This window comes from Aquila chrysaetos, chromosome Z (assembly GCF_900496995.4).
Source record: "Aquila chrysaetos chrysaetos chromosome Z, bAquChr1.4, whole genome shotgun sequence".
Lineage (NCBI taxonomy): Eukaryota > Metazoa > Chordata > Aves > Accipitriformes > Accipitridae > Aquila > Aquila chrysaetos.
This window is the reverse complement of record NC_044030.1, coordinates 61,779,733-62,356,448: the sequence shown is the minus strand read 5'-3', so window position 1 is coordinate 62,356,448 and position 576,716 is coordinate 61,779,733. Positions and strand designations below refer to the sequence as shown.

Below are 576,716 nucleotides of genomic sequence, written 5' to 3'. Positions count from 1 at the left end.
TTAGAGAAACATTACAAAAAACTAACAACAATGGACAAACCTATAGTCATGTTGCCTTGCCAGACTTTAGAAGGTATCCCAAAAGTTTTATTACTGCAAATGCCATAGAACCCTACACTAACCTTTGCCTGTTTTGCTCTTATATTTAATCAGATATCCCAGAGACGGTATCTTAAGCTAATAATAAAACGGGCCCTTCAAAATATTCCATGTAAGCACACCCAGGCTGTTGCAGTTCTACTGGTCTATTCAACGTAACTAAACAAGATCAAGATAGTGAATGCACATCCTTTAATGTACTGCATTTTGTGCAGATAATGCACCACTCGACTGGTGGTTATGTGCATACTTTTCTTTCTAAGTCTATACCCACAATTTTTCCACAGTCGGCTCAGAGGATGAACTAAAAAAAAATTTGCTCTGTGCTTTTGTCACTAATTTCCTTGTACCATAATAGATTTCTTCGTGGTGAGATTAAGTGGATCTAAACTTGGACAAAATGCAGATGGTTTACTGTACTAATAAAATTAAAGAAAACCAACAAAGAAATAATACCAGTAATGAACGCATCAGCCAGGAAACACATTTAAAGAGAAGCAGTGTGGCTGACTTGACAGGCCAGTAGTTTGGGCCTCAGAACTCAAGGGCCATATTAGCAGACCTGCTGGTTTCTGATGACTTTGGACAGGGTAATTAATTCTGTGATTTTTTTTTTCTCCTGACTGTCTGTTACGTGGGATAGTGATAGTGTAAATATCTGAAATTTCTTAACCTCTGAGGTAAGAGCCACATCTTAGAAATATTATTAGAAAATGTAACTGAATTATGTCATGATTTGTATTTGGAAGCAAATAGGCTATTTCTGCTTTCTTCTTAGTTTCTGTGGGACATTAATAAGGATTAGAGAAGGCATCAAGTTTTATCTTTGATTTCTTTTTTTATCTAATTCACTATATGCTGACTGACACCTTGAAGCTGAGAATTTTTTTTTTTACTTTTCTTCTGCCTAATCCATATTAGAAAAAACATGTATTTTTTTCTTCCCAAAAGAAACTGTTGCACCTTTGTGCCTCCATAATCACTTATTGAAACCCTAGCCCACTTAAGTCAGTAGCAAAATTTCAGTTTAAGAGGCTAGTATTCTCATTAAGACTTTATTGCTCTGGAGGGAGCATAAAGATAAGAAGCTGTCAAAGCCTTTGAGTTCTCAGAAAACTATGGAATATGTTTAAATATAAAATTAATTGAATCAGCTTTTTCTTATAAAACTATATGAATTTTAGTATGAAAAACATTCCAAGCTTGCTGATAAATGGATTAGTTATTTTAAAATTGAGTTTGAAGAATTTTGTCAACTTCAGCATGGTTTTTCTCTTGTAGGACACTGTCCTTCATACCGTCACTTCAGGCCACAAGAAATAGCCACAGTGGAAGAAAGTATAAATACAGTCCAGTTCACCATGACTGAAAACTGTGCTTATAATCTTCCTTATCTCCTGCTGAAAGGCTTGAGGGTGGTGAGGAAAATGGGATTGAAAGAAGAGAAAAATATTTTAAGTGATACTTCAGGGTGAAGAGCAATTACAACTAACTGCAAAATGGGTATGTTCCTCCCATGTTGTAGTGCTGGAGTTATTTTTTGGCCCTCCTGCTGACTACTGAAGGATATATCAGAGGTTCTTTTTGTGTCCTTCCCTGCTCCTTCAGATCAGCCAATGCTAGGATGCTTTACAACTTTGTAATTCATCCATGAGCTGCTTTTTGCATTCCCACACACTGAATAACCAGCTGAGAAGATAGGTATCTAGTTTCTTTCTTTTATTCTTTCCTTCTCTCTCTTTTGGCCGTGGACGGTGGAGGTTGCTGTTTTCTTTTTTATATGGAACTGGCAGCCTGTCTTTGTTTCCTGTCATAACCAGGAAGAAAGACACCTCTACCCCTTGGCCGAATTCAAACCCTTTTCTTTCTCCTAGGACAAATAATTTGAAAAGGACTACCTGAAGTTTTCACAATTACTGAGACACTTCTTACTCATCTATAGGATCTAATGCAGCAGTACTCCACCTTTAAAGGCCTCCTGTTCTGTAAGAATGTTGACCCACCCTTCTGACATTTATACGTATGCTCCATCTTCTGCTGTTGCCCAGGGCTTTTTCTCTTGCCATGTAGATAACTGTCTCTATTCTTTGGTCTGCTTTCTACTGTGGTGGCATGCGCTTCAATGCTCTCCTCTTAATGTAACTCTATCACCTTTTCTCTCCCCAACATCCTCAAAACAGCAACCCACTCATATACAAAACTTAAAGTAAAGTATATCCTGACTCTGTTGAGTTCAAAACCTGTGCTACCCATCTCAGTTTCCAGCAGATAATCAGCTTCTTGTACTCCTAGTAAAAAACACTTTCCTTGCCCCCACTAAAATTCTCTCTATTCCAGCTGACTCTCGGGCCTCCTTCTCTCTACTCTCAACCTCCTCCTCTGCTCACAACGCCAAGTTACTCCAAAGGAATTAGTGCTTCATCTCTTTCCTTTTGTATCAGAATGAATTTTTTAGATGTCTCTGTTGCCTCATACTTAAAAATTACCGCTTCACTAATTTATTATTTCCTTTCCATCCAGGCTGCCTTTGGTTACCTAGGCATGGCTGGAATGAACTTTCTGCTGTCAGCAAATGCTAGTCACACAAGATAAGAAAGGGAGAAAAAGCTAAGAAACTTCAAATGACGTGGCAGTAGAGTCAACACGAGGACTCAGAAGACCATCACCTCAGAGTTTCTGCCATGCTAAAGCAGAAGTTGGAGGCCAGTAACTAGCAGTGTACCCTGGGGTCAGTACTGGGTCCAATATTTTTCAACATTTCCATTAATTAATTCTATGATGGGGCAGAGTGTACGCTTAGCAAGTTTGCTGATGACACAAACTTGGGAGGAGTGGCTGATACACAAGAGATTGTGCTGCCATCCAGAAGGACCTCAGTGGGCTGGAGAAGTGGGCTGAAAGGAACATTACCAAGTTCAACTAGTGGAATTAAAAAGTCCTGCACCTGGGGAGGAACAAGCACATGCGCCAGTATATGCTGGGGGCTGACTAACTGGAAAGCACCTTTGCAGAAAAGGATCTGGGGGTCCTGATGGACACCAAATAGAAAACGAGCCAGAAATGTGCCTTGGTGGCCAAGAAGGCCAACAGTCTCCTGGGCTGCATTAAGAGGAGGGTTACTGATGGTTGAGGGGGGAGAGAGATGGGGCTGCTCAGCCTGGAGAAGAGAAGGTTCAGGAGGATCCCATCAAGGTGTACAAATGTCTGGAGGGAGGGTGTAAAGACATACCTGGGCTTTTGCCACTGGTGCCCAGTGACAAGAGGCAGTGGGCACAAATGGGAACACAGGAGGTTCCTCCTGAATATCAGGAAACACTTTTTTACTGTGAGGGTGATGGAGCAACAGCACAGGTGGCCCAGAGAACTGGTGGCAGGTGGGGAGGGCAGCCCTTGGCACTGGCTGTCCCACAGGGCTGCTTCTGCTGCCGCTTTTCAGCCTGCAAGCAGACCCTTCAGCGGGCCTTGCCTCCCCTCTCCCACTGCATTTTGGGACTTTCTTTGCTTTTCTGTTCCTAGTGCCAGGAATACTCGGGTGCTTTGAACATCTCTCTTGGCAGGACATGGCATCGAGTGCTGAGGAGGCTCTGAAGCAGAGCAGCTCTGCCACGAGGGCCACCACCAGTCAGCTGCAGCAGACAGGGTGGCAGGAGGCAGCGGCAGATCACCCATGCATCTTCTGCCTGGGTGAGATCAACAACACCGCCTACGTCGACGGATGCTTCCACGCCTTCTGCTTCGACTGCATCCAGCAGTGGGCTGCCAGAAGACCTGCATGCCCACTCTGCAGGAGGCGCTTTGGCCGCATCCTGCACATGGTGAGGGGGGATGACGACTACCAGGAGTACGTGGTTGGCTTATCCTGCTGCCAGCAGACGATCACGACCAGGGAGCGGGTGTGCAGCAGATCGCCGGAGCAGCACTACCACCTGCGCCCAAGGCCCAACAACAACGAGCGTGGCGCTGGGAGAAGGAGGCCTGCAGGGAGGGGCCAAGAGGAGCAGCGTAACGCAGCTCCAGGGCGCTCCAACGCCTCTGCCCGTCAGGCTGCAGCGGAGCGCCCGGCCAACCCGCCGGATAGACCCGTCCACCACTATGACCTGCGGGCGCTGAGAGCGCGGCTGTTAAGTTTCATGGATATTCAATAAAAATGCAGAAGCATTTCAGGTGTGTTTTTTTCAAAACCGAAAACACCAGCTACTGCGGGGAATGATTTCCAGCCTCCCCACCTCCCTCTTCCAACCCCCGGGGCAGAGCTGTCCAAGCCCCTTGACCATCAGCCGGGCCACCTGTCCTGAAGGCCTGCAAAGCTGGGTGCCATGGACAGAGGCCATGCTGACAGCCCTGTCCCTGGTGGGTCCTCCTGCCAGCACCTCCGCACCCAAACGGTCCCTGTCATCCTCCAGTCACAGCCCTCTCAGCCTTTCTCTGACACCTCTACAACAGCAGCCCAGCTCCTCCAGCCCCAAGCCCCATGGCTATGGCTGGGAGGCAGGACAGGGTTGCTTTTCCCTTCTGGGGACAGGCTGCCTGTTTCCCAAAAGCAACTGAAGGGGAATGAGGCCTGTCTGTTGATCTGCATGCCTTGGCTTTGTCCCGGTCAGGATAGCAAAGCTTCAAGCCCAGAGCTTCCCAGGATTTTGGCAGCAATCCAGAGGCAGACTGCCATTCGAGCTAAGCATGCTTGTGCCATGGGCTGAAATGTGCTTCTCCCACATCCAGTGGGATCCACCCCAGTCGCCTGCCTTTGAGCCTTCCCCCAGAAACCCTGACATGAGCTTTGTGCATTTCCACAAGGCCCTGAATGACGGCTCATTGTCCAAGTGGAAACTAGTAATGAGTGGTGTCCTTCAGGGGTCCACACTGGGACCAGTGCTGTTTAATAACTTTATCAATGACACACACAGTGGGATTGAGTGCACCCTCAACAGGTTTGCAGATGACACCAAGCTGAGTGGTGCGGCTGAGATGCTTGAAGGAAGGGATGCCATCCAGCGGGACCTGGACAGGCTTGGGGAGTGGGGGCCTGTGAACCTCATGAAGTTCAACAAGGGCAAGTGCAAGGTCTTGCACCTGGGTCAGGGCAATCCCTGGTATCAATATGTACTGGGTGGTGAATGGGTTGAGAGGAGCCCTCTGCAGAGAAGGACTTGGAGAATACTGGTGACTGAAGAATTGGATATGAGCTGGCAATGTGCACTCGCAGCCCAGAAAGCCAATCATATCTTGGTCTGCAGAAGAAGCGTGGCCAGCAGGTCGAGGGAGATGATTCTGCCCCTCTACTCTGCTCTGGTGAGACCCCACCTGGAGTACTGCATCCAGCTCTGGGGTCTTCAGTACAAGAAAGACATGGACCTACTGGAGCAGGTCAAGAGCAGGGTGCCGTGGTTTCAGCCCAGCCGGTAACAAAGGACCACGCAGCCGCTCGCTCACTCCTCCCGCCCCCCTCCGGTGGGATAGCGGGGAGACGGAGGAGAGAAAGGAGAAAAAAACTGGAACCTCGAGGGTTGAGATAAGGGCAGTTTACTGGGACAACGCAAAAAAAGTTACAACAACAACGGCGGTACTAATGAAAGAGTATACAAAAACGAGTGATTGCACAGTGCAACTGCTCACCACCCGGGACCCGACGCTCCGCCACTTCCCCCACCGAAAGTCGAGAGAGAGAGCTCCCTCCCCCCGGCCCACTCCCCATTTATATACTGGGCATGATGTCGCATGGTATCGAATAGCTCCTTGGCTAGTTCAGGTCAGCTGCCCTGGCTATGCCCCCCCACCTCCCAGGTTCCTGTAAAAATTAACTCTATCCCAGCTGAACCCAGGACACAGGGCTACAGAAATGATCAGAGGGATGGAACACGCATCTCAGTCTCCTGCTTTTGAGCCTTCCCCCAGAAACCCCAGCATGAGCCTTGCACATTTCCACAATTCCCAGAACTTCATCCCAACTTTTGGGCACCCTCAAGAACATCTCCCATAAGAAGAAGAAAGGCTGAGAGAGCTCAGACTTCTTCCTGAGCCTCTTTATCTGGATCACAGAATCACACAATCACAGTATGAATGAGGTTGGAAGGGACCTCTGGAGGTCATCTTGCCCAACCCTTGTGTTCAGGATCTTACCAGTGTGTACAAATACCTGATGGGAGTGAATAAAGAAGACAGAAACAGCCTTTTCTCAGTGGTATTCAGTGACTAGACTAGAGGCAATGGGCACAAACTGAAATACGGGAAATTCAATTTAAAGATAGGAAGAAACGTTTTCACGGTGAGGGTGGTCGCACTATTCTGCGATTTCTGAAATGTTAGCTGATGTCTGGCAGCTGCGTATGCCTATATGTATTCAAAGTTCGTACACAAGAGACGAAGTTGCAATTTGTGGAAAATATTTTAATCTTTGGCCATAATTATTCAATTTTTGATTATGTTGAAGATGCTAGCCTTCCTTTTAAGCTGAAATAGAAGAAAAAGGAGGGGGCATTAGTGCACATTTGGTATCTTTTTGCCCTCTCTGCCTCCTGACTGATCCTACATCCCACTTCCATTTCTACTGTGCTATGTAGATCATCAGGAGAAAGGAAGGATCATGCTTAAAAGGTAATCTACAGAGTAAAACATAGGAAGAAGTGAAAAAGAACACTTTTATTTTACCTTATATTTACTTTCTCAGTCAAACCTTAAGAGTGTCAGGAACAGATTAGCAAGGTCCTGGAAGGAAGAAATGGTCTAGCCATGTCTTCCAACCTTTTGCTGAAGTGGGAGGATAATTATCCTTTATCATTTTTTTGTCTCTGCCCTTGTACTGAGGAGAGGAACCACCAATACTTTTTCTGTGGAATAATCCTGCAGATACTTTTTCCTCAACTGCATTTTTTTATTGAACTTGGAACTTATGAATCCAATTGCTAATGTGCCCCTTAAAAAATATATTGAACAAAGATTTAGGCAACAGCTATTACACGACCATATAAACTGCTGCCGCACATCCTTCTCTTGCACAAGATTTCTTCAGTATCCCCCACAATACAGGTTCTGAGAAGCTGTATTTCGTGTACTGGCAGCACTGAGCCTTGGTGCCTGTCACGAGGAGGACACTCTAAGCACAGCTCATTTGGTGATCTGACTTCTACCATGGGAGAAAAGCTGCAGCACTGCATAGCAATGGGGCAATGTGTGCAGTTGTGACAGTCTCACAAATTATAGCCAATGTCTCAAACATTCGTTAAAGAACTTTGGTGGAAAAGATGGCCTCTGTAACAGTGCTGGAGTTGTGTGAACAGGAAAATGTGGCTGGAGGAGAGGGCCCCGGGAGGATGGGATGGTGCTTCTCCCAAGCCGCAATTCCTTATCTTAAGCGACCGTGAGAAGAAGCACAGCATATGTGCCTGGAGGAGGGAGCCCCACGGAGGATGGGACTATGCTTCTATCTTAAGCGGTCATGCCTGCACAGAGAGAGAGGCAACTCCCCAATGACCCCCCCAAGCCCACTTATTGATTCCAGAGAACCCCAGGAACGTGCACTGCGCATGTCGAGACCGCCAGCTATAAAAGAAGGGAGGATGAGATCCTGGTGCGCGCCCTCCAGAACTGGATCTCTAGGTTGGCTGGACCAACACTAGACCCTGGACTGGTGAAATCTCTTTCTCTTTCTCTTTCTCTTTCTCTTTCTTCCTTCCTTTCTTTCTTCCTTCCTTCCTTTCTTCCTTCCTTCCTTTCTTTCTTTTCTTTCTCTCTCTTTCTCTTTTCCACATTCCCTGTGCCTCATCCTTTTAAACAGAAACCATTGACCAAGTCTGGGGCTAGGAGTGGATCCAACCATCCCTGGGCTCTTCTTTGAGAAGGAGTCCAGAAGGCAAGGGGGTCCACTCTGAACCTCATGACTCAATGGGAGGGCTCTCCTTCTGACACATTTTCATGTTCCTTTTTCTACACTTCCCTTCTCTTTTCAAACAGTGGCTTAATGAGATGATGCAAGGTTCACATTGATAAACTCACTTGTACTTAGGCAAGGTTAGCTTGGTTGAATAAATGTTGATTGTTGTTTGAACTCCCCTGGTGTCGTTTCACCTTAATTCTGACAAAGGAAATCCACGAACCTGAGTCGCTCCAACCTTGGGATGCGACAGCACTATTGCAAGGTCTTACACTTCCCTGATGGCAGTTGTGTCATTCCCCCCGTGATGTACCTGGCAGTAGGATTGCATGCAGTGCATGAGGAAAAGGTTGATGTTTGCAACTAACTTAGTTACCTAAATGTTATAGATTAAGTAGAGTTTTCTCCACTTGCCCAGGTAAAGGTAAGAGGTAAGTTAGTGTAAGGGTTGTATGATACAAGTATCACTGATGGTATGAATCATAACACAAAATCCATAGTTCTAAACAAGCAAAATGCCTTTCAGAAAGTATAGGGAGATGCAGGGGTGGGGACCGGGGGGTGTCAGAAGGGGAGAACTTGTTTTCACAGAATTCTGTTTAGAAGCTTTCCAGTACAACTTAAGGTCACCATTTTTTTTCTCTCACTGAGCAAGGTTTACCTATATTTCCCTTGCTATCCCTTTGCTTACTGCCCATGAAGATCTCAGCTCTTCCACAATACAGGAAAGGAAGATGAAAGGGCTGCAGAGCTTGGTGCTCTATTACTCCTGATACCACAAGGTTCAAGGAATTCAGGAGTAGTGATTTGCTGTAAGTTATTGAACTAGCCAGAGAATTTTGGCCAAAATTTACTAAACAATAAATCCATTGCAGAGAAAAAATACTGCCCCCACCAGTACTCCTCTACTGCCATATAACAAACAAAACGTGAGGATTTTTTCTCTGCATATTTATATGCTGCCAAGTCTTTGGCTAAACCATAACTTTCAATGGCAAAAGCATCTCTCAGTTATATACCTGCTCTTACAACTGAAGTAATAGAATAGTTGACTGCTCACCCTCAAAATAACACAGACCTGAATACTACAGACAGGTAAGCACATACTTTCCTATCATATATACTAGACAATTCATGTACGTAACTATTTGCAGTCTGAGGGCATTAGAGCGTAAGTAAATGTGCTGACTTCTCTATTTCTCATCACGGGCTAGGAATATGTTTTTTGGACTTTTGAAGAACCATAGTGCTAAAAAAGGTATTAAACTAGTTCTTCTTGAAAGGACCTATCGTGCTTTTCCTTCCTCATTTGAACACTGTTTTATACTCATAACTAATTTCACACTCAAGATCTAACACTACCCTAAATACACGTAGCTCTAACATTAACTACTGCAGCCTTCAGAATATGCTGCTTTTGCTACTGAATATCCATAAATTCTTTAAGATCTTAACTACTGCCTTGACACCATTCTGGTACAGAGGCTAAGCAAATAAATAAAGAATAAATAATAAATTTAGTATTAGCCTACAAGAAATGGAGAAGCGAGATAGCTATAAAATGAGGACACATCAAAGAAACAAATGGCAAAATGATAGCAAAATATGAATTCCTATCTTTTTAAACAACTGAGATGACATGCATTAAGACTCCGAGCTCCACCACTTCTGGAGGACTCGATTTGGATTTTTTAAAAAAATACAGCATATTTCCTGCTCAAAAAAGAAGAGTTTTTGCTTATAGAAAAAGGCTGCTGAAAGTGTCCAGATTTTTAACGAGGCCTTTAGGAAACGCTCGTTTCCTTTTCTTAAAAAAAAAAAAAGTAAGCACATGGCTCTTTCACACAGCCTGCTGCAGGGGCGCCCTCTGTGAGGAGAGGCTGGCGCTGCCCGGTGCGGGACACGGCCGGTTCCGGCCGGTTCCAGCCGGTTCCAAGGGACGCAGCCCGGGGAGCGGCCGGGCCAACCCGAGAAGCCGGTGGCGCCCGCGTGAGGCGGCATTTCAGGAAGGGTACGAGGCTGCCCTGCCTCCGAGGGTGTGTGCGGCTGTGAGTGGGGCAGGCTTTAGGAAAACAGTTTGTTCGGCTGTAGAACTGCAAGAGCCGGAACCGTGTAACCGCGAGGTCGCCGCACAGTATCACTGCAGGGTATGTATCAAAAGTTGTCGATTTCCTGCTGTGACAAGCGCAAGGATATATATTGTGTGGTCAATTAATATGCTGGTTCTGAAAATCAGATGTGGCCTTCCAGCTCGGCTTTTTTGAAAATTTCTGAACGTCTGAGTTGTGCTCTTTGTGGTGCTCCCTGTAAGGCACAGACATAGACTTACACAAGAAGGCTTCCTAAGGGTCATACGGTTCCTATGAAGTAAGTGAATCTGCTGTCCAAATGTAAAGGGCTAACTACAGCAGAAAGGAGGGTGGGAAGGGGAGGGGTTCATCCCTATGGCATCTCTCAGGGTGCTGCTGGCTGTTTTACCTTTCAGACTACGTGTACTGGTCAGTTGATGTGTAACGGAGTGTCTGCGTTTGTACGGCTAAAATGAAGCACCCGATGAGATGTAAGGCTGAAAGGTAAATACTTAGTAAAGGTGCTCTGTCCTGGGGGTTAGCACCGATTTTGAGCCCTTCTGACTGACTGAGACGGTAGTGGACAAACAAGGGCCTAAATGTCTGGCTGTATGCAGGCCCAGGAAAAAGCATGCCACTGCCTTTGGGGCTACATCTGTCTGGCTACGTGTCACCAGCAGCGTTCCTTAGGGTTCAATTCTGGGGCCAGTCCTGTTCTATGTATTTGTCAATAATCTGGATGCAGGAGTTGAATGCAGCGTTAGCAAGTTTGCTTATGACACCAAACGGGGAGGTGCTGTCAACTTTCTTGAGGGACAAGATGCCTTGAAGAGGGACCTAGATAGATTGGAACATTGGGCAATGATTAATGGGATGAAATTTAACAAGAACAAATGCTAGATTCTGCACCTGGGACAGCGTAATGCCAGGCACAATTATAAATTGGGAAAGTAGTGGCTGGAGAGTAACCCTGCAGAAAGGGATCCAGGGGTGGTGGTTGACAGCAGGATCAACAGGAGTCAGCAGTGTGCCCTGGCAGCCAAAATGGCAAACCGCATCCTGGGGTGCATCAAACACAGCACAACCAGCCAGTCAAAAGAGGTGGTTATCCCACTGTATTCTGCGCTGGTGCAGCCTCACCTTGAGTACTGTGTGCAGTTCTGGGCCCCCCAATTTGAGAAGGGTGTGAAGGTCCTTGAATGCATCCAGAGGAGGGCAACAAAGCTGGTGAAAGGGCTGGAAGGCATGTCCTGTGAGGAGCGGCTAAGGACTCTGGGTTTGTCTAGTTCGGAAAGAAGGAAGCTGAGGGGTGACCTCATTGCTCTCTACAGCTTCCTGAGAAGATGTGGAGAGGGAGGTGCTGATCTCTTCTCCCTGGGATCCTGTGATAGGACACGTGGGAATGGTTCAAAGCTGTGCCAGGGCAGGTTTAGACCAGACATTGGGAAGCATTTCTTTACCAAGAGGGTGGTCAAACATTGGAACAGTCTTCCTAGAGAGGTGGTCGATGCCCCAAGCCTGTCAGTGTTTAAAAGGTGTTTGGACAATGTCCTTAATAGCATGCTTTAACTTTTGGTCAGCCCTGAATTGGTCAGGCAGTTGGACTAGATGACTGTTGTAGGTTCCTTCTGACTGAAATAGCCTAATCTATTCTGTTCTAACTGTGGGACCCTGTGCAGTCTCTTGAGCAGCAATGCCCAGTCCAGTCCTGCCAGGAGGCCATGGCCAAAGGAGGGGCAGGTTGCACGGGACAGCACTGAAGGCTGCGTGGGCTGCCCTACCCAGCCCATGAGCTATGAGTCTGACCAACAGAAGTTGAGGCAGAGTAGCTGAAAGGGCAGGATGAGGTATTTGGCCCCATCAGGAGTAGAGGGGAAATGGATTTTTCTTTGGGCTGTTTGAAAGCAATGTGAGGGTGGCAGTGTCCTGGCTGCTGGTGGGGCAAGACAGGGGGCACTGACAGGGGGCTATTACAGAGCTTGCTAAGGCCCTTAGATGAGCAGGATCAAGAGTGTTAAAGTACACTGAAAAGACAAAGGGAATAATAAAACACAGAAGAAAATGGGAGCAGAGATGGAGGGGAAAGGTAACACCCAAGTCTGATTTCTCTGTTTCCCTGATTTGTAAGAAGGAAAACCTCAACCCCTTTACATAAATCTTAGACGTAGAAAAAACTATGCCAAACTATGCCAACAGAATTCAAACGTAAAGCCAAGTATTCAGGGCTAGGAAATGACAGGAATGTGGTTGCTTGTGTAATTTTAATTCAGCTGCTTTGTGTGTATGCATTATGCTCACTTAATATATCCTTCAGTCTATTGAAACAGAAATGCTACTAACAATCCTAACGGCTGGTATGCCCAAAATCTTGAGTGTCCCGGAAGATGGAGAGCACTCATTCCAATTTTAAAGTTGTCCCTCAGCTAGAATTACACAGGTATTGTAGCAAGGAGGAGTTACGTTCCCCTGAACAGGATGCAGCTACTATAGCTATAAAACCATCCTCTCCTTCGTTTCATTTCTCTTCCTCTTCCACTTAAAACCTACTTCTGTGGCTCTTCTTAGAGCCTTTATAGTACAAGCCTTCTGTTCCAGGCAGGTGGAGACTTAAGTTTCCACTAGGAAATGCATACATTGCAAGTAATGCAATACACAAGGCTTCTTTGAGGAAGGTTTTCCTTCACTGAAGATTGTCTTCCAAGGAGATCCATCCTATGCATTCAATGAGGTGGGAGTTCTGTGCAAAAAATATCTACAGTCATGTAGTTACTTTATCATAATGTATATGTACATGAGGAAATTACAGAGTTTGCCCGTGCATCCTCAGTTGCGGAATTTCTAACCCTTGAGAGCCTAATGATACAACTGTTGCAATCTCTGAACGTCCTTAAAAAATCTGAACCATAAAAGATAAACCCCATCCTGTCGCATCATATAGTCCCACACGGGCCACCAGGAGGATGGAGTCACTCGACCATCCAGAATAACTAGTACAATTTACAGTTTACCACTATTACACAGACAGCACTGGACAGGGGTGAAATGCAGAGGGAGCCTGTGGGTTTCCCTGCTGTGTTCTGACAGCAGAGGAATGACATGCTGCGTCCTTTACCTGCATCTGGAGGAAACGCCTGCCCTGCTGCACACACTGCCCGTCCAGTTTCACCCATGCAGCCATATATCAGGCTTTAAATGTGTTGATAAACTAATATGTTCTGAGGGGGAGAAATATTGTTATTTAACATTGAATGAACAATTACAGCCCTCACTAAAACCAGTGATAAGGAAAAAGAATTAAAAATTAAGACTTTAACAAAACAGTACTTTGAAGGAGAAGAAATGCTTTGGAGGAAAACTCAGATCTTAAAACTCATACACATTAGTCAATCTAGTATAGGACTCCATTAAATACCACTGACTGCTCTGTGTCAATACAAACTTCTGCAAAATCATAGCCTACAAGTAATTACTAATGTATAAGTGCTTGATTTTATGAAAGGGTGGAACATGACTGCTGGAAAATAAATAGGAAAATAAAAAGGAAAATTCAAGTTATTTTCTTGGGTTTCATCTTCTCTATCTTACAGGAAGATTGATACTTCCTTAGTATAACTGTTGCAGATGCTGGGGAATTACAAGTGAAAGGATGACTGTAAGTGGTCAGGCTTGCATGCTGTTCCTTCATAGCTGCTGCTTCTTCTTCCATTTTTGAGACAGAATAAGGGGTAGGTGGACTGTTCTAGTGTGGTATCCATTACGCTCCTAATCTGTACTATTCAGTGGCGCTTTGAACAAACATGAATTGCACCAGGACAGATTTGAACAGTTCTGTCCCCTCTATCACATTCCATTTGACCCTCTCCTCTTTTGACTCCTTTGGTCTGTATTATCTTGGACTTGCCAGTTCCAGCTTCTAAACATCAGACTTCTCTGTTCACTGCTCTACCAGTCTGAAGCTTCCCTTCTACCCTCCAGCTTAGATTTTTCCCATCCTAGTGGGGAATCCCACTGATTTAAATCAATCAGTTTCCCTGCCTGTTATGTTTTTCAAGCTTCTCTTACTTGATTTTAGCCCAGGGTCTTTATCTGATCTCTATTTCATTCTCGGTTCACTGGTTCCCACTCCTTTGCCTGCCATTTCTCTCTCCAGTCCTTAGTCATGGTTTTCAGTTGGACTTCTGTTTTCCCATAATGTGAAAACCTGGTCTGAGTTTCTATCAAGCTGGTCCCAGTCTCAAAGTTGTCTTCTCTCTTAAGCCTGAGCTGCAGAATGGTACTGGAGCAATCTTTAGAGATTTGTAAATTCCCAAGTGTGTGTGAAAAGTAATTTTTTTTCAAAGTTTAGTGTGTTGTAAATTGGACTGACCTGCCAGAGGAATGGAAGACTAGAAGTGAAAAAATTATATTCAGAATGTTTATGGCCAAATTTCAGTTTTCTGCTTCACAACATGACAATGTTAGTGCTTCTCAAAGCTTGGTCAAAATTTTCTCACATGGAGAAAAAACTTTGTATATGCTAGGACTTCATTCTTGGTAGCAGCTGAAGTCCAGATACATGGAAACTCTGTGGAAATAGTTGGAAATTCCGGATGTTCTTCCTTGAAGGATTTACAGACATACACCATAATTTTCTCCAAATATGATTCTTTCAAACTATCAGAAAAACTCTAAGAAGGAAAACTCAGGCAGAAAATGAACCAGTTTCTTCAAATATTCACAGATTCTATTGTTAGAACATTTACGAGAACTTTTAAAAAATAAGTAGGAAAGAAGAAGTGCTAAAACCAGAAGCTAATTATTCTAAGGCAACCTCATATTCACTAGTGAATGCGTACTTCATACACTACAAGCTTTCAGACCCTGAGAAATAAAAATATTACCCTATTATTTCAAAGATAGGAAGAATGGATACAGAAATCATGGGTGATGTTTGGAATCCGTTAGTTCTACTAGAAATCAACTTGGTCTGGTTTGGCAGGAGTGATCAAAAAGAAAAATGCTGTATGATTGCTACGACTTAACTCTTTCTGAAAACACAGACCATATTGTCTATAATGTAAATATGACTTAAAAAACTTATCAGTATGTGATTTCTCAGATGTGATCCACAGAGGATGCAGTAGAAAAGAAGACTCATTGTGTGCAAGTACAATTTTGCCAAGAAAGGAATGCTGTTGGATAGGTTTCAGATCCACAATGCTTCTATTGCTACATTTCAAAACTGATAAGTAAAAAAGACACTGTTTTTTTACAATATTTTTATCATCTTCAGCTGAAAGTGCAAAAATATCTGCAAGGATTTTGGGAAGTAAAGCTGAATGATGTATCTAGATAAACTCGGAGTAATTAGACAGAAATTACAAGCTGACATAATCAGTCTACTGGCATAAACTGTTCTTTCCGTATGGTCAGAAAAAACACTGTAGGAAATAACAGCCACTGATAAACCTGACTAAGAAATGAAAGCATTACTCAGGGCTCAGTATCTTTAAGAAATTCCTGTAGGGGTGTAGTGCCACAGAGCTATGTAGGAGATGTGCAATCTATTTCTGGTGGTAAGACAATGAAATCTTGGAAGTGGGTGCCGGCAAACTAGCATTCACTGGCAACAGGACAGAGTTAGAAATACTGGACCATAAGGCATCTCAGGGAATTATGTCATACAGCTGCTTTCAAAAACAAATCTAGTCTTAGTTTGAGAGTACCACATTTACTTGAATATAAGGCAACGTTTAGGTTTCTTCTTCAATTCCAGGAGAAAAGATGGTGAATGTAAACTCCTCTAGAATTCCTCCAGGCCCACCTGATATGACAGTGATGATTCTTCTAGACTGATGAAAATGCAGACAGAAACCTTGGGTTCAGGAAGGAGGATGCCATTTACTCTCTTCCTCTCTTTTCTCTGCTTCATTTATAAATTAAATGCAGATCCTGCAAGGGAAAATGATGGAGGAGTGATCCCACTCACTGAAAGAAGCATGTGTGTGGAGGGGAAGATTGTGATGAGACAGGAGAAAGGAGGGCAAGGAAAAGGCATAAAGGAGTAGGAGGAAGGAAGAGACACTAAATAGCAGCAAGGGATGAGAAGTGAGGGAAGTGTGAGGTGCTGGCTCCCTTGTCTTCAAAGGGAATAAACATCCTCAGTTTCCTTAGGGATTTTGGAATTTACACTCGTCTGGTATTAAACCAAACGGCAGCAGATAGAAGGGAGCAGCAGTAGTACCCCAGCCCAGAGCCCTTGGAGGAAGTAGTGTCTGCAGGCTGCAAGCTACCAGAGGAAGGATGTCTCTATCCTTCCAGCTATCTTCACCTCCTCCCACGTGGAGGCAGTGATGGCTGACAGCGGTGATTACTTTTGAGTCACTGTTTCTTTTGCACCCAGTCCTTATTTTGGAAGGCTACTTTTGAAGATCAACAACCTTTGGAGTGCCAGGAAAAAGTATTTATAGCGAGTTTATGCTAATTTATTCTTCTGCCCTTTAATAGTTCTTTTTGCTCCCTTGCTTGTGTTAGCCTCACCCTGAATATTTGGAGAGCACAATAGTATGTCACATCAGATTTTAGTTTGATAAACTGAACAAGCCAATTTTTATTTTTCTACTCTCAAATAATGGCTCTGAGGTTCCCTAAACATTCTTAGAGTTTCTCTCTGATTTTGGTGCAGCTAGAATTCCTTTGCTGACTAGAGCTGAACAAGGGATTGCAGTTCAAATCTTTTCAGTGCTTTATCCAGTGAAATGGGATTTCCCTGTCTCTTACAAGCACGTTTGTCTTTTCTGTGGGAATGGTAGCTCCTAACCAATGTGCAATCAACTGGTACAGATCTGGTTTTGCATGGAGGCAACAGAGGTATCGTGGAAGGTTAGGCAAAACACAGACCCTTGCGGTGCTTCTTGCTTTTCCAGCTCTGTTCTGCTGCTCTTCCAGGACTTTGGGCAGTGGCCCATGTCGATACTCAGCAGGCTTGAGATTCAGACAGCGCAGCCATCTGGTTTTTTTCCATCTACAGGTATCCCACCGGGAGGTTCAACCCAACGCTCCTTTCAGAAGTATTGGTACTGCTGCCAAGTTTACAGGTGTTGCCCCAGCTGGTTGGCTGTTCAGGGCAAGGGTGTCAGAACAGGGTTTGGCAGCTCAGTTGTTGGCTGTGAATATATATGCCAGGAACATGCTACTTCAAAGCAGCAAACAACAGTCTTTCTCCTGCACCAACCTGTGCTTTGCCCTGCCTGCAGCCATCCGTCTTTTGTTTGATGGTGGCATTGCTTGGTATCTTTGTGAAGTAACAGCCACTGACCTGCTGATAGTTTCTATCAGGCAGCTCTACAGCTCAAGACTGCCTCCATCAGAGTGCCGTAGACAAAAAAATGTTCTAAAATAACGGGTAAAAAACCAAAACAACCAACTTAGAGCTGAGCCTCTTGTCATCACTATTAAATTTCTCCATGTTATATCACCCTAGTCTTCAAGATGAGGTGATTGTGTATTGTTTTTCCTGTTAATGTCTATGATTTAATTGCCTAGCTTGCTTTCTTTGTACCTGCATGTACAGTTCAGCCTTAGCTGATGTATGTCACCATGTTTTTGTATCATACATTAATATGGGGAATGGTAAGACAGAGAAGTGATTTCAGTAAGCTTAGCAAGCATATACAAAGGCTTTTTCCACAAGACAAATAATGCTAACTTAACCAAATCAACCTGGAAACTGATCAAAATTGTAAAAGGGTATAATTGAGACAAAGCTTAAGGCTTAGAGAAAGCTGTCAGACCTGTAGGAACATTAACAATAAGTACGGAAGGAAAGCAATCAATTATGTGGAGCTTCTACATTTAACTGTAATAATCAATTAACACTGTTTAAATGAAGAATTAAGATGAGAAAAAGATGAACCATGAGATTTACTTGGAGTGATGCTTTCTTTGTCCGTACAGCTCTGTTCCCCAATCCAGGATCTTACCTGTCCCAGTACTCATATTTTATTACTTATAGAGGGCCGTGAAATGTATAGGGCATTTCACAAGTCAGTAAAGACACTCTTGGTATCCCAGACAGGGTTGTTCTGGAGATAGTGTTTCTTTGCCCCTGAATCTGTTCACACCTCTGATTCTCAAGTGAACACACACAATTCTTTCCCCCCGGGCTCAGTGTGTGTTTGGTTTCCTTTATATTTTTTCTTTTCAGTCTCAGGGATTTCTGGTTTTGCACCAGTACAGTGAGAAAACATACTTGATGCAAACCAAATATGTGAACAAGCTGAAAGGCAGAGACAGATGGAGCCATCTCTGTGACATCTAAACAAAATACTGTGGACATAATGAAATACTAAAGCATTTGCATTACTGTGTGAGCTTGAGCTGAAAGAACAAAACTGATGCAACAGTTACTCATGTGTGGATTTAAAGCCTTAGTTTCTTTGCTCTTGACCTGTCGTCATGGCATGCGAAATGTCATGTGGGACTTCAGAAGCTAGTGAATCTCGACTCCTAGCTACTTGACATTAAGGAATACATTTATAAGCTGTGTGTTGTTTATGCTTGCCTAGTCTGCATTATTTTTGATCATAGTCTCTTTCACTCTTATCACTCTTATTGTATGGAAAAAAGAACTGTCGTGGATCTTCATCTTTCCCCCACCAACATGGGGACTGCCTCAAACTGTTTTACTGATACATCTAATTTGACTTTTAGTGGAAAGTACATAGAGCTTGGTATGTTTTAGAGTTCGCACGTGAAACCCAACCATGAAATGACACTGGCAGTCCAGAGAAGTAATGCAGCGTCATTGTAACTATGCATGTTCCAAGCATTACCCACAGCAAACCTTATACTGTTGGCACTCAGTCTAAAGTTTTTTGTAGCTCAGTGCCTTTGCTTTAGGTTATGAGGTAGTGTGTGAGAAATAGGAAACTGAGGAAGCTGTTGTTTTCTCCCTTGTGAGGCAGTCTACCTTGCTGCTACTGCTAGGAAGGATTCATGCTAGGTTTCTTACGCTTGTTTTTGTTTGGAGAAGTTTTCCCTTGATAGTTAATTTGTCATCTTTCTTCCCAGAGTTGATTGCTTGTATAGGTCAAAGTGTTGAAGCAAGGGTCTGTAAAACACATGCATGTGTGAATTAAAATAACTTTTGAAAATGTCTGTGCTTACTCAGGGAGATCAGATTGTTGGGTGAATCCTCTTGCTGTCTTTCATTCCAGCCTCTTCCTGGGATACACTCGGTCCCAGGTAGTAGGGATCTTACGAGAGGACAAACAACCTTTCGTTAAAGCAACAGATGTGAACATGCCATTGTTGGTGTTGTCATGTTTTACAGTGCCGTAACATCCATTGGTAAAACTTGGGTCTTCTCCCATTTTTATGTGGGAATTGACATCTGGTATCGCATTGGTATCTCCCTCTTGCGCTCATTGTAGTTTAATACGCCTCTGGTGGCTACAACATTGCTTAAGCAGGAAAATAGCATGAAAATACCAAAAGCGGTCCTAGAAGTAGCAAGAGGCTGGGCCGCACATTCCACCATTGGCATTGTGTAGGAGCAGTTATACCTAATGTTTATCAGTTCGGGAAAACTTGGGAGAGTTAATGGAAGTATTTGCTAAACCTTAGATGAGGTAGGTGCCCAACAAGGTAGTAGGTGGTGCTGGAGCTTGGGCTACTCTGCTGAGTTAGAAGCAGCAACACACGCCATCTGTTTGCATGGCACCATGGAAGGACTGAGCCAAAAATAGTAGCATCTGGCAAGCTCGCCGTGCTGGCTGTTACCTTGCAGTGCTGCCAGCATGGACGTGCTGGAATCTGCAGTTGTGGGGGCAATTTCAGAATGGCTGCTGTGTTTCCTTCCCGTTCAGCCGGTAACGCTGTCGGGTTTGAAGGGCTTGCAGAGCAGGGGGACGCAGGCATGCGCTTCGGACGGGGACCCGCAGCCTCTGGAGTGGGGCGCCCTGCCGCTCCCACCCCCGGGGCAGAGGGCTGGGAAGCTGCCGCAGCCGCGCTCCGGAGGGGGGCTCCGCGCTGCCTCCCCCCCGCGCGTCGCTCGGGAGAGCTCACACCGGCTCTCCTCGCCGGGCCGCGGGGCGGACCGCCGGGGCGGGCGCGGGGCGCGGCGGCCGGCGCGCGCGGCGTTACCGTGGAGACGGCGCCGCAGGGGGCGGGGGCGGGAGGAGGCGGCCCGGCCGCCGGCGGCGCACCGAGGAGGCGCACGGAGGCGGCCGAGCCGCCGCGGGCCCCGAGCCCCCCCCCCCCCCCGGCCCCCGCTCTCCCCCCCCCCGCCGCCATTCCCTATTATAGAAGAGCTTCCGGCGGCGTGGACCACTCTGACATCATCCCCCGCACCCCGGTGACGTCAGCGCCGGGAGCGGTGCGTGACGTTGGTGCGTAGGGGAGCGCGGTGACGTGTGCTATTTAAAGCTCCCCGGGCGGAGGATGGAGGCAGAACGAGCAGGTGCCGCCGCGAGCAGGAGAGGGCTAGCGGCGTGCGGCGGCGTGCGCGGGGGACTGTAGGGCCCGGCCCGGCCCTTGCTTTCCCCTCCCTTCCCTTCCCTTCCCCCCCGGAGGAGCGGGACGGAGGCGCGGGCTGCGCGCGGCGGCTGCGCCTGCCCACCGCGAGGGGACGGGCGGGCGGTGGCGGAGGTGTGAGGCGGAGGCGGGGGATGCGAGCGGGCAGAGGCAGCGGCTCCTGGGGGCCGGAGCAGCCGGGCACCGCCTGACGCGGCGACCGCTCCCTCCCTCCCTCCGTCCCAGCGGCGGGGCTGAGCCCGCGGCCCCGCCGCAGAGGAGCGCGGGCTCGGCGGCGGCAGCCCCTCCCGCCGCCCGCTGGCAGTGACCGACCCGCCGCGCCCCAGCACGATGCCCGCCCGTTCGCCGCAGGAGAAGGCGTGACGGCGAGGAGCGGACCCGCCGCCGCGGGAAGGAGGAGCGGCGCCCCGTATCTCCGCAGCCGGGGGTGGGCGGGCGAGCGGATCGCGGGAGCGCGGCTCCCCGGCGCCCGCGGGCGACGCGCGGCCGCAGCCCGCCGCCAGCCGCCTCACGCCGGGAGCCCGATGCCAGCGCCGGTGCCGCGGCTCGCTCTGCCTCCTCGGGAGAATGCGTCGGTGCCCGCCACGCTGCCGGCGGGAGTGCTAGGGGGAGCGGCGGCGTGGAGCCCTGCGCGCACCGCCTGCCCCATCCCGCTCCGCCTCTGAGGCGCACGGAGCCCTCGGCGGCCGCTCACGTCCCGGCGAGAAGCGCCGCAGCCGCCGCCAGCCCCTCGCGGAGAAGGCGAGGGCCTCCCCGTCCGCCCGCAGGAGGGGACCCGTCTGCCCCCGGAGCCGGAGCCGCAGCCGCCCGCCCGGGGGCCGGAGCCGCTGCCTGCGGGCGCCTGGCGGGGCCGGCGGCCATGGGAGCCCGGCCCGAGGGGGGCGCTCCCTAGGGCGCGGGCGGCCCCGCTCGGCCCGGCAGCTGCGAGCCGGCGGCGCGGCCCCCCGGGCCTGCGCGGCGCGGCGAGCCCAGCGCAGCGGCCCGCCGCCACGGGGCTGCGGAGCTGCCGGCGCGGCGAGGAGCGCCCCGGGGACGCGGCCCGCGCGGCACCGCCGGTGCCCGGCGCCGCCGGCCGCCATGGGGTAAGGATCTCGCGGGGGCCGGCGGGCTGGTGCCGGGGCGGGGGGTGGAAGCGGCTGCCCGCGGGAGCTGTGGCTGCGCCAGCGAGCGGGCGCTGGTGGGTGCGCACGGAGGCGAGTGATCTTGGTGGCGGGGTGCGCAAGGAGCAGGAATCCTGCTGCGATCGATGGTGTGCATCAGCCCGGTGGAAGAGGAGCGGTGCGCTCCGTGAGGGGCGCACCACGATCTGCAGAGGTTCGCCTCCGCCGTAGCCACGTCGGATCGCGGGAAGAGCCGTCTTGGCTTTCAGATCCTCGCCCTGGGGACCCTCCCCGGCTGGTTAAGGGACCGTCAGTCCTGAAAACGACTGCTTTAAGCTCGGTGTGGCAAGGTGAAACTTCAAAGCTGCGAAGGCTCATTTTAACTCTTCTGGAGTCTTCAGAGGATATAAACCAACGTGTGAATTTCCCAGTAAAGTGAAGGAGGCTCTAAGGAAACCTGCTTTACAGCAGGTCCCCTAGCAAACTGGGATGTCCACTTGAGGAAATGAGAAGGAGTAAAATCTTTTAAAGTGAATCTGATTGCATCTAAATTAGTGGATAAAAGAGTAACATAGATAAACCGTCAAAACTTTCCACAGTTGTATCCTTAGTAATTTGTATAGAGAGATGAAAAAATAATCCCTACTGCCGGGCTTGTGTGATAGCCTCTCAGTGGAATGGAGACTCATCCGTGTTCAGAGGCAACAGAAGCCTGGTATGGTTTGGCTGACTGCAAGGTGGAGGCAGACTTCTAATGCAGTAACAGGATGCTGGTTTTCTAAGGCTTTATGACATAGTTCAGAGTATAAAAGTTACAAATCATGTCCTCTGTATTTTGGTTATTCAGGAGTTCAAATGTGAAATTGGTGTATTAATATGGAAGCTAAAAGTGCATCTTTCCTCAAGCCTGTTAAGGACACTTGGAATTCTCCAATTTATTAACTTCCTAGCGTGTGGGGTGGTAGCAGCTGCATCCTTGGCTCTGTCCTAGTCACTGGGGTTCATGGTACAAGATGTAGGAAGGAATGACTTCTTAGGCTAGCTTTTATTTTCCTGTTGTCTTCCCTTCTGTTAAAAAAAAAAAAATTCCAAACAGAATAAACCGAAGCTTGCAGCTATCTACATAATCAAGAAAGTGATAATGTGTTTCAAAAACCTGCTATAAGGCTAAATGATATTACAATGTTTTTGGGATATATTCTTGCAACTGCTAAGCAGACACAGAATTATGTAGTTTTTAAAATTCAAATAATGGAAAGCCTCTCATTTGTTTAAAATCAGTATAGTGTTTGTAGGTACATCAGTTAAGCATATCATATTATAAATACAGAGAACTGTCAAAGAGGAGTAAACATTCTTTCTCTGGAATTAAATTGAGCATTTCTGAAAACAAAAACTTGACTTAAACAACAACAAAAAAGACTCCCCCATTTCATCAGCTCCAGTACTGCTGGTGTTTTAGTGTCATAGCTTCTCAACGAACAGTACAAATCCATTTCTGTAGAGGGAGTTGAAATAATCCTAAATACTGGAGTTGTTGGTGTGATGACTCGAGTAGTATCTTGGCGCATTGAGGTCAAGAAGATGAAACTTGCTGGCAAAGATTTTGAAGACTCTTTAGATAGTACACATTGGGGTGTTGCAATATAGAGTTCCTTTGCAGACCATCTTCTAACAAGGTGGACAAAACCAGAAATGTAGGTATGTGTTACTACTGGTAAGCTCCCTGCTCTTTAAATGTGAGTGAACACTTCCAAGCCAGGGCCTACACCAGCTCTGTGGATCTGTGGTTAAGCATCACACATTTGCTAGTGTTCAGAGCGGAGGCCTTGATTCAGTAGCTGTTTTATATTAACTTCTAAATGCAGTTGCCCATGGATTTCAGAGTGTTTCTAGACCAAGGTGTACTGTTAACATTGCAGTTGTAAAAATAGTCTTCTGATACTCTACTAAAATGTTAAAATTGAGTGCTCCAGAAGCAAGTTGCAAAATGGTCAATAATCCATGTATCTTGCCACATGAGGGTCTGTATATTATATTCAGCATTTAATGGGTACCACTATCCTGCATAAGCTTGTACAGTGAGCTTGTAGTGCCTGGCTGGTGGAGAGTTTACCTATTCCAATGGTCAGAACACAGAAAACTTCAGATGGGGGAGAGGAATTGGCTTGCAAACCAGCAGTGGTTTTCTTAGTCTCATTTGTTACAGTGAAGAATTCACTGTTCTGCCAGTGTAGTTCAGTCTGCTTGGCGCATTGAATACCATAAGGCAACCCAGGTAGTTAGGCGCTGTGTATGTGGGGGATACCAAGCTGTGAATGACAGGTCTCTGGGCCAGTGCTGCTGTTAAATATTTATTTTGAGAAATTTGAAATTGGAGAATTGTCTATAGGGTGCAGTAGTTCAGGAGACACTCTTCTTAGTGTTGTATCCCATATGTCTCTGGGTGTCTCTCATCTCATGGGAGAAGGTAAATGAATCAGGCCCTGGGGATTGTATACGCCAGGCACATAGGATGCCCACTCCTGCTTCTCTGCTTGCCAGTCTGTCTCTCGTCTCCTAGTTCCTCATCCCTCTTGCATAAAGACAAGTTCTTATCAATAGTCACTGTTGAGTGATACAACATTTATTTGTACAGGCCCTTCTGTTGGGCTGACCACACAGAATACAGTATTCTTTAATAGGAGAACATGGATTTTTTGTGTAAATAAGATGACCTCAGTATGTTCTGTCTAATTCATAACATGTCTCTCTTGTATTCCCAGTATTGAGAAATACAGCATTTGTCAGTATTGCGCAAACAGTCTTCCTTGAGCAGAGGTGTTCGATTACATTAAAAAGCTCCAAGAAATAGATCTTAAGTAAACATACTCAGGATGTATATTGGTAGCCTAGATTATTGTATACATTGACCAGGTAAATTCCATGTTAAAGCTGCAAACCATCACCATATTTTACTGGTCATTGGTACTGCTTTTACTTTTAGGTGGGGGCAGGGGGGTTAGAGGTTTGTATTTGTGAACTGTGAGGCAGTCATTACTTAGGCTGAAATGAATGCACTTTTTGCCAGACATGGTATGGAAGCTGCACAGCCATGAATTCTCGTAGGGGTGAGAAGTTGGTGTCCTGTTAAACTTAATCTCTTGTATTAAGTCCTGGTTTATTACTGGGTAGTCTCTCCATAACTACTTTCCTTTATGGCCTTCTGTGCTGTGGACAAGTATCCAAATTTGTCTTACTAGCTTTTCCTTTCACTCTTGCTGAATGATAAGGAATTACAAGGTAAAAACTTCTGTAAGATGTGCTTGTCTCTGTCATGTCACGTTAATCAAGGTGTCTTTATAAAGACTTCAGCTTTTCTTCAGTTTTGTTGGACTATATTTAGTATGTTATCTTCATAAAGGTGGTTATGATATGTGTCAATTTGAGATAGCAGAATATTAGGGTTCTTAAGTTGGCTGGATAACATTGTGGAAGATGAGTATTTTAGGATGTACTTATTAGCATTGTAGTTGCATAGAAATAAGTATTTAATATTTGGCAGTCAGGAATATGTCTGTTGCTGGTTGATCCGCTCCCAGCTCTTACCCTTTTTGAAGCATGGGGAGTTAGTCAAATGCATTTCTTCAAAGCACTAGGAATGCAAGGTCCCATTTTGAGGAGAGGATAGTACAGTTGTAGGGGAATTGAAAAATCATGCTAATTCTAAACTGCAGGATGTAATAGTTTTTACAAAGCCCATTTGAAGCTTTAAAATCTAAAAATATGTGAAAGCCTATACCGCTTGAACATACAGGATAGACAAATCTTGCTGTGGAAATTGGTTTTGGTTTGCTGCCTGTTGACTTGCTTTTTTAGGTGTTTCCAAACCACGGTCTTGTCCTTAAACTTTTCAGTTTCCTTTCTCTAGCTGGGTAACAAGACATGAATATTATAGAGCTGTTAGAAGCCAGAAGCATTGTTGACCGTTGAATTTGACCTGACTCAGGTTCTTTAACCTGTCTTTTTCCCTCCCACAAGGCTTAGTGATACCTTTCCCAAAACTTCGTCTTAGCAACAGTTCCATCTGCTGTGCTACTCTGACACAGAAATATTGCAGATAATAGGGTAGAAGGTACTGCTTCTTGGCAGTAGTTCCGTGTTACTGCAGTTCCTGGCCATCTTACTGTCTCAGGGGTAAAATGAGATGCTTATTGTGTGAAAGCAATGGCAGCAAAGTAGTTTATGCTGTCTCCACACTCTAGCAGTGTGGAGAGTGTAACAAAACTAGATCAACATCACTTACTATAGATAACACCCACAAAACTTGATTATCTGAAAAAAATTAGTAAGGTATAAATACCTAGACAGGTGGACTGTATGTAAATCAGCCTGAAATTGTTAATGAACTACTTTGTCAGGCAACAATGTGTGGAGACCTCTACCATGCTTAAATTATCTTCTGTCACAGTAGTTTTATGACCATGAAATAAGCATGAGAAATCTAAATCAGCTCTTCCAGCCTGGCAACACATAAACGAGTGTCCTGAACACCATGGGGAATGATTTCCATGCTGATCTAGTGAAGGTATTTGTGATGCCTTAAGGTTGCGATCGATCTGTTTATTTCCATGCATTATAAACATTATATAGACCAGCTCTTTGGGTGAAATCCTAGTTCTGCTGAAAACAAACATTTAAGTCCTTCACATTCATCATGTTGATATTCTTTTTATTCTCAGTGTCTCAAGCAAACATCAGATAAATGCTTTGTGTGTGTGTGTTCTTGTGATTTCTCTCTCCCAGTGCTTGCCCTACCACAATTCCTGTTAATCTTTGCAGGATTCGTAACCAGATGTCGAGCCAATACTTGAGGAAATATGCAGTCTCGAAGCATAGAGATTGCACTAGCTTGAAATACTGTAATAGGCCAGCACTTCTAATTGGGGGAGGCAATGACACCTAACTGGCATTAGAGTGTTTCTGCCTGCTAGTTAGTAAAAGTAATAAGTAGAATTCAGATGCTGCTTTCATGGGAATTTTGTTGGAAAACATTTATTTTTTATGATTGCCCCTTAAGACTGTAATTTGATTTAAAGCTCTTAGCTGATCACTCTTTAAATCACAGCTTTCCAAATCTATGTCTATGCGTTAGAGTACTACCAACAGAAGAGCATTATCTTTTGAGGTAACACTGATTTACTAATAGTTTCTCATTAGTATAGGTGCCTGAGACATCATTTTAGCTGAGCCTATGGTTTTGCAGTGTATTCCGGATCAGTGACCATCTAAACAATGCAAACACTTCATACAGATTAGAAACTTAGTTCTTCTACTCTTTTAAATATCTTTAATTTTGAAGCTGTTGAGGCCTAAATTAAGTACCGAGAGCTGATGTCTCTTCTAGTCCAGAAGTTACAGTCCAAGAGGTGCTTAGCAAGGGAGCAAGCATGGTGTAGAGATACCCAATGAGGCTGAGACCAGATCTGGAATGTAACTCACATGAGTATATGTATATATATGCAAACAGACATTAAGTGTGCTTGTGTTTTAACAATGTGGTCTTTGTATCTGAGACAGTCCTGCACCTGAGAAGAATCTCAGGCTTCCCAAGTGTATGGTTGTAGTCTTAGTAACAGGAAACTGTAGCAATGAACAAAGGCACAAAGTATCCTGTATTATTCAAAGTAAAAACAAAAATTGGAGTAGTCGATCCATCTCTCTGGGTTTTTTTTTGTTTGTTTTGTTTTGTTTTTTTTAAGATACCATGTTAGATTGAAGTGTGTATTTAAAAGCCCTACTTGGGTGAAAGCCTTCTGTAAAAAAAAAAAAATTTGCAAGAGCATGCTTTCTAGTTCAGGGTTTCATCCTCTTCTCCCTGCAAGGCTTTTTCAGATGTGTTCAGTCTTAAAGGTAAGGTGCAATGGGTGTGGAAGCATTGTGCTGTGAAAAAACTGCTTGTAGATCTGATTTTGATAACAGGTTTCTTTTCCCCATTCTGTTGTGAGTATTTTAGTTTTTATTTTTTCCAAGACTGGGCCATGTGAGATCCACCAAAGTCAGTATTGTATTCAGGACAGGAAGGTTAGAGGGGAGAGGAGCCTAGAGGGACCTGTGGTTTTATGCCACCTGAGCCTTGCACCATGCAGTGTTGGGCTCTGTTGTATCTACACAGAGCTCTGGTAGTGGTATTAATGTCTGCTTCATTCTGCAAAGTAACGGCACTGTGGTTGAATACTGTATTGATTTTCTGGAACTGCATCACAAATAGGCTTCTGGCAACACACTGCATTCTGACATGCTTCTCTGGTGGCAAGTAGTGGTGAATGTCAGTCATCATTAAAAAAATTAGTCCAGGGAGACGCTGTTTAAACATGCAATAGATGATGCTGGATTGCCAGATACAAGCATATATTGACATTTCCAGTATCTAGTAATGATTTTTCTTTTTTAGCTACAGGTATCAGGTTAGGTAACTTAAGCAGTCTGCATCACTCCTTTTGACTAACGGCTTTTACCCGAATAAAGAGGGAAGATCTTGAAATACATAGTTCTTCTCAGGTTTTTCTCCTTCCTCCGTATACATGCAAATGATTCACAGGCACCTTTCTGTCAATCTTTGTGGCTGTATTCTTTGTCAATGTCTTGATCGCTAAGATTTCACTGAGCTTGCCATCAAAAAGTGGGAGCAACAGAAGAAGGGGCTGCTTTTTCCTGTTGTCTGCTGCAGCACAAACGTTTGTGCAGTGAGCCACATCAGTACTGTAACCTAGCTGACTGCACGGCTGTACCAACGAAGGGGTTGGTACAAGGGAATTGTCATTATAGGTGGGATGGACCTACCTTTTGCTACAACAGTGTCTGTTTATTCTGGCGGGAAGTGTTCAGAAAGATGCAGACTCAGAGCTATTGCTGTCAAAGTTTGCTCTTCAGTTTTGAAGCTGAAGTCTGAAAAGTTGGGTTTTTTTGGCAGTGTCCACTAGGTTGAGTCTCAGCTTCCTGAGAAATGACATTTTTTCCCCTTCCCATAGTGTCTTTCATAGTAAAAAACATGATAAATAATATTGTTGCTGTTTAGAATTGGGGTTTTTTAAATGCTTTTAGATGACTTATTCTGTAAATAGTATGCTATAGTCTTGAATCCATAGTTAATCTTGAAGCTGTTCTTCTAACAGGACATATAATGGGATCTTCCTTGAGTTTTGAAAACTTAAGAATGAGCTTTAAATGGTCAACACTTTACAGTGAAGTATTGGTGAAATAAATCATCTTTGACACGTATTCTCACAATTCCTATTTCTTGTGCCTGTTCATTTCCAACAGTCTACTAGCCCTGGCTTGTCTGTACAAAAAATGTAAAAGAATCTACTGTGTGACATTGGAGAAACGAGTGTTTTCTCCCAACACATGACTTACTGAGGAGTGTGCAGCTGTGTCAGGGCTTCTTAGGGTATGAAGGTGTTTTCCATGCCAACAAAAATAAGCATATGGAATAATATATACTGTGTAGCTCTGTTGTCAAATGATTGCATGCATTAACTGAGGTCCGAAGCAGCTATTTGGCCAATTGACTTTGAAACTGGAACGCCTGTGCTTTTGCACTAGCCCTATTTTTCACTGACTTGTGTATGGCTAAAAGAGTTAACCTGCAATTAGACAGGAACAATTTTTCTTGTATTAACTTACTTTCAGCTTCTGGATACTGATTTCCAAGTGCTTTTTCAACAGCCAAGTATATGTCACTCCCATGTCAATATTTTTGTTCTTCTACAAAACATAGAAGAATTTCCTGTGTCTGCTTTAGCAAGCCCACTACCTGGCATCCAGAGCTCTCTCTATCTAGATATATGTAAGAACTGGGTTCCTCCCAGGAAATGATTGGCTATGCTTGGGAATAGGTGGTGTCCTGCTGATTTGAGTCCTAGGTAGGCTTGGTTCTTCAGAAGCACTGCACAGCTCAGATGACAGCATGTCTGACTATGCACAATAGTAAAACTCCCAGGATCTTTGGGAAGTTTTCTGGAAAAAGACACAGGCACTGAAGCACATGGTTAAGTAATGATCCATTTTGATGGGATTTCTGTGAAGCATGAGCACTGAACTGTGTAGATTTCCTAAGTTACCTCACATCTGAATGCAAGTGCTGCCCATGTCTCTTACAATGGATCTCAATGGGCCACTCAAGATCTGAGATAATTTTTACTGTATTTGGTGACCTTAAATGTGAGATACATCTTTTTAAAAAATCCTCCCTTTTTGTCTGCATTAATTATGAATTTTTAAAATCAGGTTGGAACAAAAGCTAGAATAGTTCTATTACTGGGATGGATTGAAGGGCATTATAGGGGCCTTTTCTGTAACATCTGTGACTTACTTTTATTGTTAGCAGGATTTGAGAATTAATACTATTCTCGAGTGACGTTCTTAGACAAAGGAAAACGATCTGCTATTTCCCCAACTGTTCTTCCAAAGAACAATTTTACTTAGCATGAAAATACATTTAAAGAATCATTCTCTTCTGCTCCTTAGTAACAACCTTAAAACCTAGATTTAAAGAATACTGCTGCTCTTAAGTGCTCAGCGATGGACATGGTAATCCTCCAATCACTTGTGCTAACTCAGCCTTTACAGATAGGACGCAAGTTAGATCTTGTATAGGTTACCTTCTGTTCCACCTTCTTGCTTGTCTTGTTATCTTGCTACTTCTGCCACTGGCTATTGTTTTTGTAGAACTCAAGACTTTGCTAATTCAGAGGACTTTGTTGTCACTTAGAGCAATATCTGTAGGATGTTGCGTGTGTTTCTGGAATAATTTGGAAAAGAATAGTTGAACGCCCTGGCAGGAGGATTCTGTTAAGGAAGAATATTAACTGCCAACAACACCATGTTCAACTTCAAGTGGTTTTACAAAATCCAACCATTCAAACAGTTCTGCAACCTTGGAAAAAGCTATGTATGTAGTGGGAACCTGGCACAGAAGTTTAATTTTATGTCCTATATGGCTCTGGACAAATCCTAATGAGTCTATTTAGACCCTAAAAGTTGCTGACTTGCTGATTCGCAACTTGCATATAATACTTTTCTGAAGTCCCTCAGGAAGAATATGGGTGGAGTTTACCCGGTTATTAAGATACAGACTTTTGTCTTCACCCTCTACAAGTCCTGCTAGCTTCCTCATTGTAGAGGAGAAACATTGCAAGGGATAGAATGATGACTTTAGACTACGGGTAAATTAACTGATTTTTGGAAAAACAGATCATTGAATGCTGCTTCATATGAATACCAGTTTTGCAGCAAAGTACCTGACTGTGTGCTGCTGTTAAGAACTTGATGATAACATACAGTTTATGATTAGCATCGCTGGTTGTGATCATGAAGTGAAATTTTGTCTTTCACGTTTGAAAAATGCAGCTAGTATTCTTCTGTGAGAAGCTTGTATTGAACAAGAAGTATCCCTGACCAGAGTGGCACAATAGCAGTTAACCTTCTTCATTGAAACTTGACAGTCATGGTGACCTGCTTATGTCACCTGACACCTTGATGGAGGCCATTAGAAAAAAAGAAAAAAGGCAAGGATTCTGGTTTCAGATACAGTTATGGTTATAAACTAATATGCTTGTATGCTAGAGGTTTGGGAAATTAGTTGTTGTGATCAAACTTCACACAGAGCCGATTAAGTAATGATTAAAACTGATGCTTTAAACTTTTAACAGGCAGATACAAAACTCTGCTCTAAATTATCTTGTCTTATATGTATGCTGTTCATCTTCCTGAAGAACCGTTCCTCTTCATTTGCTTGTAAACACTGAGATTTTTTTGCAGTTAAGCATGGTATTACTCATGGCATTCTATTGACTAGGTTAAGCAGTCGCATATCGTAGTATGTATTCTGTTTCTAAACACAAAACCTGTTAGAGAGTGGGAAATGCCAGTTTCTGCTAAACGGACTTGTATTTGATGCTTCAGTTAAGCCTCTTTTGGAAGTAAACATGTGAGCACCTCAGTGCTCCGGTTTGGGAAGACTGTACCACATCTAGCATACATGAGTAAAATGTTTTTAAATACAGCTTTCTTTAAAACTGACTTTGCAATGCAAGTGTTCTGTAAGTAGCTAATAAACTTGCTTGTTTCTGGCCACTGTTTATTTCATGGATACAGAAACACTAGGGCTTGGCTTCTTAAATTTAATATCTGTCCTGATATTTATGCAAAGGAGTGGGTGAGGGAGGCTTTTCTAGTTCTTGGTTTGCACATAGGTTTTGAATGCATTCCAGTTCATTTAGGTACCATGTAAGGAAAATTGTTCCTGTTCATAAAAAAAAAAAGGTCATACTGAAGTAACTAACTAGCTCTTACCAAGCACTGGTTCCTGGTCTTTGATTAGACGCTTCCTAACTGTAGTGGCATGTATTTATTGCTTGAATATTTTTATTGAACTGTTAAGTATAGGCCTCTAATGTAGGCTATTCCAATTCCATGTGAAATAGGTAAGAAAATTCCAGCTTTAACTGTCACACAGGCAACTGAGCCAACACTTCTGCACAAACTGTATGGTGTGCATTTTGTGGCTCAGTTTGTCAAAATGCTGAGCAGTTTCCTGAGTTCTGATTTTTTTTCCCTGTACTTACACTTCCACCAAGTAAAGTAACTTCCATCTGCGTAAAGCCCTGATACCTACCTGCTATCTTGGGGTTAGAACTGCTGTCATTGTAGGTGCCTTTCTGCAGTATAAGCTATATTTTGCAGTATGCTTTGAAAAGTGGTTGATAATCTAGTTCCAGGACAACTAATGCATAATACTTTGTCTTTACCAGCCTCCACCAGCACAATCAAAGCAAGTGCATGAGCCATCAGTGAAGAAATGTTTCTTTACTTTATTTGGTTAGCAATACCCAAGGCTAGTACTGATGCAGCCATTGTGTTTCCAGCACGGTCATCTTCCCTATGAGCTGCTTATCAGTGAGACAGCCTAGTGCAGGTATGGCTGTTCCTTTCCAGCTGTTGGGCCCCATCCCCATGGCACAGCACTTGGCATCCCTTGGCTGACATTTACTATGCAGACCTGTGTACCTATTCCCATGTCGGCCTCTGTAGTGGGCTGTGCAGTGCACTGTTTGCTCCAGACACAGTGTGGTCATACTGGTATATTTAAAAACTGATGGTGCCCTGTATGCTTGTGAATCTCACCATTATGGTGGGAAGTTGCCTGCCAGTGCAAGGCGCATCATTGGGGCAAACAGGATTTGTAGCCATCCAAGGAATGCCTTCAGTGATCTGATGAGCAAACTGCGCTGGTGGCCTGTCAGGAGCAGTATTTGGGTGTCCTGCCTTAGGAGGAGTCTCAGAATGTTTGGCATATGTGTGTTGTGAACAATCAAGGAGATTTGAGATCTGTTGCTTCCAGTTACAGCTCAATATAGACGCAACCACTGCTTCCAAAATTCAATAGTGTTTAGTAGGCTGTAAGTTATCAGAAGGGGGGGACTTGCTGGCATGGTAATGGCATGCTCAACGTGAATTAAAGAGGCTGTATAGTTTCTGCAGTGCTCAGTGGGATGATTCAAATTGATTTGTTGCTTATGAATATAAAATTAATTTGTTTACCTTTCTAGGAGTCTAATTCAGTTCCTTGATTCAAATGAAATAATCCAATTCTCATCTTGTGATGTGGACCAGTGATTCTTTTTGAAACTTAGCATGCAGCTGTAGCAGTCTGGATGGGATTGCAAATTGTTTGAAGATCAGTGGGTGGTGATAGTGATGAAATGCGTGTTTTATTCAGCCTGGTTCATTCTGCTTCCTCCATATGTAAGTTCTGATACTTCAACCAGTGCTGGTGGAAGCATGGCTTCAGCTTTGAGGTGTCTGTGGTCACCGTGCAGGTTGTGCTAATGATTTATTTCAGGGTGTTTATTTCTGAGGTTTAAGTGTAAAAGCTGTCAAAACTGACTGTTAACTGACAACTTTTTAATGTTAAATAAGCGGTTTGTGGGTTTTAAGCTGGAAATGAAAGGAATGACAAGTGCCAGGCCTGCTAAATAAGAAGCATTTTCACATGTAGAAGGCATGTCAAAATTATAACTTGGAGATGCAGAAAAAGGTGAGGTGGACTTTGTTGATGGGGTGAGAAGTGGTAAGGAGGTGTGATCATTTCTGTATGAAGACCTACAAGGAGGCAAAATGGAAATTTAAAGACAATAAGGAGGGTTGTGAAAGAAAACTGGTAAGAAGCACTACAAGGAGGGGTTGCTAAAGATTGTGATGCCAAGTGAGGAAGCCTTATTTTGTTACAGAAATATATTTGAGACAAATTCCAAGTGTCTTTTAATAAACAAGGAAGAGATATATTCCTTGGTTTTTCTGTTGTGAAAAAGCTGCTGAGAGATCTAGTCTTTAGCAAAATTATGACTAGTATTAGTTGAGTGTTGTCTCTCAAAGTCCAAGATGATTGGAAAAACAGCAGTTCAACTTAACATTATCTAAAAATACTAATTTTTAAATACTATCACTGTTTACCATATAATTGCTGATTATCTTGGTGGAAACACATGATGAATTGATTCCATGATTTTGTCTTTTCTATTCCTTTTTAGGTTCCAAAATTCTCATCTGTCTCTATTGTCAGATGCCCCAGCTTTGTCTCTGTTGCCTCATACCCGTGGAATACAGCCATCAGAACAGAAATTCTTGTCATAGGCAGTGTAGAGATTTGATGGAGCGCACAAAATCACAAATGAAGGTCAAATTAGAAAATACTGTGTTTACATTGTTTATTGAACTCTGCTGTGTTTTATGGAACTTAGGCTAATGTAGGATTGCCACTCTATTATTTCAGTGCTCTGCATGACTGTATGTCCTAGTGCCAACCCTCTGTTCTTGGTTCCTTCTTGCTGTGCTAGCTGTACACAGGGACACTTGCTATGGCTGCTGAAGGATTTTCATTACAGCAACTAAATTGATCTAACCAAACTTTAGAACAGAGGGTGTTGATTTTTGGACAGTCTCATGCTTTCATGTTGGGACAAAGCAAGGAGTTTCAGTCTGTCGGTTGTTTGAATGTGCTACTCTGGGTGGCAGTTCTGTCACTGCTGTCTTATGACCCTTATATTGCACCAAACAGTATGATTAACATCTAAGAGTCTTCACGCACTTGCAGGGTGCTGTTTTTCCCCATCTGTGCCTCAGCGACAGCACCTAAGTGGCCCCATCTGATTTGGCTTAATTCTCACCTTGTGTAGTCAGCTTCAGTCGGTCTAATTAGTTATTTGTGAGTGGCATTAACACCCCTTCTCACAAACTGAAAATTATTTTGCAAAGAAAACTACTGAACTTTAGATCTCAAAGAGTCCATGAACGAATTTGAAGGGTGTCTGTGAAATGTGACAAGGAAAACATGCAGCATGGGAATAGGCTTGCATTCTGGAGATTGCAATAGATTGAAAATCGTGTCCTGACTGGAGTCTTCCTCCTCCTCCTCCATGCCCCTGGAAAGGAGAGAGCTGCTGGGCCTGCTTGTAAAGCAGAGCACAGAGTCCTGGCTCACCAGGACCATCTCTGGATCCCAAAGCAACTTTGTGCTCTCACCCTCTCTGCTTCTATATTTGGAGAACTATGCTTGTTCTGCTGGTATAGGTGTTTTCTTTCTTTCTTTTATCTTCTTTTTTTTCCTTAAAACTTTAGGTCTTATAATGATTCTGAAGACTACAGATAACTGTCCATGAAGACCACGTCTAGCAAATGTCTATTTATTTAAACTCGAGAAAACTGATGGTGCAGAGGGCAGTAAACTGTAACTTACTTGTACGACTGTGTTGAAATGCTGTGCTAAGTAGCCGTAGAAGTTCAAGCTGAACAGTTAAGCTGCTTTATGTTTTCCCTTAAAATATTTGCATGAGTTCTGTAAGAGTAATCTGACTGACACACAGCTCCATTGCATGGGAGATTTAGATGTAGATTGCAAAGGAAGGATGGCCTATATATAGAGATTATCAAGTAACTAGGGGAATTAAAAAGAAAACCTGGTTATCAATTACTGTTGGACCTTTCTAAACTTTTTTTCCTAGCAGGTATGAATGACATTATTTCTTCCTTTGCTACGTTCTGCTGTGGAGGCTTCATTCCTCTCACTTCTGTTTGTGTTGCAAGTGTGGCAAACTTACTTTTCCATACTGTAGAATGGAGGGAAATGAGTATTTTTAGACCATTGCCTGCCTGTTTCTTATTCCAGATGCAGCTTAGCTTAGTTTACTGTATGTAAGGGCTGTTGCAGGAATGTTAACATCTAGATTACTTTCAGAAATGTCTCATTAGCCTGTTGTTCCAGGGTTCTTTGTTCATAGAATAGAACCTGACATCAGGTTGTTTTTCTGTTTGCTTCTGGTTAACACTTTTGGTGACTAGGTGTGGAAAATGGCTATACATCTTAAACTTAATTGTCTAGTTGTAAAGGCAGAAGAATTCTCTTGACTTCCTTGACAATAATGTTTGGACAGAGCAAAATCCAGGAATAAAATGCAACTTTGGATCAATTTTTGCTATCGTGATTACTTAGTATTTTCACTATAGGTAAATATCCTAAAATTCAACCTAACACAGTTTAGCTGCTCTTAAGTCATTAAAAGCTAATGACTAGCTCTCTCCAATCTTGTAATTTAAAAACAAACTTAAGGTAAAAGTTAATTCAGAGATACCTTTGTCCACTTTCTTGCATGATTTAGAGGAATAATCACTTAGGTACCTGGAAAAATTCTGAAGATGCTTATATCCCTGGAATGTCTTCATAAACTGAAGTTAAAGGTGTGAAGATAAAGCTGAGTACTTGTCCTTGGTAATACACTTTTTGTTACCTCATTTGACGCACAAAGCTCTCACTTGATTCATGGTATGAAAGTGAGCTTTTGAAGTTTGGGTGGATGGACAAAAAAGGGAAACCTTAGAGAGGCGGACCTTCATGCAGTTATTGGAGGAACTTTCATGGTCAGTGATAAACTCTTGGTGTGGGTGTTTCCTGTAACACTTCGGCTGGTTGCCTACCTGCAGAACTTGAGCAGTATATGATAGCTGGGGCACTGGAGAACAGGCATTTCTTAAAACCCCACAGAATTATAGGAGTGAATGGAAATCCAATGTTTATCTATTTTTCTTCCTTTTTTTTAAACTCAGGTTAACATTACACTGTACATATCCTGCAGGTATCTTTTTTTACTCTTTAGTGCAAGCAGCTCTATGCTTGCTGACATTATACCAAAAATATGAGTTTTGTTGGGTTTTTTTCCCCTTGCTCTAGAATATAAGTCTTAATTTTAAGTAGTATGTATTTTATTCTGAATATAGGAGTTTGTATCTTAACGGGCAAATGTAATTCAGTGTGTTCTGTTTTGATCAGGACTTCGAGAGCACGTTGACTCTGCTTGTTAGAGCTCGGCAGGAATGCCTTTACCATCTTGGGAGCCCCAGGAAACAGCAGTGCTAGGCTGCAAGCTGTTCTGTGCAGTTAGGAGGCAGACTCGAGCAGGGATTCAGCATGGTGAGGACAAGCAACTAGTGAGATACTACCTAGATAGTAGGATGAAATGCCTGAGCTACAGGTGTAATTGTGACTCACATCTAAGCAAGCCAAATTTGACTCACATCTAAGTAAGCCAAATTTTCTGCAGAATCCTGGGTGCTATGTCCTGTTACTTCCCTGAAGAATGTGCATACATTTTCATGTTTCAGTTTTTGCTTTCTGCAATTTGTGAGTTTTCACTGTTGATCTGGACATTGGGCATATCTAGTAAGACCCGTCTGATTTCACTTTATCACGGATGAATGTGATGCATTGCTTGTTTGAAGGAAAATGAGTGGACACTGTTATTCAAATTTTCACTGTATTCTGAGAAACAGTAATGCAACTAGAGAATTCACTTAAGTCTTCTCTACTGATATCTCAGATTTGCTCTGGAAATTAGGAAAAGAAAAAATTAAAACCATCTGTCATGCAGTGAAGTTAACACTGACCTACCAAAACAATTTATTCCATCAATCTCATGAATTTTCAGTTGATACATTAAAGCCTTCCCCACCTGATGTTAGGCATCTGAAGATGGGATGAGACAAAAGACAATTCTTGGCTTCTGAGTGCTTTTGCATTTTCTGTGCCTTGTCATGTGGTGAGGGCCAAGGAGGGCTGCGAGGGGGTTGTTCTTTATGCAAGATATTGAGGGCAGAATCTGTTTGTTTGGTGTGCTCAAAGTATGCTAACTGAATTAGTGACCAGCTTGATTATTAACACACTTTTTAATATCTTGTATGTATGTGTGTGTATGTAAAAACACTGATCAGAGCATGTCGAAATGAATGTGACTTTAAGGCTGTGAAGGCAAGCAGGGCAAAGAAGAGTATCGGAGACAAATATTGAGGGGAGAACTGTTTAAGGGACCCTTGTTCCTGATGTTTTGTAGAGTTTCACAGTCAGTGAGATGCCTGAACAGAAGTGCTGGTGAAATAGATTGGAAAAGTATATTTTGTAAGAGGGAGTGTGCCATGGAAGAGTTGGTCAGGTCAAATGAATGACTTGCAATGAGGCAAGAAGGTGGGTCTGAGAGACAGATCAAAGCCAGGTCACTTGGGTCCTGGTCTAAGACTCACTCCATTCTCCTGTGCCTGGGTCTGCCAACACAGTCAGTGTCCTGTCCTGCCACCACCACTGTCCTGACAGTAAACTCATTGTGCCTGTTTTTTCTCATCCTCTGAGGAGAGTGGGAACCTGGGCATTGATTTGTCATGTGCTTTGCAACTATGCCAGCTTCCATGCTGTTGATGTTACTAAATTTGTGAGACTGTAATCTCTGTGCTGTGCTACCATTAATTTTAAATCTGTGCTGTGGAAGAAGCTCTTTGCTGTTCTAAAGTTTACCGGTAACGACTATTAGTCACTGGTCTCTTATGAATGGGAAGCTCAGACAGAAGAGGAATGAGTTTAAATGAACTTGCTCATTGCTCTTCATGATTATGTTTTTTGTGGTTGGGTTTTTTTGTTGTTGTTTAATAGCAAAAGCCTTATTTCCCAAGGTATGGTAATCCTAGCTTTTGTGATTTTTATATGATGACTATAAATTTCAAGTGCTGTCTGCAGTTGTCTTACAGTGCCTGCTTGTAGGATACTCCTCTGCCTTTCTTCTCTCCATTCCTTCTCTGGAAGGTCTCATGTATGGGCTTCCTGAGCATTTAGTTGAGATTGGCACATATAGAGTGGTTAATTTTTTTTCCCCGAAGAGACTATTTTATAGGATTACATGCTCATAAAGATGCCTTCCACATCAGTGGATGTGCCAAAATGTTATCAGAAGGAATAGATTTCAGAAATGTTTTCTGCCCTACATTTTGAAGTTACCTGCTTTCCTGACTTGCTTCCTGTGTCATACAGAAACTTTTATTCACTGATACAAATATCCTTTGCACCTAACTGTATACATATGTGTTTTGCATATACTTCTTAGCCCATAGTAAAATGTTGTGAGGGGTTTTTTTTCTTTTTAAAGCCTAGGGTTTTAAGGTATGCAAATATAGTGCAACTGTTCCCCCTCCTGCCTGAATAGCTCTCAAATTTCAACTAGTCTTTACAGGGACATTGACATTTCAAAGATAATAGATTTCTGAGAATTCTATGAAAATAAAGAGCCAGGTCAAAAAGAGTGCTTGTTGAGAGAGCAAGAGCTCAACTCCTAATAGACACAGAGGAATCTCTTGGATTAGATGTTCTGCCCCCAAATGCAGGAAGGTTTCAAGTAGAAGATTCCTTTTGTTAGACACTGGAGGTCCAACTATGAGTTAGAATTTTGGTTTAGACCAATTTTTATTAATTCTGCTATTTGTACAAATACTTAAAAAAAAACAGCAAACAAAACTTGGTAAAGGAGAGGAAGAAGCGTTGCCATCATCACCAACAGGTCCTGATTGAATGAACAGAGTGTGGGACTGTGTGATATGCTGTCTCTTTAGGATAATACAAAATGATGCAGGTGTAAAATGGGATGAATATGAAGTTCTCTGTCACATTTCCACTGGAATGGTACCGTGGTATTTCTGTTACATCTAATTGACTGCCTTCGCTATAAGTAATACCAGTGCTCTGGAGTCTTTTCCTGTAGGGTGTTTTCCAGGGACTTTTATATGAACCCATCACAGAACCATTTCCAATAGTAAACAGCTTTTACAACTTGGACAATATCTTAGAGCATGTTGTGATTTCCCGTTCACTGGACTAAAGCTCCTAAGTCAATTTGAATTCTGAAACCACCTATGACTCAGTCCATTTAACGTTAGTGTCACCGTTGTGCAATGCAGTTTTAAGAGGGGAGTCTGGCAATGCTTTCGCTTATTTATATACCCTTTAATGTTAGAAGCTGTTTCATCAATTCAGTGGGGGGGTTGACATTATCTTCTAAAGTTATTTTGACATCTAAAGAACTTTAAAAAACTAATGTTTGAATAACTCTTCAGTATTTTCAAAGTCTGATCTGTAATTTCATAGGATTGGAATTAACTTCAAACCGTGTTCTATATTTCTACCATCTTTGAAACGTCTTTGTTCGTGTTTAAGACTAGAGCTAAGGAGGAAAGAACATGGATGAAGAAGTGTAGATGCTGTAGTGTGGGCAAAGGTGGAGGGGAAGGGGCAGAGTTTAGTAGGGGTTGGGGTTTGAACCTTTCCTTCCGAAAAATAGGCAAAACTGGGCATCAAAATGTCTATCATAGATTTATAAAAATAATAGGCTGCAACATACCCTTGGAAAAGCAAAGTGTTGGAGCTGGCCAAGCTGATGAAGCCAGCAGGCTTGGCAGCTGCCTTGTGGCATATCAGCAAGACCTTGTCTCCTGATCGCCCATGACAAAACACTAATTTCATAGAAATGTAAATATGAGCAGATGACTAAATGATTTTCTTCTGACTTCCTGTATCTTATGTCCATTAAATACTGTGCGATATCTGATTTAAAGCTGAAACACTCCAGTTGATCAAACCTTTGTATCCTTGAAAATCTAACATACGGTATGTAATGGTGTTTCTGGCAAAGGTAAATGTATTTTTTACTTCATCTTATAGGTTTAATGAAAAGTTCTAGATAATTTTTCTCCCTTCACATCCTGAAAAATTGCTGGTATTATTTGTGATGGTATGTTAACTCAGAAGTGGTTAAAGATCTAAAACTAAAAGCTGATTGTTAAATGGGAACAAAACAGTTTAGAAAAAATCTTGAAGACACTGCTCTGTGCAGTATTATGTAGCTATAGAACATATTCTATAAAGTAAGCCATTGAACTTCATAGGTAAATAGGCACATCTATGTATTAACTTCTAGGCGCATATATGTATTAACTTCTCACTGAATACAGAAAACTTACCGAGCTTTTTAGGATCAAATTCCTAAGCTTTTGCTGACCTTGAGTAAATCTGACTTAACCCCAAAACATAACAGCGAAAGCAGATCTAGGAAAGTAAGTGTAAAACTAGGTAAACCGCTGGTGGTATGGGCAAGATTTTGATCTGGTTGCTCAATTATGTTTTCCACTTTTTTTACTATCTCAAAGCTTGTTTGGGGACAATAAAGTTGTTAATTGTATGTATGTAATATAGAAAGCAAAATCTTAAGATGTACTTGTTTCACAAGTATGGTCACTATGTTTTGTTCAAGTACTTTATAAGTTTAATTTTTATTTCAAGATGTCAGTTGTCAGTCACTTTCTGTCCAGAAAAAAGATTTTATTTCAGAACAGTTTCCATACAACAAGAAGCCAATGTTATGCAATACTGTCCCACAAGCTTCCATATACAGTATTTATCAGACTTCAGGGCATTATTGGGAATAAGGAAAATTCTGGTTTTTTCTGTTGCTTTGAATTGTGTTTGCAGAGCTTGTTGACTTAGGCTCCTGAGAAACCATTGGCTGTGTTTGGATGCCGTAGCTGACAAATTAGTTTTGACCATAGCTGCACCTTTAATCACTCTCTTCATTTCTTTTCAGGGATCTCTCCTCAAGCTGTAACAAAAGCTTGCTACAGCTTTAAAAACAAGCTAGGGAGAGTATTTTTTAAGACCATCACAGGGCATTGGGAGAAAGCTGTAGTCTTGGTATGCTGTCATTTTGAAAAATCAAAAAGGTCTTTGTCCTATCCTAAAGCTGAGGATAATCAGCAAATGCCTGAGAGATCATGCAGGAGATTCATGTTGTGTGATATGGGGAGAAATTACCTTGGATGACAGATATTATAGAGGCTCCGAAGTCACTGTGTGCAAAATTACCACCTGCAAAAACACGTGTGTGATGCCTACTGAGAGAGTTTGCAGTCCTTAGGACTGCCAGAGCATGTGTGCTGAGCACGAAGGCTGCCATGTGGCAGGGTCTGCTGTGCTTGTGGCTGTAATGGACTGAGGGAAGCACAGTTTTTTGTCCAATCTCCACTGTGGATAGGGAACTTGGAGTGTGGTTGTACTCCAGTTCTGAGCACAAGGATGTTGGCTTGGTTTTGGATGCACAGGGCATCATCTTCCTCTGAAACTCTGAGACTGAAATCTGAATGGTGGGATCTTGCTGTGTTTGCAGCTTGCAAATATGATGAAAAGGACTACCAAGGCACGTTTTGTTGGACTAGTCTTGAAAACAGTCTTGTATGTGGACTCCATGTGCATCAAAAACAGTAAGTCTGGGTAATGCACTTTGGAGTTTTTAAGATCCATATTGGGGAAATAGAAATCGCTGAAATGATTGACGTAAATGTTCATTCTCATGGACTTTTCATTACTTGATAGATACTTTAGAGCTATCAAAGCTGAGCTGAGTAGGATGACTCCATCACACAGGACCTGTTACTCATCCCCTTTTGTCGTAAGGGTCAGAGAAAATAGCTCTGTTCAGAGATATAAAACTTCTAGTGTATTTGAATGCTTTGGGGATCCAACAGGCTGTTATATAAAGTTTTAGGTCTGTTTTTTATGTTTGTGATAGGGCAGGAATGTCATGCACAGCAAAACCATTTTGATTTAGGAAATTTAATGCAACTTAGTTTATTGCCAGTGAAGATGAAGACAAATAAATAAACACAGAAAAGACACCTCATCTTCCCTGCAGACATCTCTCCAACTTCTTCCTGGTCTCTCAGCCCCTCATCACAGGTAGCGCTCAGAAGATGTTGGTCAGTGCCTGTGGTGGCTCCTTTTTTTTTTTGTTTTTTTTCTCCTTTTAAACTCAATTGCTCCATGGGCCACAGTCACCTCAGTGTTATACCTGCTCCCATGTCTGCTGTTTGCTCCTGCTTGGGCAGCTCTTTGCTCCAGCCCCTGCTCAGGTGTCATCTCCTTGTCTGTTTTTTTCTCCAGCCTCAGTCCTGGTCTGTTCTTGTGTCTGCACAGGGCAGTCCCTGACCTCGTCCCTCACAGTGCAGCACCCTCCCTACCAAAAACCTGTCAATTTAGCCCAGTATGCAGGTGGAAGGGAGGGGTGTGTGTAATTTTTACTTTTTTTTTGTTAGCATCATTAACACACCGTAAGGGGGGGCAAGTAGGACATGAACTAATGTTGCAGAAGTTCATACCTTCTTTTCAGTGGCCTTGTTTTTACAGTAACTAAGAGAACAGAATCCCAGCCTTGAGAAGTTGTAGGTATTATGGTGATGGAAATAACTTTGGAGTCATGGTAAACAACAGTGTGGGGAAAGAAACAAGAGGAAGGAGGTCTTCAGCACTAGTGTTGGCATGGTCTGGAAGTACCAGACCTGTCAAAGAATAGATGCTTTTTTTTAAAAGGTAAATATTAATTACAGATTAGCAAGGAAAGTTCTTTCTAACCTTCTGTACTAATTTAAGCATCTTTTGTGAAAGCTTTAATTAGTCTGATGTGGAAAAATGAAACCTTAGGTTCTTAGATTCAGTAGTCTGCATTTTTTTGAAAAGGGTGTGTTAAGATGTCAAAATAGAAAGAATGGTTGAAGACACTGTTCATTCAACTATTAGGACACAGGCTTTTCTCCTAAGCCTAGCCTAGGACTGATCACATATCAATGAATGGATTTCTGTATCAATGATGGAAAAAAATGGTGTGACTCTACCTGCTTAAGTGGTATCTGATGCTTCTTTAGACCTCGCATTGCCACTCAAGTCCAGGAGGACTTCTCACTTACTTCTTTTTAGTCTGTGTTTGACCATTGTAACATTGCAGTCTAAGCCAATTAAGAGCAGCAGTTTACTAGCCTTAATGTTTCTGCTATGCCCAAGCGGACATTTCTAATAGTCAAATTGTGTTACTATGGCATTCGTGCTAGTTTCTTTTCTTTTTGTTCAGCATCAGGATATTTCTGGAAAAATGAATGACTTCTCTTTGTAATTAGTGATGAGTTCTTGTCTTAGTTCCAATTAATGTCTTTAATGAATACTAAATACTTTCTGGTAATGAAAGAATGACAAGAGAAAACTGAAAGAGGAAGAGGACAGAGTGATGAGTAAGGAACTGATAGGGGGTTTTTACAGGATTGTTTTTTCTTATTTAAAGCTGTTCTCTTCTTTGTATCTCAACTCTGTGTAGGCAAAAGTAGATTTTTAAATTTTTTTATATATAAATAAGTGTTATATATTATAAAATATAATTTGTATATATATTAATTTGCCTGAGCACTTAGCAAGGGAAAAAGGAAACTATTCTATTTAACTAATACTAATAGTTCTATAACTGATATTAGTTAAGATGAATTAACTGAAACTTCCAGACTGGGAGGGCATCATGTCCTCTGTGGATAATGGAAGAAGAAAAAGTTTGAGTAAAGATCGATTAGCTGAAGTTACAAATCTTGTATGTGTTTTTTATATTACCTTTTGTTTGTTTCTGAACATTTTAGCAAATCTAAAATTTAAGTAGCTCTATAGTATGTTGCTACAGAAAAGTACAGATGACCTAATTGTACAGCAGCTTCGAAGGACTTCAGTAGCACATCACTGACTGATTCGATAACACATTTAGTCCTGGAGATACAAGGTGCATAACTTCCATTTGCTTGAAAAATAATTATTAAAATGTTCATCATCAAGCGTAAAAATGTTGGTTCTAATTCTAGAGGCATCTGAAGTTTATCATCTTTGTCAGAAAAAAATCCTGATTACCCCTGTAATCTGTCAAAATCGTCCAACTAGTTTAACGAAGGGAGCTATCCTTTTTCCACAGAGCGTAGACAGCTTGTCATTCAGCAAAGCTGTAGTTTCATTTAAAACATGGAAAGAAAAGACTGTAATGCTAGTTTTATCAGAAGCGATTAAAAAACTGTAACTAAGCTTCATTTATGCTGTTCCATACCTAACTGTAATGCATACCCCAGACCCACGCATGTGCCCTGCAAAGTGGTCTGGTTTGTCTTTGAGCAACACTGCTGAGGAAGTAGCAGGAATATGCAGGCCACCTCGTCAAACAAACTGAGTATATGTAGATGGGGCTACGGGAGATATTTGTGCTGACAGTGCAGGCAAGCAGCAACTTAGGGCTGAACAGTCAGACTTTTACTGACACTCCTACTTGCTTTAGTCGTATAGTTTTCACTTACCTTTTACATATTAAAATTCTAACCTGTGGTATGTTGAAAGTCCCAGTTGTGTGATAAACTGTACCATGACAGAATTGAATATCAGTGCTGGTCAAATGTGTATTCATTAACCACACATCTACAATTTGGATTCAGCTCTTCTTTTGTCTTTTTAGTTAATGTGGTCAGAGCTTTTACTTTCTCCTTTCAATGTCAATCTTCATCCAAATAATTGTCAGGCTTCTAAGATTTTTGTTTTGATGCGCGGTTTAACTTTCCAGAGTTAAAGAACTGGTTGCATTATGGTAATATTCATCACATTACATTTGGATATGCTTAATTGGGAGGTAAATGCAAAATGTATCTAATATTGAAGACAAGAACTAAAGTTTAAGTATGATTGAAGAAGTAATTGTAGATATTTGAAAGAGCGGTAAGAATTAGTGTAAGGATTCTGTTAAAAGGGCTATAAAAGTCACCTTTGCATAACCTTTGTGTGCCAGGGATTGGCATCAGGAAAACAGCTACCCAACCTCCTATAGCTTGGTGATTTAGAAGATGAGTTGGTGCGGAGGGTACAGTGACATTTGTATGGAGGACTAGCATGTGCATTAATCCCCTGGGCCTGCCTTCCTTCTCCTTTAGCTTTCACTGAAACTTGCTGTTTTGCTGTCTTTTGGTCTGTTCTGTATCCTTTCTGTCACTTCTTCCAACACCCAACGTAGGAGAGCACCACATCTTCTGGCAGATGAGCTTCTAGGAGCCTTAACTCCCAGCTGAGTAATAGGATTCTGCTGCAGAAAGCTGCTGGTTTCAGCTGCTCTTGCTGCCAAGCAGTAGAGATATTTCTGAGAGTTCACATGTATCCCTTTGTAATGAGGCCAGATTAAAACCCTTTGACTATGAGTACCCAGAATCCTAGTTTTTTCTTTTGCTTTTATTTTGGGCATAAAAATGTATTAAAAACTTACCTCTTAAAGGGAAATGAGGGCAGGGACAAAGGATATGTTTCTTCATATCCTGGAACTGGGAGAAAACAAGAGTCCGAAAACCTAAAAAGTTAAGTCCAACTTAAAGTTCTGGTACTTAGTATCTTTGGGATTTGATGGCAACATTCCCTGAAGAATACAGCAATCTATTTGTTGCTAAAACGTAGCTAAATTTGAACTGACAACTATTGTAGTGATATTAAAATATTTTTAGATTTCTGTGCAATGCTCTATGTCCTGGTAATGATCATGGGGAAAATAAGTTGTAAATTCTAAAGTACAGTAGGTTGGGTTTTTTACCTCACACAATTTTAGTTGCTAAGCAGTTAACTTCAAACCATGTATGTTACACATATTTAGTGTTGCTATGAAAATGTTCAGGTGTGAAGCTCCAAAGAGTGAGCGTTTCACAACACATTTTCCTGGCCTTAATTAATGTAAGTTTCGTAGTAATTGCATTGACTCAGCCAGTTCAGTTTCAGATTATGGCCTAAAATTGGTTAGAATAATGAGGGTGTTAAAAGATATTTGAGAAGGGGGTTTGAAGTCATATACGTTCTGCAGTGTGCAGTGTAATGAGATGAAGTTATACATGTATTAATGCCAGTTAGTTTAAAGGGGTATATGGAGGGTGAGGGCTGGGAAGATGATGGGACAGGGCTGAATCTAATTAGAGATGTCTCTCTTTATCTGACTTTACAGCTGGGTGCTGATTTTTGCCTTAGAAGGCTTGCATTTTGCTTGCATGTGTATATCAATGCACTTGTCTGCTCAATGCAGCATCAGATACAGAAGTTCTTAGGAAAAAATTATCATGCAAAGTGAAGTGTGTACACCCTGGTGGGCACAACTGGCAGATAACTTGTGTGCAACAATGTTAGGTACAAATTAGATTCATGACTTTTACTGTCTATCCTTCAGGGAACAACCCATCTTCAGCACCCGAGCTCATGTCTTCCAGATTGACCCGAACACTAAGAAAAACTGGGTTCCCACCAGCAAGCATGCTGTTACTGTGTCCTACTTCTATGACAGCACAAGAAATGTCTACAGGATAATCAGTTTGGATGGCTCAAAGGTAAGTTTTATTTCAGAAAACTTGCTTGCTTCATCAGTTTTTGTATTTATTTTCTAGTGTGATGTCCTTCATGTATCTTCTCAGATGCTTTTGTTAATATCTGAGTAACAGATTACTGACATGTTAAAATGGTAACATTGCTTCATTACATATTTTAAATACTTCATTACATGCTTTAAGTGTTTATTCAAAAATGCTATTTTCTATGTGTTCATATTTACTTTGATAACTATTGCTGAATTTAAGTGATGACCTATTACTTAGGCTAAAAAGACATTTCCTGTGAGATGCACTAAAAAGTACAAATAGGGTTACAATAACCTGTTTTCATCTCCTCATTCAATGATCTGTCAATATCATTTGCTTCAGCATTATGAAGGACATCTGTTCAGTGCCCATAATCACTTAGTAAATCCTTTGTTATGTAATCTTCCAATTTTTTTGCTGTAGAGAATGTGAGGATTCGTTCCTAATAAAGCTCTCCATGGTAAGCTTTTATCAAAACTCAGTTGGTTTGGGTTTGGATTTTCTGGGGAGTGTTTTTTCTTTCTTCTTCTTCTTTTTTTTTTTTTTTTTTTTTTTTAATTAGGAAGGATAATGTATTGAGCTGCTGTTTTAAGAAACCTTGTCTAAGAAATTAATCTGACATGGAGAAAATACTTGACTGGTTCTATCCCGAGTGGGTATAAAAACAGTAACTTTACAAACAGCACATCAGAAAACTCTACAATAAGGATATTAAAGATACATACAGAGTGGAGTCAAAAGTTCTAACCCTTTCAAGAGACTTTCAGTTGCAACTTCTAGAGATGCATCAGTTCATGGTGGTTGGAACTGAAATACTCTGTTAACATAGTAGTATTCTCAGAGATTTTGTGGCTGTTTATTGAAAGCTGAAAAATATTACCGGTAACTTCATTTTTTTTAAATATACAGAGTATTGCTATTTTAAATGAGGAAAGAGAATTTCTATCATAAAGAAGTATACAGAAATAGACCTCATAGTCAAGGATCTCTGTATGATACTACTTTAAGTGATTGAGACTCTGGTATCAAAGCCTACCAGAATTTTTCAAAGTTTAAGTCTCACTTTGTTTTTTTTCTTCCCAGCCTTCCTTCAAATGATTCTTTTAGTTCTGTCAAGTAATTAAAATACCTTTTGTGTGACTATAAATAAAGACTTTGGGATTGGACGTAGATGCTGTATAAAATCAAGACTACCAGTTGTAATCTGTAGCACCTTAACTGATCTGCCCAGTTTACAAAATCCTTATTCTGGTGTCTACTGGGGTTCCTCTGCCTTTGTCCAAAGCTGCAACTCCTGCAAAGTGGCTGCTGAATTAAATTGTTAAGCAGTTGTTCATCTATTTATTTGTTCTTTTGTTAGCTGCAGTGTTTCATTTATATTTGCAATACTATTGGCAAGGTGTATTGATAATACAGTGTCACTTTTATTTACTCTGTCTGTGATTGCTGCAATCCTACTAATGTTTTAATCCAAGTGTTAGATGTCTGACTAAGATCTAGGATCCCAATCATGATTAAGAAAGAGCCATTGTGTTAGGCATTGCAAAGGGCTAAATATAAAAATATAAAGCATTCTTGAGTTTGGAGTGCATCCAGATAGTGTCTCTGCTATATGGCATACAGCTGGGCGTCAGTACCACTATTGGCATCTGAGCTTGCAATACCTTATATTGTTGATTGGTTAGACAGAAACGTTAAATTTGCAAAGGAGAAAAAGCCATGCAATTTAATGCTCCCATTTAAGTTTTAAAGTTAAACTGAATAAAGATGATTTTGTGGTTGTTTTTTTTAAAAATAAATTTTACATTGAAAATGTCCTGAATGCACATGTTGCCAGTGGCCAAAACCACTTATTGAACCATACTGGTTTTGAAGCTGTCATGCCCCTCCCTTGAAGGGAATAGATCCAACCAGGTTTTATTGTATACCTTGGTGCTGGTGGGGTTTACAGTACCCTGTGGGTTTCTTCGGTGGAGAGAACAATGTGCATGTGGCTGCTCAGTTACAGCGGCTCAGGAGCTGAGCAGTAAGTCAGTAAGTGATGGTAACTCACACTTACGTTCACCTAGACTGCAGTAAGGAAAGTTTGAGAGAGAGATACTTTAGATTTGAGTGATAATCCTATTTCTGTCCCACATCCTTCCCTCTCTTTAGGTCAGTGGGTTTCAGTAGTAGGATTCTTGGATAAAACTTAACTTCCTTACTGATTGTCTGAAAGTCATTAAATCTTTCTTCCTGAAAACAAAAGGACATTTTTAAGACCTGAACTTCACTCACCTCTGAGGGATGCTATTGTACATTGTGGATTCCCACTTGAATTTGCTTGTGGGGCCCTTTGGTTTATTTTGAGAGAGGTTTTTTTTTCCTTCTTCCCTGTCAATGGATCTATGAGCCAGATTCAGCTGAGATAGCTCCTATAGAAGCAAGTTCTGCTTATTTTTAATGCATTCTATGTAATGTTGTTTTCTGAAGTTACAGTCACCTCTTAAAATACTTTATACAAGAAGTGATGCATCTCCCTCTAACCTGACTCCAGAAAATGTTATAGGACCATAAGGTGTTCAGTGTACAGGCCGTATTTTATAGTCATGTACAGTATCTGGATCCCTGTTGCCCATGGCCCGGAGATCCTGATGCAAATTATCTGATAGAACTTGAGGCTGGTTTCTGTGACCTCTTGAATAAATATCTTTTATGCAACCTTTTTCTCCTACCACTATAGGAATAAGAGAAATCCTGAAAAATAAAATTTCTTACGCTGTATGACATGACAACATTGAGCAGTTGTTGCTAAGGCTTTCAGTTCACATTAATTATATAGTCATTTCATAGCTCCTTGGGAAAATGTGTTTTAGTACTTCTTTCTCTTAGGTGATGGAGGGAAGCCTCCATTATTTCTCCAGTAACACTGCAGACAGACACTAGGACTATTCCCAGAATCCTGCTCTCTTTTCTGTTCAATTTCTGGCACTCACTGAGAAAAAGGAGATCAGTTTTCACAGATGCAAAATAGGGAAGAAACCCTAATAATTTGTGCTCATCTAAAACAAGAGAAGACTCTGGAAAAGAGTGGTTTTCCAGTCTGTAGGTTCCATAAGCCTTGTATATATTATTTCTGAGTCAAGTCTCCTACCAGTGTTACTGCAGTAGATGATCTTTACATTTTAATGACTGTTATAAAATAGTCACACATTAAAGTGTTAACCTGTTCAATGCTAAATACACGTTTTAAGTAAGGCCTGTAAGCACAAGTCTTCAGTGATCTTCCTTTGAAGAAGTGAAAAAATACCGTGTGTCTTAATTATTGTTGCCATCAATTTTAGCACAAGATAAAATCATATTTGTCCACTGCTGTATATCTTGCAGCTGCTGGGTTTGCAATCAGTAAAATGAACAGCTAAGACACATGCCCTGTTTTCTCATAGCTAAACTAATACAAAAGGAAGACATGAAAGCCATTTTATTATTCCAACAAAATCTAAAGATGAAAAAAATCAGTTTTCTTCAAAAGCTAAATGTCTGCCTGTCAGATTGACTCTGTTCTGTTTTTAAGATATTCTTGTACATTTATACTAACAACATTCTTAAAAGTTGATGAAATACTTGACACTTATTATACTGGTAACTCTACAGTGAAATCTGGCGTAGAGGAGAGCAGTTAAAGCAGTATCTATTTAGGCAGTATCTATTTAGGTAGACAAGACAGGCTTAATTATAAATTCTAATTTAAAAAATATTTTTTTTTTTTTAGCTGAAGATATGAAGGATCTAGTATTTTCCAGAAGTAGCTGACACTGACTGTGTCTGTAGTATGCTCTAGCATTGCAGTTTTTAAAAGCATAATTAATTTAGCACGTGAGAAGTCTAGCATACTAATGCTTTTAATTCAGCGAGGATTGAAAGCCTTGATTTCCTTGTAAAATTGGTAAATCTAATGAAAGGACTCTTTTGTATCACTTGGATCTGAATGTAGTCTTCCCAGTGAGAAACTTGCTGTCTTTGGACTAATGCTATCCGCTGGAGTGGAGCCTCCTTATTTTTCTCTTCTGGAAAATAAAGGGAAGACTCACAGGAACTTTTAATCAATACAATTTTTTTTTTTTTTTAAGTTTTCTTCCTACCTTTCTCCATGGCAAGGAAGCAGTTTGGCAGGCACTGTAACCCAGCCTAAATGGAGACCACTGTCAGAACAGATAACCCCATTCTGGTCCAGGCAGCCTGTTTTGGGTTCTCTCTTGTGCATCCAGCCATGTGGTCAGCTGAAGCAGGGAGCAGTCTCAGCTAAGAACCAGTTGGTTTCTCCAAGGTTTTTCACTGGTTTAATTTGCAACCAGATATGCCACTGTCACTGCAGCAAACACCAGTTCTGCAGGCTTTAAACCTGCCTCTTGCTTGGAGGTCGTAAGTCCCTGTCTTCAGAGTCATCTTCTACCTTGAGGAAGTTACATCCATGACACACACTCTCAAATCTGCCATGGAAGTTCAAAATTAATCAATGGATGGAACTAGGGCTTAATGAAGCTAGACAACAGAGCTAGAGCTTGAGTTGGGAGGAAGACTTTTTTTCTATACTGACCCCAGGATATTTAATTTCAAACATGTTACTGTTGACAGCTTCCATAGCAAGAGAGATTGAGCATTAAGTGAACTTGCACAGCTCTGTTCTGGGCTTCAACCAGGTTATTTCAAAAGTGGGCTTCCAAGCACTAACAGTGCACAGGAAGACAAGAAGCATACAACAAAAAAAGAGCTCCAGAACACTTCCTTTCCAAGAAGTCCACCTCCCTGTGTCACACTATCTCTTCTGTCCTGTGTGGCATAGACAGCTGTTTTCTATGAGGTCAGTTGGATGGAGGCCATAGTGCAAGTGCAAGCCTGCTGGCTTTATATGGGCTCCGAACCTTATGCCTAGAGAAAGGAGAATGATGTTTGAATTACCAGTAACTTCACTAACCAGCTTCTCCTGTATGAAAATCTGAGGAGATGTTTTGTGGACAATTAATGCTGGAGGTAGTTCTCCAGTCTCTGATCATACAGCAAATCCTGTCCTTGACCTGATGAGGCTTGTTGCTTCAAATGTAAGCTTTCAGGCATTCCAGAATTTTCCAATTGTTCTTCACAACAGTAGCCAAAACTTGCATTTTGAGGCAAAGGTTATCAGAGAACTGCCTCTTTGATATCCTCAGCTGCATCCAGTTTTGCTCTTCTAATTTAATGCAAGATAGTGGAGCTGCCAAAGCCACTGGAGAAGATGCCAGTTTTGTTAAATTCATCTGTGCTGCAGTATCTTCACTTGTCTTTCTATGTGTTACGATACAGTGTGTTCTTCTGAACTTTCTTACGATACTCCTCTCTGCCACTTCATCTGAGATTCACTATATGCACATGGGAGCTGTTTGTGGGCTTAGCTGGTCCCTCAGCTGTAAATTTTTTAGGCTCGTCCTGTAGAATTCAGGGAAAATTTTATGTTGATGGTAGCTGTGCTCCAGTGCTACCCAAATCTCAGCAAAAGCAAAGGGTGCTAAGTAAACTCCATAAATACTCATTTTAATATCCTCCCAGAAGGCCATCTCACGCAAGCAGTATAGACTGATTTTGACTTCTAGAAGATCTTGGGCTTGGGAGAGCAGTACTTGGTCTCTCTGATGTTGAAGTTGCTCACTGTCCCCATCCTGAGAAAAAACTGTTATTCTCTACGCATCTGTACAGTTCCTGCTATTCAAAGAATAAAAGAAAGATTCTTTATTTATGACAGAGAAGATGGTTTGGACCCTGTGGATTTTGTTGCTGCTCTAGGATTCTTCAGTAATCAGTGGCTTTAACTTGCCAGGGGTAAGGCAGGGGTTTTGATTTCACGGAAGCAGGAAACATACACAGTGATGTTCAAAAGATTCCTAACTCAGTACTGTAAGACAATTGCAGTAGGACACATACTGACAATAACCTTTGGAGCACAGTAACTGACATGTAAGAAAGATTCTTGCTGAATTGTTCTGCTCACAGTGTGTGCTATTTTCTGGGAAGTTTTAAGGGCTTTCTCTTTCATGTGGGTGTTGCAAAGCAACAGTGATTCATGAAAAGGGTTGTGAATTATTTAACAAATGTGTCTGAAACCAGACAGATGAGAAAGTGTGCCTGCATTTCACTTCAAATACACATATCTTTGGGTTTATGGCTAGTCTTTCTTGTTCATGTTGGCTGGTTGTAAACTTTACTAACCATCAGTTTTTTAGTTAAATGGAACCCATTGGTGTCACTATAAGACTTTATCCTGACATACTTTAAGTCAGCTGGACAGTTCCACATAGCAGATTTAGAGTATGCTAGACAAGCTTTAATGTGATGGAAATACTGTTGAAATCCATGGTAAAGCTTTAGCTGCTTTTAGCGGAACCAGCATATTCATCTAATAGTTGCATTTTGAGGTTTGTTTGTTTTGGCAGAATTTGTATGCTGGAGGATGTGCCTCTTCCATCCTGTATATAACAAGAACTAGAGAAGAAAAATGATTCTAACAATAGCTCTTCTATAGTTGTTGTATGACCCTGTCAGTGTTAGGCATGCTTGTGTGTGTATAAAGAAAAAACAGATTCTTGTAACACAGAAACTTAAGAAGAAATCGTGCTTCTTGTTTTATTGCATCTTTTCCAGTGAGAATCGCATGTGCAGCACAGGTAGGGGGAATGCAACAGTGAGGTTTACAGTGGAGCTTGAGAGGCATTGCCTTAGGGGATGAAGAAATACACTTGTGAGACAAAAAAGGACTTTGCTAGTTCTTCTATTCTGATCTCATTAGCCTATGCAATGCTTTAAATGCCTTTTTTTAGACTTGCTAACTACTAAATTACTGCTTGGAATTGCAAACAGGTGCCCCCAGCCCAGCTTTTGCTCCTTTTACAGAATGTATGTGAAAATATGCTTTTGTAAGTTTATCTGTGACTGAATTAGAAAACTGTTCCTTTGTTCCCAGTGTGTCTCATACAGTGTACACAGGTACTTGACTACAATATTGGCATTTTCAATTATGAGTAGTCTTTAAAAAGAAAAAATCAAAACGACAAAACTACTTTTTTACAACTATTATTTTTTTTCAGGCAATAATAAATAGCACTATCACCCCCAACATGACATTTACTAAAACATCCCAGAAGTTTGGCCAGTGGGCAGACAGCAGGGCGAATACAGTCTATGGCTTGGGATTTTCATCTGAACATCACCTTTCTAAAGTAAGTATGACCAGTGCCACTATTCAGCTAGTCAAGTGGCTTAAGAATATTTGATTCCTGCTCGTTGTATCTTGACTCAGTGTTCACTACTGTTGTTATTTAAAAACAATTTACAAAAAAATGTTCTTTACAAAAAAATGTTCGGTATTGATCCTTATGATGTAAAAAGTCAAGATAAAGTGTGATACCTCCAACCATACTTTTAACTGGTGGAGGAAAGAAGGGAGATTTAAGCTATCACAGTGTATGTTGTTAGTGCTTTCTAATTACTCATTCGTTAGGTTTCTCTTTTTTAAAAGTTGTTCTTCCATTACAGTTTTTCATGACAGAATTTAAAGGAGTAGACAATTTAGTGTTTCTTCTATATTTAGATCTCCTAGAAAAAAAAAAAATTGTTGGTAGTCTTCAGATGCATTTTTGTCTTTTTGAGCCACATTCACTTTCACTTTTCTACTATGTAGTGTATCAAATTACAGATATTTCAACATCTGCAGGCTTAAAGTAAAGCTAGTGGGAAATACATTCAGTGTAAAAGAAAACTACATTTTCCTGTTGGAATACAAGAGTCGAAGTGTTTACTAAAGAAACTCTGTGCCATATGTGCAGGTTTTTTTCTGGTCTACTTGTGCAGGAGGGAAGTACACCTTATTCCAAGGAAAGCAGTAACCCCTGTTTCTCAAACTGATGGTATAGTTCCTCTGAGCACCCTTTCTACAATACCTATTGCTATTGATACTACTCTGGTAGATGGGTCCAGGAACCTGTACAAGCCAGTATCATTTTTCTTCAGAAGAGGAATTTCAGTTCAGTTTAAGAACATCTCTACATTGAGCAGAGAATTTTCCTCTTTGAAGTATACAAAAGTTCTGGAAACCCAAGTGCGATAAAAGGAATGTATAGTACATGTTTAAGTAAGGAATAATGATTGGCATGTTATTTAAAAAAAAAGTAATCATACCAGCCCTTTTGAGAAAGTAATTGTCACTATCCAAGGATAAGCATGGGCCTGTTAGAAAACCATTAAAATGAGAACCAATACATCTGCTTTATTTGGACAAGTGTTACACTTGTAATATTTCTTCCCTTCGTAGTCAGATAGCTTTCATTTCCACGAAGCAACACAAGCACAGGAAATTCTGAATGGTAACTAATATTCCATGTGCGTTTGTGCACCTATCATTGCTTCAGTGAACTTGGAAACTTTGTCACTTACTTAAATTGGTGTGTATATCCTAGAGGCACTTGCTTACCAATGTGGTAATAACTTTTCTTAATATTTCAATGAATTTTGCAGAAATGCTAATTTAGTTTACCTCTCTCATAGAATAGTTTGTTTTACTTAATCACAGAATGCTTCTTTGGTGGCAAAGTGTCATGCTATAGTCATGCACACTCTGTGTTTGCCTGACTTTAAACACTAGGTTATCCTTGCCATCAAAAATATTTTGGGTTGACTCTTTTCTGGCTTTCCCCATGTGGTACTTACTGCCTTCTTATTTACAGTTGCGATTCCATTCTTTCACTGCCCTCAAATGGATGTCAACCTTGTCTTAAAACTTCATATTGTTGCAAAAATAATTGGAAAAGCTACAGTAGATATTTTGTCTTAAGTATGTGTTTGATTAGCAGTTACTCAAATTGCTGTGTTTTATGAAGAATACGCAAACCTATTGAGAAAAATACCAAGTCACAGACCTTTTCTGAAGCTTATAGTGATGAATCTTCAGGACCTTTTCAGCAAACTGTTCCTGTTATATTATATTTTAATTATCAAACTGATATTCATGTGAGTAGAAACTGCTCATCGTTGCTACTGAAATTCATAAAGGTAAAACTTTCTGTGTTATTTTAAAATTAACAAACATATTTGATGGGGGAAAGGAAACTTTTCTTTAGATTACAGTCCATTCAGTCACTGGATTTGGTAGATATGTTGGTCTTAGAATCAGAAAAGCTGAATTAGAAACCCTGGATCTGCTGTGTGGCTTTAGGCAAATCACATCTATATTCTCTTTCTCATCTCGTCTCTCTGCTCAGATTACTAACTCCTGTCTGTTCACTGGCATTGTAGTCAGGTTTATCAGAGCACTCTATGGTACACCTAGCACTGTAGGACATGAAATCTAATTTAAGGCTCAGGTTACTATGGGATATTAGTAATAGGGCTAACAAATAAACTGTATTAATGAATTTGTTCAGAAACAGGTTGCATGTACAGTTTGCCTTAAAAATGGATTCTGGAACTTCATTTCTGTATTTGATTTATCAAAGTCTTTAAGTGAATGGCCATGTTGTATGTAATTTGTTATGCAGTAGTGTCTATTGGCCCCAATGAAATATTTCAAGTTCCAGGGAGCAAAAGACAGCCTGCAACCACAAAAAAACTTAGTCTAGTCTGTGACTGATTTCAACAGGTTAATGAAGCAAATAATCAGAGCAAATAGAGTAAACTGTTCTCAGATGATTGTCTGCTTAGCTTACAGGGACTATTTGGTTTTGGTTCATATGCCTTTGTCCTCCTAAACTAATTACTAGGGTAGAGTGCAACGGTGGTAACCTCTTTCTGTACAATTATTGTGACTGAGAATTAGCGGAGTGAGAATATCTGATACAAAAATACTGGCACTCTAATCAATTTCACACACAAACAGTACAGAAGATAATTAATTAAACATTTATTTATCTTCATTAGACCTTTTCTTAATGTGTTAGACCACAAATTCACCTCAAGGTTGTTCCATCAGAAGTCAGTGACACCTGAAAAATGATTCCTGTATTGAAGAATACTCCTTTCGCAGGGTCAAGATTTGCTAGCAGAGTCCCTCTTGCTGCTGCAGTAGGAGGAATGGAATGTTCCATGATCTTCAGAAAAAAATGAGACCTCTTTCTCATTCACAATCTAAGTCTGTGCTTTTGATGGTATCCTGATGAATGAGAAGAAATATTCCTTTTCAGGTTTGCTGTCTGTCTTACGCCTTTGAATTAGTTGACCTGATTTATTCCGTATAATTTAAGAGTATGCTAAATGGCAAAAGTGCCACCACAGATACTTGTAAGAGCCTCTTGTAGTCTCCCTGCACAATTTTTCATCTTTTCTTTAAAATATTGATCCTACAGAGAACCTTTCCTTTCATACCATGAGATCTCATCTTTGTTATTCAGGAATTTTATCAAGAGGTTGCTATTGTCCATCACCTGACTTATCTCAAGGAATTCTAGCAAATTTGTGAAAATTTCCACTACATTAGCCTTGTTGGCTCTTTCTTAGGCTGTTACCTGTTTATCTGTCTATTATGTATTTTTTTTACAGTTTCTACCACTGCGATACAGAAGGTCCTATCTACTGCCTAGTATGTCTTCAGTCATTTATTCTAAACCTCAGCATCATGTTTTCCGTTTACAAATTCTCTGGTCTAAAAGCTGGTTTAAATAAAAGGTTACCCATCAGATTTTGAGGTCTATGTACAAGTCTTAAATAAGTATCATCTAGTTCTGGTGATCTGTTGACAATCTTAGCATCTGTTCTGAGATGTTTTTTGATGTTGGGTTAGACTTTCATGGTGGTATCTTTTGTCTCCTTATATATTCAGGAAATGTATGCTTTTAAATAACCTGACAGATGAAATATAGGATACAAGTGGAGAGAAATTATATTTCCTCAAATACTAATAGCCTACCAGGAAAAGTTTAAAGACAATAAGGTTTTTAATGTCTTGCATAGCAAGTGAAATTCTGACTGAAAATAGTTGAGGAGATTGTGTCACACAAAGGGTAGCCTTCGTCCTTTCTAAATACATGTGGTGCAAAACAATTTCTTTGTATGGTGCTGCTGGAGAGACGTAGAAGCTGTTGGTGAAGCTTCCAATGTTTTTGCAGAATCATTTCAGTCTTAAGCTGATCATAATGAGATAATGTTCTGTATAAAAGCACTAGGAAACAAAAACAAATGCTTGGCTACTACAGCAATTAGTGTAGCATCAAACTGAGATCTATGAAGCCAAGTTTTTCTCTAGTCAGAGAAACTAGGCCCTATTCTTAATCTCAAGTTTAAGAGTGCATATATTTCTAAATTGCTGCTTTAGCCGTTTTCTCGAAGAGGGACACGTAGCATTGATATCAAGCTTCATATGGCAGTTCAATGGGCAATCCTTGAATTTACTGTTCAGTATATGCAAGTGTTTAGTTCAATGAATTTGTTCTTTAACTTGATTGATGTCAATGAACAATCAAGAAATGAACTTGACTCAATATTCCCACTGCTGCTTTCCTAATTAGCTGTTAAAATTATAAATGCTGTTAAAATTTGGAAAGAAATCAGTATTGTTTCAGTCATGGAAGAATGAAGCCCATTGAAAGCTCTAGACTAATAGTGACCACAATAGGCTTCAGAACCAGATCATTTGTTGTCAGGAGGAGACTAAAACATGAATCTGAAAGCAGCTGTGTAAGGCAGCTTGTCGCTATTATTAGCCATCTCTGAGGTGAGGTTTTTTAACACTGTCAGCAACAGATCAAACTTCATTGCATCATAATGTTCCTGACATATAAACAGTGTACACATTATGTCTGAAAAGTACTGAAAGGTGTATCACTGTGTAACTCACTTAAATGAGTATCTAATAAGGAGAAAAATGAAAAAAATTCTACTGACACAATTTGACTTTGTAAAATGTTAAGTACAGCATTCTGTTCTGCATGTAATGTACTACTTCACGCCTACTCTTTCTCTTTTTCCTTTTTTTTTTTTTTTAAATATGTACCTTCAGTTTGCTGAAAAATTTCAGGAATTCAAAGAAGCTGCACGACTAGCAAAGGAAAAATCCCAAGAAAAGATGGAGCTAACAAGTACACCTTCTCAAGTGAGTCTTATTGCCTGATTCAAGGCTAGTACTTTCATAGCTGTGCTATTTACTGTATTGTATCTTACACACACGTATTAAAAATGAACGGGGTACTTCCCAGTCACTGTGAATCCTTTCAACATTCCGAAGTGTCGGGAGGTTTAAGAATACATTTAACATGCACTACAGAAGCGTACAGGACACTTGCTTTAAAATAAAATTGGCCTTTTGCCTTTTATTTATTCCCATTCCTTTCTTTGAGCTTTCCCCAGTAACTTTCTTTGAGCTTTCCCATGAGTAAACATGGTGAGTGTAAGTAAATATAAGTAAATCTATAGTAAACACCTTTTGTGTTTTTTCTAATTTTATCTGTGAAACTTCAGGCAGTGCACTGTAAAGTACTTTTATAGAAGAATCATAACAACAAAAATCAAAGTTAAAACAGCAAAGTATTTTTACTTATTTCCTACTGTGTAGTATTCACTTGTGAAATGTGTTGAAGGAAGATGACAGATTCACATGCTGGTCCTGGAGTTTTAGTGCAGTTAGCCATGATGTAAAAGAAGAGTTTATAAAAGGTATCTCAAAACATGAACTGGGTTAATATAGTCCTAACAGGAGGATAAATTAATATAGTCACTTTTACATTAGTCATGCCTAAAATTAATTTACTTGAAAATGAGTACTTTGAGTTTGCTTCAAAAAAAGAAATTGCATGAGGCTTTTACGCCCCTCCACTCCCACCCCCTCTGCCCAGTGTTTCCGGTTCTGTGTGTAGCTGTTTGCTTTGTTTTAAGCAATAGTGAAGACAAAGGTAATTCCTTCTCTTGGAGGATGAAGCAGCTTTAAAACTACAGCAGGGGTTCCTGAGCTGAGTAGGATTAATGCAGCTGAGTCTTTTTTTCTGGGGAATCTTCGTTCATTGAATCAGTGCATCTCTTGGGTGCTTTGCACTGTAATGTGCTCCTGATCTTTGATGGAACAAGGGTGGCAGGCAGTTTGCAACAAGCTGTATGAACAGTTTTATTGCCACCAGAAAGCAACATCTGGTGCCCTTCCAAGAGAAGTCAGTGGTAACTAAAAGAATATACACAATGAACCAACCTCATGTTTTTTTCTCGATAGGCATTTTGCCTAAGTGCTAGGTTGGCTTTTGCTATTAAGGGGAAACTGCTTGCTGTACTGTAACAGGAGAAAAATAAGACAGTCTTTTTTTATTAGTTTTCTTGACTGTCTCTAAATTTCTGATAAATTCCATAAATAAACACAGATAATGGAAGTAGGTATTTCCATATTATAACCTAGTATACACTTGGCTTTAGAACCAGTGAAGTGCTTCTGCCAGCCTTCTAGTTACTGGATATTATAGGCAAAAGAATTACTCTGCTTCTCTTTTGACATGTTGATTAATAGTCTGGACTCAGAAGTTAAATCTGACACTGTTGAATGGAGTGACTTATAATCTGGTTTGGACATAAACTTGAACTACTCACTCAGAGACAAGATACTCTCATGTAGCAGCTGCCCTGGGTTGAAGCTTTCTCTTGAATTATATGAGCTATTAATATTGTTCATTTTCCTGTGCAGATTTCCTTTTATACTTGGAACCTAACATTTTATACTGTAGGCAGTTACAGAAATGTTACCTTGAGTGGTTCTATAATGCATGCTGAGAGCTGCAATTTAATTACTGCACACTTAGGCATAATTTCATGTTCAGGCCTTACTTTTCATCTCTTGGCTTTTTGCTGTGTTGATAAGTTAGCGTATTATTCTGAAAGATACAGTTAGTGCAAGCGCTGACACATCAGCATAATAGTCTTCACATACTTAAGGCTTCTCATTCGTTCCCCGGAGAGAAGGGAGTTGAATCAGGAACGTTGGAGTTTGGAGCAGATGAGAAGTGATGGCTTCATGGCAAACTGCAGCACTTCCATGATGCTGGAGCTCATTCAAAGAGAGTTATGACTGGGGCAAGGATGGGTGCGTGGTTATGGGGAGGAAAGGTGAGACTCTAGAGACATGTGAAGGAGCACTTGCTGTCATTTTGATCATCTGCCAAAAAGTGGCTGCAAAGCAAATAATTCAAGTATTGCCTTTCTCAGTCATTTTACAGCTCTTCTTTCCCTTTTGCATAGTGATCCTTTGCAGAGAGGTAAGGTAGAAGAATAAAGAGGTATTTGCGGTGACCAGTCAAGACTTCACAGGAGCCCAGCTTTTTTGGGAAGCTTTGAGAGGAAGGGCATTGGGAGGTAGTGTGTGAGTAGTGAGCTCTGTAACGGTAACCCAGTTAGCTACAAGTGTTAATCGCTCTTCTGTTTTGGACTTGTAGATGTCCTTCTGCATTAAATTATTAATAGGTAGGAAGATACGGCATATCAAGACTGGAAAATATACATGTCAAATAAAACGTTATATTTCTTTTGGTACTGCTTTAAAAAATGCCCTTATTATTTACCAGTTAAAGTACCAGGTATGGTACATTGCCCACCTTCTCTGCTACACAGTTCTGAAAGAGAAAAAGTACACGTGCTTTTTTTCTGCATTCAGTATGTCCTTACAGGTTGAATCTTTATTAAAATATGTCTACAACTAGTGTAACAAAACCCTGCATGAGGTATTTGCTCTTCACTGTTGTTTGATGTAACCCCGCAAATACTGCTGGTATGTGTGAGTTTCAGTTCTGAAGGTCCTGCAAAAACTTGTTGTGAAACTAAGGAGAAAGAGAAAACGAGGTAACAATGGAAATATCTCAGAAATAGAACATGTATTGGTAGTTCAAGTACTTAGCAGAGTTAACCATGTTAAAACTTCAGAACAATCTTATCTAAAGTCCACTGAAGCTAGGCTGCTTCTCTAAGGTGTTATGAGCTTTAGCAAAGTGTTGGTACTATTTGGCTAGATATTTCCACCAGAAAAGTGCCTCAAGGGCCAGGAAGTAGTAGTTCATGTTAAAGATTTTTTGGATGTGCTGTTTCATCTGGTAGCATGTATTCTTTGGCAGGGTGTGTGGGTGTGTGTCTGTGTGTGTAACACATAGTAGAAAGAAAACAATACATAGCCCAATTTGCAAGTACTTCGTAGCAGGAGCTCCCTTTCCCCTAAAGCTATGCTGCTGCTAATTTTAAACTATGCATTCTTACAGTTTCTTTAATACTGCCTGTTGTCCTCCTATTTACCAGCAGGTTTTGCTTTAATTTCCCAGAATATCTGGTAATATATAAAATCACCATTTACCTTGATTGTAAAAAGAACTTAACTTGTCCAGAGAAAGACAGTGGCCTGGACCAATAAATTACAAGAGATGCTCTTTTGTTACGTGTAAGTCCCACTGAGTGCACGGTGCTTTCTTTAAGAGGAAAACATTGTTTCTGTGCCAGAGAACTTGTACTTTCGACCCATCTATATTAAGATGGATTAATGTAATGATACACACTTTATCTATACCTGATATGTTTGGTGGCTTCAGTCTAGAAAGTAGTTGTCTATTTTAGTACTTCTAAGACCACCTATGCACAGAGGTACCCCATCTGGTGTCCCTTCAACTCAGCATTAGGTAATAAAGCTTTGCAATGCTCTTATCTGGTTTATATAAAACTGAAATACTGGCTCCCCTGCTGTGCCACCTCTATTTCCCAGACCCATCTGTTAATATAGGGAATTATTTTGCTCATGTCAAACTCATGGATCTTACAGTGACAAGCCACCCATGGCCTATTTTCAGTTACAAGATTGCCAGTGCACTGAAAGATCAACGCTTCAACTTGGAGTTCACTGAGCTGCATGAAGCAATACCCTGAAAACAGTGTCGTTCCTCCCCCCCCCCTTTTTTTTTTCTTTTTTAAAGTAACCTTAATTGGGTTCAAGTACAGAACCAAATAGAGCAGTTTGCAGTCTCACCGCATCAGTCTTACAATCAGCTGGAGTCTGAACCTCGGTTTTTCTTTTTCTCTAAGCAAGAATCTGTCCTCAGATATTTTATATGACCCTGATAATTTCAGATTAAGACATCTGTTAATTTCTGAAAATGTGTGGTGAGTAATTCACTCAAAATAGTCTTGTCTGTGATTCTGAGCCCCTCCTATACAGGCTGTTAGGAATAGCTGTTGCCTGAAAAGTTCTAGACACACAACATTTTTTAGTGCAAGGAATGGGTTGGTTTTGGCAAAATGGTCATGGTTTATCACCTGTTAACTTTTTCTTTGTAGCAGTACAAAATGTACTTACAATGCTTGTGGGAAAAGTAACCTTCTGGGATGTTATATGAATTTCTATACTGGAACAAATGTTTCACATGTGTTAACGGTATCTGAGTCAGTAACTGGCAGACTTACGCCATTGCCATTCAGTACTGAACATAGAAGCAGTATGAAGAACAGCAATGCCAGGGAAGTGTATAGAATATTTAATGAGAAAACAGTATAACGCTTAATAAGAAAACAAGGCAGAATTGGTTTGGTTTGTTCATGATTTTAGAACCATCTACCTACTACTTTTCTTCTGTTCTGTATTTAGTCACCATTAAAAGGTGGCTTGATCTGTGCTGTGAAGTCTGCTTGTTTTACTTTAAAAATTCTTCTGTGAGTGCATGCATTTTGTTTATAAGATTTTGAAATTTAAGGCATCTTTTGATGAATTCCCCTCTGTTATGTTTAGTTTATATAATGTAGGCAATGTCATTTTTGTACTGCTTGACATCACTGAAGTCCTGCATACTCATTAGTAGGTCCAGAGCTCCTTTAGACAGTGCAGATCTCTGACAAACTCTTAAATAGCACAATATACATGAGTCAGACACTCACATTTACTTGTTATGTAGAAAAAACTAATCCTTACTCCATGTGAAAGTCCAGGACTGGTGAGTGACTTAAAGTTTATCCTCCAGAAACCTACATATGATACAATAGTGGTTTTATACCACAGGAGAGCTGTTAATCCTTTCTTCTCAAATGCATGAAATATCTATTTGTAGCTGTCATGAGTGGGAAATAGCAGGCCTTAAAATATATCACTGATTTTCAGGAAGACTTTCTCAGGAAGTCATTTTCAATTGAAGCACTGTTTTTTCCATATAGTGTCTATACAGTTGACTGTTAGAACTAAGTTAACCAGCTCTCCCAGCTAGAAGGGAAGGGTGCAAATCTCTTTTTAAGCTGACTGCAGTTTCTTCCCCAACTCTGTAAAGTCTGGAGTGGATGTGTGAAGCTATAATGGTATGGAATAAAAACTTCATTACATATGAACATCTCACAAAAATGTTTCCAAAATTCTTTTACTCTCTCTAATTAATATAAAATGGGAACATATTATTTGTAAACATTTGTAAAAAATTTGTTCAGTGTAAGTGGCTTTTTCAGTTGTTTTTGGTGTTTTATTCATAGCCAGCTTCATTATAGTTGCCTGCAAATAAATTATTTATCATGCAGGGATAGTTGTGAGTTTGTGAAAGCACTGATTAACCTGTATTATTGGTGGAAGAAATACACACTAGAATCTGATGCTTCTCTTGTACATAAAAAAATCAGCCCCTCGTGAATTTGCAGGCAGTGAACCTTTATGTATTACACAGACTGTGATGTTTGTCAGCATTAGTTTTTGTCACTTGAATTTCATTCACATTAGAAGTCTGTGAAAGTGCTTTACTGAAAAATGAGCGTAGATGGAACTTGCATGTTTGTTTTTCTTCTACTGAAATAATTTTTATGCATTCACGCTTAAAACATCTTAATAAGTAGCCTCTGGCTTTATGTACCTAATAATAGTGTTGTAGAAATTTTAGCTTAAAGGTACAAGCCATCCAGATTTTGTAGGGTGTGGTATGTATTTTTAGAATAGTAGTGTAGTTTGGGAAGAGGAGGAAATAAAAGAGAAACTCTTGGGTCCATAAAGGCTTTCATTTAATGTCACTGGAAACTGTTTATCAAATCAGAAGCTAATAATAGACAAAACTATATAATTTGTATAGAATAATTCATTTGCTTGATGATCTTGCCAACTCTGCTCTCCTTTCACACTTAATTTCAATTCAGTTTCAGTTCAGTAAAATTGTTCTGTAAAAATAAAGAATTCATTTTGACTTAAAGTATTAACAGTTAAGATAATAGTTTCGAGAATAAAATAACGAGATACTTCCTGAAAGTAGGTAACAATTTGCATTCATGTAATAAAAAAAATTACATTTCTATTATAAATAACAGTTTATATCTGTGGAATTAATTCAGTGTAAGCTTACTATTTCTGCTTTTTAAGCAGCAGAAATTTAATAAGAAGGTGCAGAATGGAGACACAGGTGCCTGTGCATTGTATAGCTTGATGAATGCTAAATATAATAGAACTTGAAGTCACTATTAGAATGTTGTATCACGCACTAATTCAAGCTGTACAGTGAGATACATATCTCTTGCTATGTGAGAAATGTGGCAGAATAAAAGCAAAATTTTGACAGTTGTTGTGCTGCAAATGCCTAATGTAATTTAAAGTGCAATGAAAACGTTGAACAAGATACTTTCGGTTAAGGGACACCAGAAAGGTGTGGAAAGTGATCATGACAGCCAGATCTTACTTTCTGTAAAAGAACTGAGTTTTTCCATCTAGTTAAATCTCAAAGTCAAGGATGACATTTCCTGTAGATGGAGGATCAGATACAGTATTGGCTTTCAAAAAGCCTTATCCTTGTAAACTAGTTGAAGGCTACAAGTGGAGGCTCAAAATTAGGCCCTGGTCTTTAAAGATCGTGACCATCTTCAGATATTTTGTAATTCCTTCTGAGATTGCTGTTCTTCAGCTTCCTATGCAGTGTCAAAGAGCTGGGAAGAGGAGCTGCTGGCCTTCCAGAGACTGCGCTTGTGCTTCAGTTTAATAACTTTAAACAGCAGTTTTGTCTGTTCCTCATGCAGATGGTAGAAGGCTGTGTGGCCATAGGAGATGCTTAGCTTTTGGAAATACTGTAATTCAACCAGTCCTCTGCTGTATAGACATCCTTCCATGACATCCATTGAACTCTATTCATGAAACTCCTCTATTGTAGAGTTAAGTGCTACCACTTGATTACTGAAAGCCTGCTAAGACTTTTTAAAATCAAGATGAGCTGCTTAGCTTATATGACTTGCTTATCTCCTGCGAAAATCATTACTTGAAAAAGAATATAATAGGAAAGGAAATACTAAAACCACATACAGGGACTGAAAAGTCTATAACGTTCTAACTTAGGATGTGGGCTACAAGGGTGTACTTTGTATGAAAAAGAAGTACTTTTCAGTGACTAGAAATCAGCAAATGGTGTTTGTTGGCCAAAACACAAATGCACATGTTAGCATGATGAAGGGTGATTAAAAAACCACACCACTGCCTTTGCTGGGAGGCAGCCACTAAGGTTTTTGGGTGTCCAGTTACATAGCAGTAGCAGAAGCTGCCTGGGTGTAGTTGGAGTATTCTCCTTCCCAGATAATACCATGACCAGCAAGAGGTAGGCCAGGCTAATGTGCCTACAAAGGTTTTGCAAGGACTCTGCTGAACAAGTGTTCTTTACAGGTGGCTCATAGGTGGAACAGTGAATGCACCATCAATGGGCCTTCCACTGTTCTCTTCAGTTAATAAACAATATGAAAGCTAGATTTTGAAACAAATATCAGAATCGTTTGTTTCACTGTGTTAAAATATAAAGTAAGAGACAAGAATCCTGGGTGTCAATAGTCACACACTGTGTAGCAGAATGAGGGCTGAATGTAATACCAGGTAGGAGAGAGGTCTGTAATAAGCAGGAGGCTGGATACCTGCAAATAATTTGTAGGTCAGTTGTGTTTTTTACAAGCCAATGTGAATCTTATGGTAATATACTTCTAAATTAAATTCAGATTATGAAATATGACCATGAGGGATGCTGGAAATCTGAGCCTCACATTAATAGTAGCTAAAATTTGTGTATCATTTAAGAATTAATGTTAGTGCTTAAATGCACATAGCCTTCCTGAGCAGGTCAGTTTGTAATTTTAATGTGTTGTTTATTTTACTTAAGGAATCAGCTGGAGGGGATATTCAGTCTCCTTTAACGCCGGAAAGTATTAATGGGACAGATGACGAGAGAGCGACGCCGGAAGTGACGCAGAACTCAGAACCAAGGGCTGAACCAACCCAGAACGCATTGCCATTTACCCATAGGTACAGATTCCATTCCCACATCCTGATTAAGTGATACCTGTCTCCTTCCTTGTTAAAGGGACCTTTTCCCATATTGTGTGAAAAAAACCGAAACTCAACCCCCACAAAAAAACCCTGGACTGGCCCTCAGATTTGCAATATAATCTTTGTTTTAAGAAAAAAAATAATGTATGAGAAAAACTCTTGGAATAAGATTTGGGGGAATGTTACCTTATAGCTTAATCAGCTTAACATGAGCCCTTGAACACTGGTGAGTGTAGGTGTCCCTTTAACAGGAAGCATTATTTCAATGTCCAAGATCTTAGTGAAATTAACTGCTTCATAGAATACTCCAATTAAATTATTTTTGCACACATTCTTTAAATGACTGATAGGACTGGATGTCAGCCTTCCATTGACGAGTTGTTGGAAGAAAAGGGACTCTTACAACACTTCTGCATTATGAAGTTTAAAGCAGCCTTTAACTGAACAGTTCTCTTACAGTTGAAAACATTTTTCAACTTTTTTTGAAATATGAGAGAAATGTAGTTCTGCTTCAGACTGAATTTGTTGCACTAGGAGTGCTGTGTTCTATTGTTCTTTAAGAAAGCTACGACTTTTTATTTACTGATACAAATAAGGAGTTAAGGTTGATATATCTTGCCTATTAGAAATAATTGTAAATGGGTCACTCTCAATAAAACACTTAATGTATTGAGAGTAAGTGAAACATTTAATAAACTTAGAGCAGAGCTAGGAATACTAGATTCATTTTTTAAAACATTCTAGTTCAGTTTAGATAGAGTTTAAGATCTCTTGATCAAAGCTTGGGGAATACTAGGACATCAGATATGTCATGCAATTCAGAATGAGCAGAGGTGGAACTGGTATTGTGCAGGACTTCTTAGTTTTTGTAAGAGAACAATACTATCAATCGTATCTGAAAAAATAATATGCATTTTCAAATGAGAAAAAAAACTTTACTTTTGCACTAATTTTTTAACAGAGTGATTGTGTTTATTTTTATACTTCCAACTGTCACCAGTGCATCTATTACAAGCTTTAGAAGGAACGGTGCTTTGTGAGAGTGCTGTGTGCATGTTGAAGGAGTATTACAAATATTGGACGTCTGTCAGTGTTCTGTAACAAGTTCATTTGAACTGTTTGTGTGTTGGAATTCTCTATCAATATTTTTGTGAAAAGGAGTTGTGATAAAGTCCACACATGAGTAATGTTGTTTGTTTTTTTAAAAAATGATAGCTGCAAGATCTCCCCTGTCATTCTGCGTATGTAAATATGTTTTCTGGTATGTCAAATAGTAACTACGCTTTGCTCTGCATTGAGCATGACTGAAGATATGTTTGAAACTATGTGGTTGTAATTTTTGATGGTGTAGAATAGAGGTTACAAAACTTTTACGTGCTTTGCATTTTTCTATCTATGTCATGCATGCAGTGTGAGCGCCTGATTTTAGTTTTTTGTCCCATTAAATACCACTAGCTAGAATTGGTCTTCCAACAATAACTCTGCATTTTGAGGGTCACTTTTCATGATGGTTCTCAAAAGACCAGTGTTTTGTCTTGCTAATGGTAGCTTCAGATTTGTTAGTGAGCTATTACTGAAGAAAACACAAATTTTTAAAACCCTTTGAAATAGATTTAATTTTGGACTAGGTAAGGTTTTTATTATAAATAAATAAAGAATATTTATTTATTATAAATAAATAAAGATGCATGAAACACATGCATGAAATAGATGGAAAGTGAAGCCTCCAGGATTGTGTTAGTCCTGGTTAAGTGGGCATGTTTTTGTAGAGGCATTTCGTAATACTGAATTGGCAACTAGGTAGACACACCTAGCTGCTTGTGCTGGCTGACAGGGTGCTCTCTGCAGGCGGTCTACTTGACCTGATTTCGAAGAAAAAAAATGTAAATTTAAAACCTTACATCTCAATCATTGGAGTCTCCCTGGGCTTTTCGTGTGTTAGGGGTACAGAAAGGGATTGTGCTCCTCCTTGTTCCTTGCCCTTCTGATGGCGCAATGTGTTGGTGGCACTGTGTGTTTGACAGAGAGGAGTTGCTGAACGGAACCCTTTCCTTATGCACCTTGGTAACTCCTGCCAATCACTGAGCCTTGTCCTCCTGCACCCTGCATTTCAGGAAAGGTAAAGTTTAGCCAGTGCTTCCGGGTGAGGAGGGTGATGCTGGAAGGGCATTTGAGTGTTGCCTTGTGCATGGCAATGCTTTTTACATATTTGCCTTTACTCCAGGAGCTGTTGATCAATTGCTAGGTGCTTTTCAAAAGAAAAGGCATTGTGGTCTTCCCTCCAATGAGTTCTGCTGTAGGGGACATGACAGTCACTGAGGCTGGCTGAGCTTCACTGAAATAACACTACCATATCAAGTCCATTTCTTCCATAAATAGGAAAGCTATATTCTGCTCTGGCCTTGACAAATACATACTTACCCTGTGAAGAACCAAAAGGAGTGGTCCTCAGTATAGGCTGGAGCACTGGGAACACACATGTGGGGCTGCATGTAAGCAGCCCGGGCAGCCATGGGGCAAGCGTTGGAGCTTCGTGGGCAGGATGAGGTGCTACAGCACTGCAAGGAGAGGTGGCTGGTGAGGTGGGAACTGCATTGCTGACAAGAGGGTTGGCAAGCTCAGCCAAGTGCAGGTGTCTCTGCGGCTGAGGGCAGGTGTGAAGATTTGAAGGGGGCTGCTGTCAAAACAGTGATACAGGTAAGGGGTTTTCATGTCTTTGTATGAACTGGAAGGGTCTGACAGGAGTTAACAAGGTCAGAAATCACAGGCGTGGAGGTCATGCTTTAGCTGACATCTTACTACTTGTCATTTTTAATCTGCACACCTGAAAAATGTTCAGTTTGATTTTGTTTTAACATGTCCTGGCTGGCCACATATGTCCTCTTCTGCAAGTGTTCTCTGTGCTTTTTATGTCTTAGTGTAAGTAGTTGGGGCCTGTTATTTCAGCAGCGTAGGTGTAGACTACATTGGTATTTATAGGTATTTTCTGACCACTTATACCCAAAAGCTGAAAAACAGCATTACTTAAGTCACCAGAGTTTTGTTATTAGAACTCAACTTTCTTATTATTTCAGTAAATAATTGTCAGTATTGAAGTGAACATTCTCCAGTATATGTCTAAAATCCCATTCATATCCCATGAGCATAATAAAGCAGAAGTCTAGTTGCTTCAATTTATCCTCATCTGGAAAGTCCTAATGCTGTTCACAAGCAGTGCAATGCTAGTCAACTGCTTGAGAGATAAGGATATTAAACAGCTACGAGCCTTGCACAGAAGATAAACTCTTGTAATTAAACATCTTGCCTTTTTTTAAACTATCTATGATGGTTAATGTTGAATTATGAGGTAATATTACTTGGGAACTCCCACATCCGGTAATATACGTATGTAAGAGCACTGCTCTTACAAGTAAATGTTGCCACAACAAATCAAAGTAAAATGTAGCCTAAGCCTGGCATTAGAATTTCTAAAAATCTTGGCTGAGACACTGATCGGTCGTGTTCTGAACGATAGCTATTCCCGGAAGGCTTTCTTCTCACAGAAGTTAGTTAATCAAATCTAATATTTAAAATAATTAAGACTAAAAAAAGTATGTATTTTTCTTCTTAAGTAAATCTTAGTTTCCTTAGACAACTTCCTTGTTTAAAAAACATTTTCCACATTCCCCACCCTCCCCCCACCCCCAACTGAAAACTATTGATCATAAAATGGGGTTTGGAGAGAAAAAAGTTGCTAAAAAATTTTAACTACTTCTGATGTGCTGGCTTTTTAATAAAAATTTTAATCCTGATGGTGCATCGTATACAATTCTGGTCATCTGAATGAGCCCAAAGAAATACTATACTAAGCTTATTCAGCCTTAGAATATAATTCAAATATTAAAAGTGAATAGTGTATCTGGGAAACTCTGCAACTGCTGCTCGGGGCGTTTCGGTAACTCTTTGGTGAACTTGCTCTTTCACCCTTGAAGAGAATACATTTGTTTATAACAAGCTTTATTCCATTTTTGGTACCTTATGAAGCTGATAAAACACACTTCCAGAAACAAAATGTAAGAGGATTCTTCTGGGACCAATCTTGAAAGTCTTCAATTTTGTGTCAACCCTGCCATGAACCTGTTACCTCATTTTTTCTTGTAATACGTAAACTTGGAATATCTATTACATAATGTTTTGATCAGAATATATATGTGTGTGTGTTTGTTGCTTGTTCGTTAAAATTCCTATTTTTGTATTCAAACAAGTTTTTAATAGGGAATTTTGACTCATTGCCTTAGTGAAAATGAACTTATTTCAAATGATGTTTATATCTTAGATATGTTATTGTCTAGATAGCTTACCATTTAATGATGCTGCATGTAAATCCAATGCTGTACAACAAAGAAAAAACAAAAATCTTGCTCCTAGCTCATGTTCCTTCACCGAGTTTTCATTAAAAGTTGTATGCAGAAATCTGTTAGTAGCTTTTTCACTTTGTGTATTAAAACTACTCATTTCTACAAGCTTAAATATTTTAGTTATGTTACAGTAAAGGTACTTCGTGCATCATGCTGAACTGCTAAGTTGGCTTTAAGGAAAAGTTTTGAGTTAATTTTTGTGGTGTTTTGTAATTTGGATTTATACTCAAATCCTAGCATTTGGATGTTCTTTATAGGGTTATGCATAGCTTCCTTACCAAGTAGTTCTGGGGGAATGTATTACTTTCTCTTTTTTAAATTTCTGGTTTTGAATGTTATTTAACCTATCGTAGGATAATTTGTTGTTTTGAGGAAGCTCAGGAGCTCTCTAATCCAAGCTCCTGCATAAAGAAGGTCAGCCATGAGATCAGACCAGGCTGCTCTAAGCTTTATCCAGTTGGGTTTTGAAAACCTTCTAGAAAGAAGACTGATAAAGCCAGTCTTTTTAAAAAGGTTTCTCTATAACATAAAAGGCTGTAAGTGCCTTCACATTGCACAGTGCTATAATGAACTGTGACATTTTAGGGCACACTGGAGGAACTCTGGTAAATTCAATTACTCTGTTGAGAAAAGACTATTTCTTGAGGCACACTCAGAGAAGAAAGTCAAAGGTGATAGGTTCAGCTGTCAGTGTAAGCAAAGAACTTATTAATATAGCAACTTAGATGTAGGTCTTGACTTCACCTCAACTGACATTTGTTTGATGTTGTGAAGGTCATACCTGTACTGTTTTTTGGCCTCTTGTGCTCCACTGGCAAGAGCCTGCTGGTCTCTGGAAGAAGCACACTGGGAGGGATTGCTCTCCCCTCCCTCCCTTACCCAATTCCTGCTGCTTCCCATACTCCTGCACTTCTGCCTACATTGCTGGGCTCCAGCTCAAGTAGGCTATCCTTCAAAATAAAAGTTCTTGCTAGGAAATTATTAATTTGAAAGGAAAAAAATCTTACTTTGTGTTCGTGTAGTTTTTTTTCATGTCTCTGACTTTCCTGACTGCGACAATTCCTGAAAATTCTTAAGGTATCTTTGGAGTACATAGTAAACCATTACATGGTTTTAAACCAGTAGCATGTCAAACACAGCATAATACAGCTCATCCTGTAACATTTTGATAAGGTATCTCCAGTAATGGAAGGAGAGGTGGAGAGGACTTGTATCTGCTATTGGAAGAATGGTCATGGTGTATGTGTTGCTTAGCTCTTCAAAATGAAGAAACTCTGCAACTAATAGAGCTAATTTTAATGGCTGGGGGAATGGATGAGAGCCAAAACTAAAAATAGCCTAACACTTAAGAGAGTAATTTCACCATTTCCCTTGTGCACCTAAGCACATTCTGGTTTGGAGCATGTGAAATACCTACTTCCTGCCGTTTATTTAGTGAGAGCTCCAAGGGGTGATTCAGATGATGTGAGCTGGGTGTTTGAAATTAGATGATACAAATACTGTCCTCAGGGACAAGTGAGCACTCTTGAAACATATCTGTCAAGTACATTCTTAGAAGAGAAATACAATCCTTATGCAATTTTTATTAAAAAAAAATTAAAAAACAACCAAAACAAACCCAAAAACATACTACTTGTACTATGTAATTTTTCTCCCCTTTAATCACATAAGAAAAAAAAGCCCAGTAAAAATGAAAATGGAAAAAAAAAAAAGAAACTATCCTGCTTGAGGAATGAACTTTCATTTTCTAAAATACATCCATTGTGTTCAACCTGTCTAAAGTATGGATGACATTAAAAGATTATTGTTAATACTTCAGCAACTGTAAACATTGGCTCTGTGAATTGGGATATATGATACTTAACACTAAATCAGATTCTGTAGTGTGAGTGGTTTGGAGGTTTTCATTGGTTGTGTCCATTAATTCACAATCAGTAATTTTGTTAGGTGTTTTCAAGAATACAGTTTTCTGAAATGTGTTGTTATTTTAGGAGTCTACTCTTAGCACACAGGGACTTTTTTTTGTCATTTTTAGACATTGGTGGAGGAGCTGTTCTCTTTATTCTAGATTTTCCTAGTAATTTACCTGAATAGTGTACTTTTTCTATTGTGCATTTTGATACCAGTGTGTATGCTTGTTTAACTTGGTGAGCAGTGTCTGTGAGGTTTGTTTTATGGTATGATTTGTACATATATTATTTAGAATCTGCTAGTTTGTGAGTTGTAAGCTCAAACATGCAATCATCTTTTCAAGAAGAAGAATTAAAATGATAGCTATAGAAGATCTTATGTAGACAGTTGGTACCTCATGTTTTCTTTACACCTACTTCCATCAGTGGTTTTGATACTGTTTAGTGTCATTGAAGAAACCTTTCAACCAGTAAATAGGGATAAGCTGCAAACTGAACCTTCCCTGGACACCATGAAGGAGTCCAAGATATTGTCTTTAATACACCAGAGATCTCTGTGGGTAAATTTTGCTGGAGTTAGGTCAGCATTTCCACCTATAACCAGTGTCTTATCAAACATTTTTTTCAAAACTGAGAAGTGTCATTAGTAGCAAAGAGAACAGAAACAAAAGAAATACTGCAGGTCTCAATACACTATTCTCTAGAAAAAAACCCACAATGAAAAATTTTGAGAGGAAATAGCCACTTTGTAGAATTGCTTTTTATTTTAAAATAATCTGTGGAAAGACTTAATGCTTTGAAGCTACAAATGTCATGCCTTGTTTGGATTGGAAGCCTCAGTGCGTACTTGCCATTTTTCAGCCACTCATTAAAGAAACAAAAATAGAAAGCCTGTAACACCTGAAGTTACCAGGGAAGAAAAACCCCACAGAGCTATTGATCCCCTGAGTCTCAAATGAATTTTCTAACAGGCATGACCATTGAGAAGAGAAGCCTTTTGTGAAAAACAAAGGCAGAGGGGATGTTTTGCAGGACAAACCTATTTTTCACGAAGTCTGATCACTCAAACTTTGCTGTCTCGTCCTTATTGGTTAGGAAGGTTGATGCATGAATGTATTTTATGACGAAGATAATGTGAACCATTCATGCCCATACCTTCAGCCTGGGATTAATTCTTGATGAGGAGGTGGGGGGCTTTCCTCGGGGTCTCGAATTTTGTTTGTAACAAGAATTCCCTATGGCAGTCTGTTCTGCAGGTAAGAGTATCATACAGTTTGCACCCATCTGCACACACACGTGCTTTGCCTCTGCAGAGAGACGTCTTCAAATTATGCCCCAACAGCCACAAAAGTATATGTTAGGAGATAAACATTCCTTGTAGCTGGTGTGTAGCTGCTTCATTTCAAGTGCAAGACTTAGTCCACTTATCTTTACCAACACAAAATACATTGCTTATGCAGCCACCCGTATGGGTAGACAAATGCTAAAGAAACTTTTCCAGACTTGTTCATTTACTGTTTTCTGCCTCTAAATGGACTCTGTAGTTATAATCTGGGTCTATGAAACTGGAGAATAGTCTAGACTTGAGTTTCAGCGTACATACTCCCATCCACATAGAAATTAATGGAAAGGTTACACAGTTTCAGAGAAAGGATATTAAAGGGAATTGAAGATTTGTTGCCTTCAGATCACTTTTAAGTATGCTGCAGAACAATCTGCATCACTGTCTTAGATTCGTGTGTATTTTGCTCATCTCAAGGTTCACTTAGTGTCAGCTTTGGATTATTTTGTAAAATCAATATACTGAACATGGAGAAACTTGTGTAACTTACAGTCATTGTGGTCATGGTAGAATGCCTCTGTCATATTCCTTAGGAGTAAAGGAAATTGAAGTGTTGCTGAACAGTTTTGGATTCAAAGTCCCCAAGCTAAAAAACAACTTTAAAAAAACTCAGAAAGCAAGAGAAGACTTGGCCTTTTGTCAGTTTTGGTATATTAAAATATGTTATAGCAACATTATATTCTCAAAATACAACCTTACTGTTCTAAAGCCCACACCACATAAACCTGCCTCCCAAAGCCACACTTTCTTGAGTATTTGTGAAGTGTGTATTTTTAATGAAGAAACATCTCCAGTTGTTCAGTTGCTTGAGTACTTCAATATCTTCATCCAGATTTTTTACAATGAGGATAAGACACCAGAAAATGTAGCTTAGAGAAGTTGTGGATGCCCCATCATTGGAAGCGTTCAAGGCCAGCAGCCTGGTCTAGTGGAAGGTGTCCCTGCCCATGGCAGGGAGGTTGGACTAGATGATCTTTAAAGGTTCCTTCCAACCCAAACCATTCTATGATTCTGTACCGGGAATTAGTTTCATGCTTTACTGAGAAGACAGGAGCTAAAATTAAGTCACCTGAAACAAAAAAAGCCAACCCAACTCCAGCAAAACAACAACAAAAAAAGCCCAAACCTTTCAGTTAGTGGCTCTTTTAAATGCAGGCTCTTTGTGTTTCGAAGTCACTTGGCCTCTCTATGCTGCACCAGATATAATGTCTGTTTTGCCTGCTCTTATCTTCTGAAAGATCAGTGTGTTACTGTACCTCATCTGTTTGCTTTACTCTAAGAGAAAGGATATACGTGAAGTTTTTTAGGCAGCAGGGCCAAACCCTGTGGAATACTTGAGGGAAGTATTTTTAGAAAGGGGGGAGGGAAAGAAGAAAAAAGTCTGTAACTCAGTGCATTTTAGTGGAGGTGAAGCTGAAGCTCCATTGAATGCATCTGATTGATACCAGTTTAGTCCTTCTCTTAACTGATACCAACTAGTTACTCTGCCCTCTGTGTTATCTTAGGTGTAGTGGCAGATCATGAGATACACGGACTTCTCATAATGAGAAGCTGCACGTATATATATAGATAGATATCCACTTCTGAAATCTTACATATGCATTGTGGTTATGGTTTCATTGCTGTCTGGAAGGCCTGATTATAAACATACAACTATCATGACAATGTTAATGACTAAACAATTACTATTCTTGAAACAGCGTAGCACTCATTTTTCTCAAACTTCAAGCAGAATATAAATAAACATACCTTCATCCTTTAACAACTCACATTGGAGATGAAATGATCAATTTACTTTATGGGTTTTTATATTTCTTTTAGTCTTTTCTGTATTACTCCCTTCTTAACTGCCCCCTGTCGTTGGAGAAGAAGTACACTTTGGAAACAGAAATCAGTCTGGTGAGCACCATCTTCTGCAGATGTTTAAGCTTAAGAGCCTGTCATTCATTTTAATCCTACTGTAATTTATAAGGTTACTATTAGATATGGGGTAGGGGAATTTACATTACATCTGACCTGAGTTACAAGATGCCAAGCACCGTAAGTCATGGAGTGTTTCCACTTTAAGTCTTGGTGAATTATTAATTGTGGATTCACCTAAAATGCACTACATGGATCCTTGGATCCGTGGGTTTTGCCGTTTATAAAGTGCTTAGGTGGAGTTAATGAAGCCCATATGGACTTAAAAATTAGCTAATTTTTAATCGATTAGATAACTTTCTCCTAGGGGATTGACCATGAAAGTCAGAGCCGATGATAGCTGGCAACAAATACTTAAGTTACGGATTCTTTTCCTGTTCAAGGTGTGAGATAGATGTGCTGCTGTGCCAAAATCTGCTTGGGTTAAAAGGAAAGCAGAGATGGAGCATGAGTTTAGGAGGTGGCTGCAGCTCCTATTCCTTTGCTGCCTCTCTGATGCTGTAGTTAAAGCTTCAGAATTAACAACTGTGATTAGCAACTGTACCTTGAGCAGCTGATACAGGCTCCTCCAGCGGTCACACAGAAAGGAGGATTAGATGGAGCTGCATGAATGCTTCTGTCCCCTGGAATACTTTTCACTCCCAGGCACATGTGGCTTAGGAACTAACTGTGCTGTGTCTGTTGACTTCTCCAGTTAAGAGCGAACATACAGTTGTCTGTGTGTTGCAAAGAAATCATGGTCAACTTGATGAAGCCACTTGCTGGTCTTAGATTTATTGATAGGATTCAGCCAAATGGATTACCTCTGCCCACTTCTTGAAAGAATGCATATTTAAAAACTAAAGTTTGACAAAGCAGAGAAAAGCAGTTTAGAAAACTATATTAAGAATACGTAGCATGAGTATGTATATTTTTTTAAAGAATTGTTTTATATTTAAATTAATCCTTTATACAAAAAATAGCTTTCATCAAAGGTTTTTTTCCTAGAATTTATCTGGAATAGAGCTAACTGAAATTCATAAGCTGTGTCGTTGCCTATTCTTTGAGGGATCATGTTGCATCCCTGCAAGAGATATAGGAGCAAGGACCAGGAGCTCTTCATTTTCACATGAAGTAAAAAGCTTGGTTTCAGGTCTAATCCAAAAGATCCATGCTGTTTGACTGATATGTTACTCTTTGGAGTGTGTCATTTTTGTGAGATAAATTAAGATTGCTAAAGATTTCTCCCTTATTTAGAGGTAGGCTTTACAAGTAAACCTAGTGAAGGTAGTAATTCTTTTGGAGAATGCTGTGGCCTGGGTCCTCTAGGGGAGAACCAGCAAATTCTGCCACATCCACATGACACTGAGGTAAAAAAATTATGCCTGAGGGGCTTCCATAGTGCCTGATGCATTTCTTCATAGATAGGCACCTAAGACCACTCAGATGAAGTACCATCTCAGGATACTCAACCTCTCTTAGCTTTTAAATGTCTAAACCTGGGGAAAATGGGTTTCGTCCACTAAGCTCTCTTTACCAGGCCCAGCCTCAATACCTTCTGACAACATTATGATCCAGAGTTGTGCTCCCTGTTTTCTATGGAGGTAACACAAGTGTCGTGTTCCCCAGCATTGCTGTCATCCTGCCATGGCTCCCTGGTGGGCTGTTTCCTTTACTCTCCCTACTCTCCAGGTCATGATTCTTGTCCAGATAGCATAAGGCCGTGGAAGACTACAGTAAAAGCTTGTTGATCAACTGAAAGTCCAAAGCTGCTTTATTGTAAGCTGTTTCAGAAGGTGTCTGAATGCGCAAACAGTATTCAGGCTCCACCTGAACAAGTTGTGTTATTGAACATAATTGTGTTAATGTTGATTATTTTCTGTTGCATTGTAGTAAGCAGACACCTAGCAGTGGAACTTCAATAGCATTGACCTACTTCCTGCAGACATGGGTAGAGGTTGGGGGCAGGCACAGATAAACACAGAAGTGGAATATTTTGTCTGTCAAAAATATGAAGTACTTAATGTATTCTCTTCTTGAGGTAAGATTTAGCTTGAAGAATAAAATGGGGAATACAGCTAAATAGAGATCAACATTTCCTATAGTTTTCCATCAGCTTTATGCTTTAGGGAAGCTTTCTGTTCCTAAAGAGTCACGTCTTTTGAGTTCCTTTAATATCACTGTAGATGCCAGTGATATTTTGTAGTACAGGCAGAAGGTGGCTCGTGTTGATCAGTGGTTTTGATCATGTAACAGGGGGCTCTGCTGAGATGAATTTAAGTTGCTGAATAGCAGCACTTTGGTGAGATTTGGACAACTGGCAATTCATAAGCATCATCAAAGTATTTCATAGCGAAACCAAACTGCCATCAAGTTTTGTCTATAATGAATTGGGTTGGCACAAATCAGCAGTGAACTAGAATACAAGAGGGTTTTTTTTAATCAGCTCTTAAGCCATTTGGCAAATGAAGGACACTGGAGCTGGGTGAACGTGCTGAAATAAAATGTCTGGGATGTCTTGGACTCTGTTTTCTCAAGTACACAATAATAAAATGTTAACGTGTGGTCAGTCCATTTGTTGTGATGAACTTTGATTGTAGGGTTGTTGGCTTTGCAGATTTTACTCTGTGGCACTGTAGTGTAATGATGTCCTGTCTTCCTGTCATGAAATGCAAAGGGTTTGGTTTTGAAATTAAAGTTAGAATAGTGGAAACCATTCTTCTGGGAGACTGCAACCACACAGGACATTAAGAAGTGGTTTTATTTAAACAACATGGCTCAGACAAAAAAATCCAAACCAAACCAAAACCCTAAAACTGAATTGACTGAATTATAGGAAGTTAACCAACTCTGTAGTTTGCCAAAGGAAGAAAAATAAGAAGTTTTTTCCCCTCACTATAGTGAAAATAGGTATAGAAATAACATAGGGGTTAATTGTCTGAAGCCAAATGCTTTTTCATGTAGGTAGTACATTCAGATTAAGTTTGCCTGAATTTTAAGAGGATAACTAAAATAGTTTCCTGCATGCCCGAAGTGTGGTCTAACTGATCACTGTGTATGACTGCGACTTACCTGTTCACTTTATTTAGGAAATACTCTGAAATTTAAAACTAATGTAATTATATGACAACACCTATTGTGTAGCACCTTCTTTCTACACTCTCCAGAGATTTTAGTATTCTTGTTTAATTCTATGTTAGCACTTTAGGGATCATTTGTGCTGGGCTTACATTCAGCACAGTGGGAGGCTCAGGAAAGCTGGCTTTTAAACATCTTCACATCATGCTGTTTGCCCTACCCTTTTCCTAGTCTAGGTGCCTTATCAGGTGTTCCAGTTTCAGCTGGGATAGAGTTAACTGTCTTCCTAGTAGCTGGCACAGTGCTATGTTTTGAGTTCAGTATGCGAAGAATGTTGGTAACACTGATGTTTTCAGTTGTTGCCAAGTAGTATTTAGTCTAAAGTCAAGGATTTTTCAGCTTCTCATGCCCAGCCAGTGAGAAAGCTGGAGGGGCACAAGAAGTTGGCACAGGACACAGCCAGGGCACCTGACCCAAACTGGCCAACAGGGTATTCCATACCATGGGACGTCCCATCTAGTGTAGGAACTGGGAAGGGGGGGGGGGGAGTCGCCCCTCGGGGGACTAGCTGGGTGTTGATCAGTGGGTGGTGAGCAATTGCACTGCGCATCATTTGTACATTCCAATCCTTTCATTATTGCTGTTGTCATTTTATTAGTGTTATCATTATCATTATTAGTTTCTTCTTTTCTGTTCTATTAAACCGTTCTTATCTCAACCCACGAGTTTTACTTCTTTTCCTGATTTTCTCCCCCATGCCACTGGGGGGGGGGGGGGGAGTGAGTGAGCGGCTGCGTGGTGCTTAGTTGCTGGCTGGGGTTAAACCACGACACAGGGAAAGTGAAATAGTGCTCGCAATATTAGAAAACAAATGTGCTGAAACAGTGCCGTGTCACCTAGGCATAGCCTTGTGAAAGGATGGGAGCTCAGCATCTCTTCTGCTGTCTGTGAATTCACAACTAGCAAAACTCATGTGCAACTTCATACTCTTGGCATCCCTGTTGGGTTTGTGATGAGTTAAGTAAGATGGGGCAGGGGAGAGAAGTGGGGATCCAAGCTTTATATTCTGCTTTAAAACTATTGTGTCAATTAAGTGTTGAATTGGGAAGAACAGGTCCATAAATTATTATATTTTTAACTTCCAGCTGAGTTTTTGAGCCAAGTCATTTAACCTATGCATTATTCTGAAGAGAAGCTGAAGGAAACCTAAGATCACTTAGTCTAGACTGAGTAAAGAAGAACTAGCAGCTACCAGTGAGTTAAGGAAGGAGCCATGTTAGATTTTTTCTTAAAAACTGGGATTTTTTTACCATAGGGGAGAGGGAGAAACTTACATAGGCACTGCTTCCTCTGAGTGTTAACCTGTAGTTCACAGAAAAAGTGCCACTATCAGAGACTTCCCATGTATTAAATTTAATCTTTTTTTTCATCCATTTAATCTCTTTTTAGTAAATTTGACTCTAGGATCAACGTAGTGCAAGAAATTTAGTCTTTTCTTGGATTCAGATTTGGTTTAGAAGAGGCAAATTTAATACTTCCATTCTCTTAAAAAGCTGGGATGGAAAAAAATGTGAGTTACAGTATCCACTTACAAGTGTTGCAACTCACTTGCAAGTTGTTTTGTTCAAACCTGTACAGTCAATAAATATTTTGCTGTGATCCTATAGTTATGCGACTTACTCCTTGTTCTTCAAAGTACTTCTGACAGCTCCATAGATGGTTTAGTTTGAGCTTTATATATAGGCTATTGACTCTTAAGTAATTGTATGGCTATCACAGGAGATAAATGAAACTTAATAAAATTTACCATGCTCTTACATAGCTCCTGTTCCCTTAATGGAATAAAATTATTTTGTTGTCAGCATGTAAACTGACAGTTCACCTCTAGTGCTAACTGTGCGATTAATGCATGTTGTTCTATTTACTGGAATAAGCAAACTGGCAATTGCGATGCAAGAATGAATTGCACCAGTAGTTATTATTTGATATTGTAAGATAAGCTAATGCAGTAGCTGGATGAAGGCCAAATAGTCATAATTCAGAATCTTTATGAAACTGCCTAATCACGTGTAAGTATTCCTCTAGGTCATTCTATAGAATGTCTTTCTGTTGTTGGTACTGTAGTTGTGAGGCCCTGCAGCTGTAATGATTGTTCTGATGAGTTCAGTGTTTTCTATGAAGGTAAGAGAGGAACCATTAAGGGGTCTTAGAGGCTGAGCTATCCTGTGGTATCACTAACAGAAGGTTCAACTAAGATCTAATATAGGCACTTGTAAATCTTTCACATTCAGCCACTCATAACAGCTGGTGTCTTCAGCAGAGGTGCAATACACTCCAATTAAAGCTGTGACAGTACCTGGAAATGCAGGCAGAGGTTTGTGCTGAGGATCTCCACCCCTTTGCATGTGGTGTATGTCAGATTTACAGGGTTGTGAGAGGTTCCTTTAGCCACCTCACTGCTCTACATGTAGCTGCAATTGCTCAGAGCATAGCTCTTACTGTCTTCACTCTGTTGTTGCAAAGCTGAGAATCTTTGCTGAGCTCTGTAGAATCGACCTGTAGCTGCAACAGCCTCATGGGCCACATCTATACAGCTAAATAAAATGGGCCTTGGCACTGAGGGCTCTGGGCTGAACCATTTCCACGTGTTACAGCAATGATGCTGGATCTCTTCTGCACTGTGCAGTGTCCTTGCAGCTGTAAGACACTGTTTTGTATGGAGTCCTTTTCCAGTTCCACATAACCTGCAATGATTTGAGGGCTGCGTTGCCACCCCCAGAGTTGTATTCTCCTTGCACAAAAGCACGGATGTGCCTTGCACATCCAGAAGCGTTTTGGATGTGCTTTGCATGTCCAGAAGTGTTTCAGATGGGCATGGGAGGGTTGCAGACCATGTAAAGCCTTGGAGGACTGTAGAGATGGAAGGGTGCTAAACCTGACTGTGTGCAAACTGTGCCAGTTTGTGCTGGTCTGTCCGGCCAGCTGACACGAACCACGGCAGTGTTTGGAGAGTGCAAACTCCCCAGTCCATATGGCTTTCAGAAGCTCGGGGCTTTTTGGCCCCATTTTACTTAGTGGCGGATGTGTGGTCGCTGGGAAAAGAGTTGTTCCTGGTCCTTACTACCGCAGCGTTTTGTGCTGAAGCTAGGGAAGTTTCTCAAACTGACTGAGGTGTAATTGAGAGCACAATTCAGTGAAACTGTTAAAATCAATAGCACTCAATAAATTAGAGCCCAGGTGACAGAAGTGTAGGGCACTCAAATACTCTCTTCTCTTCTGTTACATTGCTGACAGAGTGCGGACTGGTTCAGTGCACACACAAATTGTTGTCATAGGTAGGATTTTTGAAAGAAACACAGGGTTTTGTCTAGCCAGGGGCCTCAGCAAAATTAATCCGTACTAATTCAAAGTGTGAATTTACAGTTAAACTGCTTTAAATTCTTGTGTGTAGGAATGAGTTCTGGAATTAAAGTGGTCATACTTAAGATTATTTTAATGTCAGGGTCACCGTGTCCTGGTATCTGACTTGCCGATAACCACATCATCTAACTGCTTTCATAAAGTGATTAAGTGCCATAGGAGCCCAAGTCAATTTGACTTTCTTCACAGCCAAATACCTTGTCATTTTAGAAAATGGGATATAAGTTCCTGAATTACTTAGGTTGCTTTTGAAAATGCAGATTGGTTGGAATATTTGAAGTATTCAGCACCATAGCAACAGCAAGGAATTATGCCTAGTGTTTAATGCACTAAAAATACTTATTTGGTATCAGTTGTGAAAAATATGAGATACATTACACGCATGAGAATAAACTACTTCCAGTGATACCAATAAGGGGCAAGGGCAAATCTTTTTTTACTTTTTCAGAGTATGTGATAAAATTTTAGGTCTGCAAGGTCTCACAGGCATGAGAATAAAATACTTGCGGTGACACCATTAAGCAATTGCAGTAAGGGAGCAAGAGCAAATCTTCTTCAATTTTTCAAAGTATGCGATAAATGTTAGGTATATAAGGTTTTAATGTTAAGTGCAAAAAAAGGCTAGAAATTAATTAGCTATGCTTGCTCTTGCAAAGGGCTGAAAGTTAGAAGAGAGTTACTGATTTTGGTTTATGTTCTGTGGCCTTCATGATGAGATAACCTAGTGTCTCTGTACTATATATAATTAAATGACCAAGTCAAAAATGAGATCTTTTTAAAAGAATAAAATTAAAATAAAAGTTGAGCCTCTTCAGAGAAAGCAGGGATTTTCTTAGTGCTACTGTGATGATTCAGGTTAAATACAAGTCTTTTGCATTGTGTTACAATGTACAAAAGACATTCATAAAACTGTCCTTAGGAGTGTAAGTTTAATGAGAAATAGAGTTTAAATGTCACCTGTGTAACCACATCCAGCGTACATTAGCAGACAATTCAAGAAGCTTGGAAGCTTCATTGTTTCTTGTGGAGAAGAGTGACTCTTCTCTTTGTCCCCCACTTTAACTTGGGTCAGGACTGGGATCTAAGTCCCTGATTGATAAGGATCGTAGCTGAAGCATTAATTTTGTGTCAATACCCAATTCTCTCCACCCCATGGAGTGCCTTTCAGGAGCTCTTATGTTGCCATTGTATCTTTGTGTTTAAATAAGCAGTGAACACCACCATACTTGGGCATTTTTTTCTCTGGCTTTGTTGTCTTCTGTCCCGATTACCATAGGGAATATTTCTGTGAAATTTTTCTTCCTTAAAAAGAATTTAATACCCAGTCTATTCCTCAGTGATAAGCTTCCCTATTGAAAGGCAGTCTGTGTTGTGGTGGTTTCTGTGGGCCATGTGATGAATGAAGGCTGTATTAGAAATACAGAACATGGATTTAGGTGGTGGAACTAAATAGGGTATAGCCACCAGTTTGCATTGCATAATGGTCTGCTACATGGTGGAAAGAGTGTGTACCACTACTCAACATCTTTGATCATCTTTATCTGTCAAGTCAAAAGGTATTGACCCTTCCCCAGTGAGCTGATAAAGCATAGCACAAGAGATGCCTAAGAACAGGTCTGCCGTAACAGAACTAGAAAGGCAACTCTTCTTCTGTCTGTGGGCTGCATGGGTACTTTGGATGATTCAGAATCTGGGAGCATGGTCAAACTGAAAGGCTAAACGAAAGTGAAAGATCATGATTATGATATAAAACACCTTGAAAGAGAAATCTGTAATAGCTCCCTAAGCACCCCTCTGCCCAAATTTGCAGAAAAAGCTTCTGCATTTCTGTCTTCTACACTGACATAGAAATCAGGAGTTCAAGCATATTGTAGCTCTGAGTTGAGCAAAGGGGTGTGCAAAACAAAACAATATATCCTGGAGTGGGATAAACCTTCAACAGTTGTAGAGAATGATAGACTCAAAGAAGTCATGCGCCCACCTGCTGATTTCAGCCACTCCGCTGCCTTTCTCACTTTCCAGTAGTTGTGTGTGGCTTTGTTATTAGTCACCTCACTTAAAGTATGATGTGCGTCAAGGGCCTCCTTCATCTTTTTTGCTATGATTGAATTTGTCATTTAACCAGTCTGAAGAGCTGATTCACAACTATGTTTCTCTCGTTTTGTGCTGATGTAAATCCATTGAGATCCTGTAGATATTCCTTATCCCAAAGGGAAGAACACTTCTTTCATGGTCCATTAATGTTCCTACTTCTCTCCCCAGGGGACCTATCCTCTTTTGCTAAAAATTCTTTTCAATACTGTAATCAAGGATAAGGATCTCTTTGAATATTAATTAGTTTTTCATTGGCCTCACTCAAAATATTTAACTCAAAGCAGTTTCCTGGTAATTACCTCTTGATTATAACTTTGAGAGGATTTACCCTTTTTTAATAAATTCCAGTTTATCAAATAAGACTTCATTTTGTATGTGTCCAGTTAATGACAACTACAGATAAGACAATAAGCAGTAGCTGTAAAGCAGCAATTTTGTTTTGTTTCTTAAGTTTTCTTCTTACAAAAGCTGTCATTCTTACCATGGCTTTTCCTCTTTTGCTGGTCTTTAACTATTAGCTATACTGTAGATGACTGTGTCCCTCATGCACGTAAGTTCAGAGTCTTTTGAGTGGCTGAAACTGCTGGGCCTGTACAAGCAGACAGCTTTGTACAAAATCTAAAATGGCAGAACAAGTCAAAACTTTTCTTTCTTGCCCCTTCCTGGCATGGTGAGATAGGACCTGATCCACTCCACTGCTCGCTCTTCAGCTTCCCACTCAGTCTAGGACTCCTAATTATGTCTAATTAAATAAATGACAAAACCACTTTCTGTTTCCATTTTGCTTTGAATGTTCAAGAGAGAGGGAGAAATTTCTGAATCATTACTGAGAGCATATGGTACTTTGGACTATCAGCATGACAAACTCTAAAACAATCATGTTCAAAATCCTTTCTATCATGAAGTAATTTTACACATTTAATGGCCACAGTAAATGCCTTTTGAAATCTCTGAAAAGGGGTGAAATTCCCAAAATGCCTGTTTAAAATTTCTTCCAAATCAGGACATGAAGTGAGGAGCTTAACTCTCATTCTCAGCATGAATGAGAGGAGGATTCTTGTGAGCTTTTAGGAGTACCTTGAGGGATGCTGCACTCATCCTCTGTGACAGCAGAGTCAACATCTCCATCTAATAGGACAGTCACATCATTCCAATATAGGCAATAGCAAGTGTAACCTGTTGCAGAGATGTCACCCTTCCAGCCTGGCACCTCAGCATTATCTGAAGCTTATTTCATATGGAGGATTTTGTAAGGACCTTGTGCAGAATTCCTTCCCAAATGCACCAGGGAGTTTTACATAAACCAAACACTTGCCTTACACTTCCAAAGAGAAGAAGCTGCACTACTTGAGTTCACTAGAGCTCTTGGATACTACTGTAACAGAAGCAAATCATTCACAATCCCCCCTTGCTTCCTGAAGCATGAAGAGCTGCTCCGTAAGGCTCACCAGCAAGGCTGTCAGAAAGGATCACCCCTTGCTGCCAGCACAGCTAATGCGTTGTTACCAGCTGGTTGACATACCTCTCCTGCTGATTGGTAATGCTCACTCCACCAGGCTCTTGGGCTGCTTCCAACGCATGCCACTATTTATAATCTGGGCAGCAGCTACAGGGATTCTATTCTGTTCATATTTGTCAAGTCTTATGTATTTAGTTACTATACCAGATGTCAAATTTTGGACTGAAAGTACTCCATTCTCTACTCAGCTGAATTCCTCTTCATTTCTGTTATCCCAAGACAGCACTGCTCACCATACACCTGCAGTGCAGATCACAGTGACACCTGAAGAAAAGAACTTCTGTGCTCTTGAGTAACGGTAGTTCTTTGAAACCATGACTACGCTATAGTAAGAAATCAAATTTTTAAATTAATGCATTTTATGCAATGAATCCAATATTAAAACCCATAAAATATTAATAAAACAGAATTCTGCACACATTTTATTTCTGTAAATCTGAAATAAAGCTTAAGCTGTGTTTTATAGTATTGGTGCTCATACAACTTGGCAAACAATAAGCAATCTGATTCAAAAAGCAGAAAACATCTCTATTTGAACTGTTTTTGTTTCTTTGTTTCATGAAGGCATCTCTCAAAATAACTTAATTCTGAATGCAACTCATTAATGTGTGCTCCCCACCCCCTGCCTTCGCAAGGCTTCTCCAACTGGCTAAATGTGGTGACTGGAGCTTTTCGGATTAATTTTCCTTAAGTGACCTACTTTGCAGAGAAAGATAATCATGCATTTATAGCCTCTGGCACTCTATTCAGGTCACAGATGGACAGATAGCAAAGCTATTCCTCGGTGACTTACTGGGGTTGTAACTAATCCCCAATGAGAAAGCAGATCGGCCTGATGTTAATTGGTCAGAATACCTAAAAGTATGCAAGATCATTGACTCCTACTTTAATTTTCAGGGGGTGTCACAGTTAGGCTGTATGATACCAGTCAGCAGTTGTTCTAGGAGTGTTTTTTGGTAGTGTTCTGGAGGCTGTAGATGTTAAATATCTGACTTTGAATCCTTTGCCTTGACAGTGGAGCACCATGCAGTGTTCTGACTGTGGACAGGTCTGATGTTACACATGTACCAGATACCGTGGCCATCACCAAGGATTGGAGATTTGAAAGAGTTTTGACCTTTTGCTTGCTAACAAGTGCTTAAAATCCATGAACAGTTGTCATTGTAAAGATAATTTTCTGTGCAATCAGACCTAAACCTCTGTTATGAAAGCTTTTTTTTTTTTAACAGCATGATCTGTTGAGCCAATAAAACTCGTATTTTGCTCTTATCCATTAGAGGCCCATTCTCCCTCTTGTATTTGGCCCTAATGTAGTGATTTATGCAAAACAGCTTGTTCTCTTATTTTCAGATGTTCAGAAGTTTCACAAGGGAAGTGACCAGGCTTTATTCTCTGCTAGGGTATTTTTAAATGTTTGGTGGAGCTTTTAATGCTGAGAAACAGGCAACAAGCAGGAGTGTTTAAGGATGTCTCACTTTTTGAAGGACTGTCTTGAAACTTCGAGTGTGCCAGGCAGCCAGTGATGTTAATTCTGACAGGTCTGAAGAAGTAACTGTTACAATTGTGACACTGCCAGCGAAGGGATGGATGGCTTTCAAAATAAAAGAAAACAAAACATGTATGCAGGTTGAATGCCAGTGAAGGGGTGGATGGCTTTCAGAATAAAACAAAACAAAACATGTATGCAGGTTGAATTCTTGCACCACAGAACTGCAAATGTGTATGCCTGTGTCTCCAAATGTATACATAGAGCTTTGCTCTTTGTACTGCAGTGCAAAACTGGAAGGTGTTCTGGTAGAAGTTGCATTGCAGTTTGCATCACTTTGATCACTGCATAAGAGTTCATATTTCATGTGCTTCCTAGAGCAAATAATCTCAGAACACATGAGGAGTGATTTGGTTTTGGTTTAGGTATTTACAACTGTTAAGACAACCTGACAGAGCTCTGTGTGTATATCCTGTGATAGAATCTAATGCACTGAGGGCAAAATCAATTCCTTTTAGCAAAAAGCCTTTCAGAGAGGAATTAAGTAAAAGGTTTTAGAGAGAAAGAGTATGTGCAGCCTTCCCATACCTATCCAGAGGGTTTGTAGTGCAGCTGTTCCACCATCAAAATTCTGTCCAGGGGCTCTAGCAGTTGTAGGGAGCCCTTTGAATTTTCCACACATGTCCTTCAGCTTCTGGATCTGTGTGTTCCCTCTCCCGGCTGTTAGTCCCAACATCTTCTCTTCCAAGCGAGAATTCTCATTGTGTCTGAACCATATGTTTCTCAGCGTTTCCTCTGAAAGTGTTGATAAATTTGAACTAACATAGTTCTACAGATATAGGCATCAATGCAGATACTCTTAGTCTAGCTTTAGAACAGCCTGCTGTAGGTGTGCTTTTATCTGGTCCTAAAATAATCAATCTAAATCCAAATAAATCCAGTTTTAACCAAAATAATCCACAAAGCATAATTTAAATTTTTTTTTCTTTTTTTAGTTTGTCAAGAAAGTATTTGAAAAAACTAAGTCAGCACTTATAGGCTTGGTTATGGGCTATTTTAATGAAATTACAATTTTATGAAACAAAAAATTCATGTAGTTGGTTCTGTGTTTCCTGATATGATATCCATCACATGGTTGTATTTGTCAGAGAATGCGGAGTTTTGTAAGAAGAAACAGGATAAGTCTAAATAGTTGGGAAGTCACTGTGTATTATCAGATACAAAACTAGACTAATTTAAGTAATATATTATGAATATGATAATGAACTAGATTTTTTTAGCATGTTTTTTACAGAATTTGTTGATCTGCTGTGCTACTGTAAGTGAAAAGTAAATCTGATTAGAGAAACAGAAGAGCAGATATTGTTACAGAAATTTGTTCTCATTTTCTTTAATATGTGAGTCAATGTTCCCTGATAAAGTATGATTATAGTTAGTTTAGTCATTTAAGATTTAAGTTTTCCAGCAGTGAACTTCTAAATAGTTGAATAGATCATGAAATGCTAGAGCAATTTGAAAGAACCGGTATTACTCTACTGAAGGAACTTATATTCCTGTTCAAGGGCAGGAAGCAGCATATTTGGAAGAAAATGCTGGAGCATGGAAGAATCAGACATGATGTTTTAGCGAAACAGTAGATGTGGTCTGAATTGGTAATGAACGTTCCTTGGTGGCTGGTTGATTTTGAACACCTAAGGAGCATTTATAGGAGTAATAAAGTTTTTGAAATATGCTTTGGTGGGATGGGCTGTGCATATGCATGAAATGGAAAAAAGAAACTTAGTGGACAAAATGGTGGCAGAATGTTTCATTGTTCATATGTACAAAGTTCAAATAAACCTATAAACTTACACACAAAATAGTAATAATTTATAATTAAACCAAGCATATTAAAATATATTTGTTATAATAAATAACTAATTATAGTAATTCCTCATAATTCATCACAAACCTATATACAAAATCATTTTGGCCAGAGTTACAGATCTTTGGTTTTCAATGATGCCTTTAATAGTAAGCTAATTAGACAAAGTGAATTATTTTCTCTATGTATTTTCCATGTAGGTGTGCAATTCACATGCTGTTAGCATTGTACAAGTAAACATTAATGAGCTATTTGCATACTAATACATTCACCTGATGTGTCTGAGATGTTTTTCCCTTGCATACTGAGTGCAAAGATAGGGTCTGTGGATGATGGCAAACTAATTACCTGTGAAAATTAAAGCCCTGTGTTTGCTCAGAGAATAACTAAATTGTGGGCAAGGATTGTTCTTCCATAGGCTACTTCAGTAAACCCCAGCATCGGCTTCCTCTTTGCAATAAAGCAATAATATCTTTGTGCTCCTTGATCTTTAGTCTGTTTGCTGATATTACTGAGGAAAGGCATATTAATAGTATTATGGTGCTGAAATTAAAGATCTTTGAGTTTGCAAGTACAAATTAAATATGGTATTTAACAAAGAAAGTATCTTTCAGGGATAGAAGGCTTGCATTAAGACAACTAAGCTGTAGTTCCAAAGCACTACATTAATCTGTCTTTAATCAAGTTGGTGACAAATCTTTTTCTACAATATATTTCATAAAGTAGTAGATTAAAAAAGCTCTTTCACTCAATACATGTATGTTAAAATAATGACTAATCATATACTTATTCTAGAATTACACACTGTTGCTTTTGGGAAGCTGATGTGTATTTTATCATCCTTAACATTATATTAAAAAAAAATACCCTGTTGAACTGGGAGGGTGGAGGTTGTTTTCCAATAATGATATACCTATATTTTCTGAATTTATAGTTTTGCTGATTTGAGCATTCAGATTCTCATTGGGACATTCAGTCATAGGATTTTTGCATAATTGTATTTTTCCTGGATATTTTGAAAAAAATTACAAGATATTTTAAGGAAGAAAAAGGAGGAGATTTGGGGGCTCTGACCATTCTCATTCTGTCTGTGCAGTTCGACAATCAGCAAGCATTGGGAGGCAGAACTGGCCACGCTCAAGGGTAATAACGCTAAGCTCACAGCAGCCCTGCTGGAGTCCACTGCCAACGTAAAACAATGGAAACAACAACTTGCTGCGTATCAGGAGGAAGCAGAACGTCTTCACAAGCGGGTAAGTGGAGGCAAATGGCCAACATCCTTGAGGCAGAAGTACTGGTGGCTATATTCACTAATTTTCAAGTAAAACAAGTAAGTTTATTATGGGGGCTTTAGGTTAATCTTTGACATAGAAATTAATGATTACTTTAAAGCACACAGGGTTCCTCCATTGGGAGGTTCTTTCCTTTGTAGCAGTTCTTTTTCTGCAAAGGGTATTGTTGCAGGAAGAGTTATCTAACCTGATGACATGTTTGCCAGCTCTCACTCTTCATTTGATGCCGTCGCATCTGTTTCGGGACCTTCTCCATAGCATTACACTTTAGTCCGTCTTGCATTTAAGCCCACAGAAACTTGACATCAAATCTGTAATTTAAAGAAACTCTGTTGTAGTTTCCATATATAACAAAGACGAACAGCTTTCTCTCATCCCTGCAGCTAAAGAAAACTGAACATAGATTGGAGATCATTATATGCAATTAGAGATCTGCTCCTGCTTTCACACAGGAGGGGTGTGAAAGGGTCCTGTTCCCTTCACTGTAAATTTTGCAGAGGTCATTTGGCAAACCAGAAATTAGTGCACAGTGGGGGAAGGAATGACAGTGTTTGAGAGAGGAATAAAGCAAGCAAGGTTGAAGGCTGCATTATAAAAACAAATATACAATGTTTTCATTTCTCTTTTCACTTGTAACTCCATATATTCTATAATCTATTCACCTTTATCCATATGAATTTGTCATCATAGCTTAGGACACATTTTTGTGCAGAGTGAAGGCAAGATTAGCACATGTACAGTGGGAAGAATAACTTAGAAAAATATCAAGGAGATGTACTTAGTTAAGAAAATAAAAACAAACAAAAGCATTGCTTTTTTGGCTGAAAACAGCTTTCATGAATATGCTGACAAGAAGGGAAAGGTCAAGTAGCAAGCATGGCAGACTTTTAATTTGGTTTTGTATGCTGTACTCATCTACAAGAAATAAGGTATGGCAAATTCTAGTTAGCTAAATCCTGCAAATTGTGAAGGGTTCTTTCAGACCCATGCTGGACCTGTTCAGCTGCAGACTGTTAGTAGTCCCAAGAACAAGGCTCACATTCATCTGAGGGAGGGGAAATTCAGCAGGCTGCATCTAACCTGGGGATGTGGAAGAGTAGCAGGATTTCCCTTGAGCTTGAGAAACCTGGGGAAATGGCAGGTTGGTGGGGCTGTCCTATACCTAGACTGACTTGCAGACAAGGATCCTGAAGTCCCAGCCAAATGATTTGATAGGCAAGAAGGACAACTTCTGATGGAGTGTAACTGTGTGTGCCATAGCTGGCTGGACGAAATGCATGAAGTGTGATTAAAACTGGTGCTTTTTGTGAAGTGCTTTCAGTTCAAGAAATTGGCGGTTGCTGACAAAACTACTTTGCTTCAGAAATTTTCCAGCCAGGCACAAGCTTGTCATGTGTGTTTGTACAGAGGGAGACTTCGGCTTTCTCTGTCCTCTCATTTAAGCTTCTCCTTTGGGAGGGTGGGAGTTCTAACCTGTGCTCCAGCTTTGTGAATAGATGATAATAGTCATTGTTGATAAAATTATTTAAATTGCAACCTTGTATTAAAATTACTATAATGCAGACCTTCAGGGGATTTGACCACCAGATAGGCTTTACAGTGAAGAACTCGTCGCTAAAACGTGGACGTAATGAGGTAGCATTCTTCCTAATAAAATGTATTAGCAGCTTTTGTTGCAAAGCTGAGACAATGCAGTTCTTACCTAAGAAAGAAAAGTAACACACAACAGCAGCTGCATTTGCCATGGGGAGACCCAGCCAGACAAGATGGGCAAAGATCTCTTTTTCTTGATGGTAATCTTGGTCTTAGTCAAATCTTGTTCAAAATCTGTTATTGGAAAATCCATTTAATGAATATGGGAATTTTTAGCATGTCACTTTGCTTTTATATGATGCTACAGTTAAGAGAAGTAGTAACCAAGTCTTTGTAGCTACATTTATTAATAGCTGATGATTTTTCATAAGCTTTGCCCAGCAAATTTCCTACAATTATTTTGTATTTCTGAGGTAACACAAGGTCTTATAACATGGGATCATCTACATTATGCTCTTTTGATCACCATTTACATGCCTTTATTAAATGTTTCTGTAATCCGTGACCTTGGGGCTTGTTGATATCTCCCGTAGAATATAGGAACACTCTGTGCCTATGTCTCTCTGGGCATGCCTGTAAATTACAAGAGGATAGTTCATCAAGAGTACTGCCCTCTGTTGGAATTAAAATATAGACTTGGCTAACCCAATAAATCAAACTCTAGGCAAAAGTATGCAGATCATGAAAAAAAATCCATCTTAATCTGTTATCCATACGGTGTGATACAAGAGCTTTTCTAACCTGCATGCTGAGGCTGATCTTTAAAATTGAAATAGTGCTCCATTTCAAAAAGAAACTGCAAGTCAGATGCTTCTCTCTTAACGCAGATAGAAAATGTGCTGTTGAAATGGCAGAACTGGAGACTGTTGGTTATGGTACATGTGGTAGCAAGCACTATTAAGTCACTGTATTGTGTTAACCTTTCTGTTCAGTTTATCTGTTAAGCTCAGTATAAACATGTTAATGTTTATTTAACACAAACTGTTGCTCAAACTGGAATCCGTCTCACCTGAGATTATGTAGAAGTTATATATCAAGTCTAAGATGGTCATCTTTTTTTCTTTTAGTTCTTTAGAGAGACAAAAGCATGAAGAGTAAGTGTCCCAGTCTTAAGAAAACTAAGGTGTTGAGTTGAATTTGCTTCTGTAAATGCTTGTCTTTCTCCATAGGATAATGGTTTAGATAGTCCTATAGACATACTTTTAGTCAGGTGAAATGAACTCCATCCTTAGTTCACAGAATCACAGAATAATTTAGCATGAAGGAGAACTTCAGAGGTTATCTGATCCAACTCTCTGCTGAAAGCAGGGCCAGCTTTGAAGTTAGATACAACTCCAGGGCTGGATCGGGATACTCAGGGCTGTGAATCAGATCTTAAAAAATGGAGATCCCACAGCCTCTCTGGGCAGCCTGTTCCAATGTTTGACCACCCTTGTCAAATTATTTTTCCTAATATCTTACCTAATTGAAATTTGCTGTGCTGCAACTCCCATCTGTTGCCAGTTCAGAAGAAAAATGGGGTTTGATCCAAAAGAAACTTTGGTGAGAAAAGTTGAATAGACTGGATTTTTAGAAATACTCATCGAAAAATTGGTTTCAAGGAGAAAGAAAAATCTGGAAATTAGTTTGCACGTTCAGTTGTAATGTAGTTGTTGTTTTATATGGAAGAGTTGGCTCTCACAGCATGTTGCCCCCTGGGGAAGAAGAATGTGTGTAGATATGTATGCATTGGAGGCATAGGCTTACTTAGAAGATCATAGTCTTGTATAAAATAGACCAGCCTCCAAAACGAAGAATGGTACTGCCAACGTTAGCTGCTATATTTAGTTCAATTTATTAATGTATTATGTGATTTATATATAATGTAATTGTGGTATTCATTCCTTACATGCTTTAGGTTTATATACAAGTTTTGGTGCGTGAGTCATCTGTCTGCAAGCTATAGCATATCCTCTGTCAAGTGTGATGTGTGGGGGGAAGTAATGCATATTGATTAGTAAACTTTGCATTGTTATTTCCATCTTCAGTTTCTTCTTAATATAAATAGCCTTATAAATAATCTTACTTACATAAATAGTTTCCTCTTTATATTAAAAAAAAATTATTGCTCATACTGTCTTACTAGTTGACTTCTTATGGTACCTTTTTCTACAGTTTGAACTTTGTTATGTTTTATTTGTAAACATTCTTTGATTTTGTATTATATCTCATTCTTTTATCTTCTATTTTTTTCATTCACTGTGGTAAACTGGGTGGTTTGTCTTGTGCAGTATTTGTTGTAAACTCCGCTTTTCAAGTAGTTTTAAATTACTTTAAGCCCAGCATTTTTTATTCTATAATTGTTTTCAAATTTGACTGAAACAGTTTTTCTGTCTATCACATTGTTTACACTTTTAAAAACACAGAAACAAAGCCAAAGTGCCCCTTTCTCTGATTTTGATTGCATTTTTAAAAATTAATTTCATTTATTATTTGCCATTTTTGATTAAGTGTAAGATTTACTCATCTATCAGTTCCAGTTCAGTTTTTCATATTACCCTACATTTATTTTCTTCCTCTGAGGCCTTATCTTCCTTTTTCCATTTGTTCTCTGAATTAATAATGCCTAGAGTTGAGATGAAACAGAATACAGATTGAGTATGGCTGAGTGCAAAGTTCTCAATAAATTAAAGTTTTGAGCTCTCTTCTGATATATTGTAAGCTTAAGTCAGAAATACTATACATTGATATTTTGTCAGACATATTTTTCAGAAGTTTGCTACATGAGCATATGGATTTTTCCTTCTCAAATACTGGGAATTCTGGGAAGATGTGATGCCCAGACAAGAGCTTAACTTGGAGCTCTCAGTTTGCTTTCCTCTTATCTGCTCAGAAGCAACTTAACAACAAGGATTTCCCTTAAATGGGGTTGGGGAGCACTCCTACACACCTTGCCTAGCTTTTTGTAGTCAAAAGGGATTCATGAGTTTAGAACAGCTCAGTAACAGAAAGAAGAACCCTGAAGTGAGCTACTTCAGACAAATAGAATAGCATAGCATTGGTACTAACATTAATCCTGATACCACAAAAAGGAAGGGATTGAATGTTGATATGAATTACAGAAAGTAACCCAAAGTTCTGTCATTGTCATGTTAAAAATGAAAATGATGAATTTTTTTCTTGCATGCTAACTGCTAAAGTAAATCATCCTATGACACTGGGCAATAGCACAGAGTAGTAACACCAGTGCATAATAATAAGAGCTGTAGTTCTTGAAGATCATTCATCTGCAGGAAAAGAAACCTAAGATAAAAAGAGATGAAGGGAAGTGATCAAGCTCTTGGGTATTCCTGAAAGAATAGAGAGGTAAACTCTTGAATTCTACCTTGTTATTTTACCAGGATTTCTTAGGAAATAAGATAAAATTAGCCTATTATGTTCTGGTTCTTTTATTCAATGAATGAAATAAGTATGAGGATATCTTATGTAGTCATCAAAACCACCTGATGAATAATGGACCCTGATTTCACTACTGTTAAGAGAAATTTTAAAGTGGATATTAAAAAAACCCATGACCATACAGAAATAAGACCATGGTCATTTTATTGGGCTATTTCTGTACTACCTAAAGAAAACAACAATCTATAAAAGCAGTTATTAAACTCCACAAGAAGTATGTGAATGCTATATAAGCCACCTGCTCAGATTATCTGTAGAAAATCTTTGCAGACCCTTTAGCAGTCACCTCCACATTTCCACTAGCTGCATTAGTAATTGAGTAGCCAAAACTAAATTTTGAACATGCAGATGTGATAAAGTTGCTTGCTGAAATCAGAGTCCCTGTTGTGGGCTTCATACTTGCTGAGAAGTCTTACTAGCACCACTGTAGGACTACTGTGAATAACTGTTTGGTTTTATGTGGTTGAGGAAGGAGATTAGCTAAAAGTGGAAATATGAAAGAAGATGACAAAGTCTGGTAACAAGAAATTTATGAATGGGGTTTTGATCCAAAAATATATTGGCAATGCACCTTTTTTATGTGATGCCTACCTGTTGTCATCCTCCCTTTAACACTGTCCCCCTCCTACCCCCACTGAATAAGCCAAACTTACATTTGAATTTTATTTGATTGATTAAAGAAAAAAGCTATCTAAGTATAACTTTCTTCTTAAGATATTAGTAATTAGTATGTGGCTATTATCATTTTGTTAGTATTTGTCTATGCACTTATTTGAAAGAAATGTGTATGCAGACGGACCAATTCTGTCCACAAAAAATGGACAGCTAAGTCCATATGTTTATGTATGATGTCCTTTCATCTGGAATTGCAAACTCGATGCACTAGAAACTCCTGAAAAGGCAAAAAAAGGGCAGCTCTTGCCTAAGTGAGGTCATAATGTTAAATACTGACCAAATGTTTAAGAGAGATGTTCTGGGGAGTATTGGGGTTTTCTATGACACAGTAAGATCTGGAATGGCTAACTGTTCTAACTGTGATAGTCAAGTTTTTAGAAGACATATGGGAATATAGTGACTTTTTTGTTTTTGAAATTACAGTCTTACCTTAAAAAAGAGTTTCTGTTTCAGAGCAGGGTGTAATTATCTACGTAAGGTCGGTTATCCTTCTCGCAGTGGAACTAGTTTCTAATAAAAAGAAATCCAGTGTAATATTTTAAAAATCCTTAAGAAACCATTGCAGGGGCTGACCACCTTCTTTGCTTGCCATTAGGGGAGACCAAAAGAAAAACACACACATTTTATATCAGGGGGTACATATTTTTTTCTCAGAAGTACGTTTTTGCTCCTCCAATGTCCATTTCAGCTATCATAAGTTCCATATTATTTTTTAAGTGGTATGTTTTGTCAGTCTTGATGTTAGACTATCAGATCATTTCCTAGGACAGGATTTATGAAATCCAGCACATACTCTCAGCTCCCTTTCTGTACATGATTCCTAATACAAATAATCCACATCTAGCCTTTATCAAGATTCAACCCTTGGTTAATAATTACAGTTTACTAAAAAGACGGTCTCTTTTCAGGCAGAGCAGGTGAATCAGGTTATGTTCCTGAAGTCAAAATGTGAATTCAGCTTTTTTTAATGTTTGGTGAACTGAAGGCAAGTCTTTTCTGTCTTTCTCTGTTTGCTTTTATTTGGTTTTAGAGCAGATTTGCATTTAGGACCCAAGACTATTTCATTAGGTTTTTCTCTGGCAATTCACTTTCACTGAATGTGTCATATACGAGATTATAATTTGAAAAAAAACCAAACCACCAATCAAACTACTGTCACTCTGGGAAAGGAAACAAAAAAAGTTTTCACAGAATGGTCTCTCATCCCCATCTTCATCTTTCTAAAAAAACCTGAGAAAAGTGTTAGGATCATTTATCTGCAAGTTATAAAAAGCATACTTTGTGGAGGCATGGCACAAAAATTTATGTAGTCAAAACTTTGTAGAATGAAATATATCCTATAATTCCAAAACTCCACTGGAGACTGAGGATATTACTGGATTTAAATCCTCAGGATTAAAGGGTGACATATCTGTAGTGTGTTTGCTATTGCATGTATTTCATGAGCTGGCCAGATAGCTGGAAAAAGTATTTGCTAATTAGATTGCAGAGAAAGGGATGTCCCCGGAAGTTAGTATTAGCATTATCAGTTGCAAATAATAATGCACGGCTGAAGCTCAAAGCATCGATTTTAGTAAACTTACTGTATTTTCAAATATTCCTACTGCAGTTTCATTACTTCACAAAAATCAAGCAGATGATGGATTATTCCTCTTTCATCTCTGTAGAAATGCGTAACTGTGGAAAACATTTTGATATTTCCATGGCTTGAGGCATCAGTGCCCACAGAGAAAAATGTGCCCTTTTCAGCAAAATCTTTAATTGTTTTTTCTGTTGAAAAAAGTAATATATTGTTGGTAACGCAGAAAACTCCCCCCTGCCCCGAGGTTATCATTTCGTCTGTGGGTAAATCTTGGAAAACTGCAATAATTAATTTGCTGTCAGAAGTGATGTATATGAATAATACTATGGTGTGCTTTTTGTTCTTTCAGCAGCAACCTTGAAAAGCAATTTTCCTTGTTTTCTGCATTTTCACATTTCTTAGCACCAAAAATCTTGCCAGAGTTTTTTATTCTTGAAAGCTATACTGGAATTATTTTTATGATTGGCTTGTTGCGTGCTGTCTTGCATCTTACTGTCCACCATGAAGAACTGAGAAGTTTCTTCTGCATAAATTATGAGAAACTTCATGCAGTTATTCCTAGTTTTGCTGAGTCATGCAACATAATTTCTATTCTCCTTGTGGAAAGCAAAGGGCTCTTTTTTATTTCTGGGAGGTTCATCTTGAATTATTGATGGAATAATATTGTCACGGTCACAGTTACGATCCATTTAGGGATGTAACTCAACCAGCTAAAAATACATAATTAATACTCAAATTCAGTCTGCATATGAGCACTCTGCCTGTTCTGCATTGTAGCCTGGGCTAGTACACCTTGGATATTGCATTCCACAGTAAATAGTAGGGATAAAAATACCTTTAGAAAACAACAAGTTAATGGTGTCAGGTGTATAAAATAGGCTACAGCTACACTGAAAATATGTTGGTAATATGGGTAAAAAACTGGCTGGATGACCAGGCCCAAAGAGTGGTGGTGAATGGAGTTCAGTTCGGTTGGTGGCTGGTCACAAGTGGTGTTCCTCAGAGCTCAGTATTGGGGTCAGTTCTGTTTAATATCTTTATCAGTGATCTGGACAAGGCGATTAAGCGCACCCTGAGTAAGTTTGCAGATGACACCAAGGGAAGTGGTTGAGTCACCTTCCCTGGAGGTGTTTAAAAGACATGTAGCTGTGGTGCTTAGGGAAATAGTTTAGTGGTGGACTTTACAGTGCTTGGTTAACGGTTGGACTTGATGGTCTTAAAGGTGTTTTCCAACCTAAATGATTCTATCTATGATTCTATGTTCTAACCTGTCTTTCTTTGCATTTCTGTAGCAATTGAAGTAATTTCTGTATGAAGTTTAGAAGGAATTTCATGATCTGTTGGTACTGAATTTAAGATGCTGAATAAAAACTATTGTTTGAGATCAGAAATGTACAAGTTTATCTCAAGAAAGTGGTTTGAAAAAATGAGTCAACCTGCAGCAAGCAGCGCAGATTCATTCAGTCAGTAATTGCTTGGGGAAGGTGACCACTCAAAATATTTCTGTAATTCCCACTTCTTTGCCTCTGTCTAACTGAAGTCTTTACTTGTGAAGTAGTTGTCTGTGTTGTGATTTGATGCTATCTCCCCTCTTGGTTTCTTTGTGATTTGATTTGGTTTGTTTTCTTTGAGAGATTCTTCAGTCTTCTGAAGCTTTGGGCACTCACTCTCTTAAGCTCACATCAAAGCTGTTACTCCTTGTTGTGTTATATGGCCCAAAGCGTCACTCCTCCAGTCTTCCCAGCAGTCCAGTGTGTGCTAGCTGTCTGCTGCAATGAAAACTTCTGCCTGTCATCCTCCCCTATTTATAGGCTGCTGACCCTAGATTAAAATTTCCAGGAAACTGTAGCATGGCCTCTACTGGGAAGGTCTGGGCTCTGCCAGAACAAGTTGCCTTGCTGTCCTGTTTCAGCTGATGTATTTCTCACTGAAGTATGCAGTTAAGTATAATGCCAGCCATATACTAGAAGAGTTAGCTCATTAAATAGTCCCTAAAAAGCCCTTTCACAATTTTTTTCCCTACATGCAATCCTTACCTGGATGGTAAATGCAAAATAAAGAAGCAGAGGCTAAGAACAATACTTTTTTCTTTTTTAGTCTCAACTACAAAGCCACAGTATTGACTCTTTTTCAGATATGCAAGTCAGTGCAGCCTTATGATAGCACAATAGAAGAACCTTGTTTAATCAGTTATTGTTCAAAGACTGTTCTTTCAGTCTGAATTCTGTACTGGAAACAAGGCTTAGTCACAGGTACATTGCTCAGTGTTGCTGTGCAAAGGCTTGAATGATTGATTGAGCTTTGCTCCTATACATGAAACACTGAATGAGGAGATGTCCCTGAAAATAGCATGTGGGAGGGTCAGACTAAAGAATTTTAGTTTCCTTTTATGACCCCTTCTGTCCATAATGCATAAACAGTTATTTTTAATGATTTTTGGATCACTGGTCATGAGAAAAAGAAATTCAAGTTGAAACAAGGAAATAGAGCAAGTAGATGCTATCCAGATTTTTGCTTAGAGCTTTATCTTTTGTTCTGTTTTCAGTTGCATATTCTTTATATTGCATCATTTTGCAGCTCTTCTTACTCTACAGGTTTTTTTCAAAGGGGGACAATTTGATTTTCTTTTATATAGGTATGTTCAAGAAGGTAACATCATAAAGATACTTGACATCCTTTCAGATGCCTGTAGGAATGGGCATTTAAATAAGACTGCGATTAAAGTAAACCCATGTTTTTTAATTGAATTCATTCTTTTTTTTCCAACTTGCTGATTTTTCAACAAACAGTAAACACAGCAATTGAACAACGCATTATTTTCTTGCATAAGCAGTAGGCGATGGACGTTTGCCCAGAGAAAAGCTGGACCAGAGTAAGACATCACAGCCCTTTTAGCGTTGGTAATTAATTGCCTTTCTGACAGCAGTCGGCTCTGTTGGCAAGAAGGTTTGAGAGGGAACTCCCTACTCTGCCTAAGCAAAGTTAGCTGTGTTTACTTAAGCAATTTCAGTAGGTGTCTTGAGTTAGTATGGACCAGAGCATACTGGGGAGCGTTCACGTGAGCCATGCAGCTGGTGGGGCTGTTGCGGAAGGTCTTTTCAGCCAGTGACAATACGCAAAACTGAGAGCAGTAATATTTCATCCACCGCAGTTCAATGCACCAGGCTCCTTGAATTCCAAGCTTGGACCAACACATGCATCCTCTCTGCGTGTAGCAGCCCAGAGGAAACCCCATGGAGAACAGTGGGGGTCCAAGTGCTTCCTTAGTTACAGGGTGAGACACCTCTGAGGCACTAGGTGCTAGGACAGAGGTGGTTTGGGGACTGTGTTTTCTTCTGTCTCTCCAGTAGAGGCTCTTACACTTTGTGTAAATGAGTTTTCACTGTGCCAGTGCTTGGTAAGAGCCAGTGGGTATTGCTGAGTGCAGCAGCTTTAAAAGAGAGATTGACCTTCTTGGAGGTTGCCATACAACATTCCAGTCTTTCACAACGGGTGGGAGAGGGCCTGACCCTGGGTTCCCCTAATAGCCCTAGCCGTGGGTTCACAGAGGCTTCCACCTCCTATTCAAGAATCAGTTCAGGAGAAAAGCTTAGAAATGTTTAAGTAGTTAAGCATCAGAATGTTGAAGGTGGGCAAGGTGAGTGAGTTTGACAGTTCCAGCAAAATTTAGGAATGAGCTAGAACTCTGCATAAATCCGCAGTGTCAGAAATACAGGAACCTGCGTAAAACTGTGGCAGCTCTTGCTAGATGGTGAAGGGTTCTTGACTGGGCAAGACCCTGGAGAACCGAATGTGACTTTAAAATTGGCCCTATTTTGAGCAACAGTGCTCTACCAGGTGACCACCAGGGTCCCCTTCCAGCCTAAATTACTCTGTGCGTCTGTGATTCTTGCTGTATCTAGATGTTAGTTCAGACACTGTGTAGACATAGGTTTATCCCAGTCAGTGTGTTCCAGTTCTGCTTGTTTGTGTTTGTGTAATTGTAGTGGTGAATACTTGAACAGTCACAATTGGTAGCAGTCACAAGGAATCTAAATAGATATATTTTTGTCTAGTTGAAGCAAATTGAGAATATTATCTAAGACTTCAGTTGTAATACTCAGTGGCAAACTGCTAGTATTTTTTGCTGTGAGCACTGATATTTTGACAATTCCAGCAAATAAGTTAGTTCTTTGGGGTGGGGTGTGGGGTGTTGTGTTACCAAGCTATATCCTCATCCCTCATTCCTCTGACCCCTCCCAAGAATTTGCTGCAATCTCAGTTCTCTCCATTTATAAACCTGATGTGCAAAAAAGTCTAATCACAGTTTCCCAGCAGAAGAAACTAGACTTGTCATGGCTGTTACAGAGGGGAAGTTCATGCTCTGTGACTCGGAGAGAAGTTGATAGGGATTTTGTTTTAATTTTCTTCTATTTCATCTTGGCTTTCCTTTGACTTCTCTCTGCACTCAGTAATATACCTTTTGAGCCTACAAATAGTTCAAGAGTCTGAAATTACTGGCATCACAGTGGCTTCACTACCTAGACTACATCGGTGCTGGAGGGCACCAACCTTGATTCCTCGAGATGTTCTTTGGTCTAAGAAATAAAATTGTCCTGGAGCATGCCTGCCCTCTGTCTAAGGGCTACTTCTCCAAGAAAGTTCGATGGAGACCTAAAGGTTTTCTTTGCAGAGTTGGGTAGCACTTTATTCAAAGGAGTTTCTGGTGCCAGATTTGTTAGTTACTGTAGGTGGATGGTGCAGCTCTGTTGAAGAGTGTATACTAAGATTGACAGGCTCATATCTTCTGGAAAAAAATGAGTTATTAGGTTTTAAATGGTGGTTTTAATATTTTAACAGTTTGTTATTAAACAGAAAGGTTTTAGTGCACACATCCACACAGACATGCAGTGTGAGAGTTCTCTAATATTTTGATCTGTAATTTGAGAGGTACATCAACACAGGCTTTTCTGTGTAGGCTCTAGCTGCATGGATTTTATTTCTTCAGTGCAGAAGCTATTTTTTGACAGCTGTTTATCAGTGAATGGCAGGATATTAACATCTCTTCGATTAAAAACTGAAATAAAAAGGGCATACCACTGCCAGGTATCTCAACTTATCCAAGGGCAGATGGAGAGTGTTCGCTCTCTGCTAATAAAGAGGAGCTGTGCAAATACAAATTGTGCCCTTAGCTGTTGGCTTTGTGACTGAGAGATGAGATCCAAAACTAGAAGTAAGAATTGGCAGCTGTATATTGGTGACTGAGTGCCTGCTATTACACTGTTGATTCCAAGTCAGAAACTGAGTCTGTGAAAGGTTAACTGGCTTGCTAGGAAGTGAGTGAGCATTGTGGTTTAGTTGATTAAGATGGTGCAACATTAAAAAGTGTCAGATGGAGAGGTTAGTTAGAAGGATGGATCTGTGTTTAATCATCTAGACATGACTGTTTCTGAAATGGTAATACAGCTTCTTTCGTAAAATTTTCAATATTTAGTACGTATAAGTTTTAATTAATGTTCTTTTCAGACTGCAGCATATTAGATTTATTGTTTCCAGGAAGTCATGGCAACCATTTTAAGCTAAACAATTTGTAAAGGAATTTTATGCTAACTTCCTAAGAACACCTTCACCATTTTAATCAACATAAGTCACCCAGAACTAAGGGTATATTTGAAATGCAGCTATTGATACAAAGAAGTAATAGTACTTTGAATTTGTTGAAATTAATTCTGTATGTATTGCTTCTATTTATTTCAACAGGTGACTGAGCTAGAGTGTGTGAGCAGTCAAGCCAATGCAGTCCACACACATAAAACAGAATTAAACCAGACAATACAGGAGTTAGAGTCTACACTGAAGAAAAAAGAAGCGGTATTTGCTAACATTTATTCTTGGCTTTTCTGTTAAGTCTTTCTAAGTGCTTTCAATATTAAGCTAGTGATGGCTGGTAAATACTGTATTATTTCCTATAGATGTTATGAAGTAAAAATTTTTTCATCTTCTTTGAAATCATTAATAGTTTTCTGTGTATATAATTACATCAGTCCAATATAGACCTGGGTATCTGAACAACAACAAAAAAGTGTGTTTTCTTGTTGGCTTTTACCAAGCATCTCTGTTTGCAAAAGTAAGTCATAAACAGTTACCGCAGAGCAGTTATCACACTGATGCAGTCCAAATTCACAAAGAAGGGAAGCTGTCATAAGCATGCCTTCCTTTTTCTGGAGAGTAAGGTTTGGAACAAGTAATAGATCAATGGCTCTTTCAGGCCAATCTGGTTTTCATGTTATGTTAATGTAGCTGACTTTTATGATTCCCAAGATCAGCCCTTTCCTTAAATGCATGCCAAGCCCCTGGCTTGAAACTTGCTATTCATTGTGCCATCTGCCTTGGTCTGGACCAGCAGCAAGAAAACAAAAGGAACTGGAGTAACACCTGCACTGGCACAGGTCCTAGAGGAAAGCGGATTTGTGCCACAGAATGATCAAGAATCGCCCCTTTACGGATGGGAAAAAGGACGTGAAGGATTATTTGGCCCATGTAAGACCAGATCCTTGAGCACTCCGTGACAGATGCAGTGAGCACTGGTGTGCATCTTCAGAGCAGCAGTGTGTCTGGCAGCGTCTTGCCTCCAGTGGGGCGGTTGTTAGGCGTTTCCAAGGAGGATGCAAGAGAGGCACAGTAGTTACAGAATATCCTATCCTCCCAAAAAGGAACAAAGCCTTTCCAAAATCCCTCATACTAAAGAGATTAGCCTCAGGTTGGCAAAGTTTCTCATTTTGGTGCCCATTCACTTTTGAATTATGCTGCGCTGGTGGCTGCAAAGAGGTCTTTCTGAAAGGAGTTCTGGGAGGTGAATATGCCCTTCCGGGAAAAGTACTTAATAGTTTAAAGTTTGATACCTTTTAGTTTCATTAACTGTTTCTATTCTTGTCTCCTGAAAGTAAGCTAAGAAAAGGTTTCTCTTCCGTTCATTATTTTATCTATATTTATTATTTTTGTACCTCATTACTTTCTTCTTTCTAAATTAAAGATACCATTTCTTTTAGACTCTCTTCTTACAGAAATCAATCGTCAAAGCAGGCAATTTTTTGATGCTCAGCCCTACTGCTAGTGACATAATAAGCAGACCACAGATGAAAATTGGATTTTTCTCTTGAAAAAATGGAGAAGGATGGATTCTAATAGAATTTAAAGTATAAAATTGTTTCTCTAATTACAAGAACCCTTAATTTTTCAGGAAAAAATTATTTTGGATCTTTCGTGTGGGAGAGGAAAACTTGGACTTTTATAAAAGAAAACGCTTATCTGTATTCTTGTTTGTCCACAATGGAATTGCTGTTTTGGGACTGTGATTCCAGAGTATTGAGAGCAGGGCTTAAACTTCCATGTGCTGTGAGGGGCAGTAGCCAACTGCCAGTTTTGGTATTATTGCAATGGCTTGCTCAGGAGAAGTGGTAGCCAGCTTACCTGCACTGAAGCCAAGCCAGGTAACATGTTGCTAGCAAGGTTGTTTCTTCTCCCTTAGGAAATCGAAGGATTGAAACAAGAAATCGACAATGCCAGAGAGCTCCAGGCACAGAGGGATTCTCTGACCCAGAAGTTACAGGTGAGCTATAGTGCATCATCTTACTTTAGAGAGAAGGGCAAAATGACCATCAAGTGAGCAGTTCACATCAGCAACTTGTGCTATATTCACTGAAGGTGCCAGGTAAATAGGTAAGGTAGACTGCATTGCAAAGTGGTGGGTTAGGATGATCCTTAGGAATTTGTATCAAAATTTCCACTGCTGTAAGTTTCTATTTTGACCTGAGGGAACAGACCCAAATTTCATTTACAAGTCCATGGAGTACTCTCAGGCTAGCAGTTGTCCTTCATCAATACATGTCCTGGGCAGTTCTGGTCTCATTTGCATGGCAGAGTCTTCCCATAGGTCTTGCGTGCCACTGAAACTGTCAGGCTGTGTATCATCACGTTGGGATGAGTATTTGTATTCAGCTTTTAAACATGCCCTGAGAAAGTAAAGGTTAAAGCATTTTTGTGTAGTACAAGCTTTAAAAACACACTTTGACGTTTTCTTGGAATTATTTAGAATCATTGTTTTGTTGTTGTTTTTTCGTGGCTGTGTCTTTACTATGTGTAAAGCCAGATACCTCAGCCTACCAGAATCAGTGTGCCCTCAGTATACCCTCCCTTGCTACGTCTGAGCTCCTGTCTGTCTGTCGCTGGGCTGACCGGCCAGCACATACGCACCTTCCTTGTTAAATCTGCCTTCAGAATGAGACTGACCCAAAGCTTCGATGGGTTAAACTCTGAATGCAGACTTCAGAGTTTTGATAGGCCTGGAAACTAGGGCATTAAATAGCTCCAAATCTGAAGTGCTGAAAGGCGACCTTCACTGTTCTGTGGCTCGACCTAAATTAAGCTGAAAGCAAGCCCCATTAGACTAGCCACAGCTTAAAAATCATCAGGCAGGTATTCTTTGAAATGCATTACATGCATTGGAACTTTCTTGAATCTCATTTTAACCTACAGAATAAACCACAGAAGAATAAAATGAGTTTATTCATTCTTCCCCATTCTTAAGTCAAATTATTTGGAAAAAGTATGTTATTACTTTAAACAATCTTTAAAGATTGTTTTGAATACACCTGAGCTTGCCTGTTCCACTATTCCAAAAATTGTTGCTGGCTTTAGGCTAAAAATGGGAGTTTCAGCGGAAAAGGCGCTTATCTGAGAAACTCAAAAGGGAGATAATAATGAAAGTTTGAAATTGTTCTAGCAGTAGCATATGCAATAATTTCAGTGTAAGATCATATGAAAAGTAATAGTGATCCAGGAATAAGCTATTCTTAGCAAGCAGAATTATGAGAGACTAGTAAGAGATGAAAGATTAGAAAATGCTAAGTTTTTATTAAAATTAGACCTTATAAAGACAGTAACTTCCTTTTGATATATTTATATCTTTAGTAACCAAATGTATATATTGTGTTTATATGTCCATACATCACGTTGTAGGCGATGAGTTTCTGAAAATAGTTCTATATGGTTCTATTCAAGTAAATTTAAAGCTTATTTAGGATCTGAGTTAAAAGTTGCCTTTCTTAAGCTTAAAGATTATGACTGACCTGATGCAGCCCATCTAAAAGATCTTGAGTCTTCGCTTTGCTATGAGAGTCCTGCTTTGATTATACTGGCCTTCTCTGAGGCACTTCACCCTGCATCTGTGACGTCAGTGAAATGGTGTTTTCTTCTGTAGCTCCAGACGAACCGTCTCACATCTGTTCACTTAGTTGACTCATCATCCGTTTTCAGGGTGATTGTCTCCAGGGTCCATATCTGTTCATCTCACTCTTTTTTCTTGTGCTTTATTTTTTCCCTCTTGTGCTTGTAAATGGATTATGTAACTCTAAAATATTTTGGAATATAGCCTGTATGAAAAATGCTATACAAAGAAATTACTATTTCAAGGTGTATTGCATTTCTGACACACTCATATCAGGGAATGAATTAGAAGTCCATCATTGGCAATTTCCAATGAAGAGCCATATGCTATCACTGTGAAGGGTAATTGTTGGGGCCCTTGTTACTTAATAATTTAATTAGCAGTGTAGAGAAGACATATCAATGAGTCATGATCAGTGTGACTCTCACAGTAAGTCAGGATATCTTTATTACTATGGCTGATTCCTAAATATAGCTGGTTTGTATGGTTTGAATATTTTATTTGGATCCTTGCACTGAATTCCACAAAAGATTATTACAGTGCAAACAACAAACATAACTTGTTGGTAATGTATTTCTTTTCTAAAGGAAAACAATATATGAGAAATGATTGTGTCTGCTGTAAGAAGAGCTTGAAAAAACAGTGTAAAATATACCTTGCAAAGGGCCTGAATGTATTGGAAGAGTCAGTTTATTGTTAGATGAGATTAACTGCAAATAAAGTGAAATGACACAACTAGGGGAACAGATTACATTACATGGACATGTATCCACTTCTTCCAATCAAGAAGCAACAGTTTTGAGGTAGACATTTGTAATAGAAAACTGCACATGAGCTGGACATGAACTTGTAATGTAATACTATTGCAAAAATCATTAACACTAATCTGGGGCAAATATGTGTAAGGATCAAATGTAAAATTTGGGAAGAAGCATATTCCAGAAACTAAAAGCAACAGCTCCTGGCATATTTCAGTTAGGTCTACTTCCCATATGTCATTAAATATGTTAAGCATAAGTTAGAAAAATAAAACAGGAGGAAGTATGGGAGAAAGTATATCAGAGGAAGTGTTTGGGAAGCTAAATGTATATGGATTAGGAAAGAGATGTCAGAAATGGAATATAAATAAAATATGCAAGCTGGAAATTTAAACAAAAGAAGGGAGCTCTTCTGATTTTAGTAGATACAGGGCAAGGACTATCAACGGAGAGTTAACCTTTTGCTGAATATGGATGGAAGTTCCTACATCTAACATAAAGCTTTCAGTTTTACCTGGGTGCTCCCACAGTAACAGCTCACAGCAGGAGAATTCCTCAGTTTAAGAGAGTCTGAGGACGGCCTGAAAGATGATCTTCAGTGCTAGATACAGGCCAATGGGATGCTCTTCAGGCCCGGACACCATGAAATAAAACCATGTATCCATGAATTTGTTCCAAAGTGGTCCCTTTCATCACTGGCTTGCCTGCTTATAGAAATTAATTCTCTCTGGGGTAAGAGCAGTGGCAAGGAGACTTCGTAGAGCACACAGATTTGGTGAGTAGAAGAGGAGCAGCGACAGGAGAAGCAGAATGCGTGAGCAAACATGGAGAAACAGCTGTCAGGTTTGTGTGAGCTAAAGAAAGGACTGTGTCATTCCTGCAGAGCTGAGAGGACCTTGAATTTCCCTTTTTGTCCTGTACTGCAGTCACTTGGCCTCAGAGGGTCTTGAACCCCTGCAGTCACCACACCAGGCAGTACTTGTCAGTGCTCGTTTTGGAGGGCGGGAGCAGGCTCAGTGAAGGAAAGCCTTCAGAGTGTACAGCTGGGTTATAATCACTTAGCTTGTCGTTCGTAGCAGTGGTGGGGTAGCTAATCACTACATAAGCATGTGTTTATTTTAGTTTATATTGTTTCTACAAATACTCTTTTCAGTTAGCTTCCTTTAGTGCTTTGGCTACTATATTGTTCAGTGTTAAACAGATTGAACTAATTCTTGTCTTGGTCCTGGCAGCAAGGGATAATTCCTGCTCTCAGCTGTGCTGTTAAAGACCAGTGCCCCAACGTCTGTAATTTTTAACCTGCCCATTTAAAAACAAGAAGGGAGGTATTCCAGTTCAGCTTGGATGTAGCCCTTGGCTGCATAGGCAGCCACAGTTCCGAGGAGATCAGGTTCTCGAGGCTCTGCCTTCTCCGCCTGCACCACTGGTGGGGGTCCCAGAGCTCTCCCTCGCTGCAGAGGCTGGGAGCCAAAACTGAGCACTGGCCCCATCACCCCATCCCTCCTCTGGCCCTGGATGCAGCAGCTGATCGACATCGCCATCGGACCGCTCATGGGTGGAAACGTGTCTTGGGCCACGGACTTTGACACAAGGCTGCTGATTTATACCTGTTACTCTTTCTTGACTGCCCAAATACATATTCTGTATGGGTCAGGTTGTTTCTTATGGTTAGCTGACATCTCTCCAATGTAAACATGAGTATATTTGTTAGCTTTGAAGGAGGCAGAAGAAGCATAACAAAAACAGTGGGAGAGTGGGAGGGCAGAAGGAGGAGTCACTGATGCTTGGAGCAGTGACTGCTACCAGATCTCGCTCCCTATGGCTGTGTGAAACTAGTCGTTGTAAGAACTCAGAGCAGGCCCGTTAAAGCTTTGTGACACAAAGCTGCTGTAAAGGGAAGCAGTGTCGAAAAAATGTTAATGTATGTAAATATGAATTCACTATGCACTTTTCCAGAGGATGGCTGTACAGAGTGTATGGTGTACTAAATACACTCTCCCTGTGCTGCCTTTGAAAGTGTTCTTCATAACTGAAATTAGGAAATTCAGCATGAATTTACAAGACGTGCAATGAATGGGAGAAATAACAATACGCTATTCTGGACCCATGTGACTGCTACATTAGTAATTTGATAGAGGAGAGGGCACCCAGCTTGCACAAAGCAGAGCAGCCCTGACCTCCCTCCCCTGGCAGGCGCAGGCCAGGGCTGTGAGGGGTCCCAGCAGGCTCGTTCCAGGTGGCTTCTCTTCCTCGTGAGCGAGCGCTGAGCTTGCTCGGGGTCGGATCCCGTCAGCTGTGTGCTTTTGGACGGGAGCAGCTTGTCCCTGTGGCACTGGTGGCTCGCCTGCTTCCCCGGCTCCCACAGGTGCGCTATGGTGGGGCTTGCAGGGGATGCTCCGGGGCACGGCGCAGCGAGACAAGGCGTTCTGCTTGCACTTGCTGGTTTAAATTTGTTACAGTCAGTGTCACCATGACATCAGTCCTGCTAGTTCATGTTTCTGTCTTAATTTTCAGGGTGAAAAGGCCTATAATGTGAGACAGCGGTAAGGCAGTACTCCTCCATCCATAACGCAGTATTCTGGATGGGTTTCTGTATGAGACCATTTAATGGAGACTATGTCCTTGAGCAGTTCGTGTGGTCCAAATTGGGGAATACTTGAACTTAAGTAAACCTTTGTGAAGCTGTTTTCAGTAGGTGGTACATTTCTGAATGATAGAAGCAATAGCTTACCTGAATAAGTATAATGCATCCATTGTTCACTGACTGAATTTCATCCCTCTCCAAAAGTTTCTGTCCTTCAGATGAATTACTGAAAAAATGGAGGAAGTGGTAGTACATATGCAATTGTAATAACAATTTAGGTTCTGGTTTTGGCTTTAACAAATTGTTTTAAAAACCAGCTGACAAAAATAGCACACGAATATCAGCAGGAGGTTAGACTGCTTTCTGTTTGCAGACAACACATTAACATGTTATGTATTTTCTCTGAAGGAAGTAGAAATTCGAAACAAAGACCTGGAAGGCCAGCTGTCTGACCTAGAGCAACGTCTGGAGAAAAGTCAGAATGAGCAAGAAGCTTTTCGCAATAACTTGAAGACACTTTTAGAAATTCTTGATGGAAAAATATTTGAACTAACAGAGTTACGAGATAACTTGGCCAAGCTAATAGAATGCAGCTAAAGAAAATGGGATTTCAGTGCCAATCAGCTTAAAGATGCACTGTCTCTCTTCATAGGACTGTGTTGGGCTCTGCATCAAAGTTGCACAAAATTAGAAAATGCTCCTCTGAGAGGGCTTGTTTTAAATTTGAGTCGTATTTCAATGTAAAATTTAGAACTCAGCTTGTAGCTAGTTGAAGAAGAAAACAACAAACAAAAAAACTTGAATTACAAATTACCTCCTTGTACATTATTGGCCACAGATAACTTGAAAGATATTAACAGTAATTGAATGCAATCCTTTTCTAATTATCAGCGATGGAAGAATTAGCAGTGTCCCAGGTCACATCCCCTTTTTTGATAGACACAATATAGGTTATCTGCTGGTTTATTTATTTAAGATATTTAATTGCTGTGTTCGTGCAAGAACTTAGTGATGACAGCCCTGTATTTTGTTGTTCTTAATAATTTCTCAGGATACTTTGCACTGTGGAGAAGCAGTGCCATTACCAATTTATTCTTGCCAGGAGTGAGAGAGAGTTGCATCTTTAATTGAAACAAAGTTACTATAAACTGCTTGTATAAAGTTTTTCCTTTTGAGGTTTTTTTGGTTGGTTGGTTGGTTGTTTTTTGGTTTTTATATTCATATATATATACACGTGTATATATATATATACATATATATATATATATACACACTGGAAGATACTGTATTTCTTTATGGAGCTTACTCTGGTGTTCTACAATATTGTCAAATGTAAGGTTTACTTTTTCATATGAAATCCATGTATTTACAGTGAGATACTATCTTCCACTTAACTATATTTTGAAGCCAACCAATGATGGAAGGTGAGTCCACCAGGGGAAAAAAAAAAGGGGGGGGGGGGGGCAAAAACCCCTGAGAATTTCAGATGTAAAATTTGACATGCACAGATAACAAGGAATAGCCAGGTGTTTGTTTTCTGGCCTTGATACATATATCGAATACGTATGTTCAATTAACTGTTAACCTGTTCTGCAGGAGACTTTTTCAGAATGTCACATGAACTTCAGGTTTTGTGAATAATGGCTTATGGGGAGCACTGTTCTATTACAGATTGGATAAAGGACATAGAGCTATTGCAAGGGATAACTCGTACACGGAACTTGTTCAGCCAAGAAAGCTGTTTCTAGAAGTTTTGTTGTCATAGCAAATTGAAATGGAGACATGTTTACTCTTTTATGGGTCTTCATATCACATCTTTATTGAAACTACACCAGGCAATATTCTGAACTGTTAACTAAATGTTTAAAAACAGGAAATTGAATTCAATTATCCTCAGTGAGCAGGTTTTAAAGTTGTTTTGATGTAATTTTAACAGACTTTTGGCAAACACACATTTCTTTATATAATAGATTTATTTAAAAAAAAAACCTCTTTGAAAGGTAAGCCAAGTGTCATGTGTCTTGCATCAAAGTACATTCTTGCCATAAATTGCTTGTAATGTTGAAGAGGGCTTTTTTAAAATGTATGAATGAGTGTCAGACTTCAGAGTCAAAAGATGCACGGACCTTTGTTTGCTCCCCAAATTAATTTGAATGTTAAACATGAAATTTAGCTGCTAATTAAATTTGTACAACACGATTTTCTCCACTTAGAGACTGCTATTCAAAACTAGAGAAGATAAGTTTGTTTTCTTCTGTGTACTGTGTGTATATATCATATAATACACACAGGTTCTCATTTATATTAGAAATACATGCTTTATTTCTAAAATACTGGTTTTTTTCTTTACCAGTGATTTATCAGGTCTCCCCTGACTAGTCAGGAAAATGGTTTAGGTCAAATGCTAAACCATCATGTAATATACATTATGTACATGTACACAATGTTTAAGTTTCCTCCATATTTTTAGAGTATTCTCTCATTTTATTTATTAAAGGGGTGGGGGGAGCTTGGTTCAGCGTGCTACTGGTTGAAAACTTTGTGGTAAGCTACATGTTTTTCATTTAGTGGATTTTAGATGGTGGTGTGTCTATCTTCATCAGGTCCAGATGAGCAGAAATGACCAGTTTTTAATTTACTTGGGGATGTTTGGGCCTGATTCTCCTGTCACTTGAGCTGCTGTAAACCAGATGTGTCCTTGTTGTTATGTCAGCAACATTCAGTTGGCATAACATCTGTGGAAGTACAAGGAGAATCTGGCCTGTTAATGCTCAGTGGACATAATAAGGATGAAGAAAGAATAAAAACACAGAAAGTTGATAACGGAATAAATGTAATATTTTTTTTAATGATATTATTATTGACATTTTTAAAGATATGATGTCATTTACATGTGGGAAAATAGTGGACAGAAATATTTCCACTTAAATTTTGTGAATATGTGTGGTACATGAGTATTTCTATGTATACGTACACACACATATGTATATAAAGAACATGGAAAAATTTAGATGTGCACATTTTTAATATTTTCCTATTGAAATTAAATTTAAAATTGGAAATTGATATTTGAGAATTTCTTTTCTCATAGAGTAGATACACTTAATTTCTTTTTTTTAAATAATAAAATTATTGAGGGCTGCACCTTTGAATTCCCAAATAGTTGCCAAACATAAGTGTGGGATAAGGTGGATATACGTGCACATATAAATAAAATCCTATTGCTAAGACTATTTATAATGTTTATGTACAGTAGGTGAGTGTTTAGAAATTGTGACCTAAAGTTCATACGTAGGTGGTTATACCTACTGTAGCCTCTCCACTTCTGTTTTAAGGTAAAAGTTTGCCTGTTTGAAACATTACTTTCCCAGAGACAGGTATGACACATTGTATCTATCTTTGACCAACTACAGGAATATGTAGGAGAAAACGGTGTTGAGTACTATAGCCTGAAAACATGACCATGAACTTGCACCGGAGGGGAGAGCGTCACATTGCGTATAACTTGTTATATGGCAACTACAGTCTTGTGAAAAAAAAAAAGGGCAAAAAGAATTACCAAAAGCCTAACAGAAATACACAACAACAACAACAACAACAAGAAAAGAGAAAAAGAAAAAAAAGGAAGAAAAAAAAGAACAATCGAACCCACAGTTTTTTATTTTGAAATACACTTGCTGTTCTCTGGGGAATGTACTTTTCATTTTTTTTCTTAAATCTTTTTCAAGTATGTGCAAGTGATAGCAGCAGCTACCTTAATCTTTCAGGTGCTACTGGATTTTGCATTAGAGTGTTATGTTGTGAAATCCTGACTTTGACATAAAAGATTTTTGTAAGTATATTCCCGTCTGGATAGTTAGTTTTTGGAGTGTCTTGTTCATAATCCATATGCCTCAATGATCCAGAAATTGCATTTTTCTATGTGGACAAAGTAAAATGTGTGAATTAATCTGTCTGTTACAGACTGGGAATTCCTTTTCCTGGCTAATACATCCAGGAAAGAGGAGAACAAAATGAACTGATAATGCAGAAATGCTGTTATAACGTCTCTAAGAAAATACATTTTCAGGTAAAATATAAATAAATAAAGGGCTAAACCAGATATAACACAAATAAGTATCATTTAATGCTATTGGTGGCATTCCCAGGATAATTCCTTTAAAGAAAACGCTTCAAGAATGAACGATGTGTCAATTAAAGATGAATATTTTGGGATGTGTCTTTTCAGTTGTCAGTTGTGAAGGGTTTCTGATTTCTGCTCATTTTTCTACCAGTTAGGGATTAACTTCAGGTTTACCTTCAATAAGAGGCTAAACCTCAATTTGTTCCATCATCTTTTATATTCTGTACTGAAGTGGCTACTGAACAGCACCCTGTGAACACCACATTCAGAAGTCAAAATCAAAACATTTTTCAGAAATACCACATGGAGAGGGGAATGGAAAACTGTTGCAGACCTTAATTCTCTGCAGAACTGTGGATGTCAGTAAAAGCATTTAATTTGGTTGATTGCAGAAATCTTGGATCTTGAGGCCAAAGATAAATCTGATTAGAGATTAGGTCTGGATGTCAAAAGACAACTAAAAAAAAGGACCATCAAGAAACTCCATCCAAACGCGCGTAGTTCAGTCTCGGTAACTGGACATGCCAGTGAAGTGCACAGCTATACACTGATTTTTTTCAGGAAATGGACCTGACTCTGCAAAGCAATGTTCAAATTGTCTTGTTTACATTTTCTTAGTAATGCTGCATATGTGCACTACCTCTGAATGGTGCTAAGCAGAGAACATATCACAGAATAACAAATATTTTTTAAAATCTCTGGTTTTGCTTAGTAGTATTAATTCCTTGTTTTACTCCACTTACTTACTTCAGACAAGTAAGATTAGTTTTCCCCATTAAGTTAAGTGTTTGGGAACAATGAACAGAGTTCTTCGTTAGATCCTGTAGTCAGTTCAGCTCATGTCCACTCTTCTGGCTGTACAACATAGCTAGAAAGCAGTTGCAAGTGTTTATATCACAATACCTCTAGATACTATAGATAAAAGTGGGTTTTCACACCATATGGGGTCTTGTAGCTTGGCCGTCACAACCTCTCAGGGACCTGTAGCTGCCAGTGCTGCCTCTGCACTGCTGGCAGCTCATCCTAGGACCAAAGAAACACGAGCGTAATTTATACCCAGTTTCTCCCTCATTGCTGGGTCTTGCACAAGCAAAGCTCAGCTGCAGCAATACGTCTGGCAGTTTGTGTCATTTTCAGATACAGGCATGGGAAGGAGGAGTAACCATCAAAGATGTTTTAGATCTGGCGGGGGGGGGGGGGGGGGGGGGGGGGGGGGGAGGTGCAGAGCTGTCAAAAAGATTCCCTTACAAAATAGGCGAGAATGGTTTCCATAACAAAGGACAGACCATCTGAACCTCGCAGCAGCGACAAAAAGTTCATTAGAAAGGATCTTGTTTTGCTAAGGTATTCACATCATGCTAATATTGAGCATAGCTGGCTTGCCCCAAAACTGTGCTCTGATTGCTGTAGGCTTTTCAAGGTCAGCATTAGGTGTGTGTTTCATGAACACAGCCGAAGTCCTGACTGTCTGCAAACGCCGTGTCCTTTCAGTCTTTTATCTTAACAACTGGAGAGGTTTGGTATCAGTATTCATCGTCAGTAGTGGTTGATGACACTCCCTATTTTTTCCTGCCATCAGTTCCTATCACCTGTGGTGTTTGTGTAACAAAGTTCTGAGCTGGGTTTCGTGGTTTTTCTTTCTTTTAACTTTGAAGAAACTTGTCCATCCTTGCTCTGGGGATTCTCATCTGCTAAGTCTCATCTCACTGCATGGATCCAGCAGTGTGTCAGCGGCTTTTGCTTCCACTAGATTGAGAATAGCAATCTAGAAGTTTTCTTGGAAGAGAAGTTGCATTTCTGTGACTGTGGTAATTCTTGAAGAGGAAGAATTTTTTTCCCAGTAGATCAAGAAGGAGGCAGAGCCTAGGATCTTCACAAACAATAAATACATCCATATGCTAAGGGGAGAGGAAGAGCTACACTGACAAGGTATGTTTAAGTATAATCTGTGTGTGTGGATTTCCCCCTTTTGAGTTAAATACAGTCATGCAGATATTTGCAAGCTTAAGCTTGCAGAGAGGGAACAGGACCTTTGAAATTCTCTGAGTCTGGATTGTATATTGTTAAATGTGATGGGGATTTTCTCTGAACAAAACCAAAGAAATGGGAAGCAAAATGATGTTGTACTTCACTGCAAGAGAGACATCACAGCCCTTACCTGTGGATGGAAATGTAAAAATTAAATCTACTTTCTCTGCATCTGAATATACTGTTATTTTTATAGTTCCAGCAGTGTTGTTTTTAAGGAGTCTGCAGCAACAGGAACCAGAAGTCTATCAGTGAAAGACACAGCTCTTTCTTTGACTTTCCCTTAGTGAGAGGAGCCAGGATAGTAACGTGTCGTTGAGTGACTCAAGTAGTATCTAGAGTGAGCATCCTGCACTGAATCCCCACTGCTCAGCCTCACAGCTACACCCTGCTAGCAGGGTGGCAGCTGGCCCAAACGTGGCTGCACTCGCTGTCTGTCCCAGAAGCAACCCCGGAGAGTTTGTTGTCCTTTTTCAGAAGTTGCTGGTTCGAACTGTAGCCCCATCATTACGAGTCGAGCCCTTTTGCTCCAGAGCATTCTGCACATTCGGAGATTTGCTTGCAGGGGAAGAAAACAGAGGGGAAATTTCATTCTGCAGATCTTAAAGAAGCATTGTGCTGGTTTGATATAAGAACCTTTTCCCCACCTCTTTGAAAGAAAAATAAATTATAAAAGCTTTGGTTGGGGTGGTTATTGTTGTCATTTGAACCTACAAGGCAAAACTTTTTTATCCTGTATTTCTTGTATTTTTCCTTTCTTCTGTCCATGTTCTTTTCTCCGTAATGTGGGGCAGCCAAGCACATGTTTACAATAAATGTAAGAAAGCCCTAAACTGCTTATGGGATGAGATATATAAACTTCCAGTGTCCTGCTCACCAGGCACATGCATTGGCAACCCAGACAAAAAAAAAACCCACAAAAGATATCTTTAAGTGTGGGGTGCTGTCTGTTGTGCATGAACATCTCCGCCTCAGTGAAGGAGCTGGCCAGCCAAAGAAGCCAAGAGAAGAGGCAGTGAGGAAGCATCGGGGATGTTCTAAACAAGCGTTACAGAAGCATGCCATGAGGAAGTATTTTGAATCAAAGCTGGCTAAAACAGGGAGCAATGCAAGTATTTTCAGAAGACAGGAGTTGGTATGCTCTTTGTTGATGATGACTGCATTGCAGAAGTAGAAAATTCCTATAGGGTGTATGTAACTCCTCAAGTGAAAATACAGTGATGTGTCAGGATTGGCAGGCTGTTTTCAGAAGAAACTGAGCTGATTTCCTGCTAAAACAAAGGGATCATACACCGGGCAGCAAAAATTCTCGTGAAGCCAGAGGATTTCTGTCATCAGCTAGGATAGGAGACAGATCTTTTGCAAAGGAATTAAAGCAACATTTGGAAACTTTCCTGAGGGAACGAGCACAGAGGTGAGAGCAGATCTCCGTGCAACTGCTGCAATGTGCCTGAGTCAGACTGGGAAGTCCAGCTACAAGGCTTTGTCTGGACTGGCGGGTAGCAAACAGTGCTGTAGGTTCAAAGGTTTTTAAGGGAATTGTGGCACTTTGGCCAAATTGCAGTAATGAAGTTGTAACAAGGGTATACGTATCTAAAAATAAAATGCAGAAGAGCTCACAGAGTGCAGTGGAAGTCAGCCCCGTGGCTGAGCAAGCAACCACACCGGGGACTCCCGGTGTGTCCAAACATGCAATCGCCTCTGTAACCCTGGCAGAGAGGAGGGCTTACTTATGGGATGAAAGCAAACAGATTAACCAGCCATTGAGGCTGGTTTTACAGCTTGGGAGTAGCTACTAGGTGGCTGTGGAATTGGCCATGACATTTTAAGTCACTCTTCCGATGTGCTGCCCCAGAAAATGGAGCCACTACTTGAGGAAGTTGCAAACTGGCCTCCACGACCCCTGTAAGCATAGCTCTGGGTCTTGTCTGGAATAAAAGCTGGGGCGTAGCTACTTGGAAAATAGTTAGCTGGTGACAGTGGTGTGTCAAGGGATCAGGCCTTCATTGGCTGGAGGGTCTTTACAGATAAAAGTGAAGAAATTCTTATTTACAGTATTTCACTATATCAGAATCTTTTTTAAGGAAACCCCATGGCTTGCTATTGCAATGATGTGTTGATGGGCTAACGGAAGACAGTGTCCTCTTGGGAAGCAGCTAGGCGCCTTCCACTGGGTGAACTCCAAAGAGAGCAGGAGCTAAATTTTGAATTCTGTCACTTTACCAAGCTGGTACTGATAGTACCAAACATTTTCTTGTTCAGAAGCATCCCTGCAACCTCAAGTATCCACTAAGGACTGCAGCAGATTTGTGTATCTGGGCCTCGAAAGGTAGGAAGACTTTAGATCTGTTGGGCAGCTGATGGCTGGGAGCAAGACCCAGGTTTATCCCAGATGGCTGATAGTGCAGCCTTGACAAATGCTGGTTGGGCCACAGAGCTTCTGTTTGAAGTTTATTGCAAATTGAGGTTAAAAGCTGAAGACTTGAAGGTGGTGGTTTTTTTCTTTTTTCTGTGAAATGGGACATAGCATTGACTTGGAACTGTAACCACTTGATAAAATGTGTTTTAGGTGTAATGTATGTTAGTTTGTATACAAATCTAAGCAAAGCATGTCCTGATAGGCAATCTGCAGCTCATATTCTCCCTGAAAACATAGCCTGAGTAGACACCTCTTTTTTTTTTTTTTTTTTTTCTTTAAAAAAAGTGACAGACTTCATCTCCTGAACAGAGATGTGCTCCATCAATCAAGCATGGTTAGCGAAAGCTACCTTTGACAGAGGACGAGTCCTGCACTCCTCCCATCTTTTCCTGGAATGGATTAAATGAGAGTAGACATGCTCCAAGTGGCACTTGCTAGCATGCAGCTTTTCTTGATCCTTTCTGCTGGTCTTGGGCACCAGAGGAGTGGCCCATGAACGGCCAGACTTCGCAAAGGCCGCCAGGCTGACCCACTACGTGTGGTTTAATTTAAAGCGGAGTGACAGAGCAAGGTGGGGTGGGGGATGATGCTGTTGCAGAGTGGGTGGAAGTAATTTGTTCATACAGCGGTAGTGGGCAGAAGTAATGACCTTATGTTTCAGCTTAGTTTGATATTAAGAGAAGCCTTCAACCAATAGGCACTGCAATGGATCGCTTGGAGAGGCTGGGACCTTCCATCAGTAGAAACCTCCGGGAAACTATTATGAGCATGACACAGGTATATGTGCTCTAGCAACATCTATCTAGAAGGATAGGATGCGTGATTTAATTTTTTTTATATTATTAATTTTATTTTTAATGCCAATTCAAGATTTTATTTTTTTTATTATTATTAACATGTCATTAGAAACCAAGAGCAGTGTGCAACGGCTTCTTTGTCAAATTGTTTTTGCAGGACTCTGTCCACTCCAACAGTCATTTTATTCACAGCAAGCGTGGGGGAAAAAGTGGCCACCACTTTATGATGCTTCAAATGAAGTTGATTCTTAAAACTTCTATTGTGTTGTTTGAATTGTGCAGTTAACATGCATGGCAGTTTAAGCATGCATTGATGATTTTGTATGCTAAGAGCTCAGTTACATTCTTACTGAAATTTAATGGGATTAAAATAAAGTACTGAGGAAGAAAAAGTATAGTTAATATAATGCTTTGTATGAATTGCATGGTTCTTCAATTTTTCTTATTCCTGTGACTTTTAAACAGTAATATACAGAGGGAGTGTGATGCAAAATAGAGTTTAAGATAAAAGAATGAAGTAAACAGTGAATTTTGTTTGAAAGACCATGAATGTGCTTGGTTAGTATAGTGAGATGATGTTTCAGAGAAGCCAAGTCTACTCTCTTCCTCATGAGGAGAAAGAGTGAAAAGAAGGTAATACAGGTGATTTGTCTGTGGCCGAAGTGTCTCCAACAAACATCCCACAGACAGCACACAAGTATAGTAGGAACAAAGGGATAAGGCAGAAGATACACAGAGTGATCTTGAATGTAATTTTTGGTTTGGTTTGGGTTTTTTTTCCCAGAGTTTTGGTTGATTAATGAGGTGAGAGTGAACCCCAGCACTAAAAGGCAGACAGGCAGCAGCTGTAACAGCACAGATAAGAATCCCTGCCTGTTTTTATCAACCAGCCCTTCCTGTTGAGGCAACATTTCAAGGGAGACTTGCCGCCTTTGACCTGATGGAAGACAGTGGTCAAGATTCGCATGAAGTTTAGAGAAAGTAGGAGACAGAAAGCCTCAGTGCAAATGGGCACAGGGCAGGAAGGCACCTCTGTGGGAACAAGTCAGGTCTGCAGTTCCGCAGGATGCAGAGTTGGACAGAAACTTGCGGCACTTCTGTGAGCAAGGCAGGTTATGTGGCAACGCTGCTATAGCTTCCTGGTGAAACTTCTGGAATTCTCTTCTGCTGTAGCGCAGTTTGTGTCAGCAAAGTGATGCTCCTAACAGTTATATGGCTGATGTGCTACATCTAAAGTTTACAGAGGCTATTTTATCATTAGGTTAATTACATCCTCCCTCCTAAAAGGTAAAAACACAGTGGCAAAACACAGGTCTAGCACTAGACCTAGGTAAGTCATCTGTGACATGAGCATAAAGCTCAGGCTTTGGTGGTGGCAGTGACACACTGGTGGTTTGGTGTTTGAGAGATACTCCAGAAGTCCAGGATTCGTGAGCTCCCTCCTACGGCAGGAAGAACAAAGCCTGTAAAATGGGTTTCTCCCTATGATGGGCAGCAGCAGTAAGAACTGCTGAGAAAAGGAACAGTTCATAGGTTTTGGAAAAAGAAATCTGACAAACTCGCTTTCCGTTTTTACTTCTCTCCCTTCTCCCTATTCCCTCTGCTAAATATTAAGTGGTGTAACAACAAACCTGACATATACCAGAGGTGGTGGTTTGCTAGAAGTTTGAGATGGACTGTGGCCCAGTGAATATTTATTTACAGTGTACCTTTCCTTTACATCTAACATGTAACAAAAAAAAAAAAAAAAAAAAAAAGATGGTTCTACCCATCTTCTATGTGTGGTACAAACATTTAGGCCTTATTCTGAGTAGCATACCACTGCCTTCCAAGTGTGCCTACGGATACATTCACTGATTTGCAGTTCTGATGCATGCATCAACTATACTTCCAACCTGTACGAATACGCATAAGAGTCATAAAAAAGCAGCCACTAATCTACTGAAGCCAATGCCAAAGTAGACACCAGTTGATGGTAGCAAATACTCTTAAACAGAAGTTTGTCCTGCAGAGCAGAACGTGCAAATGCACCCACCCTCACCAGGGTCACCCTCACTGCCGAGGGCACAGCGGGAGCATTGGGAACAGATCTGGCTGCAAATACAACCTTCTTCCTTCATAAGAAGAGTCAGTGATGATCAAAGAACTTGCTTATTTCAAAACACACCTCCTACTTGTTCTAGATGTTCTGCCACAACCCAAAATTAACAGCGTATGCCATTATCACCAGAAGTGAAAAACACCACCAGAAAACCTGAGCCAGACAGGCCTCAGATTTTGGTTAAGACATTTTGCAGTGTAGATCTGTACTGCAAATGCAACCTTTGTTTCACTTTGTTATTGGAAATGTCATACATTTTTCATGTTTTCTCGGGATTGTAGTTGCACTAAGAAGTTCCTGTACCAGAAATACACTATTTTTTTTCTCGCTGCCTGTGCTAACTTAATGGGCACTGTAGTTCTTGTACCAGAAACACAGGAGTGAAAGGAAAAAGATACACAATACAAACACATCTCTTTTGTAAGATTTATGTCTAGATAGATAATAACACAAAATAGCTAAAGGAGAAAAAAACCAAACAAACAGCTGGCAACTCTAGTCTGGGACATGATCAGTCATCTATTTTGGGATATTTCTCCTCCCCCAGAAAAAAAAAGGTTAAACTCTTCAAAACACTCATAAAGGTACTTCTGAAGTATCCAAGTTCTTCATACACAATCTAGTTTGCTTTTGAAATATTATATTGTTCATATACTGAAAAAGCAGATAATGGAGAAATCACATGTTTTTGATTTGAGCTTTTCCATTATCATTACCTGTCTTTTAAGTGATTGCAGGTGGAGGCTTGCTCTCTCCATGTAATGGCATTGCTACTAGCTGGCTCTAAAAGTAGAAGAGTGCAATAAGGGAGCTAAGCTCTTAATATTTCTGGGTTTAAATTTTTACCCTTCTTCATAGAGTGTTTTTGTCTTTTGATTAAGAGATGGAAATGTGTGTGATTTGTGTTTAAGCACAACTATCCTGCATTACTTAAGAGCAAGATTCTTCTGTAATACCTAAACTGTTTATGTGATTTAGTTTACAAAGATGTTACCTTGATATAATTATTTCCTGCTGCAACATAGCTTAGGCAGAGCCATCTGTCATTAAGCAATGACAAGCAGCTTGAGAGGAGTAATGTTGGAAACCTAAATGAACTAGATGATAAGAATTTTTTTTTGGTGGGAACCAACCTGTACTAAAAATATTTTTTTAATGTTGGTACATACTCAAAATTAAAACCAGACAGTGGTCAAATAAATATCCTTTAATAAAGAAAAAAGGAATCATTTTAAAGCACCAAAACTGTGAGTATGATGTTACATTGCATGGACAAGAAGGTGAGTGCAGTACTTTTGTGTACAGGTTTAAATTCCTGACTCATGATAATAAAAAACACAAAATACACAGCAAGAAACTTGCATTGCAGAAAAGGTGCACTAAAGAAAAAAGCAAAAAGCAGACAGTTAAAAACTTTTTTTAGTTTTAGGTATTGCTAGAAATGTTTGTTTAGTTTTTTACCTTTTTTTTTAAACATACTTGTTACTTTATAACATGGAGCATTTTTAGGCATAGTAAATTTGCAGAGTCGTTTACAATAAAAAATGTATTTAATATGTCCTTTTGAGTATAATGGAGTTAAAGAACCTTAAAGCCAAGCACAACGTCCTAGTAGTGTTTGAGTCTACTGATAATATTGCACAAAGCTAGTGAATGGCAAGTTGGTTTTCTTTTGATTATTCTTATTTATTCAACACAGGCTTAACAAAGAAGTTAGTTTCATTAAACTTCACTGGCTTCACTCATGCAAGACAACCTGCAGCAATCTGTATATCTTAAGCTTTCATCTTATGATGATGTATTTGTATGTATTTAAGATGAAATTTAAAACATATAGCAACCACAGTAACACACTGGGAGATGTTAAGTGAGTATCCCTAATCCCCAACACCTATTTCCCAATTCAGAAATCAAAAATACTTTTCTAAATGTGAAAATTGCACCTGTCTATGGCAAACTAATTACTGAATAGGTGACAGTCTCTGGAATAAAATCTCTGCAGAGTTTGGGCTATACTCACCAAAACAGCCACCATCCTTTTTACTTGTTCCAAACAGACACACTACTGGTTAATAGTCTTAGATATCAGCTTTAGATAATACTCTACATCAATATTAGAAACTCAGCAGAGTAAAATTCACTGCTTGGTCATTTTCCATATTAGAGGTACATCAGAGCATTCACATTTGAGAATGGAAAGATGACCTTTTCTGTCAAATTCTGAAGCTCTGGGCCACAGAATATAGAAGACCTGAATCACAATAAAAATACGTAAATGTCAGGTTGCAGATTCACCACAGTCAGAGCTGGGAGTTTCGGATTAACAGTCAAAGTGAATGGGAAGTGCAAAGAACTGTATATACAACAACCCTCCCAAAAATATACTCGCATGCCCACCCACCCTTGACCCTTCTAAAAATCCTAATTTTAAGTATTTATGTATTAGGCAGCAATTAAATATAAATTCATTTTTTAGGAAAAATTTAAATTACAGTATATTTATAGGTTAAAAATAGCCATGGCTGTACTTTTTACAGCACTGATAGCAGTATGTCAATGTGCTAGTACACCAAAGAGCGATCTGCAGTCAAGTTTAGGATGACCTACTGTCCGTCAGCTCCAGTAGCACTGAAATCATGCAATGTGCTCTCCCAGTAAGGTGCTTCTGTTTACTCCTTTTCTTTGCAAGAAGCTTTGCTTGTTCTTAACATTAATTCCATAGTGCTAAACATAACAACATATGGTCCATGCTTATGGAATCATTACCAGAAATATATCCAGATAATTTAATTACATAAGCATTACAATGAAAATAAAATCTGATTACACACATGTGAGCAAACTTGGTTTACAAATTACACTCCTGAAATTCAGTGCAACAAATGGAGTAAGGGTAACATTAACCAATAGAAGTTGCTGCCTCCTTACTAAGTTGCACCTTCAAAAATGCACCTGTCATTACTTTAATATTAAACATTACAGAATATAGTGCTTATATTCAAAATGATTCTTTACAAATAATGTAGTGAAGCATGTTGAGTTCTATCCCTGATGCAGCCACAAAAGAACACAATATATAATCATACTAATTTATTTTACAGGTGTCTGGTGTAGGATGCAAACTGTCAGATTTAAAGAAACAAAACAAAACAAAAAAAAAACCACCCCAAACCTTAAAAGTGATATTTAAGAAAAATAAAAAAGCTTTCATCTACCCTAGACAGGTAACTTAACTAACATATGAAAACATAGTGAAGTGAATAAGACTATTGGTCATTTGGAAAGGATCTGGAACATCTGTGAATGAGAGCATGAAATCATGTTGATGCAAATTCCATTTCTGATCAAAAGACTATTGCTGTTTACCTTACATTTTGGTTATTTTAGTAGAAATTGAGTATTTCGTTTCTTGTTCCCACTCATGGAAGATTTTTCAGTCCTCACACAAGCATTTGTACAATAACATTACACATTGCAACTCTTCACCTGGATCAGTTATACTATACTAAAACAGTTTTAATCGGAACAAAGAAGTTTCTAGAAGTGGAAAAAGCCTGAAAGCTAACAAACTGCTTACGATAAATGACGAGCAACAGAAAAATGCAGCAACAACAATGAAGCCCAGACACAAATGAAAAATATCAATAGGTAGAAACGTCTTTTTATGGAGGCTCTCTTTCCTTGCATATGTTTGCGTGTTTTTCTGTAGTGATGCTTGCTAAGATTTCTCAAGGACCAACACAATTATCACAGCTTTTCCCAGCTACGGAGGAACCAATCTCAATGCAGGACTGTAATAATTTCCCTAAGTTTCTTGTAAATATACTTAAACCTTCCCCATTTGCTGCTGTAGCCATCCCACAGCAAAATTCCACATTACAGAGGATAGGAAGTTTTATGCATTAGCCTGTACGTTACATATGCACAATTTTTATATCGAAGTGCAGAATTACGTGAAATTGTGAAATCTAGTGACTCATGGAGAATTAAAATGGAGGAATTTTTTTTTTTTAGCAGTGTGTGGAAAAAACCCATGCACTTTCCACATTGAAGATGGCAGTTTTGAACTGGTATAAACTGCTATGCTCAGCATAACAACTACTTTTTGCGTGCACATAAAATACAATTTTGTATGAGAACTCCATTTCTATAACCTAAACTATTACAGGAATCTAAGATTTCGGCTAAATAGAAAACAGATTAAGGACAGTAATTTTTCTCAATCATGCACGCGTTTTTCAAGGCAAAGATGACAGATCATGTGGCAAACAAATCTGAAAACTGTAGTACAGTACAGCATGGAGCTATTTAGATGAATCACAACACAGCGGTAAACTGTACACACAAATGTTGTGCAAGGGGACCACTGCACCTCTACTTTAAATTACACTATTTTTCCTCGGCTTGGAATTTTGCTAGTGTCCCATATGCATAATCTAAGGAATAAAACTGCAGGCTGGAAAATAGAAAAAATGGACATAAATGTTGCTCCATCACCACTGTTAATTTAGCACTAAGTTTCAGATGAACTGTATAATCTGAATTACCATTCTACGTCATAGTTCTGCTTTGTGCTACAGCCAAAAATTTATTTGATTACCTCGCTTTTAACGTGGTGTGACTGTATAGACAAATGTAGAGTAAAAATACACACAGCTTATGGTATAGGCAATGTCAGATGATTATGATGAACTTTGAAATTGCTGTTATTGCTCCATGAACACAGTATTAGACAGCTTGCAACCACACCATGTAATTCAGGGTTCAGAGAAGCAGTTTAAGAAAAAAATATTGGGTAGTTTTAGGCCTTGGAAAGCCAGTGCCATGTGTTTCATAGACCTGATCTTGGGACAGAAAAATACAGACCTGAAGACTAATAAAGCAAAATCAATACAACTCCACAGTAACACTGCTCACAGGTGCTTTGAAAATGAATGTTCACTAACTTTATAAATAAGGCAACAAAGTTAAGGAAATGCCTGTTGATAGCAAGGGTAAAGTGACATCCTTTCAAGATGTTTGACAGAGCTTTAATTTCAGGACACCCACAGCAAAACAACTGAAGGGTCCAAGAGCTGACGTTCCTTTAGGCTACATAGCCTATTACTAAGGTAAGTTCTCCTGTTCCTTTTTATATAAGTAAATGGCAAGACGTGAAATCTCCTGTTATAAACATTAACACAGTACGTGTTCCATTACATGACAGCAATGCATAACTCCACTTAAAAAAACTAAATCCCCATAGTAGTTTGTCCGTCACAAGAGCAACAGTGAATGGACCACACTGCACAAATGACAGGGACTGTGTATTTCTCAAACACATGTCATGCTGTAGTATGTCATGGTAGTAAAAATAAAAGGCTAGTGAAAATTCAGTTTTCCTAGAATTGTAATGGGCTGACTTTAATATCACATGGAGTTTCTAGATGGTACAAGGCTACCTGTATCTCTGTACTGACATACCTCTTAGTACTATGGTATTGTAAGGGTAGCTGCCTGCAGCCATTAGTCATGAAGTTCAGGATTACTTCTAAGTATTCACCGCAGAGGAAGCTGTAACTCTCCTTTAAAAAAACAAATAGTCAGGATCAAAAGGGAAGTTTTTTCCCAGCTGGTAGGCTTTTGGGTATGAAATACAAACATTTTTGCAGCCACTAAAGGGAATAATGAAAACCAGCAAAAGAAGCATGATTTTCACAACTGAATTACCAGTATGTTTAAGTGCTTTGATCTTTTTTTAAAGAAGGCTGCTTAGAGTAATCAAAAGCCATTTTAATCCAAAAGAGAAAAATAAATTTAAGTATGAAATTTCAAAATACTGCTTCTTGTAACATGATAAAAGTATAACTAACTTGGTTTAGCATAGCTAAATATGATTTTAAAAAAGCATGAAAATGTCTACTTTAAAAAGGTGTCAGACTACAAATGACCTTCTAAGAAGGTGTGCAGTATGTCTTGCTAAATGTACCATGTTGGAAACAAACACATTCTTGAATATGTACTGAATTCTTATTTCTCATTGTGCTGTGGTCACCTGTTACTCTTCATACTGACATACACTTCTTCAAACTAAGAAGAAAAAAAGTCTTAGTTGCATGTTACTGAATTTCAGCTACTGTAGTGCAACTAGGAATTCTGCTCTCTCTGGAATATCACACTGCTACACAGCAAGCTTCTCTGCAAGGAGCTATTTAGTTGGATTTTCAAGCAGATGATATATTCAGTGCAGTGAAGAGGACGTTTTATAGCTGGTTTGATGTCTTGGCTGAATCCCAAAGTTACTCTAACAGCAAGTATTCTCCCAACTCAAAATGCCCCCCTCACTTAACTGGCCACATATTACTAACGCAAATATAAAAAGTGCTTAAGAATCGGGCATTCTTGGTTATATAAAATGCACTTCTAAACAAATTAGCTTTCTGCCCAAACCAGAATTTTTTGAACAAATTAAAGAAAAAAGTGACCCGAAAACTAACATTTCAGGCCATTTTTTCCATGTACTGAATCATTTGCCAAAGAAAGCCTCCTGTGGAATTGATGGTCATAACTGCTGGCTCTGAATATTCAGAAATGAAGAGGAAAAGTAATCTTCAACTGGGGTTTCTTTTCTCACATCAGTGGCTGTGAATCACCTGTTTGGGAAAAAAGAAAAAGGAACATCTGAAAAGCTAAACAGCTGTACAAATACTCCATGATCAACGTATCAGCCAATTCCAACATGCAATATTGAGCAGTGTCTTCAAAAGCCTTTATTCTCTTTGCTCCCAGGGTAATGACACACTAACTCTGGAGCCAGGACACACAGAGTATGACCAGGTCTTTTTTTGCCTTCTGGTATTACTGGCAGTGAACACGTACTTGGAAGAGTCCCAGAATAATGGATTAAAAGACTACAGAGACCAAAAGCTAGCTTCTTATCTGTTACTTTGTCCACCACTCTCAGGAACCCAGGTTTCGCATTACTTAGAGTGCTCTTAATGTACTATAATGATTTATGTGTGTGCACACACACACGCTTGGGATACTTCTGATAACCAGTAATCTTCTGATTTTTCATACAGAAGTTACTGCCTCTGTGTACTGCTTGTTCAGCTGTACTTCCAATACATAGAATGCCTCAACATTTTTGTACATAGTTTAGATTGTCCATAAGGAAGGAACTGCTCTTACAAAAGTTAGTCATAACTGTATGTAGAAGTTAACTCATAAAGCAGGTAATCCAAGAGATGACTAGATCTCCTGCAGGAATTATTTACTATTAGTTTGTCTTCAAACTTCAATAATTAATAAAACCACTTCAGTAGACATTGTTAATACTCCTTGCACATACATTAAGACACTTTTTGGCACTTGAAAAACATCATTATATCAGATTTAGCCTTCAGTCCTAAGAGCAAATGATTGCATTACGTTTAGCCTTTAATAAGGACGTATATGTATTAAGCATAGCTCGTAACATACGTGCCAATATACTTTTGTATAACTGTTTTCAACCTAAAATCTCTACGCAACTGGTTTTTGTATGTGCAGAGCTTACAGTTAAAAATCAGTAGGCCAGTCTTAAAGCATGGTATTAAATGGATAACCTTATAATAAAAAATACTATTCTGCAATTTCTACAATAGACTTTAAGCAGATTTGACTCATGTAATAAATTCTGGGTAACCAGTCTATATGTTCAAGCAAGCACACTCATCTACATGAAAAAGTATTTATTCAACTGAATTTCACAAGGGCTTTGTCTCAATCTCTGTTCTCCAAGATTATTTCACATGGTTCCATAGCAGGGGCCCGTTTTTCCTTTCTGAGCTGTTAGCTATTTTGTACAACTGTTTTTCAATCAAATCTGTACTACTGGTTAAATAGTCTCATCTCATAAAACCAGGATTTTTTCATAACAAAGTATGACATTGGTTAGAGAAAGCAGGTCCCAGATGTGTGAAGAACTCCAAGGAGCACACACTCAGAACTCTGATGCTGCATCCTGCTTTAAGTCCAAGTGATTTCATGGGACCTCAGCATTTGACAGGCATGCATCCCTAAAAGGGGAAGATGCCATAATTGTAGACTTGTAAAAAGGGGACAACAGCCAGTGCACTACAGGTACTGCATGGCAGTGATTTTCAACCTGCACGCTGAACTGCTTCTATGGAGCTGCAAAAAATAGCAGAGGAAAACGTGTATTTATATTGCATGGCAATGTACACGTAAGACTTTTAAGAGGATACACTTCCAGTGGAAAATGTTTAGAAGGTCCACCAACTAGGTTAAAAAAATTTGAAGTTACTCTTGGAAAATTCCTTTTTTTTTTTTTTTTTTTTTAAATGACCCATAGTATTAAAGTGTATTCTTGCTAAAAATTGCAAACAAGATCCCAAAGACTAAGTTACACAAATCAAATCACAAAGTTTAAATTTGCTCAGTTATCTAGGAAATGAGAATAATTGCACTGAGAAAGCCAAGTCAATTCCAAGACATGTCTTTTCTTATAGCTGTCACTTGATTTCTGAAGGACTGTGGTAGTGGAAGTTTTCAGTATGCAAGTATAGAAAAAAGTTACATCCGAACAAAATTATCTTCACTTTGAGTTTCAGCAAGAAAATCCACTCCTGGATTTTCAACTCCAAAAGTAGCAGTACATTTGGTATGGAATAGAAGGAGCATGCCATAATTAAACATTATTAAATCATTAGTGTGGCCAATGGCTAGTTCATGAGGAAATAAAGGCAACGTTTATTTTCCTTTTTAAAAATCAATAATAATAACAATAATAATAATAATAAATTATTATTATTATTGTTGTTATTATTATTATTATAAAATAACATAACAATGGAACAGTTTGAGACACAGTATTTCATAATCACAACAACATTCAGCAGATGATGGGCTAAGTCACCATCACTTTTTTAAACAGCTGTAGCACTTTTATCAATAGCCACTCTCCAGCTACGGTAATAACTAACCAGGGTAGAAATGCCTCATTGTAAACACCCAAAAAGGTTATCTTTTTTCTACTGCTAGCTGTGTTGCAAGGATTATAAATACTTATCTTCTGTATTCTTGAAATAGGCTTCGATTTCTAAACAGATTTTTAAAGTCTTTACAGATTGTCATACCTCTCTTTTCTCCAAATTTTAAGTTTAGTGCGAACTTTCACTGAGACTTAAGTTCATCCACATGCCAGTAGCAGAAAAAGACCACCACAGAAGAATAGTGCTGTATGCTGTTGTTGTAATCAAGAATCCATTTGTGCTACTGATGCAGCCATAATTTTGAAAACTAGTCTTGCCAATTTCTGCTTTGTCCTGAAATCATGAATTTCATCAGCTGAAGTCTAGTATCTGCACTTTCAGGCACTGTAGCTTAGTATAATGGAAGTTCATGGGATTCATAGGAGTAGCAGAAGTATAAATTATATTTGTATATTTACTATTTACAGTCTGGAAATTCAATTAAGTCAGAGAGTTTACAGATTGAAACCAAGCTATCAAAGAGTCAGTCACACAGGGTAACCAATGAGATTTCAATGTGTTCAGCAGTCAAATCTAACCATCCTTCACTTGAAGCTATTCAGTCTGAAATGATAAATGTGCTAAATTTTTGGAAGGCCAGAAGTAATTAGCAAATAAGTACAAGATGTGTCCAAGAGTGATTGTGCTGCTTTATTACTTAAAAGCTTTTTAAAGCTTTTTGGTAAGCTGCAAACGGTACCTTCAAATTCACTAAATAAAACAGCTTTTTATAGGAGTAGTCCTGTCAATATTCAGCAAAAGTATTCAAACAATTAAAGGGTAAGATGTTGCCTAAAAAAAGTTTTCCTTACTATAAACCTTAATTCTTGGAAACATCAGTAATACTAAATTCATATGTGCATGTTTTACCACGTTCGATGTCAGTTTACTAACATTCATACTAAGTCTCCTAGAACGCACAACCTGAGGCTTAGCTGCTATTGTTATATGAAAAGTGTTGAAAAAATATTTTTTTTTAAAATGTAGGTTAATTACAGGTTAATTTTCCCAGTCTGTGCAAGGCAAACTCTCCTCTTCATCCTCTGATTCAGGTGATGCTTCCTTAATTCGTCGCAATGCTTCATGGATGCTCCTTGTCAGAGGGTCAGTATCAGGCAGAATTGTAAATGATTCTCTCAAAACATCTTTCTGCACTTTCTTCAGTTTCACCCCTTTCCTGATCTGTGCCAAGATGTTATTGCTATCATCTTCATCAGGAAAAGGAGGGAGACTTCTCTGCTCAACTTTCCTTAAGTGAAAGCTGCCACGTTTCAAGGAAGCCAGCACTTCATCCATCGGGGAACTCACTGCAGTAAATCAAAAGACCTTCAGCGTTATTTTTACTAAATTTTATCAGTCTTCATTTATATTTCCTACAGACCAAAAAGTAGCCGCATACTATTAATCTGACAGTCCCATACCATAAGTATAATGGTAGCTCCAATACTGTTTCAGTCTCCAAGTTTATCTTCCCTATTACCAGGTCAAAACTGGTTTATACAGACAATTATAATTTCTGAAACCACTTAACCTCCTATCAGGCAGGTAGTAAAACTCTTTGAACAAGATGGCTTTCCTGTTTGCAGTCAGGAAAATCAAAATAGCTGCAATGAATCTGACACAATGAAAGTGTTTATTACACTATCTTTCTTGACTTTGAAACTCAGGTAATGAGTACATATCTTAAGTATTGAACTGTGCAATCCATTATCAGCACTTGCATTTTGTGGCTGATTATACCTACTATATGACTATTACTACATGTCAGTGAGGGAAGCAGCAGCATAGTCAACTGCAACAGCATGCACTTTCCTGCTTCTCTGGATTCATGTATGTAGTAACACCTAGTCACAGCATGCCTATATAAATTCCCTTCCTTTATAATTAATGAAAACAGAGAAGTAAGAGTTAATACTTTATCACAAAATCCTTCCTTTATCACCAGTTTGAAACTACTTCTCTGCAGAAATAAAAATCAGGCTTTGGCTCTTTGAAGAGCTACAAGCAGGCAAGATCTCTATCCCAGAGAATGCGTCATAATAAAAGTACAACAGTTTGAAATAGCTTGCATACACTAGCACGTATCAATCAACAGATGAGTATCTCCAGTTCTTTTTTGTATATTGTAGAATACATTTTAAGAACCTGGTTTGCATTTAGGAGTCAGCTTTGTCCATCAGACTAATGGCCCAGACAGTTGGAATAGACACAGAGAAAAGAGAGAAATAAAAGAATAATACAGGACTGCACATTTTAAGGAGGAAGGAAGGATTGTAAGACACTCATCTGTCATACAGAGACAAATTTCTGAAGCCACTTAGAGACTTGGAACATCTTGGGGAATGCAGAACAGCAGGTAGAGTGCTGCTGCAGACATTAACAATACTCTTAAGAGGGAGGATGGAATTTGATTTTATATTTGTCATTTTGTGATGTATATCAAATTGCACACACAATATGTGCTTTATATAAAATTGCAAGATAAAATGGGTATCAAAAAACTAAACAGTAGGACTACAGAAAACCAAAAATGGAGCACAGCAGCATCAAAATTGATAATGAACTTAAGACACTTTACCTGTGACCTGCAGGATTCATAGGAGCTTAAGAATTCTCTAACTATTCAGTTGCTTCAAAGGTTTTCAGTCATTTAAAGACAATTCTAGAGGAAACACTCTTGTTTCTGTCTGATTGATGAAGACAGTTCTAATTTTGATTTTGTCTAGATGAGGGAAAATGTCAATGGAGGGATGTTTTCTGTAGTTGTAATCGACAGAGCCACATAGAATTTTTAATAAAATATTACAGCCATATTACAGCAGTGTGCATCAAGGCCCAACTCAAGGTACTTTTTCTCAGTGACTTCCAGGAGAATAGCTCAGCTAAGCACTTCTGAAAATCCCATCTCTGATTTTCAAATAAAAACTTTGCTCCAATATAGCATGTTTCACCGAAACACCAGGATTATTTTGTTCAATCATTGCTGCCATTCTCCCCATTTTACGTATGGGATAAAGGATAAACAGTCAAGAACAAGTAGCACAGAATCAACAAGTTGTAACAGATCCCCCAGCTCAGCCCTGTGCTCTATTCATTCTCTTCAGTTTCCAAAGAAGTTTTTGATCTTTCAACTATTTATTAACATGCTTTGCTGAATTATTACAGATTTAATTTCCAGTTACAGTTAAACTTACATATTCTTACTCAGCTCTGAAGGGTTCTTGAAGGTTTGTGGATTTTTGTATTAAAATTTGAAGAAACCTTGAAGAAAGCATTCTCAAGGTTTCCTATGTCCCAAGACAAGTTTTAATTCTACTAGGTCAGAAATTATGTAAAATTCTGTTATTAAAAAAACACCACACCCTCAGGTAAAGCATGTAGTATTTGCAGTGATGGCTGTAAATTAGATAGGAAAATATTCTTTTAGACAACATTTAGCTCCATTTTCTAGCTAGTCTAACGTGGTATATCTTAGATACAGCTTCACAAGTGTTTTCTGTCTAACTGAACAAGTATACCACATGCTATTGTATAGGTCCTAAAATTTGAGTTGGCAATGTTTGTCAGCTGAAAAGGATTTAACAACTTTTCCATTAATAATTATAAATGAATCATCATAGCATACACTTTTCTATAGAGCAATTCAAAAGAGGAACTGATGTGCATTACAATTAAATGCACAGAAATGAAAACATTACCTTTCCTCCTCTGTAAACCCTCTAGATCACCGGTCTTCTTAAGCTTCTTCTTGGCACTGACTAACTGACTGCTGTCAAACAGATGTGCTGGCGGGATACCGGAAGAGTGCTGGACTCCCTTCTCCTCACTCTGACGTTTAACAAAGCTGTCGCTTTTCTCTAAGGATTTGGTGGCATCTTCCTTGGAGGGCAAAGGTGGAGCTGGAGGTGGAAGTGGTGGAGGCAAAGGGGGTGGAAGCGGTACTACAGTAACAGTCTCTGGTTGAAGCTCATTACTGCTGGGTGGAGAAGTACTAACATGAGGCAGTTCAGAGGTAACACCATTGGGAGGTAACGAGATATCGTGAAGTTGTTCTAAGCTTGTGGATTCCTGCACTTCCAAAGGCTGAACTGCATTTTCCAATTCTACCTCTTCACTTTTCTCTTGAATTTGTATGGTTGCTGGCAAAGATTGAGGCTGATTGACACAGGACACTGAGCTGGCTGCACATTTTCTTCTGGTGTGAGTCAGCCGTAGTCTGGTTGATTTAAGTATTACTTGCCCAGGGTACCGCTGAAGTGAGTAAGTTATTGACAATTAGATAAGTATATGCAACACACTATTCTAGATTCTAAGTACCTGTCATTAGGGTTTGCCTTTCTGACAAGCAGAATTCATCTACTATTTTCATTCGTTTTGCTCTTGATGTAAAAACAAAACAAATATATCCTCACCTTTATGCAAAAAATGATCAGTTTTCTTAATTTTTATTCTTGGTTAAGCAGCAATTTACACGTGATTGGTCTAGTCAGGGATATACATGGATTAGAATTAGGATTTCACTAAGAACCAGATTGTACATTCAAAACTGTTTTTTCTGGAAATTAAAATTCAAAATTCCCTCTTGCTTTCCTTTTCTAAAAGTGGGCAATGGCTCCCATCCTCTCTGACCTAATACACTGGCCTTAGGTGTGAATCATACTGCTTAAAAACATATCTCTTGAAAACATCAAGTATTTTGAGACTTTCCAAAGTATTTTTTATTTAGTTCTTAAATTTGCTGCCTCAATATCTGTCTTTTCATATTACTTTGATCTATAGCCATTTTTATGCAAAAATTTAAACTGCTTCTGAAAGACAGGTCTAATACATTTTACACAAATGTGGTAGGCCTAGAGCAAGACATCATAACAATATAAACATGCCTATACGTAAAGTCAGTTCATTAACAGTTGCTGGTTAAAGTAAGTAAATTTGCTTTAATTTACAGAAGCTATGCAATTCAAAAGCCTTGCACAACAAAGATATGATAAGCAGTGTACTGCTGAGCAAGACAGCTTTCCAGTAAAGAAACTTCTCATACCGGTATTTTTTTATGTATTCAGCAAAACAAAAAAAAGTCTTTGCCAATTATTACAGTCTCTGTTTTCTCACACTTTCACCCCTTTACTTACTCTCTCCCCTTCATTCCACCTTCTATCCATTTTCTGATACTTCCATTGTAATAGGAAGGGGCAGGTACTGGCAGGTGTTCTAGAAACCAGTAGTAGTGGGGGTGTGTCAGATGGTAATGCTCTTTGTGGGAAATACCATTTAGATTGTATTTCTTTTAGGAACATTTGCTAAGTGTCTTGTCACAAGGTGTAGATGTAAGAGTGAAAAGAGGCTTATTACGGCACTGGGAATGCAATGGCCAGAGGAATTCGTTACCGCCAATGCTGTATTTTGTTGTAAATTTTCCAAAGAACAATTAACTGCACAATGAAGGACAATAGCTAATAGGATAGTCTAGCCCTGGAATGGGTGAAAATGTTCTTTGCAAAAGAAACTGGTGGAAAAGAACAACTTTTCCTCTGTTACCTGTTTAAATGTGCGAAGTCTGTCCAGTGTTTTCTGTCGTTCCTGACTAACCCAGGAGCTCTTTCTTTCTTCTTCATCTTGTAATTGATCTCGCTTCTGAGAAAATATATGGAAAACATGTAAATATTACATCCAATGCTATGTTTAGCATTATTTAAAAAACTGAATTAAAATAACTCTTCTGCTAATTTTTAAGTATTACCTAACAATCTACTTCTCAAATAAACACATTTCTGAACTTCAAAACTTGGCCTTTGTCTTCCCCTTAAAAAACATTACACATTTCGTGTTTTATAATCTCAAAGAAATGCAAAGCTCAGTAAAGAAAGATTTCAATCTGGAATTGGAACACTTGACTTGTTACCTTGGAACATGAGAAAGAACTAGAGATGTGACAGAATAGTATACTGAAAAAAGCCCCCTTAAATTATAAACAGTACAAATTAGCCAGACAGCAAACCAGTATCCATTTTCTCTCATTCCAAGAACAAAATGACAGTCCAAATTGCAAGGCTGCCCGTTTAAAACAAGTCATAATAGTATTTTCACAGTGCAAGAAATCACGGAACTCAGTGTCACCCAGTATTGAATCTAATATTGAGCAAATTAAGTCAACATTTTCATTATAATTTACAACAGTAAATGAAAGTTTGTGTTTAATTAACTTATGCTGTCATTATTTAATCCAGCTTTTTTCTGTAATCTTACTTCAATAAAGGTTTGAAGCTCTTCCTTGCAACTAAGACAGTTGTATTTTTTTCTTGTTTAGAGATCTTACCTCCGTGAAAACACACATTTGGATCCACCTCCTTTAACTAGTCATCCATTTTCACAAAACTTCAGCAAAGTTACATCTTTGAAACAAAACACTACTCTTCAGTCAAATTTATTGAAAGTGGATGCTAGTTATCAGACGGCAGAAGTCATTAGATGCAAGTTCAGAAGTTTTCAGGAAAAAGTGATAGAACAGGTGACTATAAGGAAAAAACCTTGAGCAGAAACAGCAGCTTTCATTCTTAAATGACTCACAGCATTTAGTATGACTTTTAAGAGCTCATCTTCATCATCATAATTCAAAATTCTGATCACTTCTGTGAACTTTTATTGTCATTCGGTCAACACAAAAGTAGTGTCTGCCTGCCTGTCATTTTCAGAAGTCAGCTAGTGGCCTGGTGTCCTTCATAAAGAGCCAACTCCTGTGATTCGGAAGTAAGTAAGTATAGATGCATTAGGGATAGGAAGAGGAGAACATGTCTGAAAAATTAAGGACAGGAAACAGGAAAAGGTGAAGAGTAATAGAAGCACATGATGAAAAGAAAAGAAAATAACAGAGCAATGCAGAAAAGAAGTTAAAACAGAAGCATAAAGAAAAGATTATAGCAAGAAGAAAGGAAGGTTCTACCACCACACTTGCATGTTACATATGCAATCAGATCAAAATTTTCCTGAAACACTCCCAAACTCAAGGGGTTTTTTTGTTTATTTGCTGGTTTTTTGTTCGGTTTGTTTTTTTTTTAAATAAGAATAGTGAAAATGCAATTGTTATTTGATTTCAGGTTTGGACAACCTCGAGGTTATCTTTTCAAAATTCTTCATGGAAAAAAAGTGGCAGAAAACCTATTTTACAATAACAGTACAAATTTTCAGTCACATTATTAACATAAAAAAAGAAAAAAAAATAGCGTAAGGTTCTTTACATAAGGCAAGTGGGCAACTCTGTGAAATAAATAACAAAAAAGCCCTGTAATGTTTGAGAGACAAGAAAGTCCTTCAGCTTTGTCAAGTCTTATTTTTAAGAATGATAAAGGGACTACAATCCACACAGCAAATTCCTTTGCCTTATTGTAAAAACTGGGGAAAAAAAGGTTTTCTAAGTTGCTTAAAGAGTATGCCAATAAGTAGTCTTTCACAAGTAGCCTTTTCATAAAATAAATTATGCAGCTGACTTCCTGGACAAATGTATCAATGTTAAAAATGTATAAGGATGAAATAGAATCACTTTCACTAATCTAATTGAAGCCTGAATTGAAGAGACTTGGATTTCAATGCATCTTTGTCAGTGATCTTTATTAAATATTGATACTATATCAGCTCCCAAGACCTATCCCAGAATTTGAATATTCTTTAAGATAAAGTCTATTATGTTCAGCACAAGAGTTAGACTAGCTAGCCTATTCTCTGTGATGAGACTGTGCAGAGAATTGTGGAGCACACAACTGAAACTACATCTTTATACAACACAATTCAAGTGATTTCTTTTGTAGAAAGAAGAAAATAACAAACAAGCTTATTAAGATTCAAGAATAAATGTGTATGGTTTCCTCACTCATCTCAGCCTATCTGACACTGTACTTGAAGAAGTCCAGAATCATCTACATGCACCTGATAACAAACTGCATGCAGCCTAACTCTGGCAGTAATCACTTAGACTGTGAACCTAACATTAAAGAATTGTTTTATTTGCTTGTGTTCAATGTCATCCTAACACAGCTATATACTCCCCCTTACCAGCATAATATGATACAGAAATCCCTGGTGCAAAGGTCAGGGATACACACCATCTTTTCTAAAACAGCTATCACCCTGAATACTCTCCTAATTAATGTATAATGAGGAATGCAAGCTATTAACTAAAGACTAAACTCAACAGCAGAAAACTCAAACTTACTAGCTGAACAGTATGGTGCATTTTATATTCCTCCTCACTCTGGTGATGCTGCTGGATCTTTTCATTATGCTTTGCAATACAGATCTCCTGTAGAGACATAAAATGTTATCTTTAAAATATGTATTTCTATTATCTATTTACAGGGTATAATGTCATATTTAGCAAATAGCACTAAGAATTAGAAAAATAAGAATTACAAAGCCTATCTCAGACAAGCTAATTTAACCAAGCTAATTTAACTTACAGTAAAACCATAAAATGAAAACAAAACCAAGCCAGACAAACCCAAATCTATTACTTTTAACTGTCAAAAGAATATACACAAGTAACAGCTGCTTGAAAAGTCTGTTCTACAATACCAGTACAGAAGTGGCAACAAACACCAATTTGTCAAATACTTCATAAAACCCTTGTGTAACTCCATGTATTTGTATACATGGATAATAACTAACTCTCAAACATACTACATATTCCTGTTTATGCAACTAGACAGCTTCCCATTTACAAGTGTCGGTTCATCTTTTGCATGTACAGTCTGCAAGCACCAACATTAATGAAGTTGTTACAATTTTATGCATGCACGAGCAGGTTCATTTATTATACCAAGTTCACGTCTGTAATGTCTGGTTTAAAAACAAGCATTTATTACATTGCCTGCAAATAAGAACAGGTTAAAAAAAAAACAAAACAACAAAATAAACAGGCCATGTTACAATAAATAGATTCCAAGGAACAGGACAACACTCAAACTTCAGGTAGATAACATAAAAAGAACTGAATTAAGTATCAGTTACTTAAAGAAAAGGCATGTGCAGGAATTTAAGAGTAGCAACAAGACTGACAAGTTCATAGGACAATACTGAGGGCCAGGAAACCAGGCAGTGTGGGCAATCAAATTAGGCTTGGTACAAGCACCAGAAGAACCAGAACAGTCAGATGTGTATGTAGTTAGAAACAGATCTTAGGCTGTGGAAGAGGGGGCAGTGTTAGGAAGCAGTTTGGAACGTGACTGCAGCTATAATACCGAAGCAGTGGGCTTCTCAGGCATCAGTCAGCTTGACTTACTGGGTAGAGCCAGACAGGAGCTTTGCTACTGGAGGCATTGCCTGGGGCAGCTGACGGAGTTACCAGCCTCCAAGTAAGATACTACAGTAGTGGCAGAAAGACACAAAAACAAAGAGGGGAGGGATAAAAGAAGCCCCCAGTTTTGGACACTTGGAAACGCAGATAAAGTTACTTTCTCCTACAAGCTGACTATGGACATACGGTGATCACATAAAAAGGTAGCCAGTGTTCCTGTATAGGACAGAAAACCATGCTGTCTTGAATGTTTCTAAATAGTAAAACCATCAATGTTGCTGCTTTATACAGGTAACCGACAAGAGCCTAAGTTTCTGTGGAAATAGTGTCCCAGCTTCATCAGAAGCATATATATATATAGCTAAACACTGCTGGGTTTTATGTTTGTTTGTGGCGATTCTTTCCCTGATGAAAACAGTTTAATTAATATAGCTGGAAAAGTTAATTCATTTAATTTGCAACTGCAAAATGTAAATGCAAAATGCACCTCATTTCTGCATTTCAAAGACACAGCACTAGCTTCAGAACATTATGAGAGAATCTGTAAGACTTGTAATACTACTGATGTACCTTTACAGTTTATTCTCTGTGTGTTAAGTTTGATTAAAAGTCTTCTAAAATAATGAGGAATGTACGTTACAAGATATAAAAAAGTACTATAAAATAATGAGAAAACGTATGTTAAGTTTGGTTTGGTTTTTTTGACATGTCTTTTATGAAACACTTTCTCTTTAGCATCAGTATTTAAATCTTTCTGATTAGAGTAATAATGAAAGATATTTTAAGGATGTAAAGGGGACAAACCAGACCAAAACATATTTGGTGCTGACTTTGCACTAATAAACAACCTACTTTAATGCAATTACATCTCTATGACTTGAAATAATAAAAGACTAGGAGGGGCTGAAAACATGTTGCAGCACAGGATTAGAAATCTGAATCATCTTAACTGATTACAGAAACGGTCAAAAAAAAAAAAAAAAAGGTTGCAATTTCATAGGGACAAATGCAGGGTTCTACCTGTAGGCAAGACTAAGTGACTGCAAACAAAGGATGAAGAAAAAAACCACCCACGTAGCAGCATTCAAGAAAATTATCTGGGTGATTATGGCAGATGACAAGTTGAACATAAACCAACAAACTCTGGCAAAAAAAGAAAACATCATAATTGGGTGTATGAGCAGCAATACAGCCTGCTACACATGTGAAGTAGTCCTTCCTTCTCAGCACTGGGAAAGCAGGATCATTATGTCCAGTGAGAGCCACCCTTCAAGACAGATGTTGACCAACTGTATAGAACTGAGAGAGCATCAAGGAGTAACATTCATGGCTTTTAATCACCTGGCTGATTTCACAGTATCAAAGTGTACTTCTACTAAAGTGACAAAAAGGGAGAGCTGAGGAACCCTTTCAACCCTCGTCACTGGATAAGCTACCATGTTTAAGACTAGTAACATGTAATATACGTAAGAGAGATCTGCATTCGTATTATATTTAACTAGTTCCAGTGAGCCTTGCTTTCAGATTGAAGAGCATCCCAATTAAAAGGTTAGCTTCTCATTTGGTAAGCTCAGTACGCGCAGAAACCATATTTTACTATAAGTGTTCTGTGTAGTTATGCTCTTATGTTGTTGTTGTTGTTGTAATAATAATAATAATATGAAAGCATATAACAATAATAACAACAATAGTAATATGAAAGCATACCAAGTAACCCTATGGCAGCTGTCACTGCATCTATATAACACCTGCTTTGGCATGGGCTACGCTTTAAACTGTGGGCTTGCAAAGTAGTAAAGGTGCCCTATTAAATGGACACAACAGCACGTGAGGAAGCTTCTCAGATCAAAGCACACATTAGGAACATACCCGGAACAGCTTCACCAATCAGTTGCTTCTCCCAGTCTGCTCATGATAAGGAATACCCTTCCTGGATGTAAAATAATTCAGTTTCTTCACAACTCTACTTTTCCAAAGATATTTTTCTAGACACCTTCTTCACCATCTTTTTTACCTTGACTCTTTGCTATAAATCTAGTACCCTAATAAAACAGCTGCTTGCTCCACATGATAACCTAATTAATACTACGGTGCAGCCAGCAGGGGGTAGACTGGGATAACAATAGGGATACCGTGCATGAAAAATCTTTGAAACTAGCTTTCAAGAAAGAAAAAAAATAGTGAGACTGCTATTAAAATCTTATTTTTTAATAACTAACTCACTGTCATCAACAAAAAGGAACATCAGGAAATGACTACTTAACAAAGGCAAATAGGTTTGTATAAAAAAAATAGGAGAATAAACAGTTTATACTCATGGTAGTACAGCAAAAGAACATCAACCTTTGTAAAACCATAAATGTAAAAAATGCTGGCTCAGTTATTCAGAATCAAAACAATGAGGTTTGTAACAAACCTTTAACAAAAGTTTCTAAATAAAGGTTTGGTACAATTATTTGACAACATCATTAAAAAATAAAAGCTTCAACTGCAAAAACAGGGAAGGAATTTCTGAAAAATAAATGGAGACTATAGTCATCAAATTTTATATTACCTATAGTCTTATTCTACACAGAGTAATTGATTCCCTTTCACTGCATTGCCTCCTTAACAGAAAAGATTTTCAAATACCCAGATGATGAAACAACCTCCTCTGAAAAATAAAAACTAATGCTAGAGAATCATTTCCTATTCTTTTCTTAATCATGGTACCTGCTGCTAGAAAGGAGGCATTCTCCTAAGGGAATCTTCAGTTGCCAAAAACCTAATAATGAGCAAGGACTCAGTAATTTCTAACTGTATCACAAGACTGTGATATACACCACTTAATGCACAGCTTGCTTTTTGTTTTCAACTACAGGGCAAGGTAAAAAAAAAAAAAAAACCAAACAAAAAAGAAAGGAAAAAAACCCCACCAAAACCTCACCAACCCACTCCAAAACAGAGCACTTGTTTACAGGTCTATTTTAAGATACTTTGCTGAAACAAGTGTTTCATCTGAAAAGCATTAAGCAGACTCCCATCTCAGTTCAACAATAAATGTTTCTTAATTGAGAGAGACAGACAGACTTTGAGAAAGATATTTACTGCATAGTACATGCGCCTTCCAAATGCACCCTCAAAAACTCAATTCTTTCCTCCACTTAGCGTTCAGTCATCACTACGCTCATTTTCACCATCTAGAGTCTGCTTTTGCATCCCATCTGTATCTTTGTTCTGCATGATTAACTTAAATCGCAAACTCTGAAGAGCCAGAACCCTTTTTTCCTCCCTGTTTTGTAAAGTACCACTACCCTCGTCAGGCACTATAAATAGTGTTCATTAACAATGTTTTGCAGTATCTCTAGAATTGTCACTCAAGATACAAAGCTTGGTTATGTTTGAATCAAAGTCACAAGAGTCTTGATTTTCAGGTAATTACCAGTAAGCTTAGTAAGGCTCTGCGTTACTCAGCAGTAATAAGAGCAGCTACAGTAAATACCTCTAACATAAATATCCCTCAAAACAGCTACGTTCTTTTCTGCCCGAGTGCTGCAAAATGGCACACAACAACAGATCCTGCCTATTCTTTTTGCTCAAATAAAGATCTTTTGTTTCCCCCTCCAAGTTTAAACACACATTATTCTAATCTGTGATTTCTTTAGAAGCTGAAAGCTAAGTATCTCACTGCAGCACTCAACTGCAGATAATGCCACACTGGGCAATGAAATCAGTAAAGAGCTGGAACTAGTTCTGAGAGTGCTGTTATGTCCAGCAGTGAAGTTCCACATGGAGACATTACCTCAGGTCCTGAAAGCAGTATAACCATGTTCGTCCAGCACAATGTTGAGTAGACATGACTATACTACTCCCACATGCAGACCCAGGCGAGCAATACTGCCACATACAACTCTGCATCATGTCTCATTGCACAAGCAGGCATGCTGCAACTAGTGCTGCAGCCTAGAACTAATTCTTCCAGCTTAAACAAGGTATTTTATCATAGCATTACCTTGAAACAAATGAGCCAACTGAAGTGACTAGCTCTTTATACAGGTGAGAAGGCATGCTAAAAAATCTCTACTCCTGCTTCAGTGTTGCTTTTCAACTTGTTAACTCCTATAAGTTGAGTAAGAAACAGCAAGCAGCCTGTCACTTTTGAACAGGTTTGTCTATTCTGTAAGATGCTAGAAGTGTCCTTTCATATTCAGGAGAAAGTAGGGTAACTATTATAATGTAGCCTATGTTAATTAGCACACCATGACAGATAGGATCTATTCCTTAAAGTACTAAAAAGCCCAGCTTCTTGATACTTTTTCTTTTTACAAAGTCATATAAAAGAAACTCCATAACTCTGAGCAAACGACTTCTCATAACTGGCTAACAAGAGACATTTCTTTCATAATAATTTATTTGCAGTCTTCTCCATATTGTGTTAATCAGAGACAGGACAATGTCTGAAGAAATACAAAAAATCCAAAATATAAAATGTACGCACTACTGTTTTGTCTGCTGTGTTATGCTTCAGATTCAGGTACAGAAATAGATACATTAGTTATGAAGGGGAGGCAAGACCTGAAGGCTTTACGCTCAATCTACTAGAATTGTTTATGTAAAGGGGTCATCTCCCACATCAAGGGACATGACTGGGAACATACAACCACACCAACCCCTCATCCCACTCTAGAATGAGGTCTCAACTGACACTTCTGCACAGCCTTATAGTATAAAGTATGGGGTAGAAACCTATTTTATAATAAGTATTACAATGCTTTCTCAAAACTTTGATCTATTCTACTCATTAAGCTATCTTGCTCATTAATAATGCATATTGATATAACCACAAACTGCTAGGGAACAATAAACAAGTCATTCTGGGAAAAAGGAACATACTTACTTGATACACAATTTCAAAACATTAGCTGTATTAAAACAATATTCTGTGCAGCATCCGCATCATGTAATGAATGAAAAAGGAAAGTGGCCCTAAATAGCATGCCTAGTTTTACAAATTAAGAATATATACTGAATTTCATATATATCTGCTGAACAGAGTATCAATGACATGACATAAGTTTAAAGGGATGAAGTAAGAGAATGAAAATAAAACTCATTGTGAGAAAACACTTTTGAAAATTCTCTTCTGCAAATATATATAAAATTACTCTCTGTAACAACACGCATTCTAGCATGTACTCTCCACATGAAAGTATTCTGATTAGTTAATAGAAACAAGTTTATTTGTTGACTTCAAAACAATTAAAGGTTCCTTTAAAGCTAAAAGGTAAATGGAATCTTAAACATATCAATTTAGTAATACATGCTATTGTATTTGGTACTTTGTAAAACAACTTTTAGTCAGTAGTAAATACAATCCACAAAAATTCTGTGAGACTTGGAAGTTGTATCTGAAATGAAACCTTCTGAAGTTTTATTAAAATTGCTAATTATGCTAGAAATTTGCAATTTCATAATACCTTCTTATTTCTGAGGTAGGCTTTCTTGGCTGAAATACGTCCACGCCTTGCTTCCAGCTGGCGGATTTTTTGTTGTAACTTTTGCAGCTCCTCTTTTTGCAAGTGTATAGATGTTGCTATATCCTCTTTTTCAAGCATGGCTTCCATACTTTCATAAGTGTCATAATATACCACTTCATCTCTCTTCTCTGTTTTAAAAATGTCATCAATGAAAAAGTCAAATCAATAGTTGTATTTGATTAACATTTTGTTTTGTCAACAACAACCCTCCCACTGAGTTACAAGATTTAATGTAGAAGAATGCTATAGTCCCTTCAGAGGACTAGCAAAAATCAAAAGGTCAGAGGAAAAGCACTAAACAGCAAAACACTGTAGGGCTTTAAAGTTTATATGAAGAACAGAAATCAATACCAATGAAGCACAGCCTGGTATTCAAGTAAGCTAAGAGCATTAAAAAAACAATGCAACTGTAAATGTACACTTGTGTCTGTAGCCTAACTTGATCACTGTGTCCATGCATGCCTTTGGGTCTCAACTAACACAAGGGACGCACAATGTGCAGTAATATCCTCTGGTCTTCACTATGAAGTTCAGGATACACAGACTCTTTCTGAAATCTTTGGCATGAGATTCTTCTGCCACAACCAACTATTAATTTCATGAAAGCGGAATCAGACAACAAAACACCAAAAATTGTCTCTTAGGACGTTTCTGACCTTCCAGTCACTGCTTCTGCTCAGAGGCAGCAGAGGAAGGGTAACTTCAAGGCAGTCCTTCAGAGCATTACAGTCCTGAAAAGGAGGTCATTACTAATAGTTTTATCAACACTCATGATTTTTAGCCTCTTGAGTTAAGCATTCAGTATAACATTGAGCTCATCTCTGAATGCTGCCTTCTCATCTCTTGCCAAGAAGAAAAGAGTGATGATTATAAATCCTTGCAGAATGTTGGGATGAAGAAGCAGCAAAGGCCTCTTGTTCCTTATTTCACTGGCATACAAAATAGGATACTTTTGTAATATACCAAGAGGGATATCCATTACTGCTGGCCAAAACAGGCAGATACAGCTGGCATGACTGTGAAGCGTCTACTCCGTAGCACCACTAAACCTTCTCATTCCAACTTCATCAACTACTTTGAGCAAGACCGTGACTTCCTCCTACTTCTGCTACTAAATTGTTTGGAGAGAGGGGCAGGGTTTTCTTCAGTACAGTGTCCATTTTAAAAGCTGTTGTCACTTCATGTTACTTGTTTGTACATTTTCTGCTGCAACCAAAATTCTGATTGTCATGCTAATTTCAGCTCAGCAGAAGTCATAGCAGGCCCAGAAAAGAAAGCAGAGCACTGTATAACCTTAAAATAAAATGTAACAAAACCAGACCTACTAGATTCATTACTTTAGTGTTCAGTTAAAAAAAAAAAACAAACAACATAAAGTTTCATCCATATGTAAAACTGCCAAGTCACTAGAACCCACGCTGAGACATCAGAGAGTAAAAATAAGACTCATGGCTTACAACAATTATATTTTGCCATGCATTTATAAAATGGGAAATTTACATGCAAATTTTGTTTTAGAACACTTTCATGCAGAGTTAAAGACAGAAATTTACAAGTGCCTGCATCACAAAACCATCTTAAAAGGATGTACAAATAGTTTGTATGGATAGGATAAGAGCCTTTAAAATTCTAACCTAATAAATTCACATTTTGTGAATTTCAGTGCAGGTCTTTGCTTAATGACAGTAAAAAACTACTACTGTTTTTTATAATATGACAATCTATTATCATTTGATATTTTTCAGATCCAATGTGCTGAATTTGCAAAAGAAAATGTTTTTCTGCTAGCTTAGAACCAACTGGCAGTCAAATCCAATCACACTCTCAAAGAAATCTGTTGGGACTTCATTAGCAGTACTGCTGATGTCCCTCAAATCAAAACAGAATCCCAAACTCTCTGAAATATCTCTGCAGAGCCAATACCATCAACGAGTAAAGAATAGCAACAGCCTCTACAACTCACTAATACACACGTATTTCAAACCATACAGATGTGCATAATTAAAAGGCTGTTACTTTACTGACTCTAAGTACACTTTAAAAAGGAAGTGTAACAGAAGATGCAACAGACCATTCTTTGACAGCACAGGAAACAGCACATACTAAAAGACCATTATATGTTTTAGATGCTTTCATTCAGATTTGATGCTGAACAGTTTTGACGAGATGTAGCCACTTCTCTGTCCCATTCTTCACATTAATTGCTCTATCCCCTCAACGTAAGTAAAGTCTGAAGAGGTAATTTCATCCTTTGAGCAAACTCCCACACATTTAAGAACTGTTTTTTTCATTTTCTTTCCTACGGGATATTAACTGAGAGTTGTTGAAAAAGAGTAATTCCTTCTAACATAGACAGCTGTCTTTAATAGGAAAAAAACCCAACTTTTCGATTTATTATTAAGGAAAACTTTACAAATTTAAAACAGCAAAAGCCAGAACAGTGAACTATTTTGTTGCCATGGGGGAAGGAGGGGGTTGGTTGTTAGCTAAGTGGTTGGTTTTTTTTTATTTTAGATCAGGTTGTGGGGTTGGGTTTTTTTTTGAGATTTCTGGAGAAAACATTAATGAGAAGCCCTAATGAGCTATGATGTTTTTACAGCAGTCTTAACCTCTGAGGGCCCTTAGGTTTTCCTGTCACTACATCAAAGTGAAAGGATTTTGATATACATTCCTTCTCAGCCTCCTGTTCAAGGGACTTTCTTTGGTCCACAGGTAAGCAAACCATACTGTGTCTTCAGTACCAAAATTAAATGTCCGATTTCCAAAGTACAAAAACTATCTATCTCCAAAGCACAAAGCTCTCCACAGAGGCACCCAGTCAAAGCCACCACTTTTTTTAAAGTAATTTACAGAGTTTTCAACCCTCATCTTCCATACATGCAGTTACAGGTGTTGCCATCACAAGCCTAAAAGGAGGAGATTCACATAACAGTGAGAAGAATTCATGATACCTATGTTTTCTCTTTTTCCAGAGGCAACTCACAATACAATCCAGCTTCAAATCTCTCTTCTTAAGTCACTTTTCTATCCATAACAAAATTTGCTACGCAAGCTCTATGCACTAAACAATAAAACAGAGCTTGTGTGAATAAAACCATTAACTATAGAAAGATCTAAAGGACAGAAATGGATTCAAAAACACTTTATGATTTACCTGTACCATTTCCATAGTTTGTACACATGCAAGGTATAGTAGGTTCTGGAAACATAAGGTTTCCATCACTGCTTTAAATCAGTCAGATGGCCAACATAACATGCTTCAAAGTTTAGCTGAAGGACTCCAATTTGCAGGAATACCTTTGGAAAACCAATCACTTCAAATAAATGAATAATACCAATGCAAATTTTTAGTGAGACAAGTCCAGTAATTAAGACATTTCTTCCTCCCTGAATTTAGCTTTCCAAAACTTACATAGTATCTTATATGCTTATTTCCAAACACAGGCAATGAGAACCAGACCAAAACTTCTGTATGTGTATGTATAGGCCTTATGAACAGGTGTAAATTTTAATTTAACAGTACTTATATTAGAAGATCCAGCTCTTCACATGGTAAAGAATCTGTTCTCATTTCATTCCCACAGGCTTTACTAGACTTTTAGAAAAAGAATTATCTTTTACAGATTACATCTTAATTAAAATGCATAAAGCACCTGACATCAGTCTTCTGATGCTTTCAAGTTGTGCTGTCAGCAGCAGCTCTTCACATTTCAAGATCTCAAACTGCACTTCATATAATTGAAGCTGTAGATCATAATAATCAGCTTCTAACTGGTCCAAATGGGCTATGGCTTCTGTACCACCTTTCAGGCTCTGCATCTAAATGAAAAGAGGAAAAAAAACCCAAACACATCACTGCAAGATAACGAGAAGAACAAAACCACAGACTTTATGATTGCAGCTAGATATGGTCTGGTATGCTAAATGTAACATGTTAAAATTGAACACATCAAGAGGGTAAGATAGGTTTTGATCAGCCACACACTTTCAGACATCTTTAATATCTGACATTTTTTCCAATGGCAATAAAAAAACCCATGGCATTGGATTACACTTTGTGACTGTCAAAGTGACAAGTCATATTGTGAAACATCCCTACCAGTCTTCTACTCTACTACTTGATTCTCTGAAGATACATAATGAAATTAGTTATTTCATTATCTTCAGTCCAAAAAGTCTAAAAGTTGTTTTGCTAAGGGCATCTAGAAAACTACAGTTAAAACTGTCATTAAAGCTGAACTGAGGAAAAAGTGAAAGATGGTGAAAACAGGGATAATTACATGCACTGATCCTCTGTAACGACAGCTTAACTGAGGAGTTTCACTGTTTCTGGAGTCCTTCACAGGAGAATAAAAGATCTAGATTAAAATATTTATATATATTTTAGTGCTTATTTGTGTCATACATTTGACATAGAAAACTGACACAAGACACAGCCAAAGTGAACTCAAACCATCCTATTTCATTCAGCCAAACAAGATTTAACTGCTCAATACAGTTAGCCATTCAGACCATATTTAAAAAATACTGACATATAAGGGGATCTTATGTGCTGTCCCACTTTGGAAGGAATTCAAAGCCATGCAGCTCTACAACCTGCATGCAGAAGAGTTAGGGCCACATCCAAGTTCTCTACCAGCTCAAAAAAAAAAAAAGTATCTCTGCTAGTTTCTCTCAGACAATGGATAAAAGTAATTGTAAATTTCACTGGAGATTTGTGATCTATCTACCTTGCCATTCTGATGAAACACAGTTCAGTTTCTGTGTTACAGACTGTCCTGGGTTCAGCTGGGATAGAGTTAATTTTCACAGAAACCTGGGAGGGGGCACAGCCGGGACAGCTGACCTGAGCTAGCCAAGGGGATATTCCATACCATGTGACATCATGCTCAGTATATAAATGGGGAGTGGGCCGGGGGGGTGCGCTCGGCTTTCGGTGAGGGAAGTGGTGGAGCGTCCAGTTCTGGGTGGTGAGCAGTTGTACTGTGCATCACTCATTTTACATACTCTTTTATTGGTACCATCGCTGTTGTTGTAACTTCTCTTTTTGTGTTGTCCCAGTAAATTGTCCTTACCTCAACCCATGAGGTTCCCTTTTTTTTTCCCTTTTCTCCTTTCTGATTCTCCTCCCCATCCCACTGCAGGGGGGCGGAAGGAGTGAGCAATCGGCTGCGCGGTCCTTTGTTACCAGCTGAGGTGAAACCACGACACAGACGTTCTGTCATTAAAAAGGGATGTCTACCAAACAAAAATACAGGACCTAGCAAACTATACATTTTTAAAAATATTTGCTAGTATGTTTTTACATTATGGTGGTTTCTTCAAGGTGTAAAACTGTATCTGTAATTAATAGCCAGAATTGGGTTTCCTCGGTTTTATTTATTACACATGTTTAAATATAACTATACTAAAACAGAAAGATATCTGTACTGAATTAAACCAAAGATCCATCTTACTAAATACCCTGTTTCAGACAAAGGTTAACTGGAAATATTCAGGAAGATGAAACATACTAGGCAGCACAGTGATACCTCCCTAAAGTGATACCACCAGCCCCTAGTGCAGCTTGCAGCACAGCTTAAGCCACAGTGCTACCTTTTATACAACACAGACTTACTGGATTTTACTTCATAAATTTGTCCTATCCCCTTTTTTATAGCATGTACGCTTTTAGCACCTGCATCATTATCCACTGACAGGGATGTCACAGCTCAATTAAACACTAAGAAAACAGTCCTGTACAATACGTTTCTTTCCATTTAAGATTAATAGAAGACCTGTGAATCAATTCTTGTAACATCTATTTTAAAAATTTCTTCTATTATATTGTATATTTACTGAATGCACTTTTTGTTTATCAACTATTAGCTTGAAAGGCTCAATAAGTCCTTAAGTGAATATCATAAATCTTACAATCAATAATGTATAATTTATATGTTTTGGTCCAGTGTGACACCAGAAAGCCTTGTTATGCCATTCTATTACTCTGCATCCATATTAAGTTACTAATTGTGACCAGAACAGTAAATGACATAATGATGGCATATTTGGAGTGAATTAGAGGCTAGTTTTCAAGACAAAAGGACTGATTCTCTTGAACCTTCCAGTTTTTCTATATAAGAGGGATAATGTTCATTGGTCAGGCAGGGTATCTGGGGTTTTGGCATTTTCAAAGGATTTTCTCATTGTAAAAACATATATCACAGCAACAAAACGTGGTGGGTTTGGTTTTTTTTTTTTTTTGGGGGGGGGGGTCTTCTCTTTTGGGTTTTGTTTGTTTGTTTACATTAAGGATATGTAATTCAAAATTCTACCACAACTAAGAACTTTTGCTTTGTCTGTGAAATTCACTGAAACTTATGCTTTTTTTTTTTCCTTAAAAAAAAAGATGTTCCCAAATTTAAGTCCACAGCCTTTGTATAAAAACTGCATAGAGACATCTTCAGGCCATCTTCAAAAGCATCAGTTTATCAAGTTATAGCAGCTCAGTACTTCAATCAGCTGCACTGGTGTCTGCCTGATAAGGGACCTGTCTTACAACTGAATCGTAGCCCTACAAGCATACATTACAGATGCTGCCAGCTACCTGATCTGTTTTAGGGGTACAACACCACTATATTCAGTTTTCAGGTGCAACACAAATGGGAAATTAATATTGTCATATGGTTCTCAGGCAGCTATCCTAGCTACATAATAGACCCTCATGAAAAAGAAAAGTGGGGACCTTTAATTTCAACCATTTATGTTAAAACTTTATGAGAGATATGATACATGTGTGATAACTCAAAACAATATCATCACTCTTGGGAAAATTTCAGTATTTTTTATTAACAATTTAATTAGTGGTTCAATTCTTAATGTTACAAGTTGCTATCTAATCCCTACTAGTAATTTGCTGCATCCTTGGTAGATCTCAGGCTGATCAACACAGTGAAAGAAACACGAAGAACTTTAACACAAGAATGTTACCGGAAAGAAACATTTTGCAGCTGGACGAAGAATTAGAACTGAGGAGATCAGAGTTCAATTTCCTGCTATGCCACAACCTCTTGCGTTAACTCAAGCAAGTAATTTAATTTCTCTGGCCCTTATGTTCTTTGTTGTCTCACTGATACAAAGTGCAGAACTTAAGCAGGAACTTAGGTTTCTTAATAGTTCTAAGGGAGAAATGTATCACCTGTAAACCCACACATTGTTAATAAAGATATTAATGGGTTAAAACAGAAAGCCTCTGACAAGAACTATGATCATACATACCAAAGGGACAGATGACAAAATTAACAGAAAAATAGGCAAACATGGAATACAGAAGTGAGGGCCATCAAATCCAGCTTTCCACCACCATGGAATGCTTTCAGACAAATCTAAAATGAACTGCCTTCATAAACTGAGTTCTTAAAATAATTTCCATGTTGTTATTGTTGTTCTTATTCTGCTTTTGTAAAAACTAAAACAAAAAGCTTCCACAAAACTCTGTATTTGCTACTCCCATTGGAAGTCTGTTCTAGATACTCCCTCCTAACTGCCAGGAAACTTCTTCCGTATTTCCAATATATTCACAATCAGATAATACCATTTGTTTTTGGGCCAGTACTGAACTGCAACACGCATTGCTCTAGCCTAATATTTATTCCATTTAGTACTTTTGTAGAGAGCAATTTTGTATCATCTGAGCCTTCATTTTATTTGTCAAAACAACTTCAACTCCTCTTGTAGAACAGACTCGCCATTCCTGGCATCGTTGTGGTAGTCCTCCCCCTAACTACTCCAGTTAGAACTAATCTTTATTGGGTGATCAGAAATGCGTGTAAGAAAGGTGTAGAATAAATCTCACAACTTGATGTACAGCAAGACTAACACTTCTCCCTTTGCTGGAAATACCTGATCTGACAGACTGGAGAGTATCTGCTGCTGTACCACCCTGTTGCATTGGTGGCTCAATCACGTTGCTACCAGGTTATAAAGTCATTCTCATCTGCTGTCATTTACAAAGTAATTAACCTGCAGTTCACAGTAAAAAATTGTATTACTTTTCCGTAGCTATATATATGAATAGCTATTATTAAATTTTCTATTATCCAGCCTTTTAAGTAATCTGTTACTGTTCGGATAGAATACAAAGTCATGTTTCAATCCACCCCATGTGAATCCTGACTGTTCTCTAGTTCAAGTATTACTTTAACTCATCACTGTTGCTGTCTGAGAAGCCTCAGAAGGAGGGAGTAAAATTCAGAAAAAAAACTCAGGTCTTTAAGTTTGAATATGGAAGCTCATCCTCAAAACCAACAGAAAATCATTTTAAAGAATTTATAAATGATTTTAAGGGAAACACGGAGCACTCGCACCACTGATAAAAGGCAGGCTTTCACTCATAACTACTTGTGGAACAAAAGCACTACTCCAACCAATTAAGTATCACGAGTCAATTATAGTCAGGCCATGATACTAGAGGATACAATATTATAAAAAAAAAAAAAAAAGAGGTTAAGATGATCACTCACAATTAGTATCCTGGGCAATCAGTAAAATTTCAGACACTAAAAGAAACATCTTTTCCCCTTGAAAAGGGTGTACCACTGGTTTTATAAACTTTTTTCTTTTCCAGGACTAAATGTTCAAAAATCCATAGACAACCTGCTGAACACCAACAGTGTCCTCATAAACAGTCAGATCTGGTCTTTGCTCTGAATTGTCATTCTTTCTGTCTTAATCCTCAACTCAAACCCTGATAAATTAGTTTCTTGAGCATTTTAGTCTTTCTCAAAGGAACATCCTGTTTTCATCTTCTGTGCCTAGAAAACAGTAGCTAAACGGTTTGCCAGAGAAGGTATTTCAGTTCTGCAAGTATCTTCTTTATGGTAAGACTGCAACCCTTCTTCTCTAGTATGGGATTCCCAGTCATGTTTGCCACATCCAACTTTGCATACTTAAAGCTTTTACATTCTCAAAGCAAAAAAAGATGTTTCAAAAAGAAGTTGGTCCTCATATCTCCCCATCACCATGTTTTGACCCAGAGCTCTACCTCGTAATACACCATCCCAAAGCACCATATCCATGCCTGTCCATCAGACGTTTCTCATTTCTCCGTTCCCAAAAGCCCAAACTCGTTCAGAGCCTTTCATCCCCCTGTATACTGCAACAAACCTCTCCCTTTCCTATGCAGCCCCTAATGCTTTTGCACATCAAAACAATCACTCATTTACCAGACTGAGAGCTCACTCCACAAAAATTCATGGAAAGTCTCCACTGGGAGAAAAATAAGATGTGCTACAGAAAAGGTGATGTGTAGCTGCTCTAAATATGTGAACATATTCAATATATATTTCCAATTAGTACTGCTGGATCCTCTCATCAACTCTTAGCTAAGGATAGCAATAGCCTGATAAACTCAGGTTTCCAGGTAACTCTTGGCTTTCTAAATCTAAAAAGCATTGATATAGAGCAAACTTTTTATTTTCTTGCTCTGGGTCTTGCATGTACTATGTCTTCCTTGCAGATCAAGCTGTCTTCTACAGAAGCTCCCAAAATAGGCACATAGTCTGTCAGGGTTACGAACCACCAATCTATACAGTGCTGAAGTCGTGAATTCTCTGAATAACCTTTTCATAACAGAGCCACTGGTTTAGTCGAATTTTGCTGAAACATTTCAAAAGCACTCTAAAAACAAGCAACTGATTGGATAGAATGTAAATTAACATTAGTACGACAGAAAGTTCTTAGCACCAAATATCTGTATGATAGCAAATTTTAAAGGAGTATTTGTAGCGTTTTTGCTTTTGAGGAGGTGTCATAAAACCCAGTAAATGTGGGGTTTTTCTACTAAGACATTTAAACACAGTTTAATGCATGCACTCTTTCCTCAGGAAAGCTGTAGCTAGCACAACCCTCTCTGGAAGACTGCCTTAATAATTAGGGTAAGCAGAGACAAAGACAGTACAGTACAACAGGCTAGTCAACTGTATATTTGTGTATATATATACACACATATATATAGTGTGTATATATATATATACACACACATATATAGTATATATATACACACATATATATAGTGTATATATATATACATATATATATATATATACTATATATATCTATATATAATGTATATTTACAGACACCTTCCATCTGGAATGTCAGAGCTACTCTGAAAAGGTGGCCATGCCTCTGAGACCTAAAATGTGGAGATTACATAGCAGCAGATTTCTGTCCTATCCCTTCTCTTCATTTTATTCATCTCAGTGGATAGCTGTAAACATTAACAGTAAAAACTATCATCCTGGTTGACTAACCAGAAAAAGGTGAACAGAAAACATAAGTGGCAGAAAAAACACCACACCTACATTGCAACTCCCATTTGACTAACATGCTAGAGTGTAGTAAAAGTTTAAATACAGACTTTTATTATTAAAAGCTGAAAAATAATGACTTTCAAGTCTGCGGGTTTTTTGTTTTGTTTTAATTACATCAACACTCTTTAAGTTTTGCTTTTTTTCTGCATGGTTTATTTTTCTACTTATTGGTATGAAAAATTACCTCCTCTTTCAGCGCATGTTTCTTCTGCTCCAAACAGATTTCTTTAGCACGCATCAACTGCAAAGTCTCCTTAGAAACTGCATACTGAAGCTTTTCCATACGTTCCACTGCTGCTGCCCATGCTGCCTTACCAAATTTTTTCTGGTCTGCTCGCATTCGATCGTACACAGCTACAGAAGGGAAGAAAAGGCAGACAGCTTACCATCTACTCTTCAGGTCACTAGTGATTCTACTGCAGAGACAATGCACACATTTGGACCCAAAAGCATACAAAGTTCTCTTAGCAGGGAGCAGTCATTCTACAGAGTACTAAGGTTCAAATCCAGGATGTAAGTACTCTTAGGATTCATGTAAATATGCAATTAGGTATTTGTTGATTGTTTTATCATTGTAATTCCAATTTTTGTTATCCACAGAAGGACCATGCTGAATACACAGTACCTGACCACTTGAACCACTGGTTCAGAATTCTTGACTTAATAAAAATATCTCATTAATGCTACCACATGGTCTTAAACTGCATCCCAAATTTTCCCTGCTTCTGAAAGCACAAATTATCAGCTACTAAAGTCTCCAGTTTCCCTTAATAACTTCTACAGTGCAGTCATAGGTTTAAACAATCTGCAGATTGAAAAAAAATTACAATTTAAAAAAAAATTTTCAGCTTGATCTCAAGTACAATTCTGTAAGAATACTGAATTAAATTTAAATAATATCTATCTTTTCACTCAAAATGCTGGTTGCTTCACAAATCACTTCAAAATAAGTAAACAATTATAATCTGATCTTAATATGCAGAGGTGAATGAGAACCTTTTCAGGAAGACTTCAGAGTAGCACAAGTCCCTTGCCTGATTCAGATTTTCTGTTCTTGAGCTCCAGGCAACATCTAAGCTGACACACATGAGATTTTCACCATTTTTAATATATAGAACAATCACATGATACTGTACACTTAGCTTTGCAAAGCAAAAACCACGGAGGCCACACAATCAAAGAGGAGGCATTCAGTCCCCAGGTGCTAAAAGATATTACATGCAGTTGTTAGGTAATAAAAAATATATGTTCTCATGTGTTTCTCCTCTGCCATCTGTTAGTGTTTTGGTATGGAAGACCACACTGTGATCAGCAGGAGGACAAAAAAACCCCAAACATAACAAAACAGGCAAGCAACCTGTCTGCCAAAGGTCTATGGTTGTAAACAGTCTCCAGGCATTTCATTTCCCAGTGTTTTTCCCCACAATCTTAACTACTGTACATAAAAAAAGCATGTGAACAAAACAAAAATAAATAACTGTAAATACACATTCTTCTTCAACTAACTGGGTATTTTATTAGCTACCTTTGTCGTACTGGAAAAGGAACGGAACTGATTAAATAAATTTAGAATTTGCTCTAATCAAATTCATTCCAACATGCTTGACTGGTTTAGTCACTTTTTCAAAATGGTGGAGTTTCATGTTATCCTTAACTTGGGTTGTCACCGAAAGGAATCATTTTGCAGTGACTGCTTCTCTTGAGGCAGATCTAGCAGTCATGCAGGGAGATGACAAGAAACCTAACCATCCGAATATATTTTCTCCCAGGGGTATGGCTCATTTATCTGGTTGCACAATCACTATCACTAAGGCAAAGAAAGAAACAGCAACCCGCAGCCAAGCAGGGAAGACAGTGGGACATAAACCCTGTCAGTAGTAGCCCATAGTCAAACGAAAAGAGGTGACACGAAACCACATCCTCGGGTGTGTTTGGCCTAATAAACTGATTATTTAAGTTAAAATGGTACAAGGATGAGAGTGCAGATGTACAGGCAAGTCATATGACCTGGTTTTACTGCACCAACTCTTCAGTAAAACTGCTGCATTCTTCAAGCATAGAAATGCCAAGGTTATGTCCATGAAGATTTCTGATTAACAGAGCAGCTTTCACTAAGTAGTCAAACTGAGCTGTTGCTTAATATTTAGAACTATGAAAAAAAAAAAATCACTGAAAGGCAGGGGAGACAGGAAAAGGAAATGAATTGAAAGGTAATAAACACTTACTATGGTGGTCTGCCATATCCAGTACACAAGACAGAATCCATCACAGACTCTATGCTTCCTAAATCCTTTGCAAATGTACAGTGCAGCTAATACAATCACATTGAGAAAGTCATTGTGAAACTTTTATTTAAAATTTCTATTCTGCTCACTTCTGTCGATGTTCTGAAAAAGCTTATTGGTGAAAGATTTGAATAGACACACAAGAAAAAAAAAATGGGAATGACAACTGCATTTTCTGCATGGAGGATTGATGAAAAAAATAAATAAATAACAGTACAATACAGAACATGGCAAACATTAAATAAATTTTTAAAGATCTTTTATTTGATGGATAGGATAGTAGAAAATAACTACCTTTCTGTGTTTTAGCTGTTATTTCAAAGTATTTAACTGTAAGATCTTGAATAGAAAGCACAGCCATGTGGGCTTTTCTCTGCCAATCAGCATCTTCTTTTTGCAGACTCTCAATTCTTCTGGGGCCTAGGTAGTCATTCTCTATCGAGATCTGAAAATAAATCAGTCCATAATTAACAACAAAATTAATTGTTGCTATTTTGCCAACAGCAACGAGTTTCAGGGTGGTTAAGAAAGAAAGAAAAACAAAAAGGAGAGAAAACTACCAGCAAATCACCACGGCTTCTATTCAACAGAAAAAACTCTTCAAAGAGCTCCTTTCTGTTGAAAAAGTACATCCATGGTTTCATTACTATTCTTTCTGGAAGCACAAAAAACTCAAATGTAAATTTGATTTCTCAGTATGTTTTTGTTAAATATCACCTTCAGATAACAAGCATGCTTAGAATCATAGAATCATAGAATCATTTAGGTTGGAAAAGACCTTCAAGATCATCGAGTCCAACCATCAACCATGCCCATTAAACCATGTCCTGAAGTACCCCATCTACTCACTTTTTGAATACCTCCAGGGATGGTGACTCAACCACTTCCCTGGGCACCCCATTCCAAAGTTTGACAAACCTCTCAGTAAAAAAATTTTTCCTAATATCTAACCTAAATCTCCCTTGCCACAACTTGAGGCCATTTCCTCTTGTCCTGTCTCCAGCCACCTGACAGAAGAGACCAGCACCCACCTCACTATTTCAGGTAGTTGTAGAGAGCGATAAGGTCTCCCCTCAGCCTCCTCTTTTCTAGACTAAACAGCCCCAGTTCCCTCAGCCGCTCCTCATAAGACATGTGCTTCATCCAGGCTTTCTTCCAGCCTGAAATATTTCATTCTGAAGTAAATGAATACTCTTCAGTCAGAACAAATTTAGAAACAGGGATGTCTTGGGGTAGTGGGAAGTAGTCATCAACATTTTAGTAGTTTTTTCTTTGTTATAGATAACTTTTTAAAACATATTTTCCTAGTGACTGGGAGTTCAAATATCTTTTCATTGCTAAGACCAAAGCAATTTTATTTTGAAGAGACAACTATCTGAAGCCAGTAAAAGATTTGGAGTTTCTTTTAATAATTAATAAAAATATAGTACGCTCTCCCAAAACTCGGAATTTTTACACACTCTTTAAGTCCCACTATACACAACAGACTATATATCTAAGTAATTAAATATTTAAGCCTGTTCCTGCAACACCAAAGCCTTAATTTTGAATATTTTTCATTTACATCAGTCAAGATGACACCTCACTAGTATAAACAAAAACCCCCAAACCCCAAAGTGCTCATAATCTTCTATGTCACCAGATACTTTAACCTGAAGTTCTAATGCCTCAAATATTCATCTTCATTTCACAAAGCTTCCATCTGGTCTCAAAGAGCCATTCCACTCTATTCTTAAACTACAAACAGTAGGTTTTTAAGTGACTCTTCAGGATCTACCTCTGCTTATCCACTTAGCCCATCTCTTAGAGGGATGATTTTAAAAAGTAAAAATATATAGATGCCTTCTATGTAATTGTTCATTTCTTGAAAAATGTTTAAAGTAGTTTAACAACATATTTTAATCTACTTATATATTTCCAAAACCCTTAGAAAGGCAACAGGCAAAATAAAAATGTGGACAAATGATAAGAGTAATAATTTTACCAGATAGGTTGTAACATGTAATTTGATGAAGCACATATGTACCGTGATTGCCACAGGGAATGCCTTATGAATGGACAGACAAGAATTTCCAAATAAACTTCAAACTGTATGTATGTACCAGTGAACGATGACTGGTGAAGTTAATGCTTTCCATTTACACAGAACTCTGAAACAGCAAGTTCCTTTGAGAAGCAGGATAAAAAACAATACAGTTTAAAGTCTTCCTTTTCTATTCCTTGGTAAAGATGAGGTAATTTGATACTGGAATTTACACAGGATCACTGAGTAATGTGAGTAACATTCTTGTTAGCCATCATTTCTAAGAGAATAAGAAGCCTCAAAGTAACATTTCTTCATCAAGTTTTGCCTGCCAAAACATTATTCACATATGGTGCAAGCTAGAGAGATTTATGAAGGCACAATACAATTGTATCTTTGTTCCCTAGAGCAAGTATTTACAAGTAAGAAAAAAGGGAAGCACCTTTTCATTAACTGCAATCCTAAGTATGTCATCCGTGCCATCACTGACACTGAGGGTATTCATATGGCAAGGCACAGAAAACCCAAAGAAGCCTTTGCTTTAGCAATACCCATACAAGTATGCATATTTATGTGCGACCTTAAGCAGATGATCACAGTCCTGCAAAGCTTTAGAAACTGGGGAAACAAGGAAGAAGATGGAGCTGTAAACATTTATGAGGATGGACCAGTTCAAGGTGGTACAGTTACTGATGAGTACCTTCCCTTTCCCTTTATGCATCTGCAAGCAGCGTACTCCACAAAAGACCACTGTCTGGAAGGGAGTCCTCAAGTAGTTGCATGAACAAGAACAGACCAACATCGTGCCTTGAGGCTGCAGAAACAGTGGCATGCAGCAACAGTGGCAGGCTTAACAAAAGCCTGAACGGAACCCCAGAAAGATACACAGGACAGAAGCATTTCCCTAGTGCTGCTTGAGCTGACCTGCCCTGATGCTTAGCAGTCTTATAGCCTATACCTACACAGCTTCATTATCTAGCAAGACAGTCGAACCCTTAGAATTATTGACCATGAACATGAATAGGTGAGGATTCTTCTTGAAGCATCTTGTAGTACAAGCAAAAGACCAAGGTACAGCTAATGTTCATGTTTGAACTCTGCATTCTGCAGCTTGGATAAGGGACATGCACACTATGTTAGCTTTCTGGTTCTGAAGCCATGAAACGATGAAGGAGGGATGTGCTGGTTTTGGATCCATGCTGAAAACAGCGTTGATAATTCAGGGATGTTTTAGTTATTGTTAAGCAATGCTTACACAGACTCAAGGCCTTTTCTGCTTCTCACACCACCCCACCAGCGAGCAGGCTAGGGGGGGGGCACAAGAAGTTTGGAGAGGACACGGCTGGGACAGCTGACCCCAACTGACCAAAGGGATATTCCATACCATATGACATCATGCTCAGCAATAAAAGCAGGGCAAAGAAGAAGGAAGGGGTGACATTCGGAGCGATAGCATTTGTCTTCCCAAGTAACTGTTATGCGTGATGGAGCCCTGCTTTCCTGGAGGTGGCTGAACACCTGCCTGCTGATGGGAAGTGGTGAATGAATTCCTTATTTTGTTTTGCTTGCGTGCATGGTTTTTGCTTTACCTATTAGACTGTCTTTAACTCAACCCATGAGTTTTCTCACCTTTAGCCCTCTGATTCTCTCCCCATTCCACTGAGGTGGAGTAAGTGAGCAGTTGGGTGGTGCTCAGGTGCCAGCTGGAGTTAAACCACAACAAGGGAGGAGGCTCTCATTGTTTCAAAAGGAATGGCCATTCAATGGGTGAAGACGGAATCCAAGTACCAGTGGGGAACAGTCTTCGACAGGTGAAAAACCCCAGCTGCTTCCTTAAGAAAGGGAGCTAGGTAGGAGCTGAGGATGAACCTTAAACTGATAAGCTTGTTCCCTTCACATTCGAAGCTGTTGGACCAGAGTACGTTGCTTGTCCCAACAACCATTTAACAGCTATGCCAGGCAGAGGCAACTGAGGTTCAAGGTGACAAATTCAGAATGAGAAAGTACAAAAACAAGCAAGAGCTGCAAATGCTCAGGAGATCCAGGTTCCCAGGCTGATTGCTGGAGTTAACAGTTCTTAGCCACAGGGATCTTTGTCACTCTTTGGATAGTCTAGTTAAGTTCAGGATAACACACTGTAGCTACTCATTGCCAGCAGAAGGCATCTCAGACCACTCATGGGGCAGTAGGAGTCAAATGAATCAAAAAAACCGCAGGGAAGTTAACTATCTATCAGCATGCTTGGCATTGTGTATTACATAGGTAGTCTTTTACCTAGAGCAACCAGAGATATTCTCATGCAAGGGAGAAGGAAAGCAATCAAGTTACTTTAATATTTCACTTCATGAGAGAATCTCATTTTGTGGAAAGCAGACTTGTCAGAGAGAGACTCCAGAAAGGTATTCAATAAACCCAGACTGCACTGCATCCTTGAAGACAGGTGCTTGCTTCCCAGCTTTGTTTCTATTAGGGCAATGACTTTCTGAGTGGCAGCAAACTTTAAGTCCCCTTTAGTACCTTGGAAGTTGCAATCTCTGGGGTCTACCTCTCTGCTGCTCTGGTTCTCCCAGCAGGCTTGCACTGTTCCTGCCCAAGCTTACTTTCCTGGGCTTGCCTGACATACACACCCTGTGGCCTCTGAGAGCCTCTCCATTGACTGGAATGTCCTCCAGTGCTCCCTGTGGGAAAAGCAATCTTTTCCCATCCAGCCAGTGCGCTCCACCTGATGCAATTTCTCCATCAAGAAATGTAACAAAGAAAAATGGAGTTATTAAAAAAAAAAAATACCAGTACAAAAGAAAATACTGCTAGCAACATTTCCAAAAGTAATTACTGTCATTCTTTACAATCAAGACCAAATAACTGTGACAAACTAAAAGACAGAGTGCATGCAAACAGCCACTTTTGGCTATGTACCTGGCACACTCTGCGGAAACATGGAAAAGATAGCCATACTGTGATTGTAAATACGGACAATCACCAGTCACTTGAGAGAAGAATTATCAGTTTTCAACTGCAATCTACCTAGAAAATTATTATAATCTCCCAGTTATTAATGAAATTTAAGATTGTCATCCTTTCAGAGCAGGACAGACAATCACCAGAGAAAAACAGGGATGAACAACTGAGACACACTGGTAAAATATACATGGTCCCCTTTGACAAATGGCCGTCTGAGCACTACGTCCCAGTCCAGTAAAGTGCCACTACAGCAAATATATACAAACATAAACTGAATATTATGATTTTATGTAAGTAATATAATTTGGGTGAATTTACATAGAAAATAGAAAATCTTTAATGTTTGTGCTGGTTTTGGCTGGGATAGAGTTAATTTTCTTCATAGTAGAAATATGTTCTAGTTCTAGTTAGAACTAGAATATAAGTCCATGAAAAAAAATGGTAGTTTAACTAAAGGGAAGACCACAGCTGTAATAGGGAGAAGAGCTGGGGAAGAAAGACAGGGAACCTGCCTCTGGAGGCTGCAGCTTATGAAGAATATACAGCAGCTTTCCGTCTCACCCACACCACCTTCATGGTGGAAGTGACCGCTCTCTCTGTTTACCTTAGCTAAGAATTTAAAAAGGAAAAGGGAAACGCATGTGGACCATTAACTAGCAACATGAACAGGCTCATGAGTTTTGAAGACTTTGTTTTCTATATTCTCTTCACTAATTACTCAGCTTGATCTAAAACAGTAACTCTCATTACAGAATTAAAGGAAGCTCCTACGTGCTTCTGCATTCCATTACTGTTTGCAATGCATGCATAACATGTTTATGCTTCATTTTGCTCACCGCACACCTTTATGATGCAAGCATCTTTTGTTTTTATAGTCCATAGAAGAGCACAGGTCATTTTATAGACTAAACAGAAACATATTTTTTAAATTACTGATGTCCATGTCAGATATGACTAAGAGAAAGCACCAAAGAATTGAAATGGACAGAGTGAGGAAAGAAAAACTAAGTGCTGTCATCTAATTGACACTTCTTCTAAACATATATATCTATTTTTTGATTCAGTAAAAATTTATTTTAGTTAAAAATTAAGAAACTCTGATATAATTGAGGGGTTTTCTAACATAAAAGCCTTTTCAGTTCCCTAACACTTCCTCCAACTCACTTTCTCATCTGAAAGTTCCTCATTTGGACTCAATGTTCTGCAGAAAGTGTGGTCTAACAGAAAAACCTCTCATCTCACAGCCAGATCACTCAGCCAAATCTATAGTTTCTCTTCTAGTAATCAACTTTCTCAGAAAAACCATTCCAGCTATTCTTACTTATTCTCTTTCAGAAGAATCCAAGCCTCATGGCCAAACCAGCTAAGATTTTTTTTCCCCCTGACAATGAAACTCGCTTTTGAAGACTTTCATGTTTTGCAAGCTTTATTTCAGATAATGCTTCGAAATAAGAAAATTATGACAGCTTTCACAAAAGTGGTTGTCAGAAAACAAACAAGAAGAGGAAGAAACAGCAGAAGCCATTAACTTCAACACAACATGTAAACATCTATTTCCATCAGCTACTTCTTCAGAGTAACAGAACATAAAAAAACACATTTCTACACCATATGGATATGTTTCTGAAGGAAAACAAATTAGTTCTTCAGAGGAAACAGAACTGAAAGGAGGTCACTAATCTAGCCTGTGAGCAAGTAAGAATGAATCAGAGAAGCAAGACTTCTACTGGAAACATTCTTCTGGAAAAGTTCACAGATTGTTGTTGAGCTTTGAAGGAGTAAAGTAAGTTTATTGTGAGAAGGTATGAGAAACAGGCCTGCAACTATAGGATTTTCTTAAGTTGTATGTAGTACACACCTAAATAAAGAAATAGACCTCAAGGGTCTTTAGTATTTTCCAGGTTCTTTCTGAAGACAGCTGGGACAAGAATGGACAAGACTGACAGAAATAGACTTGGACCAGGTCACATTATAGCTTAGGCAGGGATCTGTCACATCTGTCCAGCTCCCTTTGTTATCCTTCCCCTAGAGAGTCTTGTAATAGGCAGCAAAGGAGAAAACCATGAGATGTAACAACAGTAGGTCGGTTAATTAAAAGAACAAAAAAAAGTAAGTTGAGGTAGCACTACAGATTGCAGAGGCAATATACAGAAAGGAAGCAGCTTCATACATAAAGGAGTGTTTCAGCTCAAACACACAGCTACCTTACTTCCGACACATTCCAAGAGGCCAAACAACCAATTCCAACCACAGCCTGCTGGGTATAGTAGCCAGAAAGCATGCATTCCAGCTTCATCATCCATTCAGGGATTTCTCAAAGTTAGTCTTACAGGTTTTAATTTACCTATGCTCCCAGCTGGTAACACAAACCCAGCACTACTTCCCAAAATAAGTTATAATCCCATATGTACAGCCCCAAATATATTAAGTGAAAGCACTCAGCTGTAAAAAGGACTTTACAGTTTTACTGGTTTTATCCTAATGAATACTGACATGGGCTTTAATGTTAATACATACAAACTAACTGAGATTGGGTGGTCTAGATTCCTTAAAATATCTGGAACCTGGGACTAGTAATACAAACTACAGGGGTTTTGATTATCTTAATCAAAATACAGGAGAACAACATACACAATTCAATAAAGATAAAGACTGCAAACAAAGTAACAAACTAAAAAGCAAACAAGATGTTAGGACATACGGAAAGAAGACTGAACAATAATGGCATTGTACTGCAAAGTGCAGTGGTGAATGTTTTTTCCAGAACTACGGATAATGCTGAAAACTTAGGTATTCAGAAGAGAAAAATCATAGAAGATTAAGGTTATGGCAAGAGTAAGAGGAATCACTGGGATTATTCAACTGTCTTTTTCCCCAGACACATAAAAGTATATATAAAGGAGCATTAAAACTACTAAGTTAAGGTATTTTATACCGGTAATTGACAGAATTAAGGCTAAATTGTGCACCCTGAGTTATGCCTTCCTTATTTATCCATGTGTATATCATAAAAGCTTTATTTACATTTCAGCTTCATGGACTGAGCTTCAGGCCAGAAAAAAATTCACCTTCAAAAAGAAAGCTTCATTTTTTTTAAAAAAATATATATTTTTAATATGACATATTCTACTAGTTTTTTGAAAACTTTGTTTAAGCAAGTGAGCTCAAGTGTTAAAGCAAATGGGCTTGAGTGTTTCTGGACATTCTAGATTCTGCTTACGGATGAAAAGGATTTGAAGGATTTTTAAGTCTTCAGTTAAAAAAACCTTAATATATACAATAGACAAAATTTTAAGTGCGTCCATCAAGAATTCATCAAAATATGGTTGACAATTTTTATACACAGATATACTGAAAAAAGGAAAATAATAAGGACACAAGTATTAGACAAATATAGTATAAAGTCAACAAATATCATGAAAGCTTACAAAATTTTTTTCAGAGCACTACGGAAAAAAAGTACTAGAATTCAAACTATTTACAGATTTAGGTAAACATAGACTTGCAAAATTTACACTCTCATGATGAAGTTTTTCTATCTTTGAGGACCTTAAGCCCCCTTCCTCGCCCTCCACAGCCTGCACAACATTACATCTAAGTCTCTTCCTTCTTTCCTTCTCCTTCCCTATTTCCACCACTGCAAAAGAAAAAAATCATGCATCCCCAGTTTTCACCCTCCTTTACTCTGATCCTTGCAAGGACACACAATTTATTATTTTCTGCATGTTTAACACCCTTTCAGAGTTTTGTCAAGATGCCTTTTTGAATGGACGCTCTGACTCTGCATCTTTCCACACCACTTCCCCCAATACCCTTATCTTAGATCAGATCCAAGGCTGTCCTGGCCCTCGCTTCCAACTGTAATTACTACTAGCAGTTGGAAAGAAAAAAAACATTAAGACCCAAGGTATGGATACATTGATAACTCCCAACTTCTGTTACTAAATGGTTTAGAGGCTTCCTGAGTTGATGGCTAATCTGAATCACTGTTAACAGCCACTGATAGGTCTGTCTTTTTCTGGAACACATACATACTTAGTGTCCATAGTAAACTGTCGAAATTATTGCCATAGAGCATGTAAGGTGTGTTTAGTAAGAATTCAATTGTTTTTCCTTTATTTGCAGGCTGTTTTAAAGCACCACAAGTTCATTGAGGGCCTCCTATTTTTTTTTTAGTATGAGAAAGACTGAAAGAAATCATTCAATATTTTCTTCCCCTCATAATTCATGATTTATAGATCTCTTTCTTATCTTACATGAATTACATGCTTTCCAAACTAAGGCAATCTGATTCATTTACTCCGTCCTTGCACTGAGGCTGTTTGCAGGGAAATACCCTTACTATACTCACTGCTATCCTGTAACTACTCTGATCCTACAGTATGTTTTTGAGAAGGAAACACTAAAACTGCAGCATTCAAGATGCAAGTATACCATTGATATATACAAAGGTGTGATGTTTTCTATTTTGTTTTGGTGTCGTCCCCTCCCCATAACTCAAAACCCTTCTTTCCTCTTTCAAAATGCTGAATGGCAAGCTATTTTTGGAGAACTCAAGATAATTCTCATACCTTTTTCCTCAGGAGTAACAGTTAATTAAGTGCATACAAACATGCATGTATACTTTTGGACGTTGTCATTGCCCTTCTGCACATACATTACTTTTTATTTATTGACAATTTCACCTATATTTTATTATCTAGCCCAGCCTTTTGTAAGGGAACTTTAAAAAAATAAACCAAACAACAAACAAAAAAAAACCAAAACCAAACCTTTTGGCATTCAAACACAATCAGATTTTTCTGCAAGTCTTATTAACCAGTTCTACAGTTGAGCAGTTTTGTACTTGTATTTACTTTGCAGACAGGCAGATTTAAATGATCAGATACATGCCACAGTTTTGTAGTCAGCAACCTCACACAGAGTTCAGTTCCCTCACTGATTCAGACTACCAGCCTGCCTTCCATCAGATCTCCTGTTGAGAGCATTATTTTTTCAGAAAGCCCATAAACCCCTGATTTTAAGTCAGCAAAATGTTTTGCTATGACTTCATACAATAGTCTAGAGGATTTCTAGTTCAGAATGTAAACAGACACTGACATACAACCCTTCTGAAACAGACTTTGAGACTATAAAGACTATCACAGCATAATTCAGCATATTACACCAGTTTCTTAAACAAGAATTCAATAGTTTCAACACAGTTTATGACCTTAATTTGCAAATCCAAGATTTTGCATAAACTTAGATTACCATTTCTTCCCTACTCTACAGGTTTTTCAAAAGCCAAATTTGTTTCACTATGATTCTGGTGATATGATGACACATCTTTAACTACAGGTACACTGAAAGAGACTTCAGAATTCTTTGAAGTGTTTCAGTTTCTCCAGTGCATACAGCCTTAGCTTTTTTTACTAGACATTTTTCATCAACTTGTTGTCAGCAAGTCACTAGCCTGTAACTACTGGAGTGTTACCTGCAAAAGTGAGAGGAATGAAATTGAGCTGATTGCCATGCAAGTAATCTATTCATTTTAATCAGTGCTGGTTTAGTGTCCTCCAATGTGCCTTGTGTAGCTTTGTTTTCCTGTTTTCCACTGCAAGACCACCATGCACTCAAAAATATTACATGAGGCTTAAAAAAAATAAAAAGGCACTGTTGAAAGGCCAGCTCACTAAGACATCAGTTATTCTAGAGCCAATGATAAAAACATGGATTTAGTAATACAGAACTCATCCATTTGATATATGGGAGCAACACTACAAATTGACAGTATGAAGCATTGACATCCACTCCCTTCCCCAAAACATCTTCAGTTGATTGTGAGACTTTTTTTAAAGTAATCTCTCTTTAAGTATTTTTTTAAGTAATTCTGTTTTGCTAGCTATTCTCACCACTAAATTTGTCTTCTCCTTTGAACTTGTTTCATGCTTTGTGAAAGTATTTTTTTAACCAAAAGTTAAAATGTTTAATGCAACATAATTTATTTCTAAGTATTTCATTTTACACAAATTATAGTCGAATTAGTTATAAGGTTCACTACTGCAATTCACCATCAAGTATTAAACCAACAAATAAATCCACATATGGTTGAGGTAGAGCTGTATTTTCAACTATATCAGCACTTGCTTAAAGCAGCCTGAAAGGGAAGCACAACATAGACTAATAAAGTGTTCTACAATTTGAAAAAAAACTGAATTTGATGAATTATCAAGACATATGCTGCTCTAATCTTGTATTTCCAGTGCTAGACCTCAGCATTAGTGTATTTAAAGTCCTTAAAAAATCCTCACAATCAAGTGAATTAACATGTCAGTGAAAACAATGAATATGTATGCAATGAAGCTAAAAGTGCTATTAAATATATTTAATATATAATAACATTTTAATGTTCTCATTTCCTAGAGATGAATTGAGAGGTAATGATGATGTAGTCTCTCACCTGTATCAAGATATTACCAGTTCTCAGTTAAGCAAATCCAGTTCAACTCAGACCTTCAAGAATGTTTGTGTCAAAATTTTGCTGACATCTACATGTAGGTTATGAAACAATTTACCTTACATTTTATCTGTAGTCTAATACCAAGCACATTAAAAAAAAAGGGGGGTGCAAAAAAAAAGGCATGAAAAAAGAAAGCTTCCCGCTGATTTCACCTGGGGTTTAATCAAACACAGTGCCTACTCAACATGACTGAAGTACTGTCCACCATTATAAGACCATAAAAATTCAGAGTAGCAAGGTAGTTTCTTTCCTTCTATGAAGCTGGTGAAAACAACTGTACATACATAAAAGGCTTTGGGGCTTTGCCCATGAAGTTATTCTTTTGAAAGATTTTTTTTTCTTTTGTCTTTTTTTAAATAACCAGATTTGGTATCCTGTATCAAAGAACACTTTGTATCTCAGTCTTAAAGGGCTTAAAGCTTGATCATATTAGTCTGTCAGTAAGTTACATAGCCAAATATCAACCACTAACTGGTCCCTCTCCTCCATACTTTCAGAAGAAGACTGCACTGTATGTGGAGGATCTGACAAAATTAGGATTTAACTATCTGAAATCAAAGGCACCAGAGCACAGGTATCTACTCTGCTGCTTCGAAATTTTGGAAGAAGTATTTCACCTTCAGGTTTCCAGCTACTGATGCCTACTACTTCCCACTTTTCTGCCATGGCAACGTGTATACTTAACATACAAAAAAAAATTGCTAAATTTTCACAGGGAAATGATCCATTTTGATAAATGAAAAATTTGTGGGTATAAATGTGAAACATTTTTAGGATCAAAAATAGTACAGCTTTTTTTAGTTCATTGGAAGTCTGATTTCTAGCAAAAAAAGCATCTTAAAATCCATTTAGAATTCAAAATTGATGCTAGGTAAAATAATCTATAAATATTGTTTCCCCTGTGGTTTTAAGTTCATACTTGTCTTCCAGATTTTTTGAAAAATATACAAATAGCCCAAAACATGTAATACAGCATTTGAATATCAAGCTTCATCAGAGAGTCTGAAATCAGAAGAAATGGACCAGTAACCCTAACAGTGAAATTAAGATGCTAAAACTCACTGGTTGAATGTCTTTACATATTATGACATCTAAATCAGCAACAGTCCAGAAATAAGGGAATTTAAAAACACCTACACAAATTCAGCACAGCTTTTATGTGTATATAAATTACAATACTGTCTTCAACTCCTTTATTATACCTTCTCCAGTATTCAGTGAACATAATTATAGTTCTGACTGTTTGGCTGGCTCATCAGTACAACTTTTCACACTTACCTTACAAAAGGTGTCATACTAGACACATAGAATATGTAAATTGGCTTATATTTGTGTCCCACCCATAAAGGCCTTGGGGCAAGCAGGATTACTCTCATATATATAAAACGTAAGCCCCAAATACTGCTGTGCTTGCAGTGTCCAATTTTTTCAAGAATGCATTGTATCTGGTAAGGATTTTGCCATGCTTAGAGGGAGGTCCCCACGGATTTGAGCAGCACTTAAGAATATTAATCATTTATACAAACAAAAACAGGTTTCTGAAGCTGGTTGCCCAAAAAATCAGAAATATATTACGACTGAAACCATTGTTCTACGGTCAGCTGACTAGTCTACAATTAAGTAGAAATTTTGGCAGAACTCAGTTTTCCAGAGTGACATTTCATTTCACAATAAGCCATCCCTTTCTCCTTCCATAATCTTCTACCTTTTTCATTATGTTTTCCAAAGCAGTATTTAAGTGCTTCGCAATACAGCTTTGATTCCTTACCCCTACTAAATGATCCATCCTTCACACTACATGAGGCAAAATACATCTGAAAAACTAGCATACAATCAAGTTAAAATATATTTAAAAAAAAAAAAGGAAGGAAAAAAAAAAAAGAAGAAAAAGATAAAAAAAAAGACGACTTCTATCAGGGACAACACTAATCTGCATTTTTAAGCTTCTAAATGAACTTCTTTTCTGGGCTGGTTTGTTTTTTTTTGTTTTTTGGTTTTTTTTCCTGAGGAAGGAATCTGCAAAGAATACAGCTGTCCTACTCTAATAAGTCTCCGCCAAGCGGACAGAATTTCATGTTTCTCCCTTCCCTCCTATAGGCTCGTCTCTTGCTAAAAGTTTCACAGCAACAACAGAAATGTAACACCCAGGTGATATATCTTCCAATTTTTATGCCTTGCTCCAAAAGGACAAGACACTAAACACTCTTCCCAAATATCATAGGCAAAGCAATTAATTTCCTCCTAAATTCGTTCTGAAAACTGACAAAATGAAACTGATCAAAATACTTATTAAAAATCCCACATTCTTAAAGAACAAACTAAAGCAACTTCTCCACAAATCAAAAACAGACACCTAATAGAGAAGCGGTCTAAAAACATTAAATAAAGTAATTACAGAAGGCATATGCAATCTTGACTAAATACTGATATTTGTATTCAAGCTTAATTATCCTTGTAACTTATTTTTTCATTTTAGTAACACATTCTGCAGGTTATTCCTTCCTTACCCTGCCCTACATCCAAACTTTATCTTCCTCCTTATCACTCGTTGTATGTAAACAGTATTACATGCTCACAGCTTCCATTTCACTGAGGTAGTAAACATCAGAAATACTTCTGTTATGCATGAAAATGGAGCTAACTCCAGCCTTAAGGCTTTATTGAAACCTAAGGATCTTTGTTCCGTTATTAAGCCTGCCAGAAAAACATATGCAGCAAGTTAACACGAACCATTTCATGCCCAAGTTCTATTTATAAAGCAATTCTTCTACCCTAGCTACTCAGTGTAATATATGTTTTGTCATCATAGATACAAGTACTGCTTTCTTTCAAACAATGACATGAAAAACAAGAGATGGCATCTTTCTCTACCACACAGTACAGATGACCAAGTTTTATAATGCAAAAATTGCCAAGTTAGGAAGAGAACTTAATGTACATTAGATGCAACTATGTACGACTAAAATAACCAACCACAGAACATGCCTCTGAAGTTTACCGAGATTATTTTTTCAGGAAAAATAGAAAATCAGGTATTTTAAAACTGGAATTCACAAGATCATTGAGGTTAAAAAAAAACCCAAAACCGAAACCAAAACACAACTCTTAATTTGTATTTCCTACTCTATATGATATTTACCTTTGCCTGTTTGACAAAAGAACAAAAAAAATCTTTTACTCTGCTATAAATTCAAAGAAAATTGGAACTATTTCATCATGCTTTGAAGAAGGCCTTTTATTAAATGTAGTGTTCCTAATCTTCAACCGTATAATACATCTGAAAAAAATATTCATCACAATTCTCTATGCAGCAATATTTATCATCTGGGGAAAAAAAGCACTTTTAGTTCAAATATCATCACATTATCTCAACAAGTCAGTTTCAGATGGCTGAACTTTCTGAAAAAATTACTTTAGGGACACAGCAATAGCTCAAAATAAAACCAGTTTTGGAATCGTAAATTCTCTTGCCTCCCTCCCTCTTTCTATACTCAAAACCAAAGAAAAGCACTATATTTTTAAATTAAAACCAGTAAAACCAATGTTGGCTAATTGAACAACCAAGCTGAGATAAACTGACATTTGGAATACAGATTAAATGAAACAAACCCATTTTAGCTTCTATGTTACAACACATATCTTGGAAGAACCAGAAGGCTACAGTCTTTATAATCTGCATAAGAACTAATCATTTTATCAAAAGTACTTCTGATATGCAATAAAGATTAATTTGTTATTTTTTGTTAAGTATTTAAAATTAGAATTACTTTTAAATAAAACAAACTTACTCATTATAAAACAGTTTTACCAAAATGTAGTATTCTTCAGCTGGCTGTACTTTTTTAGCTCTTAGGAAAATATACTGTTAAAGTGTTATAAATTATATACTTATACAACAAATTGTATACTTCTAATACACTTTCATGCTTAAGTGTTTCACATTAGATGAAAAGCTACTGACTTCTCATAGTTTATCAGCTTATCTCAGAAAACTAAAAGGAAAAGTAACTTCCTGTGTAATCTTTTAAATGAATTAACACTAGTATAGATACTGTACGCATGTCTCTTCATATTTTATATATTAGTCGGTATTCCCAGAAATCACAAAATTCTAAGTTTCACCTATTAAATTCAACAAGAATTTGAACAGTCTAACAGAGTAAGTTAAGCAGGTAGTGGTTAGCTATATAGGTCAGAGATGTTCTCACTCTTCAAAAGCACTCCTCTGAGTGGAGAAACCAGAAAAATAGGGTCAACTTCTAGTGGAGAAGCCATCACTGCATATACTGCATAATAAAAGTACTAAAGAATAAACACCAGCTAAAAAGCATGATTTCCCCATTAATAAGAAGTTTAGTTACCTTTACCATACCTTTATCTGCTGTCTTCTAAGCATCGCAAGTTCCCTCATATCTCGGAATGGCTGTAGTAAGTACTGGTAGAGCTCCATGGTAGCTTCTGCAAGACTACTGTAGGCTTCATCTTCCATTTGATACAGTTCAAGCAGCTCTACCATGCTTTCCGTGTTCTTATGTTTTTCCAGAAGCTGTAGAAAAAGTGCCAATTTTAGTGCACAGATTCAAACATTCCTGCTAAAAGCAACAGTCATTCAAAAAGCATTTTTTAGCCTATCCTCTTGTATTATCTTCCCTCTCCCACAAAATAATCCCTCAAACAAACAAATAAACAAAAAATCTTAATCCCCACCCACATCTTGAATTTAGCCAGTCAAGGATGAGCATGTCTCTGATAAGCTTAATTCAAAGTGTAGAGCACTCCCATTGATTTTTTTCTTTCCAAAAATCCTGGAAGGTAATGAATATGACCACAAAGCACAAAAAGCAACTTAGTACAAGAAATCCATAACGTAGTAATCAGATATGCTACTTCACACATTTCCCACTTTCAGGTGTCAGAAAGGAATGATAGCAAAGGAGACAAAAGAGAAGTCACATTTTGATTTTTCTGGGCTTTAGGGGTTTTTTTGGTGTTTGGGGTTTTTGGTTTTGCCTGTCTGTATTTTGGACTCACACAGTCCCATTATATCAGTGCAGCTCCAGATACAGAGAACAATCTATATGAATCAAAACAGTGATCTGCGTTTCTGATGATTTTGCCTTCTGCTTTATGATTTTAGCTGAGACAGGTTAGGCATGAAATATCAAACACATGAAGTTCCCATTAGATATTTTTTTAAAAGGATATTATTTAAGTATTATAAGCTTTAAAAGAATACTTAAAGTAATTTATATTTTAATTCATCTCAGAAAACACAACATCAAAGTCCATCCATTCCTTCCTTTATTTCTCATGAAATCCATCTGTTTGTACAAATTTGCTACAATGTATGTTTTTAATTTATATGTCTCTTTTGCATCTATTTTGGGCATTTGCCTGGGCAGACCTCATCAGCTGCTGGAAATCTTTTACCATTTCTAAAAAAAACATTCACCTGTTTAACAAAAACTAATCTCATACAGACATACAGAGTGCTTGATGTATTTACAAAGACAAGATTACCTGAAATTAATTCCCCTCTTAGGTAGTTTTCAAAGTCAAAGTCTCTTGTCCTGTTTATTATCATCTCAAAAACATATATTCATAGTTCAAGTTTATTTAAACTTAACATAAATTAAGAACACTATGGAATAAGCACATCGTATCCTCTAGCTGTTCATTCAAGTTGGATGCCAAGCCCACATGAAATATTCTCAGGATATTCAACTGCATCAAGTATTGTAACTGGAAGATAAAATAGAGGGAACTGCAGATTAGAAATTGAAGCTTTGGTCAATAGTCCTTTGGTGTCTGCTTCATTTATATCCCAGGACAGTCAAGAGAAGTCTTGATTACCATACTGTCTACTTGGTTTGCTCCATTACATTCATGTTACTATGCTGTGTTTCAGTTACCTGGCTGGGTAAGAAAAATTTTCTTTTTCTTCATAACATAAAATTTGATTCTGAAGATTTCCGTAACCCCACTTGGGCTTCCTTTGAAGCACTAAAGATTGGCCAAGATTAGAGAAAGGATGCAGCTCAGAACGCAGAGAGCCTCAGAGTAGCTTTATTTACATGTTCAGCATTAAGATAATGGTCAGATGACAAGCCCGGAAGAGCTTTCCTTCAGCAAGGCTTAGCACAGCTGAAAGGTCTGGAAGAGATGGTGTAGAACAGATGTGACGTTCCTCAGCAGCATGAAGCCATTTGTCATGTTACCTAAACAATTTCACCTAGGAAATTGTTCCTATTGCAAGGTCATTTGCTCCGTCAGTCTGCTCTTTTCCAGCAGCATGTAATATTTTGTGGCATTTGAGTTCTCAGAGTACTGGGTAGTGGTTTGTGGCTTGCAGTCTGTAAAACTGACATTTTATGAACTTTCAGGGTTAAACACACATAATGTAACCTGCAATTATAGGGACAGAAGTCATCCCTGATGCTCTTGGGTTTGAGTCCTAAGTCGCTATGGATTTCAAGCATTATTCCAGCCAACTAGCTGTTTTAACCATGTAGCCTATAAAGCCACCTTCTTCCTCAGCTCCTCTTTCTTGTTGCTAGTGCCTAAAAACAGAGTTGCCATACTCAGGCCTCCTACAACTTCCCCCTGGCACTATCAGAAAACCCTCTTGCAGTCCCAAAGCTGTAACAATCCCTCTGTCAAGGTACTGAAAAACCAAACCTTTCTTCTCAAGCCATGCATTACAAGCAGGGTCTCTATTATTAGCAGCAGTTCTACAGCACACTGTAATGTTAATTTCCTTGTAGTTGCTTAGGCTGTTAGTATCTTCGCATTAAATAAATTTACACCTTTGTTTCATCGTGAAACCCTACTATTCTACTAAGATACAAATCCTAGAGGGCAGCAAAAAATGACAAAAATTAGAGAAAACTTATCACCATTTAAAGGACAATCTTAAGTGATCTCATTCCAGGAACAGAACAATACAATGCAGGGCTTTTTTTTCATTTACAGACCATTCTTAAGGCCTACTTAATAGTTCTGATACTCTGGAAGAAAGCCACAACTTTGCAGAAGTTGGAGTGAAAGTGCCGGGAAATGAAGGACCATTTCAATTTTATGACCATCAGTATAGTACAAAGACATCTTAAGGACACTAAAAGCAAGTATCTGCATATAACTGGTTGTTCAGTGAAAATCATGTCCACCACTGGAAACATTATGGATAAAGTAATGAATTATCACCACATTCCTGCACATACAGAAGAAAAGTAAACGGGCATCATTTCAAGGTCTTGTCCATGTCCAGTTCTATTTGGTCTGCTGCTGGGGTTACCCCAATCTCCAGTTTAATCCTCAACTCCTTCAGAAATACCAAACCCTCAATAAAAAAATACAAGTGAGGGTGGGTTATTCATACAGAATATATATATTCTTAAATTATTAACACAAGGTAGGCAATTATTCTTCCTTCCTAAGGCAATGATACACACAGAATCCACTTCCTGTGCCCAATGAAGAACTTTCTGAATGAAAATGGTGATGAAATTTCATTTAAACTGCAGTTGCCAGAAAAGACATAACAAAACACAAAGACTGATTTGGAAACCAAAGAGCATCACCTCACCTGGTTTGGAGCAAAGACCAAAGAGCTACCGAATAGGGATATTCTTCACAACAGGTAGGAAGGCTACTAGCCTGCCAGCACTGGTTACATACAGCCTCAATACACCCATCCATCTATTAACATGTTCTTTTACAGTTTATTCAGACAGTGTTTTGGTGGAAAACACACGAACATTAACCTTTTCTACAAAGGCTGCAAACCCGCTCAAAGCACACTGAAATTATTTTGTCCTGTCAGATCAACACCACAAAAGTGCTGCCTCAAATTTCACTTGGGTTAAAAGTTACATGAGAGGAAGAAGAAACTGAAGAAGTGTGAAAAAAATCCAGTTTTGAAAAAGAAAAACAACACAGAGAAATTATGACATGTATTTGAAATTATAGTTATGTGCCCAGGTGGCCAACAAGGTCAACGGCATCCTGGCTTGTATCAGAAATAGTGTGGCCAGCAGGAGCAGGGAAGTGATCGTCCCCCTGTACTTGACACTGGTGAGGCCACACCTTGAGTACTGTGTTCAGTTTTGGGCCCCTCACTACAGGAAAGACATTGAGGTGCTGGAGTGTGTCCAGAGAAGGGCAACAAAGCTGGTGAAGGGTCTAAAGAACAAGTCCTACGAGGAGCGGCTGAGGGAACTGGGGTCGTTTAGCCTGGAGAAAAGGAGGCTGAGGGGAGACCTTATCGCTCTCTACAACTGCCTGAAAGGGGGTTGTAGTAAGGTGGGGGTCAGTCTCTTCTCTCAAGTAACAAGTGACAGGACAAGAGGAAACAGCCTCAAGTTGCACCAGGGGACGTTTAGATTGGACATTAGGAAAAATTTCTTCACTGAAAGGGTTATCAAGCACTAGAACAGGCTGCCCAGGGAAGTGGTGGAGTCACCATCCCTGGAGGTAGATGTGGTGCTTAGGGACATGGTTTAGTGACTGACTTGGCAGTGTTAGGTAAACGGTTGGACTTGATGATCTCAAGGGTCTCTTCCAACCTAAATGATTCTATGATTCTATATACATGGTTAAAGGAATACAGAAGCGTCAGAGTATTCTCTCTCACTTTTTGGAATGGATGTGATTACCAATCACCAAGTCTTCACCAATACAGTGTGGTATGAACAGAAGACTGAGACCTTTGATTCTGCTTCCAGACAGAGCCTTGTAAGCCTGATGAAAAGTCCAGGCTGCTTTATTGCCACCAACCTTAAAGGGGCACTGACATAGGAGACATGATACTAAGCTGGCTGCATAGAGGACTTCTCCCACTTTGCTCTATAAAGCAGTCCAATGGAAGCTTTCCTGTTTTGCATCAAAGTCAGCTGAAGCATTTTTTTAGCTGGCTGCCATCCAGACAGTATTCAGACTAACGGATAACAATAACACTGGGTCTAGCACAGAATCCACTGAATTAATAAAGTCAAAAAGCAAACCAGGCCCTCCATAGACTCACAGGTAGTTTAACTGTGTATGTTCCAATTTTCACACAGGCAGTACCTAGACAATACACTATATTAGAAACATGAGAATTGAGCTAGTAACTTTTTCTAAGATGGAGACACTGGTTAAGCTGGCCGAATGCCTAAACCAACTTGGTATCTTAAAACTACTCCATTTTCAAGGTGTTAGCATAATATACATTAGCAGTTTTTGTGCCATGTTTTATGCCCCACTCATGATTAATTCTCAGCACAGACATTCAGTGTTACTGTTCATGTACTTCAACAGTCTCAGTATGACTTTTTGACTTTCACAATTTTTTAATTATATTATTTAAAGAAGTGGGTGGAGAGTAGAGTAACATCCTGTATAGGCCTGACTAGCGCTATACCCATTGAATACTGCATTTATTTTAAGAATCATGTTTCACAGATGTTACATTGTTCAAAACCAAATGAATCCATATATTTTAGGCAACTATTATGCACATAGACTCTCACCAGCAGGAAATACATTTTTTTCAATTTAACAGCACATATATTTGAGCCATATAACAAAGATTATTTCTGTCTTCTGTATTTTTTTAAAAAATATTTTGCTTATAAAGCTTTAAAAGCTTTACAGCAGACAGTGTAAATATGTGCAGGTTGACCTCAATTGGGAGCATAATCCAAAGCTTGATTTAATCATTAAAGAGTCAAGTCTTACATTTCCTTTGCTATTCCTCCCCAAACTTTCCCTGTGATTCCTATTTTATTTTGTGTATTTTATGAAAACATTGCAACATGACACATACCCATTTTCAGCTAAAACAGGACATAAAGATATTTTTCAGTTTCTTCCTAAGCTTCTTCATATTTTTTGAATAATAGTAATTACAGAATACCCTATTTTCCTATGGATTTATATTCCTGGAAGCCTGACAGTATTAGCTGCCATTTCCAGGAAGAATTCTAAAGATTTTTAATTGAAGCGGCATATTTAATAGCACAGGTAAAACTAAGGATAGTTGTTTTTAGAGAGAAGTACAGTACTGCAGATAGTTTTTAGATACTCCATCCTTTCCACTGAACAGCAGTCCTAAGAGTAAAATACCAAACCCCCTGCTGATACACTTGCAACAGTCTGCAATGAGCTCAAGACAATGAGGTCCAAAGAAGTAAAGATCCAGACTACATAAAATTTGTATGCAAAATTTTAGCAACTGAACTTGGACTGCAATTTCTTATATCAGAATGTGCTTAAAATTGTTTCTATTCTCTCTCTCTTTTTAAGCTATCTTTAAACAAACAAACAAGCAAAAAATCTTGTTGATAGCAACCACACTCCCACACATCCCGGTAATGAGCAGGAGTCTAAACTCCATGAAATCTGTACTATAGGCAAACTGCTTTTCTCTCTCATACATGCATGGTCCTGTATTTACATGTCACCTGTTGTGGTTAAAAGATCAAACCTTGCCAGGACATTTAGCTTTCTGCTTGCATGATTGCATTGCCATCAACAATCCTTACATTTGTAGTATAAAAAGACCATTTGCATTATTGTAGCAGGTGAATGCCCCAGTAACGGGCCAATGCCTGACTCTCCAATAAAGACCTAATATATATTTTACTGTTGGGGCAGAAATCATCTAAAAGAATACAAAAGTTAGATACAGAGTTGGGATAGCATAAACAAATTAAGGTAATACTGCCCAGCATGCGAAGTGCTGGAACCAGCATTAGATCTGTCTAACCCCTTAAGATTAAAAGAGGATACAAACGAGTGAATTCCGTATCAAAGTTATTTGGAAACCACACAGTTTATAACTGGTACATAAAGCAATCAACCACCTACTGAGTGCACAAAAATGTCCAATTTTTTCAACCAGGCTTCTGAAGATAGGTAATTGGAAGTGTATGCTGATGCACTGCAAAGGTTATTGTCTGGATTTGGGGGGGATTTTCTAAATGGCTGTTTACAGAAGGACTGAGCTAATTAAAATAATCAAACCAAATGCACACAGAAAACACACATAACAAACAAGTTCAAAGTTTGCAGTTATTCTAAGAAACAACAGCAAACACACATTCACACAAAACAAACCCCCCAAAAGATACTGGAAAGTAAACACAGGGTGTTTAAAACAGAAGAAATAAAAAGGAACAATTCCATAAGATGTATCTTCTAGGCCTCTGAAGAGCTGCTCATCTCAAGTGAGCCACATTATTCCTTTTAAACCCTGTTTAAAACAGCCTTTTACCTCCTTGCAGAGACCCCGTGTACCTCACTACATGTGTGCAAAGATGTATTTGGTGAAGGTGCCAAGGTTTTGCTAGCAGGGATCTACAGGGGTGGCATCTTTGAGAAGCTGCCAGAACCTTCTCCCATGTCCGACAAAGCCAATGCCAGCCAGCTCCAAGACGGACCCGCCGCTGGCCAAGACTGAGCCCATCAGCGATGGTGGTAGTGCCTCTCGGAGAACATATTTAAGAAGGGGAAAAAAAACTGCTGCACAACAGTAGCTGGGAGAGAGGAGTGAGAATATGTGAGAGAAACAACCGTGCAGACACCAAGGCCAGTGAAGGAGGAGGAGGAGGTACTCCAGGCGCTGTAACAGAGATTCCCCTGCAGCTCGTGGTGTTTTACCTGTGACAGTAACTGCTGAGTGATCACCCTTTCCTTATCCCAACCCATGAGCCTTTCATCATATTTTCTCACGCTGTCCAGCTGAGGAGGGGGAGTCACGGAGTGTCTTGGTGGGCACCTGCTGGCCAAGGTCAATCCACTATGAAGGAGCACACCAGAAGGCTAAGATCAGCACACTGCAGATTGCCTGGCCTCTTTTCACTCAAATCAGTGATGTGGCTTAAGCCCAGGAGGCAAGAAAGTACCATGAAGCTGCTCGCTCACTCCTCCCCCCTCCAGCCCCGGTGGGATGAGGATGAGAAATATAAAGAAACACTCGTGGGTCAAGACAAGGACAGGGAGGGATCACTCACCAATTATGGTCACAGGCAAAAGACAGACTCAACTTGGTGGAAAAAACAAAATCAATTTAATTTACTACTAATGAAAGCAAAACAAGGATAATGAGAAGTAAAACCAAATCTTAAAACACCTTCCCCCACCCTGCCCTCCTTCCCAGGCTCAACTGCACTCCCGTTTTTGTCTACCTCCTCCCCCCAGCAGCACAAGGGGACAGGGAATGGGCGTTGTGGTCAGTTCATCACAGCTTGTCTCTGCTGCTCCTTCCTCCTCAGGGGGAGGACTCCTCACTCTTCCCCTGCTCCAGTGTGGGGTCCCTCCCACAGGAGACAGTCCTTCACAAACTTCTCTGGCATGGGTCCTTCCCACAGGCTGCACTTCCTTCACAAACTGCTCCAGTGTGGGTCCTTTCCATGGGCTGCAGTCCTTCAGGCACAGACTGCTCCAGCGCGGGCTTTCCCACAGAGTCACGGCCATCTTGGGGGACATCCCCTGCTCCGTCATGGGGTCCTCCCCAGGCTGCAGGTGGGCATCTGCTCCCCCGCTCCCCTCCATGGGCTGGGGGGGACAGCCTGCCGTCTCACCACGGGCTGCAGGGGCATCCCCTCCTCCCCCGCTCCTCCTCCCCTCCTTCCGCACTGACCTTGCTGTCTGCAGAGGGGTTTCTCTCACATTCTAATCTCTTCCCCTGCTGCAGGTTTCCCCATCTTAAATATGTTTGGGTCGGCCTTGGCCAGAGGCAGGTCCAATTTGCAGCTAGGGAAGCTTCTAGCAGCTTCTCACAGGAGCCACCGCTGCAGCCGCTCCCCTGCTACCAAAACCCCACCACACAAACCCAAAACAATTGGTTACCTTTGTACTTAGGTTAACAGCTCTTAGGACAGTAACAATTATTTTTGTCAAGTTCATTTACACTGCCTACCAAAATGCACCTCATTTCAATACACCACCTGTAATAAAAGTCTGTAGAAAAGTTCAAAAAGAACTGAACTGGGTAAGAAAAATTGAAGTAGTATTTTAATGTAGCCAAGTGAGCCAAAACATTATTTCCATGTATGCATCATTATTCAACAATGCAAATTCTCTCCTCCCACCCGAAATTCTAAATAGAAATCTCAGCAGAACTGTATGTAGATATAAATATAAACTTGCTGGAATATAGGATCATATATAAGGCTCAGGCTTAACGCTGCCAACTCTGACAACAATGTATGGCACACCAGATCTCTTCTGAAAGCTGAAGAGGGCGAGACGTCAACAATTAAAAATTATGTATCTCCTTTTCTGTAAACAAGACTAACATACGTGTAACATCATGGTAAAGTTGCTTTTATTTTAAGATGGTACTTGTCTGATCACCTTACCTTAGTGTGTGATGTGGCTGTGCCACTCCCGAGTTACACTATTATGCCAAATGACTGCCTATAAAAACCATGTATTTGTTTGAATTTAGTATATTACTTAGAATAGCACAGCCACAAATCAGCTACAGAAATCACAGCAAACATGGGCTAATTGCATAGGAGCACTCATTGTACAGGAGTGCTAGGCTTTTTTCTGCTGTTAGTAACAAAGAAATAAGTATTTACATTGTAATATAATTTGACAAATAAACTAGATCTCTTTACTGTATTTCAAAGTTGTTATGGCACTCTGGGACTCCTTCCCTTTGGAAAGGGGCAAAAATAACTAAAAGATAAAGTCACTAATGAATCACTGATCAGTTGGCACATGGTAACTCTGAATAAAAAGACTTCTAGGCAACACCTCACCCTGAAGGCTTGGCAAAGATCTTATTCTACACATGTCCTAATGAGTTCTAAGTCTTTTTTTTTCTGCAGGAGACCAATTCAAAAAAACCCCAAAGCCAGAAGACTCAGAACATACATTACATAAGTGTTCATGCTGTGCCATAAAATATATTAACTTTTGGTCCACAGACCCTCTTCTGTGCTTTTGAACTATGCTATTAGTCAGGAAAACATAGTCAAGAGCCTCAAAACTGACAACTGTCTAAACAAACTAATATTTGCATACAATAAATACATTTACTTAGCAGATATTACAGTGCTACTCTTAAAACCTTTCTCTGTGTAAGGTTTGCAATGTCAGGATACAGGCCTAGCCAAATACCCACTCTGCTAGAGAGAAATGTTCTCTCATGAAAACAAAGGTGAACATTTGATGGGAAGAAACAAAATTTAAGAGGTATAATCATTGTGACTCTGAAGTCAGCTCATGGGAATCATAACAGCAGCACTGAATTAGTACTCTTACCAGCTTTACAATGCATTTGGCATGGTAGCAGATATTCTCAAATGTCTGATAAATCTTATGTTAAGCTTTTTAAATCTAATTCAAAGCAGGTGAAACATTGTGACAATACCAGATTCAAACCACTGGTATGGGTGAATTTACTTTTTAAAGCTAAACTGAGCTAATGGCTTGGATAGGTCAAAGGAGATCCTAGTTCCCACCCCCTTTTCCTCCTCTTCTTCCAACTCCACCCCATTCCTTTTTCCTTCTGCTCTCAGGAGCCCTCTTCCTCCACTGCACTGGCTTTGGTATTTCTCAGACCCTTCAACAAACTAACTGAGCATCTGGCAGAAAGCTGTTTCTGTAGTTTCTCTTGGATTAATTTACTGAGGTTTACTGAGTGGAATCAGCACAGCGCAAGGACAGAGAAGCACAACAAGAAGGAACACAGAGCTGAAAGGGGGAGCATAGAAAGCAATAGGATCCCCCTCTTTCAGCACTAGCAAGCTGATGATTCAGTTCTTCAGCTCCCTTCAACAACGTGGCTGATGAACCACCTTTAAAACTTGGATGACTGACAGATAACTCAAACAGCCCCCTGTGTGAATTCTCAAGTCTGGTGTAGTGTAACACTCTTTCAACCTCTACAGCACCTTACACAGTGGTGAAATCACGGAAAGGCAGGTCTAAGAAGGAAACAGCATTTTACATAACTAAATGCAATTTTTAAAGTTTCTAAGCTAAAATAATGGGGGTTTTTATTTAAAAGTTCAATACAACATCCAAAAAAGCCCAAAAGAACGAACACATTTACAAGCCCACTATCACTAACAAAAGGCTAAACAAGGTATCAAGAAACTCCTGAAATCCCATATCATGCACACTATTTTTCCTCTAACAGCAAATATCATGTAAATAACGAGCTGTTAAATCACTTTCATAACAGCACAACATTTCAAACAAAAGCAATTTATATTAGTATCAGGTGAACACAGACTTGTATTCTGTGGTGTTACCTGTTTGGGTTGGTTCTGTTCCTGTTTTCATGGAGAAATGAAGGGGAAAGGATACACAGTTTAAATGTTATGGAGAAATAAAATCCATGCATGATAAAGCAGCATGATAAAACAGAGTTGAAATACTACATACCATTTATCTATTAATTCAATACTGCAAGTAGTTTGGGATTTTTTAAACTCCTCCCACACAGGGATTTTTTGCTGAATTATACTACTCGGAAGTGACAAAACGGTACGATTTAAAAATCTGACAACTGATGATTATAAACAAATATCACATTACTGAAGGCTGAAGAACTTGGGCTCTGAAGCCACAGCGCTATTTGTAGGAAAATTATAAACTTTGAGAAACTTTGAAAACTGATCTACAGATTTTCTCCGTCAAAAGTTTCACAACTGAATTAATACATCTGTTTCTTTTTATTTTTTTAAATTTCCTTAAAACATATATAAAGCAGTGTTATTTAATGTTTGGTTTGTTGGTTTTTTTTTAAAAAAAAAGCCCTAATCAAAATTAGTTCTATTTTAAGCATGCGGTTCAACTAGAAAACCCACAGAGGTTCCTTCTAACGTAATAATCTATGATTCTAAGTTATTGAAAAATCCTTTACAATACTCTCTCCCTGAAGTAGCTCAAAACAAGTCACGACACAATGCTGTTATGTGAAAAGTTGTGCTACTACTAATTTTAGATGACCCACATAAATTGTCTGTAAGTCATCACAAACAAATGCTAATTGATTATTTAAACAACATTTTTCAACGGAAAAAACCCAGCCATCCAGTTCCCTCCCACCAGTATCATAGCATTTTTTCCAAAAGGTCATATAAACATTTGTCTACTAACACATTTTGTAAAGTACTGTAACAGTAGCATAAAACAAACAAAATTTTCCATTATCATTTAAGAAAGCAGAGGTACTCAATTTACTCCAGAAAAAATAAAAAACCTTTCTGAATGACTGGAAGTGTTTTATAACACCTTTCCAGGAGCAACTCATTGACAAAAAAACTCCACTAAACATTCAAATTTTTCTGAATGGGTAATGTTTGTCTGCCCCATATGTAACAAAAAAAAAAAAAAAATTCCATACATTTGATAACTTTTACTATACAAATACCACAAACAGAAAATAATAGATAGAAAGCAAACCCAGAGATAGGGTCTTACCAGTAAAAGGTTTTTAACTGAAAACAACCTCTGCCAAAATGTTTGCAACTGGTGAGTGGAGTCATAGGCAGATACACCACCAGCGTTCTATTTACATCTACTCTGAACAGCTCCAGATGATGATGATTTTCAAAAATTAACTTGCCAGAGAAGCTGTCTTCACACCAAAACACCTTTCTGCCTACAACTAAAAGAGTTAATCCAAAAGTAAAATCCAAACTGCACAAATGAGCCTCTAATAAGAGGTTACTCATAATAATGGACACAGTTGACAAGCAAGAGATAGCGAACAAGGAGACATTTGTGGAGATGTTTCAAGTTAACATCTACTACTGTGTGTTAAAATTCTCTGTGAAGTTTTCAGACAAACTAATAATGGTTTGGTTTACATTTCAGGCCCAAATTCTTCAGAAAATGGAAACAGGACAAGTTTCAACAACAAACTAATTAAAACAAAAACACACTTCCCTTATTAATTTATACAGCTTATGACTGGAAGATACTATGAGATCATCCAATCTCCTGCCCAACAAATTTGGACTATTTTTTTTATTTTTATAATCCTGTTTCAAGTTATGCAAGGGCTTCAACAATTACTCTTAAAGACTAACCCATATTCTAGCAAATATCACGATGAGACTTCTGATGAGATCACACTATTACTTCCTGTAAGGGCGCAACAATTCTTTCTTCATCATTCTTAAAACATTCCTGTATGTTTGCTATTAAACAGCACTGCACTTAAAGAAGGGATTTTCAGTGAACTGTCCAAGATCTTTGTTCGGAATGGTTACAGTGATGGTAGTACTATGCAAGATGTATGAGTAATTCAAATAAATTGTTCCAATACATATTAACTTTGGCTCCCTTCCTCAAAAACTCTCAATCTTCTAATCTAGATCAGTATACATTACATGATTAAACCTATAGTTGTTGTCAGCCTCATACGCCCCTTCCCTAAAGCGCTATCATGGTGAATACTAGTAGCAGAACAAAACTTCTGGACACTCAAATTTTTAACACAGTAAAACATTTACAACAGCAGAGTATCTTATTTACAAGCTTTTACTACATAGCAAATTAACAGTAACTTGTGATGTATTTTAAAAATAAAGTTAATTTATTTTAACTAGGGGGTTTTCTGCTTGTTTGTTTTCTGGAAAAGAGAGAAGAAACAATATAACTGTTACACTACTGGCAACTCCTGACTACTCCAGTTGCCCATAATTGCAAAATAGGTTCTAGGTGCAGGTTCCTCTACCAAGTCCAATACATGTTCATTTGCTTCTCTTGCTTTTGTATAATACTAAAAAAATACAATGTGGCATTATAGAATAACTCAGAGTAAAATTATACTATCACCAGATGTTAGTAGTTGATTCTTCTCTGGAGAAAATAGAGGAAGAGGATTAAGCCTATTTAGAAGACACTCTCAACCACTAAAGCAACAGGCTCAAGATCCCACAATCCCACCTTACTCTACTGCCTATTTAGCAGACAGCAGTCTTGAGCAACAGCTCAGATATAGATACATAACATCACTTAGTCAATATGTATGTTAAGAATATCATCATTCTTCCTCCCTCTCCTCCTACCCTATCTTCTTTCTCTCTCTACCATATTCCTTATGGCTAAGTTTTTATCTCTTGAAAAGAGAAAAAAATTTTGCAGATATATTTTTTAGTTGGACTGAGTCCTCACTTTGACTGAAGTTCTCTCCAGTAACAGCAATATCCTGGTGGGCTGCAATGGTTTCTACTAATATTAAAAAAAGGAATATTAAAAGCACCTCCTCAAAGAGGAAAAAATGTAGGTGCAGCCACTTCTGAACACCTCTGCTTTTCAGTGCCTTCTTCAGCTCTGTGGTAGCAGTATACATATTGCATATGTATATGCAATAAACATATAAAGAACATAAACCTCAGTGATCATCTGTAAGCAGTGTCTTGTTGTATCATAGAAAGAAATGTAAAAAGATGAAATTACTAGCATGAATCTGCTTACAAATTCTAAACCTGCCTGGGTAACACTATCTCAGCCAGAAACAGAGAGGAAAAAAATGTTACCGGATTAAGAAAGCAGTTTTTAAAGGCATTGATTTGAAGGTAAGACATTCAGTTGAAGAGAAAGAAAATAATACTGGAAAAATTGAGAAAAAATATGCAAGACAACAAAGGTAAACACGAAGAAAAGGCAACCCAACACCATCTCTAAAAACCAAGAAATTAAGCATGCTGTGAATCCCGAGGAGCACAACGGATTACGAGTGTTTATTACATAGGTTGTTCACACCTCTTCAAAATATGCTGGCATATGAAAATGCTGCAGCTGTGTACCAACTAGAACACCTTTAAACAAAAAACAGAGGAAAGTCTACCTGTACATCTAGGGAAACAAAACAATTCAAATTTTGAAGGGGAATATCAAATAAAATAATCTCATCAGCAGAATACTCGCCCAACTACAAGACAGAAATGGCTCCCCAATTCCAGTTTAAGCAGTTAAACAGAGCTTATATTGCATTTTATTTCCTTTTTTCTTCTCCCAGCTATTTGGATAAGGAAATGAACTATGAGACTGGCAAACTGCTGTCTTTAGTTTCTAAAAATTAAATTTAAACTTACTAACTAAGGGTCATACCGAACAGTATTGCTATGTTCTACAGAATGTACTCTTACTTTTCATGTAAGACTTAAGTTCTGTCAAAGACGACCTAGTTTTTCAAGCAGATGTCCTTTTCTTTGTGCACATATAATTTGTCCATATTTTGAAGAAACATATGTTATTTTAAGCATTCTACGGTTTTCAGATACAGCCGTAGTATTTATCATCTACAGCTAGCTCTTGTCAAACTAACAAGGCATTAATAAAGCAATGCATGAGGTCTATCTACATGTATATGCCATAACTGCACTGTAGAAAGGGGAAAAAAAGAAAAAAAAATTACTTCAAATTTGAAACAAGCATCATATTAGGACTGGAAAAGAGACAACACAAAAAGATTGACAAAAAAACCCCAAAAATCTAATTAACCTACAATCAGAAGTCTATAAATCTCTGAAACAATTTGCTGCTACCTATGAAAAAGAAGTAAAAGGGAAAGGCAGCAGAAAAAATTAAACACTTACTCAAGAAGATACCAAATGGAAGAAGGATAAAAGATAAAATATTTCCAATTAAAAGGTGAATAGTTATTTTGCTTAGGACTTAGAAGGTTTTAATACACACACTAAAGAGAGATGGAAATACTACGGTAATGTGGTCTAATGTCCTTTAAATACTGGATTCCTAGAAGCCATTTTAAAGCATGTATTTTAAAATGGTATGTAATCACATCTTAAGACTTTCAGCAACTGTGAGTCCACCATATGATTAAGCTGTTGCATATTTAATTATCCTTGCTGCTATAAGGGTCCAAGAATTTCAAGTGCTATAGCCCTCTCTACCTTACTTCCATATCTTCCAGTAGTATCATGTCATCATCAAGTGTTTAACTCGTTAACGTGAATTTACCTATACAGAACTGTATTGGCTTTGTGTGGCAAGGTTTTGGTAGCAGGGTGGGGGGGGTTACAGGGGTGGCTTCTGTGAGAAACTGCTGGAAACTTCCCCTGTGTCTGACAGAGCCAATACCAGCCGGCTCTAAGACGGACCCACCGGTGGCCAAGGCCGAGCCCATCAGTGATAGTGGTAGCGCCTCTGTGATAACATATTTAAGAAGTAAAAAAAAGTTGCTGGGACAGACAGAAACGGCAGCTGGAGAGAGGAGTGAGAACACGGAAGAGAAACAACCCTGCAGACACCAAGGTCAGTGAAGAAGGAGGGGGAGGAGGTGCTCCAGGCGCCGGAGCAGAGATTCCCCTGCAGCCCGTGGGGAAGACCATGGTGAGGCAGGCTGTCCCCCTGCAGCCCAGGGAGGTCCGTGGTGGAGCAGATCCCCACCTGCGGCCCGTGGAGGACCCCACGCCAGAGCAGGTGGATGCCCTGAAGATGGTCGTGACCCTGTGGGAAACCTGCAGTAGAACAGGCCCCTGGCAGGACCTGTGCATCTGTGGAGAGAGGAGCCCACGCTGGAGCAGGTTTTCTGGCAGGACTTGTGACGCCGGGGGGGGACCCACACTGGAGCAGTCTGTGCCTGAAGGACTGCAGCCCATGGAAGGGACCCACGCTGGAGCAGTTCGTGAAGAACTGCAGCCCGTGGGAAGGACCCACGTTGGAGAAGTTCATGGAGGACTGTCTCCCGGGGGAGGGACCCCACGCTGGAGCAGGGGAAGAGTGTGATGAGTCCTGCCCCTGAGGAGGATGAAGCAGCAGAAATAACGTGTGATGAACTCACCATAAACCCCATTCCCTGTCCCCCTGTGCCGTGGGGGTGGGGGTAGGTAGAGAATCCGGGAGTGAAGTTGTGCCCGGGAAGAAGGGAGGGGTGGAGGGAAGGTGTTCTGAGATTTGGTTTTATTTCTCACTACCCTACTCTGGTTGATTGGTAATAAATTGAGTTAATTTTCCCCAAGTTGAGTCTGTTTTGTCCGTGATGGTAATTGGTGAGTGATCTCTCCTGTCCTTATCTCGACCCACAAGCTCTTTGTTATATCCTCTCTCCCCTGTGCAGCTGAGGAGGGGGGAGTGATAGAAGGGCTTTGGTGGGCACCTGGCGTTCAGCCAGGGTCAACCCGCCACAAGAACACAATTCAGAAACTCACTGAAACACTGAAAAAAAAAATATCTGTGTGACATTTTTTTTTTTTTTTTTCCAGAAAAGGGGATGGGGGAACTACTCCATATTTAATTCTGTTTATATGAAAATGTATCACAGTATCCTTACTATTGGGTTTGATGCTTGCAGAATGAGTCAGGTGTGAACTTACAATGCCTAAAATGACAAGCCTTTAAAATATTTATTAACTTAGGACTAGTTTGTAACAACCAGAAATAACCGCTAATAACGCCTGCTACAAATTAGATAAATAAAAAGATGATGGCTGACAAGGATAAACACTGAGAAAATACCTTTGGCTGGACAGCAACAGAAGTACTAGCCAGAGTACTAATAATCTTGTAGGTATCTCCTAAGAACTTGGAGGCCACTTGCCTGTTCTACAGACCATGCCCTACAGCTGCTGACACACTATATTTTGGTTAGTACTAACTTACAGTATTGGTTCAGTACTTAAATAGCCTATTTACAAAGTATTCAGAAGTGAATCACAACAGTCTTACTGGAAACAAGCGTTAACACTACAAATAACGAGTACATAAAAAAAGCAGCATTCAGACAAAAATAGCTTGGATTTCCAGAATGCTCAGCATTAGTGTTAGCTCTGCTCTGTTCATGTCAACAGGAAAAAAAAATCCACAGTATATCTTATTTTAATCCTCTGTGCTCCCAAAGTTAAATCTGAACCAGTGTTCCCTTCTTTCCTCAGACACCTTATGTATCTTCTAAATCTATATATTGCAGTTAATATACAGGATTCAGTTTTCTTTGCTTCTTGTATAGAAAGATGTTACATTGGTTTTGATAGAAACACTACTGCTAACATTTTTTTGTGTTACTGGAACACTTAATACTTTTTTGTAGTGTTTTGCATTATTCACTTTTGCATTATTTTCAAGTTGGATGTTGAATCTCTCTTTAAATCACATTGTGCCTAGCAGTAGATCATTGAACAGCAAAAGGTCACCTTATCATTGGAAAACTCGTATTTTTGGTACAATGCCCCACTACCTACTATACACACATTTATTGTGGAAGTGAACGCACATGGCCAAAAGCAAGGAAATAAAATTCTCCTAGTTACTAAGATGATCTGGAATATTATTCTTCACTAAAATATAGAACAGATTCAACAAAACCAAAGAACAACCTGCAGATATTATTTAGCTTTTTTGATGTAAACAGAAATACGTGATAACACCCTTGGAAAGCAACAAATGTGAAATTCCATGATTTATAACTGAACCAATTCCTTAACAATTTGTGTGATGTGACAAGCATATTGCATTCACTCAAAACAAAAAAACTTGCCTACTAAAGCTGTGCACAAGTAATTTAGAAAAAAAATTGTATCCATACTGATATAAGAAGAAAATAAAGTGACCATACAGCTTTCTGCCAAAAACCTACATTTTCTTCTCATAGAATTTGTTACTGTAACAAAATAGATAAAAGATTCTTATTTTTCCTTAGCCTTTCTAGCCTTTTGAATCAGAAGAAAATTAAGCCAACCAACACAAGATAAAAGTTTTCAGGGCTATTCTTGTGCTTAGTAAAATATTCCACTATACAGGGGAAGGAGATTAAAAATAGCAGTAGGTCCTCACTCTCAAGGCAGTCTTAAGCTAGCCACAGAATTCTTCAGAATTTAATTGTGCACTAAAAAGTGTTTCTGAACTTTTGTATCAAAGCAATTCAAAAGAACACACACAGAACAGAGATGCAAAATGGTCTTCAACAGTCTGCATGCAGACACTAGAATTCATAGATTTTATAGAGCAACAAGAAAACAAAAGCAAGCCTCTGACTAGTTTTATGACTGGTGTTCAAGGTCCTATAGACTATCATCCACCAAATTTCAGACTACCATAGCAATTAAGAGCTATAAGGGACAGGGAGATTCACAGGTGCCATTAATTCAAAGATGGTGAATAGGCATGCAATGTAAAGATAGGCTTCCCAACCTCACAAATCGCTATGCAAGAGCAAGTAAAAGGATAAGCGTACAATGGAATATGTTTGTTGGCATGACTAAACCACCAAACCCTCTTAATCATAGGAAAACTGTGACTACATTCAACCTTTTGCCAACACAGCACTGACAAAGAGACAGACACCATCTCTGATATTATTATACTCACAAAAATTTATAAGCATGTACAGTTAGCCTAGAAAAACTCCTTCCATGTTATAGGAGGAACATAGACAGGAAACTGGCGGGAGCAAGCATACAGAGGTGAACTTCTGCCTTCTATAAGCAAAGTCTGAAATTTTGGAAATACTGGCCAAGAAGCTGGAATCCCAAATAAGGATTCAGTGATATCTCCTCTGTTGAAGTAACAACATCTTTGTAGCTGGCATTAACCGATTCTGTATCCCATCTCCATTTGGGAGCTTAGACCTATAAGTGAGCACCCAAGGAATTTTTTAAACAGGCATAAACTTAATGAACAAGGGCTCCAAACAAGTGTTAATTGGTTTTCAAAAATGAGGTAGAACAGTATTTGCTCCTTTAGATACAAGTTTTTACTTTAACATAAGTTAACATAAATTAAATTCCTGAACTATTCCAGAATAGTTTTATCTGAAAAAATAAAAGATGTGCTATTCCAAAACTGCAAGTTATGCAGAAGAAATTAATTCCAGGTCACACAGTTCCTCTACAACTATTTTTCTTTCTCATCTTGGATATGTTTCTACTTGCAACATTCTTCTGGCTTATTAAAGGTTTATAATTGAGACAGAGATAAAAATGACTACTACAAAAAGCAACAATTATTAACTGCTGTGAAAATAAACTGGCTTGTGTGTAACTTATGGAAAGCAACAGATGGCCAAGTAGGGGATGCTGAAACAACGAACACAAGAGGTTTTGTTGCTCACTTTGCTTCTCCACCCCAAAGAATCTAATCAACAGAAACTGCAAGCATTTCTCAAGTAATATTCTAACTGCACAGAGGAATCTCTCCTGGAAAAAAGAGAGAGATGAAATAATTATAAAGAGTAGAGGCATATTTTAAGATGTTAAGCCAAGGTCTTACTGTTCTAAACTTGTTTTTTGCACAATTTTACATTAATGAAGACCCTCCATATTCCTTATGCTCTTAGATACCATTTCGGTTACCAGTGCTGCTCAATCACTTCCCCTCTTCCCCAAAATTTCTTGTAAGAGGTAAAATTGTTTAAACTTGCAGCCATTCAACATTCCTGCAATCAGCTAACAGGCAGAATCAGCTAACCAGAAGACTTTAAGCACAATGGAAAAGTAAATTGAAGTGTGAGATGAAACATGGATTCAGTAGGTTTTCTTTAAAGTATGAAAAACCTTTACTTCAGAAATACCAAGCAGCACCCATCATCCATTGCTTCATTTCCTTAGAATTGCAATGACAAACAATTTCAGTATTTGCTTAAAAGAAAGACATTTCCTGTGGACCAAGTAAACCACTAACAGGTAAGGAAAAGAGAAATCCGAGAGCCAAGAGGGAAAGAGCAGGTCATTCTATTAGTTTCTTTTCTTAAACATGAACTACCTTTAATTAAAGGAGGATCAACTTACACAACTGACAGTGACAGAAGTACAGCTGTACTGACTTCAGGTACACTAGTGGATGTGTTACCATGGGAAAGGAAGGTTGTATGTAGTCAAATACACGCATGGGCTCTGCCATTTTGTCTGCACCAAGTTCTGAACATAACAGAGAACGAGATGATGTAGTTTAGAGATCTTGATGGATAAAGCTTGCATCGCCTATTGATAACTGGTTTCTTTTTTGCCAGTAGTACTGGTGCTAACAAAATAGAAGTTGAGATTCTCCAAGAAACAAATAGTTCTTGCTCAGTAATTCCAAATTAGTCTTTCCTCACAGACATCACGTGCTTTGAGTTAGGTACCCAGTTCCCAAACTCCACATATTTAACAGGACCTTCTCTTGTCATGCTCAGCTCCTTCTAAAAACTGCTGAGCTGAAGGCTAAGTCAATCCAAGAACATGCTCCCAAGCATTCACGCAGTCAAACAAAAAAGCAGAAGACAACATACTTTCATATGCTCTGGACTAAAACTACTGCAGGAAGACTATTAGACTAATTACCAGTTGTATACCAAAAATAGCGAGGATGAATTCAGCCCTTTAAATAGCCATGAAGAAAAAAGAAAAATCACAACGATATAACCTAACACAACAGTTTGGAAATAAACTTTTACCTGACAATGCTACACTTGGATGGTCTTGTGATTTCATCATTGATAAAACAATTTTCTCATACTCTGTAACTCCAGTCACTAAGAAAAAGCTCAGCCTGAATCCTACAAAGACTCAATACTATGTCATCCAAACAGACAGCAAGCAGATATGCTCATACTCCACCAAGGAAAAAACATTCGCCACCACACATTTTTGCACACACAACATCGGAAGGATATATGCAGGCAGCTGAAGCAGCCAAACTTGACCTATACCCATACAACAGAATTTAGGTGGTGTTTCCAAAAATAAATTCCATAACCTGAATCATACACATTGTCACACCTAGATAGATCCTGGTGGTACATTCTGGACGAACACACTGAAACATAAAAACAAGCATAAAATTTTCCTTTTACACTGGGGAAATCTGTGTCCTCCTATACCTCAGTCCACAAAGATGTGAAAAAATTCTCACACACCGATGCTACAAGTTAGTTAGCAGAATAACCTCAACTACTTTTGCCTAAACAGTGTATGGTATGAGAAAGAGAGATGGCGTGTCCTGAAACATCCAAGTTTTGCCAGACATCAGCAATGGCAACGCAGTAAATACTCACGAGGACCAGACAGCTTGCTTTTTAAAGTCCCAACTCTAAGAACTTACAAGCTGAACAAACGTTGTAGTTACTCCAATTCCACTGGAAAACATCATCTCACTTGAAACACCAGATTCAGCATCCAGAGCCTGTAGGAACCTAGAAATTTTTGGCCTCGAGTGCCTAAATTGTACTGTCAAAATAAACACCACATGTTGCTGCTCCCACTAAACAGAACAATTCAGACTCCAACACATCCTGGTGCAAAGCAATGCAAGAACAAAAATCTGGTAGCAAAACCCTGCCAAATCCATCAGCTACTCGTCCGCAAACATGTACATTTGATTGCACAGAATAAAGTACTGAGCCACAGTTAGATGACTAGGAAAATCTGCACCCTCTTAAATCCTGGCCCTAGAGACCTTGGAGAGGTTAAGCCTCATTTTCTTACAAAGATTCTCAAAGCTTTGTCACAAAGCAAGGAAAAGGTAACACCAAGGCAGAGATATCTGGACCATGCGATAGCCTCACCTCCTGGATTCGCCTGCGGGCCCGCTGCAGCACCTCCTCGTACCCCTTCTGTCGCAGCTCACTCAGGCTCTCGTAATACTCTTCGGGGTCGTCAGTCTCGGTGAAGAGCACCTGCGAAAGGATCTTCCAGCCGCAGGTATCCAAGCTGTGGACCAAGTAAACTTGCAGTTTGTAGCAGAGAGCGTCCATCTCCTGCTCGGATAGCTCCGGGGCTCCGAACAGCACCGTCCACATGCCCGAGGGCTCCTCGGGGAAGGCAGGCAGGTAGGGCTCCAGCTCCGAGTTCACCGAGCACAGCTGCTGGTGCACAGCCCGCAAGTCTTGGAAGGAGAAGAGCCCGGCCCAGCTGCACTCTTCCCCCGCGGGCTCCGCGTCGGGAGCGGCCGGCTCGGCTGCCTGCAGCGGCGAGGGCGGCGGCGACAGCGCGGCGGCCGCCTCCTCCTTCCCCAGCTCCAGCACTTCTATCTCTTCGGCGGCACCTGCCGCCTCCGGGCCCCGCTGCGGCCTCCGGGCCGGGCCGCTCCTGGCGCGCAGCGGGCTCTTCGGCAGCGCCTCGGCCGCCGCGCCCCGCTCGCAGCCCCGCAGCCGCGCCTCGGCGCGGGGACGCGAGGGGCCCCGCGGCGGGCCGGCGTCCCGGCGCGCCGCGGGGCTGCCGGCCTTGGGGGCGGCTCTGGCCTCGGGGCCGGCGGGGCCGCCGCGGCGCAGCTCGCGGGAGCCGCTGCGCTGGCGCTGCGCCGTGCGGTTGTGGCAGGTGATGGCGAACTTGCCCTCGATCTCGTTCCAGGCCACAATGAAGACGAACTTGTGCTTCTCCCGCTCCTGGAAGGCGTGAGGCCTGACGGCCACCCAGTCGGCCTCCAGCGTTTCCTCCAGGGCGAAGGCGGACATGGCGCCGCGCGGCTTCCCACACACACCCCCCACCCTCCCCGCTCCCGTCCCGTCAGCCGCCCCGGGGCGCGCCGGCCGGCGACGGCTCCCCGCAGCCCCGCCCGCCGCCTCACTGCCCACCACCAGCCATCTTAGCGGCGGGGGGGACGGGGAGGGCGCTGTGGGGGCAGGATGCGCTGGATCCCCACCGGAGCGGCGAGGGAGGCTGGGGGTGGGGAGGGAGGACGGAGAGGAATCACCTCCTCTCTGCTCGGAGCCCGCCACCGAGGAACCCGCCGCCGCCTCTGGTCACCGACCCGCCGCCGCGGCGGACAATGCCCGGTGCCCCCGCTCAGGTACTTCACGCGCGTCACGTGGGGCAGGATCTGTTTACAAGCGGCGGTGGCGCTGCGGCAACTCGGCGCGGCCCCGCCCCGCGGCCTCCCGAAGCCCCGCCCCCCGCGCCGCCTCCCCCGCCGGCTGCCGCCCCGCTTTCTCCGGCGGAGGAAGGCGGGAGGAGCCTCACGCCCCGCCCCGCCCCTTCCCCGCCGGCTACGCTCTCGCTCTCCCTCCCTCCCTCCCTCCCTCCAGCCTCGCGCCCCCGTGGTGGGCGGGGGAAGGGCGATGCCCCGCCCCTTCCCTCGGACGTAGGACGAGGCCGTTCGGGCTCCCCGCGTTGCATGCTGGGGAGGGCACGTGCCGGCCCGCGGCCGCTAAGGGCGGGGCGGGCCGGGCGCAGCGGGCCCTTCAGGGCGAGGTCTGGCAGCTTGGCCGTGCCGGCGCCGTGGCTCCCGGGGAGGGGCTGGGGGGCAAGGGCCTTCGCTCCGGGCAGCTCCTGAGGCACCGCTGGCTTGGCCTGCCGCGCCTCTGGCCGCACTGTCAGCTCTCAGTCACCGCCGTGGGGCACGCTGGCCTCAGCGGTCCTGCGCTGCTGCTCCCCTGCCCGCTCCCCGGTGGCCCGCAGCCAGTGCTGCTTTCCAGGGCCCCTGCCCCCAGAGTGGCAGGAGGTTTTTAAGTGTGGAGGTCCATCCTAGCAACAAATCCCCTCGCAGGGAAATGGTATCTGCGGAGGACTTGTTTCTGCTTCTCCTGTAACGTGGTTTTCTGTGTGGTCGCAGGGAAGGATGCGGTGTTTCAGCAGCTTGTTATAGCTGTGTGACTTAATTCTGACTAGAGATTGAACCAAAATACTTCAGAAGTCTGTTACCAAGAGCGCTAACGGCATGCTATGCAGCAGGGGTTTGCACTTGCGGTCAGGCTGCAGAAGAGTGCGGTGTCTGTGACGACACCTGGAGACAAGGGCATGCTCTGAAATAGCCGTCTTGGGCAATTGTGTATTTTTATAACTGAAGTTGACTGCACTGAGACGTGGCGCTTTATGCTGATGTTGGCCAGTCCTACTTGAGAATTGGTAGTGCCTGCAGTGCTCTCCAAGGTTTCCAAGTGTATCGCAGAGCACGTAGGTTACAGTAAGCCAGGGCAGAGAACTCTCATAAGCATGTCTGAAAGGAATGATTAATCACCTGTGATTCCAAGGCCAAGGGCTGGTTTCCTGGTGCCCTTCAGGATATTCCATTTCTCCTCTTGTATAAATGGAAAAAAAATATTTCTTACTATAACAGTCCCAAAATACTTGCATCAAAAATGAGATCAGTAGACGATATGCATTTGTCCATCTGTGATATCGTTGTCCTGCTCCAAATTAGAGGAAGCACTGGGGAAATAAAATGTTTTCATTTGCGTTTGCCAGAGAAGTAACAGTGAGTCACATCTTTTTTCTAAAGTTACTGTATTGACTAGCATCCTGTGTCTGGAGGCTGAAGTGTTTTAGGAGGGCCTCTGGCGATCCAAACATTCTCTGGTCATTAACAAAGCAAACTCGTATATGCAGGAGAATCAAGGTTACGTCTTGAATACCCCAAGTCACAGCTGTCAGAAAAAAGGAGGAAATTATGGTTCAGCAGCCAGAAGAAGGACCACATCTGTGTTCTAAAGCTAAGGGTGATGTGTGCTGTACATCTCAGAAAGCAGCATTCTTTCCTATTACCATAAATTTAGGAATCAGATCAAAGCACCTTTGAAATTATCTGGAAATTTTGATTATACCCCATGTAGAAGTGGCCAAGAAAGCAAGCAAAGAATACATTGGTGGAGGAAATATAGTCTCTTTCTGTTAAGTATTCAGAAACAAATTCTCAGGAAATGAATGTAAGCAGCAATCCAGTTTTGTCTGTAGTAATGCATGAAAGAAAAATTAAAACAATGAAGATGCAACAATATATCTATATATATATATCTCCAGGCTTAAGAGAATTAAACATGGATTCAAAATTTCTCATCATTACTCAAAGGATCAGAGTCTTAGTATTTCAGGCACATTACTGTAGAGGCTGAGGTCTTTGAAGCAGTGTTAGCCTGGCTGTTCTCGGATAGCAGAGGGGCAAGCCGGTACGATTTAAAGCAGATTATTAGGTAAATGTAACATTTGGGAGCTGGCTGAAAACCAGTCTGAAAATCACTCAGCTACAATCAAGTTTCTGATAGGCCTCTTTTCATGCAGCAGAAAAGCTGTGCCATCAGCTGTTATATTTTGCCAAAATTGTACCCTTCCAGAAAAACCTGCAAGGCAATAGCAGTTTTTCAAAATCACATTATCAAGGTACACTGAATAGCCTTCATAGTAACTTCTGTGTTAGGGGACAAGCATAACTTGTTATTCATAAAAATATAAAGGGCAGGCTTTTCAGATGTTGGTGAATCGTTCATAAGGGTGGTTAAAGGAAATACATCACTGATTTCTATCAAATGAACCAGCAAAAAATTAAAAGTACATTCTTAAAGACCTAAATTACCTTCTGAACAGGGCTTGTGATGGGGTGTACTCTTCATCACTAAGCAGAAGTGGCTTAGGTAGCACCCAATCAGCCTGACCTGTGGTTGATTCCCACACTTTAAAAAGGTGACAAGTTTGCAGCAACTGAAAGTACTACTGGGGAGTTTCTCTGAAGAAAACCCAAGCTGTCTGGAGACAAGGGAACTACTGCCATGCTGCTGCTGAGGACATGGCACTTCAGCACATGAGGATCCCATTGCTGTTGTGTAAATTACACAAGTGAGAGGCCTAGTTAACCTTACCAACAGGGCTGTTAGGAGTAGCAGCTAGTCAGCCGACAAGCTGGATTATTACATTTTATAGAGCCAAAGCTTTTTGAGAGCCACAAGCGTCCTGTCGCTAGTGAGCTGAAATATAAGATTAGGAATTCAATTGATGTCCTATTTTTTTTGGTAAGAATTGGGTCAAGTGCCAGAACTTTTAAGGCAGGGAGTACTTTTGAGTCATTGCTATCCTTGGGCAGTCTCCAAACAGTGATATTTAATAAGATCTTGAATTAGTAAGCCAGTGAAGAGTAGGTTTGCAAACTTCCAGGAGTTACTCTGTGCTTTTTCTGCCTTGCTGTATCATTTCCCTGAGCCTGTATCTGCTGGTTCTCAGACATGAAGTCAATTCAGGCCAGTGTTGGGAGAACAAGGAAATTACAGAATCCAAATTTAGCTCAAAAAGTATCCTTGCCTAGGCAGATCTGTACATAATAAATGCAGAACCGGGCTGATGATGGGATGAAACCCTATGGAACTGCACGTATGTACTTACTTGCACGCATGAGGTGGATTAGTAATTGCCGGGTGGAAGAGGTTGGGTCCTCTGTAGATTGAATAACCTGAACCACTGCAAAGTGATCTCACCCAATGCTGCCTAAATTGTCTTCTGCATGCTGATGTTGTGAACAAGAACATAAATACTCCTCTAAGTGTACAAACATTCCAGCACCTAGTATGTGACTCAAACAGCATGCTGCAGGCTGAACTGAAATTATGCCCTTCTGGATCTGAATCTTTGAACACCTTGGGTAAACTAGCTTTAGTACAAAGAGGTTCTGAGAAAACCAGGTCTCGTCTGGGAAGCCTGACTTAAAGTTTGATCAATTCCAAATGACTGCTGTTGCAAGATGATTTCTGTCCAAATACAAGACTCTTGTATTCTCAGTTAACCAGCTGCGCAATTCCTTACAGTAGTCGAGATGAAGGGGGGAGGATATTCAATAGCATCCTTCAAAGTACCGTAGTGTCAGGAGTATTTTACGTGTCCTGAAATTGCTATTAAGTATTGTGCTTAACACAGCTATGCTGGACAAGCATTTTTAATAGGTTTCTGTTGATAGTATGATTCAAATTTTAATGTGGGCAAGCCAAACAGCAACGTCTGTTTGTTGTTAGTGGGAGTCGTTTTTCTGGCAAAAGTTTTAAGAGTGTTTTTGAAAGTCTGTTTGTGTGAAATGAGTCAAGAATCTGGCTGCATGAAAGCACTGTTGACTTTGTGATGGCTTAGTAGCAATGAAACATCCACCCAAAAGTGTGCTTTCTAGTAATAGTTATAGTTATATCTGCACTTGAAATTATGGAAATGCCTACCCTTAACAGCTTTGGTGTAAGAGATTTGCGGTAGTTTCCAAGGACAAGGAATTGCATTGTACAGCAGAACCAGTATAGCTACAGTGCATGTGATAGGCCATCCATTTTATAGAGGAAAACTGTATTTGGGTATTTATGCTGGCTCTAAACTGAAGAATTTTCTGCAACCAAATATTATTGCAGTTTTAGAACATGTGGAGTTATTACTGTGTGGTAAGCTTTACAAATGTGTGATAAAATGAACATGTAATCTCTCGCTTACTGCTGAAAGGACCCAGTATTTTAAATAGAAATCAATCTTTCCTTGAAAGGAATCATTCATAAAAGTTAGTCTTCTCCCTTTTAGTCAAACAAGTACACTGGCAAAGTTACTTTGTCTGTTTAAGTGAAAGGCAGAATTAACTTAATGGAGTAAAAATTACATTGATAATACTCAAGAATCCTGCTTTGAAAGCTCAGATAATAAAAAAAAGTAAGTTTCCAATTTAAACTTGCCATCGTAGTGGGAAGATTCTAAGTTTAACTAATAAGAGTGTTACTAAATTGCATGAAAGTAAGTTAGCAGTAGTCTCTGTGGTAGATAAAAACCAGTATGTAACAAGAGAGACAATTGCAACAGTCTTGTCTTGCAGGCTGGATGATTTGGGAGCGGTGGTACTTGCAGCTCTCTTTGGTGGTTTACAAAGCAATTCGTCAACTTGTTTGTTTACAGAAACCATATTCTTATGGGCTCCACCCAAGTACATGGGGATAGCGAGAATGGTCCTGATGACAGAACAGTTTGTAGCTTTGAGAAATATAAAGTGTTTTAAAAGTACTTTATTTTTGTTGTAAGTGCAAAAATGCAAGAAATATTTCTAACATTAAAAAAACACAGAAAACTTCTTGTCGTGCTTAATATCTCATAATTAAACAAAGATATTTTTATCAAACAGTTCCCCAAAAGTCGTATTTTCTTTGAGGACAAGAGTGAAAAACTCCAGTCATAGTATTTTGAGATTCCTCAAAATACTGATCTGTAAAGGAGATTGCTGCTTGGCTCTGAGTACAGTGTACTGAGCTGTGCAGCAATATCAAGACTGTAGTGGAGCATTGGAAGATATTATTCAAGGAAAGGGGAAGCAATGTGTTTAGCCACATCCACAATTCAACTCAATCAAGAACATTTGTAACTAGGCGGGGAAGCCACAAACCACAGAACAAGCATGGAGTTATAATAGATGAAATACCTACATGAATCAAAAAAAGGAAATTCTAGTTCCTGTGGCAGTGAATACAGTCTGCCTTCTGATTAGTCAGTGAAACATATGACAAGCAAAAGTTCAGATGTTTTTAAGTAGTCTTGGAGTTCCATCCTCTCTTTCCCTGATATACTGATGGAGAGATTGATAGCCTAACAATCCTGGTCTGTCTGCAAGATCACACCAGGCCTATACTAAAATAATTTGAGTGTATGGGAAAAGATTTATCTGAAGAAATCTGGATTACCTTTCGGGTGAAAAGAGTGAGTTGAAGACCACTTAGCTTTCAACCACTGTATTGAATTTATGTGGGTTTTGGTAGCAGGGGCGGGATGGGGGGGGGGGGGGGCAGTGTGTGAGAGACTGAAAGAGTCCCTCCCATGGGAGGCAGTCCTTCATGAACTTCTCCAATGTGAGTCCTTCTCATGTGCCGCAGTCCTTCGTGGACTGCTCCAACGTGGGTCCCTCCCATGGGCTGCAGTCTTTCAGGAACAGACTGCTACCAGCATGGGTCCTCCACAGGGTGACAAGTCTGTGAGAGACTGAAAAAGTCAATGTCTCAAACATTGTGGTGGGCCAAGTTCTGCTTAAAGACAAACCCTGCACAGCAAGGAACCAAGGTGAAAAGCCCATCAGCTCAGGCATAAGCAACAGGAGGGAGAGGGCGTGCTGGAAGGTGCGCAGCTCCCCGTTCTGATAAGCTGTTCTGATGCAAAGATCAAACGATGACCACGTCTGCAGGGAAGGAGAAGTTACTCCACAAGCGACCCCCAAGCCCAAAGGCTCACAAACTGCTCATTAACCTGATGAGTTTGGGTGCCCACCCAAAGGAGGGGCAAGGATGATAAAAGGACACAAACTGAAGCCCCAGGCGCGCAAGCACACCAGGAAGCCTTTCCTTGTATTTTCTTCCCCCTTTGTCCAGCTGAGGAGGGGCAGTGATAGAGTGGCTTGGTGGGCACCTGCCAGCCAAGGGCAGCCCGCCACAACCATTTATCTTTTTAATGTGTGATACTGGCATTTCCCATAAACATGTAAGCTTAAGCTGTTGTTTCTTTGGTCTGAGGGAGGAAAACTTTGAACACTGGATGAGTCACTCATATTTCCAGTATGTTTCCAGGCCATCTGACCCCTGCAAGATTCTGCAGGGCTTATGTCATTGCATTATACACTGGCTGAGATGAGCCTAACAGACTGTTGTAAGCGCAGCCAATGCTGTCCTTCGGTCACAGTTTGGATGGTAAAATTTCTAAATACATTCTCTAAAAGGCTAAGAATAGATTGAGTAATGGACCTAAATTACTCAATTACATGATTAAGGGGTAAATGTACCATTTCTAGCCAATACTCGAGAGGTCTTACCTCAAATCTGATAAATTTAATCTATTAAGGTGACAAAAACCTGCACTCAGCCAAGAAAGCATCAGGATTTGTCTGTATTGTTTGTTACTTTCAAAGCTGTCTTACCAGACGAGGAATTCAATCTGCAATCAAGACAACGCCTTCAGGGAGTGACAGGAAATTTGGCTTTTGCTGTCCAATTAATCCTCATTGCTCTCTCTGTATTGGTTAAGATTCTAGGCATGATCAATTATCAAATTAAGTATCTGTGATTTATAATCACAGGAACACTGTCATAATTTTCTTTTTACCAAATTATTCTGATGTTTATCATTCTGCCCCTTTCATACAAGTCAGGGAAGCCCATGAATACTTACTGATTTTCTTTATTATTCGCTCACTATCTTAAGGATGCCCAGTGCATTTTGAGTCACTTGCTAGCCTCACCACAGAAACTAGTGTATCTCCAGCCTGTATGTAATCTCCCTGCTATTGCAGCTATAGCATTCTAAATACCCAACCTGCTTATGTTAAAGCTGCCTTGTATACATTTGTGCAGGATGCAGTCACAGCTCTGGCTGCAGTGTAGACATACTTAAAGCCTTTGAAGAGCAACATCTTAGAAAATTAATTTTTGATTGGCACAACAGCAACAGAGTATGCTAAGATAGAGGCAGAGTTAGGGCAGAAGCTAAAACACAAGGCAGACTAACACCAGTATTAACAGATGGTAGAACATAAAAAATATTAGTTTTGTATGATGTTTACTAAGCACAGAGTATTTTCCTAGGCATTTTGAAATTCTGTCTCCTACTGAAGAGCAAGTCAGCAGGCTAGAGCAAAGTTTAAAGCCTTACCAGCTTTTGAGCAGAAATAACTACTTATAGCAGCAATAGTTTGGCAGATGTGTGTTCCAGCATTTTGGGATCCAATGAGATTGGAGACAACTCAAGACAGAGGACAGCCTGCTGGGTAAAGAAATGCACACTAGTGAGAAAGTCTTGCAGCAAAATTCTCCAGAGCGCTATAGGAATACTCCACACAACAGCACAAACTCAGCTTATGGAGTGAAAGGTCACAAAAACACTGCTGAAGGTACAGGCAAGCCTTCATCCTGAGAGTTCATATTGAAGCATGTCAAGATGAGACTCCTACATCTAGGAGATCTAAGGTGTTCTTCTCTACATATCAGTAGAAGGCCTGACATTTAGCTTCACTTACAAAAGAAGTTCTCATCCTGATTAAACTGTTCTGGAGAAATACTGGATAGCATCAGCTGCTGTCTGTAGACGTAGCTACAGCCGAAGCTGCTACATACTTGAGTCTGATCCAGTTACTCAGTACAGGAGAAACAGATGGTATCTTCATCTGGTTCCATCTTCAGCTGAATTGCCATGTGATCCCACTGCCATTGAGGAAGGGAAGGAGTTGTGGTAAAAAGAAGTCCAAATCTTCTGTTGAGGGGCCTCCGTGCTTCCCAGTGGATGGATAAAATCCCTCCTTAAATCCAGATGACAGGATTTTTGAAGAGTTGCAAAGTCTGAGAGAGATCATACAGAGCTATAATTTGTAGTTTAAATGAGAGTGATGAAGGGAAGATGAGTTTTGTTTCTTTTTGTAATGTCACTGGACATTACTGTTTGGCAAGCCTCTAAGTAAGCATTCTGCAATGAAGCAGCAAAGTTCAAGCATGTGGGATGGAAGAGGGCGTAGTGTTAGAAATAATACATGTTTCTGTATCCAAATAATGTTCAGCATTTGTAGATAGTGGTTGTTTCTCTGATTGTTTATTACTGTCACGTGATTGCTGATGAATAGCTGGGCTGCAAGAAAATCAGGCTTGTAAAAAAAGGAGAAGAACAGCTTTTATTTTTAGAAATAAATATTTTTCCTCTGTAGCAGTGTCTCAAACTCTTTGCACAAAAATTCACTTTCTGATTGCAGGCCCTTCAGAATAGAAACAATGTCCATATCATTACTTTATGAAGTTGTAGGCAGAAATAAAACATGGCCTTTTTAACTGAAATTAGAATGTTACCTGTGTCAGATTTTATGCTACTCTTCTCTATCCCATTTAATAAGTCTTACTGTTTTCAGGTCTTAAATTTATGACTCAGGCAAACAATTTATTCTATGAGCAATAGAATATTCAAAAGTATTTTCTTACAGATTTATGTTCTATATCCCCATTTCAGTGTCCTAACTCACCTTGCACCCCCACAAGGTGCCACCCCATCTGGGTAAGCATCAGCATGTGCTATGACTGACCTAAAGCTATGTTAATACAGGTATGTATGTCTTAGTTGGTCGGTCAGCTGATACAAAGCATAAGTGTTGTATAAGTGTATGGTAATGGCAGACTTTTTTGAAACTTGTAAAAAATGCATTTAACCATTGACTACCAATTGAACCAGATGACCTCTTGAGGTCTCATCCAATCTGAATCATTCTGTGATTCAACATTGTTAAAATCAATTTACCTTTGGATACTTCAGCAGTTGGACTCATCCAACCTGAATTATTTTGCAATTCAGTGCAAAAATTGGCCAGCACATTCAATTATTAGGTGTGGAGTGTCAGGGACACAGGCGGATGGGTGGCGGTTGTGTAAGCCTTGTTTCTCAGGAGATGAGGCTAGCGTAGCATACCCAGCAGCAGGCTGTGAGACTGGCACTTCAGTGTGGCTAGCTCAGGCTCTGCTTCTCCTGTTACCAAGGTTTACTTTCAGCATCTGTTCAACAAATTTATTCCATACCTGACATTACTGAGATGAAACCTCATGACACTATAAGCTATTATCATATATTTTAACAATCACCTATTTGGTTTTAACATAATATAGCATGCATAAGACAAAGCAATTTTTATTACAGTATTGTATATTTGCTTTAAGGCTGTGGTCTTGTCCTCTTTTGCAGAGAAGCTTGTCATCCATAGGAATAGTTTTTATTAATGATTTCTCATGTGCTTGTCATTAATTACCAGCTGACACCTTTTCCAGCCAGTCTTTATTCCTAGAATTGCATCATATGACAAACACATCTTAACATTCTTTGCTGTTGATGCAAGATCTAAAGAATTCTGAGTTGTTATTCAAGTTCCTGTTGGTAATTTCATGTCATCATACTGTGGCAAATCCTTTCTGTTTAATTGTATCAAAGCTATGTTCTGTATGTTTACTCCTTTTGGAGATATTCAGGTTGTCATAACCACAGTTATAAGAAATATAAGACTAACAATGTTTAAAATAAGGGAGAGATGTCTTTTACTAGACCAATATAGTTGGGGGAAAAACATGCTTTTCTTTAAATATTGTTAATTGATCCTATCAGTAGCTGTTTAATTCTATTCTTTTTCCTTTACACTGGTTACAGGATCCTTTTTGGTAGTATATGGTTTGTTTTCTTAATATTTATGTTATTTTCTATTTGTTGAACACTGAAAGATGTCCCTGTTTATTTTGCGTGGTAATTCCTTGTTTGTTTACCAACACAGAAAAGTCATTTATGCATTAATTACTCTATTTCTGCTTATTTAAGATATCACTGGTTCTTCTCTAATTAACAACTGCATTTTTTTAGTGGCTTCCTGTTTTCTGTAAGACTTGACGGACTTTAACCTATTCTCTTTTTTGATCATTTTCAGCCAAAGTTTTGAATACGTCTGCTGACAGAAATGGATCTACTGAAGATCTTTACCTGCTGCAACTAATTCAAGTCAGCTGCAATGTATTCTGATTTTACTGAATATGTCAGAGGGGTTCAACATCTTGAATCAAAAATTTCTATCACCTCATCTCTTGCTTACCTTTGCTCCAGTGAGATACTGATAATTTTCTTTTGGGAATGGATGTTTCACTGGTGATCTCATTAATAACAGGGGACTCCCATCTGGTGCCTTTGTTTAGCATCCCTTCATTCTAATTTTACAAATTTTCTTGAGGATTCCGAGTGGTACCAAATCTATTTTATATGACAATGAAAATTATTTTTTACTGCAGGACCCTATTTTTAATTTGTGGAACTGCAAAAGCTTCAATGCCACTTCAGTCATCAAAAGTTTAACTTCAGTGTAGTTGATTTGTAATTCCTTATTACAGCTATCTGAATGTGAGTCTCCACAGTCCTTCAAATCTGCATTGTTTTTACACTAATGTTTTACAGACAGGTATGTGCTTAACTTTACTACCCTGAATTGTCTCGCTGACTTGAAAGGAACATCTTCCACTCCAAGTAGTATGGCAAATATTCCACATAAGCTATTGCTCTTGACATGTTTGCAGTCAGAGCAGGCACTATGAAGTAGGGGGAGGGATCTGGGAACAGGCTGGTATAAAAAGGGCAATCTGCAATGAGTCCATAGGTGGTGGCAACATACTTCTTTTGGTAACCAATTACCAAGAGCCTGGCTTCAGTGTAATTTGACCACAGCTTTTAAGTGGCCACTTGAACAGAACTCAGGGTAAGCTTATCTGGCTTAGGTGGAGTCAGATATAGCTACTTTTATTACACAATCAGGAACCCTGTTTGGGAAGGACCTCAACCGATCAGACAGAACATCCACTCTCCCAGAACATAATGTACTGCAGGTTACCTGTTCTTGCCACATGTCCCTGCCATCTCTTTTCTGATGAGTGTAACAACAGGGATACCTCAGAAGTGTTAGGAGAACTATTGCACCACCAAGTTTTGTTTGTGATGGGAAGATGTTTCCTTGTGTCCATATTGGCTAGAAGCTGTGATATTAGCAGGGAATAATAAATTGGGAGAGGATGGATGCCTGGGAGCCTGGCATGCATAGAGAGTCTTTCCAAGGAAAGTGGCTACACAGAAGACAGGGCAGAGTGATGCAGTGCGAAGAAATGGACATGCTGCAGTGGCTGCTGAGGCCAGAAGGGAGGGGTAAGCTGCAACGGGGTAACAAATTATACCATAGTTGTAGGCCAGAATCTTGTAGGCAAGAATATGAATGATCTGAACTATGAAAAGGCACTCAGGCCTCATCTTCTCATTATTGGAAGAACTGTGTTTTCTCAGGTTTATGTAACCAAAAGTAAAGACTTTGAGTTTTAGCATAAAGGACTGCTTTTCACTTCAGTAAAGGATATCAGGGTAAGAGCAGCTCTTTGCTGGGGAGAGCAGGGATGGCTGGGGCTCCTAAGTCGGTAAGGATGGGGAGGTATACCCAAGGAATGGCAGCTAAACAGTGAGAGGAAGAGCACTAGGAAGAAGAAAATAATGAAGAAACAATGGCACAGTGTTTATGGAGTCATCTGAGGGGGATGGATAGTGGCATCCTGTATTAATTAGAAGCTTCAAGCCTGTTTCACTGGAACAAATTAGTCAGGAGGGTCAAAGGTATTTATTTATATGACCCACTGTACAATACTGAAAAGTTAAAGTCTGCCCATTCAGAGACACACAAATGTCCTTCAACAAACACCCACATCTAAAAAACTAAAAAAAACCAAAACAGGAGTTTAAACCTTTATTAGCCACAAAGAAAAGAAAAAAGCAGGGAAAGTGGTTCAGGGAGATTTTAACCACATCTCTTACTTCCTTTCTCCATTCTCCGTAGCTGCAGTAGTGGCTGTCTGGTTTGTTTTGTACCTTATAATAAGGGAAACTGTTGTATTTGGCAGCCTTTTAGGTGGTATTAAAGATGGTAATAACTGTTCTTTTTGGATGAAGAAGAAGTTAAGATGATGAGCCAGAGCTGCCGTTATTACTGTTGTGGTAAAAGCCTGAATCTGCCTCCTCAATGATAAATTAAGAGAAGGATACACAAAAGGGGAAAGGAAAAAAAAAAGCCACGTTAGAAAATGCACCTTCTGTTTCTCCTCCTGACTTTAATTTACAGCATTGTTGCTAGAGGAGACTGAGCATAACACATGGTGACTCCAAAATTTGGCTTTTACAAGCATTGAGCTGTTGTTCAAAGGCATTGCTTTACTCTGCCTTCCAGTTTTAGACTTGCATCAGTGCTGCCAAAAAGAGTGATCTAGCCGGCTAAGACGTAAGCTGAAGGCTTAGGAAAAGGAGCAGAAGGAAGATGATGTTGGGGAAGAAAAGGGGCACAAGTGAAAATACGTGACAGCAGGAATGCAAGTTGTCTTCCAGCAGCTGCATTTGCTGAAGCTGGAGGAAGAGTCAGTATCACCCCTCTAGGCACTGCTCTAGTCAGGATGTTTCTTAGGACTGAGGAAAGAAGACCCAGAGAGGTCACAGTGGATCTACTTGTTTGCCACACAATCTTTTCATGGTCCTTGGATGTGTACCTGGAGACCTTTCTAGCTTTAATCTTCTCTGACTTGTATAGATAATACTGTTTTACAGCCTGCTACCTCTGCTGAACACTGATGTTTTCTGGCTGATGTTTTGCCTCTCTGGGCTCCTCTCAGGGCACGTGCCTTTGAATATCAGGTAATCAGATAATCTGAGCTGCTGTTCCTATTATAGTTTGAGAGCCATGCATAACTCTTCAAATACCATGATTTGCCATGCTACTGACTGTAGCATGTACTGACTAAAGAACCATTACACTTCTATGTAAGCTGGAGTGGATACAGGGTAAACAACAACTAGCCCTCATTGACCGTTTTCTTCCTTATCTTGGGAAGAAAACCTAATTTTATAAGACAATTATAGAATGGTTTGGGTTAGAAGGGACCTTAAAGATCATCTACTTCACCCCTCCCTGCCATAGCAGGGACATCTCTCACTAGACCAGGTTGCTCAAAGCCCCGTCCAGCCTGGCCTTGAACACCTCCAGGGATGGGGCATCCACAGCTTCTTGGGCAACATGTTCCAGTGTCTCACCAGCCTCATTGTAAAAAAAGTCATGAAAGTCTATTTCATGTTTATTTTGCTGCTTCTCTTTTAGGACTGAATGACCTCTCTACCTTTCTTTGATCCCTGGTGTTCAAAACAGTTGGTCTGACTGGGCTTCCACCCCAGAGCCCAAGCCCTGTGTTTCTCTTCAGCCAGCAGCAAAATGTTCTTTTAACCTACATTTAATGATAATTCCCATCTTACAGTCTGCTTAGTAGTTCCTATCTTTACTGCACAATTCGGATTAACTGCATATCTTCTTCATACTGACTGAGATGGACTTTTCTGCTTTGGACAACCTGGGACCTGCTGCTGCCCCTCAGGCCAGAGCCTTGGTGGGAGGCCAAGCCCCTTCACTCCCTTGAGCTTGTAGGCAAAACCAGCTGATTTTGTATGAAAAGATTTGAAGAAAACCAAATATTTTTTCAATTTTGTTCACATTTCTTCTTCACTTTGACTGGAAATAAAAACTGTTTCAGTGACATTAGATAGAACTGCAAGAAAATTGTTTTAATTTTTTTTTCTTTCTCAAAGGTCAGAGGGAAACATTTTTATTTCATTATGAAAAATAAATTTTGGGAATCTCTTAAATAATATAAACATTTTCCTTGTGAAATATTGAGCAGTTTTGAATTTATTTAGCTGGAATACTACGGCTTGTAAAGGGCAAAGAAGCAATGGGAGCTATTGTGTCTTCGACCTACAAGACAAAAGGGTTTTGAGGCTCAGGAGGAATAAATTGGTGTCTGAATAAGGGTTAAGGACTGTTCTGTAATTAGATCTTCCACTGCCCTGAAAGAAGCAGTTTCTCCAATTTAGCCACATCCATGTATTTTACCACCAGTGAACTCTGTCAATGGGAGGAGCTGCAGCCTGGAGGGAAATGGAAGGTGCAGCTGTAGAGGGGCAGGATAACTGCTGGGTGGGAATCTGCAGGGATGAGTTTACTGGAGACAGACCAGTGGCTCAGAAATGCACTCTAAATAATTTTAATGGACTGTAGTCAATGGTGGAGGTGTGAAGCAAGTCAAGAAAAAGGACAGTTGAAAAAATGTAAGATACGCTGTGATGCAATGCATTTTCATGATGATACACCTCTACAGTTGAGAAACACTGAGATCCTTGGGGAGGGCATGGTGAGTGTGAAAGAGAAGTGAAACAGAAAGCTTTCAGAGCACTGCAGCAAGAGGTAAGCAGTTTGTTTCACTCCTTCCTCCTGTTCTACTTTCCCTGCTTTTGTTTTCTTCCTCATTTGGTTATTGTTTTCCTCTTTCCTATCTAATTCCATCACTTGCATTCTTGTTGCTTGGCCTTCTTTGAGTGCCCCAATTAAAATCTAACTACAATTTTGGGTTAAAAAAGGGGATTTTCTCTACTACATTTTCCTTATACAATGTAATTTGACTTAAAATGTTTTTTGTGCATGACAAAACTGAATTGAAAGTTTGTCCCTATAATATTTTTAAAAGTTCCAAGTTGTTTTCTCCCTTGCTTATGAGTATATACATTATAGAGATAAAGATATTTTATTTTCTTACCTTCTTCCTTCAAAAATCACTAAAATTAAAATCAAAGCAATGGTCTTTCTGCCTTCATCTTTGATCAGCTCTTCTCTGCATACTTTTTACTTCTGTTTTCTTTCATTTTGCAATTGGCACTGCCAATTGCAGAGGTTATTTCTGATTTCTAGCTACAATTCCACGTTCCTGTGAGACATTTTGTAGCCTTTTGATTCCAATGTGGAGTCATCTCTATGAAAGGGGCATCATTTACAACCTCTTGTAAGGTCTTGCAATAACAACAGGGAGGAAAATCATATTCTTAGTATATTCCACTGCCAGCAAGTACATAGGTTTGTACCTCAATCAAAGTAGCGTCTAGAGCAGCACGGGTACCCTGAAATACAATGTAATATGTGGGTCTGGTTAAATCACTGCATTGTTTCTTCTTTTTAACTTTTTTTTTTTTTTTTTTTTTGGTTAAAGGAAATCAAGCAAATTGTGTAGTTAATTTGTAATACATATGTGGTATATTTTCTTTTCCAATATAGTTATTTCAGTCAGTAACAACTTGTACTGTTCTCACTAATGCTGTCAGTATGTGCATTCGGTTTGCTTCCTGATTGACAGGCGAGACGAGGGAGGAGCGGGCGAGACTAAGACGGCAGTCTGCATTCTGGAGGTAGCACTTTGGCTGCTAGAGAAGGCACTAAGGAGGTCCGTTTGCATCAAAACTGAATTCCAGCCTAGGGGTTTTTTTATTCAATGGTTTTATATAGACATAAAGTACAGACATAGCATTGTGCAACCTTCATAAATCAAGTAGTTGAAGACATTCCTTATTTCAATTTCAAAAGCATATGCCCAAACCCCAGAAATCAAACTAGTTGCAGATACATTCCAGATAATCTCTTAGATTTTAGTTCCGGTTCCTGTACAGCTTCCCAAATTTTCTGCCTTAATATTGTTTCTCCATTTTGGCATTAATAATTCAACAATTTGGAAGGAATTGCAGGGTATTTCCAGTAAAAGAAGAAAATGAAGATGCAGCTAGGTATTTTATGATGCAATCCAGCACTTTTAGAGAGGCTGAGCATATTTCTTTGAGTATATTTGAACTCAAGTAACAGGAGCAAGTTTTTCTGTTCTCAGTCCCAAGCCTTTTTCAGCACAGACAGCCCAAAAGCTGCTTTAATTTTGTTGATGGTCATGTTCCTGCCACTGTTTTGCTGATTGTGTCTTGCTTTTTTGCTGACTTGTCTGTCTGCATCTGCAGAGCTTCTTTTCACTGCTCTGTTTGTTAAAAAAATGTATACATATGAATGCCTACACAGACACAGACACACACACACACACACACACACACACACACACTTCTGCATTCAAATCAATCCCATACCTCTGCACTATTTCCCACACTCGGGGAGAACCCATGGGACCCTACAGCTCAGCTGTTGTCCCACCCTCAGCGTGGCTTAGTCCTTGTGATTTGCTGCAATTTTAGCTGTCGCTGAACAAAGGGGTCCCTCTAAATTGTTTCCTGAAATAGGCTGAGTGGAAGATAATTATCATGCCAGCAACTTCAGTGAAGTGTTACAATTGCCCACAGATGAAAGAGTCATTCACTGGGAACTTAGCTGATGGAGAACTACAGAATATTCTTTATGGCTCTATCGTAGGAAAGTGAGTGAAACACAGGGGTTTAGTTCTACTTCTGGGATTGCTCTTCAGTAAGCACTGGGTTGTCTAAATGCCACATATTTTAATGACATTTTTTAGTAAAAATTTCATGGTTTTGTTTTCTCATTGGGTGTCTAGTGAATTTGATCATTATTTTCATTATTTAAGCCTGAAGGTTTTATTGAAGTCCAGGCAGAGACCGCATAAAGATAGTTTAGGGCCCAAACTGCCAGTGTATTATTATTTTCCAGAGATACATGGATGGTTATGGTATGTCGAGACTGAAGTGCAGCATTACCTTGAAGTCCTGCTTTGGCAGACTCTTCCCATTGTTTAAAGTTTCAAGAGTCCAAAATTCCTTTGTTAATTTTTAGATTTTGTTTTCTGTTGCAATTTTAAATTTAAAAGGGATGTCTTGTAGGTTCTTCTCTGCTGGATCCTGTAGCTGCCAGTCTTTATTTGTGACACACATTTGAAAAGTACATAGGGAGTTTTCCTTCCCTTCCACAGAACACTCCTCATGGCTGGGTTTATGTTCTCCTCTGGCTCTCAAATGAAGAAGTATTTTTGTCAGTGCAACTTATCGTCTAGCTTGAAACTGCTTAGACAAACAGTCATTTAAACTTTTAAACTATTTTATTTCCAGAGATTTAGCAATAAATATAAAATGCATATTGATCCTTGGAGCAAGTCTTACTTCTTTTTGATGAAGAGCTCTATTTAATTTATACCAGTAAAATGATCTGTTCCCTTGTGATATTCCTTATCATGAAACAGGCAAAGTTATACTTCCCATGCAGTGATATTATCTATAATGTTCAGGGACCTTGTATTTTATGTACTTATTCAGTTATTTTTATAGAATTTACATTTTAGCTTTCTGCAAAGTAACGAACAGGCAATTTTTCGATTTTTAGGTTGGATGTGCCTTAGTAATATATGTTCTTTTATCTTGTTTCTTTCTAGGTTATGTCTTTGAGTGCTGCTGAAAAAGGTATTCCAAAGTTTTGCTTATTGCTATCAAAGCCAGAAGCCTCTGAGCCACTGAGAGATTTGTTTCATGCCCTGTGTCACAATTTTACGTTGTCATTGTTATGTTAATATGACAACATGACAATATGAGGTTTAGATTGGATATTAGGAAAATTTTCTTCATGAAAAGGGTTATCAAGGACTGGAGCAGGCTGCCTAGGGAAGTGGTTGAGTCAACAGTCCCTGGAGGTATTTAAAAGACATGTAGATGTGGTGCTTAGGGACGTGGTTTAGTGGCAGACTTGGCAGTGTTAGGTTTACAGTTGGACTTGATGATCTTAAGGGTCTCTTCCAACCTAAATGATTCTATGATTCTATACTGCTCCAGTTGTGTAGGTTGTGTCAGTCAGAACTGTCTTTTGCTTCTTGGAAAAAAAAATTCAGAAACTGAGATGGAAGGGGACTTTTCCCAACAGTAAGAGAAATTTTCCAATGGTGGCATCTGGTTCATGCTTTCTTAGCAAAGTAAACTGTGCTTTGCACAAATCTTGGCTACTTTGATCTGAGGCCTCCAGGGATTTGACCCATCCCCAGCAGAGAAAGGCAGCGTTTATGTATTTCTGAAGTATTTCAGCTACCACTGTCCTTTGGTCTGTTGCACCTCTCACTGTGGCATAGGCATTATATCCTTCCTGTCCTTTCACTACCAGTAATGATGAGCATGAGATGGGTCACTGTAGCAGCCCTTTACTGACTATAGATTTCTATACAGGGAAAATTATTTCTGTAAAAAGTGATTCTTCCTGGAACCATAGAAACCCAGTGGGCAGAGAAACATAGTGCTGTTGTAGTGGCAGAGAAACATATGCTACTGACAAATGAGACGGCATTGTGGGTTATCATCATTTGCTTTTGCATTAGAGCTCTCAAAAAGAAAGATATTAAATGCTGAAATACAAGAACACAAAGGAGAATTAGGATATTATTGCCATCTGGCCCTACAGTCATTATACTGTGGAATGGAAGGATGCAGGGATGTGAGAACAAATGACTAAGGAACAAAATTTCCAACCTGAATTATGGTACTTTCTTGTAGGGAATATTGTCTGGTTCTCCCACCAACATTGGGGGATCCCAAATTGTTTACATTATTTCAAGTGCAGAATGATTATTTAATTGTTGAGAAGTCTCCAGATGGATCATCCTGACAGGATGCTTTCACTGGGAAGTTTGAATACATCCTCCTGTTCTTAGCACACCCAATTTAAAAAAAAAAAAAAAAAAAAAATCTAAGTCTTTGTTTTCAGCCTGTTTTGCAGTATTTGGAAATATATTTGCTACATTTTCTGAAGATTTTTAAGTCTTCAGTCAGGATCAGTAACAGGCACTATCCCAAAAGATATCAAAACAGTCCTGAGTTCACTGACTGAACTCCCAGTGCTGCAAGGCTGTTTGTACAGGCAGACATTTGTGCCAGCAGTAAGATTCTTGCAGGACTGTGTCCTTAGACAAGAAGTAATATATCAAATAGAATAAAAGAAAGGAACCAGTGAAATATAAATGGTCTTACCATACATTTGTTTCTATTGTTAATACAGATAGGTGAAGACGTTCATAGAATCTAAAGGACTATATTTTTGGCTTCGGTATGACAAGCTGGTTTATGTATGAGCTGTATGTAATTATATTGAAAACAAACTTTGGTTCAAGAACATTTTTGGCTCCACTGTGCAATAACACAAAGGGCCTTTGTTACGCTCTCAGCAGAGTTATTTATGGATTGCAAAGGACTTACTTGCAAAGGACAGTTTCATCTGATGGCATTTGTCCACAGACTCAAATTTAAATGTAGTGACTTATATTCATACAAACCATAATTACTAATATGATCAACCAGACAAAGATTTCTGAAACTAGAAATGGGATTGCTCTACAGATTCAGACCTGGAACAGCAGTACAGAGTGGGGTTTCAGATCCAGGGCTTTGAACGAGCCAGAATGGAAAATGCAACAAAAGGCTTTGCATAATTCACATCAATTATAATCATCTTCAGCTGAATTCAAAATGAGGCTCTTGGTCTCTTAAATGGAAAAAAATCCCATGGAGAACAGAGGGAGCTAGACTGGCCGTTGGGAAGACAGGAATCCCAGGGCAAAGTGAGTTTGTGAACATCTGTCAGAAGCTCCTACAGGACCTTATGAAGCTAGGTAAGGGGACTGTGCTTTCCTCTGACTCACCGAAAACAGCCATTACATTAAAGGATTACTTCAGAAATCCTGCTTCCCCAAATTTTTCCTGCCTGACCTGTGGGACTTGAGAAGCATCCAATGTCAACTTTCTGTTCTACTTCAAACTCAGCATGACTATGGACAAGCTCTTTAGGGCCAGACCACTTACTATCAGTACAAACCTTTGGTTTCGCAACTGCTGTGGCATCTAGGTTTAAGAGTGTACCACTCAGCAATCAGAGCATTGTTTATACAAGACTGGAAGACCCTGTGGCACCAGCGGAGGAGGTATTTATGATAGTGAAGCTAACTTACATGAACCAATCTGAATGTAGCCCCTGTTCATTCTTTTGCTTTGGCTTCCCAGCTGTAAAATAGATGGTCAGTAGTTACCTACCTCACTGGGCTCCTGTAAAATTAAAGACTTTAAAAGACTGTGAAGCACTGAGATATTGCAAGAAGGGAGCTTATATAAACATAATCCAGTTATATAAGCTTCTTCAGATGAATTGCACTTTCATTACCATAACGTTCGGCTACCTTGTTGTTTATTCATGCTATTAGTGGTTGCAGAGACTAGATGTTATTTCAGATGAGGAATCCCAGTCTTATTTTCTTTACTTGGTGAAGAATTTTGTTTTGGTCATGCAAACTGCTTGCAGGTCACAGTGGCTCCATCTGTAGTTGCAAACACTGAATGCTTCTAAACACTGGGGAGAGTTTTCTGAAGAATTCTGAAGAATTTCAGAACTTCTTTACTATAGCATCTGCCTTCTTGACATTTTCAGGATCCACTGTGACCTATAGCTACCATCTAATTCAAAGTTCATTGTCACCCTATGGGAAATTACAACAAACGCTGTTTGGATGGAAGGAGGTACACATAGGAGGCTCAGGAAATAAGTAGACCAACTTGGCATCATCATCAGTTCACTGTTTGCAAACTATTCCTTGACATCCTTGATTTCCATCCCTTCAAGTGTTCAAGGCCAGGTTAGATGGGGCTTCGAGAAACCCAGTCCAATGGCAGGTGTCCCTGCCCATGGCAGGGGGGTTGGAACTAGATGGTCTTTAAAGGCCCTTCGAGCCCAAACCATTGCATGATTCTGTGATCATGCTGTTCCTTAGTTATTAACCAAATAATTAACTGTAATACTTAGCTGTTAATTTAGTTATTAACCAAAAGCACTGGATTCTAAGCAGGTCCTTATTGTTCTCAGTGACTGATGGCATTGTTCTCTTGTTTCCTTTAGAAACCGCTGAGGGGCAGCAGGTTTTCACATGGAAAATATTACTGTCTTTCATCTGTAAGGAAATCTTGAGCTGTGAGTATCACACATTTTATTATTTTAATGAATTCCATGCATCAGGTCACTGAAGATTATAACAAAAATGTCACTGTGTGCTCCTGTAAATGAATGTGATTTTTGCTGGTTTATGGAAGCTTGATGTATATGTTCTCTCTGAGTAGAAAAAACCTGAAGAATGTCCTACCAGCTGTGTCTGCAAAGCACCTTTTGTAGCTGTAGGGTGCTCATAGGATTGGATTCATAAGTAAGTCTATCACAGGCACAACACACATTTAGGCACTACTTTTAGAAATGAGGCCAGGATATTAGGACAAAAGAATGAGAAGAGCTTTGATTGATTAACTACAACTAGCTAGCTGAGTAATGGAATAGGCTACATTACTCAGAAATCTCTTTATGCTTCAGATAAATAACTGTTAAGCAGACACCCTATTAAGACAGATCCTGTTCTAGCCAGACTATTAAACCGAGCCATGAACAGTAAAGACATACCTAATAGTGAATGCAGCCCATCCTCATGTCTAGTGCCTCTGCTGTAGTTAGCTACCCTGTGTGACTGTGTGTTTGCCTTGATCCTGGCTACTCAGCTACGCTGCAGGGAAGCACACCAGCCCAGAGGTCTGGAGTGAAGTGCTTTGGTCTGTCAGCATTGAATGCTCACCTGTGTGATACGCCCGACTGTTAATGAGCCAAGGGAATACTGATTTAGATTCATGATTTTCTGCGTGTATTAGTGAGAACAGAATAGCTAATCAGGTTTGCAGAGGATTTCTGGATGGTTTATGCATGAAGCTTTGAACCAAGAGCCAAATCCTTGTTTGGCCAAACAGTTTTCTGCACACAGTTTGAAAAGTGCTGGCAGTTACCATTTGGACATAGTCCTATCTCCTTTCTACCATCAGCTGAGGACAACTTCCTGACACAGCTTTTCAGTAACACCTCAGGGTTCTCTAAGCTAAATATTCTGGTAAAAATTACAAGTAAAAATCAAAGGTCTGAGTTGCTATGCTGTTACACTTTGGGCAGTTCATAACAATTCTGTCCAGGATAAATGTAAAGCATGAACAGACCATAATTCTTTACTTTTGTACTCCTATGCAGCCTTCCCTCCACAGGCTTACATGACAAAACTGATGAACTATTTTAATTTTCTAGCCAAAGGCAACTGGAGTGTGAGCTGTCTTGGCCATGGTCTCACATCTTTGCAATGTTCCATATACCCACATGTGGGCAGAAGCTGGTGGGTAAGAGTCAGACATATCATCTTTAAGCCACCCAAAGATTGCTTCATTTCCAGGCAAATACAGCTAATCCAGTTTCTGTCCCTTTGTGCTGCTGTATCAGTGTGAATAGAATGGAGCACATATGGCTTCAGGTCCAAAAAAAAAAAAAAAAAAAAAGGCAGCAAATTGTCTTTCAGGTCAATGGTGCAAATACTAATTATCTTTAAGAGTCCTGTCTGCCTAGCAGAACCAGCAGAACCAGTCACATTAAACATAGGTGTAGCAGTATGAAAGTAGGGTGGAATAACAATGATTTGTCTGAGACAAGAATTCTCATATGAATAAAAGATCAGGAAAGGAAGTAGAAGGTTTAAAGAATATAGCCTCAATTTGCTGTTCAGTTACGGGGCAGTCTTGCCAGGATAGCAGACAGAAACCTGGCTGAGAAAGCTGTGGCTACAGTGGATGCAGCACTGCATGCCTGTCAGATCAGCTAAGTTCTGCCCTATTGTGTGGTAGATGCAGAATTATATGGCATGTAATATTACACACAGTGTCTCTTTGCCTCTGTATTACTCACTGTGTAGGACAAACTTACAAGTAGGCAGCTTTAAGGATGTCTGGTTAAATTTCTTAACTACTAAGAATTAAACTTTGGAAATTCTGCATTCTAACAATATCGGGACTCAGAGTAGTGTTAGAGGCGAGGCAAGGAGAAGGTAGTGTTTAGATATATTTTAAGTTTTACATTTGTTAACTACCTTCCAGCTTTTTTCTCCACTGTCCTGTTCCTTATAATTTAAAGTATTTGTCTGCATTGTATGTCATATGATTTCTTAAAATAAGAGCTGAGCTGGCTATATTCAAAGAAAGTCTTTGGTCTAGCCATTTTATTGTAGCAGTAAAAGAAGCTGAAACGTTGCACAGTTGGAGATTTAATTAGCTTTGATAGCTCTTGTAAAGAAAACACTTCCCTGTTAAGTAACAAATACGGGTGTAATTAAGTCTGTTCTGAAATTAAATAGAAATTAAGTGCTCTTCTGATTTCTGTCTGTGTACACAAAACTGAGAAGCCATTTGACGTTCCACCTTCGCCTGTCCTGTGGCCATACAAAGAGTCGCCAGGAGGCAGTATTTGCACAGATTGCTACTAGCCTTTAAAGTTCAATTTGATGAGATTTCATACAGAAAAAGTCTGAGGAGAAATTATATAGTAAGAAACAATATTTTTAAAAAGCTTTTGCCTTAATAGGACACATCTTTGATTTTCCATGAAGCTGTAGTACTGTGATACTACTGAGAAATGCCTTTTTACTGAAAGGTTTGTAGGAAGGGCCATAAGGATCTTCCAGCAGGCCAGCTGACATAATTGAAAAGAACATGCAAACTTTCCTGCATACAAGCTTTTCCTGTTACAGGAAAAGACTTCCCTTCCAAATGTGGCAGACGAACACTGCTGCTTGAACCAAAGAATAGTACAGTCCTTTTATTCTTGTTTTTTTCTTGGGTGGAACTGCCCTACTTTTTTTTGTTTGATTAGAAATAAATATTGATCAAGGGATTTTGCATAACACCTACTATAAAGCTTGTTACCCTGTCTGCCAAAAGGCAACGACTAGCCTTCTGGGCCGAACAGGTTTGATCTCTTTCTAGCACTCTTTTGATTTGCAAACAGGTAAATTGCAAAGCAGGGCTTATTTGCTTTTGACCATTTCCCTCCTGTGTTTCAGTTGTCACTTGATCTTTCTTCAATTGCACTGAAATGATGACATGCAAATGTTTAGAAATGAATGCTACAAAACACTCTTGAACCACCCATCGATAACTGGTAATGCTTGTAAAGCTTTTTTTGATTGATGCATGTTTGCTGTCGTTTTGTTGGTCGTGAGATAGAATCATGCTTCTTCTCCCTACTCCAAACATACATTTCTTCAATCTGCTTTGAAATTAATTTCTTAGCAACTACCCTCCACTCTAATTACATCAAGTCCTGTTACCCAAATTTGCTTTTCTTTTCAGATTTACAACTTTACTTTACTGGACACAGAAGCTCCGAGGTGAAGTTGACTAAAATATATAGAAAGTCCATCTTCTGATTCCTAACATTGGGATGTAATTGATTGCTGTCTGTCTCAGGAGTTGTGTATATACCTCTGTATATACCATTGACCAAATTTAGTATCATAGTTCCATGAAACTGTATGTAGTGGAGGTTGATATCTCACATAAAACTTACGCCAGATACCACCTCTTTCAATGAAGTGAAACATAAAGAAAAGGTAATGAAGAATTTTTGTAATAAAGCAAGATGCTGAAATAATATATTTTATGATAATATTTTGCCTATCCTATTTCAATGGTGTCTATATTTAAAATAATTTAATGCTGTGCAGGATGAAATGAGATTAGTTTATATTCAAGATTTTATAAAGTCAATGCAGTAGAACAAGACAGATGTATGAATCCACTTCTTTTAATGCTTAGGTTAAAAAATGTCACTGAACCTGCCACTGCATTTGTGTATAGAGTTGAAAAAGAAGGCATGAGCTACAAACCACTTTAGGAAGAAATTTGTGGTACATGGAGATTTCAGATTTGGAAGGATTCCTAGAAAACTCTCTTTTCAAAAGAACAGGGGAAAAAACCTGGGTTTTCTGTGATTTTGTACCTTACACCAAAATGTCCTTCATTGCAAAAAAACTCTCCTTGCTTTTCTGCAATTTACAGATAAATCAGGCCAACTTCTGACCTTTAAACAGCAGGGGTTTAGGCCCTTTTTTGCCTGGGTTCTGGAATGCTTCGGAGCTGACTAAAAATGTAGCCATCTTCTGATGTGCAGCACAGAGAGCTTGCAGTTTCTGAAGTTTATGGTTTGTTCAGATCCCTCTTGTCCTGACGCTCAGCCTTGTGAGTAAAGGCTTCTTCTTTAGATAGCAAAGACTTTGGATTTTCTATTCTGGATCTGAACTTCCAAGGTTCAGATCACTTCACTTCTGCTTGCAGTTAAAAAAAACTATAGAGGTAGGAAGCGCTGGGAAAAGACCTGATGGAGGTGATCTCTGGGTTTATGGTGAATCACAGGCTCAGAGGCCACAGGGGAAAAATGAATGAACAGGGTCTGTTCAACTGAGAGAGAAACAAGGACTGTATGTAAATCTTCAAATGTGTAAAAGACTTCAGCAAAGATAAAGGGAATAAATTCTTCATGTCTTTAATGAGCTGGAAAGAAATAATGAATTTAAATTTCATCTAGGAATATTCAAATCAGGAAAAATTTGTTAAGAATAGTGAAGTAGCCAGACTGGCTGAGGTTGGCACAGAAGATCCATCATTAGATCTGTTTCCAAACAGCTTAAACAAATGTCTTCCCCTATGAATAGCTGATCCTGCCTTAGGGTGCTAAATACAGGGGTTGACCTTCTAAAGCCCCTTTCACTTCCTATCTAGGTTTTCAGACAGGCTTTCTAAGGAAACAAATTTCCTAGGATTGTGCTGTCAGCCTGTCCTATTTCCTTAACAAGTCAGGTAATAAACCCTTAGAAAGCTTTAACAAATCTAACAGTTCCCCTACCCCTCACTAAGATGTTACACAGAAAGAAATGGGAAAATAAAGCTTTGTTTGCTTTGCTGGTCAGGGTTTTTTGAGGGCGGGATGTTGGGGGGTGGGGGGATTGATTGTTTGGGGTTCTGTAATGATCAATAAAGCACCTTGTGAACTTGTTTTCATCCCACTGTCAATTCCTTTCTAAGTCCAGCCTGTGATATGAATCAAAGAGGGATTGTATAGCTTCCCCCTTGAGTCAGCTCTCATTTTGAATGGCTTCAAATAGCCTTTTAAATATTTCTCATCATTGTTAGTGTCTTTTAAAATTCATCCTTGTTAAACTGGGTATCTAAAAATAAATTATTTAAATCATATTTTATCATCTTCTTAAATACTATAGTTCTTCAATATTCTGTGTTGTGAACTCATTCACTTCAATACAAATTTTTGCATGTTTGGACAGTTTCAAAAAAATGTGTCCAGCTGCTTATAATAGAGTATGATGGTCAAGCTGCATCCTTTGCCACAGGAAGTCCCTAACCTGGTAATGATTGTTCAAAACACTTGTTTATCAGCTGTAACTTGTATTTTAAGCCACTTTACCATGCATATGTCTTTAATGCTGCATGCATTTTGGTGGTGATCAAAGATCTGCCCTTTTTGTTTTACAGATTTTGCATTATTCTGCTTTCTGCAGCGGTAATGTCCAGAAAGGTTTAGGAAGGAAAGGAGTTTAAGGTAGTGCATATGCACGTACACAGATGCTTTCCAAAGAATCTACATTTTAAAATATCTGATTTCTTGTCTACTTTTGGATTTCAGGCAAAACTTCCAGGTGGTAACTATTCCAATCTGTTTCAAGCTTGGTGAATGCAGGTGGCCTTTTCTAAAATCTGTCTGCCAATAACAGTCTGAAAAGAATACCTGAAGTTTCCATTAAAGTGTTGCATATTTAAATGTTTTCTGAACTGCAGAATATCAACATGGATAGAAATAATGAAATAAGCTTATACATAAAAAGTAGTCCAACAAAAACATTCAACACTACCTCTGAGAATGACATTTTCATAAAGATAGTGGCTTTAATGTAGAATGGGTGTGGGAAAGAGATTCTAGAGAGAATTCCAAGTTGTAAGGTATTTCACAAAAATAAACTATGGAAATGGGTCCTTTATGGGTTCCAGGTGTAGTGATACCCTTCTCAACAAATTCAGTGTACAAATGTCTGTGGGTTTTCTTAACTTAGGTGGATCAATCTATTTCCTAACAGTTTTTTTCATATCTTCTTATAGCTAAGATTCTGGAATGAATCGGGTTAAAAAAAATCATGGAATGTTCTACTACTCTTATAAAGAGGAATTATATTTTAGGAAGTTTCAGTTTTTGAGTGCTATTTTGAGATAACCAAGTGTTTCCAATGAGATACCCAGAAATCAGCTGGATCACTTGAAAATTAGTTGTTTACTGGAAGTATGTTATTCTGTTTGAGCTCTCATGATTTAAGGTGTGAAGATAATACAATACTATTCCATTGTATTACTTTTAATTTATTTGATTTTTTTTTTTAAATTTCAGAATAATCTCTTAAGCCTTTTAGTCTCCAGAGGAGTAATTCTTGTGTACATGAAACCCCAAGACAAAAAAAGTGAGTTATTTACCTGTCATTTTTCTTTCCTAAAAGTTCTCTGAACCTTTCTCCTGCATATAAGAAATTCCTGCAAGATCTTATTCTCTTTATCTTTTGATTTTAATTATAAGATATATTTTCCAGTTTACTTTTATTCTCTTAAAGTCAAGAAAGTGACTATAGATAGCTGTGTGTCTGAAGCATTGGCAGCTTGTGTGACCCTGAAGCAGTCCTCAATAAATCTTGAGGTCTAAGAAAGCTCCTACATAATCCCAAACTGAAAACAGACTCACAAGTGGAAATCTATTGATACCGAATTTATAGATGGCTTTTTCTCTTTTCACAGGTGAGCTGAGCCAATTATTACCTTCCATGTATTTCTGTGTCTACCCAATTAATGACACCTAGCTAACAGAAGCTCAATTATTATGAGAATCCAAACCTTCCTCTGACTGTGTATTCTCTAAACTATTTGTCCAGAGAAAGATTTTATTATCAAAGTTTGACATATTTAATCTGTAATCACATCCTTTCTGCATTTTGTCTTTTTCACTACATGTTAACTGATAAATCAACAGGGTACTCATCTTCACAGATTTTCATGTGAAGCATGAGATGGTCTGTAGATAAATCATTCTAACATTTACACAGCTGCATTGGATTAGAACTTCTGTTTCTGGAAGAGCTCCTTCAGCTGTTGTTCACTTGTTGCTTCTTTCTGTTGCATCAGCTCCCTGGCTCCTTTGGTCACTCCCCAGCCATCTGGCTTTGACATTGAAGGACAATATGGCCTGCCTGAAGCAGGCTTCAGATTCTCCCAGTATTCTTTTCTTGCCCTAAAGAAAGAGAAGGAAATTCAGGGTTTTTTTCCAGCACCTCACAATACTGAAGGAAATGGGGCTTAAATGACCGTTGCAAAGGGTCATCTAAATTGCACAGCTTGACTTTATATTTAGATACAGAAGTATTAGTGAAAGCATGCAATGAAATGCAACATGCTTAAAAAGTATCTTTTCATCCTTGAAAGGAACACTGTAAGCCACTCACCATTAGGAGCTGTTTAACAGCAATCTGACCATTTTTGGTCTTAACTTTCATGAATTACTTTCACAGTAATTCAGATCACATCTTCATTTTAAAGAGGGATGAGAATTCCTGGAGCTCTCCTACTGTTCCTTCATCCCTTTCCCTACTCCCAGCTCAGGTTTACTTCTTCAAAATTATTAACACGAAGAGTGTTTACAGTGATATTTAGACCTCCATATCAGTTAAGCCAGTCTGCTGCATGGATCAATATAAGCCTTTGCAAGGAGTATGCTGCTGTGCTTTCCAGGTCAGGTATACGTACCTTGCTCTGACCCAAGGCTTGGTATGCATGCTCAGGCTATCACCCCAGCTACCATGTTTCTCAGAAGCTTCTGGCAAAAATCCTCTTTCAGGAGCCAGCTCCTCAGCTATTGCTCGGACATGATATGGCTCAAATCCACAGCAACCTCCAATGTAACGAATTCCTAAGTCATATGCCTTTCTTGCATATTTTTGAATATCCCATCTGGTTACAATTCTTGGCTCCAGACCTGCAAAGACATTCATATCTTAAGTTGCCACCATACTCCATTTCAGCACATTTTTTGGTAAGAAATCACTTTGTTGAAACACCTTCACACTGTCTGCAAAACTGGTTGTAGATGTACATGTACGTGTTTGAACTGTCTGAGCTAGAATTAATGATGCAAACTTTCAGAAGTCTAGCTTTCAGACTCTGCTGTGCTCTCCTGAGGTATGCTTGTTGTAAGCTTTTTTGGCCTTGCAAAACAGCACCTAATATCTTCTGAGACTGATCAAGTCCTAAATCATACGCTTGCCATTCTGCCAGAGTTCTTAGCTGAAGTATTGGAGTACTTTCAATGTTACGCCCGCATTCCCAACGAGTTCCTAATAAACAATCAATATCTGGGAAAGCTATGAAAAAGAGGTATCAGCCTACCTGCAACAGGAATAAGCCTGCTCATTATTCCTCAGGAATGTTTACTACATTTTTTTCCATGATCAGCTAGTGGCAGCCAATTGTTTCACTCACAGCTGGGATCTGTAGCTGTTTCTTAGCCCATCCCTTACTTAGTTATAATCCCAGCCATACGCAGCTTGCTGCCTCAAACCACTTTGTTCCTTGTAGAAAGTTCTATATGTAGATTAAGTTAGGATGCAATCTTTATTTTGAACCCTTCTCCCTGTTGCAGGTTGTGGTGAGCAGAGTGAGGGGATAACAGAGCTGAGAGGAAGGACTTGTGGAAGGAAAGGAATAGAAAGAGAAAAGAACAAGGAAAAACACACCTCAAAGGGAAAGAGGCACAAGAGCAGAAAGAACTGGAGGCACAACTGGAAAGAAAAGACCAGGGACTGAAGAAGAAACTTTAAGGAATAAAAATACAGGAATAAAGGAATAAAAATCTTCCCACTTCTTTATGCACATCTGCAGGAGATGAACGAGCATGGTTATTAGGCGAGTGCAGCATGATGTCTGTGCACTGAACACTCCGCTGGGCAAAGAAGATGCAGTGAGGTAGTAAGGCTCCATCAACACATCAGAGAGGTAGGATTCTTCTCCCTATGTCCTTTCCGAAAAATGCCTAGCATGCAAGCAGGTGATACAAAGCAGATCTACTCTAAGTCCAATGGGTAGTTAAGAGACATACTCAGAAAATAAAAAGCAGAAAGAAAAGAATGAAATGCTCTTAAACAGAAAATTATTGGCCTGGGAGGGAAAGACTGGACAAAGGACAAGTAGATGGTCTAATATCAGAAGGAAAAACAGATGAAGCTATCTTGGAAAGCTGTTTAAATAAAAGTAAGCTTGTGTACAGTCCTGCAGATGTGAAAGAAAGCATCAGAAGCACAAATTCATTATTTCCTAGTCTCTCATATCCTTGAAAAGCTAATGCAAAATAGATACAAAATTATCAACAGTAAGAATGCAGCATCTTCCATGCAGTTTATACCTGTATAAGCAACTAAACTCCAGGAGAACAGTATAGAATGTTTCCATCTTCTCCATCACCCACCCTGTCACAATCCATGAGACCTGATGAGACGCATCCAAGGGTCCTGAGGGAACTGGCAGATGAAGTTACTAACCCACTATCCATCATATTTGAAAAGTCAGGGCAGACTGGTGAAGTTCCCACTGACTGGAAAAGGGGAAATATAACCCCCATTTTTGAAAAGGGAAAAAAGGAAGACCCAGAGAACTACAGGCTGGTCAGTCTCACCTCTGTGCCCAGCAAGATCATGGAGCAGATCCTCTGGGAACCATGCTAAGGCACAGGGAAAATAAGGAGGTGACTGGTGACAGCCAACATGGCTTCACTAAGGGCAAATCATGCCTGACAAATTTGGTGGCCTTCTACAACGGGGCTACAGCATTGGTGGATAAGGGAAGAGCAACTGACGTTATCTACTTGGACTTGTGCAAAGCATTTGACACTGTCCTGCATGACATGCTTGTCTCTAAATTGGAAAGACATGGATTTGACAGGTTGAGCACTCAGTGGATAAAGAATTGGCTGGATGGTCGCATCAAAGAGTTGCGGTCAACAGCTCAGTGTCCGAGTGGAGACCAGTGATGAGTGGTGTCCCTCAAGGGTCCATATTAGGACCAGTACTGTTTAGTATCTTCATTGATCACATAGACAGTAGGATTGAGTGCACCCTCAGCAAGTTTGCAGATGACACCAAGCTCAGTGGTGTGGTTGACATGCCTGAGGGATGGGATGCCATTCAGAGGGACCCGGACAATCTCAGGAAGTGGGCCCATGTAAACCTCCTGAAGTTCAACAAGGTCAGGTGCAAGGTCCTGCACCTGGGTTGGGAAAATCCCAAGCACAAATACAGGCTGGGTGACGAGTGGATTGAGAGCAGCCCTGTGGAGGACTTACTTAGGGGTATTGGTGGACGAAAAACTGAGTATGAGCCAGCAATGTGCACTCACAGCCCAGAAAGCCAATAGCATCCTGCGCTGCATCAAAAGAAGCATGGCCAGCAGGTTGAGGGAGGTGATTCTGCCCCTCTACTCTGCTGGGGTGACATGCCACCTGGAGTACTGTGTTCAGCTCTGAGGCCCCCAGCATAAGAAAGACATGGACCTGCTTGAGCAGGTCCAGAGGAGGGCCACAAAAATGATCCGAGGGCTGGAACACCTCTCCTGTGAGGAAAGGCTGAGAGACTTGGGGTTGTTTAGCCTAGAGAACAGAAGGCTCCAGGGAGATCTTATAGTGGCCTTCCAGTACTTCAAGGGAGCCTAGAGGAAAGATGGGAGGGAGTCTTTATCAGGGAGTGTAGTGATAGAGTGAAGGGTAACAGTTTTAAACTGAATGAGGGTAGATTTAGTTTAGATATTAGAAAGAAATATTTTACGATGAGGGTGGTGAGGCATTGGAACAGGTTGCCCAGAGAAGTTGTGGATGCCCCCTCCCTGGAAGTGTTCAAGGCCAGGTTGGATGGGGCTTTGAGCAACCTGGTCTAGTGGAAGGTGCCCCTGCCAATGGCAGGGGCTTGGAACTAGATGATCTTTAAGGTTCCTTCCAACCCAAACCATTCTATGCATCGGTCCTTGTGCTTCAGGAGTATAAGGACAGCAACAACCTAATCTCTCTGAAGAAACAGGGATAGACCCCGCTATAAGAACCAGCCACACATGTGGTGAAACATGGTGACTGAAAACAAGCAGTACTCTATGAAAAGAAGTTGCCACATAGATCATGTTTTGTGGGATTTTCCCCTTCCAAAAATTCACTAACATTCAATACATTTCTTTTCTTGGCTTTATTCAGAATTAAATATCTATAGTTTAACATTTTATGTTAATATTTATAGTAAAAAGAGATTGAAATTTTCATCAACTTTTGATGAGAAGACTGTAACCTGCTCCTAGATTTAGCCCCTCTATATATATACTCTTGAGATAATTGGGTATGCTTTAACTGACTGGGACATTTCTTTCTAAAACATTGTCCTTGCTTAACCAGTGACATTTCAGAGCAATTGCAATAACACAGAAGGGAAAACACAGAAAACTGGAAAAAGTTCTACAGATAAATAAATACTGCCGGCATCTAGATGCTGGAGTTTGCCAATACAACATAGCCAACACTTTTCTAGAAACTGAGATCTTGTTGGCTTATACAGAGGTTATGTACACTTCAAATATCTAAATACCTCTTTGTGCATACTGCCTTCCACAAAAAACAGAGTTAACTGGAGCAGTTTAACAATACTTTACCAAACTGCTTATCTGCCGTCAAGCAATCAGTTGCTCCTGGGTACTGAGAACATTCACAAATACCAGCCTTCTCCAATTGACTCATGAAATTTCTGAAAGCTGACATCTCATACAGATTGCTTATAACATACAAGCCAAGAACCATAACAAACCAAAGAGTGAATCCTTCAATTCAGTTGATTACTTACCGCATCTGTTCTATCTTTTTTTGTTTGCAATCAGAGGAGTTACATGAAGGAATGAATAGGATAAATGAGTTCCTAACACTTTTAAACATCCCAGAATATTTTCAGAACTCAGATATGTTATTATCATTTAATGACTGCCTCAGGCGCATGCTTTATTCTTTTTCCTTTGTTTATGTAAAGAGAGGAATTTAAAAGAAAAAAAAAAATCTTCCTGAAAAATCACATCTATCTCTCAATTTTTTTGCTACAAATTCCAGTTTTGAATGTTTTAATACCTTATTTTATAGAGTGTATGATACCTGGAAATGAAAGCATTTTTCTAATCAATTTTAAAATGTTTAGGCTGATTTTGTCCTCTTGTCTTAAAGGTATGTGATCTTCTACATCCCAGGTGGAAATAAACCCCAAATACACAAGCCTTATATACACATAAACTGGCTGAATCCTTCAGTCTTTGTAGAATTTCTCCTGAGCGTACATGTGATGAATCCATCTCCAAACTGCTAATCCATTTGTTAACAACATCAAAGAACATATTCCCTCTTCTGGTTTCTCTCTGATCTCACTTATATTAGACAGTTACACTTGCAAGACTGAACTGTTATGAGTGCAATAATCATGCACCTGTATCTAGTTCTGCATATGCATTGTACATTAAATCCCTAAGCAGGTAAACATTATAGGGCTTTGGGGATAGATGTCACAACCCAGAATTCTGGGGTTGTTTTAGTTTATTTGCTCTTGTTCATTTCTTTGGACTGTTTATACCTGTCCTGAATAAGGTTCTATAGCACTACGAAGAACTCCATTTTTTAACTGAGTTTAGGTTGTGGCACTTTAACTGTTTTCACCATAATTTCACTTTCAGTCACATGCTGTGATACTACTGAAGTACTCTCACTATGTGGATGATCTTTAATCCAATATTACACTGCAATCCCCCTGTGGAAAATGCCAGACAGGGTAATTGGGACTCATCTTACTGTATAGAAGGACAGCTTGCAGCTTCATCTTTACTAAAAGCTGGGAAAAAAAACCAGAACAGGCAACTAAAAAAAAAAGAAAAAAAAAGAAAAGAGAAAAGATACCCTTGTCTTACCAAAGGGAAATTCTGGAAGATCAATAAAACCCTGCTTTCCACAATCAGGCGTATGGAAAGCAAGTGGTTGGGACATCAGGTGGGCTTTCAGTTTAGCAGCCTGCAAGCCCTCTTTCATCAGTTTCACAGTTTCTAAGGAAGTATCTGGATCAAAATGGCAGTTGACTCCAACAATAGAAGCACCTAGAGGAGGAAAATAACTTCAAGTCACAACTCCCCAGGAAGTGAGACGTGAAAGTTCTTAGCCAGGGCACTCCAGAAGCAGAGCAGTCCATCTTTACACCAGCATTATGTAAACAAGACAGTTGGGTTAGAGCCAGCCTCAACTCTCCTGAGGTTAATCATGCCATTTATGTCTCAGTTGCACTCCTCTTTACCTTCCTGATGATGAATGATGTCTCCCACCCTCATAGAGTTGCTTTTCTTATCAGTGCTTAATCAGTGAAGACTGATTATGTACAGCCACATATGCAAATAGCTAGCAGGACCCTAACACAGGTTCTGCCTTTGGATTTCAGCTCTAACTCCAAGGGAAATGAGTAGTTCAGAACAGATATAATGAACCCCTGTACCATCATTCATCATGCCCCTGACTACTTTCTTCTGCCCTTCCCCTTGTCCTGCAGAAAACACAGCCTTTGATAGGCAAAAAGATTAATTTTTTCATCCTCTTATTCTCTCACCCGGGGGTTTGAACTGTGCTCCATACATTTCTAAAAACATGAGCAGAGAATCAAAGGTGTCTTCGGATTATGCTTATGTTTCCAGCATTTGGGGTTGGCTCTAACCAAATTTGAGTAGGTTTAGGATTTTGCTCTGTTCAGTATCATCTGCCTGTGGCTATTGCTTCCAATACCATCCTGGTTATCAAGGATTTCATAGCTGCATTTTAGTAAGTTTTTTACAAGACTGCTCTAGTAAAGTACACATAACTTTACTACAGGTACTACTTTGTGTACTACAAGTACACAAAACTTTTATCAGATATAATTGCAAAGCTACCTACTTGAGATACACATCCATTTATCTCAATACTTAAGGACTTTATTCCATACTTTTAAATGGCATGTTAAAACAGATTCTTACCAGCCTTTACCAGTTGGACAGCACATTGTCCAGGGGGCACGCCATGCATGTCTCCTTCTGGACCAATGCACATTGTAGCTGCAACTGGCTTTCCAGATTCTTTTAGCACTTCAACTGCCCAGACAGCCTCTTCAACATGTTCAAAATACTGGAAGAAATTAAAACTGGACTAGTTTTGTTTCTTGGAGGTGAAGCATAAACACACTAATCCAGACCCCAAATTCACCAGCAATACAATGACTTGATTATTTTCTGATTTACACTAACAGAATTCAATTGAGTTCACTGACCACACAGTTAAGAAAGGGTTTTAAAAAGTCAGTAAGTAAAAGCAAATAAAAATTCATGATACTCTTGTTGCAGAATAAGAATGCCCATACAGGAGGGTAATGAGGGATTTATCCCCAAGGAACTATTTTCATCTAGAAAAGTCACCTTAGGTTGATTGCTTATGGTGTACGGGAGGAAAAAGGAGCTAGTCAAGATCACATTAATTTATCCTCTTTGGGCCAATACAGAATTTGACGTGACTGAGGTAGAAATTTAGGTTTCAAGGTCCTATTCTAGGATGCTTGCAAATGCTGCTGTGCATTTAGAAAAATACCGATACTACTGGAATAAAAGCATAACAGAAAATTTTAAAGGAGGAAGCAATATATATTTGTACTCGCTAAAGTAGACTAGACATCTTAAAGTTAACATTGTGCCAGTTGAAGGCATGTACTTTTTTCACGTATTTACCTCCGCAATTAGGAAGTCCACATTCTTCTTCATAAAGACATCTAGTTGCTTTCGAAAGGCTGCTTTAACCTCTGTTTTATCCTTGCAGCTTAAGTATGATGGTGTTTGACTGACTCCTCCAGCCACTAAAGCATCGCCTTCATTAGCCACTTCTCTTGCAATGTCACAAGCAGCTTCATTCACTTTCTGGCACTGTATGAATATAGATTATGTCAGTTTTACCTGGTCAGAGATATGCATGTGTTTTCAGAGCACAAAAAGGACAAGAAGAGTCAAAAGCTGTAATGGCTTCTTCATATTCTTTTATAATTTAAATGAATTTTTTAATATACTGACTAGGAAGATCAGCATCTTTCAAAAAAATAACAAATATTAGGAAACAAACTCATGCCAGCTCTAAGTTGTCGTATTATCAAATACTACAAAAACACATTACCTTTAATACACGTTACACAAATAGTCTATAAAAAGCAGATATTTGGTGTGAAGTGGAATTTCCTTTGCCTCCTAGAAAATGAGTTAGTTACACTTAAGTGTATGCTTTTATCCTGACATTTTATGGGTGGAAAACAAAATATATATAGTAATTTCAATTGATTTTTCATTTTTTTAAAATACATTTTAGTATTTTGATAATTTTAAAAATTTAAGATATAATAGCCATACAGAGTTATTTAAGGCATTTTTAAAAAGATATCATTAATTATCCAAAGTTAAAGTTACCCATTTAAGAATAGTAAGGGGAAACTTATCACCATATGTGATTAATTAATCACCTAGACTGAAAGACACATTCCCTCTATACCTAAATCAGGATGACTAGAACAGCTTGTGAAAAAAAAGGTTAAGATGAGAAAAAAAGGTTTTGGGAAAAGACTTATTATTTGGGATAGATAACAAGAACTGATTAGAGCAGGTTTCTCTGCAGCCCATGGACTACTTAGAATCTACATAGGTTTCTCTCAGCTGAAGTTTTTTATGGCTGCTTCAAAAGACCCAGCTGATTTTTATGGCTGTTGCTGACAGATAGTCTTCCATTTTCACTTGTGCTCAGGTACATGTGTGGGAACTCCAGGAGGTGGAGCCAAAAACCAGTTAAAGACTGGAGGAACCTGCTTCCAGACCTTACAGCAAATCAATCTTGAAAGCTTTGCTGCAACGCATTCCCAATACCAGGTGCTCTCCCAGCACTTCTTATAATTTTGCATGGCAGCAAGAATTGCAACATGGCTTGTTCCAGAGGCACTGTGTTTCTGGGACTACCACTTCAGACATTTCAATGTTCCATCTACTGAATGTAAAGATACAGCATTTCAGACAGATTTGGTCATATGACATTTTGGTATGACCTCTTAATTAAGCCTCAAGTGTTTCCCTAGTGTCCAGATTGTTCCAATTTCTGACTTGGGATATCTTCCAGATACAAAGGTATTCCCTCCTCCCTGCCCCCTTGAAAAATCTTTGCTATTTTGCAGAGGTTGAAACAAACAATAGGACCAAAGGGGAAAGGATCAGAGAAAACACCCAATGGCAAACTTTCTAGTCTGAAAGGAACTATCTAGAAATGTTTTTGCCAGAAGTCCCAGTGGAGCTGGGGCCTGCATCTAGTGAACACACCCAACATCCTACAACTCCTTTGTGTAGGGGCTAAGAAAACACCAACACGGTGCTTCTGTGGCTGTAACAGATGACCCTTACACATGAGAAGGGGAATATTGACCACAGGGTATACCATGGATTTTTTAGTTGTTCCTTTATTAAAGACAGGGTTCTAAAAAACATTCAGTTCTCATTAGCCACTCATTATTCTCTAGGTTTCTTCACCATTTTTTCAGTTGATTTGCTGCTTTGGATGTTAAAGCATTTCTTTTTTTTCATTGATTTTGCTCTCTGTGCATTTAGTCCTCCCTATACTCTTTGTATCAAAACCCTAGTACACTAATCTCCTCAGATGGGAAAAACACGATGTGGGTATCCTCTTTCCTCTTTGCCCCATTTTGTTATTTTGTTGTCCTTTAACCTTGCCTTTCTTGCTATTCCAAACTCTGAAATTGCATCATCTGATTCTTCGGTCCTCAAATATAGCCAAAACTGTTATGATAAACTGTGAAAGCACTCGATAATCTCTCTACTAAATCTTTTGAAATTAATCCATTTATTTCATATGTCCACCAAAACAGAGTTTTACTCACACTTATTTTCTCAGCTACATAATTGCCCCTGTTCTCTAGCTTGTCCTCACTGGCATAAAAGGTGAATGTCTGCAAAACATTGGATCCAGCTCTGAGGAATTCCCGGTGAAGCTGACGAACTGCAAATAATTAAAAAGAGAAAAAGAAGAGATGTTTGGTACAGTTATTACTGTTATTATCCCAAAATGAAATGTTTATTGAAGTCATGTTACTGTAAAACAAGTGATACTGTGTTTCCTAGAAGAGCCATTATGAGACAGTAGAAGCAGTACCCCATAGAAAGAATAGAATTTATTTCTTCTCACTCTCAGAACATTATGTAGAAAACTTTCTCCTTAAGTTATTCTCTGCTAAGAATGACAGCAGATTTCTATTTAGTTTATCAGTAGATTCAGTTTTGCATGCCACCTTGCTTATTTTCTACTTTCTGCAGTACTTAAGACCTCCCAATTTCGTTTTATAGAACTCCGTAGTCGTTTAGGAAGGGAAAGCAGACATCTGACAAAAGAACATGAAAGCATAACAGGGAATACCAGACAAAAAGATCATCAAATGCAAAAGCAGTATTTTCTTAGCTTCTAGACTATGAAGAAGAAAACAGAAGAAAGTATCATGGCAACAAATTAAGGGACAAGATGATATTTATATGGAAGAACACAGTGTTCCATTACCTCCTCTATTTAGTATTTTCTGGTTTTCTTGCCCTGCAAAACCCTAGCTGAGTCTAGTCAGCCAAAACCAAAGCTCTATTTTGTAAAAGATGATTTGTTGCTCCAGAAAAGTGACTCACAACACAGACTTAACTCTTCTCATAAGTCAGCACATGATGATTTTACTACAGACCCAACCCTACTTTTGAAGGAAAGGTTGGCATTACTTTTAATGGACAAATTTCCTAAATTAGGACTTTGGGACCAGGCTCTGTAATGGTAGTTCTGCCTTCATCACTGTAAGCAGTACACTGCAATCACCATAGTAGGAACAGAACAGGAGCTGTCAATTGATTTTATATGTATACCCACAGAACAATAATTATAAGAGAACAAGAATTATAATAGATCAGTAGAACACTACTGATCATGTAAAACAGAATTAAAATGCTCAACAGCTTATAGCAAATACAGGAATAATTTATTCCCCTAGATACCATATACAGCCACAAGAACACTGCAGTTTGTGGTAGATGTTTGGAAAAGTTTTCCTGAAGTCCTGGTTTATCGTATCTCATTGTCTATAGACGATCTGTGTCATTAGGGAAATGTGTGAATGTGTCGTGAGAATAAAATTACTCCCTTCAGCTTGAACAAACACAGCCTTCTATGCTGGAGAAGCTCAAACAGCAGTTTGAGTTGCTAGAGTCAACTTGCATACGTGCAAGCGTGTCTGCTTTCATTGAAAGAACAGTGTAGTGTCCCTTGCTTTTCTCTACTAGTACAGTATTTAATTTCTAATTACAGCCTTGGGTAACCACACTGCGATTTAACACAGTGCTTCTTTACCCATCAGTCACAAAGACCTATCCAGGAACATGGATAATAGCAGAGCTACAGTTCAAAAAGTCCCTGGAATCTGCCTGAACTACCAGGATCAAACTTCAGTCTTGCAGCCTTTACACAGAGTCAAAACATTCCTAGTGCAGGGAGTATTCCTTTTCCTATAGCATTAAAATAGGCTACTGATCCCAACTAAAAGGGCTGTCTCTGTATGTTTGTAGTGTTCTGCAGTTTGTTTTTCCATTCTCACCCCATCAGAAATCGTTGATGAAAACTAGTCAGGAAATGGGAAAAGCAAAGAAGAATCCACAAATATTTTCACAAATGCTCTATGACATGTCCATAATAAACAAGATTTGTTTACACCCATGGTTAGTGCTTTTTAAATATGGTTCTTGTATTCCTAGAAGAATGCCTGGGATTTGTGTGAGTAAGGATGGTGACATAGGTAGGCAAATGAAACGTAATCTAACACATATGAGCAAGGAACTTCATATCCAAAACTATCAGGTATGTGAACAGGAGACTCTTAAGTGGGTCTACATTTTGAGGGAAAGAATAGTTGTTACAAGTATCAGCCTGAATCTCTTTCAATCCCAAGCAAATCGTTTTGCCCACTAGAATACACTGTTACTATTATCAAGCCCACAGCAGTCTGCACTATCACAAACCCAAACCACTCTGTAATTTACTTCTTGTGTGACTTCCAGCATGTTACTGAAGCTGTGTTTTCCTCCAGCATTTGGGAAATGGGGATAACAGCCACATATGAGGCTAAACAATTACTAACAATCTCATGCATTTTAAGAGTCAGATGTATAACACTGAGTTTTCATGTCAATCCACCATGAGCTAGACATTTCACAAAAAACACAGACTTAAGCTAACAGGAGATATAGTAAGTGCCTATGCATATTGCTGACTACAGAGCAATACCTGATCTGGCTCAGATGAAATATTTAGATCTCATTTCTAAACTTGTCAGTCTGGCAAAACACCTTCGCCTCTCTTGTAACAGATAATGGCCTTGAAATCACGCTTCCCCCCTCTCTCCCTCCCTTCCTTGCTGCATTTCTCAGAACCTCCCTCCTTTTGTCTCCGTCTTTACAAAGATAAGAAGGTCTGGTAGTTGTATGGTTTTTACACCAGCTGGCTCAGGCAGTTGGTCCTTCTGTTCTTTACACTTGCTTTCAAAGTAACATGACCCTTGAGCCTGCAGGAGCAAAAAGCAGTAACGGAGGGGAGGCAGCATACTACATGAAAAGAAATTAACACATTTCCATTGAAGGCTTTATTAATAAATAGCCTATAACGTGCTTATAAAAATTTTATAACTATGTTACAGATATGAGCAATATGTTCTAGCAAATCAGCAGCACTTCTTAGAAGGCTGGATTCTAATTTATGACTACTGATAACTTATTTAAAGCAAACCTGTGTGCAAATTTAGTCAGTTCAAGCCATCTGCAACTGTAAGGCAATGTCTTGCATTCCCCATGGACTGAGACCTGCACTTCCCAAAATGACATGTGGAGAGAATCAAGGGCTTTTGAGGTGCAAAACAAGAAAGCAAAGGGGAAATAAGGAGCACAGGATAAGTGCTATGATTTGTAAGGTGGAATGTATAGGGGCAGACAAATGTAGAGGTAGAGAGAAACAGAGAGAGAGGTGATGGGATGTCTTTTGGGGAGATGAGAGTCAGCAAATTAGCTCATCGCCCTTTAGACATTTGCTGGAGCTCTGCATTATCTAAGGCTATCTGTGACTCTAAGTTAGGCATGCTACACATAAAGTGACATTTGAAGGCTGAGAAGGATTAGGGTGAATAAATAGGTAAGATGTACAAAGCAATGTAGTAGAGAAGGCTAAGATCTCTCTCCTTCCCCTCCCCTTCCTTCTTCCCCTATATAGAAGAAAAAGACTAATTTGGAAGGGCAAATACTTAATACAGAACAAAGAAATCCTCCCCCCTGCCCCCCCCACCCCCGATATTCTGAATTAGCTTGCAGGACTAACTCCACATCATATTACTAGGGCAAATGCTTTCTTGTAATGAAGCGTACATAAATAGATAATAGCATCTGCTTTTGCACTGTTTATGCTAAACACTATAATCTTTATACTGGAAGGCATAGAATGATAACTCATTTTGTCTCCATCCACTTTAAGAGAGTTACTCTCTTAAATGTTTGTTTCAATTCTTAGGTTCTTATGAGGTTTATCATTCCGCATTTCACAGTGCAGCCAGATACATTAAATACTCCTCTTCCATTCCATTGTTTACTAAAAGCTGCTATTTTCCTGAAAGAATTAATAAACTATAATAATTTATAACAATATAAAAGTCCTAGAATGACTAGAACACAACAAAACATATAGTTAACTGCAGAATTTTTTCTCACAAGATGTTTTAAATGATAAGCTTTATATCAGCTCAAGGACAGTCTGGACAAATCCATGACAGAGACTGTGTCTGGGTCAAAAAGTGCCTGGGCTGCAGATCATTGAAGACTAGGAGACCATTCTGGAGAGGTATCACTATGTGTTTACACTATTCATATTCTTACACAGCCAACTGCTTTTGGCCAGTGTCAGAGCAAGAAAAAGGGGTAAGATGAGCATTTGGTCTATAGATTCTTAGGCTGTTCTTAACAGCGTAATTTTACAGTGTCAAGGAACTCTTCTATTTAAAAACCCACTACAAGTTCCTATATATTTATTTTTTAGCCATCCATGTTTACATTCACTACAGGATTTCTATTTCCCAGTAAAACTGACCTGCTTCTGGATGTTCTACCGTTGCTTCAGGAGTCCAAGGCCCAGCTTTTACATATCCCCTCTTTTCAAGAGCAAAGACAAATCCTCCATCTCCAATCACAATTTCTCCAGCATCTAAGCGCTCTAGAATACCCTGAAGAAAGCAGGAGGAAAGGTTAACAGTTACAGTTCTTCAGTTTTGTGGGCTTCCTTTGTCTTTGTTGCCATTTCCTGTATTTGCAAAGCAGATGTGAGTATTTGTGGGCTACGAGAAACATCTTTATCATAATAAAGAAAAGTAATAAATTTCCTTCTTTAAATTCTCTTTAAAGAATAGTAGATAGTCTGTTTTGCAACATAAGGCTTTAATATGTGCGTATATATTATGTAAGACTTTTCATTGGTCAGTTTGATTGTATTCCAGAGATACAGTCCCCAGAACTAGAAGCCAATGGTCCAGTTCTGATCCCGTGAAAGTAAAACACCATCTCAAATTCTCCTGTAAAATATATGAGAAACTTGTTAAAATGAAACACTAGTATCACTGACCTCTTTATTAGCTTATTTGCTCTTTAGCTATGAATGCCATCTTGACAGACCCTCAGCACAAGTAGCTTGTGACACAAGATGGCACAACGGGCATCACAGAAAAGTAAGCATGTACCATTTTCCTACCAAATAAGACACATCTCAAAATGCTGGCCTCCATTTTCTGGCAGACTTTTTACTGGCCTAGGTTTGCTTACCTAGACATACAAAATGAAAGAAAATCCTGCTTGTTTTGCACAGCCCTGCCTGAAATATTTTAAGATGCCCAGTTACAAACCTTATAGCACCCCATGATTAACCTTGTTTCTGCCTTGAACTCCATGCTAATGCAAGGAAAGCAGTAATTTTTTTTTTTTTGTAAAATTGAAAAATATGAGAACAACATATATTGGTTGCACATAATACATATTATTTCTGGTATTCCTTTCATTGCTTCATTGGCTTGTTCAAATTTTCCATAAAGTACTTTGCTATTATACTAAAGAAGACTAATTTCTGCAATTGGATTACAGCCATAATTCTATTTACATTAGAAAGTGGATGAATGCAGACCCATTACATTAACAAAGGTAGTGGGTACAGGAAAAGAAATAATCAAAGGTAAGACTAAAATTTCCCTCCACAGTTATCTTTTCTTGATGGCACACTAGCATGCCAGTAGATGAAATCTGAGGGAGTGGGAAAAAGAAAAGTCTTGTGGACATAGAGTTGAATGTGGTTTTCATGCTGAGAGGAAGGAGTTTTTAACAATTAGCCTCCAACCTTTAGAAGATTATCTTTCCTGATAATGTCTCCTTCATTAATTCAAGTATCTTACATCATACATCCAGGAAAGACAAACACTTATGATGTCTCAGCACCACCCTTTAGCTGGGATGAGAGTATGCCTTTCCAACAAGAAGGAGCACTGTGCCAACTATGCCAGTTCCAGTACCAAGCATAGCAGTGTAAGGCTGCTTGGAGGCTACGAAGCCTGGCTGAGAGGGTCGGCATTTTTTGCTTAGGACTGACATGGCAGCAAGGTGGCAGAACTGCTTTGTACAGTGCTGCTGTGCTTAGCCAAGTGTTGGCTTGCAAATCTCTGCATCACATCCCACTGCACATTGTGTACTTGCCAGAATATTGACCTGATTAACTTTGTAACTTTAATAAAGCATGCAAGCTTTTATCTTTATTTTAGGAGGACCAGGGCAAAACTCAATCAGCAATACTCAATCTCCAAAACTCAGTAATTTTCAACGAGTTTACCACTCTTGCCTGTCTGCTAGGGCAATTCTGTTCTAAGTGTTAATGTCAGGAGGCTTTGTAAAGATTGTGTTTGCAATTAACTAATTTGCAGTTGTAACAGTATGCCTCAAATGGAGCCAAAGAAAGGCACCCAAGGGATCACTGGTTGAGTCCCTGCTTCCTCTGCCTGCCAAGGAATCTTTTATAGACAGAGACTGCTTTAGGAGTTTAATATGCAGAGAACAGGAATGCAGAGGAAAAAAAAAAGTTTAACTGTCAAGCAGCCTCAGTCATTGCTTGTTAACTCACCATTAAATAATAGATACATCTTTGACACCAAATATAGATATTATATTTAAATGCACTACAACTAACAGATTTCTTTCTTTTAAGAAGTCACTTCTAGGATTTAACAGCACTTCTCCTTCACAGTTCTAGCTTTTTAAACTGCATTTTAAAATAATCTCCACTTTTGACTCACAGAAACAACATAAGCCATGGCTGAGTAGATCACAGCATCTTGACACATAATATATTGTGATATATTAAACCTAGCATCGGGGCATCTAATAGCAGGTGACATAACTATAAAGCACAAAGTACTTAATACAAACTTACTTTGTCAGTTCAGATTGACTTAAAATGGAAATAACTTTTTTGCAAACTTCATTATAGGATGGATATCATCTCTTCACACCATTTTTACTTATCTATACTGGGTAAAATACCATTGGTTCAACAAGCATACAGCTAGCATAAATTCAGCATCAACATTGTTTTGTTCTGCCCTGGTGACCTAAGCTGCATGCTCATGTCTAATCCAGATCAAAATTACACCTTCAGGTCTGATAGTACACAGATCTGGTATTAAATAACAATAGTACCTGTAAAAAGCTAACCAAGGCTTTTTTGAGCCATCTTTTCCCTGTTTTACTTTCGCTACCATGAATGAAGTTGCACCACATAGTCCACACATCTACCCATGGAAAGAGTGCAAATGTCTGTATGAAGATACTCCCCCAACCACCTTTAGGAATGTGACTGAACCATGTAAGTGAAAAGCCCGCTTGGTCTACCTATATCCTACCTTTTCATCAGTGGAGAGAAAAAAACATCTCAAAACAACTATTCAGATCTTTAAGCAAGTCCTCAAGAGAAGCTTATCTCTGGCCATTGCCTGTAGGGGGAACTTAAGGCAATTGCCTTCTGCTAGGTGTCTGAAGTTACGTGGCATGAGTATGTGCCAAAAAAAATGAAGAGCAGAACAAAAACCTCCCCACTTCCTTCCTTTATAACTGATCTACCTGAAAGGCCTAGTAGGCTCACAGACTTCTTCCCTTATCCTTCTGTTCTCTTACTCTGGACTTACATGCTACACACAAAGCTTAGTAAAACCAGTCCTGAGTAAGAAGCGTCCTGTTAATGATAATAGTGTCCTTCTGAACAGAAGACAGAATATGTAATTCCACTGACCTGCCCAAGCAGCAGAGCAGGGTATATGTCAGAGTTTGATTTAGACATTGCTCATACGTTTGGCTTAATGGCCAGAATGGCTGATGCCTGGATAACTTTTTTTACTGGCTTATTTCTTTAGCTAAATGAGGGTGCAAAGGGCAGGCATATATTGGAGACTGTGCTCAGATTACAAACACTGTTGGTATTCAGTCATATAAATCAAGAGAAGAGCAATTTGGGGCTTTTAAATAGAGTTGGCAGGATGCTGGAGACAGAAATCCCATCCAATGACAGTTTATGCTTAAAACATTTACAATTTTAATGTGTTGCGAACACAGCTTAGTTTGCATATCAAATAATATTAAGCAAAATGGTTTTGAACTTTGCTGGCTCCAGTCTATGCATTCAGAGAAATAAAAGTTCTAAGAGCTGCTACAGCATTAGGTTCAATCTAATCTACCTATCTCATAACGCTATCCAAATGTCTTTAGCGGCTGGATGGTGGATAGGTACAGTTGTTATCACTACGGCTTTACTTTAGCTTTTCACAGTATGACCTTACCTGCAGAGATACTGAGTACATTACTGGAAGGTTAACAAGCGCGGCCCGCGGGTTGTGCCCGCTTAGCCGCAGCTCCCCAGGAGAGCCTCCGGGCAGGACCCCGGGGCGGGGGCGGGAGAGGCGGCCGGGCCACGGCCCGGCCCCGAGCCGCGCTCTCTGCCCCGCGCCGCTGCGAGGCTCCCGCCGCTCCCCGCGGCACCGGCGCGGACCTGCCTCTCCCCTCCCGCCCGGTCCCGCCGGGACCGTGCCCGCGCCGCGGCGGGCGGCGAGGGGGTCGGCGGCCGTCCCGGCCTCGGATCCTCAGCGCCGCGGGCTCTCCCAGCGCCCGCCGCTACCCCCACGCCGGGCAGCGGAGAGGGACGGGGCCCACGGGGGAGCGGGGCTGAGCGGGGGAGGGAGGTGGGAGAATTACCCGTTTGCCCTTTTTCGTGGTCTTCCCGATCGGCAGCATCTTCCTCGCCCTGGGACGCCGGCTGCCCGCGTCTGCCCCGACGTGCTCAGCGCGAAGCTCAAGCTTACCCCCCAGCGCTCAGGCCGCACTTTTATAGCCCGGGGAGGAGGCGGGCCGCGGTGGGCAGCGCTGCGGGCGACACCCCCGGCCGGCCCGGCCCCTGACCCGGCGGGGCGCCCCGGCGCGGCCCGGGGCTGCCCCGCGCTGCCCCGCGCCCTCCCGCTGCCGCCCCCCCCCCCCCCCCCCCCCCCCACCTGGCTCGAGGCCGGGAGGCGCCCGGTTGCCCCCCCCCGCGGGCTGCCCGCTCAGCCAAGGGGCGGGCCGGCGCCCTCCTCCGCGAGGGCTGGCCTCGGCGGCGCCGGGTACGGGACGCCGTCGGGAGAGGCGCGGAGCCAGCCAGCGCTCTCCATCCCTGCTGCCGGCGGGCTGCGTGCGGGATGAGCGGGGTGCTGCGGGGAGCCCTGCGGCGGCTGCGGCCGCCCCGCCGCGGCGGCCGGCCCGACCCCCTCGCCGCGGCTGCCCTGCGGGCTCTCGGCGGCGGCGCGGGCGCCCAGGGGCGGTGAGTGCGGGCCGGACCGGGCAGGGGCGGGGGGCGGTGGGGAGGCGCGGGCAGAAGGAGCCGTTAACGGTCGCGGCCGTCGGCGCGTGGCCTCCGCACCGCCTCAAGGCGCGGCCCCCGAGGGTAAAGGTGCCTGGCGGGGGCGGTGAGGGGACGGTGGTGAGGAGAGCGGGCTCCTTCTGCCGGCCTGCGGTGCTCCGCCAGCTGCTCGTCGGGGTCACCGGGCCTCTCCGTGTGGGCAGGAGGCGCACCTTGCCCCCCTGCGCCTCGCATTTCTGCGTCAAAGAGCAGACCCAGCGGGCCCGGTGTGGAGAGATCCCTCCTGTTGTCTTCTGGGCCTCATCGACGAGCAAAAAATGGCCTGTTTCAAACGGCACGAGCAAACACCTGGGTGAACGGTGCAGTTCACGGGGAAGGTACCCCCCGGATTCTTATCAGGCTCCTGGGTTTGAAAGAAAAGGTTTGAAAAGAGCTGAAGGTCAGGTGAGTACATCTCAGGTTCGTGGCATGAAAGAAGCCTAAGAAAAGCCTCTACGCTTGACCTTGATGACCACGTGCCTCAAAATTCAGTAGAGGAGCTCGTGTAAAGTGTCTGACATCTGGCTGTTAAACAGCTTACTGTTAACTTGCAAGAATTAATATGTAATCTCAAAAAAGAACACATGCAAGTGTGTGGTGCCCCAAATACAGAAAACCTGTGGTGTCCGGTGTTCCCATTTATTTTACTTTTCATTCATTGCCACGTAATCAATAAGCATGGTGCATATTCCTCCTGCATTTCCGTTTAAAATGTCATATTATTTTATAAGACCTCCATTCATAATACAACTAATAGCTTTGATTTCTGAGTGGAGGATGGGTGGAAGGCTAGTTACACATTAGAAAGCCTTTTGCCAGAGAAGTTGCAAAAGCAAATGTACAAGGAGGCGGGAGATAAAATTGAGTATTGATTAACTGTCCTGAAGGGAGAGATACTTTGGTTTCACAGTAGTCTCTACTGCTACTGTACTAAGAGGTCCTACCTTGTCTCATATCCAGAAAAATGGCTTTTTTTTTTTTTAAATTTGGGATAAATTCCCGGATCTGGCTTGCTGCTTGGCTGTCAGTGGATGGGGCAGTCGAGAGGAAGATCAGATGAGATGGAGGAGAATGGGGCTTCCTATGGCAGCCGGACTGGTTTGTGCTGGCTTAAAGTGGTTGTGAAAATGCAGTGTGATATAGTAGCAGGTGTGAGCCATTGACAAAAACCTCTTTCTATAATGTTTTGACTTCAGCAAAGTAGAACATGTCAAAATAGACAGAACATGAAAATAGATATTGTTTCATTGTTCATGAACACCTACACAGATGTAGTCTGCTGACATTGGCTTTAGAAATTTATTTAGGAGCCTTACTAAGCAGACATTTTTTGAAGACTTTCTCTTTGTGTTGTGTATACTATAGCACTTTTGAAAAGCCAGGCTTTGACACTGTCATTTCAGGGTTACAGTTTCTTATTGAGAAATAGGATCTACATATAAGGGTATATTGGACAAATAACAAAGATTTTAAGTTGTGAGTGGAAGCTAAACTTGCTTTGTTTTTTTGTATTACTACTTTCCATGTAAATGACCCTTTAAGGGCATTTACTTTAAAAGAAGAGTGAACAGGTTAGGTTTTAAGTCAGGTGTGTCTAGATTCCCAAGCAGGCACCCAGTTATATTATGATTGGAGTAGTAAACAGAAGAGATGCACAGATGTGCAATTGTCTTTTTGTAACTGTGATACTTTTTTTCCCCAGGAAACAAACACCATCACCTTCCTTAGGGAAAGATAGAGCAGACACAGTGATCATCGGAGGTGGTTGCGTTGGTGTGAGTCTAGCCTATCACTTGGCTAAGGCTGGCTTGAAGGATGTTGTTCTGCTAGAAAAATCTGAGCTCACTGCAGGATCTACTTGGCATGCAGTAAGAAATGTTTTGTTAATCTCTCGGATTAACAGCAGCTTGTGTATCTAATGGTGGTGGAAGTTTCATTACCTTTATATTCCCTGGCTTTCCAGAGATTAACTATCTCAGTTATTTTATAGATACAAACTTTAGCACTGAGTTTTTTATAGATTGGCTGTATGAGTTTTGAAAGGTTGGTTCAGCTATCCATAGTACACTTTTCTCATTTGTAAAAATTGAGACAAATACTGTATTTTGAAATCACTGAAAGGTAACTGTTAGTATTATTATACATTTTTGGCAGTTAACTGGATTTAGACTTTAAACTTTGTTTTAACTTGGACTTTTTAAATTTAAGGTTTTATTTCTAAGGTAATTTATACTGCAGTCTTTATCATTGGAAATGGTTGCACTGGCATGCATAAACCAGAAATGTGAAATCTGGCATTACTGTATGTGTAATTATTTTTTATGTATGTGCCATCCTGAAAAAGAGGTGGTCAAGAAGCAGCATCAGTGCCCAGTTCTCAGAGAATATCACAGTCCCAGAAACTGGTTTTTATTAGAGACAAGAGCTTTCTTTCCTGCCACTGCTGACATTACACAAAATCTTGGAGGAGCAAAGCTAACAACTGTACACTGTGGGTTTTTTTTAAGGCTGAATGTCTGTACTCTAAGGAAAAGAACTAAAAAGACATACATGTAATAATGGCAGGGTGGGGACACCTCCTGTAATAATGTTAATCACATGGACGTACTGGTGCACAACATGCATGTATGTAATTACATATTTTCTATGTCAGTGTCAGGAGTAGGTAGTGTAATGAAATTAAATAAAGCTTGCCACAATAATAGATGCTTTTTCCATTCATTTCCATCTACGCTTAGCTGAAACTGGGAGAATGTTACCCCTGTGTATAGCAATACAAAACAGTAAAAACCCAACAGTGTGCTGTCTCTAGAGCTACTCTGTTAATACAATAGAGCATTTATTCAATACTTGTAACTATAGTATCTGAGTGCCTTTCAGGAACAAGTTAAGGAGGATGACTCGGATTATATTTGATTTGCATTCTCATACTCCTCCCTGGGGACGAAGTCTGAAGTTTGAAATGCTTCATCTCAGTGCAGATGTTTTGTGTGTTTGGGGCCTTGTGAGAGAACAGTAGTTCAAAAATGAAATTTAAAAAAATCACTGCCTGAAACATATAAGTAGGTTTATACTTCATTTTACTTGCTTTTCAACAAACAAAGCAAAAGAAAACACACTGTATGGAGTTAGGAAAAACAAAATTCAGTAATTACGTCTGTTTTAGAGTCATACTACAGCTGATGCAGTTCAGCGAACAGAGCAACACCATGCATAGTGTCAGATCATGCATCTTGTGTATTGAATCATAACTATGAAATGCTCAAAGAAATACTTTGACTTCAGTGCATGAGTGAGACGCAGACTGAATTCAATTTACCCAATGCATATACAGAACAATATATGTGCAAAAAATAATGCAAATCACCTAATTAAGAAGTGATTAAGAAACCAAGATCATAAATGGGGGGTTGTTACTAAATGTTTCCTTTGTTCTTGTTGTTATACTCGCTCACTCTAGCTTACTGCTCATAGCTATGTAAAGCAACCTCTCCTTCAGTATTTTTGCCCTCCCTTCTTAGTGAATGCAGCAATGGAGGAACACAGAGTGAGGAACTCTGTTTCAAAGGTAGGGAGGGACACGGAGCCCAGCAGAGAAAATGCTTGCACTACCACTACTGAGAGGGCTGCCTTGTGGCACCTCTTGGAACAAAATTTGATGCGATTAACACAGCAAGACACCTAGTTATAGAACAAGTTAAAATGGATAGCTATTAGGTAAACTACACGGTATACTATCTCTTTTCATTGAACTCAGTATTAGAGTGCAGTGCCTGAAGATGAAAAAGCTGAGGATAAGTCTGTTTCAGATGATGAGAAAGATAAAAACTGTGACTGTGGGTTCTTTGTTATAGTAGGTACTGTGCGTTTATCAGTGGTTTTCTCACAGTGGTACAGTACTAGATACAGATGAAAATTACACATACAGTTAGCACGTGAAATGGCACGTAGTATATTGTCTGCAGCCACAAATGTTCGAAGTCTGGTTCAGATGTTGCTGTATTATACCACATTTTTCCTCTTTGACAGTCCAGTAAGTCCTGCCAGAGCTCAGGATCACATTTCATATAGATCATATTCCTGCTAGTGTTGCTGCCAAAACTTTCTTCCACTTCTCAGGTCTGAGATAAATTTGGCTGACTTTCATGTGTGTTATTAAAACAGCACAGAAAGTGTGCACATTTTTATATTACTGGTAGTAAGAAGATGTAACTACCAGAGCAAGGGCTGCTCATTTTTATACCAATCTAACCGTGACAAAGTAGTGGTTATTATATGTGTGTAAATTAGGTCAAGGGTTAGGCTTTAAGAACTCTTGAAGTTGTACTATTCTGCAGGTCAGATCATTTGCAATCTCACTGAAGCCCTAGGGACTGAACAAGACAGATAAAACTCACTCAGCAAATAGATTTTTTGTGTTGTTACTTTTTAAAAAGGTGTTTTCTAAGAAAATGTTTAACATATCATTCTGTTATGTGATACCTTTTCTTGCAACATGCAATTGATTTTGCTGCTGACAGTTAATAAAGCACAGCACAAGACAAATAAAAACTTATTACAACTTGGTCAAATTTGCAAGAAGAGAGAATATAGGGTATAACAGTGTTAATACCATTTTCTTCCAGAATGCTAATTTAATAATGGCATTAGTCTAAAATCTGAAACAGACTGGAATAGAACAAAACTGATACACAAACACTTCAACATATAAAACTTTCAACTATAAAAATGCTTTAAAATCTCTGTGTCAATTGTCATAGCAAATTGGTCATTCTTTGTTCATGTTCACCTACAGATGTTCCCCTACAATAACAAAATCTCTGTCTTAGAAAAATAGAGCAAAACCTAGAGCAAATCTCCTTCAAACACAAGAATGGTTCACCCTGAAACTGAGGAAAACAAGTAGACACATTGGGATGCCAGCTGGGCCAGATAGGGAGCTCATGACTGAGTTCCAGAGCAAAACCACAATATATGGAAGGTAGAAGCAGTAAAAGGCTGCAAAGGGGCAATTTAGAAAAATTGCCTTGGCATGTGAAGAGGGTGTTAGAAAAGCCAAAGCTCAACTAGTGTTAAGACTTGTAAGGAACATTAAAGGCAACAAGAAGAGGTTCTACTGCTGCATTAGTAGTAAAAGGCTGAACAAGGAAAATACAGGACTGTTGCTGAATGAGGTGGGTGATTTAGTCACAGTGTACACTGATAAGGCTGAAGTACTCAATGCCTTCTTTGCCTGAGTTTTCACTGACAAGGTTTCTCAGGCCTCTGTGCTCTGGGCAGGGTTCAAGGAGAAGAGGAATACCAGCACTGGATGAGGATCAAGCCAGGGATTACTGGAAGAACTTGACTCATGCATACATACTGGACCAGATGAGCTGCATCCAAGAATGCTGCTGATGGCATTGCAAGGCCACAGATGTATTACCTTTGAAAGACTGTGGAGATCGGTGGAAGTGTCGAACATTTGGAGAAGGGCATATGTATGCATCTTTACAAAAAGCCAAAGGGACAAGCAGAGGAGCTAAAAGCCAGCTAGTCATACTTTGGTTCTTGGGAAAATCATGGAGCAAGTCTCAGATCTGGGCCCATAAAGGAGAAAAAAGGTGATTGGGGACAGTCAGCATAGATTCGCCAAGTGTAAATCATGTCTGACCAAACCTGATTGCCTTCTATGATAAAATGACCAAGTTTGTAGACAAGGATTTAGCAAGGCTTTAGACACTGTCTCCCATACTATTCATGTATTCAGCTGAAGATGTTATGGTCTGTATGGCTGGACAACTAGATAGTTAAAAGACTGTTTGGATGGTTGGGCTCAGAGGGTAGTGATTAATGGGTCATAGTCTACCCAAAGCCTGGAAATAAGCAGAGGGTCTGTCCTGGGACCCATCCTGTTTAATATCTTTATCAGTGATCTGGAGCAGGTGATGAAGTACATGCTCATCAAGGTCGCAGCTGACACCAAACTGGGAGGACCAGTCAATGCACTCAAGGGCAGGGCTGTCACGCTGAGGGACCTAGACAGGCTGGAAGGATGGAAGGACAGGAACTTTATGAGATTTAACAAGGACAAATGCAAAGTTCCATACTTGACCAGGGAAGTAGTGCAGTCTTTGTCCTTGGAGATTTTCAAGACAAGGCTGGAGAAGATCTTGAGCAACCTGGTCTGATCTTGTAGCTGACCCTGCTTTGAGTATGACATTGGATAAGGAACTCCTGAGGTCCCATTCAATCTGTTTGTTTTATTGTCATTATTTTGTGATCCTATGATCTTAATTTTTATATAGTCCAGTCAGGTTATAGTTGTCTCTCAGCTGCACTCCTGAAATCAGAAACATTCATTATCTGAAGCCAAAAAGCATCAAATGCGTTTACAATTCTTTTCTTCACTTAAAAATGTCAGAGAGAGAAGTTTTGATTTAATTCCTGCCATTAAACGCTCTTGAATATCTATGGGTTTATAGCTAACTTACCAGTGACTTGTGGTTCATTTGGTTCAAAATGACTACTAACAGTGACCACTAAAATGGAATTTCCCTACATCTGGAAAATACATTACTACATTTGGAAAAACAACAGAACACCAGAAAATGTTTACAAAAATAGAAGAAGACAGTAAAAATAATATCGGATGACAAAATTTGCAGGTACAAGTAAATTAATTACTCACACGTTATTATACATGGCTACAAAAATGTAAACATTTCAAAGCCTAATTTAATTCTTTGTTCTGTATACACAGAAAAAAGTCCCTTAGGTATAATTTTTTAAGAAAAAACCAAGTTTTAATTACAAATTGTGCAGTGAAACAGCCCTGGGTTTTAGTTTGAGGCAATTAATTTAAATACGTTCACAACAACATAAAAGCACATGTATCAAATGAGATAAAAAATGCATTAGTCAAATATCTAGTCTCCAGCAGTGTCCAGTATAATGATGATCTGATATGATAATAAGAAAAGGGCAAGCAGTATTTTTCCAGACTATTAATTTGGCCCAGGAACTTTCTGAATCCAACATGTCTTCTTTGTGCTTAATGTGGCCTTTAGTAGATTTATCTCCCTCCCACAGATTTGTGTGATCATTTTTTAAACGCAGATTGTTGAGGTAATGAACAATACCAAACATAGGGAAATGGAGCCAAATTTATGAATAAAATACAGGCACAGCTGAAAAATATAATACTGGTAAATGATTAATTTTGCACTTTTTTCCATAGGTTTATTTTGGCATTTCAGTCATGTGGTACACTGTGATACCATATATAAACTTTAAGATATCAGAAAGATAAAATCCTCACAAAGAAAGGTAGGAAAAACTTTCAACACCGTGGCTAGTGTAAAGACATACAATTAGTAATGCTAGAGAGGTATCATACTCTTGCTCTGAAGATACTGAGTACCTGTCATCTCAGTCAGTGAGTATGATTTATGTTTTTTGATGGAAATGGTATCTGAGTGTAAGCCATTTGCTAAGAGCAATTTGAAGTTAATTGTTTCTGAAGAAAAAGATCCAGTCTTAAATGTGAAGCTGCACCAAGAAAGATGGGTCAGAAGAGGCAATGGTTTAAAAAAATGAGGATGTGTGATCTAATTCATGCAATATATGTTGCTATTAATTATAGAGAAGTGTAACGTTTAATAGGTTTTTTAGCATAATTAAATTAATTTGAATTAAAATACATCTTTAAAGACCAACTAAATCTTGCTTTTATTATTTATATGTATACACTTATTCCACTAGGTTTACAAGTTAAAGCCTTAAAATATGTAGTACAGAACAGAGTTGGCAAGTTAAAATCAAGACTAGTTAATGTATATACATACTAGGCATCTTAGAAGGAAAATATCAAAACTCTACTATATGTGTTAATTTTCACCTTTATATTTCCTGCTGTTTTTTTCTCAGAATGGCAGTGAACTCAAAGGTGGACTCTGGTGTCTAGCTCCCTTAAGTGAAGCAACCTTAATCTATGAATAAGTTCTATTTTAGTTAGCAAAATACGCACTATGTATATGTAAAGTATTTAAATCAGTGTAGTTACTTATATTGAAAACCTAAGGTAATTTTGCATTTCTGTTGTCTTATATGGAGGATTAGTGAGATGTCAAACTCAGGAGATATAAAGACATATGCTTAACTTCAGTAGTGCTTTAATTCTGCTTTTTTAAAGTGCTAAATGTCTGTAGTTATGAATGTTATTAGATTGATGCAGCTGTCTCTATTGTAGGCAGGTGAACAGCTTCCTTAAATATAGAACAGGCTGTAGTCATGTCTTGATTTTACCTTTGCATGAACCCAAAAGGGCTTGACAGCTTTCTAAAGTCAGACCTGATAAAATGATGTGCAAAATACATGTAGTAATTTCTTAACCTACTTCTGAAATATAGCAGTTGCTCTTTAACTGCCACATTAGACAACTGTTGAGAATAGAAGAATATTGACTTCCACCACCCTGCTGTTCATACCCCACGGAAATAGTAACTCTTATTAAGATCTGGTCTTTGTGAAGGTTTGGTTTCTCTCCCATCTCCATTTGCAAGAAGGAAAAGATCCTACTACAGGACATTTATAGTTAATCAGTTGATTTAGTTGATCAGGAATGAAGTTGTGTGTCTTTTCGAAAAGATTTGAAACCGACAACTGAATAATTTAAGGAAGAAAGGAAGCGATAGGAGAGAACAACTGCAGCAGTATCATGGGTTGAAAAATTTGATGAGAAAAGGCAGGTGGAAAAACATGTGTGCAGAGAAAAAGAATGCCATAAGTAGGGAAAGGATTTTATTTTTATTTTTGTAGCAGTTGGCTCTATCCATGTGTTGCTTTTCTTTACAGTATCTTGACAGATCCTTTTTGAATGACAGTTGGAAGGAGGGAAAGAAGGCACTGCATTTCTAATCATATCTCTATGTTGTTGTTCCTATTTCTTATTTGAGGCTGGTTTAACTACTTATTTTCATCCTGGAATAAACCTGAAGAAAATCCATTCTTACAGCATCAAACTCTATGAAAAGCTGGAAGAAGAGACTGGACAGGTAATCTCCTTAACCTTTAAAGTATTAATTCAGATCAATACTAACCTTACTAATAGTCTTATAGAAAAGTTTGGAGTTGACAAGTTGTATATGTGTGTGTTCATGACCATCATAAGGCTCCCTTTTTATTGAAATATATTCTCCTGCCTGCATATCTATGCTATAGTCTGGTGCTTAGTTACTAAATATTTTAGATGGTTTCCCAGATGCCTCTAAAGTTTAAGAAAATGGTTTTCATAAAACATCTCAGAGGCTCAGCAGACTGAGAGCCTGCAATGTTAGCTTGGTATAGGAGTTAAAATAGCATCAAGGATCTGGAATGAATGGATTGATTATGATACATTCCTGCTTTAAACATGTCCACTTAAAAATTCATATGATATGATGCTCTCTGATCTTGAGAAGATTGCTGCAATTCTTCCCATCCCTTTCAGAGATGTGTTTTTATTTAGTGACTTAAGGAATGGATATGCAGAGCAACACAGGAGTCATCTTTTTTTATCTGGCATCACTCAGCCATATAGATTTCGTTTACTAAACTCATGCTTGCTTCACGCTGCAGAAGAAATTGCATGATCCTTACTGTACTAGTCTACAAACTTGATAATTGTAATAAAATGCTTTTTTCTTCTTTCGATTGCTCAGCCAGATAAGATACTACAGCAGATTATCCTTGTGAGTTCCACTAAAAGACTTATTCAGCCATATTAAAATCCTGTGAGGTAACACAGAAAAGGTGAATTAAATAGTGCATACCAGAAAGTGAGCATTCAGTGTCCAGCTATATAAGGATTTCTTTATTAAAAAGGCAAAAAAAGGCGGGTGGTTATTCATTGTGTCACTAAAGATGCTTAGTCAGTTAAATATATTCTGCAGTATATCAATAGAAAATTATGCAGGTGATAGACTTTTATATAAACTATTATATATTTATTTTTGAGAGTTACCTGATTCTATATTTGAAAGTGTATGAGTGCATAAATTCAAATATAAATCAAATCTTAATAAAAATAATATTATCACGACATTCAATAAAAGCTCTTTACAATTGTTTTGAAGATAGTATGTATTAACCTAAGAAGTTAATTTGATAAATTTTTTAAAAATTTTATTTTCTCTAGGAGTTTACATCTAAGTCCTGTTCCTTCAAGGGCACCTAACTTATTTGAATCTTTTTTCAGTCATGTTAGTTAAAAAATTCCTTTAGACTTCCCATAGCATAGGAACATTCATTTATGGAGAAAAGTAAAGGTTCTTTCAGTAATTCACTTCTGCTCTTTGTTTTAGGCCGTGGGGTTTCATCAGCCTGGCAGCATCAGAATTGCTTCAACTCCTACTAGGGTGGATGAATTCAAATACCAAATGACTCGTGCTGGTTGGCACCCAACAGAGCAGTACCTGATCACGCCTGAGAAAGTACAAGAGCTGTTTCCCTTATTGAACATGGATACGGTAAAGAACCTAATTTTATGAGAAATAACTTCCATTGCAATTAAATAGTGGTCTATCAGATATGTAGACATAAAGTCTGTTTCCTTTATACAAATTGTACTAGAAATTCTTGGTTTTCAGTGAAAAAAAGATGCATTATAAACTAAAATCAGACTCACATGCATTTTAGTGCATACTATATGCCAGTGTGCATAGTATTAATTATAATATATATATATAATATTATAATATTAAAGCATCGCAACCTTTGATTGCATGGGAGAACTGAGCAATTTTACTTCCTTAGACCATTGTTAAGTTGGATAGCTGTAGCCTTGATATTATTATTATGTTTTGAAAATTTGTTTTGATTTGACTCCTTAAGGTTTACTGAATTCAAGAAATAAAGCGGTTTTTAAAAAATTAGTTAATTTTGATAAATTTTATTTTCTTTCATTTTGTGGGATTTTGCCTCCACTTAGGTTTTAGCTGGCCTGTATAACCCTGGAGATGGTCATATTGATCCCTATTCTCTCACTATGGCCTTGGCTGCAGGAGCCAGAAAATATGGTGCCCAATTAAATTACCCCGTCCAAGTGACTAATCTGAACTGCCGATCAGATGGGACATGGGAAGTTGAAACTCCACTTGGAATAATTCGAGCAAAGAGAATTGTGAATACCGCAGGTAGGATTTAACATAAGCATTTGTATACTCTTCAGATTTACAAACTAGCTGACATGGAGCATCTGTACTGAATTGTGTGGATTACAGGAATAAGTAATACATGTTTTTGAACATTCACCTGGTTTGTGGTAAAATGTACTTTGCACATATTACTTTACAGTCTTGTGAAAATTTAGCTCTTATGTTAATTGTCCTTGACTAGGCATTAAAAATAGTTCTTTCTGGTTTGTCTCCAGCATTTACTAGTCAGACTGTCTTGTTAGATTTTAGTAGCAAAGAACTAGGGCATATGTAGGAGAGACCTTTACTCATCTACAGTTAGTTCTGTACAAGAGAGGCTACTGTCTATGCATATTATCCTCTAAAATCTTATGAAAGCTACTTAGAAAGGGAGATGGGATGTACAAATGAAGTAGAAATGTCTTCACTGTTTTTTCAAAGAGACTGAGGATTTGCAGCAAGTAAGATAACCCTGCCTATTTCAGTATTATCTTTCCCTAAGATTTAACTCTATCCACATATCCTTGAAACAGAAGATTTTTGTTGCCCTTTGAGTAGTATTTTAAACATGCACTTGGCTTAACAATACATTTTTCATGTAATAAAAATTACCTAACTCAAAGGCGCTTGTATTTACATATGCAATTTTTATGCTTCACTGTGTTAAAGAAACCAAACTGATGTTTCTGCTTCAGAGAGCTTTTGGCCAAGAGTCCCTTGGATTTGTGTTTGTTTTCCTAAACAAGTTGATAGGTCTAAAACCTGTATTCAATCTAAATTTCACTTATTTTTATGCTGCTTTATACAAGTTATAGAAAAATATATTATTGGTGAAACTGTTGGCACCTCCTACGTGAAACGCGTCTTCTACTTCCTAGGAGAAGACTTTCAGTTTTCAGTTGTTTGAAAACACGCTGAATATTTACCATCTGGATAAAATTTTTGCAGACTCTGTCTGTCTCAAACTGAGTCACGTCTGCATTTTTAGGGCATGAGTCTTTCATACATCCCATCTCAGTGAAAAATCAGGCTTCAGTAGGAAGCTGTGATGGCTCAAGAGGACTTTCTCTTCTTGCTCAGATGGGACAAGTGAATTGAGAGCAAGGATATATCTTTAAAATTCCTTTCTACAACTGTGTGGTGGAAAAGAAAAAAGCATCTATTTCTAGTGCAAAGCAGATAAAATGAAGAAGTTCAGTGAAACAGGGACTCTTCTTGGTGGGTAGAATAACCATGGCTGACAATTGGAATTATGAGCTAGTTGGACTGGAAGGGGACTAGACTGGGAGAGTGAAATGCTTGGGAAAGGTTCCTGAGGGGGGTTGGGAGCACTGGCAGCAAGTGGAACACTTACGTGGTGCTAGAGGACTTGCTCAAACCGGGAAGGGACTGTGGACATGGCAACAGTGGGGATGACACCACGGAGAAGGATAGTGGAAAGGGATCTAACATTTCATTAAGGGAATGGGAGCTGGAGCTTTTCAGAGAAAAAGATGAGGAAGGATACGTGAGGAATCGTTGTGTGTGAAACTGAGACTGGAAAACTGAAGCTGCCTGAGCTGTCTGAGCATGAAAGACTGGCAGAGATAATGGACGGTTGGACTCAATGATCTTAAAGGTCTTTTCCAACCTAACTGATTCTATGATTCTATGGGAGTAGGTAGGACAGGATTTGTCAAACGAGACAGACTGACTTGCACACGGAGACAAAACAGCTGAAGAAGGATGTAAGGACCTTTTGAGTAAGGACTCAAGAGTTTGAGACAGCAGAAAAGAAGAGCAAGTATGGGACAAACAGGGATGGGGAAGAGAGAAGATTGGGATAGAGAGGAATTTGGAGGGAATGGGGTAAAAGGGGCTGAACTCTGAGAGGTTGAGCTTTACTGGGTGACCTTTCTTTCAGTGTCTGGGATGTGGACAGTCCTGTGTTAGATCATTCCAAACTTTCAGTAAAGACTAACTGGCAAACCCATTGAAAAGTGTGATTTCTTATCAATATGCCTTCCATACATAGGTGATAACCTGCTATTGTGATGACACTAGCTAAAATAGCAGGGCTCTGAAAAAGTTCACCTTGAGGTTCTAAGCATGCTCATGAGTGCCACGTAATGACATTTTGGAGAGAAAGAGTATGTTTTTTAGAAAGCAAACAACCACACAAACAGGGAAACCAAATTAAAAGAATTTACTTAGACCACAAAGTCAAGCACTTAGAAGATGAGAGGCATCAATATTTGATTGACTTTGGACTGTGAGTTCATGGCTTTCAGGCATGAATTATGGGACAGCATTCAGTTACAAAATCACAAGGTCTCTTACTAATAGGATTCTTATGTCATTTGTTACGCAGTATGGTTATATTGGTCTGGGAGTGGTCCAAGATTATGGAATGGAAAGGCAGCTCTTTTGGCAATCAGGCTTCTTATTTAGGCCGCAAACTTCTATGCACTCATTATTCCTAACTATTGGCTTTGCATCATATGGATGAAGTATCACAGATGTAGTAATTTCCTTATGTGTTTGTAGTGTAGTTATCTTTCTTTGGCTTATGTATCAAGTTGACATTAGGCAGTTTTCCATAAAATGCTTTTCAAAGTTTATTTGCAAAAATTAGAATGCACCCTTGTGAAATTTTCATAAGTCTTTTTAAATTATTTAATAAATTATTAAACCAACAATATATTTAGTTAATTCTCTTGTGTAGTTAACTGTTCAGCCAAAATGAACATCTGAAGCACATACTGCTTAACATTCTGGCTAAGGATGTGAAATCAATACTGTAAAACACATATCTCTTATAAATGTTCTCTCAGCTAACATTCATTCTTCTTCTCAGCCTTGCCTCATTCCACTACAGATCATGACTAGTATAATTGAGAGCTCATATTTTAGGCTCATGTTGCAATATGATCAGAGGAAAATATATCAGAAGGCTCTCCACATTCTCTTTCCCCCTTGTCCCCCAACTGACATCTGCTGTGGAACTGGAACAAACTAGTTTCAACCAATCTTTAGCTGTTCCTTATGTGAGATTTCCATTTGGGAAGAAAGCAGATGCCTAATAAATAATCCCTGACATGAACTAACTGGTGCTGAGCCTGCTGAAGTGATTTGCAGCCTATTTATCATGGAATGTTTGATTAAAGTCTGCAAAAATAGTTAATTTAGTTTATATATACAGTATGTGCATGTATATAAGCACACACTGCCAGGCATGTACTTACTCTATATACAACCATTATAGGCAGTGATGGAAGATTTTCTTTTTTAAAAACAAGAGATAGATTACATAGTTCAGCAGATATGCTAAGTAAAACCACCACTAAATATTTCAGCATCAGATATTTGCAATCTCTACAATTTAATCTTCACAAATGTCCTAGAGATACAATTCATTCCTTCTTTTATGTCTATGATGTGTGATAGGACATGACATCTGCTTCCACTTAGAATTTTGTATCGGAGAACATATTCTTCCTTTTGCCATTTTTGTGTTTGTAATAGCTTTTGCACATGGTTCAAAAACTTTAAACAAAGAAACTGCAATATTTATCATTTAGTAAATGTCAGCTGTTGTTATTCTGTGCAATTAAATAAGCACTTATCGTGTGACTTTTTTTTTAGAAGTACAATATTTAAGATTTTATTTTGAGCAAACCTAAACTATTTGCCTTTAATTCAAAAGCAATTTAAAATCAGCTGTGTTTGTAATGTACTTCTGCAAACTTAAAGGCTAAGAAATTTAATATTATTTTGAAAGAAACAAAGTTAAGTTTCAGAGACCTAAAATTAAGTCCACCATTTTTATTGTCTTTGAAGAGCTTGAATATGCTTTTTCTAAATTTTCCCACTGATTCTGTTTTAATGAGTAAGCAAAGCAGTGAATTTATTAGAAGCACATTCCCAGAGCATTATTTCTTTTCCAAATGTTTCTTTAAGTCCAAGCAATTTTGACAGGAAAACAGTGCATGATACTAGAGATGGAATTTTCTGCTACTTCACCTTTCCTTCTCCTCTATGGATCATTAGCTGACCTTACCTTAAAATAGTTTTCTTTGTAGGTGACATGGAAATGCCCAAATGAAAAGAAGTTCCCGAAAGATTGTTAGCCTCCATTTAAACCCACATTTGTATTTGCCATGTGTAATGGAGGAAACCCTTGCAGACATTCTACGAATTCAACTTTATTAGAATTTTTTGTTTGGGGTTTTTTTTGTATAAGGAAGCATAAATCAGGTTTCAGTAGCCTTAAAGGATGTTTTGGATCACTCACTGTATGACTGTGGCATGAACTTCCCTGAGCCAATTTAACTGACTTAACAAGTGTTCTGTCAGTGAGTCTCCTCCAAGTGATGAGGATGCCATTAAGAAGCAAAAGCCTTATGTATGACAAATGCAGAACAACAGATACTGGTTTTTAGTATTTACTGGGCAGGGACTTTTAACTGAACAGATCTCTCTACCATGATCCTGGATTTCCTGCTCCCTTGCTTTAGCTGGCTGTCAGCAATTGTCAAGTGAGTCACCACAGAAAACATCTTCCTCGGAAAATTTGCATTTTTAAAAACTGTGGGTGTTAGAGCCTAAGGCTGGTTGGTAATATTAAGTAAGAGACTGACAGCCCTCCTGGTGTGGGGGAATGGCACAAGGCCAGCACAGCCCAACTCAACTTTCCTAATTGCCCTGGCTTTAGGCCATGCCAGAGGTGAGAAGATATATTCCCAAGTCAGTGTCAGCAAGCAGCGCGCGCCACCTGCTCCCCGCAGGACAGGGAGCCAAGCTTGGTAAAAAGGCTGGCAGGGCAGGAGCCAAGCCTTGAGCAAGGGCTCCGTCCTACAGGCCACAAGGGAGGGAGCAGGGCAGGCCCAGAACCAGCAGCTGGGGCCAGCCCACTGTCCGGGTCTCCAGACAGGCTTGCGGCTTGAGGCACAGGCAGACGCACAGTGGTGAAGCCAGGCTGAGGCCAAGCCAGGAAGTTGATCCACAGGTCAGGAAGAGGTCTTGTGATGGTAACCAGGGTCAGATACTGCCCACTGATCAACAGGCAGGACCGTACAGACAAGACTGGCCTGAGGTCAAGCTGGGAAGTAGTCCACGGATCAGGGTCTGGATCAATGAGGTCCATGGCCAGGCACAGGCATGGTTGTGACAGAGCTGTAAACAGGCACACCTGCAATCAATCCAGCTCAGGCAGGTTTGAAGGCCCTGCGCTGACCTGAAATGGGGCTCCTGGGCCCGTGGGCAGGGGTGTGGATGGAAGTCCCAGGTGAGGCTGTTCAGGATCATTAATGCCTGTTAGTGCCCTCAGGGCCCTGAGAGCTAAATTTTGACCAGATCTTGGAGAGCATGGAATTGAAGAGAGAGGTAGGAGCATTGGGGTAAGACAAGCAGGCAGCAAAAAGGAAGAAAAGTTCTATGTTAAGCTGGGCAATGTGAGTGTAAGTCTTAGGGGAAGGGGCAGCTATGTTAGGTAGCAAATCTTTCTGGAGATACTTTTCATAAACAGTTTGGAGTCATCTGGTTACACAGGAACCAGGCTGACCCGCCTTCTTTCCCTGGGTGCCATATGGCACACAGCCTTTTATTTGGAAGGCCCTGCTATGTCTTCCTCCTCTCTCATTTTGCCTTCCCCCAACCCTTACTCCCAGACTCCCCTGACACTCCTGCTTCATTAGATTTTCCCCCTTCATTCCCATGTCTGAGACCTCTGCTCCCTGATCCAGAGTCAGGAGAGTGGGGCTGAGGGATATTCCAACCTGCTTAGAGCAGCTGCCATCCCAGTCAATTTTATCTGTCTGATTCTAGGTCTATGTGTTCCAGCCTCACAGCAGATGTGAGCCATGATGCAGAGCCCAAACTAATAAGTTTGGCAGTGAAGTGGCTTCCACTCCTAGACTTTGACACTGGTACCTCACTAAGTCAATGTGTCTTACCCGGTTAACTTTAACAGAGAAGAATTAGGTCTTTTTTAACTTATGCCTAGTAGTATACGTGAAGGAGTTTGAGCAGCCTTCAGGGGCAGGGAAATTGCTGCTTGCGTTTTCTGGTAATAGTCTGTATCAGAACTTCTAATTGGACAACTGTGGGAGAGCACGCTGACTACTCACCAATATGAACATCATAATGAATTGATTGCTATGTGAAAGACATAATTAATATGGGTGACATGATGTGTGTGAAAGAGGAGAGGAACTTAAATTTTTGAGGTTAGCTGGCTGAAAGAACTGCCTTGCTCGATTGGGGCATTAGGACTTGACTACTGTCTTGGGAAAGCATATTAGCTCATTTGGTTGATAGTAAGAGGCGAGGTTAACATCTGTGGTGTGAGCTAATTTATTCTGATTTTTAAGTGTCTTTGACTTTGCTAGGACTGCATTGCAGACCTACTTTACTGAAATAAGCCATGGGGTTTGTGGGACTGTTAATTAAATTCTCTTCTGAACTTTTAGAAGTCTGATCTATATTTCACTCATTATATTTTTTTAATATCTGTATACTAGAATAACCTATGGAGGTATAATTAGGCACAAGGGCATGGAATTATGGAGGGGAAATTATGCTGCATAATATGAAAAAAATTTGAGAATTAAAAGTATGGAAAAAAATTTCTTTGTCACATTCCATAAAGCTCAGTGCTTCCTGCAAGTGTTTTACTGTTATTTTTCATTCACTGAAATTAGTGTTCGAATATTTCTGTTTTGGTTTTTTTTGGCTTCTCTAGGATTCTGGGCCCGTGACATAGGCAAGATGGTTGGCCTGCAGCACCCTCTCATACCTGTTCATCATCAGTATGTTGTGACATCAACTATTCCTGAAGTGAAAGCCCTAAAAACAGAATTGCCGGTGATTCGTGACTTAGAAGGATCATATTATCTAAGGCAAGAAAGGGATGGTCTTTTATTTGGTCCATATGAAAGCGAGGAGAAGATGAAGCTGCAGGACTCATGGGTAACAAATGGAGTCCCACCAGGTAATCAAGAACATTAAATCTTTAAACTTGATAAGCACTAGCACACATTTTAATGTGTATAAATCCCAGCGTGTCATGCTGCCTTATGTGATGGAAAATAGAAAATATTTGCCATGCATTATTGCAATGCAGAAACTTTTTTCAAAGAATAGTTGTAACTCTAATGATGAGTGAATAGAAATAAAAATGTAACATAAGAAAAAGCCTATTTGAAATAGGCACAAAATGCACATCTACAACACAGTCTTACCCTGCTCTCTGAACACATGCCCATGCGTTGTGATTAGATGCAGTCACCAAATCTGTATTATGTAGCCTTTTGCAACTGAATAGGGATTTTTTCTAAGCTACAGTTCTTTCCAGCATACTCACAGGGGCTATGGATTTTTGCTGTTTCCCCAGAGATAATGTGGCTGTCAAACAGGAACACAAGTATAGGAAAGGAATGTCTTAGACAAAATGCTCTGCATGGATATAAGTGCAAGAGGGTTAGCGATTTGTATAGAATTTTTGTACAAAAAAAATCCTAACTATGTCATGCTGCTGCTTATTAAAAAAAAATAAAATGCTGTGTTATATCTAGGCTCCAGCTTTCCATTCACTTCTAGACAGAAAGTCAATAGTGTTGCTGTTTTAAAAAAAACACAACATGTTTCCTAAGGAAGAGCAATCAGCATTGCTGGGCTTTGGATTGCACTGTCACAGCTTCCTGAACTTAACTGTCTCCAGTAGTGTCAAGTCCCTCTACAGAGTGATGTTCAATAATGCTTAGGGTTCAGACTGAAGAGTGAAATATATCCAGGAATTCACTAAACACCATGGAAATCATAAGCTGACACAAGCAATATCTTTCTTCCCCTCCCCAAATTGTTGGCATATTGAGAGAAATAAGTGGGTCTTATTTAACATAGAAGGAAGTTCCTGTGTTTCTCTACTTCCTTTCTACTTCATTGTTGAATTTGCATGACCTTAGGGTTAAACAAATATGTATAAAGGACAGTATAACTGCAGTGACAACAAACTTGATCCTGCAGACAACTAGGGATTTATGCACGCCATTTTTCTCATGTAGGATGGCAAAGGCTTGAACATACTCACTGATGAATCCCATATAACTTTTATTTATGTAGATTGCACAACTGTATTTAAAATGTAAGTATTTTCAGTGTAATTGAGTATATAATAAGAGTCAAATATTTGTGCAGGTTTTGGAAAAGAACTTTTTGAGTCTGATTTAGACAGAATAATGGAGCATATTGAGGCTGCTATGGAAATGGTCCCTGTTCTGAAAAAAGCAGACATCGTAAACACAATTGCGGGTCCTATCACCTATTCTCCAGACATTCTTCCTATGGTGGGACCACATCAGGGTATCAGAAATTACTGGGTAGCTATTGGTTTCGGGTGAGTAAATACTTTGTGACAGCTTTTGTCTGTCATACTGTTAAAATGGCAGTCAGCTCAAGCTTTGCACGTTTTTATGGGTTTGAGGGTTGTTTTGCACATATTGTATGTAAAATGTAATTGGAAATAGTCTTAATTACCACTAGCCACATAAGAGAAAATAATCCTTCTCTCTTACTTCTTCTTCATAACTCTCACTGTTTGTTAGTTTGTTTCCTCCTTTTATTCTGGAGGGCAATATCCATGACAGTTTATGAAGCAAGAAATGGGTAGTACTTGGTACTGTCTGCTGCAAGTTAGAGTCATGGAAGTGCTGGGTTTTACAATACACTTTCCAGTTCATTTTATGTATTGCTTTGAATTACATTGTGTTCAACAGTTTTTTGGCGTACACAAAAATGGGTGTCACTGAAGTTGGACAAGAATGAGTCGTACAGGGAGAACTTTTAATATGAAGTATTAACTTCCGGGTGAAGAGTTGAAGGCATACTAAGCAGAAGGCTTTGCTGACGTACTGGCTGACTGGCTGCTCTAGGGGTACAAACACAGTAATGGTTCTGACTGTTGAAGGTTGAGCTGAAAAATTACATTGCTGGGTGTTAGAGGAAAGCAAATGAAGAGGGCAGTGTGACAACAGGAATGAGGGTTTTATTGGTGTCATTCTCCTGCCCGTTATGGTATTTTCTCTGAGTGTGATTTACATCTTATATACTCTGGCTGCACTGAAGTCAGTGCTAAAACTCTTACTGATTTCTCTTTAATTGTCTTAGTTTGACCATTTATTCAAGATGGATAGAATGAACTGAATACAATTCCAGGCACATGTTACTGAACACATTCTTTTTACATTGTTTTTCCAATTGCCTAATTTGCTGTTCAAAATCCAGCTCAGCTTTTTCCAGTTTTCTTTCAATCCAAACCAAACAAACCCTCAGATCATAAGATAAGGCAGTATCACTAACGTGCTTTCCGAGGTCCTCAAAATAAAAAGGTTTGGTAATTTTGCAATGTTTCATTGTGAAAGGTATTCACCTTTGCTGCATGGATTTTAAAAAAAAAATTGTTATCTTTTAGTAATATTTGCAAAACTTAGTTACAAAAGTGGTTTGCCTAGTCCTTGTTCACCAAAAAGGCTGTTTCAGTTCATTACTCTGCTGCCCGGCTTTGGAGCCTGTTTTCCTTCACTGGTGTCAATGGGAGTAGCATCAAAGTTCCATATAGGAAAAACTGAAGACCAGTGTTATATGTTTAAGTTTCTTTAAACAACTGATTTCAGGAATTTGACTAATCTCTAAATGTTTAGACACAGGTCGCAATTATGTTGCTGTCATTGGATTGCTTTTTCTGCTTTTCAGGGACTTTTGACTCTCTGTTCTATGCTTGTGGGTCACTGCAGTGTTTCCACCAGTGTTGTAATTTTTTGTGTGCATTGGCAAATCCTTATCTCATAGTCAACTGGTAGGGACATTGTGACAGAGGACTTAGTGCTGTTAGTTTAGAGGATTTTTATTATCTAAAGTTAGCAGCTTGCTAGGCATTTTAATGTGCAAAGAAGTTAGCAAGTATAGTTAGCAGAGCTTGTAGCACTGTTTATTATTAAGGTTGCTCAATGCTTCCCATTTTCAGTTACTTATAGCTTTGAAAATGTTAACAAGAGTAGGCTAGAATTTTAATCAGAAAAGTTTAAGTCAAAGCAGTGTAACCACTCCAACAAATGAGATTATTGGAAGGTATGTTGTTCTGCTGTGTTAAGTTTATTGGGGTGAAGTCTTTCTTTTGAAAATCTGTAATCACCCTGTTTTCTGAGAATGAATTTAACATTTGGCAGAAGTGAACTTTCTCCCAAAGATATGCGTTTTTGTCATTCTTCACAAAATCTATCGCTGAGGCCTGGTCACAATCTTTTATAAATGTTACAGCTCATAAACACTTAATAGAGACTCACTACATCTTGCACTAGGATTCCTGTATTCTATCTACAGTAGTATTCCACAGCCAAAGACTGAACAGGAGTTTTCCTGCAGAAATGGGATAGAAAAATGACTAAACCTGGGACAAAGACACTAGAAAAGGGAGCATGATGGGCAGGGACTCAGATTTCCTAGGAAAAAGGAATGGAATGGGTAAAAAAATAACGAGAAGCAAGGACTCATAAACAAGTAAGACACAAGAATAGGACAGGGGCAATAGGGAAGATAATCTGGCAGAGACTGGAAGGAGAGAAGAAAAACAGAGAAGGGCAGTTTGTGTTTATTAAGGAAATTTTCTCTAAATCCTCATATGAAGACTGAGATTCTTAAACTGTACCACTTTCTACAGCTACTTGTAATATCCTATCCCTGCACAGCATGTGTTTCATTCTTGTATAGCAGAACTGCAGTAGATGTGTTAATACAGTCAGTTCCCCATTATCTAAGGTAATGAGGAATTTGGGCACCCTGTGTGATTTAAAATCTCTGATAATGTAGGCCCAGCTAGGAGCACCAAAATCAACTGGTTGAGCAGAGGCAGTGCTGCAAAGCTGTGTAGAGACCACTCAGCCCAGCTTCAGTCCTGTACCTGGAGTAGAAACTCCACATCGCAGGGCGGCCTCCTGGGCTGTCTTTCTCCAGGGGTTACCCTGCCATCAGCTCAGCAGTCTTCAGCTGAAGCTAAAAAACCTCATTGTATTTGGTCTGTTGCCACCCCCAGTCATGCAGTGGTCTCCATGCTGTGTTTCGAGGTGCTTTTGGCTACAGTGAATGGGTAGGGAGACTTAAACTGGCTAAAACTTCCGGAGCGGTTCTTGAAGGCATTGTAGCCATGGTCACAAAACTTACACTCGTGAATAACCAAGAGCTGCCCAGTTAAATTAACACCAGCAACGGCTAAATCTTCTGCAGTACTTGCAGAGTTTACAAGCACTCATCCTTACTGCATCAGCTGTGGTGATAGAAGCTTGTGCTGAGAGTCTGAAGATTTCTGCTGAACAGCCTAAAGGAGTGTGTTTGGCAGAATTACTTCATGTACTCAGCTGTCTGAGATTTCTGTTTTAAATAAATAAATAAATAACAGATAACACCCCACTACATAAAAGTAATCTAATGAATATTACAAAGTCAGGCATTCTACAAGTGCCAGAACTAAGTTGTCTGTGTAATCTGAATTAAATAATCTTATGCATATGCATTAGAATTAAATGATCACATCATTTTTTTTTCCATAAGATCCTTGCCTATTTAATTGAGGACATAGTATTCAGAATGCAAAGTTGATGAGCAGCAATTCAGGTTTCTTTTAGCTTCACTATTCAGTGTGAGTGTCTGTGGTTTAATTGATGCATGCTAATCTAAACTTGGTTTTGGACAGACTCACTATTTCTTCAAGGATTTTTCTGTTGTGCTTATTGGAGCATTTCACAAATAACTAAGAATTTATTTTCACATCTCCCTAGAAAGAAACCTATTTTGACACTTTTTTTTTTAGATATAGCAAACTAATTCCCAGGGGTATTAAAAAAAGTTTAAAATCATTTGGTATAAATAATTATTGTCATTAAACATTTCAGTGTCAAGTCTGAGGTGCCTGTAATTTAGCATTACACGGTACTGTTTGGTCCTATGTAGACTGAGTAGCGACATACACATGTGGCAGCATGACAAAGTTCCTTGTCCCCAGTTGTCCAGTTCAGGTATCTCACAGGAGCACATTTCACACACAGCTTTTTCCCTATGGATGTCAAGATGTTAAGCATTTTGAAAGTTAGAATTATGTACAAAATGTTTAAATGAGGAAACCTTAAATCTATCACTTTCTAACTTTTTTGAGCATCTACTTTTGCTGTCTAGTGTGGTTCCTTTAATGTAGGTTTCTAACGAGTTCTCCTCTACAGTCTGATCCTTCACACACTCATTATATGAGTGTGGACACTCACATAAAAGCCTCAGGGCAGGCTTTTCCTACAGATTGGTAGCAGAAAATCTCTACATGTTTATTCTGTTAGCATAAGCTTTCTGGAGCCAGTTCTTTTTGTAGTTGTAGTGGAGAACAGAGAAGGTAAAATCAGGTGAGAAAAGGCAGCTCTCAAACTCTAGCACTGCTGCAAACAAGTCATCTATTTTTGTCCCCAGTCCCTCTACATTCCCTGATTTTCTGTGGAGCAATATAAAAAGTACTGCTGGTATTTAACTTCTTTAAAGCTCTCTCGGTCGTGTTGGCTCCTGACTTTTGCTGCTGTTGCTCTTGTCACTGTAATGTAAATACTTACTGTAGTTGCTAGAATGTTTCAGTCTGGTTTTCAAATCTGAGTCTGGTTTAATCAAACCTGATTGAAAAAGAAGAGGTATTCTATGACTAGAAAGTATTTTTAATGGATATCAGAATTTTGAGAACTTTCTTTAGTATTAATTGTTAGAGAGTTCTAATGTCACTGGAAAAGATTGTTAAATTCTGAGCTTTAGAGAAAGAAAGAGCTTGCTGTAATCTCAAGCACCACAACTGCTGTACGTTAGCAATGGAGTTCTGCTGCTGACAGTGGGACAGTAAAAATATCTGTCAATAAAGTATGTAAACTTGGAAAACAAGACAAAACAGAACAAACAAACAAAAAAAAACAGAGGGAAAAATTTAAAATACTTTAGGGGTTGTATTAGTAGTATATGCTAGTACTGATTTTAAAACAAAACAAAATAAAAAAGACTTGGCACTGCAGAACTTCTTCCTGTTTTTAAGGTATGGCATTATACATGCTGGTGGCATAGGAAAGTACCTCAGTGACTGGATCCTTGAGGGGGAACCTCCATTTGACCTGATAGAATTAGATCCCAACCGCTATGGAAAGTGGACCACCACAGAATATACAGCAGCCAAAGCAAGAGAATCTTATGGTTTTAATAACATTGGTAAGAAGTTTTTTTTTTTAAATATGTTTATATCCTGACAATGGATTCCAGCAAAGCCTGCCTCTAGATTTCTCTGTCTATATACACATGTTCTATCTTGGTGATGACCTTAGTATGCCGTAGTTTTTGGTTTGGTTTTTTTTTTTCCCCTTTAGTTGGTTACCCTAAAGAAGAAAGATTTGCTGGGAGACCAACAGAGAGAACCAGTGGTCTGTATGATTTGCTGAAGTCAAAATGTTCAATGGGCTTTCATGCAGGATGGGAGCAACCTCATTGGTTCTACAAACCTGGAGATGAGACTGGATACAAGTAAATGAAAGATTACCACCACCACCACCACCACCCCCCCCCCCGCCCTGAGATAAATTGTCATAATAGCAAGGGCTGGCTGAGTTAAATTTAATGAGAAGCATACATTTATTATTCATTTTGGCTAATGGTATCTATTAGGTAGATCTTCCATTCTTTTTTTTTCCATAGTTTAGAATCCATTTCATTCTGATAATGCAGACATTTCAAAACACACATCGAGATATCCTGTGACTCTCCTACATTTGGGGTATCAGAGAGCAGCCTAGCTCAAGGAATAGATTAGAGAACAATTTGTTAATTATAAATTTGTATTTTTCTCCCTTTCTTATTATTTGATCCGCAGCACAGTATAATGTTTTCATGAAAAAGCTCGTTCCTCTCCGTATAATTCTCAGGAAAGGAGAAGTCCAATCCTCCTTTCTTTTTTTTAATTCTCGGTGCCTGCCCACCTAGTTACCTGCTTGCATCAGCGTGCATCCAGCAAATAAATGTTTTCCACAGGGATACTGGAGTCCCAATCTAAATGAGGCTCATAAAGGAATAGAGACACACTTTGCTATTCAGAAATAAAGCCTTTGACACCTTAAGCTCAAATAAATGATTCAGCAAGAAAGTATGCTGTAAATTTACACAACAGACTACTACTTCTTCTAACATTTGAACAGTTCACAGTTTATCATACAAAATGGTTGATAAAATATCACCCATATCTTTCTCTGTTGTTAAAGGATTTTAATAATTAAGCTATGTTAGACCAAGGAAAATATTGGGTAAGCTACCTACAATTAGGAAAGTCTATCTCTTTTGAATGATTATTAAACTGAAGAAACTGAAGACTACGTTTTGCTGAAAAGAGCACAAAATTTCCAAATTGTGTTTTATGTGTGTAAATGCTCTGTTTCAGACCCAGTTTTCGGCGCACAAATTGGTTTGACCCTGTGGGTCGTGAGTACAAACAGGTTATGGAAAAAGTCGGTGTGATTGACCTGTCACCATTTGGCAAGTTTAAAGTAAAAGGCACAGATTCTGTTAAGCTGCTGGATCATCTATTTGCAAATGTTGTTCCAAAGGTAAATGGGACAGTGATAACTGTTTTAATGTAGGATTTAGACAAACAAGATCTGTTTCAGAAATGGAAAATGAAACATAATATTATTGCCGTATCTTTCAGATACCAAACACTCAGATACTTTGGAGCAATTGCTGTGTCAGGAGATGTTTTTCACTTGGTTAAGAGCACAAACAGTGGAGTTTATATTAAAGCAGTCCCAAGTAGAAGTGCCTTTTGGCACAGATCATTGAATCATAGAATGGCTGAGGTTGGAAGGGACCTCTGGAGGTCATCTTGTCCAACACCCTGCTCAAGCAGGTCACCTGGAGCTTGTTGCCTAGGACTATGTCCAGATGGCTTTTGGGTATCTCCAAGGATGGAGAATCCACCAGCTCTCTGGGCAACCTGTTCCTGTGCCTAACCACCTCTACAGTAAAAAAAATGTTTCCTTATGTTCAGGCAGAACCTCCTGTGTTTCAAATCTTTTTCTAAAGAGGTCCAAGTGAATCTCACCTGGAATTCTTTTACAGTAGTAAATAGTAGAATAGCTTGGCAGCTGCCTGCCTAAAACTGTGCTGTACTGTGGCAGCATGAGGCAGCAGAGCAGAGCAGTGGAAGGTGCTCTTGCCTGACCATAGCTGGATGTTGTATTCTTCCTGGATGCGCAAGGAAACAGTTTTTTTGTTTGGTTTGGTTTTTTGGGTTTTTTTTTTGGGGGGGGGGGGTTATCTGGGGTTTTGGGGGGGGTGTTGGTTTTTTTTTGGTTTTTTTTTTTGTTTTTTTTCAAATGTGACCCATGCTTGTTTTCCACACCCTCATAATGACTCTGTTTTACAGCTGGCTGCCTGGAGCAGGCAGGGTTGCAAATAATTAGGATATTCAGCTTTCAGCTCACACCCATCCTTTCTCCACTAGATTTTGTGTGGCTTTTCACAGATCCTCAGAATATGATCCTGTTTCCAAAAATGGCATACTGTGACAAACTATCCCTTATTTCTTATTCTTGGTCCTCAGTTTATGGTACTGCTCCATGAGTCCCTTTATCTTCCTGCTTTGTCAACCACCCTCATGTAGTGTCTTTAACTTCAGAGATACACCTCCAGCAAGCAGATTGTTCCATTCTGAAGTGCTACAGACACATGGTTTGCTCATTTCAGCACAGGCTTTCATTAAGTTTTTGCTGTAGGTGATGGTTTTAGCTGCTTCAGACACCAGAGGGAGGAAGCATAGGAAAACAGTAAGTACACTGAGACTATAGTTATGAAGGCAGATAACTTCTCAGAGGTCAGAGCCAACTGAATAGGAAGGCTGTACACAAGAATGGTATCCTATTGGTTTAGGAGAAAGAAAAACCTGAATTACCATGTAATTCATTTTTTTTTTTTACTGTATTAATTTAGTCTTTTTTTTTTTTTACTGTATTAATTTTGTGATAGCAATATAGATTAAAAGTTTGTCTTCCCAGCTCTACCCCAAGCTAGAAGGGTTACTGTGTCATTAGGGGGCATGGATAACACTTGCTGCATATATATTTATGTGGTGGAGGGAAGGCAAGATTAAACAAGAAATTATGAGAACAAAGTGAGTGCTCTTTATGGAGTTCAATCAGTGTTGCTAAGGGGAAAAAGAAAGCTTATGAATCCACTTAAAAACCCAGTATTCACAACAGTTGGTTATTTAAGTTGTCTGATTTTTGGTACCATTCATGCTTGTCTGCATTATAAAATAATTCAGTGACATTTCTGGAGATATACTTGTATCACAACCAGGTCGACTGTGACTAGCATCAGAACCTGAAAATTCAACTATGTGCCTGTAATATGCCACTAACTATATTAATGTAATATGACCTTGCAAAAGAATGTTAATACTTGCAATATTTGTCCTTTTTCTATTCGTTGTCTGGAATCTGGACTGATTGACAAGGTTCTTATGAAAGCAGAATGAAATAAGAGAGACTAAATTCTGCCTCTGGAACCAGACCAGCACAACAGCTATGGCACATTCCACATTCACACTTCTCTTTCTATGGATAATATCTGTATGAACATGTATATGTTTTATGGTTACAGCTAAGTAACTGTTACTTGAAATTTTGCCTCTAGAGATCACGTTTTTACACAGAACCTGATTCAAAGCTACAGAGATGTAGATTGATAGTCAGCAACTATATAAAATATAAAAGCATACATAAATCAGGGCCACAAAAGCATGAGCCAACTTGGTATTTATTTCTTTATAGTAAGGGGCAAAGTATATGTTATCCTTTTGGGATCTGAAAGCCTTATTCACATGAATGAAAAAGAATATTTATGTCAATAACACATGTAGAATTTTTTATTCTGATGATCAGAGAACAAACTAAAATTGATTGAATTTGCATTGAAAACGCATTCCTAAATCAAAGGTTGCTTAAGAATGCCTTGTCTAATACACAATTAAATATTTATAAAGGTCTTGATTTACATTATCTTTGAAAATTTCAATTTTTTTCTACAAAAAGCTTAAGTTTGGCCAATTGTGTATCTGTCCACTCCTATTACAGCACAGCAGAACAAACATAAAAAAATTTCTTTTTCTAGTGAAGATCTATTTCCATACATTTCATAAAGTTTAAGAATTCAAAAGTTTTATTTTGCATTCTTAATAATTGCAAATTTTACTCTGTAGGTGGGTTCCACAAATATAAGCCATATGTTAACACCGAGAGGAAAAGTTTATGCTGAGCTAACAGTCTCTCAACTGTATCCTAGAGAATTTATGCTTGTAACTGGCTCGGGGTCAGAACTCCATGATCTGAGGTTAGTTTATTTTTGATACAGTAAGTACATAGTGATATACAGTGACATTAATACAGAAACCTTTTTACTAAGTGCCAAATTCTTAATTATTACTCAACAAACCTTTCACTAAGTTCACGAGAATTCTACTTATTTATTGATTTTGGTTTCTTAGAAATGTGGTTGACTTGAATCCTGAAGTATAAGCAGTTGCATATTGGATTATTGCTGATGTAAAGAGATGGAGAATTTACTGATAGTTATGCAATATACTTTAATGGAGGTAGTTCCTGTTTTGTTGTTGAACCTGTTTGTGTTTGGCATTGCATGATGGAACACAGCACAGTTGTTCTTTTCTAGTGTTTTGTCTTGCGCAAATAAGAAAATTGGCTTTAAACATGGATGACCCCAGAGGCACTGACCTGGCCAGTACAGATGGGTAGTGCATTCTTCCTGACACTGTGATAATGTCTTCTGGTTTGGGCTCTGGCATCACAAAGCAAAATAACGGAAAGAAAGGAAGTAGAAGCAGTTGCAGGATTACTTCATTAAAATGCTCTTCACAGATGAGCGTTGGAAGTGATGTTTCTAGTGCTATTAGTGGCTGTGCATACAAACTAAGAAAAATAATTTTTCTTACTGGAGATTGCTGACAAATCAGTTATTCAAAATGAATCAACACATAAAAGACTGAAATTTGCTACCCCAATGCGCAATGAATAATGTATTGTTTTATTACAGTCCCATGGGAATCAGTAGGACCATTGTCACATTCAGGAACCAAATGACAGAACCAGATCTAATGCATTTACTTCTACAAAATTTGTACAGTCCTGTTTGGTACTCCCCTGTGCCTGAGATCTTTTAACACTGCTTAACAAAGTAGTACTTCATAAGATTTTAAAATACATTTATTTTGTGAGCTTCCTGAAAGACAATACGCAGCTGATAGTTTTGATTAAATCAAAACTGAACTTCCTGCCAATACTTTAAATACTGTATTCAGGAAGAAACAAACCTGGTTGTACATTTCTGTTGACACAGGAATTTATTTGGAGATTTCTTATGGTCATTGTGTTTATTGCTTACTCTTTCTGTATGTTGACTTTTTATTAACACAGTCTGTATCCAAAGGCAAATCTGTGTTCAGTCCTATCACTTCTTTCTCTTATCTTGCAAATACTGTTCCACCCATTTAAATTCTCCCCTTTCGTGCCTGAATCCCAAATGCCTGTGTTCCTATATCAGTATCTCACCAGAAAACACTGTTTAGCCTCAATGATGGATTTGACTATATAATGTGGCACATACTTCCATTGGTTTTGTGAAGGTGTGGGACTGGCAGCTGCTGGGAAGATAAGCACTAACAAAAAATTATTCCTTTTTAAATTTTATGTAAATCAGTTATTTTTCATTAAAAAAAATCAATGTTGTGTTTTATGTGCAGATGGATAGAAGACAAGGTAATCAGAGGTGGATACAAAGTTGAAATAGAAAACATGACAGATGAGATGGGAGTACTTGGTGTAGCGGGTCCGTATGCACGACAGGTCCTCCAGAAGTTGACAAATGAGGATCTGAGTGATGATTCATTTAAGTTTCTCCAGTCTAGACATCTGAAACTTTCTGATATTACTGTTACTGCCATTAGGATATCGTACACAGGTAAGCAATAGAGAAAACAGACTCTTATGGAAATAGACAATGAATAAAATAATAAGTGTAACTAAAAGTAGGTTGAAAAATAAATCTCATCATGTTTTCATAAGCAATGGGTTCATTAAATTTTATATATAAATGTGTGAGGAAACACAGTACATTGATTTTAAAATGTGATATGGTCAGGGTCTGTGCCGAGTTTTCCAAGACCTTTTTCTCTAGAATACCCTACAGTGTAAATATTTATTTTACAGAACAAAAGGCCAGTTCTGATAACCTCTGTGGTATTTGCTGCAAAACCAACGTCAAGAATTGTTTTTGGATTACCGTATATTAGTGTTTGTCATGTGCCTTAGAAATGTAACGCTGTACTGCTGAGAATTTGTTTTTCTCAGTTACTTTTTATTTCTTTTTGTGTTCATCTCTACTGCAATAGACTGAATTCAGAACATTCTAACGCACCTGAAGTCCTTGTAATTCATATTCTCTTTCTATTGCACTAAATATGATACAACACACTAATTTTATGCTTATTTACACTCAGTTACATTTGCTGTTCATTTGCCAAGTCGTCATCTGTTTATAATGCCTTGAAGTTACAATGAGAGGTGAAGCTTAATTACATAACCTTTTCTTATCAGTTATTCTGGTTCCCCCTCTTCCTCCACCCCCCCCCCCCCCCCCCCCCCCCGATTTCAGTCAACAGTTTAAATTAGAATAATAGTACCACTGCTTTAGAGCTAGGGTCTAGATCCTCTGGTGGTTCTTGCAGGGAATTATTCTTGCTATATGATAGCAGAATTGACCCTAGAATGTGAATTAACACTTACAGCACTGATCTCCACTTTTTACCAAGGATAGGACTGTATTTATCAGGATTGTTTCATTGTTGAGCTGATGAAACCATTAATCTTGTTTGTATAACAGGTGAATTGGGCTGGGAGCTCTATCATAGAAAAGAAGATTCTGTAGCTCTTTACGGTGCAATCATGGAAGCTGGCCAAAAAGAGGGAATTGACAACTTTGGAACGTATGCTCTGAATGCTTTAAGGCTGGAAAAGGGTTTCCGAGCCTGGGGGGCAGAGGTCAGGAAATATAAGTTCTTTATTATTGTTTCTGGTTGGTTTTATGGGTTTTTTTGTTTGGGTTTTTTTTTTTTTTAAATTTCATTATGCCTATACAGCTTTTAGACAGAGTTAGCACAGATAGTATTTGTTCCAGTTTCTCAATTTAGCATGAAAAGAAAATTTACCTTGAGCAGGAAAACCTGCTATAATTCTGAACAGTGTGTTTTCTAAATAAAAATAACTAGTATACCCCATTGCGCTGCTGGCAAGGAGACACTTATTTTGATTCACTGATGTTTTTCCCTCTTGTGTATAACAAAATTATGAGGATTTTGCTGAGCTCTAGTGTTTTGAAATCAAAGGTTTGGCTGAGAGATTCTGAGAATGTTTTATTTCTGTAATAACTATGTCATGAGAGGCCAATTATTCTTGCTTCATAATGTATTTGGAACCTTTTCATTTCCCGTTAGCTTGTTTCTGCTGAACTTGCTCACTTACAATAAAGAACTACTGAGGATGCCTATAGAATTTGGGGAAAATCAGTATAATTTCTGCTTACCTGAAATTTTTCCTAATTCCTTTGGAAATGAAAGAACTCAAGAAGATGAGATGGTGGGCATTTAGGGATCCTTTTTGTTTGCCCTGTGGTAACTATTTTCATTCTTGCTTCAAATGCTGCCAAACAAATCGTTCCCCCTACAACTAATGGGAAGGTAGTGAATAAAATAGGCTTTGTGTTTTGTTTTCCTCTCCAGCTAAGACATTCTGCTGTGTTGCAATTAATATGTATACCCCAGTTATTCAATCTTCTGCAGGTTCCATTCTGCTTTGACAAAAAATCCTGTTTCTTACTGAAATGCATGTTTACTTTGCATATCAAAACTTAGATGAATGTTTTACGTATTTATATTAGGCACAATAGTAGATATTCTCTTGAAATCACATATTGGAAGCTTACAGTGTATTCAAATGGAAGTTGCACATATGCAACGTGAAAGACATTGACTCAGGAGTAAATACAAAGATGCATAGAATGAATAAATAACCCCTCCCAACCCAAAAGCTATGATGGTCCATCATGTACGGATGGTGAATTTATATTTTTTTAACAGATGAACTGTGACACTAATCCCTTGGAAGCTGGACTGGAATACTTTGTAAAGATAAACAAGGTATGTCTTATTATTTTCCAAGTGTTCTACTATGTCCAAGGTTATTCATTTAAGTGTTTGAAAAGAAAAATGTCATTATCTGTAAAATAAAATAGGTTTAGAAAATGAACCGAGAAACTATAAGAATAATGATAAGAATAATTACTTTATAAGTACTGATTTGTTTAAAATAATGTTTTGTATTTTTGCGTGTTTCTTGCTAACAAAATTATACATTAGATCAGGAAGCTGCAAATACTGAATGTTGTCTACATGAAAAATAACTCTTTGTGATTTATTTTCATAGACAAATTTGATTAATCTGCCTTTGTAAGCATATAGTATCTATATACAAGCTGAACAAGCCTATTCATATTGTGAAAATATTTTACCTGCTTATTCTTGTTAAAGGAGATGTCTGTAGAGTCATTTTCCCTGGCTACAACTCTAGTACAGCAATTACTGAAAAAAACAATAGATTTTTTAGAAGAACTGCTGACTGACAACTTAGATATGTCATATATAAGTTAAATTAATATATTGGTTAAAAAAATAATTAGTTGTTCATAGGATTTCTGAAGAAGTCCTCTGCTCATAACTTGTTCCTGCCTGATTTGAAGTTTAGAAAACGGGGCTAATTGAATTAAAATGGGCAGTAAAAAGGAAAAGATGTTACTCTATCTCCTTTTATTAGCACCTTCATTTTCATGTATTAATATTTTAGCAAATCAAACTCTTTTATAGTCTAATAGATACAGAAATTGCTTGTAATTCTCTTTTCTGGTCCAGATGAATCCCAAACAAAATGTCCAAACTCTTGTCAAATTGAGGACCTTTCCATGAAACCTGGTGAAATTGTTTCCTGTGCAACTCTAATGCCATCTGTTGCTACCAGTTAGCCCATCAACATGAAGAGCAGTTACCTGCACAGTGGATGTGAAGTTTCTAATTTAAAAAATCAGGTCTAGACATTTGAAGTTAGGTGCCCTAACTGAGGGGCTGTTTCTGACTTAATCTTTTGCCTCAGTTTTTTCATCTGTAAAATAAAGTGCCAACATTTTTACACAAGGGAGATCAAGAAGAGAAATTAATGTTTGTGAAACATTTTATCTTTACAATGATGTAATGTGATATAGGGACAAACTCTGTTCTTATTTATGTTCCCATTATACCTGAAATTGTGATAAATCAGATAATAAATGACCCTTGATATTTTTGCCATGTTATGTGGAGACACTGTGGAACTGATAAAAGGAATCCCAAACTTTAAGTTACAGCTCCAAATAAACAACAAATCTTAAATTTTGGGTAGGCAAGAATTATGAAGGCATGTTAAACCTAAAAAAGGTGCTTTTATCTTTGTGAGAAAATTTCACCCACCATAACAGGGACAAGCCCAGGAAGATGCTTTTCTTCTCCAACTGTTGAACCTGTCTATAGATGTTAAAGTTATTCAACGTATGCAGGATTGAGGCTGCTCCCAGGTGCTCCCAGGGATGTCAATGGCAGCTCCTACAGGTAGCAGAGTTATAGATGTCTCCATTGGGTAGTGTAATTTTGCCCTAATCAGAGTAAGTGACACATGCAAGGGAAATACAGAATCTTATAGAACAGGATTATTTTGTATTTACTCATCAAGGACTTTCCCATCTTGAGAAAAGCATTAGTGGGATTACAGGGGAATGCAATAAAAAATAATGTTACTATTAATAGTTTTTCTTTCCACTGCTATTTGATACATCTGTTTGTTGTTTGGGGTTGGTTTGTTTGTTTGTTTTAGTATAAGCAGGAAAGCAGCCATAAGCAGGGCAAGTGTTGCTTGCCAAGATGCCCATGCAAAGCCCATGAAGGCATTAGTGTGCATGAAGCACTTGATTATTGCTCTACACACTTGTCCGCATGGTTGAAATGCAGGGTTGGAACGGCTCTCTGGAGCAGATACTGACATTGTAGATGAATGAACATGGAATGACTCTCCAGCATAGATGCAGGATGTCAGCCTAATACATTTGCCAGTTTTGCTGAACTGGTGTGAAAAAGGAAATAATCAATGTTTATTTATTGACTCAAATGAGGGCAGTTGTGACTGTATGTTGACACTGCAGAGGTGCATGAGCAAACTCAGATATTGGAAGTGGTCTAAACACTGTAGCACGAAGCACAATGTGAGATTATTTACTCTGCTTCTTGGCAGTTTGGGGCTGTGAGTCCCAATTCCATGCCTCTGGTTTTGCTGTCCGTTTGGCATGGCATAGACCTTAGCATTCCTTATAGGCCACTGTGACTGAAGACAAGCAAAATACTCAGTTACCATCTGTTCCTATTGTTAAGGAAATTTTCCTCCCAAAAGGGGCAAACAAGATAAAGACTACAAGCAATAGATACTTAAATATTTCTTTTTGACATCTTGGTCAATTGGGTTCCTTACAAGGATTATTCCTTTAAGCATGCACCCCCAGCTGGGGCAAGTGCTAATTCTGTGTAAATTAGAACCAAAATGCACTGTTCAGTTAATTACTAGAGCACTTCTTACTGTGCAACAAGCAGCTGAAATAGCTTACAAAATGGGCAAAAAACTTCAGCATAAGTGAACCTTGAGTGGTATGTCATGGAAAATTTGAGCAGTTTCTAAACAAATTAAAGTGAATGAAAAACCAAATGCCAGTGAAGGTAATACAATCAAAAAGCATTTTCATTTCCATGAGAGGGCATTCAAATAATTGGGGAATAAGTATGAAGATACATAAATTCCCAATAAAATCCTGATATTTCTCTGTGTTTAAAAAGTTTAGTGTACGCATTGTCTTCAGGTACATACAGACTAGTAATTTTTTTGTGACAAGTAACAGGGAAAAAACTCTTAAAAGCTTAAGCTGATTTTTTTTTTTTTTTCCCTCACAGTCTATTAAATTACAGCATGACAATAAGTAAACCTGTTTCCTCAGGATTTCTGTGGCAACTTTCATTTTATCAGTAGGGCTGAAGACATGGTATCGCTCTAGGTGGTTTCCTCCAGACTCTGCTTGATACTCCTTTTTTCTCTAATACTGATGTTAGTTGCTTCCTTGCACAGATGAGCAGGATGGGCTGTGGTTAAACTGAAGTGGAGGGACAGTAACAGGATTAATTTCTAATTTAGAGTATACAATGTCTTCATAACTTCACAACAAAATCTGTCCATTTTAGGGGTGGGACTGTTTTTTAATACCTGTTGTCTTTCTTTTGGTTGTTCAATTACATTTAGTAAGTTAGATAAGTTGTTAGATAGCCTCATCTCATGAATAAGCTACTAAATATTTGATAGAGTCCTAATGGGTTTTGTGGCAGGAAATTCACAGAATATCTTTAAAGAAGAAAAAGTTGCAATTCTTTTGCTCCACATCCCAGAATATTGTTGTAGTTCTGCCATACATTTGTACTTTCTCAGGTTCAAGTGGTCAAAGATATAGTATATCACCTCTGAATGCTTTTTATTTTTCAAACCCCTGGTTTAAACGTCATGGATTTTTCAGATACTGTCATAGAAAAAGATAAGCAATCACCAGATGTTAGTTTACTCCAGACCTTTGTTCTATGGCAGAATCAATGACACCTGTGTTTACCTTGCCGTATGTTTAAAAATTTCATATGTGAAATTACAAAGACCTCTCAGTCTTGAAGATCCCGCAGTCTCCCTGGGAAGCCTCTTCTGGTGATTTGCTATCCTTATGTTAGAAAATGTTTTCCTGCTACACTTTAAACTTATGACTGATTATTATGTTCACTATGGACATGCAAAAAAAAATATTTCCTTATTTCAGAAGCTGACTACATCTTCAAAAACCTGCTAGCATGTGTCCTTTTGGTCTTCTGAAGTGGTTGATTATTTTTATTTAATTCAATATTCTTAAAACAGCCTATTTTTCTCTGAGTGTAATGGACCAGAAGTCCCAATAAAACCTTCGTGTCAATCTGAGTAGCTCACAGATATGAACATGTGAATCCAATAGTGCCAACAGGCATCAAGAGCGTACAGCTACACAAGTCCGTACTTGTTTGCAGGTTTGTGACTTGTTTTGCAATATCCAAGACTGCCACCTCCTGGTCACTCCCTCTGCAGCAACAGTTCACTGCGATTTGGGAGAAGAATGCGGTAGATGATGGAAACCCTTTGGAACTCTACTTTAGTGCCCTCTTCCAGGCCAGCATCTGAATGCTTAGCTAAGATTTCGTGGTTTTTTTCCACTAGGAGGAAATACCATTTTCAGAGGCAGTGTTTCTTTGTTGCAGCCCTGTTTATTTACTGGGGCAGTTTCTTTGTTCTCCATTCCAAGCTTCTTCCCAGATTTTACAATACCTAGAATCTCTGACATTTTCTTAGGTCTACTCTACCAGCTGTTACTTTCCCTTTCCCTTTCCCTTTCCCTTTCCCTTTTTCTCCGATGTTTCCTGCTTCTTTCCCTGTCTGCTTAGCACTATTTATGTCTCGCCTCCACTAACCCTACTAGGTGACTGCCTGAATTTCAGTGTCAAAAAATGCCTCATAGACTGCAAGTCCTACCTCTTTTTCTTACTTTGGCATTTGGTGGCTTCTACTATTGCACCTATTAGACACATGAGCATTTAACTGCTTCATTATTCATTATGAATAGAAGTTGTGTCATGTCCAGCAGCTTCACACAGAGGGTGAATGACAAGCTACAGTACTTGACTATTTACCTAACCTCCAACGTAACTATACTTAAGTTGTTATCTCACAGGAAACTAGGATGAGCAGTTGTAAGGCTGTTCCTCCACCCTTTTATTCCTTTGGTATCAAATTTAAACTTACAGTTTCATGCCATCCTCTTTCCAGTAATTTGTTTCTCTCCTGGCCACACTGCCAGAACAGCCCCTCAGTTGTGTCAGTCCAACTCATTGTGTTACCATGGTCTAAAGTGATATGTCCTGATTTATTAAAGTGCAAAACAGTAAATCTTTTTAGAGAAAAGGCTTTTTTTGTCATTTTATAGTGCAGTTTGGAGAAAGAGCACCAAAAAAGTTTGAAGTGGCACAACTGCAGAGAGCGTGCCTTCCAAAAAGGGAGCACTAGCAGAATTGTCAGTCCTGCTGTGGGCCTCCAGGGCTCGGGCCATGAACACCACCCAGCGCTAGGTGAAGAGAGAGGGTGGAAAAAGTGGCAGAAAAAAGATGCACATGCTAGCTCTGGGTCTCTGCAGCATTGCAGCATATGTAGCCGGTTGCTTGTGTTTTCCACTTCTTAACTATCTGTTGTTTTTTTTTCTTCTCCCCCCACCTTAAAAAATTACTGACTTTAAAATGGGAGCTGTGTCTGCAGGACTATAGCAAATGATTCATTTTAATCTTCTCACTTCTAAAATCCAGTATAGGGCAGGCTTAGTGGGTGGAATGCCTGACACTTGCTGTCCAGGTCTGCTGGGAGCAGTGCTCCAACTTGATGCTGGACAGGCTGACCTTCGAGAGTTTCTGTAGCTCCCCCTTATTGCCATTGTCCGCCCTTCCTTCACTTCTCCAACTTGCATCCCTCCTGTTCTGAGAGGAATGACTGCAGTAGTGGCACCGACCCCACTCCATAACCTGGTATAATGTGTGTTGTGCCAGCTCTATTCCACACAAGAAAGGAAGGACGAGGGAGAAGAAAGAGCACAGACTTTAATGAAGAAGGGATAAGTTGCCAGGGGGAAAGCAGAGGGATCTGAAAAAGGATGGAGTGATGGAAGGGTACTAGGTATTTGAGAGTGGGGAAGGGTACTTCTTTTTCCCCTCTCTCTTTCAATCTCCATTTATTATCCCTATAACATATTTATGAAGTGTACTTTTCCACCGAAATCCTGTCCCCATTCAAATTAAAAATGAGGAGTGGAACCATATTCTATGGTTACTTCATTTGATGTTGAGAGGGTCATAAAACAGAGGATTTATTCCTTAAATTTACACAGAGTATGAAACACATCGGGAAGAATCTGCAATGATTTTGTTATCTGTATAACATGCACACCTAGGTCGCTCCCAGTGTGTTTGCTGGACCATGTAAAGCAATAAAGACCCACTAACCTAGGAATTTTGAGCCAAAATAGTTCAATAATTCATCAGTTGTTTGTATCATATCAATTTCTTAGAGCTGGCCGTTTGCATACAAGAACGGCTTAGACAGATTGAATTAAAGATGCAGTGATGAAGGTGTCATACATACTGACTGGCCACATCTCCCTTAGAAAAGTGTTTTGTGCAGTGTAAACTGTAGCTTTGGTTTGCTACAGAAAAAGAAGCTTGCCAAATATTTGCTACCTGCAGAGGAAAATGATCTTCAGTTAACACCCTGGTGAGGGGGATATCATTTGGAGTGTTACCCTGAAATTATTGAAGAGCATCCAACTAAGAATAATTAATTTCAAAATACTGCATTGATGCTGTCTCCAGTGTGTTGTAACATGATGGTTATAGCAGATCACAGCAGCTGTTGGTGCTGCCTTACTCAGTTGGGTGGCTTTGTGTAGATAATTTGGCTGTATGCCCACAGTCATAAGTAGCATACCAAATAAATGACAACATTTCATTATTAAGAGATTTGCATATCTTTGCTGACAGTTCTTGTTGAATGGATATGTCATTTTTCTTCCTAGATACCTAGAATTTATTCTGCTAAACTGCACAATCTAAAAAAAATAAAATAAAATTGCAGGTTTTATAGACAATTTATATTCCTTTGCTTCCCTTAAGCCACAAAAGGTTTTTACAGAGGATTAGAATTAGGATCTGCATGCCATTAAAAGCCAAGCACACTTGAAACACAGTAAGTTAAACTTTTCAGGGTACATCACTGTACCTAAAAAGTCACCTCATTGGTTATTGTCTCCTGAATGCTTTTCAAAAAAAAAAAAAAAAGTGTTTTTATCTTGTGCTAGCAAACACTTGGTAACTTGCACAAGGTAAAAGTCTGTTGAGGAGAAGGGCAAGGCAAATACATATGTCTAATATGATAATAGATGAGATAATCAATGGGCTCCCTTTAGCTATCTGCTATTTTATCTGCTTAACTGATTTGTCTCTGTGATATGATTTTCCATTATAATGTGTGTGTTAGGTAACACAAGTAAAAAGCACAACCCATCTTTTTGTTTTTATCTTGTGAGCTGCACTCAAACTAAAGAATATGAAGCTAAGCAGCAGATACTGTCTTTTTCTTGTATCTAAGGAATGGTTTTATTTTATATGAAAAATATTACATCTGCCAAAGCTTAATGCTTTGGGACCTTATGCCAAGACAATGGAAGTCTTCTGTTTTTTAGGCTTAGCTTATTAGGACTGTCCTTACTCTTAACTAGTAAAAGTTTTACATTGTTACTACATGTCAAGTGATTATTTTTTTAAAACTAAGAGACAATAAGAGTAGCTTTAAATTTGATATTTGTTTGAGGTTGGAATTGTTCAGGGTTCTCCTTTGTTTCTGTTCTTTTTCTCCTGGTTTTGGGTTTGTTTGTTTTTGTTTGGTTTTTTTAATATTAATTTATTGAATTATACTGTTTTGAATGGGATTTTTTTCTTGCATTATATTTAGTGTAACAAGCTAAGACAAATAGAAGCAATACCCAAACTGACTATTTTTCTCCTAGAAACAGGAAGCAGTTGTTACCAAGAATAGCCAGACTGAGGTTGAATGAATCAGTTTCCAAAATGCTGTTTTGATTGGAATGAATGACCTCATGCACACACACTCATAAATCAAAAATGAGTAATGGTGGAAATATGTTAGTATAAAATTGACATGGATACCCAAGAACTGTAAAACCAAAAGACTGAACTAGTCAGATTCATATGCTTAGAATTTCTTAAGAAGTTGCTTTAAATGTTTAAAAAATGTATATGTACACATATTTTTTTGCAGTTGTACATTATATATGCACATATATTTTCACATATACATTTTTATCCGTGTTCATATAGTGTTCATTTATGTATGTGTGTGTTTATGCATGTACATATACATATATAGACACATTTTTGCAGATGGGGTGTGTGTGTATATATACATATATATATTTATATATTTGTGTATATTTTGCAGAGTTTGAATTCTAGGTTACCTCTTGGTTATTTTTCCAAGCCATGATTCTAAAAAGACAAGTATATTTTTAACCTTCAAGGAACATAAAATAACAAAGAACAAACCCATTACATGAAATCCCCCAAATCCATCTCCACTTAGAAGAACTATGTAGTGGTTTACTCCAGGTGGCTAAAAGCCTGGCCAAGTTAAAATTAATTGGGTAAGAATTTAATTTTGTATCTGTAACCAATAGGCAAAAAATGATCCAGACATACATAGATTCTAAAGCCTGCTAACTGCTTGCTGTAATGGTTTCCATATCTAAAAAGTAATTAAGAAATGGAAGTAAAAATTATTTTTGCTGTGAACCTCAAGGTTCCAGTAATTAGTGTATTAACAGGAGTTAACTGTCATCTATACAGTTAATCTGGAAGCGACCCATTAAAGAAGTACACATCTGTTAGCAGGTCATACTGAAGGCTCTGATTATGATTGCTGCATTAACCTTTATGGAAACTGTTCTTCCATTTCTAAATGAGGAATTAATAGAGGTAGAAAGTAACCAGAAATATTGGATTAAAAAAACCCCACAACAGCCCCAAACATGAAAATGATGAATGTTTTATAAAGCTTTCATCTCTCTCTACGTCTATGCGCTTGCAAGTATCTGAATACACCAGAAAAAAAGGAGCCATGCTTTTAGTATAGCAGTAGCTATATCAGTGCTGTGTGATACAACATTCCCAAAGTCACCGATTACAAACTTCGGCAAAACTTGATGGTAACTCAACTGAGAAGGACATAGTAGAAGAATGCTGTTGGAAGCTGGTTCTGAGAGAGTCCTCTCTGTTGCCACTCTTTTATTATCATGAGATCTAAAGTTGGGAATTTACAGACATTCATACTGCCATTTTAGATGCCGTAGTGTATCACTAACATCCACACTGGGTTGGCAAATATGACACAGGACTGAAGGGAGACCATACCTCTTCCAGAACAGCAGCTGGAGGCCAGTCAGAAGGCCCTAGGGCATATAACATAGTGTTTGAATACTTGTGTTTAGTTCCACAGTTACATTCCTTGCACCTAAATACCAGATATTACATTACCATGTATAGGAAGGAGTTGATTCATTGCTAAGCATACCTGTAGAATATTTACTTCCTTGGTATTTCTTTCTGTCACGCAAAGCATTTTACCCTGTGTGTTGTGCTATGGTATACAGTTTTATCTGCATTTCTAGTTATGGGCATTTCCCTTCATAAATGTTCCTGTGTAGTAGAAATGTAATTCTATGAAAAGTGAGAGGGAACTACCAGTAGCTGGTTATTGTCTCATCTGAGATATTTGCTTTATGTTTTCCAGCAGCATCTTGACAGTTATATTCGAAAATGAGTCCTCACAGTTCTTTGTTTTTCTGATCTGAGCTGTATTTCATGCTGACTTTCCCCAAAGGGCACCATCTATGATCTTTATGTGCAGTATCTGCTCTATCCTCAGTTGGTCCGCCTTGATTTTCAGACTAATTGGTCCTTAACTGGTTCATAAGCTGTTTTCCACAACTGCTTACAGAGTCTAATCTTTCAAAGTTCAAAAGATGCTCACTGCTTTAATAATTTCTTTTGAGCCTACACATAGACATGTGTGAACCTGAACAAGAACTACAGAAATAAGAACATGTGAACTAACTGCATAATAATCTATTCCAAATATAAGTATAATGTGTTGCGTGTAATTCTGACAGTGCAATAATTCTCTACAGAAATAAAAGAACATTACCAGAAATAGTATTTTTGACATCTTCACTTTTCTCTTAACCACTCGGCAAATGAATATAATTCCTGCTTCAGGCCTAAGATAACTGCCTTAAAATAGGTTTTGTTGCTAGTCATCTTCTCAGCAAAGGCTGGAAAGCTAGAGGACCTTGTAACTGCTATTATGTTTCTTGCCCATGACGCAGGCTGATGTGGATCTGGCAAATGAGTTGAATACAGATCTTTTGTTCTGCCTGATCTATACCTTTAAAGAAAAAATGAATAAGCAGAATTTGTAAACCACTGTTCCTAATATTTAGTGCACAGTTATTAGAAATAATAATATCCAGCTTGATTACTGTTTTATCCTCTCTTGGAACTGTCAGCATCTTTGAAAGGGGCTTTCTCTTCGTTCTTGAGGCATTCTGTCCAGGACCACAAAGTTTATAACAACTCTTTTTTCTATGGCTTCTTTTTCCAATTTATCCACTACCCAGCCAACTAAGTAAGGAAGTTGTCTGAGTTACATTTAAGACTTAGAAGATAACAGTGTTAGACAAGTCAGGTTCACAGCTACTGGTAGGCAAAATAAGCTCATATCTGTGAACCTGGCCATGGAATCAGGCTAGCTTAGTGGAATCAGCTCAACATTATCACATACAATAAATACTGTCCTATATACCCTTGGGGATTCAGAGACTTACTGATGGTTCCCCCCATACTTGTCACACATTTACATTTATGCAGTCTGCTTCCAGAAATATGAGAATCTGCTTGTACCTTTCTAGGCAAGCTGAAAAAGGAAACTCCAAATGATAGTAGTATTCTTTAACTAACATGCTGCATTGTCCCATAAAATGGTAGATATGGGGAAAAAAACATACATACCTTAAAACAAGAATATGGAGTAAACTGCCAGCTCTGCAGCCTGGCAGAGACACCAAACTGGAATAGTAACAAGTTACTGTCATGGCTGATGGTCCACAGAGGGAGGCACGGACTTTAGGATCTGGGTATCAGAGTTCCTTTTTTTTTAATAGAAACTGAAATGATATACAGCCTTCTGGCTCACAACCTTAACTGGACAGACAGTCTTGTAACACACATCTCACTACATATATATTCCTACTACATTTGGAATTACAGATATTAAAGGACTGACATCTAGAAAAACTAATATACTGAATAAAGTTACCAAGATATAATGTACCAATATAAAAATACCAAGATACAACGTATAGTATGTGTCAAAGATCTGATTTCATCTATATTTCATACAGAATACTTAAGTGATAGGAAAACAAATGAAGATAAGTTTAAATTCCTATATCTCTAAACTTTTTGCAGAATCCGAATAACCATACATCATACTTATCTTCTATTTTTTTCAGCCAGCAGACTTTACAGGAAAGCAAGCACTGAAGCAGATTAAAGAAAATGGGCTCAAACGACGACTGGTGTATCTCATCCTGGAAACAGATAATGTTGATCCAGAGGGAAATGAAAGTGTGTGGCATAATGGCAAGGTAAGGACTATAGATCATGTTACAAGAAAATAATGTTAATTCTCCATGAACAGAATTTAACTTTGTGTTTGAAGTGTGAATGCTTTTTTTTTTTTTTTTACTGGCACAGAACAATTTGAAGCTATGATAAACACTTTCTAATCTTCAAGCAGGAACCAAAGGCTAACTAAATATCTACACAGAAAATGTGAAATACCATCAAGTCACAGAAACTAGATTTGGAACACACTAAAGTATTGTCATTCATTCTCTTCTGCAAGTTCACCATTGTCCTAACAACACTTTTGCTATTCACTTAAAAGAAACAAAACAACAGCAAAATTTGTGCCTCCACACTTCAGCACAGATTATGTGTTGAAACACTCACTAGCAGTTAAATTATTGTATATAACAAACATATGCATGTGTTCAACTTAATTGAACACAATAGAATAGACTGTTTTTTCAAGGAGCAAAATCTTCCCACTGTAAGATGATGTCATCCACAGTAGAGAACATTATGAACTGCATGACACACTTTAAACTTGCTTGATGGCTGAAGTGTATAAACCAAAACTAGTGTACGAGGTGTGTAGTTGTTTAGGTTGTTGTTTGTTTGTTTTTTAAGAAAAACTCACTGCATCTTGAAAATAAAGATACATGTTTGTGGTTTTTTTCAGGTTATTGGCAACACCACATCTGGAAGTTTCAGTTACAGTGTTCAGCAGAGTCTGGCTTTTGCATATGTTCCCACAGAACTCAGCAAAGTTGGACAGAAATTGGAGGTTGAACTGTTAGGAAAAAATTATCCAGCAACTGTTACACAAGAGCCACTGGTGTTGACTGAACCAACGAGAATGCGCCTTCAGAGAAAGGGTGAAAGTCCCCAAATATAAACACAGATGAGGGTACAGCAAATTGTGCAGTAGGAGATAGTTCTATTAATATGCATGAAATTAAGAGAATCAAACTACTCAGATTTGCAAATTACTAAACACAAGATCCTCATTGCCATACATCACTGAGAAATTCAATGGTGTTACCCTCTTGTTTCCTTGTGTGGGCTGTTCACATTAGAGATCTGAGCAGACTGCATGATCAAGTATGCATTCCCCTTCTTGGTAGCACTTGTGAGCACAAAGTGGCAGGCAATGAGTAGATCCCTGGTTCAGCTTGCTCCCACATTGGCTAGCAGATCTAAATTAAGGCAGAGGAGAAAGTTGCTCTTGGTATTGGCCAATAGCAAATTCTTCCTCTTCCTTGATGCTCACAGTTCCTCCTTTGCCTGCCCTCAGGGTAAAGTAGCTTATCCTGGCTCCTTACAACGTGACAGCACAAACTCATCATTAAAATAATTTCACTAGTTCTGCACAGAAATGCTTCCTAAGGAATTGAAATACATCCCAGCAACCATTAAAAACAATAAAGGCAATATTAAAGGCAAACTGAACTGTTAACATTTTTTCCCAATGTGTCAATCTGGCAGAAGTTCTCACAGAAGATCAAAATCTAGTTCTTAATGAAACAATTATAGGAAGCCCATTCTTCATTATTTTGTATGAATCATCTGGTAGATTACATGTAATATTCGAAAACACACAGGATGTTATTGTTCAATTTCTGAACAGAACTTAAAGTACTGTATCATGGATTTACTGTTCTAAATCTGAAGTGCTAGACTGATACCAGAGAAATTCAGTTCTTCCTTTTCCTGTTAATTATAGATTGAACAGCAATAAGAGCCATATGTTGTTACACAGAAATATTAACAATGAAAAAAATACAATTAAATCCACAGCAGAGGAGCTTTATTTAGTGCTAAATATTTGATAACCTGAATAAGCAGGATTGGGATAACGTATACGATGGGAACTAAATTATTAAAACAGTCTTCTGAATTCTGTAATATGCTCAACAATTCTTTTGAATAACAATGTCACAATTTCCAACTTACAAGGAGCAACACTCCCTTTTAGGCTATAGATAAACATTTTTGAAGTACATATGAATAATGTCCAAAAAGTACTTTCTTCAAAGGAGTTGGTGCCTCTAAATCTTCAGCAAAGAAGCAAATATATAAACACAATATATCAGGAGAAACAGAATTTGAGTAATGGAAACTTACTCTTGCTAAAGTAAGCTGACATTACATTTTGCTGTTCTGAGTATCTTTTAAGAAGCAGGTCAAAATAAAATATACAAGCTTTGGCAGGTCTGCATGTAGTACTACCTTGAGAGAAAAATCCATTTTGAAATTATTCTCTGTTATGCTTTCATGGGTGATTAATTCTGCTTTGCTGAACCAATCAGATATGTTACTTTTTCCAAAGGTGACATTATTTGTAATGAGACAGTTGGCCACTACGTTTCCTTGAGCATTTAAGAAATCTAAAATACAACACAATGCTATATGGTTTTATTTAGGCTATGGAGGAGGAGAACAATTCTTAGGAACATAGTTTTGAATTTCAGTATTTCCCAAGAACATACAAATTAGTAGACGCCACATGCTGGAGTGTACAGTTAACAGTTATCCTGAGAAAGGCTCTCACATATACTTTCCTAGTAAGATTTGCTGTGCCAAAATTCTGTTTCAGCAATGCCTTCCACATCCCAATCTGAAAGTTAGAATCAGGTTTGTAACTCCTTTTCTGGCTTGGAAGGAAGAAGTGCTGTTCATTAACTTGTCAACCAGATCTATCTGACTGTACAGAAGGGGCAGGCTTTCTGCAGCCTGAGCAAAATGTAATGTATCACAGATGTAATTCCTACAGTCAAGTGAACTCAGAAACTGTACCTTCCATGGGCTTGTACCACGTTTCCAGCTGTAACCTCTCAACCCCTAATTTCTCCTTGTAGCTAATGCAGACAGATACCTATCTCATTTTACAGTGTAGTATTATACAGACCCAAACACTGATTTCCTTGTGGGCTTCTCCTTGACAGCTGTTGTCACCCAAGTCTCACGAAGATTGAGCCTTGGCCAGTTAATTTTCATTTAGTTTCAAGATTCGGGGAACCATACAAAAAAGGCCTCGTGCTGCTTCTGCAACAAGGCAATGCAAAGTAAAGTTTCTTTCCTGCAGCCAACTTCTAAGACCAAAACAACTCCCTGTTCATCACTGACCATATATACAACAAGTGGAGTATCTGAGAGCTTGTTGCACTCTGTTACCCCTTAAGAATGGTTGTGCTTTCTGTTTAACAAAGCATTCAGGAGCAGAGATAACTGAGGTAGTTTTAAGCAAGCACGGCTGAGTATTAGAAGTGCCATAGCTATGATAGCCATATGTCTGACAGGGATTTTTTGTTGACCTAGCTTCTTTTTTACTGCTCTGATACCCGACTCAGCTGAGTATTTGTTAGGATAGCTCAAGATTGCAGCACTTTGTGTAGCAGGGATAAACTAAACTGTAAGGGGATGAAGCTTTACAAATCATGCCCACAGAGATGTTCACACACATAAGTCAATATTTCAAGGTTATAAAGAAAAATGGTAAACCTGAAGAAATGAGGAGGGGGGGGTGTTCAGCAGCTTTCGTAGTTTCCTGTCACTGTTTTTCATTACACATTGTGATATGGTGTTGCATAAACTTGTGGTTTCAAGATACAGCAAGAGGAAGTGAATAGCAGCAAAAATGTTTAAGTAGTACATCCATGTTTTAAGCGGGCTTCTAAACAATCCAACAGAAATACCAGCGTAGAAAGACTGGCAGGGACATCTTTTGAGTCTTCCGCAATTCCATTAGGTAACAGAGGAGACACCTCTGTAATGAGATGAAAAAATGACCGTTGGTCATCCAGGAAATTTTCTGAAATACTCAAATTGCTGTGTGCAGAGAGATCAGGACATGTCAAAAGGCAGTTTTCTCAGACACATTTTTTGTCATTTTCCTTTATTCTTCTTCTATCTCCACAGAGTTTTGGTACACCAGCGTATATGTTACTATTACCATTTGAATTTTTTTTCCAAGTTCTCATGTGCTATGGCAAGAAGTGCCATGTTCATGCTTCATGTGGAATGATAAATCAACACAGATACCATAATCTTGTGTGTCACTCTAGTGACTTCATTAATCATTGACCTCAAAGCAGCATCCAAATTATTCAAACCCAAATTCAGAAAAGGTAGACTGAAACATAGGGGACTGAACATAGACCATTTCCAGGGTTTATTGTTTGATTCAAGACAATACTCTCTGATATAAATAGTATTTTCTGATTGGGATTCCAAATGCCTCAACTAGTAATAAAAAAACCCAAACCACTGAGAAAATACGTCAGGCAGCAACATCCAGACTGACTGTGAAATATCTGCTGTGTATGTTTCAGATGGTTCAATTTAGTGTTTTAACTCTGGCAGCTCAGGCAACCAGGTTATTCAATTCTGGTGGAGCAGGATAACCAGCAAGTAACTCCTGACCCTCCTCTTCAAGGGAATATGGGTTCAGCTGCACTTGAACACCATGATAACTTTGGAAACATGTCAGGTGAATAGCTATTATGAATTTTATTGCAGAATTTGCATCCAACATTTCTGATTTCACCAGCACAGTGTAGATTTTCAAAGTAATTATTTTCATTGAACAAGAATGGTTTCTGTGGGGATGTGCTAACATCTGAATGGAACTTTACCTACTACAAGGACATGGAAGAAGTTAGTAAAATAAACAATTCAGGGAGACAACTGTGACTGGTGATGGGATCTGAACTAAACCCAAGGTAAATCGTAACTTTGCAGCCTTTTGAACAGTATGAATCACATCTCAACAAAGAAAATATAACTCATTGTCACATACCATCTTGTCAGCAATCCTGGAATTTACTTCAGGGAAAACTGACTTTAGGACAGTATTGTTGCTTCTTGTTCCAATACCAGCTGTGGACTACGGCACATTCTTACTGTAGAAAAAAAATTTGTCATCACTCATCATTGCTGCTGTTTTCAAACCAGCAGAGAATCCTTTGGGATTTATAAAAAAAATATCTGGTAGCTTCATAGGCTTCTCCACTAGACTTCATTCATAGGAGCAGGAACTTTATTTCTGCAGAGGCTTGTCAATCAAAAAGAAAGTAGGCAGCGTACTCAGTATTTGGCTTTCTTACCAAGAAATATGATTTTTAATGTGGATTGTTCTTTCAGCTGTTACCAAATGGCTATATAAATTTGGGAATGCACATATGTACCATTCCAGCTAAATGTGAAACACATGGTTATTTGAACTTTAACTGAACACTGAAATTTATATACATTCCATGGATGAACAAAATTAATCACAGTTGACAGTTAACTTCTGTCCTTTCACAGTCTTAGATTCTACATCAAGATTATAACTGAGGTAGTGGTCATTTACAATATTGCTTTAGAAGATTACATGGTTTGAAGTAACAGCCCTGTTGACATAGCTTTTATTTCTGCTTCTGGGTTGCCTCACTTCCTTCCTACACCGTAACAGTCACGAGCACCATCTTACAGCCAGACCTAGATAAAGGCTTCCCACCCATACAAAATGAAGAGAAAAAAGCTCTGGGTCGCTTAGGACTTTGCAAAAGGGGCAGACAGGGGAGGGGATGAGAGCAGCAGCTGGTGATGGCAGGAGAGAGGCCATGCGGTTTCTCCTGCAGGGGTAATTGCCATCTCACACAGCACAGCTGCATTTTCGGTGACGGTGGCAACTTGTTTTTCCCAGCGTGCTGTAGCACAGCTTGGCACGCAGCAAGGCCACGGCTGCGTTGCAGCTGCCCCACTTTGCTTATGCACAGAACAAACTCTGCCGGCAGTACTGAATCTGGATGAGCTCCTGTGGTCGCACCCTGGAAGACAGAAGTTAACAGCCCAGTGATTCGTATCGGAGTACACCGTGTCCTCTACTCCAAGCACTGACTTCCGTGGAAACACGGCTGACTTGAACCACAAGCCTGCAGATAGTTCCCGGGTTCCCCTGAGAAAGGCTCGGTGGTTTAAGGGGGATGTTTAATGTAGGAATTAAAGAAAGAAAGAATTAGAAGGGATCTCCAGCACCACCGAGTTGGATACTCTGCTAACGCCCGCAACAACTTCCCCGTCTCTGTCTTCAACCCCTTTCAAAACCAACCGGCCTAAAGCTACACCGCTTTCGCCCCCAGCACGTGCGCCGGAACCCCGCTGCCCTCACTGCGCAAGCTCGCACCCAGCGGCGGCACCGCCGGGCGGGAGGGGCGGCCGCCGCCCAGCCCCGCCGGGCGGTGCCGGAGAAGGGCCGCGCCCGGCGGGAGGAGCCGGGCGCCGCCGCCGCCGTGGCCCGTCCCCGGGGCGGTCTCGGCGGCCCCAGTTCCTGGTGGCGAGGATGGGGCGGCGGGAGGGCGTCCCGCCGCCGCCGCCGCCGCTGCTGCCGCTCTGCCTGCTCTTGTGCCTGCCCTTCTGCCCGCCGCGGCTGGCGGCGGCGCGGCCGCCCGCCCCGCACCTGGTGCTGGTGCTGGCCGACGACCTGGGCTGGGGCGACGTCGGCTGGCACGGCTCGGCCGTCCGCACGCCGCGGCTGGACGCGCTGGGGGCGGGCGGCGTGCGGCTGGAGCGGTACTACACCCAGCCGCTCTGCACCCCCTCCCGCAGCCAGCTCCTCAGCGGCCGCTACCAGGTAGGGCGCGGGTCGAGGGGGGCAGCCCGGGGACACGCAGTGCCGGAGCTGTTGCCCCAGCGCGGCGGTGCCGGCGGGAGAGCCCCCGGCGCCGCCCCCGTCCCTCCGCGGCGTGTCAGCGGGCGGCGGGTGGGGTGCTTCTGCCCTCCTTGCTGTTAGCAGCGCCCGGCGTGGTTTGGCCTTCTCGTATCTCGGGTGAAGATGCGCTCGGGAGAAGGCTACCGTACGAAAACCAACTGCCTTCGTATGCAGACTTACCTCACTTACCTCTGGCTTGCTAGCTCGGGGATAAACTAAACGTGGGTTTAGTGCAAGTTATTCCGCTTCGGAAAAGCCGAGGGGCTCTCTGTGCTTCGGTTGGTTTAACAGGCGCGGCAGCGTGTCGTGAAAAATATCCCTGTCCTAGACCTCTTCTGTAACGTACTTCTGAACGGGGCAGGCACGCAGTCAAGGTGCAGCCAGAAGCGAATCGGCACCGCGTGTTCAGCTTATGCAGCATCTTTTCCAACGCAGCATTTAAGTGCATCCTAACCTGTACATTCTGCTTCGTATGATGCCGACGGTGTAAACGTTTATGTGCCCCTCGATGGAGTGCGTCCAGACTGATCCTTAGTCTGGGTGTCTAGCTGCCTGGTAGTCATAGGCATGATTATCCCCCCCCCCCCCCCCCCTTTTTCCTTTTTTTTTTTCGATTGCACAGGTATAAGAATTGGGCTTTATCATACAGCTATACTTTTCCCCCTTCCCCCCCCTTACTGCAATTTTGGCAAAAACGGGAGGGGGGCAGGGAGAAGAATACAGCATGGACAGAAAGAAGTAACTCACAAACGGTTAAGCGTATTTCAGAAACTTCCCCGTCTCTCTCAAAAAGTCCTGCACATGCATGTTAAGCATAGTGATTTGTCAAAGAAACTGTTTAGAATGAAAATAAATGTTGTCCTGTATTAGTGGATTTTACTTCTTGTTGCAGGAAGGTTGTTCTAGGTGATACTTACTCTTTCCAAGCAGCATTTGTTCTGTTCCTAGAAACTCCAAGAATCAATAATAATTAATAGGAAGATGTAACTGATGTTTGCTTTACCAACACTTTAAATTGTTTTATTAAATAACCTAAAACGTTTCTTCATTGTGACTATTTCTAGAATACAGTTCATACTCTGAACATGCTTACCTGGAAATGGGTCAGGGCTAACGGGACATTGCTGCATCCGATCTTTAAAGTGGAAATTTTATAAAACTGAGGAGACATTCTCTGCAGGAAATAATTATGTAGCAGATATGTGGGATTTTGTTTTGTTTTACCCATTGATATGATTAACAATTGCTCAGAGATTTGAGAAAGTAACCCAAATCTAGTCCTATGTGGAGCTGGAATTTTGATAATCACCTTCCAGTCCTTAAAGAAAGAAGAGCAAAAGTTTATGAAAGCTGAAGGTTTTTTTATTATTATTGTTTTCCTCTCCTTTTTCTTGCTTTCTAGAGACAGTGGAAAAAATTACAATCCTTTGCTAGCTTGTATCTTTCACTATATTAATAACCTTTTATAATACTGCATTTACAAAAAAAAAAAAAAAGTTTTTGTCCAGCTCCTGTTTCAAAGAAAATTAGTAACTAGTAGGCCCTTTGTAAGAGTCTACTTACCTACTTTCCTAAGATCAGTGCTTATTTGGTTTAAAAGTCAGTTCAAAGTGTTGCTAAAGTGATGCTTTAAAAATCAGTCATGCAGTTTGCTACACTATAGCGGGTAGAGGAGTTAAAAAAATCTGTTATCTTGTGCTCTAGGGGGTCTTGGAGGTTTTGTGCTTTGACAGAGACGGATTACTAGAAATATTTAGTAAATAAACAAGAATACTTGTATGTATGTGTTTGCTGGCCTAGGTTTAGGGTACTGAGTTTTTTTTTTCTGGAGGAGGTAGGGGACTTGACAAAAGGCAACTGTGTACTGTAGTACTATAGTACACAGTAACTGAAGTGGTTCCTTGCATCAGGCAAAAGGTACTACTTGGAGTATCATTATCTGTCATGCTTTTGTAAAGAGATAGAAAATTCACCACTTGTTAAGACTGGAAACTTATGTGGAACTACTAAAGGTAAGATCTAGGCAGCGTCTAAAACTTGTATCATCCCCAGTATCCAAATGCCTTTTCTTTTTATAGTGCTCGCACTCATTTTAAGTATGTAAATAAATATATAAATGTGTATGTATAATTTCCATTTAGAAGAGTAATGCAAAAATAGCTTTGTTGCCTTTTGTCATCCTTTCCGCTGGTGGCTGTTCTCTGATACAGGCAAAACTTGGTAGCTTCACCTGTTTCAGATGCGCCATTTTGCCCATCTCCGCCCCATTTAAGATCTCTCACTCCATGTTGAGATATTGTCCCTGGCCTTCAAACGGACCATGACGGTAATTGTTACCTGTTAGATTTTTAGATAAAAACACGAAAGACTTTGGGTTTGGGTGTTTTTTTTTATTGCACTTGATCTATGCCTGGGAAGGAAGATCTTGTTAGCACCTGCGGTGCTATTTCCTTGTCTTCCTCCATGCCACCCCTGCCCTCCACCTGCAGCTTCCTCATCTTCCTCAGTGCTACATTGGTAAAAACAGGAGCCCCTGAAACGAATGCTAGCCTCTGTTTTAGCTGTGTTTCTTTTTTTACCTGCTTATAAAGTAGCCTACGGGAACACATTGCTGCTTTGTAACTAATCTCTCATTCTTCTTTTCTCTGCTAGATCCATACAGGTTTACAACACCAGATAATTTGGCCGTGCCAGCCCAGCTGCGTGCCACTGGATGAGAAACTCCTCCCAGAGCTACTTAAAGAGGCTGGATACGTGACTCACATGGTGGGGAAGTGGCATTTAGGGATGTACAGAAAAGAATGCCTTCCAACCCGCAGAGGATTTGATACTTACTTTGGTAATGGTTAGATTTAACATGGGCAATAAATGTGGGGTTAAAAATGATGAGAAACTGCCCCATTCTTCTAAGAATAGCAGATTTACTATTAGTGTGTCAGTAAATAAATACCTGGGCATGCATGTTTCCCAAGTATAACTGCTTAAAATAAGATAGTGCCTTACATGCATGCCCAAGTCTTACAACTTATTGAAGAAAATTTTGTAATTATTGAGTGGCTCCAAAGAAAGTATTTCTCTCTTATGATCTGCATTTAATTTGGTTCCACGATGGTTAGAAGGTTTAAGGTAGTGATCGGTTTGTTTTTCTTTAATCTGAACATTTTGTATTAGATCAGACGGTAGATGTAGCTTGCTCTGCAAATCATGTTACACTTCTAAAAGTTGATACGTTTAAGAGAGAAACAGATATCTTACCACACTGTGTTCATGCTTTGTGAATAGAGTAGCATTGGTTTTCCAGAGCCTGTGGCAAGGAAGTTGGTGTGAGAGCCTCTATAAAACAGTATCCAAAAGGTCTGCTGCAGGAACTCGCAAGTTATGAAGTCAAACCCTCAGACTTAAGAAAAAAATGCCAGAATTAGATTGTCCAAGTGTGAGTGTGTTACTTACAAAGCAACTTGTAGCTACAGGGTGTTTATTCTTCCTCTTGCAAAGGCTGCTGTCCCAATATTGATTAGATATTTATTAGTTATGCACAAATGTCACAGTTGTTATGTGAATCGGGCTGTCTGCAATACATCTCATTCTGCACGGTACGAACGCAAAGTGGTTCATCTCCACTTGGTTGTTTTTAAGACACTTTCATTGAATGGAGAATTTCAAAACTGTTCATTGTCTTCAAAATAACTTCGCAAGCTGTTGATAGTACTGCTGCTGACTTCTACAGCTGAGAAAGTAAGATACAGAGAAACTTAAGCAGAAGCCTGGGTTCCTCTTGTCTAACGTTCGGTACTTAAATGAAGAGCCTGGCTGTGCTACTTGCCCTTAATAGACAGTGGCCAAACTTTAGGTGGGAAGAACTGTTCCCTTAGATTCTTTGTCTCGTTTGACTCTTTGCGGGAGCTTGGGGCTGTGGTTTCACAACTAAATTAAGCTAATATGTATGGATCACAATATAATGGCTCATTGCTTAAATGTATATGCCTCTTCCCATCCCTTCGCAGGAGCTTGGGATCTTTTTGATGGCATAGATGTAGGTAGGCTGGGGCTACGCATGAACTCTCACCCTGGAACCGAGCAGGCTCTTAATGCAGGAGCCTTAATACAGGCTGGCTCTGGGTATGGTCATTGCGTGCTCAGTGTGACATTATTTTTCAGAGAATGCAGCGGTTTAATATACTATAATGTTCGTGTAATTCCAGTGGGCGTTGATTGCAACTAGGGCATTTGATTCTCTGGCATACTTGACGCAGTGTCTCGCCCAGCAGGCACTCAAAATGGAGAAATGCAACTTGCAGCTCTGAGTACATTGATGTAGGCAGTCTGCCCACAAAATCAGTCTTTATGCTTTAAAAGAAAAGCCATTTTTTCTTTCTAAAAATGTATTAGAAGTTTATATTGTATTTAAAACACAAAATCATTCTTTCCGCACATACTTTTTTGCACAAGTAGCTGTAGTTGATGCTGGTGAATAAAAATTCAAGTGAAATTCCTCTCTTTTGGATTTTTGTCTCCAGTTTTAGTTTGGTTTTGCAGAACTCAAGAATATATTTTTGCAGATTGGTCTGTTTTTTCAGGGTATTGGGGGATAAATCTGAAATCTTAATTTCAAAAGTAATAATTAGTGAGATTCAAATGATTTTGAAGAGTTTTGTTTCTGATTGATAAAAAGCAAAGGTACTCCATGCTTAACAATATAGCCCTTGATAGGACCAAATCTATATCTGTAGAATTTTTGCATAGTTTGTTTCTTTTCGGTATCTTTAAATAATAGTGTCTTTTTTTTCACCAGTTGGTGTCAGCAGTGGATCAGAAATTACTTTACAGCTGACATAAAAATGCTTCATACTTGGATGTTTTGAATAAATAAATAAAAAAATTTCCAAAATTTCTAATACAGAGAGAAGTTGTATGTGAAAATACAAATATACAAAGTCATACCAGCTAAAAGTCAGAGCAGTACATGGATAGGTCACTGCCTTTGCTATCGGTGCATTAGTTTACTGCTAATGTGTTTGATATTGAATTATAAATATGAAGTCATTGAACTGCTTTCAAAATGTTTTGTGTGATTTGAAATTATTGCTTGCATTAGCAATGAAAAGTCTATGAACTATTAAATATTGAGCTACTTAAACCTGTCAGGGGCAGTCACTACAGATGGTCAAAAGCTGAATGAGTCTTTCAGTTCAAAACCACCGACATTTTAACATTTCTTTTTGACTTTTTTCCCCCCGATGTATCTGTTTATGTGATATGATGCTGGCCCGTTTATTTGACATCTTTTCCTGTTCTAGGCTATCTTCTGGGGAGTGAAGACTACTATTCTCATGACCGTTGTGTCCTCATCAAAGCAAAGAATGTAACACGTTGTGCTCTGGACTTTCGAGATGGAGAAGAAGTTGCAACTGCATTTAAAAACATGTACTCCACTAATTTATTCACAGAAAGAGCTATAGATCTCATAGCCAGTCACAAAACCGAAAAGGTACAGTCAGCAGCTGTTACTCTGATAACCTCAACACTAAAGAATGTTTAAAAAAATGTTAATGAAATATTAATGGAGCGAGCTGCGCTTGAGCTATAATTCCGGGCTATTCAGCAGGGTGCATAGAGCTCAATGTGAGAAGCAGCGCTGGTAAAACTTGCCTTGTCTGCTTTCAGAATCAGCAATGGCTGCACGGCCCTGCCTGCTGCTCTTCTCCATTTCTTTTTTAATAATACAGGTAATGAATTTATATAGATGATTTAGCACATAGTTTGCTCTTCTGAAAAGAGAATGGAAAGTTTAATGGGAGAAGTTTCATCGAAAGAAACTGTTAACAAATGTGCTATGAAGAATAGATACACCTGATGTTCTTCCACAGCTTCGCAAAAGTCCTTTATCAAAGTTTTATTAGTTTATGTTTAGGGATTAGAAGAGAGAAGTGTAGAAGAAATCAAAACACAGTGCCTGCAGCTATTGATGAATCAAGGCTGCTCTTGCTGCAGTAACTTTTGGATTTAGTACTTTATGTTCAACTAATTTCCATTCTATCCTTTCCACCCCAGCCCCTCTTTCTCTACCTCGCTTTTCAGTCTGTCCATGAACCTCTTGAGGTTCCTGAAGAATATATGAAACCATATTCTTCCATTAAAGATGTAAAGAGGCGCCATTATGCAGGGATGGTGACTCTTATGGATGAGGCTGTAGGAAATCTTACCGATGCTCTGAAAAGATACGGTCTTTGGGACAACACAGTTCTTGTTTTCTCTACTGGTAAGTTCATTTAAATATTCTTTCAGTAATAACTTCGATACAGTGTCTAACAAGCTGACTGCAGAGACATATGGCCCCTCTGTCCTTCCTCCATGTATTTTCTAAGTACAGAAGAGCAATGAAAGTGAAACAGGACTTTATACCAGAAGGAGCAGTTTCTGTCCCCACTCTTATGGCTTTCTCAAGCATGATGAAAACAACTCTGAAGAATCATCTGTGCAAATGGGGGATACTCCTGTTGGAGTAAAAACAGCATTGTAAAAACCGAGGAGTGCTCTGAAGTTGGAGACATCTCGCTTGCCACTGCGGTTACTGAGTGTCTGTCAGGATTGAATCCTTACAGAGAGCAATCTACCAAATTAATTTGTCCTGAGCTATAGGTAGCTGTCTGTTCAGTCTATAAATTGCCACATGTTGCATGAAGCATGAACAGCAAGACAGCAAACAGTTTGAATCTAAAAGTCTTTCATTCCCTTATTTTCATGTAACAAGTAATTTTTGTCTTGCTTGAAATATTTCACTGGCACCTTACTCCCATGAAGCAAAGGTCTGTTAATAAAAAAGCTTAATATATGATGATACAGTCTAGGCTGCCAAATTACAGGCTAAGTTTTTGTATGCACTAGCACATGATCTGGTTTCTAGATTATTAGGGTAATGCAAATAATACATTACAAAGCAGTCTCCTTTGTTTCCAAATTAGGAATGAAACAGAACCTTTTTGAAATACAGCTGCTTGGCTGGGTTTCAGGAACATAGTTGTTCTTCTTTGGTTGGGAGTGGGAAGTAGCCTTTCAATGCTTACAGTTGCTTTTTTGCTCAGGCTTTACATATTAGGGCTGTCAAAATGGCAAATGAATTTTCTGTGAACACTTTAAAAAACAATGACAACAACAAAAACCCCAAACCCCAAGGTTTGGTGAAAACGCAGTGGTGTGTTTTGATTTTAGCAGCTGCTTCCTATAGCACTTGGAATTTCATTTTGAGTCCAGACCTGTTTGCCTTATGGTGTTACATTTGTGTCCAGGTTTTGGCTCTAACAGGATTTGATATCTCTTCTATGCCTGTTTCTCTTTGCGATGTTTTCATATTTAGAACTGAAGGTAAGCAAAGCCATATGGAAAATGATACCAATATTTATTCCATATGGAAAAAATCCAGTCTTTGCTGATGGGGTTCTGGTAGAGTTATTTCAGTAATGTTTGTTCAGTATGTTGTGGAATAAAACTAAAGACATCTGAGTTGGAATTACTGAGTTGGGTATGACTGAATTAAAAAGAAAAATTTTTTTTGTTTGTTTATAAGTAATTTTTTTCCAAACAATGACAGTATACCCTGATTTTAACAGTAGTTATCTTTCAAGCAATTACAGGTACATTTCAATGAGAGTCGAACAGTCAGGAGAATCCAGTGTCTGCCCTATCTAATGGGACTTATCTTGAGTTAACTGACATTTTAAACTGCCGGGAGTGGAATTTAGTGTGATTGAAGTGCAGGGAAATCAGGCCTAGATCAAGCAGGCCAGGAGACAGTGATTCGGGTTTTTTCAGTGTTCTCTCTTCAAACAGCTATTCTTTACAGGCATAAAACATTGCATGCATTAAAGACCCAGTTTCCAAAAAAAAAAAAAAAAAAAAAGTTGAAACCATTAAGCATTAAAAAAAAGGGGTGGAGGGCAAAAAAGGCAAAAAGAAAGAAGTGTGAAATCTATTCTGCTTTTCTATATTATATTTATTGCTTTTGCAGGTGGTGTGTTTTAAAACGGGCATTAGAATGTGGTTGAAAAGAAACACAAGAGGGTCTGCAATTGAGCATCTTGTGCAGAGAGTTGCGCTATGTGATACCTCTCTGCACAGCTTTCAAGTCCTTTTTAATGAGGAGTCTTAATGTGCAGTGGTAGCTATAGTATGAGCATATACTTATAGTATGATAGTACCTTCGGCTCTTGAGGGCATGCCTCCTCGAGGAAGCTGTGCCCCCTCTCCCTGCCCCAAGTACTCTCCTGGGACTGGGAGACCCTCCTCTTGCTCGGTGCAGCAAGAGAGACACGTTTTCCTCTATGATCACGAATTCTCTCCAAGAAAATTCTTCCCATGTTGTGGGGTTAAGAATCAATTTGAGGATTTAATTTAAGATGGCAAGGGAGAACCTAGGGAAGGATAAAGTGTATCCGTCATTTTACTGAGCAGTATCTATGTGTCTCCTCAGCATAGTAGTTAAAGACGTAGGATCATAAAAGCACTCTCTGTTTTGTTATAAACCTGGGTGGTTTGATAACTGTAGTGTTGGAAACCTGTAGAGGAAAAAGAAGTGAAGACCCTACTTTTAGGGTAGATTTTTACTAGATTCATTACTATTCTCTGTGTAGTTGCAGCCAAAATTCACACTTGGATGTTTGTGTTTCCCAATGGTTCAAAATTCCGCCCCCCCCCCCCCCGAATAATTTACAAAGGATCTTTTGCTATTTTGTGCTATAACATGTAGCATTGCAACAAATGTACAGTCTTCTAGTTGATTCCTTCACTATGAAGTGTCGACCCCAAAATTAAAGATTTCTTTTTAGTGGATGGTCATTAAAATAATCTAGAACATGATATAATCTTTGCTCTCATGGTAGATATCTTTTTATTGAACTCTTTCTTGTTTCTTCCTATTTGTATATGTTATGGCTCAAACAGGATTGCCTTGAAAACATGCCAGTTGGCAAATGGAAGTACTGCACATTTTAAAAGAGCCTTGTAAAATGTGTAGAAGAACTCCAGTTCCTCTTTAAAGTGGCCTGATGGAGACATCGGGCCAAAAATGAGGTAATCTGGTCATTAGCAAAGTCTGACTCACTCAGTATATTGTGTAAATCAACATCTCTGGTGTCTTTGAACAGATACACAAGCTATTTCTACAGGTAAATATGAAAAAGATGAGCTAGTTCAATCCTATGTGGTGTTATATTCGTGTATCAAGCAGTAGCTTGAAAACTCTTGACTGGTGTGATATGAAATAGAATTTGCTTTTATGGTGCACCTTTTGTACTGCAGATACAACTAAGTCTACGCTAATGAGATCAGTGGTGAAATTGAAGTCATTGCCTGTTCAAGCAAAACAGATACAAATGGATGCAGCGCTGTGTTGTGTACCCACAGCCTTTTATCCACTTGAATTAAAAAAAATGAGATGTAGTGTTTGTTTTTCTTTTTAGGAAACATAAGAGACTATAACTACCAACTTTCCTGAAGAGGGCCTTGATTTAAAATAAATAAAGGTCATAAAAAGCATTCAAGTGGTACAAATTTTACCTCAGCACTATTAAGACTGGCTTAGAGTCCAAATTTTTTCTTCAAACATAGACCTATGATTTGAGGTAAGAAGTGGGGATTTGCTGTAAATACCGTGTGTTTATAGTTTCTGCAACTATTACAGGTAGTTTTCGTGGAGACTTGCCAACATTAGAGCAAAGGAATCTGACCTCTAATTTCAGTTCTGTATTAAAGCTACTATCCTTTGCTTTATTTAACTTTCAGCTTTTCAATATCCTAAATAATTTTGGAGCTAAACTCCTTACTGCTCTTTCTTCCAATATGTCTGTGAATTCTTAAATGTGGATTAGCACTGTAGTGTCTGGTAGTTGCCATAAGAGGGCTTTGAACAGTAAAATACGTGAAACTTTTCAAGCCGTGGTTTACATTGCTTAGAGGAGACCACATAAATCCTTTCCACAATGGAGCATGTGACAGTGATGACTGTTTTCACTCCAAAAGAGGGTCTCTTTATCATTTTAGAATTATGATTAATAAGAGCACAGATTGTTTTGGACATACTTACTGATATTTATACAGTCTCTCTGTCACACCCCTACATTTCCCCACCCCTCCCCAATTTACTATTACCCTAATAAAGACTTTTTCTCAGTCTCTTTTTTTTTTTTTTTTTTTTTTTTTTTTTTTTAATTCCGGCCAGCATATTGTAGCATTTGTCTAATAAAATGTTGGTGGGTTTTTTTCTTATTTCCAGCTCCTACTTTGGTAGAAACCAGGGATCTGACTTTCACTGCTTCCCTAAGGGCAGTTTTTGATCTTCTCCCTCATGTCTTTGTTCCTGAATGAACTTCTGCTCCTTCTCTTTTGCTGGTAAAGGACTTTGGAGAGATTTTTAACTGCAAATTGTCCAAGGCAGCTGAAGGACAGATTGCTTAGGACAGTTATTCTCTGGCTGTGATGTCAGAGGTGCTAATTTTGAAGGTTGTGTTGTCAGATTTTTTTTTAGTAAACCTGCTCAATTACAGATCTGAAGACCTGCTTTAATTGGTCTTGTCAGGAGGTTCTGAGAGGTTCAGTGCGTTGCCAGTGAGGAAGATGCCTGGTCATCTGCTGCCTGAGCATCTGCTGCTTCCTAAGAGGAAATAAGCACAGGTGCCTTAGCTGCAAGCACCTTCATTCAAACTAGTTGTTTGAATCCATATATTCCCAAATACTACTTTTCAATTTTGTGATTGTCTAAGCTTGATATCATACAGGCAAACGTTGCGGCTGAGCAGTGAACTTGCATTGGTCAGAGTTGTTGCATGTCAGTGATAAATGGTGAAAGGTGCATGTGGTTAGTGTTTTATATGCCAGTGGTGGCTTTTATTCTTTTTAGGCTTTTTCCACATTAAAGTATGGGTGGTAAGAATAAATTTTTTAGAAATAAAATATTATCTTCTCTTCCATATGGTGCAGACAATAGTAATGAGACATCTGGACTGATTTGTGATAATATATTCTTAAGGGTGGAAATGTTATCTTATAATGGAAATTAACTTCAAAGTGAAAACTGAGAAGATGCTGATAGTTAATCCATTCATTACCCACCTCCCCAACCCCCATTTTAAAATCCTGTGAAAACCCAAAATGTTTTGTAGGAAACGTTTATTTATCTTCCTTTCCTTGTAGCATTAACGCCTCATCATCCACCCTGCTTTTTCCCTGCAAAACCTAACACTCCAAACCTGAGTTCCTGAACAGAGGGTGACCTTGTGCCAGAGACACTCGCTTCTTTTTTCCCTTTGTGTTTAAAAATTCCAGCATAAGTGGAATCTTGAATTTTTCTTCCTGTTTTTAGCAAATGACAGTGCTTAAAGTGAAGTTCACTTGTAAATGAAACTCAGAAGTTAATTTTGCCCAGTCGCAAGCTGGCCTTTTTTGTGTAAACTTTGACTTAAGCATGCTAATAGTTATCCTAGCAAATTTTTTCTCAGACTGAGATGAATGCTGAAAACAGCTCATTTTACATGTTAACAATGTTTAATAATTTCCTACAGCTCTCAAAAGGTTGTCTTAAACTATGATTACTATTAAACTATACCCAAATCAGTGGTCAGGTTCAGTGCTCTGTCACTGGGAGAAGTCCAAAGTTTTCTGGACTGTGTCATCTTTAACTTGCTTACTGCAGACATATGAACAGTTTGTCATGTTATTCCTGTTGTTTTTAGGTTAAAATTTCCTTCTGTGTTTCTCTTGTGTTTAGTGATCGTGAATGCTATCGTAGACCTGAAACAGCAGGGTCTGTAACTACTGAGACCTGTTTAATTACTGAGACTGCTTACAATGAAAGCAGTCGCCTGAAACTGTCTGTGCTAGGATTGCTGCTATCATGAAAGCTGTCCTGTGAGGGGAAAAAAAAAAAAAAAAAAGAAAAAAAGAATCCAATAGGATGAAAAACGACATTGTTCATGCAGCTTTTGTAGGGCTAAATTTGTAACTATTGGAAGCTTGTGTACATCAAATGCATTTTTTTTCCATGAGATCAATTTTTCCTCCCACCCCCCCACCCGCCTTTAGAAAAGTCAGGAGAATAAAGACACAGTTCCGGTGAGTTGCAAAAAACTGTAGAGGTTGATTTATCTGAGCACAAGCCAGTAACAGTTGCTCTGTAAATGCTCAGTAAAGTTGTTCAGCAAATGGTGCTCTCATGCAGGAGGGGCAATATGTTCCCTTGATGGAAAACAAAAAGCTCTATGGGTGTATTTAAGGCACAACAAGAATTACATTAGCAGAATTTTATAGTAAAGGTGTAATTTTCTGTTTCTGTTGCCCCTCCAATGGAAAGGCTTTCAGTAGTTCTTCCAGCACACACAAAAAAATCTGTATTAAGCACTGAAAACACAATAATGCATCAGCACTCTGAAGACACTTTTTTTGACTGGCTTTTCTGCTGCTTATGTTGAACGTTCAAGGTTACTCTTTCCACTGAGAGTATACAGCATCAGACCGAAGTATGCAACAGATGTTTTTTCATCAGCTGATCTTAACCAAATGATCTTGGTTCATTTCATTGGAAATACATGTTTTGTATTAGCCATCAGAAGGACTGTGCTTGTATTTCTCTCACACTTGCAGTGTGATTGAAAAATGCAGCAACAAATGGGTATTTCAGATGCAATATGGGGAAGCAGGGAAGAACCTGAGTTCAAATTAAGGGCAAAGTTATTCTCTAATTCATGCTGCGAGTCTCTTATCCACAGTGTAGATCTCTGCTGTGTATTCTGTACTCTTTTTTTTTTTTTTTTTTTTAATGAAACCACAATGGGAGTTCCGCACTTGGAACACATACAGAATAAGTATTATTTATGCTGTGAAGATCAGAGGGGAGAAATTTTCCCCAAATGTGATCCTTTACCACTATTATCGACAGTGCTTTCTGTTTAACTGTGAGTCACAACCATGAGCTTAAATCACACAAAGGAAGGGCTCTGAAGTCCTGTTCTGTGACCTAGACTTTCAGCAAGAATGTTGGAGGTCAAAAATGAGATGCATTTACAGAGCTGTGCATTGAAGCTGTCTGATGCTTGCTCATATTGTGTCTGGCACTAGTAAATGCTATTTAATTACCTTTCATATATAAGAAATTCACACAGAAAATTAAAAAGGTTGGTTTTTTTTTTTCTTTTTAAAAAAGCAACAACTAACTGCCTGCTTGTTTTGTTGATATTGGCAACATTGTAGTATTACATCCAAACTTTTGTGTATGAGAATTATGCGTGTAGACTTGTCTCCTCCTTATATCCATCACTTCATTTTTAAATAAGTACATATTAAATGGTATGTAGTGGCATCATGCCTGCTAAATAACTGTGAGGGTTTTAAACTATTGTATCAGTGTTGCTTTTAGTTCCCCTTCTTTGCTTTTTATTACTATGAACTATTGACTGCCTCAATAATTTCAATAGTATTTAAAACAAAATCATACAAAACCCAGTTTTGCATTATGGAAAAGATGTCAGCTCTTCATGTAAACAAAACTTCTGGGGTTTGGCTTTTCTTTTTAGTCTCCCCATCAGAAATAGGCAACAGCAAGAGAAAGATAGAGGGATATGGGTTTCATCCCATCTTCTATCTTCTGTTTATCTTTGTCTGAGGTTGCTTGCATGGTGCATGTTACTCCTTTTATTTATTTTTAGTTGCAAACTTCAGGAATCTGCTTTGTAGAAATATCATCAGTAGTGTGAGTCACTTCATTGACATCTTCTGTTTTCAGCAATGCCAAGACACTAACATTGTTAAATTGGCTTCTTAAACTCTGTAAGCTACATATGAAATAATTTCACAGTTACCTTTTAATGTACTTTCCAGTTCTGCTTCAGTTGGATGGACCTTCACACTGACCTCCATATGGTTCTGGTTAAGTATAAGAGCATAATTGGTTATAAAGCCCTAGCTCTTCAAAGGAGCAGTAGATATATAGCATGTAACAAATGTTTACAGAATTAAACAGTGAATGAATTGGATATGCCATCTTATTTCTGCCATCTTTTTGTATACTTGTTACACCCATTATTGTTTAGTTGTTGTGGATTAAATGAACCTATATGGTCACTAGTATTCAAGGTTAAATTGCATTTGATTTTTAAAATGCAATATTACAATATCAGAGAGAAAAATAAAAACCTCAGTATTGGAAAACAAAGCCAGAATTACACAAAGGAGAGAAAGAGGCAACACCTTCTGTTATCCAGCTTAGTGGTTCAGACTGTTTTGGATCAGCGAGACAAAGGTGGTTGAAAATCTGTCCTCATCCATCATCCCCTGTAATTCATCCTCTGTTAAGGGAATTGTGCTGCCTGGCTGATGGTGGCACAGTGGTAGGGTTACTTTAGATGCTGTGAGATTCAGGATTAGAAGTGTGTTTCTGTTGTTGCTGTTTACAACTTGTGCTACTGCATTAGGAGGTTTTACAACAAGAAAAGGCAAAAAAAGTCCCCAAACCATATGAGTTTGAGTTTCTTTTTAAGCTTTTATCAATCTGAGCTCAGGTGTTGCACAGTGGAGATACATCAGAAACTTGAGGAGAGGGAAAGAATTTGCTCCTTCCTTGTTTTACTAGAACCTGGTGAGTATGAGTTTCTGTCTGTTTCCCTGATTGCCCTTCTTAGGTATCCAAATGGTGAAATACCTTCTTTCTGTGGGAGACTGTCTTCTAATGTAAAACCACAGGGGATTTCAAAACAGCTTAGAAAAAACTTTGAGTAAATAAGCTTTCTCAGTTTTTCCTCATGACTCTTCCTTGCATGACTTTTAGTATTTCTTCCTTGTCCTGTACATTGTCTCAGACAACCGCCATGAATTTCCATATATATTGGATACTGTTAAGTTACCAAATACTATTAAAGGTACTAAATGTTAAGATACAGCCAAATATATGCCATTTACTGATCAACTAGTTGCTTAACCAACATTAACAAAGGAGATAGCTACAACATCTCTTTTGTATATTGCCATTATTCTTTTAGAACCTAAATTTCTTCTATAGCCAACTTTTGAACTTTGAATATACAAGGAAAAGAAAATATACTGCTTTTAGTATCACTAGGAATCACTCAGCAGAATGGATATAGACTAATCTGTCACATCGAGCACTAATGTTTTTTAATATCTGCTATCATGTTTTCTTAAATACCTTGATTTTATACAATCATAGAATGATTTGTGTTGGAAGGGACCTTTAAAGGTCATCTAGTCCAAACCCACTGCAATGAGCAGGGACATCTTTGACTAGATCAGGTTGCTCAGAGCCCTGTCCAAGCTAACCTTGAGTGTTTCCAGGGATGGGGCATCTACCACCTCTCTGGGCAGGCTGTTCCAGCATTTCACCACGGTCCTCATAAAATATCTCTTCCTTATATCTAGTCTGAATCTACCTTCTTTTAGTTTAAAAGCATTATCCCTTGTCCTGTTGCTACAGGCCCTAGTAAAAAGTCTGTCCCCATCTTTCTTATAAGCCCCCTTTAAGTACTGAAAGGCCACAACAAGGTCTGCCTGGAGCCTTCTCTTCTCCAGGCTGAACAACCCCAACTCTCTCAGCCTTTCCTCACAGGAGAGATGTTCATCCCTCTGATCATTTTTGTGGCCCTCCTCTGGACCTGCTCCAACAGGTCCATGTCTTTCCTGTACTGAGGACCCCAGAGCTGGACGCAGTAGTTCAGGTGGGGTCTCACCAGAGCTGAGTAGAGGGGCAGAATCACCTCCATCAACCTGCTGGTCATGCTTCTTTTGACGCAGCTGGTTGGTGGCTCATGTCCAACTTTTCATCCATCAGTACCCCCAAGTCCTTCTCCACAGGGCTGCTCTTAATCCCTTCATCCCCCAGCCTGTATTGATACCAGGGGTTGCCCTGACCCAGGTGCAGGACCTTGCACTTGGCCTTGTTGAACCTCATGAGGTTCACATGGGCCCATTTCTCAAACTTGTCCAGGTCCCTTTGAATGGCATTCTGTCCCTCAGGTGTGTCAACTGCACCACTCAACTTGGTGTCATCTGCAAACTTCCTGAGGGTGCACTCGACCCCGCTGTCAATATCATTGAGGAAGGTATTAAACAGTACCAGTCCCAGTATGGACCCCTGAGGGACACCGCTTCTCACTGATCTCCATCCAGACATTGAGCTGTTGACCACTACCCTCTGGATGTGACCATCCAGCCAATTCTGTATCCACGAGCACTCCATCCATCAAATCCATATCTCTCCAATTTAGAGAGAACGATGTTGTGGTGTACCATGTCAAAGGCCTTCCAGAAGTCCAGATAGATGACATCCGTAGCTCTTCCCTTGTCCACTGATGTAGTCACTCCATCATAGAAGGCCACTAGCTTGGTCAGGCAAGACTTGTCCTTGGTGAAGCCAAGCTGGCTGTCTGGAATCACCTGCCTGTCCTCCATGAGCCTGAACATGGCTTCTAGAAGGATCTGTTCCATGATCTTCCCAGGCACAGAGGTGAGGCTGACAGGTCGGTAGTTCCCTGGGTCCTCCTTTACCGTTTTTAAAAATGGGTGCAATGTTTCCCCTTTTCCAGTCACCAGGGACTTCACCTGACTGCCATGACTTTTCAAATATGATGGAGAGTGGCTTGGCAATTACATCAGCCAATTCCCTCAGGTCTCTGGAATGCATCTTATCAGGTCCCATAGACTTATGCATGCGCAGGTTCCTTAGGTGGTCACAAAACTGGTGTTCTCTTACAGTGGGAGGCGCTTTGCTCCCCCAGTCTCTGTCTTGCAGTCCATCCACTCAAGAGGTGTGGGAAGAGAGGTTGCCAGTGAAGACTGAGGCAAAAAAGTTGTTGAGTACCTCAGTCTTCTCCTCTTCTGTTGTTACCAGTTTGCCAGTCTTGCTCATTGGGGGGTACCCTTTCTTTGACCTTCCTTTTCTGGCTGACATACCTGTAGAAGCCCTTCTTACTATTCTTTGCGTCCCTTGCCAAGTTTAGCTCCAGCTATGCCTTGGCCTTCCTGACCCTGTCCCTACACAACTGGGCAATGTCCCTATACTCGTCCCAGGATCCCTGTCCCTGCTTCCACTGCCTGTGCATTTCCTTCTTGCCCTTTAGTTCAGCCAGCAGGTCTCGAGTCAGCCATGCCCATCTCTTGCCTTCCTTTCCCGATTTCTTACACTTGGGGATTGAGAGCTCTCATGCTCCATGGAAAGTGGCCGTAAAGATCTGCCAGCTCTGTTCTGCTCCCTTGTCCCTGAGGGCAGTTTCCCAGGGGATCCTATTGACTAACTCCTTGAACAGCTGGAATTTTGCTTTCCTAAAATTCAGGGTCTTGACTTTACTCTTTGCCTGTCCCATGTCCCTCAGGACAAACTCCACCAGTGCATTATATTATAGAAGATCATACAAATTGATCAAAATGGAAATACCTAGCTTTTTATAATTTTGTATTTCATTATTTCTTTAGTAATTGTTTAATAGAACAAATGCAAGCAGACTGTAGTTTGACATTTTATATACATAAATTTTTAGATTTCCCTTGTAACTGATTAATGTTGTTTGGAACAACACAAAACTGTCTCACACAGAGCTTTCATATTTACTTAGAAATATTGCTTCTCTGAGAGACTTAGTTTGTCAATCATGGACAGCCCTTGCTTCTATGAATCAATATAGAAACATAGGGAAAATCTATCATTGATTCACTTGGGAAAGAAACATACAATATTGTCTGGTCTGGGTTAAGAATTTGGAAGAAGCTGCAGGTGTTGTAAGATAGCCTTAGTCAAATAAGTAGTATCTGAAAAAGATTACTTGAATCCCTGCTGAGATGTTCTGGATCTGTTTTCCTTCTCTGCTTTTTCATTTTTTTCATACCTATATGCTCATATGAACTACGGTTTGGTTAGTACATCTGTTTCGTATATTTATGAATATTCCAGAATTAAAGTATGCTCCAAATAAACATGTGAGCGAAGGCTAAACTCTTCAGAAGAAATGGAGAACTTCCAAATAAAAGCTCTGCACAACTGTCCTTTATATTCTTTTCTCTCTCACTTTCCATTATTCTGTGTTATTCTTGCATAGAATATAACAGATCTATATTTGTGGACAATTTCACTTTAGCATGCATTAAAGGAGTAAGATTTTCCCTCTCTGCCTTAATTCATGGGAGGGTATAACAGCAGAATTTACTTAGAGGGTCAGAATACAAATGTGCTGAATGCCAAGGAAGGCATACATTTTACAGATTTTTGAGTTAAAAACACCTAAAGAAACACCAAAATCCATAAATGCATGTTAGTTATTCCAAATTACAATTGATTTTAGTAAGATATTGTATCAATGAAAAATTGGTTGACTTTAAAAGTGGAAGGGAAGTTTTCTATCATAGTTTTATGCCCTTGCCTATGGATTTTCCTGATCATCTGTTTCTCTAAGATTTAGAAAGGATTTAAGTTTAGATGGGCCTAGTGTTGCCCATCTCCTGTGTATGCAGAAGAGAAGGATTTTTTTAGATGAAACAGGATTGGGAACTGTAATGGAAGGTTTTAATGTTGGAAAAAAAATCTGTAAAATAGCTAAGGCTAGAAAGATGAAAAGATGTGCATCATCATTCAGAACTGGTGAAGCTGAGCACAGTGATCTTGAGAGAAACTGTGTACATTAGTTGTGGAAGTTAAGATTTGGCCAAGGGTGAGTGTATCAGATCATGTAAATGTGTTGTCTGGTGAAACTGGCTTGGACAGCTCTTACTGCAGTGTCCGTTGCAGGTTCTTCAGCTCTTCTTACTAATGCTGGAACTAATAAGCTATTTCCCTGTCCTTTTGTAAGGATCCTTGTTTGTATTTTTCAGTTCCTTACATGTCAGTCTTAATCTTTCCTCTGCTTTCTCTGTACATTCCTACTGATTGTCTTTATGGCCTTTGCATATCTCTGCATCTCTGGATACCCTCATGTGTCTCCTATGACTGGAATATGTCTCTTACTATACAGCATCTATCTTTACATTTCTCTTTAAGCAGGAAGAAACACCCCCACTTTTTATCTGAACTTTGAGCACTGCTGCCGTGTGGAATGCTGCCTGTGCCTGCTCTTAGGTTTGACCTCTAATTGCATTTTCTGAAGTTAAAATATAGCTAGAGCTTTGTGTACATTGAAGTGAGCTGACTGAATTCTGTATTAAGATTCCAAGTTACTGGGACTTGGTTGGGAAGAACCAGAAATCTGCAGCAGTAATTTCACTTATATTTTAATATTTTAGAGTAAATAGCTTTAAGCAACTACATATAAAAACAAATAATGCAGCAACTGCACTGCATGTTTTTCATTATTAACTTCTTGTATTATATATGATCTACGTGTTTAGGCTATGCAAAAGATTATTACTGGTCAGTGCAGAGAACTGCATGTATTGGAGCACTCCACTACTTCTGATATCTTGCAAGAAGATATTTTATCAAATGAACAATGAAATAGTTAGAATATGTTGACACATGATACGCAAAACTTAGTGTCAGTTTTAATAGCTAAATCTCTTTAAGTCCGCTTTCTGTTTGCAGTGCAGCATTGTAACACATTTTGCAATCACATAAGCATTTGTAACAAGCGGATCTTAAGAATAGCATCCCATGCATGCTTTTCTGTCAAGTCAGAATTTTTTCAATAGTATTCTTCCATTACTGTTTGCCTGGGGTTAAAAAAAAAAAGTGGCTTCCATCACTTTTCTCATGAAAGTTGTACATAGTTGCAGTTGAGACTGCAAATTACATGAATTCATACCTCCCTACTTGAATGTATCACACATTACACTGCCATCAAGCTGTATTCCAGTGATTTCAATGGATTGAAAAAACAAAGCCTTTGTTTAAAACCGTTTAATAATTACATTTTACTGACCACAATTGTTTCACATTGACTAGGAGTTATAAACTACTGCTGGCCAACAGTTACAGTTCATTAGAAAGTCAAAGGTAGCAGAAAGAATGCAAATGCAAAAAAAAAAAAAAATTGAAAGAAAAAATGCATGCCTCGGGAGGAAGAATAGCTGTGTAGACAGTGATGCTGATGAGTGGAACTAAGGTTAGGGGCTTTTTCTGCCCACACGTGCCTCCCTTCACAGGCAATTGCCCCTGAGGTCTCCCATCTGTGTTCAGGGACTGCATGTGGCTTCCTGTGATTCTCTTCAAGTGACCTTGGGTAGCTTGAACGTTTTTAATAGTTACAGTGGTTTTGGTTTATTAATCGAGATAATTTTGATGGAACTGTGTTAAGAGTAAGCACGTGTGCAATTATACCAGCCTTTTTTAGGGACTGTTGACCTCTTCTGTGATCTGAGAGCTTTTAGTTAGCTTAACATTTTAAATTAGTTTAGTCAGAGCCAAAAAAGCACATCTTGCTGCAGCCTAAGGCAAATGAGGAGTGAGGCTTTGGGAAAGCATGGACCTGAGGACCTTGACTAATTTAATGGGTCACTTACTCTGTAATCCTGAGAGAGACTGGAAGTTGGATTTTTGAAGAATTAGTAACTCCTTTGCCAAAGTGGGTGTAGGTGGAAGATGGGACTTCTGGACTCGCATATATGGGTCAGGTAGTGGTTACTGAGGAGAGCAGAAGTCCTTATAAGGAAGGTAAAACTGCAGCTGTAATTGTGGAAACTGGGGGAGCTCATTACACAGGATGCCACCATTCCCTCTTGTCTCACCCTTGCTTATGGTGACCCTGCCCATTTGACTGAAACAGTAGGTCTTTGCTAATACAAGTTTGGACTGAGTAGGCTGAGGGAGGATTGGTCAATAATATGAACGAAGTGATAAATTCTGACTGTTGGTGGCATCAGGGATGACAAGCAATAGTGGCCAGACTCCTTTTGCAAGCACAGGTTGAACCATAAAGTGAATGTGCTTTATGACTTTCGTATCACTACATTAGATAAGGAATTTGCAGAGGAAAAAAAGGCAAAATGTCTTCTGAAAATGAACGGATTAACTTATTTCTGAAGTATGAGTGTATTGGGAAACACTTGGCCATCCAGGGCTAAAGCTCTGTTTATAGTGAAATACTGTCTTTGAGCAGAGGAATCTGTTAGTGCATTATGGATTTTTCTGCTTTCCCAGTGTCAGGAATGGAACAGAAAACCAGTTAACCTGTAAAGCATACAGTTTCCAGGATAAACTTTCTAAGGAATGATCATTAGGCACAAAACCATCAAAACCAAAATGCCCACCAAGAGCAAAATATGCAAACATACTATGCCTTTGAAGTCTACAGTTGTTTCTGTTGTGCATATGAACAGTTCCCCTTTGAAATTACTAAGTTATATATGTGTATTTGAGGACTGAATGTGGTCTGTAAAGGTAGGTAGTTGCCAAGAGGAGAGATTTCACAACTTCAGGATTTAGGAAATATGATAAAAAGTGGCAGAAAGTTCACGGATGATGGTGTTGGAGAAAGGTTGGATCTCGCCAAGAGGAAATTGCTGAACTACCATGGTGTCTTGCAGGCGTATTGCAGAGATTCAAGCATGGGAGCAGTTAGAAGAGGGCATATTTTGTCATGTAGCTGGGAAAAAAAAAAAAACACAAAGTTGGAATAAAACAAACATTTTTAAATTAAAAATTAAGTGCTCCTTCGTGTCACTCACTTGAATGTAGCATTGATGTGATAAAATTGAGGAGGAGAATATCAGGCATACTGTAAACACTAGGGTTTTTTCTGTTTATTTGGAGAAAATACGTTCAGTTTTATCCAGCTTAACATCCTTTTTCTTAGATTCAGCAGTGTGTTATTCAGCCATTGTTACCTGTGACCCAGCAAAGATGTTAAAGCAATAAATAACAAGCAAAAAATTACTCCAAAATACTCATTCAGCAAGTATGTTCTCTGCCATTTCCCCACCTGGAAAACAATCCATTGCTGAAAAACAGATTTATGAAAACTGGTTAAAAGTGCGGCTTAGGTCATTAAAGGGAAAGAAAATTATTTATGTAAACTTCCATTTCTCTTCATTACCTGTGTTTCTGTGTCACCACATTACCTTATCAAATAATCCCTTTCCTCCCCTGTAAGCTTGATTGCATTTAGCAAAAGCTGAGGTAGCTGTTGGGAGGGGCTTGGTCATTGCTGAATGTACCTATACAAGACTGATGCATTTTCCACCTTGTCCATGCATGCTGAATAAACTTGGCTGTTTCATTTCATTGTCATCTCTAGGAGAATGAAACAGCCTACAGGAGATGGGATAGTTGCAACAGATCACAAAGCAATTAACTTTTTTTGTCTTCCCTGAAGTTTAAGACTAGTGTTATTTTCTTTACTCTTTTATTGATGTATTTGGTTTAGAGAATTGTCAGTTGGAATTTCAGGTTTTGTAGTTTATGTGCTTGGTGTGAGAGTTAGCTGAGGGACAGATACTTCTTACTAAGGTGCATGCTGCGCTTTTTTTTTTTTTTCCCAAACGTCCGGTGTGGTAAGTAATAACTAAAGAGTTTTGTTCATTTTTATGTCTTTATGCCAGCAGACGTGTGTTTCTTTCTGCTAGTGAATTGAGCTAATATATTCTGGGTATAGCTAGGGCCCCAAGTGATTAAAAACTCAAGTCAGTCCTCTCAAACAAAAGTGATGTGAAAAACAGAAGTAAATCTGTCCAATTGCCGGAATCAAGTCATAGTTTGCACTGTGTAAAAGCCAATGCATGTGCCTACACTTAAGAAGAAAAAAAGACATCTGGCTTATAGCGGGTGAAATATAAAAGTCGTAGACGCACAGGAGGAGTTGGGTTACTGCTGGATGACCAACGGTCAGCTGAAATGCTGCTGACACTGAGTGGTGGCCCTGCCACTACTGCTGTTAGAAGCAGACTTCCTAATTCCCTGCATTGAGGTTTCTGCTGTCCCTGACCTGGTTGGAGCCTTTTGACATGGGGCAGCTTTCCCTGGCTGCAGGCGGTATTGTTGGAAGGTGCCCATCTGCACCGCCTTCCTGTGCGCAGGCTCAGCTGGACCATGCACAGCCCTCTTCTTCCTCCTCAGCCTTTCTTCCGAAACCTTTCCCAGCTGTATCCTGATGTGCTAAACCGCTTAAATTAGCTCCAGATTGCTCTGTTTATTGTGTGCCACAGAAGAGACAGAAGGCAACCAGAGCAGTCCCCCCTCAAGTAAACACCAAGGAAAGGGGCGGGGGGGGGGGTACAGGATATTAGGATGGAAAATGTGGGTTCTGGGCACAACCCTGAGGCTTTAATGCCAGTACATTAGATCATTTGTCTCTGCTGTTTGCATGTAATTCTAAGTTTTGGCAGCTTCATATCCCTAGAAGTGGTTTTTGGTTTGGTTTTTTTCTTTTTTTTTTTTTAAAGGGGAAAAAAAGGTGTTAGGACAAAGTAGTCATTTTGTCCCTCTCCCTCAAAAGACGAAACTGGAGAAAAGTGAAGTAATGATCCCCTAAGGCTGGCAGCCTTCCCTGCAGCCCATGCACACCTTAACACTTCTGCTGCATCTGAAGTCAGAAGCATCTTTTCTTCTACATTACTGTGATCAGCGATAGATGTAAAACTAGTTTTCTGCCTGCTCCTGTCCTCGTAGTCAGAATTGTATCCTCTTTTCTTACCTTACAGCTGCAGCCTAAAGTACAAAACCAGCAGGCCTGAGGTCAGGTATTTTCCATACATCTGGGAGTATGGATGCGTTAGTTTTGGCTGATAGCTGCTTATACACGTAAGCACAATAACAGTGGCCTGACTTCCTGCTTTTTTTCCTCCAAAAGCTGCTATAAATATGCCTTCTAATTAGATCCATAATGTTGTTTGGATAACGACACTAGGTTTGTTCTAAGAGAGTCATGCTGCTTCCAGAAGCAGAGGAAGAAACCCAAATGTGTTCAAAATAAACTTCCGAATGCTTTTACTGAATACAAACACCTAGATGTTGCCAGCTATTGGACAGTCTCTGCACTTCGAAAATTTAATGCTTGAAATTCAGTGCTTCCCAGCATACTTGTGGTCATTTGTCAGTCCTGCCCAGTCCTCCTTTTATTGAGTGTCTGTCTACCATATGGACATATCTCCTCTGTTTGGTAGGGAGAGAGAGGGAATGCAGTTGGAAACTAAACATTCTTCTGAGTTACATTCACAACACTTATTTATTTTAAATGGAAAGGGGAGCATATAGGAGGGACTCTGTTGTTCTTTTTAGCAAAGAAAAACCACCTTACTTCCACTCTCATCTTCATAAAGCAATTAATCTATTAATCAGAAGCAAGAAACTGGAATAAGTACCAGGAATTATTATTGACCATATTTCCCCTTCAAACATTTTATGCACATATTTCGTGCTAGATTACATGCAGTTGATGGCTTTAGTATGTTGGCAGCCTTTAGTTTCAGGAGTAGCAGGAGCTTAAAAGGTTCCTTTTTCTCATTATTTTGAAGATGATTTAATTTGATAACGTATTGAAATGCCCAAATCTGCATTATAAAATAAATCAGAGTTGGGTTTTTTTTCTGGTCTGTACTCACTTTAAAAATACCATGTGGCTTTAGACAAGCCTTTCAAACAGAGCTTGGCATGGTTTATGTATGAGACAGATGTGTGCTAGATCAGCTTACTGCAGGGGCCCATGAGGAGAAATTAAAGGGTATGGGAGTTTTCTCTTGCAGTGTCAGAGAAATTCATCAATTCAAAAAAGTAGGAGCTTAAGCACAGGTGGAAAACAGAAAAAAAAAGCTGGAGCATGCCCATGTTGGATTTGAAAAGTACTGTAGATACAGTAAGAGTATTTGGCAAGTATTTTGTAACTGTTTTCAGGGAAAAAGGAGACCTAGGTGTTTGTAGCCAGGAGCCAGAAATGTTAGGCTTGATCTTTACAGACTCTAATGGTTGGTTAAAGTTATTAAGCACCAGTACATGATAAACGATTAATGAATTGAGTTGTGATATCTAATTGTATTTATATGATACTAGATGCTTAAAGTTAAGTTTTCTTCTTTGTGCTTGCAGATGTATTACTTCAAATGCTTTCTTTGTGCTGTGTTCTGAACAGGATAAAAAAAGTGGTTGCATATTCAAAGACTTTCTTGGCACACAGCACTTGATCTTTCTCTTTTTTTTTTTTTTTTTTTTAACTGATTCCTAATTGAATACTTCCTTTAAATGTTGGTTGGTTACTTCTTGCTCTGTGGATATGAGTTGTATACATACAGATCTGTTAAACTTTTGGATGGCTATTTTAAAAAATGAACCTAGGTATCTAAAAGAAGTTACATGTTTAAATTTATTAACCTTGCTATCATAAAATATTTTGCGTGTTGATTATTTTTTTGTGATACCAAGCAGTTTTGGTCTTTTGTTACTTATTGCTAAAATTTATTTATCCAGAATTTGTTGTGCTGTGAGACATACAATGCAAAACAGTCCAGAAATACTTATCCTATTGGATTGTTGTGCTGAAAGAGGTGGGGTTTTATATTTTCTGTTAAGATTGGTATTTTTCTTATAGGAGATAATTAATTACTGCTGTGTTTTCCAGAGAGATTGTTATAAGTATTTTCCATATTCTTGGATCACTGTTTGTTCTATAGATGCCAAAAACAGTTGTTAAACTTGCCATGATAATTAGGATTACTAGGACACATACTTAGGATGACAATTTTGCCATTGTAACCAATGTTGTATAATAAGTATCACAAACTTAAACTCTCTGGTTTTATCATCTTATGAGAATGGAAGGTTTAGAATAAATAGAATTTAAGGTCAGTTTATGTAAACCCTGCATATTTTTATGAGGTATTCTCACTGTCTAACACAATTTGCACGGTAAATGTAGTCAGCAAGGGTGATTTTTTCTTTCCTTTTTTTTTTTTTTTTTCGTAAGGAGACTTATGAGTAGCTCCTTACTTGAACTAAGAAAATACGAAGACTGAAAAGAAATACTGGAGTTAAAACTGGTTAATAACAACACCAAATACAGTCCTGGATGAATCTGTGGAGAAATTCCAGGAAGCCCTCTCCAAGGAGCTTGTCTAGAATAATTTGCCAGGCACGTCAACAGGGCTGCAGAGTGTAGCTCCACTGTGGTCGTAAGAAGAATGCAGCAACCTGAGTGGTCACAAAGGAGAAAGAAATAGGATGCTGTTTAAAAAAAAAAAAAAGTTACTTTTCTATAGTATAATTGAAACAAGATCTAGTCTGCTAGCAGAAAATAAGTAGCTATACAATAAGGCACACTGTTGCTTTTGAAAAAAATGCAAAATCATTTTATGTATTATTTACCATTTTTAATTTACCCACTTAAGTCCTACGTAAGAGCTGGCAAAAAAAGCATTGAGGGAAATCCTTAAAGCAAAGACCAGTTTCTGGCCTATTTGCAGAGAAAATAGCACCTCTATTCTAAAGCATTAATGTGAGGCAACATCATGAGCAGAAGTTGCTAAGCTAGTGTGTGCAGGTAGTAGAAGTTGCAGAAAGGAAGTCGCTTGGGCCACTTGTCCACAGGGTGAAGAAAGTTAGTGTGTTGGCCATACTGTGCTTAAGTGGTTTTTGGAAACTCTTCTTATAGTGTTTTTCCCACCATCCAAAAATAAAACACAAAGGTCTCTTTATAGCTTTTTAAATAAGTTTTTCATTCCACTACATAGGCAATAATGATTTTTGTGTGTACAACTGGGGGACATTAAGCTTACTTTCTTAGAAAACTGGCCTTATGGAGTAGTACAGGACTTGTTTCCATTTAATTTCTTCTCCCAACAATAACTTTTGAGCCCGTTGATCAATTTAAACTGAATTTGTCAGAGAAGTGAGCTCTGATGCGTGAAGTTTTGACAAATCTATTAATGCTATTAATATTGCCCCTGAGTTCAGTAACCACTGTGGACTTGTCTTAGCAAGGAATGTGCACAGGCGAGAGATATTTATGATCCTGGGAAGGACATTTGTCAGGGTTCATTCTTAAGTCATCACTTCTGCCTTTTTTGTTTTCTTTTGTCTAATGAGTTATAAATCCCAAACGAAGCTTTTCCCATAGTTGTGCATATCTATTGTCGATGTGGGTTATCTTCATAGTATGAAGCAGACTGTTGCTTCAGTTCCAGAGTAATTCAGTGAAAAAGTGAGTCCATCTGAACACATGAATCCATACATGCTTCATTAGTGATTGCTCTCAGAATTGTTTTATTGCTGTTTTTTATTATCCAGCTGCTCTTCAAAGAGGTTTTAGTCGTTAAAATGTTTACTAGTTACGTACATCCCACATCACTGCATATATATACTGCCCTAGTCAAAATGTTTGGCAGCTGGCAACTCTTCAGAGAAGTGTTTGGGAGAAACAGAAGGGCGTCTCTGTTTAGTTTTGTTTATTGATTCCTTAAAGAACTCCTGCAAAACGTCTTTTACAGTTTACAAATTACAGATTTAACAAATTAAACTTTCTCACGTATATGACAATGAATATTAATTACAAAAGCAGATGTCTGTGAGAAGAAAGCATTGGCCTTCATTTTAAAGGTGTATTGAAGATGCACAATCTTTGCTTTTATTTTGCTTATGTTGAAAGGTTTTTATTATATTAAATAAATTTTTAAAAAGCACCCTTCTTCTTCATTACCGTTAACAAAAACCCCACAGTAGTTTGAAAGACAGTCACCTTCTTTTTGAAAATAGATTATATTCTCTGATTTTCTGTGTGGGAAATGTGTCCTGTTTTCATCCAAAATCTTTTGGGAGGGAGGTACTATGGATTTTTGTTGTTTCAACTCACTCCATTAAAGTAACTTGATGTGAACAGCATTGTATGGACTTGGAGATGGGTGAGAAAGTGATTTGATGTAAATAGGTGTATGGGAGTGAAAGAATGTAGAAATAGTCCTGTAAGAAATGATTTTTTTCTTGAAGGCATATTTGGGTAGTTGCTGGAGTTAGAAGAAAAACATTTGATTTTTTTTGCAGTTATTTTAATCAAAACAGAAGACAGAAGTTCTTGCTTCAAAATTTTATTTTTGCTGTAGCAATGCATGGTATTTGCTGAGGATCAGCTTTACCAGCACTTTAAAAAGTATTCAAGGAGTTAGGGTACTGTGCATGACTATTTTGTAGACAAAAGTTTTTACATCTGGAGAGCTTCATATCAATCTATTTTATCAGGATGCATGTCTCACAGATACAGTCATATGGAGAAACTAACTTAAATTGTGGTGGTGTTTTGGGTTTGGAAGCACTGCATTGGTTTTGTGGGGGGTTTAGAACTACTGATTTTGTTAGTATCAGTTCCAATCAAATTACTCAGTGTGGCAATTTTTTTTTTTTTTTGAAGATCTATTCAGATCCTATCAGATTCCTACTCCTTGGATGCTGAAGAACAACACAAAAGAGATTTATGGTACTCACATGAGTCATGTAATTGGCAGAGTATGATAATATTAGAGATGAGCCTGGCTTTTGTACCTAGGGACTCTTTTGACCAATTCCTGACCCTCAGAAATATTTATTGCCCTTAAGAAACTGTTCTGTCTATGATTACGTGGTTCCCTCATATCTAACCATTGCAGGCTCCTTCCACAGTGCTTACAACTGTCAACATGCTTCCTTTTCTTTTAGGATTTTTGCTTTTTCTTCCACGGTAGCAATGACATGTCTTCCCAGGCCATTGCAGCATGTCATTGATGTTTATGGTACAATTACTACATTATACAGATTTCTCCATAGTCAACAAGGCTGATGTTAATTCAAGGGTGCAGAACTTCGATTGAAAATACCGTTTAAAGTAGCTAGGATGCTTCTGTTTCTCTCCTTTATTCTGTCATTTTGCCATTTACCCTGCATATGCCTTCTGTGCTTTTTTTTGTTGGTGGTGGTAATGCCTGCTACAAACTCTCTTTCAGCCCATTCTTGTATCAGCGAGAATGTCTCTCCCCAATGTTTTCTTTCATTATCACAAATTTCAGCTTGTAGAAGAAAATTCCATCAGAATGGAAAAAAAAAGTCTCAGTACCCCCCTCCTTAAAATTACACCGGATGGTGGGAGTGATAAAAATACTGTGAGAAAATAAAGGTAGCTAAACATCTATCAAAGCAAGACAAACCAAGCAAACAACAAAGCTCTTTAAAAATGTATGATGCTTCCATTTAAGAAAGCAAACAAAACTGAATAAATTAGCTAGGTAACGCTTATGCCAAGTACAATAACTTCTAAGTATAGCCTTATTCTTCCCCCTTTCATCCTTTCTTTAGGGACAAGAGCTGGTTTGTTTTATGATTTTTCTAATGCACATAATATGTTATGGGTACTACTGAAGTCTAAATTATATAGATGTAATTACAAAAATGATTCTTACAGATAGGAAAAATATGCTCACTATGTTTTCCAGACTACTTCATTATTATTTTTAATGAAAATCGTATTTGATGTTTGTCTCCAGGAAAGAGGTAATTGAAGTATCATGCTTGGGGGAATCTTGTGTTTTTAGCTGAAGTCGCAAGGCAGAAGCTTTACTAATAAGAAATGTTACAAACCAGGGCTTCTAGCTGTAGGTATCTTGATTCCAAAAGCTTTGCTCTGGAGATTGTCTGCTGAGATTAGGTATTAGGATGAGTCATGGAGAGAAACAGTTGCAAAAATGGATGATAAATAATTCAGGAAATATTGTTTTGAAGTGGATTTAGAATTGGATATGAAGCCAGTGTAGAACATGAAGCAACAGTGATCCTATTTGTCTCTTACCTAAGTGGATATTAAGTGTGCGTTTTAAACTACTGGGAGTTTCCATATGGACTTTGGTGTTTGTTCTATATTCGAGATACTTTGCTAAAATAGCATGAAGAGTTAGTAAGGAATAGCTTATTTGGGAGAGCATGAGAATGGCTGTACTTCCACAGGCGAAGGATCCATCTAGCCAAGCGTTCCCTGGCTATGGCAATGCCTGGTAACACGTGCCTAGGAAAGAGTATTGGGACTCTCACTGTTTGTGCCTTTCACCAAAAATTTTGTGAAAACTTTCAAATCTTCAGCAGTTTGTGGCTGAAGAAATTCCTGAGACAGAGGTGATGTCTTTTCATGTAAGAACTATCAATTATTTTTTCATCTTTAACTTCTCCCATGGCTTTCTGAACCCATGAAGCTTTTAGCATCAATTGTATACATCCACAGCAGTATCTTATGGAAAAGTTATCTGAACACACACACAGCAGGTACCCATTCTGTCTCTTGCTGTCTAGACATACCCTCGTAGGTTAGAGTGACTGGAACTCCATTTACAGTCTGGTAGTGGTTGTTCATGTCTGCCTTTCTGCCATGTCTATACCTTATGCATCAGTGGCTTCTTGTTTATTCCCTCCCCCACCTTTATTATTCAGTGGTTGGCTTAATATTTCGTCAGTACAGACTCCATTATGATCTTTCATTATTATGTAACTTGCTCCTCTGTAACAAATTGTTGATATTTGAAGTCCTAGATAATATTTCAGACCATATGGAAGTAGTTATCTATGACTTTGAAAAACGGTATCACTTATGTATAAACTGCCAGTGATACAATAGCTCTGTTCTGCCTACCTAGAATGGAAACAAACTTCAGTAATCAAAACAGAAGCCATCCTTTTCCCTCCTTCAGCACTTTCTTCATAGTCAAGAAACTAAGCAGAAAGGGTCTCTTGAACATGAGTTCCTGAGGGAGGAGGAAACGGTAATGTTCTAGCAACGTGAAAATGAGAAGTCAAAATGAGTGGGATGAACCTTGTTTCATACATCGGGTTTTTTCATTCACATATCAGATAAGCTATCAAAACAAGAACTTTTGTTCTCCCCTTTTTTTAAACTTAGTGTACTATGTGTGAATGCTTATATCACACAAAGTTTTTACAGGGTATCTGTTAGATGGACTACTTGTCTCAGGGAATTTATTGGATAATGAAACTGGCACAGCGTGAATGTCTTCAACTCAATTACAGAAAGTAAAGAAAAAGTAAGTATAATACAGATTTGACTGTAACCCAGGAAATCCACACTTTTCTCTGTCTATTTTTCAAAAAGACAGTCTACTTATATAATTTCCTTGCTACTTTGTTGCCGATATTCAGGACCCCCCAAAAATCTCATGTGCTAGTATTAAACTGATAGGGACAGTAAGTAGCCTGTGATACGAAGAAGATATTTAACATACTTAAGATTTGATCCCACTGTATGTCTAAATTGTGCTCTGATGTAGGGTAGATAAGATACATTTTATTCTAAGGCCACCAAAGGTTAAAAGCTACTGAAAGCTCTGTCCCGTGAGTATCCCTGACAGGAATTCCTGTTGACAATATGAGTAGAAGGAATTGTTGAAACTGATTTTTTTTTTTTTTTTTTTTTTTTTTTTTTTTTGGTAACCAGCAACTGCTTACATTCTCAGGTCTCAGTGCTCAGTATTATTATGTGAGAAACATTGGTAGGTAGTATTAGGTTGCCTGCATTTCATATTGAAGACAATAAAACTATTTATTTATTTATTTTTATCCCAAGAGTGCTGGACACACAAGCAGCCCTACTGGCAGCTATTTGGGCCTACACTTTTCAAATCATGCTGTTTTTTCCATGTGCTTCATTTAGCTTAGGCTTCCACCTTTTAAAGTCTTCACAGAGACATGCACTAGGTTATTCCTTAGTAGAACAAAAAGGGTCTTCTGTGTGCACTAGAAAGGTGTTCACAGTGGGAGTTTACATTGATCCCTAATCAATGAAACAGAAGGAAGATAATTTTGTTGTATTGTGGTTACAGTTCTTCTGTAAGGTGTTGGATGTGTACTTTTTTCTTCCCTCAAATTCCTGGTTTTTAGTCAGAAAATACAATATAAATATATTAAATTACACTGAGTGTCAGTTCAACAACTACTATTTGAAATAATTTTAACCTCATTAAAATATAGAAAAATTATGCTTAAAAGAATTGCCACCAATGACTCTTCCAAGGTCATTACAATGGGTTTGAACAAGAACAACTCTACAGCAGTACTAAAAGTAACTTCAAAGAATCATTAATTCTGTTAACTTCAGGGATCTGGATTTTATTCTGAGTGTGGAAGCTTGGTCAGAGACAGTTAAAAAAGAGTTTCATGAGCTATCTCTAATTGATGTAAATATTTCTAAGTTACTGTAGTCACATTTCAACCTTTTCTGTAACCATCTTATATGTTGTTCTTGCCAAACACAATAAATTCAGTATATTTTCAAATCACTTCAACTATTTTAACTAGCTTCAACTCATTTTGTAAGGGTTCTCTCCTCCTGCCTGAGAAACTGTCTGCTTTGTGTGACATTACAAATCAGTGTGGCTGGCTAGAAATCTAGGAAAAAAATGGTTCTAAACTAGGAGTATGGGTATTGTCCTGACACTGGAATAACAGTTTTCTGTTTTAAGTATACCATACCGCTTTGGAAAACAGTGTATTCTCAGTACTAATGATGGCATTGATAGCAACTCTTCTTGTGGTCTATAAAGTAGTTGGAACTAAATTTTTAAGGTCTTTGATTCTGGAAGCTTTGGATGTCTATTGATATTTAGAATCAATGTCAATGTTGCTCTTAAAGTCTTTCGAAATTGTTTGCTTGTAATATGGTATCATTTCTGCCTAGCAGTTGCTTTTCATTGTAGTAATTTGTAAGACTCTGGCAAGAATTAACGTATGTTTGTTACGTGCTCTGAACATGCAACATGTTGTATGAACACTTAACAGTGCTATGCAAGTACTTGCATGACATGCCTATACTGTGAAAATATTTTTTCAAATGGATGAATAACTATTGTGGGGAGGATTGTTCTGTTTCTTTCATACCAATAATTCCTTTTAATTACATGTTTTCCAGATAATGGAGGACAGACTTTGGCAGGTGGGAATAACTGGCCACTGAGAGGAAGAAAATGGACCCTCTGGGAAGGAGGAGTGAGAGGAGTAGGCTTTGTTGCAAGTCCTTTGCTGAAACAAAAAGGTGTAGAGAGTCATGCACTCATCCATATCTCTGACTGGCTGCCAACACTGGTGCACCTAGCTGGAGGACATACTAATGGCACTAAGCCTTTGGATGGCTTTGATGTTTGGAAAGCTATCAGGTAAATTGCATGTCAAATCACAGAGTCAGCATTGTGGTATGAGAAGGATTTAATCAGCCCAGAAAACAGAGCTGGAACAGGAGGGGGGAAATATTACATGTTCCTTTCCCTAAATAAAGGGAATGTATAAGTGCTTTACTATCCATGAGAGAATTATCCAAATTAATCCTGGTCACAAATGCAAAACCTCCATATAGCTTTAACTTCGTACATTGAATTTATCAGTGTGGACACAAAAATGCACAAGCATGGTATACTTTTTCAAGAACGCTCTGTGATCCAGAAGCACGTTAACTGAATTTGCGCAGCATGAAGTACAAGTTAGTAAACTTTATGGACCCGGCCTTGCTCTCTACAGAGCCCAGTTGGGTGTCTCTGCAGTGTGCATCTCGAATTGGACATGTGGGAAATCTATGTAGACATTAAACTCACTGAGCATGGATTCCACTTTGATGGTTTGTTAGCTCAGTCCAGGACCTGTCAGGCTGGCTCAAAGTGTAACCATTTGAGTAGGTCCGTATCGTGCTGACCAGTGTCTCAAAAAGCCGGTGAGGTTGAGTACAAAAATAGACCTGACTTTGTTTCTGAGAGGTTATGATGTTGTTTGTGCCTGATTTAAGCAAGCTGGAGCACTCAGGAGCACAGTGCAGACATGCTTAGATGGCTGGAAAAAAGAGGCAGCTTAGCTCCAGTTGGGTTGACACTGAGACCAAGCTAATGACTTTTGGTGGGCTCTCTCTCACTCCATGTGCCTCTCATGCTGTCTGGATTAACTGGGATATCCCAGACCCCCCCATTAGTTCAGATAATGGAGAGTCTTCTGTGCATTAAAAAATAAGTTAAATCCCATACAGTTTTCCTCTGGAAAAGAATAATAAAAATGATATCACAAATGCGGGATATTGGGGGCTCTGGGCACATCTGAATATGTGCTTATTACTGGAGCATTGGGCTCAGCAGAGTAAGTAGAGTAGAATGTAAAAGAATAAATGAAATAGGCATTAACTGGTAAAGGTGATATTTTCAGTGGAACAAACTATCAAAAGAAACTCTGGTGTTGCTCCTCTGCGATATCTTCAGTCAAGACACAGTCAGTCCTTCATCTTTCAAAGCTTTTCTTTTATTCTAATGTTCTTTTATTCTACTAAAATGGATTACAATGTCTTTAAAACCTGAATTTCTGCAGAATTTTAAACTTCTGTGACTAACCCTTAGTTTTGCAAAAATTGCATGGTGACTTTTGTTTAAATTCCTTTGTTTATTCGTCTTTTGTGCTGCATGTAATGTATTCATTGATGGGGCTAAATCCTATTGTCTATGTTCTTTGAAGTTATATTTATTTTAGTAGGTCTTTGAATATTGTTTTAGGTCATTTAGGACGGAAATTTTAATACTGCTAAAAGAGAACAAAAAGACTAGCATTTCTATTTCCTACATGCCATTCATTTGAGAATTAGTGTTTTGGTTTTTTTGATAGTCTTTGTTCTGTTTTAATAGCAGTCAGACAACATAATATTATGTCTATTATAACCTTTTGTCCCCTTCTCACTGTTCCCACCCCAGCTTGCAGGAGAAATGCAGCTATATATGTAGCAATTGCTGAATTTGCTGCAATTTTCTACATAGTGCATTATGATAAACACTGATTTTTGTGTGTTTTAGCATCCTAGAATGTGAATTACAGGAGTTAGTTCCTAAACAAGCGTGAACAGGAGTGTCGTTTGGGTTAGGAATTGAGATGAGAAATTGAGAGTTAAAGCAGGCACAATTGAACCCATCTACCTGTCCCTGGTTAGCCCTATATAGACCTTGAAGTAAAAAACAAAACCCAAACCCCACCCCTCCACGCCCCCAAAACCAAACCCCATATCTTGAGTTCAGAATTGTTTTGTTTGTACCTTTAGTAGGATTACCTGTTTTGAAACAGCTAAGCTTGATTTCTTTCTTAGTGCTACCTCTGTTTCTGAGGAGCTATGGGGTAGTTTTCTGTACTAGCTGGAGTTTGTGGAGAGCTCATGGCCTTGTGCCCAGGTGTACTGCATGGCTCTTTTCCAAGTGAAAGAAGATAAGGATGTGAATTGAGGCCAGGGACCATTAACTGCCAGGAAGGAATAGAGACTCCTGTCCAGCCAGAGAAGTAAAATGCTTTAAATGCCAGTGTTACTGTGGGAAGACTTAGCATCAGCAAGATCCTGGGGTACTCCTAAACCATAGACTTTTCTTCCAGCTACCAGCAGAATTCCTGCCACCTTCAGGTTTAGTTTCAACCAGGTATTCTTTGTCATGGACTGATCTTTTCGGATCAGGTTACTTCAGGAGGAAAATTATATGTGGGGAAGAATAGGTACAGCTGTGCATCCCCTGCACACTACTGGCACTTCAGTCTTAATCTCTTTGTGGAGGGGCTGAATTCAATGTTTACTAGGACTGCTAGGGAATAGATGACCTCCACTATTTTTAGTTGTGCCAACTGGAGGGCCTCTGTCTGGAGAGGAAAAAAGTCAGTTTTTGTGAAATGATAGGCTGCTCTTTGGCTGACCTTGCAGCCAAAATGTCAAATTTCACATGATTTTCCCATGTAATAAGGAGAAATGAGTGTATTAAATTTCATGATCATAACTCAAAAGGTCACTTGAATATTGGATAGCAAACAATGAAGGCACAGTGCCCTTTTGGTGACATCTGATGGAAAAGTTCAAATATGTTGCTTTTCTTGGACCAGATGGCTCATAATGAGCGAAATTATAATTTGCTAAGATTCTACCTAATTTGAAAAAGGGAAATTAATAGCCAATCACTGTGTTACACCTGTATTTTTTTTTCAGTCCAGTCTAATACAAATAGCTGCATGTGCTTCCTGTGATTTTTTTTTTTTTTTTTTTTTGGTGGACTTTAATCCTGAGCCTACTGTTTCACATGTCTGTAATCAAAAGGAAAAAGGTTATAAATTTGGAACCTTGATTTAGACATTCAAAAGAATATATGGGCAATGCAGATACTCTCAGAAGTTACAAAAATATTGGATCCATTCCAGTATCTGCCTATAAGTGATCAGTATTTAAAGGACGTGTTCTTAATATGATATTGATTTAATAAATATAAATATTATAATACTGAAAATAACTACATATAAATATATAATTTTAAATATAGATAATGATATAAATAATATAGAAATTAGATATAAATTTTGAAATTGTAAGTATAAATTCTAAAATCCTAGACCAATATGAACTTTCTGTCATGATTTTAAGATGATTGGCAGTCCAAATTTGGAATTGCATTAACATAAGTTCTCGGAGTAAATAGAAGTGCTGAAAACCACACGTGTATCCACCTGTTCATTTCATGTCTCTTCTACTTAATTTTGACTTGAATAACCAGAATAGAGTTAATGGTCAGGAGCAAATGGCATGAAAAGCTAAAGTTCAGGACCACGTGTTTCCTGTGGACAAAAGTATCTTCTTTGTCATTTTTTTTAGCTAGCTATACTTTAAGTTTCTTTCATACAATGCATGAAACCGAGGAAACACAATGTTCCTTGTTCTCATTGTTTGAACTTCTTCAGTAAAAGTTTGCATGCTACTTAAAAGCTCTTTGACAGGGACTTCGAACTCAAAAGCTTGTTTGCTCTTTCCAAATTGATCTGCTGACCTACTAGTGTGGGAGATCCTGTTGGAACACTGTCTCAATGAGAGACCTAATGGAAGAGGAATGTGATTTTATTTAAAATAGACGACTGAAGTAAAGCAGGTTTTACTTGCACTCTCACAGTCTGACACTCTCACTCACCAAAAGGTGTGTGTCTAAGAAGTCTGCCCAGCAGCCAGGCACCAGGGCAGGGCTTCTCAAGCCATCCATCGGGCAGCCAGGCACCATGATGCTTGTGACCAGATGTTAGGCCCAAGATTGTGTTGTGATGGTGCAGAGGTCCAGGGACACCAGCTATGAAGTCCTTCTGACATCCTCTGTGTTCTTCTTAGGTTGGTAACCATGCACAGGTTCTGGTTATGCCTTTTTTGTACCCTTTTGGTGCTGCTTTTCTGTCCTGTCCCACCTCTGTGAGTCACCAGGTGCCCTCACTGTTTTGTCCCAGATGTCCCTGACCTGTGAAACTGGCCAAGACGTGTTGGGGTCTTGCTGACCTGCTAACCTGCACGTTGTTAACCCAGGCCATTAAAAGAGCCCTTTCCCTGCTCTGTGTTCGTGCTGTTGTCTCCACACGCAGACCTTCCCAGTCTTTCTCTGTTCATACCAATCTTGGCCTTTCTGGTAGTTTTCTACAGTAGGCTGCCAAAAAAACTTTTGCATGCAAAATTTTGTTGCAGCGTATCTTTAAACCAATAGTTCCTAAACCTTATTTTCCTCCAGTACCTTTGGAATGAAATTTAACTTTCCCTTTAGTGTCTCTAACTTCTTTTTGAAAATAACTTGGGATAGTATCACTGTACCAACCCATTTTTGGATATCCATCAGACGGTTCCAATCTCAGCTATAAACCTTCTACATAAATCATAGTAGATTGCACTTTTCTAATACCTCAGATTACCAGGGGTAACACAACAGTATAGCTGGAACCTCTAAAACCATGTACATATTAGAAATTATTTCTGAAAACACAATGATAGTATCACTAATATGTTTTACAAAAACAGTAATTGAGAATACCAAGAACAACTGATAACAAAACAATACTAAAATGCAACTAGTCAAGGAATCTAAACTGTACTGCAAGTATCTGAAAAGCCACTTGCATTTCTAAAAAACATCTGTTCTCCAGATGCTTGCTACTCTATTGAAATGAAGACACTAGGCAAAATAATTTTCCCTATGTAGAAACTTGCACTGGTTCATACATTGTTTTGATATATTTTGGTTTTCAGTACTGAATATCTAGTATGCCTATGCTTAGAAAAAGGAGTTTATTTTGCATTAGCAGAAAAATGGAAGACCAAATGATAGAGCACATGAAGCAGTATGGTAGGCACTGAGAGATTCAGGATAAAATGCAGTCAAAATAAGTAGTATTTCTTCAAAGCTTGTTAGCAAGCATAGGCTTTCCAGTTTTACTCATACATTTTGCAGGGCAAGTTTCAGTTTTGTATTTTTGTAATGTTGGAAATATCAGAATTGATTGGATGAAGTAAATGAAGCAAGATGAGTTTGAATTCTTGTGGACCAAATGGTTACATTCATTTTAGGAGTTAAACACCTGTTTGAAAAAAAATTTCATTGTTGTGGTATAAATTAATGCTGAAGAAAGAGCAATGTAAAGCTGAGAGTAATGTTTATTTCCAGCATATCTGAAATATAATTACTCTAAGAAAGCATGTACAGATATGACCCAGAGAAATATAATATATGGCAAGGTTATAAAGGCCCAGATTTTTCTGAGTGACACTGAGGATGTTTTTGAGCAAGATAAACATATTTGCCCTGAAAAACCTTGGATTGCTTCCCAAGGACACCTTCTGCCTATTTAACAACAACAACAACAAAAGTGAAAGATCATATGTGGATATTTGTTCACGTTCACTAAGGAGTAATAGATCTTTATGTTTTAAAAACTTGGCAAAGCAGAAGATAGACTAACATTCTCAGCATAAACTAGCTGATTCTCATACCAACTTTGAAGTTAGTCCATATGCTTTCATTAAGATGCTCTTAGATAGAGGACTTTTTTGGAAAACAATACCTTTTAACTGCTTAATTAAATAGTCAGTCAGACAAGGTAGAATAATAGCTAGACAAAAGAAAAAATTCCTTATTTTTAGGGAGAGGAGCAATGTATTGAATATTGGAGTCTAAAAATAAATATTCTAAAATAGAGCATTGTAAGATATGGTTACACTGGAAGCTACTAAAATATGAAGGCAGGATTCCCTAGAGTATCTTACTGCTTTCTTATTCTAGCTCTGTTGCCTAGACCGTATTCCTGATGCAAAATATGAATCTGTTGTTCAGGATGTGTCTTTTGAGGGGACTACGGTCAGCATGGAGCTCCATAAATGGGAAGGAGGACAGATTTAGGCACAGGGAAAGGGAGCTCTGCTACAAGCATAAATTCTCTACTTCTTGTCCCCAGGACTTTGTTTCTGTTTTCCTGGTGTCCTTCTCTGTCAGCCAGCCACTTTCTTCAATGTACAATGCCATCTTCTTTTCTCTGGCTATTGGTTTGTGAATAATGCATGCTGGTTATAAACCTCCATGTTGTGTGCAACACAACTACTGGAATAACACCCAAACTGAACAAACAGTTCAATACCAGTTAATAGTGCTACAGAGCTTACTGCAGTAATGCCATAAGCTTCAGGGAGTGTATCTCATGATGATGTATAAATCACATTTCCAAGTTACTAATACCAATATTCTATCCCAGCAAAAAGTGGATTCAATAAAAATGACAACTGCAGCATGAAAAACTTAAATTCCTGCAGGTTTAATCTTTATTGTTTGTGTTCTACCAGCTGTGCAATAACATTCATAGCCATGTTTAGTGGACAGTGTCCACCCTCCAGATTAAAAGCCATAAAGGAAATCACCTTTAATGACATGATAGTAATACTAGTCTGCTTGAACAGCATGAATATCCTCGGTTGTGACTTTCTACCTACTGTGGTACTGTATGAATATTGGATGTATAAACAGGAGAAGCATATGGGAGTAAGTTACTTCTTTATTCTGTATTTGACCCTGGTGGAAGGTACTAGATTACTTAGCATAACTGGTGTTTGCTTTCTTTTAAAAGGATACTGAAAAATATAGATACAGCTTAGAAACTGCAAAATAAGAATATGTCCCCAAGCAGTTACTGCAGAGTCCTTTACATGCTATAAATTAGCATCCTAGTTTAACTTGTGCTAACTGGTTCATGTTACTGTTACCTATGAACAGATGGCAAAAGGCACACTTGACCACAGCTGTAATTGGAGCACCTAGAGACAGTAAGAGTCTATTAAATCTAAGATAAAATTTGGTTAAATAAGGCCAGGCACTCCTTAGTTAAGAGTGTGACTACTATAGATATGAGGGGGTGGGGGAGGTGGGAGGGAGTTAACCTTTCACACACATTTTGAGAAAAACATTTTTGTGGCAGTTTTTATATACTGAATTACTAACATTCTACGTTCATTGTTGTACTTCCTCTGTATTAATTGCAAGGCTGTATTATCTGAACACATTTAATCTTTCATCCGATCCTCCTTGTTAATTTTGTACTTATTCAAAATATGTAGCATCTAGAAATGGTTTTAGAAATGGAATAGAACAATATTCATTTTAATTAGTTGTTACTGGAAATTTTAAATTACAGGTAAATATTGTTTAATTATATATTTTATATATTAAAATAACAGTAATTTTTGAGGCTTCCACTGACTTTTATATTACCTGTTTTTTTTATTCTTAATGTCGACTGGTTTAGGGGCCCTGGTTGAATTTTTGAGTCTCAAATGAAGCTCCTTAACAAAAAGAAAACAATTTCAGTTATTCAGAAGTTTCTAAAAAGATGTGGGTTTAGGTTCACTGTCAAATAATAAAATATTGTTGTGGCATGATGTAGCCAAGGTTCTTTCTAATTATGTCTTCCTACTCATGTTGCCATTTATAAGGAGTAAATTCCTTTTACTCAGTTTTTTAGGACTGGGATTTACTCAACTCAGAAAAATTATGGGTAAGTTCAGAGGCTTATTCCACACCATCCCTATGTAGCCAATGGCTAGAAAAAGAGGGATGATTTTTTTTTTTTTTTTCCCCACAAGAAGGTTTAGGATATCTAAATCATCCTTGTGACCTCAATTACAAATCAAATGTGGGTTTTTTGAGGGGTAGCCAGTGCCTCTAGTGTTTTTTGAGGCACCCAGCCAAAATGCTTTCAGCGCTCATTCAGGTATGCAGAGAGCATAGCACATGCGATGCCACCTTACGCTGCGAAATTTGATTTTTAAAGTTGATTATTGTAAAACCCTGCTTTGGTAGGGCCAATTCTGTACTCTGTAAACTTATGAATAATCCCAGTAAACACCAGTGAAGTCAGGGAAGACTGATGGGGTAAAAGCTGTTGCTACTAGGCTGGAAAAGAGCATTCAGATTAAAGTTGATAGCAATTAGTTTATGGTTATAAGCTCATTCTGTATTAGGATGACAAAAAACCTTAAAATAAAACATGCAGAATCCTAATGAGCTGTGGAAGGAAATTAACGTTTCCTTTTGAAATCTCTCCTAGTGAAGGAAGACCTTCCCCCAGAGTGGAACTGCTACATAACATAGACCCCATGTTTGTGGATGACTTCCCATGTGAGTATGCTACTGATTTTTTAAGACTTATTAAACATACAGTTCATCTTCTGAACACTCCTTGTTTTCCTTAAGTGAAGTATTTCCTTCTGGGTGAAACAAAATAGAGTAGGATGCCTTCTGCTTTTAAGTAAATAGCTTTAAAATACAGAAACATCACCCCCCAGGTGCTTTAAGTACTTACTGAATCACGACCAACACACGCTTCCTATTTCAGAGAGCTTTGAAGCACTGCTGAGTAATGAATGAAGTACTTTGGGACATGGAAATGTTGAGGAGCAGTCATGTGCCTGAGGTGCACAGGGAGGCACACTGCCAAAAAACCCTACCAAACCCTGTCTTCAGTGCTCCAGGTTGGCAGGTAGCTCCCAATGAAGTGCTCGCCCTAACGCATCTTGATACATCAATATAATATGACCTTGCAAATGGAAAACTTGAGTTTGCGAGAAGCTGAGAATTTCCAAGCCTTGTGATTGCTGTTGTTCCATAATCACATGGGTTGGATCTTTAACGCCATAATCACATGAATTGGAGCTTAAGTTCACCAATTCTATAGCTCTTTAAGCACCATCTGTTTTATGATTCAACATTATTAGTTTGCTAAGGACTACAGACTTTTCAAGCAGAGATTTTTTTGATACAGAACATTGGAACAGGTCCTTTCCAGTGTTTTTGTAGCATTTCTGTATTTCATTAAATAAAGAAGTAAATCCCGGCAGAGGAATAGTGCAGTGGGCACAGTGCTCTGTTGCCTGTAAGACAGATACATGTTGTGCTGTAGTAACTGGATGGGAAGGGGTAAGGTGGCCTTCTGCAATGCACATCTGGTTCTGTGATGGTTTTCTCAGAAGAAGCAACATTGTGCCTATCTAGCGCTGGCTGGACAGCACTGCCTGCAGATAATTCCTACATACTGATGGAATTAAGGTATAGTTACTCCAATTTCCCTTCAAAGGATGCTCAGTGAGCCATAGCATTCCTGTATGATGTTACACCCTGATGTGGTATTCTCAGGCATACTTCAGAGACCATCTTTTCCTTGTGGGACCTGTGGTGACTGAACTCAGCAGAGGTGTTTGGGTAGACAAATTCCTCGGGTAAATAGAAGGGGGATGAGCAGAGGAGGTTTTCAGGAGCCTAAGCTCAGGAAATACTTCCCAGTATTGCTTCCATGATGCCATACTCTGATGGTACTTCACTGTTGGCTACATATAGCATGTCCTTACTTTTTGTGTGCATTGGGTGAGATGTGGGCAGGGACAGGGGCAGGTGGACAAAAGCTGTAGTAAGTGGAACTTTTATGCTGGATGAGATGTGACTTTTAAGCATCACAAACAGAGGAAGTGGTATGCGTGCCTGTAAATTTACAATGTTTTAATGTACCTTTCAGAACTGGAGTCATTAAAAATAAAAACATAACTCTTCACCCATGTTTCCTTATGCACCATATAGTCTCTTCTCAGCAAAGGCCTATAATTTTGGCAAGTTACTTTGTGCCACCTGTTTTACTTTCTCCCTTAATAGCAGTTTTGGTCAGCAACAGGTAGAGTTGACCTCCAAACTAGTATACCTTACATTTTTCCCAGTTTTGATTTTATGATACCATTCTTACAGGATTTGAGCATAAGTAATTGTATTTCTGATAGGTTTGACAAGATGTATCACTGTTATACGTGACAAAATATACATTACACCGTGCTTTTTCAGATCACTGTTCTTCTAATTAATGTACTGTTTCTAATGCAACAGAGCATGTTAATTTATAGTCCACTGCTGGGGACAAGAAATCCAGCTTTCTTTGTACTTCGTCTATTGTTGTAATGTCCTCAATTTCTTATAAGTTAACTGGAAGTTGGAATGGTTTTGTGCTTTGCAGGATAAGTCATTGTATTATTTATGATTCTGTTTTTGACCCAGTTAGTGAAATTATGCTTTATCATATAAGGATTAAAATTTCTATTTAGCCATCTGAGTTATTAGGAGTAACTGTATATGTATGTAACTCAGCTGATTTCTACTTAGTGTCTTTTTCATTTGTGAAAATTGAGTAATAAGTTTAGAATTAAGATCCAGATAAATGATGTTGGTGTCTCTATTACGGATAGATTAGGGAGTCACAAAGCTTGGAATATATAAGTACTTTCATATTTTCAGCAATCATGGCTTTCTTTGTGTTTAAAAAAAAAAAAAAGGCATCTTAAAATAAACTGCCTATACTATCTTCTTATCACTAAGGTGTTAAACTGTGTGTCACTCTGGAGTCTTGCTCTTTCCTTGACTGTTTATTGTTTCCTTGTTTAAACTGTTTTGACATCAGAGTACTCTTTTGCCTATGGTGCTAAAATATATCTATGTTTGACTGGGTTCTTTCTCACCTCCTGTGTAGTCTTTGGCCTTCTTTATGCCCATCTTGCCCTTGTCCTAGTCAACTTAAAAAATCACGTGACCTAAATCATCATGTGTCAGATGAAGTACTCATATTACACTAATACTTTCCTTCTTGTAGAAATTGAATTAGTAAGTAAAATAATGACTGGAAGATATAGATTAGCCGAATCTCGGGGTTTGCAGAGTACTGTGGAAGACCAAAGAGGAAATCAAATCTCAAGATACTGTTAAACACAACCAAAAAAACTTTCAGGATGTTATGGATAATCAGGCAAGTTCTGATCACCATATTATTAAGGAAGACACTGTACTGTTGTAGTTGTGCACACATAGGGCATTAAGTTATTGCTGTACTTCCACTCAGTGCAGGTTCAGTGCTCCTGAACTCTTAAGCGCTTTTGCATATAATATATACATTCTTTCAGTATAATATTTTTATTTAATGGATGCATTTATCTTCATCTCTGTCTGAATAAACTGGTACTATATATTTTTAGTAGCATGACTGATGGGATGTCTCATGTAATTCATTGATTATTTTTTTTTGACTGAAACAGGAAAACTGAGCTTTGTTCTGGTCAGATTTTTTACACCAAAATAAGCATTCCTTCAGGGAAGAATTTGTACAAAAGACGTTAATTAATTTAGTGTCAACTCAACTGTTACAGACAAGTATTCAACAGAATGTTAAGTTAAAGGTAGGACATGTTGTCTCAATTACAGAGCTAACTACATCTTTGGTGCTGTGGTCTGTTAGAACTGACTTTGACCTGCGTGTTCACCACTCGTGGGGTAACATGGTACAACTTTCCAAGTTCTCAGACTGAGCGCTGGTTTCTAACCTCCGGGCACCAGCCAGGGTTACTCCAGCAGATCTGATGAAGCTACTGATCAACTTCTACTTACCTTTTTTCAGGAGCTCATTCCTAGTGGTAAATAAGTAGTCTTGTATCAAAGTACTGTACTTATGTCCTATTGTTAAGACTAAACAGTATAAGAGGGAGAACACTGTAAACTAGTTTGTCTGCAGTTCCATTTCACAAAAAAATGCTGACAGGTCTTATTTCATTCTTTCAAGTAATCACCTTCTCTCTCAGAGGGCAGACTTTCTTCATTCAAATACAAACCTTTCCAGTGGTCTGAAACATATTGCAGTGTTTTAGACTGTAATTCCTCATTTGTTGTCTTCAGTGCTAATAAAGGAGTTCCTGTCCCCGACCTCAGACTTTGCCTGCAGGCTCCCTCTGACGTGTGGCAGCCCAGTGGAGTGGTCGGGGTTAAAAACAATGTTTTCTCTCAATGAACTGATCTGATTTGCAATGCAGACCTACAACAGTTGTGGTCATGTAATGGGGGAGGCGGTGGAGTGAAAACCTAGGGTGGGATCTTCAAAAACTAGGAGGGGGGGTGGGTGGATTGCGGTCTTTAGTGAAGCCAGTCTGGTGGTGAGCTATTGCCAAGATGGCCAGCCTGTCCTCTCCCTTTCTTCCATTCTTTCCTCCTTCCCTTGGGTTGGATCTGGAAATCACATGGCAACAAGAGGAGTCTTCCGCCAGATCAGCCTTCAGACTATTTTGGGTGGCAGAGGGAAAGAGGAGGAAAGGTTTCTTCCACATCAGCCAGCTGAATCAACTTGCCCTGTAGCTGTATGACTGGGAGCAGTGCGGGGGGGGCGAGGAATATGTGGTTGGTGGCAGATGGAAGGACTGGCCGCAGGACTCAGCAGCTAAGATCAGCTCAGGCCACTGGGGAACCTCAGCCAGAGGCAGTAGTTTCATGAAGTTTAAGCTAGGGTAGGTCGCTGCTGCTGCCAAAGAGGAAATCCTGCCTCCCACAGCGCCTCACCACCGCTCCCCTCTCTCGTGGGTCACCAAAACCACTCACAGAGCCAGGCTATGAACCAGCTCAGGGTGTTGGTTCAGGTTTTAATAACCCCCCCCCTTTTTTTTTCCTTCGGATGTATGTTGGATAGCCAAGCACTCATTTTGGCACAAAGGATGGGACCAGAAGGAGATTCGGGGCACAGGTGAGACTGATTCTGTTGGGTCTGAAATTAAACCCTGAGGTTTCCGTTTCATAATATGTGATGAAGTGATCCCGCAGGCTTCTGCTGGGGATGTGCTTTGCTTCCTCCCCTCCCCATTCCTGGTCACACGCTCTTGACACTTATTTTGCATCAATTCTGGCACTCCTCAGATACCTCCGTGGACCGATCCAACTTGCTAGCCTGGTTTTCCTCTGTCAGGTGGGTTGAATCTGCGCATTGAAGGGGCCGATGGATGCCAGAGGCAGCGCAAGGTGGGGACGAAGAGGGCTGTGTGGTTGGCAGCGGGGAGGCAGAGGGAGAGCCAACCCTCCTAGCGTTGTCTGGCTGCTCCTGGAGCCAGAGCCCCAGGGGGAAGGAGTGGGGAACCACACCCTCTGGTTGGACCTCGCTGCGCTAAACTGGTCTGGGGAGCTCTGCCAATGGAGCTGGACCCAGGCTCCTCCGAGGTGGTGGTTGCTCCTCTCCCTCCTTGCTAACAGCCTGGTTGCTCCTCTCCCTCCTTGCTAACAGCCGTCGCTTTTGTCTTTCTGGCTGTTTCTTCATCACCCTGTTGATCATTTTCAAAAGTGATGAATACATGTCTCAATTGCTGGGTCTTGGTGTAGACCTGTAATTTATTGGAGAGTTTGCAATTACGTAAAAGCAGGACATTGCTATGAAAGATCTATTGTCTTCCAGGTTTGGGTCTGAAACGTTCACATTTTCTGTTAGTTTCAGGAGTTTGGTAGTAAAATAGGAAAATTAAAAACAGAAAGCTAAAATTATCTTGAAACAGAGTATCATTTTCTCTGTAATGTATAGGTTAAGAAAGCACAGGTATCATGCATAAAGTAACTTAAAAGTTGCATAAATAAGAAATGTGATTTACCCGTGTTGGAAGGAAAAAGAAACAAAATTGTTTTGCCCCATTTTTGTGACTTTGTCTTTAAAAAAAAAAAAAAGCCAAGTTGTTGATGGTTTGGCAGCTGTGCCGGTGATGTCAGCTCTTCCATTGTGAAAGATCTGCTTTCTTTTAGACAGCCTTATGGCATTTCATCAAGTTTTGGTGATTCAGCTGAATTAAAAACGAACTGGATTTAAGTCTAAATTCCCCTAACTGCTAAACCAAACATATTTCTGACCACACAGTCATTGCTAGATGGTCTGTCTTGAGGCAGTATTGAAACTTTATATCCCACAGAAGGCAATTTTATTTTGAGAATCAGGACTAAATGACACGGTGAAAGGAAATGTACCCTTTAATTCAGAATTGTTAATCAGAGTCTGTCAGTACACACTGTATTATTTTTTAATCTGACTTGCTGAATTTATTAATGAATTTAGTGAATTTCACAAAATCTTGTAGACTACACGTGTGGCATCACTTTCTCTTCAAAAAGAATTTGGATTTCTTTAAATTAGAAAGATGTATTCAAAATAAATATGTTGTTGGGTGGGGCTCTTTTAGGCTGAAAAAACTTTTACCTTCATTTAAAATTCCAGACTTAACCATAAACTAAAACTTCAAAGGCATAATAAAATTGTAGGCTACTAATTGTAGCCAATTTATTTTGAAGATATCTATTCATAGAGGCAGACATCCAAGACAGAGAACTTGTAAAAACATTTTGTGATTTTTCTCCAAACTTTTATTTGCCTTGAGCAAAATTAATCAAACTTTACATCGTTCTCCTTGACATTTGAAAAAAGGCATTACCTCATATATTGTGCTATTAATTGCCAAAATAAATGGTTGCTTATAAGGGGCTAGATCTGCTATATGCAGAATGAACAGATGATATATTACAATAGAGAAACCATTTCAGTTCTGAGACTGATGTATCATTCATGGGCATTAAGATTGCATTAAAATGGCTGTAGCATTATATATTACATCTATACCTATATCGAAATGATTAATCTTGATTAAGAAATAGACACTCTAGGTTCCTTTAGGCCCCATTTATTATTTATTTTGCCCAGGTGAAAGATGATTCCTGAGACTTTTCAGGCCAGAAGTGATTTCTTCCTCACTTTTATTACTGATGATCTAGCTGGTTTAGAATTATTAAAAAAAAAAAAAAAAAAAAAAAGAAATGAAAAAGGGAAAAAAACAATCCCTGGTAATGAAGTTATTCAGTAGCAGCAGAAGATGTAGGAATGCATGGATGAGTGTACTGTGTGGGCTTTGAATGGGATAAATGTATTCCATGTCTGTGCCAGGCTAAGACCCAGAATCCACTCTCAGATTCAAAAATGTACAGAAAAGCAACCAGATGGTTAGCTGACTGAGCTTACGTAGTGACAGCTGGAATGGGAGAATGGTCAAGAATGGGGAAGAAGACAGATATGTTATTTCCTTCTCCAAATTTCCATTTCTCTGCAAAGTTACACATACGCATGCTGACCATCTGGACTCTGTCCTCTTTTCATTACAAGAAAATCATAAATTGCGATGACCGCCTGTAAGTTTCTAAGGCAGGAGTTGCCAACATGTGATCCTGGAGCTGTGCATGGCCCTCAACCATTTCACGTGGTGTTTTTCATGCTGGTCTGGCAGTTTTGGGCAGAGCTCAGCTCCACTCCCTAGTGGGAGGCCGCTGTTCCAGCCAGCTCTGCTGCCATTCACATCAGAGATAAGTGGTGTTTTTCTTTTGGCTGTTGGCTATATGAAGTTTCTGGGGTGTAGCTCTTGCTGTCAGGAAGTTTGGCCTGTGGTTATACATTGCCTTGGTTCTTAGCCCGCCTGCATCTCAGCATGAACCATCCATCACTGCAGTATTCAGTACTAAGTGTATGGGGATTGCACATTTGGTGAGCCTCATAAATACTAGTCCCCATGTTTCCTTTGGGATGTAGATAATCTCTTTTAGAACTTAGAAATGTTAAGTCACTTGATAAACTGTCTAATGCCATTATCATGACTGGAATTCAGAAATCCCTCAGTACTGCTTCTTTTTTATGCTTCATTATATCCTATACCTATTTGACTATAACACTAACGTTTTATATTTTTATGCAGGTCTTGACATAAATGTTAGATTACATTTTTCAAATGAAATATCTCTGAGCTGAAAACCTGTAAAGTTTTAAAGTTTGTGCACAGGGTGTTACTGCTCAGTTCTCTTTACCTTGAACACTGCTACCGTACAGTGATGCAAGTGGGCTTTGGGTGTTTCACATATAAAGCCATCTCAACATGATCTTTGGTGTCTTCAGTAATTCATAGATAGAATTCCATCCAGTTCAAATCTGTTTCCTGGAAAAAAAAAAAAAAAGATTTTTACTTTTTTCTTATATTTCCATCAAAAGTGAAAATCAAGCATTTCCTTTTACTCTCATTTTGTGATGTTTGACCTTGTAGGCTGTTTTAATAAGTTTGCTCTTATTTAGAATAACTTTAAATTTTTTATTCTGTAATTGTATAAGAATGTAATAATCTGGATAAATGCTTCACTTTGTTGATGTTCCCAGGGATTTTTTGCTGCCATGAGTAATTCTGGATTTTACTCAATTGTTTCTGTGATATGGGTTTTTGTAAAGATATAATGTATTGTAAAAATCAAGGTGAATACTTCGAAACAAGAATGGGAGTGTTTTCATATGCTTAATCTTGCTGAAATTGAGAAGAGTATGCGTTTTGAAAGGTAAGAGACTGAGCATGATATTGTAGTGTAAATCTTTCCTTTGGAAAAAAGGAATCAAACATTACTATGACAAAACTGAAATTAGAAGGGATAATAGTGGATCTATACGTTCACAGCGTTCCCAACTAAGCAAGTTAAGATAGGTGAGCTTCGCTGGGTGAGTTTGTCTATGGCACAGCCCTGTGCCTTGTCAACATGACAGTAGGAAGTTATAGTGTCTCAGGGTTCATCTGTTTCTTCAAGATCAGTATTCTATTCATTCTTCCAAGGTTAAGGTCATGGCTATTCCTCAAATGTTTTTATTTTAATAAAATAACAGAAAGACTTGGAGTTTTGTAGAAAACTCATTATTGCCATAAAGCAGCAAAAGGTCACAAAATGTCTGTCCTCAGTGAAGTAGGAAAACCCCTTATTTCTTTAGTAATTCATTGTCACAGTATAGGCTGGAAGAGCCCTTGACATTTCCAGAGTTTCCTTGTTGAGGTGAAATAATTGCTCTATACATCACAGTGCAAAAAAAGAGAAATCAGTTAAAAGTACATATATGGAAAGGCCTTGTTAGCCCACAGAGCCATCTGCACTTCACAAAGTGACTATAGCAAGCTTGTCCTTCCTTCCGGCACATTTTAATGGAGTCTCACGTTAATTAAGGCATCAGGCCTACAAACATGTGTGCAACTTCAGCATTTATCAATAAAGACCTTAAGACAATTTGCAGAGGATCGAACGTGAGATCGGCACTTTTTGCCAGAACTGATTATACCCCGGTTGACTGTCTGGTGTGCACTGGATCCCAGAGCTGAATCAGTTGCAGGAGGAACATGAGTTACATTCATGCCAAGATAATGCACTTTGCCAGAGCAATAGGGAGAATTTCTTCAAACTCCAGCAGGAGTTTGCTTTGTCTTGTGTATTTCTCAATGAAAACTAAACAACAGGCTGCTTCACAGAATCAAGTCCAGCAATAGGTAATTTTTGTCATGAAGTTTCCGTTGTATAAAATGCTAAAAATAAATTTCCAGTACAACACCATCTACAAAATTTCTAATGCATTTATGTGAAACACAGTGCAAAATTTTCTGCTTATGGGCAAGTGATAGTTTTGCCTGGGGAATCCTCATCTATTTGTATCCAAGACTTTTTATGCTTCTGTAGCTATAGGGGAGAGAAATACTCCTTCTTCCCCTCCAATTCTGTTTATAAATGTATGGAGAATGGCCATGTGTTTCCATGTTGTTGACAAACAAATGAGGCATTTGAAAAGACCTTATGTTTATAAATAGAACACATATAAGATCTGAGTGTGTCTCCTAATGGCAAAAATATCAACCATGTCTTTTGTTCTTTTGCTTTTTTATTTCTCAATAAAATTTTCTTTGAAAATGTAGTCTTATCTTTCAGGTGAGTAGTTGATTCATCTGACTGGTTTAAGATTTTAGGGACTGTATAAATTATGTTACTACATTAGAGACAGTCACAATTTTCAGAGTGTTTGGAAGAGACTCTATTTAATATTCATCAGTGGAAATGAAAAATGTAGTGCTTTTACTGCACTCAATGCTATAACCACTGTTGTCTAGTGTATATATTAAAAACTTGAACCATGTTCAATATATTATTTTCTGATGTTTAGGAGGGGAAAAAAAAAAATCTCATGTTAAAGTAAAGCATGGTGCTTAATCCAAAAACATAAAACAAAGAAATTCAAATAGAATGGAAATCTAGTGTCATTTCTGACCCAGTCCATAGATTCATACTACTTTTATTATGTGTGCAGCTGGACAATGTGAAGAGTACAGCTTTCCAATTGCTAAAATGGCCTTCAGTAGAAAAGGTATATACTGAAAGGTATTTATATGTTCTTATGTTCCCACATTAATACTTCCTGCACCCTTCTGTCTGTTCTCCCCAGATCCAGGTACTTCCAAGCTAGGAAATACCAAAGGAAATCTGGATTTTTTTTCACGTACTGTTCTGGTTTTTATGGTGTAATGTAAAGTCCCTAATTTGGATGTATTTGTAGACTGCCTGCAGATCGAACTATAGACCAGACTGCTTGCAAATGAAAACCACCCTGTGTCTACAGAATATTTTGCATCAATGTATGCTAGAAAAACACATAGATCATTGAATTAAAATTTAGAAGATAGTAAAAAGTTAAGAATCTGTTCCAAATGGTGTACCCACTAATTTTGCTTACTTTCTTATATAAGTTCAAAGTTTTATGTACAAATTTGGTATGAGTGGAAATCAAAATTACCCAAACCCATCTGGATAGCCCATCACCAAGTTAAAGGCTTATTTTCTGTGTTGTCATTCAAAATATTTGTATGTATTATATGATGTGAAATGGAAAATATGGAGAAAACCTCCATCCTAGAGTTTCATACAGTCTGTTGGGGAGAAATCTCTTCTGAAAAATGGGAGATCACAGTTCAAAACCCTTTGTAACAATCATGGTAACTCAGGGCATGAATTTGGGTCCCCAAAACCCAGAAACATATCCCCAGTGTTGGGCTAGATTTTTTGGAAGGGAGAGAAAACCTCTCATTTTGTCAGGTACATCCTCATGTGAATTTAACCCTTAGTTTTCAGTTTAATTTTATTTTTATTAAAAAAGTTGTGTAAGTTAAACATTTTATTGGTCTGAGCCTTTTTTTATTTCCAGTTTACTGAAAATTAAATATGTTCAGTATTGAATTAGCATCTGTTTCTAATTGCTGTAGTGGACAAACAATAATTTATATAGCATGCAGTTGGCTAGGGCTTTTGGTGTGACCTGAAAATTTCTTCCTTTAGGGAGGAAACTATTGGACAGTTGGAAGAATGCTGTCGGAGGAAAGTTCAGAAGATGTGGTTGCGGGAAGCAGTGCTGACCACAAAGAAAAGTTATAGGGTGGCTTCCTGAGTTTTACTGCAGTGAAGTTATGGTTCATTTCTCAAGTTTGTGTTTCCCTTTCTGGCTGCATGCTCCTATAAAGAATCACGTGTTTCAGTGGCTGTTACCTGATGTCTGCCTTTATTGTGCTCTTTCAGTGCTGCAGGGAAGATCAAGTGATATGTTTAAGTAAACAGTTTCTAGATCTTAACTTCTGAGCATAGTGACATGGATTTTACAGCAGGGAAAATGTCTCTGGGATTCGGTTTTCTCTGCTCATCTGTAAGCCTCAATTTTTGGTAACTTTCATGGGATTGTGTGCTGTTACTGGTTGGTTCTTTTTTTTTTACTATTTATTTTCTTAAGCTTTTTCTGTTGAGAATTGGCAAATAGTGTATTGGCACTTTTGTTTTGTTTTGATTTCAGAATCACTTTAATTTGGGCATAATTTGGGGGGGTGGTTAAAACGTATGTGTTGTTGCCAGAAATGATTGTTGTGAATACAAATAGGGAAGCCTTTCATATAAAGGTTTCGTGGAAAACATACTGTGTCTACTGAACTGTATGGATAAAGGGGAATTTAGCTTCATTTGTCTGATTAAGAGAAGTTGGTAGGGTGTAAATTCCTTGTTTGTTACTACTGATGCTTAACCAGTCTGAACCAAAGCCCACTGGAATTAATGGAAAGGTTCCCATTCATTTCAGTGTGGGTTTTTTCAAGCCCTAACAGATCTCCTGCTGTTCCATAGTTGAGCATTAGTAAGGGACAGTGAGCCTGCCAATCATGCAGGTTTTGTGTTTATGCATGTGGTGAGATTTCCAGGAGGTTGAAGGCTGCTTTCATGAGGGTAATTTTTAGGTGGAGTTCCATAATATTTAACAAAGTCTGTGATTTTTTTACCTACTGCTTCTGCTATTGTAGCACAAAACCAGGCTAAGGTGTTTTGAAGGAGTCTAGTATCTATTGATAGAAAAGTAATCACCTGTGATTTTTTGACTGCTTAGGTTTTCTTTCTTTTCTATTTAATGGGTACCATGTAAGTAAATGTTTTAAATACTGATAATAGAGTCAGACGATTTACGTTAGAACAGAAGCTGTGATGTGCAAAACCTTTGATTGATTTTAATGGAAGCAGTAGGAGAATGATACCATTACCATTTTTCTGACAAAATATAGAAGCTGGAGAATACAATAGGGATTTCTTGGATGATTAAAGTAGTATGTTGGTTTTAAAGACGATAATGAACATACTAGAAAATACTGTCTTTCTGTTTGGATTTCATATGTAAGTGGTTTTTGGTTCACCAGTCCTAGACTTCTGTCTGGGGATCTCCTCTGTGGTTTTTATAGACTACTAATCAGATCACAAGAGGCAGGGAGGCATCGCCTTACTGTGAAAATAATACCGGTTATTGTTTGTTGCTTTTAAGTTCTAGTGCAAGTAGCCTGAGTGTTTTTTTCCCAGTGTTTAGTTCAACTATTAAGCAGAATTCTACTCTGTGACATACAGACTTGTTCACTCCTCACTAATGAAAACATTCTTACAAAGTAAAGAAACTTTTTTTGAATCACTCATAATGTTTTAGAGTATCATCTCACCAGAATTTAAAAAAAAAAGAAAAATTGGACATCTAATTTATCCCCTTAAATTTATCACCCTTGCCAGGTGACACTACCTTTTGAAAGCCTCTGTTCCTGGAGAGACAGTCTTCAGTGAGTTAACAATCTGTATGCACAAGACTGAATTATTTTAAATGCAGTATCTTTTTTTTGGACATATGCGTAAGTGCCACTTCATTCCCTAAAGCTGCCTTACTGCAAGCACTAGTTTCTGCAGTTCAGTAGTTTCTTGCATTCTGGCTATGTGATGCAACCTTGTTATGGCTGTGTTCCTTGCTCTGAGGGCATAAGTGACAGAATCCCATGATGGGTGCCTCTTGTCACACCTATAGCTCTGTATGTGTCTCTCCAGCCTCAATTAGCAGAGGTATGTTTGAAAACATGAGCAGTCCCAATGATACTCCCACGAGTTTTTGCAAACAGGCAGGACTTCATTGCAGTGCTGTCTTAGTGGCAATTGTGGCTTATGTGGTGCCTACTGACAAAATGAAATCTCATTTATCACAGGGGGGTAAGGATGGCAGGGGACCAGCAGCTCAGAGAGGTGTTCTAGCTGTTCTGATAGCAATAAGCTGAGATGGTATTAAAAGAAGATTTTACAAAGCGATAGAATAGCATGGAGGTTTTCCATGGAACATCTTCAGTGATTGAAAAAAAAAAAAAAGGCATGTAACTGAATTTGAGGATGTAGCCAAGATTATATTTTTTCAGAGAATGTAGTCTAGTCCAGTTGCAGCATGACTGTTACTGGCAAAAGCAGATGATGAATTTCCTGGGTAAAGAATTTACGTCTCATCCAGTGTTTCAGCATGTTTGAGGTTTTTCTCACTGTGGGTACGTGCTGTGTACTAGTGCTATTAGGCATTGTAGACAATGTCTAGTCAGGTCAGGTAGAGACTGTAGTTGCGCTCAATATACTAACAACTACCAAGATGATGTGGTTTCAGTCAAGATACTTCATGAGGTCTGAGTAGTAAGCACTCAAACTATTTGGCCTGTGTGTTACATTGCTATGTCTCCGGTCAATTAAAACAGTAAGATTTTGATTATTTGATTGCATTTGGCTCAATATCACACAAGATGGGAAGAACCTTCCTTTGGTCATGCAGGGGATAGAAGCAGCCTGGTCCCTGGAGTTCCACAGAACATACAAATTTGGTTAAGCAGAATGTACATCTAGCAGAGGATTTTATTTCACGAGGGTTTGCATGTCACCCAACTTTGTAAGTGGTTTCTGAACCTTTTCAGTCGTAATGTATTCTTTTTGAGATGGGAAGACCAGTACTACTGTTTTCCAGTTGCACAGAGCTTTTTGCTTTGTTCATGAGTCCTTTTCTAATAATTCCTTGCACTCAGTTATCTTTTTGACCAATGCTGACATAGTTCTGAGAAAGCGTCAGCTTGATCTGTCATGATCCCAAGGTTTCAGTCTTGGGCAGTTATGGGTCACATGCAGGCCATCATTTTATATGTGAATTTAGGATTGTTATTTCATACATGCATCACTTTACCTGTATCTAAGTTAAATATCATTGCCTATTTTAATGCCTACACACACCTAGATGACTTACTAATATGACACAACCCCCCCCCCCCCCTTAAGGGAAGGTGAACCTCCAGGGTGGAATGCAGTGGATATGCAAGAAATCTGTTCCATAATAATTCCCTAAGCAACATAACCTGCAACCTTAGATGTTAGCAACACCAGGGGAGCTTGGTATGCTGACTCTAAGAGAAACAACACGGAGGGTGGAGTGGAGTGGAAACACTGGCCAGGCTCTGTGATACCACTGCAGGGATGGGGAGCTGGAACTACTGGAACAAGAATGGAAGGTCCCTGCATTGAATCCACTGAAGCAGGGAGGTGAAATAATGGGGGTTCTGTCAATGCTATTGCCTTACTTCTGAATTGTATCATAAATACCCAGTTCTGGAGTAGTGACATGCCAAATCATGTTCCCTGGGTGAACTTTGCTCATTATAATCTCATTATAATACCAAAACACACCTCCATCCGAAAAACTACCTGCCTCCGAGGTGTGACCACCCCTCACTGAGCATGCACTCTGAATTTTCTCTAGCATATACCTTTAAAAGTAAAGTGAGAGAACTTGATACCAATCAAAGTAAAGGTATGTATGACTAGAGTCACTCAAGCTCCACCTAAAAAATAAGAAAATATGAAAGGGCTTAAGAGGAAGACTTGTTAGGGAAGACAACATGATAGACAAGTTGGGAGGACATCACTGACTTCTGGGATCAGTCAATGGGCTGAACCTCTCTCCCTGCTCCCCCCCCGCCCCGCATAGGGACACCTATTGGGTGAGATTTGAACCCACGGTTATACCGAGTGCTTCCCTGGGAAACTTAGAAACCTCTATAGAGTTTTTCCATAATTTAATGTGCTTGTAGTCAACTGTATTATTATTATTTGCATGTGCTTTGCAGACAGTATTTATCACCGGCAATCTAAAAGGACCTGTACTGTTGCTTTAATAAACTGCTCTGCTCATTAATGTAGTTGTGAAAGTTCATTAACGTAACCAAACTCCCTAAGTCTGGTAATTCTCGTGCGTTGAACGTGGCTAAGCTGACAGTGTAGTATGCTATTAGTGTATCTGTCATCGTGATAGTTCAGCATATTGAACACAACTGGACTTACAGCACTGAATTGGACATTAGTCAGAAATTAAACCTAGCTGCCCCCAGCCCTTCTGACATCCGAGGATAAGCTGGAATACAAGGGGGTTTATTTTCAGCCAAAATTCTTTACCCTTTAACGCAACAGGTACGAGAAGTAAACTTTTGTTCTATGTGGATCCTGTTATGTATTATGTAAATATTGGATTGGAGTAACCAAATAAGTGATAGGGGGTGTTGCATAGCCACACAAAATTTATACTGAAATAGAAGTCTTGAGAACTACAGAGATAATTTTTAATTACTAAGACAGTATCTAGGGAATCCTTTTGTGCGGTATACATTGTAAACTGCAAGGTATCAAACTATTTAGACATCCAGGTAGTGTAATATGCACACACGCTTGTGTTACAGGAAATGTTGGAGATATTCCTGCTTTGGCTGAAAGCTCTTAAATGTACTTTACATCTGCAGAGCAGTAGCACCTGTTTATTATTTGTTTCAGATGTATTTCTAATTTGCACTGGAAAGAGACTGAGCCATCTAAAATCTTAATTCACCCTGGGTTTTGTGGATTTTCTTAATGCATGCTTTTCAGTCTTTTTCATCAAGCAGGTTGCAATTAAGCTTGGAGCTTTTTGTGATTATATTTTTCCTGTCATATGGCTGAATCTGCTGCTACATTATATTATCATAAATAGAAGTTTAAGTATAGAGAATGCTCATATTTTTCACTTTTTCTTTTGGGAAATATACTGCAAAAGATAGATAACTTCTAACATCCTCATTCTGCAGATGAAGAAACAAAGGTAGAAGCTTCATTTGCTTATGTTGTTCTACAGGGCACTGATTATTCATAGCTGCTTATAAAAGAATGTTTTTGTTACTGTATAGGATACTGGAAAATTGTAGAGGCATGCTCAATCTGACAGTCACTCAGGCTGTTTACATTAACTCTTTGGGCAGGGGTCTGTCTCCCAAATAAATAATAAATTAATGTTCTTTTGTCTTTCTCCAGAATTGCTCTCCAGTACCCAACATTGCTTCCCTGCACACTAGTATTGTAGACCACAGTGTACAGAAATATAGCATGCTTCAAGCAATATTGTTTTAGACCCTTTAAATTTTGTGGTCTGGACCTTGCTAAATGGCATGTTAGAGAGAACTTTGTGCTCTTTGATCTCTTACCAACCAAGAAAACTTCTTCTCAACATGGATCATTTTCATCATCTTAATCATAGGCTGAAGGCAGAATATTTTGGTTTTAGATGTACTGTCTATTTATATCTCCAGATTTTAGGTTTCTACCAATTGCTTGAGTTGGTCTCATTGAAAGAAAGAAGGAGAGCTAGAGGAATGAGAAGAGTAATTGACCTATGGTTATTTGATCTGTGCAAATATCATATATATATTGATACAGAATATGTATTCCCCTATATATTCCCTCTTTAAAATCTCAGCTGAAAATTTGCAGTTTATCTTCTTTCTTCTTGTGATTAAAAATCAGATTGCGAAGGTTAAATGAATATACTCTTAAGAAATTTATTATATTTAATAAAATGTTTCCACAAATTTATCTTTTAGAGTGATCTAAAGTATGAGCCTCTCTTTAAAAAAAAAAAGTTCAGATTGTACCTTTTTTTTTTTTTTTGATCTTGCAAATTTACACAATATGGTTGTTGACTATCCTTAAATCTTTTTTTACAAATTATGGTTACATGATGCTTGAAATATTTGCTTTGCAAAGTAAAAAGCAAAAGATTGAAAGAAATCATGGGAAATATTTACAAAGGTGCTGACAGATCTGAATTTTCCAGTGTACCTACTAATTACTGTGTTGCAGTGGCTTTTTGTTGTTGTCTTTGCTATTTTTTGATTTTGCTTGCATTAGGAAAACTTTTTTTTTTTTAGTATTTGCTCTTGATTGAATACTAAACATTGCAGAGAATATCAGTGAACATCATAAGACTTAGAGAAATAAACAAGCTGGATTTATAGGCCCCCCACACAGGAAGAGGAGTAGAGAGCTTCTGATAAGACATCTAAAGCTGTAAAATGTAGTAAAACTGGATCAACCCTCCTTTTTTTTATTACCATGTAGCATTGCAGGCATCAAAGGGTCACAAAGTTACTTTGGTGTGCAGCAGTAATAGAAGAATTTAAAAGGTTTTGAGTTACACAGAAAATAAATGGATTTTCAGGCATTTTTGTCTTTTTCATGGTGGTCAGATACATTACCCTTTTTTTATTTTAGGTAATTTTCTGATAGGTAACTAGGATTGTATGAGCCAAGGAATAGATGGTCAATTCTCAAGCATACACATTGATCACCAGAGAAGAAATGCAAAGAAATGTTTCTTCCTATTTTCCACCTCCAGAAATCATTGCCCAGTTGGATAGGTGAACCAATGAGTTAAGCAGAAGGCTATTGTAAGTGTATGCAAAAATACATAGGAAGACTGGTTTTTTTCTGTCATTTTTTTTCAGCTAACCTAACTGATGTATTAAATCAGGAGTACACATTGAATACTGAATGAGGTCAGAAGAGCTTTTTGAAAGCCTGGGAGGAAAAAAACAGTGCTAAGCACATTGCATCATTTTTTATGATCTTCCCTATGCTTAGAAAGTCAAGTGAAAGAACAGATTGCTGGGCAAAGTAAGCAGTTTTCTGTTTTACTTTGAATCATCAGTTATTAATTACTTCTTGGGACACACTGCTGGATTGAATGTACCAGATAACTTCTTCAGTATGGCAAAACCTGTCATCTTGTAACATTTCTGTATATTGTAGGGGCTTTTTCTAAATTTAAAATTGTATGACTAAGGCAGGAAATAATGAAGGTATCAGATTCTGATCTCAGTCACAATCTGGTGTGAATCCATTATTTCAATTACTTTACTCTTGAGTTATGTTCTGGTATAAGTGAAAAACCAGCCTTAAGCAAGTAACTGACTTGTCTGCACTGATACGGACTGATCTGTGCATTGGAAGCCATTGCTAATACAAAGTAATATTCTCGTTTCTTTATGCTACCCCTCCTTTTAAGAATAGCACTGAAAGTAAACTAGAATGTATGCTAGAAATGACTTGTGGTGTTCATGCATTTGTAAAACTACAGTTAAACCTAAATCAGAATCATACATACTTACAGGCAAGGGTGACCTAGATGGTGAAAGGTCTCAAGGGCAAGACTCAGGAGGAGCAGCTGAGGTCACTTGGCTTGTTCATCTTGGAGAAGAGAAGGCTGAGGGGTGACCCCATCGCAGCCTACAGCTTCCTCATGGGGGGCAGCGGAGGGGGAAGTGCTGATCTCCTCTCTCTGGTGACCAGCGATAGGACACGAGGAGATGGAATGAAGCTGTGTCAGGGGCAGTTCAGATTGGGCATTAGGGAAAGTTTCTTCACTGAGAGGGTGGTTGCTCACTGGAACAGGCTTCCCAGGGAAGTGGTCGCGGCACCAAGCCTGTCGGAGTTCAAGGAGCATCTGGACAATGCTCTTAGTCATGGTGCTAGGTCATCCTGCAAGGAGCAGGGAGTTGGACTCGATGATCTTTGGGTCCCTTCCAACTTGAAATATTCTATGATTCTATACTTACCTTTTGTGAAAGTTTTGACACTTTCGGTTCAGTACATACAGAGATTAATAGAAAAGGGGTTGCGTAAATCCACTTTGACATAGCATTTTCTTTTGTAAACAAAATATTTGTCTTGTCCTGAACTGAAAGTAATTTGGTAACAAGCCTTGTGTATGTCTGACTAGCTCATTATTCTGTTTCTGACAGTAGCAGTTGTGTAGGAAGGAGTATGAGGGCAAGCACATAAATACACTTCTCTTGTGTGCCCCCCACAACCTGCAGCTAATGGAGCTCCTGATCTTTAGGTTGTGATTTTGGATATAGGAATCCTTGATGGATTTTTCTTCCACCTTGTGAACCCTTTTTATCACTCAACCTGCATAAACTTCTAGCATCCACAGCATCCCATGGAAAGGAATTCCACACTTGAGTTTGGTCTGTGATAAGGAAGTATATATATCGTTTATTTTGAATACATGAATATATGTTATGAATATACCATAATTTATTTGATGCCCTATTTGGAAAGACCAGTTATTCCTTATTCAGCTTGTCATGGTGTCCCGTCCCACTCAGTGGGCTCGGGAGAGGTGATCTGTTAGATAGTCCATTGCTGCACACAGGAGTCATGACAATGACTCAGGAGGGACAGGGAGAATTTCAATATCCCATTTCACTTGGCAAATCCCAGGGCAAGAGTCATAACAATGGCTCCTAAATGCTCAAAATACATTTTATTTAATGTCAGCTTATAACACAAGTGTGGCTAAATTTGGCGTAGCAGATATTTCGAATAAAAAACTTGACACCTAACAGATGTAGCAAAGTATTCCTAACAACAAGGTAGGAGGAAGAGAAGAGGTAAGAGAGAGAGAAGAAAGAGAGAAAAGGAGAGGTAAGTATCACCACCCTTGGATCCAGAGAAGAAAGAGTCTTGGTAGTAGCTGTCTGGATTCCTCAGGCAGTGGGCGCATGCCTGGGGGGTTGGTCTCCCCACCCCCCCCCCCCCCCACCCCGCTTTATACCCTCGTCTGAGAGCCCTTTGCGCATGCGTTGTGGGGTTTTCTCTGAAGTTCTTGAGGAGGGAATGGGGGGGACTGCTGCTGCTCCATTATCCCGTTTAACTTGTTTACACAACTGCTGTGGCAAAGGGCCCGTGGCAGAACTCCAAACCTGTGACAAAATATCCGGAGTGTAACTGCTAGAAAACTTGCCAGAAAGACAATTGCTAGAAAGCCTCTTTGAGGCACAACCGCTAGAAAGCCTCCCCAGAAACAGTTCACTACCCCACCACTGCAGGGCACCTCCTGTTTTGGCTGCTTGCAGCTACCTGCTTGGTTGGTTGGTTGAGACAAAATGGTTGCCAGTCTCTCACAGTCTCTCGGCCTCTCACACATGGCCACACAATTTCATAGACCTCTGTCCTGTCCCTCATCAGTTGTCCATTTTTGAGGATGAACGGTCCTATTTATTTCATCATTCTTCACACAGAAGCTGTTCCATAGCTCTAATCTTCCTTGTCATATCTTTTTGTACCTTGTATGGTTTTTCTGTGTCCGTTTTATAACGTGGGGACAGTATCCCATGTGAGGCACAAGGACCTAGGTGGTGGCACAGTGTCCCATTCTTTGCCACTTCTAGTAGTGGGTTTGCTTTTCTTGACCACTGCTGGACATTACCTGTTCATTACAACTTCACAAACTCTTCCCTAAATAGCAATACCTTGTCCAGAGCACATTCTTTTGTGTATGCAGAGTGAAGACTGACTTTTTTCCCCCATGTTCATTACTTTCCCTTTTGTTGTACTTATGTTTGTGCATTAGCAAGGCTTAATGTGTTGAAAGATTGTTCACTTTTTAGACAAGTCCCACATATTCTCTGGTCATCATTCAGGATGTTGTTTATATTCTTATCCAGGAGTAAATTTTTCAATGTCCTGCCTGATCAGTATGCTATGAAATATTCAGATTATCAAAATAGCAATTATTTTTGCAAATGCAGCTAACTTTTTTGACTGATTCTTTCTAAGCACCTAGATATTTCCGAGTTGATGACATTGGCCTCCTGAAAAATCAGGTCTCTTGAAGATACAAATTAGCTCTTGAAAATTATTTAGGCTTTTACGTCCTAATTTGGGCTATATATCTGTTTACAGAGATCATGTATGATAATGAAAATAAAATAACTAAGCTGAAGTTTTCATAAGGGGCAAAGGACATGCTTTTAAACTATTTAGGTAATAAACTGCTTTTGCAGGTAGTGGGAGTTGGGCACCGCAATTCCTTTAAAATCTGATCCTGAAACCATTTTTCAGGCTGTTAAGACTAAGGATGGTGTTGAAATATGATACAAACTTCAAAGTCACTTACCAAGGGCAACATTTTCTGAAGGACTTGTTTTTTCTATAGAGATACAAAAGAATACTTTTTGGTGACCTACAACTCCAAACAAAACAGTAAAATATTTAGATCAGTTCATTGTAACATTAAATATTTGAAACTAAATATCTGAATGAAATTTCACTGCTTTCTTAACTAATAAAAGTTGTATCATTTCCCAAGAGACTACTTAAAAAGAAATACAGCAGCTGGTGAGGCTCCAAAGTTGGGCTTCAGGAAACAGTGGCTGCTGTTTGAAAATAAGAAAATTCATGGCAAAGGCTGTGGGTTTTTTCTTTTAAGCTGAAAACAAAGCTTTAGTATTTCATTAGCTACTGATACGTTGGTGATCCAATGGCAGAAAAATAAAATGTCTAGCCTCTTTGCACAAGCAAAAGCATCACATTTTTTGTATGTAACTCTATAAGGAGGATATGCAGGCATGTGAAGGCAGGCTGGATTGCACAGATCAATAAAAGGCATCTGTCCTCTGACTGCTGAATTAGTCCACAATACTGTTGTTACTGTCTGGTCAACCGTAATGGAAAAAAAGAAGAAAAAAACCCCCAATGATTTAGAACAGATGCAGAGAAAAACTGTTTAGATGCTGTGGGAATGAATTTTTTATCTTGCAAAGGAAACAAAAAGAATGTGACTTCTTTAGTCTGCTGAATTGGAAAAGGGATCCCTGAAAAATTCATACAGCAAGGGAGAAGACTGCCCAGGCATTTTGCATTTCAGCTGCACTAGCAGAAGCTGAGGAATGAAGAGAGAGGGAGAAACTTAACAGCTGGACTGAAGAGAAGGAGAAAGTCAGGTAAATGGAAGGGGAGGAATATCCGCACGTAAGGTGAAAGTCGTATCATGGGAAGAAGAGAACTCAGATCAAGCAATATTTTTATTTATCTTAGTTCCTTATCTGGTGCTTGTATAATGTAATAAACTGGTAGCCCTGTAAATATCCTGTGTAGAGAGCATTCAAACAAGCATCAGTCTGTTTTCCATGGCTGATATGTCTGATAAAAGTTGACCCATACTGCCTGGGAAGCAATGCACTTGTCTGAATAATAGACAGTACATTTCTTTGGCAAAAGACAAGTGCTTGCAATGAGTGAGTTAACACAACTGACAGACTTCTGTTTATAGTAGCTCAACATGAGGGAATTTATCTTTTTCTCTTCAAGAGATTTTGCTGAAAGATAATATTCCACCAAACAACTTCAACTACAAGCTCTGGTAAAAGCATTTCTTAGTTTAGGATTTTGGTTTTGTTACCTGGACCAAGTAAGGGTTTTTAAAAATTATTTTATCATCTTGAATCTTATTTTAAGTCTCATGCATGGCATTCTAAGAATATTTTGCAAAGTATATCTAAAAATACAATCTTTCATACTGTTTATTTGAAGTATTTTAAATAATTTATCTTGTGTAATACTATGGTTTCACATACCGTAGCTCAGCAATCAGAAGCATATTCTCCATGCTAAACCTTAAAATCAGAAATGCAGATGCACATAGTTTTTCCTTTAGACCAAGCCTTAATATTGTAATTTTGAGTTGTAATGTTTAAGAAACATGGTTGTGTTTTTTGATCTGCTGAATGTCTTTCATTGTGGTCTTTAAGAAAGTGGATGGCAAAGATGAGTATTCCCAGTAGCAAACACTATGACAGAATAATACATAGCATAATGATGTTGAAGAGTAAGGAATATTAATCATTAAACTGTTTCATATCTGCTACGGACATCACATGGCTCTGTGGGCATTTATCTTCCAGAAGAGATACTTCTGGGGGTATTTATGAAGTTTTCCTTGTCCTGCTAGGGGTTTGGGGTTTTTTTTACCATCAGCTTCAGTGCTTCATGATCTAAGATGAGCTGAGGGCCCCTCATCCTGTGTATGCATACTCTAAACAAGTAGTCCCCTTTTATAGCCTTATTTACCTGGGAACATTATACAAGTCTGATGTAAACAGGGAACTTGGGTATGCACAAAAAGTGCTTATTAAAGAAAAGCTGATTCAAAGTGTGAAGCCCAGTAGTAAAACAGAAGCTTAGCAAGACCTTCATAAAAAGTAGAGAAACTGTGTCCCAGCGTTTCATTTCCAAACTTTCTGTTTCTTACTTCTAGCAGATCTATATTTGCCCCACTGGCATGTACAGAATTTACTCTTTTTAGAAACCTGTAGTTCGGCTCCTAATATTGGATCTCACATGATTATTGTACATCTCGTGGATTCTCTTTTTCATTTCAGTGGCAAAAATCCATCAGCTGAGTCCTTCAAATTCCCTAAATTGATTGAAAGTCATCTTTTGAAAGATGCTAGAAATCAACACTGGTTTGTCTCCACCTTCTGACGTCTTGTTTCTAGTCTGCTTATAGGGTTGCCTTATGGTAGTCATTTTGTAAACAGGTATCAGCTGATACAGTTAATATAAACCCCTTAGGTTTTATGTCTTAAACTCCTGTCTTGTTTATGAAAGCTGATATGCAAGATGGCTTGGTTGTTCCTGGAGTGTCAGTCTGACTCCCTCCTGGTTTCAGTAAAGAGCTGGTCTCCTGATCATCCCTTGTACGCGTGTTAATTTTTTTCTGAGCTCCCTCCTATAAGGAGCTCCAGGTTTCCTTTTGAGAGGGAATTTGCATATAGTTGACACTTCAGAGTTTTCTGCAGTATCTGGATATGGGGTCACATCACATATGCAGCTCTACCAAAGACAGCATGAAGACATGCTTCACGCTGTGTTATGCCACAGAAGATATTAGAAGAAAATTCTTTACTGAAAGGGTTGTCAGGCATTGGAACAGGCTGCCCAGGAAGTGGTGGAGTCACCATCCCTGGAGGTGTTCAAAAACCGTGTAGACGTGGCACTTCAGGACATGGTTTAGTGGGCATGGTGGTGTTGGGTTGATGGTTGGACTCAATGATCTTAAAGGTCTTTTCCAACCTAAACAATTCTGTGATTCTATTATTCTACCTTGCTGGCCAGGTATGGATCTGTGTGAATGTAGCCAGCTCAGTCCAGAGAGACAGCTCTCTGCATGTGGATACAAGTCAGGACCTGGGACTTGGTCCCTGGCGTGATCTAAGAGAATTAACAGTAGTAGCATTGATTCAGGAGATCTTTCAATCCTATATTCCTAAGTGGCAAAAGGTACAGGCACTTGTATGAGCAAATGTAGCAATTCCAGTCATGGCTATTCTTAATATAGGTATATGAGATACACATATATATCTGTATACAAAATGAGTCCAGTTATCTGGACTCAGGTGTGACACTTTCCACTGGTAATTTTTTGGGGTCCAGTTCAAGTTCTGCATTAAATACATCCAGTGAATCAATAGCACAGATCTTTGCACATATATATAACAAATTCTTTATCCAAGACACAAAAATAAATGGATGATACCACTCTGTTTTCCAACAGAATTCTAAAAATTACTTCATGCATATGCAATGTACCTAACTTCGTTTACTGTTTCATTAAGGTCTTGGCATTGACAACAGGACATCTTTACCACAGAGCAATTCTTCTCCATGGGATGATACACTTTTCAATATATCCATGCATGCAGCAATCCGACGTGGAAAATGGAAGTTACTAACTGGATATCCAGGTAACAAAGTAACTCCTTTTTGTACAGTGTGTTGTATCTCCTACCCACCCCAAACACAGTTTAATTCTGTTTAATGTATTTTCATTGCTTTTAGTTATTTGCTCACTTCTCAGGTTTTTAATCACATGCAAAAATCTAGAAGGCGGACTTCTAAAATCCAAACAACATATTCTTTCATTTTGCAAATATTTTGTATACAAATGACTTTCACAGTAGTGGAAAAACTATCATAGAATCATAGAATATCTCAAGATGAAAGGAACCCATAAAGATCATTGTATCCAAGAAGAAAGTCCATGAAATTAATTTATATGAAATTAAGTGACAGGGAAGTTTGAATCCCAGTGGTGCAGCTTTTTTGTATAAATAGGACTCCTGTATAGATAGCCCTGGACTAGACAGACTCTGGTGCTGGGCTAGAGTTAAGGAATGCAGCAACAGTCACTGGCCAGTGGCTTGTCAAGGGACCTAGTGAATTTGTCCATTACAGTATAACTCTTTGTCTCCACACTGCTGCTCTGTGTCTGAGAATTAACCCTTGGACTATTCCTGTTTCTGCAGGCTGCAGTCATTGGTTCCCTCCACCATCTTTGTTCAATGAGTCAGAGATTCAATCATCTGATCCACCAACAAAGAGACTCTGGCTATTTGATATTGTTCATGATCCTGAAGAAAAAAATGATTTGTCTGAAAAATATCCTCATGTGGTAGAAAAACTGCTGTCACGGCTTCAGTATTATTATAAACATTCAGTGCCCGTGTTTTACCCTGATGAGGATCCCAACTGTGATCCAGCAGCAACTGGAGCTTGGGGTCCTTGGGCATAGTGCACAGCACTGCATCCTGCAAAACAATCCTGTAGTGGAGTCTGGTTTATGGACTCAGGGTCCTAGTCACATATTTCTTACCTTGTTTATTAAACTATTGCTAATTGTGAGCTCATTCCTTGAGTAATTCAGTATTTCTTACACTTAAAATATGTTGGGGATCTTATTTCAGTCTTTTCCCACTCGTTCCTTCCCAACAATTTTATGTGAAATGTTGGTAAAATTATAAATCTATTGTGAAAATATTCTTTGTCCAGAATATGCTTTTAATGCAGAAGGTAAAACATTGCCTCCCTCCTTGAATCATGGCAGCAAGGATATCCAGAATGCATCCATCTTGTGGAATAAACTGATTTTTGGTTTCGTGTTTATCCAGAAGACAAATCTATTGGAAGTTGTTACATATCTGTAAAGAGCAGAAAAAAAAAAAATACAACAGTTAGCATAATTTTTGCCTTTAACATGCACCTCCATCCAGAAAAGGGAACAGACAGAAATCTCCCACAGTAAAAACCCCCAAACCTCCCAGAATACAGGAAAATCCCTAACCCTTGTTCACTGTTAATGTATCAAACTGGAGTAGAGAGTGGTGGTCAGCTGGAGTGCAGGGCTGTCAGGCAGAGGGATCTTGACAGCCTGAAGAAATGGGGCACAAAGACTACATGAAGTTCAACAAAGGCAGAGTCCTGCATTTGGGGTGGGATAGCCCTATGCAGGAGTACACACTGGGCTATGACTGGATAGAAAGCATTTTTGTTGGGAAAAAAAAATCTAGGTGTCTTGCTGGACAATAAATAGAACAAGAGTTGCTGTGTGCTCTGTTGGTGAAGCAGACGAACCACATGTTGGTCCATATATGCAAGAATGTAGCCAGCACTCTGGGGGAAGGGTTTATTCCCCTCTATTCAGCACTGGAGCATAGCATCATATTTGGGGCTTCCCCTGTACAAGAAAAGTATTGACAAATTGGAGTGAGTCCAGTGGAGCACCATGAAGATGATCATGGGGAAGCTAAAGAAATGGGTTAGTTTAGGCTGGAGAAGAAAGAGAAAGGGGAAATTACTATCTTCAGCCACCTAGTGTAAGGGCATAGAGAAGATGAAGGCAGACCCTTCTCAGAGGTACACAAAGATGAGAAGTACACAGGGAACATGTGGAGTTCAAATTCAATATAAGAAAAAAAAAAAAAATCACACCATAAGGTTAGTCAGATATGGGAACTGCAAGGCTATGGCAGCCCTGTCCTTGGAGAAGACCCTGAGCAATGTGATCTGTCCCTGAAGTTGGATTGAATTTGAAGTTGGCCCTGCTTTGGTGGGAGTTGTGAGGAACAATGAGGTGACCTCCAAAGGGACCTTTCTGCATGAATCATTCAGTGAGTCTATGATCAACAAAACCTTACTTCTATTGCCTGCCTGGTGAGTACCCTTTCTTCTCAGATTTTGTTTTGTTACACCATAGTAGAGACGGTTTTCATCCTGAAGTGGGCTCTGAGCCATGAAGAAACCAGGCCAAGCAACATTTCTTGGTTACTCATCAAACTGATGCAAGATGAACCCACCAGCTCTCTTAATGTCTCAAACCTCTGGAGTCTGGCCAGAGTTCTTGTATTGCTTCTCAGTGTCCTTAGCCAAGTTCTCAGGCTGCAGAGCTCTAGCTGTCATCCTCTCCAGAAAGTAGGGATCTTATTGCCTATTTTCTGGCTCCAGGACCAACTCCTATAAATTGCATTAAAATTTTGCACACCTTTTCCCAGTTTTCCCTCAGGAGACTTGTGCTAATTGTTAGCAAACAGATTCGTGAAGAGACAGACTTGACAAAATTTGTGCATTTTTAAAAATAGATAAAGCATGGAAAAGGTGAAACTTAAGAAAACTGAAAATGCATATAAAAATTAACAGAATTTCCTGCTTTCTGATACAGCTGATTCTCCATTGCACTGTCTTATATCTAGCTTGCCTTTTCCACCTTTGATGTTTTCGTACAAGTGGAAGTGAAGCCAAAGCTCTCCAGAAGCCTGTTCAGCTGTTTGTCTTTTTCCCAAAGAGCCTCATGTTTCTCTCTCTCTCCTTTGTCACTTCTGCTCCTTTATTTCAGTGTTTTACCTGTTCTATTTCATTCAGTCTCATCAGCCTTGAAGATAGGGAAAGAAGGAAAATAGTTTGGGAGGAGATAATTCTCTTATAGTGGGCAAACGTATATTCTCTGTGGTTTGGTTGGATATGTTCTGGAACCCTGTTTCAGACCAAAGTTCAGTATCCTTGTCCATTCATCCATCAGTGGCTGAAAGCAGATGGTTGCAGCAGGATATGACCAGGGCAAGCGTATGTGATAAGCTCTTCAGATTGTCCCTCACATTGTAAATGATCACTCAGAGCCTCAGAGATTTAACTTCTATGTGTCCAGTTGCTTTCAGTGATTTTTTTTTCTCTTCCGTGAGGTTGCACAAACTTTCCGTTGGGGTCCTTTGGCATAGTGCACAGCCTTACAATACCTTCTAAACTGTTGGTATTCACACAATCACATGTTTCCACAGCCTAACTAGACACTGTGCGAAGAATCATCTGTTTGTTTGTGACCTGCTTCCAGGTAATTTGAATTTTCACTGGTAAAATACATATGCTGTGACAGAAACTCTTACTATACTACATTTAGCACCTTTCATATTAACCAATATCTTTAAATTATCAAAAAAAATTAATATGTTCTGCAAAGGTAGTCTCCAAACTGATAGCTGATCACATCTTCCATTTCACAAAACACATTTAAGCTTTTCTTTCTGTCATGTGTGACTGTTCATTCAATTCCTGCTCAGATTTTAGCTAACACAGCTCATGTAAAGGCCCGATGTGTGTTGGGAGCAGCGCTGTTAAGTCAAAGTGAGAGCAACATGTAGGCAGCCCACAGGAAGGCCTATAGGTCATTACACAGCCGTTATCACCTGCAGCGTGCAGGCTCCCTCAGCCATAATCCTTGCTATTGATTGTCTGGCGGTTCCTTCAGAATCCACTAACTATGGAAATGGTATAGACCAAACTTCCAAGCTGGAAGGTATAAATACATCACCTTACTCAAAAGGCTTTTGAAGCGTATCCAACAGCAGCCAGACTGCTCAGGCTTTCGTGCTTCCCAGTGTGATACAGGGGATTCCTGCAGTGTGACGGAGGAGAAAGGATGAGCACGCTCATCATTGGCTAGGTAAGTATTTTGCTTGAGTTACAAGTTACAAATTAGACAACTTGTGAGTTAGAAACCTCATGAATTAAAGGATGAATTAGTGAATTCACGTGTTAGACTAGTCTATATGAAGGGCATTGAGCCCTTGTTTGGTGTGTATGTTTGTTTTCTTTCCTAATGAGCTCACAAAATAATTTACAGAGTATGTTGTCCTGTAAATTTGAGAGATCCAAACAGACCGTGACAATCTTGGCTTCAGAGCACAGCAGCATTTCACTTTTGAATTTTTGAAGATTCTTTATGATAACTGAGGCTCAGGCTCTGTTACTTGCTGACCACGGCAAGGGATGGAAAATGTAAGCAACAAAACCTTTTTACAAGCTATTGCATCACCTCAACAAAGCTCACATCTTCCTTTAGTAGCTCTAGAAAAACCTTTATTGCAGTTCCCTTCCCTAACTATTGCAGTTTCTTTATTTTATACCAATATAATGATTTATGCTAGTTTATAACTTATCTGTTTACTGCAACTTTAAGTTTCATATCCTAATTTTCTGTAGCGTATAGTTAGTAATATGGTTTGGAATATGGGATTCTGAAAGAATAAGCTGTCAAATCACCTTGTGCAACTTTTAGATTTACTATTTATGTATGTTATGCATTAATGATACAGGTTGGCCTTCAAATGCTTTTTTGAAATAAATCATCCAAATATCAGAGGTTCCATCTGTTTAGTACTCCATTCCTCGTTTGTTTAGACTGTGTTGATTAATTTATTCTTGCAATCAAAATGCAGATGGAGAAGTTGACAGCCACCCACCAGTATATAAGGCAAGTAGATCCAATGAATTTACATTATTCTCACTCTTGAAAGAGTTGGCTGGTTTTTTCATAGCACATATTTATTTAGCACTCTGTCTACACAAGCAGACATGTAAGACTAGAAATCTAACTGTTCTCAGTCAATACCCACATATAACATTTTAGTTTATAGTAGCAATTACAGGATGTGGTTGCCACAATAACAAGGGACTGGACTCGGGGACGGGGGGAATTCCTGCCGTACATTCCTGTCTGTCTTTTAGAATTCAGCACTCATATTACATGAGGAAAGGTGGCTTACCGACAAAAGTGGGAACTTCTGTTAATGAAATTTTTAATACAGGTACTGTTATTTTTATGCTGATATCCAATTTCATGGAAAAGAAAGAAACATCAGCTAACTTGTAAAAGCTCAAGTAATTAATGTGTTTGAGTCTCCCATCAATGTCAGCTCCTTGGCTAAAGTTAGAAAAGATTAAGGAATGTCTAATTTTAATTTCAGAGGTAAAAGAACTTTTATGTTCTCTTTTCTCTATGTTCTATAATCTGCACTTTAATATCTTGTTGATATTCTAGTTCATATAATTCACCTATTAGGAAGAGACCGTGGCATGTCACTGTCTTCTATAGGTATCAAATTCACCCTCTATTTCCTCTTGTTATATTTTAATATCCAAGGATTCATTATTTTCTCAGCTACAGTACACATCATTATTTATTTTACTTCCTAATTATTTTCCATGGGTGGTCCTTCATAAAATATTTTAATTGAAATGGGTTAGGGAAAAAAACCATGTGGCTGACACATTTAGGTTGGCATCTGCAAAGAGTTGTATATTGTTCAGTTGTTTCAAATTGGGAAATAAAGAATTCTTTATATATTTTGTGGTTACTTGAGTAACGTTCAAAAATGCAAGCATTCTGGACTGTCTAAATAAAACTTCATTTCATCCCTTTCCAAGTTAAGATTCATTCTTAATCTAGCAAACATCTGAGGATTTTAAATTCAAAAGTCTTCATTTTTATATTGTAGAAATGATTTAAGCTTCAGAAAAGTAACCAAGTTTAGGAAGAATGCTTACACACTAGCTACTCATTTTGCATTACTTATTTACAAGAAGATGGACAGAAACAAGGAAGGGATGATTTTCTAAGCGAAACAGAAGATCTGGACCTGTTCTGGAGTCAAAGGCCCTATATTCAGCCTGAAAATAATTTGTCCAACTTTCCTAAATTTGATAAATGGGTCTTGGATGAAACTCTGAGTTTAATCCTCTTCATAATCTCTGAACAGAAGAACCCAGAGTTTAAACCCACGTAGTCTGTGTGGATTTGAAGCTCCACTAGCAGTCCCTATTGGCCTCTGTGAATTTGCCTCTCATCTTACTGACAAAGTGGTTTAATGGTAGTAAGGCTACTGGGGATATTCCCAAAGTTCTTCCATGTTTTCTTTAAGAAGCAGTAAATGAGCTTGAGGTTACACAGAGAATCCTATTAGACCTGTGCCACCCTTACCAAAGAGTCCTGATGGAAGGGGTCATAGTGACAGAGCCACTGATACAGCATGTGTGATGGAGTCTGGCACACAAGGACATGCAGTCTGTATGTGTAGCCATGTTTGTAATTCTAGGGTCAGGGAAACCCAAATGAGAAATAGGCAAGTAAATCACAAAACACAGAAGTCAAACAGTCTAAGTGAAAGAAAACTTGACAAATTAAAAATGTATGTCAAGCAATACATGGTGATACAGAATCTAACCATAAGTGTGGGCTGTGCTTAGCCTGGGAACACCAAACCATTTCCAAGACGTAGCAGTCGTCAAGGGAGAATTCATTTTCATGCCTACCTGCTCCTTTGGCAGCCCACCACAGGCCCCCCTCCAGCTGGACCCTGAGGCTGTGTCTCTCATAACATTAACCTTATCTCTGACATGATGGAGGGGTCAGAGGACCCTTTCTACAGCCCAGCCCTTCCCTTGGCAGCCCCTTTGCAGCCCCACCCTGAGTGGACCCATAGGTTTCATGTGTCTCTAGCTATAAATAAGCCAAGGTGATGAGGAAACCAGTGCTTTTGCTAAGAGAAGGGGAAAAAACCCCACCAATTCTAAGTTTGAGCAAATTTTTTGCCAGCAGGTTTCCAGCTGAGTGATTTAACTCTTGCAGCATACTGTCTTTGTCAGCTGCAGGGAGTGGTTTTGATTCAGTTTCAAGTTGGGTTGTTATATGGGAAGATCCTGGCTCAATATATGGTGTAGAGAGTTCTCTGGGGTCCCAAGCTGCTTTTTCTGATTCCAGTGCTCTCACATGTCTTCTTCCGGTGCCGTACAATGCGTGTATGAGCTCATCTACATCAAGCAGAACTTCTGCAAGTAACAGTAAAAACATTTTGGCACAGATCAGGCAGAGTGAGTCAGCCATCCAACCATGGATGGGTTCAGCGATGGCCCTTGTGGTAATTGCATACTGTGGTTAGCAGAGGCAAAGAGGATGATGCATTAAGTTCTTGTTGCGTTAATGTTCCCTCCTGAGAGTGTTATTTTTGCAGGGTGGAGTGGAGAGATATTGGAAAGATTGGCGATATATCTGCTGCCAAGTTTCAAAAAAGTGACTACCAGCTGCCATCATCAAAGCAGCTATCGGATGTTGATCTCCTAATTCTGGCTAAACTCAATAGCAACAAAGGCAGCTATATTTTGTCTGCAGGACTATAGTTAGAAAAAAGTACAGTCAGAATTGCTAGATTTGGATCTAAGGAATGCAGTGCTTATTTGAACGAGTCTTCAAAAGCCACAACAAGGTACTACACCAAAGCCACAGTTCTGGGCTGCCAGATTCTGCCATTCAGGACAGTGATAAAAATAAAAGAGCTCTGTCTTGCTTTATGCCATGCATTCTTGTGATTTCTTCAAGCAAACAAGGAGTTAGAATGCAGTGAATACACGTACAAACAAAGTAAGCTGTGTTTAGTATTCAGCAGTGCTTGTTGAGTAGTTTTGGGCATAGAGCCCATGGTAATGAATGGAAAACTTTGATCAGGACATCTGTGGCCTGCCCAAATCATTTCACGGGATCTGCAATTCTGCCGGGAACATCACTTGATGGCCCTATTAACCAGGGATGTTGGAGCCTTTCTTCATTGTGTACATTCTCCCAGCACACTCACGAAGTAGGAGTCATCAATTTTTATTGGATAGAAAGCTCTGAAATGGCTTATTCAAGGACATCTGAGCCCTTAAGTTACGCTTACATTTATCCTGCCTCACTGGGAAAAAAAGTTTAACGGGTGTCTCTGGACAATGAGAAGATGAATGTTGAGAGCATTAAGTCAGAGGTTTGACTTCACGTCTAGCAGACATACGCTCAGTTCCAGCTTTACTCTATTTAACTCACTGTAACAAATACCCTTTTTTTTTTTCCTCTCCAGATACAGTCATGGCAGTTCTGTGACTCCAAACTGTTGTCTCAATGTTGCTCACCAGTGTGGGGTCATCCCTGAGAACAGTAAATTTCTGGAGGATCATCGTTTTTTCCACTCTGCCCTGTGTATTAGTGGTAAGGGGAGCCTTTTTAAAAGGCTGTGAAAATCGTAACTGCCATCCCAAGAACCATGCAAACGCTGCTGCCCTGTAGGTGGCCTTTATAGATACACTGAATTTTCCCTTTAATTCTTGTTCCCTTTGCTTTGTTTTCAAATATTCTGTTCCACAAGTCATACTTGGTTGATAAAACAGTCTGAAATAATCGCAAAATAGCTATGAGTCTGGTCTGATCACACCCCCTTGCCCCAGCAGTGACACGTTGCAGAAACAAAGTAATTTTCCTGCCTTTCAGTTCTGTTTTGGCTTTACTCTACAATGAAGAAAGCATGGTCATGGTATATTAAACAACTGGATAAGAGCAATATATACATTACCATTATTCTGTTTCTAGCTAAAGCTCCAAGGCTAATAAAGTGGAGAAGCCTGGCTAAGAACTTGCTGATAGTTTTCTTTTGCCATAAATTCAGCCTAAAAAAAAATTCCAGAACAGCTGAAATGGCACAGCCTTTGGCTGAGTAAAAAACAGGCACATTTATCATATAAAAGACTTATGAAAATATTCCAGCTGGATTTTGAAAAATGTAGGAGGGAATAGAGTAGAACAATTGCATTTCTGTTTATATTTGCCCTAGAAAGTAGCCCACTCTGAAGAAATATTTACAGAAGTGAATGATTGAGAGATTGTCTCTTAGAGGCAGCAGGTATAAGGTGTCTGAAATTCCTCTGAGTTACAATTGCTTGTTAACAATAGGATTTTTTGGTAATTATTTCTCCCCACAATACACATGGATTTAATGCACATTGTTTTACATGGAGAAATTTTTAGAATTCACCCTTTCTCTGTATTTATAATAAAGAAAAGGCCATGGTATAGTAAAAAAATAGCTAAAACCAAAATTTTCTTTAATTATTATTCCTCCACTAGAAAATGGACAGCATCTTCTTACAATACTTATAATTAAATAAAGTTGCAAGAAGCCATGTTTCTGGCTGTAAAGACTGAGTGTAGCGTTAAGAGGCAAGTCTAATTTTTAACCCACAAATACTATTGAGGATTTTTGTACTATTCAATGAATTATGCATTTTATGTTTAACTTGTGACATAAAATGTGTATGAACACAATCAAAAACCCAAATCCAACCAAACCAAGCTTCCACTTTATCTAAGATTATTGTACTTCTAAATTTCACAATTTGGGTCTCTGTTTCTAAATACTAAGATGAAATTACTCGGTGCATTAGCATCTATTTTTTCAGAAACAGTGATGATGCTGAGACCCTGCTATAACAACATCATTTAAGAGCCATTCTTCTCATGTCCTATAGGAATCTATTTGTAAGCATCATGAGCTGCTAGCAAAAGCTGACTTTTTAATAGCAGCCACTATCCATTCTTTTACTTAATATGATTTAATGACATTTGTTTGATGGCATGTTCAAATAAAGTAATGGCCTCTTTTTGTATGTAAATGCTGGTTTTATCCATAATTTATTTTCATTGTGCTTTGCATAAATGTACTACTGATGTGCATTAGAATAAAAGAAAATGTTTTAAGAATACTTGGTTTCATCCTAAACATTAGCCAGGCTGTAAGTGACAATAACACACTGATAATCATCAAAACTCTAGATGTAGCAGAGATCTGGCATTGTTTAGCTCCGTAACTCTCAGCCCAAAATGCACACACAGCTGCAGTGCTCTCAAAGTGTTGTTTCCTTCCACTGCTGTCTTAGGAGCTGATTACTGCATAGATCCCTCTGTACCTTCAAAGCGAAAGTCAGAGTAATTCCACTCAAAACCATAGCTTCAAGTAAATGCAGTGTTCATGAAAGATCTTTGCCCATGAGTTGCTCTCAGAAGATTCTGAATTAATTAATGATTAATTAATTGTGTTTTAGTTGCCTATATGACAAGAGGGAGAGGAGAGGATATTGTGAGAAATAGAGACAGGGCTGTGCCAAAAATGGTGCCTTTTGGAAAAAGTGGATATCAGTCACTCAACCCGAGTGCAGTCGTGGTTCCAGCTTATTTTATGAACTGGCCCAGTCCAGCTGTAGAGCAGAATTAAAGATTCCCACTTATAATATAAACTGGAATCCTGTTCTCAGTTCAGGGAAAACTCTTCGATTCTTGTTCACTGATAAAGATATTTATTGTGGAATCATGGAGTTATTTTGAACAGTAATCTGAAGATGTGATGTGCTGACAACTGTTATCCTGTGTCACTGGTGAAAGAAGAGAAATTACTCTCAGTTAATAACTCTCCCAGTTTTTAAATCTATGCATATTACAAACACTCTATTCTTGTTTAGTGTTATTTTATTTTTTTCATTTTGTGTTTATCTTTAAAATCAGGGTTAGCTAGATATGACTCCAGAGAAAGATATCAAACATATATTTATTCAGAGAACTTCAGTTTCAAAACAGACCTGCTAATACTAGGAACTATCATTAACAAAATTTACTGCCTTGAAAATGTTATAATCTCCATTTCCTCATCCTTCTGCTCACAAACCTGGAAATGAAAGAAGTTTTTTCATAAAGATCAAATGATAGCTATACACTCTAGAAAGAAAAAATATGTTTAGGATAGAATTTGCTTTTGGTAGACCCATAGTAAAGCCCATACAGACAGAGAGCCCAGTAAATTGGGTAGATCTCTATAGTTCTAAAACAGGCCCACATTTAGCTTTACATTACTGGTTAGAAATCAAGTTCCAAAAAGCCCTAACAGGGGTGACTGTTCTTTCCCTTAGGGTCCGAACAAGGAAATCCAATGTTTTCTGGTCAGCAATAGGAATTCAACTTTGTAATCTGACACTCTTCATTCCTCTCAGCTCAAAGGCAGTAAACCAAAAAATTAAAGGCAGAACAGATTTTCAAATCATGTAGCATTTGCAAATCCTCACACACCTTTAATGATTTGTTGGCATGTACAAACTGAAAGCTGCATGACCTGGCCTTTCTCTTGTCAGTTCCAGCTCTCATCACATCATCTAGTTATGCATGTTTCACTGAGAATTCATGCTTTTGTGTTTCTCTGATTTCAGGCCTATTGTTCCAAACTCTTGAGGAATAATAAGAGTCACAGAAGAGCCAAAATCTTCATGTTTTGAGGCTGATATAGCTCTACTGTAGCCAAATGAGCTATGCTAGTTTTTACCAGTAAGTACTATGCAGTTATTAGAAAGATATTAGTCCCTTTTTTCTACTTTTTTTATTTCTGGTCTCTAGCATGCATGTGGCAGTGGCATGCTTCTGCATATTTATGTCACAGTAACAATTGGATCTTTTCATGCTCAGAGTGAGTAACTCAACTCTAGTCAGTCTGTAATTTCTTTCTGACAGACGCGTTATTTCTCTGCCGATGACATGGTGATGGTTAAGGCCAGCTATACAATTTAAAAACAGACGATTTTTTTGTGAGCACAGTATGTCTATCCAAGCACACTTCTGTCCTAACAGTGCATAAGCCTGCTCATCTGATGACCACTGGCTGCATCAGTTGTAGAACATGGTTGTAACACACTGGATAAAGCAAGCAGTTTGTCATACAGTTTTACTTGCTGCTATCATTTCTATTTATTCATCTTTCTGTGGTGCTATGAATGATGCATATATATTTTTACAATGGTCACTGCAAAGCCCGTGGACTCTGGACTAAGAAAGTTATCCAGTTGCTTTGGCTGCTTGTTCTCATTTAAGATTTGTTCAAGTTCATGCTGGTGTCAGCATGCCCTCTGACTTCACTGGAAGACCTCAGTGCTCTTTGAAAAAAATCAGATTATTTGCAATGAAAGACTTATCAAGCATGGCACGAGCTGCAAACTCAGTTGGAACTGTGTAAACTTCCATAAGATTTGTTTGTAGTAGGAACAAAGGTAGTAAGGAGAGCAATATTAGGAAATCTCTGGTTGCTATTCTCTGTGCTCTCACTGTATGTGCTGCACTTTATCTGCATTTATTGAATTTATGCATCCTTAGTCACTTCTGTGACTAATCTGTTAGAGATGCTTTTGAATAGATATTGATTTTTGGAACATTTCTTAAAACTGTGATATTTGCTGGACTTGCACAAGAAGTTCTGAGAAGTCCACTCCTGCAGCTAGTACAAATTTCTTGGGAAATCACAGCAAGCTTTTGGTGAATTCTTACACCTTGAGTTTGAGTACATCCCTATAGTTGACACCTTTGGTATATGACATTTAGCTTGGTTCCGTACCCAAACAGTGACAGAAACTATTCACGTAAGTTAGCAAAATAGAAGCCTGCACATTTCTGTATGTTTATTATAAGGAGGTTGCAACAGTAAATTCCAGGACAATGACTTTATGCTCATAGGAAATTATGTGGGTATTGTTCATTGTCACTCTTATCAGTGCATGTTATACAGCTGAAATTTATGTATTGCCTATAAAGCAGAGAGTGATTAAGAAGAGAATGTATTGGCAATTACTACACCCTGTTCTTAATAGGTCCACCACCTTAGACTTTCTACACCAACTTCTGAAATTAGCTGCTGGGAGAAAGGAACACTGGCAATAGTGTAGGGAAATGCAGTCTCAGGCTCTGCATTCTGTTAATTAGGAGCCTGAGACTCATGGTTAATGGTGATTAATGTTCCTTTATATTTTGCTTTTGGGAAAAGATCACATAAAGCTGAAGTACTTTCAAATAACTGTTGATATTAATTAATGGATATTTTAAAAAGTTATTTCTAAGTTTGTTGCTGACAAATTAAGAATAAAACTCTCATCAGAGTGTATAATTTAACTAAATCAGATGAACATAACTGCCCCTAACTGTTGTAACTGCTTCTTTTTCCTACACTGTTGTTTTATTTTTTTAAACTTCAAAGTCTCCAAATTCCTCCTGATTGATACACTGATATTTTAACAATGTCTTTGTTGTGTACTGCAATCAGACAAGTGCTAATCCCCTTGAGGAATCTGGCAGGGCTGTGGGAATCCTCTAGCCATAATTGTATCTCTATCGCAAATGTGATTATATTGGCAACTTTAGCTGAGTTGACAGAATGTGCTGTTGTTGTTGAGGGTGGATTATATCAACTTTCTCTATTGACTTATGAGTCTAAGGGTCACTCATTTATGCATTCTTTGCTGTCTCTGATAGGATTTTTTTTGGTACTGTTCTGGAAGATGTTAGAGAGATAAATGCCTGCTGTATTTAAACAAAGAAAGACTGTAATCAGAAAAACTGAATGGAAAAGCCAACAGGAAATCCTAATTACATAGCTAAAATAAAATTACTGGAGAAAAAAATAGATGGTGAATTATAATCAGTGAAACTGAATTTTAATGGTGTAAAAATGGGGTAAAAAAGACATCTTCCATTTTTATTAGTTTGAACATTAAGAGAAAAATAAAGCAATATAAAGATGCTGATTGTAGTTCCACTTACTGTACAACCATGTTACCCCGAGTCTTTCATTTACTTATTCAATAGTTTACAAGTTATTTTAGCTGAACACTCTAATACGGTTGTTTTTCTTTAACAGTTTCAAAGTGCAGAATAATTCCATTGTAAACTTATTTTTGGGGCAAAGGACGTTGCAGATGATTCATCAAATGCCTGAAAGTGTAACCTCCTCATATTTATTCAGTTTTTGGATCTCTGCCTCAAGCCATGATTATCATTTGTTCAAAGTCTGGCATGGACCATCCATTTCTCTGGTAATAAACAGGGTTTCCCTGCGTACAGGGAGAAAATCTTGATTTTTATTCTCGTGAGTTACTCTACAGTTCTTCTTTCTCTGTATTTACATAAGAAAAATGGAAGATGCCTGTCATTCAAATAATCTAGTAGACCTATAAGCTGCAAAATATTTATTCATTGGATTTTATTTCCCATGACCAGACTGTTAAGAATTAAATTCTGTTTTCTGTTTGTTAATTTATTCTGATTATAATAGCACTAAAGGAGGTTCAGGGGCATTATAGTTCTTTAATTAATTTGAAAGACGAGAGAGGAATAGGACCCTTATTTGTTTTACTGCATATACTCTAGCTGGGCTTCCTGAAGTCCACTTGGCCTACAATCAGTTTCGGAAAGACCATGATTTGGCTCCAAGTCAGATGTTTCAATTGAAATCAGATAGCCAAAACCACAAGAATCTAACTTGTTAGAAATGGTGACTGTTCCAGAAATATGAGTCCACAAGACTGGCATACACACAGTAAGTAGAGGACATCCATAAATGCTTCTGCTGTACACTTAGCTTAGGGTTTTGTTAATTTTGCTGCTGTTACATCATTGGGAAACCATGTGCACTTTGCCATACAAGGCTGGTTTTCTTTGTTTGCTCTTCCAAAGCCAGAGTATATATTCTGTATACTAATAGTGGCTTTTATCCTAATTTTCACTGTGTAGAACTTGGTCTGAAACTGCTGCATGGAACCATTTCTTAATGACCTTGCACCATCTCCTGTCTTCCTGCAGTGCTCAGAATGACCATGCATACTGAGCATGTCCCTGCCACACTGTGAATTCCCAGACAAAACATGATGCTTCCCTTTCTTGGAGCAAAGAGGTCTAATTCTTCTTAGTTTACTAAATTATACTTAGAATTTTCTTTTCGAGGAATTTCTCCAAGTGCTGTCTCAATGACTTGTAACCAAATGTGACTCCCAGGAAAGATCATCAGCTGAATTAGTTTTGATGTTAAGATACACCTTTCGCTTACTTGTCATTCAGTGACTTTGCAAATGGCACTTTCAAAGTGCCTACCACTTTCTGGTGTAACCATCCCCCAACTACCAAATAAGAAAAGGCTGGAAAGTACTAGCTGAAATTTGCCATTTTGTTAAAACTAACTCACCTAGTGAAAACATGTATTTCAAAGGTTTCAGTGGGATAGTTAGCCAGGTTTATTAGTGTGTGGTGGCCAGCATGGTATTATTTTGTGAGCTACAGCTGATGTACTGTATAATCATTGAATTGGGCTATGATGCCATGCCCTAAGGTGTAGGTAATAGCTAAGTAAGATCATTACACAATGAAACTGCAATTTCTATTACTTTGGCTTTGCATGTCAGAATTTTCTTTATTCACTACAGCTCTTTATGGATATTTTGGTACTGCGGGAAGAACATGCACTAATGACTATGCAACTTACTCTTGGCCAATATGTGCCTTATTTTTCTCTGTAATTAGTTTCTTCCTTTCTCTTTCCTTTTGAGCTTATTAGCCCTACAGTCATCATCATTAATGATGTTTACTTTTAATCAGTTGTGGTATTTTAATTCTCATTTCTTTTTTCTTTTTCTATATTATTCTCAATAATTACAGTGTCCTTGCAATATCAGTACCATCTGCAGCTAAATGGAAGTACTGGGTTTCCAAGCTATTATTTTGATTCCATCTTATCTGTTCAAATAATGAAAGTACAGATTTCTAGGACTAATCACTGTAGTGTTTCATTAATATTATCTCCAGCTAGGCATTTTCATTTGTGTTTTAATGTAGATCATTCATCACTTCTTGGAAAGCTAATTTAATTCTTATAGAGATGAAAAACAGAAAAATCCAATTTAAAGTTTTCTGCTTACACACAAAATAGTTAAAGATGCAGCATGACTTGCCAAGACTTACTTAGCACGTGAGAGAATCTTTGACCAATAAAAGGCTATTTTAGTGCTTGTAAGTGTGTGATCTAAGAGATCATGAATTAACTGTTTTTAACAAGGATAGCTATTGCAGAAAATAGTTACATCCTGCAGTCAGGATATAAACTGACCATAAAATGGGAATAAGATTATTTGATTATTTCACAGAGATGAGGGAATTGACTTATCAGAAGACAAGTGTCCTCATTTCAACTAGGGCAAAATTAATTTTCTTCTTAGTAGCTGGTACAGTGTGTTTTGGATGTAGTGTGAGAATAATGATAACACACTGATGTTTTAGTTGTTAAGTAGTGCTTATCCTAAGTTAAGGATTTTTCAGTTTCCCATGCTCTGCCAGCAAGCAGGTGTACAAGAAGCTGGGAGGGAACACAGCCAGGACAGTTGACCCGAACGAGCCAGAGGGATATTCAGTATAGAAACTGGACGGTAGTTGGCTGGGAGGGGCCGATCACTGCTCAGGCATTGGTCAGCGGGTGGTGAGCAATTGCACTGTGCATCATGTGTCTTTTCTTGGGGTTTTTTGTTTTGTTTTGTTTTATTTATTTAAATTATATTCCTATTATTATTTTATTATTATTATTATTGTTAGTATTACATTTTTATTTTACATTAGTTATTAAATTGTTCTTATCTCAACCCACAAGTTTTACTTTCTTTTTCAGATTCTCCTCCCCATCCCACTGGGAGTGGGGTGCAGTGAGTGAACCGCTGCCTGGTGCCTAGTTCCTGTCTCTGCTTAAACCATGACAACAGGGTTACTAGTGAACATACAGAAATTCAAACGAATGGCCTCAAAAAGACATTTACATTCCTTGTAGTGAGGTGGTGCAGTAGTGTTTACAGTGTAGATAATTTTAAGAGCTGTGAAAAAACAGACTTTTTTCCATGAGAGCCATCAACCTATTTTAAGACAAGGATTCAAATACTGAGGTTTTATAATGTGGCAAGAAGAAGCCTCAGTTAAAAAATCCCAACAGATCTCCCATGCTAACATACACAGATACACACCTGAAGGCTAAATAAGCAAAAAGGTGAAAGGAAGTGTTACGAAAATGCCCATCTTTATTTTAAAGGAAAGCCAAGGGTAGTGAGAAATATGTATTTTAGCATACGGCTGGATCCCTAAAAAAGTTTAGCAGCCTGTGGTCCAGAATCCTTGACTTCTAGACCAGCAAAAGCTCCTATTTACGTCTCATCTATTTATATTGAGGCTGATTTTCATGTTCTTTTGAAGTCAATAAAGAGATACCATATCAAACAAAGTGACAGATTCAGCTTCCATTGAATAACTGGAGAAAGACAATGCTCTCTACAGGGAAATGCCATAAATCCTAATTATCAGGCTCCTTCAGCAGGGTTTTCTCAGTCGCTAAACTTGTTTTTGAAGTTTGTTTTAGCAGGCATTCTGGTCAGCACAACATTTTATTGCTAAAAACCAGTAAGCTTAATTACATGGAATTTTAAACCAAAACACTCAATGAATGTTTTGTGGCTTAATAATAAATACAAGCTATTATTAAGCTGAAATACAAAGTTAGAGTATTACTTTACAGAAATGACATTTTTAAATGAAAAGGCCCAATATTTTCAAAGAAGCTTCAAGCAGCACTGTGCTCTGTCTGAAGACAACCACTTTAATCTGTTATGATGTAAGAAATAAGAGTTCATTGCATTCACTTGGCTTTACATTATTATGCAAAAAAAGAATTCCATTAGTTTGTCATTAACAGCTTCAGGTACCAGAACAATTGTAAATGTTCTGTAAATTTTGGGGTTTTTTTCTAGACTCTTGTTCGAGCTCTCTGAACAACTTTGAGGTTATATGTTTTCTTCAAAATAATGTAAATTTAGCAAGTTTTTTTGCTAGTTTTAAGCAAACAGTTGCTCACTCTTCCAAGTTTATTCAGTATATGCTCCTTGAAAGCGTCTAATGTTTTGGCCGACTGTCTTAAACTTAGTGTTGTATGCTGCACTGCACAATGAAATCTCATTTCAAAAGCTTTTGAATTTTTAAAGTAGCAAGCGTAAACCTCTTTGTAGATCTTACATTATTTTTTCTGTTAAAATTCAGAACACATGGCCGTATTCCAAGGAAGCTAATGTTGTAATACTCTGTAGTCCGCGCAGTTACAAGGAAATTGCTACATTGTAACTGTTACTACTTAATTGTGATTAGTGATTGACAGGAAGAAGCCTCCTGCTGTGAGACGGTGCTGGAGTCAGTAGACAGGCCATAACAAAAATACAGAATTCAAGCTTAAAAGGCATTTTCCCGATTAGTTTACAAATCTTTTCTTTTAGCAAGATCCAGGTTCTTCCAAGTCATATAGACTGTATTTGATCCTCCACATTAAAAGATCATCCCCAAATTAATGTCAGTATGTACTGTGCATATCTTTCGTTCTTTGGAAGAGACATGCTGTTGTGTGCCCCTAGGCTGCCTAGGACATCTGAATCTTTTTAATCTGACACATGTCAGATTAGTACTCTAGTGAGGCCATAAACATGAACATGATGTAGCCTCACAGGATGTGAAGGATGCATTATGCTATTGCAGGCTTTTTTTGAAGGAGTTGCTCTAACCTGTAATGTTATTATTTTTAATTCATATTTGATGGGTGTTGCAGGTATTTTACAGCTAAAACTGTTGATTTTTTTAAATTATATATCATGTGCTAACTGCCTTCTGAAAAATAAAACTCATTTTCTTAACGAAGATGGCTTGTACAATATGTCCTCCAAAGGCTAATTTTTTTTAATCTTAAGTGTATTGGAATAGTTTGTGGCAAGGTCCAAGCAGATGGAAGAAGAGTTACCTCTCAGGAAGCTCAAATTTAAACACAGAACAACTCTTCTTGTGTTTTTTTGTTTATTTTCAGAGTTCTGGTTTAACCAAAATATATAGTGTTGGCAAAAGCTCTAGAGTGCATGCTTTCCAATTTGGCTTTACAGTCAATAAGCTTCAAAACAGAAGTAAATGCTTCTGAGGGGGAAACAAAGATCAAGGTGAAAGTGTGCTTCAAGACAGTATAGCTAACTGGATACATGTAAATGAGAATTCCATCCTTCTTTTACAGAGTCTGGAAATAAAAAGCTGATAGATTGAGCCTGTTATGTAATTTCATTTTGGAGATGGATGTGATAATTTCCTATTATCCATATTCAGAAGTAGGGAGGGTTCCAATACATTTGTGGTAAGAGCAGGAGAGGAAAATAGAGTGAAACTAGAGACACAAGACATGAGAAAGGGAAAGGATTTAAAAAACATCCAAGTACTGTATGACAGATGGCTGACAAATAAAGAAGATGAGGATAGACTACTAATATGGACTTCTGGGCTGGAAGGCATCATTATATCTTCTGTAAGAACAGTTTTATTAGAGTGCAAGGTGTGGAAATGCAATAGTCTACAGGACAAACTAAACAAAGAAGGGGAATCCAACAAAAACCAATCTGCATCATCATTTTTTCTTGTTTTTCCATCCTGGCAATGCCATGGTTGGTGTGTACAATCCTGAGCCTCCAAATAAGCATGAAACATGCTAGGAATCCACTTCCCATCCTTGAATGTGGGGAATGTGTGGAAATTAGCTCAAAAGCAGCACAAACTGCCAGTGGGAGGAGTCGGTGTCTGTGACTGTGCTTATTTGTGTTGCTCTGGGTCTCACTGACATTCCACATGGAGCTTTGGAAGCCTTAGCGTAATCATGGTTGAGTTATCCCCTAGGCAGGATTGCTCATTGGGATGCCCATTTTAATTCTGAAAAATGTTTCAAGCAGTTATTCTAGAACTGGGATTATGGAGTAAGAAGCCCGTTTCACTGAATTTCTTTGGATAGTTCGAATCTTCCCAATTCTTAAGCAATTTCTTGAAGTTTTAAATTGCTTTGAAAAACTTGGCAATGTTATAATCTTTGAGATTTTCCTATTTCTAATGATGTTAGCACTGATGAATGAAAAATATGAAATAATTTTGAGATATATAATTCCTAGAAATACCACTAGACTATTTCCTTTTATAATTTGTAACACAGCCAGTAGAACTGTAGGATATTTTGGGCAAAGTCCTAGAAAATGCCTTATTTGTGATAAATAAGCTAGTAGTTGAAGAATGTATTGGAGTTGCTTTTTTCAACTGGATATATGAGTTGATAGAGTAATTTCAAATTTTATATGCATAGTATTCTGCTCAAGCTCATTAAATCATTCGACTGTATATGTTTTCTCTTAGCACTCCTTAGGACATGAAAAGAGATTCTAAGACATTAGAAGAGAAATAGATTAGCATAGCTGAGTATTAATGTGGGAATTTCAATAGATGAAAGTCATATTTAAAACCTGGCCTCTTTAATTATTTATACCTAATGGATGTCTCGGTTTGTTCAGTAGAAAGGATACTGCTAATTTAAATTCCCATGAATTACTGCCTCAAAGTGCACTTACAAATATTCTCTGTCCTAGACCCCCAAATTATGGGAAAGGAGATAAAACAGCTGTTACTGCTGTTGTGTCAAGCAACATTTATTTGGCTAGACAGCTTTTTTTCATACTAGTTACAATAATATGTGTTTCAAAAATACAGATTAGACACAGTGATAAATCTGGATCCCTTCAGTGAGCCTGAGTGTCTGCATTCAATTACAGCTGCCTTAAAATACAGTGGTGGATTCCTGCTTGTACCACACTGGCTGAGTCCCAAATTAGTTTAACAATTACTGTCCCCAAAACACCGAGCTTGGTTCAGAGCTGGAATGTGAGACCTCAGAATACTCAACCAGGGTCAACAGATATCTCTTGACACCCATCAAAGGCCTTTGTCACTTCTCATGTTGCCTTCTTTTTAAAGGTCTCAGTCTATGAGATACTCTGTTTTAACTAGCCTTATTTCTTCCATTTGTTTTTACTTTGATGAATGCGTGCTGCTGCCTTGCATTGGTCTACGTGTCTGGAAGACTCTTTTCTTCACCACTTTCCCATGGAAGCTCTAAGCAGCTCTGTCCTTTGTCTCCTTTACTTGTTCCTAGTGTCAAAATAATCTGCACGTTATTAAACTAACTTTCCTGAGTCACCCTAGACTCCTTTCTTCTGTAAAGACGAAAATCTCAAGATATCTCTCTGGATATTTTGGAATTAAGCAATCAATTCAAGTTCAGTATGGTTAAAGACAACTCGAGCCTTTCCTTCCAAACCTTCCTCCCATTTCCTTTCTCTCAGCAGACAACATCTCCATGCTTTCTGCCACTAAGCACTGATCTCTCCCTAGGTCCCCACATGCAGATAGTCTGGATACTGTACATTGATTCTGTACATAATAACTTTAAGATAGTATGTTTTCTGTCTATCCATGGCTAAAACTCTCATATAAACTTTATTTTGGGTCTGAACTATAAAATTCCTTTTCTCTGAACTTGATAGATTCAGTATGATACTTCTGTTATCTGCTCGGGATTTTTTTATTATCTACAACATAAGGTGCTAATTTTTAATGTCCTTTTCAGCTTAACAACAGCCTCTTCTTATCTCTCATTTGCTACCAAAGTGTCCATTATATTACAAAAAATCCATGATGATCAATTTGGCGCTTTTGTTTTAAATGATACTTTTGCCAAAAATGCTGATCAGTAGTTGTTATTTTTATTTAGTTCTCAGCATCCTTCTGCTTGTCTGTCCCAGGCATTTGCGTGTTTGTCTGATTTGCTTAGAGTGTAAGATGTTTCTGGCCAGGATGCCCTCATTTTACTCTGTGTTTATAGTACAGTGTGAGTATGACCCTTGACCAAGGTTCCTACAAGCTATGGTAAAACAAGTTGTAACAGATGGGTTTCCCCATTCTTCACGTCTTTTTTTTTTTTGGTCCCTACTGTCACTGGCTACAGAGTAGAGGGATCAGATTCTTTTCTGTAACACCACATGCTGGTTGACACTAGAGGAATGAACTTCTGAAAAATTAAATGTCATAACTAAGTGCTTACAGGAACTGAGATTTCTGAAGCTGTAAACAAAAACAAGCATTACATGAGAAAGATACATTTTCCTGGAGATCTCTCTCAGTTGATGTTTTACATCTTACTTTTCTTTGGGGTAGAAGAACAAACCACAATAAAATAACACCCATGCCCTCACTCAATTCCCTCCAACTCTTTCAGCATTTAGTCCTCTCTTTTGTGTATTTCCCACCATTTTCTGTCTCCTTAACTTGTCTCTTCCCATTTTCATTGGGGTTCTTAGGACAAGTTCCAATTTTAGCATTGTTTTTCCAACATTATTTTTCTCCAATAAAATTCTTCCCTGTAGTCAGACCATTCATTTCAACAGAATATTGAAATTTATTTCAATCTTCCACAGTAAGAAGGTTTTGGAACAGCAGCCACTTAAAAAAAAACAAACAGCAAAGTAAATACAATCAGGGAACAAATCTAATATGAATATATCTGAAGCTTACAAAGTTGAGATTGATTTGCTGCTTAGTCTAACTACTTCTTCTAATTGCAGTATCCGTACATGATATTCCCTTTGTTCACTTGTAGCTTTTTGCAGGCACCATATAGACATTTCTGTATCTTCTCCAATATTTTTAATAGTTTCCAGTGGCTATTCACAGACTAGGCAAGAGCTTCATTTTGAGCCAAATAGTGTCTGTTCTGCTTTCCAACCTATATGTTATTTTCTAACATAGTTGGATGTCATAGCTTCTTTGGTTGTACTTTCTGCTATCCTGTTTTGTCTGCCTTGTCTATATGCTATTCTTATAACCTTCAGAGAATGTTTTTTGGGCCACATCCAAGGCTGTATTTGTTCAGGTGAACTTCAGGAAATTTCAGGGTAAAATAATCCTTCATTCTAACAGTCCGTGGAGAATTTAAATAGATCAATCAAAATGATGTCAGGTATTACTATCTGGGGTTATAAGTAAACCAATGTTTAGGGAGGAAAACTGTCTAAACAAATGAAGGCCTATGAAGTTAATACTTGGGATGATCTATGAGCAAGAGGAAAAAACATTATATCATCTTTTCCATCTCATATATTACTTAATCCAAATTGTGCTTGTTTGACGTCTCCGTTTCCTGTTTGGATAATCCATATGTGCTAAGTTCTGGTGATGAGTTATTTGTTTGTGCAGTTGGATTTCAGATAATCAAAATAAAAATGTTTAGAGCTGCGCATCAAAGCCAATATCATAATTAGTTAGCATTAAAAACTCACTACTTTGATAGACGGAAATAACAAGTTCCTCACACCAACTCCAAATAAATAAGCATTTCAAATTAAGAAAATTATATGCTCTGCTTAGATCTGTCTGGGTCCCAATCCTTGGCCTTCAGGGCCAAATCAGGGGATTTCAGAGTAATGCTTCCTACCTCCTAGTAAAAACTGCCAGCTCGTGACTCTTTTTCTAACCCGCATACTCATTCAGCCCCACAACCTGATGCACTGAGTTTCTGCATCCAGGGTAGTGTGGTAAAAAGTATCTGTAACAATCTGTGCTGAGGACCAGGCAGCACCTGATGGGGTTGGAATACCCAATAGCCCAAATTAAAATGTTCTAAGCCATGGCTGCCCTTTATATTACATGCAATACTGTGAGTCTGTAATCAGTTTCTTAAAAATTTTATCACAGTGTTCTGTGGGTTATCATTTTCTTATTATCCGGTGTTATCAATCCCATTAGTAATTACTTTATCCAGTGGCTAAGGGTGCACAAAAACACTAACTGATAGCACGACTGTGTATCTGTTCCTGCATAACTGTTCCTGCTGTGTCTTTTTAAACAGCAAACAATTTTTAAACAATTAATGGAGGAGGAAGAAGAGGGTGCCGCTGCCACTGTATCCACCACCACAACTATCACAACATCATTCTTTATCCCGTCTGTTAATTGCAGTGAGACTTATATGTGATTTGGACACACAAGGGTGTCTATGTTTAGAAGCAAACTTTATAAATGAATATACCAGGGATGCATTAATAATTATTTCATTTCATTCTAGGTAAGCTTTATTAAATCAATAGGCACTTCACTTTATCGTTTTAGGAATTAGTAGATGATCAGTGAGAAAACTGATCTTTGCTACAAGAATATTTGCAATGCAGGTTTTATACTTTTTAGTTTCATGTTATTGATGGTGATAGTTCTAACACATCCTTTTGAAATGGCATGGGGCATTTATCTGTTTCGGAAAACACTGATCCAAAAGTAGCAGAGCCATCTATTATGGAGACTAGCTCAAAGTGCACTAAAAAACGGAATGCAAAAGGTCTCATAGCTTTTTGAAAATTAATACGTCTATTGCGTTAATTTTGTATTATCAAGTAACATTGTGACTACTCTATTTGTGTGAAGTCTCTAGGGTTAAAATATTCTTTAAAGAGATGTTTATTTTTGAACAGGCCTATTGAGTTGTCTCCTATTGTATGTTAAAGTAGCTGCTCTTGGAGGTCACAGAGAGTTCAGCTTTACAAAGACACCCTTATTTTGTAGAAAATGAATTTTCAGAGACTTTAATGGGAATAAACAAAAATGTCTCTAATAAAACTTTTTTAGAATGCTTCATCTGATGACTTGTCCAGAAAGAAGGGGGAAAAGTAACGTAAGGATACAAGTTTGGACAATAATCATACATGAAAGCATGTGCTCTCTTTTCAGTAAGTGTGGATAGCTGAGTATGTTTTTAATGTTTCTGCCACAGGAACGTAATTCTTGGGGTTTTGTGCTTGTTTCTTCCTCCTAAACGTACATACTTAGAAAAACATTAACTGACTTTTGGTTTTCTGAGCAGCAGACACTAATTAAAAAGGCACAGATCCAGCAACTGGACCCAGTCAGTTGGAGTCTGACTTTGCACAGTTGAAGACTTTGGAGTCCCAAGCAGTCAGCAGGGCCAGCCTGCATTGATCCCTCTGTATCATCAGAGTAAAAGAGCAATTCAGCCCCAAATCATGGCTTCAAGTAAATGCAGTGTTTGTGAGAGATACCATTCTGATAGCTGTGAAAAGAGAACTCCTTACTTTTTCCCAGGAGGAGAAAAGCTTTAGCTGCAGCAAATCAAGATTTGCACTAGTGTAGCACTTCATTTATGTCTCTGAGATACCCAGAGTGATTTATTTTATTGACCCACTTAGCAGCTGGTTTTATCTATTGCAACAGCCAGTTCCAATCTAGCAAGTGAAGCTGACATTGAGAAAAGCTGTATGAAGTTAGACACCTGTCATACACTTGCAATGATCAGCGTATTACATGAGGGCACAACAGCAGGGAATAGCAGAGGCATGCGGAGACATGTCCGAGCCTAAACCATGATTTTCTCTGCAGATGCTTTAAATGAGTACTGCCGCTAGTAGATTCAAATGTGCTTAGCATTAGACATCTTAAGACACTTTAAAAATTACAAAGTTCTTGAAAAGCCTGAGTCATCAGAGTGCTGCTTTGAAACTGGAAGAGTGTTAACTGGGATTTTAAAGGGACACTGGTGGGAAATTATTTGTTCTGAGGAGAACAGGTTCGAAAACAGAAGCTTTGCAGACAATTCGTGAGACACTTTCTTGCCATGTAAATTGTCTAAGTATTAACTGCATTTTTTCAGAAGGTCTAGACTAAGAGGAATGTTTGGAAACGGGGAGGGGGGGAGACGGGGAGGGGAGTTGGTATTTACCATCGCCACTTTGCATTCAATGCATCCTCCACGACCGGTTCCGATGGGCCAGATTAACTGTGACGAGAAGTGCGACCGTTAATACCGGGCCCGACAGACACTTCATACCGGGCCTGACACTGCCCGTCGTGCAGGCCGGTGCCAGTTCTTAGCCGGGCCTGTCGGAGGAGGCAGACGACGGACCGCTGCTTGCCTAAACCGCCGGGACGGCGGGTCAGCGTTTGTTTGGACTGTTTCCAGAGACTCTCCCGCTTGGCCAGCCCGCGGGGAGGGCTGCGACACTGACCCGGGGGCACACCGGGCCGCCCGCGGCCGAGGTGCTGGGTGCCCGCCCCGCCGCAGCGGCTGCCGCCAGGGCCCAGAGCCGGCCGGGCGGGGCCTCCCTCCCCTCGCTCGGCTCCCGCCCGGCCCCGCTCCGGACGCCCCCCTCCCCGGGCGCGGGCACCTCATCGCGGCCGGCGGTGTGGCAGCAGGGGACGCCCGTGTGAGGGGGCCGGTCCTGGGCAGGGCAGGGTAGGGCAGGGCGGCCGCGTCCCGCCCCTCGCCGCGGCTCCCTCCCTCCGGCTGGGGGCGGCCGGGTCGGCGCTCGCCGGGATCCCATTCCTCCTCCCTCGGTGCATGGTCGAGGCGGGAGCGGGGGGAGGGCGAGCCCGGCGGGGCGCGGGCCGGAGGCGGCGGGAACGGAGCCCCAGCGCGGAGGAGCCGCCGCCGCTGCTGCTGCTGCCCGGCGGAGGTGAGGCGGGGGCGCCGCTGAACTTGTGAGGGAGAGAGGGGGGACGGGGACCGCTGGGCGCGTTTCCATTCATTGCTCTTGCGGCGGCCGGGCTGCAGCTCCCCTCAGACCGGGACTGTAGCCTCAGGACTTCAGGACAGGCCGGGAAACCGCCGGGGGGGGACGGGGCACGGCGCCGAGGTAACGGCGGGGACGGGGCTGTGGCGCCGGCGAGAGCCGCCCGGCGTCCGCCGAGGAAGCGGCGGGGCGGGAGGGCACCCGCTCGCCCCTTCCCCGCGGGTCGGCGGGGCGTCCGGAGCCGCCGGGCTGCCTTCCTCCCTACTGCCCTCCCTCCGGCGCGGAGGTGCCGCCGAGCAGCCAGCCCCGGCAGGACGCGGCTCCCGCCGCCGGGCAGCGGGCCGGTGGCGGCGGCGGCGGCGGCGGGACGGCGTGCCCCGCGCACACGTACGCAGCACTGAGCGGTCGCGGTTGCTGTCGGGGTGTCGGTCGCCGCGGGGAGGGCGGCGGGGGCTCCTGTTCCGTTTCTGCGGGAAGCGCCGTGAGGAGCGGGGCGGGGACGGGGGCACCCGAGGCGGGCGGAACGGCGGGGGTGCCGCCCGCCGGGGGGAATCCCTCGGCGGCTTCGTGCAGGAGCGGGATGAGGGGAAGGAGCGGGAGCCGGGCTGCCCCCAGACAGGCCTGCACCCACCGGCCACGGCACCTGCGGCCTCTCCTGTGGGGGGACGGGCGAGGGCCGCTCGTCTGCTCGGCGAGCTGCCTGGGGGAGCGAGGGTTCAAAGCTCACCTTGGCGCCTGCCAACCTCCGCCCTGTTCTTCCTTCCCCTCGCCTGTCGGGGCTCGGGTCTTGGGGGTGTGGGGAGTGAGGGTATTTTGTTTCTTAGGGCCCTTCAGGAAAGGGCAAGAAGTAGATGGCACAAGTTACTAGTGAAGGTTTGTTGGTAGTTCAGGCATCGCTCCAAAGGAACTTGGTAACACACCGCTGAGATTGGATCCCATAATTCAGAAGTTGCGGGTGCGTTGGAGCAATGTCAAGTAAAACAACACGGGCTGGCAGTGCTGTGTCCCCGCAAGTGCGCGTGCTGCCAGTACCTGGTGGCAGAGCCGGCTGGGTTGCTCCATCGCAGTAAGTTTACAGCAAGCCAGAAGTAAGGAGACGAGACGCTGCGAGTGTGTGCATCCTGATGAGAGATGTGTTATTAGGAATAACTGAAAACAATTTAAAAGCTCTAGCTGACCTCATCTAAAAGAAAATATTATATATGTTAATTAAAAGGTTTGGCTTTCTCGGGGAAAGATCCCTAGGCACCATTATAGATACCTTAATGAAAATGTCTGCTCAGTCCCAGTCCTGCAGTGGGAGGGTTCTGGCTGCGCAAGCTCACACGTGCAAGGAGCCCCATTGTTTTTGGGGGGCTTGCTTTGGTCACAGAAACCTTATAGAGCTGTAAGTCATCGAGGCCTAAATATATGCTGTGCACAAAGAGTGGCTTATTAGAAAGTGTCAGTGACACTAAAATCAATGTTCCAGTTTATTTTTCTGAATAAAACATGCTACAAAAATAGAATCCAAATTAATCTCTGGTGCTTTCTTGAGTATTTTCTCCATGTCCACCCATTGTTATATGCAGGATATAGACAGACCATCAGCCTGCTCTGTTAGGGCAGTTGTTAAATGAGAGGGTTTTATCTGAAACACAGTTTCATGGGACCATTCCTCAGTTTTCATTGCAAATGCTAGTTACAGCCACTCCAGGCTTAATCACATCGCTGCTTTCTTCACAAATTTTCTCTGCCTGGGTCATGAAGTGGGTTTAATCAGTATGTAGGAAATTGCCCACTTTATCTTTTTTTTTTAGTTAATCATCTGTTTTTATTAAGCATTCTGGGAAATGCTTGTGTGATGATGTACCCGCATGTCAGGCAAGTAGCACTAGTGTGTCATTTGCTTTTAAGAGTATAAATCACTGGGACTGGACACAGCATTTCTGTATAAGAATGTTATAGTCCTTTTTTTTACCTATTTAATCAAAGCATATTCCTCCACATCTTCTAAGTCACTCTTGATTGTGCTGGGCTGGTAAGTTTGGATCAGGAATACCGCCGGCAAAGACTGAAAGGAAGCCAGTAATTGCCGTGATCCTTTTTCGTGTTCTAGCCTGTAGCTGTGAAAATTGCTTGTGATGTTCTGTAATACAGTAGGACAATGACATATTAAGTGCTATATGCTATTGTGTCAGCAGAACCTGGTTGGGCTGCAGGTGACCATATAGCTGGCACCAGGCAAGAAATCCAATGTTTGTTTTGCATACGGTGTAGACATTACTGTTAAAATAATAATTACATGAAAAGGAGGATTCATTATTTTTCTGAGTGATGTGAAAACCACACTTATTATTCATCAAAATTTGTATTTCCAGAAGCTTCTCCTTTGTTAGACATTCAGTACCAGTTGGATGGCTTCCCAGTAGAAGAGAAACAGTGGTTGTGACGAGGGCATGTGTCGAACACAGGATGGCAGCTCCTAGCTGATGTAAGATTCCTGGTTATCCACTGTAGGCAACAACCAGTTTCTAGGAATTTCACCCTCAGCATCTTAAAGCCAGTTTGTTACAAGAGGAAAAGAAAAGAGTTTCTTCACATAGGAATAGTCCCTACTGAAGCAGCTGGGCTTGCCCCTCACCAGGCAACAGTCCCAGAGCTGTTTGGTGATGCTTGGAGAGGGGTGAGGATGGCTGCTCTGCTGTCCCTAACTGTCCTCACTTCCTATGCACATGTGTGTGTTCGTGCACAGGCACAAGCTTACACAGCTCCTCTTCTTGGCTGACCCTTCACACCATCCAGCCTGCAGGGAGGAGAGGAAAGATCAACTTCTGAACTGCTGGTGGCTTTTGGCAATGACAGAAGCCGTTTTGTATCCCCATTCCTTCCTTCCCCATGAACAGCGGCTTTCTGTGTCTTCCCATTTGCTGCTTTCCTCTCTGTTTTCGGTGCCTCCCCTCCCCCACAACTAGTTCCCATTTCTCTGCTTTCTGCCTAGAGGATAAATCATTTGGGGTGTCAACATTTTGAACTCATGTGGGAACAAGGGCAAAGGTGGTCAGCAGCTGGAAGGTGTTGCTGGCTCTCAGAGCCCTTTCTTTGATGCAGAGACAATTGCTGATGCGATTATAGTTGACAAGTCTGTTAAAATGATGCCAGAGACTTTTGCTTAGGTTATTGCTCACTTCTGGTTTTCCTGCTTTCACAAAAATTGACAGGATTCTCCTGGGTCATGGTGCCTAAAATCTGCCCTGGAAATGTGGAACTAAAAGGCTGTGTTCTTCCACATTCATCATCCTACATACAAATTAATTGGAATTAAGCTGAATGGAGGGCCTTGTAAAGCCCAGATAAAAAACTAGTGTTATTATCACCTGTCTTTTAAAATTGCTGGGGAGGTATGGTCAGATACTCTGAAAGCTGTGTAAACAACAGTTCTATTATTTTATTTTTAAACAGCCTTCTAAGTAAAGGAAATAGTTTCAGTCATTTTCATGTTATATTATTGAAACTAGTTAATGCATTTTTGAAAATTTTTTACTGCTGATCTGAGGTCTTAAATTTTTTTAATTACCTTTGTTTCTCCCTATGTTTAGACTTTAAGAGGTCAAACATAAACCATGGATAAGCATTTCAACCCCAGTTATTTAGAGAATAATCAATCTTCCTAGAAGTATTTTCCTAGAAGATAATTTTGTGGAAGGTAATTCCAAAGAAAACAAAATCCACAATGAAAAAAAAATTAAATTATGAATTTACTGCAAAAGCAAGCAAATGACTGCAAATGTGCCCGATCTATGTGAGTGGATCAGGAATATATCTGAAATTCTGAACTCGGGGAATACATGTAGCAATTGGGCACTTACCTTTTCCATGACTGAGCACAAATAAATCACAGCAGAAAACATTTAGAGACTGTTGTGCTGGTCACACAATCAATAGGATCCAATTTCTGATTCAGTATATGTAACTAAAAAGAAAAGAACAAAAAAATCACAGTCTGTTGCTAAAGATTAATTTCTCCAGTTTCCCTTGTCTTCTGGCCCTTATAGTCATACTATCTTTTTCAGCTTGGAGCTGTATAGTAAAGTTAGATATGAGCTTTTCAAAGGAGAATGCAGAATGTTTTAGCTGTAGCTGCATGAACAGAGTGCTACAGTGATATTTGTTCCTTAAAACATTTCTTATTTATATTGGTTTAAATGTTGTTGGTTGGGGTTTTCTTTGAGGGTTTCTTTGAGGCCCATGGTGAAAGCATGGAAACTAAATGATAAACCATGAAAATGAAATACTATAGAAAGAGGGAAAAAATGTCTTGGAGAAGGTGTTGTATTGTGTTGCAGCCAGTGAGAGAACTATAATACATGAACCCAGACACATAAGGAAGCCTTACTTCAAGCTGATTTTCAGATCTCTTCATTTTCACCTTTATACAGCTTCTAGTGCTTAGAAAGGATTAATGAAGCAATATTGCTGAGGCTGCTGTACAGCCTCCTTTGTCATTGGTGTCAATGCTCCATTTCAAATTACTTTGTCTTAATACTGTCTTATTAACTTAAAGACTGTGGAGTTGTTGTTAGATTTGTGTTTTATACATAGTATCTAACATCTTACTGGTGAAAAGATCTTGGGTTTGAATTAGCTTTAGAGTTCACTAATTGACCTTCTTATTTGCTAACACCTGACATTGCATACGTTGTATGTATTCTCATGCATCGTTTGTGATGATTCACCAATAACAGTATTAATGCTGTCACTCTGTTCCAGATGAGTAAGTTTTGTAGATAAAATTATATAATAGGCTTTAATAGTACAATTTATTTTAAAGTTTGACTGTAGGTTGTTGGCCTTTTCATCTTGCAGGTTTCTTTTTAATCCCAAGTAGAGTCTTATGTTACAGTGCTCTAGGAAAAAATCTTGTAATTTTACTGCTAATAGAAATGGTCAACATGATAATTGTAGCAATTATAACCTGGGCCTGGTTTGAACTGAATGCTGCACTGGTTTATTAAGAGCCATACAGTTTTTAAACCAGCTTTGTTCAAGCAGTGCCGCTTCTTGGAATGGCTGAGACTTTGGGTAGTTGTGACAGAACTTTCTTGGTTCAACTTCTGGGCACAATCCCTTAAACTTGTTTGGGAAGGATCACCTGTGATGTGGGAGGATAAATTCAGTCTCTGTGTTTGATCTTCTGTTGAGATTGCAGACAGGGTGCCAGTTGGTGCCATCTGTGTTTATAGATTTTGCAATAGTATTCACCGGGAGATTATCTGAAAGCCAAATCAGTTTACATAGGTCAGTGAATTGCAGCTTGCAGGGCTTATGTCTGGGATCATTGTAAACAGGTTTTTCAGAGTTTTCATTGAACTTTCATTTGTCAAAACCTGACCTCATCACTAAAGCACGTGATGGTGCTAATGCACCAGTTTTAATACGCTGGCAAATGCATTTGAGAGAAACTTTATTTTAATGGTTATGTACTCTTGTTTTGTCTCTTAGCATGTGTGTGTATTGCTTTGATATGTTCTGTGCAAACAGTAATTTTGTGGAGGGAAAGCTGTAACAAAAAAATATTTTCATATATAGGAGTGGTGTTTTTTTTTTTCCTTAAATAAGTGATATATATCCAGTGCAGTAAATATTGTCACTGTTCCTGCAGTAAGGTACTGAGAGAAAAAAAAGAGAAGGTGCTGCAGATAAGAGTAGTTTGTCAGATGTCTGGAGTTTATTAAAGCAAGATCTGTACAGAATTTCTGAAGTGACTTCTTTGTTTGCAAAGAATGGCAGCATCTTTCTGCACAACTATGTAGTACTGATGAATAGTACGTATTGAGTTGTGCTTGTAATACAAATGGTGGAGGGTTACTCATGCAAATACTATAGCTCTCTTAGCCTTCTATGGAACTCACTTATTTCACAAAATAAGGCAGTAAGTATACGTGGTCATCGTAACAATTTTAGCAATTGTAACTCTGTTTTAGAACAGACACCTGATAAAACCTGAGCATCATTCTGCACAGGCAAGTCTGAATATTTTAAAGTTTACAAGAAAATTTCAAGTATGAGTTCTAGTCTAAATATGGTAATGTATTCTTTTATAGCTTTCACATGTTGAGATTAGTTGCACATATGTTAATTTTAAATTCAGTCATATTTGTTGATTCGTTTTGTTACCAAAAAAGCAGGTCAAGGAAACTCTCTTAAGACTTGATTTTGGAGTTTTAGAAAGAAGGCATTCTTTATTGCAGTGCTGGGTGCACAGGGGATCGCTCCACCTATTGTGCGCACCGTTACCTACAACAAGCAGAAATATATGTTATGCCAGTCATACATATTCATATTATCATTTACATAGTGTCCACCCTTTGGTCATGCACAGTGTGGGTCATCTCTTTCTCCTAGTTAACTGGCCTTGGCAATTTTTAATTACAAAAACTCAGCAGAACTCAAAGCTTATCATCAAGGCCCAAGGCTTCTTGTCTCTTGATGCACATCAGGCCCGAGGTCTCCTGTCTGTTGGCACCTCCAACACATACCAATGACAAAGCTCAAAGTTTTTCTTATCTAATTAGTACATACCAAAATTTTGAAGTTTTCAAGCAAGCAAAAGTTTGTTAGTATAGCGATACAGTAAAATTTTTATTCTCCTGCCGTTGTTCAAGGCATCAGTTTCTTTGCTTTCAGAAGATTGTTTTAATTTAGGAGCTCAACATTAAGTGGTGGGCCAAGTTTGGCAGGATAATGAAATTATAGTTTTATGCTCAATAGAAAGTTTCACGCAATGTTATGTCTCTCTCTCTCTGCATTGATTTTTCTCAGGACAGTGTTGCTCTGGTATGGTTTACCTTTCAAGAGTTAACAAAGATCTCATTTTTCTCTCTGTTTTAGGTTTTCTTTAAGCTACTAATGGACATAGTACATGACAGCTGGCGTGCAAGATTTTCCACAGACTGCCCAGCTGATAGCTCTGCTGAGATGCTAGATAATTTAGCAGAGGTATCCAGTTTGCAGAAATGTGCATGAGGTTTGTGTTGCGCATACATGTTTATTCAGTCATTAGTCATGATCATGACTGCATAAAATCAGTGTAATTACCTTCAACCAATCTTTATATCTAAGTGACCCAGACCACATTCCATGACAGCCCTGACAGCTTGAATTAGAGCTTGCCTTTCATCGCAGCCAAATTTGGAGTACAGAAATAGCCAGCCTTTCCTGAGCTTGCTCAGTGCAAGAATGGGACGTATTAACATGAAAGAGTGAGAGTCCAGTCTAAAACAGAGCCTTAGGAATGTTCTAATTCACTGGTGCTTGACCAGCCCATATCAGCAGAGTTTACGTAGTTTTTAAGTTGCATATTGCATGCTTTGCACAGTAGATGTGCAATCTGTTGCTTTCAGCGTGCATCAGGAGTGTCGCACATGCATCTATGCACTCTACTCTGCATATTACGCATCTGCTTCCAAGCCACATTTAAAGAATGTCTGGGAAGGTCAGAGAAGAGAAGTCCACACTTTCAGCACAATTTCTCCAGCTCTTGGCTGCTAGTCTTCCTTTCTTTCTACAGGCTTCTTGTAGCTGGGCAGGGAAAGTGTCTGAATGAATACTTGATGCGCGAGCACGTTGTTTGTAACCTCATTTTTTCCAAGGCAGCCCTGTACAACCTGCCCCCCCCTTTTTTTTTTTCTTTCTGTTAAATCGCTGAAAAGAATTTGTTTGCCTAAGGTCCCAAGGAAAAGATCATAAAAAGGCAAGACTGGAAGAGGCCTTATGAAGTCATCTAGTCCATTCATCTGCCTCAGGTTAGGATGATCCGTGTCTGTCATTAGTGCCTTGTTCTAAGGAACACAACAGTCTCCCTTACATCATCATGCTATGAGAAAATTTTCTTTTCATGTTATCCAGTTCACACCTTTCTTGTTGCAGTTTAACACCATAGCTGTTCATCCTGCATCTGTCTTGGACAAAGTAAATAATTGTTTTTCTTCTTACAAAGACTTTTATTATGTTTCTTCTTAACTGTCATAGCCTGCTATTTCTTTAAGCTCAGTTCCTTGACTTCACAGGTGCTCTTTTCTGTACATCAGTTATTTCAGTTGCTTATCTTTGGCTTATTGTCCATTATTTCACATCTATTTTGTTCTGTCCAAGTCTGTATTCCACTTGAGGTTTTAATGATTTTGAATAAAATGGAATGGGATCCTCTTTATACTTACTGTCACGTTGTGGGTCTCTTTTGCAGCACTGTGACTCTTTTTCATGGTCAGGCAGTGATCCACCAGATCCTTATCCAAGGACACATGTTCTAAGACATTGTTCTTAATGGTTGTTTTATAGCTGGTTATTTTGCCTAACTGTAGCATCTTGCACATGTTCTTGCTGAAGATGACATTGTTTTTTCAGGTCATTCCTCTGGTTCGTCATTTTGAATTCTCATCTTTTCCTCCAATAAACTTGCTACATTTTCTAGATGAACATGGTCTGGTAATAGAATAGCTTACTTTATCACATCATACAGATCCTGAAAATACTGAAATGAATATTCTTTGGGAATCTTACCTAAAAAAAGGGAAGAAATTTTTAACTAAGTCTACTTTTTCTGCTTGTAATGATTATTTTCAGGGAAGGAAATGCAGAGGAGAGAAATTTTAGGACAAAGTATTTTCCTTGTAGTGCAGGTGATTTAAATTAGCCACGTTTATTGAATGATCTGTGGAAAGAAAAATTCACCAGACTCCTGGTAGTCCTGTGGACTGGGGAAAGCAATTCATGGTGATTGTAATGCTCAGAGGGAAACCTCCTTTCTACTCAAGTCTTTCCATTAATTTACAGGTGATGGAGGTAAATATTTCCACAAGAAACTGCTGGCCTCCATCCTTGTCTATTTATGTAATATTGATGCTAGTTCACTGTATAATCAAAGCCTGTTGAAAAATGCGCTTTCAGGGGTAGCAGCCATAGTCAAAAAAGTACAAGTTGTGTGTGAAAGAGGAAAACAGAAGGGTCAAACTCTGGCAGAATTACATGTCCATAAGAAGGCAAGTTAGAAAAGTATTTGAGAAATAAGTCGAGGAGCAGGAAGTCTGCTACAGAGAGTCTGTAGGGCCAACAGATTACTGGGGAATAAAAAGAACATTGAGGGAAGGTAAAACCATAGTAGAAAGACTAAGTGCGTATTTTGCTTTTTCTGTTCACTGCAAGGACAATCAGAGATGCATAACACCTTCCATACAAAGAAGAGTTAAGCTGGCAAGAAGAGACAACTGAGGATGCGGTGATAGTTTTATAAAAACATGAACAGCGTGGCAAGGGTGATAAGGATCAATTGTTTGTTGTCTCTCCCAGTACAAGAACTAAAGAGCATGGAAATGAAACTAGCAGGTGTTGGGTTCAAAAAAGCAAAAAGAGTACTTTTGTTTCATGCACATATCATTAAGTTGTGTAACTCCACAGGATATGATGGATACTGAAAACTTGTACTGATTCAAAGGGAGACTGGTCGAAATGAATGGAAGAAAAAGTCTGTAGGGGATTATTAAATACATAAGCATGACCTCTGGCTTTGAAAGTCCCTGAGCTGCAAATTATTGGAGGCTGGAGAGTATTTGGGGAAAGTATGACTAAACGCTTACACTATTCTTATCCTCTTCCCCAGACATCTGCTTTTGGCTGCTTTTGGAGATGGGGGTACTGGGTAGAAGACTTAAACTGGCATAATTTTAGATTTGTCTTCTTAAATTGTAAAAACTCAAGACATGTTTTTCTGTAAGTTAGCAGCTCAGGGTAGCATCTGCAAATCTTGTACTTTGCAGATCGAAAGCCTCCTATTCATTTTCCTTATAATTTAAGACAGAAGTATATTTTTAACAAAACACAAAAATTAACCATGAACATTTGTCTGTCTCCTGCCAGTTGGCGTCAACTACAAATTATGTTTCATTTCAGTCATGCTAAACTGCCAGATGAGATAATACATATTGTCTCATTTAGGCAATCTGAGCAGCTATGTCTGTAATCCTAACTTGGTTTTCTGATTTATTTTCTCCTATGCATGTGTGAAATTGTATTTAATGTGGAAGTTTTTAGTTTCTCTACCCTTCTCTCTTCTACTGTAGATACGTTTTAACTGCTGACATGAACACAAAGTATGCGAGATTCCCTGCAGAGTTAGAGAAAAGACTGAAAGCTCTTAGATCTCGGATGGGGATAGCGCAGTATAGAGGGAGGAGGATGCTGTGTTACTGTTCTACAGACACTGATTTACTGGATTGATTTAGAGTGTTGATTCAGTGGTACGTCTTTAGGGCACTCGCCAGCAGATCAAAAACCCATAACCACACTTATGCAAACATCTCATGTAAACATACCTCGTCAGCCCCAATTTTAATGTTAACTTTGTACTAGTAGGTTTTCTGCTCTGTCAGATATTGTTTATCTCTCTATGACTCTGGCAATGCCAGACCAGGTATTGTTCGTTCTCCATCAGCTGACTTGAAATCGGTATGAATGCAGCATCCTGTGCTCTGGCAAACTCGACAGAAATGTGATTGTGTCTGCACCTGCTCGGGGGTAAATTTGTATTGCATGGTGATCATACCAGATGGTAATGTACCAGATGGTAATCTGGCATTAATGAAGACACAGCCATGTGTTGCACATGCATTCTTTACTTTTCTGTCATGTATTAATATATTTAACACAATTTCGCTGAGTTTTCCAAAGTGGCTATGGGGGTTAAATTAACAATGCCGTTCACTCCAGACTGCATCTGCAGGCATCTTCATGTCTTACCACCTAAATGTTTCCTCTGTTCTTGTAACACCAAATAAACAATTTTATCCTTTTCTCTGTGGTCTGAGGCATGAGGGAAAGTAAATTTGCCTGGAGGTGGAAAGCCGGTGCCGTGATTTTACTGCCATAGAGGATTTTTTTGTACCAGGTATTAGACCGTTCTGTGTTACCGGTGGTTGAGTTCCCAGGTTACCTGGTGGTGCTGTAGTGGAGGCTGGGTTAAAGAGGCGAGGATCATGCAGGTATTAGGAAATTTGTTCCGGAGCCTTTGTAGTCTGTTCCCATGCCTGGTGCTGAAGTAGACTGGTCATACAGAAACTCTGTACAGTTTACTTCATATACTGAAGTGGGCTTTATTGAAGTATGTGGGTTTGGAGGTGGGGAAGGAAAGGCAGCATTTGGGTTTGTGTAGGTGAGACTATTGAAGTTTGTTGTAAATAACTGTGAGTGCCGTTTTGTTATTGTTGGGTTGTTTGTATATAGTAGCAACTTTGATCTCTGCACACTGAATGAATGTTAATTAATGTTATATGGCAAAGTTGTTTTGTGACTACCTTAAGAATAAACTGTAGGGAAACACAGAAGTATTCTCATGTTCAAATATCATCATCTGTTACCTGCAAATATTTGAACTGATGATGTATTTGCATATAGCAAATACAATTCTCTTCTCTGAAGGTTTGTTAAAGCTGTGCCAAATGCAATTAATCATAGTCAAGAGCATCACAGCTGGGTATTTTGGAATTGATAAAGGAAGATAAGTTTTCTGTTTAGACAGGAAAGTTGTGCAGCTCTTCTGTTGGACTAAAGCACCTCTCCTGTATGGACAGGGGAAGGTTCAGCTATGTCATTAACTGATTATACTGAGAAGTATGTCAGGTAACATGAAGCTACTGTTTAGATGCCTAACAGTCTGCCTTTTAGCTGAAGAACAGTGCAAGGTTCTTTGCCAGAGGATCAGGGAATACATCCAAGGTGCTCATAGTTCAGATACAATCTGTGAAAACAATCCAGAGAAAATATTTGTAATGGTTTTTCTCCATTTCACCTTTTGCTATTGAATTAGACTGCAAAAGAAAGAAAATAAAAATGGCCTTGTAGCGAGTTATTAATCAATCGATTGATCATTGACCTCAGATGTAGTACCTATGATAGTGATTCTTCTTCTAAGTTTTTATGTAACCAGATGTTGTGGTTTAACCCCACTGGCCACTAAGCACCACGCAGCTGCTCAGTCACTCCGAGAGAATCAAAAAAAAGTAAAACTCATGGGCTGAGATAAAGACAGTTTAATAGGACAGAAAGGAGGAAAATGATGATGATGATGATAATAATAGAATTAGAATATACAAAACAAGTGATGCTCATTGCAATTACTCACCGACTGATGCCCAGTTAGTTCCCAAGCAGTGATCCGCCTACCTTGGCCATCTGCCCCCAGTTTATGTACTAGGCATGACGTCACATGGTATGGAATACCCCGTTGGGCAGTTTGGGTCAGCTGTCCTGGCTGTGTCCCCTCCCAACTTCTTGTGCCCCTCCAGCCTTCTCGCTGGCTGGGCATGAGAAACTGAAAACACTACTTAGCAGCAACTAAAAACATCAGTGTGTTATCAACATTATGCTCATATGAAATCCAAAACATAACACTATACCAGCTACTAGAAAGAAAATTAATCCCAGCCAAAACCAGGACACCAGACCATAGTTTTTAGGAGAAAACTGTTAAACACTCTTTTGGACATTAGATTATGGATGGGAGATCATTAATTAAATGGTAATCCAAAGAAGCCTTTACTACCATCCTTTCCTCCTGCAATAATCATGGTTAAAATTTTGAGTGTGGCAATAATAATAAATAATTAATTTTATAATAATAATAACAAAAAATCAGCTGTCAAACTTGTCAGATGCTATTTTATTCTTCATTCTGTATTATATGATTCCTAAAGATGTCAGAAATTGTCTCAAATGCACAAGAAGTTCTAATGCTGTTATAAAAAAGAATTTAATAACCAATTAACAAATCTTCCATTTGAAGTTTTTCATTCTGAATCCTTGTCTATTGCCATAGAGTTCTCTGTCAAGGGACGGTCTACTTTTGCAGGCATTGATGTTTATTGCTTCACTTTCCATTCATGTTTGCTCTTGTGACTGAGTAGAATATATTATTCTATTGAGTACAATTTTTTTTTTCAGTGAGGATGAAGAGTTCAGATTTGCATCAAACAAGGCAGATAATTTGGAAAACAAATATGTCTCTTTCCAATGTACTTTCCTCTACTGGAAAGACTGAACAAAGACAAAAACTGATCAAAATCAGTGCTGTCATTACTCACTTGTGTTTTTCTGTATCTGATAATGTGAAAGGTTATTTATAAGCACTGGTTAATTAAAATCCAGTGCATCAGACCTGTGTCTGTCCGTCTGGGGTGAGACATCATGCATCAGCTGAGGGGAGCAGTAGATGTGTAGCCATCTTTGCAACCACACGTAATATACTCCATATTATCTTGTAAAATACTAGACATTATGGCCCATTTCAGGAAGATGTTGGTCTGATAAATGAAGAATGGGCAATTACAGTCCCACTGAGTAGCATGGTGAAGCAGTTTGCAATCTAGGGGGAAACAAAATTATCTGATACTTATTTTTTGTGGACTGACTTAGACCATAATGTGCCCCTCCGCAGTCAAATTCTCAAAAATATAAAGCTAATTTCCCATTTCTTTTTCAGAAAGCAGTGTTTTCTTTTAATGTTAGTTTCCTGTGATTTCCTGCAAAGCCTCAAAAGCTCAAAACTTCATTATGTATCTCCTTATTCAGAGAGGAAGCAGGTATGGTCAAGCATGTTTTTTCTAAAGGAACTGTAGTGGGTAAGAATAGCTAAAAACATTATGTGAAATAGTTACAAATAAGCACTGGCTTCATATTCACAGACTGCTAGAAGATCCCTGCATTCTAGAAGGGCATTGTGCGCAGGGCATTGTCCTTGTGAAGAGAGGAGCAGGCAGAAGGTCTAAGTGATGGTGCAAGGGTGGATGCAAGGGCTCAACAGATGGACTCTGAAATCTGGACACCTCCTGGCAAAGCCTGCAGATCTCTCCTGTCTTCCCAACAGCTTTCTGTGAGCTTCCTTGCTCGGGGCAGGGAGCGCTCTGCTGTCTTTGGATCACCATGGGCATCTCGATTTCGCTTGTGAGAAGCAAACAATCTTAATCTATTTTTATCTCATTACCATATGATAGAAATAGTCTGTCTGCTGGTGTTGCAGTGAAACTAGTGTCCTATTTAAAAAATAATATATATGTCCACGTATGGGTTCTGTCTGCTATTTGCACCTGGCAACTTCCTAAAGTCTGTTTGCTGTACACTACCGTTCTGGTTTTGCATATAACTCTCAATTATTTGATCCTCAATGAGTTACCTGTTCTAGGAGCTCTGAATTTGAACTAGTTCAAATTAAATGTTTCTTTTTTTTTTTTAACATGTGCATGCTGTTACTTCATTAATGGTTGAGTGATGTGGTAATAGTCTTTGTTTATGAACCAAGAGAGGAACGAGAATTGCAGCTCAGTATTGTCCTTAGTGAGTAGAGGCTGATCCACATTTTAAGGTCTGAATCTTAACTTTTTCCATGCCTACTTTATTTTAGGTTTTTTTTTTGTTTCGTGTGTGTGTGTTTTCATTTGACTGAGATAAAGATTTAAAGGGGAAAATTACTATGTATGGCTATAGTGAGCCTAAACCTGTCTATGCAGCAGAAGCTTCATCTTTTTTGTTCTTTTTTTTCCTTTTTTCTATGAAGTTCGCATGCTCTCACAGTGGAATAAATGATTCAGTAGTTGGTCCCTCCCCCTGGATTATGGCTCTGATGAGAGCCAATTTTTTGAATGGCTCCTATTTAATCTATCTTGTTTTGGAGATAGGGTATGTTTGGTTTTTAAAAAGGGCAGACATTCTTTACCTGTCAGCCAGTTGGAGGAGAAGCAACCGTTGAATGAAAAATTTCATATTCCTTCTGTAATTTAATGTGATTGCGAAGTAGTTGGTTTTTTGTTTCCTTTTGCATGGAGGTTTGGATGTTTGTAACTTGTAGACTGGCACAAGATGATCCGTACCCACTTCTGTGGTTGCTGACTGTGGCTCAGAGAGCTCTGCAGTTCTGAAAGCTTTTGCATCTTGTAGTTTAAAAAAATAAATGAAGCGGTCAACGGAAGACTTTGTCTAAAAATGAATTTGATTCTGCTGTCATGTTGGAATTATTTGGGAGTGCAAGAGTGTGCACAGGCCTGTAGCTATTCCTGCATCCTCAAATGCCACTGGGATAGCTGGTGTTCAGTCTGGCAACAGTAGTAGTTCTTGGGCTGCTGGTAACCATTTTGTGAATGTCTCTCTCTACTTCTCTAGCCATATGTAAGTGATCTGAGCATTGCCCTGAGTGGGTTAGTTTCTTCATCATTACTACATGTGACTTTCTGGAGGGAGTGTGTGGTCCAAGAGACCTCACAGATTTCCTGGACATGGCCCACACTGTAGTTGTGTCTGTTATTTATTATATCCTTTCAGAAACAGAAGATAAACTAGTTTCCCTAATGATTATGGTTTTTTCATATGCTTAAATGAATTTCTGCCTTTAGAGGGAAGTTGTTTTGGCTCTCTTTCACTGATTTGTGTGTGTACTAATGTTTTTGCTCAGCTCAGCTGGAAGACTCACCACCTACACATTGGTTTGTTCCAGCACAAGGTAGATAGTTATTTAAATATGTGAACAGTTAAATTTTTAAACACATGCACTGTCTGGAAAATATTATAAAAGCAAGTGGCTGTGTGTTGCAGTTTTTATGATATTTAATGCTTATAATAATATGATTGCTTGTTACGTAGTTAATTTTTGAGATGTATTTTGAGTCTTATGTACACATACAGTCTTAATTTTGTTTGATTGGACATGCGGAAAAAATATTATTTGACCATAATTGATATGATTTCATAAATAATTTTTTAGAACTCACAATTTGCTCTTGTGCAGAACTAATATATAATTTCTCATGACAGGAATCTGATAAGAAAATACCGGCAAAGATAGACATCATAGTATCGTCCCTCATTCAGCATCAAGCCTCCAAATTTAAATATTGGCAGAAAAAAATGATATTGAGTTTTATCTTGAAAAATGTTATTTAATACTATGCAGCTATGCAGTTAAAACTAAAAAGCAAATGGGTCTGGGAAACCTAAAAACTGTTAATATTTAAAGAAATGGGAAAATACATAAGATCTAAGTTTGAGATAGTAATGAAAAAAGGTCAGTTTCAGTTGTGTGCAAGAATATTCTACGGACCAAGAAAGAGGGGGAAGAAAAAGTGTTTCTTCCCTGTTTTATAACATGCCTCTCTGTCCTGGAGTACATTTAAATTTATTTAAATTGCAGGCAGTTTAAGGTACCTGTTATGAAAAGATGTTGACAGAATCAAAGGAATTAAGAAGAAGGTGTCAAAAAGATCAAAGGGTTGGTGGGATGATTTATGAGGAAAACAAAACTACTTTTAATGGCTTTGTTAAACAGTGGTGAAATGAGGTCAAAGAAGCAAGGTGGTAATAGGATGAAATGAAGAAAATATGGGCTGTGTGTCAGTGTTACTTTGTGTATTGAAATAATTTTCTCTGGAACTGTTTCCTGTCAAATACCAAAAATTGCATTAGTCAGATGTGATAAAATGAAATAGGATGCTTTGTTCAGAAAGCAATGCTGCGAAGAGCAGTCTTGCATTGACCTAGACTGAGCAGACTGTCTGTTCCCTATCTCCAGTTTCTAAGAACAGTTTGTGGGGTTTGTTTTGTTTTGTTTTTAAATGAACTTTAGCTTCATTAGTGCTAAAGTTCACTAGTTCTTGAACTTGTGTTAGAAGTCGTGATTGAAACATTCGTTGAATATTGACCTTAATATACAGAACCTGGAGGGTCACTGCAATACTTGGATGTATAGGTTTGTAGTTAACCCTTTCACTCTCCATCTCTGGGCAACTTTTCCATTTCATGCATTTAAACTGGCATGTTTTCCGTTATTTTTCCCCTTTTATGATTTTCTTTCTTGTTTTCTGTAATAATGTGGTTTTGCCTGTCATTCCTATCTCCTCTCTTTCTTGAGGCCTGTCAGTCATAAGCAGAGAGAGGGCACTGAGCTGGATGAATTGCAAACTGTATCCTGTCCCCATGTCCCTCACTCGTGAGGACTCCACGGTCCCACCAGGCAGCAGGACTGGGTACTTGTCCACTGTGGATACGTGGCCATGTGATCAGAGGACACGTGCCGATCATGAAGCCAGAGATCATGCACTACTTGTTATGTTAACTGGGATTTATACATTTTGATTGTATGGCACTGGTGAGGCCGCACCTCCAGTACTGTGTTCAGTTTTGGGCCCCTCACTACAGCAAAGACATTGAGGTGCTGGAGCGTGTCCAGAGAAGGGCAACCAAGCTGGTGAGGGGCCTGGAGCACAAGTCTTATGAGGGGCGGCTGAGGGAACTGGGGTTGTTTAGCCTGGAGAAGAAGAGGCTGAGGGGAGACCTTGTCGCTTTTTACTACTGCCTGAAAGGAGGTTGTAGTGAGGTGGGTGCTGGTCTCTTCTATCAAGTAAGTAGTGATAGGACAAGAGCAAATGGCCTCAAGTTGTGGCAGGGGAGGTTTAGATTGAATATTAGAAAAAATTTCTTTACTGATAGGGTTGTCAGGCATTGGAACAGGCTGCCCAGGGAAGTGGTGGAGTCACTATCCCTGGAGGTGTTCAAAAAACATGTAGACGTGGCACTTCAGGACATGGTTTAGTGGGCATGGTGGTGTTGGGCTGATGATTGGACTTGATGATGTTGGAGGTCTTTTCCATACTTAATGATTTGATTTTATTTGATTTGAGTGTATAGACATATAATTATTTATGACTGAATATGTCATATATATACATACAGTTATTTATGACTTGCTGTATGTCTTGCAGTAACCAAAAGGGTGGACACTCCGTTTCATCGAACGTCCACCAGACATAGCCGTGCAATTCCTTTTTCTTAGATCAAACTCATTTGAAGTACTATTATCTTAAAAGCATGGACAAATACTGGGGACTTGTATATTTTGGATAGGCATGGTACAGCTGGTAGAAAAGTCCCCAGTCTTTCATGTGTGATGATGTGAACAGGTGGTTCATAAAACCATTCAGTGGAAACTTTAAATGTAACCAACAGACAAGGAACAACATCAAACAAAACAAGCAAATACGACCTCTGCTTTAAAAAATGGGGAAATGTTAATGCATATTTTTTTGAACAGGAGGAACAGCTGAGCTGTATCTATTCCTCTTCCAAAACCTTATAGCTAAATTCCCTCTTATGAATTAATAAGTACTGCTCACAATGTACTTTTAAGATAACTCATGGACCAACCACATTGTAGTCATACATTCTTCTGGTGTTTCCTGAAGAGGTGGGTTGTGGCACACTGCCAGGAAGTGTGGTTTATTAAATTAATTATCTATGGTAAATGCAAATTTTGAAGTTCTGAGGCACTTGCATACTTCACAATTTTAGATAGCTTTAGCTTTCTGTGATTGTCTGCTTTTATTTTTAGTTTGTGCATTTACAGTTGATACTTTAGAAAGATCAATGTTACCAAAAGATGAACAAAATTAGTTCCTAAAGACAAAATTAGCTTATCCCTTTTTACAGTTATTTTTTCATCACATTATTGACTTACTAGGCTTTTTAAATGCATGAATGGTTTGAGTCCGTTGACTTCTAAAGAAGCAACGAAATCCTCAACCGTCCATATTCTGGCATGGCTGCTACTGAGGAAAAGTCCTGCTAAGAAACCTCAGTATTCTGAAACATAACTGAGAGATATTGTTGTGTGATTAGTAAAACATGTACAGTATCAGTTGATCTTTCATTTATAGCTAGGGAATCTTTTTTTAACATGATCATTTAAAACAACTTCTGTAAATTTTTAACACTTGATTTGTTTTTATTCTAAAACAGGCTCCAATAGTGTCTTTGTTTTCTCCTTTAAACAGATGAAGATGCAAAATTAGATCTGAAATTGGAGTTTCCTTTTGTTTGACAGGAACGGGGCAGCAGAAATTTGAGCCGTCTTGGTTGTGTGGTGTCAGTTTCTAGATAAAATTTCAAGTATCGAATTTTGTACTATAACATGACTGTTAAAGGGAGCCTGTCCGTCTTGTTTCAGATGAGATGAAGATACTTGCTTAAAAAGAGTGCATGTTTACTTTAGTACCTTGAATTATTTTATCTCCTATCCCTGGCACTTCCTCAGAGCCTGTATTATTCCTTTCGTAAATTAATAAAACTTATGTTGAGCATGTGAGAAAGAAATGAGTGCAGATAACAGTGAAAGGAGAGAGGTGTTATTTACTTAAGAGATCTATTGCTGTTATCAAGGAAGCACACACTGACCTATGTGCTGTGTACGCTAATGTATTTTCCATGTGCTCTTCTCGTGTGTAGTGTACATTCGTGTACTCTGGGCATGTGCTCCCGTTTTGTGGCGCTTTTGGTTAGCTTTTGACATACAGGTCTCATTAGTCTCCCATACCCGATGGAGAACTCTTGAAATTTTATTCTTTTCCCATCCTGAAATACAAATTTGCCTTTAGGAATGTGATTGGTGAGCAAGCAATTGTCATGCTTACATTGGTACCTCTTGTGGATACATCACAGTGTTGTTAGCCTTTTTTTTTATGGTTGGTCAGACTTCGATAGAAGAAGAAAGTTCGGAGACTGCGTATCAGCAGCTTTGGAGAGGGGGTCCAGTACAGGGAGGTGGTCATCTGGTACCAAACGAACAGGGCACAAAAGCCTCCAAACATTTAATGGCCACATCCATACTGACGCTGGGAGTCGTGTTGCTTATGTTGTATTGGCTTTTAATCTCAGAATGCCAAGGGAAAAGCTAATGCTCATCTTTTGTCTGTTGCTTTAAACCATTTTTGCAGAGCTGCCCTGCCTTTGAACTTTAGAGGGTTGTGAAAGAAACTGCCAGACACAGCTTGGGTAATGTTTGATTTTTCTTAGAAGGGGCTGGAATTGATCATACTGACCTAGTTGAAGTCAGGCTTTCTGAGTACTTGGCAAATAGGAATTTTCCTCTGTAAAATTGGGTAGTAAAATAAATTTTCAATCACTTACAGGAGCCAAATTTTTTTTTTTAATTTATTTTATTTGTTTATTTATTTATTTGATATAACATTGAAGATGAGAATTCCAATTCTTAAACATGGTAAGCCTGGAGAGCAGTTACAGCATGAATTGTCTATGGTATACTTTCAGGTGCTTTCAGGAGAACTGTAGTTGTTGGTGTGACACGACACAGTTTCCATTTGGGGGTTTAAAAAACAAAAAGGGAGCCAGAGTATGTTAAATAATGCTATGAACATTGCATCTACTTCTCTTTCTCTTCAGGAGTGATTACTGATTAATGTTGTCTGGAGCATCTCTTTTTAAGGCCATTACACAGTGTTGAGTTCATGTTGATGAGAGTTTGGGGTCTTTTTAAAGTTGTCTTAGAAGCTGACTGGCATTTAAGAGATGTAATCTTTCATTTGTGTATAAAACTCTGCTTACTAACTTCATGGGAGAATACCAGCATCAATTATAACAGGAACTGATGCTGGAAAATTTAATAACTAGGAATAGCTATAGACAGCCTTTAGCTATATATTTGTATTTTTAAAGTTCTAAATTTGTATATTTTAAGTTTGTACATATCTGTTGATCTAAAATGAAAGAAAATTACTTTTCTTAAGAGTGTTGAAAGACAGATTACCCATTTGGCAGTGATAGTGTTGCAGTGCCAGTAGAGATCTGACTTAAGTTTATGGAGGTATTATGCAGGGTAAGAGGAAATTAATTGAAATATATGGCTTCCACCCATCAAGATTATACATGATATATATACTTAGGATCACATAGATGAGAAGTAATTAGTTCTGCATGTGCAGACATGCAAAATGTAAGCTAGAAATTTGATTAAAAACCCCAATCCAGCACAGCTGATGTAGTCACTGTTAAAGCCCTTTTTCAGCAGCAACTGCCCCATGCCCGTTTTCAGTTGTCATAAAATTCTGGACGAACATCCAGGCACTTTCTTTGTAAATTATTTGAGAGCACAGAATTTCCAGAGGGCCTCTTGGTCCTAAAGTCTGGTCTCCAGCTGTTGAACGCAGCTATACAGTAGATGTCTAGTTTTAAGAGATATGCAGACTATCTCTTTGCCCACCGTGACATGCAACTCAGAATGCTTCCCAGTGCCACCTGTTAAACTCTAGATGTCTGTTCATTTCTAGGACACACAGTATATCTGTATTAGGTTCCAAATATACAAAAATAACAGTTTGTTTTTTATATCAATCCTTTAGGTTTTATTAGGGTGGGATAATAATCAGTGTTCTCAGAACTTGGTCATCTCCTGTTTCATCTCACAGGTGACTTCAATCTTTGCACACTGAATAGGAACCAGCTACAAATTTTGTTTAAAAGAAGCCAAAACTCTGCCCCATGGGTGTGATTGTCCTTATCACTCTGTTCAGGGCTGTTGAGTTTATTCTGTGAGGAGCAAACCAAACTGCAGCATTACAGTTAGTGCTTTACTCAATAGGAATGGTATAACTGTAAATGAGAGGACAAAACCAGCAAGGGTTTTATTAGTGTTGTTCAGTATTTGGAAGAGACACTGTAGCTCTTTTCACAGGTTTATAACAAAACAGATTCCAGTCCAGTGACGCCAGCCATTAAACAGCATTCTTTAAAATCACCAGGGCTAAAGAAAGTGCATCCAGAAAATTTGGAAAAGCTGAGCAGTGAGTTCTCTGCTCTGTTTATGCTATTTACATCCCCACCCTCATCACCTCTCCCCCCAGTTTTTTTTTTTTTTGGTTGGTTGGTTTTTTGGGTTTTTTTGTTTTTTTTGGTTTGTTTGTTTTGGTTTGGTTTTTTGTTTTTTTTTTTTTACTTCTGGAGAAGTTTTAGGGACTAGAATATGACGTAAGCATTTTTGTCTCTAGTTTATTAGATTACATGTGATGACTTAATGTTGTACAACACAGACTTGTGGGCTGGATCTAGGTTTTGTTATGGGCTGCTGGGGAGGAGAGCTTAGGAAGACAGCTGGATGTACAGATGGGCAGGTGGACTGTGCTGTCAGCCCTGAACAGTCGGATAGCTGTTGCTGCCTGAGGAGGTAAGAGCAGATTGATGGTGGTGGGCAGTTGTACACCAGAAATGGTCACTGGCTCCCATCACCAGCAGCTTCATCCTGACCCTCTGCATCACGTTGTGGTAGGCAGCAATATTTTGCTCCTCAAGCAGTGGGTGCTACCTGAAAACTGCACTCTGCCTCCTCCAGGGAAAAGGTACTGGGTGGACTGGATGGAAATGCCAGAAAAGCCAGGCTTTAGGGTAGGACATTGTGCTGTCTATGATGGGATTGAATTAATAGGTTCTGGAAGAAGTGTGTAAAACTAATACTAACTGGTATGGGTTTGTGGAAAATGTATCTGATAAAATAAAAACTTGATAATGTTTTTACATGAAGTGACAAGTTCAGTTGATGCATAAAGATGTAATAGGCTTAGGTCAAGTATTTAACATTTCAACACCCATTTTTGTTCACGAAGTAGAACAAAGCAAAACAAAGGATCAGACAGGTGCCTAAGGTAACTGTAAATATGGTGTTGTCATTGTTTAGCTGGGTTTGCACATAAGCTGCTGGCTCTTCACTGATCTTTTTATTGGTGACATAAAACAAAAATTACATTACCCCTGCCAACCTCTGAAGTCACAAAACCAGAGCTTGCAAGGCCTGAAGGGACCCCTGTGGTCAGGCAGCCTGACTTCCTGGGCAGTGGAGGCATTAGGACAGTTCTAATTAATTTTCTGAATTAATTCTTGTTTTAGCTGCAACATAAAAAGAGCATTCCGTGCGAGTTTAAAATACACCAGTAACGGAAAAATCATTCCTTTCCCTGCCAATGACATACAGCAATTAGTGGAATGACAAATAACAGAAAGAGACAGTGATGTGGATGGGTTGGTAAGCTGAATCTGGTTAATGGCAATTTTGAAGTCAAAGCCATCCTGATAGGAAAAATGAATAACTCCCATGGGCATGTCCTGTGTGAAATGTGGCAACTGTCAATAGACGGTCACAGCAGATTATCAGCTCAACATGAGTTCTCAACATAGCAGTATGCTTGGAAAGGACTAGTGCGATTCCTGGGTATTAAAAATGAGGTGCTCTACCTAGAAGTAGAGGTCATATGATGTATTTGGTACTGGTACAACTGCTACTGGAATACCCTGCTAATGTCCATGAATCAAAGACGGTGTTGATTGTGACCAGAGAAGAGCCAGAGAAGTCTATAATGGACTGAGAACTATGCCCTATAGTATATTTATTTGGGTTTGGGTGTCACTAAGAAAGTTATTGGCAATTCTAGAATCAAGATTACACTTTTTTCCCCCTGAAAAATAAACTGTAATTCAACACTGAATTATTTCAGGGAAGTCATACGTCTTGAGTTACATAGCAGTCCTTCCTTTCTAGCTCCATAGGTATGAATCTATTTCATAGAATCACAGAATCATAGAATGGTTTGGGTTGGAAGGGACCTTTAAAGGTCATCTAGTCCAACCCCCATGCAATGAGCAGGGACATCTTCAACTAGATCAGGTTGCTCCGAGCCCCGTCCAACCTGACCTTGAATGTTTCCAGGGATGGGGCATCTACCACCTCTCTGGGCAACCTGTTCCAGTGTTTCACCACCCACATTGTAAAAAATTTCTTCCTTATATCTAGGCTGAATCTACCCTCTTCTAGTTTAAAACCATTACCCCTTGTCTTGTCGCTACAGGCACTAGTAAAAGGTCTGTCCCCATCTTTCTTATAAGCCCCCTTTAAGTACTGAAAGGCCACAGTGAGGTCTGCCTGGAGCCTTCTCTTCTCCAGGCTGAACAACCCCAACTCTCTCAGCCTTTCCTCACAGGAGAGATGTTCATCCCTCCGATCATTTTTGTGGCCCTCCTCTGGACCTGCTCCAACAGGTCCATGTCTTTCCTGTACTGAGGACCTGTATTGGGTCTGGCTGAGATGGAGTTAATAGTCCCCATAGCAGCCCTCATAGAACTGTGCTCTGCATTAGTAGCTAGAGAGGTGTTGATAACACACCAGTGTTTTGGCTACTGCTGAGCAGCACTGGCACAGCATCAAGGCTGTCTCCCCAACATTTTTGCCCCCTCCCTCAATGGCAGGCTGGGGCAGGGCAAGATCTTGGGAGGGGACATAACCAGGACAGCTGACCTAAACTAACCAAACAGATATTCCATACCATATGACGTCAGCCCAGATATAAAAGCTAAGTAAAGGGAGGCGGAAGGGAAGGCATTTTTTGTCTTCCCGAGCAACCACCACGCGTACTGAAGCCCTGCTTCCCAGGAAGTGGCCAGACATCGCCTGCTGATGGGAAGTAGAGAATAATATCATTTGTTTTCTTTGCTTTCGCGCGCGACCTTTGCTTTCATTTTATTAAACTGTCCTTATCTTGACCCACGAGCCTTTTGTTATATTTTCTCCCCCCTGTCCAGCTAAGAAGGGGGAGTGATAGAGCGGCTTTGGTGGGCACCTGGCACCCAGCCAGGGTCAACCCACCACAGGACCCCAGAGCTGGACACAGTAGTTCAGGTGGGGTCTCACCAGAGCTGAGTAGAGGGGCAGAATCACCTCCATCGACCTGCGGGCCACGCTTCTTTTGATGCAACCCAGGATACGGTTGGCTTTCTGGGCCACGAGCACGCATTGCTGGCTCATGTCCAATTTTTCATCCATCACTACCCCCAAGTCTTTCTCCGCAGGGCTGCTCTCAATCCCTTCATCCCCTAGCCAGTATTGATACTAGGGGTTGCCCCAAACCAGGTGCAGGACCCATTTCACTTGCTGGTCAGAAGATTAGCTGTATGTGTAGCTTGTGCGTATTTGCACAGACATCATCTGACAAAACCATGGCTTTCATATGTCATATTCTGGACTGATCTGTGCACCGTACTCATGAACATTGAAGTCCCTGAAGGTGTTACACTTTGAGAGCTCTAGAAAATGTCCTGACAAAAAAAAAAAGTTACTAGTGATTGAAATTGGCTGAGCTGCAGCACTGCTTTCATGTCAGTCAGGATCACCAGTGCATTTCTGGCTGTGCTTTCTACCCTGGTGAGCTTGTTTTGGGATAGTCCCTCCTGTAGCGCAGTCAACTACACATCAATGCAGTATTGCCATGTTTAGCTGACCAGATGGACCCCACTAGTGCTTACCTTGGCAGCAACCTGTGGCCTAGAGTTTTTCCCCCTCACAAGCTTGAACGCTTTTTTGGAGAGTTTGCTTGCATGAAATGATACATTCTTGAAGACCTGGGTATAATTGAGAATTTCTGTAAATCCAGATAATTTCTCTAGATGTATTACTCTTTAATAATAAACTGTGGCAGCTGGGGGACTGCTTTATTTATACCTGCCAAGTCTTATTTCCAGGCTGAAATACCAACATGTGTATTTGATTTCTTTAAAAAAAGATGTCTTCCCGGCTGCAATACACAACTCCTTCAGGACAGAAGGAAAGATACTGTTTTTGGAGCTTTTGTCATTGTCATTCCCTTGTATGTCTGTTACAGGTTCTGGTTTTGGCATTTAGCTGAGCACTTGCCATGTCACTAAGGTTCTATTTGATTTTTAAGTCTTTTCTTTCCAGCATGACTTCTGCTGTTTCACAATAGAACAAAACAAAATATCCAACCCCCAAAAGCAATTAAAATTCTTGTATTTTTTGCCCTTCCCTGCTAAATTAGCTTTGTTTGAGATCCCTTATGGTATAGTAAAATAAAAACAAACCTTGATGTGATGTAGTGCATTGAAGAAAATCCTGTGTACTGAGTTATGCTGTGAAATAAAACCTTTGTAATGTATTGATTTAAATATAAACTTCTAGAGACACATCTGGATACTTAGCTTAAAAAATAGATAGTATAATGCTTTATTAGCTGATGTAACTGATTTCAGATGTTAAAAAAGCAAATGAAAAACATTCCTGAGCAATGTAGACTTACCATTATTTTGCGAAAACAATAGTTTGAAAATAGAGTAAAAATACAAAAGAGAGTAACAATACAAGAGAAAGTAAAAATGCTAGAAATATCAAGCAAGGTCTGCTTTTTAGTTCATGTTATGATTTTTTCAGTCTGAATGTGCAATGAGTTTTATCTAATAAGAAAAGGAGTGAAAAATCAGTTGTTTCTAGCAATTAACTGATCTGCCTGCAGGATGATAATTAAAATGAGTCATGCATGTAAAAGGAAACTGAATCTTTTTCTCCCTTGACTCATTTTTCTTCCATAAATTTGTTTTCAGAATGGCTTGCTTTAAAATTCTGCCAGAAATTGATATACCAATATATTAAGTCATAAAAATGCTGGGTACAACTTCAAAGCAACTCCGTGTACAAATCCCATGTAGAGCCAAAAAATTCAGCACCTGATTTCATGCTACCTGAGCCTGCAATGTTTGTAGAGTTGGTAGAGAACCAGAGATCTCCAAAGGAATGGTGAGGCTTGCAGAATTAGCCCATGGAAAATGTTTCTTCTCTCCTGCCTACCTTTCGAGCGGAGGTACCTGGCTGGTGGGTGCTGCTCATGTCTACCAACCTGGGATACTCTTCTGAGGACAAATAGGTAAGAGATCTGTGCCCTGCCCCATAGTCCCACAGCATATTGGTTGAAGAGGTAGTGCTGTCACCTCCCTTTGCCTGCCATTTGGCAGTGAAAATGGATGATCTGTATTCATATCTCGCTGCAGGCTAGGGGACCTGTGTGTGGTCACCACCTCCGAGTGGTGTGTTCTCACCACCAGGATACAGAATTGTCTGAGGGAGAGGAGTTGGAGGACTTTCCCCTTTTATTGAAGCTGACCCACTCATGTTGAGAGCAAGAGAACCAGGAGGAAGGAGAAAATGGTTGAGGGAACCTGATCCTGTGCGTCTTTTTAGCTGGTGCCTGCAGTCAGAAGTGGTGCCTGCAGTCTCAAGTGGGGAGTTACTGTTTCTGGTCCCTGTGCTTAGGAGCATGACTGGGTTTAGGTGACTTCTTAAATATGTGAACAATGTAAAATGTCGAAAGAGTCTGGGGAATGTAAAGCATCACATCCCTCTCACAATTTAATCAGAATTTTGGGTTGTTCTCTGCGACTGGTGATGAAGGCAGGTGTTGGGCTTCTGGTACAGTTCTGCTTGTGAAGAGCGCCCATGTTTTGGCACCAGTGAAAGGAACTCTCCAGCCCAACAAAAAGCTGTCTGCTGAGCTGTCAACACTGTGGGGTGGGCAGGCAGGCTGGCTGCTGCCACATTGTCTCATTAGACTTGTGTTTCAGAAGCTAACTTCCTCCCAATTCGAATTTTAGGTGCCAGCATAAGCAACTTGATGTTAAGTACACACCTAATTACCGGCTGTGTTTGAAAATTTCACTCACGATATCACCAGAAAAAGGGAATTACATGGCATTTGCTAGTATATTTTGGAAGTATGTGATGTTATGTATCCTTTGTTTATCACCACAAGACATTCCTCATATTCAAGGCTTGATTATTTCCAAGGAGCTGAAAACCAATGGCTCCAGTAAAAATCAGTCAAAGATGTACTGCTCACTATCCCTAACTGCTTTTTATAATAGATCAAAGGGAAGTAATCTTGGTTTTCTTAAACATGCTAGGATTAAAGGTAAAATTCATATATTCTCTAGCATATGTTTTGCTTTTGGTGATTGCTTAAGAATGTTTACTTGGAGCTGTGTTAACGTGTTAATTTTTCCAAAGAGATTGTCAGAAATGGATTTAAAAAAAAAAAAAAGTTTTGTTTTCTAATATTGGTAATCATTTCCTGAAGAAGTATAAGAAAAGACACTGCTTTCTGCTAGCTGAGAAAATGAGATTTATCCAACCATTGACTTCAAATGTTTCGCCAGGAAAATTTTTCAGATTTTTTTTTTCTTTGTTTTTTTTGTTACGTAAGATTGTAAAGACTTTAATTGAGAAAATTGGTTTAAATTAGTTTCTTGGATCATAAAGAATCAGAAATAGCATTCAGACCACCAGGTTCCTAGTTATAATTAAAGTAAACCTTAAAAAAAGTTACTTCATGTCTAAGTGTTGCCATTTGCTAGTGGCTATTGTATATATTTCCATATCAAAGGAAGTGGGCTGCAAATGGTTTTTTTTAAGGGTAACTGGCTTATACTTCTGCAGACCGAAAATGTTAATGTTTAAACACATGGAATCAAGGGGTTAACTTTCTTTAAGTGATTAGCCAGACTGGTTAAATATTTTGCCAATTAAGAAGCAATAGATTTTATCTGACCCTCTAGAGTGGGGATTGTTAGAGCTTGATCATTTATAAGCTACACTTGATGTAAGGGGCTAATGTTTATTGACTGAACTCTTGGGTTTAAGAGAATTTTTTCTGAACTACAGTGGGGTCTAATTTTATTTCATGTTGTTGCCAGAGAAGGGTTCTGGGTTTTTTTTTTGTGTTTGGTTTTTTTTTCATTCTCCCAAAACATTGAAAATACTTTAAGTTACTGAACTAAAGGTCCATGGAGCTTTGCTTGCTAGAGATGCAGATGACAGATGCACAGACACAGAAATACATATGTATTGGAAGTGCATTAACTTGATTTAAAACCAACTCTTTTGTGGATGGGTTTAAAATCTGGAGTATCTTGTAGACTGTTTGGGATTTATCCTGTATTTACTCAGAACTGAGCTTCACTGTATTTAATAAGTCGTATACTGGCCACATGAGGATTAATTAAAACTATGGTGCTGTCAGATTTTTCTCTGAAACACCTGTAATAGGAGTTTGACATGGAGAGGAGAGCTAGAAAGAAAAGGATCAGGTTAATTTGGCATCTGATCAGGAAAAGGAGTGTGGTGGTGGTTATTTTTTTTTCTTTTGTAAGGAGGCTGGTTGTATCTAGGAGAAAAAAAAGAAATATTTTTCTGGGAAGGTAAGTCTTGCTGTGGTTGGGTAGGAGCAAAGAAGTGGGGCTCTGCTTTTGGCAGAATGGCCTTTTCTTGAGTGTTTTTTCCCTCTTATTTGGGATATTGATCATCTTGAAGGCACATGACTGAAGAATGCCTTCTGACCCAGTGAACTAAAACATCCCACTATTTCCAACAGGATCCAGTGCAGGCAGGTTTCAGGAAGCTTGATGTAGTTAACAGAGTGCCACTGAACTTGATGAGTTTTGGCTAGCAGGTGGGTCATGGCATGTGTGTTGCTGGACTGAATGCTGTTATCCTACTTACACAGTTTTTGTTAATGTGCCTGTTTTTCTGTGTAGTATGACTTCATACATTTCTGTTACTCCCAGAATTACAGGAATCTTTGTGTCTTTATCTCATCTGTTACAAGAACTATTGTATTTATATTACCAGCCTCTGTGTGTGTGGGGGGGGGGGGGGGGGTGGTGGGGGGGTGGTGTTGGTTTTGGTGATTTTTTTTTTTTGTAAAATCTCCGCCCTCTTAAGAGACAAGCTTGCCAATTCTCTTGTCTGAAAAAAGATTTCTTTATCTAGATTGGGACAGGGGGTTCCTCCAGTGTCACAATTTACTTTGTTATCGCTTACAAGGATAGCGGTCTGTTTCCCATAAAGTTCAGCTCTTGAAGTTTGTTTTTAGGAGAGAATTTATCTTCAGAGGGTATCCACCCTTGCAGTAGGGAAGCTTGGGTATCAAGTTTAATCTGACATCATTTTGGTGCTCTCCTTTAAGTAGGAGTAATCAGATGGTATGACGCAAGTAATTTTTTGTTTGCTTTTTGGTCATTTGACCATTGAAGAGCTGCTGCTGACGTTCTAAACTGTGGTAAATCGGCAGATTTTTTAAAGCATTGTCTCTCTAGATTTAAAAATCGCACACCAGAAGTGCTTTATCACTTGGGGCATACTTCAAGTGATCAGATATGTGTTCAGATATGGTCAGATAAATTAGTTTGTTAACTGGTGGATAAGTTTAGGCCATTTAAATTCCTGGTCCTTAATTAAGCTTGTAATTCTAAACCACTATTTAAAATACATGTGACATTCTAGGAGATCCTGGATGCTTGCATAGTAGAAGTGAAAGATGCGGGTTTGTGTTTTGTTGTAATGTTAAATATCCTAAAAAAGGTAGGTCAGTAAACCATTAGCAGTTATTATCGTATACTTCAAACTTAGTTTCCTCAAACAAATGAAGATAAGTGGCAGGCACTAGGTATAACATTCCATGGAAGCATTGTATTTTCTAACTAAACTGTGAAAAGTGCATTTGTCCCTGAAAAGGCATAATTTTATGCACACATTTGTAAACTACATCCATTTGTTGGTTACCGCACAAAATAACTGTGAATATGTCTATGTTAAAGTATTTAGGACACATAATACTAGCATGCCCTTATTACTTAATTTACAGATGTTTTATTTTAATGAAATGGTGTGCTATGAACTTAACCATGTTTGTGTTACTCAATAAGAAAATGGTTTTGTTTTGTGTTAAACTGTTGTACCCTTCAGTCAGTTAAAACAAACAAGCAAGCAAGCTAATAACATTTTTAGGTAGGTCTCTCCTAAATCTGAAAGAGTTTCTGTTTATCTTCTGCCATGACTGCAGAAAGCCTGAGTATGAGCAATTACCAAGGCTGAGTCTTTGTTCACTACTGCAGTTCTAATAGAAAGCAGAGATTTCTGGATTCATCAGAAAAAAATAATGGTGTGGGCCAGACTCCCGTCAAATAGTACAAGAAAAAAATATTACAGATGGGGCAAATCAGAGATGTTTTAAAATCCTATAGATGAAGCAACCTTTTCCAATGGCACTTGAAGAGGGCGGTCTTGAGGGCAGCCCAGTGTCTCAGTCCCCCAGAACTGAGCGAGGGCATACGCTGGCTCTGCTTGTGACCAGCCCGGCTCCTCCCCTCTCCCAAACTAACTCAAGAGAAAAAATATCCAGGCTTTTAAACACAGTGTCTTGTTGGGAGGGTCCGTCACATGCTGGCGTAAGGGATGGAGGGAGATGGGACTGTGTGGCCAGGCACAGGGCGGTGGGAGGGGAGGAGGGCAGGAGGGCGAAGGCCTCTGGTGTGTTCCTCTTCGAGTGTGAAGAAGCCTTCAAACTAGTTGGGCTGCTGCTGAAACTGCAGCTTTGGGGTTATATGCAGGCCTCTTTCTTCTACCACATGCTTTCCTTTTGGGTGCAAAAGGGACTACTCATCCTTTGATCAAAGGAGGTCAGTGGATACAGGAGACTATAAGATGTATGTGAGTTTCAGGAACAGATCTCAGTGTTGGCTGCCTGTAAAGGCCATGACATGACTGATATCATGAAACCAGCCTTGTTCCACTTCAGATCAAAGCTTTGCAATCTGCTCCCCATCTTATTTCTGCTTCCAGATAATTGGGGACAAGCACAGCAGGATGCTGTCTGTCTGACACATCTAAATAAATTCTTAATGCGGAGATTCCTCTTCAAAGCATTCCCCCTTCACCCTCCCCAGCAGTTATGTTTTGCAGATGGAAGGAAGCCATTTTGTTTTCACAACTTCTGTCGTTACCGTTTGATTCTCCCCTGGGTATCTCTTTTTCCAGGATTACAGTAGCAGTAATGTTAGTTTTTGAAAGAGGAAAACGAGCTGGTCTGTTCCTGGAAATCGGAGTAGTGCTTTATGCAACAAGGAGAGCCGTGGTGCTGTGGCCCCTCTACGTAGGACTCTGGATTGAGGAGTGACTGGGAGACGTGGCACTGGCCACACTGAGATGGGTGTTTCCAGGTTCAAGGCCATGCCCTAAAAAAACATTAATGGAAGAGACAGTTGTTGGCAGCGAGAAGTAAGTGATATCACAGAAACAAAGCCTAGCTCCTCCTGAGACCTATCAAAATACTTGCTGTTTTGCAGAGACATACTCAGTGGTTGAGTTACTTATCTGGTGACTGTGGATGTCTCCCTTCCGCATCTTTATCTGCTGTGGGGACCATCTGCTTCTGCATCTGTTGGTGGTAGAGAGCAACTTCTGTTTGAAGGCATTTTCCTGATTCAGTTCAGGTGAAGGGCATTCAAGGGTCTGCTCCATTTACCTGCCACTCACTGAGGTGTCACACTGCTCCTGCCTACATGAATAGCTGGCATGTGGTGGTGACTACGTCAATACTTGTTATGAAAGCTGCAGTTATTCCTGACCTGCAGAGAGATTCCCCTGTGCAAGGGGAATCAAAGTTTCCTGTTGCTTTGTGAACTGTCCACACACTTCTTGTGTTTACATGAAGGAAGATGGACTGGTGCTTGTGTGACAGTGCCAGCAGGCAGAGTGGCTCTCACAGTCGGATGGAAGTATGTAGCGCATTATGAGTCCTGCCAATGAGTTTGTGATAAGTCTGTTTGCATCTGGAAACCACTAATGATAATCCCTTTCTGCCAGCCAGTGTGTGAGGACACAGTGGGAAGTGGTGGGGTTTTTTGCCCTTTTTTTTTGTTAGTTTGTTTGTTTTTTAAGGCTGTGTTTGGATAAGATTTTTGAAATTTTTCCCATCATTTCAGTGGTCACCCATAATGGAACAAAAGATAGGACTGAGAGAGTGGCCCTGACGCTGTTTTTGTACGTTTGTGGCTGGAAAACTTGTTGCTGTTTCGTTTGTTAAACAAAACAACAGAGGCTTTGCAAATGCACCTTGGCAGAGGCAGTTTCCTGGTGAATAGCAGGCTTCCATCTGGGTTTGTGTGGATTTAAAGGGAGTGTTTGGATGTTGTGGTACATTGCTGAGCTAGGCTTCAGAAAGATGTCAACAAGTGTTGTACTGGTTTATGTAAAGTCCAGCAGTTAAATACTGTGTTAAACATGTGGAGCATAACCTTAATGACTTTTTATGAGAGTTTTGGGCAAAAGTATGATGATATTATACTGATGATATTAACATACACAAGAAAAGTATTCTTTGTAAGATCCCAGCATTAAATGGTTCCTTAAGGTACAAATATTATTCCAGCCCTGCAGTTTATAGATTGTGACTTCATTTCTCGCAACACTGTATTAAAATGTCTTGCTGTATCTTGAGATCTACTGCATCTCCACTGGGAGATTTTATTTGTATTTGAGAACTTTCCTAGGAAAAATAAATGTTTCTAAATCATTAAACTATTCCTTGTAACTGTCATGGCCATTCACTGTCTTGTATTAATTTGAAAACTGTTTCTCCTTCATTTTAATATCACTATTGAGTCCTTTAGGAACTTTCTGCCCTGAACAGTTGTACCACTTGAGTAAGGATCTAGTTGTCTTGTCAAGTGCTAATTCAGTATTGTGCACTTTTCTTTTTCAGTGTTGGTCCTTATTTACTGCAGATATTATCAGTATATCTAATTTCTGAGGGAGCATAGGAGAGGGAGAAAAGTGGAGGGGAAAAGAGCAGACGAAGGAGGGATGATGCTCATTTACAGTGTGCCGTATGTCCACACTGGAAGACTTTCTCCGCTCTGCTTCCTGGAGGCACAGGTCCCATTCTAAGGCATCTGTGGACCTTGAAGTAAGGAAAAAGGAAAACTGTAATGTTTGCCTGAAGCTTTATTTTCTTTAAAGGATATGTTTGCAACAACTAAGTCAGCTTAGTTAATCTTGCTAAAAAGTGGAAATTGACCTTCTAGAGTTTGAATTTGTTACTAGGTAGATCATAGCCTGTTTTGCAGAATGAGAAACTAATTGAAGTATGCTTAAAATAATCTACAATTTAGGAAAGTGTCTCTTACTGGAAAATACAGGGCTTATGTAATGTAATACAGCTTCACAAAAAGCTGGTCCTGATTTCAGCTAGGACAGAGTTAATTTTCTTCTTAGTAGCTGGTACAGTGTGTTTTGGATTTAGTGTGAGAATAATGTTGATAACACACTGATGTTTTAGTTGTTATTAAGTAGTGCTTATTCTAAGTTAAGGATTTTTCAGTTTCCCATGCTCTGCCAGCAAGCAGGTATACAAGAAGCTGGGAGGGAGCATGGCCAGGACAGCTGACCTGAACTAGCCAAAGGGATATTCCATGCCATAGAATGTCATGTTCAGTATATAAACTGGAGGGAGTTGGCTGGGAGGGGCCGATTGGTGCTCAGGCATCAGTCAGTGGGTGGTGAGCAATTGCATTGTGCATCACTTGTCTTTTTTTGTTTCTGTTTTTTTAATTATTATTTTTATTTTTAATTTTATTTTTATTTTATTTTATTATATTCCTTTCCATTACTATGATGATTATTATATATTTTTATTATTATTTTATTATTATTGTTGTTAGTATTACATTCTATTTTACTTTAGTTATGAAATTGTTCTTATCTCAACCCATGAGTTTTACTTTTTTTTTTTTCTGATTCTCCTCCCCATCCCACTGGGAGGGGGAGAGTGAGCGAGTGGCTGCATGGTACCTACTTGCTGGCTGGGCTTAAACCATGGCAATGAGGAAAGTGACCAACCATATTAACAGATTTGGATACAAGTGAAAAGCAGGTATTTCAGATTCAATTTTCCTTTGTGGCAGGTTTAACTCTTGTTCCATTGCTTAACTGCGAAGAATTTGATTCGCTGTTACCTTTTGACTTTTCTACCTGCACTCTTACCCCTGCTCAATCTGTGCTGTCTGTGGCTTCAGGCTATTCCAGGCTTCAACACAGATGAGAAAGCAAACAGCCCCTGCCATCCAAAACTAAACTAAAACAAAGCCCCTCTAAAAGAGTTTTCCTTGCCTTTTTTTCCCCTGCTGTGACATACATACTCTGTCTTGGGATTTGAGATATTCTTTATTCAAGTTTTATATACTGTTCCTAGCCAGCAAACTTCAAAGGACTAAGAATTAATGCATGATTAATTGCCTTTGCTAGTTAGGTGGGACTGAACTATATCTTTATGGGATGTGAAAAGAAAAAATGAGTTTACTTTATGGCTTCAAAAAGGGGAATGATTTTGGTAAGGAGAACTTTACATCCAGTGCCTGGAAAGTTTCCAGAAATATTTGGGAGGCACAGATAAATTTTTGAAGTGAAAGCTTGGAATTCAAATGTTGTATAAAAGCATACTTCCTATCTGTAATACACATACACTTCGTCTTTTGAGAACTTTATTCTTGCTCCTTCCCAAGCTTCTTTATTTTCTTTTCTGTCCTGGACCGTCACCATTCTCTGTCTTTGTGGTCCTTGAAAAGAGGAAATGTGGATGATAGTGTTCTTCAACAAAAACTGGTGAGGTTTTCACAGGGTAACATGTCAGCCTTCATCTTGTAAAGTTATATCATGTTGAGAGTCTTTTGCTTCATTTGGGATTTGCTTAGTTTTAAATCCCAACAATGACTTCTGAAGGTACTCCAGGGTGTATGTTTTCAGGGTGCCCTCAGTTACTAGCAGTCAATCTTGGTTTAGAAGCTTATTCTCAATGGGGCAAACTTTACAGTAGGGCACAGGACACTGGCACTATCTTGTTGTTTAAAAAGAGCCATTTGTTTACTTCTGGAAAATGTGGGAACTGTGAAGGAGCCAGTGTTGCAAATTTGCCGTAATCAAAACCCAATGAGACTTATTGTTAGGAAAAACAAACCCCAAACATATACTACTGAAATAAAGTTTTACAGATGGGCCTGGTGACATTATTTTTAGACATGTAAATTGGTTGAGTGTTATCAGTAACACTTTCTTTTACTTGTACTGCAACCAATACTTTGCCAATTTTTCTGCTGAGCCACTTAAAGACTACATTAGGATGTTTTACGGATAATTCTTTTTCTGTCTAGAACTTCTGTTTTCAAGATCTACAGATATGAAATAAATCATTAAAAAATAAAAATTGATTTTCTTCAACAGTAGAGAAGCAATGCAGTATGCTGTCTGTTAAACAGATTTATAGAGAAGATCATTGGAGGCTGCTGAGCATAGCTCTAGAAAATCATTATACAAATATAAGCACAGTCTTTTTCAAGCTTTATGGATCACCTACTTTTAAAATAGGCCCCAAGAGTAGAAAAATTGCAGATTAAGGAGTAGTGTACTCTGTGTTTCTGTGTCTTGAGTTCTGATTTTCCCAAAGCTCTGTAGAGATTACAAGCAGTAAACTGACAGTATTTTGGTTGCTATGAACAAATAAGGAATTTGAAAATACAGAAACAAGAAAGCAGCAATTGATCCTGGTGTTAAACAGGAACATCTGCCTGGAGTTTCAAAGGCAGCTAGCTATCAGCTAAGGCAGATTTTCTGGCTGGCTGTGTAAGGATTGTGTGAGCTTGTTGTGTCTATATTGAAGCTACTATTGTTCTCCTGCTGTGAAATGACAGATGGTTGTGTCTATCCTGAGAGATCTGCGACTTTTGGCTGACTTGTGCTTTCCGAATTCATGCATAATAGAGCTTGCTCTAGTCCTTCAAGACAGAAGAAAAACAAAAATAGAAAAAAAACCAACACAAATGAAACATATGGTGCCAGGCTGTATTGTGAAATCAAAAGTATTCCTTTCTTCTTTTTGAAGACAGATAGGTTATTTTTCTGAAGGGGAGCTATCAGCTTTTGGTTTATTTTTGTAAGGTTGTTACATATCCACTTCATATGTATGTATATAGTTTGCTTTGCCTTAGATAAAAGAAGTTATGGTGCTATTCTAGAGTACTCACATAGACAACCAGTACTAAAACTGGGATCTTGAAAAAAATAATGATGAAGGAGACTGAATTTATTGAGACGTCGGGAGGGGAAGGTGTATAATCCACATGAATTAACATGTCATTAGAAACATGTTAATTAGTTTTCTAATGACGTGAGTTTGCATTACTTCATATGTAGCATGGATGTATGTTAGTTGGGGTAATAAATACATTTTATGTATTTGAAAACAGGGTTTGTGTGGCAAAATCTTATTAAAAACATTCATCTCTATTCAGCTCAGATAAATGCTTTTTTGTCTTTAACTAAATGATACTAGCATTAAAAAGGAGAAGGAATTAGCACTGGTTTTGTAACATCTATAGGAAAAGTACTACTGAATTCTTTGGGATCACTGTTATGAAGTAAAACTAGATGCCAGTGCTCACTCTTCAGTTTGCTGTTGTTTAGTTCAAACACTGGCATTTTTGCTTCTGTGATGTTTCCTCTGCAGGTTTGTGAATTGTTAAGGTCTGCTAAGGCAATCTGTTAGTCAAGTATGCACCACTGTAATTGTTTAAACTGGGAGCTATAAACCATCCTTCTAGACTGAAGCGTCTGTTAAACAAACAAATACATAATGAAGAGCTATATATTGTAGAAGGGGAAAACATGGAATGGGCTGTGGGTCAAGGCACCATTTTTCTTTTCTGGGATGTTTTGTTGTCATATGAATAGTAGGTGCATATTTTAAAATTACTAGAAAGACTGCTATTAATTTAGTTAAATATTTGGCTTGCCTTTCCTCATGCTGTGCTTCAGACGGGTGTGTTACAGCTCATCCCTGTGTTACCTTTGGTTCTGTACAGAATAGTTGAAGGAAACAGATGAAGCAGTGTGACGTGTATCTATTACACAGACACACCTGGACACACAGTGACGTATCAGTGGAAGCACATTGATCCTGAACAAAGGATCAGTTAGAGTCAGCCAGTCAGTATGTCTCTCTTTTTCTTAAACTAGTAAGAGACTGTCCAATCTAATTCATTCAACTGCCACGTTCTGTGGAAAGTGATTTCTTTCTGCTAATACATAACTTTATAAATCAAGAAGAATTTGTTCAATTCAGTACAGTGTATTTGAAGTCCAGTATAGGTATTATAACCTTGATCCTGTTCACTAAAATTTTGATTCTAATCCCAGTGGAAGGATTCCTGCTTACCTAAATTGATGTTTGCCAGTGTGGATCAAGAGTCCTTGGCAGTTGTGTTTCTGAATGACTCTAAGATGTCATGGTAAAGGCATTGTTGACTTCAGCCAAGTCTTTGTTGAACGATAAGGTATAAATACTTACTGCTAGCAAAAATTATTTCAAATTCTGAATTTAATTAATGAAAAGTGGACATTTGTCTGGAGTAAGGGATAAGAAATGTGCTGATCCAGTCCTCCTTCATCCATGTATATTATTGTGGTTCTCTCTAGTATGCTAGGATTCAGTTCAGTTCTTCTAACTGGGTTTTGGGTAGGTCTTTCAGCAGCTGTAGCATTCTACTGTCTGATGAGATACATCACTGTATTGCCAGCATACATAAGATGTGAGACCTTGCACTTTCTTGAGTCCCATATATGCATTGAACACAACAAACTTAAATTGTGCAGTAACTCTGCACAAGTACTATCACAGGCCCCAAGCTGATCAAGCTGAAAGTATGGATATCTTACTGATGAAAGGGTACTGGTAAAGGGAGTGACTCTACTATTATACTTTCTGGGCTACAGATAGGTTTGAAGCTACAATACATGTGTTAACCTAACTCAGCATTTGGAGTGGCAGCTAGCATTGATGGAGAATGGAACCAGTGTGCATAAATGCCAGAAATTATCCATGTTGAGTAAATGGGGGACATAGTTTTCGATGGCTGTCTCTTGCTCTTGGTTTTCTTTCTCTTTAAAAACTTCCTTCTCTTTAATTTTTCTTCTGTTAATTAAAAAAAAAAAAAGATGAGAAGCACCTTTTGATGTGCCTTGAAGGCTAAACAGGTTAGTGTGACCAATATTTAAATTAGTGCACATATGATAGGGTTGTTTCTGGCAATACTGACAAGCTGCTTTAACTGATTAGTGCGTAACAACACACATTAGTGGAGTAATGCCTTCTTCATGTGTTGAATCCAGTGTTCAGCCTACCTTCCAGGTAACCTGCCATTTCCATTTATTTCAAGGCACGTACAGGAAAAAAGATTGCCTTCTTGCTATTCCTACTGCGTTCTCTGTGTCCTGACAGGCTGTCAGAATGGCTTGTGTCTTTTCTGTCCCTGACAGGGTGAGCTGCCTCCCAGTCTCATGGAGAATTTCTTAACCACAGGTCTTTTTAGGCACTCACATTTTGGGAAACTTGGCAGGAAAGAGACAGTGCTGACTACAATTGAGAGCTAACAGGGGACTTCCATTAGCACAATAGCCTGCTATAGCAATAAGGAGTGCCTCAGACTGGAACGATGGAGACACTGGCTTCCTGTGCTTTCCCAGCGGTGCAGCTGAAGGCAACACCCGAGGAGGCCTCTGCTTACCAAATCTGGCTGAAGGGGTTTACTAAGTTGTTCAGAAGTGCGTTGTTAAGCATCTGTTAAACCAGTCTGTTTTATTGCCTCTCAACAGGCTTTTGAAGGTAAGCAATAAGGTTAGTGTCTCAGGCTCTTTTTTTCCTACTATCTTTTTTTTTTTTTTTTTTTTTTTTTTTTTAAACATTTGAACTACTGATATCCCCTCAGGCAGCAAACTAGGGAAAGTCTTTTATGTAGATGGTGAGGAGTCACCCTTAGTAAAGTCCACTTTTCATCATTTTCCTCTCTGTCCTCTCCAGAGACCTCAGCATACTATTTAAGCTCCTGTGTAATTAACTTACCTTGCTGTTTCACCGATTGTAATAGCTTAGTGTGCTCAGGTAAGAACTGGGACGTTGCTAAACTGAAAAGTCAGCATTATCCTTCTCCTCTTTGTCAGGGAGTCTTTAGTGTGACTCTTTGGAGAGTCTTTGGGAGGACAGAAGGAGATTCTTAGGGGACTGGGGAAGGGCAAATGTAAAAACTACACTGCTTACTTCTTTCTTTCTATATATATATGTTTTTTTTTTTAAAGGTTCTGGAGAGAATGAAGGGAATTGTAAGCCAGTCAATAAAACCTTAAAGAGGAAAGGAATTATAAGCCGGTCAATGAAACCTTAATCCCCACACATTTTTTTAACAAGTTATTAAACTGTTGCTTTATAAGCCCCTCTGGGATAATAAAATTGATAAGCAACCGGTATAAATTTGTCAAGAATAAACTGTCAATTTTAATTTCCTTCTACTTGGCTAGCCTGGTAGATAAAAGATGAGTGGTAGATGGATGAGGTATCTTGACTTCATTATTTTTCTCATGCAGTGACTGCATGTGATATTCTTGACTATCTCACACATCATTCATAGAAAATGGCTGGGGAACTCCATATGAAATGGCTGTAAAGTGAACATACAGGTGGTTGAGAAAAAGTCTCCAAGTGTCGTTAATGGCTCACTGACAGCTGAGAGGGCATTTCTCATAGGTCCAGTGTATCTTCTGTTTGGTTTTGTTCTGTATTTTTATTAGGCACTTGGCTAGTAGAATACAGAAAATGTATTTGTGGACAGTAGCAAGCTGGGATGTTACATTAGCATGTTGAAATTCAAGACGACTTTGGAGTGATGATGGTAAATGACTTTCAAACTGTGGTCTGCAGACCCTTTGAATCCACTGGTTGCTTGTAAGGAGTCATGAAGGGTAACTAACAAAAGCAAGCCTATTATCAGTAGGCCTAAATTCGCTACACAGACTCCTATGCCTCAACTGGAAAATTCAGAGAGGTTCCCACGTGGGGAAAAAAGTTAGTTGAAGAGAAGTTGTTTTGACAATTTGGAGAAACAGTCCAAACACAATGAGTTGAAATTCCAAAAGGTAAGCACAACTTACTAGGTTTTGCATATGTGTTGAAAGAGGAATAAAAAGCTAAAGTAGTCTAGCCAACGAAAACCTGGGGTTTATAGTTGAAGGACAAATATAATCTGAGATGTATGAAAAAGGAATGTCACACATAAGGGGACATAGCTGTTACTCTCTGCTTAGCACTAATGAGATCTCGGGTAGAGGACTCTGTATAGCAGCTGTAATAAAGTGCTTTGATAATATGACCTGCAAGAAAATTTTGAAGGAAGTGACTTTGTTCGTTTCATATGAAAAAAGTTAGGGTTGTGGGAGAGATGTCTCATGAGAATTGAAAAGCTTCATAGGAGATATTGTCTTCCATTAGAGGAGGGCACAAAAAAAAGTAGTATGACTTGGTATGAATAGTAGAAAAATAAGAACTGTCTTAGGTATGCAAGTGTCAGTGGCAGCTGCCTAGTACCCTGCATCTATTATGTGATTAAGCCCTCTACATATTCTCAATAACTTGTTTGTGTGCATAGTTAGGGACTAAAATAGATGATTAAAGATGTTGTGGACTAGCTTTTGACATTAGAGGTTTCCAGAGACAGGTTAGACACAAAAAAGTCTCAAGGAGGATCTAACTATACTTGTTTGTATCTCATAATAGGAATTAGATAAGATGATCTTTTGAAGTCTCCTGTAGCTCCTCCTGTAGTTTTACGAGTATAGGAACAACCTGAGTTAAGGGAAGCTTAACAGGCTCTTGAAACAAGGTGTAGCCTCACAGGAATGAGCGTTCATGTGGAAAATCTTATGCCAGAGAGCAGTAAGGTGGTATATTTTTTCACTGGACTTGCTTGTGGCCAGAACCAACAGGAAGATATTAGTAATCATGGGAGTAGAGTTAACTCTGTCTAAAGAAGACAGAGGCATTCTCAGCCATTTGGACCAATCTGTAAGTTTTGTTTCCCCTTCATTTTCCTTAATAACAAAAGTAGTTTTGCCAAAACTGTTGTCCACTTGATTTCGTTTTTGTTTACTAGAAGGAACAGGTTTCCATATGTCACCTAACTGGGCATCAGGGAATCTCAGTTGCTACAGGCATCCAAGTCAAGCTAGTTTTCCAGGCTGAACTATTATTGTCATTCCTGATGGCTGTTGGGCATAGCAGCGAATAGAATTTGGGCAGCATATTCTGTCCAAAAGAACCAAATCCTATTTCATGACAAACAGGTTATGACAAAATTAAATCTTGGTCTGTTTGTTGTTTTCCCCATGGAAAGGATATCAGATTTAATATCACCCTCATTTTTAGAAAAAGTTGTGAAAAATTCCTCTGTACCTAATTCTTCTTGCATTATCACTTAAGCAATATGTACCATGACACTAAAAAGCAAACAAACAAACAAACCCCCCAAACACCCCATTCCTGTGTAGGTGGATTTGATTGGCCAGTTTACAGACTTCCAGATAAATCTGAAGGGACTGTAGATCATGATGGAAATTTAATAGTTAACCAAAAGAAAAGTAACATTTAAGACACGAAGGGAACAGAAATCTTGGCCTAAATGACATCTTACTCCTTATACTGGGCAGGATCTATGTACTGTGCTGGGGCATTCCTCAGGTACAGGGTCCACCTGTCCAGTCTTGGTTTCCACTGAATTAGAAAAGCTTTTTAAAAGTGGACCAACATATAACCTCTTTGTAGAATACAGCCTTGGATTTTAAATCTGGTTGTACCAATTAGGTTTTCCTGTCTGAGAGTTGGCCATGGATTATGGCTTGTTTCCCAGCAGCAAATGAAATCATACATATAAGAGAGGTAAAATAATTTTTCTCATTTGTAATTTTTGTTTCTCACAATAATTATACATGACCCTGCCCAAATCTGTTGTATCTTAAATTATATCATACTGTTTGCAGAAATGGTGATTCATGCTGTTTGTGAACTGGGAGGGGAGTAAGAGTCTAATGCCTGCATATATTTTGTGCCTGTTGGTTTGTCTGCCTTCATCTGATATTTGGCATGTCTTCCAGTATTTCATGAGAAGAATAGCCATGTTCTGGTCAGGCCAAGTGTCCGTTTAGTTCCGTACTCTCTCCGAAGGCAGCTACTAAAGATGCTTGGGGAGAAAAATGTAAGAAATGCATGAAGTGCATATATAGTGATTCTTTCCCATGGTTAGGTCCCTTAATTAGTGTTTTAGGGACCTCCTTAGCTAAAGGTTGCACCCAAGCATTTGTGTTTTAAATAACCAGCAATGAGTCTGTCATTCAAGAATTTAGTTCTTTTTTGAGTCCATTTGTGCTTTATGTGTGTCCAATGTCTTGCTGCAATGATTCCATAATTCAAGTATAAATTGTAAAGAAAAAGCATTTCCTAAAAGATGTTACAGATCTACCATTTAGTGAGCTGCCCACTAGTTTTTGTTGTAAGAAATGGTTCCCTGTTGACTTTTCCACACATCAATCGTTCTACCAGTGCCTGTGCTCTTCTTGGTGATTTTTCTTCTTTGCTGAAGACTTCCAGTTGGTTTGGTCGTGGAAGGTTTGACAGTGCTCTGATGGAAGAGTCAGTCTCACAACACTGTGAAAGCACTGCCATCCACTTTGTGGCCAAGGCACTGAATTTTTTTACTTTACTACCAGTAAAACTGAGCTAAGATTTCTTTACTAACCAAGGTTCTGTGAAGACTGCTTACTGCCTATGTTCATATATTGTGGGTTAGATGACATGTATAAATTAAGGAGGAACCAAATGTAGTTCTGGAAATTATGATAACTTCCGCAAGTAGTATATTACTGAAGTTTCTCCCTTTGTATGCTGTACATAGTCATTAATGGTGGCTACTATTATTTGATGAAAGATATTTCCACAGGCATTTTTGTTGCTAAAAGCACCTGTAATAGCTCTCTTTTTATGGTTTCTCCTTTTATTTTTATGTGCAAATATGAGAACAATGAAGGCAATCTTATTATAGCACCTTACTTTGTTTCAAAAACATGTTGATGAGCAGCTGGCGAGGCTGAGAAACAAGATGTCATGTAAAATTTCAGTTAAATAGGAACAAAATTGCTTTAGAATTTAAAATAACAAACACTTGGTTTTTGTTCCAAAGAAAATCGTCCATTTACCCGACTGTGAATTGGATCTGAACTGTGACCCAATCTGTTGAGCCTGTAAGTGGATTCTCTCCAAGTGCCCTGGCAGTCCAGTTGTGCCTCTCTCTTTGCCCATCAGCCAACCATATGTGCCTGTCTATGGTTTTATCAAATGCTCTGTTACTCCTCTTCTGGCTATGGTGCACCTTTATGGCCTTGCACAAAAGAGTGAGGGTATATTTGGCATATAGTAGTGGAAAGGACAGTATGGTTATAGTGTTGTGGCAGGTTTGCGACATGTAGTAGGGCTATGTGATGCGGAGGATTAGGGAGCAGTGAGTAGTGGGAAGGGCTGGGCATTGCAGTGCTGCTAAATGCGAGCATGTTGAGCATGAGGCCGTGGGTGGTGGTAGGAAGTTCAGCAGAGAGGCTGGTGGGATGTGGTCCATGTGGCCTGGCAAAGAAAGTATCCGAGTCCTGTTCAGTTGTTCACTTCTGTATTAGGAGGAAATAGCATCATTCTGTGGTATTAGGGGGTAAGGAGCGTGCATAGCACGTAGCCCTTCCTGCCAGCGTCTTCTGTACAGCCTTGTCACAAGGCATTGTCCTCCCCTAGCTGTTAGGTTTCTGGGCTGGGATCTGTAGGTGCTTCTTTCTCTGTATATTTTTTTGCTCAGTTGATTGATTTCAGCCATCAACAGAAAGGTAGACTTCTCAAAGCTAACAGGGTACTTCTACTTTACAAAAATAGGTGGCCAGTTGGAGAAGGGACTGTAAAACATCCTGTCAGAAGTCTTGATCAATTGTGAAGCACAAATCTGGCAAAAATAAGCTTCATTAGTAGGAGAGCTCATGGAAGTACTTGTTTTAATTAGTTTTCCATAGCTGAGGAATTCTTTACCGTATAAGGGTTTATTTCAGATGAAAGTTTTCCATTAGCACACAAACACTATAAATTTTAATTAAAATAGTTCAGACTTCACTCCTTCAAAAGCTGATGAAATCTCTCTCTTTATTTTGTGTGATTTCTTCATATATTGTAATAGGAGCCTTAGTGGTGAGGATTGGATGGATGACTCGTCTGTCCTTACTGCTTGCTAGGTTGCATGGAGGATACTATATATACATGCAGTTTGCAGCTCTATGCTAGAAGTTGCAAGTTTGTGCTAGACCATGTTATTGTCTACTATGTGTTATTTGGAGCTACATACCTAGAAGAACTTGAACTGGGGAAGGACCCTGCTGGAGAGCAGAATAAAGATCAGGTTGGCAAGCAAAAGTTGGGGCCGATATGTGGCCTGAGATGAAATCCCAAACTTAAGAGAAAATGTTTTATGGGTTTTTCCTCTGCACATTTGTCAATGTTGTTTTGAGTTACAGAAGTCAAAAGCAAACCACAGGTTTTGGCAGGTAGGCTTTCTAGCCTAGTGATCATAAATGATGACTTAAACATGTTTTTTAAAATAAATTGCTTGTACTATTATCTAATAACTCATACTATGTTTAAGTTAGATTATTACAATCCCTTGGCTCTTCTGTATTTTAAAGTGTAAAATGTCCCTTTTCTTTAGAAACAGAGAATTCTGTCTGGCAAGGTTTATAAGCCCAATACATCAAATTTAGTGTAGAATTAAAACTGTATTTAAGTAGTGTTTCAAAATTAAATTGTTCTATAGTAGCCAGTAATAGCTTAAAGTTATTCCCACTGACACAAGCAGGAGCAGTTGAATTAAACCAGTGTTTAGCACTTTTTAAAAATTTGCTTTGAATATATAACATTTTTGTTGTTGCTTTAGTGATTTTTTTTTTTCTTTCATAGCCAAGTGATTTCATGTTATAATCTTATATTTTCTTTGCTGTTGATAAATACAGTCAAAGAGCAGTGGTTTGGGTAGGGGGGTTCTTTGTAGCCTTGTTTCTAGGCATTGTTCCAAAGTACGCAGCTAAAATGCCTTATAGGTTTTGTTTAGAGCAGGGCTTTTAATGCAAAGATCACCACTGAGGTTTTTTGATGCAGTTTTGCAAATACTTCATTCTTGTTTCTTCCTTCAAACTCAACATTACATTTCAGTGGTGGAGTGTGGCTGTTAAAAATACGTGTGATTGTCCTGCATGCTGCACTTTGAAGAGGACCAGAGAACTTCTGAATTTTTTCTGAACATGTGACGCTTTTGGAGAAGTCTGGTAATGAGAGAAAGGGAGAGGACACAAGAATTAATTGTGTAGGAGGCTCAAGAGATCATCTTGCTGCAATGAACGTGAAACAGAGAGCTTCCTTTGGATTATTTTGGTAAGGTTGTACCCTCATCTACTCCTCAGTGCCCATGACTGAAGTTTATGATGCATGGTAGATGCCTTTAGGCGGAGAATGAGCAGCCAGTTTTTCATTAATTTGTAACAGAGAGACTGGTGGGAACATTGTTCCATGCTGTGGAGAGCTTGTAGTGAATTCCTTCAGCATTAAGCAAGCTAAAAATAATACTCTAGAAAATGTATGCTTTAGCCAAACCCTTTGTTTTCTGAACATCCATTTGAACAGGGGTTAAAACTATGCTAGGAAAATAAAAAGAGCAAGGAGTATCCTTCCCCCTTTTTATTTTAATCTTAAAGCTATTAAGCTGTTGAATACATTTAAGTAAAGATTTTAAATTGGTTAGTAATGCATATATAGGAATGACTTGGGGAATTTGTGTATGTGCAATTTAAAGATTCTGTTGGAAAACTTGTATGGTTTTGTAAGCTCTTTGTATCATTGTAACTATTTTTATGTCCCCTTCCTCCATGTTGGTTCTGCAAGGGGACTGGGGTGGATGAGCTAGCCCATCTGTGAATAGATGAGTTGCTGAATCCAACGGCTCCCAGTAGGCAGAGCTAACTAAGAGTTGCATGCTAGATAAAAGCAGTTTCCTTAGCTGCTGTTTGGAGTCATAAAGTTTCAAGAAATTTTAATTTCCACAGGAAGGGGAACAAAGATAAGAGCCATTGGTACAGCCATTTAAAAAATGTGGTGGAATGGGGCATGGAGGGAGAGTTGCCAGCGTGGGGAGAGAGAACAGCTGTTGGAGGGAGCAGAGATGTAGCTGAGGGGCCAAACACAGCTGAAGGAGGCTGGTTGCAAGGCAAAAGGAAAAATTCCAAAAAGCAAGCAGGGCATCTTGGGTACGCACGGATTTCTTTATCAGTCCTCATATAGATTCAAGTACTGGGGGAACCAGAGGCAGCTGGTTGTCTGTAGAGGCTTTAATATTGCTGTGAAAATAGAATGCATTTATATTACTTTTAAAGTAAATTTTAAAAATGTAGGTCTGTATGTCTCTTCCTTGCGTCAGGGAGCAAAGATGTTAAAATGCTGGATGAAGCTGCATAGGTGTGTTTCAGCTACTGCATCTCCTTGAAGAGCAAATGGTCCATGGCAAGGATGTTCAGGGGAAGAAACCTGCCCTCCGTGAAGGTTTCACACATTTCTCAGCTGGGGGGAGGCCTGGACTGGAGCTCTTTCCTGCTGATAAATGACTGCAGTATTTTTTTTTTTTTTGCAAAGGAAAAAAAAAAAAAAAAAAAGAATTACTTCAGTATTAAGATGCTGTTCTGCTCCCCATCTGTGTGGTAACCAAATCATTAGTGCACTTGGCTGTGAAGGTGCGTTTCTGTCCTTGCTGCAAGGTGGTTCAAATTGTCTCACTTCTGGCCAGAGGGGCTTGAGCTGGCAGGTCACCAGCATTGGGCCACCTCTCTGGTTCCACCAAAGCTGTGCCATTGCATAGCTGGGAACGCAGCCCTCTTTGTGCAGTGGGGAAAGGGAGGTTGGCCCGGACCTCATTATTTAGCTCATAGTGCTCAAGGAGAAGAGTGTGGAGTTCTCATCTCTCTTCCAGATACTGTTCTTACGGCCTTAAACAGTGAACAGTTGCAAACCTCTCTGTGGATCTTATCTTGATTTAAACATTTGGTTTTTGTATTTGTATGGGGGCGACGAGGGACAGGAAATAGCTGCAAGCTGACCTAGTATCACTAATTTAACCTGGCATGTATGTGTCCCTGAAAGGGTATGCATTAGCTGCAAGTATTCTGCTTTTAAGCGAGTTTTACTTTGCTAGCCGAGTTACTTGGGGCGAAGAGTACTTCTGATATCGCTGTGGTGGGTGGTTGTGATTGCTTTTGGTGGCTGAAGTATAGTTTGTGTGTCTGGAATCATGAAGAAAGAAAATGAAAATACTAGGTGTGAGGTTAAACGGTATGACCCATAAAATGAACTCTATGCACATCAGAACATCCCAGTCAGATGGGTTTTTGTGGTGTGGAGGTCTGTGAATAGAGCTGCTGTCACTCACGGGGATGACAGTCTGGCAAACATAACTCCTTAACTTTTTTTTTTGAGTAATACTCAGAAATAACAAAGATGCATTTATCAGAAAAACCCTCCCTTAAAATTCAAACAGGAAACAAATGGAAATTGCATTAACATTGTGTTGAACCAGGAAAATACTCTTAATTTAGAGATACCCTTTTGACTGAATACAGGAATGTATTTGTTTTGTAAAAGGGGGTAGAATTATTGAACGTAAAAGCTGTTTGGGGCAATGTAAACATATTACCCAAAACAGTTAAACAAAGGAAGTGTGCCCTTCATGCCTTCTCTTAGGAATTAATGCCTTGCTTTAAGTGGTAGTAATTTACATAACCTATAAATACAATAAGTAATGTAAACAATAAGGGACTAAAGGGTTGGGTTTTTTTCTTCCTTCCTCTTTTAAGGAGTGTCTTTCATCTCTTTACTGCTTATAGCCTCCTTAGGAAAGAGATGTATTCTACTGTATTCAAAAGCACTAGTAGGAATTTCATGTTTTCTTACACTTAGGCAACAGCCTTAAATATCAGTTCCTCTGTTTATGTTAGTGGTGGCTTTAAAGTCATACTTCATCACTGCATAAATATGGCATAGAAAGTTGCCATGATAGCTTTTTCATTTGTTTGTTTGCTTTGTTTTTGTTTTGTAGGAATATTAAAAATATATTTTGGCCTCATGTTTGGCATCACAACTTTCCTGCGCAAATCTCAAAGTTGTTTTGTTTTTCCTGCTGAAAGCATTAAGCATAATTACGATCTTGTGCTGAGTTTTACAACAAGGACTTTTGTTTTATAACCTAGACAAAAGCATTCAATTAGTTTTATACAGACATTCACAAAATGGTGAATTAAAGAGAAGGATTGTTGCTTCTCTTTACCTTTATGAATAAGTAAAGCATCTTCTCCTACCTCTGCTGGTTTTTTCCTTCCCTTTTTATTTTTTTTTAAGAATTTGTCTGAATACTAACTTAGGACATTCCCACTTTAGACCTTCTGTGCCACAAATTGAAAAATATTAGTCCAAAGTTAATGTTTAAAAGAAGTTTTGAACCAGGCTATCCTTCCATAAAGGCAGAAAAACGGGAGTCGCGTCCCTAGCAGGCTAAGACAAGATTCCCAAAGAAATAGAAGTTTTTCTTAAAGCTGAAAGGGGAAAAAAGAAATTGCTGTCTGTGGCCAGACTGTTAGTGTGGAGGTGAGTGAGGAGTTGTTTGGCCACAGGCTCTTTAGTACTGCAGCTTAGATTTTACCTGGCTGAAAGGCATTTTTGCCTTCACATCCAGCCAGTTCATTACTATGAAGAAGCTCTTTGGCTCGTCCGTGTATTGTTGGATCACTGTCCAGGTGTGAAGATCCAGAACAGCTTCCAGGTTAAATGTGTTGTTCTGTGATTACAGAGGATACACTTTTCCTTCATCTTCAAACAGTGCCTGTTGGGCTGTTCATTTTTTTCACTCTTCAGTGGTTTCTTGTCTTGGCATTCAGTTCTTTGAATATGAGCAGGCATTAAACAAAACTCTAAAAAGTTCTCAATAACCAGGACTTTGCCTTTCAACCAGTAACACCCTGGTGCTGGAGTGTTAATTATTTAATTGTTCAGTGATAGGTAGTTAATAAGATTAGATAAGTTAAAGCTTTAAATGAACTAAAAGAAATGCACTGCTAAAAATTTTGACTGCAATGCTATGATAAACCTGAAAGTCATAAATACTTATTTTAACGAAGAACCTACTTTTTGTAGCCTAACATTCAACTTTGGTTTTAAATAAATGTAAATTTTCCAAAAGCTCCACAGAGCTTCTGATTATGAAGATGCAGAAAGAGGAGGTTTCTATTTTCCTTGTTTCCACAGCAGCTGCCTCTGAATTTCAGTCTTGGTAGCTGGTAATTGTAGGCAACACATTTTAACATGACAAATGTGATATGCATCTTAATATTACTAAATAAAAACATGAAAAAAAATACAAAGGCTATGCAAAACTAAGTCACTGGCCTCACAGGTTCCTGATCCGTATTACCTTAATGTTGTCAAAAAGAATGATTGAGGCAACCAAACTGACCAGGAAGAAGCTTCCCTCATCAGGCTTTTAAAACTACATAGAAATATTTTTGGAGTTTGGTTGTAGTGTGATCATGGAAACATTATATATTATTTAGGAAGAAAATGATGATTAGATAAAATGAAGTAGCATGTAGTTAATTGATCTTTGATTCTAGTCATTAAAAAAATATTTGTTTTGGGAGCAAGATGCTTTTGATTGACTCTGCAGGAAGCCATTGCAGGAAGCCATTATGTTAGGCACAAGGTTAGAGAGTCAAGCTTAATAGCAATGTATGCTGTCATCCAAACCTGTTTATGTCTTTCATTAAAAGCAAACTATTTAGGCTGTAGGAATAAAAAAAAGAACTCTTGTTATAGACATACAGGCTTTTAGAAGTATTTTTAAACTTGAGAAAATGCTTTACAGTTAACTATATGTGTACTATGGCATGTAACTTGATATAGGAGATATTAATTAACATTAATATCTGAGAGGAATATTACACGTGCCTGGAATATACACCCAGAAATTAACAGTATTTAGTATTACTTTCTGTGGCTTTTCTTTAGTTCAGTTGGGTTTTGAGTTAATCATTAGGAATCTTTCAACAGTGTACTTACAAATATACTCTCCCTAAAACCACTGTCAGCATGTGAAGTATTTTTAACAGGAATATGCAGTATTCAGAAGACAAAGAAAGGACAGGTACTGTTAATTGACTGAATTTTTTTAAGTAGCATTTCCTCTAGATGACTTGCCATATGTGGAAACTGGAACACTGTACCTGGATGCACAATCCTGAATGGATTTTGGTGGATGAACTTTGTTTCCAGAAGAACAGAAAAAAGTTGCAGCAACTTCAGTGTTTATTCTAGTGTATTGGTATCCTTGCTGGGCATTTGGTGATTGTGAAATAATCTATCCTGCCTATGACTTGTGAAGATACATACTTTCTGTTACTGATAGTGAAAACTGTCTTGCTGTTATGTGCAGGTCACGTTTCTGATGTCCATCCTCAATGCATGCTTATATGTAAACCAAGGGTTTTGTCGTATGATGAATTTATTTTCTGCTTTGCTTCTGGATTGCTCTCTATAACCTGTTTCTTGCTTATGTCAAGTATTTCTGATGAATCAAAGACTGGAATTTACAAATCCCTGAGATATGTTTTTGACCTTGATTCAGAATTTGGAAGATGAAATCAGATTTAGGATCTTAACAGTGAGTGCCATGGGAATTGAAAGGATGTTTAAGATTATTTAAAACTTGATATTATTTAAGGCTCTATATAGAAGAATAGCAGTTCTGTCTGATTTCTGGTGGCTAAAAAAAGTACTAAAGAAGTAAAAGAAATGCCTTTATTCTTCTTGGTTTTTGCTCTTCTATTACTTCTTTTCATTTTTGAGAGCTATCTTTTTCTCTCACTTTGAACAGTTATATAACTGGAAGAAAACCCACTATAAACTTTTGTTTCAGAAAGGCTGTGATGAGGCTTTTTATTTTAAATAAAATTCATGTTTTGCATACCTGGGTACTTGGCTGATGTGTTAATGGAGGCCAATTCTAGTTTCAAAGAAAGTGAAGATGCCACTTTGCACACGCAAGTGATTTTTAAAAGTCAGAGTAGTAGCAAGCACAAAATAGTCCATTCGCAAAAAGACAAACTTAGAATAACTAGCCTTACTGATGCTTATTTTACTGGATGGTATAATATAAGTGGAAGTGTTGTTGAGTGTTTGACAAATTCCTCAGTATATGTGGTAGAATAGGATTTCCTTCTGTGTAAAGTACCTGTCTTGTTGTTTACGTATGAAAAGGGGGATCAGTTCAGCTTTGCGCATGAATGCTCTTTTGATCTGAATCCTTCTCTGATTTTTTTCCCTCGTTATCCAGGGTATTGGTATAGAGTAAGATTAAGTTCCCAAGCCACTGTCCTCCCTCCCGTAAAGTAGAAAACAATCTCTTCTTTTTTAATTCGTTCCCATTTTACTTTATTTCCTTAATTTGCTGTCTGTTGCTTGGTGTTCATCCTTCCTTATTTTATTGGAGGCATTAAGTAGCTGGTGTGATATTTTAAGAAGGTATGAAGGGACTCTAATATGGATTTCTTTTCTATCTCAGTATGTTAAAATCCGTTTGGTGGCTGCATGTTATGGTGCTTTTCCTCCCTCCCCCACTGCTGCAAACATGAGTGGATTAATCTAGCACAAGTGCTGTATGGAAACCCTTTCCTCTTAAGTCAAAAAAGTCAGTGCAAGTCTGTGAATCGTTTTATGAAAATACCAGATTGAGTTTCAAGCTTCGAGTCCCTGCTGATACATTAAATTGTTCACGGTATTGGCAGGGAAGAAGCAGGGGACCTTTCTTTAGCTGGATAAATAGGTAAAGTGTCAACTCCAGATGCCTTGAGAGGGAGACTTCAGACAAGCTTTTAGTGCAATTACAGAAGGACGAAGTGGAAGAGACCCGTGGGACTCCTATGCGTATTGAATTTCGTTTAGCCTTTTAGTCACACTAACAGGAAAAAAAAACTATAGGAGTCCTTAAAGTATATATGTTTGTAGTCTTTTGGGTATAAATATGGGGATGTTGCCTTTTTTTTTTTTTTTTAATAATATGTATATATGTGCATATGCATGCTGTAGTATTTTAGGAAATGGTGTTGGCAGAGGGTACTCAAGCCAAAATAATTAGAATTACCTGTCTTCCAGTGCCCATAGCACATGGAAGAAAACTCGAGACTCTTCCTTGGGACGCTTCCCAACATTTGAAGTAAGCAGACTCATGTGGGACTGGCGCATTACTCGGCAACATGGATGCTCAGCTTCAGTCCTGTCCTGGCATCAGCAGGGTTAGATATGCAGGAGGGAATTTGTCCGTTCACCCAATCTTTCTCCACAGACGGTTAATGACTTGTCTAATCTTCCCTTACCTGCAGGGAGCCTTCAGTGATTCTGTACATGAAATCATTTTAAATGAAAGAATAAAACTCAAAGTCATTATTTTTACAGTTTGTTGCTGAGTATGGCAATCATGTCTGCATAACCTGCCTACTTTTTATGTATAAATAAGGATATTTGTTGTATTTTAATCCTTAGCCAAGCAATATTACTTATCTTTTTAATGTTTCAATACCTTTAATTCAGATTTGATGGGAACATTTCTTCCAAAGCACAACGCTGTCTGATCACATGCTCTGCATTATAAATCTTCCCTTTGTGATATTCTTTAAGTTACATAACAAAATTGAAAATATATAATTATCATATACAGCAGGTCCTCTTTGTGCCTTCTGACTTATGGAATTGATTATCCTATGCATTTTAAATGGAAGTCCTAATTAAGTAATGTCAGATAGCAATTTTGCTGAGCTGAATACTTTCAGAACCTGACAGTGTCCTTTGCTGTAGAAGGCACATTTTTCTTCCTTATCTTTACAGTTTCTTTTTACATAAATTATAGTATTTCTGTTATTTGAACTTGATTTCTTCTGCACCTTTTCTTGTTTTTCACTCTTATGAAGTCTCTCTGGTTCTTGTTCATGTTCATTCTCTGTTTAATCCAGGGTGACACAGTGTTTCAGCACTGGCCACGTATGGGACTACCGAGGTTTAACTGTGTTTCCACTGTTGCCAGTACCAGCATGGTGGGGAAACAGAACCGAAAATAATGACACTTCTTTTACAAATACAGTGGTTTGGTTGGGGGGTGGGGGAGGTGGGGTAGTGGTTTTTTGTTTTGTTTTTTTTTTTTCACATTGAGCTTCTGTTGTCATCCATGTTTCTAGTCCTAATGACTGTGGAGAAAAGTTGGAAACACCTCTTAGACATGTGATTACCTCACATTATTGGGCATCTGCACTTTTAAGAAAACGCCAAGTATTGGGAAGTTTGCAGTAACATTGTAGGAGTTGGCAGCAGTATCTGGTTTCTTTGACTGAATCATCAGTTTGGTGTGACTGAACTGAAATTCTGGCCTTTTTTTGATGTGTCCTTATAGATGACTAATTGTTACTTTAAGCTCAGAATTAAGTAAAAAAAAAAAAAAAAAAAAATTACAAAAAAGTGTTTTTCATCTACCCTGAGCCCTCCCTGTGAATTTCTTTCTCAATCACTGTAGATAATGTCACTCTTGTACTTGTTATATGTATAGGTCAAACGAAGGTCCAAGGTAATGTCATAAGGGGCCATAAATAAAATAGTTAACCAGAGGTTCATTTAACCCAGTGTCTGATGACAGCCAGTGGCCTAAATAAGCTACAGAGCAAACTTACACTGATGCTTTCAGTCTCCACTATGCTCTGCATCTTGAGGACTTACTGGGTCAAAGAAGGCAGTTGTTGCATTTAATGGCTGTCAGTGGATCTTTTCTTCATTAACTTGTCCCATTATTTCTTGAGCAAATGTGGAATTTAGCATCCACAGCAAACTATGGCAGATTTCCTCAGCATAACTGCATCTTGTGTGGAAAAAGTGCTTTCTTGAACCTTGCGTTCCTCAGTATGCTTTGATCCTGTCAGCAGTTGCATTAGTGATACATTAAAGAGTTGTTATCTATTCTTCCCTTCTGTGCTTATCAGCATTTTATAGAGTTCAAAAGAAAATACATCCTTATCACTGACATGTGTGATCCGTTGAAAAGATGCTCACTCCCATACTGTAATAGCCTGGAATGTTCTCTCACAACTGCAGAGCTCCATGATGAAACCATGTATTTTCTGTGTTGTAGTTCTGTAGGATTTTGCCACTTCTGCATAATGTTTAGAAGTTACCTGACAGGCCATAAAATGGATTTTGTCTCTCTGGGTAAACTACTGGGACATGAAATGGTGACCTTTAGGAAGAAAAGCTGGATTTTGCTTTGCCATTTTAGTTATAGTGGATGGCTTCTCAAGCATTTATTAATGGTTTCCATCTGAGGGCATCTGTTTTTTTTATCTTACTTAGAAAAGAAACAAAAACATTCAGCAAAAAAAGCTTCTTAGACTCATGGTGTTTTCCCCTTGCATTTTGGGATACTATTACACATGCTTGTGATTATCTACTCTGCAAACAATTGTCAGAAAAATTAATCTGTTTTCCAAGTCCCACAGAAGAACAGATGTGGAATTAAGTTTCAAACAATGTACTCTTAATCACTTACATGTGGACACGAAACGAACTGGAGCTCAGTGGGAACTGATTGGATGCTTTGTTAGTCGAGCATGGAGTGCAGAATTTGCATTTTTCTTAGGCTTCATTCTCTGAATGGTCCTTTGAAAACAGTACTAATAAATGAACAAGAAAAGGGTCTGTTTCAGATATTTAGCTCTTTCTAGAAAGCCAAAACCTCAGGGGACCACCTGAATGGAGCTGGGATATCTTATGTGTATGAATATGAAAGAGAGATTGTGTATATACGTGTAATTTTCTTCCTTTATTTGAGAGCTCTTTTGATGCTGTAAAGGATATTGGGGAGTAAAGTAGCTGTGTATCATCTGTGTGCTTTCAAAAGCAATGATTTAAACCAGCCAGCTCTGCCTGTAAGAAATTTCAAGTCAATGTTCAGTTGCTGGAATACCGTAAGAAAGCAATTATGTCAGAAAATGTACTCATGTTGTGTTCTAAACCTCAGCCTTCACTGAAGAAATCACTTAAAAAGATAGTCCATACAGCTACTTCAGAAAGCTAATTTTGAGGGAGAAAAGGTTCGTATTTAGGGACTCTGGAACTTACAGCTTCAAACTTTACAGAATTGTGATTTTGAATCAGTGCATTGGGCAGTCACCAAGACTTAAGAAGTTGTCGGATTCTTGTTCTTGGAATGAATTTCTTCATAATTGATAAGAAAACTCATGGAAACAAGGCTATGGGTAATTGTTCCCAGTGTGACTGCCCTCTCTCGTATATGTATAGGTCTTGCAAAATAGTGCCTACTAGTAGGAATCTGCATTTTCAGTTGCTACAGAATGGAAACTGTTGTTAAAATGTGTATACATTATATACATATATACGTCTAAGATTATTTTCAGTTATTCAATCCGCTGTAGCCCGGAAATAATTTGCCTTCCTACACCTGAAAAAAAAAAAGGGGGGGAGAGAACCTAACAAATTTGTTGCTTCTTAAATTTTGACAAACTTGATTAAACAGGCAAGATTATGTCTTGTTTCAGGGTTTATTGTGGTTCCGTGGAAGCTTTTAAACCCCTTTGGAAGTTTTAAAATTAGCTTTATTGTATTATATACAATATAGGTTAAGAGGGCTGTGAACTCAGCTGCAGATAGTTTTTCTCTGGAAAATAATAGAGTCACCCCCCAAACTTGAAATGGGGTGTGAGGAGATCAGCAGTCATACATTTTCCTGCCTTCCAAGGAGTAGGAGTGGGAGTCCTCAATCTCACTGCCTTGTTGGCTGTTCCTTAACTTCTCACTTTGCACATTCATCATTATGTTTATTCTGGTAGCAAGCAAATGGCCAATGCCAATTAAAATGTTCGTTCCTAATAAAATAGCAAAATACATTGTTTTGAGAGATGGAGAGAAGGAACTTTCAGATATGTTTGTTTTGTTCCAGAGAGATGTTGTCTCTTAGCTTGACTGCTGGAGAGATCTGTGAAGGTTATAGCAGAGTTTATGTATTCTTTAAAAAAACCTTTCATACGGATCTCCTGAGGCTGTTTTGCTTGTGCAGTGTGAAGTGACCAATTTCTTCCTTTTCTTTGTTTTTGGGGAGGTCTGCTTGACCTTAGTTTTTCATGTTTTGTTTCAAAATAACTTTCTTTCAAGGATATTACTTTGTTTATACACTTTGCAAAAGAAAAAAAGAGATAATAACATTTAAAATAAACATCTTTATACCCCCATGTCTTGTTTTTTAGCCTTTGTCTAGAATGACATAAATGGCGAAGTATTTCATGTTCTTTAAACATGACTTTCTGAATGTAGTCGATGTAGGTATCTTGTGCATGATCAAGACCTTTAATAAATGCAGTTGTCTGCTGCCTTTAATAATCAAAAGCATGGGATACAGCCAGTAGTTCTGGATGGGGCTCATAAAACTCAAATGAGAAACTGCATTTTTGATGTTTAATACTTAGAGAGTATTTTAGATGGACTTAGAATGCTCGTCTTTGTTTCAACAGTGGGGTTTGGGGTGGCTTTAAGCTATTAAATACATACTTTCTGAGAGGTGATTGGAAGGTACACTAATGTACTCTAAAGTAGGTAGAGATCTTTGGATGACAAGGCCCTTGTGAAGGAGTTTGCTCTCTTGTTATTGCAGGCAATCGGGTTGTATGCAAATTGTTTCATTGTGTCATCAGCCTCTGACTTAAAACTAGGAAGGTTTCTTGCCTCTGCTTTTGTTGTTGAAAGGCTGTTGGAGAATCTTGCTCTTTCAGAGGGTTTAGAAATCATCTCTTAACCTGCATCTTAAGTGTATTCACAGTCAATTCACAGTTATTTTGTTCCTGCTGCAATGTTGGCTTTTAATTTAAATATCTCTTCTTTCTCCTTGCTAATTAGCTGCCCACAGTAACTATAAGAACCAATTATACTCCATTTTTGTCACCATTTTGTTAGGCTAAAGAAGGCAAGACCTCCTATCTTTTCTTAGCTCTCTTCCCTTGATCAGTACAGTATTCCTTCTATGTTCCTAATCCAACTTGGATGTCTTTCGCTGCCCCTCACTTACGGATAATAATAATTCTTTGCAGTGTTCAAAGTAAGACCTTACTGGAGTCTTCAGCAACTGGTAACACTGTTGTCTGGGCTGATGATAACTTTTTTGATATATTCTAAGATTATACTGGCATTCATCACTCCCATATCTTGTTAGAGGTATTGCCCAACAGGCTCAAGATCAGTTCTGAGATGCTTCTGAAGGTCTTCCCTCTTCTCAAAACTATATATGCATGTTAAATAACCATTCTCTAGGAATTTAAGCTACCAGTAAACTTTAAAACTCTGAATCTGGTTGAGAATGCCACCTGAACTGTAAGAAAGATATTTTTTTTCCTAATTAATTGCTTTAATTTAGAAAATCATTGTTTAATGAAAAAATACAGTGTTTTTTTAAAAAGTGAACTGATTCATATAATCTGAGTTTCTCAACTGGAGACATTAGGAAAGCAAGGAAATCTACCTTCAGTCCTGGAGTTGTTGATAAAAGTTAAAGGAGAAGACATCAAAGAATTTAAAAAGTTTTTGCATCAAACTTAAAAGTTTGGGTCAGGTAAACACCCTCTCATGAGTTTCAGTAAAGAATTTTAGGGGGTGATCTTATGATTACCAGAAACTCTCTAGCACATTGAATACCTACTTTTGGGAATGTAAAGGTTAATTGGTGACAGAAGATAAGCAAGCAGGAAGTCCAAGAATGCATATTCAAGGAAAACATGTCTGACTAAAATTTATATTCAGTTATTTGTAGTTAGAATTACACAGATTGGAAGGGACCACTGAAGACAATGGTCAGTTTTACCCTCAGCTGGGAAAGAGGGGTAAAAAAAAGTCGGGTAGCCTTCTTCCCCCTTCCAGCTATTTCTGTTTGAATTGAATCCTTCATGGATTATCCTGCAAGCCCATTATTTGAGTCTGAAATTGGCCTATCACACTCCAATTCAGCTTGCAAGTATCTTTGTATAGGAAATGGTAAAGGAAATGATCAGTATGTCTTTTTAAAGAATTAACTTTTAATAGAAAAGGAAAAGAAAAGCAGAAACTGAGATCTCTTTTTGCCCTCTGAATCAGGAGACCTTTTTAGATGTGATTCTCCTCTTTTTGTGTACATCTATATGTGGAGATGATCTTTCACAATCTCCTTTTAGGTAGTAAAAAGAGTAGGAATCTAGGGAAAATAAAATGTTATCACTAGGAGCTCATAAATTGTCAAGAAGTTATATCTCCGTTTTACTGAGAAATGTAAAGAATAATTTAAAGAATTTTTAGAGGAATTTAAAGAATAATTAGAACTTCTTACAAAGTGTGTGCTGTGACAGTCTTCAAAGAGGATTTTACTGGCTTCAGGAAAAGCTAAACCCAGACGTTTTATTTCTTGTATTACCAGGACATTTTCTGAAAAGAAGATCGTCTCTCTAGCAGTGTATAAGCAAATTGGCTCCAGAGAAAGCTTAAAATGACAAAAATTAAAAAGGCAAAGGAAAGCTTCTTTGTGGTAAACAAAACCACAGTTAACATATTTCTTAGTTGCTGTTCAATTCCCACCATCCCTGGGGCTAGCTAATTCTTCCATCTGCAAACTGAGCATAATTTTTAACTCTTACCAAGCAGTGGCTAGCTCACTTCCCCTTCCTTGGGTTAGCATCAAAGGATCACCTCTTTGTGGGCTTGAAAGCTCCCATTGGAAAAGCAGGCTGGGTGGAGATGGCTCAGGACTTTCAGAGGTATGTAGAAACTGCAGGATGTTCTCCAGAGTGGGAAAACTGGGCAGATAAGACTTGAGTAAGGATTTTAATTTCCATAACATTGTTTTAATGAAACACTCAAGAAAGGCACATGGAATGTTGCTCAGAGTCTCATCTTTACTTAATTTTTCTTTGTGTTGGGTTTTGGTTTTTGTTTTTTTACAAGACGGAAAATCAATTCTGAGACACAAGCTGGAGAAGAGCTGAAAACAAACAAGTTGATGTGCTCTAAGCAGTATTTTTAGCTTTGAATTAAGGTCTTGAGTCTATGATAGGCCTATTGGTTGGGTAATGTTCAGATAGACTATTTTCGGTAGAAGGAACTTTGCTTTGAGGTCAGATTGAATGGCCTTAGCTTTATATTTGGTCACTCAGCAAAATCATTACATGAATCACTTAAGTGTTTAATGATTAAAAAGTAGCTTTTCACTGGTGGAAGTTCACAGGTAACACCTGTGGGTGCTTTAATTTGGTAAGCCACTTTTTATGTGTATTTTTTTATTGCATCTATGAAGATGAAAGCTGTGAGGAAGGCATGGAAATTAGTCCAATATAGAATATATGCTTAAGGTAAACAATGTTGTTTTCCTGACACTATAGAGAAGTTTGAAATTGTTGTTTGAGGACTCTTAACGGCTTGTTTGTGTTTTACTAAGTCAGTCCCTAGTTCTGTGTTTGGTTGCTTAGTTAGATATCTTGTCTTAAATGTAAAGGAAGTTGAATGTTAAAACAAACCTGCTTTTCTTTGAGGGGGAGGGGTTGATTCCTTTTAAGGCATTTTTTAATTTAGGCTGAAACCAAAAAACAAACAGATTCCTAATTCAGTCATGTTGCAGGAGTACTGGAAAATGTGGGAATTTTATAAGGCATTTTGGACATTTTAATGATTGTTTCATTGATTTGTAATAGTCACAGTTTGCATCACTAGGGTGATAACTCTGATTATAACTTTGGCCTGAGAAGAAGGTGTTGGATTGAAAACAAAACAAACCCCACAGCTGCTGGTTTAGGGAGAGAGAGTGTGTGTGTGAGTGTGTGAGATAACTTGTCTTTTTTTTTACAGACTATCACGATGGGATAGCTCTGCAGCCTTCTGCGACAGGCTTAGGCTGTCCACTGATTAAATAAAACAGTGCGTTAATTGCGTATGCCTTAACAAAACTCTGCAGTAGCCATCTCCAGGCCTTTAGGAAAAGATAACTGAGTTGTCTCCCTTGGAGTTTTTCTGTTCCACTTCTGCCAGCAGACAGCTTTATTTGTAAACTTCGCGTTTTGCAGGCCACACTGTGTGGTAATCTGGGGGCAATAATTCGGATGCTAATAATACTCATCAGAAGTTGTTATTTATTAAGCCAGCTGGCATTTAGGAAGAATAGCCTGAGCTTGCCAAGTGATTCTAGCTCATTGCTGAGGAGCATGCTACTGGTTAGAGCATTTAATTAGGAACCCACCGTCAGGGCCCCCGGGGCACTAATGGGCCTCTGCCTCCCCTGGCTCTTGCCCATCCTCCTGCCTGGGGGCCCAGGAGCCTGTTCCAGCCCAGCCTGGGGCCATCAGTCCCTGTTGGAGCTCTGTTACCGGTGTTCTGCTTCCAGTCCCAGCTGCTGCGGGGTTGACATAAAGCCTGCTTTTGCCTGATGACTGCTGGGCTGTCCATGGGACCTGTTTCTCTCACCATCCATGCACAGGCATCAGGTAGCTGAGCAGTGCTGGCCCTGAGGTGAAGCTGCTTTCTGAGTCACATCTTGTCTGGTGCATCTTGGTGGTGGCCAAGCTGCAGCCACCTAGAGCAGCTTTATGGCCAAAATGGAGCCAAGGAACACTTCTAGTGACTGTGGATGTTCTTGCTGGAGATACTGCTGCAAAGCTGCTGGGTTTGGCTGCCTTGGGCTGGCAGAGGTGATGGGTTGTATTGAGCAAGACCAAAGCGCTGGCTGTGGTGTAACTCACAGTGCTGCTGTGGGAGGGTGACTCGCCTTTTTGCTTTACTGTCCCTGTGACACAGAGATGCAACTCAAGAAGTATGTTATAAAGTGAACTTGTTAAGTGCTTTTACACCACCTTTAAAGTAGACTATTTATGTCCTTTTATCCTCATGGGTAACACTGAAGATAAGCGTTCCCACTGATTTCGGTGAATGTGGGATTGGGCTCCTGGCTGATGTTCTGTATTACTAACTTCAAGTAAAGTTTTATGCTTAGATAAAATAATCCCTGGAAGACAAAACTCATTTTATGGAATAACTTTACTGAAAAAAAATTTGCCTATCTTTTGCTTCAGTTAGTAATGACTGACTTGTTAAAGAAATGTGGTAATTTGATTCGCTTATCACTTGGGTGCTTATTGTATTAGGTAGCAGGCTAAGGGGGATCTTTCATTCACAGTGCAGGTCCATTAATGCTTCTGTATTTATTCTGTTTAGTTTTGTGGGAATTGCTAGGATTACAAAAATGTAATATTTGGTTTAAACGTTTTAATGATGTGTAAAACTGCTGTACCACTTTCTTGGTTAGGGTGGTGCAGGGGGAAAACAGGCATTAAGAGCAGGGATCAGCAGTGTATTAGGAGTACGTCTGGCTTTTATTAGGTGTAAACTTCAGGGCAGGTGCATTTGGGCAAAATATTTTTTGTAGTGTAAAAAAGTGAGGATTTTTTTTGTTCTCATTGAAATAGCTTGCAAATTCTGTTGCTCTATATGGTATGCTCTTTTGAATTTGCTTTAAATTGCGCACATATAGATATGTAGCATGATCTTCTGGATTGAACAAATTAGGTAGATAACGCGAAAAGCAAAAGTGCAATTTTTGTCTTTTGTAGGTTTGTGTGAAACAGACAATAATCAGCCTGAGAAGAAGTGTTAAAAAAATCTATTGTGTATCTCAAGCTCTTAGTTTCCTATGGTGTTTAGCATTGTAATTCATTGAGAGTTTTGTGTTTGTTTTTTTTTTTAACCTGCTAGCAGTGTAACCCTAAAGAAAGTACTTTCCCCCCCTTGTTTTGCTGTTATTTTTGAAGGCAGCCTTAATGACGCCTGTGAAATAGTATGAGGTTTTTTTTTATTTTATACTGTTCTGCATCGATAGCAAAAGACAAAGAACCCATTGAATGCATTATTTCTATTCATAGTGACATAATTGGTCATACAAACCTTCCTGAAGTAAGTAAATATTTCTTTGATTTGGATACTTGCTGTTACATAATACATGGAAGTATCGCACAGTAGTATATTTGAAGAAAAAGCTAGTTGAAAAGGATGTTTTAAGATACAGCGGATATATCTGTATTCTTTTTTTATTTTATTTTTTCTGGAGAGCCTAAGTATACCCAATTCCTGTTGTGTACAAAGCCAGGGTACGTGACACAGCGATGTTATCAAACCAACTGTGTTCTCCTACAAGTGTTTGGCCTGTTTGCTTCTCCTGTTGAATGTAAATAAAACAATTTAAATCAATGGCTCTGCTTGGTATAGAGACTCTTTCTCCCTGAATTATACTAAAACATTTCTCCCGTGCAAATGAGAAAGGAGGTAAAAATGAAGAATCTAGTGTTTTCTTCTTTTTGTTGGGCAGGGGAAGATAGGGTGTGTGTGTGTGATGTAGCCAAATTTACAGCTAGTTGAGTAGACAAGAAGATACGTACTTTTGCCAACTGTTGTAGAAATCCATCTGAGCTATTGCAAAATTTGTAAGAAAGAGCTCCTGAGAGAAAGAGTGAGAGCATACATGTGTTTTTCTCATTCTGATTTGTTTGGGAGGATTTGGGTTTCATTTTGGCCATTTGTATCAGGAAAGGTACACTTGCCTGTGTGGTGATGGGGCAGTGGAAGGCTTGTGGAGTTTCTTCTTGTTAGCTTTTTTAGCTTTTTCACAAATATGGTGGCAAAATAGAACCTTTGTTTTTAATATAATACTTGCTCTCCTTTTTTTTTTTTATTTTTTTTATTTCTTGTGTGTGTGTAAGATGATTTCTGTGCCTCTGGCAGGTGGATGTATCTGTGAGAGAAGGCTCTTCTACAGCCTCCTCGATGGGCTGATCCTGTCTTACCGTGCCTGTGCCACTTCTGTTTCTTAGGGAGCCCAGACTCCAGGCAAGGAGATTTTCCTTAAAAGCACCACTTAATTCTAGTTATACAAGCAATCCATCGTTTTCACATACTTAAAATTGATCATGCATTTTTGGGTGCTTGAGTCTAAAAGAAAATAATTTGGCCTTTTTTGTTCATGAAATGTAGTCTGTCTCTGCTAACACTGCTATATTTTTATTGCTGTGTTAACTGCTTTTGAGACAGAAGAGAAAATTTGGAGTGATCACAGCTACTTAGTCCAGTCTGTTGTTTATTTTTCTGGAGGAATATTCTATGTGCCAGGAGTTCAGAGGCCATTTTAAGCCGTGCTTGACTTTCCAGTGCTCCCAGTACATTTTCCTCTGCACTCAGCAGCACATTTTGTTAGGAATTCTACACCAATTTTTCTGTTGTTAAACCATCTTCACCAAGGCTAAATTATCTCTCTTTGTTAGTATACTGACCTTCCAGCTCACTTTGTTCTTTTATGTAAGGGGAGGTTCTTCATATATCCTGTCCTGATGTATGTATAAAAATGCAGAATTCATTATTATTGTGGGAAATCCTGTAGTTCAGCATCACTGAATCAACCTTACCTTATCTTTATCACCTTATTTCATTACTTTTTGGTACTGGGGATCCAAAACTGGATGTGGTATTCTAGTTGTGTATTCCTGGAGTGCTGGCTAAAGGCAAACAATTGCTTATTAGTGGAAGCTTAGCCTGTAGATAAACCGCAGGATGTTCTTGCCCTTCCTTGCTGCCAGGGCTAACTGCTGGCTCATGTTTAGCCCACTGTCTGCCCAGCCTCCTAGCTCCGTTTCTGAGAGCTGTGCCCTGGGTAGTCAGTGCCCAGTATGTCCAAGGGATTAGCCCATCTCAGGTACAGGACTTCATGTTTGCCCTTGCTGATTCCATGAGATATGTGTGTGGGGTGGCAGAAGGGGTTTGGAGGTGTGTTTCATAAACTTGTGGGGTGAACATGCTGTGTTGTTTAGGTTTTTATTCCAGTGGTTTAGGAACTTTTGGAGTTCTTGCTAAGTCATAACTGATTTAAAAATGTTGTTATGAATCAGAATAGAATATACAAATAATTTAAAATGTATTTTCAAATGTTGGCATACTTTATTAGTAAAATAGAAGAAGAGAAAAATATGCAATTTTGTGCATGCTTAGTAGATATGTGTTACTCCTTCACATGTGCTTATTTTTCTTAGCTCCTTAGGGGTTGGAGTGATGTCTTGAATGCTGCATTTCTAGCAAAGCAGAAGTGTCGTGGTAGTGAAATGTTACCCATGTGCATATAATCTCTTACAGAGTTGTACCATTCCAGCCACCAATAAATATTGTTTTGATGGTTTTGGCTCTGTACTTTTCTTACATTTTATGCCAATTATTTCTCTAGGTATTGCCAGGTGTCTGAAGTAGTTGACCAAGACCTAAGGACTTGGAACAGTGGTGAGTAAATGAAATTCAGATTATATTATCTGGTATTTTCACATGCTCTCTGACTCTGAAGTTTGACTGGTGTTTGAAGAATGGAAGATGTGCAGTAGGTTATGCCTTTTGAGTATTTTCTTCTGAGCACCAGGTTCTTGTTCAGAGCATTCATCTGACTTTTTTCAGCCGAGATTTTAAGAAGGCGTAGAGGAGGTAGTCTCAGTGACTGCATTTGATAAGTGAAACCTCCTCCCCCTGCCCCTTGACTTAGAAAATATTGAACTTAAAGTATTTCAAGCAGATAGTTCAATCTATACTTGAAGCAATAACATACACTGGGACCCATTGTATTGAATAAATAATGCCTGAATTCAGACATCTCAGAATCATGCCGGTGTACATTAAGCAATTATAAAATCAGATATCATTCTAGAATACATGGAAACCTAAGGTAAGTTAATAAATTACTGCAGGATGAATTTTTGGTCTTAACTTTAAACCCCCGAGCTTATGTCTGTGGTTCTTAACTCCCCCTCTGCAAACTGTTGTGTCCTTCGTAAAGATAGATCATTTTGTTGATCCCCTATGCCCTGCTCATTGCTGATTCTTTGCATCCTGTGTGCCAGTTATGTACCTGTTGTGACTAGAGAAGAATGCAGGAAGGATCTAAGGAAGAACTTTAAAAATTTCAAATAGTTTTTAAAGTGAGTTTTGTTCAGTAATGAGTTTATGAATCTATTACTTGCACTTCCCTGGCTGTAGGTGTAGGCTGGCAAAGAGAGGCTTAGAAATGCAGAGATAAACTCACCAGCTGTTAATTGTACTTAATAATAATAGTAGTAGTAGTAGTAATTGTAATAATAATAATACTTTCAAAAAGCAACTGTGTTTTCTTGCCAAGATATAGTTATTTGGAAAAATGTAATATTTCTATTTCTTTGGTTTCCATAGCAGAGCCTGTTTATGTGTAATATTTTGCATTTATGGGATCTTGTTTGATTTCAGCGCTGTTGGCAGCAAATGTAAGTTTTTAGCACCCATGCATTTGGTTGCATGTGCTGTTGACTTGGTGGCCAAGCACCAAATGCAATACAGTGAGAAACTCTTGCCTTGTTTTTGTCTTCTTTTTTGTTTGAATGACCTCTGAAAATTATGTTTGTATAGTTCTTAATTTGTAGAAATACCATTTAGTTAGAACTTTGAAGGAATTTATCATTTTAGAACATTTACCTTCATGTAGTTCTATATTTACTATCTCTTTCTATCTGCTTGTATTTTACCAGGAAAAGCAAATAAGTGAATTTTAAGTGAATGTGTCAGTTGATTTTAGATAGTTCTTTTTGCCTACTGTTTATCTACCCCTCTGCCCCCATCCTCCACCCCCTGACAATTCTCAGGACTAAACTGCTGTATTCATGGTGTCATCAGTGCATGAGTGGAATGAATTGATAGTTGCTGTGCACTTTCCATCCACCTTATTCCTCCTCCTTGGCAAGAATGAAACTTGTTCTTCCCTACTGTGTTTGCCAGGGCATTCAAGAGTGCTCAAAAATAAGTGGTACATTTTCTGGTATTTATATTAGTTCATTTAGTACTTTAGAATACAGGTCCTTACCCAGTTTGAATGTGTTCAGTTATCTAGGATATTTTTGGTCATGGTGGATATGAGAAAGACCCCCACAACATTCAAGTTCCCATAGAAAAATCCAAGTTTTGCCCTTGCCCTTAAGTGTAGACTTAATAGGAGTCACGTTAAATTTCAGAATTGTGAGGAACTGTGCAAGAAGGAATTCAAACTACATTGAACATCATCAACCTGTCTTGTCCTTCCTGAGGTACCTACATGTATAGGGATTTATATGGCTTAATTTACTTATGTGCCAGTGTGACACATTTATTCGTGCTCTGTGTAAGTTAAGTGTTCCACAACACACAAGTGTGACACTACGTTGAAACATATGTGTTAACCCAACAGGTACCACTCCAGTGCATGTATTATGTGATCCCACAAAAACTGGGAAACTTTTGTAAAGTTTCTTTACGAAGGTACAATGAACGATTCTGGTCTGTGCCTTTTCACATGTAGGATCTGATAATACCATATGCCTGGTGCTCAGAAGTCACTTGTCCCAAACATTCTGAAAATAAAAACTATCCTTCTGTCAAACTAAACATATCTATTGTTTAAGAGAAATTTAAAGAAAATATACTTAGTATTTTTAAAGTAATTCTAAAAATTGCTTATGACTGCTGCTTGTTGGTGACTCAAGGTGTCGTGGTTTCAGCCCAGCCGGTAACAAAGGACCACGCAGCCGCTCGCTCACTCCTCCCGCCCCCTCTGGTGGGATAGGGGGGAGACAGAGGAGAGAAAAGAAAAAAAACTGGAACCTCGAGGGTTGGGATAAGGGCAGTTTACTGGGACAACGCAAAAAAAAGTTACAACAACAACGACGGTACTAATGAAAGAGTATACAGAAAAGAGTGATGCACAGTGCAACTGCTCACCACCCGGGACCCGACGCTCCGCCACTTCCCCCACCGAAAGTCGAGAGCAGGAGCACCCTCCCCCCGGCCCACTCCCCATGTATATACTGAGCATGATGTCACATGGTATGGAATAGCTCCTTGGCTAGTTCAGGTCAGCTGCCCCGGCTATGCCCCCCCACCTCCCAGGTTCCTGTAAAAATTAACTCTATCCCAGCTGAACCCAGGACATTATCCACCCCTTATTCTATACCATTTACATCATGCCCAGATCTTACATTTTCCAATCAACCACTACCACTTTCCTTGTCTTATATATAGAGATATATGTATATGGACACCCCCCCCACACACACACATACAAATAGTATTCCCTTAGTCAATGGGTTATCCCTCCAATGTGTCCATCAATTTTATTTAGTCCATGACTTTGAGGCTCCATCTGTTGTAACACTTCTTCAGGATAAGAGAGATGGTGTGAGGTGTTGGGTTGTTGTATGCTGTCTCTGGAACTTCTGGCTGGTACATTTGATGCAACCCACACCCTTGGTCTGCAGGTTGAAGATGTTGATCTTGAGGAAATTGCTGGGTGCCAGTTCAAGTTCTATCACTGTTGTTCTTGGCTCAGTTTCAAAGTCCATTCTTCAGTCATTTGGGTAATTCTTACAGTAATACCCTTGATATGGCATATAGACACTATAGATACAATGACATACATTGGCAGGTTATTTAGCAGTTAAATATCATACAGCCTAGTTCACTGGCTATTCTCTCCCAAAATCAAATCTCCCTGAGGTACACATCGAACTTCCCCATCCTTCTGCATCACCCACCAGGTGTACCCAGGTCCCTGAGCAAAAACAACCCCTTGGATGGGTTTGTCTCTGCGTGAGGGACGACTAACCCAGACTGTCTTTCCTAACATACTCCTCATGTGCACTACAGGAACTTTATCCCCTTCTACAGTATGTGGAAGTCTTGGTTGGGCGGGGCCCGCCCGATTGGTGGATCCTCTAGTATTAACTAACCAGGTGGCTTTTGTTAAATATGTATCCCAATGTTTGAAAGTTCCACCCCCCATTGCTCTCAACGTAGTTTTCAGCAGTCCATTGTATCGTTCGATTTTTCCGGAGGCTGGTGCGTGATAAGGGATGTGATATACCCACTCAATGCCATGTTCTTTGGCCCAGGTGTCTATGAGGTTGTTTCGGAAGTGAGTCCCGTTGTCTGACTCGATTCTTTCTGGGGTACCGTGTTGCCATAAGACTTTCTCTTCAAGGCCCAGGATAGTGTTCTGGGCAGTGGCGTGGGACACAGGATACGTTTCCAGCCATCCAGTGGTTGCTTCCACCATTGTAAGCACATGGCACTTGCCTTGGCGGGTTCGTGGGAGTGTGATATAGTCAATCTGCCAGGCCTCCCACTGTTTATATTTCAGCCATCACCCTCCATACGACAGGGGTTTCAGTCGCTTGGCTTGCTTAATTGCAGCACATGTTTCACATTCATGGATAACCTGTGCGATAGTGTCCATGGTTAAGTACACCCCTCGATCGCGAGCCCATCTATATGTTGCATCTCTTCCCTGATGGCCCGAGGTATCATGGGCCCACTGAGCCATAAATAGCTCACCCCTACGTTGCCAGTCCAGGTCCACCTGAGACACTTCAATCTTGGCGGCCTGATCTGCCTGCTGGTTGTTTTGATGTTCTTCAGTGGCCCGACTCTTGGGTACATGAGCATCTACGTGGCGTACTTTTACCACTAGCTTCTCTATCCGAACAGCAATATCTCGCCACAGTGCGGCAGCCCAGATGAGTTTACCTCTGCGCTGCCAATTGCTCTTCTTCCATTGCTGTAGCCACCCCCACAGGGCATTTGCCACCATCCATGAGTCAGTATAGAGATAGAGCACTGGCCACTTCTCTCTTTCAGCAATGTCTAACGCTAGCTGGATGGCTTTCACCTCTGCAAACTGACTCGATTCACCTTCTCCTTCAGCAGTTTCTGCGACTAGTTGTGTAGGACTCCATACAGCAGCCTTCCACCTCCGATGTTTTCCCACAATGCGACAGGACCCATCAGTGAACAGAGCATATTGCCTCTCATTTTCTGGCAGTTTATTATACAGCGGGGCCTCTTCAGCCCGTGTCACCTCCTCCTCTGGCAACATTCCAAAATTTTTGCCTTCTGGCCAGTCCATGATCACTTCCACAATTCCTGGGCGACTGGGGTTTCCTATGCGAGCCCGTTGTGTGATCAGTGCGGCCCACTTACTCCATGTGGCATCAGTCGCGTGATGTGTAGAGGAGACCTTCCCTTTGAACATCCAGCCTAGCACTGGCAGTAGGGGTGCTAAGAGGAGCTGTGTTTCAGTACCAACCACTTCTGAGGCGGCTTGAACTCCTTCATATGCTGCCAATATCTCTTTTTCAGTTGGAGTATAGCGAGCCTCGGATCCTCTGTATCCCCGACTCCAAAACCCCAGGGGTCGGCCTCAGGTCTCCCCAGGTGCTTTCTGCCAGAGGCTCCAGGTAGGGCCATTCTCCCCAGCTGCAGTGTAGAGCACATTTATAACATCTTGTCCTGCCCGGACTGGCCCAAGAGCTACTGCATGAACAATCTCCCTCTTAATTTGTTCAAAAGCTTGTCGTTGCTCAGGCCCCCATTTAAAATCATTCTTCTTCCGGGTAACTTGGTAGAGAGGACTTACAATTTGACTGTAATTTGGAATATGCATTCTCCAAAAGCCCACAACACCTAAGAAAGCTTGTGTTTCCTTTTTATTAGTCGGTGGGGACATAGCTGCTATTTTGTTGATCACATCCATAGGGATCTGACGACGCCCGTCTTGCCATTTTACTCCTAAGAACTGGATCTCCTGTGCAGGTCCCTTGACCTTACTTTCTTTTATGGCAAAACCAGCCTTCAAAAGGATTTGGATTATTTTCTTCCCTTTCTCAAAAACTTCTTCTGCCGTGTTGCCCCATACGATGATGTCATCAATGTATTGCAGGTGCTCTGGAGCTTCACCTTTTTCCAGTGCAGCCTGGATCAGTCCATGGCAAATAGTGGGGCTGTGTTTCCACCCCTGGGGTAGTCGATTCCAGGTGTACTGGACACCCCTCCAAGTAAAGGCAAACTGTGGCCTGCACTCCGCTGCCAAAGGGATGGAAAAAAATGCATTAGCAATGTCAATTGTGGCATACCACTTAGCTGCCTTTGATTCCAGTTCATATTGAAGCTCTAACATATCTGGCACAGCAGTGCTCAGCGGTGGCGTGACTTCATTCAGCCCACGATAATCTACTGTTAGTCTCCATTCCCCATTAGATTTCCGCACGGGCCATATGGGACTATTAAAGGGTGAGTGAGTCTTGCTGATCACTCCTTGACTCTCCAAGTGGCAAATCAGCTTATGGATGGGGATCAGGGAATCTCGGTTGGTGCGATATTGCCGCCGGTGCACCGTCGTGGTAGCAATTGGCACCTGTTGTTCTTCAACCTTCAGCAACCCCACAACCGAAGGGTCTTGAGAGAGACCAGGCAGGGTAGACAGCTGTTCAATCTCCTCCGTCTCCAATGCAGCTATACCAAAAGCCCAACTGTACCCTTTTGGGTCCTTGAAATACCCCCTCCTGAGATAATCTATACCAAGGATGCACGGGGCCTCTGGGCCAGTTGCAATGGGGTGTTTATGCCAGTCATTCCCGGTTAGACTCATTTCAGCTTCTAATACGGTTAGCTCTTGGGATCCCCCATCACACCAGAGATACAGATGGGTTCTGCCCCTTTATAACTTGATGGCATTAGGGTGCATTGTGCACCAGTGTCTACTAGAGCCTTATATTCCTGTGGGTCTGATGTGCCAGGCCATCGAATCCACACTGTCCAGTAGACTCGGTTGTCCCTCTCCTCCACCTGGCTGGAGGCAGGGCCCCTCTAATCCTGGTTAGAATATTCGTTACTCACTTTTCGCACACGTGAATCGGAAGTCCCTTCAAGAGGATCAGAAATGTGATCAGCCCATCTACTGCATCTGGGGGACTGCTCACAGGAAACTGGAGCAGCAGTTTTCCAAGAAGAATCCTCTTTTCTGGTTGCTTTTTCTTGCAACTCCCATACCCGTGCATCCAGGACTGAGGTAGGTTTTCCATCCCACTTCCTCATGTCCTCTCCATGGTCACGCAGGTAAAACCACAGGTTAGCCCGTCGTGTGTACTTTCTCTCTCCTCTCTCTTGGGCAGAGGAATGCTTACTCCCAATAGCTGCGATGCAGGCCTGTACAGGTGGGGAGGAAGACATATCCACTTTGAATTGCTGGAACTCTCGGGACAATTCCTCTACAGCCGAGACACAGGCCCGTAGGGAGGAAGAGAGACTTCCTTCGTATTGCCGGAGTTGGACAGCCAATTCATCCACCGTTTGTCCATGGCCTTCTTTCCAGGACATTACTGCCAATGAGTTGGCATAGGTTGGTGGTGCACTTCGTAGAAACTTCCGCCACATGGGTTGTGTGCATTGGACTTCATCTGGGTCTATGGGTGACTGCGCATTTTCTGGATCATTATAAATCACCTCCAGCACGGCTAATTCCCTCAGGTACTGGATACCTCTCTCCATGGTGGTCCACTTGCCTTGGTGACATGTAACTTCATCCTTGAAGGGGTATCTTTCCTTTACACCTAACAGAAGTCGCCTCCAGAGGCTGAGGACTTGTGTTTTTCTCCCAATCGCCTTGTCGATGCCCCCTTCCCTAGACAGACATCCCAACTGCTTGGCTTCCTTACCCTCTAATTCCACACTACTAGCCCCATTATCCCAGCATCGGAGCAGCCAGGTAACAATGTGCTCACCTGGGTGGCGGCTAAAATCTTTTCGCATGTCACGCAACTCACTCAGGGATAGAGATCGGGTGATTATTTCAGGTTCTGCCTCTTCCTCCTGTTCTCGTGATGACCCTGGTTCATCTTCATCTCTCACTGAGCGAACTGATTTCTTTGTGTATTTCTTTTTCTGTACAGGGGCGACTGATACTGGCACAGGTTGGTTCTCTGGTTTAGCTGCAGTATCTGTCACCGGGGTTGGGGTAGCCGTGCTGCCTGTTGCCGGGGTAGGGGTAGCCACGGTGCCTGTTGCCGGGGTAGGGGTAGCCACGGTGCCTGCTGCCCTGTTTTCCATCTTTTCCCCCTTTTCTCCCTGAGGGTGCTGCCTAATATCAAGCAGTGTTTGGTAGATACTGGCCAGGGCCCAGCACAGTGCAGCGAGTTGTACGTCTTTGGAATAGCCACAGCATTTTTCTTTCAAATATTCTACCACTTCATGAGGGTTCTGTAGTTGTTCGGGAGTGAACTTCCAAGCCACTGGGGGTGAGAAGTTCTCTAGATACCTGCCCATATCCTCCCACATTCCGTGCCATCCATGAATATCCAGCTTTGGGGCAGATCTCTGGGTGGTACTCTTAAAGAGCCTTTTTGTAGCCCTAAACAAGACCTGAAACATATTCAGGAGGCATAGCACTAACAGCACACTGGCTTGTGCATCCCAAGGATATTCAAAGTTCTCAAAAGCTGTTGTAATTAGTCGGAAGGAGAAAAGGGAGGCGAACGGACGGGGGGAAGTATCCCCCCCTAACTCCCCCATGGATTGGCTGTAATTACCAATAAAATCCGATAGAAGGTGCCCAAAGTATGGAAATTATATCACTGCCTCATACAGATACCAGCTTAACCTCATGACCAGTGATGTAATCATTTCACAAGTCGACATTGCCCAGTACAGCAAAATGATAATCCCAATCACTCTCCCAGAGGTGAGAAACGTAACTACAGGCAATACATAGAGCATATAAGGACTTACAAAACGCCACCATGTAAACAAATTAATCAACATTGTGACTAACATCTATTTATCTAATATAAGGAATGCATATGACAAATTTGTTTCAACACGCTCTAGCCAGATCTGTCGTTATCTCAACCCTTCGTGCCCCACGTTGGGCGCCAAAAAGGACTGTCGTGGTTTCAGCCCAGCCGGTAACAAAGGACCACGCAGCCGCTCGCTCACTCCTCCCGCCCCCCTCCGGTGGGATAGGGGGGGAGACGGAGGAGAGAAAAGAAAAAAACTGGAACCTCAAGGGTTGGGATAAGGGCAGTTTACTGGGACAACGCAAAAAAAGTTACAACAACAACGACGGTACTAATGAAAGAGTATACAGAAAAGAGTGATGCACAGTGCAAGGGCTCACCACGTCGAGAGCAGGAGCACCCTCCCCCCGGCCCACTCCCCATGTATATACTGGGCATGATGTCACATGGTATGGAATAGCTCCTTGGCTAGTTCAGGTCAGCTGCCCCGGTTATGCCCCCCCACCTCCCAGGTTCCTGTAAAAATTAACTCTATCCCAGCTGAACCCAGGACACAAGGGTATTGAAAAGTAGTCTTATAAACAATAATTCATGTGAAGCAACTTCTATTTTTTTACTGACGTTTAATTGCATGACTTCAAACAAATAATTTCCTTATTTACAGAGTGCTGATACTTGTTATTTTATGATTAATATGGTGGCTGTTCTGGTGGGATGCTCTGATACGAGGCCCTAATTCACCAGAGAATGAAAAGATATGTGTAAGGGCTATTGAAATATGGTTAAAATGCTCTTTGTTTAGAAATTAAGGAGGTGTTTAAGAGTTTTGTTGAAGAGGGAAAAAGCGGAAGCAACAGCTTTTGCTAAACTGGTACCTTACTTGTATTACAGGTTATAGTGAAATACCAGACCAAGCTTTCACAGCAGTTGCTAGGGCTGAAAACTGAACTGTATATTGCATGGTACTCTGTCTGGTGTTGCTACATCATAGACAGTTTATATAGCTTTATCTTACAATGAATATAGGTATTCATTCTTTCAAGTTTGGTGCTCTTTAAGAAGCTGCTAGTTAAGAATTAAAGAGACTTCTTATTAATTTAAAATTGCTTCTTGGCTAGTGTTACAGATAATATGACATATTTTATAGCAGTGTGCCTCGGGCCAGTTAAGAGGGGAGCCCTATAATGCTTAGTGACGTAACAAAAACACTTTAAGAACATGAAGCTAACTTAAACAATGACTGGAGCAACTGTGAGCAGCAGTACGTGGGAAGCCAGTGTAGAGGGTTAAGTGTAGTGGTGATGGTAAAATTGCACAGTTAATAGGATTAGCTCTGTGCAGATCTAATATGTTGAAAGGAAATTGAAATTAGAACTTTCCCTTCATCAATAAATATGTAAATAATATAGTTTCTCTCCAGATGTACTAATGAGCACAGCAAAGGCCTGGTTGAGTTTTCTTCATAGGCATTGCATAAGTTGTCTGGGGAAAACATTTGAAAATAGGTAAGCACTTAATTCCATAAAAATCTTCACTTCAGTTGCAATAAAATAATCAATAAAATTGTAACTGAAAGCAAGAAATAAACAACTGAGATAAAAATTTAAAGGGTAAAATTACCTTCTGATATGGTCTTAATGAAATCTTTGGTATTTTGCTTACTCTTTCCTCTTCTTTTTCTCCCCAAGGTTTCAATTTAATTATAAGAGCCTTCACATACTCCCTGACTTGTATGTGTGTCACTTTTGTTGCAATATGAGTAGGATACAGCCTTATAATGCCTTTTCTAATAAACATGAAAGATAGACTCCAAAATTGTGTTGGGCAACAAAGCACCAGTTATTATATGTAAGATTAAAATAATATTAATCAAGAATTGGTTGCTTAGTACAGTGTTGCTAAGCTCCTACCAGGATCCGCACATCAGAGCTGACAGTGATCCACGCTCCAGTGAGATGCCTCAGGAAAGGTCAGATGCTGCACTAAATATCCATGTTGGACATCTCTGGAAGGCAGCAGGTGTTAACGTGGTTGGGGCATGTTAGCCTGGAGACTCTGATGGTTGATAGTGAGACTAGTCCCTGAAGATTTGGAGGTTTGATCCCCTCTTAATAGCTGAATTTTCACCAGCCACTTGCCACTGTTTTTGCAACAGGTTGATACATAGGTGCAGTTCTTGGACCATGGACTTTTGGCATTCCAGCTACTCTGGAACCTGCCAGCTGATGTGACAAATGTTATTCTGTGCTACATGAAAATAAATGTTTTGGCCAGCCAGTCCAGTTCCTCTACAGGTAATAATACTTACCTAGCTTTCGTGCATAGGGTCCTGGTTGGCATTGGATGATGAGGATTGTGCTTTTGGCCTTGGGAACAACTGGGAGAAACCAAGGGGGAGGAAGGCAAGCAGAGTGTCTTTCTGAAGGTCTTTCCTCATGTCATGATAACCCGCAGAGAAAGGAAAGTCATGGGTTGCTCAAGGTGTTCTAGCTGTCATCTTACCTATGTGCTGAACTTTGTCTGCCTCATGACAGTGCTTTGTGACTGCAGGAAATATATTCTAAGTTTCTGATGAAGCTCTGCCGTATCTTAAGCCTGAAATAGAAAAATTGGTAATAATTTTGAGGTGACTAAAAGGTTCCTGTGTGTTAATCCCATGTAGTTCACAGCAGAATACATATGGGGACACGGAGTTGATCTTTGGGTTTTATGTTTGGGTTGAGATATGTGGTTTTGTTTATATCAGTACAGTTTTGTACTATGTACATAACAGCACAGAGACAGGGTGGGATTTACCTCTGGAAGCCAAAAATAGAGCTGTAGCCAGTGTTGCTGGCTTTACTGGTTTTTGTTAACAGCCAGAGTAAATAGGAAGTCATGTATTTGTACTGCTTTTCCTCTATGAGCAATCTCTTTTCTGTGTAAGTGCTTTGCCTTTTTTTGTTTCCCTCCCCCTATAATTTATCTTTGTTTACTCCGTCTCTGGAGAACTTTAAGGTGATTTTAAAGCATTAATCCAAAATTGCACCCCACTTCCATTTAACAGAAACAAAAATAGCAGTGGATGTTTTTTAACTTTCTTTCTTTTTGTCTGTCTTCAGAGGGGAGAGAGGACGAGTCACCAACTCAGGAAAATACTAAGGTTTGGAGTTCTTTCCTTGGGAAGGCACTGGGAACTTTCAGACACTGTAAACCACATTGAACTGATAATTTGCTTATGGAGCAACAAATGCAATTGCTAATTTTAATTTTGTTATTTCTGGAACCTAGTGTAGTTCTTGATATGGAGATGCCATGCCGCAAGCAGTGAGTAAATAGCAATTGCAGCCACAGGAAGAAGTGTGGCGTAGCGGATAGCGTTGCCTGTCCTGACTCTTGCATTGATTTCCGCCTCTGTTATTAACCTGCAAAGTGATATTCAGAAAGTTAATTTATTTCTTACTCTTTTTGTCTGTTTAGATTGCAAGGCCTTTTGTCCAGATACTGCGCCTCAGTTCATCTCACTGTGCTTTGGTGCCTATGGACTCCTTTAGTTGCTGTAGTATTACTATTTTTACTTGCAGAGTTTCTCTTGTGCTGTGACATTAACTCTCAGGGACTCACTGTGTGACATGGAATCCTGAGACATTTGAATATTCATTCTGCAAGAAGCTAGTAATACTGTTCAGAGCATGGTTTAATATTGCATCTGGTCTTAAACAACTGAAGGCTGATGCCAAAAGGGGCGGTACCACTTCAGCCTGTTCTTCCCCTCTCTCACATCAGGCCCCAGCATCAAGGTGAGTTCAAGGTAAGCAAGCAGCTGATTCAATAAAAAACCCTAACTGCCTGGGAAGGAAAACTGCATCAGGTAACTATGCTGGCCTGGCTCATCCTGTGGCTGAGAAACTACTAGATGTAACACAAGGGATGAAGAGGGAATAAGCAGCTGGAAGTATGTGGGGAGAGTAGTACTGTTTCTTTCAGCAACAGATAATAAATACACCAGATGAGACACAGCATGAAAACCTAGGCTTATTAAGAGCTGCATTTTACAACCAGATTTTGAATGGAGCAGAAGAATGGCTTGCAATGGATGTGACAGCCCAACTTCAATCCTGCTGATGTTAGTTGCTGCTGTATGTATTCTTCACTGGAAGTATTTTTTTCTAATATAGCTTTAGAATTGTTTTTTCTGAAGTAGCAGTCATCTTTGTGATCCACATTACAATTTCAAGGCATATTTCTGATGCCTAAATATAACTTTGATTTTATTTAATTTTAATTTAAATTGAAGTCTACTTAATCTTGCAAATTGAGCTGACAGAAGTTGCTCTTGATGGGATATATTCTACAGACCTTGTATTCATAATTTCCGCTTTAAACTCTGTCAAGAAACTTCATTCTTCTTTGAAAATGACTTCTGTAATTGGAGTTGACTCTTTAAAGGGCATTTTTCACCCACTGCCCTTTCTCTTAAAAATGTATACACCAGATTAGATTGGTTTCTTTGATCTTACTTTCTTTGTGAGCCCCATGTAATAAGATCTTGTGTTGAAGGACCTGTCTTTTCTTCCCCACTTGCCCTAAGTGTTCATGGAATAAAGAGGGGTGAGCAGGATGGAGGAAGAGAGAAGTGAAATGTTAAAATGATTTTGGAAAATGCAGTGATTAAAATTAAATGAGGAGCTTTCACACACAGCCCACACATGCTTACAAGAACGTGAATATTTCCTGTCGATCACATTCACGGATGAGGTCGCTGAGTAAGTTCAGCTAAGCAAGGAGAACAGTTCAGCAGCTCAAAAAGCAAGCATGCCTCTGAGAACGCTGCAGCCCAACGGGGACCCGGCTCTGAAGCTGTCTGTACGACTGACCTAGCCAATGATGTTGCTGAAATTTCACATCTGTTATTTCTTACTGCCCACTTTTCTGGCAACAGCCAATCTTCATTTTTTCCATTATAGGCAGCTGCTGGAACTAAAAGGAGCTTGAGCTCATTTTCAGATGTGCTAAATAGACTATGTTTTACCTTTCTTTTTCCCCCCCTTCTTTCTACCACATACTACAGCACACTTACTTCAAAAGTGCAGGATCTGTGAGTTGTGCGCTCTAGATGTGTCTGAAGACAAGCAGATGCGTTAGCCCGTGCATGCAAATAATATCTTAGAAACGAGGCTATCATAAAGTCCAGGAAAAGAGAGATTCTTAAAAAGCAGCTGTCAGTGAAAGAAGAAATCTATACAGATTGAGAAGGACTGATTGTCAGGAATCACCAGTATTATCACTGAAACCTGCTTTCTACCCTGGCTGTGATTAGGGTTGCCTTCTACAGGAAGTACAGCAGTGCACAGAGCTCAATGGTGGAGCCAAGTACTTTATGTCCAAGTAGAACAGAACTGCTTGAAAGAAATAGTTCCTTTTTCATTTCTTGAGGCTGACTTACCCTTTTTCTCTATGTCCCACAGAGGAATTCCTCTCTTGTATCCTTCTGGCCCTCTCTAGTTTAAGCTATTGGAGCTTAGATTACTTTCCAAAGGTATTAAAAAGGAGCAGGGTATTAGGGCCTCTTAGCAAGTTTGCAAGTAACCTGTTGAAGGCTGTTCAAACCCATGTGTCTAAATACGTTGTGGAATTGAAGCGTAAGAAAACAATACTCCCCCCCCCCCCCCCCCCCCCCCCAATAATTTAGATGGACAGACCACAGAAAAAGCATGGAGTGAGAATTATGAACTGAGAACTGGGCTGCTTGGTGAGTGAATGTAACTAGCTGAACTTTTTATGAATACCAGGGAACCACCAAAATCCCTACTTCACTGATTTTTAAAATAGCATGAGGTCAATAGAGATGTGACTTTTCAAGGGCATTTACTGGTACACGTAGTCAGGAATCCCTGACACTCGAGTCCTGTGGTCTGATCATGCTGCTGCAGTTCTGCATAGGGGCAGTGCTTCCCTCAGACTGGTAATCGCAGCTTCCCGCAAGGTAATGCAGAAGGACTTAGGACAAAGAATAAACGACAGTGAGAGAATATTACTGACTTTCAGTGCAATGGAATGAATGGGTGGGAGGAGGTGAGGTAACATACTGGACCCAAAGGTGAATGTTGTCTTCTGCTACATACCTCCTAAAATGCTTCAAGATGCTCATGAAAAATGTCTTGAAAATTAGTATCTTATTGTTCTAAAATGTTAGAATGGTATTCTGGTGAAATATAGTTAATGTTCCTGATAAAATTGGGTATTGCTGTAATTGAAAAAAATTGCTATATCAAATGTAGGCTGATGATTTACCTTCATTTTGCACTTCTTATATCACTGGGGTTTTTTTTTTGTTGGTTTATTTTTCCCTGCTAAAGCAAAATAGTTTTTTCTAGTTGATAGAAGGTTGCAATTGTCCTTTACTGGATCATTTTTAAGTCTACCTCTTAGACAAATAATACAGGAAGATAAATATTTTCATAACGATTCTTTTGGGGGTAAAATTTAATGCAGTAGAAAATGAAAAAGTGTATAGTCTCTGAAGATTTGTAGCTTTCATTAAATGTGGAAAAAATCCTTCCCTGCAGATAATTTTTTTCGTGTATTGGAAAAGTTGAGGCTGAGAAGAACAAAAAGAAATTCTATACAAGGAAGGTTGAAAACATCCCCTGAAATCCAACTAGTTTTCCAGATTGCGTTGAGGATATTTCTGGAAATTGGATACCATTCATATCCCTTCCTGAAACTGTCAAATCTGTTAGGAGTGTGATAAATGAAGTACTCTTGCATGTACGTATGTCAAAACAACATTATATTTAATGCAATTAAAGCATTTTCTAGGTCTGCCTCCCTGGCATTCTCACCAATCTGTCCTCTGATGGCTGGTTATCAAGCTGGTTTTCTTTGTTACTGAAATGTTCTTTTATGACTGTTTACGTGGCAGCTGGGAGGGCTCCACCTCAGAGGTACTGCTAGCATACTAATGCTTGTGAAATACAGAGGGGATGCTGCTTAGTCTACACATTTAGTATCTAAGTGAATTAAAAAAGAATTGACTAAATGCCACTACTCCTGCTTGGAAAGTCCTTATCCCATTTATTTTTACTTCTTTTAATCACTAGTCTGTGTGTACAGTTCCTTCTTATTAAAGGAAATGAGTGAACAGTAATAGCATACTTTAATTTGTGCTACATTTCAGCAAATTATTTCAAAAATTCACCACTTCTGTTTTAGGATGGTACTCCACTAACAACAGTGAGATGGGAGTTAGGATTAGCAGTGCAAAATCGTGATTTTTAAACATGTTTTGTGACAGTCTGAAAGATTGCTATGTTCTAGGTCTGATTGCAACTTGTTTGCATTCATATCTGTCCTATATTCTGACACTGTCGCAGTGGTCTGCATTCACTGCTGTGCCTGTAGCAGCTCACCTGTCAATTTTATTAATGAACCACTGCAGATATAGATGCTGTGCCAGTGGGGAAGCAGGTGTTCATGGTAAATCAAGATCTTTCTCTGTTCCATCTTGGCTGCACTATGGAAGAGTTCACTCTAGGCAGAGCAGAAATGAAAGTGAGGTAAATAAGTAAATAAAAGCTCAGAGGAAATAGAGTAACTTCTTAAAGCATTGAAGGTACTGGAGACAATCAGCCTTATTAACCCAAAATGATGTGAAATGACATTTCGTGAGATGCTGGTCTAGGAAGTCTATAACTTAAAAGCTATTTCTGAGCCCAAAGGTGCGAGTAGATCCTTAGTGCTGTTTTCAGATGTACCTAGAGGCACAGCTCAGAATTATGTGCCCACAGAAAGCCTGTTGGGAGTCTTGGGTGTTCCCAAGTATTTGAGTAGCCTTAAAAGAAACCTGGTTACTTTGGCATACTTTTAATATGTTGGAGCATCAAATAGGTCTACATACCATAAGCAATGTTCTAAGGCTGACCGAGTTTGATTCAGAATTATTACAAAGTATAATTAAGGTATATTTTAAGTGTTTTGCAGCCGTCAGAGAAAAGGAATTATTTAACTGATAAATTATTGGCTGACGTTATGGAATGTGGTAATAGGTGTGTGTAACTGTGGTGGTCTAAGGAAACATCCAGAAAGGGAAAAAAGAAAAAAAAAAAAAAAAAAAAGATTTCAGATACATAGGCCTTCTTCAGTGATACTCCAGAAAAGGGAGACATTTCTGCATTCACTTACGAGTACCGAAGCCTCAATTTATCTGTTAAAAACGTTTCTGTTTTAAAAGTTGACTTTGTGGAATTTTACAAAGGTTGGTGAAAATTAGAGGAGCAGATTAAGAAAGGGATGAATAGCAAACAGAACAGTTAGAAAAATCCAGTGGCTAGAGAGTTCTTGAAAAAACAGAGGTTAAAAGCTATTAATTCCCTAGCTGCCATAAGGTAAATAACACTTGTTCCCCCCAAACCCTAAGATGGGAGCTAGTAAACTCTCAGGTGTCCAAGTGTGAGGAACATAATCTATTGGAATATTGCAAGAGCTTCTGAGGAACTCCCAAGGGTCGTGGTGGTGTCACCTCAGTACCACGTTGTGCCCAGCTGCTTAGGTAGCATAATACTGGGGTAGAAAGCATAGAAGACAGTACAGAGCAAAAATACTTCGAGAATTGTTTCATTAAGTCATTTTAAAACCAGTCTGTAGAAAGGATGAGAAATAAGCTGTATGAGACAATAATTGGGTGCACTGGAAGAAAACTGCAGGGCTCACTTGCTTTCTCAGGCTATGAGATGTTCAGGCTTAGAGATCTTAAAAACTTAGGACGAAGTGTTAGTTCCTCTCCTTATGCTGGATGCTGATGATACAGAAGATACTACAGCTCCTGCTCTGCAAACCCTTAAGCACATTGCTTAGATGTATGAGAATTCCTTCTGAAGGTGAGAATCAGACAGAGAGATGTCTGTAAGTGTCTGTGAAAAAAGGACTGGGACCAATACTGAGCTGGGTATCGCCTTGTTGCATTTTCACTTTTTCTTTTGGGGAAAAAAAAAAGTTACTTCTAATTTGAATCTACTGAAGTATTTTGCATTAGTAAAGAGATGAGTTTGCTCAGCTGTTGCAATACTTCCCATTTTGTAAAAATATTTTTAATCTAAACAGGGACTTTGATTCCAGGTTTTTCTCCTTCTGAATACAGGCCAACTAAAAATTGCCAACTTCGTAATGTATCATACAAAAATCCTATTTTCACTTTGAATGAGTGATTCACTCCATATTTGCCATGACTGTAGTCGTACCTTGCTCCAGCATTGCTGAATTTACTGACTAGAGAAATTCTGAAACCTTTGCCCCTCCTTATGATTGCTGCTGTGACAGAGCAGCTGATAAGTGGTTTGAGCTCAGCCCGGTTGCTGAGGCCATCAGCTTCATTTAGGGCTTGTTCTCACAGCTTAATAACTGGATTTTGGTGAGAGCCATTGAGTCAGATGCAGTCTATTTGTTCTGCTAACAGGCCAGCTGTGGATATGTAAAATCCCCTTTCCCTGTTGCTCCTTGCAACAACAGGTTTAATTGTTACAGGCTCATAGGAACCAATTAGATTAACAGATGTTAAAGGGAGCCAGTTTCAAGTCTGGGTGGGAAGCAGGAATTTGAGAAGGCTTGTGTAAGGGCTTGCTGACACCTAGGTGATGAGTGTCTGGCTTTGAGGATGTGGGTGCCATGAAAATTGCACCACTTTTCTCCCCAGTTTGCTGAGGCCAGATGGGGATGTTTGTAAGAATAGCAGCCAGAGCATAATCTTACTTATTTTAGCAAATAACAGCATACTCCAGAAGCTCGTCTTTGGTTTTGTGTTTCCTTTCCTGCATTCAGCTCCGTGGAACCCTTAAATTCATGCTTGTTTGAATCTGTCTTGCAGAGAGAGTTTACTTTGGGGTCTTTTTTGTTTTCCTTATTAAATGACAAGTTAGTTAAAATCTGGAACATCATCAAAATTTGATGTGACAGAGATCTGTTAGTTGATCTACTTAATCCGTTGCTGAAGCAGAATTGCTTTCTGCTGGGTGCAACCTGAGAGAAGGTTTTAATACTTTTAAGTGTTGGAAATGAGGACAGGAGAAGCTTTTTTTTTCTTTTCTTGTTCCTCTACTGACTTAAAACTGTTTTGGTGAGTGCTGGAATAGCGCTATATGCTTCAGACAATGGCTAGATTTACAGAGATTTATGTGAACATTGAAAGGCAATTTTTTTGCAGCAGGTGATTTTCGAAAACTTAGTAACAGTTTTGAGGGTATTCAGAGGAGCTGAATTGTAAAACATGTAAGTATGTTTGTATTGCAAGCACTTGTATGCTTTCCCTCTCCCCTTCTGATTTAGATAATGTTGATTCTTACATGACCACTTGCATCTTGAATAGCATTTGAATGGTCTTGAAATCATACAACAGAATTAACTGTTTTTAACAACAGAGGCCTGGCCAATGTTGTTTTCTTAGTGATACCACTCATTAAATGTATTTTGTTGATAAAGGAAAAAAAAAGGCAAAAAATTTAGCTTCATCTATATTCTTGCAGCTTTTTGACTTGTTCCAGCTTATTTGTGGGTGGAATGTCATACCATTGCTATCGTAAACTGTCCAATAAATTAATACTTGTTTGGGAGTTCTCTCATTAGTGAAAGTACACAACAAAGAAGACATGTTGGAATTCATGTATGTGGATCTTAGTGCACTGCCACTAAGAAATTATCATTAACAGACAAAAAGCACTTTCCTAACAATCTCTTGCTTTTTGTGCAACAAAATCTGATAACCAGTGGTCTGGCACATGACCAAAGGTGTCACCTGCGTGTTTCATGTCTGGATGCATGTATGTAAAAAGGCAGATTCCCTTCCCCCTCACCACAGTAACGAAATTGTAAAATGTAATTATGGGCAGCAATGCTGAGGTTCCTAGATGTATGACTCAAGGAAAACACCAGATATGACTCATGATAAAATCACAAGCGCTGGAAATCATCTGAGCTCCCTTAGTTTTGATTGGTATCGGCTATAGTTGCACATTTCTTTACAGGATCATGCTTGTAGATTCACCTAGCACCATATTTTTTGCTGTTATCCATGCTAGTAAAAAGGAAATTAATATCACCGGGAACTGTGCAGTGGTATTTTGATGATGGAACTTTGTTTTCTGTGCCAGGTGATGAAATTATAAGTATTGATTTAAGTAATTATAACCATCCTTCACTAAGGGACAATATAAGTTTGACTTCATATTGGTTAAACATAAGATACTAAATAATGTGACACAGATCTTTACAGTTTCATTCACTGGAAGCTAGTGTATTGTAAAATACCAAGTATTTAATAAAAGGATCACTTGCCAAAATAGGTCCATAAAACCGGGCTTTTGATATTCATATGATTATTTCCCTTCTTGTCCATGAGAAATGAGAGTCAGAATAGCAGACTCTTAGATAAAGAGAAAATGAGTCCATTTTCCACTTGAGTTTAATCTATAGGTCAATTCCATATTCTTACCCGTTTTGTGTGTGTGTGTGTTAGTCCTGTTTCCTGACTGGCAAAGGGTGCAGTGATGCAGTGTCTATTGTAAGCATCCAGCAATTTGCAGCATGCCTAAATCAGCAAGAATTATATGAAGTTACGTCTTTTGTCAGATTTTTCCAACCAGGGTGGCCTAATCCACCCATTTTTTTTAGGCATTTTTTAAAATGTTGGCTGTGTTCAAACTTGGAATAGTCAGTGCAACCGTAAGAGTCCACCTGGATTTAATGCTTGAAGTGAGAAACAGCTGTGGCTTTTTCAAGAGCTATTCCTATGATGTTTGTGTGTATGCAGTTAAGGTTGAATGAAGGAAGGGTATCTCTGTATCTGTAGTAACGCTGGTACACCTCTGTCCAGGGTCCACTGAAGGTAGGTGGAAAACTCTGGCTGGCTTCAGTGAGCAGTGACTACACCCTTAACAATCGACTATATGTTGAAACACACCTCATCCTAAAAGGATCTTCTAGAACTTCACAGAATTTGGCATGTTATTGAAAAAGCCTGCAAAAAGGTTGTTACCAGAACACTATTAAGTAGTTTTATTTCTTTCACCTCATTATATTTGAGGCATTTTTTTCACCTCTAGAGTTTATAAATCACAGGGTTGAAAGAGGCCCAGAGAGAAATGTAACAAATATGAGCCTCAGATGTTTTAGAAGTCTTGGAGGAGAAGAGAGCAGAGGTAGAAGAGTAGATAAAACATTGGACATTTTGTCATTGCCCTAATTATTTTTGGAACAAAAGCAGTGTTCTTCTTTAGGACGTAAGTGTATTTAGATGGAAAAATCTGTTGAATTGTGAACTGCTGCAATCCTCCTGCTTTTTAATTTCTAAATAGTTTTGGGTAGTTTACAGCTTATGACTTCATTTGTTTAAATTCTGTGATTTGAGGAAGAAGAAAAAAAGCTAGTCAGACTCATCTATCTCTAAAAGCCTTAACAGTCTGATGTTGCTATGGCATAGTCTAGAACAAAGTCTTTTGAGTAAAACTTCTATCATTCGATCAAAATTTATGATAACAGAATAGGTGTTTTTGCCATGGAAAAGTTATTTAAACAGTGATAGAATGGAGTTGGTTTGATGTTTGCTGGAGTGTGATGAAGTACATACTGTAGGAAAGAGCATATTATTTTAATTAAATGGATGCACTGATCATCTTTTGATAAAAGTCTAGACTGAGTTTTCCAGTTGCTAAAGCATTTTGCTGATTTGTGCATGATGGCTTACAGTTGCACAATAAGGGTTGATGGCAGCTATGTCGATTAACATGCTGCCTTTATAATTGTAACAAAGTAAGAGGCATTGTCTCAGATCATTAGCATCATCTTTAATTCTCAAATGTTAGTGTTAAGTGTTATCTAGTACTGCTGCTAGCTATAGCTGGAGTGAATTTCCTGCTTGCTCCTTTTAAAAGGCAAATTGAATTGTGCCCCTTTGTTCCAAGGGGGAGCTCAGCTTTCTTAAAGAGCAATCCTCAGTAGGTGACTTGTCTTTTCTAAAGTACAAAAGGCTAAGAGGAACTATGGTTTTGCAGAGGGAAAAAAGAAAAACTTCGGACTGTAAATCACACAGACGTTTGGAAAGTTGTGTGCAGCATATTGAGTACTACTGAATCAAGAGCAGATTCCAGCTTTTTCTTTGCTCAGTGGAAAGCCTTCCTGCAGCGGTATTCAGAGAAGAACATTCAGTGTTAAGCTGAATGAAGAAGGAGCTTAACTTATGCTTCTTTTCAGCCATACTAGGAATGTCCTCTGGAGTTTGCAGTGTTGTAGAAACTGTAAATTATGTAGCTTCTGTCAGTGCAGTATTCTAGCACAGTATTTTGTTTACCCATAGCTGCCACCTTTGAAATGCAGAGTTGCTTCATGCAGTTCTTTGTTGTTCTGTTATAAGCTGACATTTACATGTTACAGTAAATAATTAGTACTCAAACATTAATTTTAGGTCTGAGGGTCAATATGTAATTCTTTCTCTAAAAAGAGGGTACTATTGTGACTTTAGTGAGAGCAACAACTTTTATTCTGTGGTGGTGTAGGACTGGAGAGGGGACAGTGAAGCTTGATCTGTAAGTTTAAAGGGGTTCTTCCTGAAAGTGAGTGATGGGTTTGGGGTAAATTTTTTCCTAATCCAAAGATTAATAAGAAAACAGTAGTTCTTGGCAGAGTCTGTTGTTTCAGGCTTTAAATCTTACTGCTATCCCTCTCACATTTTAAAGATGACTTTTAGCTCAAAAAGGGAAGGAAAAATAGAGATGTGCTGAGCAGATGGGAGGCTGATGGGTAAGCTCCTGTAGCAACGGTTTGAATGTTGGTCAATAGCAAGTATGATGCTTGTTTGGAAAAGGATATTGGGCCAGGACTGTTTTGAAATGTGCTTTCATCGAATCTCTTTCTAACTTGCGTGAAGTATTCTCCAGAATAGTTTGCAATTGTTTCAACTTGCCATTTACCAGCTGATGCTGCCTGACATCAAGCTGATGCAGAATATTCCATGAACTTTCTTAAAACCTGAAACTTTATAAAATCAGTATTTTTCACAGGTGTGTACTACAGACTTTGACAAGAATGGAATTGCTGGTGCAAACAAGAGTCAGTTTTGTTCACTCTGAAACAGCCAAAAGGGAAGTAGCTGGTCCCCATTTCAGCCAAAAGCCCTGGGTTGTGCCCTTGTTCACTGATATTAGGTCAAGATCTTGGAAGTCTTGTCTGTGTTTGAAGTGATTGTTCTTAACTCTTGTGATGCTGGCTCTTGGAGGAAACTTTGAATGATTTCTGTTTCCCATATAGACCGTGGCTTTTAGCTGTAGTGCATAGGGGTTTTTTTGTTTTATTTTACCTTACTTTGTTGTTGTTGTTGTTGGGATTTTTTTGTTTGTTTGGTTGGGTTTTTTACAAAGCAGAATTCAAAATTTTTTTTTGCAGGAAGGGAGATAGCTGTCTGACAGTCAAAAATATATTGTATGCTAATGCTAAAAATCACTAGAAATACTTCCAAAAACCCCTTCCTGCTATGTTAGTTGGAAAACTGGGTCATCTGTGTGCTTCATTACTGTGGTTTGATTTATATTGCCTAATTGCAGCTAGATTTCCGGGGCTTTAGAAATGTTCATACCATTAGGAAAAGCAGTTGTTCTTTGTTTAAAGAAGAAGAAAAAATTCTGGCGGGAGGCAAAGAAGGCTGTAAATACTGCCTGCATGGGACCTGTTCTCTGTGTGTACACCTTCATAAAATTGTCACTGAAAAATAACTGCCTGTATGCATACTCAGAGGCCATTGTTGTGGGTTGCTGGCTGGAAGCAACTTGAGTTCTTGAATAAAATACAGCAGTCACTGAAGCTGGGTTCCTCAGTATGATCTCTTTTGTTTGATTTTTTTTTTTTTTAATAAAAATAGGGTGTCTGCATTCATTCTTCAATAGAAATGGGAAAATATTTGATGAATTTGATAAAGGGACTTTGCAGGATTTCATTTTATAATAAAACATGATTTGAAGTTTGGATGTGTGAATCATATATCTTAGTTTCTCTTTTGTGTTCAAATGACTTCTTTGGAAAATAAAGTAGATGCCTTTGCTCAAGGGCAGGGTAGGATAGGATAGCCAGAAAAATGTTGGTCAAGTCTACATTGGGGTGAATTTTCATTAAATTTTAGTGTGTTGAGTTCTGTATCTCATTTTGTGCCGTCAGACCTTATGGATAATGTCTCCTCTGAGGTGATGGGCATTAATGTTGGACCAAGCCTTAGCTCCCTGTTTTGGTGTGCTGATAGCATATGAACAGAATGCCTGGCACTAAGAAGAGGCAGTGGGGCCTGGTGGCTTGACTACTGCTGGTGAGCATCAGAGGCTGTCTCTGGTACGTGAAAGTAGTGATTTATGATATGGGGTCTTCTGTGACACATTTATTGAGTATGCTGCTGTTGTGCATGTTTGTGTTAGGGCAGCAAATCCATGGTGTTGAGTACAATTCCATGGTGGATATCAGAGGTTGCAGGGAAAAAATTGTGAGGAAAGAGAAATTTTTAGATCATCTCACTTCTGTAAACTTCCTGATTGTTTGTATTAATTTTGGAGGAGACATCTGGAAACGCTGGCTCCAAGAATGTTAAAACTCAGCAGGCAGCCATTAGTAAACGTACAGAGGGGAACATCTGCAGCAACCACAGGATGGCTTTCTGTGCCTCTCCTCAAGACCTAGCTTCTATGACAACTTCACTTACAAGCTCTCTGTTAAGACTTTGATGTAGAAGAGAAGAGAAGCAGATGTCAGATATGATCCTTCTGAGTTATTAGTGGTATTACAAAGCAACAGAGAAACAAGTGGCTTAGCAGCTGTTTCCAGTTAGCCATGACTTCTTGTGTAACTTGGTGGTGATGCTTTAATCCAGGGAGGGAAGAGTATGGGTTACTCTTCCACTAATACAATGTAAATATTTGTGCAGAATAAAAATGATTATGCAGAGTATTATTCTGTGAGATTGGAGTTCCCAAACATAGAATCTCAATGGTTATCTTAAAAAAAAAAAATAAAATAAAGAAAATTTGTTTTTATAAGGTTAGATGGCTGTCTCACATGTATGTGAGCTATCTGCATGATCTTTTCGAGGCCATTAATACCTTCATATTTCATTATTTTATCCACTTGCATTCTGTTTTCACTGTGCTTTCTCCTATCTTCAGATAAAGCATAGCACATTTTCTCAATTTGTCTTGTTTTCCTCATCAGTTTGTCATAATTTTCCTTTGTTCTTCCAGTCCCAGCCAAACTGGAGACACTTGCTTCTATTATGCATAGCTAAATGTTATGTATCTCAACAGTGAAGGGGAATAACGACCAACAGGACAGGCAGGCTGAGTTGAGAGGGTGAGCTTCTTCAGTTGCTCCTGCCTGAGAGTACTCATGTGATGAGTTTTGCAAAAGATCGCGTCAGCCAGCAGCAGCAGAGCTTTTTTTTTTTTTTTTTTTTTGGAGGAAAAGGTAAATGATTACAAAGAACTGACAGCTTTGCTTAGAGATTGAAAAAGTTTATCACTGGTTTTCTAAAAGTTAATGCAGGATCTTTTTGAGAGGACATCTTGCAGTGGAAGTTTGTTTCTTCCTAAGGCTATGTTACACAGATGTGTTGATAGGCAGATAGGTTGAGTATCTGTGAGACAAAGTGTTAAGAGCGTCATCGGGCAAAATGTTAACTAGTTGTCTTGTCTTGCTAACAACAGAGTTCAGTGGTCCATGTTATGATTGTACTGGTATACCAAGGTCAAATACACCCCTACAGAAGTGTATGATGACTTGTGTAGTCTGTTTTTCAAGGACTTTTTTTTTTCTGTTAAAATGTTCTCATACTAGCTATTGAAGGAGGTGATTTAAAGTTTTGATGAACATGTCAAAGTTCTTCCTATTCTCAGAACTCAGTTCTTGGCTTTAAATGCAATTTTCAACAACTCGCAAAACAGCATAAGGAAAATTTAAGTTAACCTTGCATCCTTCCTAATTAAAAGAGAAATCTGGCTTCAGGCATCAGCTTTTTGTGTAAGGAATTATCTTTGACTTGCCAAAAGATAGTCTTGAAAGATAGAGTTTTCTCTTCCTCTTAGGATAATACCAACAACATTCGTAAATGAAGAGCCTGTAGACTGCACTTTGTGGGGGAGTGGTGAGTGATAGGGGAGGCGGAGGTAAATGGAAGTACCCCTCTTTTTCTTTTTCCCAAATGTTATAAATCTATAGAAGGAAGCTATTTAGGCAGAAAGTGAAAAGTAGAGATTAAAATGGCAATGAAACAGAACAGGAAAATCAATTCAACCCACAGCTATGGAGCTCAAATTTTTTTTTTTTTTTTAAAGAAGGACAGCTACCAACAAAGAAGTGAATTAATGTTGAGCTACAAAGGCCATTAAAAGATTATTTTCACAACATGTTAAAAATAATGTGTCTAATTGCTGAATACAACTTGCTATACCAGAAAAGAAATTTTATTCAAACTGCTGTACATATTTTTCATATATCACTTTCTTTTAACTCTGTGGGATTAGAGAGGGTATATTCTCTATATGTTCTAATGAAAGTGTGCAAGCAGTGCAGTAACTCTTGACTGAATTGGGTACATTTGAATACTCTTTTCAAATTTGTTTCAAACATTTGTCAGCACTAGCTGATGGCTGCAGTCAAATAATGGGTTGTTTTCAGCTTTGTGAATGGTGTTTTTCAGAATGTGGATGTTGGAAGCATTGAAATTCAACTTGCAAGGACTCTTCATAGCAAGAAGAGTTCTCTCAAAAGGGTTTTTTGTGGTTTGTTGGGGTTTTTTTGTTATTTTTTTTTTTAAGTAGCCCACTATAATCTCTAATCCTGCAAAACAGAGATTCATTGCTATAGACACAAAACCCAGGCACATTTGTATGCTTATTATGGAAGTAAGGAGAATTAAAAAAGAAGCATATTCTTATAGGCTGTTAGGTGAATGATGTTGGCATTGCAAACAAAAGAAAGCAAGGAAAGCTGTTGTACTTCTCCTCCTGTTACTGCCATAGGCCTCTGTTAAGGAGAGTGAGGTGAATGGCTGGGAAAAGATCCCAAATATACTGTGTAAAGCTTGACTTTCACATAGGATGTTACTCTCTTTGGGCATGCTAACCTATTAACCTGGGACTTTCGGCATCAAATAGCAGCTTAACCCACCCCACAGCACCTCCCATGTTGTCATATACTGCGCACAAAGATCACTTCTTGCCAATTAGCTCTACCCTATGCAAGCCCGTTTATTGCTTTCAAGGCTTTTTTGAAAATTCAATTCTTCAGCCTGTATCACATTGTGAAAGGCCCTGAAGGACTGACTTCTGTCTTTTGGCTGGGTGACTGAAACGGGATTTGTTTTAGAGGACTTAACATGTGGCTTAAGTAAGAGAATATTTCATCAATAATTGTGGTTTTTTCCATTTCGGCATTCTTTTTTTCAATCTCTGTGGCTAAATCAGTGCTAAAAGCTTTTACAAAATCTGCCCGGCAGTATAATTTATGATTAGACCCGAAGGGTGAAGGCTAACTCAGCAGTGTATTTCACATAAACAAGTGCTTAGAGTTGTGATTTGGAAAGGCAACTTCTCTGGCACAGAGGCAATTTATGACATTTTAAAAGCCTAGAGAAACTGAGACAACACAAATAAAAATCAAAGGCTGAAATATTTCATGCTCTGACTTGTAATTTTTATTGTTTGGGGGCTTTTGTTGTTCTCACATGCCAAGCTAGCAGCAAAAGCTAGCTTTTATCTACATTTTGAGTTAATTTGATGATATTTTGTAATGCCTATAAATCCAACTTCCTGAAAAGAGATGCTTGCTTTTGGACTCTCTGATCTCTTCTAGGAACAGAAGTGACTTTTTCGTCTCAGTAGCATGGTGCAATAAGGGGGTCAAATGCAAGTCTGCCTCAGATTTTTCTCTTACTGAAATCTAGAAAATGGCTGAATGTGCTCCTCCCTATAAAGTGTTCTGGGAAGTGGCTTGAACAGGTTAAATTCTGCCTCTGCTGGAACTGAGAGTAAACTCTTATATATCTTTCAAGTCTATATTTGGTATTGTTAGATTAGGGTTGAAACCTATTTTGTCAGTAACAAGTGTATTCAGGTCCCTAATTTCTTAGGATTTCAATTTTTGAATCAACCTTCTGGGCATCTGGCTTAGAATACGGTAGGGCTTCCAAACTATCCAGGAAATATTTTCATGTTAGCAAAATCTTGTCATGACAAAATGCATGTGCTAATGAGTAATTAGTGCTGAAAATAAATGGCAGTTGAGTTGAATAGGTCATTACATGAATTAGAACCATGTGACAAACATATCTGAACTGTGTGTTTGGCCAAATGGGAAGTGAAATCTCTACTTCAGACTATTGGACTGAAATGATCTTGCTTGTCCCTTCACTTCCCCTTCTAACACTTTAACTAGACTTCATTTATTTCTCAGCTCACAGTAAAACAAATTTTTTTAGGCTGAAAATAATTGGGAAACTGACTCCAGATATTTTACCAATAGATTAATGGGTAATAGCTTTGTTTCAAATAGATTTTTATTCTCTGTTTCACAGCTGAGTCCATAAATAAACAATCTGCAATGTAATCAAGCTTAATCTTTCCCCCAGCACCCTCAGGAGCTGCCAGTGATGCAAACATTTGGGAATTCTAATTGTACATAGAGTGTTACCTATATCCTTTCATCTCTCTCAGAGAAATTCTTTCCTGTCTGTTATCTGAAAACCAAATTACTTAAGTTAGTATCAGCTCTTCCTGAAGGGAAAAAGGAAAAGGTGATTTATTTTTTTTAAATACAAATTTACTGATGCTTTTATTTTTTGCTGGAAGCTGAGTCTTGTTGCTTTCTTTACTGTGTGCACTTATAGACACTTATAGATGTACTTTGTTTTTCTATATGACATACACTTGCAACATTTATTAAATTTTTTAATTACATATTTATTGCAGTTGGAACTTTCAGATGTAGGTATTCACATTGATTCTTTAAAACTCTGAGAGAACACATTTTGCATTTAGGATTAGTATACCCAACTCACATGACTGAGAGCAAAGATATTTTCAATTATGTATCTAATAATAAAAGCACTCGGCGCTTGATAGTCTGGAAAGAGATGGAGATTCTCAGCAAGTATATTTTACCTTCCAAGAGCCCAAAGAAGCCTCCAACAGAGGCCTCCTCTCATTAATCCCTTGTCAGGATTTAGTGTCTGATGTTCTGATTTCAAAAGCGCTCTGCCCCTGGAAAGCATCCTGCAGTAAAATTAATGTCTTGAAGATAAGAACAACAGGCTGAAACAAAGTAGATTCTTGGAACTGGATGACTAAACCAACTGGAAGCTCATTCTTTGAGAGCTTGCTTGGACAGCCTGTGCATATTTAGTTTTTTTAAAGGTGCACATGTAGCTGCAGTTTCTAACTGTTGAGCTCCCTTGAGGAAATGAGCTTTGAGACGGGACTTGGAGGATAGTCATGGTAGATGAGGTCAGGAAGAGAGCTCGGGCCAAAAAGGCCCTGAATGCAGCAGCAGAAGAATGTGATGTAAGAATCTTTCATTCTTGCTGCAGACCGCTTGGTGTGTGGTGGGGTTTTTGTTGCTTTTCCTTTTTCCCCAGCACACAAGTCTAATCTGTCAGCTGGTGTGATGAATGGTGCTAGTCTGCTGGGGAGCGGTGTGGCAATCTTTTCCCAGTTCCAGGACACTTTGTGCTGCAGATCTGTGATGCCGACCCAGCTCTGTCTGGGAGGATTGTGGAGGTGAGGAGAGGCCACAGCCAAATCTGTATGTCTGTGAAATAAGGACTGAACTGCAGGGAACCATTTGGGAAGCTAAGCTGTGCATGTCTTTGCTGCATGCTCCAGGATGGACAGTAGCTTCATATTTACAGTTAGCATCCTTGCACCGAGCCCATGGCATGGGGTAATCTGCCCTCCCCAGGTCTCGCTGAAACTTGGGGGCCATGCCCAGCACAAGGGTTCTCTGACAGGTGTGTTGGGGCTGGTGAGACCATGAGGCTTCTGGTGTGCCAGCACCAGGGTCACTGGCTCTGGTCACAGCAGCCCTCCTGCTCAGTGTCAGAGCCAAACGAAGACTGGGCTGTTTTGTCCAGAGCCAGAGGTGCTGCTTCTCTGACCACCTCGCTGCTGTTATTTTCAAATGCAAGTATTACCTCAGGGACCTGGATCACTGACCTCTTTTTTGAGATGGATTTAAATGTGTATTTTTGCAAGAATTGTCAGGGTTTGGGGTTGGGGTGGTGTTGGCAGGCTGTTGTTTAGCAAAAGAATTGGTAGAAAGAAAATTCTTCAAAACATTGTCTAGAGTGTGGTGTCTGATTATGAGTTCAGTTGTAACGTGGGTAAAGGAGGAAGAACTTTTTAATGAAAACGGAAGTATTATTTTTCTAGTTTTCATATTGAAGTGGGCATGGTGCCCACTGGGTACAATTGGACCAGTGTGACTGAACTACAGAAAAATAAGAGAGACTAAAGAAAACTATATTGTTTTTAAACAGCATGGATGTGAGCTAAGCAATAAAGCTGAGTTCTTTCTGGGTAATACAATGCACACCAGCCTGTGAGTCACTGAAACATTGCTGAAGTGAAATAATTTCAGCGCATGACTCCAGAGTTGTGACTGTGAATGAAGAAATATCAATAGTTTTGTCATGTCTTCTGGAAGAAGTGTCTGTTTCCAGAGGCTGTAATTGGTGGGGAGGTTTAAGCAATTGTTGTGAAACATTGCTTGTCTGTAAACAGAGATAATGGCTTAGCTTTAGGTAAGCCAACAGTGTTCTTGGTTCTAAAGCTTTGATATGTCACACTGTAATTTTTTTAATAAATATCCTTCAACTTGTGATGTTGAAGGCCTTTATCTGAAAAGAACGGGGAGGTCTTGCTCTCATCCCCACCTAATCCTTGTTGTGTGGTCCTGTCCCCTTCCTAATGCCAGCTGGGGTGCTTCTCATCTTCACTGGGAGCCAGTTCAACTTGGTCACCGAGAAGATGCCTGTGTTGTTTCTTCCTGGGTTTTCTTTCCTCCCTTTCTCTTCTGGGTTAACTTTTTGCAGGGTTGGTGGATTCAGGCACCCCATGGAGGGATCCACTGGCCACCAGAATGGTTGAGGGAAGTGGAAGGAAAATGTATCTGGGAATGGTAAGAAAAAGGTCAGGTTTAGCCTCCAAGGAGTCCCTGCTAGGCTGGCTCAGCTATAGCATCTAAGTTCACTCTTCACAATACTGCATGTGGACATTTTGAAGTAGCATTTCAGATGCAGAATGAGGGAGCTTTAAGAATGCTGTCATGCAGAGTCTTAAAAGGTAAGGAATGCCAGATTTGAGGTTGCTTGTGCAAAATAAATTCTGTATACTTCTAGGTGCCTTTCATCTCTTACTTGTTAACACTCAGTTGCTCTCCCTGAGTAAGCTAGTTGGGGTGCCTCCTGGACAGACCCTATTGTTTCTTCGTCATTGAGTCCTGTCTCCCTGATCCAGACTCCATCTTCTTCCAGTTCACTTCATTCCTTCAGCCCACCCAGTCTCCAGCCGTGGTGTGGTTGTTATTGTTTGTGTGTGTTTGGAGGGTTGGTTTTTTGGGTTTAGTTTTTAAGGCTCTTTCACTGTTTCCTTCCAAAGCAGCCCCCCAGCCTGGCCCTCTGCATAGCCCAGCTGCTGGCAGGAGAGAGAAAAGCACACCCTGTCTTCAGCTCTGATTCCAGCTCTGGTCCATCATGATCCACAGCTGATTGAAATCACTTCTTGTCCCCCGGGGATGGTGGCTCTGCTCTGCTGTTCTGGTCAGGACTCCAGCCTGAGGGAAAGTTGTGCAAAGTGAGGATGCAGTCTGTGGAGGTTTGAGTCGCTAGGCAAACTTAGGAAAGGCTTACAACTGCCAAATCAGGGTAGATGTGCACCCCTCAGTCACATACCAGGTGATGGAATAGAAGATTTTATCCCCTATTATAAATCTTCTCTGTCAAGCTAACAGGCATTTGAAATCTGTCAGGTATGTCTTTCCTTCTTGAAGAAAAGGTCACCAGAAACTTTTAATGCTGAAAAATGTAGCTTAATTTTCTAAAACATCTGAACCATTTGGCTGAAACTTGTGGCAGGCATCTGGTATGGAAAGTTTCAGCCCAAACTGCTATTTTGGCAAAGTTGTAAGCAATGAAGATCTGTTTTAAGAGTGGAAAGTGTTGAAAAATCTCTGTACTAAGGCAGAACTTAGATTTTGGTGGATAAAGTGAACCTGTGCTGGAATTTTAGGCTGAACTGCAGCAACTTTCATTCCCCTTTCATGTAAGTGGAATCCCTTACCCAACTTGAAATTCTCCAACAACTGTGTCAGTTGAACTTTTTTCTAATACATACGTAGTTACTTTCTGCAACCTTAGCTATTACCAAGTGAAATGTGGAGAAGCTCTGTGCTATCATAACTAAAACTTCAGGAAGAATATCCTTGGGTTGTGGTGATGCACAAAGCTTTTCTTGCGGGTTCCCGCAGCACACTGCTAATGCTGCCAGGAAGCCAAGCAGCAGATAGTGTTATGGGATTCAGTTTTATAATTAGTTCTGGACTGTTTTGAGCGTGTGCATCACCTGGGCTGGAAGTTACTGCAAAACCCCTTGGATGTCTTGCATCTGCATCCCAGAGGAGGTGTTCTAGAAACACAGTGACTGTGCTGCACATCCTGTTTTGATTTGGTTGATTTATTGTCCTGTAGTTTATAAGCTGACCATGCGAAGGGCATGAATCTTGAGTTTGACTGGTTGCACTGTAAAAGAAAGCTCTTTTCAGATCACCCTGGAGTTCTTACCGCACTTCTGTTCAACCATGTGAGCTTACCCCAGCTACAGCTGGTTTCATAGCTCTTGCTGAAACTTGAAACTGGGAGAAGGTAGAGAAAGTCTGTGTACAGATTTTTGAATGTTAAGTTTACACAGGATTTTTTTCTCTGCCATTCTGTTTTCTTATGGCTCTATTCAGCAGTGTATTCTTTAAGTACCTGTCATGGTTGGAGCCCTGCTGGCGACAAAGCACCACGAAGCCGCTCACTCACTCCTCCCCGCCCCCTCTGGTAGGATGAGGAGGAGAAAATAAAAAGAAAAGCTCCTGGGTGGAGACAAGGACAGGGAGGGATCGCTCACCAGTTATGGTCATGGGCAAAAAGCGGACTCAACTTGGGGAAAAAACAAAATCAATTTAATTTACTACCAATCAAAACAAGGATAATGGGAAGTAAACCCAAATCTTAAAACACCTTTTCCCCACCCCTCCCTCCTTCCCGGCTCAACTCCACTCCCGATTTTCTCTACCTCCTCCCCCCAGCAGCACAGGCGGATGGGGAATGGGGGTTGTGGTCAGTTCATCACACATTGTCTCTGCTGCTCCTTCCTCCTCAGGGGGAGGACTCCTCACTCTTCCCCTGCTCCAGTGTGGGGTCCCTCCCACAGGAGACAGTCCTTCACAAACTTCTCTGGCATGGGTCCTTCCCACAGGCTGCACTTCCTTCACAAACTGCTCCAGTGTGGGTCCTTTCCATGGGCTGCAGTCCTTCAGGCACAGACTGCTCCAGCGCGGGCTTTCCCACAGAGTCACGGCCATCTTGGGGGGCATCCCCCTGCTCTGGGCTGGGCTCCTCCCCAGGCTGCAGGTGGGCATCTGCTCCCCCGCTCCCCTCCATGGGCTGGGGGGGGGACAGCCTGCCGTCTCACCACGGGCTGCAGGGGCATCCCCTCCTCCCTTCCTTCCTCACCGACCTCGGTATCTCCATAGGTGTTCCTCTCACATTCCAATCTCCTCCCCCACTGCAGGTTTCCCCTCTTAAATCTGTTCTCCCAGAGGTGCTACTGCCATCGCTGATGGGCTCGGCCTGGGCCAGAGGCGGGTCCGACTTGGTGCCAGGGAAGCTTCTAGCAGCTTCTCAGAGGAACCACCCCTGCAGCCCCTCCCCTGCTACCAAAAAAACCCACGCCACACAAACCCAAAACAGTACACTACTTAGCTTGTGTCTCATATTTAAAGACAAAATGGTTTGTTGGGTAAAACATCCATCTGTTAAGGGTTTATGCACTGTTTGTGAACCCTGTTTCTAGGATCCTAGTTGTATTACTCTCCTCAGTTAATATCATATTATAGATCTACTCTTTCATATGAATTAAGGCTCCTTGGATCTTCCCTCATACATCACATTTTTAAGATCTTTGGCCATTCTTGTTGCTGTCCTCTAGCCTCTCTCGTCTACATCTTTTGCTAAGTGTAAAGCAAAAACCTGGATGCATTGAAAGTGCATGGAATCACTGCCTTCTGTGTCTTGGTAAGAGTACTGACATGTCCTTGAATTAGAAGTTTAAAAAAATAAAAACAAAACTTCATTGATCATCTCCTTCTGAATGAGAAGGGGAGAATGGGACAATTTTGAAGTAGGGTTCGTTCTGGTCCCTTCCCCCTGCCTCCCCCACCCCTCCTTTTTTTTTTTTTTTTTTCTTTTACCAGAAACATTCCAGATCTGTGTGTCTGCAATTTGCTGGACATCTGAGCAAATACATACATTCCTGAGATACAGCAACAGACTATCTCCTTCTCATGTACCATTTCTGGCTGAGAAATCAGCAAAGCTGTTCCTAAATGCATCAGTATTCTGTTATTGCACTTTTCCTCATTTAATGTTGTTGGTGGCAGTTAATTCATATTCCTTGATAGGTACCGAGGCTTGAAGTTCATTGTGTTTATGATATGTCATTGCTATAGGCAGGTCCAATTACTGACTTTTATTTCAATGAGATGCCTCTTGAATTCCTCTACTTAAGATCATGTCTGCCTTACAGTGAGAGGTCATAAGGGTTACCTTTGATTTAATCAGTTTTAGCTTACTGTATTTTTTTCATTGTCTTTTCACATGTGTCTGTTTCTTTGAAATGCAGTCTTGGAAAGCCCCTAATTGTTTGTACCTTCTGATAGGTGCTTGGTGGACTTAGTGTAAACCACTGTCTCAGCTCACAATATTTCAACACAGCACAAGAATTTTTTGACATAGGTAGTCTTCTAGTGTTACACCATATACGGGCAATGCAGATATAACGTAAGCATTGCTTTTAATTCTGAAGAGGAGAAGAAACAAGCATCCCTGTTTTCTGAAGAGGGCTGGCGCTCAGCCTTGTCATGTTGAAAACATTAAAGTCAGGATGTGACAGACACGCAGTGATACATTCACCCTCAACTAAGTTTCTCCATTACCTGTTTTCTTTAAGAAGCTGTTTCCCAGTGATTTCTTGATACGTGTTTATTCTTCTGAACTTTAAAAAGGTTACTCATCATTTCAAGGGCACTCTCAGATGATTTGTAATCAGTCTCTCACTTCCTGAATACCAGCCAATCTAAGTGAAAACATAGTAACTGAGTCAGTTTGTTGTTGTGTTTCTAAGATTACAGTTATAGATGCATGTTAATGCTCAAAAGAAGCTTGTATTCCTGTGATCAAATAGCAAGGCAAGCCTTATGGAAATGATGAGTTCATAAACTGCTGGCAATGAAGTTAGAATTTTTAAATGATACTGAGCATTTCTAAGTATATCCTGTGAAATCTTTCTGCTCAGGAAAAAAAAAAAATCTATGCAAACATATTTACCATTTCAAAAGTTTTGCTGTAGTTGAGAAGTCTGATGTATCTACAGCCTTGATGTTATGTATTAGTTTCTTCTGGGAACCAAATTCAGACAATGTCACTAACCAAAGGGATTTGTGTCTTAATATCCTGGTGGGTATATGAAAGCATTTTACCAGCTTAAAGTTCAGTGTCATAGTCTGTATTTATTTTGTGCTTTAAGCCACAATTTTATTTTAACTAGGAGTTAAATAATATTATGCATGACAAGTTACTGCAGAATATATGTAGCAAATCTTTTCAAAATAAAACAAAACAAAACACACACCCCCATCGGTCCTCCCCACTGAGCATTACCTGGATTTTGTTGTTGGAATCAAATGGGCTTCGGTTTCTTGCTTTCAGGGCTGGGGGAAAAAAAGTAGGTGGGGTGTGTTGTCTATTTTCTATCTGTCTGGTTTTTACAGTGCATCTGTTTGACAGCATGCATAACAGTTTATCAGTATTGCAATAACACTTAAGTCCCTGAGATACTGTGGTGGAGCATGACTTTGAACTAATTTGGATGTTCATGTAATAGGACTGTCAGACTTAAAAATCTGCTCTATGCTAATGCTTAATTTTATCAAGTTAAATATAAATCTTTTTTTAAAAGATACATTCTTTATATGCTACCTTAATCAACTGAGTTTATAGTATATTTTTAAAATCAGCATAAGTGCTTTTGAGAAAGGTGCAGTAATGGAAGTGTTGCAGTACCCCCTGTTTCTCGCTATCAATGCAAATATGGCTTATGTCTACCAAGACAGGGAGGGGAAAAAGGCAAATAGAGGTTTTCTGTGTTAATTGTTTCCATGCCTCGTTTGTCTTACAAAGGCATTGCTTGTTCTTGAGTGATTAACTACCACATAAGTACAGCACCAACAAACTTAAATGAACGCTTTTTTCTCTGTTGTCTCAGAAAGAAGAAGAGAAAATGGACAAGTCATCCTTGTTTTTCTCAGTATGGTGCTGATAAACAGTTATTTTTGAATGGTTTCAAAACCATGCTTAACGTAATTCCTGCCTTCTAAGCAACATTCTTATTTGTTCATCATAATCATAAGGGCATGACTCTGCAGTGTGATGTAAAACTTCTAAGTCCTAGCAGCTGTATTGAACCTCTTGAATGCTTTGCTCCCTCAGTTCTAAGAGTTTCAATGGCAGCCTACCCTTAGGAAATTGGGTTGTTTGGGGTCTGCTAAATGGATGTATCCAGTTTTAGCCTAACCCAAATTGTCTTCAACAGCATTCTTCTGTGCATGTCTTCCTAGTATTTTCAGGAGACAAAATATAGTTTAAATTGCATGGAGGGATGACTGCCTGCCTGTCCCAACACCCTTCTTAATCTTTTCCTCCCAAAGAAATAATAGTTTAAGCTTTGGATTTTAGTTTGTCATTCTAAAGGAACACGCCGTGGAAAGGTTAGACTTGTTTCCATAATTTCATATTCTTCATGGGTTTAAGAGAATTGCTTACAAGAGTTCATACGTTCCTGTTTCTTGGTCTTAGTTTAGGCTGTGTTGATTTTTTCTTTTTTCTTCCAGCACTGTATTCTTCAGTGTTGAAAGGTGACTGCTGTGTTTGATAAATTCCAATCTTCTGTATTAAAATTCTTTTTACAAATTTCCCAAGAGTTTTCAAAGGTTAAGCCATCACTGACCATTCTTTTGCACACATTTCAGTTATCTGCCATTCTTCTACAGCTTCTTATAAAATTCAGTATCACTTTTCCTAGGTCATCATTTAACATTTGTATTGTAAGACTTCTGGTTATGTTGCTTTTTGTACTGGTGAGTGATATAAAGCATCCTCAGCTCAGAGGCACCTGGAGCGAGGACACCTTCTTGTGTCAAACCTGCCCCAGGTCACGCAGAGCTTATTCTTCTCCAGTGCTGTCTAGAAGTGGTGGTGCAGCTGAGCTCCCCTGCTGGGTTTCCTTGGAGAATGGCGCAGGCTTTCTGAGTTGGCCTTCAGCAGCCAGGCTCTTGGAGCATGAAAGAGTGCATCAGTCTCTACACAGGTGCAACTGAATGTCCATCATTTCTATTGTTCCTCTTTGTGTTTTGGCACACTCTCATTGTCTTTTGAGTATAGTAGTAGTGCATTGACCTTCTCTTATGCGTGCAACTTTCCTGCACAGGTTATTGTAACCACCTGTGTTTGCATTCCCATAGTGTGCTTTGTTCCACCATGCTCTTCTTCTTACTGTTACTTTACTTCCTTACCAAGTTGCAACTGCTCCGGATTTATTTTTAGTATTTCACCTTATCTCTTCCTTGCATTTCCTTGTGGTTTCAGTACTTTTTGCTTATTGTTTCTTTTTATAGCTTCCTGTTGAAAAAAAAAATCCTTAAACATAAATATGGGTTTGAAAGCAAGGGAGAGGATTGTTTTACTAGGTATAACTGTGACCAGCTGTTAATTTTACATTTCAGACAGACACGCCTCATCTAACATAATGTGTCATGTTTGCTTGTTTGTTTGGTTTTTTCTACAAACCAACCAACTTGACAAGTACCTTTTTATACAATCTTATTGTAACAGCTCATAAAGAAACTAAAATCTGTACACAAAAGTTTTTCCACATTTGGAGAAAGGAGCTATATGCATTCTTGTTCTTCTTGCAGCATATTTCATTGCAGTTCCAACTGCTTTTAAGCCCTCGGGTACAACACAGTGTCTGTGGAATAAAAAAGAGAATCAGGGCTGTGCACGTGCTGCAAGCAGTATTTGGCTCCAGCATATGGCAATTGAGTGCAATGTTGCTGTGCAGCTGCATTGCTGCACAGTTCCTGCAGCTTCTTATTTCAACCTGCAGTTGGGAGACAAGATACTGGGCATGTCCTATGTAAACAGACTCTCCTCAAACTCTTCAAAATGCTTTAGAGTTTTTCTGATAATTTTATGTTAACCCCCCTGAAATGAATACTGATGTTCTTCCTTTGTAACTATGTATTTTGAAAAAGCATTTAAGAGTTCAGTACAGCTGCTAGGACTCATAGAAGTCTTACATCACACTGCAGAGTCATGCCCTTATGATCATGATGAGCAAATGAGAAAAATGCTTAGAAGCCAGGAATTACCCTAAGCTTGGTTTTGACACCGTTCAAAAATAACTGTTTAGCAGCACCATACTGAGAAAAACAAGGATGACTTGTCCATCTAAAATCTTCTGCCTTTTATATTCCCTTCTCTGAATAGGATAGTGATTTTGATTGTAGTGAAAAAGGAACAAAGTAGTTCTTTCCTTTCTTGGGAGAAACATGTGCAGTAAACAAACGTGAGTGTTTTTGTAGTCAGTGACACACACCTTGAACACGGAGGAGCTCAACTGCTGTTCATCTCCTGCAGCAATCTGTGTAGGTCTTGTCCAGTCCAGAGAAGATAAGCCTGTGAATTTTGGTAAAAGATAAACTGTGTTTTCTAATGCTCTATGCAGAGCTGCTCAGGCAGCATCTTAAAATATTGCTGCACAAAGACTCACTACCAAAGCAGGCATCACCAGCAGCGCAGATGCCACCAGCAATGAAGCCAGTGATGACAGCTCCACTATCAAAGCCTAGTATGTGATAAGTTTTTCCAAATATGAAGGTGAGCAATTGAGGTGGATCTTGGCCCTACATGGGCAGAACCAGTAAGGGCATAGGGCACAAACTGCAGCTGGGAGAGGACAGCCTGCTGCTGACAGGCTGCCGCAGTACTGCCAACAGCTCTGACCTAGCTGTGCATGTGTACCAACCGGCCTCTAGGCACATCCCCAGGACTGTCTGCTTTAAGAGCTTCTCATCTGTCTTCCAACAAAGCCCTCTTTCTAGGAGAGCTACAGAAGAATCTAGATTTTGCAACAGCAATTATGTCATCTCAAGTCACTTGGTGTTTTCTCAGCTTCAGTTCAGGTGAGATCATTATCCAAATGATGAGTCAGTCCAGTTAAATCTTTTGGCATGTTCTGGCTGTGCTGCAAATGGACCAGGCTCCACCAAAATGCTTTGAGAGCTTCTGCTCTGTTACTCCTCTGCCATCTTGACAGCTCAGAGAATACACAGACAAAAGTGATTCCAGGAGCAAGGACTCAAATGGTTGGTTCAGCCTGTTTGGGTTTTGTTTTTTAACTTGGGAAGCTCTGTTTTACCCTAGTGCAGAAAGTGTAGGGTACACCAACCAGCATATTTTTGGAATTTATTCTATGCAAAACACCAAACTGATCTGTCAGCTCTTATTGTAGACAATGAATTAAAGTTTAAAAGAAAAACAATACCCCCCAAAGAAATAACCCATTACTTTTTTAAAGATGCCATTCACTGAACACGGATTAATTAATTTTGTGTCCAATTTCATGTACAATTGTATTCCCTGTCATACAGATAAGAAAAGGGAGCCTGCTGTGCCATTTTGGCTCAAAAAGGTGCCAAACTGGTTATCTCCTGCGTGCGTTGCAGACACTACTCATCCAGCAGTGCTTGGAGACTGACAGGGTACTGGGTTTGCATGCAAGCTGCTTTGTTTCCATTTTGATTTATTCAGTAGATTGTTGAATTTGTAACAGAGTAACAGATTTTTTCTTAATGTTTTGAGATGATAATTTTTGAAGTTCAGCTTTTTGTATAGGTGTTGTTACTGGTTAATTCTAAATAAAATAAGAGCTCTGATGTCCCCTGATCTTTTCTCTGCTGTAATGAAAAACAGGTAAATCTCCGGATTCAACTTTTACACAGGGAGAATGGAAAGTTATTTTGTAAGGAGAGAATGTTTCCAAGCTTTTTTTACTGTAAATATACAAGATAAATCTTTAACTGTGTCAAATAGCAAGATTTTGTGCATTGTCAAAGATGTGAAATTTAGTAATAGGTAGCAGTCATTGGAAAGCATTTCAGTACGTTAAGCAATGCTTCATTAAAACCAAACCAAAACCCTGCTGGCAAAGGAAGCTAGCTGCAGATTATAGCGTTGGCCTTTTGCTCTCTACTGGCATGGTTTTGTCCTCTTCACGTTTAGTTGGTCTATTTTGATTTTTTTCTTTCTTTTCTCTCCCTTGATGCTTTGGACCAATCTCATAACTTTATTATGCAACAGTGAGAGAACATAGGGCTAAGCATCTTGAAGAAGAAAATACTGGTTTGCTCAGAGTATTCCATTTTAGGCTCAAATGGTCTTGATTATTTGATTGCTTTATCTGAACTATTAATTCTATGGTCTTAACATAACCAAATAGACAAAGACTGGCAGAAGAGCACGTTCTGCCCACCTGAAAGACAGATAAATCTGCAGCTACATGAACTAGGAAGTTTGTTCCAGAACATAACTGAGATATGTGTTTGAGCAAAATACTGTGAATGGGAATATATGCAAATGGTGGCACTGTGCACAGCTTAAGCTGTGACACTGAAAGACCTTTGTGGATTTGCGAGATAAGATTCTGAATAAAATTCTGATAAATGTTTAAATCAATATCTGGTCTGCATGACCATATTTTCTTTCCATTTTATAAATGCTGTTAATGATTTATTCGAATCTACTTAATATTGTCCGTGATGAAATGAGTTGGTTTTCTAGCAGGGCCTTTATTAGGAAATGGAAGATAAAATTTATAATTTGCAACCATGTATTTTAAAGAACCAACTAATGTTAATAATTGCCATTATCAGTTTACAAAATGCAGCGCACTGTTTAGAATTGTTTTGAAAGAGAAAGTTGCATGATGGACAGTTAATGAAACTGTTTCTTGTACTGTGTACGTATGTTGTACTTTGAATTTTGCACTGAAGTTCTATATTTATACAGAGCGTGAAATGCAACAAGGAGATCTAATAAGTAATTTTATATTTAAAGATCATTTTCAGAATCCAATTGAATGTTTGAAACTTACAGAGCAGACAGATTTTCTTAGAGCTGGTAGTATGCAGGGACTTTTTCTTAGTACTAGTTGTCTATCTAGGTATTGGGAGATCTTCAGATATGCAGATTTGATTTTGATTTATTTGCATTTCCCAAGGGGAAGATATAATCAAGAACTTTTCACCTTTTGGCAATAGTACAATCAGATGCTACACTTACACTAGTTTGTAGACTGCATTTGCTTTCAAAAGGATCAACGTCAGTGAAAGCTTTAAAAAGAAACCTCACCAACCCAATACATAAAAAGGATGTCTGTCCTGAAGTCCACTCCCTATAATATCTGCTACTGTCCTATAGCTTCATTCTCTTCAATAAGGTTTGCATGTGGGCAGAATCATCCCCTATAGGTGTTATGACTGAAGTTATGTTCTTCTCTGAAGTACAAGTAGAGAAGGCTAGTCATAGAGGTAAGTTTGTTTCTTTGCAGGTGAATTTGTATTTCCTGATAATGATGGACAAGCTGTTGCTGTGGGAATTATCTATTTCAACAGTGAATACTGCAGGAAAAAATTTAATAGTTTTAAAAGTTTAATAACAAAACTGTTTCTCAGTGACCAGGAAAGTAAAAATTACTGTTGGAGATATGATCATTTCATTTGGTATCATTTGTCCACGGTCATGGAGAAGGAAGAGTACCTTTGCAGGCAGCATGTTGGGGCTGGAGATTCAAAGTGACAGAGGAATAGCTGAGGTTTGTGTTTGAAAGATGACAAGAAAAGTGGTTGGCACAGTGCAGGGCACTGAGGAGCATATCAAATCCCCAAAGTTTTAGGGTTTGTAATGGCAGCATTCAGGTTCAGTTCCCAGTGTTGCTACAGACTTTGTTATATGACTGAGGAACATCTCATCTGGAAAACTGGGATGGTGAATAATGCCTTCTTCCTTTCATTTTTCCTATGTATCTAGATGGCAGGAAGGTGTAGTACTACATCACCTATATGCATATCCCCACACAGGTCCAGTTTTAGTTTGCTCCATTAAGAGCTGCTGTGTCACAAACCGCAGGACATCAGTGGCAGAGAGACGACAGAACATTTTCAGAGAAAGTGAAGCTGAGACGGGTGCATATGGTTTTTCCCTCTAGCCCTTTTCAGCTTTTAAAAATTTTTATTAGTTATTAATTTTCACAGTCTTATACATTTTAGGGACAGAAAAGGACTTTTATCAACACCTAGTCTAGCAAGTCAAAATGGGTAAAACATGCCAGAATTTTGTACATGGCTCAGCTTGTAGAAGTATGTCCAATCTTGGCTTTAGCAACTGGATTAAATTCTAAAATAAATCATCTGTTTCTTTCTGTTTCTTGCTCTAAAATGAGGTTTCCAGAATTTGAATTATTAGTCTAGGTTTTTCTGAGCTCTTTGCAGTGAGCTTCCATCTTAAAGTTTAGAGATCCCAACTGAACACAGTATTCCTGTAATTATTAATTAATGAAATATGCAGTTTCAGAAACATCTCATTTCAGTTCTTCTCTCTTGACCGTGGTTAGCCATTAATAACGGTTAAAGCTCACATTCAGTAGATGTTTGCAGATATATCATATGTCTGTGTTTCTCTGAGTACATTGCCTTTTTCCAGACTATATAAAAGGATTTTCATGCACTTTTTTCAAGTTTACTGTTGTATGTGGCGCCCAGATAATTTCAGATGTCTACACGCCTTTCCAGTAGGGAAACATGGCAGCCCTGATCCATCACAACCCTTTTCAGTTACCTTGAGTCACTACTGGTTCTCCTCAGCTCCACACAATGAAAAGTCACTGTTTGCTCAATGAAGGTGTTCCTGTAACGTACACAAGTTTGTATGCATTATTGTGCTGAGCTGCTCGTCTGTACTGATTACTTTTGAAGGATGTTTCACTTTCGGTTTGAATTAAGAGGAACATAAATGAATACATATATTTTGAAACACAATAGGTTCTCCATCTCATCTGTCACATAGCCGGGTAGTTTGCTTGAGCTGTACTGCCCGGATCCGAAGTGCATCCTGTTCTGCCGAAAGTGCATCCTTTCTGCACTGTGGGAACGTTAACGCATGATGAAGCTGGGGAACAGTCAACACCTGTGAGGTGACTTGCTAACTGGTGGCTTTCTGGAGGGACTAATGTAGAAGATTGTTTACAGGCATGTGCAGTGAGTAACAGCGCAAACACCTCTGGGTCTTTCCTGCTCGCAAAGGGCAGTCCTCGGGCCTGCAGGCTTAGGTCTTGTCTTAGCGGAAGAATGACCCACCCCAGGCTGTTCAGACAGACTGGAGATCCATAACCTTTGTGGTTGCTCTGCTAACGCAGCCACAGCTGTGAAAGGAGATACGGTAGTGGTTCCTTTTGAGAATTAACTGAAGCAGTGTTTCCTTCATACAAGGAACCAAGGCTTTTTGCTGGTGCATCTGCTTTGCCTAAAGGCAAATGAGGGGCCCGATATAGTGTCCCATGTTGGCCTAATTTCAACAGGAACCTCCAATAGGTGCCTTTTTCTTAAGCTTGTTTGTCCAAAACAGCTTCTCTTCCCTCCAGTTTGAGAGACTGTTCCTTCCTAAACAGTTCTGCATCTTTGATCCACTGTGTTTGCGAGGCTTTTCCTGTCTTAGTATTGTCTTTTTAGTAAGTGATTCTCCACCGTTTGCTGAGAAGTGGCATAACTGAGTCATTCTTTCCTCTCCTGCCTGTTTTTCTCACCAGCCTTGTATTAAACAATAGCCATTATATTAGTATAATAAATATCTTAATACAATATTCATAAATTATTAAGAGCAGTTCCAAATCTGTCACGATGAACTCATGGGATTGAATTGCTTTTTACAACAAGCACAGATTCCAAGTTTTTTTGGACTGATGCTCTAGCTCATGCACAGACTATTAACTATTTAAACAGCCAAAGCCTAGCTTCCTTTTAAGGTAAAAATCCTTAGTATAAAAATAGCAGGATTTGTTTGCTACCAAATATTAGTAGAACTTTCCTTCTGACTTCCTATTTTCCTTCTAACCACCCTTTCTCCCCTGCCAAGGTTCTTTAGAAGCTGTAGTTAAGAGGTGTTGTCTGAAGTAATTGCAGCACAATGAATATTTGAGTCTGCTTGACAGGTGTGATATTGCAGGGGGCTTTTGATGAGACTCTTGAAGACTGAGACTTCGGTGAGCTAGTGAGGAATCAAAGTAGGAAAGGAAACTCACGATTCCGCTCCCAGTTGGTAAATTCCTGAGCAGTTAGGCTATCACTAATTGTAGCCAAGTTTGCTCCCTTAGTGATGATTTTTGATGGGATGTGCAATTTTCTCTTGAGATAGCAACAATAGAAATACTACACATTAGCTTTTCTTAGCCTTGTAGGTTTTAATAAATTTTGGAATTGCAAAAGATCTCGAGTAAGTTTTCAAAACACAACGTAATGGCTGTAGGTTTAAGGAATTTTGTAAGTCAATAAATACGGAGCAATAGAACAAATCTCCTGCTTGAGAATTTGTGGTTCAGAGGAGATACTGGAAATTCGAGTTAGCTTGATCTCCTCTTAGCGGGGGGGCAATAAGCAAAGTTTTGTCTGGATGAGGGAAGAGGGAAATGAATCCTGTGTTTAAACCTCCCCTGCAGTTGGTCTGAAAATTTGGAAACTCATTCTTCTAGTGATTTTTCAGTGATGTATTGGCCCCATTAAAGTCAGTGGGAGTTTTGCCACAGCTTTTAATGAGGTCAGAAAGAGAATAGTACATTTCAACTGCTTTTTTTAAAAGTTGGAAATAAGTTTTATATTCGTTTCTTTTACAGTGGTGTATTCTAGAAACACATCCACCTGTAATTAGATGGCATTTTCCATAGTATGATAGGAAGAAGACCACTTGCAAGGTGGGATGGAATAACCATCTCATGCATCCTCAGGAGAACAAGTCACTGTCAGCATATTTTTTTTGTTGTTTATTTATTTATTTTTTTACCTGCTGGCATACATAGAATTTAGACATTTGCACACACAAGGGTTAGTTTAAGATCTTACATCTACAAGCTCTGCCTTTGGTAGGAAAAGGCTGAAGTAAACATACATAATACAAACGAAGGGCAAGGAAATAGGGATATGATTAGGACGCTTCAGTGAGTTTTAACTATTTTGCAAAATATTTTAGTTATATTTCACATCTTACATTGTGCCAACAGGAACAAGACTTGATGCATTGTAAGTCTACATTCCTTCTATTACCAGTGAAATGCATCTGTCTCTGAACAGAGTATGGCATGTTTTCAACAGCCTGTCACAATAATGCACTCATTAATATGCCTGTGAAGGTTTATAACAGTTAAATATTTATGAGATATGCAAATGTTTGCTCTCCTTTAATTCACAAGTGACGACTAATCAAAGCTTTGCTTTCTGTTCTTCAAGTAAGAAGCTCTGCTCTGGAATGTTGTTTCAGTAGGCAATGATTTCATGAAAATACAAAGGTAGATGGAGAGGGAGGGAATCCTTTGCTTGTTCTCTGCTGTTTGTCTGAAGCTGTGCAACCACTTCAGCCTTAAAGCACCTTCTCCTGTTTTGCTATCTGACCCTGAATATTTTTGATTACTTTGAAATGTGTTGCATTTAAAAAACAAAACAAAGACACACTGAAGTCTTACAAGTGTCCTTCCCTCTTTGTGGTCCAGGTGCTTCCCATGGTAAGTATGCACTGCTTACTAGAAACCAGTGCCAGCAGAGCTCTTTGTGGTCTGCAGAGAAAGCTTACTCCAAACCTTTTGGGACAACTTGTATTTCCTTAAGTACTAATCCTTGTCCCTGTTCTCTGGTGACAGGGGAATGTGATGAACGTACCTTTTCTTACATTTGCAAGTCACCTGTAAGTGTGTGGGGATAGAAGTGCAGAGGTGCACCTTTAGCAAAGTGGGTTGGTATTCATGGTGATATCTCCTGAGAAATGCTGCTTGGTGTCCGGTCCACTACTTTGAAGACTGAATGGAAGTCAGCAGGAGCCTGCCCCCTGCTCCTGGGCAGCAGCTCCTGGAAGAATGCACCTCCTGTGAGGGGACCAAGTTGGGGGGAGAAGTTTATTTGCTCACATTTATCACTTACTCAGAAAATGAATAATCTCTAATGCTCATCCCACATTGTCTAAGTGTTGTCACTCCTGCCTCCGTGGTTTGGTGGCTGCTTCACTCTGCCAGGCAGGGTGAGCTCACAGTTGACTAGCTTGCTTGTCCAGCAACACCTAAGGATGGAAGCTGCATAAAGAGGGAGCTCATGTCGACCTGGGGGGGGGGTCAGCGTGAGGTAACTGAGTCTTAGTGTGTGAGCCTCTTTCTGTTTGTTTTAAATAGCGAGTCTACAAACATCAACATAAATAGGAGCCACTTCCACTCTCACAGTTCAAAGCACCTTCACAGTGTTTATAACTGCTAATGAACAATGTTTCAGAGAAAGCAGAACCCATACTTCCAAGATTTGCACATTTTGGGTAATGAGATGCTCAAGCTTGTGTATTGTAAACAAGGTTTAGAAACTCCTCCATGTAGTTGTGCTTTGGACTGTAGCAAGCTTTAGAAGAAAATGTCTAATTATGCCTGGATTTATTTTATAAATTGGGACTGTTTCAGCAGTCTGTGTGGCCTTCCATTCAGCTGTTTGTTTAAGCCAAGCCAAAAGCCACTTATCTAAAGATGATTTATTCTCACTCTTGAGCTGACAAAACCAGGCTGGGAAGGGCGAAAGCTGAATTGTAGGGTTTTGTCTGAGCCCCCGTCTTCGGTCAAACCATAAGGGGAATGTGAAGGACTGGCTATAACATTGTTGTGGAAGGTACTTGCAGGTCTCTTGTACATTGCTTGTAGAACACCTTTCTAAAATAAACAGCCATGGTACGTGATTGACTCAGATTTGAACTTTGCAGCTGTTCCTTCCTGGTATGCCAAAGCAAAACCCTATAGCTCAACATCTCTAAAATCAAAACTTTAAATCAAATATTGTAATTTGGATCAGTTTCTGACTTTCTGGTTTTAGCAGTGTAAGCAAAATGGAGGCAAGTGTGTTTCTTTATCTAGGTCAGAAAAATAGATGTTATTTATTTATTTAGCATATAGCAGTGTTGTGTAGTAAAAGGCAACAGCTGAACAGTCTTAGCCAGAGACGGGAAAGTGTAACTTGAGGCAGAGTATCTGGCTGTCAAAATTGCATCTAAAAAGGAAGAAAGTTTTAGTGATATTTTAAGATGTTTTGTTAGATTAAAACAACCAAAAGATTTTTGCATTCAAGAATTCTGTTTTATTGTCTCTGGATGCTGTGAGGATCTGATGTTCTCAGTGACATCTTTTCACTGTGTTAGACTTCACTTAATGCAGAGCCTGACCATGAGCATGGTTCAGGGAGCAGAGTAAATGAGGCTGAAGGTGTAGTTTTGACCTGTCCAAGGGCTGTGCTGTCCAGCCAAGGAACAGCAGGTTGTATGGTGGGGTGGGATGGCACTGCCGAGACACTCTCACTGGGGAGCTGCCATGGTGTGCGGCTCACATGGGTGCTTGCTGTGCGGGGCGGTTTCCCTCTAGGGGCACCCGCTTCCCCAGCGTGGATGGCCTCCTTCCACGCATATACAATGGCATGCAATAGTAAAAATAGGGGGAGGCCCAAATGACTAAGGGGCGAGCCTACTGTAGTCTGTAGTCTGCTTCCTCAGTAAGAATTATTTTGAATGTGTTAATACCAAAGGGGTTAAAGAACTGTTGTATGTTTTGAATTTGGGTTGTCAAAGCAAATATTTTGACAGTCGATCAGAAGTGGATATTGAGTGGTGTGAAGAACATACAGTTCTGTCATGGAAAAAACTTGTTGAGGGATGGAAGACTGAGAGGAGGAGTAAACAGCCAGCTTTCAGCCTCACAAGGGCCTAGCTTGAGTTTCTGTTGAGCAAAAATGGAAGAAAAGGGGTGAGCAGAGTGCTGGAGGGAAGCTTCATGAAGTGCAGTTATTTAGCACAGTCTGTAGCTGGAAAGGCTTCAATGTATGGCACAAACATACATGCACAAATGTGCTGTTAGAGCCACGTGAGAATTGGTTAGGTTCATTTGGAAACTCAAGGTGGGGTGTGTTGGAAGAAAAAGGTTAAGTACGCAAGTGTGAGTGAACTGTAACTTATCTCCAGTACTTCATCTGCAATCATTCCTTGCCAAGTTTCACAAAGAAGAAATGCAGCTTCCCCTCCTCTGGTCTATGCAGCATCCTACTTCATATGTTTCTGTCTATCTGCCCACAAAAAGGAGTTGTAGGGGAGTGGCACTCCCATTCGAGGGCATTACTAGTGCGAGAATAAATTTATGCAGAAATTCTCCTGTTAATAGGGATACGTTGCTCTGGAGATACGTTTTGTACCAGAATGAAGTACTCGTTACCTGGGAAAAGCTGAATTGTGAAGGTTTCATTGGAAAGCAAAGTATATTGTGTTGAACTGTAGTTATCAGTGACATTTACTAACTTTTAGGTGCTGTGAAGTTTCCCTGTGTTGCAAAACAGGGAAGTGTATGTTCCAGTGAAGTCCTGAGATTTGACACAATCTCCATATCATCTTTAGACAGGCTATTTTGCTTATGCAGTGACTTTTCTGGAGATACTGTGTTTTAAAATGTTAGTGCAATTTATTCTTGCACTTGCATTTCAAATGGAGAAGAACGCAGTGGTTTGGTCTTTTCTTCTGATTCTAATATAGCATCCCACGTTTGTTATCAGTGCCATGTTTTTGTGGCTGCCAGTGTTCATCTGGAATTTCCACCTACTTAAGTAAATATGAACTTTGTTCTCATCTGTGTTCAATAAGTGGTATTTTATGTTTAGCAGGTACAGAATAAACAGTAACAGCTATGATGGGTGTTCAACTCTTATGTCCCTTGCACCTCAGTTAGAATCCTGGAATTACAAAGATGAGGAGTTCACATGGGTGTGGTGCTTGCACAGAAATACAGATTCTAGAGCTTTTTGGAACTTCTTTTAAAAAATAAAGACATTTTCTCTTAAGTTCTCTTTAATCGTGCAGATGACATCAGAAGAATGTAGGTTTGTTGTGGACATTTCCTACATTCCAGTTGTGATTTGCAGTGGAAATACTGAGAGAATTAACTTTTTTTTGGCAGGCTGACACGTCAGCGTTCTGTTATTACAAAGGGTGTATTCGAGTCATCGGTATGTCAGGTTGCTTGAAAACTTCATGCTTTCCCCCAGAAAATGGAAAATGAGCTGAACTGTTATCTCAGTATGGCTAAAAGTACAACTAAGTGTTTTGCCTTTTTTTAAGGCCATGCTGTAACATCAAAATAAGGGATACAAAATTCACTTGTTGGCACAGCAGCTTAAGTCCATGTATCTGCTAGTACTAGAGGAGTCTGCAGATCTAGACAAGGAAGAGAAATGCGGATAAAATCTTGCAGATGATTCACGAGGACTAGTATAGGAGGGAGTAGAAATTGCTGGATGAAATTCTGGATATGTTGAAGTTGTGGGGGTGTGTTTCGTTTTGCTTTCAGTGGGACTACGATTCAACCAGTGGGCTCAAAACTCCTAAGAAATTAAATACCAACCCCATGACAAAGCTAAAAAGAAAATTGGGGATGTCTGTTTTTCTGGCATCTGCTGACCCCTTTCTGTTCGGCAGCAGTGCAGCAATGAGGTCCAGGTATGGTTCTCAACTCTCTTGCCTCCAGTTCAATGTCAGTATTTTGGTTTTTGTGAGGAAAACTTGGAAGTGCTATGTTCTCATCATGGAGGGGGTAATGTGAGGGCATTTCCTGCTCCCACCCTTGCTTTCAGGCAACACAGTTTCAGTTCAAGCACAGAGGCATGTGCAATGACCCATTTGTTATTTTGAGGCCAGTATTTGGAGATGCGTTGGAAGTATAGTGATCTCTGATTGCCTTTTGCACTAAGATAAGTGTAACTGAGAATGTCATCAGCTACTGCTGAAAGGCAGCATAAAGGCTCGGGGAAAGCCCTAGGGAACATTTTCCTGCAGTCCCAGCATGCACAGGGCTGTGGAAGGGGGTAATTGAGAGGAGTCAGGAATCTCAAGGCTGACTGGCAACCCCTCTCACCGGGGCTCTTGGCCACTTGGCAGCGACTGAAGCATTTTTCTGCAGATTCCTGTTTACAGGGGCATAAGTCACAAGAGGCTGCTGCTGTTGGCATCAGTTCAAGATGAGGTGTGTGACATACCTGCAGGCAGATTGCTTTTCTGAAACACTGGTGCAAAGCTGGATACAGAACCCGGGGAAGCACCGCTCCTGCAAAACCCAGGCTTCAAAGGAATGGGCTGTGTCACCACATCGCAGGGCGGGCTGTCCCCAGCTGCAATGCTGTTCACCTCCTCTCAAGGCTGGGGTTGGCTCAGCTGCAGTCAGCAGAAGCCCAGAAGGTTGGAACAAGGTTCCTTCATTGCCCCTTGCACCCAGGTGCCCACGGCACATGGAGCTGTGCCTGCCTTCCTTTCTGAAGGCATGCTGTGCTGCCTTCCTAAACTGAAGGCAGGAGCAGCACGTCTGTGAAACTGCTTAAACGTGTACGAACATTTTGCTGGGTAACTGCCAGCAACGTTGGTAATTTCGACCAGAGGAAGATGGTGGGGGCGTGGTGGCAGGAGTGGGTGGGACTGCTGGGTATTACTGAGACCTTTGCTTGCAAAGGGCTTGACAAACACCCGCGGTGGGATGGGGCAAAGCAGATATGTACCTTTAAGTACGGGCTGGGTAGCGGGAGATTAATCACTCCCCTGGGACAAACCCAAGAGGTTTCCAGCAGGCTCTGTTTGACCGGCCCTTGTTAGAGCTTTTGCATGTAGATGTGGGTCTGCCAGAGATCTTGGCTCGTTGTGGGGGCGGAAACGAAGACTTTTTTCTCACTGCTGCTGTGTTGTCTCTTTTTTCTTGTAGGTGTGTGATGTCAAAGAGTGGGCAGTCCTTGCGGCCTCCCCCGCCAGCCTGCAGCATCATGTGCCAGTATGAATATTAAGAAAGAAAAGCGTACTTCAGAGCTCATCATCCCAGAAAGAAAAAAGGAGGAACTAAACAGAGAGAACAAATGACTGTACTGCTTGCAAAACTTGGGGCCGGTCACTTTTTCTCCTGAGAAATTTCATCTTGGCCTTTGTGAGAGAGCTGAAAGAGCAGGCAGAGCAGCCACAGTGATTTTCTTAGAGTCCTTTTTTTCTTTCTTAATTTAATTTTTCCCCCTCGTGCCTGGATTTCAAGACTGTCAGCTGTACTGATCAGAAGCACTGAACATCAATATGTGTCATGTCATTGTAACATGTCGGTCGATGCTATGGACTCTCCTGAGTATTGTGGTGGCTTTCGCAGAGCTCATTGCTTTCATGAGCGCAGACTGGCTGATTGGCAAAGCAAAGCCTTCAAGCTCTGAGGATGTGGACAACAGAACGGGAGGGTCGCAGGAGCCTTACCATCCAACGCTGGGCATCTACGGGCGCTGCACCAGAATCTCCCACATGCAGCTTTCTAGACGAGACACGCTTTGTGGTCCTTACGCCGAAAACTTCAATGAGATTGCCAGTGGGTTCTGGCAGGCAACCGCTATTTTCCTAGCCGTGGGAATCATGATTCTCTGTGCTGTGGCATTTGTGTCTGTCTTTACTATGTGTGTGCAGAGTATTATGAAGAAAAGCATTTTTAATGTCTGTGGGCTGCTACAAGGGATTGCAGGTACGTGTACTTTGAGAGCAACTAAAGATTTTAATTTTGGGGCCATTCAGCTGAAGAAATATAGCAATTCTGTCCTGTCTACAGACAGACTGCATTAGGCAGACCCAAAGCAGTTCTATATGCTGGTGTTTATTCAAACACAAGTGAAATTTATAGCTACACAGCATGTAATATATTGACATTGGCAGCAGAATTGCAGCCTGATGTGTGCCAAAATGAACTGACCAGTGTTGCTTTTGTTTGCTGTTCAGTTTTTTCTCTCTGTTTGAATTTCTTTCAGTAACAAAAACTTCTCTCCTTTGTTACCAGCAGAGAGCAAAGTTAATACTCATGTTAAGGCAGTCTATCTCCCTCTCGCTACTTTAGTAATTTTACCATGGACTGAAGGCAGTTCTCTCAGTGTCTCAGAGGCTTCATGACTGTGGTGAGAGCAAATACCACCCCAGGGATAAGAACAGACTGCAGTCGCACACCCAGTTCTCCAGTCTTTCATGCTAAACAGGATCCTTGAAGGCTGTGAGCTTGACAAGCGATACCTTATGATAAACCCTTCCTTTAGCCAGGTTATTGTTCAGCTGCAGTTACACAGCCCAGTGAGCTTATCTTTTCACTGTCCAAGTATCAGCTGTTCTTTGCCTGAAAAGATGAATTAGTTCTAGAGATTTGGTGTTTCTGCTTACAGAGATGAAATGACTGTTAGTAAACTGACACTGGACAGCCCTAGTTAGAGAAGTATTTGGCTTTCTATACTTGCCAGTGAGCAGTGGGGAGAACCTGTCCCATGTGCAGGTTTTCATCTTTTGTGCTGTGTGCGTGTGGTCATCTGGAGGAGAGTGGTCTTCTGCCCTACCTCTGGCAGCCCTCAGAGACCTGTGAGGAGGGAGGGAATGAGCAGGGCCACATCCTCTTTCCCTCTTAGTGGTGCTCTTAAGCAGATGTTTTCAATTCATAAAATGGTTTTGTTACAACAAAAATTAGGAGTTTTAACTTGTTTGCTCAAAATGTGAATCCGGCTTCTCCCCTCTTCACCTCCACTGAGGTGGCCAAACATGTCTGTGCTGGCTGTACCTAGACTGGAGGTGTAATGATAGGTGTTCAAACCTTTATCAAGCTGGTTGGTTTCACTTGCTTAGTTGAGACCTAAATTAATCTTATTCTAAAGACATGGGGAAGTAGGCAAAAACTGAATTTGCTGCCTGCTGCAGCCCTCTGGAGCCAGCACTATGGTCCGGGGACCAGCTGACACTGGCTCCTGAAGCACTAGCATGGTGGCTTTCGCCATCCTCCACTTCATGCATCTTCGGTATAAAAGTGTACTGCTTATTTCATGTCACCCACAATGTAAGGTTTGTGCTTCTGGGGCAGAATTAGATCCTTAAGTTGGCTCAAGATTCTTCTGTTCACATGATGGCATACAATTAGCAGATGAATGTCCTTTAGGTAAAAATAACAGGTTTTGCTGTAGTTGCTCCTGGTTTACAGAATTTGCCAGAACCAGTGTGACAAGGAGGCAGCTCTGCAGTGCAGATTAAGCTGGGGAAGGTTTTAGCTCTTTGCTTTCTTACCCTGTACTTCAGAAATAATCCATGAAACCTGTTTTTCAGGAGATTACATTACTTCTTTTCTGTTGGAGGGGTATTTATATGGGAGAGATTGGTTAGCAGCATAAGTAGATGTTTGGCATGTCAGACTTGGGTCTGTTGAAAAGATAACTTCATTTAGAACTCTCATACCGTCTCTAAATATCTAGTCTAACATCAAGATTAGCAGGAACTAGGTTCCTGTGTCTTAGAATACTGTTCTTGAGACCATGTATTCATGAGAAAATATGTGCAAAGACAGTTTTATGTTTTATTAGCAAACCAGCTGTACCTGTAATGGGACTGGTGGCCTCAAGAATTGAACAACATGGTCAACAAAGCATTTCTTACATGTTAGGGGATAGATCAGTCCTTTTTGAGCTGTACTGAGGATAGAAGCACTTCCTGTCTTACAATTCAGATAAATGACACAGCATGAAACCAGGTAATAGAAGGGTCATGTTACTGAAACTGTTGCTGTGAGTACACCTGCCAGTATTTGCAGCTGGGTGTCTTGTCACTAACAGCTCGTTTTCTCAAGATTAGTTTTATTGGGTCCACTGCTACTTTTGTGCCAGTAGCATTACAGCATCTGCTTACGTAGTTGAAATTATTTTCCTTATGACTTATCACAGCTGTTAATTTCAACTTTCCCAGTTCCTGAGTTTGGAAAATGCTTAAGCAAGTTGTTCAAGAAGGACAGTTGTCGGCATGGTTAATCCGTACAGGGATTATTACAGCTAGACTAATGCCCTGAGCAGAGAACAAGATACAGCCCTCCCTTAATCATCTTAAGCATAAGATCATTCGTTCAAATGTGATCAATTATGTTTTTAATAAGTGTAGGAGAATAATTCACAAAATCATTTTGTTTATCAGCCTATATCAGTCCAATATTTGCAAGTATGTCAAACATCTCATTTTCAAAGATGAGATGCACCCATGGTAGAGTCATCTACAGGAACTCAGGATCTTGCAGACTTAATCTCATTTAAAATCTCTATATCTTTGCAGTGGAGATTTAATATAATTAAAAACATACAACAAGTTAATTTATTCCTGGAATTCATCATGAAAAAACAATAACAGACACCGGATATATCTTTCCAGTCTAGCAACATTGGTTGTGACCTGGATGAAGCCTATGGTGAAATTACAGAGCAGACAGCAACATCTCTTCTGTTATGGCCCTTGGACAAATGTGCAAACTCTCATTTAGGTCAACGGGAAGGAGCCACACACATATCTGGTCCACAGAGGGTTGGGTTTTTTTTGAGAAAATTAGAAATACAAAGCCATAAAGGAAGAAACTATGACTCTTGTTTCAACTCCTGTAATTCCTTTGTTACAGAGCAAGACCTTCTACCACTTATTTTCAGACTGCAGTGCCTTTCATTCTGGAGCTGTAGAAACAGTAATCACTAGGCCTGGTTTTGGAGATGTTTGAGGATCGTTTCATCTGAAAAAGCATCTTTTCTCTGCAATAGAGATTGCAAAGAATAGAGCCGTGTAATTAAATAGATAATTACTACCCAGCAGCAAGTAGACCAGGCAGACTTTCATTTTAATGTCTTTTTGGGGAAAGTATTCTATTTTTACAGTCTGTGAATCACTTGAAATGCAGAGGGTAGAAGAGGCAGCATGTTATTATATGGTAGCTTTTAAGAACCAATTCAAAGTAGATTTTCACAGTAATCATCTAGTTACAGGAAGTAAATAATTGGCGATCCCCTATTGACATATCTTGGTATGTATATAAGCTAGTTGTATATGTGTTTACAAACCTTATTTGGGCTTGGGTACTTTACTTTGGTGCTAAGTAATATAATCTAAACATAACCTGTCCTCAAAGAAGGGTGGGGGGCAACTTAGTACAGAGCCTAAACCAGGTTTGGCTACTGTCTCTTGACACAGTTTGCTTCATGAAGTTCATCATCAACAACTTCGCTTGGCTTTTTTTTTTTTAACCTCTAAGGGCACAGCCAAGCAGAGCTGGCCCCCACAGCCAGCAGCTGCCTGACTTGCAGGTGGTCCACACCCTGACCGCGTGGCAGGAGGCGGAAGCTAAATTAGCAGCGCATATATTATCTCAGCCGCAAAACTTGAGCAGGCCTCTGTGTTTCTTTGTGGGGAGCTATGCCATCACGTGCCTGGGAAGGCTTTGGGGAGAGCAGAGGGGAAAGGGTGCTGGTGTGTCAGGAAGGCAGCTGGGTTTGGGAGTTCAGTTTCTGTTACTCCTGCTTGGCCATGCTGGAGTGGGGCTGCATTGCTAGGTTGATTTATCAAAAGGGGATAAAATAGCTCCTCTTCTCTAAAGTCTTTCCAGAGTGCTGATGGCTTCATCTGGGAGGGCTCTCGCAGGTCACCCCCTTCTTCCCACTTTCTCTGTTCACGGTCCGCTGTCTCCTGGCTCAAATGGGGCTTGACTAAACAGGTTTCTGACAGAAGCACGAAAGAAAAAAGCATGTAAAAATTGGGTTCCATCGGTCGGGAGACCAGCTGTGTCCCAGCCACACACCGAGGGGTGTCTCTGGTTTGTTCAGGTGAATGCATGGCTGCATTTTGCCATCGTGTGGCTTAGCAGACTGGGCTGCTGGCAGTTACGCCTTCAACAGATATAAGTCCAGTCAGATGAAGCAGAGGTTTGTATCTTCAAAGGCTGCTCCAGGTGGTCTGGGAGCATTAGGGTCCCCCAGCCACTTTGTCGGAGTCTGCTTGGGCCCAGATGCTGCAGGTCTGGGCTTCCCTCCCTCACCCCAGCAGTTTCTCCTCCAGCATTGCTGGGGGATGACCCGCCTTCTTCCTTTCCAGGGTCTGGGAGGCTGTTTTCTTCCCCTGGCACTTGTCCGGCTCAGTCCGAAGCAATGAAGTCTCTTCTATGATACTTTCTCTTTTCAGGTATCTCACAAGCTCTCCTGCATTCATTCTTCTGTCCTTTCCATGATTTCTTATTTTTTTCTCCTTTATTACTGTTCCTGTCTTCTCCTGTTCCCTGTGCTGTGGTATCTTGCAGGGGGTTCCTCCATCAGAAACTACTGCAGTACCTGGGCAACAGTTCAGTTCCAGGAGTGCAGCTTTACCGTCAAGGGCAAGGAAACTTCTCCACAGTTTTCTAAAATGAAGAGGTGCAACACAGTGTGAAGCCAGCTGTGTCTGTAACAGTCTATCTTTGCTGCTGGAAGAGTTTTACATCTCTTGCACTAAGAAATAGTTCAGCGTGTTATACTTATTGGTCATCGTTTCCATTTGGGAGGCTGGGTGATTAGGAAGATGGCCTGAGCAGAGCGTGATGGGAACCATCTGAAGGGGAAGAGATCGGGAGCTGCTTGTGGGGCTGTATGAAGTAGGATCCAGCTGTGCAGGGTGGGCTCGTGGTACGTGGATGGTGTGGCTGCACGCTTCTGGCTGCTGGAAGGTGAGGAGGCTGTTGGGAGTTGTGGAGGAGGAAGCTGAGGAGGAAGTGGGATGTCGGCCAGGACTTTCCTAGGAGAGGGGAGAAAACACAGAAGGAGAAGCAAGCTGCTGTGGAGGGGGCATGAGGCTGCTAGAGCTCTGTGATGCTCAGAGCATGACGTGAAAGGTTATGATGGTTGCAGAATAATTTAGTTATTCAGTTGTAGGCAGCAGCGTGCTGTAAGAAAGCATTGTTTTGTCTGAGAAAGAGCCAAACTGGCGAGCAAGGAAGAAAGCACCTTGTGAACTCAGTGTTGCTGCCTGTGGGCAATGGAAGCTGTTGCTCAGCTGGGGAGCCCAAGCAGTAGTAGGAGAGCAGAGCGAGAGTGGTTTTGCCCTCGAAGGCAAGGAAGCTTCTTGTTTGTCTTTGTAAAACGCAGAGCATGCATTTTTCAAAAAGCATATTTCCTCTTGGATTCAGCTCAGAGTTTTTCTTTTCTGATGCCAGAATTCTGAATTCTTGGGGTGGGAAGAAAGAAAAAAGAGCGGGGGGGGGGTGGGGGGGGGGAGGGGAGGGTCTAGTGGAAATCCTGACAGTCTGAACTGCTTTTGCTGTCTGCGGTATGGTGCTTCCTGTAACCTATATGGCCAAATGCCAGCACGACATCTAATACACACTTGGCTGCTGTAAGTTCAAGTGCAGGGGACTGCTGTGTTGGAATATGGCAGGGAAGGAAAATTGAGTTCAAGTGCTAAATTGCTATTGAGCCTGAGGGAGAGTATTAGTAACTTCAAAGAAATAAAGCAAAGATTTCAGTGTTTTGTTACATTTGGTGGTCAGCTCATCTCCTGCACTACCAAGGTAGGCACGTTGGAACCAGTAGACACCCAGCAGATTGTAAGTAGAATAGAAAAATAAACAAAAATTTCAGGTTTTCAGTGATCAAGTTTGGCAGCTGATTTTCTCAGCAAGCATAAATCTCTTCCATCAAACAGTGCTCAGTGTGAGACACTCATGCTAACCACTGAGAAATGTTTTACTGTGGCACCTGTGCACACTGAGGTCCCTTATCTCCACTGGTGTAGGTGAGACGCCGAGAACTTCTTTACACCCCTGCCCTGGTGATCTGGGGTAAGAGAGTGCTAGTTGCCCCCCAGGAGGCCAGGGGGATAGCGGGAGGGTAGCAGGGCTCCCTTTCCACTGGATTTTTGCTTCCAGGCCTCAGAGCCGAGACTGATGCTGCTGTTTGTACATGGGATGCAAACGCTAGGAGAATATTTAAACTCAACAAATGCTGTGTTTTCACTCAAATGCAAGAAAAAAGATGAAAGTGGCTCTTTCAAGATGGGGGGATAACTTATGCTTAGCTCCTGTCTTCGGTGCGCCTGGTGTGGTGGTGAAGGAAATCTGTGGGTTTGAGTTTTGCTTCCTTCCCCAATGCAGATGACCCACGCTCTGCTGCTGTATGACCCATGAAGCCACACAAAATTCTCCCCTTCCTGCATCCCCCTTCACCTTTTCCTTCTTGCTAAGCCTTAGTTCCCCTGCAGCCCTGCGGTCTTGTTTGTGCTGTGGGATCAGTATTGAGGGAATGTAATGCCATGAAAAAGATGGCTTGCAGCCCTTTTACCTCTTTGCTTAAGCTGAGGCAGGTTGTTGCTTTGGCCTCCCTTATAGAGCTGTGATTGGGAGGTGGGCGTTTTCATTTCCTTTCTGCCAATGTAGCATAAGCAACTGATGGTTTGAAGAGCATGGTGGTCACTGGTCGAACAGCAGTGGAAAAGGTTATGGTGAGTGGTGTGAAACATACTGGGTCTTCTCCTCTGTTTCTTTCATGGACAGAATAATTGACATGGCCTGATATTTTCTTCCCTGACTCAGGAACCTCCTGAATTGAGTTTCTTCCATTCACAATTGAGTTTCTCATTTAGCAGCTTCAAGCCTTTTATTGGGCCATCCTAGATTAAAAATATTCAATGCTTCATTGGCTTTTAAGGTAAAATGTGAGAGTGACCAGCCCTCGCGGCTGTGCCTGAGCAGTGGCCCTATGAGTGGAGAGATTTTGGTTACCTCTGCATTGCTGAAAACTTGTAAACATTTGGCTTTTCCCCTTTAAGGCGCTTTATCTTGACTTAATTGCAGGGTTAGCATCTGCCGCACAGGAGGCCCTGTAGTATGGTGACATGACTCCACATGGCTGACAGTCAGCAAAGAGGCAGAGGTGTCATTCAGTGCTTGGGACTGATCTTACTTAGAGTCTCTGCATTTCCTTCCCTCCCAACTAATGGGGACTCTCAGCACATACATAAAAATTATTAAAAGCTAATGGCAAATTTGTCCTCCCCTCTTCTAAAAACAGGAGTCTGCAGGTTCGTGCTTTGTTACAAAGAAGTCCAGGCAGTTAGATCACACCGATACCAAAAAAAGCAAACCCTGAATCCCCCATGTGATGTCATTCTGCCAAAGCAACCCACATCAAGCTGATAAACTGACTTATTTTTGGCTTTTCATGTAGGTAGCAAAATATATGTAATATACTCCCACCAGTAGCCCCCTGCACTGTATTCCTGTCCCTGTTTCTACACCCCAACATCAGTAATGCCATTAGAAGTCTGCATAGGTTTGGTTATGAATGAGCATCTTTGATTTGCTTAATAAATGGGAAAAGACGCATGAGCAAATGGTATAGTTAATTTACTGTTGAAAAGAGTAGGGATCCTATCCTCTTTCTCAGCTTGGGGAAGGCAGTGGTTAGGGAACTGCCTTTTTCTTCTGGTAAGTGCTTAACCTTATATGATCCTGAGACAAGTTTAAAGGGAAAGAAATATCTGTGCAGGATTTGAGCCATCACCTGGTTATAGTTTTAAACAGTTCATTCTCCTGCCTCAACTTAGGGTATCCCAGGTATCCTGAAATCTGTATACAGATGCTTGCAGAGTCTCCCTCTTCTTTTGGGGCAAAGACCTTCTTGCCTTTGGTCAGCTGCTTGTGTTGGGTGGGTCTGGCAGTCATGCAGGGGGATGGAGAGCAGCTGCAGAGGCAGGTCTGGGGCCCTGTGCTGCAGGTACCGTAACCTGCGCTCCCTTCAGCATCTCTACCCTCACCCTTTTCCTGTAGCCAGTGTGGAGTGCTGAGACCACCGTGTCAGCTGGCCTGAGCCCACCTCCTTAGCTCTCGTCTGATTAAAATGGAATTACTGAATCATTTCACAGGGCTGAAGGTGTCTGTTATACAGCTGCTGAGTAGGAGGTCTTCGTTTTGGTTGTCTGTTGGTGCATGAAGCAGTCAAAAGCACGCAAATGGTGACCTGGTAGTATTCCTGCTGGGTGGGGGTTTGTCAGGGAAAGTTTGCATATATGAAGGCCTCCTTGGGTTAAGCTAGCATAGTAAATTTGTATAAATATTTTACACATGAAATTGTTCAGGTATTCGGGTAGTATATTGACACATTTGGAAATAGGAGCAATATAGGCAGGGTTATTTTGCCTGGCTGATGTGGTGCCCTTGGGCTGAGCGTTAATCTCCTGTGTTTGTGCAGAAGAGAACAATCAGGATCACTGCTACTGAGGAAGCGACCTGCCTGCACTGCCTGTGTGGTGGTGTGCAAGGCTAATCCCTCCCTGCCTTTACACTTCTCTTCCTCTGTTAAAATGTCGCTCGGTTGTGCTGCTCCATGGGAGCCTGTTGCAGTGCCACCTCATTGATCACAGCTGCTTAATTTCCTGTTTCTTCAACAGCATTTAAAAGCTTTTTTTGCTATTTTGCTAGGAAATGAGAAGATAGTTTCAGGCTTTGCAATGGAAATTGGCTTTGTTAGTATATGCTGTTGTTTAATATGGCACAACAGCAGCTGCACAGGAGACTGTCAAAACTAAATAGCATGCCTTTACTTAGCTAAACAAGCATCTGCCTAACCCCTGTCTCGAGGGTTGTTTCCAAGGATAGAATGAAAAAGCTTTTACTCAGATCTGACCCCAGCCCGTAATGTGACATACAAATGCCCATAACGATAGACTGGTCTGCTGGTTTTCCAAGATGTTAGCCTGGCAGCACTCCTGCAGTGTATAAAAACCAGGAGGAGCAATTGCTTGCTGCAGTTCCAGGCCCTTAAAGGGGGAAAAGTTCTTGGTGCACAAATACAAAACGGCTTCTCCTATAGACAAAGCATTACTGAACTGTCTTCAGAAACATTGTTGCACAGCAGTGCAGTCTGCTATATTTATATTGATACTTCACAGTATTCTGTAATGTTTTGCTTTGGTGCTTTAGGAGAAAGGAGTTGCTTTTACATCATTTGAATATAGAAGAGCTGATGTTTAGTAGGTTGTCTGTGTTGTAACCAGGAAATATATTTTAGTCTAATAGTCCCAATAAAATCTAAATCTCATAAAACATCTGTATTTCTTAAGGCTTCTTTTTGAAAGCAGGTAATTAGGGACTGATAATAAAATGTTATGTGGGCAAATGGCCTTCAGTGAAAGATGGGAAAATGTTCTCTGCTGACAGACTTATACCAAAGACTTTTAGATGAGGTCTGTGGATAAAAAAGTCACGTAAATAGTTTTCTGTTGTCATTCCTAGGCATCTGGCAACATTGTGTAGCATTCTTTCAGACCTCTGTTTCAAGGAATCCTAAGAGGAAGGGTAACTGAGAGCTGGGAACAACTAACAAAAAGGAAAATGTAATTATGAAAAATTATCATGCTGATTTAAAGAAGTGGGATAGAGCTAATTAAGAAGCAGGAACAAGAGTATGTGTACAGGAAACTGCACTCCCAGCAGTGCAGCTGTGCTCAGACAGGGGGCTACAGCTAGAACAGAGCAAGCCTGAGCTTTGTGAGCCTGTAGAGGAGCACAGTGGAAAACAGCTTGTAATCTTTTCAAAAAGAATTTGTTCCCCCCAGCAGGGGGAACAAACAGCAGTAATTCCACAGGTAGATTGGCTGTGAATTAAAACTCTCATTCACTGTATGTCAGCGCAAAGAACTGAAACAATTCATTGCATAAAACTTTTCTTCAGACAGAGCACTCGATTTTTGTTCTCTGTTCTCTTGAAGATTGGCTTCTCTTCAAAGACACTGGGACAAAAACTGATTTATTAAGAAAAAGAAATCTCTATCATTAATATTTACTGTCCTCCTGCCCCATAAGTCTCCAGGCAAACTGGCTATAGGAGATAATTGTTGCTTTATCAGATTATGCTGACATAAAATGATACAACACAAAACTGAGCTTTGTACTTACGGCTAAGTACAAAACTACAAGCTACAAAAACTAACAAATGTCCTGAGAAGCTCTCTGTTCTGCACTGAAATGGAGTAGTAGAAGGTAGGTTTGGTGTAGTGAAAACATTACTTTTTTTTATTTTTATTATGCTAGGCCTGTATAGGATTCACCAAGTTAGCTATCTGAAGGAAAAATCAGGTGAGAGTCTGACCGTATTCAAGTCCGTAGTTAAGACTTTTCTCCAAATGTTGTTTTCATCTGTGAAAAAACAGCTGTAGTTTATCAAATTATGGGCTGTAGTCAGTATTTCTCCAGGAATTTTCTGTCCTCCAAAAAAAAAAGTTTTAAAGTCCTCATGACTACACTTGACAGCAGTGCTGCATCCTTTTTGGGGTCTGAGTTTTGGATAACGGCTTTTCAGCTTGGGGCATACATACCATGAACCAGTAGCTTTCAGGAGTTGTTCAGTGCTCTAGTTTTGGTAAAAAGAGGTGGATGTAGCTTCTTAGTCCTGCTTGTGACTCAGCCATAAGCCAGGTTTGCTGATAAACACAGGTTCTCTAGGTTTGTGAGTGATGGAGTGGTAAACTTTAAAAACTTCCTTGCTGGCAGCAGTTACATTGGCATTTCAGATTTGGCTTCTTGATTTGGTGACGGTGATTTTTAACTAGCAAAGGGGCTTGTGATCATTAGAGAAAATGGCAACTGGCCCATACCAATGTACAGTCAGAAAAATACATAGTGTGGTAATGCCAGTTATGCAGAACAGGAAACTAGTGATGAATAGAGGAGAAGGAACTGCCGGTGTTTAGTCTGAAATGGCTGCAGGGCTCAGCAGGATGAAAGCACAGCTTATCCAGGTCTGTCCAAGATAAAGCAATACTTTATACTTAATGTCATTTGGCTAATCAGCCAGGAAACACTGCATAAAATTTGTCATTGGTTCTTAAATGTAAGCAATGATGAAATCCCTTCACAGAGAACAGATATCACTTGTTAATGGATTTTGCCGCCCCAAAGAATAATGACATTTAGTTCATTCATGCCCATGGTGTTGCATCATCGTTAGAAAAATGCTGGAGGAAGGACTTTCTTTTGTGAAATATCTGGCATTCATAGACATTAATTTTAGACAGTTGGATGATTGTTTTTGCATTTTGTGTATATTAACTGCTTACTAGCTAGGACCCAGCTTTTCTTTCTCAGTGAGAAAGTTTTCTTGCATCTGGCTGAATTTGTTTAAACAAACAATTAAGGAAGCCTAACGTACTGCAGAATAGGCTAGTCTAACGGAATTGAAGAAGATGTGAACAAGTCTTCACAGCTGTTCTTGGTAATCTCTTAGTATAGGAAAGAAGAGGACTGTTCTGCATTTTATTACTTGGTAGAAATTTGGGGATTAGATGAAATCTAATGGATGAACCAGCACCACACATAAAAAGTACAACTTTAAGCCCACTTCTAGAAGGTGACAGCACCTTTACCAGCTATTTTTGTCAAGGTGCCAGGTTGAATAAAGGGCTTTACACTGCAGGACAAATAAATCGGTACTATTTATGGGATCTGGAAGGCTGTATTCATTTTCTGGATAAACTGGTTGTGGTTTTTTATTATTTTTTTTTAGCAGGGCCTGTAAAAGAGCACCGTAGCCACTAACCTATTAGGCATTTTGATTAAATCTCTCATCTTTGTGCAAAGATACATCATGTGTGCTGGGATGTGACTCTTAATTTCCTTAATAAAGCCCTTCACTGCTTAGATAAAGACTGGTCCTCATAGGAGAGAAAACTATGAATAAGAGAGACGATCAGATGGGCAAAACATCTAGTCTTGAGCTTTTTACTTCCAGCCTGAGGCACAGCAGGGTGTTCGGGCAGTTTAGCAAGATGGGGAGTTGAGGCTTTTGCTCCAGCATCACTAGAGATGTGCTTTTCTTCTGCAGCAGCCAATTGCCTCTTTGGAGGATTGCTGCGTTACCTATGCACTGGCTGTGGGCACTTAAATCTGTCTGTTTGTGGCCAACTCCAGAATCCCTTCATTATGAAAGCAGCTTACTGAACTGGCAGTATTATTTTTCTACTATGTCCTAATGTGGTCAAATAAGCAGATGCAGTGTGAGGTTTTTTTTTTTTTCCCAGGCAAGAAAATCAATGTAGGAAAAATCCAGAAGAAAAAAGGCAAAAATGTTTATGTTGAATGACTAAATAAAAGCTTAATGAGGGCTAGCTAAACACAAACTCAAAAGTGGATGCAAACTTTCCAAAGTATTTGAAAAGTGCAAGTATAAACAGTAGGTAGAGATGCTTGAATGTTTTGCAAGCTCTGTATACCCGGCAGTAATGTGTGAAAACACAGGATGTAGAAGGAATAGAGAGATTAAAATTAGGAACTAGGCCATTATCATATGAAACAAGCCTGTGAGAAGAAAAACCACAGGATAGCTGCAAGTTTAGATAAAACACTGCACCGTATATACTAGGGAAAAATCAGTAAAGGAGATTGGACGGATGAGGAAGAGTTGTCTTCTCCTAATCCTGGTACTTAGGAGTGAGTAGTGACCATGACAACCATTACTATGTGTTGTGTTTGGTGTTAAACTGATAATTTGTTAAACTTCTTTCTGTTTTTATTTCTAGGCCTCTTCCTTATCTTAGGCTTGATACTTTACCCTGCAGGTTGGGGATGCCAGAAAGCAATAAGCTATTGTGGACCTTATGCTTCTGCTTACAAACTTGGAGACTGCTCCTTGGGCTGGGCTTTCTACACAGCTATTGGTGGCACTATTCTGACGTTCATCTGTGCAGTCTTCTCGGCGCAAGCTGAAATAGCCACATCCAGTGACAAAGTGCAAGAAGAAATAGAAGAAGGAAAAAACCTTATCTGTCTCCTTTAACTCCAGTGGGGAAAAAATACCAGTGCCTGGGTCTTAATCTGCTTTCCATTGTCTGGACAAGCAGATCTGCTTACCTGTTTCTACCATTTGTGTGATTGAGCCCCATGCATTCCACCCCCGAACTACTGAAATGGTCTTTCTTCTTCGCTGGGCAATGAGGATCACAGAAAGGATCCCAAGAAAGCAGAATGTAAATACTTGGGGATTTTTTTAGTTTCACTCTATGATCAGGACACAGTGGAATATATTAATCTGACTGGGGAGGTGAGGAATCTTGTGTATATAGCAGGAATGTTGTTGTTATAACTGACAAATTCTGATTGATCAGATTGCCTTACCCACCTTGGTCACTTTGAAGAATTTGGATTTAAAATAATAAAAGCCAGCACATTATTATTGTTTTTTCTTACACAAGAGAAGCCTATTTTAATTAGGCTTTGTTTCCAAGGGCTCCCCTCACCTGTGAGTATTTCACCACCACCTGGTTTGGTACCATAATTTTCATTGAGGTGCTTTTTGATACTGAACTTCCTTAAAGTACAGTGCCTTCTCGGATAGTAAGTATATGTTGGAGATAGCAAAGCTGATGTGATGCAGTTTACACCAAACTTTAAGCATTTAAAAGTTGAGTCCTTGCCAGGTTTCTTGACTTGAAACCTATAGTGCAAGGGGTGTGCCGCTTGTTACTTAGCAGGCAAATGATTTTATTTCCATTGACTAGATAGAGAAGCTGTTGTTACACTGGCTTTCACCTGATTCTGATAAAATTGTTTGAAGAAACCATTGTTAGAAATATTTCTACAGACTTTATTAAAACTCCTGAAATCCTAAGCAGATGACAACTCCCCACAGCACAGCTGGGCATTATCTTGTGAATGCCGACAGCCTAGCCTGGGCTGTAGCCTCTCCTACAAATGTAGATCACATGTTGGACTTCACCAGTATTAATCTTTCTCTTGCCAGTGAAACCTCATTCGTAGTCTACAGATCAGTCAGTCTCATGACCCACAGCCACATGAGTCCTTAAGAAATTTAAATTTTTCAGGAAGTCTTGCCAAATTCTACATGGCTGGGAAGACCTTTTTCTTTTTTTTTTTTAAACTGAATGTAGTATGGGCCCTTTTCCCATTAAATCAGCAGAAATAAAACAGACCTTGCCACAAATGACATTCCTTTCTCAAAGGCAGTTTGTTGTACTGCTTGTGGTGTTCCGTCACTTACTAGAACTACTTCTGAGAACAAATTTAGAAGGTATTTTAAAAAACAAAGGAATGATGCAACTGTGCCATAGGAGCATTGGGGATAATTAATCTGAGAAGTAGTTCTAATGAAATACTAAGTGAATTTTAGCCTCCTTTTCTTCCTTCTTGGTAGTTTGTCCAATGACGGTGTTGCTCTCCGTCACTTCACTGTATAATATGGAGCAGAGATTCTTGTTTATGCTTGGTCAGTCCCTTGAAGTGTGCCATTTTTTATTTGTAGGTATGAAAAAATCATTGTTACTGTACAGGTAGATAGCAATTTCAATACACTGCTCAAGTCATTTGCAATACAAGAGCTGTTCAGCAGTCACGACCGCAAGCCAGCCTCCAGCACAGATGAACACTAGCAGTCGCGGTGTTGGAGCACCCCTCCGGTGCCTGCCGTGCAGCTCGGACACTGCCTCGGCCCAGCCGATCTGTGGAGCGGGCCAGGCCCAGCTCCCAGCCTGCGCCTGCCCGTGTGCAGGGCACCATCAAAAGCCACACGCCAGATAGATACAGAGGTGATCGCTGAGCTGCTGTGCAACAAGCAAGGTCAACTTCTGCCGATATTAAAAAGGGATTGGTTTAATCTTATGTTTGGCTGCTCCTGCAACCCGCGTCCACCATATTCTAGTTTAAAACGGGTAATTCACTTTTCTTTTAAGTATTTCATTAAAAAAAAAATAAATCAAAAGCTATGGTCTAGAACCATTTCTGCCAACTGCCTGCACAAAGCAAGACTTCAGCAAATCAACACTACTAGCACAACGTGGTGTCTGAGGACAAAAATCACAGCCAGCATGTCCTGTCCTCACCCACGTTTTCCTCCTGTTTTTTTTCCTGTACACACAAACATACCATCTGACAGGCATGCCCTTGGCTGGCACCTCGGGTCCAGTGCAGTGGCCAGGCAGCTGCAACAATCCTGCCAACCTTCCTCTGAAGCCCCCCTGCTGCAGCGTGCGCCACAGAGGCTGGCCCACCACCTCGCCAGTGCAACTGGAAGCGGGGGGGCGGGGGGCTAGGAAGAATAAGAGTAGACTATAAATCAGCTAAAAATAAATGATTAGATTTAGTTTTAGCTTTTCTTAGGTGGGTAGCAATCCAACGTCCACGTCACCACTGCCAACAAATCTTGACACTGTATTAGGGGGACAAATGCTGCTTTGGCTTGGGCACTTGATTAGTGAGAATAAGGTCAGTTCTTCCAAAAGGTGTAGAGGGGATATGCTACTTTGACTTAGAAGTAAACCATGACCAAGCTTCATTTACATTACTAGCTGACCTCTGCTGTGATGTACAGAACACACAAAAAATTTTAGTAGTGCAGTTTTTAATTACAAAGGAGGTATTTTCAGTGGCATGTTTTGCTTTTGTTTGCATTTGTAACTAAGAAGAACCAGCTTTTCTGCTTGTTGCTGGTATACTATCAACTTGCTCTGCAACAATATAATCAATGTAACTTGCAAGAATATCCATGTTCATCACATAGCACAGACAGAAGACAGGCTGGGAAGAAATACAGAAAAAAATATCAGAATTTCTTTTCTCAGGGTTCTGTTTTTCTAGCAAGTGTTAAGATGGTATGTATTGCAGATTTTTTTTTTTTTTTTCCTGAATGAGGTTTTCAGGTGTAGGGTGCACTCATTAAATTTGACAGCTGTTTAAAGTTGTTCCTGAAGTTCACCTCAGCAGAAGCTTTCAAGGATATTTTGCAAAAAAATAAAAAAGAGAAATCAGCTTAAAGCTAATTTAATTAATTTCATGAGGGGGCTGCGGAGTGTAACTGCTTCTTAATGTACATGTACTGCATAGGATCTAGAAGAATTTGCTGTGGATTCTTTAAAACCTGTGTGCCGATTAGTTCAGCTTAACTTTGTTTTTGTGGTATTGAAGAATTCTTCAAACATCTGTGGTTTTATCGACTTCGTAAACTTGTATTCTGTAAAGTGCCATAGGCCTTTTTTTTTCTTAAAATTGTAGCATATTTAAAAAAAAAAAAATATATATATATATATATATATATATATATATATACACAAACTTGTGTGAGATGTGCAATACCAGGAATGGGTTTTGTTGTGGTTTTTTTTTTTTTTTTCCCTTCGTTTTTGCTTTTAAACAAGATATTTGAAAAGGGACGTCCCAGGGAAGAAGTGGCTGGAGTTTGGGTGGTGTGGACAAACTAAAGCATAGAGTAATGCAATAGAATCACTGATTTTGAAGATGATTAACGCAACAGCAGTACCAGCAGCAACAGCAGCTTAAAGATTTAACAAAAATCTTTTCCAGACTGATTTGAAGTACTCAGAGCAGTACTTCAGGCAATTCAAATATAAAGCTGTGTCCATCTCTGGTAACATACAATCAAAAAGGCTCAGCAAGGTTTCTTCATGTGCTTTATTTATAATGTGGCACTGCAAAAAACATTGCTACTGAGCTATTTCTGGTTTGTCTATATCACCGTTGTATCTATTTTACTCAATAAAGTCCTCTGGATTCTGAGATTTTTTTTCAGCCAAATCATTTCCATTTTGCATTGTTAACCCACATCAGAGTATCTCACGTCCCAGTGCTAAACGGAGAGGAGTTCAAGTCTTCCTTGAAAGCGGTGGGCACTGGTGCCTACCTCAAGGAAAGTACAGAGCCCAACAAAAGCAGAGCATGGCAGCAAGGTATAGACCACAGCCGCTTTGTATAGGAAGAGCAGCTGTGGCAATCCAGCTAGAGTAGATTTTGAGCCATGGTTTATTTGTGGTACTGTTTTTCTGTTCTTGAGTCACCACTATGTACATTTGTTAGCATGAATGATGTACCTAATGTGTTATTTTTAATCTAAATTTCAATTAAAATGTGAGTTTTCAAACTTTAACAGGAGTCTGACTACCTTAATTCAAACATAGTGGACAAGCTGAGCAACAGCAAGGTAGCTTTAATTGTAGCTTTAATAGCATTTAAGATCCCAGCCCACTGATGTTGTGTTTCAGATTTCCATCTGACTAACAATTATTACCACTTACTGATCAAAAAGTATGTATGTGATCTGAAATTGTAGCTGTGTGTTATACAATACAGTTGCATTAAAGAAACCTTCTAATTGAATAGATGTCTGACAAATGTTCCTCATTTTGCAAGTAAAGCACTGCAATTCCTTTCTCATGAAAAGGGGTACCAAATGTTGTAAAACAGATAGTGCTTAATCACACGGACTTTTAAAATGGTGTTTGCCACAATGTGTCTTACCTTTCACCTGTGACTTGACAAACACTAGAGAGAGGTTACGTATTGCTCTCTAAGCAAATTTACGGCAGAACTAGGAGTAAGGCTTTCAGTACTTTAAAGAAAAGTCATGATGTCACTTTTGTCTCATAGTTGCTATGGTCCATTTCTATTAAATTTACTTTCTGAACTCCCAAGAAGTAGCTCTTGATTAAAACCTGGAACATTTAGAAACCTACAGTCCAGAAGACGTTAGGGGATAGGTGCCACTCAATGCACCACCATATTAGTCACCTTTATGGATTTCAAAGCAGATATGGATACAGCAGTTATTTTGCAAATACAAAATACTGCTGAAAGAAATTACAAAGTACTGATTTGTATAGCTAAAGTTATTACCTCCCTTCTTCAGTAAGGTTAATGGAGTTGGCAGTAGGGAACGCAGAGTTCAATTCTCTTAATGTGTGAATTATTACAGATTTCTGTGTTCTAGTAACTTCCTCCCCAAGCTCCAGCTAGGTTTAGAATGGTGATGCAATGATAAAGTGAATATGTAGTGTTAATATCAGAGGGACAGGAATATAAAGATGTTGTCTTGCTCCTGTGATTCATTGAAAGTTTGTTTTCAAACAGATGCCTTTTTAATTTTTGGTATCTTCCTATCAGTGAAATTTTGAGAACGTAGGAATCGGTGTCCCTAACCAGCTTCAGGTATCATTCAGATGCAGTGGGATCAGTAAAGAAAAAATAATTCCAAATTTAATCACATTATTCTGACCACTTCCAACTGCTCTCTTACCTTGGACAAAAGGTATCACCCCACTGCCCAATCCAGGATACCCACTTTTTTCTCTAAAACATCAAAAATACACACATAGCAAAGACAACAGCCCTCCACTGCAAAACAGCAACGCATGCTTTGGCATGCATGCAGCTGACTACAGCTCAGACGATACAGACTGTTTAATTAGGCTATAAACATTGTAAAAATCTACTTGCAGCACTGTTGGCTGAAGCAGTGGCAGAGCAGCTGATGCCGCAGAGCCATCAGTGGTCAGAGGCAGCTGTTTTTAAAAATGGCCTGGGCTCCAGCCAGCATATCCCACCCAGCTCTGGTTGTACACATTTGTAAAGCAGAAAAGCTGAGTAAGTGGACACAGGTAACTGGACTCTAAAGTCGGCTGGGTTTTCCAGGCCTACGTTAGCCATGTTGCAAGCATGCTGCCCATTACTAATACAACCTCCAACTTTTTATCACCAAAAATCAGTCTCAGAAATTTCCCATCTCCCTAGCTGAAAGTTTCCCTTCCTGAATCATAGGTACAAAGAAGTAAAACCTAGTTGTCTCAGCGCTTTGTACGGCAGCTCCTCTGTGTTGAACCATCCTCCTTCACCTCTGGCTGATGTTAACAGCAACGTGTAGGAACACCCACTGAAGCAGGACAGTACATTTCATATATAAACACACATTACTTAGTCACATCGCAGCACCAAGTGTATTGAGAAACAGTAAAACAAACAAATTAAAAGCATGGTTGTTTGGTGTAATCACTATCCATTCATCCAACAAAAAGCACATTTCAGATGAGCTGTATATGCTTCCATTAAACAGCTGGAGAATTCATTTCTTTTTTTCCAGAACAAGATGCACGTCAGTGTGATCCACAAGTCTCATGTCCCATCAACACATTTTTTTCTTCCCTCAGTAGTGTGTGACATGGTATGTAGTTTAATCCTAGCATAAAGTTAAACTAGTATCCTGCTGCTGAGGTAAGAAATTTGCATCACTTCTTTTCTAAGTGTTCCTGATTTTTCTACTGAGAAGAAAAGCTACTTGCAGACATAAAACTGATTTGCAGGAAAAAAAGTATAAACTAATTCTTACACATTTTAATGTAACTCAGTGAAACCTAACACACATTTGTTTTAATTATCTGATCCACTGTGCCGTACTACTGATTCATAACCAGAATGCTCTTGGTGCATGCCTTTTCCTTGACGGAAATACCTTTCCAGAAGTTATCACTGAGTATTTTTAATCACAGTTCTCTTCCCGGTGCTGTTTTCTCTGTGTGTGCATGCCTTCCCAACTGCGTGCTTACAACTTCTTGAGGAAAACTAGCCTCAGCAAACCAGAGGAATCATCTCCCCACAACAGCACTTAAATTGTGTAATAATTCTAACCATAAAACAAGACGGGATCATGCTGCACAATTGTGCTGACCATTTACAAGAAAGTAGAAAAACTGTTCCTTTAGTCTGCTGCCACTGCTGTCCTAGATCTGTAAACTACAAAGAAACAGATGAAGTTGATGAAGAATTTCACTACTAAATGATGCATGCATGCACAAGTGTCTTCAAAAACTCAACTCTGCTATTTCCCAAAATAATACTGCCTGTACCTCAGAGCACTGTTCCCTGTATTGTGCATTTGTAAACGTAACTACGTCACAGTGGTCTAGATGAAGTTGTTTTGCCCTTTGAAGAAAACCCACTGATAAATTCAGTACTAAAGAGCAGGTGTTACAGTCAATATTAAATGAAAAAAATTAACAGACTGTGATAGTGCCTAAAAAAAGGCAAGACACTGCAGTGATACAGAAATGTCAATCCATAGGCAGAAATTAGGAAAATAAACACTACTAAAGCAACACTGTTTTCAGCAACTTCATTTTACTTTCAATAGTGTTTTAGGATTCACTTAATGCCTGCAGAATTTCATTCAGTAACGACAGAACATGTTTAGATTTTAACCCTCGTGAGTTTACAGCACAAGAAAGTGGGCTGCGAGTGTTTTCAGAATTTTCTTCGTAAGAGTTGAGTAGACTAATTCTCAATACCCTAATGTATTATTTTGATAGTGGACATTCTGCTTCCCCATTTCAGCAGAATTACAGCACTTATATACAGAATTATAAAAACCAAGTGAGACTTTACACAGATCATCCACCCTGCACATTATCCTGACCATTAGAAGAAAAATCCTTATATTGGTGAAAACTATACAGAGCAAACACCCAGGAAAAAAGTCCTTTTTTATTCTATGACACTGTGTTAATACAATAAATATACAAAAGTTCTGAACTAGTCAGACATGCAACAGAGGGACAGAAGTGCATTTATACAGAACCATGACATTCACCAGGATGACAGAGCATTGTTAGTAATTTACAAAATATACAAACATCCCTCAGATAAATAAAACCAACTCCTAAATTACAGATCAATGACTACTGACATTCCAGTGTTTAAACTTCATACTTTGTACTCAGTTTGCCACTATACTACAAAATGACAACTTACGTGGGTGCCATACTCTGAGTAATTAATAAAAGTCCGTAAAATCTAGTTTTCATTAGGTACAAAATATTTTAACAAATACCAGCCTTCCATTGTCAAAGCTAAACTCAAACTTCTCCCTCCCTTTTGGGCTGCAAAGTGTCAGAGATTTCTGGTTTCAACAACTCACGTGTAACTGAACCTTGAATTTCACTAAGGAGGATTAAATCCATACATTCAACCCATGACATTACAAATCAAAGCTCCCTATACATAGAACATTAAATATGTTTTCTCAAAGAGTCTTTAAACATTTGAGAAAAAATCTACCTGCCAAATTCAGGTTTTATTCCTAACGTGTTTCTCCATAATATATTCTGGTAATGTATGTTATTATGCAATCTTCAGCTTAAGTTAAATTGCAAGGATGATGTCCCTGGGATTCCTATCCAAGAGATACCAAGGGAATTGCTTAAATTTAGATTTAAAAGTAATCCATAGTAGAGTTCCTAGATACAACCCTCAAGTTAAGTTTAAAAGATTATGAAAAGAACAATCTTGATACACAGCTGCTAGAAGATGGTGCCTGATCTCAACAGAAAATTGTGGCTTTTATCTGGAAAGCTTTTAACAACATTCCACACAAATTTAAGTTCAATGCTAGCATGTCCACTAGTATGAAATTGTAGAGCCCCTGTACACAGAATATTTAAATTGCTTTTAACTTCATGATGCAGAGAACATTTAGAAGCAAGTATATTCATTAATATGAACTTCAGCATAGGTGAAACTACAACATTTGTCCAAATTCAAGTTGGATTTAAAGAAATTAGCAAAAGAAAGGAGACTAATAGGGACTTCATGCTAACAGTGCAATATTGATCCAGGGATTAAGCTGGGGGTTTTATTTTTTGTAATGCTCCTCTGTTATTATGAATACAGTGTAGTGAAAAAGAATTTATGAAAGTCAGCCCACATTCAGAACATGGAGGGGCCTCAGAATTTTATGCTGTCTTACTAAAGGGGATTCACCTTAAGAGCCAAATTCATTTCAGCCACAGTGTATACTTATACAGGTTGTGTGATGCGGTCATTCCTGCTTTCATCTCCTAAAACAGAGTTCAAAAAAACAGCCCAAGTATTGTGCATAAGACTCATGAGGCAATCCAAGACTATTTATAGTCTTCAAATGAGAGAAACATGACGTTATACTAAGTTCTGATTATATTCTAGAATATAATGATGGTATGTACCATTATGGATTGTTCAGTTCCACAGCACTAATTTAACCTTTTAGGCCTCCAGTTCAATGAGTTAAAAATTAACTTTGTTAAAGATGGAAGATTTCTCACTTTTCCAACTCAAAATAGTTTAAAAGCTTTTTTGCCTCAGCTTAAATCACATCACAGAGATGGCTGAGTTAACATTAAAATGAATTCAAGTATCTGTTAAATGCCATTGCTTAAAAAGCTTGGTTTTAGACATGTTAGAAAATTAAATATTGTATATTTAGGTTTTTGGACAAGCAGTAAATGGAGTGACTGACTAGGCTAGAGATTTAGTACCACTGTTAAACACAAATCTACACCTAAAAAAAAAAAAAAAAAAAACCAAAAACAAAAAATCGCCAATACAACAAAAATACCACTGCACATAGAATAGGGAAGATAGGCAAGAAACTAGTGTTCTAGAAGTCAATATTGGTTTCTTTTCCAGCAAAATTATTACCCCAAGACATGAATATTGAAATTAAAAATAGCAAATATATAATCATTTAGCTCTGTGATTGAAACCATTGAAACTTCCTTAAATTGTACACTGCATTACACATTCTATAACAGAGAATGTTTATGCACCATAGTAATTTCTCACAGGTAGAGAATACTCCATGAAAATAGATACAAACAAATGCTATTATTATAAAGTGGCAAAAACACTATTTAAACAAGATCAGATAACTCAACAGTATTCATGCAAACTTACAGGTTTATATCAAAAGACTTATCCTAAAAAAAACCCAAGAAAAGAATTTATAGTATCTACCCTACTTGCATTTGTCCTCCAGCTGCTGCTGAAATTGCAAAAGCAGTAGCCAAACTTAACTTTCTACATCTCTCAGCCTACCCCACTTCTTATAGTAGAAATAGGGAAAACAGTTCTTACAAAGAAAAATAATTGATCCAAAGTACTTTCTTGAAGTTTAAAAAAATACCAGAGTGAACCCACTAAAAAAACCTTCTGAATTCTTAATACATTTATTTGATCATTATATACCACAATTCATTCTCAGGCCAATTGTTGAAATTATTTATCCCCCATAAAATACAGAAGGCTTTATATTCGAGAATGTAACATCTTAAAAAAGGGCAAAGAATGGTTATCTTCTTAAAATAAATAAATTTACAATAAAATAAACCAAACATTTCCCATTTTACCCATGCACAGCTGCAGAAGAGACAAACATGCTGTGTGAATTTTGATCTAGGCTTTTAGGGAATATAATAAGTGAATGGAAAATAAAGTACAATTGACAAGAACCGTGATGAATTTTTATGTTTCCCTACATTCGGTTACCCTTGAATGCATTCTGAGCTGCACTGGTTGCTGCTGTTGATGCGGCATTGGCTGCAGCAGTTTGTACAGTTTTGTTGGACATCACTCCTGTTGCAAACTCCTGCTGCGCCTTCTCAAAACTAGCACCAGTCGTGCGGTAGAGACCATGCACCTAGGGAGTTGGAAAAGCAATGAAAAACAGTGCTGAGCCTTCCATTTCCTGGTAGACTAATAGCAATGTCTCAAACATGAAGCAGAGCTGTGTGGTGGGGAAATCTGGTTTGCTCATGTGTTTGGAGGGATCCAGAAATGAGTAAACAGACTTTTTTTCCACAAATCCTACAACTTTTGATTGCCCTGCTGCATGTAGTTTGCAAGTTCAGAGGGGTCTCATAGGTCTTTACTAAAATGTGTATGGTGTCTACTGCCTGAAATAACATATTTAAATACACGAACAGGCTGCATCCTTAGCATAACACAGGGCTCGTAGCTCGCAAAAATGTCTTCCGTCTCAATTTGTATACAACTTGTAATGCTCATTAAAAGAGTTAGTAAGTGTGCATGTTAAAAAAACCAGCAGGAGACAAAAACAAAAAAATAGTTTTGAATCCACTGTGTCAGTAACATTGGTGAACCTTTTTCTACATCAATTTTTAAAGAATTTTAATTTCTCTGATTGATACAGTTACAAGAACAAGCTATGCTATGACTGAATATTAAAAAGCATAAAATATCCTAATAATGCAGATATGTATCTGCTAAACTAGTGTGATGACCCATAGCTCTGCATAATAAGCAGAGATATCAAACAATATCGCTTAACAAACATGCTAAACAATATGGCATATAACCTCTAGTACAACAAAAAAACAAGTCCTGAGTAACTTCCAATTACCTGAGTATTAAAATTAAAATGCTGTTTCTGATTCATATTCTATCAAGTCACAATAAAGTGTCAAATAAGACTGCAAAGACATTTTCATTCAAGTGTAGCAAGAAAATTAATGTTGTAACTTTTTTCTTTGTTACAAATGTGACTGTTTCTCATCCATAAAGATACACCAGGTCACATCTGAGTATGCAGGTTTTTTAAAATAATCCAGATGCATACGGTAGGAAGAGTGTAAAAAAAAAAAAAATGCTCCACCATACATTTTTCTTGCTTGTTTCTTTCTCCTGTACCTGAATATTTTTATACAGAAAACAAGTAAGGAGAAGGGACATCTCCAGGGAACACTTAAAATTTCTGCCTTACTGTAAATAGGCCAGAAGACCTTGGGTATGTGAAAATCTTTAAGCATAACTGTAACTGAGGTTGAATTATTAGAATTGCCAGCACATCATCATCAGAATTCTCAGTTACATTTTATCTACATCAAAAACTTACCAGCACATTCGTATCTAAACTTAGGTCTTCTGGATGGAAATTCACAAAAAGTAACCAAGGGAAAAAAGCATCTTTCTTTGAGCTTTCATGATATGCAATCATTAACTGGCAACAAAATGTTAAAATAATAGAAGCAGAGAAATAAAAACCCTTTTCTGAGGTGCCAGGCATCTCCCTTTTCTATTGATTTTAATGGGAATGATTTTGGTAAGAGCTGAAACCTAGCAATCATTGGAATCACACTTCACTCAGCCTGATGAATCACCACAGATTTGAAAATCACAACCTGGCATCTACAGGTACAATCATAGTGTCCAGTGCCTTCACCTACCGTTTCAGTGTGAGCTTACCTCCCAATTTCTTTTACTCAGAGCTATCCTTCCCCATTTTAGTTTGCAGAAAATACGTGCATTGTACAAACAGCATTTTGTAACTCCACAACAGTATAAGCAAAAAAGTACAGTTGTTAATAGGTAAGGCACACCCCCAAGAATTTAATTTAATTCCCATTACTTTGTAAGAGAGTACCTCTCTCAAGCAGGAAAACAAAACCCAGATCAAACATAGGAAACAGAAGAGGGGAATAATATGTAACTTACCTTTTTAAACATAACTAATGAGATAACAGCAGATGCTGTGAAAAGTGCAGCTATGATTATCATCATAATGCCAACAGGAATACTCTTATTAAGACCAGTAAGAGATGAAATCCACCCACTGAAGGAAAAAGAAAGGACAAACTTCACTAGCACAGCACATGAACCATTCAACCACAGGTATCCACATCAAGGGAAGCTTTAAAACCTCCTGTTTCTGATCAACCTTGAATATTTTTGAAGAAAAAGTCATGGGAATTTTACATAAACATATTTCAGTTCTATTGTAAGCTTTTAGAGCTTAGTTTCCATTTTTCCCAATGCATGCAGTGAAGCTATATGAAAAATTGAAGTAAAGATGATTACCCTTGAGCAGAATTTTGGAGAAATTAGAGAGTTGCTCAACAACTTTGGAGTTTTTTTTGTCATACTGTCATGTCAGACTGATTTAAGACTACATGACTTCATGGAAGAGAAAACATCCCTAAAAAGATAGCTTCTAACGTCTTTAAATATAAACCAAAAACAGGCCACAAACACACACAGCTTCTGTGTTGGAAGACTTATTTAATTGTATCCACACAATGATGCTTTCTTCATTGGGGTTATCATCAGATTAATTAATAGAAAAGATTGCGCTCTCAGTATCTACTTCAAACATTTCCCCATTCTTCAAAATTGAAACACCAACAGAAAAATACAATATCAAACTTGAAAGCGCAAAAAGCAGGTTGCCTTAAGAAAAATAAAACATTCAGACAGAAAAGATTCTTCCACAGAAAAAAATTTCCATAAACCCAAACAATCTTAAAACTGTCCTCTACCTGTTTCAAATTGCTTTGATATCCCCAATGTCCAGCCAGACTCCACCACAAAACTCCAAAATCCAAACTGTAATTAGAACTTTCATACCCCTTCCCCAAGTATCCTTAAAAGCACATTCCACATACTTGGAGAGTTGGCCCTCTAAAATACATTTTTATTTTGTTAATGTCAATCAAGGTATCTATGAAAAAGCAAAATAGTGGATATGAGAGCAAAAATAATAAAACAGGATCTTTCCTTAAATTATTGTTCTCAAGCAGTACTGTTTTGTCTGCCTTACGTATGTTTAGAGGTCAGCAGCAAAAAGCACTGATACAAAGAAGTGTCACTACCCAGCTACAGTACTGTCAGTCATAGCTCTCCATGCTACCAGCAGGCTACTACAACCATGCTTTTAGTTAATTAAAGCTTGTTGGTTTTTTTTTTCCAAGGACAGTGACTGATTCCCAATAGCTTTTCTTCGATATTATACCTCGAAGCCTCAAATAGCTGATACACATAAAAGCTTCATGTAAAAGCTTATATAGTTAGAAGCATAAAAAAGAAAAATCAGCTATTATAGAATAAGGACCTCACTTGGACAAATAAGCTTTTCAAATAGTATCAAAAATATAGCACTATATTCACCCAAATACATTGTTGACTCATTCTTCAAATTTTAGCCATAAATTTCCTTAATAAGTAGTAAGTATATTAATATAATTAGAATTAATGATACAAAATAATAGGAAAACAGTATATTATTACTGTCTTAATAATTTTCATTTTCTCTAAGTTTTGCTTATGTCTTTATGTTAAATATAAGCAAGTAACATCTCCACAAGCCACCAAAATAGAGGAGGTTATGTATAAAAGGATAGTTCAAAGTGGTTTACATTGAAGGACAAAATTTTGATCAGCCTAGCAACAGAAGTACCTCACAATCCTGGGATATGTTTCACCCACTTTTCCTAGTTAAGAGCACTCCAAAAATGCTTTTTTTGAGTGCTAAATTTAACAATTCTGGTGAACACAAGATATTATTTTTAAAAAACAGACTGTATTGCAGGTTCTGTATCAAATCTGAGTGTTCATCTCACAGACAGTACAATGCTACATCAAACAGAATACTCACCAGTTTCCCCATCTTTGAAATCCTGCAGCTTGAAGTACATGTACAGCAAACTGACAGATATATACAAAGAAGAACACAAAGAACCTGAATGAACTGTCACTCCTGAAAGAGGCGGGGAAAAAGATTAAAGCAGCCAGGAAATTAATGACTTTTTGCAAATATTGTAGTACCAATCTAAAATTTTTTTCTGCATTAACTAGAGAAAAAGTGCTTTCATTTATTGACAGTCAATTGAAGTATCAGTAATTCTGTGATTTTGTAGAGTGTTCATTGGCAAGAGCTGCTCCTCCTTCTTTAATATAGTATTTTTGCCACCTGTACCTCTAACACAGGTGAGAATAGCAGCAATATACTATTCCTTCGTGTTCTGTTCAGCACACAGCAGGGCCTCTTAGACAAAACATAGAAGTTTTGCTACAATGCATGAAAACCAGAATTCTGCTCCACTTTCAGACTGAAGTTCACAGTGCTGGCAGGATGGGAAGAAAATATTTCACTTGTAAAAGGAAATAAAATCTAATATGGAATTACTGAAACATAGTGCAGACCAGAATACTGAAGCCACTGTTGTTTAAAAGCAAAGTATACAAGATATGTTTGCTGTTTAAATTACTAAAATGCCAGCCTGACATAGACTGAAAGTAAAAAAAAAAAAAAAGTACAGGCAAAATCTCAACAAAGACCTCAGCTTATTACTGTCACAACTAATGATCATATGATATGCTTGCTACCAGAGTTCTAAAGAAAGTAGAAATCGCGTAGTTAAGTCACAGAATCAGATTTTGCCATTCACAGCTCTTACTGCAGAAGGGAGTTTGTTCATTTCTATTTATTGAACCAGTTCAGTTCAGAAACTATTTCATTTTCAGCTGAGCAACTGACCAACAGTTGAATATGCAAGAAGTAGTTTTCCTTTTCCAAACAATCAATATCCATTAAGAAAAGCTATGGATTTACTAGAGAGCAAATGCAAGTTAAACTATATGATTCCTCAAAGATGTGTGGGTACAGCAATACCTCCTTGGTTAGCAAAAAGAAACATCTCATTTAGTCTAAAAGGTTATGCTTAACTGCAATTTCTGGTCATCAATCTTTCTCTACAAGAATTAGTGCACTTTAACTGAGACTATCTTGAATCACTTCAATGTAAAAAAAAATCCCAAGAAATACTGCAAGAGTACAGGATTTAGAATCTCTACTTGCTGATTTTCACCAAAAAAAAAAAAAAAGTTCAGTTTTGCATGCAAACCAACCATTCTATTCTTAAACTCAATGCTACCACACCTCACGCTTGTGAAGTCTGCAAAGATTGCTAAAAGCTAGGAAAAAACTAGACTCTGATTACTATATACCTGCTCTACTCATTCTTAAGAATCTCAGCCTACTTCAGTTACAGACACTGTAGGTCACTCAACAACATAAGATTTTTAAGTGTAGTTTTATGATGTTCATTCAGGAAGCCAAAATGTAAGACACCCTTAACTATTAACCTCTCAAATTCTTGGTGTGAAGGGACAGAGATTTAATGAGAATCTTCCTTAGAATTGTTATCAGCTCAATACAAAGTTAAATATTTCCTACAAATATTTTGTCAATAGTAGAAGCTATAAATACTTTAAAGGGTATTCCATGATATTCCTAACTATTGCCATCTATGTTTCAAATACAACAACTGAATTAATGGCAAACATACTACTTGTTTCTAATAAAAGCATATTAAAGGATTATCATAATGATAATCAAGCAAATTCTGGAATGTTAATGCATTTCAACAAGTTTTTAAATATCCTAAGTCAAGCCGAAGTGTTTACCTGAAAGCTCCATAAAGTGGTCTGTACCAGCAGACAAAAGAACAAGGGGTAAAAAGCAAGAACCAGAGAATACTCAATCCAAAATCAACCCCTCGTGTAGCATCAACGTAAAACCAGGCCAAACATCCAAAGATATTAAGAAACAGTGTCACTGTATGGACTGTAGAAGCAAAAGCAAAATAGTCTTAATTAAGTTATGTTTATACAATAAATTATTACAACTGTTACAGTAATACCCAAACTGAGCATTTTTAAACAAAACATCAGTATGCTGACTATAAATCAATACCCTCTCAATACCCTCAGCAATAAGCTGATTTTTATACAGTCTTCCAACTTTCAGGTAAACTGTGTATTCACAAGTGAAAGTACTGAACATGAAAATTCAAGTACTATCAGGTATATGGTGAAGGAAAAAATCCTGTCATAAAAATAAGATATTTTGAAACTTAAAATGACAAAAAAGGAGGTTTCTATAGCTGCAATAATAGATACTTTTTCTACAGTAATAACTTGATACAGATATTTAACAGACTACTGAATATTTTTTGAGACAAAGCTTATAAATTATGTAAAATACATCATAGATTTAGTTAGCACTGTCCACATTCTAGTTTGAAAATAAAAATTTCCAAAGAACCTTTTTAGTGAAAAGCTCTTTGATGTAATAAAGCAAAAAAACCCCACTTAGTAAAAATGTTTCTCAGTAAAGTAAGATGTGCAAGAAGCTGTTCTAGATGCTTTAATACATATTGCATATTCAACTATTTCTTACAACATTGGTCTTAAACACCTGCCCTTTTGGTGCTCTGTTCTTAGCTCAATAATAGTATTTTCTCATTCGCAGACCTTGTTACAGGTTAACTATTGAATTTCTACTCACGAAAATGCATTGGCATTACAACTTCACAGTTTATTTCAAAAATATTTAGTTCTTAGAACAGAAAAAGATACAGCAGTATTAAGAAACATAACGACTACTACCTTCATGCTATCTGACACAGAAGTTAGTTCTGCCAGACTTAAAAGACGAACATGAATTTCTGTCTTTGTTCAGCAATAACCAGTGATTCAGGAGTGATTTTGCTATCTCAGAGGACGGTTTCTGTCCTTGTGGACCAGGATAAAGTAGAGTATTTATAATTTAGAGTGCACAATCTGCTCTTGCAGCAACAATTTTTTATTTAAATTCAGAGAAACATTTCAGTCATTCTACTGGAAGGTAAGGTTAACAGAAGAACTGGCAAGATAATAAAGATTCTGAAAAAAAGACTCCACAAACTCTTTGCTGCCCTCTTAACTAGTTGGAAAAAATCTTAAAGCAAAATGCCCACATCATTGCATGGACAAATCATATTTTCCACTAAGAGTCACTAGAAACACGAAACTTTTTACTTTCAAATAAAAAGCATTTAATGCATCTATGTATCTCAGCACTGTTCCAAGAGGTCAGCAAAGCAACTCATTTCAGAATTTGTGTGTATATGCCTCAGAAAGCACAACAAATGATACAAATCCAAATTCCTGCCTGCCTTTAACAAATATGAGAAAGCTTACTAAGGAGTATTCTTTCTTTTTCTAGTCAATACTGGAAAACAGGGAGATGCCCTCGATTACTAGATACATCCACATTCTGGTGGAGTTTGAACTTTCAGAAATTACCACTTTTTTTGTAAGTGCAATTATGATAGCAGGAGAAGTTTTAAAAGAATACCATCCATGCAGAAGAGGGTTGAAACATCACACCTGCTACTGATACTTCTTAGCACAATAAAGCCAGGAACACAGGGGTCTACTTCACTACTGTCATGGACAATCTCAGCTGTAAAAGCCAAGTGTTAGCAAGCTATGGATGAAGACACGGGACTTCACTGACAATTCTCCCTTCGCTCCAGTCGCCCTTCTCTCTGCCTGCTGCAAGGTACAGAAAGGCATTTGTTCTTTGAGCCAACGCCTTCACTAAGTGACCTAGATAAGCTTTGCTGTTGTATGAACAGACAGATGTTTTTATGTTCAGGGTAATGGTTTTAAGTACCTTCCACCTACTTGCCACTTCAAATTAAACCATAATACAAGTTATTATAATGACCACATGGGGGCTGAAGTGACCTAAGGCTTTGGCAGAAGTCTGCAACATGCAATGTCTATAGGACAGTAACTTCACAGCTATACCAATACAATACTCAGTGTAAAGGGATCTAAGAAAGCCTTCTCTTAGTTTAGCTGTGGAAGCAGTTGAATTAAAAAAAAGAAAAAGGGCATTCATGCCAGAATAAGAGTGAAAAATGGGAAATTACATTAGTTCAATAAATATTTAGACTCAACTTAATTTTTATTAGGGTAAACTTCCTTGTACAGAAGAATCCTACTTAGATATACATTCCCTGTCTTAATCAACTACACTTTATCATCTGTTAATGTCTGAAAGTGAATTGTAGATAAAGACCGTAAGTTGCATCACTGCTATCTGGCATCTACATTATTGAGATGATTATTTTGCCGTCCCATTCGGGACTGTATGAAAATAGATTTTTGTAATATGTTTCATTTCAGTAATGTTTTATTGATGGCATTCTTGGGAAACCAAAGTCCTCACTAGGACACATGACAGAAGAGTGTGCTTCTTCCCAGGAATCAGCTGGACTGTCACGCTGTGATGGGCTGCCTCAAGGAGAATGGGATGCCTACAAAACAGAGAGTTTTGAAGCCACAGGGCAACTGACAAGTCAGGACAAAGCTGGTCAAGTTCAGCCGCACACAACCTTGGAGCACAGAGTGGCTTTAAATGTATGTAATTTAAGCTTTTGTTCCTTGTCTGTTCTGCTCGTTTTGGAGGGGGGGCAGGTAAGACATGTGCAAACACACCTTACAAACAACAGAAGTATTTTCCACAGAAAAAAATATATTCTAAAGCAGGCTTAGATCAGCACATAACATAAGCACACGCTATCAAAAATGTGCAGCTGTTTTTTTGTCTCTATACAGTACATTAGGACTTTAGTTAAAATATTGGACAGTCCACATTGTAGAATTCTTGATGCTACACATTAAAAATACCCATAGTAATATGGAGTGGACCAAGCAATGAATCTGTAAGACAGCAACCAACAATCAGACCTCTAGAAAACATAAGCTACCAAGACAGGCTGAGTAAACTATGCTAAAAAGGAGATGACTAATGGGGGTCAATGTGTTCTGCGTAACAACAGTGGACAGAACAGGGAAGATCAAACACAGGAAGGGAGAATTAAAATATATACTGGGAAACGTCTTCTAATGATAAAAGACAGCAACACACTATAACAGGCTTGGGAGGAGTTTATGAAGTGTCCATCCTTGGAGGTTCTCAGGAAGAGGCAGAACAAACATCAACACAGACTGATACATGTACTATTGATCATATCCACAGACAGAAGGATGGATGAGGTGAAACTCTCCTAAACAGAAAAAACACCATAAAAGTTGGCACTTTGGGGTATTATTTTTCTACCAAAATCTACAGTTTAAATCATTGGTCTTTGAAAACCTTTAAAAGTCTTGATCATAGAAAATGGAAACATTCACAACCTATATAAAGTAACAAATGCAAATGCCTCAAAAGCCTTCCATGAGATTAAGCAGCTCTTTGGCTGCTAACTTCAAATAATAAATATTCTTTGGTATTAGATAGGGGTCAAGAGTCATGGAACATTAGTAACAGCATAGAAAGATCTAAAAAGTAGCGCTCAGTGCTAAAGTGCCAGGAATACTGTCATTCTATCTGCAAGCCACTAAAACAGCAATGGTCACAAAACCAAGAGAGAATGGGAAAGCTCCACCAGCAGCTGAAAGAGGCCATTGCTAACTGATTGCTGTCTCGTTCACAAAAACATGGGAGCACTCAGTAAGTAAAAAAAAGGCTCTCCCCAGGGGAAAAAAAAACCAAAACCAAAAACAATAACAATATGTGCCAAGGTAAAACCACATCCACAGATCAAAAAACTCTGACTTCTGATACAAATAGAGAAAAGATGGATGAATCCACACAATAGGGATACAAACAGACTTGTTTTCTCATGAGATAAAGAGCATATAGGTCTGAAACAGGTAAAACAGTTTCCTCAGATACAATAAGGATATAAAAATTGCTACTGACCACAGAAACACACAGAAAATTGAAACAGGAAGGTTTGTTCCTAGGGCTGCTAAAAAGGAAGAGGAAAACTAACCTTTACGAAGTGCTGAGCACACCATCCTAGATTCATCCAAATGTGATTTTGTTCACAGAACCCCTAGGCCTTACAAGACCTAGGAAGTTCTGGAAGAAGAAACAAAATGTAGGGTAGAGCAGCAAGCAGAAGCAGGCTGGTTTGCTATGGTAATCAGTGCTTCCACTGAGGAAGCATCGCCACTCTAATGAAAAATGAGCCAAACCATGTAGATACAATCCTAGGAAAGAAGAGTCACAAGGACTGATTCAACAGCCAGCCCTAAAGCACAGAGTTCTGTACTCAATCCTTTTTTTTTAGCCTGAAATAGATTTTGTCTTTCTTTTCCTTTATTACGCCCTCTTCCTTCCTTCCTGAGTAATCCCTAAGACAGAGAGTACTAGAGCTAAAGAAGGAAAAGAGCAAGAGGACTCAGTTAAAATTTCAGTCTACCTAGAAGAAAATCCATCATGTTAGTATAAAAGAGCAACTCCTATTATTTTGGAATACTATAACGTTGCTGCTTCTTTAATTTATTGTCATAAGAAGGAAAAACAGCAATATTCCAATTCTCACTGCCCAACTTCACGTTGTGTTCAAAACATACAGCACTTTCAGAACTCAGTCCTGCAAATGGCCAGAATTAGAATCATAGAATCATTTAGGTTGGAAAAGACCTTCAAGATCATCGAGTCCAACCATGTCCTGAAGTACCCCATCTACTAACTTTCTGAATACCTCCAAGGATGGTGACTCCACCACTTCCCTGGGCAGCCTGTTCCAATGCCTGACAACCCTTTCAGTAAAGAAATTTTTCCTAATACCCAATCTAAACCTCCCCTGGCACAACTTGAGGCCATTTCCTCTCATCCTGTCTCCAGCCACCTGACAGAAGAGACCAGCACCACCTCACTACAACCCCCCTTTCAGGCAGCTGTAGAGAGCGATAAGGTCTCCCCTCAGCCTCCTCTTCTCCAGGCTAAACAACCCCAGTTCCCTCACCTGCTCCTCATCAGACTTGTGCTCTAGACCCTTCACCAGCTTTGTTGCTCTTCTTTGGACACACTCCAACACCTCAGTGTCTTTCCTGTAGCGAGGGGCCCAAAACTGAACACAGTACTGGAGGTGCGGCATCACCAGTGCCCAGTACAGGGGGACGATCACTCCCCTGCTCCTGCTGGCCACACTATTTCTGATACAGGCCAGGATGCCGTTGGCCTTCTTGGCCACCTGGGCACACTGCTGGCTCATACTCAGCCGGCTGTCGACCAGCACCCCCAGGACTAGTAACTATCCTTAAATTTTGGAGTACCTGATCTTAGATTTCATATAAATCTTACATGTCTGTCAGATTTATGAGAGTCACTAGTGATTCTACAGTGTAGTCGCTTATTTGAAGATTAATGACTCAGCAATGAATATAGAAAGATGCAGATTATGATGAAGTGGAATTCACTTGATTCAATGGTGACTGCTCATTTTATGTGTTTCAATTACATGGTTCAATCACAGTAATAAAATTACCAGATTAACAGGTAAAATTACAGAGATTTGCTAACTAAATCTGAAGCCCTGAAAAAAATACAGGAAAGTTCTGAAATTCACATTCCCTTAGTATGCTAAAAATATATTAAAGGCATCAAAGCACCTAAACCTTTGGAATTTCCGCGGTCTCAGAGTAATTATTAGACTCTCATCACACTGGACAAGCCAGAAGAAAGAAATGTTGTGGCATCTGGATATTTGGTTCACCCAGCATTTCTCCAGTGAAAACACAGCACCTGAACGACGGCAAAATTCACCCCACAAAGATGATGTAGAGCATTCTTGGTGTATAAAGGATAGTTTTAACATGGACTGATTCTTCAGCTAATTTACTTTACACTATTTTTTCAAATAGACTAAAATGATATTAAGTGTCTACTATAGACTAAAAACTATATTAAACTATATAAAACTTGTATATTAAAGCAAATGGATATTACACTTCTTTAACTCATGAGTCTATTAACACTGATTGTGAGTTCTATTTCTTAATATATAAGCTGATTTTAAAAACAGTAAAATTATTTCTAAGTTAATATATGGTCAAATCTCATTTTACAACAGAGATACTTAAAAGAGAAAGATGCAATATACTAGAACCAAATTGCCTTAGGATAATTCTCCTCCTTTTTTTCTGTGGAAGCTTCTATGAAGTAACTCAATACTTTTAAAATTGAAGCTAACAAAAAGATTTCACTTCAGCATTTGACTTCTGGATTTAAAACAATTTCTCATTACAGATATTGCAAAAGCCAAAGTAGCAGGTATGTATCACCAAGTTTGAAAAGGCACTTTGTTTTTTCTTCTAAAAAAAATACTTACACATCCACAAATAGTACATAATCTTTACTGTCTTCTGGAATTCTACAGGAATGTCTACAGAAAAGTCCTGGTAGAAACAAGGACCTACTGGAAAATTCTCAGGAAGAGGTGGCCAGTTATTTTTTCTACCTGCAAAACAGAAAAAAAAAAAGGGGGGGGGGGGGGAGGCACTTTATAATACAGTTTTAATCTCTGTATACTATAAAGAGGTATGCATTCAGACTTGTTCAAATTGTTTTATGCATGAGTTTCACAAGCGTATGGATAACTTGGGCTACCAAAACCCAAGACTTTTATCAGCAATACTCACACAATACTGAAAATAAACTTCAGAAATAAAATACAATGAAGTGGAGACAGATCAAGGAAAGCACAGTATTTTATCTATGTAAAAGACTAAGCAGGCATCTGACAGTTCCTATAAAGTAATATGAAAAGAGAATTCTTCACAAAACAAGCAGATATGGTCAGACAAAAAATTTCTCAGAGTCCCTGGACTTTTAAATGCACATTTCCCTATAGTCCCACCATACTCACATACTACGTAGAACACAAAGACTGGGAACTGAAAAGCATTCTGCATTCTCAAAATCCTGGTATTTTTAACACCAGGCTATCTCTAACACTTTAAACTAGTTCCCAATATAGTTTACAGTCAAAGCTTTACCTAAAAGTCCTTAAGCCCCAAGAAAGGCAGCTACTGAAATGGTCTAAACTACTTCTTTGTTACAAGAAGATACCCTACAGCATGATTGTATTTTGATACAGTTGTGTGAGAGAGTGAGGACACCACAAAGGACACAGTGTCAGGCACTTGGATTTCCTATATGCTGATCTGCTCACAGGCTAGAGTATACATTCTGCCAAACACAAAGCATACCAAGTACAGACTCAGAGATTCACCTGAGACAGTAACTGCAACAAACCTTTACCACAGCATTTCAGGTTCTGGATGCAAGAGATACATTAATCACCATGTTCCAAAAGTGGAGCTGAACTAGAGACTAACCTAAAGGCACCTTTATTTGAAATTCTGACAAGGTTTTCCTTGCAATTTCTATCTTCAACCCTATCTTCACTAGCAGTTCATCTGGTAAGAACAGAAAATTTGCAAAGCTTACATACTTGGATTATTTATTTTTTGTTTCCCCACTCAGACAAGATAAAGCTATCAGTTCTGTCCAAACAGGTCCAAAGCACTGAGTATCTGTTAAGTTTTCTGCCTCTTCTACTGAAATTTCTACCAAGCCTTTCAGAGCAGGAGATTGGCAGAGGGAACGTACCGAAGGCAACCAAGTAATATTCCCATCCATATTAAAAACTACTTTGGGATTCCTTATGTGAAAAATATCTGATAATAATTCAGATTTTCATGCAGCAGTATATGGTTATTTTTTCAGGACCGACAGTTTCAAGAGACGAGTTATGGAAAAATTGAGGTATCTTATAATAATTCAGGTTATTATTTAAGAATTGTATTTCATGTGCTTTCCTGCTGCTGTGCTACAGGTTTCAAAATTTTCAACTAGAACTGAAAGACAGCTTGGTAAGACAGTTTGAGATCAAAAACCAGGTGGTCTTTTTCTAAATAGACTTTGGATACTCATATTCCAAGATTGTATCTTGATAAGCAAAGAGCTAGCTCAGAGTTATTTCATTCAACACAAGTTACCACCTCAAGACCTATTAACATAACTTCAATGGCATGCCTACATTATTAATGCAGACACCCCCAAACTCGCTTCATGCAAGCACAGAAAGGGATTTTCAGGCATGTCCAAATGAACTAGCTGAAATAGGAAGCAGCACACTCAATTAGCTCAAATGCAATGCCACACAGGACCTGAGCAAAGACCAAAGGCATGAAGCTGAGCTGACCTACCAGCTTGAAGATCTTTGCACTGTAGACAATTGCGTATGACAACAGTGTCCTAGATGTGCAGCCAGAGTCTTAAAATTGAATGCAAATAGCTAGAGTATTGCAAAAGACCCTGTCCTCCAATCAAGACAACTCTATACTGTTTCCAAAGGAGTTCAAATGAGTGCACAAAAGAAGAAAAAAAATCAAAAGAGTATTTTTCTCCTCAGTCACAATATACAATTGCTGATTTGCAGCTTCTTTTACACAGTCATTTGGTAAAAAACTAGTATCTTCTTTAAAGCTTTAAAAGCTCCTTCTTTCTCTGCTCACCATTCCTAAAGAATCCTTTAGATTCTTCATGGATTCTTCAAGCACTTTGATGTGAACAACTGCAACCTAATAGCAAGTACCTATTTTAGAAATATCCTGAAACATGCATGGGGTATCTGTGTTATGTTCCCTAAGATACAGATGAACAAAACTGTCCCTAAAGCCCGGAAAAGAAAAGTAATCAATCCAGACCATCAATATACATCACTGAAATTAGATGAAGGGCAATATATGGAGAAGGAAATGAAAAAACAGCCAAAAAAATAATTATCTGGGAGAAGAGGTACAGAGATTTAATAGAGAGATTGAAAGGAACAAATACTGAGAAAATAAAAATGGTTTAATGAAGGGACAATATCACCACAATGCTTTTCCTTAGAAGAAGAATAGCAATTCTCCAGTCCCAGATCCTAGCAAATGACTAGCATATGACTGCTCTCTATGGCTTCCTGAGGAGGGGAGGTGGAGAGGGAGGTGCTGATCTCTTCTCCCTGGGATCCTGTGATAGGACGTGTGGGAATGGTTCAAAGCTGTGCCAAGGGAGGTTCAGACTGGATGTTGGGAAGCATTTCTTTACTGAGAGGGCGGTCAAACACTGGAACAGGCTTCCTGGAGAGGTGGTCGATGCCCCAGGCCTGTCAGTGTTTAAGGGACATTTGGACGATGCCCTTAATAACTTTTGGTCAGCCCTGAATTGGTCAGGCAGCTGGACTACATGATCATTGTAGGTCCCTTCCAACTGAAAATATTCTATTCTATAAAATTCTCTGAGAATTTGAATTACTAAGTAATTACGCAATCTGGAATTGTACTGCTGCATATTCAAAAAAAACAGCACATGTGGATACAAACCAGTCAGAATTCTATATACAAATGAAAAGGCCACACAAAGTCAACCTTGCACACAGTGTTCTGTGTTTTGTTTGGAGTTTCTTCCTAACTTCAGTCTCAAGTTCTTCCTTTTGAAAAGGAATATTCCCATAGATCTACTTCTAGCAAAGTATCTTCAGTTAAGAGGATGTAAATCTTCCCATTTGTGAAACTGACATAAAAAACATGATGGTTTTGCACAGCACACTTTGTGGCAAAACAAGATACTGATCTTGACTATGGGTTCCAAAGTGTCATACAAAAAATTAATAAAAAATTAATAATAGATCTTTCTGCTACTTGCACAGAATGTTATGTCTGTAACATAGCAAAAGATAAGAAAATGTTTCAAAAGAAGAAAGTTCTCCTACAGCTATAAATACTGACAGAAGAGAAATCAAAGTGGTATTACTTATGAGGTTACTTTTACTTCTCAGAACGCTCCATTTCTATTCAGTAGTATTACTGAGATATTAACCTAGAATAAAAATAGCTGATAGCAGAGAGTAACATGTAACAGAGGCCACATTTAAATTTTTTACAGGGAAAATCTGCACGGGACAGGCCAGTTTTATTCACTGTATGCATTGTCTCAAGGGAGATAAACTTTCTTTTCCTGAAGAGATTACAAAACCCCCTCTTTGATGTGTTTCACAATGTCACTGTAAACCTAAAACAGTTTCTAAGAAAAAGTGAAATTTCTGCAATTTAAAGAAGTATTTTTTTCATGCATACCCCCCTGCTGATTGAGACTCTGCATTTCCCTTTCTCTCCGATCTAGTTCAGCTGCTTTTCTTTCCAGTTCTTCTTGACGCTTTAGCAGTTCTGCCTGGGCCAAGGCATGCTCCTGAACCAAACAAGCATTGTTAGATATTGATAAAAAATACAAACACAAAATAAATATTCAAAGTCTCTTCCCGATAATTAAGCATCTCCAGTTATGGATGAAGACTGACCTAATATTGCACAAATTAATGCATTAACCAATTACTTAAAGGCACTATTAATTTTCATAAATCATTAGGGAAGTGATGCTTATTTATAAAAGACATTATTCCAGAAGCATATTTAAATAATTATAATTAAAAGGAACCTAGTGCCTGAAAGTTACAGACAAACCTTTGCAATCTGTGTGTAAGCAGGTGGTTCTTCTGTTGGTTTCATTATTGCTGGCTGAGTACTGGGTACATTAGGCGTTTTCACATTTCCTGGAGGAGGCTAAGAAAACAAGAGACAATTACAGGTTTCCTATTCTAATAAACATCTTTTCATTAACTCTGTATGAACCAATCTAGTTGTTTTAAAGGAAGCGTTACTGGTAAACTGAAAATCTGATATGCTGCCTGCAATATTTATAACCTTTAGGAAAAAGAAGTTAACTATATTCTGTGGTGCACTGTTCGGCTTATTTGGTATTACACTACACTACGTGCCATAAACATATGGAATTTTAGGGATCAGTGGAAAGTAAATAGAATTTTAATTTTGTTCAGACATGAATAAGGACAGATACTGTTTAAGAGAATTGTAGGATTTAACAGTGATCTATTCATATTCCAAAACACGATGCCATTTATTAGTTATGTCTTCCAGAGCTTTCTACGTAACAAAGGCTTATATCACCTGGCTAACTAGAGAAGTAATGTACCATATTAAATTTTCCACCCATTCAAGATCCATAATCTATTCCTTAACTATTCCACCAGTAGGTACTATAGTATCTAGTTTCACATACTACTGGCAATTCATTTACTTGGTCACTATCTATAAAAATACAGCTTACAAGAAGCTTTTAGTAGCTCCATTTTTTTTTTTTTAATCCTCTCCTTCTTATTCCCATTTGTCATCTTCTCTGACTTTCTCCAGATCTCTCTATCATACACAATGTTAACCAGTAGGTATCAAACCAAGGAAAAAACTACTACCTAGATTGAAATTACCAACTGAACTTTACCAAAGCAGATCAGTATAGCAGTATTATGATGTTATTTGACGCAGTATTTATTCCGCCTGGGCGGAAACTATAATTCTTTCTTTGTGTAGAGCTTGCAACATGAAAGACTACCCTGTTCTGTGATCTTGTAAGACAGAGAACCACTTGTTCCTAATAAGACTAAAATCAAGAACAAAAATACAGTGAGAAGTGTGATGTTATCCATACAAAAGTACCTTAAAACAAAGCAGGAATCAACTAAATACCACTAACTTGGCAAATTATGACTTGGCCCAGATTATCTGTGCCTTTTCTAGCCATCTTTTGAAATGCACAAACGCAATACACTGAGGAGAAATCATCATGCCTGAGTAAACTCTGCCTCTGTGTGTGATATTGCAGCATATCTCAGCAACATCAGCTGATTCCAGCATTTCAAGATTATCTTTCCACCATATATACCAGCTCCTTACAGAATACTGAAGTATCAGAGAGGTCTCACTTCTCACAAATGCTTGGTGACTCAAGCTTTTCATCCTAAGATAGATGCTCAGTGCTGTAGGATGAAGACAACTGAAGGCTAATTGCCAGGTCCTGCACTTGGGCCAAAACAACACCACGCAATGCTACAGGCTTGGGGAAGAGTGGCTGGAAAGCTGCCTGGTGGAAAAGGACCTGGGCGTGCTGGTTGACAGCCGGCTGAATGTGAGCCAGCAGTGTGCCCAGGTGGCCAAGAAGGCCAACGGCATCCTGGCCTGTATCAGAAATAGGGTGGCCAGCAGGAGCAGGGAAGTGATCGTCCCCCTGTACTGGGCACTGGTGATGCCGCACCTCCAGTACTGTGTTCAGTTTTGGGCCCCTCACTACAGGAAAGACACTGAGGTGCTGGAGCGTGTCCAGAGAAGGGCAACCAGGCTGGTGAGGGGCCTGGAGCACAAGTCTTATGAGGAGCGGCTGAGGGAACTGGGATTGTTTAGCCTGGAGAAAAGGAGGCTGAGGGGAGACCTTATTGCTCTCTACAACTAACTACCTGAAAGGAGGCTGTAGTGAGGTGGGTGTTGGTCTCCTCTCCCAAGTACAGCACAAGAGGAAACAGCCTCAAGCTGTGCCAGGGGAGGTTTAGATTGGATATTAGGAAAAATTTCTTCACAAAAGGGTTGTCACGCACTGGAACAGGCTGCCCAGGGATGTGGCTGAGTCATCAGCCCTGGTGTAGACATTGTAGGCTTAGGGACATGAATTAGTAGTGGACTTGGCAGTGTTAGGTAAACGGTTGGACTCAATGATCTTAAGGGTCTTTTCAACCTGAATGATTCTATGATTCTATGAAGCTGGTTAAAGACAGTTAATACTGCTACTCCTTATGATGGAGCATTCTGTGATAAGGAAAAAGGCCTGTATGAGAACTCCTACAAAAACCAGACAACCATCAAGAGTCTTATCATCTCTTGCTTCAAACATAAGATTTGCATTATGCATTGTGGGCCAGAACAATGCTACAAAAGCCAAAATAAAAAAGCCTGATTATTGTAGCTCTGTGGCTAAAGTAACAATAGCTTTGAAAGCATAACTGATAAGCAGCTGCATGCTAGACTAATGAGCAAGACTGTTCAGAATCTCCAGCAAGGACTACAGTAGCTCTCCCGTAATACTGTAAAAAGTAATAGTACTATTACCTGTAATAGTGCAAAAAGGTGGATTGTCAGATTAGAAAATATTTGAACAATTAATTCAAAATATTTATCCTTGAAAGATGCTTTGTCCCAACAGCCTGCAGTACTGCTAATGACTGTAACATGCATATATGCTTATGAATAAAGGAACCTATCAGAAAGTTCACTAGAGCTACATAATCAAAGATGTTAGCCAATAGCATACATGATATATGACATTAATATAAGGTACTAATTATGTACAAGATTCTTCCGATTCAGATTTCTACATTGTTTAGGTTCCACTATGCTAGCTGGCCATCTATACAGTGTTAGAATTGCTGTGTACTGTGCACATAATGACAACTGTGTAAAAGACCCAGTGCCTACGTAAAAGCCTGTGCTCCCTGGCAGAAATGAGACTACACCAGTGATTTGTAGCAGGGGCTGTGCATCCTGGAATCCTAAGAAGTCAAGAGGGGCTGGAGAACAAAAGCTGTTAAGGGATGTTACAAAGGCTACCACTTCCAGCAGACTCTGGGACCTGGGGACTCCTCCTTTTCGACTGCTGGAGCCCAGTCCAGCGCACTGTGAGACCCTCTGAGGGCTCTCCATTCCAGTCTGATGGAGACAGCCATTGCTTTCCTGCTTCCAGGTTCAGCTAGCAGCAAGTTGAGTGTGTATTCCAGGCATGCACACAAACACACACAAAGCCCCACACACCAAGGACACTAGGATGGCCAGCCACACAAGTTGCCACAGCACACCCACATAACACTATCAGAACTACACAGAACATAGTTACAGAGTCATACCCCATTCCTCCTCTGCAGCTGATCAGCACTGAAGTTCACTATTGAAATCACATGCCTCACTCTAGATTTACAAGCACACCAACAGTTGCAGATCTCTCAGATGTGAGCAGTGAGCCCTCAGCCTGTCTGATATACTTGGCTGGACCTGGAGCTATCTTACCTGGTGTACAGGTTTCCTCCTGTTTACCAGTTAGCCCAGCTTGACGTTCACTAGAAGATTCATGCACTCGTACACTCATGTCACAAGCAACCTCCATACTCACAGCTCCCTCAAACACCAGCACAGGCTCTCAGCTTGCCATATATCCAAGCCCAGATCCCAGACTCCCTTACTCACTTTTGGCTCAGACTTTGAGTCTTCCCAGAGAGAGGTTTTCCTCCTATTTGCCAGCTAGTCCAGCTTGAAGTTTGCTAGTGAATTACACATATACACACACAGGAAAACACACTGGTCCCTTCAGTTGCCGGCACCTCAAACGCATGGGCCCTGTGGGCCCTATGGGACCATGGTCCCTCCAGCTGCTGACACCCAGATGCCCAGTTGTTGACACCACAGACATATTGACCACTACTACTTGGGGTCTGACCATGTTGCTGGTATCTAAGCCTCTCAGTCTAGTACCTCCAGTTCTAAGCACCTAGACTACACAGTGCTCACAGATGCGGTAGAGAGTGAAATGTCACAGACAGATAGTTAAGAAAGGATTTAACAATAACTGCAGCAATTAGGCATATGGCTGTCAGACAACTGTACTGACTGGTAGCAACTCACATGCAACCAGCCCCTTTTAATCCATCCTCTTCTGTAGTCTCTTCCTTGCTCCTCCCCAGTCTCCCATTGCTCCACATCTTTGACTATTCCCCTAAATATTCCTTAATAAATTTTGCATAGTCCCACAGGCTCCCCTCGACTATCCATAATATTCATGCTTATCTTGTTTCTTCCTTCTTATTAGTTAAAAAGTCCAGGTTGACCCTCTTCAAAGCCCGTAAATTAGTGGCTGAAGAGTTTTGGTCTTCCATTTCGTCTCTGTTACCACTTACCTATCAGGTTTGTGTTTCTGCTTTTGTTTATTGCTTTCCCTTTTACTTATTACTCCCTTTAAACTGAAAAAAGTCTGTGACCTTAATGAACAGATGCCTTCACATTCTACATATCCTTACAGTAACCAGTATAACTGACCTGATTATTTGGACCATCACGGAGTTTTGCAACAACTGAAAGGCTATCATGACTTTTACAAGGCTGGTACGTGATTAAGAATCACATACACCTTTGGATACTCTGTAATAATATGAATGGGATTATGGTCTTCCTTCAGGTCTCAGCCCCTCAAAAACAATACAGCTGTATCACTGTAGTAACATGAAGGAGGATACTTCAGGCTTATTATTTCAAGCACTGCAGTGCAAGAGAACAGCTGCCCCGAGTCTCATGTTGTTAGATCTGCGTGCTACAGTCCATTACTTAACACAGGAATGACAAAGCAGTCAATGCAACTTCATGTCTGTTGGAAGGTTAAAGCCCCTGTCTGTGTAGAGGTCTGCTAAAAAACAACAAAATAAACCCTAAACAAACAAGAAACCCAACCAACAAAAAAGCATTTATAATTAGTAGACTTCTCCATGACACCCCCCCCGCCCCTACTTGCCCAGTAAAGAATTTGTACCTTCTGGCCTTTTAATTTCTTGAATCCTTTTAAAAGCTTTTTCTACAGTGAGTGTGACAGCTGTCACTTTGCCTTCTGCTGGTATGAAGCCAGCTGAGATACATTCCAATTCATGCTTTAGCAATTTTCCATCTTAGTTTACTTAACACTCAGCTGACTACTTATTTCCAGCAAGTTACCGCTTCTCTAAAGCCTATTCTGTTGAGAATTCAAGTTTAAGACACTTCCCCTGTAAAGAAACAATTAATTCAGCTTTTTTCTACATCATTATCTTCTGTTAGTACTCTTGCTTCCTGCTTCCCAGAAAGAAAGTTTCTCAAGTTGTTCTACAAGTTTTTCTGCAGAGCTTTGAGTTTGCCTTACAGTTTCACACTTAGCTTAGCAGAGTTTAATCTCAAGTTTTCTTCAAAAATATCTTCCACTTTTGTAAAGGCTGTCTTACCCCAGTAGCACACTTGACAAAGCAGCAAAAAGCCAGCATGGTTAGTCTCTTCTTATGGTGCATTTAAAGCAGCTATTTTTGAGCTACAGTATGTGTACACCATTCATGAATGTTATTGTGTGTTTAATATCACTTATGAGTTATATAATATCACTTGACGGAATTAGTGCATGATGTTAGAAAAATACAAAGAGCTTGTAAGAGAATCAGAGGTAGTTAGAAAAGGTAAGGAAAAATCATGTATCTGCTTCAACATCCACTGTTGATTATTGCTGGCTATCTCTCCAGAATTTCTCTTAGTTTGTTATATGTATTAAGAATACAAGCCCAGCAAAAGTTGCATTCCAGCCACTGTATTCACAGGATACAGCCAGTTGCTGAAATATAGTAGCATTTCTTCATTAAGTACAGAAAAAGCCATGCATGTTTTTGTATACTACCATGTTTTCGTAATTACTTATCTTGGCTTCATAATGCACGCACAAGGGAACAAAGTGTCAGTGCTCAAATCTACCTCAAATGGTGTAAGTTCAATACTGCTTTAATGTGTTTATTTTTCCAGGTTAACATTCAAAGATCACAATTCAAGGCATAACAGGCACAGGTATTATAAATCATCTTCTATAGATCAAGAACCTAATGAAGAAAGCATTCCAGTCATAGAATATCTCAAGTTGGAAAGGATCCATAAGGATCATCGAGTCCAACTCCCTGCTCCTCGCAGGACGACCTAGCACTAAACCGTATGACTAAGAGCATTGTCCAGATGCTCCTTGAACTCCGACAGGCTTGGTGCCGCGACCACTTCCCTGGGAAGCCTGTTCCAGTGAGCAACCACCCTCTCAGTGAAGAAACTTTCCCTAATGCCCAATCTGAACTGCCCCTGACACAGCTTCATTCCATCTCCTCGTGTCCTATCGCTGGTCACCAGAGAGAGGAGATCAGCACTTCCCCCTCCGCTGCCCCCCATGAGGAAGCTGTAGGCTGCGATGGGGTCACCCCTCAGCCTTCTCTTCTCCAAGCTGAACAAGCCAAGTGACCTCAGCTGCTCCTCATAAGTCTTGCCCTTGAGACCTTTCACCATCTTGGTTGCTCTCCTCTGGACACACTCGATAGTTTGATGTCCTTCTTATATTAAGGCACCCAAAACTGCACACAGTACTGGAGGTGGGGCTGCACCAGCGCAGTGTCAAGTGGGACAATCACCTCCCTTGGCCAGCTAGCTGTGCTGTGCTCCATGCACCCCAGGAGACGGTTGGCCCTTTTGGCTGCCAGAGCACACTGGTGACTCATATTCAACTTGCCATCAACCCAAACCCCAGATCTCTTTCCAGGGGGCTGCTCTCCAGCCTCTTGTCCCCCAGTTAGTACGAATAAGCAAGATTTCCCTGTCACAGGTGGAGAATCTGGCACTTTCTCTTGTTAAATTTCATATGGTTGGTGATTGCCCAACTCTCTAGTCTATCCAGATCTCTCTGTAAAGCCTCTCTATCCTTGAGGGAGTCCACAGCTCCTCCTAACTTAGTATCATCAGCAAACTTACTTAATGTACATTCAACTCCTGCGTCCAGATCATTTGTAAAAACACTAAAGAGCACCGGCCCTAAAATCGAGCCCTGGGGAACCCCACTGGTGACTGATGCAACGCCATTTACTATATACACGCCTCTTTGAGTCCAACCCATGACCCAATTGCTCATCAAATGTATTATGGACTTGCCTAGCTGTGTGCTGGAAATTCTGTCCAGAAGGATGTTGTAAGAGACAGTATCAAAAGCTTTATTAAAATCCAAAACCACCACATCTACTGGCTTCTCCTGGTCAACTAGATAGGTGACCTTGTCATAAAAGGAAATTAAGTTAGTTAAGCAGGTCTTTCCCCTGGTGAACCCGTGCTGGCTATGACCAATGACTGTGCTGTCTCTCAAATGTTTTTCAGTAACTCACAGAATAACCTTTCCCATAATTTTACCAGGCACTGAAGTGAGACTGACAGGCCTGTAATTACCAGGGTCTTCTTTCTTACCCTTCTTGAAAACTGGGACATTGCCAGCTTCCAGTCAACTGGTACCTTTCCAGACTCCCAAGACCATTGAAAAATAATGGACAGAGGTCCCACAATAACATTGGCCAGCTCTTTCAGTCCCCTGGGATGAATCCCATCAGGCCCCATAGACTCATGTGCATCTAGCTGGAATAGCAAGTCTGAAACATCTTCAGAGTCCACTGGGAGTTTATCATGCCCCCCGTCACAAGGCTCCGGGGGTCCCAGGGCCCATCATCGGTGTTAAAGAGAAGAAGAAGGCATTAAACATCTATGCTTTGTCTACATCCCTATTTGTGAGGTGACCAACCTCATCAAGTAATGGACTGGTGTTATCTCTGATCCTCCTTTTGCTATTAACATATTTTAAAAAGCCTTTTCTGTTCTCCTCCACAGTGCCTGCCAGCTTCAGCAGGCACAAATTTCGATCTTCGAATAATCGAGCTTCAGCCACACAAATTTTCTCCCTACAGTGGCAAACAGAATCTCTGCAGTCCTCCCATGTCATCTGTCCTTGCTTCCCTTGTCCATACACCTTCCTTTCCACCTAAGTTCTAGAAGAAGATCCCTGCTCAGCCAAGCTGGCCTTCTGCCCCATTTGCTTGACTTCCAACACTTTGGAATAGCCTGCTCCTACGGTCTTAAGAGATGGCTCTTAAAAAGTGACCAGCATGAAACCATTTTAAATTCAGGTTGCACTAAGTCTTCCTATCAAATGTAAGTACTCATTTTTATAACCCTAATCAAAGCTGAGAAGCAAAAAAATCCCACAGCTACTTAACATGAAACAAACAGAAGTATCCTGCTGCCTCGGAAAATCATTCGGCTACCAAAAAAAAAAACCCCAACAAAAAAATGAAAAACATAGCTGTACAGTTTGGGATTTTTCTAGAAGCAAGAAGTACTGAAGTGAAATCAGAGAAGGTACATCTTCAAGCTCTAGCACTGTGCAGCAGATCTGGAGAACTGCATGGACTTAAATAAAGTTCAGCTGACATACAAGATTATCTATTATTGGACTGATGTAGGTAGTAAGGAAAGGGTACAGGGTACAAGAAAAAAAGAAGGAAAAAGAATGGGGTTTGTGATAACATTTTGTCGGAAAGCACTTAATGTCTTCTTTTGTCCTAGAAATATATTTCCCAGTATTCAGTAATCACTGGAAAAACAGAAGTTCAATAAAAATGCATACAAAGCAAACAAACAAGGCAAACAAACAAGAACCAGGGAGCATAGAGGTTATGCACACTAAGCTTTAATGCAAACAAGGTACTCAAAACAAGTGTTGCTTCATACATGCAATTAAAACATACTCAATAAAAGTAAAAGAAATAGTAATTTATTGGCTTGGTAGACAAAACAGTAAGGCAGACAGTTCTTTCTACAGTTATTAAAAAGGCAATACAAAACACCATTCTAGAAGTCAATGTCTCACATAAATTTCCAAATATAGACTAAGCACAAGTTTGCTCTAATTGCCATTTCTGACGTTAGCTTAATTAAGAATTAAACTAACTTCACAAAAGAGCTGCAAAACAATTCCAGTAAAAATATCTATTGGAATGTTAGCTAGCATACAGTAGGTTCCTTACATTCTGAAATGGAAATGTATTTGCAAGCTGTTGTATTGAAAAACTGACTGAAATGGCCCAAGTGCTATTGTACAAGATGCATGAAGTCTAAAACTGGAGGCATTCTGGAAAGCAATAGCTCAGATCTAGGTTTTTAAAAGGTTTGCAAGGGATATGCATTTAATACACACAAAACCTGTATATAGTAAATGTAAATCATATTGAGGAAATACTATTACCAAGTGGTCAGATTAAAGTTAGTTATAGGAGCAATTGATTTGCTATTTAGAGCCAAAAGCAAACACTCACTTTCTAAGGTCACCTCAAACGTTTTATCAGCACAAAAGATACAAGTGGGAGAGAGAGACACTTGGTCAATAACTATCAAAATCCTGAAGATGTCAAATGAGGTAACTGCAAGAACTACTTTTGAGAATTAATGGACATTTCATAAAGACACTGAGATCCATAACAAATAAGCAGAACAGGAATTCTCATCTGTTAGTGTACTTCTGTCTATGTTATTTTGATTTTTATTGACATAGGATTCCTAGGAATAAAAATTGCTGAGGCATCTTTGAAGGAAACCAGTGAACTTGGCACTTGCCTGGTAACTCCTTTAACCTTGACGAACATTTTATGCAGTTCATACCAGAGTACCCAAAAACTACTGTGCTTTCTTTTGTCTCAGTAGACAAGTAGACATAGGCTTCTCCGGTGGGTTCAGGGCAGTAGAAGTCAAGCCTCTTTCTTCCCCTCTCAAATTGAACAGTCCTATCCATTCTTCTGGAACCTGGAAGACTTGGCCCCATGGCAGGCATAATGAAAATTTCAAAACAAGACTTGATCCGTGTTTCTCACCTGAGCAGAATGTCAAAGTCATCCCATAAAAATTCTTTCATTTCCTAATTTCATACTTACTGGACCAAAGTCTGGCTTACTCACATACAAGAATAAAGCTGTATAATTCTGCCATAATCAACACATAATTTACTAAGTATAAGAAATGAAACAGATCCATTTTGACTCCCTTATGGATCAGCATACACATGGGGCTGTTGGGAGAAGATGATGCTGCTTTTATTACACAGCATGTTACTTGTTGTAACACAGTAAACTAATTAGATATTACGGGGGAAAAAAAAAATCACTGTAAGAACTGCCAAACACTGGAACAGGTTGCCCAATGAGGTCACAGGATCTCCATCCTTGTATATATTCAAAACTCCCCAGGACGAGGTGCTGAGCAGTGCAACTTAGTGACTCTGTTTGAATATGGGGGGATTGAAGAAGATGACCTCCAGAGGTCCCTTGCAACCTATGACTTGGCACTTACTTTGTCATACCTGTCTGTCCATGTGCTGTTGGTTGCCTGTCCAAGTGCTATTGGTGGCTTAGGGATTTGGGTATGGAAGACAGATAGCCGACTGACAGCCTGCGTAGGATTGATGAGACATTCACAGGAAGACAGACAGTCAGCAATTCTGTTTTTATCATATCATATCATGATATACCACCCATATTTGGATAGGGGAACTAAGTCTACTGTTTTTAGAGAGACTTTTATTTCACAGGTCCATGGTCTTTGACCCTTACTGACACATTACAATAAGGTACTTATATCTTGAAATTCAAATCAACCCCACTTTACAACACCCCTTTTTGTTCCTACCCCAAATGGTACTTCTGGGATAGATCTTTTTCTTTCATGCCTTGCTCTCACAGCTGCACTGGGAGAAGCAGCAAATTATATGACCTCTCAAAGAGAAGAGGTTGGCTGGAGATAAATGCTCAAAAGAAGTTTTCTCTTGAATAGATTTCCCCATGTGGGTGAAGTAGTCAATTTATTGGGGGCAGGGAGAAGACTTCCAAAAGAAGCCAGGTGTGGATGGTCAAACTGGTGTCTTATAAACACTTCACTGAATTTGGATGCAAGACAGGAGGGAAGCTGCCCAGGAATTTACTGAAAAAAAAAAAAAAACCAAAAAAAAACCCTATCGAAATATGTCTCTTAAAAACAAAAGAACCCCAACTCTACCAATGATTTCTTCCAAATTTTTAATACAGCAATTTGAAAGTGATTGCTATATGCATTATTGTGTCTACACGTTATGCATCTATACACAGTGCTCGGAGGAGTTCAACATGCATTAGCAAAACTTGTAGAAGGAGGAAGAGATTAAAGGCCTCCTTCAACAGTAGTTTCATTAAAATATGAAGCAGAAATACTAATTGTCTGATCGCATCTGTTCCTTGTTGATTTCAGAAACACGACAAAAGACACAAAGTCATCTCCATGGTGACTGTTAGAGCTGGAGATAAAAATCACTGAAGATGCAGGCAACAATATTTAATCTGACATTTATACCATTCACTGAAAACATTGTTTAACAATCAAAAATAAGACAGGCTTTGAAATTTGGTAAGAAGAGAAAAAAAAAAAAAAAAAAGACTTCTGATTTCTCATGTTAGATACCAAGCTGGTGACACTTGAGCCCTAAAATCTCCTATGCCCATTCACTTTCCTCATTATGTCTTACATGTTATTTTCCCACCAAACTTCCCACTGCAGATGTGAAGGATACAAGTTGACCGAGAAAAGGTGAATGCACTGAAATAATTAAAAAAAAAAAAAAAAAAAAAAAAAAAAGAGAAGAAATTAGAATAAGGAATACCAAGAAAAAGTAGAATTTACTGGGGTTTTTTCTGCCCTATCCTGATAACCAAGAAAGAGCTGATAGGAAGCATTTCCCTTGGCAAAGGGAGAACACAACTGAGCTAAGATAACGAATGTCAGTATTCACAGTTTGAAGTCACTTTCTCACAGAAGAAACATTCCTCTCTGGATTTGCAATGGAGAAGTGTTTTTGCACTCCAGCATGCTTTATTAACTTGAATTTGGAGGGAAGGGGGAAAGAAGGTTAATGCTGTGTTAATGCTATAGACTGCAAGATACCTACCATCTTACCACTACCACTAGAAATCTGGATTTCCAATTGAAGCATACCATTCTCAGCTTCCTTAAAAACTACAATTACACATTGTTATTCATAGTGAAACAACATCATTTTAAGTCTTACACACCAGCAATTCTCAAACTAAAAAGCACAGAAATCTCCAGGACATACTTTGCTACCACCAGCTTGTATCCTTTCTGCTCACTAGCACCATTATGGTTTTCAAATGTTAGAAGTGGGATTACCTGCACAAAACTGTTCAAGATGAGTCAGCTTCTCAACAAAGGTAGAACGAGGAACAGCAGCAAATCAAAGCCCCCAGAAACTATTTGGATGTTTTTACTCTGCACAGCACACAAAATGCAGAGTAATTTCTATCCCTACCCTGAAGGACATTGTAATCCTCCAAGCCCAAAATTCACAGACCCTGCTCCTACCTCTGTTCATCCAATCTTTAAAGGCATTCACTTCCACTGCTGTTGCATACATTTATTTGTACATGCATAGTATGCTCTCCTCTTGCATACAAAGCTGGTAGGAAAAACAGAGGTGAGCACATGGAATTGTGAGCATATCCTCAGGTACCTAAGCACATTCCTGCAAAAGCATATAATTACAGAATAAATACTTACATATTCAGCATCCACAAGAGACAGAGAGAGGAAGGGGAGTATCATCTAAAGGTTAATTACTACTGCACTCTTAGTTGAACATGCTTTATTCTTTCAGTCTTGCTTTCTGCAAGAAAACCTGTCAAAGTTCTTTTCCTCTACAGAAAGAGAACTGCTCATTCAACAGACAGTTTTTATGAATTTGGTAATATCCCATAGATTATTAATTGAACGACAGTGTATGAATATAGCACATACTTAGGAGATCTGAACACTGACTTAAAGATTTCCTCCATCCTCCCGATTTTTCTATATGAGTGACACCTGTAACGAGCAATTAGAATTTTTTATACAGGAACAACTGATTGTTCAAAGCCAGATAACCTTAACCATATACTTCAGTTTTCCTTCACCACAGAGCTGCATGTAAAAATAAATACAAAATTAATAAAAAATGTCAGACTGCCTTTCTAATTTATGGTCAATACAAAGCAATTTTGAAACCATTCAAGCTTCAGAAAGATAAATCAAATATAATTCATGACATTGTGAGTTTGGAGAAAAAAATTGTGGAGACTTATTTAATACTGTTGCTAGTTGTAAATATTCTGCCTTAAACAGGTGATCCAAGGCATACTCAGAACCAAGGTTCTTCCAGTCTAGCATTTTAAACACCGTATGAAGCCTTACTGTTGTACTGCAAAGACTCAAATACCAACATTCCCTATCAGCACTACCAGATTTGCCATAGGAAATAAGCCTACATTTGAAAAATACAGTATTTTAATGTTTATAAATTATACTGACAGACAGTAATCATCCATACGTTTTGCTCATCTTGCACAAGATCTTCACTGTCAAAAGTAACTACTGAAAAATGCTCTTACAATATGAATTTGCTACCCCATTCCTTGTATTTTCCCCTCCATGGGTGACAATAAGCACAAGGTAAATTAGAACTATACAAATTAGAGGCAAAACCCAACTGTGTTTCTTGGGCATAAATTATTCCATTCACTACAGCACAACTACTGATAGCCTGCAGACTGCTACTTAAACGCAATGTTTTTCTTATTCTGAACAGCACTTTTATTAAGTGAAATGGAAATCAAAAGCAAGACGCTGGGGAATAGGGCCACGGTCACAAGCTTTAAAGCAAGTAAAATTCAGAAAAGCGTAAGGACGAACTACCAGCAGTCTTACTGAACACAGGAAAAACTCAGTTCTGTTTTGGCTCCCTTTCAGAGAGCCACTATCCTTAACAGGTCAAAGCTCACTTAAGTCAACCCACCCACTGAATCCTCCAGATACTTGATGGGACTATCTATCCTTACACATCTTCCATTACCTCTAGTTAGCCTGTCACATGTTTTATATCAGTCCCAAACTCTGAAAACAATAACTCACAAACCTTACCTAAAAAGATTAACAGCAAGATTAAGAAACAAATGTGCTTACTGTTCTTGAATCAGAGAAAGGATTGTACTCATCTAGCCCTGGAGGAACATTTCTTGTCACTTGTGTAACAGAAGGATCCTAGAAGAGAAAACAGTTCTGTCAATGTATGCACATGTACATAAGCAACAAGTCAACATTTATATCATATAAAACTCAGCTTTTGCTTCAATCTAAAAAAAGGTTTGTTCTCACTAAAAAAGCCTGTAAACATACACCTCGTTCTCTGTCTCCAAAATGACATCATTCCATTCTGAGCTTCTCATAAACCTAGATTAACACAGTCTAAAAGGAACTCCATCTGTCATACATTTGATTTATAAGGAAAAAAAGCTTTCAGTAGAGAAGGGAAGAAAACTGTATCCTGCTATGTTGACCACTGGACTCCACAACTATACACCCAAAAAGCACAACAGAAGAAAAGCGCTTTCTGTAACTCTTGGTTTTCCCCATGCAGAAGTACCTCCAACATCTTCAGGAATAGGAAAAGCATTTGCCAAAAATGAAGCTGAGGAAACAGTGTCCCATAATGCCAAAAGCACCTCTGGTTCACCTTCTACCTGAACTGGTAGAATTAAGAAAAAAGGGTAATTTTTTTCCTCCAGTGAACTATACAGTAAGAAAGACTGCTTGAGGTTTAGCTTGAGAAAGCTACTTCAGGAATTCTTTGTGCTAGAGACAGGGAGGCTTTGTTCTGCAGAAGAACAGAAGTGCCCACTACCATAGCCCACACTAACTTCATATGAAGAAAAATTGCACTTATTCCATGTGATGTCTGGTTCCATTACATTGTTTCTGTGCCTTTATTTAATGTTTTTGCATCTTCAGAACATAAGAATGGATGAAAGGAAAGTTTTCTTGAAAATTAATAAATCCATGTATTCAATACGGATAGTTACATTTATATTTACATAAATGCACAAAACAAGTGTACAATATTTTATATGTACATCAAATATACAAAATAACTGTAAATATACTATTTACTTATTTATAACTTAGGTATGGATATACTTATTTTCTTAATTTCAACATTCTAGTTCAACATTAGAAAACAAACTGGAGTTGATAAAGACTGGGAAGGTGGTACGTATTTGCATTTATATACATTTACATTCATATTTCCTTTAAAGACAGCTACATTTAAAACTTCTACATGAAATATTTGTCTAATTTTTTAAAAAAATACAGTAAGTGACTTAATCTACACTTAAGTAAACATACAAACTATTAAGCTACTGAAAAATAAAATCTAGATTCTTAGGATTAGCATCTATATTACAGCATTAGCTTAGTCTTGGCAGCAGTAACTTAATCTACAGATGCAGGAACAGTATTTTCTTAATGGCTGCACTCAACTTATTTACAGCTAAGGAAAAAAAAAAAAAACAAGGGCAGCGTACCAATCAACTCTAAAATCCTGATGGATACAGCAAATGAGAATAAGTCTGGTTTTTCCACTAGCTATAGTCACAGATTTATTAATACGAGGCAATTAAAATTTTTTTACTCTAAAAAAGGTTTAAGACAAGAAAATCATTGCTTCAGAAATTAAAAAATTGTATGTTGCATATTTTAATCAAATTCATATGCATAAGCATACATAAAAACTACCTTTCTCGTCACATCAGATGCTACCACTTTTGGCTAAAGCATACACTTAGCTGCAAAGCACTATTTTAATGGCGACTGAAAAAGAATCACCCTTTCTATAAATGTTACATGCAATTCAAAATCAGCTTTCCTCTTTGACTTACACCATAATTAGTGATTTCAATAAAGCCACCCTGGTGACAGTCTCCCCCACGTTTCCCATGTTTTTTAGTTACCATCCTAGACTTGAATACACTGTTCCAACTAAAATCTCATCAGGTCTTGCATGAACTGATGGACTAATTCACTGTAACATGTTCTTTCATCAAATGACTGGCACAAAATATTCTGCAGATGAACAAAAAAACCAAGAGAAAGTATACGTGTGGGGAGAATGTTGTCAAAATTCAACTACAAATCATTTGAAACCTTGAATAAAAAGATCATAAAAAATAAGGGAAGAACTAAATCTGACATTTGAATTAGGCATTAGTTTAGTAGACTTGTCAGTACAAGATCAAAAAAGATGAAGTTAAAAACGAAGTTAATAACACAATTTCATAATTCAATATACAGGATGGCAGAAAGTTGTATATACAGCTAAAAACTTTTAACTTACTGTGGTGGGTCCACCCTAGCCAGCAGCTAGGCCCCCACCTACGTGCTTGCTCACTGCCCTCCCCAGTGGATAGGGGAGAGAATCAGAAAGGCAAAAGCAAGTAAAACTTGTAGGTGTTGAGAAAAAGGCAGATTAATAAGGGGGGAGGAGAGGTAGAGGGAAAAAAAGAATAAAAGGCAACAAAAACCCACAAGCGATGCAAAGGCAATCACTCACCACTCCCACCAGCGGACAGACGCCCAGGCAGCCTCTGAGCAATGGTTACCTTGGAACATCCCCACCACCACGACCAGCACCACCAATGTTGTTATTGCCAAGTGTGATGCTATACAGTATGGAATACCTCTTTGGTCAGCTGGGGTCCACTGTCCTGCCTGTGTCCCCTCCCAACCTCTTGCCCTACCCCAGCCTACTCCCAGGGGGAAGCAGAGCGCAAAACAGAGAAGGCCTTGCTTGATGCTGTGCAACCACTGTTCGGCAACACCTAAAACACTGGTGCCTTACCAGCACTGCTGTGGTCACAAATAGGAAACACAGCACCACAGGGACTGCTGTGAAAAAAATTAACTCCATCTCTTCCAGACCCAGTACACTTATTCTAGCCTTTACACGTTAGCGTGAATTAGCAGACCATAAAACACTGTTCTTTGTTTACGCTTTCAGTATGGTACCGCTTCCAGAAATCCTCTCATACCATTCCCTCTTCCACACATAAAAATGTTCAAGTATAGACACATATGAAACTAGTGATAGCTAACCATCAGCCACATAGTGAAATGGTATGTCTACATTACTAAAACTCAAATAGCACTTAGTACTTTAAGTTATATCAGCTGCTTAAAAAGTGTGTTTCCACGCTAAACTTCTGTGTTTGAAGAGTGCACGATTGTGCCTGCAAAGGACAATAAATGCAATTATTTGAATAACTAGCGTTATCAGACTCATGAGACAGCCACTGAACAGCAGCAGATTTCCAAAAAGCAGGAGTGAGTGGTCAAGTCAAATTCAGAAGAGCAATCTATATTTAGAAATACAATATGAAAACAATAATAAATATCTGATCAAAGAAAGACTTTTTTCTCCGAGTGTTTTAGAGAAGACCAAGCGGAGAAAAGTTTCTCAGATCTCTTCACAGAGCTATTGTGACGTTCTAACACTGACAAACGACAGGGAATGTATGTTGAGCCAAACAAGCTTACTACATCAGAAGTCTTAGTACTAGAAAGAAGTTGGATGCTTAAATACATACTGTGAGTAGAGCAAGAAGCTCTCCATCAGAAGTCCATTCTCATTTTGAATTAGCAATTGCTATACGTCTGCCAAATATTGCTATTGTTTGCAAAAGTAGCAGCAGCAGCTCTGAAAAAAAACTGACTCGGAGGACACTCATTATCAGCTCTATTTAAGAAAACTTCCATTACCCAGAGGAAAAAAAAAATTATAGTTGTATTGAAACACACAAATTGAACCCCACCATGGCAAGTAGCATTCAAATTCTGCTCTCAGAAAACCTGAATTACAGAGTCTGGACTTCAACAGAAGTTCATGGCCTCATCTCTTCCACAAGCAGAAAGACTCAAGAAGTAAACCAGAGATCACAGGAAAAGAAGAGAAACCTCAGAGTTGAAGGAGGCAAGCACTAGCCTGGAGATCCGTATCTCTCCTATACTCATCCACTGCAATCTTCTCTAATGCTACAACTGTCCTCAGCATGGAAAGAAACAAGCTCTTCATAGTCTGCATGCCCAGGTGTAGGCTGCTAGACTTCAAACCGGTCTGCATACCTACAGTGCATCGAACAACTGACACCAACAGGGGCTGCACTTCACGTTTCAAAACACTACTTACAGCACTTCTGAAGAGATTAGACCTGACATCCCAAAGAACACAAAGAATTACTTTGAATCATTTACCTTACACTCATTGCATCTCATTTTAAAAATGCAGCAAATGCCAACTTGTCTAAATAGTGAGAAAAACTGTGAAGCACTCATACTCACTGCTGCAGAATAATAAAACAGTGAATTCAGAAGTTAACTGAGGTTTGAATAATGAATACGAACAATAAATGTCATGCAGGACCACATACTCAAAGAAAGAGTGGCATTTAAATGAATGCTATCAAATTTCTATGTTGCATGACATATATTCTAGTGGTTAAAACAGTGAAAACTTTAATATTCTATAGGAGTAAGTAAATCTAGGCTGGCATAACTTGTGTTTCCATATTTGGTATTCCACCCAGATAATAAAATTAAATGCATTGATTTTTAGTTATTTTTGTTTTTTAATATTAAGATACAGAAAAAAGCCATAAAGACAAGTTCCAACAGTTGATAATATACAGACACCAACACAAAGCAGCAGCATGGCTGGAACCATCAAATATCCAGAGACCTCAACTTCCTGCATGATTTAAGTGATTAAAAATTGGGTTACCCTCTGCAAATAGAGAAGATTGGGAATTTCTGGGACAGACTTTAAATATCTGATGTCATCCACTGAATGCAGCAACTGCAAAATGCCCTGTCCAATCTCAGGCTGAGAAAGCTATGTCACAGTGGACCCGTACTTCTGCCTGAATTGGACCTGCCCTTGCACTAACTCCTTGCCACAACCTGATTTTCCTCAGTGACCCAGCCAGCCCCAGTCCCTGCTCCTTTGAGTGCTGATCCCTGTAATTCTCATCTTGTCCAACTCCTTGTTCCTTCCTGCCAATTCACACTTCCTTCTCTAGCCTAATCTCACCCAAACTCCTGCTAGTTCAGCCCCCTGCGTTTCTGATCTTTTTATTTAACTGTTAGTGATACCAACCACGGAAGAGGATTTAAGAAGAGGCCATTTTTCAGACCTAGGTACTGTGGCTATTGGTGCATTTAAGTCACACACACCGTCATTTCAGATGATATTTTCAAGATCTGAATTAGTTCAGGAGACTGAAGTTGTAAGAAACCATCACAACTTAATTAACTGTTTTTCAACTCATCTTTCATTTTACCTACTTCTTGTAGTTTCTCTCCTATAATCTCACTCTCAAAAGCAAAGATTAGCATCACACTCTTTGAATCACTAGGAGTCAGGTACAAGAATCACCCCAGTATTTATATCAAGAATGGAAAAGTCAGTAGAAAAAACCCAAAATGAAACACAAACAAACAAAACAGAAACTGAAAACACAACACATTTGCATCTCACATTGACAAGAGCACCTATAGATCTATTAAAAATGTCTCCTGTGCCAGGTTAACAAATTATGCTCACATCACTCAGATATAAATAAAATTAAGTAAATTCCCATTTATCACGGAGGGTGTACAAACACAGTTAATTACAAGTGAGAATGTTTAAAATGGAGCAGAATAATCCAATCTATGCAAGTTTTTACAGCTTTTTAAAAAAAAAAAAAACAAAACTTTAGACCAAATAACTTTAGACCAAAACTAGTCATCAGCTACCAGGTTTCATTAATACAGAGGAGATTAGCAAATTAAGGACTGAAGAAGTAGATACATCTGTAATGATGTTTTGTATTACTGTTCACTGGGAATGGGTCCAATATTGTTCCACCATGAGTAAAATGCTTTGATAGCATACCTAATGCAATCATATTCTGAAAAACACCATCAGCTAAGTTTACATTGTTGTGATTTTGATTTAAGGGAAGAGAAAGTAGTGAACTCAGAATCGTCCCCTCCGACCTGTGCTTCATGTTGTTAAAAAAAGTTTTCACTTTTGAGGTACACCCATTCTTCTACCAAAAAGACCAAAGCATTTATCTTGTACACAAATAATTTACCATGGAATGACAGCAGAAAAAAAAAAACCAGCTAAAAATATAACAAACATGATATGACCTTGCGTTGCCTTTTTTTTTTCCTAAGTGGAACTCAGTAAGTGACATCACTGCTCTGCACAGAACTTTAAATTTAGTTTACTATTGTTCAGTTTGCTCCCAAGGACAAGCAGGGAAGTAAAAGCAACATCTTCTTGCAGAGGTCAAGAAACAGGGTTTATAAACACTCATTCTAAACCCTGATTTGGATAGAGATTATAATTGTTTTGCAACACATCAGCATCTGAAAACAAGAATTTCAAATAAAAATCACATAACCTAAGTAGAACAAAAAAAATTGTAGGTAAGAGGTACAGGGAAAAATGCATAAGATACTTTTACAAGGAAAAGAACAGAGGGTACTTGTAACTGCTAAGGAAATGGGATAATAAGGTCAATTTTTAACACTGATTGACAAGGGCAAGTAAGCAAGACAACTAAGTATCTTCCAAGACTTGGATACCAGGAATATTATACATCAAAAGAATACAATAATCATGTTGTTCAGAAAAAGCATAAAACTGAAATGCTGCACTTAGAAGTGACAGAATTCTTTTTTTTTTCCCCTTTCTTTTTTAAATTTACATGGAATTCAAAGGACAGCACCAAATATCTGAGTAAACTGACAGAAGTACCTGGTTAGTCCTAGGGAAAAAAGACTAAGGAGAAACAATATACTATGAATACAAAAAATGAAGATTTTAAATGAAGAGGATTAATTACTTTTAGTGAATGAAGTCAGAAAAAGAAAATATGGAAAACACCTTATCAGTTACATAGCTCCTTAAGTATATTCAAGGGAAGAATAAGCTACTGAAAACAACTGTAGAAATCTTCGTTTTTGACCTTAGTTCTACATTAAGTTCAAGGGCTAAGAATGATCTCTTAATGACTGGAGTAGTTGCAATGTGACCTGAGAAAACAGTTTCCCGCATCACTTAGAAGATGAAGTCTCTTTATGTTATCAATAATTCACTGTATCAATCCTACCACCTCCCTCATCAGTCACTGGCTACCCTTAAGCTCTGTCACCATAAAATTTTTCTCTTCTACTTCAGGATCCCTACAAATAAGTTTATCCAAGCTAACTGCTTTACCAGTTGCTGGTATCAACCAGCCTTCACTTTGCCAACTTCTTTGGCATTTACTCTTCCAGAACCAGCTTCACCTAGCTATGCATTTTCCCTGTTTTTGTGCTTGAAAGTTCCCAGAAAGCAAGAGAGACACAACCCCTATCTCACCCTCCAAACTACCCAACATGCTCAGCAAAGATATTACTCTTTAAAAAAACTCTGACTGTATATAGAATAGAAGCAGAAGCCAGAGGTCTAACAGGACCGAATCCAGACTGGTGAATCCACCCTGGGGAAATCATGAGATTAGATCCACAAATCTAGCAAAGTCAATCTTGACCAACAAGGATGTCTTATCCCTACCACTCCTACTGAAAGGCTTTGTTTTGCTACATGAAAAGGATAAGCTCTATTCATTTCAAGTTAAGCTCTTCAATGATTATCACAACTTATTCCCTATACCCACTTCGTATTAGCCTTTTCTAAATGTGAGTAACACTAATTGTACACTTTCCAGTAAGAATTCATCCTGAGTTTTGTTTTTTTTATAGTAACAGTTGTACTCCTGCTTTCTCTTGAGTACTTCCCAAGATCACACCACCAGCTCAGAAAATTAAGCAAAAATGCAATGAAAAAATGCCTGAAACTATGTTTGCAGGTCTGAGGTTTTTGATTTCGCAAAGAGAAAACTATCCATCCCACTTTTCATAAATGAGTTCTGGAAAGCAATCAAAGCTATCGCTGTTTCAGTTTAAACTCTCCATATGATATACTTTGCTTTCAGTATGTCCTCATGAGCATTTTGGGGGAGAGAGTTCTGACAAAGCTTAGCTTTTGAGGATAAAATTGGGAGAAAAAAATTTATTTGGCCAGCAATGGATATCAAAGTTTTCTTACTCCTGTGTTAATTGCTGCATTTCAGCTTTTATATTAGGACCTGACACTTGGAAAAGAAGATAGCCTGCACATGAAGGATGTGTTTTTCAGTCCCATAACACTACATTCAGCCAGATGAAGTCTCTGAAACTGCAATTTGTACATGTTCAGTAAACATTTGGTATAAATCAAAGAGCTAAACTCCCCAAAGACTTCCTCCCTGCTCATGCCACAAGCTGCACACGGAAAAGTTAAGTTTCAAGAAGCTACTGACGTTTTGATGTAGTGTCAAACATTGCTGGTTCTTCATGCTTTCTTTCTTCATCATCCCAGGCCCAAGAATGAGTAAAGGTACAGAAACTGTGTTCACAAACAGCAACTAAATTGAGATTTCATGTTTCACTATTCTAATAATACATTAGCTGTATAAACAGTTTACATTTAACAATATAAAGGAAGCCTTATGTATTGCACCACCAATAATATATTTTAACCTATGATTAAAAACCACTTACTACAAGAAAGAATTGTCCTTAAAGGTTACACATGTAACACCTGGAGGAATTAATGACTTAGAGGCAAAATAAAGACTATTTCTGTACTTCTAATAATAATAATAAAAAAACCCAAAAAACAAAAAACAACTGAGTAACTGCTACAACAGTTCTTTCACAATTTCGAGTTTAACGTTTCATTCACTGATCAGTCATTTCCCACCCCTCTCACAGAATGATATTCAAAAGATTTTCACTCTAGCACTACCAGAACACAATTATTGAATAGGACAGCACAAAAGTAGCCAACTGGTTCTTATACTTGGTTCTCATGCAGTGCCCGTTACATGCCACATTACCTCATGGAAGCAGAGCTACAAAGGGTTCTGAGGTACTAAGCAAGGTAAATTCCCCACCTCTGAAGCCAAAAGAACTTCAGAGGCTCACAAGGCCAATGTGTCCTAAAACTTGCACCAGCCCCATCTTGCAGTGGAGTACTGGATGCCTAACAAAGCATCATCTCCATCTCATACCTATTCTCAAATCTTTTTCCTCAGCTCTGAGATGTGTGTTACATTCCTCTTTGTAATATTAAATCTCAATACATAGTGCAATAATAATAGTAATGCAATATGTGCTAACACTTTACTGAAAATCTGGAAAAAATGCAGGTATAACTGTTACTGAATACCTATTAGAACACTTCATAGTTTTAATAGATTAGAGTGCAGTTACAGGACTGATGAAGTATACTCTTGAAAGCTAACTACCATGTAGGGCAGCTAAAGGACACTTCCAATACCATGATGTTCAGCATTAAATTACACAAGATTTGGAGGAATTTGTAAGTTTTCAGGTCATGAAGGGAAACCAAGTATTAAAGTCAGAAAAATATTTGTATTTTATGTCCTTTACTAATTTAAAGACAGACAACTTAATTGGGTATATTTTAGTCATATAAAAGAATTAAAACTCAGTTATGCATATAGGCACACAACACAACTTTTGAATTCTAAAGCACAAATACTGCAGAAACACATCAAGAAATCAGGGTCCTGATCCCTCAAAAATAATTAAGACTTCTCTTTCTTCCTGTAAGTTTCTATCACTTTAGCTTCACTTGAGCAATCAAGGTGTAAACGTTATAGATTCTGCTGCCACACAAGGTAGCAGTCATTTGCACTATTAGCTTCAGCATCAAATATCCAGCTTGTACTTCCTGCCAAACCAGATGGAAGATTAATTTGTGCTCATGTGAGTCAGATTAAGTGTAATATCCAACTTAAAACTGGAATTACCTCTGCAGTAAATTTAAGCTCTAACATATACTTAGCTCTAGTGACTCAAGTAATCCTGCGACCTCAGCAAGAGCAATTCAGGTGCCTAATGCCATTTTTAGGTATCTCAGAGCATCTCGGACATCCACACAAGAACGGCAGTCATGACAGAACTACTTAAGATCTGTGTCTTTTTGGAGCAACAACTCAAACCTAACCACAGTTTGGATACCTAATCCCACCCAAAGAAACTACTCGCATAAATAACATTACATACATTTGAGAGTTTCCATGATTGTGCCCTTCCACACTAAAACTGAACAAGACAGGCCATTCTGTTTAAAACTTCATCCATATCACATAGTGGTTTGGCTTTTACCTAAAGGTCACCATTCACATTTAAACAGAAATGTATCTCAGTTTTCAGCCCTACCATAATTTCTATAGTATCAAATACCTGCACCTGTTCAGAGTTCTAAATACATCAGATGAACCGACCCAATTAATCACAGAACACAGTTTTTAAAGTCCCGATTCCACAGTCACTCATAAGTAACCGTTTCATATATTTGGATGACTGTAACAGCCAGCCCACAAACCTTTTACAGTCTGTCAGCCAAGCCACAAAGGCCTGTGAAATTCATAGCTCCACTTAAAAAAAGAATTTCTTCTCTTTGTAGTAGTATCACTCACTTATAAAAGAAAAAAAAAAGAAACACAACTACAGAAGCAACACATTTTTATTGTATGTGAATTGCTGAATTGCTTCAGATTAAGTGAAATTTACACTGGATTTTGAGAGACTGCTGTTTCAGAACCTTTGTATCCATATCACTTCCCAGGTGGTCAGACCCACCTCATCACTAAGGACTTCCCTGGTCATCACCAGACCGTTGGCTGACCCTGGTTATTTGCACTGGACCTGATCCTGCCCCTGACTTGACTTTCTAACTTGGGCTCAGATCTGCCTCCTCTCTATGGCTTTGTCTAGCACTCTAGACTCTTGGCTGAACACAGTTACCATCGCTGGATCTGCTCTGCTCACCCTGTTCGGGCATTGTGGGACTGCAACATTTGTCAGTGAGAACTTTACCAAATGTGAATTCATACTCACAAGTTATGACAAGTGCTTCTCAGTGAAAGAAATGAAACAGCTTTCATTATTAGTCTGCTTTCATTTATGATACTTGAGGTCACAACAAATGTGTACTTCTTCACAATGCTGCTACATCAAATTATAGCAGGATTATCATGTCTTCATTTGTATGGTACATGGATGCATTTTCTTCTGTTACTTATCTGTTTGTTTCATTACCTCCTGTCTTTCAAACCAAAACATGTCTTGGTTTGTTGGTACAGCATCCAGACAACGGCTATTTACAGAGGAACACTATAACTTCAAAAGCATATCAGCCTTTGGGTTCAGTTCAAGTTTGGTTTGTTTTTTTTTAAAGAATAAAAAAAGAAAAAGCAGAGGTTAAGTAGCCACTGTCTCAAAATCAACAATGTTTTATGATCCATCCAAGTAAGCTAATACTTGAAAGAAGAAATTCTATTTTACAAACTAAATTTCATTACTTCCAGTAGATACTAAAGCAGAAACTTAATTTAATTTCAGGTTTCCAAAAGAATTAACTACCCAAAATACTGAGCAAACTAGATGTTTCTGCTTTACCTTTATCTTCCCAGAGAACATATTTATTTGATTCAACATCAAGCAAGAATCTCTGCTGAAATCTTTTTATTAAAAGGCATGAGAACAGTCACAGGAAACCTCAAGTAGATCACAGAGAATTAGTAAAACCAAAATATTTAAGAAAAAGAAGGATCTATCTTTAGACCTTGGCAACAACTCTTCCACGTGATGCGCCCTCCCCCAGTCTCTGCCATAATACTTTGTGCTATTACATTAGCACAGGAAGTGGTTTCAGAAGTAAGGAAAACAACTAATCACATCATACATTAAATTATCAAGCAATGACAAATAAAAATATGAGTACATTTGAATAAGGTGTTCAGACAACATGACTTAGGTTTCAGGGTCCATCTAGAAATACTAGTTCTACAGGTAAAGTATTTTAAAGCACATGGTGAGAAAAAAACTTAAATGCAGACATGCATGAATACCCACTAATTTCAAAGCTGTTATGCCAACGAGATGACAAACAAGGTTTGGCTTATATATGAGGCCTTCTGCCCCTTCAAGTTAAATGTGTGGACGAGTAAAGGTATGCAAGATTACCTTTTGTGGGCAGTGGAATGTGATGGAAAGATTGAAGGAAGTGAAAAAAGCCTCTGAAAAAGGAAAAGCATACAGTTTTTCCTAAACCAACTTCTGCAAATGAAAGAAATCCAGAACCGTGCTTAACAGTGAGCTTCAAGTTACAGAGAAGTTGTTATAGAGTCCTTTTATCGTGATGCATTGCAGATGAGAAGTAGAGCGTGTATTCTACCTGACAGCTACAACAGAAGTCTTTCCCTGCAGAGAAACTGGAATAAACTATTGCACTTTAAGCATCGCCTTCAAACTGCAAGTATGTTTGAGGTAGGTCCCAAGCTTAGGTCTCAGAAACTACATAGGACAAGCTACCTTGGCTGGTAAGTGATGCAGGGGCAACAGTACTGCTTCCAATACCCCTAACCACTCTTGGTATCTATACACAAAAAATTTTGCTAGATGTTATTTTCATAACTATTACAAAAAGTGAGGAGAAGCATAACATATTTTTGTTGCTGAAGACACATTCTAGAAAAATGACACCTTTTCAGTGCTTTGTGCCAAAAGGTATTTAAAAGAACAAAGCTCACTGCCATTGCTGCCAGTCCAAACTATTTTTGGCAATGCCCTCAATGCCAGGGCTGCTATTCATCTGGAAGGTCATTGCGCTGTGTACAGCATCAAGTAAAAACACAGCGTCTAGCCTAAGGAATACTATCGACTAAATTTTATGACCATAAAAACGAAACTAATGATTCAGACAGATTCCAACGAAAAAATGTCAGTAACTCTATGCTTCCAGTAGCTACCTGCACAGAAGTATGCTTGAAATGTGACAGCTCAATTTTTAAAAGGCTTCATTATTCCAGCTGACATTCTAAACTCACTGCCATATACTATGTGTGTGCGCTTTAAAGCATCTGTTGCATTAAAGGGTAAAGAAGTTTGGCAGAAAATAAACCCCCTTGTATTCCAGCTTATCCTCAAATGTCAGAAGGGCTGGGGGCAGCTAGGTTTAATTTCTGACTAATGTCCAATTCAGTGCTGTAAGTCCAGTTGCGTTCAATATGTTGAACTATCACGATGACAGATGCACTTAATAGTGTACTGCACTGTCAGCTTAGCCACGTTCAATGCACTAGAACTACCAGACTTAGGGAGTTTGGTTGCGTTAACGAACTATTACAACTAGATTAATGAGCAGAGCAGTTTATTAAAGCAACAGTACAGGTCCTTTTAGATTGCCGGTGATAAATACACTGTCTGCAAAGCACACGCAAATAATAGTACAGTTGACTACAAGCACATTAAATTATGGAAAAACTCTATAGAGATTTCTAACTTTCCCAGGGAGGCACTCGGTATAACCGAAGGTTTGAATCTCATCCAATAGGTGTCCCTTTGGTGGGGGGAAGAGAGGTTCAGCCCTTCGACTGATCCCAGAAGTCAGCGATGTCCTCCCAACTTGTCTATCATGCTGTCTTCCCTAACAGTCTTCCTCTCTTAAGCCCTTTCATATTTTCTTATTTTTTAGGTGGAGCTTGAGTGACTCTAGTCATACATACCTTTACTTTGATTGGTATCAAGTTCTCTCACTTTACTTTTAAAGGTATATGCTAGAGAAAATTCAAAGCGCATGCTCAGTGAGGGGTGGTCACACCTCGGAGGCGGGTAGTTTTTGGGATGGAGGTGTGTTTTGCTATTATAATGAGATTATAATGAGCAAAGTTCACCCAGGGAACATGATTTAGCATGTCACTACTCCAGAACTGGGTACTTAAGATACAATTCAGAAGTAAGGCAATAGTGTTGACAGAACTCCCCTTATTTCACCTCCTTGCTTCAGTGGATTCAGTGCAGGGACCTTCCATCCTTGTTCCAGTAGTTCCAGTTCCCCACTCCTGCAGTGGTATCACAGAGCCTGACCAGTGTCTCCACTCCACCCTCTGTGTTGTTTCTCTTAGAGTCAGCATACCAAGCTCCCCTGGTGTTGCTAACATCTAAGGTTGCAGGTTATGTTGCTTAGGGAATTATTATGGAACAGATTTCTTGCATATCCACTGCATTCCACCCTGGAGGTTCACCTTCCCTTAAGGGGGGGGACGACGGACGGACACACATATCAATAAGTGACCTCCAGCAATCATTCCACAAGCATCAGCATGAAATAAAATGCAGCAAAAAACAGTTTAGTAAGATTATTAAAGTAAGTAGCTCAATAAACTAGTTGAACTGGATTCAAATAGCAAAGGAAGAAATGATAAGGAGGGGAAGCATCTAAGGAGGTCAGCTCATTTTGACAGCTGAAGCCAGAACAGCGGGTGAAGAAACAATTCTCAGCTGTATGACAAGTCAATAGTGTGAAAACTAAAAGCTTTAGAATACATTACAAAACAGCATTTTGGGATGCAGGGTAGACCTTATGCCCAGCCATCAGTACCCTGCATGCTTCAGAACTAACGTCAAAAACCAAGTAAGCTTGACGGAGGCTGGGAGGAGGCTAGAGAGGAAAAAAGGAGTAAATTCACTGAGCTTAACTATCTGGGTCAGTCAAACGGAAGAAAACAGACTGTAGTAGTATTATACGCACACAAAGTTACCGCGTAAATCAAGAAACCTTTTTTACTTTTTTTCCCTTCAAAACAATCCACCCGAAACGCTATTTGTGTTATTTTAGCAACAGAAGGAAACAGGGTAACCTGAACTTGTGAAGCGGCTATGCCCGCTCCCAGAGCTTCCAAAAAACCCCTTCTTACCCTACGGGCCTCCCCAGAGCCGTCGTGCCCCAAGCCTCGCGGCGGGCAGCCCCCTCCGCCGCTGCCGGCCAGCGCCCCCCCCCGCCCGTGGCCAGCGCTACCCCGCACCGCCGGCCCTTCCCCACCTCCCGCGGCAGGGAGCGGCCCCTCCACAAGCAGCGGGAGAAAGGGCCGGGGCCCCCCCCCCGGGATGCCCGCGGCTCGGCACAGCCCGCTCTCCCCCCCCCCCCCCCCCCCGCCGCCACACCGAGGAAGGCTCACGGCCGCCCCTTCCCCGCCCCCAGCCTCACCTTGAAGGGGTTGTTGAGGTCCGGGTCGGCGAAGGGGTTGCTGTCGAAGTCCGACATGGCGGGGGCAGCCGGGCCCTGCGCTCACCGGGTGGCGGCTCTTCCCTTCGCGGCGCCCCCGACACTCGCCGGCTCCCCCCCCCCCCCGACCCGTCCCTGCCGCTGTCACCAGCCGCTGCGGCCCCTGCCCGGGCCCGCCCCCCCCGCACCGACCAGCCACGGAACGCCGACCTCCCAAAATGGCCGCCCCGGAAGTGAGGTTACGGGGGTGGGACGGCGTTGGAGGAGAGGGGGGAGCGCCTATTCCCGGCACGGGCAGGAGGCAGGGCGGGAGCAGGGCTTGGGAGCGCCCATTTCGGAAGGGCGGGGGGGCTAGAAGAGCCCATGCCAGGGGCGGGTGAGGTGTGTTGGGCGCCCGTCGGCCTCGCTGCTCCACCTGGGCTGATGGGGGGTGATGGAGGACTCTGTCCTGCCGCCCTCGCTTGTCAGCACCAGCCGGGAGCCGTGGAAGAGGGAGGCCCGGGGCTTCCCGCCTGTGGCAGGCTTCGCGCGGCAGCTGGAAGGGGCGTGCGGACGGTGCCGGCGGCCATGGCGGGAGCGGGGTGCCTTGTCTCAGAAAGCGGCGACCGGCCGGGCAGCTCCCAGGCGCCGGCTCGGCCAGGGTCGCCGCCGTTTGGTAACCGCGCCTCGGGGCTACTCGGTATCGTGCGGACGGTGCCCGACGGGAGGAGGTGCGTGGCCTGTCCTTTCCTCCGCCCCTGCCCCCCTCAGAGGGGGCCAGGGCAGCCCGTCTCGCCTGGAAAGTGAAATGCAGATGCGAAGGTAACAAGAAAGCCTTCAAATTTGGGGCTTATGTGGTGAAACACAAATTTACTCTCTTGTACCCTTCTCCTGTTCGCATGATAAATAGCTTGCCAAGCGTATGGCTTCTCAGATGTCTTCCACAGAGGTTCGACCAGGGCTGTCAGTAGGGTGTGGCTTTGAACCACAGTCACAAAATCCTGCTTCCATGGGTGGACGCGTTAAGAGGGCTTCTTGGAAGTGTTAAACCATTTCGAACTGTTTGAAAGACTTCAAATACTTCCTCAGAACTACTGACACTGCAGTCCGAAGAACCCGGTCTGAATGATGTAAATAAATGGGAGTAGCTGTTTGAAGCACTGAAGAACCTTTGGTTCAGAGCCATGGTTGAAATTTGAAATTCCATATATAGTTAATATCAAACAGTCTACATTGATGCAACACTTTTAAAACCAGTGAATCCTGAATTTCTTTACATGCTTTCTAAAGAAATGATTGAAACTTCCATTTAAATGCAAAAAAAGGAGAGGTTTGAGGCAAGTTAGACTGAAATAAATTGCTCTGAGAGTAAAACTGGCCTTCTAACTTTTTGCTATTCAGATGTGGTTGTTTCCCATGTAATAATCATAGACTAACTGGGGGGCACACGATCCAGGGTTTTTTGAAGGCTGACTCAATGTTAACACTTTTATGTATTTTAATGGTTCTACATATATCAGTACTCTGATCCTGACACTGGCAGTCATTACAATGGTGGTGTTCTGTCAGCAAGTCAGGGAAAATCCTACGTGTACACAAGAATTGATTTTGCATGGATCAGTAAAGAAAGCAATAATTGCTTCAAGGCTTGCTCTAATTTATGCAGAAGTTTCTCAATTATTTCTGAAGGACTGTCAGATATAAGATGGTATGCAAATGGGACAAATCATAAAAGCATAGCTTCTAAACAACAAAACACTTTCAACTTTTTTCTTGCTATGAAGTGTAAAATACTTTATACTTTAAAAAACACAAAGGCAGCTGTTGTACGATCAACAAAAGTACGTTACAGTATTAGTCACAATCATTTATATAGCTCACTTATGGTGACAGCAAATTAAATCATGTTGTTTTCCAATATTTGCCCATGGCTCAATATATCATAGCTCAATGATAAGTGTTGATAATTCAAAAGCTGTGTGCATTGGCAACTGTATATTTGCTCCTCTTTCACCTGAACATGAATGAATGAACGCATGCATGAATGAATGAAGGTTTAACTGAAAAGAACATCTTTTCCTGTGTGGTTGCTGGTGCTTCAAATCATGGACAATGTGACGTTTCTCTGATAATAATTTGTGCACAGTTAGAGGGGAATAATCTGTCATCTCATATGAGTTTCAAGGCAGAAATGAAACTGCATTAGGATGGTTTTGGAAAGGATAATAAGCATTTTACAATTAAATGGTGGAACTTTAATAGAACGTCTTTGCTGCTACTAGCAGTTTTAACTTTGGGAG

General features: G+C 39.3%; 7 protein-coding genes, 2 long non-coding RNA genes and 1 pseudogene across 21 annotated transcripts; 6 read left to right on the top strand and 4 right to left on the bottom strand.

The window, feature by feature from the left end:
* The first annotated feature begins 21,534 nt into the window (after positions 1–21,534).
* Positions 21,535–115,753, top strand: HOMER1 (homer scaffold protein 1). Of its 2 annotated transcripts, none has more exons than XM_030003252.2 (9): positions 21,535–21,632; positions 47,084–47,240; positions 54,362–54,493; positions 59,260–59,352; positions 67,349–67,491; positions 91,621–91,777; positions 104,844–104,954; positions 106,612–106,692; positions 112,060–115,753. In XM_030003252.2, the coding sequence occupies exons 1-9, from the start codon at positions 21,628–21,630 to the stop codon at positions 112,246–112,248; spliced, it is 1,068 nt and encodes a 355-aa protein (XP_029859112.1). In that variant the 5' UTR covers positions 21,535–21,627; the 3' UTR covers positions 112,249–115,753. The 2 variants fall into 2 exon arrangements, with proteins under 2 accessions (XP_029859112.1, XP_029859111.1); XM_030003251.1 differs by lacking the exon at positions 21,535–21,632 and adding an exon at positions 43,382–43,413.
* Positions 115,754–124,311: 8,558 nt separating this feature from the next.
* JMY (junction mediating and regulatory protein, p53 cofactor) lies at positions 124,312–198,805 on the bottom strand. 3 transcript variants are annotated; one of them, XR_005931515.1, is made up of 11 exons: positions 197,517–198,805; positions 175,431–175,604; positions 159,867–160,017; positions 157,472–157,641; positions 150,589–150,754; positions 146,876–147,063; positions 140,340–140,426; positions 137,672–137,767; positions 135,832–136,384; positions 132,239–133,440; positions 124,312–129,751 (listed from the first exon to the last, which is right to left on the bottom strand). XR_005931515.1 is itself a non-coding variant. In XM_030003250.2 (11 exons), exons 1-10 carry the CDS (start codon positions 198,402–198,404, stop codon positions 133,133–133,135), a joined length of 2,781 nt encoding a protein of 926 aa, XP_029859110.1. In that variant the 5' UTR covers positions 198,405–198,805; the 3' UTR covers positions 124,312–129,751; positions 133,130–133,132. The 3 variants fall into 3 exon arrangements, 2 of the variants coding, with proteins under 2 accessions (XP_029859110.1, XP_029859109.1); XM_030003250.2 differs by having other exon boundaries at positions 133,130–133,440; XM_030003249.2 differs by having other exon boundaries at positions 124,312–133,440.
* Positions 198,806–215,314: 16,509 nt separating this feature from the next.
* LOC115336617 lies at positions 215,315–223,302 on the top strand. The gene is made up of 5 exons (XR_003921847.2): positions 215,315–215,447; positions 216,411–216,438; positions 219,899–219,970; positions 222,909–223,006; positions 223,198–223,302. It is a non-coding gene; the product is annotated as an uncharacterized LOC115336617 (long non-coding RNA).
* Positions 223,303–226,253: 2,951 nt separating this feature from the next.
* LOC115336616 (betaine--homocysteine S-methyltransferase 1) lies at positions 226,254–245,539 on the bottom strand. The gene is made up of 8 exons (XM_030003943.2): positions 245,389–245,539; positions 241,205–241,337; positions 236,934–237,052; positions 234,742–234,933; positions 234,001–234,148; positions 232,915–233,097; positions 227,698–227,926; positions 226,254–227,185 (listed from the first exon to the last, which is right to left on the bottom strand). Exons 1-8 carry the CDS (start codon positions 245,425–245,427, stop codon positions 227,011–227,013), a joined length of 1,218 nt encoding a protein of 405 aa, XP_029859803.1. The 5' UTR covers positions 245,428–245,539; the 3' UTR covers positions 226,254–227,010.
* Positions 245,540–245,816: 277 nt separating this feature from the next.
* On the top strand, positions 245,817–291,703 carry DMGDH (dimethylglycine dehydrogenase). 2 transcript variants are annotated; one of them, XM_030003941.2, is made up of 16 exons: positions 245,834–245,986; positions 247,767–247,932; positions 255,001–255,099; positions 256,387–256,551; positions 257,013–257,217; positions 263,939–264,187; positions 265,393–265,591; positions 270,302–270,471; positions 270,627–270,780; positions 271,688–271,853; positions 274,505–274,635; positions 276,062–276,279; positions 277,201–277,358; positions 278,453–278,512; positions 289,684–289,818; positions 290,478–291,703. In XM_030003941.2, exons 1-16 carry the CDS (start codon positions 245,865–245,867, stop codon positions 290,691–290,693), a joined length of 2,613 nt encoding a protein of 870 aa, XP_029859801.1. In that variant the 5' UTR covers positions 245,834–245,864; the 3' UTR covers positions 290,694–291,703. The 2 variants fall into 2 exon arrangements, with proteins under 2 accessions (XP_029859802.1, XP_029859801.1); XM_030003942.2 differs by lacking the exons at positions 289,684–289,818; positions 290,478–291,703 and adding an exon at positions 279,281–279,707 and having other exon boundaries at positions 245,817–245,986.
* A 4,379-nt stretch (positions 291,704–296,082) lies between these two features.
* On the top strand, positions 296,083–363,830 carry ARSB (arylsulfatase B). 2 transcript variants are annotated; one of them, XM_030005073.2, is made up of 8 exons: positions 296,083–296,414; positions 299,145–299,331; positions 301,790–301,980; positions 302,544–302,751; positions 329,321–329,564; positions 337,789–337,859; positions 362,504–362,632; positions 363,194–363,830. In XM_030005073.2, exons 1-8 carry the CDS (start codon positions 296,124–296,126, stop codon positions 363,457–363,459), a joined length of 1,587 nt encoding a protein of 528 aa, XP_029860933.1. In that variant the 5' UTR covers positions 296,083–296,123; the 3' UTR covers positions 363,460–363,830. The 2 variants fall into 2 exon arrangements, with proteins under 2 accessions (XP_029860933.1, XP_040976892.1); XM_041120958.1 differs by lacking the exon at positions 296,083–296,414 and adding an exon at positions 298,227–298,818.
* Positions 363,757–388,675, bottom strand: LOC115337077. Of its 2 annotated transcripts, none has more exons than XR_003922025.1 (3): positions 388,298–388,675; positions 366,526–366,609; positions 363,757–363,865 (listed from the first exon to the last, which is right to left on the bottom strand). It is a non-coding gene; the product is annotated as an uncharacterized LOC115337077 (long non-coding RNA). The 2 variants fall into 2 exon arrangements; XR_003922024.1 differs by lacking the exon at positions 388,298–388,675 and adding an exon at positions 368,974–371,807.
* Positions 388,676–389,185: 510 nt separating this feature from the next.
* LHFPL2 (LHFPL tetraspan subfamily member 2) lies at positions 389,186–522,714 on the top strand. 6 transcript variants are annotated; one of them, XM_041121067.1, is made up of 7 exons: positions 423,344–423,481; positions 426,802–426,932; positions 427,958–428,260; positions 434,711–434,929; positions 453,900–453,952; positions 504,720–505,505; positions 518,342–522,714. In XM_041121067.1, the coding sequence occupies exons 6-7, from the start codon at positions 505,076–505,078 to the stop codon at positions 518,596–518,598; spliced, it is 687 nt and encodes a 228-aa protein (XP_040977001.1). In that variant the 5' UTR covers positions 423,344–423,481; positions 426,802–426,932; positions 427,958–428,260; positions 434,711–434,929; positions 453,900–453,952; positions 504,720–505,075; the 3' UTR covers positions 518,599–522,714. The 6 variants fall into 6 exon arrangements, with proteins under 6 accessions (XP_029861690.1, XP_040977001.1, XP_040977000.1 ...); XM_041121066.1 differs by having other exon boundaries at positions 427,915–428,260; XM_030005831.2 differs by lacking the exon at positions 434,711–434,929 and having other exon boundaries at positions 427,915–428,260.
* LOC115337220 lies at positions 518,642–522,714 on the top strand (annotated as a pseudogene).
* A 3,003-nt stretch (positions 522,715–525,717) lies between these two features.
* Positions 525,718–574,612, bottom strand: SCAMP1 (secretory carrier membrane protein 1). Of its 2 annotated transcripts, XM_030005828.2 has the most exons (9): positions 574,420–574,607; positions 559,395–559,472; positions 545,361–545,459; positions 544,977–545,088; positions 541,181–541,309; positions 534,627–534,786; positions 532,816–532,917; positions 530,880–530,997; positions 526,078–529,065 (listed from the first exon to the last, which is right to left on the bottom strand). In XM_030005828.2, the coding sequence occupies exons 1-9, from the start codon at positions 574,474–574,476 to the stop codon at positions 528,901–528,903; spliced, it is 1,020 nt and encodes a 339-aa protein (XP_029861688.1). In that variant the 5' UTR covers positions 574,477–574,607; the 3' UTR covers positions 526,078–528,900. The 2 variants fall into 2 exon arrangements, with proteins under 2 accessions (XP_029861689.1, XP_029861688.1); XM_030005829.2 differs by lacking the exon at positions 559,395–559,472 and having other exon boundaries at positions 525,718–529,065; positions 574,420–574,612.
* Between the last annotated feature and the right edge of the window lie 2,104 nt (positions 574,613–576,716).

What these genes read in the sequence shown, in the direction of transcription:
- HOMER1 (XM_030003251.1), top strand. An exon ending in TAACAAGTACACCTTCTCAA is followed by an intron (nt 59,353 to 67,348) that starts GTGAGTCTTATT and finishes ATTTTACTTAAG; the next exon opens with GAATCAGCTGGAGGGGATAT. An exon ending in GCATTGCCATTTACCCATAG is followed by an intron (nt 67,492 to 91,620) that starts GTACAGATTCCA and finishes CTGTCTGTGCAG; the next exon opens with TTCGACAATCAGCAAGCATT.
- JMY (XM_030003249.2), bottom strand. Translation starts at nt 198,404, where the DNA reads ATGTCCGCCTTCGCCCTGGAGGAAACGCTGGAGGCCGACTGGGTGGCC. An exon ending in TTAGAAGACAGCAGATAAAG is followed by an intron (nt 160,018 to 175,430) that starts GTATGGTAAAGG and finishes ATTTATTTTCAG; the next exon opens with ATCTCGATAGAGAATGACTA. An exon ending in GGGTTTACAGAGGAGGAAAG is followed by an intron (nt 133,441 to 135,831) that starts GTAATGTTTTCA and finishes GATTTACTGCAG; the next exon opens with TGAGTTCCCCGATGGATGAA.
- LOC115336616 (XM_030003943.2), bottom strand. Translation starts at nt 245,427, where the DNA reads ATGCTGCCGATCGGGAAGACCACGAAAAAGGGCAAACGG. An exon ending in GGTAGAACATCCAGAAGCAG is followed by an intron (nt 237,053 to 241,204) that starts GTCAGTTTTACT and finishes AATTATTTGCAG; the next exon opens with TTCGTCAGCTTCACCGGGAA. An exon ending in TCTTCCAGAATTTCCCTTTG is followed by an intron (nt 227,927 to 232,914) that starts GTAAGACAAGGG and finishes ATGTCTTTGCAG; the next exon opens with GTCTGGAGCCAAGAATTGTA.
- DMGDH (XM_030003941.2), top strand. Translation starts at nt 245,865, where the DNA reads ATGAGCGGGGTGCTGCGGGGAGCCCTGCGGCGGCTGCGGCCGCCCCGC. An exon ending in GGAGATGAGACTGGATACAA is followed by an intron (nt 270,781 to 271,687) that starts GTAAATGAAAGA and finishes GCTCTGTTTCAG; the next exon opens with ACCCAGTTTTCGGCGCACAA. An exon ending in GTGTGTGGCATAATGGCAAG is followed by an intron (nt 289,819 to 290,477) that starts GTAAGGACTATA and finishes GGTTTTTTTCAG; the next exon opens with GTTATTGGCAACACCACATC.
- ARSB (XM_030005073.2), top strand. Translation starts at nt 296,124, where the DNA reads ATGGGGCGGCGGGAGGGCGTCCCGCCGCCGCCGCCGCCGCTGCTGCCG. An exon ending in AGGATTTGATACTTACTTTG is followed by an intron (nt 299,332 to 301,789) that starts GTAATGGTTAGA and finishes TTCCTGTTCTAG; the next exon opens with GCTATCTTCTGGGGAGTGAA. An exon ending in GTTACTAACTGGATATCCAG is followed by an intron (nt 362,633 to 363,193) that starts GTAACAAAGTAA and finishes CTGTTTCTGCAG; the next exon opens with GCTGCAGTCATTGGTTCCCT.
- LHFPL2 (XM_030005830.2), top strand. Translation starts at nt 505,076, where the DNA reads ATGTGTCATGTCATTGTAACATGTCGGTCGATGCTATGGACTCTCCTG. An exon ending in GCTGCTACAAGGGATTGCAG is followed by an intron (nt 505,506 to 518,341) that starts GTACGTGTACTT and finishes TTTTATTTCTAG; the next exon opens with GCCTCTTCCTTATCTTAGGC.
- SCAMP1 (XM_030005828.2), bottom strand. Translation starts at nt 574,476, where the DNA reads ATGTCGGACTTCGACAGCAACCCCTTCGCCGACCCGGACCTCAACAAC. An exon ending in TATGTACTATTTGTGGATGT is followed by an intron (nt 534,787 to 541,180) that starts GTAAGTATTTTT and finishes TTGCTTCTACAG; the next exon opens with TCCATACAGTGACACTGTTT. An exon ending in CCACTTTATGGAGCTTTCAG is followed by an intron (nt 532,918 to 534,626) that starts GTAAACACTTCG and finishes CGCCTCTTTCAG; the next exon opens with GAGTGACAGTTCATTCAGGT.